The sequence below is a fragment of the Lissotriton helveticus genome, chromosome 9 (assembly GCF_964261635.1).
Source record: "Lissotriton helveticus chromosome 9, aLisHel1.1, whole genome shotgun sequence".
Lineage (NCBI taxonomy): Eukaryota > Metazoa > Chordata > Amphibia > Caudata > Salamandridae > Lissotriton > Lissotriton helveticus.
This window is the reverse complement of record NC_136070.1, coordinates 90,670,194-91,125,585: the sequence shown is the minus strand read 5'-3', so window position 1 is coordinate 91,125,585 and position 455,392 is coordinate 90,670,194. Positions and strand designations below refer to the sequence as shown.

General features: G+C 45.0%; 1 protein-coding gene across 1 annotated transcript; it reads right to left on the bottom strand.

The window, feature by feature from the left end:
- Positions 1-2,197: 2,197 nt before the first annotated feature.
- PALS1 (protein associated with LIN7 1, MAGUK p55 family member) lies at positions 2,198-425,216 on the bottom strand. Its single transcript, XM_078659539.1, has 14 exons — positions 425,048-425,216; positions 324,091-324,595; positions 271,018-271,226; positions 203,615-203,692; positions 180,899-181,045; positions 139,778-139,939; positions 114,958-115,035; positions 89,644-89,827; positions 88,204-88,275; positions 85,220-85,291; positions 80,121-80,288; positions 78,090-78,292; positions 66,228-66,338; positions 2,198-5,481 (listed from the first exon to the last, which is right to left on the bottom strand). The coding sequence occupies exons 2-14, from the start codon at positions 324,455-324,457 to the stop codon at positions 5,305-5,307; spliced, it is 2,028 nt and encodes a 675-aa protein (XP_078515665.1). The 5' UTR covers positions 324,458-324,595; positions 425,048-425,216; the 3' UTR covers positions 2,198-5,304.
- Between the last annotated feature and the right edge of the window lie 30,176 nt (positions 425,217-455,392).

The window sequence follows — 455,392 nt, the reverse complement described above, 5'->3', positions numbered from 1 at the left end:
ATTTATCTGTATTATCAACTATTGCAGTGGGTCTTGCTCTATTTAACAAAGTAATGTGCTGCACTGCGTAAGTTTATACAACCCTTTTCTTTGGGTTACAACAAAGACAGTTCTAACCTGTCTCAGCAAGTCAAGAGTAGGGTTGAGAAAATGAAAAAAAAATCCTTTGTCAAAATCCGTGAATGCAATTGGAATCTTTAAACAACACATATCTAAAAATAACATTCAAAACCTTAACTTTTCCATCAAGATCAAATACCCTCTCTAACAGGTACGCCAGAGTTCATTTTCAATGTTGAGTGGGCATCAGCACTCAACAAGTTGCTTGTTTTCCTGAGAAAGAAGATTAACTCATTCACTACCACTTAATCAAATTATAAAATATATTTATTTCCCGAGGAGCTTAAAATGGCACCCATTTAGAAAACTTGTCCTCCTACTTATATAGCAGTTATAATGCCAAGGGTATCCACTCAACGATCCCCAGTGTGACTATTTAGAGCCAAAGAAATGTATTAAATGGAAGGCAAAATGGTATAATAAATTCAACTGCTCTTACCTTTTAGTCTGGAAACGTTATTGCTAAGAAACAGGCAAATAAAAAGACTTCTGAAAATAGAGGGTGAAAGTGGACAGCGGAAAGTGCTTTATGGGGTAGTGTTAGCAAAGATTAATGTCGAAATCAAGTTTTCCATGCCAATTTTTACGTGAAACAATCATTACAGAAGAAAGGATATACAAAACACAGAATGGGTGTGTCAGGAATCAAAATATATAACCAAAACAATGTAGAGAAATAAGCCTGGAAATGCACCTAAATATAAGTGAATAGAACGTCCTCCCATTCAACGGTCATCCTGTGCAACAATGAGGACTAAGATAAAACACAGTTGGAGAAAACTGCCCAACACTCCTTAACCTCAATTCCACAAGTCTAAGGGACACTAGGTTAAAGTGTACAATAGTAAAGCACGTTTTTCTATTGCCATTCACAATGCCCCCAATGAAAATATCTTTAAATGCCTAACATCAACATGTTCAAAAATATTTTTGAGGTAAACAGTGGCAGCAACGCAATATTAAATAACCAATACCTTTATTGCTCTGGTTATAAGTGAAGAAAAGTTTGTAGTGTTCAAAGTGTAATCTCGAAAAAGTAACCAGGACTAAAAAAAGGGATGTTTAAAATTAATTTCTCATTAGAACACAGTTTAATGAATTCAACAAACATAATGGAATCATCCTATATTAAGCTGCTGAGGACATTTTGTAAATCGTATTTGCACCAAATAACCAATTACCATTTCAACCGTGCACCACACTATTATGTGACATAATGGGACAATGATTTTACTGGACTTAGGAGACTTTAAAGATCTACATTCAGTTACATCTTTATGAACAGAGGCCAAGATGAGGTTCCAAAACATACAAGCTCTAGAACCGAAAATAAGATAATAGAAGGAGTTGCAGCAAGTATGGAAAAAGCACACATACCATCTGACTTTCAGATGCCATATTTTTTGGTCTTAAAAAATCCTTGTCCAAAACGAAAAGCAGTCATGTTCTTAACTGTATAATCTGGAAACTATTAAACACACTGAATTGTTTTAAATCAAGGCCACACAAATAGAATGTATTGTGCCAGAATGTCTTTTTTTTAAATATGGAAAGTATTTTAAAGCATATAGTGAAATTACACCAACAAAAAGTCTGTAGAAAGAGGGCCCTTGAATAAATGCTCTGGGTTGAGCACCTAGTACTTTAGATGTGCATAATAGGTTTGGTACTTAAGACACTTAGAGCTCTTTTAAGAACACGTCAACACTATCAATATACAGGGCATGTTGAGCATGTTGTGAGAATGTGCATTTCAATTTGAGTTTTGCTTGTCATTTACAAAGACCACTGTCAGAGATAAAAGTAAATTTAGTTTCAGAATGTGCTTTAGACATTGCAGTTCTATCACTTACTTATATAGCATTCCAAGAACACTTTCACTGAACCATTAGACATCCCTCAGCTACTACTGTCATCTACTTTCTTGTTCAGTTTGCATTAGTGTTGAGATCAGTAAACCATTTTACTCCCTTGTAACCCATTACAAAAAATGTAATCATCCTCTTGTCGCTCTTTTCAATTAACATGCTCATCTTTTTAGAAACCTTTAACAGGGACAGATAGCAAAGACCTATTATTCTTCAAACCAGGAATGTTAAGTACTTTAATTTAAAAAAAAAAAATCTTGATTGCAAGGCACACCTTACAAGCCCTTCATTCATTTAAAGAAAATACATAATTGCCAACTAAATTTGCCCTAGTATAATTTTTATGTAATACTGGAAATATATACAGAAACACACAAACGCAGACAAAAAAGTCAATTAAATTAAATTACAAGACAACAGAGTATCCAGTGTTTAGCTTCTGAATATGACACCATGCTTTGACTAAAAGGATGGATGAATCGAATACAGATAATCATTCACATTCATGTACGCCCTCTACAATCACTCAACTTACAGTTTTGATTAAAATGACGAAGGAAGACTGTATTCAGGCTGAAAACTAAACCTGCGTTCAGTTGCTACATCCCATTACTCTTCGTTTTAGTGCGAATAGAGAAAAGATGAAACCTTAATCCTACATAAAGGTATATTAGATTTTGTTTGTCGAGATTAGAAACATAGGTTTTTAATTAGAGTTGCGAGGTAAATTTTGCCTTTGATTGCAAATCTACTACTTTTTCATGCAGACTTTGAGGATCCTACACATGCCTGGCCCTGATGCTATCAAACACATGTGCCATTTGAAAGATTATGTGGGTAGAGTCTTGACTACAGCACAGTTTCATTATACATGCTTATTTCAAGTATGCAGTGCTGTTTTCGGCCAAGTACAGCTAAAGCTAACCTCAGCAATATGCCAGTGCATGCCCATCTTCTGAACATGTATATACACTGGGATAATATAACAAGAGACTAAAGTATAACTTAAGAGTGAGAATCTGCAATCAAGGATATTAGCATGTAATGTGGAAAAATAAATCAGGTTTAAGTGTTGCATTCAGGTCAAGGTGTAAAGCAGGACCCCCATCTAAGGGCAAGACTTACTCTTCTCATATGATACAGATAGGAAATGATATTGGCATGAAGCAAATGGAGACTATTTGTTTTTGTCAGCAAGAGTGAGATCAATTGTTTGTCATGCTTTCTAAATCGTAAGATAGGGTCTCTCAAATGATATGAGACTCTCAAGGGTGGGATGATTTTCAGGATAACTTGTGCCATTTACATAACACTTTGTAAGTAAGGTGAGCATTCAGACCTGTCTGCAATCCTACAGTCATTTGTTGTATTGTTTCAAGGCTTGAGTGAGATACTGAGAATGCACTAAACAATCAATGTCTGGTTAACAAAAACATCTGTTTACAGCAGTTATAACAATGGCATTTAATTGCTTTTGTTCCAGTTTATTATATATAGAAGGTAGTACCCAGAAACATCAAAGGGCGTTAGAATGTTGCTGTGGCCCTACAGTTAGTATTTATAAGAACTCATACACCATTTTGGGTAAGTTGAGAGAGATGGTTAGAGGCTTGGTTAAGTTAGAGAACTGTATAGTAAAAGCAATTCATTCTGGCATGCTAGGCTCAGAGCAGCCCTTCTCGCTCAACTACTGAGATAATTTGTCTATATTTTCAAGTTTCAAACATAAGTAGTCTTTGCATGATCTTTTCTAACACAAACATACACGCTCAAACGTATAAAAAAGATTAAAACTCCTCATTGGCTGACTAACAGGAACGCCGGGAAGAAGAAATTGAGCATTTCATTAATTCTAGTCCAATTTGACAGTTTACACTTAATTTTGATCACCCGGAGTTCAAAGATGCTGAATACATATAGATAATCATGCAACCTAAGAATGTAAGGCTTAGCAGACCTTATGGTTTAAGAATGACGGAAGACGTCTCCCTAGCTCATAAACAGTGCAACTCTTAGCATCTACATTCACCACTGCAAACATCGACTAAACATCTTCTGCCCAGATTATCAGTACAGTCGACTGGCATTCGGCATAAATGATAACAAGAAAAATATGGTTACGTTAGAAGGGAAAACAAATAATGATACAGAAAAAAAATAACTCGGCTACACAAAAATCAAATGTGTTTGTCCTTAGTCTCTTAAATAAATCAGAAGATTGGTAAAGAAAGGTGGTTCAACCATCACAGGACACTTTATCAGATCAGGATACATAAGAACCACATTCAAAGTATTAGATCTACACATGCATTGATCATCAGTTGAACTCAGGGCATGAAGTAATGTGTGCAAACAAGGAGGGATGGGATGTAGAAAGTGGCAACTGCCTGAAATATTTACATTATAAACAATTTTTGGATTCAGGGTTTATTGCTAAAATCAAGTGCTATAATAAAATGAACTGAATAAAATGGAAATACTATAAAATGGAATGTTTAGAAGCAAGGCTTCTTCTCCCCTCGTTGAACCAAAACACAACATTAAAAAAACAAGCGCACTCTAGAATAAAGTGGCTTCCTTTCAGCGCTTGGGAAAGAACTGACTAAAAGGCTTTGGAAGCAAAGGCTTACAATCTAGTGTTTGCATGTTCAGAAGTTAGTCATTATTTAAATTCTACAGTGTATAAAAAGACATCTATCTCTGTCCATAAGAATGTTCGGCATGTGTACATAACCTTTGCTTTTGAGATCAGGAAATTGGGTATTGGTTATAACTGCTTAGTCAGAAAAATGGAGCCTTTATGGTAGTTTGTTTTGGCTGCGATGAGAGCTTCAATACAAAGAGACAGTCCCTGTCCCCTCCCCTCCTTTCGCTCACACTATATTTTACGACATTTTGGATGCCGGCCACCATGTCGAGGTTGCAACGGAGCACATTCATGTATCTGCAGGTGGGTCGGAGACTAACAAATGAGAAACCATGGCCATTAAAGGATTACAGCTCCCAGTGAGAATCTTCGCTTCCTTAAAAACACTTGGAAAAGTTTCTCACAATTTAGACTGTATGCTTAAGAGCTGTACACCACAGTCAATGTGTAGTGTGATGCAAGCAAACAATCACCGTGATCAAGAAGAGGGATGCATTCTTGAACTCTGACGGTTTTGTCTCTTCAACCACTGAAAGCCACAAGTTGTAAACTCGGGTTCGTGCTGCCGAGTACTTAGGTGTTCAAGTTTACAACTGCGTTCTCCTTTCGACAAATTGCCAACAAAAGCCCACTTGGTGTCTATCAGTTTTCTGCTCTACTGCTTCCTCTTCACCGTAACCAGCTGGAAGGCACCCACTGTGGCTCCGTGTCCAGTTTGTTAATTAAACGGAGAAGCTCTTGATAAGCTTTCTCTAGGTCTGTGTTCACGATTGCTGTATCAAAGAAGTGGCCGTTGTTCTGCTCCATCTCCCGGGCCTTCTCAATGATTTCTCTCAGTTCTTCTGGCTGCAGCAGGATGGGGAAAAACACAAATGTCAATTTTGAAATTAACAAACAGCTAAGAATGAAACTTTATCTTCGCATTAAAGATAACTATTTCACAATACCAAAGTTTGTTTACAGACAATCGTATTAAACTTCTTGATGAAGGATTTACTCATCACCAACTTGCATTGGACGTAATTGGTGTCTCTTACCGGAAAACAGGAGGAATGTTTTCTAAACATTCACTTTTAGCCTGCTGGATAGAGCAGAATTTTCTGAACTGTTGCAATTGCAGCTCTAGACTTAGTTTTCAAAAATCGAATATTTAAGTGAATGGCAAAAGAAAAACTTGGCACTCCTAAAGTTTCACGTAAACTCAAATATGGTACATTGTTTTACACCACCAAACACTAGGATAATGAGAGATTCTGCCTAATTCTGGAAACCATGGAAGTTATTTCATAAGTCACTCATGTATAAATTTATTTGTGATAACATAGAAGCAAAAAACAAACAGCAAACAAGAAACTGGCGTATGTATATTGCACAATACATTCATACAACAAATGTTTGCGTGAAATGCATAATAGTCCAGTCCTAGTCGTGAAGAAAACCGATCACAGCCAACGTGCGTTTAGTCACCACCGTGACTTTCTCAAGGCTTCTTGGTTAGTCAGAGAGATGCTGGAAAAGTCAGCAGCTCGGTAGTCACAAAGACTAATCTTCTTGGAGAGGCATTCAATATTACCCTCTGGCGGCAGTTATGACCGGAGGAGCAGGTTACAGAGCATATACAAGACACTTTGAGGGTCTTATCACAGCGCCCTCGTCATCTGGACATTGTCTGACCACGTCACAAGGAATCAGTGAGGTTACTAACTCGTCCAGCGACAACATTTCTCATCTTTGGACTGAATAGGAAGGAAGACATGGAACTTCATCTTTTAAATATTGAATGCCTCTCCAAGAAAGAGAATATATTTTGCTGGATTGTAGCAATTCCTAAAAAACAAAAGATAAGCGTTGGCATAGCCAAGAGGTCTCCCGTTTGGGACCTTATAAGTGTTTATCCAGAGCTATTGGCTTTGCCAATGTTTTTAAGATTTGTTGTAGAGCAGCGTGGCTGCTATGAAGTATGTTGAAAAGTTATAATAAAAAAGTGTTATAAGTATTTTTGTTACTGTATATGTAACACAGAAGACATGAAGTACAACTAAATGATTCTATTAAAAAATAGAATGAACATAAAAAATGTCATCTAGCCGCCCCCCCCCCCCCCACCACCCCCCCCCCCCCCAATGCTGGCAACTTCTTTCTGTCTGTTCTAATGCTGGTTATAACTTATTTTTGTTATGTGGGTGGGGAATATAAAAAATGGGAGGGTGGAGGTATGGAAATAGTACCTGAATTAAAGCGCAGCGGCTGGACACTAGGGAGAATCACCAGATGCCAGATTCCGATGGCCGGCTGAGGTGGTGCCGAGTGATGCTGAAGTAGTGGTGTGCCGGTGAGGAGGTGCTGCTGAATGATACTGAGGTGGTGCTGAGTGGTGCTGTGCTGGTGCGGAGGTGATGCCGAGTGATACTGTGGTGGTGCTCAGGTGGTGCTGTGGTAGTGTTGAGTGGTGCCGAGTTGGTGCTGCGCTGGTGCAAATCGGATGCGCTGGTGCAGAGGTGATGCTGCAAACATGGCATTGCGCGGATGCTGTGGTGGGGCTGCGCTAGTGCTAATTTGGTGCTCCACTGGTGGTGGTGCAGTGATGAGGAGGTGGTGCTATGCTGATATTGGGAGTTACTGGGCCAGCACAGACCATGATAGAGGTAGGATAGCATCGTAGGATGAATACATTACTAAACCTGTAGCCATGGGAAATCAGTTTTAGATTATATGCACTTTACATTAGAAATATATTAAATTCCACAATCTAAAATAAAAGATGACCAACTCCCACACTTTGATTTTCAATGCACTTTTAACCCAGCTATTCAGATGCTTGTTACTTTCACTTGGTTGTAATAATTAGATGTGAGACCTCTTAAGATTCTTTACAAAAAGAATCCTTCCTCAACTCGCTCGCACCCCCCCAGTGCCCTTTCTTGTGTCTTAAAATTAGAGATGGAAAACAAAATGGTTATTTACCAGTACGAATAGTTTTGCAGCTTGAAGACTTTTCTGGATTCACATGCTGTGCATCTATCACATGCTGTGTATTATTCCGCCATCTAGTGGTTGGGTCTGGAATAGTCTTTTTTTTGTTTTTGTTTTGGGGGTTGTCGACCACCATTTGGTGCCAGGTATGTCGCCTGTGTGATGTCATGCATGGCAGCCATCTTCTGGTTCTTTTTTTTCTCTGTGTTTTAGTCTAGTCCTTTAGATGGTCCTTTAGATTATGATATCTTGCTTCCCCACCTGTTTGTATTCCTTGTAGGGGAGGCCGGCTGGGTCGCATGTGAATCCAGAAAATTCTTCGAGCTGCACAACTACTCCTACTGGTAAGAACCATTTTGTTTTGCAGCGTGAGTCCTTTTCTGATTCACATGCTGTGCATCCGATTACGTAGCGGTTTCTCCCATCTTGGGGAGGCTGTGTTAAGAGGAAGACCTGGTGAACAGGTGTTGAACTACTCTGTCCTATTTGTACTTCCTTATTCATTTGTATTTCCTCACAGTAATGTTTGGGCAAGGTGTGTGATGATGTCCATGTAGCTGCTGCACATATAGTGTATATGGGCACATTGGCTATAAATGCCAGAGTCGCTCCCTTTTTCCTAGTAGAGCGAGCAGTTGGTTGTACCGTTAATTCCCTGTTAGCGGTGGTATAGCATAGTTGGATGGTTTGAGCTATTCATCGTGAGATTGCTGCCTTTGTGACAGGAGTCCTTGTGTTAGTATGAGCATAGGCAATAAACAACTGTTTGGTTTTGCAAGTTTGTTCTGTTTTCTGTAGGTAATACAGTAGTGCTCTACTTACATCCAGGGTTGGAGGCTTTTTCCCCTTTAGTCTTTGGGTTTTTTAGGAAAACCGGAAGGAGAATAATTTGCTTTAAGTGATATTTAGACACCTTTTTTGGTAGGTATTGTGGATTTCTTTTTAAAATAACCTTGTCTTTGTGGATTTGAATGTATGGTTCTCCTATGCTTAACACTTGTATCTCTGTAGGGATGTAATGGCAATGAGAAACGCTGTTTTTAAAGTGATGTGCTTGAGTTCTGTCTTATACATGGGCTCAAATTGTTTTGCCATAAGTTGTGTAAGCACTGTCTTTAGACTCCACATGGGGACTGGAGCTGCTGTAGGGGGAGCAATTCTTTTAGATCCCTCTAGGAATCATTTTATGACAGGTCTTGTGAAGAAGCTCTTGCATTATTTTCGCCTGGTGTAAGCTACGACGGCAGAAGCTTGGGTAGTTGATGGGAATGTCTAGGAGATGAGTTAGATATATGTTAACTATTTCCAGTGTCTTGATTAAGTTCATTTGATTGTTAGCTGTGCACCAAGCTGTGTATCGTTTCCATTTTGCGGCATAGCATTTTCTTGTAGTTTGTTTTCTGGCTTCCTTTAGAATTTCCATTGTTTATTGAGGCAGGTTCAAGTGACCAAAGCGTTGTTTGTTCAGGATGAAAAGATTTGGCCCTGTTGCATTGTCCGTTCTAGCAGACTTGAATAACATGTCTGTCTGGGCCATTGTGGGGTAATTAGGTTTGTCACTGGTTGCTTGCTTTTTCCAGTACTCTTTGGATTAGAGGTATTGGTGGAAAAGCATATGAAAATGTCAATGACCAAATTAGTGATGGAGCATTCCCTTTTGACAGGTGGTGAGGAAAGCTTGAGGCAAACAATTGGCATTTCTTGTTCTGTATTGTCTCAAACAGGTCTATCACTGGTGTTACCCAGAGTTTGAAAATGTATTGTACTGTATTGTGCTTCAACTTCCACACGTGGGAGCAGTTGTGTTGCCTGCTCAGAAGATCTGCTGTTGTGTTGTATACTCCCGGTATATGAATTGTTTTCAGATTGATTCTTTGAGAGACTGCCCATTTCCAGATCTGCTGCGCTAGCTTGCTTAGCGGAAATGATTTCGTACCTCCTTGTTTGTCGAGGTAGAACATAGAGGTGGTGTTGTCTGTTTGAAACAAGACAGTACTTTTTTAATGTGTTTCTGAAATGCCTTCAATGTTAGGAATACTTTTTTCATTTCCAAGTAGTTGATGTGTTTTATGGAATCTTGGTCGTTCCATTGCCTTTGTACTTTCAGTTGTTTGAAGTGCGCTCCCCTTCCATCACAGGAGTTGGATTCTTGAAAGGTCTGCCCTGTGTTATGTTGTTGCATGCCCACCATTGTATCTCTGCTTGCAGCCTGTGCGTAACAACCACAAGATCCTCCCAACTCCCTGTGGCTTGTGACCAGTTGTTGGTAAGCCATTCCTAGAAGGGGCATATACGAGGGATGAGTGGGATGCATGCCGCCATCATGCCCATAAGTTTCATGACTCTCCTCACTGTCAGAGATTACCCATTCAGGTAGAGGGAGGCTTCTTGTTTGTATCCTTTTTTGCATAGGGTAAGCCAGTGCAAGCTTAGAGTCTATTCTTGCACCCAGGAACATGTTTTCTCTTTCTGGCTTTGTAGAGGATTTCTTGTGATTTATTGAGAAGCCTAGTCTTTGTAGCGTGTGGATTGCTGTTTGAATGTGTCTGCGACAGTTTTCTTTTGTGTTTGCCTTTATAAGTCAGTTGTCCAGGTAGGGGTAGATGTGCATTCCATCTTTTCACAGGTGTGCAGCGAATGCGGCTAGGCACTTGGCAAAGACACGTGGTGCTGATTTTATTCCGAAAGGGAGTACCTTGAATGATGGTGTGTTCCTTTATGTAGGAACCAGAGATATTTTTGGTGGTTTTCGTTCATGGGGAAGTGTAAATAAGTGTCCTTGAGGTCTATTGCTTTTACGATCTTTTTAACTGTGTGTAAAAACGTAATTTTATTTGCGCCGCTTTTTCTTACAAGTAGCTTACTTACTTGTGGGAATACAAAGGACAGTTTGTCGAGCTTGCTAAAAACCTCCATCACCGATTCCCGCGCAGCCGAGTAGGGGCTTGCGCTGAGGGACAGAGACAGGGGCTTACAGCCAGTCATAGCCGCCATCTTGAGAGGGCTAAGGGGTTTGCAGTCTAGCTGCAGGACGCCTCCCACCCTCCTTAGCACCATATAAATTCCGCATGTCTCTACGTCCGCGCAGCGGGCGGGCGCGCCAGCGGCACGCCAAAGGCAAGCCCGTCTGCGCCCTTCCGCGCCCGACCGGGACCAGGGGCCACCCCCCGTTTGTTTTCAGCAACAGAGGTTAGTATATAATAAGGATTCCCTGCTCCATTTATGTCCCTTCACTCTAACATGCTGCTATCACCACCTACACCCTTTGGAGATTCCTCATTCTTGTCCCCACTGTAAGTCTGAGCTAACTAACCCATCAACCCATCGGGGTTCTAAGGACTATCACATGCTTCTCCTCAACTGCAGATCTCTCCCGAAACATAGCTTAGAGATATCCTTGTTGTTGGAGGAACATACTCCGGATGTAGTTTTTTTAACTGAGACTTGGCTCACTCAAGACTCCCAGTTTGACGTAGTACAAGCCCTTAGTCCTGGCTATCAGATAGCCCGATTAGACCGTCCGCAGGGCAAAGGCGGAGGGCTGGCGATCATTTATAAAGACACCTATGTATGTCGCTGCCTGACGGGAGTCTATTGCAGACTGTGAAAGTCTCCCCTTTGTTATTGAATTTTCACCCAACAATAGTTTTTCTGGTATTCTCATCTACCGTCCCCCTGGCCCCATAAAAAATTTTCAAACGGATCTTCCATCTGTTGTGGCAGAATTGGTTACGTCTCCCTCAAACTTTACGCTACTCGGAGATTTTAACATTCATTTCGATAATATGCTAGACACCACTGCCACAGGAATGACAGCCAGCTTAGCCGCCATTCAATTAGAGCAACTGGTCCTGGGTTCAACACATATCAAGGGTCATCTCTTGGATCCAGTATTTAGTAATAGCAAAAATCTAAAGGTGGGTAGTATCAGCCATCTTCCTTGGACCGATCATTTTCTGATCCCTTTAATTTGGACCACTCCTAAACCCTTATCTTCTATACCCCTCCCACGTACAATTCGAAATTGGTCCAAGCTCAACATAGATAAATGGACCAGCAGTCTTACTGCCACTAATCCATTATTTTCCCGTGACCCTTGTGCCAATAACAGGCTATTCAACAACTGGATAACGAGCTCCTTGGACTCCGTACTTCCCTTCCGAGCCTCTGGTACAAAAAGGAAACAAAAACAGCACCCTGGTATTCAGAAGAGCTCAGGGAAAAAAAACGTCTTTGCAAAAGACTAGAAAGGAAGTGGCGCTTGTTCTACGACTCTACGGACAAAGCGACCTACAGGGAAGCCATTAGGAACTATAAACATGAAATCAGAATTAGACAGTCTACACACTATTCGGAAAAAATTTAATTGGCCAAGTCTAAGCCTAAAGAGATTTACCAGATTGTGAAAACACTGACCAGGCTGCCATCTCCGTCGACAGGTACTGATAATTCATCCTCTCGATGCGATGAACTGGCTAATGCTTTCTTTTTGAAAGTAAATACAATTTATCTTTCCTTCTCTGATCCGGAAGCAGAATTGCCTACTCAAAAACTAGATTCACCTACCGAGCCAGAGACTTCCTCCCAAAACAATTATCTGGACCATTTTCCAATGCTACATCTCGACACCCTAGAGTCTTTAATCGACCAAATTAAATCAGGATCACCTTGTGACCCTGCTCCCCCTGATCCTAGCCAATAAAGTCATCCTTGCCACTCTTATGGAGCTGTTGAACTCGTCCATAATAAGTGGGATAGTGCCACAGGCCTGGAAACATGCCATGGTCCGAGCATTGTTGAAAAACCCACTCTTGATCCGACGAATTTTAATAACTATCGTCCGATATCACTTCTTCCCTGGGCAACAAAGATCTTAGAGAAACATATCAACATCATTGTAACTCAGTTCTTCGAGCACAACCACTTGCTCGATACTTCCCAGACAGGCTTCCGCCCAAAACACGGCACGGAGACTGCCTTGTTGGCTGTGACAGAAGAGACAAGGCGGATACTCGATCAGGGAGGGTCAGTGGCAGTGATCCTCCTTGATCTGAGTGCCGACTTTGATACGGTTAATCATAAAATACTCTTAAACCGTCTCCTCGATATGGGAATATCGGGAGAAGCCCTGGTTTGGTTCAAGTCCTTTTTGAGTGATCGAACCATCCAGGTCTTTGAAGATACATTGGCCTCTTCTAGCAAGCCACTGGGATGTGGGGTGCCGCAGGGCTCTTCACTAAGTCCTACGCTCTTCAATGCCTATATGAGACCACTGGCTGGGATTGTGCGTCCGCATGGTATTAACATCATTACCTATGCGGACGACACCCAGCTAGTGGTCTCTCTTGTGCAGAAGAGCAACCCCCTACCGCAGCCCAATTTAACAACATGCCTGGAACAGGTCAAGAGTTGGATGACAAAGTCATGTCTGAAGCTCAATGATGATAAAACGGAGCTTATGCTCCTAGGCCCTCCAACTCCTTCCACCTTGGAGTTGTCATGGCCTCTGAGCATGGGCACAGCCCCCACCCCTAGAGACAACATCAAAAGCCTTGGGGTGTGGATGGACAAATCATTGACCTTCAACACGCAGGCAACCAAAGTTGCTGCGAACTGTTTTGGCCTCTTGAGGATGGTTAAAAAAATCCTTCCACTTCTCCCCTTTGAGGCCAGACAGATAGTCATACAAGGCTTAATTCAATCTCGCCTTGATTTTAACAATGCTCTGTACCTGGGGGCGCCGGAGTACACGCTACAAAAATTGCAGCGCATTCAAAACTGTGCAGCTCGCACATTGCTTGGCACCCCTCGTAGAACCTCAATAAAATCTGGCTTAAGAGCATTACACTGGCTCCCCATTAAAGAGAGAGTCAAATTTAAAGCTATGTGCATTGCACATCAGACCTATTGGAAATCAGGCCCAGAGATCAGCCACCCTTTGGTATCGCCATATCAACCCACCAAAGCCCTCCGCTCTTCACATGCCTTGCTAGCTCAAGTCCCGAGGATTCATAGAGCGAGGGCTGGAGGCCGATCCTTTGCTTATAAAGCTCCGAAATTCTGGAACACCCTACCGCTCCATCTTAGAGCGGATTCCAACTTGTTGAGTTTTCGCAAGCAGCTCAAAACCTTTCTTTTCAATCAATAGGGTCCCCTTGCTCTTTTTTTTCCTCTGAAAGCATTGATGGTAGTTTTTAGCGCCTGGACGCCTCAGAGCAGCTGTTAGCGCTTAATAAAAATGGTTTTCATTTCATTCATTTCATTTTCATATTGTTGCTATGTAATCTCCTTTTTGAATTGGTGGGATTATCTCTTGGAGAGTAGTCAGTTTGAAATGTTGAGTTAAAATTAACTTTTTTATGAACCATAGGTCCAGGATTGGTCTTAGTGATAAGCCCTGACTGGGACTAGAAAATACAGGGAGTAGTTTCCTTTGAAAAGGTCTTGTCTTGGTACCAATTCTATTGCATATTTTTGAAGAAGTTCCTTGATTTCTGAATTTAACTGGATGAGTTCTGATTTGAGGGACCTCCTTATTTTTGGTGGGTTTGCAGGTGGTGTTTTTGTTAGTTTCATGCAATACCCGTATTTTACCAAATTTAACATCCAATTGTCTGTGGTGATTTTTTGTCACTGTTGCAGGTATTGTGATATTCTGCCCCCTGCTGGTATTGTTTGTGGGTCTTTCTCTGTGTAGGAGTCAATTAGAGCCAGTTCATCTTCCTTTAGAGGGCTAGCCTCTGCCTCTGTCTCTTCCTCGAAAGGACTGCTCTGGCTGTTGCTGCCAACACTGGTATCCTGTTTGTTGGCTTGCTAGTTGGCCATTCCCTTGGCCTTGTTGTTGGTGTGACACTTGCTGTCCTTGAACAAATCTTTCTCTTCCTGTGGGGTTTCTGCTGTTAAAACCACCTCTTTTGAATGTACCTCTTTGCTGCAGGTCTCCCATCGCTCTTGCAGTTTTGTTATCTTTTTTGATCTGTTGGAGAGATTCATCCACCTCCTTTTCAAATAGTGCAGCCCCTGTAAAAGGCCTGTTAATGATTGAGGTTTGAACCTCCTGCTTAAACCCTGAAATCCTAAGCCAGGCATGCCTTCTTATGATGGTGCCTGTGCACATTTGTCTGCTGGCAGTGTCTGCTGCATCTAGTGCTGATTTAAGGCATGTGTATGTGATGTTTTTGCGATGTTTTTGCCTTCATAGAAAATAGATTTAGCTCTTTTCTTGTCCTCCTGGGGGAGCTTGTTGATGAGCTCCTCGATGTCATCCCATGGCTGGTGTCCGCACCGGTTCAGCAAACATTAGAATTTGCGAAGCCCCACTGTGTTGCTGCCTCTTTTTCAATCTTCCTGCTCACCATATCCATCCGGTTGCTTTCTTTCTCTGGGGTTGGTCCACTGTTAGAGAGGGCATTGCTCTCTTCCTGGCCATGGTGACGATGAGGGAGTCAGGCTCTGTGTTCACCATAAAATACATTGGGTCCTTGGAAGAGGGTTTGTACTACTTCTCGACCCTTGGTGTTACCCATTTGCTTGAGGCTGGTTCCTTAAAGGCTTCTTTGGCTTAGTCTAGGATACTTAGTAGCATTAGCAGGTATTGTGTCCCCTTGTTGGCTGGGGCTAGTGTTTCAAAAAGAAAAATTGTGTCTCTCTTTTCCTCTTCGAAGGGTACTCCGAAAGTGTCTTCCGCCCTTTTAACTGGGCCGTTGTAGAAGGCTATATCATCTGGTGGGGATGCCTTTGATGGATAGCAGCATATTTCCTCCTCTGCGCTTTCGGTGTCGAGGTCATTCCATGTGTCCTCTAAATTTTCTGAGGCTTTCTCCTCTTCTGGAGCGTCTATGTAGTCCTCTAGATCTTCATCGAGAGGTTTGGGGTTTGAGGTGACTCAAGAATCTCTTCTTCTTCCCCGTTGGCGTCCTCAGGCCCTTCTGCGTCGACGTTGTCCGCTTCGGCGACTAGGGATCTTTGGAATGCGTAAGTATTTTAGTGAAGCGTCAAACTCCTTCTGGAGGAGTGGCGCCATTTCGGCATCGAGCAGATTCCTCTTTTTTCTCGACTTCGAGGGCTCTCTCGGCATCGAAAGGAGATTTTCACTTTTTTTCACGTTTTCCTCTGGTTTGACGGCGTCATGGTTTCCTTTTGAGGTTCATGTTCGACCCTCATCTTTAGCGCCTTGTGCAATTTTCCCTCGTGGGTGTCCCTAGGTAAGGTTCCGGGGGGTATTTTGGATCGTGGCTGGCTTTCGATCACCATTTTCTTCGGCGTCGCGGCTGCTTTAGGCTGCACCTTGTTATTGTGGCCCTTCGGTTCCGACGTATGTATATGGTGTCTTACCTTATCAGTCTTCTCTGTATCCCTCGCCTTCTTGTGGGCGTGTGTTTTTTCAGAGTCTCCTTCCAGAATTTCGACGTCCGATCCTTCGTGCGTCGATTCAGCTGGAACTCCCTGGTCGTCTTCATCACGGGAAAGGCTTAGGTCCTTCATGGAAGTTTTCTTCAAAGCCTGGGACATAGTTGAGTTGTAGGCCTCTGTTTGCTTTCAGCGTGTCCTGAGGGTTTTCGGTTGGAACACCCGCAGGCCCCACAGTCCTTGTCCTTATGGTCTTTGGGCAGGCAGAGGTTGCACACGTCGGGTGGGTACGGTGTGGTGGCACTCTGGTCAGAATTTGAAGGGGGTATTTTCCATGGCCCCTACCTTGCCATTTGTTGACCCTTGATGTCTGTCGTTCTCGGAATTCCAATTTTCTCTCCGGTTGCGATGTCAATGGTCGGTGGTGTCCACTCGAAATTTAGACTTTTTCTCTTCTTTTCAGGGTTTTTCCTGAAAACATTTCAGAGCGTCCCGTCTTGCTTCCAGACCCAATGGCGGAAAAAAGAATCTAAAGATGGCTACCAATCACAACGACATCCAGGGCACCATCTGACGTCACACAGGGGACCTACCTGGCACCAAATGGTGGTCGACAATGCCCAAAAATGAAGAAAAAAACTACCATTCCGGACCCGACCACTAGATGGCTGAATAATGCACAGCATGTGAATCCAGAAAAGGATTCACGCTGCAAAACAAATTTTACTCAGCCTTCGAAGTTACTACACATGAACTTTGATGTATAGCACTAGTACAAAGTTAACACAGAGTATTTTATTACATCCAAAGTAATGTGTACAAAAGACAAACTATTCATGGGGACATTCAGAGCCTATATAAATATCCCTGCTCTAAAACCATGAGAAGAAAGCATTCTTGTTAAAAAAATGCAACAGTTTATCAAGACAAAAAAAAGAAAGAAAGGTACAGAAATAGCTTTTCCTGTAACCGTTTTCAAGTAACAGCGAAAACCATCGTAGAGGAGAAATAATCCGCAAACCACAGCAAGTAAAGCTGTGAGATACACTGATTGCAGATGCAGGTGTGACTCAGTGGAGGAGCATTTTCACCTACACTAATATACATGTATGCAGTCGATGACACACCGAGCGTTATGATGCTGCCTGCTCACACCTTATGCAGTCTGGGGGCTGCAGCTCTTAGAGACCCATTTACGCTATGGCTGGGGCTTTATGCGAGTGGCAGAGTACCTGGAGCCTCTGTACTGTCCTACGGTGGAAGTCACAGCCAAGAAGGCGAGTCAACACTGCGTGAATGCTCAACCCCTAAGCGCATGTTATCTAATGATGGAATGACGTCAGAGCAGAGAGGAGTAGTGGGAGCAATGGAAACAAGCGCTGTACCAGACTGTCTATCTAGAACTGGAAAAGCAAACTCCAGGGAAGATGGTTAACACACATGCTAACTGAGCTTTTGTGTAAATTCGAATTTGGCTGCAATTTAATTAAAATGATTCTCCGATTGGCTTGAAACTAAAAGTTAACATGGGACTGGTATTTCCTTTTGTTAATGAGAACATTGCCGACGAGAACGTAGTTATTGGTTCCAGAAACATTTGTATACCATTTAAACAGAAATATTTGTATACTATTTAAGCATAATGACACTAAAAATTGGTCCACACCGCCCATTTACAGGGACGTTTTTAATAGGCAGATCATATAACCTTTGTGCGCTAGCGTCTGGGACAGCCTTCTTGAGAAGAGGGTGGGGGCTGTATAGTGACATGTGTTAATGGACACCACAAGCAAAAACCCTGAAAGGAACACACTATTTAAACATAAATATTTGTACACTATTTAAGCAACCCAACACTAATACTTAGCCCACACCGCCCATTTATAAAGCCGTATTTAATAGACTGATCACATAACGTGTACGAGCAAGCTTCGGGAAAAGCCATTTTGGAGAGGGTGCGGGTGCTGTTCAGTGACGTGTGTTCATGGACACCACAAGGAACAACCCCGAAAGGAACACATATAATTTTGATTGCCTCGGTCGCCCCCTCTCCAAAAACAAACAAGACTATCGCTACCGCAGTAAAAGTGGAACAGGACACTAAAACTACAGTAATAAAAAACGGGATGGGAGCACCAGGGTGAGTAGGAGGGGCATGAGCGATACTTGAGGGGATGGGAGGGACAACTGCAGCCAAATAACACGAAAGCAAAGGCAAAATAATTAATTAGTCTGCCAAAACAACATAAAAGGCCAGCGGTGAAAGCCTACAAGTAATCGGGCGAGTAGCCATGGGTGTTAACAACACACCAAGAGGTGGGACATTTGCACCACACAAAAAGAAGGATTTCCAAACGGCACATAAAAGAACCAATGAAAACTGTTCGGTCTGGCCAAAAGACAGAGAGAGAATACTGCATGCCTCGCAGAGCAGCGCATGAGCGCTGACTCTAGGCTCGACCTAAAAAAACACAAAGGCCCAATAGGCAGACACCTTGGGGATGAATGTGACTCTAAAATTAAGAATTCAGTCTCACCACTATTCAATTTTAATTTATTACAACACATCCAATTGTCTTAAGCTGTTTTGCAGTTAAGAGCTTTTTCAGCACGTTTCCACTTCCTTTACTTCCTCTTCATTATCATCTGAACACATAGAAAACACAAAGCCATAACTTTGAATTCGACATTACAATGAGACAACCTACAAATTAAATAGGAGGACAAGACTGAGCCCTATAAAAGTCCATCTTGTACAGGCATAAGCGAGGAGGAAAAATAGGATTTGATGAAACCAAGAGTGAAAGAAATCCTTGGGCCAGGCTAACGCTGTGCTCCTGACAGCAAGATCACCATGTCTATGGATAAGATCTTGGTGATCAATTGTATCAAAGTCCACCGAAAGATTCAGCAGTATTAGTGCCATCAAAGTTCCCTCATCCGAATGTTGTCAAAATGTATCTTGTGCTGTGATGACAACCAGTTTAGTTCTGGTGCTAGGGGGGAACATACCTAGGTAAGCTGGAATATTTTACTGGCCTCTACATAAGCAGATTTCTGCTCATATCCTGTGGCCCCCTTCACGTTCCAAAAATTGAGAATTTAGAGAATGTTCTTCACTAAGAAGGAGGATCCTGAAGACGGTGCACAAGAAAGAAAAATAAAGGATGGGGTTTACACGTGCACGTATGGAACTGGCTGCGGTCATGTTTACTGCACTCATATGCCGGCTTTACAAGCCCTTAAATCAGTTCTTGTTAACAGCTATGCTCAGGTTGTGCATAAAGGTAGAGTGGATATGATGGGTGACTCTTGCAGAGAAGGGTGAAGTTGCAAGAAATAAGAAAACAAAAACAACCACAGACAGTACTAGTACGGTAATATGAAGTATTTCTATCAAATAAACAGTTATCCAGCGCTGCCATGTTTTGGAGAATGACATGATTGTTTGAATACTTCCCATCACCACACTGGAACTCCTCTGTGAAAAATATTTAATATGCACATATTCAATAAATACGTTTTCAAGCCCACACAAAGGAGCAATGATGAACTCAGTCAGGCTTATTTTTATCCCTCTATCTGAAACCTACTCAATTAGTAGCTCTGTACCTAACTTCGAACATATAACCACATTCAACTTTTGGGAGGTTGGGTGACTCGTATGTGAATATATTAGAAATACCTTTGTGAAAGAACTAGGCTTACAGACAAATAATGTTCACCTTCATCAAATCTCTGATACTAATGTTTTGTTTTTTAAGTGGAGTATCAACCTGACAGGTCGGCGGAGACGCTTCTTTCACATGAACAAGTTTCAGCACAGCCTATTTGTCTTCTACATCAGCTCTGGCTTAACTGTACAGACTGAAGTGGCAAGAGAAAACCTTCGAGATGCTGCTGTACATTTTTCAGACAATGGGGCGTTTACTAAAAAGGTTCTGTGGGGTGTTATTTTGTTAAGCATGCTGTAACTCTTCCTGATACAATCTACTGACTACTTTGCTACTACACTCCCTTTTTGGGTTTTGGACAAGCCATCAACAACAGTGCAGCTGCATAGACCTGTTTGACTTTTCAAAAGAGTAACTTGGGGGTTCTCTTGACATTGTGCGTACAGTGCACCCTTTTATATGAATTAGATATTTAAAGAAAACAGGCAATGACAGTTTTGTTTATACGAAATTTAGATAAGGATACATGGTGTAGTAATGCCCAAAGCAGATTTATTCTACATCAGCCAAGCAAAATCAAGAAAATGCATCAAGACATTAGACTCAGTAGCGTCTTGAACTTTATGAATGAAATTACGTCTATCACTTCTTAGGCCATGTTAATCAAAGTTATCATCCGACGTAACCTTGTTAGCATATTCCAAGAGTATTAAAGAACTTTAAGGCATACTGTTGGGACTACGTTTTGAAAAAAGCTTTGGGCAGTTATTTCTGCAAGAGGTTGAGGTGGGCTTGACCTACCATTGAAATGAATGCTGCGTACTCTTGGCTGAGTTTGCCCCAAAATCTGGTCAGTATGTGCAGAACATCTAAGAACTTCTGTTCAGTTAGAACACTGCGAGTTTACAACAGATAGCACTTCCCATTTCATAGATTTGTGTCACCGACTGTCTGCACTACATTTAAGGTACCATGAGGTACTCAAACACTTCATCCAAAAATGTGACTACTAGTCCTTAAAACTTTCTTTAAAAAACGCTGTTTTTATTCAAACTTTTCCAGTAATCTTCGTAGAATGCATCATTTATTGAAATCCATCCATTTGAAAGCCAGTATTGCTGATCTACTTTACTGTTATCCTCTATAACCAGTGCATTTTGGGTCTAGGTCGTTCTTCAAAGGAAAACTTTAAACCAACTCTTAAACAGGATAGAAAGCAGAATATATAATTGCTCCTGTTTCGCTTCCGACTCTAACCAGTTTCAATATCTGAATACCAGCTGCCAGTTTGACCACAACTAAAAACTGCAGAAGCTGAGACGATTCAAGTAAATGGGGACCATAAAATTGTAATGCAGACGATGGACTGCCTGAATCCTTCTGATTGAAGGTTTTAGATACTAGCAACCAATACCACTATGCAGAAAATGGTTTGTAAAATGATTTTTTGGGTGTTCCTGCAATAGTTTGGTCCCTTGCCCCAACAATCTATTCTGAATTTTAAAAAAAAGTTGTTTATGGCATCTTTCCCTGACAAATCATTCAGCGTCAGGTAGCATATGTGCGTTTTGCAGTTTTTTTGGGTTGTTTGGAAAACTCTGCCTGGATCTTGCATTTAAATTGCGATGTGTATTGACCCGTCTGCATAAGTTGCAAAAAGTCTGAGGCGTAATAGGCGGATGGCCACTCCTGCATGCCACTGAAAACAAGCTGATGGGGGAGATCCTATTTGTCAGGCACCCACATGATCGGGCTGAGGTGAGGATTGAAACATTGATGCACTCGACGTCTATTAAATTGTGGCTAAAATTAAGGTTGAGTTTTGTAATTCTGTCCCTCAATAAATCTTTTTATGTGGGTGTGCGTCATGACCGGTCTTCTCTCGAAGATCATGGCCATGTTTTTCAGGGTGTCTTTGGCAGTTTTTATTATCTGGAAGGCCTCATCGTCAAACCTTGAGAAGGTACGGCAACTACACATGCCTTAAAGCTAAACACTCCGGATATTTTTGCTCATTGCGCACTTCGCAGAAACTAGAATTCAGCATCTTAAATGATTTTCTTACTGCAAACTTAGATGGTAGCTTTTGTTCTTTCCTAACATCTTGCTGCTCATGCCAGACAGATTGTGAGGCATGTTGTTGAAGCCTCTTTTTTGCTCATAATGTCTTCTAAATCCTAGCACCGCACCTTTGACACCGGATTGATTGATGCACTGCTTCCACCACAGAATCTGGTTTGGGCATACAGTAGAGGCATAGCAGAGAATTCTGCATCTTATGCTATCCTTTGCCTAGAATTTATTTCAGAAAATAGGTACGTTGAAGATGAGGTCCAAGCATCTGTTCGAGTACAAATATATATGGAGCCACATGATCTTCATCCGAGGGTACTGCATCCTTGGTGATTCTATGCATCTGGCAGTAGTTAATGGACACCCCTTCAAAAAAGAGAAGAGGCGGCAGCGGGCAGATACTCGGACTGTGCACTTGGAGGTCAATGTAAACTCTGGAGCCGCATCTCAACGCCAAGGAGACCTCCCTGAATATTGCTTGGGGTTGGATCCTCTCATCACAGTGGTCACTACCAAGTGGGTGCAGAGTCGCCCTAGACCACAAGATACCTGAATCAGAGTAATTCTATAGGGTGTATTGTGTGTCTACTTCTCGAACCCCTGTTTCATTTTATTTTACTCACCATTTTGAACACCCACGGTCCTGACAAAACGCCACAGGATCCAATAGGGACCATTGAGGCATGAAACATGTCGACCTAAACCAGGCCCAAAAAAACCCACCACTCCCCATCATTTTTTCACTAAGAAACTTAGAAAGGCACACTCCATCTTCATTGTCAAAAGGAAGTAATGCTCTTTTTCACCTGTTTTTAACATCACCTTACGGACCCAATAATAAATACTTTGGAAGGTATCCACACACACACGCACCACTGCGGCGTTCTTCAAAAAATAACTCCGACAAAGAGCCCTCTCGTGGGGTCCATGGGGGACTGCGGCCCTACCCACACTAGGAGCAAAAACGCCCAACGATGAAGCATGACACCCATAAGAGTGTGTGAGAGCAACACTCCAATCAGGAGGATTTCCCATCTTGCATCCAACCTTCCACCCCTTGTGTAGTTAAGCAACGCTTTACCTATACCTTAAGCCGCCGATTAGGCTGGGCCTCTCGATTAGGAACAGTGACCCTCCAGTGATTTACTTGTGTTTTCCGTTGCCATGCATTTGTTACTACAGAGCAGCTACTTCTTACTTAGGATGCATCATACGCGTGGACGACCTTCCTCTCTGTACAGGTTAAAGTGACAGAGCTGCTGTTGCAAAAAAAAGGCTCCTCTTTTACCTTTTGTTTGATAAATGTTCCCCTTTTCCTTGCCGGTTTTCTTATCTTCATCCCTATTGGCATTTTTGGCAGACATTACTGGGTAATGGAGCCAGTTGTGCCTTACTCCTTATGTTCTATATCAGCAATGATGGCGCCCACTTGATAATTTATAGAGCCAACATTCTTCTCTTTTGGTTCCAACAGCTCAGAGACCCATACAATGGGCAGCGGCTGCATGGAATTGGCCTGAACTCTTTGGAGTAACTCCAAGACCAGCTTGAACAAGCTTGCTTTAACTAACTGGGTAGGGATCAAGATTAGGCTGCATAAGCGCGGTATGATTGTCTTGGGAACAAACACAGTGTTAGGCCTTTGGAGCACATTGGGAAGTGCCAACTATTGATAGCAATGCCGTAATGTGCTTCTGGTGCCTAGGGATAGTTCCTGTTCTGTTGTCAAAGTCACCCAGCCAGAATGGAATATCAGGGAAAAGCAAAAAACATGGACACGGGTCTAGGGAAATAGATACTTGCATTCTGAATCTTTCCTTACCAGACCACCTGTACCACCACCTCGAAAGGGAAATGTAAACTTTACTAGTCATGTTAAGGGAATATGAATAAATAAACACATTTGTTGAAGGTAATAATCTGAGGAAGGTAGTAAATTTGCTGATGAATCCGGGCTGGGGTTTTCTAAAAAGAAATGTGGAAGAAACTGGAAACAAAGCGTGCCTCGGTGCTATCAGAGTTCTTGTGGATAGACATATATTCTAACAGTGAAGGACTAGACATTGATGTTAGATAAACCCTACCAGACAGTCTATGCATGTGCATTGTTCTGTAAAATGCTCCAGACTCCTCGTGGTGCAGGTCCTACTTGAAAAAAAGATGGGCGGCTTGGAACAGAGCAGTGCGTCATCTAAGACTATTGATAAATGTGCTCCCAATCTTCGCATCAGTTAAGTACACATTTCTAACTCCTGTAGCACTGTCAGCTTCTTGGGCTTCAATCATTGTTGAGTTTCTTTTCATGCAATGTGAGAAGAATGAAGGTACACTCCTCTTGGATTCCATTTTATGCCAAGGTGCTCAACAATCCTTCTTCTACTATGTTATCCTCCTGTCAAGTTGGACCTCTAGGCTGGACTTCAGTCTCCAGTCACGTGAAACTTTTTAATATACAAGTCAGATATCAGACTTCTAATGACCGTAATCATCTAAGGAGACCGGCCAAGGCATGGTGCTCCACTGAATATTTGTGGGCAGCATGTATATCAGCAGATTGAATACATTTCAGGGCACGGTTGGCTGCCTACACGCCGTTGGTTGCAGCCCCAGGAACCAGAGAATGGCACACCACATTGAGTTCAGGGCTCAGCGCATTACCTATTAAACGAAGAGGAGATATTTTATCTGTCTCCTGCTGTATATGAACTCCTACACTAACGTAATCAGATGAAGTGGTGAAAAAGACAAAGGTAAAATGGGTGCAAAAATGGAGGAGTTGAAGAAAACGGAGCTCCCTGCCAGAAGTGATGCTTCTTCAAACTTCGCATTGCTTTTACACCTTAAGGCAGTAAAGAGTCACAACACAAAGCCCTGCTCAAAGAAACATATGGGAATAAAAATAAGCTTTCACTGACGATATACATTTAATTTTGGCAATGTAGCCTTAAAATTCCAAAGCAGATCAGTCATTATGCTGCACGGTTTGGTAAATGCAAATGCAGGTTTGTGCTACAAAGATTTCTTCTGCTAGATTCCTAATTTTCAGTCAGGAATTCACTGACGTCACTTAGCTGCTGTCCAGCAAACACAGACTGCTTTGTTTCACTGTAATGTGGGTCTGTTGTTGAATGTACATTGTTTGCCTTCACTGTAACAGTATGCATTCAGATTTCTGCACAGAGGCCCAAAATAGAATTGATGTTAAAACGTCTGAGACCTACATCCGTTTAGGTGGCAAGCAAAGGGGTCGAGGTATTCTTAGAGCCATCCTGCATCTTCGCAATAAACCAGGGAGACTGAAGTGAAGCTAAAGGGAGCGAAGATAGTTCATTTTTGTGACCCAAACACCCAACAGGAATGAAATCTTAACCGATCTGGAAGACGGTTAATGATCTGTGCGGGTATGATTCGTGCATTCAAATTAAGAAACATGGTATCTTTTTTCTCTTCTTTATATATTCGAAATTCCTTGGGGAACGCTATCTCCCTTTTTATACTGTGGACATTTATTTTTCTATTGCTTTCTGTTGGCAACTTAGTTTATTAATTCAGTTGATGTACTATGATTATTTTAGGATTTTTTCTGTGCTTATCATTTAAACAATGTCTCCAAGTGAAAAGGTAATCGATGTCTGTGTGTGGAGTCAGCTTTTTAAAAAAACACTGCATATTTACTAAGAGTAAAAAAAAAATTGTTTGAAAACACATTGTTGTTAAAGAGAAATTAGGAGCATCTTCCCCAGGTGGGGCTAGCACTGTAAACTTTAAAGACACAGTGCCAATGAAACACACAACAGAAATGCAGCTGGTGCATGTGCACCTCTATCTTCTTGATCAGACATCAGATCCAGGTTTTTTTACTGAACAGTTGCATTTCTGCCTAGCTTTTCTTCTATCCAGATGCACAATATTTTAGTCCCCTCTGAGGTAACCTATTGCTAAATTATTCACATAAATACACTTTCAGATTGATTTATTGGAGATAGCCTAGCTATGCATTACACAAACTCTGTGATAGTGGACAGATTACACTCACGAAATTTACAGTTATTAGGTTTTAATTATTTTGGTGGCGAGAGTTCACAACTCCATGCCAAACATTTCAAAAAAAGAAAGAAAAGAAATTGCCATTGAGTTGTTTAAGCATGTGTATTGTCGATCTTTTACACCGGTACAAACTGCTTTTTAGGTCGGGCCTGGGCAGCGCATGTGCTGCTCTGCGAGGCATGCTGTATTATTATTATTATTATTATTATTAAGGTTTTTGTAGAGCGCGCAGTAACCCTGGGGCATCCCGGCGCTAGAACCTGGTAGTCATGAGGGAGAGCGGCGGGAGGGACGGGGAGATCAGGGGAACAGATGGGTTTTCAGTGCTTTCCTAAATTGGAGGAGAATTGGTTCGGTTCTCAGTTTCCGGGGGAGACTGTTCCAGAGCTTTGCCGTGTTCACTGAGAAGCGGCGGCCCCCCGTACGGGCTCTTTTAACTTTATGGACCGTGATGAGATTCTCATGGTTTGACCGGAGTGATCTGGTGGCTTTATAGGGGATGATGCAGTCTTTGAGAATAGGTGGTCCTTTGTTGTGGAGAATTTTATGTGCCAGGCAGAGGGCCTTGAAGACTACCCTTTCTCTGACTGGTAGCCAGTGAAGCTGTTTCAGGGCTGGTTTGGCCGAAGATCTGGCCGGGGTGTTGGTCAGAAGTCGGGCGGCCACGTTCTGGATTCTCTGAAGGGTGTTGAATGTGGCTTCCGGTGCTCCCAGATAGATTACGTTGCTGTAGTCCAGCCGAGACAAAATGAGGCCCTGGATCAGCAGTTTTTGTGAAATGAAGGGGAGTAAGGGAAGCACCTTCCTGCATGCCCTGAGGAGTCCAAAGCATATTCCGGCCACTTTTTTTGCCTGGGATCTAAAGGTGAGATCTTTTTCCATCCAAACCCCCAAGCTTTTGATTTCACCCAAACAGGTAGGCCACAAGTTGGGCGGCAGGGAGGGCCCTTTTTGTCCGAGCAGCAGGATTTCGGTCTTAGACCCATTAAGTTTTAGTGCCGAGGAGTTCATCCAGTCGTGGATTTCCGTGAGACACCCGTGTAGATTGGAGGGTTCTTGGTGCGGGTGTGAGAGGGTCACCACCAACTGGGTGTCATCGGCATAGTTGATAATCGTCACGCCAAACGGAGTAACCACCTCCTCCAAAGGGGACATGTAAACGTTAAATAACGTTGGGCTCAGTGAAGAGCCCTGCGGTACTCCACAGCGGAGGGGAACCGCCGGGGAGCGACCGTCATTCTCCCAGACCTGGAAGGAGCGGTTGTTAAGAAATTACGTTAGCCATTTCAGCGCCATACCCTTCACTCCAGTGTCTCTCAGACGCTGGATCAGGACCTGGTGGTTGACAGTGTCAAAGGCCGCACTGAGGTCCAGGAGGATCACTGCCATTGATCCTCCTGTATCCAGAATGCTTCTGGCCTTCTCTACTGCCGCTAGGAGGGCGGTGTCGGTGCCCTGGCCAGGACGGAAACCTGTCTGTGAGTTTCTAAGCAGGTTGTTAGTTTCTAAGAAACGAGATAGCTCTTTATTAACAAGTTTTTCCGTGATTTTGCTATTAGCTGGGTAGAGGGAGATTGGCCTATAGTTGACTAAATCCTGCGGGTTTAGTGAGGGTTTTTTCAGGAGGCCCTTGACTACTGCTGCTTTCCAGCTGGGAGGGACTTGTCCCTGTGAGAGGGAAGCGTTAATGAGGGTAGTGAGCGGCGGGATCACCGTGGGGGCAACTTTTTTCAGGAAGCGCAGTGGAACCGGGTCGCTGGGGGAGCCACTTTTGATGGATGCAAACGTCACGGCTACCTCCTCCGTGGTTACAGGACCGAAGGTGTCGAGGGAGGGTGCCTGGGTGTTGAGTGGTGGGATGTGACAGGAGGGGGGGTTGGGACTATCCCCACCCATGCGACCGGTGTCGGGAGAGGGTAAGGAGGCGAGAATTGTTTGAATTTTCTTGTCGAAAAATGTTGCCAGCTTTATACATTTGTTTTCTGCAGCTATGGGGTCCAGTGGTTTCGTAGGGGGATCTGGGGGGTGAAGGAGTTCTTTTAGGATGATAAAAGTTTCCTGAGCGGAACAGGATGCTTTTTTAATTCTTTCCTCATAGAAAGACCTCTTAGTTTCCTGGAGCGTGAGCTTGTAGGTCTTTAAGGAAGAGCGAAATGTATCTTTTTTCTCTGTTGACTTGTCTTTCCTCCATGTGCGTTTGTTCCTTTTGCATTCCTTACGTAGAGTATTAAGTTCGGTGGTGTACCAGGGAGAGGGGTTAACTCTCTTGGTTTGTTTAAGGGTGCTGGATCGGGGAAGGAGGCAGTCTAGAGATTGGGTGAGCCACCCATTAAATTCTGAATCCGCAATTGTGGGGTCATGGTTAAGGGAAGGGGTGGATTCCCTGAGTTTGGCTGCCCATTCTTCAGGCATGAGTTTGTGCCAACGCCTGGTAAGGGTTCTGATTCTAGGCTGTTGGGGAGGACAGATGTCGAGATTCCATTCAAAGGGGATCAGGAAATGATCTGTCCAAGGGAGAGGGATGTGCGCACGCGTTTTAAGGTCGTAGATGTTCGTGAAGATCGGGTCCAGTAACTGGCCCTTATCGTGGGTTGGCTGTGGGTTCGTTAGGCAGAGGCCATTGGACGTGAGGTCAAGCCGCAGTTCCGCTGCGGGGGCGTCGGACGGATCCAGGAAATGGAGATTGAGATCTCCTAGTAGAAGGAAGTTGGAGGAAGTCGTGGCTTTGAGGGGGACATACTCCATGAGTCTGCTAGGGAACTCGGCAAGTGGGCCGGGGGGGCGGTATATTAGTAGGCCCGACATGGACGTTTCTGGTGAGATTTGTACGGTGAAGTGACAGCTTTCACAGTCTTTAATTTTTCCGTCAGTAGTTCTGCACGTGAGGGGATGTTTGTGTATTATAGCTAACCCACCTCCTCTGCCACTTAGTCTATTCAATGAGCAGATTTGGTAGCCGGGAGGTAGGGCATTCACAATATCCGGGCCGTTGTCAGGGGTAAGCCACGTTTCTGTAAGAAACAGAATGTCGAAGGCGTGTTCTTCAATAAGGAGTTTTAACTCGTGAGCATGTTTAACGAGCGACCTACAGTTCAGTAGGCCTAGCTGTAAGCCCCGACATTCTGATCTTGCACGAAGCGTGTTGCAGAGGTTGCAGGTGGTGAAAAGATTGTCTCCCGTATGGATGTAGTTGCAGGTGGGGTGTTTAGGTGGATTCAGGGCCAAGAGCCTATCTCGAGTATAAGAGAGGTCGTGCCCCGAAGAAATGGGCATAGTGACCGGGCCTAGGGCCGTCCTGGCCCAGACGGGCTTGCCTTAAGCGCGCCTTTGGCGCGCGAACGGCGCGCCCGCTGCGCCCGTCCGCTGCGCGTACGGTGTAAGCTGTATTCAGGTATGGATTTGAAGGTCCACCCATTTCCACCCATCTTTTCAATTGGCACCTGTTACTGTGCTTTCTAAATGGTTGCTTTTGATTCATGAATATGCTAAGCAGTCCCTTTTAGTACCGCCTTTTCTACATTTGTAACCTTCCATGAGGACTGACACGGTTACTTGTGTTGTTAATCGGTATGTATTATTTAGTCTGTGAGCACTATTTTCTTGAATGATTTCTCCTATTCCACCCAACAACATGCTTTCTTGCAACGCTGCATGGCACGCGTTTTTATGTTTTTTTAGTAATGGCAGCCATGTCATATTTATAAAACCAGCTTGTTTAGTAATGGCGGCTGCATCATATTTACAAAACCAGCTTGCAGCTTTTCATCAACATTTTATTTTTTTGGCAGTGTGGTCTGCTTTTATAGCGGCCACGCTACTTTCTTATTTACTTTGCCAATAAGGTCTGCTTTAACTACAGCGACCACGCTCCTTTTTGTATTCACTTTACCATGGCAGTCCGTTTTAACTATAGAGGGTGCCATCTTTTCTTTTTATCAGAGAACTACCCAATGCCGGCCGCACGCCTGGAGTGGGGAGGTGTGCATTTTACAAATAAAGTTGTGCAACCACTATTGGCTAGTACTCCGTACCATACAGGGAAGTCATTGAGCCCTTTCATCAACCAATTTACAGAAGCACCGGTTTCATTGCACACGGTAACATTATTTTTTTTGTCAGCCTACCTATAACTCATCTCCCTGATCTCCCGGCTCTCCTGTGCCGTGCTCAACACCATCTTACCACTCCCACTTGCCAGACCTCACCACCCCATAGAGGTCGAGACCTGGTTTCGCTGTATATTGATTTCCCACACATTTTCTTTTCCGGCTTTATACAAAGCATTCTCCACCTCTTTACATAAACAACAGTTTCATTACACACAGTACCATTCTTCTTTGGTCAGCTTGCCCATACAAATGGCAATAGTGCTTTGCAAATTTCATCACTCAACAGCATTATAAAAAAAACATTTACAATACAATAAGTCTCATATTTGCAAGAGTTTGAGCTATTGGCATTGTAAGTGACAATGCCGATAAATAAAATGCATTGTCATTTACAATGCCAGTCGCTTAAACTCTCGCAAATACGAGACCTATTGCATTGCAAATGCTTGCTTTCAGTACATTCAAAATTTTACTGCATTTCTTTCTCAAATAGACTAATACAAATCACGAAATGCTAATCAAGGAAATGTTGCCCTGAATTACTGGATTCAGACAATAACTAACAGGTGGGTTTTCCTAGGAACTATAGCCCGCACAATCAATTACGTAATAGTAATGCAGATCACCCAATTGTGGCAGAAGCACTGTTTACGGAGAACTGTTAATTTGATGATGTGTCAAACCTCCATTGTCTTGACTCGCTGGCCAGGACAACACACTGAACATGACACTTGTGAGAGTTGTAGCATTTATAACCTCAAAACATGGTTAATTCCATTTAGTCTTCCTCGTGCAGGAACATATCCCAGCCTAAGCTTGACCCCTTTCTGCAGGCCGCCCGCGCTGCTGGGATTACGTAACCGCTCGGAGCCCTTCAGCCGTGCTCTGTGCTGCGAGGAGGGCGCGCTCACGGGGAGAGGAAGCAGCATGCGTGCTTCACTGTTTATAAATAGCAGCCTAAAAGCAATTTAAGTGGATCGCGGCCAGAAGAAGTCAATGGACAGCCTTTTCCTTGCAGGAGCAAGCAGCAAGGCACGATAATTGCAAACAGATGGCGCCGCTGCTCGCTCCCGCAAGGTAAACGCCATACATGCACGAGGGCTCATTGTAAACACTGCAGAACATGCACGAGTTTCCAATAAAGCCGGAGTGATTCCAAGAGTTCACTCCAAAGCAGCGTTTGCGGGCTGCATAGGCAAGACCTAAACAGGGCCTAATGGTGTGTTTCAAAGCTCTAGCTCCTTATAAATATCCTTGACACATAGGTTCTGGAAGCCAGTGATTATATATAACCATGATTTCATGCTCGGACAACCAGGCGTCAGCCACGACCAGATTGTTCGCTGGCTCGCACTCCACAACACAATTTTGAAATAATTGTTTCAAAACACTGCATTTTTCAGCACTATTGCCCAGGAATGTTATATACTGCCTAAGGCAAATTGTGGCATAAAACCAGTACGAGTAATGCTTTGATTCCACTATACAGCACACCAAGGATTGAGGCTGCTACTTTTCTTCTACTCACTACAACCTTATTCTTGAACAGAAGTAGAGTAGTAAAGTTAAGTTTACTTCTGAATGACATTGTGAAAAGCTATTTTTACCAACAAACAAACAGGTAGAAATTATGAATGCATTGGTACTACTAATGATCCTACTCAAACAGAATAACAAATTCTGAATCCTCAAGACCTGGACATGAAGGTACCTAAAGATGATAGTGCTGCTAGCACAAACTAATGGAAGCACAGCATAATACACATCTCCTAACACAACATCATTGAGGATGTAAACAATTATGGAATCTAATGCAAATGTGGGGCATCACTAAATATTAAGCAATGAGGTATACAAATATCCAGAAAGTAGAGCAACATGGAAGCAGGCATAAAATATCTTACTTCATAAGTTTTACTGTTATTGTGAAAGTTTCAATTGAGTTATACCACAAAAGTCCATGACAGGGCATAAGTGAACTACATTTATTAACCCCTTCACTGCGGGGCTGTTTCCCCCCGCTGTGCAGGGGGGGGGGTGCGTACAGCGCCCCGGTGCTCATGACGAGGTCAGCTCGTAATGAGCCACGGCGCTCCGGTGCTCATGACGAGCTGAGCTCGGCATGACCACGCCCATTCCAATGGCACTCTCAGCACAGCAGGGGAATCAGCCCAGCATGCGAGCGTTCCATTTAACGGGCGCATCATGAGCACCGGAGCGCCGTGGCTCAGGACGAGGTGATCTCGTCATGAGCACAGGAGGGGTTAATAGTAAAAATACAAACCGAAATTTTTTTTTCGTTCGGTGGGGGGCTACGATATACTGACATTGGTCCAGGTGTACATCTGATGTAGATAAATTAATGTATAGAGGCTTTGTAAACAATAACTGTGCTTCATTCTTGCATAACCTGACTCAAGGGCGAGAATTCCAGTGACACGATAAACCACAAGAAATGTGCATAGAAACATTTCTTAAAAGGCATTTATCCCTTTAGAAATTGTAAAACTTCGAGTTGATTTAGAATATACGTGTCAAAATACACAAAGAATTTAAGAGCCAGGAATATTTTCAGTCCGACAAACAGAGATCAAGATGTGGCGTTTATTCACATTGACTTGAGGAAAACCTGACTAGGAACTGCGGTAAAGAACATTAAACTGAGTGAAAGTCACAACCTCCCTCCCCACAGTAAGTTATCAACTCCTAATAGAACAATGTATTTGGCATTTTCTACTCATTGCCCACTTAACTTTCTTTTAGGAGATTATTCTACTAAAGTGTGGAGTGGCCTTTCCATGACAGATGCAAACATATAACTCCAAATAAATGCATTACAGCAAGGCAGGTGCATGCTCATTTGTCTTTTCATTGAATAATATGCCTTTTTAGGGCGAGCCCTCGTGATGCACTGCGCAGCAGTGCTCGCACAGGCGAGCAGTTTTGTAGGGGTTTTCAAAATGGACCTGGAAATTCCACACACTTGTGCGTGTTTATTTCCTATGGTCCTATTTGATTGGGCTTTGCGTGCGGGCTGCTTTTTAACAGAACACGCAATAGGACATAGGCGGTCGCGTAGCTCCACCTATGGCTTATTGGTGTCTGTTACACGCACCAAAGCCCATATGTTTTCAATTATCACGCCCAGACACGGGCGTGATAATGGAAAACATATGCTTCGTAGTGGCGCGCTTGCGCGCACCACGCACGGGCGTTTTTTCCCACGCTGCTTAAACGTTGGCAAAGGCAGCTTGCTCTATCATCGTTCTTTCAGACCCTTTTCAGTCCGTCCTCGACTCCTATCCTCCACATTCCCTCTTCATTGTCCCTCCTCTGTTGATTCGCTTCCTCATTGCTCTCCCTGTCTTCCTCCAACTCGCTCTCCCTGCTTTGTCTTCCTTTCCCCATCTCTCTCACAATGGCGTGTATGCCAGAGGTGGGGCCCGCGCTCGGGTCTCGGCGTGTGTTCAGCATCCCGTGATTTTGGGCAAAACACTTAATTCCTTTTGCTTACCAGCTCTGACTCCCACCAACCCCTCGGCTCTCCCTGCTTTGTCTTCGTTTCCCCTCCTCCCGCCACACTTTGAAATCCCGGCCTCGAGGACTGCACTGCTCCAACTCCGAGATCATATTTGGGGTGATTTAAGGCCAGGGGTTGCAGAGCGTGCTTCAAGTATTTGCACACTGCTTTTCCGTGAGTGCGCCCCTCTTCGCGAGGCTGCACGGTGTCTCTTTGCAGCTTTCTCTGTGGCGGCGTTGTGGGATTCGCTCGCACTATGGCGGGCATGCCAGAGCTGGGGACCGCGCTCGGGTCTCAGCATGTGTTCACAATCCCGTGATTTTGGGCAAATCACTTAATTCCTTTTGCTTACCAGCTCTGACTCCCACCGACCCCTCGCATCACAGGGAGGGGTATCATGATGTCAGAAGTGGAGGAGGCATCACTACTTACTTCCCCGGGACTCTACAGGGCCTGTGCCTTTAATTTACTGTCCTTAATTTTAAGCCTCTGACAGGGCCAGATACCGTTACAAGCTAGACACTCGTCTCACTCTCACACTCTCTCACACTCTCTCTCTCTCACTCTTTTATTGCCTTGTGACATTAGGCATTGCCTTGTGACATTTGGCATTGCCATTTACAATGCCAATTGTTCAAACTTTAATAATGTGAGACATATTGCATTGTAAATGCTTGTTTTCTTTTAGGAGATTATTCTACGAAAGTGTGGAGTGGCCTTTCCATGTCGATTGCAAACATAGACCTCCAAATAAATGCATTACAGCAAAGCAGGGGCTTGATTGTTGTCTTTTCATTGCATAATACACCTTTTGACACTTGCTGCCTTTAAGAATAGAGCTGCTGCTTACAACTGGTAAATACCAACTGCTTTTCTTTTTTAGTGAGAGCCTCTTGCCTCAGACAGCAGGGGACAGTGCGGAAGGATTTCAAATTAGAATTGCTCACTCTCAAGATTTTATTGCCTTGTGACATTTTCTTTTTCTTTGAAAACGAGCATCTATGTAATAATCTAACTTTTCTGTTTGTGTGAAGCAGTACTCCGACATGCCCCCTGCCTCGTGTGGCTGACGTCCCCTGCCAAACCTTCTACATTGAGCACCAGGCCTCTATGTAGCTCCAAGTCAGACTGTGTATCCATAAACGGCACACAAGACACAATAACTCATCTCGCACACAGAGATTTACATTCTTGTTTCTGAATCCTAAAGGCCTCTGTACTTACCTTCGGAGTTGATCCATCCCAGATGACGGCTCAATGACAATTATACAGACTTGTGGCTTTGCAATCTTTCAGTCAGTCCCTGACTCAAGTGGACGGAAGGAAGGGGGGAAAGGTCTGCAGCATCCGAGTAACCATGTGGCGAATCCCTATCATTCCTAGGGCTGCCTGTAGAGTCACGATGGTCGTGGGGCAGAGCATGAACCTCAAAAGGGGGCTTTACACACATGTTAAGTTTAATTAAACAATGTGACCCAATCCACTAAACAAACGAGTGGGGCGCTACTGGCCTGTACCCGCGCCTCCTCCTAAAATGAGAATTATATCATTCCAGCTTGGCGTGCAAATGCAGTTATGCTGGTCACAGGTGGCTTACAGGTAATGCAGACTTGAATTTTCACCGTTCTGTGTCACATTGACCTGCAGGCTGCCTCGAATAGAGGAATGTTTTAGGGGGAATGTTGTAACCGTTTTGGATTTTAGCAGGTGTAGGGGCCTCTATAAATATCCCCACTCTCGTCTTGTCTCTGACTGTACCGTCTTGCTTCCTTGTGGTCATGTGCAACTGCTGCTGTGCTGTATAGCCTCCCTCACTAGTCTCCCCTCTCCAATGCCGTTACTGCTGGTGGAGGCAAAAGGCTTAAGCAAGGCAACAGCAGAAAGGGCCAATCATTGCATGGCTTCATACTAAAGCCATGCAATGATTGGTCCTGAGAGCCCCATCGACCTAAACTGATTGGAAGCTCCCACCCCGCGCTGAGCGAGGCAGCCTAACCGAGTCTCTGAGCATATCCTGACACTGCTCTTTGCTGTTAGATTACCAACACAGCATGAGAGCAGTGCCAGGATTGGCTTGAGCAGTCGAAGTAAGTACTCATGAGGAGACCAGCGGCTGGCTGCAGCCACAATTCTATGTCAGTCCACGGAGGCTCTGATTATGCTTCTCTTATCTTTACTGACAAAAACAGCAGCCAATAAAAACTTTAAACTGGCATGACCCCGGAAGGAAAACCCCCTCCATCAGTCTGCACCAATCACTGTCCAGTCCAATACATAACAGTCCATGCAAAACCGGAACCTTCCTCTTTCTTTGCTGCTGCAGCAGCGAGTTAAGTGCCTTTCCCTTATTTGCTTTGTGGATGGGGGTTTATGGTGTGTGATTTTATAACTGTGTTTGAGTGCGCGATTGCGCAGCTGGTTGTAACGCTATTGCGCTTTTGCGATTGTTTTCTGCGTCGGGTTTCGATTCCCGGTCCGCCGCCCTGCGGTGTGCGCTGTGCGTCTGTGCGCGTTAGGGGGGCGGTGGAGCAGGAGGAGGCAGACGCGGCTTGGACGCGCGCAGTGAGCAGTCGAGTGTGTGCCCCCAATGCAACGCGCATGCGCGAGGAGCCGAGTTCCGTTTTGACATTACCGGCTCCTCGCGATCTGCACGTTAGTGACTACATCAATCCTTGGCCTTATTCTAACGCTGACCGGAGCGTGTCCGGAGTAAGAGCTTTGCTCTAGGGGAGTTTTGGTTGTTCTAGGGGTCTCCTTCCACCGTGTAGTTACCTGCTTCTGTGGTGTGTTGGCAACTGGGGTTGCGGAGTGTGTGTAGAGGCACCCCTGGGTTGCTCCCCCCCTGTTAATCTCCTCCTCACCTCCTTTTCCCTTGGATATGGCGTATTACGCCGAGGAGGGCGACCAGTGGGTCGAATTCAATGAATATGAGCAGTATGAGCCTGAGGAAGAACAACTGGAGGAGAATTTAGGTGAAGCCCTGGCTACCCACGACCAGAGCTCTGTTAGTAAAGCCCTGATTAAGGCGTTAAAGCCTTTTACTAAGTCCCATCATCCATCGGGCAAGAGGAAGTTTAAATCCTCACGAAAGGGGGATACTTCAAATCAGTCCCAGGACAAGTTAGCGCAGATGGCCAAGTCAGTGATGAGGGACCATGGCTCTATGGCTAGTCAAACATCGGGGGATTCCTCCTCGACGCCACCTGGTACTTCAGACTCGGAGGTGGATTCGATAGCTTCTAGAAAGAAGGCTAAGAAAGCTTAGCACTCGGCATTCAAGGCAGATGATAGTCAGGTCCCTAGGAACCTTCTGTTTGATCCAAATAATATAGTTCACCCTAGGTCCACGGAATGGGTGCCCTGTGCCGAGGTTGCGCATTATGTCACCAATAACTTGCGTCAAGGCTTTGAGAGTGGGGTATGTGCCACGTTGAGATCGGAATGCCCCAGACCTTCAGTGACAGGGAAAGTGGCGGATACTCCGGACCTTGATCCTACCATGACAGCGTTCATGAGGAAGTTTGCTAAAGATCCCAAAAAAGGACTGGATAGGGCATGGCGGGGGTGCCCGGACAAATTACTGGACGTCTCTGGACCCCTTACTAAGATTCTGGAGGCCGCAGTCAAGGCCAAAAAACAGGACGTGCCTATGGACACGTCTGATATAATGGAATGGGCCCAACGCGCCATGTGCTTTTTGGGGAATGCGAATGTGGCGCTGTCTACAGAGCGGGGACGCTCTTTTCTGATGCGAATTGATTCCCAATTAGCAGAGATGGCCACCAACGAACTTGGTTCTATGGCTAACGGCATGCTCTTCGGAGACAAGTTCGTTAAGGAAATGGGCAAGTACGTCGCCACCTTTTCCGCGCTTGACAAGGCGCAGACCACGATCAAGAGGGTGCTTCACACCGGTGTTTTTGACAGGGCCGGACGCCAGCGAGGTCGAGGGTCCGGCCGAGGTTTTAATCAGACCTCACGTGGAGGTGAGCAGCGAGGCAGAGGTTACCAGCGCCCTAACTCCTACCCCTCCCGTAATCGAGGAGGACGTGGCAGAGGACAGAAGGGAAATTACAGAGGACAACAAAATAATTCAGGAGATAATTCCTATTCAGGTACGCATTCTTTGTGCAACAGAACACAAGGTGGGAGGCAGGTTGGCCTTATTTATTCACAAGTGGCGGGAGCCAACAACAGATCCCTGGGTGTTACAATCCGTCCAAGGGTACCACATAGAGTTTTATGCCTCCCCTGCGCAGCGTCAAGCGCCCGCGCCACTGCATTTTTCCCTACAAGAACAGAGTTTCATAGACGCAGAGGTACTGGCTTTGCTCAGAAAGGGAGCAATAGTGGAAACTTTGCCACACGTTCAAGGCTTTGCGAGCACCGTCTTCGTGGTTCCAAAGAAAGACCAGGGCTTTAGTTTTAAACCTCAGGGATTTCAACGCATGGGTGGTGTATCGACACTTCAAAATGGAAGGCATACACCTACTGCGCGACATTCTGTTAGAACAGGATTGGATGGTACGTCTGGACTTCAAGGACGCTTACCTGGCGGTGCCCATTTTTCCACCGCATCGACGGTTTCTTCAATTTCAGTGGCGCAACAAGTGGTTCGAGTTTGCCGCCATGCCCTTTGGCCTCTCGTCCGCTCCCTGGTGTTTCACCAAACTGATGAAACCAATAGTTTAGTGCTTAAGGGAGACGGGCGTAAGAATGATCATCTACCTAGACGACATCCTGATTTTGGGATGCTCTCCGGAGATCGTTTCGCTCCATTTATCATGGACGGTTCACCTCCTTCAAGAACTGGGCTTCCTTTTGAATTTGCAGAAGTCCATTCTGACACCTTCACAGGTTATGGAATTCCTGGGGTTCCAGGTCGACTCTGTGAAGGCTCAATTGCTCTTACCGCTCAAGAAGAGGGTGGCAATCAAGAAGGAGTTGAGGAAAGCGCTTGTCTCTCCGACAATTTCCTTGAGGACCTTAGCTCGCCTGGTGGGGCTGTTGGCCTCGTCCATCCAGGCGATCTTTCCGGGTCCCTTGCACTACAGAGCGATGCAACGATTGAAGGCTTTGCATCTTCGCAAGGGCGTGACTTACGCCCAACAGGTTTTACTGTCGACGGACGCTCGCACGGAGATGAACTGGTGGTTGGAGCACATGGAGGCCTGGAACGGCAGAGCCATCTTTGCTGTCACCCCAGAAGTTGTGATAGAGTCGGATGCGAGCCGGTGGGGCTGGGGAGCCCGTTGCGGCTCGGTGGAGACCGGGGGCCGTTGGTCCCGCGAAGAATTGAAGCTCCACATCAATTGTCTGGAACTCCTGGCGGGTTCATTTGCGGTGCGGACTCTATCCCCTCAAAAGATCTCTTGTTGCATTCTCCTACGCATGGACAATGTGTCCGCGGTACGGTACATAAATCGCCTCGGGGGCACCAGGTCTCGTCTCCTGGCGGAGATAGCCAAGGACTTTTGGCACTATTGCCTGGACCATCAAATATCGGTGAAGGCAGAGTACATTCCGGGATCTGTCAACGTGACAGCGGATTGGAACTCTCGGTATTTGAGGGATGCCAGCGATTGGAGGTTGCATCCCAAGATTTTCAGGGCTTTGGACCACTTATGGGGTCCGTGTGTGATAGATCTGTTTGCCTCACGACTCAACAGACAGTTGCCCCATTTTTTCAGTTGGCGCCCGGATCCGTTGGCGATCAGCTCGGACGCCTTTCTTCAGTCATGGACGATGGGCATTCTTTATGCCTTTCCCCCGTTCATCATGATCCCGAGGGTTCTAGCTCAGATTCGGAGGCAGAAGGCAGAGGTGATTTTGATCTCCCCATGTTGGAAAACCCAAGCGTGGTTTCCGGTTGCGATGAGTCTAGCCTGCGCTTCACCGGTGCAAATCTCATCGTTTCCAGACCTTCTGACGGACCCTGTGGGCCTTCAACATCCGCTGGTCCTTCTGGATCAGTTGCCTCTCAGAGTGGAGACTTTCAGGAGACGCTGGCAAATGCCGGGAGTTTCTCAGGACACTCTCTTTTTCTTGTCACAGGCATGGGCGCCATCCACTCACAAGCGTTATTAGTCAGCTTGGAGACGTTGGGTTGGTTGGTGTAACGAACGACAGGGAGATCCGGTGGGATCAGATATCTCTATGATTGCGAATTTCTTGGCAGATTTGGCTCAGTCAGGCTTGGCATACAGATCGGTGAATACTTTCCGATCAGCTATTTCGGCGGGACATCCGCACGTGGATGGTAAACCTGTCGGAGAACATCCACTGGTGTGTAAGGTTGTCAGGGGGATCCGGCTGGTGAACCCTCCTCAGCCTAAGTATACGGAACTTTGGGACGTTTCTGTTATCTTGCGTTTATCGGCTTGGCTGGCTAATGAGGGTCTGTCTAGGAAACAGCTCTCAGCGACACTTACGATTTTGCTATGCTTGATTTCCTGCAGAAGAGTATCGGACATTCGAGCTCTGGATTTGTCAGGTAGAGTATTTACTCCCACGGGAGTTTCCTTTACTATTTCAAAACGTACTAAAACACATTCAAAATGTATTTCCTATCCTGCTTTTCCTCACCACAGTAAATTGTGTGTAGTAAAGTGTTTGAAAGTATATGAGGATTGTACTAGAGAGTTTAGGAACGATTTTGGTCAATTATTGATTTCTCTACAGACCTTTCCGCCCAGTCGCCAATGCTACTCTGGCCAGGTGGGTTTCCTGGTTGTTGAGTCTGGCGGGTATTGATTCCTCCAAATTTGGAGCTCATTCTGTAAGAGGGGCTATGGCCTCAAAATCCTTTGGTGCCGGTTCTCGGCTTCAGGACATCATGACTGCGGCTGATTGGTCTTCTGAATCTACTTTTAAAACGTTTTATCATAAACCTATTGTGGATGTAGCCTCGGTGGTGGTGGAGAAACTTTAAACTAGCATAATCAGAGCCTCCGTGGACTGACATAGAATGAAAAATTGTCTAGCATTCGCGACAAAGAATTTTCAATTCTATTAAGGACACGGAGGCGAGGATTATCCCACCCGAGTTGACAGTGATGTACTTTGTATGTCGATTTGAAGATGTGATGTATTTTACCCACCCGAATGATGTTATGGCTTGTGGTATTCCTTGATGTTGGAATAGCCATTACGACATATCTTTTCGTTTCAGGTGATCAGCACAAGCAGACCTGAGAAAGATTCCTGCGGACTGAGCTGGGTCTCAGCTGAGGAGAAGTTTTCCCCTTCAGACAAGAGGATGCGATAGTTGCCACGTTGGGCTCCAGTCTTGGTTGGACTGCGGAGGACATCGCAAAGAAAGAGGAAGGTTCCGGTTTTGCATGGACTGTTATGTATTGGACTGGACAGTGATTGGTGCAGACTGATGGAGGGGGTTGTCCTTCCGGGGTCATGCCAGTTTAAAGTTTTTATTGGCTGCTGTTTTTGTCAGTAAAGATAAGAGAAGCATAATCCTCGCCTCCGTGTCCGTAATAGAATTGAAAATTCTTTGTCGCGAATGCTAGACAATTTTTCATTCCCTTGGGCTGAACCAGCTCACTAATTTAGCATGTCTGAGAGAGGCGTAGTGCTCATATCGGGCTGGCTGCAGTCCACCCGACATGTGCACTACCAGTTTAGTGAGTCTGCCTCACTCTTCCATCTACTGTCAATTTATTTTTAAGACCCTCCTACCTTCCTCAGGTCTAGGGTGAACAACCGTACGTAAATGTTACGGACCGTACGTCATTTTGGTGTCATGTCCATTGTCCATCATCATTCCTTTCACGGATGCCTTTTGTCCATAGTTCCGGGCATTTCAGTAAACTGTGTTGTTCCCCTGGAGAAGCCCCAGGAGTTCAAAAGTTATTGGGGCAAGCTCGCACCTCTTTGAACTTCGCAGGATGCAGTAACCTCGCACAGGCTGTCGACAGGCCCATTGTCATTCTGACTGTGGCCGATTATCACATTTAGAATGCCAATGGGCCGTCTGCCTTATAACATATGATGTGAAGGCAAGTGACTGTCTTGGAGGCGAGTGGCTCACTAGGAGCCACTAGATTGTAGCAGAGGAGCTTTCCCCAATCAGAGTACTGTGGGGAGCTTGCGGTCTTGTAAGATTTGCCAATATTGTTCACTGCCAGCCCGACATAAATCAAGTGCATTAATCCCCGGGAGTGTGGTACTTTACCTGTTGCCAGAGGCTTTTTTTCTAGCATGCAGCACTCCTTTGCCTTACTACTTTGGAGACACGGAAAGGCCTGTCTCCTGAAGAGATGGTTACAGTCCAGCAATTAAATATCTGTGGGGGTTCGACGTTGACAGCACATCCAGTTCAGGAGCTCTTTAGATTTTAGTACTTGCTCCGTGTGCTCTGGGCGGTTTGATTTTATTTTTAATCCAACAATGACAAGCAGTTTAAAAGAGAACAGGGGACCTGATTGAACTAGGGCTACCAAAGCACTGGTAAGGAAGCATTAAAAAAAATAATTACAATGAAAAATGCAGACGTTTCAGTGTGGGAATTGCAGATAACGTCTGTAGCATGGCACTCGAAAGTTGTATCAATTAACACTGAGATAGTAACAAATGCAATGCATTTCTTGTATATAATAGAAGTTGTGCAGCACCAAGTTAACTCAATGCCTTCAACTTCAAGTGCAGAAAGGCATTTCATTTTCGCTTATGTGCTCTGGAGAGACCAAGATGTCCCCTCGGTAGAGGTATGGTTTATTCTTTTATTGAAATTCAGATCTTTTTCAGACAAATGTCAGTGGGTTTTTTAAAGTGTTTTTTGTTTATTTTTACCTCTGGAGTTCGTTGCTGGGATGCATGAACCAACATATGTGCCCGCCACAGATTGTAGTGAGCAATGCCATCACTGCTGCAGAAGTTAACTAAAGGAGTGAGGAAGAAAAGATGTAGGAGGAATCAAGGAAGAAGGGAGTGAACAGAACTATAAAAGAAAGCATGAGCGAAAGAAAAGGAGCCTGAGAAAGGAGAGTTTAGGATGGAGGAGGAGAGAGAAAGTGTGGGACAAAAGTAAGACGTGAAAGTAAGAAGGTGAACTCATAATAAGAGGAAATGAAGGGAAAAAGGAGCTTATAGGAGAAAGAAACATAGTGGATGGAGGGGAGATAGATGAAAGGAGAATACAGGGGAGAGAATAAAAGTTAAGGAGGAAAGGCGGGCAGAGAGGACAGTGCGAGAAAGGAGAAGAATGAATGGAAGCTCAAGAAAGGAGAATGCAGGGGAGAAAAAAGGAAGAGAAGGACAAACAGACAGTGAGAGACGTTTGAGGAAGGAAGAGTGGACGAAAGAGTAAGGAAAGAGAGAGCAAGGAAGAAAATGGGATGAGGGAAATCAGACAGAAAGAGTGGGGAGAACTAGACCAGCTTCAGTGCACCCAGCTGGTTATGGTATGCAAGGGTGCCGATCTCATAGGGTGGCATTTATTTTAATTATATGAAGTTGCACTCTGTAAAGCACTGCTCCTTTACCCTGTACCTCGGTTTGAACCATCTCTGTAAAGCACTGCTCCTTTACCCTGTACCTCGGTTTGAACCATCTCTGTAAAGCACTGCTCCTTTACCCTGTACCTCGGTTTGAACCACCTCTGTAAAGCACTGCTCCTTTACCCTGTACCTCGGTTTGAACCATCTCTGTAAAGCACTGCTCCTTTACCCTGTACCTCGGTTTGAACCATCTCTGTAAAGCACTGCTCCTTTACCCTGTACCTCGGTTTGAACCAAAGCACTGCTCCTTTACCCTGTACCTCGATTTGAACCCTCACATTGCAATGCTAGGACAGAATTAATAGGCAAGAGTTGCAAATACTTCGTGATTGGGCTGGTCCGTAAGAGAACAGCACTGTTTTTCTCTCGCTTGCTGTACATTACACTCCTGTACTTATGTTGGTTATCTATTTTCTTACTCATATACTATTGCGTGACCTCCTCTGATGTGTCTGTAAAACATACCTTTTGTCTAGAACTTTTGTCCAGAATTTTGACCTGTCCTAAATTTGGACCCTTGGCCTACATTTTGACCCTTTGTCCTAAATTTTTACACTCACCATCCTGAATTCGCGCCTATACCAGTTGGTCACCCTACTCAGGTCAGAAACTTAAACAAACAACTGTCCCGAAGTGGCTGAAAAAAGCAGACCGTCAGCACAGGAGCCAGAAAAAAGTAATAATTTAACATATAACTTTACTACGAGGTATGGAGGGGCCACAAATAGGGAGGTACAGCCCCTGTATGGGATTTCATTGGGTTCAGGGTGTCCAAAGGCTCACTTTGGAGATCTGAAAGCAACTTAAAGTGATAAGTACAGACACGGTCGATTGGCTTTGCCAATGCTTATTTGACTGACGGTATCACAGCTGGACTGTAACCAGAACATATACTTTCAAAGTCTACGCAAACCAAAGTTTCTCTGGGTACCAGACCTCAGTAGCACTGATTGACCATCAGCAACCACACACTAAACATGTTAGATTTCCAGCTATTTTCCCTCCAAACCATTGTAATTTCCTTCAGTTTTATTCACACAGGGAGATGCGCCTGCCAAGGCTTGAGCCACATCTGTGTTTGTTCACCTGTGTCTCCTGAGTTTAAAAGTATTAGACATGCATGGATTTTCAATGGGTTTGTGCCGGCGTCCAAACACTAGACCAGGGAATGTTTTTGATGGGGAGTTTCCATAAGAGATGTCAGTAGTATTCAGGCCTGGATCGGTTGGCACCAGGGAAAGCTACAAATCACAAACACTTCTAAACAGCAGAAACCAGGGGAATCCAGCGTGATGTGGCTTTTATGAATCCAGGTTTATCTGATTATGCAGAATGCCCTCCAAATGTCAGGGTTTAGGTTAAAAATAATATAAAATATAACACAATTTCTTCACTTTCCAATAACCGAAAAGACCAGAACCTCTGGCAAATGGCAAACGTCACACCATCCAACCTTCCCACACTTAAGATAAAAATTGAACCCAACATGTGTGGTATGTGACTTATTGCACGTGATAGGAACATGCCAAATATTGGACCGTGTGGTGGCCGAATTCGAAGATTAACTGCAAACACCACCATCACCGTTGTGAACCAAGATCGATCGCAGGAGAGTAAACTGAAAGTGTTCCAACCCCACAACAACCCAAAGAAAGTATCTTTGGACTGCAGAAAGGGAATGTGAAAGTATCCATCTTGCAAGTCCAAATGACTCATGAACTTGCTCTGCTGAAATAAGCTGTTCCGAAATGTAAAGTGCAGTACTGACACGAGCCCTCAGTCTTTTTCGTCTTTAACGAGGAATAACACCCACTGAACTTCTCTACCTCTGGACTCTCTCTATGGCCCTTTGACCAGCAGCCACTCAACGTCCAGGGAAACAATGGAGGAATGATCTTCTGAAGTCTGAACAAAACCATGTGGACAGGAGGAGGTGTGGATGTAAAAGGGAGGGCAAAACCATGCTGAACAGTCTACAGTGCTTCACTGGTCTAAGGTAATTGCATGCCAGCCATGCAGTTAAACAACAAACCCTGCTTCCTACCAGCTGCATATATCCATGGGAGAACAAATCAGAGACTTTTTTTTTTAAAACTGTGTTTATTTGATTTTCAATTTTAACATAGGCACAATCTCACATAATGAAAAGACGGAAGTAGCATAATCGTCATGATAGTCAGGCTGTGGGGGTGGCAAATGTCAGATATTTTCAATACTTTTCGTATTACATTGCAGTACGGTACATCATTGGTCGAGTCCAAAAAACACATCGTTCACATTCCAGTATCCATTCCAAATTTGAACAGTATGCAGTAGTATCAATACTTCAGTAAGTAATCGCAGTGGATTATACTAGGCAGTAGGGACACCAATTCTTACGCACTAATTACATGGTATAGTATCAGCTCCAACATCATCATGCCCCATGTTTGTAAGTGAGTGTTGCAGGGTTTCTGTACTCACACAGAACTGTGCACAGAGGAGTGGAACCTCGGCAAATTAGGGTGTCCCAAAACTTACCTTAGCAACCAACTCACCCCTTACCGAGCTAGCTACAGTGTCTCATTGGACATATCAAACTCCCAATGTTTAGACAAACCAGAACATGAACTTACAGTACCTCAGGGTACGTGGAACACATGAACACTCTTTCGTTATATTATCATTACAAACCAGAACATGGAGTAAAGAAGACACATGTGCATTTGAAATGTTTATTTACTAATGCCGTCTTCTCAGGCGCAGTATCTTAGATAATACAAGTATACTTATTATCAGTATCAAAATTATCAGCATAGTTACTAAGACATAAAAAGCGAATGGTGACAGCATGTTAACATGCTGTAATGAATAAGAGTTAACAACACTTATATCTCACCCTCCCTAACACATATATTATATTATTAGCTAAGAAGGTCTCTTTGGGTTGTTTTAGGGCGGGCCCATACCTTAGTGTCCTAGCATGAAGGAATCACATCAGCATACACCAGCTCTCTCTGCATGTGCACCGCATCAAGTGTGTTAACTATTCTCCTGCAAAGCAATATCAATCACGCCTCAAGCCCAAGTTGGCAAAGGCTGCACTTGTGTTATGACTATGAAGGCGTGGAGATCAGACCTCATAACAATTCCATATCGTGTTGCTCCTGAAACTTCAGCACTCTCCGTGCAGACATGGTTTATTAAACAAAACTGATATCAGAGCAATAACATATTATTCTCACATACACCACGGCAAACCACTAGGTTGAAAGCTAAGTCAACAATTAAGGGTCGTGTGCAGAAGTTGCAAGAAAGGAAAAATGGCGTTTAAATCTGAAATGTACCTATGCTAACTTAACACGATATAAGGATATATAGGAGCTATACAACACCCCCCCATGATCCGAGAACGGACTAAATAAGATAACAGAAGTGCCATCACATGAGAGCAGAATCCAATTATAAACGAGCATGAATAAAAATTCAATTATAAAAACTAATGCTAAAAAATAGCCCACAAGTATAATGTGGCTCAAGCCAATAGGCAAGCAAAAATAAAATGTCTTGACCAAAAGTCAATAAAATCAAGGAAATGCTATCAATCAGCATGTCAATTCGAGGCAGTGTCTATGATAAGACTGTATATGAAAAGTAAGCTGCAACAGCCTCCAGGAGGAAGTCACTGTCCTCATCCGAAAACAGTTCAGCCATCCAATTTAAAAGATGAAAGGAACATACGTGATCTTTCAGCACCGGATCCTCTATAACCATCAGAGGACAGCTCGGTGGGTTTTCAAGAAAACTTCGTTCCAAGAAATTTTGCGCTGCCAACAACACATCCCAGGGACCCATTAGTCCATGTGCCACCGCCAAGGCCATAATCCTTTCGTCAGAACAAACCAACTCGTGAGCAATGATAGGACTCATCAGTTGATCAAAATCGACGTCAGAAGATATTGGTCCGCAGAGACACAAATCAATGGCCCAAAGGAAATCACAGGTCAGGCAGCGAAATACAGGCTGGACACAGGTGAAATAGGAGAACCGAAAAGATAATCCAAACGCCGTGCTTAGAGTCGCCAACGGCAGTGTGCCATAATAATCAAGCATGCGGTTGCGAAACCGCGTCAGTAGCAGCTGAGCGTGGTCTTGCACAGGAAGGGCATCCATATTTAAAAAGGCAGAAAACCACCAATGCGCCAGCCGCTAATGCAAGTAAAAACGGGAACCCTCCAAATAAGGATGAAAAAATAGAATGGAAGAAGGCAGGGATGACTCCAAAAATCTTCTCAAAGGAAGTCACGAGACCACCGCTAACAACTTTAAAAAAATGTGCTAGGCCCGTTGTGGAGGATGCGTTAAAGATAGAACGGACCATGGCTCCGAAATGCAAAGGCAAATCAGTATTTAAAAGAGCCTGAACCTCCGTACGGGTGTTAGCAATGTGAAGCACGAAAGTTTCACGGGCCGAGCTCAAGGCCACCTCTTTCTGGGACAATAGAGCTCTTATTCTAGCCATGCCGCTGAATTCTGCTCCCAAGGTCGGTATCTGTGGCCAAATGGAAGACTCCCTATGTTCACGCGTGGGAGGATAAAGAACATTTCTGCAGCAAATAACTCGCTCACTTACTGTTACTATGAAAGCTATACCTTTAATTAAACCACAACAGTTTTCATTATTGAGCATTAAATAACTACCATTCTCTAACAATTTAAACGTGGGGATGATAGCAGGAACTGGCGTGCCCTGTAAAACGCAAGCCATATTCGGTCGGTCCTTGTTACATGAACCGTGTAACTGTATGTGTCTGCACATTAAAGAATGATCTGGCGTCTCAGTACACTCATCCCCTGTTAGATAAACTTCTTGTTCATCCTTGAAACATCTGTATGTGTATGGGAGTGACCAGACTTCATGAAGAAAACCGCTACCTAAGGGTTCAAAACGACCTATTGGCACATATTTCATACAATTTGAAAACTTATATAAAGCAAAAGGCAGTGTTATTAAACCGTGGATAAGCCACGTAGCAGCAGTGGCTTCTGCCACAGAAAAAGGTAAAGATTCCAACCTTTCAATATGTAGCATAGAAAAGGAAGCATCACGCATTGAAAGCAAGCGTTGTTTGTCTGTCAAATTAAACGGTGCAAATAAAGAGGAAACGTTCATGTATCCCCAGGGAACTTTACCCATTTACAGAGTCTGAAGTGTCCATGCAAACTGCATGATTGACCGTAATTGATTTTGACCATGGTATAATACTGACACTTCATCATGCACAATATCTACAACAGACGACACAATATTATCTAATGTGTAAATTCTAGAGGAAAGCACATTAATGCTATTGTCAACCACTGCAAGCACTTTCTCAAGATTCGCCTGATCAATAGCCCTAAGGCGTGAAGCAGCCTCAATCTGTGAGAGTTTCCAAATTTCATTATAAACCCCATATAACCACCTTTTCGACCTGCCACTAGCTGGGCCTTTAATGAAATCATTCAAATCCACGTCTGCATTCAGTTTGGAAAGGTGATACTTAACCGCAGGTAAAGTTGAATGTTTCAGCCAAGCTTGACACAACTTGCCCACAGAGTAAGAGGTGACAGTATGACTCAAATCAAACCGGGGATCAGATCTAACAGTCTTAAAACCGTCAGTTATATTTAAAAATCTTTTTTGGCAAGAATTAGCACTACGGTGCCAAAGCAGCCAACCCTTGGGATTCATACTGGAAATGTTAAAGGAGGAATTAAGAAGCAGAGCCTGTATATCTTTAATGGACAATTGAGTAAAATTACTCCAATCCTCATATTCCTCCAACTCCGGGAAAGACGGTGTGTTTAACCTTTTAGATGTAGCCAATCCAAAGCATGTGGTCTGGGAAATGGTTTCATTTAAAAACAACATATGATTCGGGATGAGACATGCACGGTGCAAAGCCTCAGTGCCTCGTACCTGCCAGGCCCTTGTACCCCAAACCGATTTAAGGTCTATTGTTTCCTTCCATAACTCATAGCCCCCAGTAACTAATTGATCTAGGAAGGCCTTCGAATACAACAATTTTGTATCGGTAAGTCTAACCTTGGACAGTGGCTGTTTGTGAAATTTAAAATAAAAGGACTCGGGATTGGACTGGTTAAAGTCAGTGAAATAAGTATACTTTTTAAGAAACGTTTCCGAACTCCCTTGTGTAGGTGCCGGGCAATGTTCCCACTGTGTAAAATTAACAGCATCCCTACGGGAAGATGTCTTGTGTAAGAAGTGATTGCCATAATGTTGGTAACAGAACAATTCACCATAATTAGCAGATTCTAAATATAAATCCTCAGCATCAAAAGCAGCATAGTACTTCAAATCAGAAAACAAACTTTCCACAGCATTAACATCCCAATCATCAGAACGAATGTTTTGTTTCACCACATCCCCCATATTCACTCTAAGCACATTAGGAACATTAACGACTTCCGTTGGGCCATGAATCTGAAAACGAACTGCATCCCACGCGATTCCATCCAGAACAGGCCATGCTGTGATGTTAACCAAAGTCAAGTCTCTTTTTAATCTGTGTGTAGAATGTGAAGAGGAAAGTGGGGCCAAAGTTCCATTTAAATGAGTAATGCAAGTTCTCTCCTCGACATAGTGTCCATTCATAATCCGAAAAAAATAAAACACAAAACCAATTGACATAAAAAGGTAAACCGAAAAAAGGACCAGCCAAATGTATATCCAAGGAGGTATCAAAAAATGTTTTTTAAACAGGCTAGCATATACTGCAATTTGAGAGGGTTTTTTCGAGGCAAGGGAAGCAGAGTCAAATGAAAATCTGGATTCCGTGGCTAAACGAGCTTGCAGGTCAGGCATGGACAAATCAGTGGGGTAGGTATAGTCCAATTCATCAACGTTAGTTCCGGGTAAATTATTTAATAATGGACTGGAAACAGCAGGTAATTCGATGGCCACCTCAGGTTCAATATTAGAAGCAGTGGGCATAATTGAATTTCTCACAATGGAAGGACAGGAAACAGCTGGTGTCATGCTAAGAAGAATCGGCCACTCTGTGTATCTTGACATTGTCAATAGAAATAAACCTGTTTTCCTTACGACCAGGAAGTGGTGGTAAAATGACTGTTCTTGTGCCCTTCACTCCAAGCACTGGGACCGGAGCTCGATAGGAGGGACCAAACTCTTTCTTGTTGTCGATCTTCTCTCGAACCAGTTCTCCAACTTGGGGTAGCCAGCCAACTACCGGGATCTGCAACGCATCATCCGATGTGGAGGGCAAATGTTCCTTTGCAAGACTGTCTCTGGTCTTTTGTAGATTCTGTAAAACATTGCAATGTTCATCTGCGTCAAAGGAAGTGGCGCGAACCTCAGAGTCTAGACCGTCAAGGTCAGGGACGTACATCTTGATGCCAAAGAGCATTTCGTATGGGGTCCGCCCACCCAGAGACCTTCTAGGGAGATTATTAAGAGCACGCTGCACGCCATAGAGGTGAGCCAGCCAGTTTCTGCCAGTGCCTATAACTCGGGCTGTCAAAGATTGCTTTAAATCACGGTTCATTCGTTCAACTACACTATTACCCTCAGGTCTGTAGGGTGACGAAAACTTGACTTGGACCCCCATCGAAGTCATGGCATCCTTATACGCCTTAGAGGCGAAAGCCGGACCCTGATCCGAATGGAAGGTACCACAGGCAAAAATCCCTATAAAGATACGCAAATCTCTAATGACAGTCCGTGAATCAGCGCTGCGATGTGGCCATACCCACACAAAGCGTGTGCATGAGTCAACTGCTACTAAGATGTACTTATACGCAGTATCAGATGAAAAAGGACCGCAGTGATCTAAATAAACACAGCCTAGCGGTTTATTAGAAATGTACAACTGAGTCTGTGGCGGACGCGTAACAGTTGAAGGTTTAATCTGCTGGCATATGTCACAAAGAAGGACATAATCACGCGTCTGTTTGTACAGTCCCCGCCACCAGAAACGTAGTTGTAATTGAGTTACAGTGGCCGAGACGCCCACATGCGCAGACGCCACACCTTCATGAGCCGCTGAAATCAAGTCTGCTCTGCGATCCGAGTTGGGAATCAGCCGTTCCCCAACTTCAGGAATTGTCACAAAAGGAACCTTTTCGGGACTTAAGTGGTATTTATACTTCGAAGGGAATCCCGCAGGATGTTTACTTCCCTTCTCAGAGGCAGCAATCGCTGCCAAGATGTCGCTATCAATCTTGGTTTTAGACCTAGTAACCGCTGCAACTAAGTATGTAGATACTGCTGATTTCGCTGCTTCATCAGCAAGCGAGTTGCCAACAGCGTGAACTCCTACGCGCTGATGACCGAGAGTATGAATCACATAAACGAGTGGCAACATAGCCTTAAGCTCTGCCACTCGAACCCAGATCATTTTATGTTTTATTGTGCTACCCTTGGAATCATGAAAATCATTTTGAATCCAAAAGAACAAGTTTTCATTGTAAGACTGGACACAGTAGTAAGAATCACTTACAATTAGAGTAGTAACACTTGGATCTGCGTACTCCAAAGCTAGTAAGAGAGCACGAAGCTCCGCCAATTGTGCGGTGCAATCGCCCAGGGGCAACGTGTGCACTTCCCTGGAAACGAACTCATCATTCAACATAGCACCGACCACAATGGCGCATGCGGAAACGTAGGCATGTTTAGAGCCATGCGCAACCTGCGCCGACCCATCAGTGTAAATGATGCAATGGAAGTCCTCCAAAGGTCGCATAGCCAGAGGAGCAGGATGAACGAATTCATACTGCAAGTACTCTTGCGACCGTAAGGAGGCGTCAAAAATAAACATGACATCCGTGGATGACAATGACGCAGCCCACTGAATCCACCGAGGGTGCAAAGCTTTCGAATTCGGTACACTGGCTTTCGTGACTGCCTCCAAGTGAGGACAGGGTGTTACCACTAGCATGCGTTTCCCCTGAGACAGTGCTCGTTCCTTTAGAATAGCCATCTGTACAGCAGTTAAAACCTTTTCCACTGTGGGAAACCGCATCTCAGCCGAAGTGTACAAGTGTGACTTGTAAGCAATAGGTACTGTGTCACCTTCATTAAAAGTGAGGAATGTGAAACCCACCGTCCCAGGAATTATTCTTATAACCAGGTTGGTGTGGTTATCACGAGTCAGTAAATATTTAGAAGCGAGCAGATCAGCCTGCAAGGATTGCAAAATGGCTGAATGCTCAGGCAGCCAGCATGATTTTGAGAAAGTAGGTTGTATCAAAGCATACAAAGGCTTGATACGCTGGGCATATTCCGGAATGTAAGTCCTGCCGAAATTTAAAAAGCCCAGCAAAGACTGTAATTTTTTCAGTGTTGTAGGAGCGCGCAATTGTGCGCATTTCTCCAAGAAGTGAGGAGCCAAACCTCTACCTTCATTGTTCAGCTCATAGCCAAGGAACAACACCGTGTGTTCTGCAATGTGCGATTTTGCAAAATTAAATTTGTAACCCATGTCTGCAAAGGTACAAATTATGGAATTCACTCGACACAGATGCATCCAAATTTCGTCTGTGAGATAAATATCATCCACATAAGAACATGCATCCGGATCGATTCCCTCCAATAGTGTGACTATTCTGGAGGTGAAGACCCCTGGACTATTTTTGTAGCCCATTGGGAGTCGCCGGAAGCATTTTTGCACACCAGCGGACGTAAAACTTGTCCATTGGGAGCTAAAGCCATCCAGTCTGTGGGCATAAAAACCATTGGAAATGTCAAGCGTTGTCTTGAAACGCTTACGCACTAGACTATCCACTAGGGCAGAGCCGTGAGTATTCTGTACGGCACAGTTACGGCAATGCGAGTTCAAATGCCGGTAATCCAATACCAAACGATATGATCCGTCAGGTTTGGTCACAGTAAAAAGGGGATTATTCATTGGTGACACACACGTTTCAATAGCTCCCTGATATTCCAATTGTTCAAGGATTTCTGCGACGGCAGCTTTAGCTTCACGCCGTATGGGATATTGAGGCTGAGGCTGCGGCTCAGACCGCAAAGGAATTTCGTGGCATGGGGACAATTTGTCCCAACCACATTGGTTGCGGTAGAGAGCTGGTGCAAGAGCCCGAGCCCACTCTTCTGCAAAATGCTGCGCATGCTCAGTTGAGACAGTGTGCGCGAAACTGGGAAGGATTACCTCCTCCCCACGCGGCGCTGCGAGCACAAAAGGTGGGGGCCAGTCAGCCTCGGAAAGCAAAATGTCGTACGTAGACGAAAGGTTCTCCCAAAATACCCCTCTGACAGTACGCTGTATGTCACCTTCAATTAACAGGACAATTTCAAAAAGTCTTTCAGGGGGAGCTAATCTCGTATCGGCTGTTTCTATTACAACAAAAGCTTCAGTCGCTGTCACCCTCAGTAGTGGACGGAGCGCCTCTCTGACTATGGTAATCTCCGCCGCGCTGTCCAGCAAGGTCAGAGCCCACGTCAGATTCCGAAGCCGCGTTCTCACTATCTGTGGCATATCTATGCGCTGTTAAGGCCGCGACTTTCTTCTTCGCAAACTGCGGACGCTTAGGCGTAGAATCCTCCTGCTTCACTGCGCCGTCTGTCTGGCGGGACTGACCACGTCCTTGCTGGCCACCACGTCCACGTCCACCCCCTCCTCCTCCACCGGTCTTCGGGGCCGATGTTTCCTGAAAGGAACGAGGAGAGCGTTGATCAGAACCCTGAAATCGATCAGGTGATTTAATCATCGCGCGATCGCGCAAATCATAAACTTTTTCTGTCGGCGCAGGTGTTTGTACCGCAGGAACAGAATCCTGAGTTTGCCTAGTCTGCTTCCCCTGTGTCTGTTTATTAGGCCAATTCTGTTTTTTGAACTTGGGCTGGGCATCTGACACTGCAGATTGCCCCTGAGGTTGTTTTTTCTCCTTCACCGGAAAATATTTCAGACCTCTACTTGTGCGGCCAATTGTCTTATAAGCGGCCACCACAATCTTTGCTAACTGGCGGGGTTTGTCGGCATCGGGCAGAGCAGCCAAGGCATTCGACACCTGAAAGTTAACTGCATCTCCTTTAACATTGGAGAGAATGAGATCACTTACAATCTCAAAAGAACCACACAGGCGCATACCCAATTCAACCGCTGCCTCTGGACCGTGATCATTCTGAACACGTCTAATGATGTCAGGCAGGGCATTCATAGACGGGGTGCCGAAGCACCTCGTATAAACTGCCGCAAAAGTTTTTCCCCAGCTTTCACAGTCAGCAAGTTCAGGAGTAATATCCTTCGGTAGAGTAATCGTTAACATTCTATGTTTATCAGCAGGAGTAGAATTCGGAAAAACCGCCTCTAGTTGATCAAACTTCTCCGCTAGCCAGAATGGGAAGTCATCGTTGTCAACAGGACGTGCACCAAAAACCGAATTAACCATCACTGGATTGAGACGCATTCCGCCTCGTTCCATGGGAGCGGCCGCACCCCCCTGGGGACCACCAGGAAGATGTCGACCGATGTATTGCACTAAAGCACGAATCACGGAAATGGAAACAACATGTAGCCTGCGAATTTCTGCCAGGGTACAAGCCCCGTGATTCGGGTGCGGGGTAAAGCCACCCAACGCAGGCCAATTTGTACCTGGAATTGAGAGTGGACCTAACCTCGCAGCGGACAAAGAGTGGGGGAGGGCGCCATCAAACCAAACTCGATGCTGCCAATGATCAATAGGTATTTCCAATGCCCTGTACGGCGTATATTCAGCCGGGACATCCGAGGCAGTGTAGGAGTGGAACTAACCAGAATTAGCGTCCACAGCCGGAAACGTAACCCAAGAGTAAAACAACTCGTAAGGAAACGCCGGATCTGCACATACCACGAAAATCACAGCCATCCCATCTACTGGGACTTGGTACGTCTGAAGATGGTTGCGTACCGCTACGCGACTATGCTGCGCAATAGCCACCGCCGCCATGACAACACTGGAAACAAGAACACACAAAGAATACTTTGTAGCACAACTGGGTAGTAATTCAAAGAAACCGTTTGAGAAAGAATCAAGCTTGAATAAAGACCTATTTCAAAAAATAGGTAGGTTTCACCGACACCCCGTTTTCCGGAAACGGATGTGAAGGGGTTAAGGCATGAATGAAAAACTACTCGAGTGTCATGATATAAGACCACCGAAACCGTTGGGCGCCATGTTGCAGGGTTTCTGTACTCACACAGAACTGTGCACAGAGGAGTGGAACCTCGGCAAATTAGGGTGTCCCAAAACTTACCTTAGCAACCAACTCACCCCTTACCGAGCTAGCTACAGTGTCTCATTGGACATATCAAACTCCCAATGTTTAGACAAACCAGAACATGAACTTACAGTACCTCAGGGTACGTGGAACACATGAACACTCTTTCGTTATATTATCATTACAAACCAGAACATGGAGTAAAGAAGACACATGTGCATTTGAAATGTTTATTTACTAATGCCGTCTTCTCAGGCGCAGTATCTTAGATAATACAAGTATACTTATTATCAGTATCAAAATTATCAGCATAGTTACTAAGACATAAAAAGCGAATGGTGACAGCATGTTAACATGCTGTAATGAATAAGAGTTAACAACACTTATATCTCACCCTCCCTAACACATATATTATATTATTAGCTAAGAAGGTCTCTTTGGGTTGTTTTAGGGCGGGCCCATACCTTAGTGTCCTAGCATGAAGGAATCACATCAGCATACACCAGCTCTCTCTGCATGTGCACCGCATCAAGTGTGTTAACTATTCTCCTGCAAAGCAATATCAATCACGCCTCAAGCCCAAGTTGGCAAAGGCTGCACTTGTGTTATGACTATGAAGGCGTGGAGATCAGACCTCATAACAATTCCATATCGTGTTGCTCCTGAAACTTCAGCACTCTCCGTGCAGACATGGTTTATTAAACAAAACTGATATCAGAGCAATAACATATTATTCTCACATACACCACGGCAAACCACTAGGTTGAAAGCTAAGTCAACAATTAAGGGTCGTGTGCAGAAGTTGCAAGAAAGGAAAAATGGCGTTTAAATCTGAAATGTACCTATGCTAACTTAACACGATATAAGGATATATAGGAGCTATACAACATGAGTGTATATCTTTCTTAAACCTATGACCTCGTGGCGCCGTTATTGCCATCCGTTCTTTCATCATCTTGCTGGTCCGGGTTGGCTAATAGGTATACTTGCAATGAACCCCATATATCTCTGGGTCTACTCATTATGGGCTGTGTTTCCACATATACAGTGTTCTGTTCTTGGCAGTATATAACATCCTTTAACCATTCCTTAAATTTCGGTGCTCTACCTCTCCCCCAGCGACATGCAACTCTGCGTTTCGCAAGCAAATAAGGCAATATCAAGAAATTTCCTAGTGGACTTGGGCGTCTGAAATGTGTATCCGAGGAGCATAATGAGTGGGTCTTTAGTAATCATACCCTCCAACATGTTCTGCAAAGCAGCATGCACCTGGGTCCAGTATTCGTATATTATTGGGCATTCCCACGCCAAGTGCATGAACCCCGCTCCTTCTGCATTGCACCGTTCACATCCATCACTGTCTGCCAGTTTAAATCTCTTTTTCTTAACTGGTAGGTAATAGAGCCTCTGCAGGAATTTAAAATGAATAATCTTGAGTCTACAGCTAGCTGAAATATTGGCAGTGATACCACAACAGTAACTCCATTGCGTTTCAGTAATGTCATTGCCTATATCTGCACTCCAGTGTTTGCAAGCATTACTCTCAACGCCTTTGCGCATTACGGTACATGTTGGAGACCATATGTCGCCCATCTGTTGAAGTTAACATTATATGTAGCGACATCACCGTTTCCGGTTCTTCCGGAAATTGTGGTAGTACTTCTTTCAGTCCCTGTCGTAATCTAACGTAGTAGAAAATGTCTAACGGCGTGGGTTGTATCCCCTGAAACATCTGCTCCCAAGTTCTAAATTGGCCGTCTAGAAACAAATCCCCCCACTTGGCAATTTTAAGGCGCTTACACATTTTGTGAAAACCCGTTTCCTGCAGCAACTCCAATTGAGGATGGTATACAAGCGGCATGGCATGCCTGGTGCATATAGTAATGTAATGTGCAATATTTTCATTATTCTCTTCCAGGCATCTATCGTGCACGACACCGTAGTGAAAGGTGTCTCTAGTGCCTCAACAGAGCCATGAATAAGTCCATTTAGAGGAAGGGGTCGTGCAATCCAGTCCTTCGCCGCCAACTGCGGCATATATGGTGTTGTCACCATCCAGTGATAGGCGTATTGCGCCTGTGCACTCAGGTAATAGATTTCGAAATCAGGTACATCAAATCCACCGTTTGCATATGGCTGGGTGATGACGGACCATTTCAGCCGTGGTTGCTTGCCTCCCCAGAACAGTCTAATGAGTTCTGATCGCAATGTTTTAAAAAAATAAGCGCCTGGGTAATAAGGGATATTTTGGAAGAGGTACAAAAAACGAGGTAGTATCACCATTTTAATGAGCGACGCCCTGCCCGCCATTGACAGTGACAATGATATCCAGCGGGTGACGCTATCAGCCAATTTTGTGATTGCCGTACCATAATTCAATCTGATCGTGTCTTCCTTTTTCGTAGACACCTGTATTCCCAAATAGCGGAGGTATGAACTGCACAATTCCAGCGGGTAATCTAACTGGAACCGTGACACCGCAGGGGTTAGTGGGAAAAAAAGTGATATTTTGCAGTTTATTTGTATGCCCGATAGGCGTCCGAACACCAGAAATTCCCTCAACAAGGGATTGAGATTGGACTGGGGATCTGCGACATATAGTGTTAAATCATCGGCATATAATGACACCCCAATTTGTCGTTGAAAACACTTGAACGCGCTTGTCTTATGTAGTTGTCGGATTCGACATGCTAGTGGCTCAATCGCAATAGCGTAGAGCAATGGGGAAAGAGGGCACCCCTGTCTGGTGCCTCTGGTGATGCATATCTGAGTGGAAAACGCCATTAACAAGAACTCTGGCAGTGGGTTTGGTATAAAGCAACTCTATCCAAGCTATAAACAGTTTTGGGAACCCCATTCTGTGCAGGATAGTAAAGAGGTAATTCCATTCAACTGAATCAAATGCTTTCGTAGCATCCAGGAATATAGCGGCCACTGGAAACTCTGGGGCTATAGTTTGGATTAGGGAGAAGAGGGTGCGAAGGTTATGATTCGTGGACCTACCAGGGACAAACCCAGACTGATCAGGGAGCACTATCTTAGTCATTAGGAGGGACAGCCGGGTTGCCAACACTTTAGCTAAAAATTTTGCATCGCTATTAATGAGTGACAGTGGCCGGTAAGAATCGCACTCGGTGGGGTCTTTTCCAGGTTTTAAAAGGGAGGTAATGACTACCTCGCGCATCGAGCAAGGCAATATCCCTATCTCCAACGATGCCTCGAACACTTCTTTCAGCACTGGAGCCATTATATCTATATAACATTTGTAGAACTCGGAAGGCAGCCCATCCAGCCCAGTTGCCTTTCCATTTTTTAGTGACATGATTGCTTCCCTTATTTCATCCAGCTCCAATGGAGCACTAGGAAATGTTCTTTGCACGTCACTTAACCAACATAGTGCCACCTCATTTAAGAACTCTTCAAATCTCACCTCCCCCGCTTGTTTTGTAGTGTACAGTTTCCCATAATGCACCATAATCAGTTCTTGAATTCCAGCAATGTTCTGACATGTCCCACCATCTGTTTTTTTAATCTCCTGTGTACTGTATTGTGGATTTCGGGTGATTTCTGCCAATGCTCTACCCGGTCTCTCCCCCTCACAATATCGTCTTGCAATCCAGTGTTTTCCCCTGAATTTTGCCTCCCTAGCGGCCTCTTCCTCATATTGCCACAGCTTAGTCCTAAACTCTTTGTGCATGCTCCCCTCAGCTCCCCGTGCCATCTGTGCCTCTAATCCTTTCAGCTCTTGCTCTAACCGCCGTATGGTACCTTGAATATCTCTCAGAACCCCAAAGCTTTTTGAGATGCAATATCCCCTAATCGTCACATTAAACGCTTCCCAGATTGTTTCTGCACTGTCTACTGTCCCTTTGTTCCTAGGAAAAAATGCTACAATCTCTTCTCCTAGTTCCGTTTTAAAGACTTCGTCTGAGAGCACCGTGGGTTGAAGATGCCATGTGGGTCGTGGCCTACCGTAGCCCGGCATACATATTTGAACCAGAACTGGACAATGATCTGAATATGTTCTGGCCAAATGTGTAACTTTCCCCAGATCTGCATTCAGACCTCGAGATAATAAGCAGTAATCAAGGCAAGCCCATGTGTAGGAATATGTCGTGAAGTGTGTTCCTTCTCTAAGCGCAGGGTGAACAAACCGCCAGCTGAGACCACCCTCGTCCATAATTCCGTGCAACACTTCCCTGGATCGTCTGTTGTATTGTATGCATCCATCAGATCTATCCATTCCTGGCATCATCGCTACATTGAAATCCCCTCCCCATATAATGTGCATGGACCCTATGTTCACCACCTTTCCCCATAGTGTTGTAAAGAATTCGGGCGTGTCTATGTTTGGAGCATAACAATTCGCAATCGTAACTGTATCAGTGCCAAGTCTGCCCCATATTACCACGAATCTACCCTCCGAGTCCAGCAATTCTCTAAGTAACGTAAATTGCACTGACTTCTTAATTAGCACAGCTGTGCCTCTAGCACATGAGGAGTACGAAGAGAATTTCCTGATTGATGCCCATCTACTCGCGAATGTGTGACTGGAGCGTGGGTGTAGATGTGTTTCTTGCAATAACGCTATTTGCACTTGGTGCCGTTCTAGAAATGCTAATATGTTCCTGCCTTTCCTTGTATCATTCAGCCCTCGTATATTCCAAGATAATACGGATATCTTCGACGTCTCAGTATCATTCAGCATTGTTTTCTGACAATTTATAACATAACGGCAAATAGAAGCCAAACATTGCCCCATCTGTCATCACCTGTAACTGTCTAGAGATATGTATCCTTAAGTCATGAATCAAGTCAGGTAAGTAACAATAGCAACGATATCGTGCAGGAAATGTGCTGTCAACGTTTTCATTCAATCAATAATGCAATCCCCCATCTGGATCTCGTCTCCATCCACCCACCCCTGTAAAGGAAAAACATTCAACATGCCCGCTCCACCCCCCTCCCACTGTTGCATCCCAATCATGCCAGCAAAAAGGCCTCGCACCCGCTCCCTCCCCTCCCCAAAACAAAATAATACTCTGTAGGGGTATTCCCATTGGGGTAAACTACTAGATGGCCCACGATAACCCTGCTTTCAATGAGGACCTACTCAGGTCCCGATGTTACCCAGTAGCAGCAGGGGTGTCCGACATATCATAACGAGATTAACCGTAAACCCCATTTTCACCCATTCTTTAGTGTATAGGCCCGGTATCAGCCCAGCATGATATATCTGGTAATAGTATATGTATACATTACAGTCTGGGATTGTCAAGGAGAGTCTTCATCGTGTCAGCAGCATTTGTATCCCAGAAGCAGGAAGAACGAGGTGTGTCATGGCATCACTACGTCCCACTCTCATTCCACTCCAGACAATGTCTCCTCGGCCATCTCGTCCTCTTCATCCTGGGCATTATTCTGCTTCTTCAGAGATTTTAGGAACTTGTCAATTGACTGCGGCGTGGTATGGAATGATTGTTTCCCTTGATGTGTTATCCGCAACCTGGCCGGGTACAAGAGTGCGTAATCCACCTGTGCTGTACGTAGCTTCTGTTTTACATTAATACATTTGCAGCGTTCCTCCTGCACCCTGGCGGTGAAATCTGGGAAAATTGTGAAGGAAACTCCATCATAGTTGAGCTGTTTCTTCTCTCGCGCTACCCTGAGAACCACATCTCGGTCTCGATAGTTAAGCAGTCTTGCTATGAAGGGTCTCTGCGTCATCCTGGGCTTTGGTCTCGGGCCCAGTGTTTAGTGCGCTCTTTCAACTATAAATTGCGCTGAGAGGTCTCCCTCGACTGTGACCGCTGTCAGCAACTTTTCAACGTAGTGCTCTAGTCGCCCAGTGTTGATGCTCTCAGGAATGCCTAAAATTCGGATGTTATTTCTCTTGCTTCGCGCCTTTATGTCCTCATTCTTCCCATCAATTATGCGCATCAATTTGTCCATCTGGATGACTGCTTTTTTAAGCTGCTCAGTGACATCTTCGGTGTCAGAAATGCGTTGTTCCGCCTCCTTGAGCCTCCCCTCATGCCCATCTAGTTTGTGTGCTATATGATCCATGCGGGTCTGAAGTGTGTCTACTTTCTGCGCAATGGTCGCAAATCCCTGCCGCATCTCAGTAAGGATGGTGTGCAAGTCAGTGTCCGGGGGTGGAGGCGCTGTTCCTGCCATCTCCTCTGGCCTCTCCTCCCCAGCCTCAGGTGATTTCTTGGAAGTTCTTTTGTTGTCAAATGTAATGCGCGGCTGCCTGGGGTCTGGGTTTCCCATTTGTTCCTGTCCAAGTCCGTATAATGTTGCCCGCACGAAATAGCAGGTTTAATATGAAGAGCTGAGATGAGCCCCGTCGCTTACAAGCAGTGCAAAGTCGTACAATTGTTCCCCAGACGAGGATCCGGCGTGCATTAGGAGGAACGTAATGGAGACGTGAGGTGTACACCCAGGGATTCAGAGTCCCGCGTAAATAATGAAAGAAGAACGGCGATAGGCGCCGTGGTTCCACCTACAAGGCTTTTCAGGCATTAATCCTCACTACATAACCAACTCAAACCCCTTTAGTAGTGTCATCTGGTTCAGAATCGCAATCAACCCGCAAACAATCCTCAGTATTCAAATGTCAGGTCGACCCAAAGTGCCAAAGCAATAGCCTGTTCAGAGCAATCCGGCAGTTGCCGCCATTTCACAATGCCCGCGATGATAATGGGCATCGAAACAGTCGCGGCGTCAAGAAATCGTGTCCTCCGTGAATTTTATCGCCTTATATGCTCCGCCCGTGAGCGATATGCCCCAGTGAGATTAGTCACCCAGATAAGGCAAATGTAGCATGCAGCGATCATCAATGTGAATGTCTTCCCGACAGGTAGCGGAAAAGTGTTCATAGGCAAAGGATAGCAGCGAGTTTGTGCCTGTTCCAAGTGTGCTCCCCAACCTCAGCAATGCAGTAGCCTGCCGATACGTTAATGCTGCTTAGTGCCAGCGGTGAACGCCATTTTGTCGATGCAGCCCACCATCACGGTGAAGCAGAAGCACCTTACTTGTGGTCATATGCAGGCAAACAGTTCTTCAGTGCCTCCGATGAAGCTATCACGGCACCTCCGCTGTGTTATGCAGGCATCAATCACGCCTTTTCAGCCGTCCAGATCGGTGTTTGGGAGCACGGCCCCCACTCCACGTGGAATCCGCGCTGCTCGCGTTAGTTCCATAGCCGCCCTCAGGCTCCGTCACAGCAGTCTGCAGAGCCCGTGCTCCCCGTCAAGCGGGCAAAAATGGGTGTTCCTACTTCGCTCTCGCCCAGGTCGCAGTTCCGCGTCAGCTACCGGGCAACAGCGAGCACATTCACGACTTTTCAGGTGTCTACGGGATTATTTGGCAAAGGATAATTGAAGGATTAGCGGTCGGACGGCGGGAGCCTCGGCAAGCCGCGGCCATTCGGCTCGTGCGCCACCTAGCGCCCCCCAACAAATCAGAGACTTGACTGTAATTGCAACAGGCGAGTAGAAGGAGGAAGAGAATGACTGTTGATTTGCTGGTGATCACAGTGTCTGCCACCCCATCTTCTGAAGGCTGTTCTAAGGGGTCGCGAGGGCAGCCCCTGGCAATAGGCGAAAACCCCGAAAGTATCCTATGAACTTTTGATACTGCTGGTAGAATTGCTCTAATGCAGAGTCAGCTTTTTCTCCGAAGGTCTGGGGCTTTCAAATGGCATATACATAAGGGATGCTTGTACACACTGAGAAAAGCTTCTGGCATGGATCCAGACAACAGACCTAAGCAGCATATTAGTGCCCATGGTGCGACCTACACAGTCCGTTTTGTCCAGACCAGCTCTCAACACATAATTAGCAGTGTCCTGCCTTTTTTGAACTGGTTGAGCAAAAATATTCCTGAATTCGTCAGCAGCGGTCACGCAAGGTTTCACTGGTCATGTAATAATGGGCATGTATTTGGCATCCCAACAGGGAGACTGTGTTCAGAAACCACAAAGCCAAACTGGAAAAAAACACCCTTTTTTAAAATTTAAATTAATCAATGCGCTTTGAATCGTTATTTAGCAAAGCAGTAGCGAATGTGCTGAGATTATTTTTGATGGTGGAAGCCTGAACCTCCGAGCCATAAAAAGAAAAAAAAATATTCACCCAAATAGAAGGCACACACACAGAAATAGTGAAGGACTCACTGAATTTAAAAGCTGCACTATGAACAATGACAGTGGGCCCAAAACAAAGCCCAAGGCAACGGTGAGTCATTCTTACCTGTTCTTATCAGGTTTATACCGGAAGTGAGCTGAAAATCAGAGGACCAGGACGACTCCTTATTTCGTAGAAAGAGGGTAGTTTACAGTCATGTCTCATGACTCCCTTCGCCCTCCATAACTGTAATGCTAGTGCTTCCACCACAATCATCATTTCCTGGTACTAAAGACCTCTGCCTCCTGAAGCGCTGCCAATTGGCTCTTTATTGCCTGATATTCTAAATAACGTGGCTCCATATATGCATGCCACAGCTCCTTCTCAGCTCTTCCTGCTGTGTGGGTGGAGGCAAAGGATCCCTGATCAATGTTCCACCCGGAGGTTCTGCTTAAAGTTCAGCAGCAATGCCATGAATAGGAACTCTTGCAGTATCACTATGACCCTGCATGAGAACGTTCAGCCATCTTGAGCAGGGCTAGGTATTGAGGTCAATCCCATTTCAACACTCTGACTGAAATGACATCAGCTCTAGTCTTTCCTTTAACTCAAGCAGTTTCTACATTTGTCACCCAGCTGGTCACCACCAGAGTATCGGAAATATAACAACAACAAGAATACAAAAGAAAACAACCCCTGGTCAACTGGAAAGATTGCATTGTACCTATCAACAGGAAGTTGTAATGGTGCAGCTTTTTAGATGCAAGGCAGACAAGTGGGTGTACATAATATACAGATTTCTAGGAAGGTAAATCAAGACAAAATTTACCTTGCCAGAAATTTGAACCTCCATGAGCCACCTGATCAAGGCAGGAATTAATTGTAACAGTGAAAAGTAATAGAAAGTAACATATTTGATTACATCCCCATCTTCAGAGGATAACAGCAATACTTTCATAATTTGCATTGTAAGAGATTAGTTCACTTGTAACCAATATTCAGGAACTCATCCAAATCCCTTTAGCAGGTATAAGCTCCATTCGTGTTGGCTTGCATTGGTGCAGTCACACATTTGTGGTAACTTGTGTCATAATATTTCATGTAGTTTGGTCACTGCCCAGAATATGTGACAAGGCTCTGACTCTTGCATGCCCTCAACAAACAAAACAAATCATATGGTTTGGCCTTAAAAACAACGATATCAAGGATTGGGCTGGATGCAGTGGCACAAATAATTTCGGTACCTTTTTACAACTACTTGGGTTTTGACACCATATATTCATCAGTCGTGGGAAGGTGTAAAGGGACATGGCCGCACACTTGACATCAACTTAGCTCTGAAGTAATCCCCTTTCATCAGCAGGGTCTTAATTAGCTCCGAATTTAGAATATCATAACTGACGGTGACATGGCAGATGCATTTCGAGTTCGTATTGCTTCTGCAAATAACTTTAGTGGAAAAGGCACCATGATATTACCAGACTATCCAAAGTTTGCTCTGGTGGGGATAAGTGCCTGTTTTAAATGCTCTTCTTGCAGTGCATTCCCAAAGCTCATTGGCAACTAAAGGGCAGATCAAGGACTTGTTTGTCATTCACTAGTTTGTAAACAACCAGCCTCGAGATAAGAGGTAAAGGCAAACTGACACATAATGGGAGAAGCAGAAAGAGAAGAGCTCTGCAGTTGTAAAGCAAAATAAAATAAACACAAGCTCACTTAAGCCTTTATGGAAGGCCCACAATGAGTTATCCTACCTAACGTGCTCCCGGGGCCCCACATAGTCCTCACTCAACTCATTGCCCCTCCATTCCTGCCCCCTCCAGTTCATCTCATGGAAGGTTGCCTTCCTAGTTGCCTTTACAGGTGTGTCAGCAAGCTTCCAGCTCTTAGCTTAGAAGAACCTTTCTTCCAAGTACACAACAACAGAGTCGTCCTTAAGACTTACCCACATTTCCTGGCCAAGGTGGTACTGCCCCTCCACCTTATTTAGACCACTGCGCTTCGGGTGTTTTCCCACAGCCAGACTCGATGCAGAAAGGGCCCTACATAAACTAGATGTCAAGCATGCCCTTATTTATTACATTGACACAACAAAACCATTTTGCAAAACTCAACAACTCTTTGTTGCCTTCACTGAACCACAAAAAGGCTGTGCTCTCACTAAAGCGGGCATTACCAGATGACTTATCAAGTGCATTCAAACTTGCTACGCCAACGCCAAACAGCAATTATCCACATCAGCCAGGCTCCATTCTACTCGCAAAAAGGGAGCCTCTACGGCCCTCCTTCGCAACATCCCCGAGCTGATATATGTAAAGCAGCTGCTTGGTCCACTCCACACACATTTACCAGGCACTAGTGTGTGGATGCCTAAGCAAGCCAACAAGCTTAGATTGGCCAGGCTGACTTACAAAAATTTTTTCAGTATTCTGCAACATCTTCCAGCTAGCCACCGCTTAAGGAAGAAGTGCTTTACAGTCTATGCAGAACATGTGTATCTACTGCTACACATGACAGAAACCGAATATGCTCCTTACACTGTAAACATATGTTAGTGGCATGTAGTGTTGTAGATTAACATGCACACATGCTCCTCCCGGAAGCCTCTAGTTGTTGCAGAATTCTCTTTTCTCTTTCACATGGACATCTTCTTTTTTATGCTCCATCTTCATTTTCACCCGCCATGCGAAAACAACCTAACAATAGAGGCAATGCCCATGAGCATTACCAGTCATAGGAGGAATTACTATACCTCTTGATTCGAAAGACTTCTTCAAAGAAAAGCAAGTTACGCATGTCCAAGTCCAACATTAGATGGCAGGAGTATGCAGAGCATGTGTAGTCCCAGCTACACATGCCATGAACACTTTATTCCTGCAAATTCGCACACCTAGTCTACAGGATTCAATTCAATAGCAAAAAGTGACAATACTCATAAGAAACAAACTCTGCTGTCAGGCAGCACTAAAACAAATAAAATAACTCTTACCTTTGGGTTTTTTCCTTCTTTGGCCAACAATGCACGCAATCTCTCCTGAGATGGTGGAGCAATGAAGATGATATATGGTTTTAAGTCCGAATTGCGCAATGTCTTTAATGTCTGTTGGGAAAAGCAAGTTTCCAAAGTAAAAAAGTAGTCGGATCAGCAGAAAACAATTATGACATACGAATGTGGAGCATCTACTTGTTACAGTATGACAGAGTTCTGTTGAAGACGGCTTTATGAGTTTACAGTTCTTCCCTTCGGACTTCATGGAGCTCCTGCTACATTACAACGCCTTATGAATGAGATCTTGAGAGACCATCTGGCCTATAGTTCTGCATACCTGGACGACATCATTATATTCAGCTCGTCATGGGAGGAACACATTCAACACCTACAAATCATTTTAGCCGAACTACAAAAAGCGGGTTTACATGTAAATAAAAAAAAATCCCGGATGGGATTCCAAAAAGTAAAATATCTGGGCTATGTCCTCGGACATGGGATGATCGCACCCCAAATAGAAAAAGTGAGGGCAATCACAGACACCCCCTTCCCGACTAGCAAGAAAGAGATGACGGCTTTTCTTGGGCTGATAGGGTACTATCGACGATTTATACCAGCATTTTCCGAGATAGCAGCCCCTCTCACAGAAACAGATCATCAAACCCCTTACGTACAAAAGCCCCACCTTGGAGATGTGGAACGCTTTTAATTCCCTGAAAAGAGTCATCACCACCAGTCCCGTATTGTCCTCCACCGATTTCTCCAAACCTTTTGTCATCCACACAAATGCCTCCGACTATGGGGTGGGAGTGGTGTTGTCACAAAAGTCCATTGATGGTATAGAGCACCCCATCCTATATATCAGCAGGAAACTATTTCCCAGGGAAGTAAAGTATCCCACAATAGAAAAAGAGTGTCTCGCTATTAAGTGGGCTCTAGACAAACTTGGGTATTACCTCGAGGGTCACCCATTCACTCTCTACACGGACCATGCTCCCCTCCAGTGGATGAGCCGCAACGCTTCACAGAATCCTAGAGTAATGAGGTGGTTCTTATCCCTACAGCCATTCTCATTTACCGTATGTCATCGCAAAGGGACAGACAATGCTAGAGAAAACTGCCTTTCCCGTTTCCCTCTCCCCAATCGGGAGAATCCAGGGGGGCGGTGTGTGACGGGGTGAAGTGGTCAGACTCTGAGGAGAGCCTGAATACAAACTTCTCCTCTCTCTCTATGCAGCACGCCGGGCCATGGAATAACGAGAACTCGAAGGTGTTCGGTCCCACCAAGGAAAGGTGTGGGCCCGAACACTGTTTCTTTAACTGAGCTGACCTTGGACCAGTCTCCGCCCCCTATGATGACGTGAACCGCCAGGAGGACGGTAAAGAGGAAACCAACGAGGAACCGGTGTGTTCTTCACCTGGAGGCGACGGAGTATCGAGAGAGAAAGCGGTGGATGAAAAGGTTCGAGGAGGAAGCCGAGGAGAAGAGCAAGAGCGGAGTGCAGAGAGAGCTACAAAGCCAAGGGGCCAACGTCCAGGCGAATCCCCGAGCCACACTTCAAGGGAAGTGTGGCTTAGTCAGGTACGGGCTCGCGGCGTGGGCGGGAAGGAAGGGGCCAGATCCTCCGTAAATCACCCGTCTCTCGTTCCCAGCACTACCTCCCCTGAGCACTACCGACACGTGAGAGTCCTTTCAGTGAGCACCGTGTGTTCCCTCACACCCTTTCCCCTGCACTGTATATAGTAGAACACCTAACTGAAACAGGGTATCTCCATTTCTTTTCTGGGCATTCCGGAACTCGCCATACTGGAGTGGAGACGAAGAAGTCCCGACAGACGGAAACTGCGTAGCTCCCCGGAGAAGAAAGAGACTGAACTTGCCCTCCCTTATTATAGAAGCATCCTAAGAAAGAAACGGGTGTTGAAAGCAATAAAACCGAGTCTCGCACCTTTATCTGTTCCCGTGAATTTCTCTGAAAGGCCACAATAATAAATAATCCACTCTCCCATGTCTGATGTTTCTTATCTCTGCTTAATGCCTGAATTTCACAACATGCATAGCAAGCCTGATTATGTATATTTATCATATCCAACCTATTCTATCACTTTCGCTGCCTAATGATTGTTTGAAAGATTTCAATAGATTATTTCTTTAGCCTAATGCCTACCATAATGTAGGCACAAGTACTATTACCACTAAAATTCAATTGCTTTGTTTGAAGTGAGGCGTTGAGGTTTCTTTTGAGATTGCTTCTCCGGGAAGATTTAAAAACAAAGAAGTTGATTGAAGTTTTCAAGAGGGCCAAAAGCCCGAGTTTAATTTAATCTTTTATCTTAGAGCGATGTCTGTGGTTCTTTTTTCAAACAGAGTTGTACAAGAATAAAAGCTAGCTTCACAGAGCATTTTTCTGTATATTTTAACTAATTTAGGGGAGTCTTGGCAAGCTTGTCGTGCAGTCATATGTAATGGGAATAGTCGTTTTTAAAAGTAGCCAGGAATGTAATCACTTTAGTTTTTCTCAGACACCACTCACCAGGCACCTGCTCTGTTTCTCCCATGTTCCTCAAAAGGCATACCATTGTCTGGAGCGGACAAGTAACTGGGTAGGTACTGGGAGCTCTTGAATGTTCTATATTGCAACGTTCAATTTACTTCCCTATGGTATGCACACAAAATGATAGACTGACTAGGCAGTGTATTGTGATTTCCAATTTTTTCATAGGTAAAAATATATGAATTTTCACATAAAACATTGTCCAGAATGGTGATAGTATCATTGTCTGATTCCCATCTGTTTCACAGAGTTACAAAAGATTACTGATTAAAAATGTAGAATCTCTTCATTCCCCTCCGCTCAACCTTAAACTGTGCATGGCAGACACATAGCTGAGTTTCTGTGCGGCAGGCAGTGTTTTGCGCCATAAGTACACCGCAGTCTTCAGTTCTTGCGGGCATTCGCTCTTCAGTGCCCTCTTCTTAGTGGTCTGTGGAATTTGAAGTTCTGGATTCAGGGAAAACCCTAAACACTACAGTTAGGGGCATAAGGAGAGTGGAGAGTAGTTTCCAATGGGCAACCTGCCCTTGGGGTCACTAGGCTCCCTATATGACCACTTCCTGTTGGAAGTGAGCATAACCCTGTCTCAGTTTTCTACATTCTGCCATCACCAAGATGGCAGAATTTTCCTAAAGGGAGGAACATCAGTAGTCCGCTCACCTTCGGTGTGACTGGCCAGGTAGTGCACCACTCCTCCCTGCATATCTAATTTCCCACCTGTTCTGGTGCCAAATGGGCCTTGGGGGAGGGAGTGGCCTCTCCCATTTCTGGGGGATGCCGGGTTGTATATCAAAAGTAGCAAAGGCTTTGAAACCTCCAGCCTTGAAATACTGATTGCTAGCCATCCTGTTTGGAGGAGGTTTAAACACCTCCTGCCAGAGCAGGCATTGTTCCCGATCTCTGAGAGCAGAGATCTCACCTCCTAGGGGGGTCAGAAGCACGATTGTGGGGGCAGGCTGGACAGTACCAGTCAGCCAGGACACTAGTCAATCAATCAGGGTTTTATAAAACGCGCTACTCACCAGTGAGGGTCTCAAGGCACTGTAGGTTCAGGGGGTACCTCTACGGTACCCTCTGGGTGCAGGTATTAGTAAGCCATCACTTGATTCAGTGTGGGTCCATCAATAAGAGATGTTTGATAGGAATCCTCCTTGGTTTCAGTGAATCCATCATGTAGCTGTGGCAATCGTATTCCCCAATGTCCAGTACATATCCTTAAGAAGGCTTCCCTGTTAACTAGCAATGTCTATGGATCAACTTAGAAATCACAGGGGCATACAAGCATGTACTATAATGCACCCTGCCTTAGGGCTACAAGGCCTGCTGTAGGGGTGACTTACACATATTGCATGCAGTGTCTGCAGGTAGTGCACACGGGAGGTGTACCATGTTGTGTTTTCACTTTTGTCTGCACCATGTCATGCAGCCTGTAATGGAAGTTTACATGATGAGTGTGGTGAGGCAACCCTTAGGGAGGCACAATACATGCTGCTGCTATTAGGGACCCTTTTTAGTCCCCAAAGCCTTGGTACCAGTGGTGCCATCAACTAGGGACTTACAGGGGTGCTATAGGTATTACCAATTGGGAAACACTTATACAGTTTTAGGGAACAAGACCTGGCACTGGGGACCAATGGTAGCAGGAACCCAGTGCACTTCTGTCCAAATTGCATCAAATACCAGGCAAAAGTGGGGGTGACCATGTCGAAAGAGGCACATTCCAACAGTCTTCGACCAGTATTGAGTGTTATCAAATGCTACCCTATTTTAAACACTGAGTAATTTTAGAGAATATTGGATGTATTGAACTAGGTTTGAAAACAACTTAAAGAAAGGAAATGTTACTTGCACCTAAGTACATGCTATCCAGCCACTGGGTACAGAGACAAATACATTGCATCCACATTGCAACAGTTTACCTGGTGCTTTCTATTACTACAAGCAAGTCTCAGAGGAGAGAAGAGTTTCCAGATGCACCAAAAACAGACACCCACATGAGACTGAATTGAGGCCTGTCCCACTATCTGAGCATACTGGAGTCTGAGTAGAGCGTCACACCTAGGGTCTAGCAACATAATTCTAAATTACGTGGATATTTTAATATGCATCCTCCTGGTCCACATGACAAGCAATAACCTGGTCTGCAGGTCGATAGAAGGAATTAGGATACAGGAACCTTTTTGTTTCAAGACAGGTACAACCAATATGAGTGTCGGAGTTCAATATATACGCCCTTCACTTAAATCAATACACAACAAGAGAACAAGGTCACTGAAAACCACGCAGAGGACGTTTTGGTGCAAAGTTAACAGAGGATAAAAAAAATACATTGAGGCCATTAGGAGAAACAAACGCTGGTGAAACAAGTTCAAGTTCAGGAATTTGTATAGCGCACTACTCACCCATAGGGTCTCAAGGCGCTTGCGGGAGGGGGTGCATTATTTATCGAATAGCCAGGTTTTAAGTTCCTTTCTGAAGGAAATGTGGTTCTGTGTGAGGCGGAGGTGAGTGGGGAGAGAGTTCCAGGTCTTGGCCGCCAGGTAGGAGAAGGATCTTCCTCCCATGGTGGATCTGTGGATGCGCGGAACTGCGGCAAGCGCTCGGTTGGAGGATCTTAGTTGGCGGGTGGGTGTGTAGAAGGACAGTCGTGTGTTGAGGCATTCGGGTCCTAGTTTGTAGAGGGCCTTGTGAGCGTGGGTGAAGAGACGGAACGTTATTCTCTTGTTGACGGGAAGCCAGTGGAGGTCTTTCAGGGGGCCGGTAATGTGAGCTTTGCGAGGGATGTCCAATATGAGTCTGGCAGATGCATTTTGGATGCGTTGGGAGTTTTTTCTGTAGTTTTGCTGTGGTTCCAGCGTAGAGGGTGTTTCCATAGTCCAGTCGGCTAGTGACCAGTGCGTGGGTGACCGTCTTTCTTGTTTCGGTGGGGATCCAACGGAAGATTTTTTTGAGCATACGGAGTACGTTGAAGCAAGAGGATGAGACGGCGTTAACTTGTCTGGTCATCGAGAGGGAGGAGTCTAGGATGAAGCCCAGGTTGCGTGCGTGGTCTGTGGGTATGGGTGCTGTGCCCAGGGCCGATGGCCACCATGAGTCGTCCCAGGCAGAGGGGGAAGAACCCAGGATGAGAACTTCCGTTTTGTCTGAGTTAAGTTTTAGGCGGCTGTTTTTCATCCATTCGGCTACTTCTTTCATGCCTTCATGAAGATTGGTTTTGGCGGTGTTAGGGTCTTTGGTGAGGGAAAGGATCAGCTGGGTGTCGTCAGCGTAGGAGATGATGTTGAGGTTGTGTTGTCACGCGATGGATGCAAGGGTACTCATGTAAACGTTGAAGAGGGTGGGACTGAGTGATGATCCTTGTGGGACTCCGCAGATGACTTCGGTGGCCTCTGATTTGAATGGGGGGAGTCGGACTCTCTGGGTTCTTCCGGCGAGGAACGAGATGGTCCAGGGCTTTTCCTTGTATTCCGACGTTGCTGAGGCGTTGTATGAGGGTGCTATGACAGACTGTGTCGAAGGCGGCGGAGAGGTCGAGTAGGATGAGGGCAACTGTTTCTCCGTTGTCCAGTAGCGTTCGGATGTCATCTGTCGCTGCAATGAGGGCGGTTTCGGTGCTGTGTTTGGCTCGAAAGCCGGACTGTGAAGAGTCGAGGGAGCTGTTGGATTCAAGGAAGGCGGCGAGCTGGCTGTTGACGGCTTTCTCAATGACTTTGGCAGGGAATGGGAGGAGGGAAACGGGGCGGTAGTTCTTAAGTTCAGAGGGGTCAGGTGTGGGTTTCTTCAGGAGGGCACTGAGTTAGGCGTGTTTCCAGCTTTCTGGGAAGGTAGGGGAGTTGAAGGAGCAGTTGATGACATCACGGAGATGGGGTGCGATGATGGAGTCTGCTTTGTTGAAGATGTGGTGGGGACAGGGGTCGCTTGGCGAACCTGAATGGATGGAGTTCATTAGTCGGATGGTGTCTTCAGTGGTGATTGGGTTCCAGGTGCTAAGGTTGTTAAAGAGCGATTCGGGTTTGGAAGTGGGTGGAGTGGGCTGATCTTTCGAAATGTTCTTAAAGCTATTATGTATGTCGGAGATTTTGTTGTAGAAGAAAGAGGATAACGAGTCGCAGAGGTCTTGGGAGGGAGTAATGTCGTTTGAGGCTGCGGTGGGGTTGGTAAATTCTTTGACGATGTTGAATAGTTCCTTGCTGTTGTGGGCGTTGTTGTCGAGTCGATCCTTGAATGCTGATTTCTTGGTGGATCGGATCAATTGGTGGTGTTTGCGGGTGGCTGCCTTGAAGGTGGTCATGTTGTCAGCGGTTGGGTTTTTTCTCCATGTTTTTTCGAGAGTACGGCATAATTTCTTGGAATTCTTAAGGTCATCGTTGAACCAGGGGGCCTTTTTGCTACCTTGTTTGATCTGGCGGTTTTTTAGGGGTGCTAATTCGTCAACGCTGTGAGTGATCCATTGTTTGAGTTTGGTGGCAGCATCGTTTGGGTCCGATGACAGGGCTGGAGGGTATTGGTTGAGCGATGTGAGGAGTTGGTCGGTGGTGATTTTGTTCCAGTTTCTTCAAGGAATAGGTTGTGGGGGGTTGTGAGTCGTGGTAGTTTTGTAGCTGAAGTGGACACAGCTGTGGTCCGTCCAATGGAGAGCTGTGGTATGATTGAAGGAGATGAGTTTGCTGGAGGCGAAGATAGGGTCGAGCGTGTGTCCGGCTAAGTGGGTGGGGGTGTCAACAAGTGGTTGGAGTCCAAGATTGGCCAGGTTGTCCAGAAGTGTGGTGGTGTTGCAGTCGTTTTTCTTTTCTAGGTGGAAGTTGAAATCTCCCAGTAGAATGTAGTTCTCGGAGGGGAGGGCATGTGGGCTGATGAAGTCAGTCATGTCTTCGCTGAATTGTTTACGGGTTCCTGGTGGTCTGTAGATGAGGGTGCCTCTAAGTGTGGTCCTGGGGTCGGTGTGGATCTGGAAGTGGAGGTGTTCAGCGGTTGCAAGGTAATCGTCGAAGCTGGTCGTGATTCTGATGGTGTTCTTATGGACGATGGCGATGCTGCCTCCTGTTTGGTTGGTACGGTCTTTTCGGATGATCTTGTAAGCGTCCGGGATGGCTAAGGCGATGTCGGGTGCTGATGATGCGTTCATCCAGGTTTCTGTAAGGAAGGCGATGTCCGGTGACTCAGTGTCGAGTAGGTCCCAGAGTTCTGTTGCGTGTTTGTGGATCGAGCGGGTGTTTAGCAGGATGCATTTCAGGTGGTTAGAGTCGGAGCTGTGTTTGGAGGTCGTGGATTTGGTGTGGGTCTTGATGCAGGCGAACTTGCAGGAGTGGCAGGCGAAGGGACCGTGGGTATTTCCTGGGGCAGCCTCGTAGCATTGTGGAGTGCGTCCAGGGTTAATGGCTAAGAGGGTGGCGGCGTCATACGTTATGCGGGAGGAGTGAGGTTTGCGGGGGGTAAGCGGTCTGGCACTGGGCGCGGTCCAGGCGCGGACGGGCGTAGACGGGCTTACCTTTGGTGCGCCTTTGGTGTGCCTCAAGCACACAACTCACTGCTATACTTGATAATCTGCTGATGAGAAGTTTCCTTTTCACAGGGAACTCCAAAAAACTAGATGTGAAAGTTTGCTTGATAGGGACTTTCAGTTAAAAGGAGATAAGTGTCTATGGTGATGCCTTGTGCTATGATTTTATATGGGATGGTTATGTCACAGAAGTAGGAGACAGTACATTATAGATACTGGGGAGCACAGAGATAGAGAAGAAAACAGAAATTCGGTCTTGGTGGAGAGAGTTTATGCAGATCATTTTCATTCAGTTCTACATATTATCAAGGCTGCTGCTCAACGGTAAGACAATACCCACATCTGGCGCTCTATTACAGAGTATAGTGATTGCTCAAGTGATCAATAGATGGACATCTGCAGCTCTGCTACCGGACTTGAATAGAAACTAGTACATACCTATGGGGTGGACAAGGAGGAAAGTATTCAATGGACTACACTCAATAGAACCACAGATAATACATGTTTATGTGTCATTGCATCCACTAAAGAGTCACAAGATACCCATGAGATCCAGACTGCCAATGACACAGCATGGTCGCTAAAGGACCACCAAAACACTTATTTGCATAGGAGCTTTGTATCATGGATACACTATACAAAACTTAAACAGGTTACAAACCATCTAGCCATAACCAACAGCCGTTCCTGGCTGATCTGCAGTCACCTAAAGATTGAGTAGATATACTGAAGCAAAATGCCTCATGCATAATAAAGGGCATTCAACTACTTTCTACTACATTCATTGTCTTCTAAAAGAATATTTGAGGCAACACTGTCTAGGTTGATGAATGTCTTAGATCCACTTGAAATGAACTTTGTTTCCATATTCACTGCAATCATCTGCTCAAGTGAACTGCCTTGTGAACACTGCTTAGTGAGTATATAACCTAAACCTGAGTAATCTGTGGCACCCATTTTTAATAGGGATATGGAAGCATGTATCCTTAAAATATAGTGAACAATTTAGATCCCTTCCTGTAGAAAGGTACAACTGCTGCAAGGGAAACCACTAAAAGAGTGTTCAGGATTTAAATAAGGGTCTTATGTATGCCCTTAAACGTTTCTGAACCAGAATATACCATGAACAGTTCTGGCTTCTCTCCGATGCCGGAATGTAATCCAGTGTGGGATGTTTAGAAGCAGGCGTAAAGGTGACAATCCTATTCCAATGGTACTTACATCTTATAAGCATTTGGCAAGTCAAGGCCACCCCAAGGGGTCAACCCTGGAAGAGTGACAGGTGGTTATTATGGGAAGACGTGTTTGACTAGCTTCTTGGAGTTGTGTTTTGAAGGATTGCCAGAGTAGGATTCCTAAAGTAATACATCAGGTTTAGGAAGAAGATGTTAATTTCACCTCTATACAATAGCTGCCCTAAAAGTAAGAATGTTGAAATCAGCAATAGGGCCAAACTAGTGGAAAAAAACAAGAGTCACCCAAGAACCATGTCCACTTAGGAAATAGTGAAGCTGGAGACTTCGGTGAGAAATCATGACAACACTAATAATAGTTGATATGTTTAATGAAGTTATATTGCAAATAAAAATGCATTCAAAGGGAAAACGTTTTAAACAACAAATATTTTTTAGAATAAGGGGAATGTCAGTTGGGCAGAACCAACTACTCAACTACAATGCCCTAAAAAAACAGCAATTTGGCAATACAGCCTTAGGCAAGAGCGAGAGTTTATGAAGGGCTGCTTGCCAAAACATTACACGGTAGTTGTATTTTCTTTCTCTAGCTTTAGTTTACTGTGTCTGAGTAGTATTGAATAATAACTAAAGACAAAAGCTCTAACTGCAATAAAAGATTAAACCAGTCAGCAGATGGTAGGTAAAACACATGGACTGGAAAACATTAGCATGTGGCGTCTGCGAAGGTACTTACTTATTTCACTTGAACACTGCATATGTTTTCTAGATGGACACTACCTATATGCATACAGGTATTTAGTCAAAGGTTAATACTAGTAAATAATCAGAGGACATACCTCCCTTTGAAAATGCTCAAATGTGCCGATATATAGTGCAAACTTGGTTAGGGCAACAGTAGCCTTCACAGAACATAAATTAAGTGAGAAACAACACATAAAAGGCAAGATATAAACAAACTCCCCAAACAAAACTAATTACAGGCAAAGATTATTGTCCAGGCAGAAGGAACTCATTCATGAGTTGCTGTTCTTTTTTTTCTTTATAAATTTTGTTCTTTTAAAGGTATTGACCATGTTCATATACAATTACATATCTCATATACGACAGCTGATACAATGAACATTCCAATCGTAGCCTCAGCAATTTAGACATATATTCTCCTCCCAAAAACCTTTCTCAATCTGACAAAGTTTTTGTTTTGTGGGAACCAAACTGTAACTAAGCCAACGCCCTAACTCCCCCCCCCCCCACATGCCCCCAACCCCACCCACCTTTGCTCCCCCCACCCCGGACGGGTCCATGCAACTTGAGGTCCATTTATCTTAAAAACCGTCTTCAGTCTCCACATGTCTCCCCTCCTGACTGTGGGTCCCCTCCCTAGTGGAGTGTGTCTCATCTGGTGATACCTGTGTGGAATGTGGGGCCTGTGCCGCCATCTCCTGTACCATCACCCCCCACGCCAGTAGTACCTCTGGCAGTTTGTCATCTCTTCTAGTGCTGCGCATATGCCCCTCCTCATCCAGTGCCCACTCTCTCAGGTCTGTATGCCAAGTTGCCAACAGCGGCCCCTGCTGAGCCAGTCATTCATGAGTTAATTAAACCTCCCAAAAAACACACTGTATGAACTTTGATAAAATAAACGTCTATAGAGCCAAAAGCTAAATCCACACAACCGACTTTTGAATTAGGCATATGCAACCATATTCTTCCAGGGGTATGAGAGTATGATGCTCCATGAGGTTGCTGTATCAATAGTTTGGTTCTATTGGGCACAGAGAGTGCACAAGGAATGCGCTTCAACCTTGTGTCATGTCATGATAAGATTTAACATCCTATATTCTAGTGAGTAGATATGTAGCACCATATAAAACGCATGCCATTTGCAGGGCCAAGCCTGGTGGTGTGCACGGACATGGTGCAGCAGTGTCTCTGCATGGAGGAAAGGTGGGAAAGATGTTGTCCAACAAGCACCCTGCCAAGCTCAACTAACCCTTCACACCTGGGAGGGGAGAAGGTATTCACTTTTTCTGTTTGAAATAGTAACTTTCTTATTATATAGTGCTTTATACAACACCTGTGCCAATTCAAAGTACTTTAAGTAACAGACATTATTGTTACCAGACCTTCGGGAGGAGGGATAGCGGAGTCGTGCATGGCTGGATTCTAATTCATGACCTGTTAAGCACAACTTTGCTGCAACAGTGAACAACATTGACGAGATAAGCAGTTACCACCTAACACAGTTGTAAAAGGACACAACAGCGGTGCTTGCACCAATAACAGACTGCAAGAGCTTCAGAAGTCAATGCTACCACATCATAATATAGATGATAATCACAAACTGTTACTTTCAGAATCATAATTCAGTGTTACAAACAAGCTTCAGTATGTGTTTTTCTAGACTTACCTTTAACACAGGAAAACAGCCATCCACTAAAACACAATCACACCGGAGTCAGCTCACGGTTGGAGAGTTATATAGTGAGTTATGTAACAGACACTGTAACACGAGACTTTGCAAAGACCATTTTCTAGACAGTTGAAAGCATGACGCGGACTTAAATAATGCATTTGTAATACACTTTGCTGGTAAGGATTGCTGTTGCTTTACCTGTGTGTGAAGGTTTAAAATGCAAATCTTGCTGGAATTTATGATCTGCCGCACAGAATCGATGCTGGTTCCGTAGAGGTTCTTTTCGAACTCGCCATACTCGATAAACTTGCCTGCTGCTATGTCGGCCTCGAAAGTTTGCCGTGACAGAAAGTGATAATCTCTGCCAGCTACTTCATTGTCACGACGATTCCGAGATGTATCTAAAAAGATGGGATAAAAAGAAAAAAGTGTTGATCCTGGCAGTCTTTGCAGATATGTACCAAAGATGCAAGAGAAAAGGAAGAAAAGTGCTAAATGTGCTCTTATTCATGTTGCACCTTATTTACCTAAGCGCCAGCTTACAACAGCAAACAATTTGAAGATAAATAAATCAGTTTTGGTTAACACTCTTGACACCCCACCAGGAACTACTTATTCTGGAATGGACACACAGCCAACAAAAAAACAATCAACTGATTATCTGGTGCAATCTTTATGAGGGAAATCCATGTGATGTTCACCCATATTTCCATTCTTAGAAATGCAAAATTCTGCGACATGATACACTTTTTTATAATTCTTAGTTTCATGAAGTCCATGACAAAATGTATGTCCAATCTTTGTTTAGCGGACTGAAAAAAAAAAAAACTGTTCTAACTTCCCACTTTCAAACAAATCTTAGCAGCTCCCACTTGGAGTATGATTCACACAGTCAGTAATGTGCAATGAATCCGTGCAAAATAACTATTATAAGAAAAAACATTATTTATTTTAATTCCAAATGTTTAAAATCTTCTGAAGGGACTTCGAAAAGGATTAGCTAAGTAAGAAAAACAAGCAATTGATGTCCGATTCAATTATTTAGGATTTATTTTTTGGGGAAATTGGAGAGTCAAAGAAATCACTTCCACCTCCAGGTGCCTGACACCATATACGTTTACTTTTATGTATGTGGTAATATTTATGTAGCCTGAACCTAGTTGGTGAGCAATGGAACACTGAACACTTGTTGGGAGCCCCAAAGTAGGTTTTGAGATTGTTGATTATTCAATTACAGATTTTTATTGTGTAGGGGTAGTGGTATTATTGAATTGAATTTTCTCAGTTATGCACTAATTGCCAGATTGCCAGTACTTAGCAACGCACCTATACAATGAGCTAGCAGGCATGAATATATGTATTAACTATATTTTGTTTGCGAAAATATTGTACGTCCAACGTCGTAAGAGCTCTTTGATTCCAGAAAAAGTGGAACCTGATAATGATTCTCAGCAATTTTCAGCAAAAAGATGTTTGCCCCATCATGTCTTAAATGACTGATTGTTGTATCAAAAACAATTCAAATGCGAAAACATGCTTAGCTTTCTTTTATGACCCCATGAAATCAGAGTTGCTGCAATATGATGAACACAAACAATGCTTGCGAGGGTCAGGAAGTGAACATTTAAGTGTTCTTACCCATTGAAAGCAGACAGACATAGCACCTATGAGAACTTCTCTAAGGGGACATGAAGGCAGAATGTAACAAACTGAATATCTCTGCATCTTCCATGAATACATATGTACATCATACAAATGATCTTGTTGTACCATAGATAATACTGAATTTCCAAGTGTTGTTCTATGAAAATGTTCATGAAAATTTCCATGTCTAGAATGCCCGTTTCATGCCTGGGTCAATTATGCAGGCAGGATTTGTAGTACTGCGCGTAATCATAAAACATGTCCTGAAATGAAGTGAGAAAGGTCAATATCAAATGTATGTCTGCACACCAATGACATATGTATGGAATAAATGTTTTTCATCACATTTATGCCACGCATGTGACATAATCCCGGACACATAGTGCTCCTTTTTAGAGACCCTACTGGGTTGCAGTTCTTCACCTTTGTTTGGCACCTACTGACACAAATTGTTTATCTTAAATGTACATATTTTGCTCTTCATTTGAGAAGGCAGAGGTGTTCGCCAATGCACCCTCTGGTACACAACGGACCAATAAAGTGTGCAAGTGTAATCAGGTGATACATGAAAATGAAAGTACTTACGGGGAACTGCTTGTGCGAATCGATCAGCTTCATTGTTCATTAGTCTTTGTCGCAACTCACTCTGGCCGCAATTCTGTGGTCCAATCAAAATAATTGGCCTTTTCCGATTTGCTGGCTGATGGTAAAGTGACATTTCCTCATAGGTCAAAATTTCCTCATTGTCGTAATCTAAAGAAAAAAATCATAAACTATTTAAAACTGCATGTAAGAATGCATGTGGTATTCTATAGTACAAATCTAGCCAAAAGGCAAGGGAGCACTGTACAGAGTCTCAGAGATGGGTATAAATGCAACGAGTGAAGGTAAAGACAGCTGGTTTGTTGGCTGTTTATGATGTACTGTGATGTAATGTTCTTAAAAGAGGTATGTATTAAACTCTCTCCTAAACTATGGCAGCACTGGTATGGTTCTAATGCATTCAAGGTTATTGTTCTTGATCCTGGGTGCATGGATGGAAAAGCCCTGCGGCATTTTCTTTTTTTTCCTTTTTGACACTTCTTAGTCTGCGTCTGATACTGTTCTCCCTGTGACCCATCAGAGATGGCAAGCTTGCCAGCAAGACAAGCGGGTGCTGGTTGTGATGGCTTTGTTAATGATGCAGCTGGTTTTAAAGAGGGTTCGGGCCACCAAGAGGAGACAATAGACCTTCATCAGGATGGGGGTGATATAATCATATTTCTTAAGGCCCTACATGAGACATGCTGTGTGGTGAACGATGCCCTTAAAGGGTACTAGTGTGGAGTGTGGAAGGACATTCAGAAGGACGTTACCACCTTCCATATGTACGAGTATACAAGGCCTTGAACAGCAGTTCTAAAGTTTTTTTTCTGGAAGAAATGGTTGCACTTTCTTTAGAAGTGAGAGCTGATACCAGGCCGCCTTTAATTTAATTGTTTTAGCAGTGTTTTACTTCAGGGTGCCTGTGGTGTCTAAAGTGAATGCAAGAGACGGATGATGTTGGACAATAATCCTCCCTCATGGACACAAATTTCAAATACTACCATTTCGTACCTAGACAACACCGTAGTTAGCACAGCATGGCTGAAACATATACTACTTTATAAAATAGAATGTCGATCGGAGAGCGACCACCATCCACAGGTGATTAAATTGGAGACTATTGTGCCTTGCCATGAATCAGCCAACATCTTACAGGAGGGCCTGCTCATGGATAATGTGAAAAGACTAAAATGGGGTTACCCGTCCATAATACAAATGTCGAACCACAGCGTCTCTTTTTTAAACTCAAAAATGGGAAGTGAAGCTAGCAACATCAAGATGTGGGAAAACTTTGTAGCATATATTTAACAGCAAAATCCAAGCAAACCAGCCCACAAGACGTTTTCCTTTCAAAGGTCAAAACCTCAAACTGATCACAAAAGAAATAAAAATGCTAAGGAAGATACTAAACAAGGAGATTAGGACTCTGTGCAAACGACCAAAAGACAAAGAGGTCATAAGTAGGATTAAGTAGACTTGGAAGATACTCAGAAAGGAAATTGTTTGTCTGTCAATGTTAAATGACAAAAGAATGGTACCTTCTGTGCAATCCTTATACATAAGCTTAAAAACAAGTCCTTAATAGTGTACTAGAAAAATATTAAACCAGGTTGAAAATGTAAACAGAGAGGCCAACAACGCTAACATCTAGGAAAAAGTACAAACCCAATCTCTACAAGCTCACTTTGGGATAATTGAAGAACAAAATGGTGCTACTGAGCCAAACAACTCCAGACCAACAATACTCGGCAAGGTAAGAAAGGGAACAATGACCTCTATGCACAATGCTTGTGCTGATAATTCAGGTGAAACCTAACTAAGATACCCTAGGGAGCAGCAGGAAAAATTCATCAATAATTCACGTAGAAAATGCTCCCATAGCCCAAATGGGCTCTAACAGTCATTTTTTAATGCAAACACAGGGTCTTGGACTTAAACACTTCAATCATTGCTCCATCACATGTAGTACATCAAGACAATCCCGGAGTCCTGGTAGGGATCAATTATCAACCCTATATATAAATCACAGCGAGCAAATATCGCCTCATTGCTTAAATCAATGAGGCAAAATATTTTGCCAGCCTCTTATTAAATGATCTCAAAAACAAAAAAAAATGTTAAAAAAACAATTAATGGACAGAATGCAGAACAATGTCATAAATTCACTCCAGTACAGAGATCTGGGCCTAAATCCATCGTTTTTTTGCTCACCATGCCATTCCAGTTTGTACCCAGCCATAGGCAAATCAGTCTTGACCCTGCGCCCAATGGTACAGGCCAGCCCAAACGGCCAGGCCAGGTCCTCCCTGGTCTGGAAACAAGCATCCTAGGACCAGTTTCGGGGTTTAACCCCATGTCAGCCAGGATAGCTTGACTCCAGTGGCATGGCGAGCACGGGACCCACGTCTGGGCATACCCGTACCACTCGGGGTGACAAATGCATAAAAAGGCGTATGGAGGAGAGAAAATCCCCCGTAACCAATCAGGCTTCAAGCAAAAAACTGGAACCACACTAAACTTGACTGTAGTTACACTGGTAGTGGAAACGTCAATCTAACTTTGCTCCTTTTTACATAACTGCTTTGTTGATTTCAAGCTGCCTTTGATCGGATTCCCAGTGTCAAACTGTGGTCCAAGCTGCAAATCTGGGGCCTCCCCCTAACCCTCCTGCAAGCAATTTTATTATAGTACACAAACAACTGGGTAAAATCAAGTTGGGCAACGGGACGAAGCTCTGCAGTAAGATTTACACTGTCAATGTTCTGTAACAGGGTTGCATGCTAGCGCCCCCATCATTAAACCGGTTTATCACAAATTTGTTGGAAGAAGAACTAGATAATGTTCATGTCCACCCTCCTAAATAAGGCAGTAAACAAATAACAAACTTACTCTATGCTGATCCTTGTTATTTAACAAAACAAAAGTCGGGCTGCAAAGACTAATCAATAAACTACAGGAGTACACTGAACAAAACTATCCGGAGATCACTCTGATGAAGACAACAATAACTTTGGCAAAACAAACGAAATCTGGAACGTGGTGCATCAACAACATAATTTAAATGAAACAAGATTACAAATATTTAGGTGTACGCATAGATTCGAAAGGCACCTACCACCTTCAAAACGAGGAACAAAAGGTGAAAACTTTCACCCTTTTGTCAGTGTTTTTAAAGTCAAGAAAACAGCTATGGGGCCCAGCCTGAAACCGCTGCACAAAGTAGTGAAAGCAAAATTGATACGAACCATCGTATATGGAAGCAAAATACTATTTTGGATACCGACTCTGAATTGCCTGACAAGCACCACACAAAAATTTACAAAGCAGCATTCAGAATCCCAAGAACAGCCTCACCAGCACAGGTGCAGTTATAATTTGGTCTGGAGAAACAATCCCTAGTTAGGTGTGGGTCCTACCTCAAGCTATGCCATAAGCTGAGATCAAAGCGGAACTGCCAAGCCATGCCTTCCCTGGACCGGAAACAAGCTTCCTAAGAACGGTTTCTGGCATTTCAGCTGTCTTCAGCCAGGCTTGCTTGAATCCAGTGGCAAAGTGAGCAAGGGACTCACGTCTGAGCATACCCTGCCAACTTATGGCGATAAGCTGAGATCAGCCAGTCAAGATCGCTTAGACAAACTTGTGTGGAAAGAGATAACCAATGCAGGGAACTCATCCACAATGATTCCGTATTGATTGAGGTGGAATTAATAACGTAGGATCAAGCATATCTGCCTAAGACGCTCAAGCATCAGCTCATCAGTACAAGACACTTCAGGAAAATAATAGTAACAATAGATACCGAGCACATTAAAACAACTGTAATTTACTGCTTGAATTTAGTCAGCACTCCACTAACTTTACTGAATCCTTGATAGTGTCATATTATAAACCGCATACCCATTCTCTGCCTCCATTAACACAATATTGCACGTGAGAGGGTGGGTTAACTTTAACCCCTTTAGAGCTTGTAAATAAACCTCCCCAGTGCTGCGCTGTCCATTGGAACTAGTGCTGAATGGATGTCCAACGGTCGTGCGCAGCACTGGGGAGGTAGTGGCCGTGACGACCGTTGGCCGACGGCAGCAATTAAGGGGTTAACTCACTAACTTTGCTGCAGTCACTCCTGTTTTTTGAGGTTTTCAATGAGATATAGATTATTACTTATATGCTACACTATTCCCTTTTGCATATTTAACTGCTCCTTTATCGTCTACATTACCTTGCTTACCATTGTTGTTGTTGTTTTACCTGCAACTCTGTTTGTATCTCTGTACATATGTAGAGCGCTCTGATACCAGCTTGGGTTACGTTCGCGCTATATAAAACTTTATAAATAAATTACACGACAAAAATAAAATTCAAATGTTGCATTAAAATTGAAAGACTATTCATTTGTGAAAGGCTTTTCAAGGATCCTTCATACAGGAGGACAGATTCAGTGTTTCTGAATATTAACGAAGATTAAAAAAGAAAGTCTACGATGTGCACCAGAATCCTATGGGGACAGCAATGAGAGGAGGGGCATGGTTTGAAACTGGGCTAAAATGCATATAGATGTATGCACATGATCTGGAGGATGTGCTGGACACTTGAAACTACTGAGATACGTCACAACTCTAGCTTCATAAAAGGGACCATTGTGAACTTGTAGCCCAGAATGTATTTAATATTGTCAAACTAAGGGTATTGTATGCAAACAGGTTTGCCCTTTCACGCACTCCTTTTCAATCTGTAAATCCTCATAATCAAGAAGCGTAGGAAAAACTGCTTTATCTGCAACTATTTGTACATAGAAAATGACCACAAAATTACTTAAGCCCCACAATTCTAAGCGTAATCAATAATTCATAATAAGATCATTTGGAGATGCTTTTCCCTAAGAGTAAGTAAAGAATTCATGATCGATTGGTATTATTCTCACTCCATAGCTAGAATTAGTTTTGCATTCAATTTTAGTAGACCACCAATACTTCTATTGTATATTATAGTAAAAGGAACAGTCTAAAGGTAGCTCACAAATAATCCACTCTTAAAATAAATCCCTACATCATGAACTCAATAGTGCTTAATGTGCTGACTGGAAAATCTGTCTTACTTACCATCATTTTTGTTAGCATTATATAACACTTTTTTCCGTTTCTTTTTATTCTTCTTCGCACACCATAGCTTCCCTGAAAAGGGAAAGATAAATAGATTTAAAACATATGCTTGTGTACTATATTGCAGTCATATTCACTCAAATGACGAAAGACTAGTACATATTTACTAGTTATTTTCATTTGATCTACAAGACTTGGAAACAAATGAGTATCTAGTAGTAAGCTTGTGTTAGACCTGTCTGCCTTTGGGTAGTCCCTCCTATTAATTATTTATTTTGTCCCCTTTTTGCCCCTCATTCCCTTTCTATCTTTTTGTGTCCACTGGACTATTTTTATGGTGTTGGCCTGGGGGGATAGATGCTCTTTTGCCCTCATAGTTTTTCACCTCAGGCCTAGGTGCCTTTTCTGACAAGAATTCACCCAGTTATACAAAATGGTGGATATTAACTGCCACAACTGTCATCCCCTAGAAAGCCCCATAGGTTAACATAGAGCCTTTCCAGAACCTTCTGGACTTTGCTGGACCTTTAGAGGGAGACCTATATAAGGCAGGATGCAAGGGAGCCATTTTGTGATGACCATAGAACCTGAGGAGTGAGGCTGTGACCTGGGGAGGGTGGCGCACAAGTAGTAATTAGTTACCTTTAAGGCTGACACTTTCCACTTGAGGACGCTCCCCCCTGAGTCCCTTTGACTGAGCCCCGGTGTGGTTCATTACCCCTGAGGGAAGTGGCCCTTCAAGCTCCTGCTGGCCCCCTTCAGGTCATTTCTGAACATTCATCTAACCCCCTTGATAAGGCTCCAAAAGACTGACTTACCAGCCTTGTGAGTAGCGCAGCGGGAATCCACGAGGGGCCCTGAGGAGCTGTAGTCGAGGAGGAGGCCCTGGAACTCCGCGCGGGTCTGAAGAGGTACATCGCCCCTGGAGAAGTGTTGTGAATAGCGCCAGCTGAGGCGGAAGACACCGCTCCCTCGCGCATGTCCCGAGGCACGGAGATCGTGATTAGGCGGCGCTGGGCGGAGACACTGCTCCTTCGCGCCTGTTCTCTAGCGCGGCTGCCCAAGGAGTGAGGTGGGAAGCGCAGGAGAAAGCGTGTGCAGCGGCGCCCAGCGGAGACACTGCTCCGTGGCGCCTGTGTGGAGGCGCGGCTACCAAGAGGTGAGGTGGGCGGCGTAGGAGGCAGCGAGGGAGGCGGCGCCCGCGGGGACACCGCCCATCGCGTCTGAGAAGAAGCGCGACCACTCGTGTGGAGGGAGTGGACGCGAGTGGCAATTCCAGGCCACTGGTGCCTCGAGGAGGCCTTCCTTAGTTGTGGGGCTGCTGGGCATGTGGCCTGGCCTATGAAGGAGGCATCGACTTGAAGAGTGAAGCCCTGGCTGCTGTGGTTACCGCTTCTGGTCCCAAGTAAGGTGGAGAAGGGAGGGGCTGTTAATTCACTGGGCAACCTCCGTGTGTCACCAAGGAGGGGTGGTGCTCCATAGTCAGCCAGTATTTGGTTAACTGAGAAACTGAAGGAGAGGAGACCGAGACTAAGGTCTATTGACCCTGCAAAGTGAGGAGACAGTGTGAATAAAGATAGCAACTGCCCAGTGACGTTTACTTTAACCCCTGTGTGCCGCCAAGAGTGGGAATTATGCTAAAGATCTGTATTCTCTTTCAGAGGCGGGAGGGGGGAAAGAAGCTCTGGGCTTGCTTGACCAAAAGTATTTAGGCTGTACAAATAAGCTGTGTTGTGCACTGAACCTGTCCATTGGAACCCTAAAGTAGTCACCTGTTCTAAGGGAGGGAGTGTCACCCTTTGGGTGCCAAGGTGCCAATTTAAGTGAATAAGCCTGAAGGTTTTCAACTGAAGTGAATGTTTAATGTAACATCAAAAGTACAGTAATAAGCTAAGTAAGGAGGAGAGGAGGAGTTTACATGATGAAGAAATGTGACCCTTAATTTGCATTGTAAAAGTGATTTTTGAAACAACAAATGAACCTAAGAAAATAAGTAACTGACAACAAGAGAAAATATAAAGCTTTTTCTACTTTTATAAAAATTAAGGTGTAGTGTCATTTTTTGGGATGGATGTGCGCTGAGTTACTGCTGGGTGGTGAGCAACCTTTACACATGTGCCTCTAATAACTGATAGTCTTGCCCTAGGCCAGGCTACCCTATGTGACCTGACAAATCTAGGTCCAACAGCTTGTAAATATTTTTATTTCGGATTCATAACATAAAATCCATACACCAGCTGCATACACATATTTAATCAATCTAACACTTAAAGCAACCATTAAACGTTTCAATTAAAAACATTCTGACACAAACATGTTATAGTGCATCAGGTGTTGAAATTCAATATTTTGAATTAACAACCTCTTAAATATCCTATCTCATAAGGTGCACAGCAACAATTCAAACACGAACACATAAACAAACTGATACATGCAACCGCCTAAGACAATTTTTTTTCTTTCTTATAAATATATTAAGTGCAATATTTATAATACACTGGGATCTTTCTTAGCCTAAGGGCGAGTAAGTGACCCACAGTGTGGCATACACTGGGATCTGAGTAACAATATAGTTTTAAGCATTATTGGTCTACTCCTTTTCAAAGGCCTTAAAAATAGATTTGAGGTACATAAATTACAAGAGAAAAAAAGCCAATGCATATAGGTTTCAAGAACCAAATTATTAAAGGGAGACTGGGATTTCAACCCAAATTATTAAAGGGAGACTGGAATTTCAAGCCATCAAAATAAATAACCCTTAATACTGGTTGCCCCACAATTTGAGGTTGTATTGTGCATGGAAACCCTTTTATGAGCAACGTGAAGACAGACTGACCAGGTGTCAAGTGTTTTTTAATAGTGTAGTGGAGCATGAGACTAAAACATATTCAGATTTATGCAATTCTTATTTTAAATAAAGAAGTACTTTCACGAGTTAACATTTTGAAGTGGGAAGGTTTGCCTTTCAATTCTGATGTTCTTACCTGACTTCCCAGGTTCTTTATCCTCCTCGATGGTTTGCTTCATAGCTTCCCTTTGTTGTTGAAAGCTTTTTCCTTATTGGAGAAAGAACAGAAATAAAATGTCATGGACAAGAATGAAAATCTAGACAGAAAAACACTGAAGAGTGTAGGGAGTCACAATTATGAGATCACATTAATTGGCAAAAAAACAAGCATTGTGACTGGTGGAGGTTTTTTCTAACCGCAGTATGGAAAATAGGCATTCGATCCTTAGCATCTTCCTATAAAGAAATAGTCAAATTTTTGGTAGACCTTGACTTAATGGTTATGATCTGATTTATGCACAGGTATGAGATAGTACTCTTCAAGGACTAGTACACTTACCTGTTACAAAGTGAGGCAGCAATCTCGTGTCCCACAATGGTGCTTCATATGTTTTATTCTTTTAGCATTTCTGAAAACTGAATATGGATCAAACTAGGTCTACAGGTCATTTTAAACACCGTTTCCAGTCCTGGATCGGTGTGTGTATCCAAAACAAACTTGGTGGTGTTGTAATCATGTTTTACTTCCAATTCAACGAATTAGACTAACACAGCTGAAGTCAGTGATTTGCAGATGAACAACTTAGGATTCGAGACAGTGTTTGTAATGACTCGGAGAGAGGCGGCTATCCCAGATCGAACTGCATCAACATGGAGTCAACAATAAAGGCTTTGTTTAAGTAATGTGAGTGTGTGTTCTTCTTAGAAAATAGGTGGGTAGGAAAACATGGTTTTAATTTCCTTTTCAAAAGAGACAAGATTAGTCATTGTGTGCTACATAAATATCCTTAAAAACACTATCCCATACGAGCAATGCTCCCATCAGTTATGGTGGAGTTGAGTGCATAGTTAAGATTGTATTTACATAAAAAGGCTGGTGATATTAGCACACACATAAAATAAGCATGTAAGAATGATTAGCCATGCAAGGCTAACAGGCAAGTAATCATCTATCCTTTTCAATACTGGCAGGTGCTTGAAAAATGACTTCCCTTTCAACAAATGCTGCGCCTATAGAATATCAGTGCCCAGTTACTTCTTACTTAACACAATGGCTCAAGCAGTAACAGTCAATTGATTTTTGTGACAAAGACCCAAAGCTTTACTGCCGCGTCGTCTGAAAAGTCTGAGTTTGCAAAAACGAGTAAGCCCACGGAACGGGGTATATGTAGCTAAACAGGCTTACAGCTCCCTTTCTAATTTATTGTCAGTCAAGCTAACTATTGGCAATGCATCTCACAGGATTATACAATCTGACAATCGACGAGGATTAATGTTGCTTGACAGTGAAAGTAAAAAGGTATGCCAGCTGAAAGTGAATTAGTGGTTCACAGTAAAAATAAAAGTAGTTGTTAGAGTTCCTTCTATAGGGAAAACCAGAATTATGCTGTATACAAGTCAAATAACCTCAAATTACCTGGAACAAGTCCAGCTAAGGGCTGGTTGTCCTCATCGCCGTCTCTGTAGGCCTGCCACCAGTTTGGATCTTCTTGGCTAATTACATGCAGTATATCGCCTTTCTGAAACGATAAGCCCAGCTCTCTGCAGGGGACATACGGGTCATCAGATGGGTCATAATCAAAGTGGGCTTTCACATGTACCTAAAGGATTAGAAAATACAATTCAAACGGTGTACAGTCAAGGTAGACTTGCAAAGCGTGTAATTAAGTGGAGAAATACAAACTTGCAATTCGTAATATGATTCCTTATTCGGTTGCGTTTTACTCTCACACAATTTTTAGCCGCCTATCGCTGTAAATAAAGCACTGGATTTCAAATCAAGGGTGGTTTAATGAAGCAGTGAGTTTTACGAGTTAAGACATCCTATAATATCGCTTGACAACTTGAGCTCTTTTTAATACAGCCACACAATAAGAAATTAAATTGCAACTAACTGCTGCAGCCTTCTTTATGTTCATGGCTTACAAATGCTACTTAGCTGTGGACAGCTCTGCTGTGTAAGGCCTCACCTACATGTCCAACACTGTAGGTGTGATATTTTTAAGTATCTTGTCCAGCGCTGAAAGTTTACATTTCTCTATCAGTTTGAAGATGGTTTGTATTCTCTCCCATGACTTCAGATCCTTTACCATCACGTGATCTCCATGACAGCCCAATATATGAAGACAAATACATTTGTGCCTTGTTCTGCTTGGGTTTACTTTCATGCATAGGAGGTGCTTGCATGATCTTTTTCACCCTAGTCTGCGATTCAAATGTTGTTTTATTACTTTTGTTACAAAAACACTTGCAACCTTCGAATTTTTCTTTCACAATGGCACCAGTAACGGCAATAGTGTTCTTTAAAATTATCATGCAGAACATCATTCTACTCTAGTGGACAAGGAAGTGAGAGAATGAACATGCATTGGAACAAACAACTTTATTAGCTTATCCAAATGGGGGCGTGGCCGACAGCGGCAAGATGGCAGATACGAGCTAAAAGATGGGGCGTGGCCAACCATAGCAAGATGGCAGATGCGAGCTAAGAAGGCTCCGTGTCCTGACCCACGATCCGGAGCCAGCCATCCTGATGTTGCCGCACCATCACCTTTGCTGTGGGCTCCGAGTGAGGTGCCCACGGGAAACCGGGGGGCTTTCAAGCAGCTCTGAACACAGCTGTGGCTCCTTGGACGCTCCCTGGAGGAGGGGAGGTTTCGTGGTGGACTTGCTGGGCCTGGACTGCGAGTCCTGCGGGAGCCTGGCCAGACTGCTGTGGTGGTACGTGGATTTGGAGCCGATCCCCTCCCTGCCCGCTAATTGCCCCTACCCCATGAAGGTGTGGTGACTGGGTCTAAGGTTCGGCCTCACTGTACAGAGATGAGTGGCGACTTGAGCAGCCTGCTGCTACAAGAAGGACGGGAGCATACTCCTTTTGACTGCACCTGAATGAATAGGCTGGCAGAGGAGCTGCTGCGTGGCCCAGCGAGCAGCGGTGAGTGCGGCCGACTGAGGGCTTTTCCGCAGGGCATCGAGGGTGCTGGCAGGCCTGTGAACTGCCTGAAATGGCTGGGGCCTTCTACTAGTAAAGGTACAAGACAGGGTCTGAATGGACCTGTAGCGGGAGGCTAAGAGATGAGGAGCTGGGACCACTCAAAGACTTGGAATGTACAGGAAAACGGGACAGTGCGTAAGCAGATCTAATTCAGCAATAATTGAGCAGGCGCACGACCCACCTTGCATTTCTACAGGAGACTCATGTGGAGGGAGAGGAGGATGTACGGCTACCAAAGAAATGAGAGGGCAATGCTTTAGCCCCACATACTCGAGATTTACTTGTGGGTTGCTCAAATGGATAAGCTTAGTGGTCCCCTTCAAATCAATACCAGTGGAGACTGATCCCGAGGGGCGCTATGTATTTGTGGAGTGCAATTAGATGGACACCTGCTGACGATGGGTATTATGCGCCGAATGTAGAGCAACAGGCCTTCTAGCCCACCTTAAACGTACTCCTGGTGAAGTGGGAGCATAGTCCATGGCTTATCGAAGGAGATTTTAACAGTGCATTAGACCACAGCATGGATAGGTCCCACCACCCACAACCAAATGTCCCCTGTGGTGGTGTCTGCAACAGGACTAACAGTGGATGACACACTGGTCTCTCTTAGATTCCAGGCATACTTTATACCCAGCTGTGAGGGAGTACTCCCATTATTCCCCACCCCATGACTTACATGTCAGGCTGGACTAAATTATTTTTCATCCAACTATATATGCACAGGTTACGGCTGAAGAATGCTTAGGCTGGACTTTCTTCAATCACAATCCCCTATCATTGAATCCAGCTTGGGGATTATCCCTGTCATGTGTCACAAACTGGCTGGTACCACCAGCCACGTTGGAAGACAATGTATTTCGGGACAGGACATGGGAGATTGTAACTCATTACATTAAGGAGAATTGGGGCACAGAAGAGTCCAGATTAACAGAGTGGGAGACACAGAAAGTGGTCGTACAGGGGCAATGTATCAATACTGTGGCCGGTATACGGACAAACCAACACAGGGATTTAACTGACTTGGAGGCGTCCCTGGGTGGCCTAGAAGTGGAAGCTGGATACTAGGGAAAGACATGCCCAGTTGGTAGCTCAACTGCAACAATTGGATTTCAGGGCCTACCCGACCATGATGCATGTTGAGAGGGATAAGCCTGGCCGACTGTCGGGACTGTCAGTGTGTATTACTGCAATACGATGGTCCCCGACTATTAAAGTCACTAACCAGATGGACATACAAGATACATATACGTCATATTATAAAGCATTATACAAACCCCTCCCGGTTGCTATTGGACTGCACATACAAACCTTCTTTGCAGCTCTCGATCTTCACTCCATTGACCGGGCGGCTCAAGAGGACCTGCAGCAGCCATAACAGAACAGGACCTACGAGCGGCAGTAAGAGGGTTAGCCACCTGTAAAATCCCTGGCCTGGATGGTCTCCAGGCTGAGTTCTATAAGACATAGGAGGGCCTCCTGGTCCCTAAATTGTTAGAGATTTATCAGACAGCCACTTATAATATCACAATCGAAACTAGACATGGACCAGCTCAAAGTGTTGTTGCATGGCCCCTTGTCAGTGTTAGTCACAGACTATAAGATACTCAGCAAAGTCATAGCTGGCCGCCTAGTGGTATATATGACGCTAGGGTTGCTGGAAGGACCTCTTCTCATTATTGTGGCCTTAGTTAGAGCTTGTACTCCATTTCTCCTCGAGTCATGACTGGCTGGCAGCCGCTAGCACAGACAACAACATGCATTACACCTCTTGCTACAAAACCTCGATATAACTATTGCCTGAGGCAACAACTATAGATACATTTCTCGCTATGGTGGCTATTTAGAATGTTTTCACACTCACTAAATGCCACAAAGTCTATGGTGGGTGTTAAGACGTGTTTCTAAGAATGGAGTGAGCGGGAAATGTGCCTAGTGATTTTTATGCGCTCTTCCTTCAGAGCATTCATTGTGGAATGTGTAAATGAGTGTCTTTCTGTAGCCAGCTGTACGTTGCACTTGGGGACCTGAGAACATCCTCACTGGGCCGCTGTATTTCATTAATGATTTTGATTGCTGTCATTATGATGTTATTTTAACACAGAGATGATCACTACATTCTTACCCCAGAGGTACAGATAAAAAGGATGCGACATACATTACAATCCCAGTTGTCGCCAACAGTCAGGCTCCCATGGCCTATTGAGCGTGCAGCAGCCACTCTTAAGTTGGGTACACCCTCTGCACACCAGGGCAATCTAATGAGCTGGCCAAGCAACATAAAAAGTCATGGAACACCTCCAATGGTCTCACAGATATCATGACCACAGGAAAAATATAAAGGATCATTCAGTAAGTTAAATGCACTTGCAGAATGGGAAAGCTGGTACTCCATGAAGAGGACCTATGGCTCTACAGCCCACAGCTTTGTACTTCTACGATATGCACCAAAGTTCCCAAAATATTTGTTTGGCGAACTCTGGGTGTTTTTGCTATGTCTGCTAGCTTCTGATAAACCTGGCTGTTTGGCCTGGACTGTTTCTAGCAGAGCTGGGTAATTCGGATTTACATACTGTGGTGTCCAAAACAAACGCGCTGTAGTGTGCAAAATAACAGTGGAGTGGGATGCTCTACGAGTAAATTCCAGTGACGGAGACGTATTCAAGCATTTCATCCATCAATTTTTAGTATACTTCAGTGTGACACAGTAAGCCCGACAGGTATGCCCAGACGTGGGTCCTGTGCTCACCATCCAACTGGAACCAAGCTACACCACACTGTCGAGACCAATCAGGGCAAAACCGGTCCTGGGTGGCTTGTGTTCTGGTTCAGGGAGGACCTGGCCTGGCAGTTCGGGCTGGACTGTTCCAATTGGAGAAGGGTCAAGACTTATTTGCATATGGCTGGGTCCAAACTCAGGATACATGGTGTGATAACTGACTGGGATGCTGCCCGAGTAATTACCAAAAATTTCAACTATCACTTTTTTGTATATATTTACTTTTTGAGCACCATTTCTGCTGCAGGATTCTGTAATCTGGCCAGGAATGTCCCGTTTAAGAGAACTGCTAAGACCGAGACAGGATTGCCAAACAGTGTCAGGGCAAGAGCAAACAATCAAACCATTGAACATCACTGAATATGCCCAGCGACATTTAAATGGCGAAGCCTTAAAAAAAAATCATGAAATTTGCCAGTTAGAATATTGAAGCAACTTCAGCAATGACACTGATACTCTCCACACCTATATGTGTACATCACTTCCATTTACACACCTGTCGAATAAAGGAGTAACAGTACAATATGTAATTTCTACCTCAACCCTTGAATCTCAGACGCTTTTGCCACACCTTGGTGAAATCTCATCAGTGATTATAAGTAAATAGACTTCTACTTTATCACCTATGGCACAAATATATAACTTTGGTTATGATTGACATGATAGGAATACCATTAAATTAATAACATTCATGCTGCGCAACCCTCTTATCCAGGGCTTCAAGTGGGGGGGGGGGGCTAACCCCCCCCAGTTTTTTGGCGGGGGTCTCGAAAGGGGGCTCCAGGGGGCTCTATTTTCGGGCCTCAAAGGTCAAAGGTAGGGTAAGCAGATGTCTCGGTTTTTGTTTGGTGTTACTAGTGTGGGTAACATGGCTTGATAGTGAAATACTGCCAATTTCGTTTTTGACTATTGAAAGACTATCTTGCCCATAGAATAACACGTGGAATGCTGTGTGACATGTTTACCGGCAGATCTTACCATAATGGCAAGATAGACATATGGAATCTGGTATCCCTGAGCTCAGAATTTAATAACACATCCTTTAGTGAAGATGGTTTTTAAATTCTAAGTTTGGAAATAGCACTTTTAGAAAGTGGCTATTTTCCTGTTCAACCTTTCTGTGTGCCTCTGCCTGGTTGTGTATTGACTGTTTGGTTTGTGAGTGACAGGGGCTGGGGTCGGCTCCAGGTGGCCGGCTGAGTCAGCACAAGGCTGAATAGACCCATCTGCATGTAGAGTGGTGGAAGGAGTAGCACCTGGGTCTCAATAGGGCTGTGCCTGCCTGCCACGATGCTGGCTCCACCTCCTGCGGTGCGTCTGATGGCCCTGGCCCACACTCACAAAGGAAGAAGAGGTGCATTGAGAGAGTGCACCCAGAACTGGTTTAGATTGGGTCCAGGACCCCTCACACAAGAAGAACAAAGACTTTTGGGGTATAAAAGCAGGACTGGAGCCCCAGTAAAAATAGATTAGGAAACTTTGTGATCAAGAAGGAATCTGTGCTGAGTGTCTGGGAGATGACCTACAGTTGCTGTGATTGCTGAGGAAGGGACTGTCTGTTGTGTGCTGTGTCCCCCTAACTTGAAGAGGAGCTGTGCTGTGTGCTTTGCCCCTCTGAAGCCTGCCTGTCTCCAAGGGCCTAAGAAGAGCTGGGAACTCAGGGATACAAAAGTTATCCAGCACCCACCCCTCCAGCTGTTGTGTGGGTCTCTGAGCTGTGCCTTTGTGAAGGCACCCCCCTGTGAAATCTGTCTCGGTGTGCTCATCGGCACACAGCTGGGGCGTAAGGTCGTGAGGCCTGCTCTGCCTCAAACGTGATCTGCCCCAGGATCGAGTCCCTCGCGTTCTGTGAGTGCGGATTAACGCACCGCTGAGGAATTTTGGAGCGCTTGCTTTGCCCCCAAGCTCTGTGTGCGCATTGACTCCACCACCGCCCCTCGAGCTGTGTTGTGTGCCCAAGGCCGGGTTCGCTGCTCTGAGAAGGAGCCTTGACACCCTGCCAGTATTCACCACCACCGGCCCAGGATCGTCATTTCCGTCCGCGCTCGGATTGTTCACAGCAACGAGTATTTCCCCCAGCAACGCAGCGGTTCGTCAGGCGGAGCTACGTTGCGTCTGGAGAGGTCCTCCATTTGAAACATTTGACGCAAAGCTATATGTAAAGAGTTGGCTGGCAAAAGGTAGAAGGTCTGCTGAAGAAAATTGTTGTGAGAAACCCCAGCAAAATAGACACAGTGAATATCTTCAAGGGTTTCGGGAAATCCTGCAATAGATTTCTAAGTAATGTAAATAATTTTTACATGTTTTTTTTAAAGTGTTTGGTATTTTATGGCTTATACTTTATAAATATACTTTTTTGCCTATTTTATTATCCTTTGCTGGATGCGACTTCATGATTTTCTTAAGCACACAATGCTGGTTATCTTGATTTAGACCACGCCCCTACTCGGATAGGCCACACCCTTTTACGAAATTTGCCACGCCCCTTTTAGAGCACCCCAAGTTTTTTTCCCCCCACTTAAAGCCCTGCTCTTATCGAAAGTGATTAAGACAATTTGATTGTGCGGAATGAGCTATTTTGAACTCCGCACACTGATGAGCAGGACTCGGTGGCTAAGTTAGTCCCAAAATACAGCAGCACCGCCTGTGGAACCAATGTTCATGAAGTATCTGTGACAGTATTCAGCCAATCATACATTGAATTAATGTGTCGTCACAGTAAAATCCCATGATGATGTTTCTGTCCCCTGAAGCCCGGCATACCTTTCTCTAGAACACTGATCCTGCTGGGAGAAGAAGAATGTAACACTGTCAAATGGAACTGTGACATGGACAGGGTGTCCACTATATACAGAAGGATGGTGCAATTGGATACAGTTAAAACTTCAACTGCTCATTCACCTAGTTCTGAAACAAGCCTAATGGCTAAAAGAAATTATTGACCACTTCGCCAAATGTGATTTACAGCTTCATTGATGTTTCCTTTTCAGCCACTCAGCATGAGTTGCTACAGAAGGACACGCTGCCTACTGCCAGCATTGGTATTACACCCGTATGTGGTATCCCGCAGCAGGATCTAGCACAGCATAGACATGATGCAAAAAAGTAAGTCCTGACGTGCACTGAAGCTAAAAAATTGAAAAAAGATGTTGAAATACATCACTACTAGGACCTCCAATGTCATGGTCGCATTGGTTTTCTATGTGTATTTGTCTTATAAAATCCAGATAATATTTCAGAATTTCAGTTCCAGACCCAGTAAAATGTTAAGAATGTGCAAAGTTTACACCTTCAGTGATGAACTGGTAGTGATCATCTTGCAGATTAAAGTTTCACTAGACATCCTCATGAACGGCCCTCTCAACGTTGGGACCAGTCAGCGAACTCCGCACCACAAGAGACCCGTTGCGACTTTTTAGATCCAGTCTGGCACCAGGAGAGGTGGCGAACCTGCAGGTAGAATTGTCTGCCACAAGTAATGAACGTAATATTTGCATACCATTACAGGTCTGTTGGTATTTCAGGTTTCTGTAAATACTAAAAACAACTCGCAAAGTGCCTGTACTGCAAAGTGGTTTGTTTATCTACAAGAGCGAACTTCTGTATCAGCAGACACCTGCGTGGAAGCCATCGGAGTCTGTCAGCCAGAGACAAGTGCAAGAACCACCTGAACTAATCATTCAGACGGTGTTCTCAAAAAACAGATCAGTTTATTGAAGCTTGCTACCAGCCTCTGTCTCTGGCCCTGGCAGATTGGTGATGACTGGCACATGGGATCAGAGTACAAAGGGCTTTAAGCAAACAAACCCTTTCCAATTTATGGAACCTCTAAAGTTCCTTCCAGTCCTCCATTATGAAGCAGGTAAGTTACTATGCCAAATGTGACGGTGCAAATGGTTGAACCTTGGTGAATCTAAGTGCTAAACCAACTTAAAGAAAACATTCTGTTCACGAAACCATGGTGCTTTCCTGATTCCTTATTCAGAGGATTGGTCACAAAGAAATTTAGATTGACCTGAATTGTAGAAGCATGAACAAGAGGACTCTCCAGTAAAAGATGCTTGGTCACGAAGTCCCGCTCAATGGGTGTCGGTCTAGTCCATTTAACCACAGATTGAATAAATGGCAGGCATGAACATCGGTTTGATCATGTACGCAGAAGAACATCTGTAAGGGCTTTGTTAAATAATAATGGCTCTGACTAAGATGGCTCTAATTGACAAATTTCTGTAAACACATTTGTTTTGATCCCAATAGTGTGCAACTGCAATTCTAGCGTCTCAGCTGCCCTCTGAGCCACCACGGTACAAAAGGGGGTGATGATGGACGGAGCATTTGAACCAATCAAACACTCACACCCAGTCAAAAGATCTGGGTTTAATCCATCACCGTTCTTTAGCCCACTCTGCCACCCCAGTTCAGACATGGCTATATGCAAATCAGTCTGACCCTGTGCCTCATGGGAACACCAGCCCGAACTGCCAAGCCATGCCTTCCCTGGACCGGAAACAAGCTTCCGGGGACCGGTTTCTGGCATTACAGCCGTCTTCAGCCCGGCTTGCTTGAATCCAGTGGCAAAGTGAGCAAGGGACTCACGTCTGAGCATACCCTGCCACACTTATGGCGGCCAAAGCGGTACAAAAGGGCGTGGTGATGGACGGAGCATCTGAACCAATCAAACACTCACACCCAGTCAAAAGATCTGGGTTTGATCCATCACCGTTCTTTAGCCCACTCTGCCACCCCAGTTCAGACATGGCTATATGCAAATCAGTCTGACCCTGTGCCTCATGGGAACAGTCCAGCCCGAACTGCCAAGCCATGCCTTCCCTGGACCGGAAACAAGCTTCCGGGACCGGTTTCTGGCATTACAGCCGTCTTCAGCCCGGCTTGCTTGAATCCAGTGGCAAAGTGAGCATGGGACTCACGTCTGAGCATACCCTGCCACACTTATGGCGGCCAAAGCGGTACAAAAGTGGGTCGTGATGGTGATGGATCAAACCCAGATCTTTTGACTGGGTGTGAGTGTTTGATTAGTTCAGATGCTCCGTCCATCACCACCCCCTTTTGTACCCCTCTGAGCCACCACAGCACACAAATCACTTTCAAGTAGAGAGAGTCCATCTCTGTTTCAAGAGATATTCCTATCCCACTAGGATTGCCACATTATTACCATCAGTGTCCAAAGGACACAGAGATCCTGTATTGGGTACAAATCAGTGCCAACATGATTGTGAATTCTCTGCTGATATTGATGTATGTATAAGGCACAGGAGTAAGAACCCATCAACCACGTTGGGATTGGGGTAGATAATATAATATAAACATATTGTATCCCAACTGGTATTATTTTAAGACTGTTACAAAGGATATGTTATAAACATTATCAGGAAGGAATTAAGGAGACTCTTTTGTAGTTATAGATGTGCTCATGGCATCATATTTATCCAAAAACAAGAAATGGACAGGTTACAGTTATATCAGCACTGTAGTTAAAACAAATAATACAACCCTGATTGTACTTGGTGCTCAATTGGTGCAAGTGATATACACAGTGGCGACGCAAGTGACAATGTGATCAGCATAAACGGCACAAGGTGACTGGTGCATGAATATATACAGTGAGTCGAAGAAACAATGTGGTTCCAGCTGAATTTGAGGTGTTTGGTTCTGCTTTGGGTTGGCTGTAGTTTAGATGAACCACATTGTGCGTTGCACCTAGAATTGTTCGATCGACGGCGTTTCGATCCTCCTAAGTTGGGATCTTCATCAGGACTGGGTTGTCAACAGTGCTTGTAGAGACATCTGGTTGCTTTGGCTCAAGGAATCGATCCGTGTTCGTGCGAAGAAGTATGAAGGTCAGGTGAATCAGGGAAAGTTAAGGGTGTCCCGTCGTGTGGGGGTCCAGGCCCCGATCCATGTGTTGGTCGGGATAAGCAAGGGCAGTCCCGTCATGCGGGGTTAGGGCTCCGATCCACATGTTTTCGGTGGCTGGAGAATCAATCTCTTGTGGTGGAGCTGGCGTGTCTGTAACTGACTTAATCCAGGTTACCAAAAAGCCACCGATCACACGTGGATCGGAGCCCTAACCCCTGTACCCGCTTCAGAGTGATATGTACCACCAGGGAGTCGGGAGGGAATTGACCCCTAACGTAGATGGGATTTGAAGAGGAGGTTCTGCATTTATTATCAACCCGGGCGTGATAACCCAAGCCATAAAAGACTACTTGAAGATATCAGGAGCAAATCTGAGCATCCCTTTCAGTATGGGCAGGTACTGAATAGAACGATGGGTAAAGGAAAGATTTCAGAAGAGGAAATTGAGACCGCCCTGTAGTTTCTAGAAAACTGGTTTGAAAGCTGATCTTCTGGTCGGCCCAAATGTTTTGGAGCCAACTTGGGTTTTGACGCCAACAGCTTTGGATCCAATGGGTGGGAGCAGCACTTAGGCGGAAGCAGATGGCGCCGATGGAGTCGGTTTCAAGATTATTTTCGACACTGAGCTGGGCATACTGTCAGTGCAGACAAGGACCTGAAGGCAGTAGAGGCCCAGAAGCCTGTCTCTGTGGGTCCAGAACGACTGAACATCACTTGTGGGGTGGAAGCTCGGAGCAGTGTCAAAGAGGAAGGGGAGCAAGAGGTGTACTCACAACCTGTCATGCCGGCAGGAAGTTTTCGATCTCTAGGTGGGAGACAGAACTTTCTTCGGGCGAGAAAGCCTTCTCAAAGCGGCCGAAGGCTATGGATGATTTTCCCCTTGAGATCCTGGGTGCCGAAGAGGCCTGGGGTATCTTTGTTGCGCCTACGTGATATCCTTAGTCGACAGGCTCGGCTGTCTCAATAAGTCTTCTTTGACGGAAAGCATCTGCACTCATCGCAAGAGGCCTCGTTGTGCTCAGGATAGAAAAAAAATTAACAATGAAGTGGATGACCATGAGCATTGCAAACAAGAGGTGTAGTCACAGTACCTCGTGACTCGAAAATAATTTTTCATCGAAAAACAACTTGCACACATCTACAGCCACACATGCCTTGAACACCAAGTTTTGCGATTTTCACAAAAACAGAGAATATCCTCAACATTCCAGAGGGATGTCTGCGCAAGAGGGGACAACTATTCCAATGAAAATGTATCGCCACCAGTCTACAGGAGAGGCAGCAAGGTGTGGGGGAGTTGGAAGGTGAAAAAAGTCTAGCACTAGAAGATTGTACATTTCTGGATAAAAAATGGCTCATACAGAGCGCCTACATAAATACCAATCTTTTGTTGTGGAAGGAACAGTGGGTGATTGAAATGACCATGAACAAAATTGCATCTCAACAAGGAGCCAATGCAGGGCAGTAAGATGGGATAAAATAGAAGATCGTCTGCCCGGTCCCAGGATAAATCTAGCTGTTGAATCTTTGAGCCAGAAAAGGTTGATATGGTAGCAGAGTCTAGAAATAATGGTGGAATGGACTGCAGAGGGCAGAAGGGGTAGAATATTATGGAAAACCTTGAGCATACGAAAACAGGGCAAACTAAGTTTGTTCACATGGCCTTTGAAGCTAAACCATGTGGTGTAAAGCACCTCCAAATTGAGAGATTGGTGAATGGAATAGAAAGGGAAGCTAACTGGAAAGGCCAACTGGCATTCAATCAGGTGGAAGAATTGTTGCCAAAGAGAAAGATATCGATTTTGTTGTAGTAACACTGATTTGTGGCACAGTACAAATGAAACACAAAATATAAGCTATAAAAACATTCTTTAGAAAAGTGTTACATAAAAGTAAACAATATTTCCAATATACATTCTCAACAATACATTATTACCTAAATATAGTAACTAAAACACATTATATATTTCTGTGCAAAGGTTTAAAGTATACTTGCAAAAGACTAAAAATAAACACATGGCATAAACAGAACATAACATTATGTTCCACTGTGATTCTTCCTAAGTTCATACTTGAACCATCTACCAAAACTCTGGTTATGTCAAACTCGGCTCGACAAATGACATCTTATTTAGTGACTTAATGGAAAAAATTTCCACAGGAGTTTCCTACTCTAGCCCACAGTACTAACACGCTGCAACAGGTAGCTTCATCCTTGAATGTCGTATTCGGAGGACATCCCACAGAACACTGATGTAAGCTCCATATCCAAACCAAGGGAACATACGTACAGCAACGGTGCCTGCCACAAACTGGGGTTTAGGGCAGGCTCTGACAGAACTATATGGAGTGGCATTTAAGTAACATTTAGGACTCAAAAGTAACTTTGGTGGCTCATCGCTGATGTAATGACACATCAGTAATGTCATGTAAAGCCACCATTAATGTAAGCACGGTCATGTGTGAGATCATGAGCAGCTAAAATAATGGCACCGGACATGGCTTTGTGCTATGCCTTGTACCCAGTGCCTCTAGTCCGAGTCCCCTCCTCAAGTCATGTTTTATGGGAAATTGGTAACCCACTAAAAGGTCCCTTGCTATCAACACAGTGAACCCAGCATCATTGTCTACGGGGAGCCCATAAAACTTGGTGAAATGGCAGGTGCCACTCTACATAGACTGCAGAGAGACAGGAAATATATTTTGGGACTGGTGGACCCCCTGGTTTGCCGTGAAGCAAGAATTCCGTGTTGGGCTGCGTGAGCAGCAGTGTGGCTTGAGGTGAAGTCCTTGAGCTTGCGTTGAGCTGGAGCGCGCCCTGCACACTTAAGTGAGGGGCCTGACCTCCCACTCCTTCTCCAGGCCCCTGGTTGCTTTAATGATGGCTGGAAGAACATGGAGATTGGGGGCGGAAATTACATAGCGCTGCCCCGCTGAAGTACAAATCTCCAACGAGGTGAAAGTAAGTGGGCTACCCCGGAGTCACAACACGCAATTTAGTAGCCCAGCAGTCAAGTGCAGCAGACTTAAAACGTAGTGGCACACACTATTACCAGGCATCAGAATATCATTACGTATAATGCCAAGAAAACGTACGTGCTGCAGCCTTCTAACTCCTCCTTTACTTTAGGTGCTTACTTACTGAGCCCAGTCACTGCATTTGTCTTTGTTACCAGCACAGAGTACACTAAAAGGAGCCCACCTCAGCATAATTTTATAACAAGAGCTGAGTACTAGGCTTATATAGCGAGCACCAGACAGCTGCTCGTACCGGCCCTGGTAGAAGTCTGGAGGGGACCCCGCCCCATGGAGTTTGGTGGGCTTTCTATCTTGATCAGAGAATAAAGACAGTAGCATGCCACTGCCTCTATTAATGCTGGCTGGTCCACAGCATTACACGGTCTCACGATGGGCAGGGCCAAAGCCGGTACAGTGACGTCACAGGCAATGAAAGCGGTGGAGAAGTGGAGAAGTGTGGCTCACTGGTTAGAGGAGGCAGACCTGGAAGCAGAGGTCAGCCCGGGACCAGGGTTCAATTCCCGGCTCGGCGGGGTCTTGAGTCCTAAAATGTCCATGGACTCGACAATTCTCGCTCCGGTGCCTACTCGATTCACGGGTTCACACTCTGCGACTCTGGGCAATAGCTTGCTTAATCTCCACAACGGCCCCTCGCGGCGGGATGCCTAGCTTTCACCTTGCGGATACCCTGCCGGGGTTATCTCACAGGGGAATACCAGGACGGGTTCCCTAAGCAAGCGCTTAGAAACCGCTTGGTGATTTGCGCTATATAAATTCCTGTACATTTACATTTACAAGCAATGGAAGAGGTTGATCATTGATGAGCCGACTCACACTGCCCAGACCGCATACTCGAATCCGACTAAGCACGTAATAGTACCTGATAAATGGGACCAAATTGGGATTACAATATACTGGCCAGAACTGTTTCACTTCTGACCAGGAGCGGGGGGTAGATACCACACCCTGGAAAAAGCCCTACTGTAAATTAGGTCACTATTCAATCTGCTGCACAAAAATGACAAGCCCACACTACATACAGTGACATAATCACTCACTACACCTTCCCAACACATGGAGCCACATGGGATCGCAAGGTAGACTTATGTTCACAACATGGAATGTTAGGGGTTTAAACTCAGCTGGTAAGATACAAGGTACAAACTCAGTTAAAAAGACGAGGAGCTCAAATTGCGTTTGTTCTGGAAATGCACTTGATACGCCCAGATGCAAATGGGAAATGTGTCCTGATTAGAGGGTGGTTAGATAAGAGACCCATATCACTGGGTAGCATATATTGCACCCAATGCAGACAAATCCCGCTTTTTCGAGGACTTATTGGAAATTGGTAGGTTGGATTGACATTCTGTGTATGTTGTTTTTTTTTGCGCAGAGTTTTATATAGCGCGAACTAGACCCGAACCGAATCAGGTAACAGAGCGCTTTACATAGCAAAAGTTACGTTACATGAGGACACACTTTCATTTTAGGCACGGGGAGATTAAGTGATTTGCCCAGAATCACAGGAGGTTTTTTGGCGTTGTTACCGAGACTCGAACCCAGATCCCCAGGCCCGAGGTCGAGCGCCTTAGCCGTTAGGCCAACCCCTCTCCCCAAGAGCGGATTTTAATAGCTTACTTGATATAACACTTCAACGTTTCCACCTGGCTCCAAGGTACCACAGCAACCTGCAACATCAAAGTTCTGAAGTTGTGGTTGCGTGACTGGACGTTGTTGGACTCCTGCTGGCAGAGATATGAAGGGCTACAGGAATATTCCTATTATTCCACCCCATATGGGCTACACGTTAAGCAAGATCAATTGGCGTGCTCCGAGGCTTTACGGCTTGAAGTCTATCACACAGGCTACTCTGAAAAAACCTTATCCGATCATAACCCTTTAGAATTGGGTATCGGTTGGGCAGAGTTCCCACAACCATACCCTTCTGGAAATTACTACAGCTATGATTAGAGAGGGATTGGAAAAAAGTGACATATAACTACTTTGAAGAAAATTAAGGCACAGTGTCCTCCCTCAAGCTATAAAGGGACGCATTTAACATTGTAATGTAAGTCAATTGTATTCACAAAACGATAAGTGTCCGCAGGGTGATAGAATGTGACATTAAGATACGAGAAAACTCCCTTTGAGAACTAGAGAGGGTGGAAACTGTAGCCCCTGTGCGCTCAAATGGCTTAAACAGAAAAAAGGGTGAAGCAATCCAACTTAATAAAGAAACTGAGCTATATCGATCGGGTGAGGTATACAGAGAGGACACATTCAGAGGGGAACAGGCTGGCAGGCTACGTGCATAGCTTGTTAAGTTGCAACATCATTATATCTCGTAGTCTCCATAAGAGATCATCAAGGTAATCCAGTCCATATGCAAGAAGAAATTAATACATCATTTTAGGAATATTCTACAGAATTATATCCTGTAATGATTGACCCAAGTGACAAAGGTCTGATTACATCTTGAATTATATGGTGTTTCCACAAGTGCCCCGGGAGCAGGCTGAATTGCTAGTAGCGCCTATATATGAAAACTGAAAAAGGAAATATGTCATGTAATCCTTAGAAGTGAGAGGTAACACCGGGTTCGGATGACTTGCCCATTACATTCTATGCTACTTATAAAACTCAACTAGTGCCCAAGCTGCTCAAATTATACAAGATGCAAAGTTCCTGAGACACCACCCAGCCAGTAGTAAAGCAGTTGTCTCTTCGGTTCTAAAAAACAGACGAGGCCCATTTAAATTGTCCTTACATTGGCTGTTGTCAATTCGGAACACAGAATACTAGATTTTGAGTAAAATACTTGTTGATAGGTTCCGCCCTATTCTGTCCAGGTTAACTCATGAAGATCAAAATGGATATATACTGCGAAGGAACACTTCCCTGAATATTAGAAGATTCTACCATTTATTTGAAAAAGCTCCCTAAAAGTGGTCAAACTCTTATTTGGCGCTTGCTAGATCTTGACTGGACATCTATAGCAAGGGTACTAAGACACTTTGGGATTGTGCAGGACCTAATTGGCTGAACTGAGCTTCTCTATGCTGCAACAACAGCTAGTGTGAGAACAGGTTGCTATACATTCGAAGCCTACAAGATAGCCAAGCGAAAAAGGGAGGGGTGTCCATTCTCCTCTCCTTTTCCTTAGAGACCGTGGCTGTGAAAATTAGACTTCCGAGTGCATTCTAGGAAATCCTGATGAAGAAGAAAATCCATGCCATCTTCCCATATGCTGATGACGTGCTGTTTTACGTTTGGTATATTAACTGTAACCTGGCACCAACTGCGAATATCCTGAAGTATTTTCAAGGGGTATCAACTGTGATAAATCATGTCTTTCTTTTCTGAGTGACAGGTTACCATGGATTGGAAAGTATTGCAATGGGTGACCCATACCTTTCTCTACTTCCTTATAAACATGTACCATAAAGAAGCAGACCTATTTGAGAGTAGCTTGAATACAGCAATAGTCTCTTTGAGGTCAAAAGTTGTCTTTTGGACTACGTTGTCTATATCCTTAGCAGGACATAAAGCTATAGCCAGGATGGTGATGCTTCGCGGTCTCTTTTATTATTTTGCAAATTTACTGCTGGCGATCCAAAGACTCGGTTTTAAAGAACTGGAGTTCCCACTGGGAGACTTGACATGGAGGGTCTGGATGACGAAGGGTAATGGCAACGAAAATTATATTGCCCAATAGTAGGGATGGTATGGAAGCCCCAGATGTCGGAGGACATTACATAGCAGCTCAGCTCCAATGGATAGCATATTATTATGTGCAATTGTAAGACACAAATGTCACCCGATAGGGCATCCTAGTGCTATAAGTAGTGGGGGGGCGGAGTTGGGGGGGGGGGGGGAGCTGCCTTGACTGTCTACTACTGGAAGAGTCAGGTTTTCATGTACTTGAGAAATCCTAACATCGAGCTGGCAGCTCTGATATGCAGTGGGAGGTAGTACCTGGGTTTAGGAGCGAAATACAAAAACGTTAGGTCACCATTTCTGGCTCTACAAATGGCAGGGGCATGGGTTAGCATAAGGAGGGTTAAGCTGAGGTGCCTGGTGGGTGTGTGCAAGATGACGCGGTTGTTCCGTACTGGTTTTTGTACTGCTTTATAGGTGGGTGTGAGGAGTTTGAAGAGGGCATGTTTGTGTATGGGGAGTAAATGGAGGTCTTTCAGGAGTTTGGAGTGGGAGTTTGAGAGTGAGTCTGGCTGCTATGTTCAGAATGATCTTCAGTCTCTTGGTGAGTTATGAGGTGATGTTGATGTAGAGGGCATTTATGTAGTCCAGTTTGCTGGTGATCAAGGTTTGAGTGATCTTTCTTCAGGTGCTGCGCTGGAGCAGTCTTTCTATTTTTAAAGTTGTGGAAGCAGGAGTTAGTTGGACAAAAGAATTTGATTGTCGATCACAATTCCTAACTTTCTGGCTGAGGCTGATGGACTGCATGTCAATCCTAAGTCTGAGGGCCTCCAGGCTGAGGACCAGAGAGAGGACTCTTTTCCAAAGAGTGCCAGTTCTGTTTTTTCGGAGATTAACTTTAAGCAGCTTGTTCTGATACATTTTGCGACTTCGGACATGCAGGTGATAAAGTCTGTCTGGGTGTTGGAGGTGTTTTGGGAGCGGAGGAGCTGGGTTTAGTTTGTGTAATAGAGGATGCAGAGTCGGTGGGTTTGGACGATGTTGGCGTGCGTGGCCTTGTAGACAGTGAAGAGCTGTTTCTGGGCATCAGTTCCCAGAGAGACCTCTCTCGTGGTCCGAACTGCGCTGGTGTGCTTGAAACGATGTATTTGATACACATGCCCAGTGCAACCATACGCCCCAGAAAGCCAACTCCAGGGTCTTCCAACTGGCGTGGGAGCACTTACCACCAAGAAATGTATTCATTGGGAGGAGGGAGTTGCACTCAGTGGGAGACCTGTTTCCAGACGACTTGCTCAAGGGCTTTCAGACTTTGCTTGCCTAGTGTGATATGCAGAAGGGACCATTTTTATTGTACAGTAGAATCTTACATGCCATCTAAAAGCAATGAAACACTTATGCTGAACAAGGACGGAAGATGATTACATTGCTGTATAATTCCATGCAAGAATATATGGGTGTATCCTTACAGCCACTCAGAGACCAGCTGAAGGCTGCAACAGGCTACAACTATAACACTCTTTTATGTCAATTGCACTTAATTCATTATACACTTGTCTGAACAAGCCGGTTTTGAAATCAGTTTTAGATCTTAAGGATTGTGCTTCCTCTCGTAGGCGCTCGGGAATGGAGTTCCAATGAATAGGTACCAGTAGAACATGGCAGAAGGCCTTAGAATACCTTAGAAAGATCTCACCAAACACCTGTTTTAAATATATACTGTTCAAAAGGCTACACAGGTTATATCACACCATGCAAGCTCAGCCAGAATCAAATTGGATTGTTCCTGATGTCATGGTGCACTCACAGGCTTCCAACACAAGAGATGAGATTGCACATGGGCACCAGGAACCCAACCGTGCATGTGGGTGCAGCGACAAATATCCCTCCAAACCATCGTGCCCTGTAAGGTGCGCAGGCGCACCTTTATCACTCCGAATGCGCAGTGTCTTGTGGGAAGCGTGCACTCACACCTCATCCCACGAGAGACTCTTCGCGCCAACACTTCAAAATGCGAGCAGCCTGAACCCAAATTCAGCAACAAGTGGCTCCTGCACTTGCTGCATTACTTTTGTTAATAGAGCACTGCTGTGGGGCAGATTGTGTACCTTTTTGAAAGTATTCATGTTAATCACAGTGCCCGTTGTGTGATGCAATTAACATGAATACTTTCACAAAGGCACACAATCTGCCTCGCAGCTGTGCTCTATTAACAAAAGAAATGCAGCATGTCTAGAAGCATGATTTGCTTTCAGAGAAAAATAGGATGAGCAAAAGCGAACGGTGAGAAACTCCCACAAAGAGGGGTTGGAAGTGAGAGGGACGAAGAAGGCGAGAGACCCACAGAGAGGAACGTTGAGAGAGAGGGGGCTATACAGTGGGGTAGAAAGATAATGGATGTGACAGAGACCAAGAAAAAGAGAGCACAAGAGAGCACAAGAGGTGGAGGAAGAAAGAGATAAGGGGGGATAGAGACAGAGAGATGGCGTCACTGTGAGAGGTGACAGGCAAATTGAAAGAGACACATGATAAGAAGACGAGGTGAGAGGGACAGCAAGAGGCAGAGAGCAACGTGACAGGGGGAGGGTGTGATAAAGAGTGAATGTGGTGTAAGGGAATGTGGGCGAGACAGAGGGAGTGAGAGAGATAGACAACCACTGAGTGCTGTAGTGAGTGAAAAGATAGCTGGATAGAAGGAACGCTTCACTCTTGTGCACACGTCACCAAAGCCATACAGTTGTAACAGCAGGGCAAATGCAGCTGCACTCTACTCTCACCACATCGACATATATCTTAAAGCATTAAGATAAAGTTAAAGGTGACCTTAAGGACTCTACACATGGATGTGCACATCATTGCACTACAGCCATTTGCCCCAGTGATGCATCTGTATAGACCTGTCAATGGAGACCCTGCCACTCCACTGAATGGAAACTGGGAAACTTCTTCAGCACAGCCAGACATACACACAGCGCAGTACAAAGACTGAACAGTATTGGATGGATTTCACAATTCACATTGACCATTATGAACCACTAGAAAACTACGTATCCATACAATCACTATGACTCAAGCAACTTCAGCAGGGTAGCCACACCTTTGGCCGCCCTCGACAGTCCCTGCGTTAGCTGCCCCGCGACAGCTATAGGCAAAGGGGGGGAGGGGGGAATGTGGGAGGGTGAAGCCACTGCCCCCAAAACGCGTGCCACCATAACTAGAAGATGCTAAACAAATGCTGTCATCGTAACAGAACACAATATAGCAAACCATAACAGAGGTCACTGGCTACAGAAAGGAGAGATGGCTCACTGGAATCAAGGAAAGAGGGAGATAAACTTAAACATGAATGAGGGAGCGAGACAGACAGCTCACAAATAATGAAGAACACAGAAGGGAACTGGAGAATGTACACAGAAGGAAAGAGAGAGAATAAGAGAAAGATGAATAATGGAAGTGGAATTGAGAAAGGTCAAAGGAGAGGGGGAGGGTGGGAGGGATGAGAGACGAGAGAAAAAGTGAGAGTATGACATTGGGGTAAGAAAAGGCTGTATGAACAAGAAAGACAAAATAGGAGTGACGGCACACACATGACCAGGGTTAGGCAGAAAGCACAGTTTACCCTCCTCATGCTTCCAATGACCTTCACCAAGCAGTTATGTTGCAAAATGAATGAACCGAATCACCGAATAGCACCATCAAACAGCTGCATTAGGGCCAAGTTCCCTTTCCCTTGTCCTTGCCACCATCCACATTTCTTTTGTTACTAGAGTGCGGCTAGAGCAAATTGTGGGCCTTTGTGAAAGTATTCATGTTAATTGCAGCACATGACGGGCACTGCAATTAACATTAATACTTTCAAAAAGACAGACAATTTGCCCCAAAGCCGAGCTCTATTAACAATAGAAATGCAGCAAGTGCAGGAGTCACTTGCTGCTGAACTTGGGTTCAGGCTGCTGTGACACTTATCTGCTGCTTAAGTTCTCCTCCACTGTGGTTTCTTCCTCCGCCTCCCGCACAAGGAAATTACCATTCTTCATGCCGCTCATGTTTTTAAAGCAGCAGCGCGGACAGTCCCTCGCGGAATGTGCTGCACACGCTTCATACACAACACTGCAGGCTTGGGGTGATAAAGCTGGGCACGCACACCTTACAGGGAACAGTGGTTTGGAGTGATATTTGCACTGATATTTGTTGCAGCACCCACACGCGCAGATGGGTTTCTGGCGCAATAGCCTTGGCTGCAGCGCACAGAGACCTTACACTGCTGCACACAGAGGTAACAAATTAACGGGAACATAGACCATAACTAGGAGTTGTAATTCTGCTCACCCTCCCATCATATCTGCATAGAGCTGAAGCTGAGAGGTAGGCACTCTGCAGAGCGGAAAAAAGGAGTTTATGTAAAAGGCAATTGAGGGATTATGGGATGAGCTTGTGCAAGCTCATAAAGAGGCTACGCAGGACGACAAAAGCCCCCGTAAGGCTCATCGACCAGCTGGAAAAAAGCAGATTGATGAGGAAGAAACCAGAGAGCACGTATCAACATATATACTTTCCCTGAAATATTAGGTTACATTCACTATTATGTTACGTCCACACCGCAAGAGGCTGGAATGAGACAGTGTCTTATGCCTGGCCCCACTGTCCACCTCTAGGTCACTAGAAAGTGACCCCTAAAGCTAAGTTACTGTTAGGAGAGCAGACCATCTTACCAGTAGGCATACTGATTCACCATTCTCCTGTGAAGAGGGGAGCAAGAGGCAAAGTTTCTCCAAGGGAAATAGGGTTGAGGGTGATAAGGAGCTTACAAAATTAATTCACAATGGTTTTTTTGGGCACTTAATATCAGAGAAGGAAGCATGGATTTGAACATATTGTAAACGAATAAGCATATGCCCCCCTTAATTTTGGAAGATATTGCATACCTGCCTGTGATAAACTTGCAATGATTGAAATTATATACAACCGCATGAAATGGTGGCGCAACTCCCATGCTGCAATGAATACATTTGAAAATGTGACTAAAATGCTCTGGAAAAAATCCTGTCATATCCTGTGATAAGCTGCGCATAGGGGTGATATTGTTGTGCAGTTCACTATAACTGACAACATCCCTTTTATTTTATAACTTTATTAAATACAAATTAAACAATTTACAAATTAAGCATCTTTGGTCTCAAACATACCCAGCCCCGTATCAGTCACTTTATCTCATAAGCCATATATTCCATATGGTGGGCCGGTACATTTCAGCCTCGCGGCAGGAATGAAAAGGGCTTGTATTGTCGATCTCATAAGTGCTACGTGTCAAATTGCCAAAGGAAACCAAAACAAACAGTTGTTCTTCTTGCTTAATGTTACAATGTCTAATCTTTCCAGTGAAAAATATTCCAATCAATCGAGGTGCTGGAGGACACTCAAACTAATAACGAAGCATTAACTTACATAAACACAAAGTTAACAAACTCTTCCAAGGAGATCTGATGTTACAAGTCTTGAAACCGAATTCTCCTCCTGTGTGCTCTCCCCATCCTCAGCTGATCTCCTGTTCAAACTATTCAAATTCATTCCTTACTTTTTTACTTCCAAAATGCAGCAGCTTTTGGGATTTATCCCTGCATGATACCCCCGGTCAGCACATTTCTCCACTAGAAAGGTCAAGCCTGCCTTTGCTCTAAAGCAAATAATATGCTCTTTGTAGGGTCTGACTACCTGCATAGGGAGGGAGACTATCACATATTAATTTTCCATTCTTCTTCTATGCCACAAGGATCTTTAACCTCGCCTCGCCGCACAGAATGCCTCAACAGCATAGATCAAACTCTTCTATTTTCTGCCACTGTACGTTCTGCTCCCATTCGGTCTTAGTGGTTAGCAAAAAGTAATCTGAACTTTGAAGCTCCCCAAGTGTAAGTTTAGGGAGTCTAAAAACGATTTTTGCCTACACATGTTTGGATGAGAGTACCACTATTTTTCTTACAAAGCCTAATCTTTTAGAGTACCTCTTATTATGGTATGTATATAGTACACATCATTTTCAAGCTATTCTGCTTTTTGATGAGGACATCATCTGTCTCCCATTTGGTTGACATCCATTGCCAACTGTACTGCATTTATTATGTTAATTTTATTTTCCACTGCATCCATTCTGATCTCCAATTTATAGGTTGCATCACAAAATAAAAGGTGGGCCATAAAACCGCCCCTCACAATTTGAACCCACTATTTGCGACCTGCCTTTCCATACATCAGTCTCATTATGATATCTATATTATCTAGGCAATTTCTTACCATATGGGACAGCCTTACTAACCCACTAGGTGGTAGTAATGTCTGATCACAATATGGTAGAGCTCCCAGCATGCAAGCGTATGGATCAACACAGGCCTCAAAGAGCACCTTCGTGCCCACATTTCCTTCTGGCAGCCCTTAACCTAATTCTAATATCAGTTCCTGGAAACAGATGGGGGTGTGGGAAGACGGTATTACTGCCACGGGGTAAGAAGGACCTGGATAGTAAATCCTTCCAATCTTGTTCCTGCAGAAGACAAAACTCTCTGTGGCGTAGGACATGGGGGGACCAAGAGTTAGCCCAAATACAACAAAAATTACTCTGATGGCTAGAGAATCTTTACGCACCAGCACGGAGCAGTCTGAGACGCCCCAACGCAATTTATAAATAACTATGTTAAAAGAAAGCAACAGTAAATGACAGCACACATTCTCAGTCCTAGAAAACCTGTCCAAATTCACATTTGTCTACAAAAACATGTCATAGTCAACATTCGAGCAAATAATACCAGCATCAAAAAGCAAACAATGTATCCAAATTGGTAAAAAGAGCTGTTCTTCATTTTCTATCAGTACATCTTTTCATCAAAACAGCCATCCGTGGTTTGTCTGTTCTTGGGCCTTTTTCAAAGTGGTTTGGTTATGAGACTATATGAATTTTCCCAATACAAAGGCAGTGTATTTCTTGTAGTTAGATGGTCAAAGTAGCTGACCATACGTGAAGAGATCACGAGGTACGTAAATCAATGATGGTGAGTCATTGAAGAACTCCAATTCGTAGGGGGGAGTATCCACTTCCAGGTGTTCAGACAAAATTAAATATGCAGTATTGATGTGCCAGAAAAGGGACCATGGAAGTACTCAAAATGGAAGGCAGTAACTTAAGCAGCAAACATCCCACATCATATACCATTAACTGCGGCTATAAATATTGAATGTTCGGTTGTCAACCATTTCAGCTGACATCATTGGCAGCATTATCTCAAACTGTTAAATGGACGCTTTAAGGATTTTGTAAAAATAGGACAAATAACATTTAACTACAGTGCAGTATTTGTTGTGGATGTGAAACAACTGTCCACTGCTAACCTTGTAATAGGTTAGCAGTTATAAGGTGAGCTCTGTAAATTCTCAACATTACTTCTACTTATCAGCAAATCATGCTGGCGTCCATCAGAATTCTGTGTGCCTAAGTAGAAAGACTAAATGGACAGCAGATGCATATTTGGTCAATATTACTGAAGCATTGCCGGATATCTTGTATCACAAGTTTGGGTGGAAAAATGCCAACTCGAAATGATATGCCAGAATTTGCTGTGCCGGGAGATATGAGCATTATTGTGCCCAGCTGGCTTAAGACCAAACAACGTTTGTGTGTCACAAAATAAAATACCACTAGAACTGCTATAATATGCCAGGGGACTTCAAATATGGGTCTTAGGACTGCTGAATTATTCGAGGTTAAAGCCAATAATACCAGAGTTGCCCAATTTTCAAATGGTAAATGTGTCTGCCTGATGCGTGTCATCGTCAAATGCAGCTCAAATATGCCCAAGTTGTGGCCAATGTGCCAGCCTGTTTGTTTCAATTTCACTACATATGTTTCTATTTTCTCCAGTTAAGCACCTACTGCTATTCTAGTTTCCATAATGCCTACAGATAATAGGTATGCCAGTGTTCACACTTAAAGCTGCTATGTTAATTTACCTGCAGCCAAATCAGTTTCCACTCTGTCCCATTTAAACATTAATTGCAAAGCTAGCTCCTACATGGTCATGTAGTCCTTGAGGTGTTCAAAAGTTTAAACATCAATACTTTTTGATACATTCATTTTTTACACTTCGTAAATCAAATCTGGCAGGAACTTACTGGAAGGAACATTAACAGCATCGAGTTTAAAAATAAATTAATTATTAAGCGTGTGTCTGAGCAGTAAATACTGCAGAATAGACAGCACTTGTTCACTTGGGTGAGAGAATCAGCCGAGTACCGCTTCTTAAATTATAATCTAAAATGCAGGTATGTCATAATAAATGAGCTTGAACTGGTTTGTATGAATAAAAAACTTGCTCATAACTTTCACCAGGGTTAACACACCAAATGACAATGCTTACCACAGTCTCTTTGGATGGAGGGGGCTTAGTCTGTGGACAGGGGATCAGGACAAACGTCAGGGTACCATGCATTTCAGCCTGTGAAGGAAAGAAGATTATGGTCAGTGAACAGCTGTAGGTTTTGTGTGCAAGAGACCCATTAAAAAAATGACACAGCTACATAGCTCTTCTGTTGCCGCTTCGATGCCTTATGAGCCTCCACCCCTCTCTTACTCTGACACCCCAATTTTGTACCATCTGTCAAATAACTTTATGGATTTTAGTTCTGATCAAGACTCCATTATTACTGCTAACGACGATTCTGCACCACTACTTCCATTTCTATGCAGAAATCCACTGTTACTTCTCAACTTCCTTTAATTTCCATCACCACTTGCTCTGGAGCTACCCCTCTGAAATACTCTCATCTACATACCCAAGAAGATGTTCAAATATATCTTAATTATATGACAAACACAACCCTGTTCGCATATTAAGTCCTTTTCCCCCTGCTTCATAAAGTTTCTGATGAAGTCACTGGCCAGGAGTGGTTCTTACTTGATTTATTTATCCAAAGTCTCCTATATGCAATGAATCCCATTGTCCTGGGTAACAGCATTTACACATTAACAGTTTCTACTGAAAACTCAACATGTTATATTAAAAAAAACGATTGCATTCTTAAGTGACAACGAGGAGTCAGTCTGGTACTTAAAACCATCAGATACAGCATACGTCTAGTCCATGATTCAACATCAACATTAGATCCGTTAGAGGAATTCAATGAATGAAATGAAACACTGATATTATTGTGCCAGTATTCCTCATCAATAGCCCTCCATTTCTGTAAGCAGTTTCTCAGTTTAGCTGATCATTGGGAGATGAGTCAATTCGACAACAGCAGCCATCTTATTCTGAAATGTGCATGCGCGGAAGAGCAGCATTTTACCCACCAAGCGTGTTCAGAACTCTAGACCTGCTCCTCTTTCTGGAACACTATAAAAGTAGTTAACCCGTAGGAGACGCTTTGCAACTGTGTTCCTCAGAAGTGCCACTGGATCCCTTTGAAAATAGCTGCTCAGCGGTTTTACCCTTTTGCAAACACTACATCAATTACTTACCGACTGTATTTCCAAAGCTGCCTTCCTTCAGTTACCAGTTCAATTTCTATATTCTGAGCATTTTTAATCATGCAGCGATACGTCATATGGATAAAAACTACTGATTATTCTACTTTTCAAGTTATACAAGGCACCAACTCGATCCAACAGTCCAGTTTTAAATCAAGCTCTAAAGTTCTAACCTATCATTTCAAAGGTATTCTGCTGAAACACTCTTTACTGCCATTGATGCAATTTCCTGTAGGTAAACAGGGTCTCTCAATAGGCAGTCCTCAAGTAGCCGTTTCCCCTACAAGTACCACTTAGCTAGAAAAATGGTTTAGTGAGATAACTACTCAGGACTGACTACTGCTGATATCTGTAAGTGATATTTTAGCATCCCTGCCAAACAAATGGAACCTTCCAAGTTTGGTAAACTACCATTGAGGTGGGTAATAGCAACACATTATTTACAGCATGTAGGACTAGGAGAATGGCAGCTTTAAGCCTGCGCAGCTGCATCACACCCAAATTACACTGAATAGGCTTTCACAGAAGCACTCTAAGAGGTACTTGGGAGGTTTCATCTCAAATGGAATCATGCCCTTACATTTTGGAGGATGGTGGGTTCCTACATTGATGACATGCTAGGGTATTCAATTTTAGAATATTCTTTGTAGAAGTTATTTGGGGGGCTTGCTCTTATTGATTATCCGTTGAAGTTGAAGGGAGATGTTTTGAGCTGTGCCATTCAAACATCATGCAAATTAATTGTAACAACAAAAAGGTTATACATGAGGGTGATGCTATTTTGCAGGAATTTGCTAAATTCTATTATGAGGTATATAGGGCCAAAACAACTCCCAATAAGGCAAATCTTTATTCATTCCTTGACACAAATGAATTAGCCTGTCTCAATGATGCACATTGGCAGTATCTATATGAACCTTTCTCAAAAAATAAAATAATTCAGACGGGACTCTGGGGCCGATGGTCTGCATTCACAGTTTAACAAAGAACTCACCAAGCCCTGGCACCATAGAACATTTTATGTTCACTTGTCCTAACTATGTCTATATTAGAAACAAGCATTTGCAATGCAATAGGTCTCGCATTAGGTAAGTTTGAGCTTTTAGTATTGTAAATGGCAATGTCTTTTTATTTTTGCAGTAGTTAAGTTTTGTTTGCATAAAAAGGAACATATAAAATATGGCTTGTACAAAAGTATCAAATTTTAATGATAGATAGAAATAAATTTGATATGTACATGCGATTTCCAAACGAGGTAATTGGAAACATCACAAATATATTGTGCAAAAAAATATCTTAAAAAAACTAAAACACTATTGCAATAGTGTTTTAGTTTTTTTAAGATATTTTTTTGAGAACATGATAATTAATACTTAATTAAAAGTGTCAGGCTTGTACTCCTCCTGCGGCGTTGAGCTCAACAGCGCATACCTCGCCTGAGTTCACGCAGGATGGGGAACACACTGCTAAAAAGAAGTGTGTTGAAGTCAACCTGGAGTCGGGTGATTATCGGTTAGATCCCCCGGTGCAATTCAAACAATTGATTTCTCTAAGCGAGAGCAGTGTTGCCAGATTTTTAGACCCGGCTCAATTCTGACGGCCCGGCCGCAAGCCCCCTGCAGGACCATGTTACAACAACCCCGACCCACACGCATCTACGCCACCCCTCTCCTGTTCCACGGCTCCTACACCCTAAACCATCAACCTTTGTCTGCCATTTATTGCAGTATTATCTTTCTACCTGTATTTGGTACTCTTTTGTAATATGCACACGTCACTGCTTTCGATACTTGCACAAGTGCCACCATTGCCTATGTAACGTATGTACTTGTGTTTGAGTGTCTGCCATTTATTGCAGTATTATACCTCTACTTGTACTATGTACGCTCTTGTAACCTACACACGTCACTTTTTCCTCCTGTATTGCACCTTTTGCTACCTCGTGTATTTTTTATTTTTTTGCTCACAATTGTCACTTTGCAATGTTTCCCTTCTTTCACTCCACTTGTATCTATAACTCTAACCACTAGTACATGTAGTAGACCTTCGTACTTACTACCATTCCTATGTGATTTTATAGTTTTTCTGTTTGCATCTCTTCCTTGAGTGACTTTACAACTTGTACATTTGCAATTTTCCCTCCTTTCGCTCCACTTGTACATTTGCAATTATTTTCCTGTTTATATCTTTTATGTAACTCATGTAATCCAAAATCCTTATGTAACACAACTGGTTCTTATGTAAAGCGCTCTGACACCTTCGGGTAATGTTTGCGCTATATAAAGTCGCATTAAATAAATATATATATATACATGTACTCACCCACGAGGATAATACACTTGCCTGCAAATGCAAAATACCTATATTTTGGTTGTAAAGGCATGTGAAGTGGTAAAGGCATGCTCGTTGTAAAAAAAAAAAAAAAAAAAGGTGACATGCTGCGCTGCTGACTTGTTGATAAATATGCCCCATGCATTCATCTGTAACACAAACCGCACCTCCACGTTGGCCTGCGGGGGACTAAAGTATGGCCGTGATGCGAACGTGTTTAGTACCGCGCGCCCGGTGAGCATATGGGTAGGTTCTCTGGGCCGCAGCTGCACTCTCGAAGGAGGACAGGTGCAGCTCATATCGAATGATTCAAGAAAGGAACGGCGCCAGCAGCTCGAGTATGTGCCATGGGCCCAGCTGCTTCATTCCTGATTATCAGCGGCAACACCGACTCTACTCTCGTGATACCACGCCGACCTCAACCGAGTGACTTTCGGCCGGAAGTGGAACCCGTCAGTTTATCAGTCAAACAAAGGCAAGCCGTAAGTTATAACACCCTGACACCCGTTTAAACACCAGACTGGAACCACAGTCCCGAACTGCCATCAGACCAAGCACCCTAGTGTGCATAGCAGCAGCAGGCGGTCGGGAGCACAAGTCGCCGCCGCCAACTCTTGAGTGACATTCCCGTCATGCCACAGTCCAGCTCCTGTCGGCTCCTACTGGGCCCGCTCTCAGTGACCGATGAGAGTCCGAGTTTGACTGTGGCACAATATTTGTGAAAACTCCTCAATTGCAAAGAATAAAGTAGGTTTTACATGTACGTACACATTGCAACTCGAGCGAGCTTTCATGTCGGCAAAAGGCAGGGGTTGTGACCGGTGGTGGGAGGTCGGGAGTCTGTCTGTCTGCCCGTGTGGATTGCCGGTAGCCTGGTTGGCATCAGTGTCAACAGTAGCAGCGGGGGAGGCCTTCTTAGGAAAAAAAAAGCCACTCGCAGACCTGAAAACAATTAGCGCAATCTGACCGTGCTAGCATGGTTAGTCCGGCAGGGCGACGTGCACGAAACCGAAACCTTCCATGGGGCGGGACTTCCGTCTTCGGAAGCCCGCGCACGCGCCCACGGAGAGAAGCAGTGCTGGTGACGCGGGGCTCCCATGCCCGAGGGAGAGCCCCGCAGAGGCTGCAAGACTGACTTTAGAATGGCGGTAAGTGTGGCGCTGGGTGGCTTGGATGGTGGCGGTGGCGGCGGGGGCGCTTGTATGTAGGCGGCGGCGGCGGCTCTGTATGTGAGTGTGTGTAGGTGCGCTCCTGTGTGTGGGCGGGCGAGGGGGGCGGGGGTGCGCCGTAGGGGGGATGCGCGCGTGTGTGTGTGCGCCTTCCTGCCTGCGTGTGCATGTGTGTATGTGTGTGTTCAGGGAAGCTGTCGCAGGGGACGTGCACGGCGCCGGGCTGGGCTGGACTGGGTGTGCGCGTTCGCGCACCCAAATCCTGGAGAAAAGCTAGTAACACCCTCTTGTCCTTCCTTCCCCCGAGACAGGCAACATTAGGTCTCCAGCTGGACACCTGCATCCTTTGGATGCAGTTTACCAGCTCGACCTAAAAAGGTGGAACATCCCTGCTTGTCATTTGCTGTCATTTACGCGATCCATAGGTGCACTACGTGTTTAGATCGGACACAACTAGGTGCACAAGTTACTTACCTTCGGTAACGATATATCTGTAAGAAACAGTAGTTAGTTACCTTAGAATATCCCCAGGCGTCAGACTGGATCCGGAAAGTTTTGCGTAGCAGGACCCTTGCGCCTCGGTAGGCGTCGTCCGCGGCTCGGCGTCCGTCGGCGGCGGCGCCGTGATGACGTTGTCGTAGTACTTAGACGCCGCCCTCGCGCTGATGTCAGTTCTTATACATAGCTTTTCCGCGCCAGAAACGCAGAGCCATGATAATAACCGACACTGGTGCCATGAAACTAGGGCCCTCAAAGGAATGACCTTAACCCTAGATATCGGTTCACAGAACGGGGAGGATGGGTGGGGCGGTAAGGAATCTAACACTAACTACTGTTTCTTACAGATATATGGTTACAGAAGGTAAGTAACTTGTGCATCTGAAAGAAACAGGTTAGTGTTAGATTCCTTACCTTAGAATAGATACCCCAGCAATACCAACCTCCTGCCAGAGGTGATGGCAAGCAGGAATGCAGTCTTAAGAGTAAGAAGACAGAGAGGAGAATTGTGAAGTGGCTCAAAGGGAGCACACATCAAATAAGTTAGAACAAGGTTCAAGTCCCACTGAGGCATCACGAAAGGAACAGGAAGAAACATGTGAGTGATGCCCTTCGAAAATCTATTTACAACAGGGGACTTGAAAAGAGAAGGCTGATCAGGAAGCCTTAAGAAGGCTGAAATGGCATAGAGATAGCCTTTGATAGTGCCCAGAGCAGAGCCCTGCTGGGCAAGTGAAAGAAGAAAGAGGAGAACCTCTGAAAGCGGGGCAGAAAGGGGATCCAGCCTTTGCTGTGCACTATGCCACAAATCTGTTCCACCTGCAGGCGTATACCGTTTTTGTGGAGGGACACCTGGCTGCCAGAATGACATCACAGACTTCAGGAGGCAAGTCAAATGGCCTCAACTGCCGCCGCTCAATCTCCACGCATGGAGGTGGAGGCTGGACAGGTTCGGGTGGAGGACCGCCCCTGCTGCTGCGACAGAAGGTCCTCCTGAAGAGGCAGACGAATCGGGGGATCGAAATTCCAACGCGCAGAACTGATGACATTGCACGTTCTGTTCTGTGGCGAATAGATCTAACCAAGGCTCTCCCCACTGCCGAAAGAGACCTTGCGCCACGTCCGAGTTCAGACACCATTCGTGATCCATCATGCACTGACGGCTGAGTTCGTCCGCCCTGGCGTTCAGGGAACCTGCCAGGTGTTGAACCACCAGGGTGACGCCCTGATGTTCCAGCCACTGCCAGAGGCGCAGAGCCTCCTGGCATAGTGTCCACGACCCCACCCCGCCCTATTTGTTGCAGTACCACATGGCGGTGGTGTTGTCCGTGAACACCTGCACCACACTTCCCCGGACAGAGGGAAGGAATGCCTTCAGTGCAAGCCGGATCGCCCGCAGCTCCAAAAGATTGATGTGGAGCCGAGACTCCGCTGGAGACCAGAGGCCTCTGATCTCCGCCTCTCCCCTGTGGCCCCCCCCAGCCCAGGAGGGACGCATCCGTCACAACTACGTGCTGCGTTTGGGGTACGGAGAGGGATCTGCCGCTGACCCAATCGCGGTCCATGAGCCACCACTGCAACTGTCTCGCAGTGCCCTCCGAGATCAGGACATGGTCGAACAGGTTGCCCTGATGCTGGGCCCACTGAAACTTCAGGTCCCACTGCAGAGCCCACATCCGCCACCTGGCGTGATGCACCAGAAGGATGCAGGAGGCCATCAGCCCCAGAAGCCGCAGCGTCAAACTGACCGAGACCCAGGATAAAGGCTGAAAGATCAGAATCAGAGCCTGAATATCCCGAACCCGCTGTTCGGGAGGATAAACCCGAAACTGCGCCGAATCCAGAACCGCTCCGATAAAGAGGAGCTTTTGAGAGGGACACAGGTGTGACTTCGGCACACTGATGGAAAACCCTAACAAGTGCAGGAGGTCGGCCGTAGTCTGGAGGTGGCTGACGACTGTCTGGGGCGAGGCCGCCTTCAACAACCAGTCGTCGAGATAGGGGGAAGACTGACACCCCTAATCTGCGCACATGAGCTGCGACCACCACCATCACTTTCGTGAACACCCGTGGGGCGCTGGTAAGGCCAAAGGGGAGCACGGTGAACTGAAAGTGCTCGTGGCCTACCGTGAACCGCAGCTAACGCTGGTGGGCTGGCAGGACGGGGATGTGGAAATAAGCGTCCTGCAAGTCCAACTCTACCATCCAGTCTCCGGGGTCCAGCACAGCTAAGACCTGAGCCAAAGTCAGCATCTTGAACTTCTCCTTTCAGAGGAAGCAGTTGACGTTCCGCATGTCCAAGATACGGCGTAGGCCCCCTTTGCCCTTCTTAGGAACCAGAAAGTAATGGGAATAGCAACCACACTCTACTTCTGGCCCAGGAACGCGCTTGATGACCCCCTTGGCCAAGAGGGCCGATACTTCCTCTTGCAGAAGTTGCAAGTGATCCCCCGACATGCGGTGGTAGTGCGGTGGCATGGCTACAGGGGTCGCCTTGAAGGGGAGGGAGTAGCCCCTTCGGATGATTTGCAGCACCCACCTGTCCGAAGTGATGTTGCCCCAGTGGAGGAGGTGATGGCGGACCCTGCCCCCTACTGGCATCAAATGGGCCTGAAAGCTCGGACTAGGAGGGCTTTGAGGCAGATGCTGCGGGGTTGGATGTGGACTGGCCTCGCCGCTGTCCCCTGGCACCGCCACGGCGGTTACGTCCGCCACCGCGCTGGATGTTAGACTGCGGCCCGTGGCTGACAGGACGTGAAGGGGCGCTTCTTCCTTGGCCAAGAAAGGAGCGAAAGGCAGAAGATGGCTGACGCTGGCCCGACAGGCCCAAGGCCTTGGCCGTAGCCCTGGAGTCCTTGAAGCGTTCAAGCGCATGATCTGCATTGCCACCCAAGAGGTGGCTGCCATTGAACGGCATGTCCATGAGTGTGTTCTGGACATCAGCCGAGAAGTTGGCGGACCTCAGCCAGGCGTGGTAGCGAACCGCCACGGTCGTTGACATCTCCCTGCCCAGCGAGTCTGTGGTATCCAGCCCACATCGAATGGAATACCGCGCTGCGTCTCGTCCCTCCGCAAGGGCTTGAGCGAGCTTTGCCCGGGCACTCTGGCAGCACTGCCGCAACCGTATCCCACAGAGAGGGGGTGTAACGGCCCAAAAGGCAAGCGGTGTTGACTGACCACAACCCCAAACTGAGGAAGGAGAACAGTTTCTTGCCAAACTGTTCATACCTTTTGGATTCCCGATCTGGGGGTGCAGTCGGGAATGCGGACTGGGAAGTAGAGGCCTGGATAACCAGACTCTCGGGGTGGGGTGGGTGGACAGAAAACTAGTGTCGCCCGGAGCCGGGCGGTGGCATCTGGCGACGTTCCTATCTACAGGTGGAACTGTAGCGGGCCTGTACCAGGTGCCCAACAGGACGTCTGTGAGAGCCTCATTAAACGGCAGTAGAGGCTCCGGAGAGCCTGCCTGCGGTTTAAGGACCTCAGTGATGATGTTAGACCTCACAATCGCGACGAGGAGCTCAAGAGCCAAGGCCTTGGCCGCCCTTGTCAGCACCACACTATAAGCAGCCCCCTTCTCCGTAGCCACGGTAGGAGGGGAAACAAAAGCCAGTGTCAGGTTAAGTGTCGAGACCACTGGCTTCCCCTAGCTCGTCTGTCCAGTCCTGAAATGACTGACACGCCCGTGTCAGAGGGTCCTCAGACCCCTCCCAGTCACCCTCGCACTCCATCTCCTGAAAATCAGGTGCAAATGATGGAGCCGGATCATACAAGAATTCTCTTCTGCCGGCGCCGAATGCGGCGTCGAGCGACGCCAGATCCGGCCCGGGGGAAGAACCAGGGACGGCGCCGTCGCCGGGGGCAACACCCTAGGGGTCGACGCCGGTGGGGTCGTAAGGTCGACCAGCGGCGACCCGGATCCGGAACCGGATCCAGTGGGGCCCTACGACGCCGGGACCGAAGTCGACGCCGGGGCCGAAGCACCCGGCCGGGACCGTGGGGCCCGAAGGCGCCGCAGAACCCGACGGAGGAGAGAGCGACCTCATGGCCATGAGGAAGGCATCGATGTCCTCTGACGTCGCGTTTGGCCCAGGGACCAGCGTGTTTGGAGCAGGCCGCGGCGCATGCGGCTCCGGCGGAGCCGCGTGGGCGGTGTCGCCCAAACCCCCGCGCGAGCGTCGGGGGGAGTCTGAAGAGCGATGACGTCTCTTCAACTTCTTGTGCCTCTTACCTGAGGACTTGTTGCCCGACGAATGGTGTCGACTCGTCGAGCTGTGACGACTGTGGCCCCGCGGCCGGTCCCACGACACCCACCTGGACGGGACCGTGAGCAGCGCAGGGCCGATTGCCGGAGCTCGAGGCACTTACGGGACCGCTCCCGCCTAGCCTTCGACGTCAGAGCCTGGCAGTCGGGGCACGACTTGTCGTCGTGGTCGGCCCCAAGGCAAAAGAGGCACCGGCGGTGGGGATCGGTAACCGACATCAGTCGGTGGCAATCGGTACAGGGCTTGAACCCGGGCATCCCTACCTGCACCGAGAGTCTTAAGATTCGAAGAGAGATCAAAAAGGATCAAAAAGTTTAGTCAAAAAGTGACTAAAGTACTGCTTTTTCCGGATCTGCGCTTGCCGACGCGGAAAAAAGAAGAACTGACATCAGTGCGCGAGGGCGGCTTCTAAGTACTCCGACGACGTCATCACGGCGCCGATAACCGACGCGGAGCCGTGGATGACGCCTACCGACGCGCAGAGGAACTGCTACGCAAAACTTTCCGAATCCAGTCTGACACCTGGGGATATTCTAAGGTAAGGAATCGAACACTAACCTGATTCTTTCAGATAGCTTGTGTTTACATGATCTAGATACTTGCCGTTTGCTTGGTGGCCCAGGTCTAAGTCGTGAGTTATCTATTTGGTCATGTGTATGAATAAATCAGAGCGGAACAATCCAACGCATAAACCTGGGGAATATTGTAAATGAACTGACTTGTGCTCCTTTTGTAGGTCTCTAAAAGACCATTTTAAATAGTTGTATGTGGTTTCAATGAGTTTTAGCCAGATACACACTCTATATATTACTTTTTTTTATTTTGTATTATTTTTAATGGCATTTATAAAACAGTACGATACAGTGTCATGTAGAAACACAAAATAGTTTAGGCACAGTAGTTTGTCAACAGAAACCAGCAGAATTACAACATTAACACAGGAGCATCTCTGTCTATCAATCAGAACATGGGTTGTCAACAGGGATCGAGGTTTCAAAGCACTATTCCGAATCAGAGCTAGAGCTGTCAGTATCGGAAGGTGGGTCGCAAATGTCTCCCCTGTACTTATTCCACGCCCCCCAAATCTTATTCCATTTCTTGGGACAACCTCTATTTCGAAACACTGTCCATTCTGCAATCATCGCAGCGTCCATATCCTGCATCCAGGCCGATATTGTTGGCGACATCCCCCCACCCCAATTCTGCGCTATATTTCTTTTTGCTACCATCATACCTAGTGTCATCCAGCTCTGCCCATATCGTGTGAGGTCATTGGGTTCCCATATGTTTAAAAGGCAACGCTTGGGGTCAGGCAGTATGGAGAGTTCCTCTGATTGAGACATGGTGCGCATCACCTGAACCCAGTAATGAGCAATTCGGGGGCAATCCCATATCGTGTGGTAGAAGCTACCTATTTCCCCGCAAGCAGTATGGGTGTGAAATCCTTTTCATCTTATGTAGTGCGTCCCTAGTGTAGTATGATCTGTGTAGTATGCGTAGTTGCACCAGGCGGAGACGTGATGGGACGCCCACTTCTTTCGGAGACGCAGTCGCCTCCTGCCACTCTGAGTCATCAATGTCTCCAGTCGTGTGCCCACTTCCCCCGCAGGGCCTCCAGAGGGTCAGGTAAATTGTTTACGAGTTTCCGGTACGTCAGAGATGTCGCCTTTGAAGGCATAAAGTCAGTCAGTAGCCTGTCTTCAAGTGGGGACGCCTCCGGGATAGCTGTTAGGGACTTTAACGCTGTCGTCAATGCATGACGTACCTGCATGTATCTGAAACGTTCTGTCAGCGCCAGATCATATTGCTGTTGTAGCGTCTCAAAAGGTAGCATCTGCCCCTTTTGCCATAGATCGCCAATGGTCGAGATGCCGATAGCATCCCAGCGGTCGAAGCCTTTGGAGTGTCTCAGTTTTCCCAGCTGTTTTATGTCCCACAACGGGGTTAACGGTGTCAGCACTCCCTGCCATTTCAACCTGCACAGCGCCGCGTGCCACACGGTGAGCGTGTGATGCAGTGGGCCGAACTTTGTGGCGATTAATGATTTATCATACAGGGGGGCCAGCATTCCAGAGAATCCCAACTGTGCCCTGTCTGCCTTTAGAGCTGGTTCCGACTGGGGGAGATGAAGCCATTGGTTAACAATCTTCAACTGTGATGCCCAGTAGTAAAGGTTGACGTCGGGGAGCGCTATGCCTCCGTCGTACCAGCCGCGTGTGAGCTTGGCCTGCGCTATACGAGCAGGCTTAGTACCCCATAGCAGCACCGAGACTTGCGCTGGGATGGTTTTGAAGTACGCGGGAGGGACAGGGTAAGGCGTATTTTCTAAAACGTAGAGGAAGCGGGGTAGGGCCATCATTTTGAAAAGTGCCGCCTTCCCTAGCAGCGTCAGCGGTAGTGATTCCCAGTGTCGAATGTCACGTTTGAGTCGATCAAGAGGGGGCTGCAGGTTGTGTGTATGGAAAACGGCAGGGTCAGCTGTGATGTGTATCCCTAAGTATTTAAACCCGGTAGCAGAAGTCCGCAATGGGCAGGTGTCCGGCAAGCGCGGTGCGGGACCGCGCAGTATGTACATAGTAGACTTGGACCAGTTGATCGAGTAGCCGGAAGCTCGGCCGTATGTCGTGCAGACATTTAGAAGGGTGTTAACCGAGCGCTTGGGAGAGGTGAGGTACAACAGAACATCGTCAGCGTATAGGGATATTCTGTCTTCCCAATCGTCCGTCCAACGGATACCACTGATAGTGGGCTCCCATCTTATCCATTCGGCCAACGGTTCGAGAACCATGGCAAACAGTAATGGGGACAGTGGGCAACCCTGGCGCGTGCCTCTAGACAATGGAAAGTCCGCCGAGATGCGGCCATTGGCAGCAACAGGTGCCATAGGTCGTGCGTAGAGTAGACGGATCCAGGAGCAGAACTTCGGGACAAAACCAAAGTGGCGTAGTACTGCAAATAAGAAGGGCCAGTGGACCGTGTCAAACGCCATGTGGGCGTCGAGGGACAGTATCACCGCAGGTTCTAATAGATACGTCGCGCGCGCCAGTACACCATGTACTCTTCGCAAATTGAGTGCCGTGTTTCTGCCGGGCATAAAGCCGGACTGGTCTTTATGTATGAGTTTGGGCAATTGGGACGTGAGGCGTTGCGCCAACAGTTTCGCGAGTATTTTAGCCTCGGCGTTGATGAGGGAAATCGGGCGGTATGACGCACATTGGTCAGCCGGTTTCCCTGGTTTTAAGATAGCCACAATAGTGGCCGTACGTTGATCTAATGGAAGTTCCCCTGCCTCCAAGCTTTCCGTGAACATGCGCAGCAAATGCGGCGCAAGCGTGTCCGCTTGTTGCTTGTATAAGTCAACTGGTATACCATTCGGTCCCAGTGCCTTACCCGTCTGCAGGGCTTTGATCGCCAATTGTACCTCATCGGTCGTTAGGTCTGCGTCCAAGGCCTGTGCCTCCTCCTCCGTCAATGCGGGCATCTTGAGATCTTTAATGTAGGTGTACGCCTCATCCTCCGATATGGTGGACGCTGATGAGTACACCGTTTCATAGTGCCGGGCTAGCATGTGTACTATTGTGCTGGGATCTCTAATGGGGTCACCTCCCTCCAACGTCAGTTGTGCTATCCACCTGTCCCGTCTGTCACGTCTGTCCAGCCAAGCCAGTAATTTGCCCGCTTTGTCGCCCACCTCGTAAATTTTGTGTCGTGTGGCGGACAGTTGCAGCTTGACTTCCTCTGTCAGGTGCGTTCTATGACGATATTGTGCTACTTGTAAACTGTGCGCCGTAGCGGGGTTTGGGTCCGTCGCATGCCTCGTCTCTGCCTCAGCCACCACTGTTTCTAGAGCTAACAGTTCCGCTCTCCCCTCCCGCTTAAGCGTTGTAATGGAAACTATCGCACGTCCCCTAACCACTGTTTTGTAGGCCTCCCACAGAGTGACAGCGGAAGACACCGAGCCAGTGTTGTCCCGGAAATAGTGTTTGGTCCCCACCCGTAGCTCCCTCTTGATCCTAGAATTGTGGAGGTATGCAGCGTGGAGTGGATAGATCGGACGCCGTGTGGGCTGGTGGTGCGCATAGGTAATTAGCAATGGAGAGTGATCTGAGATGCCTCATGGTCGTATTTCTAACTTGAGCACAGTGCCAGGACCACCCGGTGAGCCAAGAAAATAGTCAAGTCTGGTGAGACTATTATGGACGCTTGAGTGGTAGGTGAACTGGCGGTCTTGGGGGTTGTATTTCCTCCAGAGGTCCTCCAATCCCATAGCAGTCAGGAAGCCCCCCAATCGTGTTGTACCAGCTGGAGCTAACTTCGGGGGGACCCTATCCATCAAGCTATCAGCCACTAAATTAAAATCCCCCCCCCCCCCGAGAAGCAAATCTCCTTCAGGGAGCCCCAGTAGGAAAGCGCTAAGGTCTGATAGGGCCGCCGCCTGTAAGGCAGGTGGAATGTAGACTGAGACAATATTAATGGGTTTTCCCTCCCACTGTGTATGTATTGCGGCAAACCTACCCACCGCGTCCGACCTAGCAGACTGTATGAGTAGGGGGAATTGTTTCTTTACCAGAACGCCGACTCCCCTGGACCCAGAGGTGAACTCGGAGTGGGCTACCATCTGAAAACCCCATCTGTCCATGGCTTTCGTGGCCGTGCCAGTGAGGTGCGTCTCCTGTAGAAGTATCACTGCCGCCCCCTCCCTCTTAATGCATTTCAGAACCAGACTGTCACGGGTCTGACTGTCAAGAGACCTCTGAATATAAAGACTGGTGGTGCGCCACCCACCTTTCACCTTGCGTCTTGTCTCAACAGCCGCAGACATCTACGTGGCGTGAGGAAGAAGGAGACCCCGACACGGAATGGCCATCAGGCGTGAATGTATACGGCTCCTTTAAGGCCGACGGCTGGGATTGTGGAGTCACGCCCCTAGTGACGACAAAAGCAGGAAGCACGGCATCGAGGACGAACGGCGTTTCCCCCGCGGAGGAGATCGAGGAGGAGAGCAGCGCGGAACCAAGTCCAGGAAGAGAAGCAGACGGAAACGACAAGCCAGGAGGCCAACGGTCGGACGAGTCGCCCTGCCACGCGCCCACGGGAGGAGCGTGGCTTAAAGAGGTACGGGGCCGGGTCGCGGGTTGGGTTGGGAGGCGGAGACAGCCCCCGGTGTAACACTTCCTGCAACCAAACCCTTCCCTGAGCACGAGCACCTTCCGTCACTCCCGTTGTTAACTGGAGCACTTCACGGGGTTTGCGTGTCCCTCACTCCCGGTCCTTGTGTGTGTCCAACCAGAGTGCAGGCAGTAATTCGCCTTCTCTTGATTTCCTTTGTCTTTCCGGTACCACGTGGAATCCTGTTGTTGAGACGTATCAAGATAAAGACTTCCACGACCAGAAGGCACCGCGGCATTCAGCGATACCCAGAGACTAAAGACTACTTACCTGTTCATGAAGAAAACGTATATAACAATAAAGCCCTCCTTAAAACCTTTAATCAAAGCCCCAGTGTTTCTCTTTGAGCCTGCCCCTCCCACTCCAGTGGTCGAACCTCCAATCCTTCCTGAGCCCCCGGGACAATTGGTGTCAGAAGTGGGATTTACTTCATCATCCATCAGTGAGATCAAGATGGAGACCCTGATAGACCACCTCATAAAGGGGCAGGAGAAGTTAGAATGGGCCGTGGAGAACCAGCTGTCCATTGCACAAGCGGACCGAGAACTTTTTACTAAAACAATGACCGCACACGTAGAGGGTCTTAAGTCCATACCCTCTGTCCAACAGGCAGCCACGGGCGAAGGACGTGTACACACGCCACATCCGTCAGGAATGGCCCTACAAAAATATGTACCCGGTGAGGATCCTGACGCCTTTTTGGTAAACTTTGAAAGGGCGGCTCGGGCTATGAGCTGGCCCGAAGAAAAATGGCCGTTCTTTCTCGCCCCTCTCCTGACTGCCGAAGCCCAATCTGCATATCAAGCGGCGAATCCCCTGGGGACCACCCCTTATGCGACTATTAAAATGGTCATATTGGACCATCTAGGTTTGGACCAGGAGGCCTATAGAGTCCGCTTCCGCAAAGAGAAAGGGGTTCCTGGGGAAAACCCAAAAACATTGTTCTTCAGGCTAAAAATGGCGGCGGACAAATGGCTTCGCCCTGATGTATGTACAAAGGAAGAAATACTGAATAAAGTCTATGTAGAGCAGTTTATGGAGGCGTTACCATATGCGACCCAGCGTTGGCTCAAACAGCATGTTGGCCTGACAGTAGAACAAGCCATAGAGATGGCATCCCAATATGCCAGGGCCCAACCCAAGTCTATACCGTGGGAACCAGAAAAAACCTCCAAAGGTACTCCTACCATCAAAACGGACAAAAGGCCAAAACCAGTACTCGAGGCTCCCCGACCCTACAGACCTCCCGGTATGATGGTTCCTCCAACAAAAGGACCACAGTGTTTCGAATGTGGCGAGTGGGGCCACATCGCCAGGATGTGTCCCAAAAGGAAGAGCCATGAGGAACCCATGGAGGTGGGGTATCTGCCCCGGACTGTGATGTATTCGGCCGAAATGGGCAGCACGTTTTACGTGAGTATAAAGATGAATGGGTTCCAATTGAAAGCATTGTTAGACTCAGGGTGCAGGCAATCTGTGGTACAGTCCAGGTTCGTAACCCCGGATCAGATGAATCATAAGACTCCCGTGTATATCAGGTGCGTCCATGGGGACGTGAAGCCTTACCCCGTGGCCTCCATCACTCTCACACCGCAGGATAGGGACCCCTGTACTGTTAGCGTAGGGGTAGTTGATTCCCTGCCTGAAGATATGATCCTGGGGACCGACAATCCAGAATTCCTGTCCCTATTTAAGGAACACCTGTCCACAACCAGGAGTGGGGTGCATATACCATCCTACCTATCCCCCGAACCCTGGGTTATTGATCGCAGTTTCAGATTTGCTCAGGCTGAAGACAAATCCCTTTTCAACGCCTGGGAAATCGCCCATAGCTCAGACAATCAGACCGCTCCAGTATTTCCCCGCTTTTTGATCAAAAACGATTTGTTATACAGACAAGCCAACCAAGAAGCAGAAATGCAGCTATTGGTTCCCCAGTCTTTTAGAGAACAAGTGCTATTCTTTGCACATGCCCACTTGATGGCAGGACATGCCGGCAAGGAAAAAACCACTGACTGTATCCTGCGCAACTTCTATTGGCCGGGTATTTACAAAGATGTTCAAGAATTCTGTGCCCGGTGCGAGGTCTGTCAACGTAGAAACACACAGCGCCCTCCGGCTGCCCCCCTACAAAGGATGCCCTTAATTGGTGTCCCCTTCGAGCGAGTGGGCATGGATCTGATAGGGCCCCTACCAAAGACGGGGAGAGGCTTTCTATATGCATTGGTAATCGTGGACTATGCCACTCGGTTTGTTGAGGCTTTCCCCTTAAAGAACACTACCACGGCGGCCATCGCTGAAAAATTCGTGGAACTTTTCAGCAGGGTTGGTTTTCCTAAAGAAGTGTTGACCGACCAGGGGACTCCCTTCACCTCAAAATTAATGAAGGAGGTGTGTGCCTCACTGGACATAAAACACTTGAAAACCTCAGTGTATCATCCCCAAACCGATGGTTTGGTGGAAAGATACAACCAGACTCTGAAACAAACACTAAAGAAAATGCTGACGGCGGAAGGGCCCGCCTGGGATCGGCTCCTACCTATCGCCCTTTATGTGATAAGAGCACAAAAGCAAAGTAGCCTAGGGTGCTCATCGTTTGAGTTACTGTATGGGAGGATGCCCCGGAGTCTCCTAGACATCACTAAAGAGATGTGGGAAAACGAAACGTCCCAGGAGCAAAAATCCATGTTGGAATATACCTCTCAGCTCCGAACTAGACTTGGTAAATTAAGAGAACTCGCCTATACCTCTATGGAGCATCAACATGAGAGATACAAGAAATCTTATGACAAAGGGAAAAGATTAAGATCCCTGGACGTAGGAAAATGGGCTCTAGTGCTACTGCCGTCCATCAGTACTAAGAATAAACATGAGTGGCAAGGCCCATATCAGATCACGGAAAAAATCGGAAACACTACGTATAGACTCCGGTTAACCCCTCACAAATCACAAATCTACCACATCAATCTCTTGAAAGAGTGGTTGGGACCCCTACCCCGGGTGGGACACTTCGTAGGGCAGATGGATGTCTCTACTCTAGAACAGTTGGTGGTGAACCCAGAGCTGACTCCCCAGGAAAAGCAGGAGTTAACAGAGTCTCTAACCCCGTATACAGCAGTGTTTTCCGACCTACCAGGAAGGACAGAGTTAGCAGAGCACTGCATCGAAACTCTTCCTGGCGAAGTGGTAAAACAAAGACCATATCGAATTCCCGCAGCAAGAAAAGAGATTGTACGGAAGGAAGTACAGGACATGCTCGACTTGGGCGTCATACGCCCTTCCCAGAGTCCTTGGTCATCCCCGATTGTTCTAATTCCTAAACCTGATGGCACTAAAAGGTTTTGTATGGACTTTCGGGCATTAAATGCTGTCTCGCATTTTGATACGTATCCGATTCCTCGAGTCGATGACTTGATTGAAAAAATCGGAGACGCCAAATTTATCACCACCATTGACCTCACGAAGGGGTATTGGCAGGTCCCCCTTTGGGAGGAAGATAGAAAAAAAACAGCGTTTGTAACGGATGAAGGTGCTTTTGAGTTCACCGTCCTGCCTTTCGGATTACACGGCGCCCCGGCAACATTTCAGCGCCTGATGAACAAAGTCTTACAACCCTATTCACACTTTAGTTCAGCTTACTTAGATGACATAGTCATTTACAGTCAGAACTGGAAGGAACATTTGAGACACTTACAAACCATTCTGGGAGCCCTACAAACAGCTGGACTACACATCAATGCAAGAAAATCGCGAGCAGCTTTTCAAAGTGTGAAATACCTGGGCTACGTGTTGGGTGAAGGTACCATCGCTCCCCAAAGCGAAAAAGTAAGAGCAATAGCAGCAGTCCCGTTCCCCAATAACAAAAGGGACCTTAGAGCCTTTCTTGGCCTGGTGGGTTATTACAGGCGCTTTATACCAGGCTTTGCAGAGTTGGCAGCCCCCTTAACCAATCTGCTCCGCAAAGACGTCAAGGCCAAGGAATTTAGTAACCCATCGAGAGAGGCCTCACAGGCTTTTCACCTTCTTAAGTCCACGATGACAACGGCTCCTGTTTTGATATCACCGGATCACAGCAAACCATTTGTGTTGTCCACGGACGCTTCTAATCAGGGGATAGGCGCGGTACTATCACAAGTCAAAGAAGGCGTTGAACATCCGATCCTATACGTCAGTAGGAAATTGTTCCCCAGGGAGTGCCGATACTCTACCATCGAAAAGGAGGCCTTGGCAATCAAATGGGCAATTGACAAATTAAAGTACTACCTGGAGGGCAAGCCCTTTGTTCTACATACAGACCACGCTCCCCTGAAGTGGATGCACCGAAATAGTAGCCACAACCCCCGGGTGTTACGATGGTTTCTGTCCTTACAACCCTATGCATTTACCGTGCAACATCGCAAAGGAAGAGACAATGCAAATGCAGACTTTTTATCCCGGGTGTTTCCTCTCCCCGATCGGGAGATGCCAGGGGGGGTGGTGTGTCACGGGTCTGACTGTCAAGAGACCTCTGAATATAAAGACTGGTGGTGCGCCACCCACCTTTCACCTTGCGTCTTGTCTCAACAGCCGCAGACATCTACGTGGCGTGAGGAAGAAGGAGACCCCGACACGGAATGGCCATCAGGCGTGAATGTATACGGCTCCTTTAAGGCCGACGGCTGGGATTGTGGAGTCACGCCCCTAGTGACGACAAAAGCAGGAAGCACGGCATCGAGGACGAACGGCGTTTCCCCCGCGGAGGAGATCGAGGAGGAGAGCAGCGCGGAACCAAGTCCAGGAAGAGAAGCAGACGGAAACGACAAGCCAGGAGGCCAACGGTCGGACGAGTCGCCCTGCCACGCGCCCACGGGAGGAGCGTGGCTTAAAGAGGTACGGGGCCGGGTCGCGGGTTGGGTTGGGAGGCGGAGACAGCCCCCGGTGTAACACTTCCTGCAACCAAACCCTTCCCTGAGCACGAGCACCTTCCGTCACTCCCGTTGTTAACTGGAGCACTTCACGGGGTTTGCGTGTCCCTCACTCCCGGTCCTTGTGTGTGTCCAACCAGAGTGCAGGCAGTAATTCGCCTTCTCTTGATTTCCTTTGTCTTTCCGGTACCACGTGGAATCCTGTTGTTGAGACGTATCAAGATAAAGACTTCCACGACCAGAAGGCACCGCGGCATTCAGCGATACCCAGAGACTAAAGACTACTTACCTGTTCATGAAGAAAACGTATATAACAATAAAGCCCTCCTTAAAACCTTTAATCAAAGCCCCAGTGTTTCTCTTTGAGCCTGCCCCTCCCACTCCAGTGGTCGAACCTCCAATCCTTCCTGAGCCCCCGGGACACAGACCCAGTTTAATTTTGTCACCAAGGCCTCGGACGTTCCAGGAGAGTACAGACAGGGAGGGCGTCACACTAGCCGCGCCGTCCTGTAGAACAGTGCGAGTGTCAATCCCCATCATCATGGATCAGTGTGCTAATTAGACAAACAGTTTCCGTGATTCCAAACACCATGCCGCTCAATGTAGATCGGTGTATCGCAAGAACATAAAACATAACGAACAACAAAAAACACCCCCCTCTTCCCTCCCCCCTCCCTGCCTCCCTGCTACGCGGACTCCAAACTGCCCGCCACCCCAACTCAGCAGAGTGCTTATGATCCCCGCCAAAAAACAACGTTGCTTACAAGAGCATAGGGGGGGTGAAAGTCCAAGGAGGACCAGATATACCCCAACAGTTCCAGAGTCCCAGCTCAATCGTAAAAGTCTCAGTAGCTTAGTAAGGGAGGTAAACCCCATTCGGAAAAAGTTCGGGTCACCGGCCATAGTTCACAGAGGAAAAAGAGAAGTACTTCCCTTGATGTAGCAGGAGTCATTCCCCAGAGTCTGCGGCCGGGTCGGGCTCGTTCTTCTCCTCTTGCCCGGTCATTTCAGGCTCGTCGGTTTGTCCTGGTCTCCTGCACCTACTGTTCTGTCTGCCAGAGCCTTCCGCCGGACGCCACCCCTCGAGCCAGTCGTGCGCCTCCTCCGGAGTATCAAAGAACCAGGTCTTTTTATCAGCCACCACCCTGAGGCGTGCCGGGAAGAGCATGGAATAGGGCAATTCGCGAGACCTCAATGTCTTTTTCACCTCAATGAAACTTCTCCGTCTCGCCGCCACCGCCGTCCTGTAGTCCGGGAAAATTGAAACTTCTGAATTTTGAATCCGTATGGGCGGCGCGACCCTCGCCGTTTGTAAGATGGCATCGCGATCTCTGAAATTGAATATGCGCGCTATAACAGATATATATATTACTTTTTAATGATGTTCAGAACCATGAAGCTTTTTATGACGGAAATATTCTTTTTTTATTCTAATGTCCTAATGTATGATGTGAGCTGTTTTTATATGTGAATGATGATAATTGATTGAATAAAATATCTAATCTACTAGCGCACTATCTGCTGGCCATGTAAGAACAGGCAAGGCAGATGGGCACACAGCCACCTTCTTTCCATTAAGTCCTGATCATCAAAATCCTAAAACCAGAGAAACCACCTGAGCGATATGACTTTTATGGCCAGCTATTGATAATTAACGTTGATAATTACATTATGGCTAAAAACTGCTTGCTAACACAATCCTTCCTTTACTTCCCAACTTGATCAGGCCTAAGTAGGGGTTTATATCCGGTTGCACTATGTTCCACAACTTCCACACTATTTCCACCCTGAACCACCAACTAGAGCCAAAGATAAATGCTGTGGATGCATTCCTAGATGCCACTAAGGCTTTTAATTCTTTGCAATGGTAATACCCGCACATAGTTTTCCTCTGTTCTGAGGGGGAAACTCCTGGCTGAAGCACCTCAGTCAAAACATTAGTTTTGACTGTCACCCAGGGCAGGTTATGGTTGAGGACCTCAACAGTCTTGCGCACCATCATAGCAAAAGGGCTCCCTCCTCCAAAGCCTCAATCGGAGGGAAAACTAGGTCAGTGTAAGGTGAGAGTTCTAACCCACTTGTCTCCCCAGTTCCTTATACCAATTGTCCTACTCAACTGGCTCTTTTCCGTAAGGGTCCAAATAACCCTCTCAAACATCACCCTCACCAGGCCTATCCATTAAATTAGGCAGTGGCTCTGCTCGCGGGGAGGGAATGTCCTCGGTCTATGCAGGGCGAGGAGTCGGACAATGTCTATCCGGCTCAGTGTTGGAGTCAGGTATGACGATTGGGATTGGGCCATGGATGTTGACACTGGAGCAGGTGCCAAGGAAGGTCTCAGTCTTGCCGGGGGCTTCACTCCAGATCCACTGAAGGATCCTTGGGGCCAGAAAGGCAATGAGGGCGAACCCGCCGCCATGGTCCTAAATGGGGCCCTTGCTGCACCTGTGGGGCCATAAGCCCCGTCAGAGGGTCGGGCTACCTAAGAATGAGGTTAATGGTCTTATAAAACTCCTTTAACTAGGTGTGGGGTGCTTCGAGAAAATCAGGGAAGCGTGGAGTGGACTCTGGTTCAGGCGCTGTCAACTCGCTGGCTTGGAGTGCTAACGCTCCCTCATCTCATCGGATTACTTCAACAGATGCAGGAAAGTCGAAGAGAGCCTGAATTTCTTCAACCTTTTATGGTTGTGGGACTTCCCCGAAGACTAATTGTGATGTCGAATGTCAAGATGGGCTCTGCTGACAGTCCTTCTCACGCAAATGGAACCAAGTGTCGTCAAGTCGACTGACTATGGGCTGAAATTAGCTTGAGGTTATGCTAACTAGGTGCCTTCTGGTGTATGGCGCGGCAGTTTTCACACGCCTCTGAGACGTGTCCTGGTTCAAGGCACCAACCACAAACACACCAGGTGGGAGTCTGTCATCGACATTAGAGGAAGACAGGCGCCACATAGTTTTTAACCAACAGGTTTCTTGGGTGACAACATCATGTCAGGAGATGAAATCTCAAAAAGGTCGACAAAAGATTGAAAAAATCCAGTCTAAAAGTGTCTGTTAGGTAGCTCAATCCAGATCAGCCGCATCTGGTGCAAAAAGGAAAGAACAGATGAGGTGGCACCTATATAGGTACCACGAACCTCACTTCCGTAGCGGACGAGGAAACAACTACCAGCGCTCAGGGGTACTGCTCGAAAACCTTCCGGATCCAGTCTGATGCTTGGAGATAGTCAAAGGTAAGGAATCTGCGGCTAGTAGTCTCTATCAGATTGCCCTCTTCTGGACCATCAGGGCTGGTCAAGGATATTCCACTATCGTCGGGAAATATACTATCTTACATTCCTGTTGGCAAATTAACGGGTTGCAATACACTGTGGAAATTGCCCTTCTCTTATATTTAAAGACTGGTTGAAAGACTTAACATACTGTAATGAGCAACTGGATGCCCACTGGGAACTGATGTAAGTCCAATCCAGACCCAAAGTGGATCAATAAAATCGCCTGGCCTGCTCAAAGCGGTCGTTCTACTGCAATGAACATAATGTATACGATCATTTGTATTCATGATATTGATTTTGAGGTGAATGTGCCGTACACGGGAAACTGTTGGCTGCATGTGGCTGTTAGGTTATGTATCTATTACATTTGCATCCTTCATTTTATTTCCTGTGACTCGCTATATGCGAATTGAGGGTGCAGGGTCTTCCTCAGTTAATCTTCAATTAAAAAAAAAATGCCGTGCCTGACTCCGTACCAGCTGAGTAACCACTCCCCTTACCCCAGCCAGTGATCAACTCATGCAGACTAAGTCTAAACATCCTACCCAATAATGTTATGTTAAAAGTTTTATAGAGCGCTCAAATCACCCTGGGGCATCACGGCGCTGCCTAGAAGTATATGATTCTGCGGGAGGAGCACAGGGGAAGAAGAGTGAGTTAAAACAAAAAGGCTTTCAATTGTTTTCTAAAAAGACCATAGCTAGGGATTTCTCGTAAAGTTTGGGGAAGCTGGTTCCAATATTTTGGAGCAAGGAATGAAAAAGCTCTTCCGCCAGTCTAAGTAAGGTGGATTCGGGGAACCTGAAGAAGACCCGCGAGCTAGATCTAACTCTCCTAGAGGGAAAATATTTCAAAAGTTTTCTTTGTAGGTATAGGGGGCCTCTGTTACTCAAAGCATTGAAAGTGAGGCAGCAAATTTTAAAAAACTATCTTTTTCCCACCGATAGCCAGTGCAATTCCCTGAGCAGCGGGATTGAGGGGGTGCCCGCAGGGCGGTTCAGAATCATTCTGGCTGCTGTATTTTGAACCACCTGCAGTTTGGCCAGGTGTGTTTGTCCTACTTCTGCCAGCAGAGCGTTACCACAATCCAGGCGACTGGTTACCATCGCCTGCACTAATGTCCTTCGATGCAGGGTAGGTATAAACGGAAGGATTTCCCATAAGAGTCGTATGCTATAATAGCATGCGCTGGTCGTGGCCGCAATTTGGTCCCTCAGGATAGTTGTCTGTCTATTTTTATACCCAAGGTTTTCACTGATAGCTTAGGGGTGGGAGCAGCACCAAGTTGGATGGGCCTTTTGCATCCAGGGCCATGTCCTCCCTGTCCAACCATGCTCACAATGCTCCTGACCATGCAATAACAATGAGAGCTAATCCTTAGGCAATAGGAGATTAAGGATACGATCCAGAATGAAAGACTTAACAGAAGTCTACCATTAACTTTGATTAACAGGGAGGTAGAATAAAATCTCTTACTAGATATTAAAATAAGAGTTGACACCACGGGGCTCAAACAAGCATTGGCAAAGACCAATAGGTCTGATTTTGGTTGCTAGCCTTTTGGTTTTGCCAATGTTTGCTTTGTCATGTCTTCTACAAAACGTTATTGTTTCGATCTGCTAGGTTCCTGTAAATAGTTCTAAAAAACACATGGACTTAACGCAAAAATATTTTATTGGTCTCAAAAACCACAGTCATAGTAGTTTGCAGCACTGAAGGGAAGTACTGTGTGCAGTTGTGCTCATGGAGAAAGAGCAGAATGCAGTCACTCTCAGGGAAGGTAGACAGTGGCTGTAATGAGCCGACCTCCTGTCACACAGCTGTGTACCATAGAGGCTGGATTAAGTATGTGGATGACAAAGACAAACCAATGGATGAAGCAGGCTGGCTAAAAGCCCCTATACGTAAATATATTTCATAAATAATGTCATAAAATCAAAAGGTCTTGGTTAACACTAGACCTAAACATGCAAAAGCAACATCTTGTCCCCATTAAGATCTATAACAGTCTCAATTTGGAAAATGTTCCCATTTATTTCTCTAAAAAACATGGCTTATTGTAAATCTCAGACTAAAACTGCACCAACTTAATTTGCTTACCAGTAAGTCGAAAACCTCATTCACATCCTTTCCTCGGATTTCAGTGCCATTAATCTCAAGAACTTCATCCCCTTCATGGAGTAATCCACTTTTCTCTGCTGCACCTCCTTTCACTATGCGACTGATAATCACAGAGTCCAGCTCATTTCGCACTGTGGCTCCCTAAGCAAATGCAATAAATCATAGGATTTAATTGTTGTAAATTACTAGGTTCACATATAAAACACTAATTAATACATACAATGAAATACATTTGATTTGCATCTTAACAGTGTGTACATAAACCAGCTTAAAAACATACCTGTTGTGTGGGATATAGTAAGCAGTTTCTCCATATGATCCTGAAATCAGCACACAGGAATTGAACCTAGTCTCTCAAGTGAGATCTTACGATGTAAAGAATTGCTATTTCACTAGTTCTGTTTCTATTTATGTTTTCTACGACTGTCTTTATACTTTAGAATGCACTTCCTTTAATTAGAACACTAGCACCAATCTAAAGAGCCAAATATGAAATAGGTATTTTTGGTCTTTTCTTTTATGGTTTTACTCCACTTTTGTTTTTTAATTATATCTGAACAATCGCTATTAAAAGTATACCTTGGTTGATGAAGGGGGAGAGCGCGAGAGAGAGAGAAATTCTAGGCAATCACCAAAGTAAAGGTCCTCAAGAGAATAAGGGCCATGTGATGCCTCTCGCTTAGTCTTCTGTTGTACATTGCATCATCTAGTACATAACTGGGTTAAAGAGCAACGCTCACTTCATAAATCCCTGTTTCACACTGGTCTTGATTTCGAAGCTATACTCACCATCTCCCACTCTGCAGTTACAATTATCATTGAAGCTCTTGATTAACAAAACTTTCAGTATGCCATACGATCTCAGCACAAGCCAGAGGCTGTCACCGAAAAAACTGTCAAAGGCTTTCTCAAAATCAATGAAGATGCTGTATAATGTGATTGGCCAATCTGTGCACTGCTCTATGATGCTGCGTAGAGTAAGGATCTGATCGCCACACCTTCTGTCTATGTGGAACCCAGGCTTTTCTTAACTGCTTGTCCATGGCATCAGATATGCGCCGAATAAAGATTTGACAGAATTTTACTCTTGATTGCCAAAAAGGTGATTCCACGCCAGTTTTTACAGTTGATTAATGCTCCCTTCTTTGGAATGTTGACTATGATGCATACATTCCAGCCATTTGGTACGCTCTTACCCTCACGTTTCTACATTCAAATTGTCTAGAGAACAGAAAACTCTTGGCCAAGAGGTCGGAAGGCAGGGACAATTTCTTCTTTCCGTGGTGGGGTGGTGTTCACATTCAAGTCTGTGTCTGCTTCTTGGATATTTGCTTTGCTTGTTGGCATTGGCCTGTCCAAGACTTATTTAAAGTGGTAAGCCCAGCGTGATGCCTGTTCTTTCTCTGTTGCAAGTATTCTGCTTTGCTTGTCCATGACAGCAGTGTTGTATGTAGCACAAGATTTAGCATAGACTATCTTTGTGATTTTGAAGACTGTCCCCTGTTTTTCTGTACTGGCTGCCTCCTCGGCTTGGCTGGCAAGGTTACCCATGTACAGCCGCTTGTCTGCTCTGGTAATTTTTTTTGGCTGCTTCGTTTACTCGTATGTACTATTGCTTGTACGTCTCCAGCAGCTTCTCAGTTTGGCCTCCCTGAGTTTCTTTTTTGCTGCCATCCTGTCTTCAATAGCTTGCCATGTGTCGTGTCTTATCCATTCTTTCCTCTTCATTGCCTTTGTCCCCAATCATGTTTTACTGCTCTTCACATATACTGAAGAGACCTGTTCTTGTGGACCACGTCTGCAGCTGGTTCACACTGATCTTTTGTGTGTGCCAGGAGTTGGAACCTGTTTTTGATTTTTAAAGACAAATGCTTTCTTGATATTAGAGTCCTGTAATTTTGCCACATTGAAGTACTGTCATCCTGATGTTTTGTGATCTATTTTTTCTAGATTCTTCACAAGATCACTCACTAGATGGTGATCACTGCTGGCGTCAGCTCCCCTCCTCACTCTGACATTTTGCAGTGAGTGTCTTCATGTCTCCATCAGGTGGTCAATCTGGTTCATGTCTCTGCCACTGAGGGAACATCAAGTTAGTTTGTAACTATCACGGTGGGGGAAGAGAGTCCCTCCTATGACCAGATAATTTATGGCACAACATTTCACGGGTCTCTCTCCACTGTTGCTCACTGTTCCACAACCTTCCTTTCCGATTGCTCTGTCATGGTTTGTGTTGACATTTCCCACTTTAGCATTCAAATCTCTCTTTGGGTTATGGTTCTGCACGACTTCAAGCTCAGCTTGCATCTGTTGGTAGAATAAGTCCTTGACTGTTTCTTCTTGTCATTTGTTGGAACATTGTGCTGGATAATGATGGGCTGACTGGCTTCCACTCAATCAGGTATTTCTCTGTCCCCTTGCTCAGGATGATGGTTACTCCTTTCTGTGGTGGTTTTAATTCTGCTATTATATACGGTCCACCTACTTTTTCTGACCCTTGGGATGTGTAGGTGGTAACACCTCATCTCTGATGTTATCATAGTCTGTATGATGCAGAATCTGATTCTAGTTTAGCACCTGGCACTCAGACCGTCTGTAACTCTGTCCGGTGTGCCCAGAAGATTTAGTGGTTCCTGCTGCTGTTTCAGTAATAAATGCTTTTAATGGGACAAGGTTGTTAGCCTTGGGCCGAGCCCCAAACCAGGAAGATTCATTGGTTGAGCTATATCAGGTCTCTACTTTGTGACCTGTCCGGCTTGGGTAACCCTGTTTAGAGACTAGGCACCTGACAGCATAAGTCTCCAGGTCACCGAGACAAGCTCCTTCACTGCTTCAAGGTGGCAATCCTCCTCTCTCGCAAAGTACCACCTCCAAATATACCATTGAATAAAGTGCCCCTCTCTACTCCGTGGAGAATTATAGCCCACACCAAATGCTTTCAAAAGGGGTGTGAATAGTGAGGAAAGACCCTATGATGAAGCTTGCCATCTCAGGGCAGGTGAAGGTTTCTGCCCTTTAAAACAGATGTATCCTCTTACCCTAGATCTCTGTGAGTTCTTACCTTTAGAATGAACCCCTGCTATTCTAAATCACAAGCATTTGGGTGTGTGGTGTTTTCTCCATGTTAGTCTGAATGCTCACATGCTGACATTTTCCATGCAGTCTATGTAGATTATGTTAGTGGTTCACAGCTGGTTGTGGGGCCCTCATCTATCCCTCAGACACTGATGATGATTGTAGCAGTAAAAGGAAAATAAGCCTTAACTCTAAAAAGACAAGAGCAATCTGTGCCGATGGCTTATCTCCAAAGGTCTTGGGCATCAAATAGACAGTGGGATCTCATAGCTTTCTTAGTTGTATCTAGAGTTTTAGTGAGCAGAAAAGTGCCTGTTAATACTGCTTTATTAAAACTATAATGTAACTTTCTCTGCTTAATATCATATTATGACTTGCACCTAAACGTTTCAGGAAACTTCTTGAGCCCATCTCTCTTGGAGTAGGTAGACCTTACTGTTATTACCCCTAGAGTCCAGATAGGATTCTGAGCAGGGATATTTATGATACACAATTAGTCTTGAAAGTAGGGCCTTCTTCATTTATGGGACCGATGGGCCACTGTATTGTCCTTTTGTTTTTCTCTCTGCTGACTTTAATACTGTGTTGTAAATGGATAGATCCTATGGATTAAAATGTTCCAATGAGGTGCAGCAAACTGACCCGTTTAGATCTTAAATTAACTATTTGGTGCGTATTGGGCCACACAGAAATTTGAAGGTGAGAATGGTCAACACTAGAAACATATTTGGCCATCCTGGAATAAGGCAGAGCTGCATGCTCACTTCTATCTCTTGAATACATACATACATAAATTTGACATTGGAGATAGCAAGTCTAAGATTTCCCTAGAGTATCAGGCCAAAAACATTACACACCTGCTTTAAAGTTAAGGTGTGTCACTTTTTGATAGGACTCAATAGGAACAAGCTTGAATTTTATCTGAAGACAAACTTGAACATAAATAACTTGTATTGTGCGACCTAGATCTGCAAAGTAAACTGGTCCATCGATTCTAATAAATTGGAGAATTTACCTTTCCACAAATATCTGGAGTTACAGCTCTAGCATAATCTGACTTGGGCCCTCTGTATGACTCCAAAAAACTTCAGTGAAATGTCAGAGGGTTTACGTATCTTCAATCGTAAATTTGGTGTGTACTCAATCTTAACCTCTAGGAAGGCTTATCTCGCCAAGCTAATGTTTACTCTTAATTACTGGGAAGAGATGTGGATCCCATCCTGCAGGTTCAATCCGGACTGACCTAAAAACCTGGACCAGCAGAAGACATTGGCCCTACGTAATTTTGTGGCCACTAGAGCAAATTGGTTGTAATTGTCGTCTAGATAGGCCACAAGTAGTGCTATATGTTGCCACCGTATTAGGCAATATTATCTTTTCTGGGCCAATCCTGGTACTTGGCTGTACCAAATCAGGTTGAAAACACTAGAAACTCCAGGAGGGAGTACTGGTGAATTTATGTACTATTTTCATGTTGAGGTTCTGAATTGTGTATTTAACGGGTTTGGCATTTTTACTGTTTTTATTGTGGCCAACCTACTAGCCTCAAAATTCTGGGTGACTATGGAAGGTTGTAGAAAAGGAAATATGGACGTATAATTCTCTTGACCTCAGCAAGCAGGCTAGTGAATTGCCAACGTAAGTAAACATTCACCAGGTCTTCATACAGCAAAAGTTCTTTGGGTGGCTGTTAAGTGTCCATTCTTGGGAGAGAAGACGGTATTGCTCCAGAATCATCAGTGGCTATCTGCAGCAGAGAATGACTGCACTATAAGTTTGTGCCTCTGATACAAACTTCACCTACAATAAAGTTAATTTTCTATTTACTGTCATGCAAATGATGGAGCAGACAGTTTTCCCCTCTGGCCACGTGGCGTAGAAGCACACAAAACATTCCACTATCAAAGAAAAACCTGGGAGCAATTTAATCTTACTTTCACATGAACATAGCATTTCTATTTTTCGAAAGAGGCTCACTAATATGTCAACTATGGATTCTAATACTTTGTAAACACTGGAAATAGAAAAGTGTAATCATTTCTGCAGACGGAAGACGAGATGGTTTTGTCTGAAGTCTCAATTTTTCTTGAAAATTGTCTTTTTTCATCATCTTCATAACCCATCAAATGATAGCCTTGAGGGGCTGAAAACCAAAAACATTAATTTTATGGTCGAGACTGTAAGACACTACAAAAAGGCCTTGGAGCCTGCCCATTGCTTAGCATTTGTTGTTAACAGCGTCTGTCTTCTTTGTAGCCTCGTTAATTGGCCAAAGATAGCCAACATCACTAGGGATCCTTTCAGTGGAGCAGTGACCAAGCACAGATTGATTCAACCTAAGCAGTGCCTGTATGCTGCCCCCGACACGACTGAGGTACTATTTAGAGGTACTATTTCTTCCCTATTGCCTTAGTCATTGGTTCCTCATCATCCTTGCTTGCTGAATGGGCCCCACTTAATTTTCGCATTCCATCTCAGGTTTTGCTGGTCTCATCACGCATGGAGTTTTTGTTATCTTCAGTCTTCAATTTGGTTTCATTAAAGGCATTTTTCTCAGTTCATCATTGGAATGCTTTGTGAGCAACAGTAACATTACAAAAGGTCACATTTATTTATTATGCACGGATGATATGATCACGATCAGAGCATGTTGAGCGGACACCGGGAAATGTCAGTTTTTCACCCCGTCTCCTCCCACTCCCAACCGCTCTCCATATTTCTTCTGTGTGCCTGCCTGTAAGTGATAGGAGAGAACTAAGCGATGGACCTTTTTTTATCACTCTTTTTTAGGTTTTCCTCTCTGATTTAGTTTTATTAAAGGCAACTTTAACAGGGACTTGCTTTGGCACCCTGACGATTCTGAGGAAGTTTCTTCCCCTCTTGCCAGGTGGTACCAAAGAGACGTTTGTCCGGGCTCTGATCCTCTCCCGCCTGGACTACGCTAATGCTCTCCTGGTGGGATGTCCGGATTATTTGACAAAGAAGCTGCAGGTAGTCCAGAATGCGGCAGCTAGGCTACTCCTAGGGCTTTCTCCAAGACAGAGTGTGCGGATCAATCTACGTCACCTGCACTGGCTCCCAGTTGAGTCCAGTCTCAAATTCAAAATGTTGTCCATCGTCCAACGGGCCCTGTATGGGTTGGGTCCGCTCTATCTCCAGAAGCGCTTTGTCTTTTACAAACCTTCAAGGCCATTGCAGAACAGTTCTTAATACAGTACCCTCGTTTCAATCGCCATAGGCTGGGCGGGTGTTCTTTCACCCGCAAAGCAGGCCTAGCTTGGAATAGGCTTCCGTTGGCCCTGAGGAGGGTGTCGGATCCGATAGTTTTTAAGAAGAAATTAAAGACTCTGCTTTTCTAAGGTTTCCCTTTTTTAGATAGGAGTGTGGTAGGCTTTTCAGGATTTAGCGCCGGGATACTCCGAGTAGCTGTACGCTCTACAAATCTAATATAACATAACATAACATAACTTTAAGTGTTCCGGGGAAACGCACCCGAAGGTCACAGATTCTCATGAGTAGGCTCCCACATCCAGTTACAACATACAGGCCAGTAAACAGGAGCAGGTTTCCCCACAAAAATACAATTTCTTTGCTTTTTGGGACTAAAAAAGATGAAATAGGTTTAGGACAGTTAATAGGAGGGGATCTCTAAAGGACGTACATTTGCGATACTAACCGTTTAATTTACAAAGTTTGGTTTCAAACTAGTGCCAGTATTGATGCTCGGTTGCAGGCTTTTCTTTGCCATTGGCCCGAGTGCCAAATTTTTAAAGCAAATTTGGTTTTTGTCTTTATTGCCTTTTTAAAAGCTTTGTTGTAATGAAAGTAAGGAAGGAATCATCTGTAATTGCTTCAGCCCTGTGCGCTTAGCGTTTTCATTTTAATGGAATTCAATTTTGCCATCTAAATAAGGTTGCACTGCTGTCAGGACCTGCATTATGAGTACATTGCCCCTTCATTAACAGAGTGCCAGTACTTTATAACGGCTTGCCCCAGCTGAGTTTGTACAACTGTAAAGTGCAGCCAATTTCTTATAATTGGTTTTATGGCAATTCCCTTAATGCTGACAACTTATACGCATTTGCTGAGTCTCACTGGGGGCCTCAATGTTAAGTTCTAAGATGCTTAGTCAGAAAGGAAAGGTTTGAGTCCTGCTGTCTTGTTTGTCAGGTGTGCTAGAGTCCAAAGAATGCTGTCAAGGTTCAAGCAAATAAGTAAAAGATAATTATTCATTTGTTCTCACCTTTTTCATTGTTATATTATTAATTCATGTTTTCTTTTGACACTTTCATTGCAAACACTAAACAAGTGTTCACTTGTAATGTAGTTATTAACTGTCTCCTTACTGTCACAAATTTGGACATGCTCCTTTACTGAATGTTGCCAATGTTGATGTTTTATTCTAAAGGGCATAAGCTATGATTCCTCAAGCTATCAGCTTCATTTGTCACAAGGGCAATGTTGCCCCTTAAAAGGCTGATGGTGTTTGGTTATTTTGATTGAAAAGGAGAACTAAACAAACAAAATGATTGAATGTTTGCAAGATTCCCAGTGAGTTAAACAGTAACTGCTATTATCTGGTGTGGCTCAACATAAATTTGTGGCAAGATCTGGTAAGACTTCCCCCCAATATTGCAGATTCAATTCCATTACATTTAATAGTAAGGCCACATTAGCAAACCCAATACGTCAGCACTCACCCCAATTAGCAAACCCAATACGTCAGCAATCACCTGCTCAAGACCTATTGGTTTTGCCAATGATTGCTTACAATTTGTACTACAATCTGCATTTATGCCGCTTTAAAGCAATGTGCATAACAGATGTTCTTATTAGCCAATACACGCTACTCAAGTACAACCTCAGAAGAAAGAATGAATAAATAAAGTTAGGTAACAATAAACATCTGCTATTCAGCGCCAAGATGCCCGCCCACGGGTGAACGTGCGCATTACAAATACACGGTATGTTATTCTAGGGAAGTTGGTACTGGTTAAGGTTTTAGCTAGTCAAACTGTTAACACATCCCAATTAATTGGGTTTTTATTTACTTATTTATGTCATTTGTAAAGCGCATGAATCACCCCGGTTGGGGTATCTCCGCGCTTAGGACGCATTTGAGATGGCAGGGTGGGTGGCTCAGAACAGTGAAGTTTTTAGTTTTTTTTCTGAAGGACAAGTAGTTAGTGCATTGACGAATGTCCAAAGGTAGTTGATTCCAGATTTGAGGGGCTAGATAGGAGAACGCTTTGCCTCTTAGTCTGGTTTGTTTTATTCGCGGGACGGACAGGAAAGCCTTGCCTCCAGAACGGAGAGTTCGCAAGGGAATATATCTGACCAGTTTGTCCACCAGATGTTTAGGTCCCATTTTGTTCAAGGCTTTAAACACCATACAGCTGATGTTGAATTTAATTCTTTTGCGAATGGGCAACCAGTGTAATTTGTGGAGTAGGAGGAGTGAGGGTGTTCTGGGGGGAGCACTTGTTACTAGGCGTGCAGCCGTATTCTGTACCACTTGAAGACTGCTTAGGCAGGATTCCTTTGGAGAGATCAGCAGGGCATTGCTGTACTCCAGGTGGCTTAGAACTAAAGCATGTACCAGGGTTTTACGTGTGGAGGAGAGGAGGAGATGGAAGACTCTACGAAGCAGGCTAAGTGCATGTTAGAAAGTTCGCGTAGTTACCGCAACATGCTCCAACAAGTTTAATTTGTTGTCTATTAGGACCCCGAGGTTCTTAACCACTGGTTTTGGGGATGACACTGATCCTAGTTCCTCGGGCCACCAATTGGGTGTCCAACTGGTTACAGCTTCCTTAAATAGCATTGCAAGATGTGCAAGGTATGCCCATCTGCAAGAGAGTCATTCCCTGTCGATGCCCACAGATCAAGCCATACATTCATATGGGGCTCCGCTCCAACAACAGGCACACATGCACGCTGTTTAGCCTGGGATTTTTACCTTTGGTGGAGATTATAGGGCCCTAGCCAGACAAGGCGGCTTCAGATCAGTTTCACCATATTTTTTCAGGATTCAGGTAAACACAAGGCCGCTCATATTAAATGCCCTATTATCCGCATCCACAGCCTTGCAGTAATCTACAAGGTGCTGCCCAAAGAAGGTACATTTTTTTATTGAAATTATGGAATAAAACAGGTGAACATCAAAAGTGTAATGATATGAACATTAGATCATACAGGATTGGACAGGTATGAATGAATATGCTACTTACCAGTATGCATCTGTTCTTGGCATGTAGGGCTGCTGACATTCATATCTATAGCATAGATCGCCGCCTAGTGTTGGGTCCGGATGATTGCACATTGTTGTCCTGGAAGAGTCTTCGAAATATCACGAGATAGGTGGCTCCTCCCCTGGACTACAGTGCGCATGGGCATCGACTCCATCCCCAGATTGTTTTTAGCCATTGTGGTAAAGATGGAGTGTAATAGTGTAAGCGATGGCCATGCTAAGAGTAAGTGTTAAAAAGTCTGCAGCCGCTACAGGCGCCGGGGAGGAGGGCGGGCGATATGAATGTCAGCAGCCCTACATGCCAAGAACAGATGCATACTGGTAAGTAGCATATTCAGTTCGAGGCATGTGGGCTGCTGAATTCATATCTATAGCATAGAATAAATAGCAGTCCCTCCATTAACGGCGGCCGCCTGTGCCAGCTGCAGAAATCTGAAAAAGCGTTTTAAGAACAGCCTGCCCTACAGCTGCCTGCTGCTTGGAGTGCACGTCTACACAGTAATGTTTAGTAAATGTGTGTGGTGTAGACCATGTGGCTGCTCTACAAATATCTTCCAAAGGGATATTACCAAGGAAAGCCATAGAGGCCCCCAACTTTCGGGTGGAGTGGGCTCTTGGAGGGACCGTTAAAGTGCGCTTAGCCTTGTGATAGCAAATCTGAATGCACTTAACGATCCACCTGGCTATACCTGCTTTGGAAATGGGGTTGCCTTTGTGCTGGGCTGAGAAGGCAACAAAGAGTTGTTGTGTTTTCCTAAAGTCTTTGGTCGTATCGATGTAGTACATCAAGGCTCGTTTGACATCAAGAGTGTGGAGCATTCTTTCGGCAACAGTTTCTGGGTTTTGAAAGAATGCGGGCAGTTCAATGGTCTGATTAACATGGAACTGCGAAACCACTTTAGGAAGAAATTTAGGGTTAGTGCGCAGCACCACCCTGTTGGAGTGAATTTGAATGAATGGCTCTTGTACAGTGAGCGCCTGTAGCTCACTAACACGTCGTAGAGACGTAATGGCAATGAGAAAAGCCACTTTCCATGTCAAGAACTGAATCTCACATGAATGTAGAGGCTCAAAAGGTGGGCCCATCAACCTGGTGAGGACCACATTGAGGTTCCATACAGGAGCCGGCGGGGTCCTGGGAGGGATGACCCGCTTTAGGCCTTCTAGGAAGGCTTTAATGGCAGGCACTCTGAAGACGGTGAGATGCTGCCTGTTCTGGAGATAAGCCGCTATGGCGGATAAGTGTATCCTGATGGAAGCGTATGCTAGATTGCATTTGTAAAGATGTAACAAATAGCAGATGATGTTGGGAGTGGATGCATCTAGCGGGTTGATGTTGTGTGTTGCACAGTAAATGACAAACCGCTTCCATTTTGCTGCATAGCAGGCTCTGGTGGTGGGCTTTCTTGCCTCCCGTATGATATCCATGCATTCAGGGGGCAAGTCAAGGTAGCCAAACTCTAAGAGCTCAGGAGCTAGATCGCCAGGTTGAGCTGTTGCGGATCTGGGTGCTGAATGTCGCCATGGCTCTGCGTCAAAAGCTTGGGCGTGAGGTGTAGCCTTTGATGCGGTACCACGGAGAGTTCCAGAAACGTGGTGTACCATGGCTGGCGTGCCCACGTTGGAGCAACCAGGATGAGAGTCATCGAGTGTTGCTTTAGCTTTCTTGCCACCAGCGGTATGAGAGGTGCTGGGGGAAAAGCGTACGCAAATCTACCTGACCAGTTCATCCATATCGCATTGCATTGCGACTGTGGGTGAGGGAACCTGGCGGCAAAGCTTTGACATTCTGCGTTTTCCCTTGTGGCGAACAGGTCTATCTGTGGATGACCCCGCTTCTGGAAGTACGGGCGGAGTACTGATGGATGTATCTCCCACTCGTGCATCTGGTGGCTGTACCTGTTGAGCAGGTCCGCCATCTGATTGTCCGTGCCTGGGAGGTGTTCCGCCATGAGGAAGATGTTCCTTTGAATGGCCCACTTCCACATGCCCTGAGCCAGATGAGATAACTGTGGAGAGTGTGTACCTCCCTGCTTCTGGATGTAGTACATGGCTGTCATGTTGTCCGTCCGGATCAACACGACCTTGTTGCACAGATGTACTTTGAATGCCTTCAATGCCATGAAGATTGCCATCAGTTCTAGGTAGTTGATGTGCATCTTCTTTTGCTGTATTGTCCATAGTCCCTGCACTGTGTAGTGGAGTACATGAGCTCCCCATCCCTGGAGAGACGCGTCCGCTGTTAGGATGATTTGTGGGACAGGCTCTTGGAACGGTCAGCCCTTGCAAAGGTTGTGTGGATTCCACCAATGCAGAGAGGTGTATGCCCGACCGGTGACCAACACTAGGTCTTTCAACTGTCCCTGAGCCTGATTCCACTGATGTGCTAAGTATTCCTGGAGCGGACGCATATGTAACCTCGCGTGCGGGACTATGAAAATGCAGGAGGCCATCATGCCTATCAACTGCATGAACACTCTCGCTGGAAGCGAGTGTTGCGGTTGGAACTGTTGGATTAGCGACTGGATGTTGGTGATCCGCGCTGAAGTTGGCTGAGCCGTGGCTGCCAGAGTATTGATTGTCGCACCTAGATATTGCCGCACATGGGCTGGCTGAAGGTGCGACTTTGGATAGTTCAGGGAGAACCCCAGACTGTGAAGAAGGTGAATGGTGTGGGACATGTCGGCGGCGCACTGCTGGTCCGACTTCGCCTGAACCAGCCAGTCGTCCAGATAAGGGTAGACATGGATGTGTTGTCTCCTGAGGTGCGCCGCCACTGTCGCCAGACATTTGGTGAACACCCTGGGGGCCGTGGTCACTCCGAAAGGGAGGACCTTGAATTGATAATGCCGATTTTGAATGGTGAATCTGAGGTAGTTTTTGTGTGATGGATGGAGTGGAATGTGGAAGTAAGCATCCTTGAGGTCCAAGGTTGCGAGGAAGTCTCCCTGATTGAGGAGCGGAAGAACCTGCTGCAGCGTTAGCATGTGGAAGTGTTCTGAGAGAATGTACTGGTTTAGGGGCCTGAGGTCTAGAATAGGTCTGAGGGACCCGTCTTTCTTTGGGATTAAGAAGTACAGGGAGTATACCCCTGTGCCTTCCTCCTCCACTGGCACATGCTCTATAGCGCCCTTTTGCAGCATGACGAGAACCTCCTGCTGCAATAAGTGCAAATGCTCTGTGGACATAGGACGGTGTTTTGGTGGTATGTTGGTTGGAGTGGATGTGAGCTCCAAACAATAACCGTACTGGATAAGTTTCCTGACCCACCTGTCTGTGGTGATGGTTTTCCAGACTGGCAGGAACTGCTGGAGTCTCCCCCCGACAGGTGTGGAATGGTCGGGGGGCAGTGACAGGACGTCACTGTTTGTTGGAGGCGGAGGAACGGGAGTTGTTGATGCCCTTGTCTCTGCCCTTGGCATTGTTACCCCGATAACCTCCTCTATTTTGTTTGGTGTATGTGGATTGCGCACCACCTTTATTGAACTGTGCTTGCTGGGACATTTGGCCTCTGGAAACACCCCTATTGCCGGAGCGACGAAAAGTGCTCCCCCGAAACTGTTGGGATTGGAGAGCGCCCATGGACTTGGCAGTCTCAGTATCCTTTTTTATTTTTTCCAAGGTGGTATCCACCTCAGGACCAAATAATCTGTCAGGGTTAACTGGCTGGTTGAGGATGGTAGTTTGGATCTCAGGCTTAAATCCAGAGATTCTGAGCCACGCCTGTCGCCTTAACATCACACTGGTGTTAATCGCCCTGGCTGCAGTATCGGCAACGTCCAGTGCACACTTTATAGAAGCGTTGGAGATGAGCGTCCCTTCTTGGATAAGCATCTCCGCAGCCTCCTTATATTGGTCTGGGAGATGTTGCAACAGGGTCTCTAGTGTGTCGTAGTGTGCCCTGTCGTAGCGTGCCAAGAGTGCCTGCGTGTTAGAGATATGCCATATATTGGCCGCCTGAGCTGCTACTCTCTTTCCCGATGCCTCTAGCACTTTTGACTCTTTGTCCGGGGGAGGAGCTTCACCCGTGGTCTGCGAATTCGCCCTCTTGCGGGCATTAGAAACGACCAGAGAGTCCAATGGCAAGTGGCCCTTGATGTAAGTGGGATCGCCAGGTGCTGGTCGGTATTTCTTTTCAATTCTAGGGTTGACCACCCTTGCCCGAGTGGGCTCCTTGAAAATGTCCGCAGAATGTTTGAGGACCCCTTTGAGCATTGGGAGAGTTTTCAGTCTTTTCAGCTGCTGAAAAAGTGTCAAAGAGGAAGTCCACCTCCACAGGGTCAGCATGGAGTTCAACGTCGTGGTTCTTAGCCGCCCTTTCAATCAAGGCATTGAATGCCGCAGAATTTTCAGTGGGAGACGTTCTGATATTGTATATCTGAGGGTCGAGAGTGGGTTGCTGATCCCCCTGGTCACCCTGGTCACCTGTGTCTACCCATGCGTCCTGTTGTGCATCAGGATCAGCGTGGGTCGGGAAGCTGTATTCGTCATCTTGATCCCCAGCATCCTCGGCATCGGAATAAGTTGGCGAGGGCGTGGCAACTCTTTGAGTCCGAGGAGTCAATGGTTCGACCAAGACTGGTGCATCAGAAGCAGGCTTTTTGCGCTTTAAAGGAATGGTATACGACTTCCAAAGGCGTCGTCGCCGTGATTTTCCGCTTGTAAAGCGTAAGCTTCCCAGTGTCGGCATCGATGAAGCGTTCCGACCGTTCCTCCAGTAATGGTGGCCGATGCGTTGAGCCCCCAGCTGGGATATTAGGCGTCGACCCCACAGCACTGTGCGTTTTGGCTTCGGGCGCCGCCCGTGGTGCGAATGCCTTCGGTGCCACCTTCGGCGGTAACGTGAAGAGGAGTGGCGTCGATTACTTGGAGGTGGGGACCGACTGTTTCGGCGCAGAAGGCGTTTTGGGGTTTTCTGCCGAGGCCTTGTCCCTGATACGCTTGAGTGAGTCCGAGACCTGCTTCGTGAATGAAGCGGACGGTTTCGCCGATACGACAGACGACCTCGGTCCAGCAACGTGGGAAGACTCGATCGTCGACGACTGTGGCTGGTCGGTCCGAGGCGTACCTGTGGCGGTGCCCTGGGCAACCTTTGGCTCGATGCCCTTGCCGGTCTTCGGCTCGACGCCCTTTGCGGCCTTCGGTGCCGCGGCCCTGCTCGGCTTTGGCTCGATACTGGGTCTGGACTTCGGCTCCACGCCCTTGCTGGACGGAGTCTGGACAACCTTTTTGGGCTGCACCTCGACGCCAGTAGGCTGCTTCGGCTGGACGGATTGTAGTGTAGTTCCTATTATCCCAATAGGCTCTGCGCATTGGAATAATATCTTCAATAGTATAGACCTAGGGCAGAGGTTAACTAGGTCTTCTACTGACGATATTAGACTTAAAGTTTTTGGTTTTGCCAGCTAGCTCAGAGTTCACTAGAAACTTTCTCGAATAGGCAAGGAGGAGTTTAACTTCCCTGGATAGACAAGAAGGGATTTAGTTTCTGACAACCATAGAACATGACAACTTTGCTCTCCCCTAATCAAGAGTGTATCTCTAGAGTCGTGTGAAAACAAAAGACAACTTATTTTACTCAGTCAGTACGTGCATTCTTAGTTTCACCAGATTGTAGAAAAAAAGAAAGAGACGGGCGTGTTCAATAAAAGATGGTATTTATTGATCAGTCTCTTTTCTCGTACAAGAGAAATGAATCGATATTATTGCGATACTTATGGTTAAGTAAAGTGCATACAATAAAAGCAGAAGTATAAAATAATACTGCAGAAGCATTGATATGGTTTCTAAGCCATATGATATTTAAAATCGATAAAATAGATATATACATATATACATTGACTAATCGTACTCAACTGGTGCTTCTAACCACGCCTACCCCAGTGTACCTGACCTAAGCTTAATACGTGGGCGGGAGTAGATAAGTAGCAGTTTAAGTTAAGTTTGTTTTGCCAAGTGACTGACTCAAGAATTCTCTGTAAGGGGTTGTTCAGTTCTGTACCTGAGATCTAGAATGGTTGAGGGCTGGTATCTCTCGTCTCTGGTCTTGATATTCCAGCTGCCTGCGAGGGCTGCTTGGAAGCGCCGGAGCTGGATTTCTCGGCAGGAGAAAAGCAGCGTCTCGTTCTCAGCGCGTCAGGAAGGCGGGGCAGCGCGTGTGGGCTTCGCTCTCTGCTGGGCTCCTCAGCGCGTCTCGCTGCTCCGATCTCGTCACCACCGCGTGTGTTTGCTTAAGGCAATGTCGGTAATATTTATACCTGTAAGGTGTCGAGATTGACGTAAGGATGGACATAGATACGTCAATAAGGATGTCATACGAACGGGCTTGTTCGCACATTCTTTTGCTGAAGTTCTCGGTGAAATCAAAACAATGGCCGCAGGGATTTTCCCAGGTTGTCATAGGTTTGATTTGTTTTGAGAACTCCGTATGCCTTATCAGGGGCTGGAGGAATAGTGCTTGTCTAATTAGATGGCATGCGTTATTACCTAATCAGATAACACGTTTCTGTGCCGTGGTGTGGCTTAATCAGATAACGTTTTTTTGCACCGTGGGTTGGCTGCTAGTTAATTATTAACCAGAACAGGGTCAGGAATAGGGGGATCGATACAGAACCTATAGGAATACATCACACCCACTCCACGCAGACTATGTCCATATTTACAAGATCTAGGCATAGTAAATATACTAGTAGAGCATGTGTATACCGTACCACCCCAAAATACATCCATATGCATTTTGAATTATGTAATATACGAGAAAAAAATAATCATAAGCATTATATGCACTCAAGCAGTAGAAAAATGCTAAACTAATCACGCATATTCATACATCATCATTAATAAAATATTGAAAATAACACATGAAACGGCTCTTAATACAGAAGAAAAAGTGCGAGACCATTTCATCACAAAATAAAATATTTATGAACAGGCCAGAGGGCAGCTAATGACTCTAAAGATCCTAAAATAGAAATATAGTTCTCTAAGAATAGTTTCTACTTTAAGCAGAAGATAAGTGTCCCGAAAAATTGCTAAATATTTTTGGGGCCGCTGAAAAATTATGTTCCGCTGTCCGTAAACTGGAGAAAATTGTTCATGATACTTTATTATCAAAGTTGAAGGCCAAATTCAGGGTGTTGGGAACGCCTTGTGCTAGCTTGCTCAAAAGTCATTATTTCTGCTCTGGTGAGAACATCATATCATTTAGACTCTCGAAAAAGCTGTCAACAGCTTCCTGTGAAAGTTCCATTAACTCGGAAAAAGATGTTACCATGCATTCATGAGCATGATTGCCTTCATTGATGTTTTGATCAGCATAGCTGACAGAAGGTCGTACCTGATCGATGCTGCTTTCATCTTGAACCTCACTACCCCTCAATCGTAGTGGTGAAGTCTCCACGAATGCCGTCATCAGGATTGGTAGCCGCTGGGGACAGCACAATGCATGAGCCGTGACCGGACCCAACAAAGTTTCTGCATCCATTGGCGCATCCGATTGTAGCGTCAGACAGGTGTCCAACACGCATTCTTCTCCGCATAGCAAGCACCTTAATACAGGTAAAACACAGCTTTGCCACATTGGTCTAAATGAAAGAAACCAAGTCATGTTCAGGTCTCTAAGTCGGGACAGTCCAAGGACTTTAGATATCCGGTCCCGGTATCCAATGGCTAGGATTGTTTCTTCCCTTGTCGCAGGTGTTTTGTCTGTGACATGGTTTGCCATAGCGAAATAACAGGATCAAAAATAGGATTCCTGGTACTAGTCCCAAAAGGAGAGGAAGTCCACCAAAGATGGAATGGACAAAGTCTGGAAAAATACCTAGAATGGCTTTAAATGGTGTTAGAGCCCCCGAAAACACTGTCTTAAATACATTTGAGACTCCACTGGTATCAGAAATATTTAAGATTTCGTTCATGATTTCTGCGAAATGTATGGGGGAATTAGTTGATAACAATGAATGAATCTCTGCCGTTGTCCTTGCAACTTGGAGATCATACGTTTCTTTTGATGACGTGAGCCTGGTCGGCCGTCTGAAGGAGCACAGTTTTCATTCTGCTTAAAGTATCAACTCTAATGGAAGAAATTTTCAAATTCGGCCATAACCTTGCCTCCCTGTCTGGCATTGCGCTGGGGAACAATACTTGTTCACAGCACATGACCTTCGCAGTCGTAGTTATGAGATAAGCTATTCCGGGCACCAAGCTACAACATCTGCGGTCTACAATTATAATGTAACTCCCGTTCGATAGTCTCCTAAAGAATGGTTCTATTTGTGTCGCAGGTGTGCCTAGCTGGTGACATGAAAGGTTATTTGAGGACCCTTCACAGGCTCCGTGTAAACTAATACAATTACACAGAAGTGTACCGCTTAGTGACATGGCACAATTATCGCCACTAAGAAACACTTTCCGGCCTTTATTACTGACACAAGCATGTGAATAGGGCAAGTTCCATGTTGACTTAATGTACCCTTTACCCAATTTTTCGTACATGCCAGCCTGTATATATTTTTGGCAGTATTGAAACCTGAAAGTAGATATTGGAATATTAATTATTCCATGTATTATCCACTCACTGACAGGTCGCTCTGACATTGTCAATGGTAATCTCTCGAGTTTCTCAATGCTCAGGATTGTATAATCAGCACCCTTCTGTGCCATACTGATTTATCAGTAAGGTTAAAGATATTGAACAGTGACGTTGTGTTGATTAAACGCCAAGGCACATAGCCTGAACGCAGATTTTGTAACGTCCAGCCAAGTTGTACAATAGAACGCAATTGGGACTGACCGTGTTGTAGTAACAGTAAGTCTTGCGATATTATGTCGATTGCTGAAGACACAATGCTGTCCAAAGAGTATATTCTGGAGGACAGAGTCATTAACCCATTGTCCACTACAAAAAGTGATTTTTCCAAATTAATACGGTCAATTTCCCGTATTTTCTCTGATGTTTCAATTTGAGTTATTTTCCAGGCTTCGTTATAAGCTGCATATACAGAGGCTGCTATGAAGCGTTTTTGACGCTGTTTGCGCGGTCCCATAATGAAATCACGCAAGTCAGCACCATCAGTAAGTAAAGTTAGGTGTTGCTTAATTTCTGACAGTGTGGATGTTTGTAGCCATTGAAGGCAGAGTTTGCCCACACTGTACGTGGTAATTATCCCTGGGTGTTGTCTTTGGGAATATCTAGGGTCTGGCCTGGTCAATTTGAACCCCTGGATTTTGTTCAGGAATCTGTCTTGACAGTTATTAGTATCTGTGGGCCAGATCAACCACTTTTTCCAATCTGGATGTGTTCTGTTTTGACTTAATACATGGTTTACGTCTATCTCCTCATCTGTAGAGCTATTACTGTTCATTGTTGGCTTTGGAATAGACGGTTTGTTTAACTCTTTGATTTTGGCTAGGCCAAGACAGGTAGTCTGTTGAATAGTGTCATTCAAAAATATAATTTGTTCTGGGATCATGCAGGCTCTAAACAATGATTCTATACCTTGTACTTGCCATTCCTTTGTACCCCAAACACTTTTTACTTCAACATTTTTGTCCCAGTAATCAAAACCAATTGTACTCATTTGTTCAAAAAACGAGTCTGAATATATCAATTTAGTGTTTGTAAGCATGGTCTTTGTACCTGTCTTATTTGATCATTTGAAATAAAATGTTTCTTCATTACTTGTGTTGAACCCTGAAAAATATGAATATTTGTCATAAAAAGTTCTTGAGCTACCTTTTGGAGGGGTTGCACAGTGTTCCCATTGATTATAATTCAAAACATTTCTAGGTTGTGCAGATTTATGCAGATAATGATTACTATAGTGATTATAGCAGAACATTTTATCATAATTAGATGAACCCTGCAAATAATCATGTTTTGTAAATTTAGCAGACATCACTAGGTCAGACATCATATTATCAATGCTTTCAACGTCCCAATCATCAGCAACTGAGCTTGGTTTTACAAAGTCACTCAATGAGATCTTGATTTGATGTGGATATTTCAGGATTTCAACCGGACCATAGATTTCATAATCAGTATTGTCCCATGCTACACCGCCTGGTATAGGATTGGCTGTGAAGTTTACTGAAGAGAGTTCTCTTTTCTCGACGTGCGAGGACGTGTGTGGTTTGAGGATCAAGTTGATTTTCTGGCTTGCTGTGTCCATTTTAGCATATTTTCCCTCAATGAAGTGTCCCAAACATAGTACCATGATGAGCCAAAATATGAGGATAAGTGCACCTAAGGCCACCCAGAATTCAATCCATGGAGAAATCAGATAGGTTTCTTTCAGATGTTGAAAAAGTTCCTTAGCTTTATTTTTAAAGGTTTTTGTTGATGTTTGTTCCTTTGATTCACTCAGGTTTTCAGATGAATCGCTGAAGTTGATGAAGTAACCGGATGCCGTTCTGTCTATTGTTCCAATTGCTTCAGGATTGATATTTGCTTTATCAGTTTTTTTTGTTGCAGCAGAATAGTCATTTGTTACTTCATTGTAGATTGGTGTGTCTCTGCTAAATGTTTTTATTTGGGTTTTTAGAGGTTTAAGTTCCATAGCATTGTTGCATAGTCCTTGTTGTTGTTCTTTTGGCATTTCAAATGTGAGTAGCCTCTTAGATTGAACCTCTGTGTTTGTAGCAAACCTTGGGGTTCTACTACTCATCGGGAGTCCACTTGGCCTACTGTTTGTTATCGGCCACATGATTGTGGTTTTATCAGGTCGATTGATACAACCCTGTTCTCCTTTTTACCAGCAAGGGGCGGTAGTACTATTGATCTTGTCCCGTTGATAGACAAGACAGGAACTGCTTTTCTGTAAGAAGGCCCAAATTCCTTCTTTACCGCGATCTTTTCTCTGACTAGATCCCCGACTTTTGGAATCCAGACAGGTCTTGCTGGGACAGGTGGTTTTTCTTCAGTGGTCGTTGGCTGTTGTTTCAACTTTATGTTGCTCAGGTCTTTCCTTGTTTCGTTTAAGTCCTGTAAAATAGCCAAACGATCTTTGATATCAAAGTTTTTTTCTTTAACCACTGAAGTCTGACTGTCAAGATCTAAGACCATCATTCTAGTTCCAAACAATAATTCGTACGGACTGAATCCCCTCAGAGAATTTCTTGGCAGGTTATTTAGACTACGTTGGACACTTATTAGATGTTTGACCCACCCAGCTCCCGAACCTAATACCTTCGCTGTTATAGATTGCTTTATGTCACGGTTTTTTCTTTCTACGATTCCGTTTCCCTCGGGATGAAATGGACAAGAATACCGCAATGCAATGCCCATGCTGGTCATGGCCTCCTTATAAGCTCGAGAGCTAAAGGCAGGACCCTGGTCAGAATGCAGCATGCCAATTGCGTATGTGCCGATAAAGACTCGCAAATCTTTTATAACAGTTCTGGCGTCAGCCGATCGCTGGGGCCAAATCCAATTGAATCTCGTGCATGAATCCACTGCAACCAAGATATATTTATAGTTACCATCCCTTTGTAAGGGACCACAGTGGTCCAGGTAAACACAAGCTAATGGTTTATCCGAGATTAGAAGGGGCGTCTGAGCTGGTCGTCTCACTGTTGATACTTTCATTTTTTGACATATTTCACATTCTAGAACATAGTTCCGTGTTTGTCTTCTCATTTGTGGCCACCAGTATCTCTGTTTTAATAACGATACTGTGGCTGAGACGCCAGCATGTACAGAAGCAAGTCCTTCGTGTGCCGCTATGATAAGTCCTAACCTATGTTCCATGTTTGGAATTGCCCTATCCCCCACTCCATGGATTCGAGCAAACGGAACATTGTTTGTATCAGTCATATATGAGTATTTCACTGGAAAGCCTTTCGGGAGTGTTTTTATCGAATCTTTTCCTGTAGCGCTGACAGCTTGTAATATATCGCTGTCTATTTTTGTTTTTGACCGTGTGATGGCGGCTACAGAAGCCGTTTGCACCGCTGCCTCATCAGCCAATGAATTCCCTGCAATGTGAACGCCATCACGTTGATGACTCAGTGTATGTATCACGTGAGTCTTTGGTAGTTCTTTTTGCAAATGAACTACTTGTTCCCAAAGCATTTTATGCTTGATTGTGCCTCCTTTTGCATCCTTAAAACCATTCTGAAGCCAGATCTGCAAGTATTCATTGTAAGACTGAACGCAATAATACGAATCGCACACTATGAGTGTGGGGAATTCTCGATCGGTATTTTCAAGCGCCATCTTGAATGCTAGTAGTTCAGCTCGCTGGGCTGTACAATCTCCTAGAGATTGTGTTTTAGTGACCGCTGGTTTAAATTTCCCTTCGTGCCAGCGACCTTTAACAATCGCGCACGCAGCACTGTAAGCTTGTTTACCCCCTACTGCGGGTTGTGCTGACCCGTCTGTATATATTATACAGCCGTAGTGTTCTAGAGGCAGAATTTCGATTGGCGGAGGACATTCAAATTCGTATTGGAGAAATTCTTGTGTTTTTAAGTTGGGATCAAATTCGTATACCACGTCTGTTGCAGCAAGAGAATTAGCCCACTGTATCCACCTTGGATGGAGTGCTTTAGCATTCGAAATGCTTGCCTTTGTTACCACCTCCAGGGCTGGTATCGGTGTCACGATGATTATTCGTTTACCTTGTGCTAGGGCCCGCTCCTTTGCTACAGCAGTCTGTACCGCGGTCAGAATTTTTTCAGTTGGACTAAATTTCATTTCAGCCTTTGTGTACAAGTGTGATTTGTATGCAATTGGTACCTTTTCTCCCTCATTAGAGGTCAGGTATGTGAATCCGCATCTTCCTGGGATGACTCGAATCACAAGATTACGTGTGTTATCACGTGTTTCTAATTTTGTTTTAATTAGCATGTCTGTTTGTAAAGATCTCAAAATTTCTGTGTGTTTTTGAGTCCAATTGATTCTTTTAAAATCTGGTTTTATTAGATCATAAAGGGGTTTGACCCTTTCTGCGTAATTTGCAATGTATGTTCTTTCGAAATTTAGGAAGCCTAGAATTGATTGTAAGTTTTTTAGTGTTCTAGGAGCTTGGAGTACAGCACATTTCTCTACGAAATTGTCAGCCAGGCTTTTGCCTTCACTTGATAATTCATATCCTAAAAACAGGACTGTTAGATGGGCAATTCTTGATTTTTTAAAGTTGAATTTGTAACCCTCTGCTGCGAACCCAAGTATTATGGTGTTCACTCTCTTCAAGTGAGTATCCAAGTCATCATCTGTTAGGTAAATGTCGTCGACATATGATAATGCCTCGTCATCGTATGTCTGTAGTAATTCTGTTACTCTCTTTGAGAATAATCCTGGGCTGTTCTTGTGCCCTTGGGGTAAACGGCAGAAACTTTTTTGCGAGCCATTTACCGAGAATGCAGTCAAATATCTGCTCTATGGTGCTATATTTTGACAAAAAAATCCATTAGAGATGTCTAATTTTGTTTTGTATTTTTTGCGCACTATGTTATTCATTAGTGCAGCACTATGTGAGTTTTGTACTGCAAAGGTTTTGCAACATGAGTTAAGGTGTCTGTAGTCCAAAACTAGACGATATGAGTTGTCTGGTTTGGAGACAGGAAATAAAGGATTGTTCATTTGTGAGGTGCAAGTTTCAATCACCCCCTGGTATTCAAGTTGATCTAGGATCTCTTTTACCTGTTTTTTAGCTTCTTGCTTAATTGGGTACTGCCTCTGTGCAGTAGGTTGTGATTTTAACTGGATTTTGTGAGGAGGAGAGTCCTCATCCCATCCCACATGATTTTTATATAAGGCAGGGGCTTGAGCTACTGCCCACTTTCTAGCAAGTGTATATTTTTTATGAATTGGAATATGATTTGAGAAGGCAGGCATAATTATTTCTTCGCCATGAGGGCACGCCCTGACAAACTCGGGTGGCCAGTCTTTCTCAGCTAGAAGGATGTCATAGCCCTGGGAGAGATTATCCCAAAATAGTCCCCTTATTTTTCTAGTCTTATCCCCTTCTATACGTAATGTTATTTCATATATTTTATGAGGTTTGCTAACTCTGGTATCTGCAGTTTCCACCTGAATGTATTCATTCGTGTCCACTGTCTCCAGATGATTCATAAGGACTTTGCGAGCTATGCTCACTTCTGCTGCGCTGTCTAGCATTGTCTGAGCCCATTCTCCGTTTTTCAGCTGTGTCCTCAGTATTCTCTGCATCTTTGACTACTTTAATACTGGCTACCTTCTTTTTTGGAAATTGTAACTTTTTATTTGGATGAGCAGGTTCCTTGTCTTTGGACTTGACGTGCTCTTCCCTGTGTTCTGATCGTCCTCTTCTTTCCGATTTCTGCGAGGAAGTCTGAAAAGATTGGGAGGGACGTGTATCATTATCTTGATATCTATCAGGTTTCTTTATATTATCCCTATTTCTAAGGTTGTATTTTTTCCCAGAGGGCTCACTTTGGGGAGACCTGCGTCCTTGGTTCGGAGATCTTTCTCTCCGCCGAGGAGACCTTCCTCTGGACTGGAATCTTTTTTCTTTAGGATTGGATTGTTTGTTTCCATCCCAGCTCTTTTTTTGAGTGTTTAAATTATTTTTAATACCTTTTCAGGACTTTCAATCAGTTGAGGTTTTACCGGTATTCCACCCAGACTATCCCTTCCTAGTTCTTCATAGGATTTCTCTATGATTCTGGCAATTTCAGTTGGTTGGTCTGCTATGTCTGTCTCTTTTAACCTTTGGCGGATCGCCACGTTTGCTGCTTCTCCCTTTATGTTGGCTAATAATATAGCCGAGACCTGCTTGAAGTCTTTCAGTAATTTCATACCAAGAGTTAAAGCGGGTTCTGGACCACATTCATCTTGAATTTGTTTTAGCACATCTGGTATTACTGACATGGATGGTACACCATGTGTTTTCGTGTATATGGAAGCAAAGACTGTACCCCAAGTGTCACAGTCCTCCATGTGTGGTGCGATTCCCATTGGAAGACAGATAGTCAGAATCCTGTGTTTTTCTACCGGGGTGGTGTCTGGAAACACCGCCTCTATTTGAGTGATTTTTTGTGCTAGCCAGAAAGGTATTTGTTCCCGTTTTGCGGGTACTTTACCTAGACAGGACTGTATGTTCTGTGGTGTAATTTTATTTGTGTTACCCTGATGAGGGGTCAGCTGTGGAATTTTACTTGCTGGTTGGATTGTTGAAGTCCGCATTACATATTGGACTAATTGTCTATGTATTTTGATTAGTTGTTTTAGCTGTATTAGAAGCTCTGCTGCAGACATTTCTTCAATGTCTGGATGTGGTGTATATCCGGCTAGGACCGGCCACGTTGCTCCTGGTCTACCTAGTGGACCGAGCCTGGTGATGTGATTATTATGTTTTAGGGCGCCATCAAACAAGAGCAGGTGCTCTTGGAATTTCAGTGGTACTTCCACCTCCTCGAAAGGAGTGTAGGTATCCGGTGGTTCCTCTATTTTATAATAGTGGAACTCTTTTGTTGCAGCGTTTGCTGCTGGGAAGTTCATCCATGAATAGAATACCTCTGTCTGCCGATATTCGTGTGCCTCAATTACGAATATGACTGTACCACCTCTCGATGTCAGTCCATTTTCTATACGTTTTGAAGTTATAGATTTTCTTATGTTGACCGGGATGAGTTTTATATCCGGGTCATTTTGTAGCAGAGTATTATCAGCTGCTAGGAGTTCAGCTGCTAGTCTAGCTGTCTCCCTTTCATCATCACTGTCTACCATTTTACCGACAGGAAGGTTATTCTGTTTGTTTGCAGATCAGGTTTCTATGGAAACAAAGATTAGATGCACAATATTTTGGAACAGTGTATCCTTCAACGTTGACTAAACCAAGAACCATACATAGGAGTCTCCTCCTGCGAGGTTTGGCGGATATGACCTTTCACCCACTCCAGACGTCTTTGGAGTATTATGGGAAAAAAAGGGGTTCTGTGTGAAAAAGCACGACTGAGTTACTCTAATGTCTTGCGTTAGTTTTATCGCCTATCCAAACGTTTGGGCGCCATGTAGTGTAGTTCCTATTATCCCAATAGGCTCTGCGCATTGGAATAATATCTTCAATAGTATAGACCTAGGGCAGAGGTTAACTAGGTCTTCTACTGACGATATTAGACTTAAAGTTTTTGGTTTTGCCAGCTAGCTCAGAGTTCACTAGAAACTTTCTCGAATAGGCAAGGAGGAGTTTAACTTCCCTGGATAGACAAGAAGGGATTTAGTTTCTGACAACCATAGAACATGACAACTTTGCTCTCCCCTAATCAAGAGTATATCTCTAGAGTCGTGTGAAAACAAAAGACAACTTATTTTACTCAGTCAGTACGTGCATTCTTAGTTTCACCAGATTGTAGAGAAAAGGAAGAGACGGGCGTGTTCAATAAAAGATGGTATTTATTGATCAGTCTCTTTTCTCGTACAAGAGAAATGAATCGATATTATTGCGATACTTATGGTTAAGTAAAGTGCATACAATAAAAGCAGAAGTATAAAATAATACTGCAGAAGCATTGATATGGTTTCTAAGCCATATGATATTTAAAATCGATAAAATAGATATATACATATATACATTGACTAATCGTACTCAACTGGTGCTTCTAACCACGCCTACCCCAGTGTACCTGACCTAAGCTTAATACGTGGGCGGGAGTAGATAAGTAGCAGTTTAAGTTAAGTTTGTTTTGCCAAGTGACTGACTCAAGAATTCTCTGTAAGGGGTTGTTCAGTTCTGTACCTGAGATCTAGAATGGTTGAGGGCTGGTATCTCTCGTCTCTGGTCTTGATATTCCAGCTGCCTGCGAGGGCTGCTTGGAAGCGCCGGAGCTGGATTTCTCGGCAGGAGAAAAGCAGCGTCTCGTTCTCAGCGCGTCAGGAAGGCGGGGCAGCGCGTGTGGGCTTCGCTCTCTGCTGGGCTCCTCAGCGCGTCTCGCTGCTCCGATCTCGTCACCACCGCGTGTGTTTGCTTAAGGCAATGTCGGTAATATTTATACCTGTAAGGTGTCGAGATTGACGCAAGGATGGACATAGATACGTCAATAAGGATGTCATACGAACGGGCTTGTTCGCACATTCTTTTGCTGAAGTTCTCGGTGAAATCAAAACAATGGCCGCAGGGATTTTCCCAGGTTGTCATAGGTTTGATTTGTTTTGAGAACTCCGTATGCCTTATCAGGGGCTGGAGGAATAGTGCTTGTCTAATTAGATGGCATGCGTTATTACCTAATCAGATAACACGTTTCTGTGCCGTGGTGTGGCTTAATCAGATAACGTTTTTTTGCACCGTGGGTTGGCTGCTAGTTAATTATTAACCAGAACAGGGTCAGGAATAGGGGGATCGATACAGAACCTATAGGAATACATCACAGGATTTCACCGACTTGGCCGGGTCGACGTGCTTCTTCGGCTTGGGCTGTCCCGACACCCCGGAGGACGAGGGTGTCGATGGTGGATCAGAAGGTTTCGGTTTCGATTGCGACTGAACCACTTTAGGGTGTTCAGAGACCGAAGGTTTCACTTTCGGTTTCGATTTCTTCAATGGCGGCTCCGCCGAAGCGTCCGTAGCCGGGCCTGGAGGCGGGGCTGTGGATTTTGGGAGAAGGTCTTGGGTAAGGCCGATAGGCGATCCCTCGACCTGAGCCTTAGTAAGAGTTCGAACGGGGCATAGCTCGTCCTCTGAGCTATCTTTCATGGCCCCATAGGCCTCATCGTCGTCTCCTACCTCGTCGACGACGTCTGCTATGGGTAGGTCTTCGACATCCACTTGAGGGTCGTCTGCGACGTCTTCCGCTGGAGACGAAATCTGCAGGTGAACGTCGTGTTCGTCTGCTTCATCGCTGTCGAAGATGTCCACTGGTGCCGGGGCCGACTGCCGGGCCTCCATGCGCGCCATGCGCCGAAGCCGAATCGTTTTCTTCGAACGAAACCTGGAACAAGCCATACAGTTGGCTTCATCGTGGTCCGGCGACAGGCACTTGTTGCACACTGGGTGGACGTCGATGTGCGGGTACTTCGATCCGCACACGGGACACTTCTTGAACGGGCTCCGTTCCATGTCGCTTCGTCGAGGGTCTTGCTGCGTCGACTGGGCCTTGAGCTCCAAGAGTCACGCGACTCCGTGAATGTCGAACTCGGAAGGCGAGTCCGAACAGAACCGGGCACCGAACGCAAACAATACCGACGACAAGATAGAAAGAAAGGCCTTTTGGCCTCGAGAAATATGTCGATTCCGAACTGAGAGAACGAAAGTACATCCGAACTCAATGGCGGAAAAAAACAATCTGGGGATGGAGTCGATGCCCATGCGCACTGTAGTCCAGGGGAGGAGCCACCTATCTCGTGATACTTCGAAGACTCTTCCAGGACAACAATGTGCAATCATCCGGACCCAACACTAGGCGGCGATCTATGCTATAGATATGAATTCAGAAAAATGGGGATTTTACCTATGCCTCTGTTATAAATGAACCAATGAATGCTGAATTGGGTAAACCAAAATTTATTAGTTTATCCAGACTTTCAAGTCTTTTGAATTCATTCGCTTTTGAATTATTCAGTTATTTTAGTCTAGGCAAAACAAAGAACATCATCAACTTCACGAATTGCCATATACTCTACAATACAAAATTATTCCACAAAAAACAAAAAACTGTTACAATACTAGAAACATTACTACACAAATGATAATTACATATATATACAATTGCAATACCAAAGTGCTCTTAATCACAGTGAAACATGGAGCTGTTACTCAATAATGCAGTCTCGATCCTGATTATTCACCAAACTTTTAAACAAAAAGATGTACCGAGTGTCTCAACCCAATACAATATACATCTGCTTCTGTGCAAATTTAGAATTGTTCTGCAATAATCACAATCAAATGAATGTAAAAAAAGTGAACAATGCCGACGCGTTTCGAGTCCCTTGGATGAATCAAAAGACTCATCAGGGCTGTCAAAGTCTGGTCCATGGGAACTATTTATAAAACACAAAAACAAGAAAAACTTTATCTATCTCGTCCTCCATCCATTAATTATTTACAAAAGAATTTCTCCCAAAGGGGGCGTGCAGCATACCTGCTGAGTTCGAGTTCCAGGGCTGCACTTATCATACACTGTGGTCTATGCCGTGGGTACTCACTGCAACAAAGTGAGATTGTTTTAGCAAAAATCTATGTTGCTATGAAACCATAATAATGAGGCCAGCACAAGGGCAGTGTTTTACCTTTCGCGTTTTGGTGCCGCCGTCACGTTTATGTCACAGCCACCGGTGGAAAAATGATCCTCACGCGGATCACATATTCTAAAATAATGTGAATGACAATTAGCAGGCTCACACTCATTGTGTTTGCATTAGTTCATTGTTAGAAAATGCACAACTGACTTACTTTGAGTCCGCCCTGAAGCGGTTCACCCCCGCTATGGATTGACGAATGTACTTGATTTCTGTGGAAATACAAGTAATGCGAGCAGGTGTTAGCCATGACTGCGTTGTGGCGCCGAACGCACCAGCTGTCTAATTCTTTGCGCCTTACAGAGAAGCCTACCTTATCCTGTCTTTCACGGGGCTTCTCTATGCCGCTCCCGATGTTCCAATTAATTCGAATTCTGAAAGGACAAACAAGCGGTGCATGCGTGTGTTAAACTAACCGCATTGTCCTACATGGCAAGCCGATTCTCATATACATTTCTGCACTGCACAGAGGCTTACCTTATTCCTCGTTTCGTATAAACGTCTTCCCCACAACAAACAGTGATGGCTCAAATGCCTTGCAGGTCGCGCGTTTGTTTCTCCAGCATAGAGAACAAAGTCATGTGATCGTCATGTGACTTGTGGGGGTGTGTGGGCCAGGGAGGTGGCTTCTGGGAACGGTAGTCCTTCGTGGATGAGGGTTGCTGCCTATTGTTTACATTCTGTTGATTTCACTCAGGCAATTAAGCCCATTATTCACACTATCGAACTTCATTATTAGGTAGGCTTCCTTTTGAAGTAAGGCCATTTCTACATTTGGATGATACTTAGGATCAATCCAAAACAAAATCCTCCACCTGAAATCATTTTCGCTGTGGTTACAGCTCACAAAATGTTCCACCATGGGCGCAGTCAGCACTTTTTTCTTTATCCGTGAGCGGTGCTGTGTAATTCTGACATTGGCCGCCTGAGTCGTTTTTCCTATGTACACCTTGTTGCAGATGCACACCACAGCATAGACCACATTTTTAGTTCTGCAATTCGTAAATACATCATGTCTCCATGTCACATCATTATTGGAGAAAACATTTCCTTCAAGTGTTGCCGCACAGGACACGCAATTGCCACATTTGCGATGCCCGCAGATGGGTTTTAAATTCCATTGGGAAATAAGGTCACTTTTTGGCTTCGGGATAAAACTATCTGCTTTAACCAAATGTTGCCCTAGGCTTTTGTTTTTGCACATGGCGAAGATTGGTTTTTGAAGGGGAGGGTCCAGCGTTTCAAGTAAATGCCAGTTATTTAAAATAATACGCTGGAATTGGTTTGTGTGCTGGCCGTAGGTCGACACACAGACCAATCGTTCAAGCTCCTCCTTCTTCTTCACTTTGAGCAAAGAGTCCCTCGGGATGAACCTTACTCGTTTCTTCGTGTGCGAGAGCAGCTTTTTTGGATACCCCCTATTTGCCATTTCTCTACAAAATAGGGAGGCATGTGTCTCAAAATCAGATAAATTCGTACAATTACGTCTTATCCTTAGCATTTGCCCGTAGGGCAGATTTTCTCTTAAACATTGTGGATGTGAGCTTTTGAAATGCAAGATTGTATTTCTATCTGTTGCTTTTTTGTGGATTGTTGTGAATAGCATTCCCTCGCTACTGCCTACTGTGACATCCAGAAAAGTCATTTTATGTTGACTAGAGTTCAGTGTGAATTTAATATCACTATGTCGAGAGTTAAGCCAATCATGGAATTGATCTAACTGGGTCTGGCTCCCCTGCCACAGGAGCCAGACATCATCAATATATCGTAACCATTAGTGTATATTGTCTCTGAATGGATTGTTGTTATATATGAAACGGTGTTCATATTGGTCCATATAAAGTACCGCCAGCTCCGGCGCATAGGGACAACCCATGGCTGTCCCCTTGATCTGAATGTAGAACTCATTCTCGAATTTGAAATAGTTGCTCCGTAGCGTGATTTCTGCTAGTGACACAATAAATGACGTGGGTACCCTGTGTGGTCTCTCACGCTGGTCCAAATAAATTTCAATCACTTCCAAAGCCTCATCTTGAGGAATTTGGGTGTATAGAGAGGCCACGTCTAGTGTTACCATCAGTTGTGTGTCTACATCAAATGGGTTCACTTCAATTTTAGTGATAAAATCCGTAGTGTCACGAAGATGTGACTTGACCTGCACTATGCACGGTTTTAAGAAAAAATCGATATACTTCGATACTGGCTCAAGTGCAGAGTCACAGCCCGAAACAATCGGGCGGCCCGGGGGTACCTGGGCGTTTTTGTGTATTTTGGGCAAAAAATACAACACCGGTGTTCTGGGTAATTTCTTATTCAGGTATTCGTACTCTCTAGGTCCCAGAAAGCCCTCATCCAGCCCAGCTCTTGATAATCTCTGGATTTTATCTTGAATCGCGTGTAAAGGGTCTTCCATGGATGGCCTATACCAATCGCGATTATTCACATGTGCCTGACCTTCTGTAAGGTACATGGAGCGTGGCCACAGCACAACCGCCCCACCCTTATCAGCCTGCTTTATTATGATCGATGTATCTGATTTCAAATCACTGATAGCTGTGGTCATTCCTTTACTGATGTTATTTTTCAAAAATCTTTTCGTTTTTTCGAATTTAGTGAGCGATGATAAGACCGTTTGTTCGAAAGCAACTATTTGTTTAGGAATGTTTTGGGTCGGTGTAAACCTTGACCTAACTCTCAAACCTGTGGTTTCACTGCTGGATGTCATTTCGGCAGAAGCAAAGAAGGCCTTTAATCGTATCTTCCGACAAAAGTTCAATGCTTCCAATTTAAGTTTTGTAAAATCCGTTTTTTTGTTAGGGACGAACTTGAGGCTATGAATTCAGCAGCCCACATGCCTCGAACAGACCAGCACAGTATATAAGTCATTACAGTCAGACGAAAACAATAGAATAAGAGAAATCGTTGTGACGATCTAGCAAAGAGCTAGGGAAACAAAACAGAAAGTGGCAAAATAGGTGGAGGGAAACTGGGTGGGCAGGGTAGGGGAAACTGGCAAACCTAAGAAGTACCTACATTAGTGTGGAAGTTCCCAGGAGGCTGAAAGTGTGGACCTTGACATGTGTATGGTACATTTTGTACTTTTCGTTTTTCTTTCTATGCAAGATTTCATGCTGCATGGTCTATAAAAGACGGTAAGGTTTTTTAAATGTATGGGACATTTTGAACATTTCGGGTTTTTTTTCTATACAAATGTCATGCTGCATTGTCTACAAAAGACTACGTTTTTTTTTTGTTTTAAATAAGAGGCCAAACGAACTGTTTACCATCTGATTCTAACAATAGATATACATGTTAATATGGCAGCCAGAAATAACAGCATTTGCACCAATAACTTTGGCAGTCCTTTGTTTCTGGCCATTTCAAACGTCCCTCCAATGAACTCACTCTTGAAGGAATTTGAACATGCGCTGCTTTTTGATGAAGGTTTCACGAGCACTGAAGAAGGCAGTGTGCCGAAATGCATTTGCTCATAATAAATCATCAATGTCCCTGGAGTGCTGCGTGCCTGCTTTGAGGCTGGAGATCTACCACTAGCTCACAAGCTACTCGCTGGAGAAGTCTGTTCTAAAGCCTGACACTACTGTTCAGACAGAAAGGACATTAGAGCAACCAAAGGCTATTGGAAGCAAGCTTGGTAACACACTAGGGGAATGCATTTTATGACATCACCTGCTTGAGATTTTGGGCTGGATGCATATGAGAACAAAAAAAACTATAATGAGCAGGGTTCTAAAAGCATTTCTAGATCCTTAACGCAATTTTTAATCATGAACATGCATTTCAGTTAATTAATCACTCCTGTTATCTTAAAGAGGTTAGGGCAAAAGCCTCTACTTTACAATGATAGGGAAGGAGGGGAAAGGGGTGAATGGTACCAAAAGGAGGATAACACCACAACTGAGACTTGGTAATATTAGATATTGTAAGGACCCAATAGGAAAAGATAAGGGGGACCCTATAACAAAGAGAAGGGAAGCAAGATCAAAGGGGGATGCCCACAGTGTAAGGCAAGAATGTACACCCGACCTATGTTTTTTTTAAGAACAGTACGGCCATGGCAGAGGTGGGAAAAAAGTCAGGAAATTAATCCCATTAAATCGATCGCAACTTTTATTTTCTCTGGCAAAATGTACAAGCCTTGGTAGTATTGGCACAGAGGACCTTAGAGAAGTAGGGTTTGTTACAAGCAGTACAGGGGGTGAGGTGACTACGGTTCTTATTTATTCTGACTTGGTGAAAGATGCGGTGGAAAATGCCAAAAATGAGCTGCAAAAGGAGGGGATTAGATTGGTCAGAAAGGAGGAAATACAGGGACAGTATTTCCTTACGGGTTACGGCAGATAAGGTTAATCAACTCGAATTTGAATAAGAAGGAGGATCTTGCAATAACCATAATTGATAACGAATCTGCAAGATACGAAAAAGATATATTTGCTGGAAATAGGTTTAATGTCCTAGCATCCCCAGAATTTAGGGAATACGAAGAGGAGGGTTTTCTGAGTGGAATCGACTAGGAGTATGGGCCGTCACACAGCCTATCAGTCATATCATGGAATATAAATGGCTATAAGAAAATATCAAATCAGATTAATCTCGATAATTTCATTAAGAGAAACGATATTGTGTGCCTACAGGAGACTTGTGTGTGTGACGATACCCTTGAAACCTTAGATATTGAAGGTTTTGCCCAATACTCTAAAGCAGCAAAGAAAAATAGTATGGGGCGGCCATCGGGGGGGGGGGGGCAACTAACCCTGATTTCCATACAGTTAGTTAGGAAGGTTGAAAAGATAGAACTACTCTGTGATTGGGGATTAGGCTGTAGGGCCCTATTGCAGAAGCTGGAATCCCGCTATGAGGGAATATGTTTTATAAACATATATATTCCGAAGGGAAAGGACCATGAATATAAGATGAACCTGGGAAAATTGAAAGAAGATATAGTGTCTGTTAGTGTAAAGTATCAGAAGGATATAGTATTGGTGGTAGGTGATTTTAACCATAGATTAGACCTTCGAAGGGTGGATGGTTGGCACAAAGAACTCCTAGAATCTTATAATATTGAAGTGGCCATCTTCTCAAGAGGAGAGATCTCGCCACAGGACGGGCCTTTTACCCATGTGATGGGCTCACTGGGCATGGTATGTGCAAACGGGAGATCGAAGTCAGACCATCCAGCGGGTCGTACTTTCTTGAGGGGTCAGCAACTTTGCCCAATAGATTATGTATTCGGCCTGGTACTTTGGGTTTATAAAAAATGTTGAGGTGGTGAAAATGACAGGTAGTGATCATTATCCACTGAGAGCAGAACTACATTATTTAAGAAGTAAAAATAGAAAAGGGTTCTGGAGGTACATGTGGATTATCCAAAACGGTTGACAACTAGTATAGCAGTGGAATACATTAAAAAGTTAAAGCAAACCCAGCAGACAATCCCTGTTGAGGAAATTCAACTCAGTAATGGAATTGTCTGGTTTGAATCCACTATAGGTAAGCTGGTGGCTCATCTTAAAGAAAAAATGTAAGTAAAAAATAGGCAGGGCTTGAGAGCCATAATGCTAATAAAAATAGGAAGACCTGGTTCGACGAGGAATGCCGGATAGATAAGGCACAGATTAGACAAAAGGAGAGAATACTACGGGTTAGGTTTAAAATGGATCTATATCAGTCACTCCAGTCATTAAGGCTAAAATATAAATCACTAATTCGGAACAAAAAAAGAACATAGAAAGATAAGTGCTGGTCAAATATCCTGGAGGTAATTGAAACTAGAAACGTTAAAGGATTTGGGAAATTAGTACAAGAAGGTACGGGTAAGAAAGTAGGCTCCCTAGACTGTATGGTCCCTGAAGATGACTGGGCGGGCTATCTGTGAGTAATCTATGGGAAATGGCCAATAGTAAAAGAGCCAAGGATCCCAGCCTGGCCACATGTGAGGGATGACATATAAGAATATTTTACCTCAAGATATATAAAGGAAATCATAGTAAGCTTGAATCCTACACGAGCTGCAGGCCCAGATAATCTTCCGGCAGTGATAATAAAAACTAGACCAGAATGGTGGGCTGAGTTTTTTGCAAAGATGTTCCAAGTGATCTTGGAAACAGGAATTATACCAGAAAGTTGGAAGGGTGCAATTATAAAACCTATACATAAAAAGGGTGACCACAAAATACAGAAGAACTATAGGTTAATAAACCTCCTAGATATAGGGGAAAAGGTATTCTCAAAAGCCATACTGGGTTTACTAAAAAACTGGGCGGAGGAAAATCAGATTCTCCATACTAAGAACTGGGCTCAGATAATCTTAGATATAGACGGGAGTTTATCTGGGAGAATTGAGATTGGAAATGGGCAGCGGCAGGGATGTGTATTGGCCCCTCTGCTGTTTTCTATGTTTTTAGCAGATCTGCCGTCGACCCTGGGGAATGTTAATGGGGCAAGCCCGAAACTAGATGGTAAGCATATTGCATGTTTGCTATATGCTGATGATCTGGTGATTATGGATCGGACTGAAGTTGGCCTGCAAAGGAAATTGAAAAGATTTAAAGATTGTTGTTCCAAGAAAAAACTTGTGATAAATATGGATAAGACCAAAACCTTGAGCTTTGGCCAAAGGAAAGCCGGGTTCACATGGTGGTTTGGGACAGAGAAAGTGGAATCGGTGACCGAATATAGAATGAATTTGAATTTAAAATACTTATAAAGCGCAGCGTTCACCTAGACGGTTTCTTGGCGCTGTGGAAGCAAAGTTAACAGAAGGGGAACAGAGGATATATTACTGCGGAAATGCCTGATTGAACAAGAAGGTTTTTAGGCCTTTGCGGAAAAGCGAGTAGTGTTTGGCCGACCGCAGGTGGGCGGGAAGGGCGTTCCAAAAGGTGGGTGCCAAGAAAGAAAAATTGGCCCCTCCCCATTTTTTCTGCTTGTAACGGGGAACCTGCAGTAGGGATTGAGAGGAAGACCGGAGCTCTCTGGCAGGGGCGTATTCCTTTATCAGGGAGACAATAAAAGCCGGAGCTGAGCCCTGACGGGCCTGGAAAACCATGCATCCGGTTTTAAAGAGGGAACGCTCCCCGACAGGCAGCCAGTGGAGCGCCTTCAATAACGGGGTGGAGTGATGGGATCGGGACAGGCCGTACACAAGCCGGGCCGCCTGATTTTGCACCAGTTGGAGCTTTCTTAAACTGTAGGCTGGGGTGCCGTTATACAGGGCATTGGCATAGTCCAGCCGGGAGATCACTAGAGCAGACATAATCAGTTTGAGTGCAAGGGGGGAGAAAAATCGGGAGACAGTGCGAATAGTACGAAGAGTGAGAAAACAAGAAGAGACGACATAACTAATTTGTGAGTGAAGGGTAAGGTGATTATTCATTTTAATGCCTAAAGTCTTAACTATAGGAGAGGGGGTGGGAGGGAGACCTAAAGACAAGGGCCAGAATAAAGAATTCCAGGGACTGGAAGAGCCACCGGTGAGAACCAACTCGGTTTTATCGGGGTTCAGTTTCAAATGGTTGTGGCTCATCCAGTCCCGGATAAAAATCATAATAGACTGAAAATTAGAGAGAGAATGGGACGAAGGAGAAAGGTCAAAGATGAGCTGGAGGTCATTCGCATAATTATATACGGTGACCTCCATCTGCTGAAGAGCAAAAATTAAAGGATAGATGTAGAGATTAAACAAAAGGGGGGAAAGGGAAGAGCCTTGAGGGACACCACAAGTGATGTTGAGTGGACTTGTCGTGAAATCCCCCAGCCGGACAGCCTGGGTGTGGTCCCTCAGGAAGGACGACAGCCAGACCAAGGCTGAGCCCCCGATTCCCGCCGCTCTGATACGTGAAAGCAAGATGGAATGGTCCACCGTATCAAAAGCGGCGGATAGACCGAGAAGCACCAGGGCCTGATGTTTGTTTTGGTCCATGCCCTCCCTGAGGTTATCCAGGACCGACACCACGACAGGACAGACTCAGTAGAGTGCCTGGGTCGAAAACCCGCCTGACGAGACGCCAGGCCTCCAGTTGCTTCTACGTGGGCACTGAGTGCCGATGTAACATGGCGCTCAAGCACCTTGGCCAAAAAGGGCAGCAGGGAGATGGGGCGATAATTGACTGGGGCGGAAGGATCTGCTCCAGGTTTCTTTAGGATAGGCACTATTGTAGCAGTTTTGAAAGCTGAGATCACACCCCCCCTGCGCAAGGGAACTATTGAGAAGAGTGATCGGGGGCTGGGTGCAAACAGAATAAATCTGTTGAAGAATGCGGGCCGGGCAAATGTCTGCCGGAGAACCTGACTTTACTTTAGGAAGTGTTTCCAAAAATACTTCTTCAGTGAGAGGGGGGATTGAAAAAAGACAGCACTGAACCGTGGGGGGGAGAGGGGCAACATAAGTAGGAGGGGGGAGTGGGATATTGGTCTTGATTTTAATAATTTTGTCCAGAAAATAATAATTCAACGAATCACATAAAGACTGGGTGGGGAGGGGTTTAGGTATAGCCCGCTCAGAAAAAGCTAAATCATGAACAATTGTGAAAATCTCCCTTGCTTTGTTCTCTGCCACCAGAATTTTAGCTGAAAAGTAGGCGGTTTTGGCTTCAATAATAGCTTTTTTGTAGTCACTTAATAGTGTAAGATAATGGGTTTTCAATAAGGGGCAGTAGTCCCTTCTCCATTGCCTCTCAGCTCGCCGGAGGGTCAACTTTTTCTCCTTCAGGTCATCACTGAACCACCGGTTTGACTCCTTAGGTCTTCTAGTAGAAATCCTGCGTAGGGGGGCTACATGGTCGCAGCCTCCGGCAAGCCAGGTGTCAATGGCAGTGGCTTGCAGTGAAGAGGATAGACCCACCAGGTTGGGTGAGGAGTCAAGGCGAGAAGAGGATAACGAAGGGAGATCAACACGGTTCCAGTTCCGCGCCCAGGTGTTTTTTGCAAGCGGGGCCTTAATTACAGGGTTGAGGTGGAGGGAAAAAGAAATAAGGGCATGGTCAGACCATGGGCATGGGGACACAGACATGGACGAGACAGCGCTGTTAAGGGACCAAACTTGGTCTAGCATGTGTCCATGTGTATGTGTCGGAACTTGAATGTGGGGAGCGAAATTCAGAGATTGGAGTGACTCTGTAAATTGTTTAGAGGAGGTGCATTCAAGGGGGTCCATGGGCCAATAATTAAAATCGCCTAGCACTAGGACTGAGGCGTAGTTGACCGCCAATGTAGCCAAAAGATTCTGAAATGCTTGTATAAACAGGGGGGAAGGCTGAGGCGGGCGGTACATTAGCATGCAGTTGAGCGGAGGTGAAAAAATAGATGAACGAACCACCAGATACTCGGTGGGGGCAATGGGAGGGGAAGGGAGAAGTTGAAAGTTAAAATCAGAACGGGCAATAAGCGCCACGCCACCCCCTGTCTTACTCGCTGGGCGGTCAGCCCGAAGGGCAACATAAGAAGGGGGAAGAACAGCCAAAAGGGAAGGTAAGGAAGACTCACAAAACCAGGTTTCGGTTAGGAACAGTATGTCAGGCCTGTGGGAATCGAGTAGGACAAACAGTTCCTGATGGTGTTTGACCGCTGACCTGGTGTTGAGCAGAATAATAGATAAAGGAGGATGGGGAGAGAAGGGACCGGTGCGCGAAGAAGGTTGCTCCAAGGGTGTCGGCAATGAGGGAGAAGACTGAGGAACTGAAGGAGCAAGTCCAAGCAAGGAGATACGACGAATAGTGGAGGCGGGCAGGGGCCAGTTGCCTTGCATTGTTTTTAAAGCCTCAAAGGAATAAGGGATGGAAAGGGCATGGGGCCGAGCCCGTAGCCCCGTCCAGCCGCGGACGGGTGCAGACGGGCTGGACTTAGGCGCGACTTCGGCGCGCCCGCTGCGCTCGTCCACTGCGCGCACGAGGACACATCGCGTTATATAGCGTGCACCCCCGAGCAGCTGGACCGCTAACTGTGGTCTAAGCAGCCTTCAGGCTACACCCAAAATGGCGCCCGCCCTCCACACAATCGGCACGAGCAGCCGTGATGGACCGGGGCTGGGGAGGCCACCCGAGAGGTGAGAAATGCACAATATATGTTTTTAAAAACACAGCTTTAAATGAGCCCAATTACAATGATTTAAAATAAAATATCGGCGCCTGCATCTAAATCATGCAGGGACACCGCTTGTTATCCAGTTAAAAGTACAGTTATAATCACTGCAGCCTCTCGCTGTTACAATGCCCCCAGTGAGGAACAGGAGCTGCCACCACCTGCTTGACCCACAGCGAGCCCTGAGAGACCTGCCGCTATATAGCGTGCACCCCCGAGCAGCTGGACCGCTAACTGTGGTCTAAGCAGCCTTCAGGCTACACCCAAAATGGCGCCCGCCCTCCACACAATCGGCACGAGCAGCCGTGATGGACTGGGGCTGGGGAGGCCACCCGAGAGGTGAGAAATGCACAATATATGTTTTTAAAAACACAGCTTTAAATGAGCCCAATTGCAATGATTTAAAATAAAATATCGGCGCCTGCATCTAAATCATGCAGGGACACCGCTTGTTATCCAGTTAAAAGTACAGTTATAATCACTGCAGCCTCTCGCTGTTACAATGCCCCCAGTGAGGAACAGGAGCTGCCACCACCTGCTTGACCCACAGCGAGCCCTGAGAGACCTGCCGCTATATAGCGTGCACCCCCGAGCAGCTGGACCGCTAACTGTGGTCTAAGCAGCCTTCAGGCTACACCCAAAATGGCGCCCGCCCTCCACACAATCGGCACGAGCAGCCGTGATGGACCGGGGCTGGGGAGGCCACCCGAGAGGTGAGAAATGCACAATATATGTTTTTAAAAACACAGCTTTAAATGAGCCCAATTACAATGATTTAAAATAAAAGATACCTGGAGTTATGGTTCGAAATGGAACACCCACCTAGAGGGGTCAAAATTAAGAACCTCCACATCGATTAGCGGCTTGAAACTATTTAACAAAGCCTATGACGCTATGTCAGATGGACCACTGCTAAAAACGTATTCAGCTATGGTACCCCCGCAATTTCTGTATGGTGCAGAACTGTTGTACTTGACCGGTAAATAGAGCTGGGATGTCGAGGAAGGCAAAAACCTAAAAAATCTGTTCACACTCCCTATGTCAGCATGGTCCAGGATGTAAGACTGGAACTAGGATTGACCTCAGGGCATTCTAGCCGGTATGGCCTTACTTCCCTTTTGGCAACGCATAGGAGTGGGCAAAAACACCAAAATATCACAATGGTGTAAAAATGAAATACAGAATAGCGAGTTAAAATGGGCAAGTGAGACCAGAGATATGATGAAGCTATGTCGCTTGATGGAGGTTAATTTGTACCCCATGACCTTTATGATTAGTTTTGATGAGAAGGTACTTAAGATGTTGGGGAAGGAATGAGCTCATACACGGTACCAAAACTATCTTGCAAGAAATCCTCAGTGCTCTTTATGACTGATGCATGGAAGAATGAACAATGCTTTCCCTACATTGATAGGCTACCGGATTGCCGTTTATGAAGTGAAGTATTTAGGGTAAGAATTGGGGTGAACCCGTGTTATATAAATAACATGGTAAAATGTAAAATGATTGACAAGACGGGAAGATGCACTTGTACTTTGGGCACCTCATGTGACTTGCTACATATTCTAATAGATTGTCAGAAGTTTCTTGAGTTACGAATTATGTTTCTAAAACCGATATTAAAGAAATATGAGATTAGAACTAGGGCCCAGGCTGTAACTGATGACTGAAATGATCCATTTAGACATTGCCGTTGCTATTGGGAAATTCATGCAAAGCGTGAAGGCACTACTTTTTTTAATGAGTTTTAGCTAACTATCTAATTTTAAATTGGGTATGGAGGGTTTTATAACGATGTGTTTTAAGATGTGTTTTAACATGGTTCATGAAGTGTATTTTTAGATGTGTTTTTAACCATATATGTACTGTTTGTGGACCGATGGTCTAAATAAACGTGAATTGAATTGAAAAGCCTCTACTTTATAAACTTAAATAAATACATATGATACAATAGGGGATAAATGACTCAATGGCCATGAACAGCTCAATATATCTCCCCTAACAAGAAGACTATAATTTACTCCAAGCTAGGGAGCCAGTCGAGGCCTGCTACTATGCAGAGGTCCAGGCTGCAGTGTCCTGCTTTCTTTGGGAAATTGACGGGTGCTGCTTTGCTAGGCATCCCACACTTTGAGAAAGTGAGCAAAATAAATACTTAAAAACGAAATAACCAAATTAAATATCACGCTGCTTATACAGCACATTGGTTAGGAACGTGTTGGCATGAAAAAGCAAACATTTTGTAAATGTAAATGTGTGTTGACATAAATAAAGCTACATCTCCAGCAGTAAGTTACTGCATTCACTTTTGCCTACTAGCTCAAGAACGAAAACTGCAATTTTGTTCTGAGTGTTCAAAGCAGAGCCGTTCATCTCACTTTAGAAGGCTTACCTGAAAATCAGTAAATTGGCTACAAGTCTTCGTTGCCGATACAAGAAGCCCTCCTCATGTTCCACTTACCAAGGGAATGTCGCGAGCCTTCTCGATGCGCACGATTTTCACAGTCTCTCCGCCATACTGGCTGACGCTTTCGTAGAAGCGGTCCTCGGTCACCGGCTCCGGCTGCATCTCCTGCTCCGCCACTTTGTCATGAGCCATCAAAAGCGCCTGGAGAAGAAAAGACAAATATGGAGTTCAGCGACTGACCGCGCTCGCCATTCACATACATGAAAGCCACATGTACCATTCACAAACACGACAGCCACACGAGGACAGTTCATGTCAAGGCGTACACGTACAATAGTTCAACAGCAAATTCAATGGCAGAGGAGGGATGGATTTTTAGATTCTTCACCGCATGTGGATGCCGGATGTTGTTGGATCCCTCCTGACTCCAAGCCCCAAGCTGGCAAGCCCCCGTTTCTACACAATAATGTATTGATACTCACTTGATAACATAATGCTGCACTCTTCTCTTTGTATTGTATGGAAAATGAATAAAAAGATTTAAAAAAAATATGTAAACCCCCTCCCCCCCCCGTCCAAAAAAAGAGGCTTCACTTCTGCTGTTCACGATTACTGCTGATGCCTTTCCATTTATCAAAACAAGCACTGGCAAAGCCAGCAGGTCTACCCTATGTGAGATCTATTGGCATTGTTAGAGTGAGGTGGAGTTGGAGTGTCACTGAGGGGAATGTATTGAGAGGAGTGCAGTGGCACTGAGTGGAGTGCAGTGGTGTAGTGGTGGCGTGGATAAGAGTGCAGTGGCGTGGAGAAGAGTGCAGTGGCGTGGAGAAGAGTGCAGTGGCGTGGAGAAGAGTGCAGTGGCGTGGAGAAGAGTGCAGTGGCGTGGAGAAGAATGGAGTGGTAGAGTAGAGTGGTAGGGAGAAGAGTGGAGTGGTAGGGAGAAGAGTGGAGTGGTAGGGAGAAGAGTGGAGTGGCAGGGAGAAGAGTGGAGTTGTGGGGAAAGAGTGGGGTGGCACAGAGGAGAGTAAAGTGCCATTTATTGTTATTGTTATTGTTATTATGGGTTTATATAGCGCCGGGTCACCTACAGGTCTCAGGGCGCTTTGACCACAGAACATAACAACCGAGAAAGAGAAGGGGTGGGGTGCCTAAGCTGGACTAAGTGCTGTTCGGAACAAGCTGGTCTTCAAGGCTTTCCTGAAGCGGAGTAGATTCTCCTCCTTTCGGAGTGTTTCAGGCAGGGCATTCCAAAGCTTCGGTAATACAACCGAAAAAGATCTCCCACCCATTGTTGCCAGCTTAAAACGAGGACATACAAGGAGTTTGGCATCAGAGGACCTGAGATTTCTTTCCGGTCTGTATATCTCGATCCGTTCCTTGATGTAGGTCGGGGCCTTCCCGTAGATGGCTTTGTGGGCTATGCAGAGGCCTTTGAAAACAGACCTCTGTCCAGTTGGTAGCCAATGTAGATCTTTTAATAGTGGAGAGGCATGCGTTCTCCGCGGGAGATTGAAGATAAGTCTTGCGGCGTCATTTAAGACTACCTGAAGTCTGTTTGTTAGTATTTTTGGCAGGCCTAGGTAGAGCGCATTGCCGTAATCTAATCTTGACACTATAGTGGCCGAGACCACTGTGCGTAGCATCGACTGGGAGAGAAGAGGGACCAGTTTACGCAGCTGTCTTAGAAGACCTGTACAAGTGCCAACCACGGTGGAAACCTGGTTGGTCATTGAGAGGCCACTGTCCAGTTTAATGCCCAGACTTTTAACCGTGGCTGCCGGCTGTGGGGTTGGGCCCAGCTCCTGGGGCCAGTACAAATCGCTCCAGGAGGTGCATTTAGATGGTATTATCAGCACCTCTGTCTTTTCCGGGTTGATTTTGAGCTGGTTGATGGACATCCAGTGGGCCGTGTATCGGAGTATATCTTGCGCGTGCAACTGGGCATGTGTTGTATCATCTATGCCCAGCAGCAGCTGTGTGTCATCAGCATAGTTGAATACTCGACAGCCCATTCCCGCTAGTGTGTTAATCAGGGGCTGCAGATAAATGTTAAACAGGAGTGGGGAAAGTGCTGAGCCCTGGGGGACGCCACAAGTCAGACTTCCCACTCCTGATACACTATCTCCCATCTGGATTCTCTGCGTTCTCCCAGATAGAAATGATTCCAGCCACTGAAGGGCTAGACCCTGGATCCCAAACCCAGCCAGCCTGTTCAGCAGGATGGGGTGGCTGACAGTATCGAACGCCGCCGATAGGTCTAACAAAATCAGGGCGCTCGGTCTTTTACTGTCAGCCATCCTTCTGAGCTCATCCAGCACCGAGAGCATGACCAACTCGGTGCTGTGGTGTGCACGAAAGCCTGCCTGCCTCTCATGGAGTAGATGGTTAGACTCCAGATAGCTTGACAGAGATTTAAGTACATGCTGTTCGAGTACTTTAGACAAGAAGGGCAGCTGGGATATGGGTCGATAGTTTTTTAAAGCATTAGGATCTCCCCCCACTTTTTTTAACAGTGGTCTTACACGAGCTTCCTTGAAGCCAGTTGGGAGCCTGCCAGTGCTCAGGGATTTATTAAGTGTGGCTAAGATATGGTTCTCTAGGATTGGGCCTGCCAAGCAAAAAATGCTTGGGGGGCATGGATCTGCAGGGGAGCCGGACTTCGTCTTTCTCATCAGTGACTCAAGGGTTAGTGGATCCATGGGGGGAAATGATAATAAGCAGCTAACCGTTGGCTCTAAATCGATGTGCTGCTCAATTAAACTGCACCCCGTGCTTTTTATTTCACGCCTAATAATGTCAACTTTATCCAGAAAATGTTTCTGGAAGGTGTCACAGTCTATGCTGCTTTCTGCATCTTGGGCTCTTTTTGTAAGTTCTTTCAGAATTTTGAATGTTTCCTTTTGAACATTATTCGCCTTATTTATACGGACCTCGTAAAAAGCAGCTTTAGTTGTCTGGATAGATTTTTTATAGCTACGGAACGCCGTTTTGTATTGTTCGCAAGTGGCTATATCCTTATTCCTTCTCCAGTTTCTCTCTGTGTTACGCAGGGCCTTCCTTTGGTCCCTCAAAGCAGATGTAAACCAAGGGGCTCCCTTTTTCCCACTATTTTTTGTCTGGGGTTTCTCAGGGGCTATCTGGTCAATGGCCTTTACCAGATAGTCCATCATGTTTTTACAATCCTGATCTACATCTTGGTTAAGCATTATTGGCTGGACAATTCCTCTAAGTGATGTAGTCAGCGTATCTTGGTCTACGTTTTTCCACTGACGAGTCAGTCTAGTTTTAGGTACTGGACGTGAGGATATGGTGTCCAAAGGGATATCACAGTAGATCAGATGGTGGTCTGACCACATACAGGGAAGGATTCCAACTAGTGCCACCCTGGGATATGTGGTCCATATCAAGTCCAGGGTGTGGCCTTTAACATGGGTAGGGGCATTCACAAGCTGGCTGAATCCTAGAGAAGACATGGTTGTCTCTAGGGTGTTGGCTGCAGGCTGTTTCCTATCTTTGTCCCAATGAAAATTGAAGTCTCCTGTGACTATGACATTTCTATATCTAGAGCGCATGTCAGATGTGTAGGTCATAAAGGAGTCGTTAAAGCCTGGGGTTGCGTTGGGGGGGCGATAAACTGTGAGAACTATAACACACATGTTATCGAACATAATTTTTATCGCCAGCAGGTCGGCTAAATCCGCTGACTCCGCCAGTATTTTAGTCACTGCTAGATGTTTTTTAAAAATTATTGCCACCCCTCCCCCTCGGGTGTTCCCTGTACGATTCTGCCAGTGAATGTCATAGTTTTCAGGGACAGCGGCTATAATGTCCGGTAGGGAGTTATCCCCCAGCCAGGTCTCAGATAAGGTCAGGATGTCAATGTTTTCGCCCTGTAATAGAGTGCAAATCTCAAGGCTATGACAGCATAGCGACCTAGTATTAAGGCTGACAAGCTTTAAAATATGCGGGGGGGCTCGGGACATATCTACCAGCGGTGCCTGGATAGATAGTTCCTTAATGCGAGTGAGTGTAGGCAGGTCTAAAGATGTCATGGCCCCGTTTAGATGGCGGATTTCCTCACGAGAGTATGTAAGCCGTTTGGTGGGGGGCCCTGCCCCTGTGCCCTTCCGTGCGCGGACGGGCGCAGACGGGCAGGACTCTGGCACGACTCCGGCACAGGTCCGGCGCGTCCGCTGACCGCGTCCGCTGCGCGGAGACATAGCCGACCGTTTTTATACTGGCAACTACAGCCCAACCAAAGATGGCCGCCACGTGATCCGGGACCCGGGGCTTCACCAGCCCTGCCGAGCACCTTGGGATTGTGGAAAGAGGAAAATACAGTCCTCAGGCTATGGTGCCAATTCCCCAGGTAATTTACTGTCTTTCACGAAATTCGATCTTTCTGTGAAGCGCGTGGTCAAAAAAGTGCAATAGTGCAAGCAGCGAGGGGGGGATTTTAAAAAGGGTCGGACACAAGGGAAATACAATTTTTAAAATGCACAGATAAAATAAACGTCCCGCCCGACTCAATCTCGGGGGTGTAATGCAATGCTGATCTCTCGAGTTATGGCTCCCGCGCCATAACTCGAGTGGAGTGGATTAGCATTGAGTGTACTACAGTGTATTGAGTGGAGTGGAATTGAATGGCATTGAGTGGAGTGGAATTGAATGGCACTGAGTGGAGTGGAATGGCACTGAGTGGAGTGAAATGGCACTGGGTGGGGTGGTATGGTACTGAGGGGAGTGGAATGGCACTGGGCCGAGGGTATTGAATTGAGTGGCACTGAGTGGTGTGGAGTGGCACTGAGGGCCATGGCATTGAAAGATGCCCGAGTTGCCCGAGATTTGCCCCAATACTTCAAAGTCTTGTGCTATATAAATGCAATTATAATACAATATGTTCCAATTATCTCAACCTACATAAACATCTGATGTCTTTGATCTGAGTTTGTTAGTATGAACAATGCTTCTGTGAGAACTGGCTTCTTTAAAAATTAATGAGTTTTAATCTGGGAGGGGCTAATGAGCAAGGAAGCTACATATATCGTACTGGTGTGGATAAAGGATATAAAACCAGGTGGCAACAATGTTGTGGAGCTAGACATTGGGGCGGGAGGGTTGTAAGGAAAGAAGCAACATAATGAGCAAGGGAGCTACATATATCGTACTGGTCGTGGATAAAGGATATAAAACCAGGTGGCAACAGTGTTGTGAAGCTAGACATTGGGGCGGGAGGGTTGTAAGGAAAGAAGCAACATGGAAAAGCGGTGGGCGTGGAAGAAGAAATAGTACCTGCACGAGCAGCGGACAGACACTAATTAAGGCGAATCAATCTGTGCTTGATACATAAAGCACCGAAAGAATAGGAAGCAACGCCTGGTAAACGCTGGCAAATTACGAGACAGCAAACAATAGCAACAATGATGCCAACAAACAGTGAGCAATGGACGGACTCCAAGCCCTCAATAGTCAACAAAACCCCTTGCAGCAGACAGCTCATCTGTTATCAGCAGGTAAAACCTAAACCAATGATGCATACTGGCTCATATAATCCTGTAGCAAAGTAGCAGCAGAGCTCTACACGTATGTTACAATTAAGAACAAAATCCCACTAGAGGATTTGCAGTTCCATGAAACATGCAAGTCTGATTCAATTAACTTCGGCCAAACTAAGAAGAAATTAGATGGGTCATGTTTTACAATCTGCCCACTTCAAATTATTTTCCTTCCTTAGTTTGTCATAGTGCACTGTGTAGAACTGCAAGAAGAACTGGGCATAATGCAGTGTTTTTATGTTACTGTTAGGGTAAACATGATGACTTATGTGAGGAATAAAACAGTTAAGAAATTAACCATAAAAAAAATATTTAAAACAATCCAGTGAACCAAAGATACTTTCTCAAGATCTAACCGCAGCCATTTAGACCCTTCCTGCTCACCAAAAAGCTCACTCCCCTTTGATATTGAACTCAAAAATAGGGCCCTTCAGGAAAGCATTCAACCACAAACTAAATGCCAACACCAGCATGTGCGCATGGTGCAAGTCATCCTGATTCTTGAAGCTTCTAACATGACAGACCATAGTAATTAGTTGTCTACTATGTCCTAAACCCCCCTTTCAATAAGAAGTAGGTTTAGTGTATAAACTAAATTCTATCAGAAACCACTATAAAACTACAAACACAATGCCCAAAGACTGCCAATCAGGTGTGGAACCGATGCAGTTTGGAAATGGATCATTTCCCAAATGTGCTTAATTGGAGGATTCAAAACCTATTTTATGTCAGCAGCAGACTACTCGGCCGTCCAAACTATTCTTATTCAGAGGCTTGGTACACATAAAAGCATCAACGTAAATACTGTCTAACCCAAGCAAAGCGATATGCATTCCCACAACCACTAAGCAAGGGCTGACAGCACTCACTACATAAAGCCACCTGTGCCCTCCAATGTCACTATCCCTTGCAATAGCAACAGGGTAGACTACTGGCACAAACTGGCCATCAACCTACCTTTGAGTCACAAGGAGCAGAGCGAAGCAGAGTTTCTGTGACATTATCAGTGAACTGGGCAACTGGGCTATTTTCCTTATTTGAAGGGATTTGTGGAGCGCAGTTACCAAATAAATGCAGTGCTACAGCAGTTAGAGTACAGGGTTATAGTCAATATTTAGTTTTGAAGGTTTGTTCTGCGGCCCCTTTTGTACCTTAAGTTCAGTTTGCTCCTTCCTTTCAGAAAAAAATGAGCAAATATCGTTTGATGGCTATGAAGCTCACATGTGCCTACAGAAAAACACAATTAATTGGTAAAACCCAAAATGACAACCTGACAAAAGTTGATGGCACAAACTGAGACAGCACTATTGTAGTGAAAATGTGGATCCCTTTGGTGCAGGGAGCTTCCCGCACACTTGTTATACTCACGTAAAACTCTCAAAATGGGGAAAAGATTCTTGTGTGCAAAACTCTGCTCGGCAAGTGCACTGCCTCATATTGGTCTTTGAAGATGCATGAGTTAATGTAATTGCTGGTTAATCATAGCAAAGCTCAGTTTCTTTGAACATCTTTTAGAAGAGGTTAATACTGAAAATAATGAGCTGGCAACACTAATTTCTAGAAGTGCACACAGCTGAGAGACGGACTCATTGATCGGCTCTTGAATCTAGTAAATTGAAGGGTATTAAATCTATTTAGCAGCCAACCCTTTCTTATCTTATCTTAGGGGATACTTATATAGCGCACTGACACCGAGAGGTTTCCTGGCGCTGGCTGAGTGCCAGTGAGATGGAGAGACGAGGGTCTAGCCAGTCTGTGTGAAGAGGTGAGTTTTCAGAAGTTTTCTGAAAGCCAAAAGGGAATTGGCAGATTTAAGAGGGAGAGATAACTGGTTCCAGAGGGCGGGGGCTAGGTAGGCAAATCTACGACCGCCGTTTTTTTAAAATTTGGTGGCAGGGACAGCTAACAGAAGGCGATGGGAGGAACGAAGATTACGTGCCGGGCGGTAAGGGATGACCAGTGATTTGAGAAAGGCTGGGGAGATCCCGAACACAGCTTTAAAGGTCAAGCAGCCGATCTTCAATGCAGTCCTCTGCTCCACCGGCAACCAGTGGAGTCTGTGAAGCAGTGGTCTCGCGGATTGCCACTTCGGGGTTTTATAGGCCAGCCTTTCCGCTTGGTTTAGTACAATCTGGAGCCTATGAAGGAGGAATTTGGGTAGGCCGTAGTACAGGGAGTTTGAAAAATCCAGGCGGGAGAGCACCAGGGCAATCAGGACTTGTATCAGGGCCTCTGGTGTCAGGAGATGGGAAACTTTCCTGATCTTTCTGAGCTGGAACATACATGAGGACACAACCGCACCAATCTGAGGCTTAAGAGAAAGCTCCGAGTCAATTATGACCCCGAGGCTCTTTGCTGACTTAGCCGGGGCGGGCGGGGAGCCAAGCTCAGTTGGCCAGAACTGTGGGCCCCAGTGAGTAAGATTGTTTCCTGGAAGGATTAACTCGGTCTTCCCCGGGTTCAATTTAAGCTGGTGGGAGTTCATCCAATGTTGGATGTGTAGCATCACTGCTTGACAATCGAGGGCTGCATTGGGAGTGTTAAGCGGAAAAATGATTTGCAGATCGTCTGCATAGTTGAATACGGTGATATTCCACCTCTTCAGGGAAAAAATAAGTGGCTGAAGATAAAGATTAAAAAGCAGAGGGGACAGGGAAGATCCCTGAGGCACTCCGCAGATAGATGGGACCTGTACGGCTGTGAAGGGACCAAGCCGGACCGCCTGCATTCTGCCCGACAAAAAGGATTTGAGTCAGGCAGAGGCCAGGCCTCGGATGCCGGCTTGCTCGGCACGGTGGATAAGGATGTTATGGTCCACCGTGTCGAACGCAGCCGACAGATCCAATAAGACAAGCGCCTGTGATGTCCCTTTATCGGCATTAGCCCTAAGCGTATCCATAACTGCCAGGATCACAGCCTCGGTGGAGTGGGCTGGTCTGAACCCAGCCTGGTTAGGTTCCAGAAAGTTGGAACGCTCGATGAATTCAGATACGCAGCTAGTAACATGTGCCTCCAGGAGTTTGGATAGGTAGGGCAAGAGAGAAATAGGCCGATAGTTGGCGAGGTCGTCCGGATCAGCTCCAGGCTTCTTCAGTAGGGGCACAAGGACAGCTCCTTGAAGGAATTAGGTACTGCTCCTGCCTCCAATGAAGCATTTAATAAAGGCAAGATGCAGTCCGGTAGGGACAGGCAGATGTCGCGGAAGACAGAGGGAGGACAGCAATCATTAGGTGAGCCAGATCTGACTCGGGCAGCAAGTTTAGCCAGAGTGCTTGGGTCAAGGGCAGGGAAGGAAAGCAAGGAGAGCGGGTTTTCAGGGGGGGATGCTGGCATATCATCAGGGAGGACTGAAGGAATCGTATTCTTGATCTTGGCAATTTTTTCAATAAAGAAATTATTTAGTGCATTACAAGATTCCTGCGTCGGGGTCTGAGAAGGGAGAGTCCTTGCATCAGACGTAAGCTCTCTCATGATTGAAAAGAGAAGCGTGGCTCAGTGGTTAGAGGCGGCAGACCCGGAAGCTGAGATCAGCCGTGGACCAGGGTTCGATTCCCCGCCTCGGTGGGTCTCGGGCTCAAAAATTCCACGGACTAGACAATTCTCGCTCCGGTGCCTACTCGACTCACGGAGTCACACTCTGCGACTCTGGGCAATAGCTTGCTTAATCTCCACTACGGCCCCTCGCAGCGGGATGCCTGGCTTTCACCTTGTGAATACCCTGCTGGGGTATCTCACAGGGGAATACCAGGACGGGTTCCCTAAGCAAGCGCCTTGAGACCCCTGGGTGATTTGTGCGCTATATAAATCGAAATCGAAATACATTTACATTTACATTTACATTTACATTTACATTTACATCTCCTGAGATTTGTTACGAGCAGTGAGGATCCTTTCCGAGATGTGGAGAGCTTTTGCTGCAATAATAGCATCTTTATATTTTTTCTCGCGGCGATATATAGCTCTCTGTCGATGGGCATATAATTGCGTCTCCACCTAGGCTCCGTTTGGCGCAGTTCGAGTTGCTGAGCTTTCAGGGTGGAGTTGAACCATTTGTGGGACTTACTGTGCCGAGAACGGGGAAAACTGGAGGGAGGGGCAAAGCGATCACTGGCTTTGATGATCCAGCCAGTGAGATCTTCCTCCAGAGTATGGACAGTCGCAGTTTTTGTTAGCGAAGGACGAGTCTCAGCCAAGAGTGAAAGGAATGCCTGAGAGTCAAGAGTACTCCATTTTCGGGCAGTCCCGCCGGCCATGGAAGGGACCTTGATACAACCTCTGACTGTGATTGCTGTATCGATCAAGTAATGGTCGGACCAGATACAAGGGGTAATCACAGGATAGGAGAGAATGAGGTTATGAGTCCAGATGTGATCTAAAATATGACCCCCAGTGTGAGTGGGGGAAGTAACGTGTTGGTTCATGTTGAAGCTGTGAGGACTTCAAATAGCTCAGCCGCATGAGGGCCAGCTTCCTTGTCATTATACCAATAGTTAAAGTCGCCGAAGATGGCGACTCGAGCAGATGAAATAAGTAGATTGGCTAGCTGTTCACTGAGGGCAGCAGGGAACAAAGGCATAGGGTAGGGAGGACGATAAAGGATGATAATGGTAAGAGCACCCTCTCCGGTCTCTAGCTTGATGATGAGATTGTCCACGTCAGTGAGAGTGAAAGAGGACGTGGAGGTAAATTTAAGCTCCTTGCGGATGACAGCTGCCACCCCGCCTCCGGCACGGCCAGAAGGTCGGTTCGTATTGAGCAAGTAGTAATCGGTGGGAAGAGCAGCTAAGATGTCGGGGAGAGAATCATCATTCAGCCAGGTCTCGGTAAGTAAGAGAATATCAGGTCTTTCGTCGGTGAGGAGGAAGAAGAGATCAATCTGGTGCTTGACCAGTGAGCGTGTATTTAAGTATAGAACCCGTATACATGTTTCGATCACACTGCGATCGGATAGCTGTTTGGTGTAAGGGGGGGGAGGGAGGTACGTACCGTGCGATACCAAGGGCCGAGATAGTATCTAATGTCCGTGAGGGTAGTGCGACAGATACACACTCCAGGTCCCTGAGTACACGAGAAGAATAAACACAGGGGGAAGTGGCACGACTCCGGCACAGGTCCAAAATGATTCAAAAAGGGGGTGGTGATGGACAAAGTGTCTGAATTAAGCAGAACACTCCTACCCAGTCAAAAGATCAGGGCTTGATCCATCACCGTTTTTTAGCTCACTGCACCATCCCAGTTCAGAACCTGGCTACATGCAAATTAGTCTGTCCCTGGCCCAGTGCATCATGGGAACAGGGCAGACCAAACTACCAAGCCAATTCTTTACTGGATAGGAAACAAGCTTCCGGGGACCGGTTTCTGGCATTACAGCCGTCTTCGGCCCGGCTTGCTTGAATCCTGGTGATGGATCAAGCCCTGATCTGTTGACTGGGCAGGAGTGTTCTGATTAACTCAGATACTCTGTCCATCACCACCCCCCTTTTGAAATTATTCCGGCACAGGTCCGGCGCGTCCGCTGCCCGCATGCGCGGATGCATGACCGTCCCCTTTTATGCGCGACTAGAGCGCGGGGGATTGGACACACACCCAATATGGCCGCCGCTTGTCTGAACCTGGGACCAACTCGGCTGGGAGTGGCCCAGGGAAATAAGGAAGAGGAGGAATGGGGTCAGCAGATAGAGCTTAGTAATTCAAGCTGATGGGGGAGTTGTAGCAGCGAAATTAAAAAAACGCAGATTTTACAGTTTTTAAAAGTTCCTAATAAAGTTAAAACAACACAGCAGCACAACCTCCCGGCTTCCGCCTCAGGAGGGACACAAATAGCACTCAATCAAACAGGCAGCAGGCTCGGGGAACCCCTTTTATGCGCGACTAGAGCGCGGGGGATTGGACACACCCAATATGGCCGCCGCTTGTCTGAACCTGGGACCAACTCCACCGCGTCGATACTCGGCTGGGAGTGGCCCAGGGAAATAAGGAAGAGGGGGAATGGGGTCAGCAGAGAGAGCTTAGTAATTCAAGCTGATGGGGAGTTGTAGCAGCTAAATTAAAAAAACGCCGATTTTACAGTTTTTAAAAGTTCCTAATAAAGTTAAAATAACACAGCAGCACAACCTCCCGGCTTCCGCCTCAGGAGGGACACAAATAGCACTCAATCAAAAAAAAAAAAAAAACCTTTGTAAACGTTAAAGAGGTCTAGTCTGTTCCCTGGCACCAAGGGAAGATTCTATTTTACTTTATTCTGTACAGGTTTGATGGAGCACCTTAAAGGCAGTGCATACAGAAAACTGACATATTAGTGTACGACTGTTCCATGAAGTGCAATAGGAGGGTGGTTTGGACCATTCAATCGTTTGGCTGGGCTACAATGCCCTTCTTGTGAAGCACAATAAGAAGGTCTTCTAGAGACTGCTGAAGAACGCCCTGCAGCCGGATAAGTCATAAAAAATTGGGTCATGACAATCTGAACAAGCTCAGAGTGGGAGAACTTCTTCCCACTGGGAGCATGACAAGCGATGGAAGGTATTGAGCATATGCCCACTCACACAAACAGAAACTTGGGAACTCCGAATCTGTTCTAAAAAGCACACATCTGCAGTGAGGTTTAAGACCCAAATATTAGAGGTCTGAAAACTTCTCTCCACAACCTGATCCATTAGTTTAGGGATTGCGACCGTTTACAGACAAACCAGTCTAATTTGTCACTCTTCAACTGACAAACACACCATGACCTAGGCCATGTCCCGCAGGTCCAAGGCAAAGAGACACTGAATGCCTCCACCCACTCCACCTCAACACAGCCTTTGCTGCTTCATGTAAAAACATAAAAAACAAAAGGCAAAAAGGGAGGGGAGAAATGTTTATCTGGGTCAAAATATTGTCCAACCCTAACAAAGCGCTATATGTTTTTGTCACTCCAAGCACAGTACATAAATCAACCAAAGTATTCTTATTCAGAGGCTCAAAGTTGTGGCTGAAGATCAAGCAGTCAATGTTTCTAATAGAGCTTCATTGGCTCCCTACTGATTTGAGGACCCGAGGAAGTTCATTGGCTGGTTGTGGTTTGTCAAGTTTACCGCAGATTGTTCATTCGTTGATGGCCAAGGCTGCTCCCCATTTACATTTGAGATCCTCCTTCTGCATTTTTGTGCTGAGCCTCGGCTTCAGGAGGTAAGGAGATTGATACTTACCCGTACAACCTTTTGTAAATGCTTAAAGACTTAATCCTTTGTATTTTGAATTCAGCTGGGTGGTGATTACTAATACGCTTTTATTCAGGAAAGGTGTTTACTTTATATTCATCAAGTCACGGACTCCAATCGTGATATATGCAAACTAAAAATATGTCTTACTTTAAAAACCAGCCAGATACAAATACATAATGAATATTCAAAGCTTATACAAAGCCTATAGAAAGCCTATCGCAAGTCTTTAGAAAGTACAGACCCCCTGATCGTGCTTTAAACAAAGGTAAAATATCTTTATTGTGAAGAAAATTATATACTAAAAATATGAAACTGAAATATCCAACCTGAACACGTCTCTATTCGCTCAGCTAATTCTTGGCGAAAGCACATGTGACAGCATGTGCAACTGTGAATATGTTGAAATAGATCTCCGTAAAATTGGGGAACCTATGCTTGCCAATGTTTGACCATTCTTGCTGAAAATGGTTCTGTAAAGTTCATTGGGGAATGTTGACGGACAGCACATTTTTCATGCCACAAGCATATTTATCTTTCAGTGCCTTTGCCACGTAACTACCTATGAGGTTCATGTTAATGTTGTAATGAAAGATTAACTCCTGTCCTAAATACAGCTTTCTTGATGAGGAGAGCGACCTTTCTACAAAATACTAGTCTGTTCTTTGCAGTCCATTCATATCTCCTTATAAGCATCTCATTCTCTTCCATTAAGAAACATACCAACAACATGTTGCCGCCACCACTGAGTGATGTTTTCTGGTGGGTTTGTGAAAAACGCAGGGCCTTACAATTAAGGCAAATGTTCAATTTTAGTCTTGAAAGATCACAAAGCATTGTGATACATGAGAACAGAACAGGCAGTGGATGGAGACATTTGTCATGTGCACAATTCGACCAGTCTTTGCCATGACTACAGCTCCTTCAAAGCTGCCACTAGCCTAAAGTTCCTATCACTCTCAGTCTTGTAAACTCTTTCTGTTTGGAGGAAATAAACGATCTATGCATTGCCGTGGTGCTACCATATTCTTTTCACTTCGTTATAATTGTCTTGACTAGCTCTAAGGGATATTCAATATTTCTAAGGGATGTTGTACCAGTCTTCTGATCTGTGCTTTTCCATAACTTTGACCAGGGATTTGCTTGAAGGTTCCTTGGCTCATGGCAGAGCATTTGTTTTGAAACAACCTCACCAGATGAGGAGACCTGCAAGGCTCTGTTTCCTGCAAGCTGTAGGATATCTAGTGGAAGAGAAAGCATCTACACTGTCCATTAAGCGGAATAATATGGGCTCACCATACTGAGGAGGTCGCCACCTGCAGAAATGAAGCTGGACATGCCGTGGACCAGTGCCGATGGCAGCCTTCAATGGATAAGTATGTGCAACTTGGCGCTGTGTTTTGGGTGCTGTGCCAGCTGGGCCATGGCCAACTGAGGACAAAGGCTGCTGGTGTGATCCTGCGGGGCCTGGGAAAGCCTCGAGAGTACAATAGCAGGATGCCTGGGGTACGGCCGGGGGAGCCAGATGGGTGCAGGCGTTGCACCCCCATATTGGATAAGGAAATAGCGACTGTAACTGGAGCTGCAGCCCGCATAGGCGCTAATGCTGGAAGGATATCTGGCAATAAAACAGAGGGCCTAAATAGTCATACTACCCCCAGAATGCACCAGAGTGTGGGTAAGGTGTGCTTATGTATTGTGCAGTTAACACCTGCACAGGTAAGCCAATTTGTGGTCATTCCTTTCTCCCGGCTATAAGCTGACATGGGACCATTGGTAGCTAAATATGCTCTTTTCCATGGTCATTCATTGCCATATTCCTGAACTTTGAATATAGAGACCAAATCCTGAAAATGGCCAGAGAGGTTCCCCCTGAATATTAAGGTCCCATGATATTCTTCTTTCCAGATTGCACATGGGCAGCTCAGGAAGTGACAAAGGCAGTTGCCAAGACTACGATGGACATAAATGAGGCTGGGATAGAATAGGCCATTTTGTACACTGCCACACTTAAAGTTAACTTCGAAGGTCATGCGCACACCTTACAAAAAAAGACAACACTCTCAAATTCTGCAAAGAAAATGTGTAAAAGGCAACACCATTCCACAGTCTTAAACTTTCACCGGGGCTCTCAATCAAACACTAGTGATGCAGGAAGATGTATATGCTGCCTAATTCATATATAGGCCCTTTCATGTTAGCTATTGAATACAAAACTCGGGTTTAAATGGTTAGAATACTGGATTCCACCATTTGCATTCAACACAGAGATTGCACAGCCAAGTAATTTAATGGAATAAGTGGTGGGAGGCGTTCTTTGAAGGTTTACTGCTGTTGCTTTGTTTCACTTAGTGCAATCACCTTTCATCTGAATCTCTGCGCAGACACAAATAGTTGAAAGCCTTTGCATTATACGCCCTTGCAGAATAAGGGCTAAATTAGGACCCAGCCTCAAACCTTCACATCTGTGAGCTGGAACGTTTGTGGGCAGAATAACTGGAAAAGATTGATGTTAGCGTATTTGGATAGAATCCATGCAGATGGGAGTTGTATTGCAAGAGATGCACCTGGACCCTAAGCGATTCATTGCTTCCTTCAGTTCATTTGCCAGGAAGGTAGCAATTTTAATAAGAACATGTGATGACTTTCATTCACCTGTGCCCTGAGCACAAACACCAATAAGGTCCAGCAAGAAGTAAAGAAATAGCCGTCTGATCGTTGTCCTCTTTTCATCAAGTCTTCACTATATTCTGGTAATATAAGGCAGTCTCATGCCAGCCGAAGTTGGCTTACGAAAAAGTTTACTGTGTAATACATTGTTGTTGACAGATTTCAAGATCCAAAAATTCAATAAGTTCTTGGCTCCATGTACTGGTAAATTTTATGTTGGCATTACTAGAATCAAGATAAGAAACTAATTCACTAAGTTGTGTCTCGTTGCCTGCCCAAATTAGCAGGCAATCATCGATGTACTGTCCCCTGTACAGGATATGATCAATTAATTTCGAACCCCCGGGGCCCCAGATATGTCCCTCCTCGAAAACCCCCATAAAGAGGCTTGCGTAGGAGGGAGCAAACCTGGAACCCATGGCGGTCCCTTGCAACTATCTATACCATGTGTAGTCAAACAGAAAGACATTATTTTCCAAAATCATTTTAGTCATGGTTAGTAACATCTGGGTGTGTTCATAATAAATCGCTGGTCTAGTATTAACCCCTTCGACGCTCATGACGAGCCCAGCTCGTCATGGAGTTTCCATTGATTTCAATGGAAATTACATGGAAGCAGCGCAAGTAGCTTAGCATCCAAGTGGTTAAGAAAACGTGTAAGGGCTGAATACCATGCTCATAAGAAATAGACTTGTAACATCATGTGTAATCAACCACAGTCGTGTCTCCTATTGTAAATCCTGTGAAACATTTAAAACATCTTTAGTATCCCTTATGTATGAGGGCAGTTTCTCTACATATATTTGCAAGAACAGATCAACATGCCCTGAGTTCCTCTCTGTGGGTCCCCCAATCCCCGATACAATAGGTCTTCCTGGCGGGCACGGTGCCGTTTTATGAACCATAGGCAGTGTATAGACACCGGTATCTTGAACTATCTATATGTAAGTAATGAAATTCATCAATAGACAATAGGCCACCATCATACCACTTTTTCACTTGTGTTTGTTGATGTGTCTGCTCAGATCAAATAGAGGGTTATTTTGAAGCCTTACATAACACTTAATATTATCCAATTGGGACAGGATTTCATTATTGTAAACAGAACAATTCATGACAACAATATTGCCCCCTTTGTCTGCTTCTCTTATAATAATATTAGTGTTGTGTTGCAGCATTCTGAGAGCTTCTCTTTATCCTCTAGTTAGGTTGTCTGCTCTCATCATCTCTTGCCACCAGTTCACATCATTGTATCCACATCCCTACTCACTAAGGTATAAAATGTTTGATCGTATTACCACTCAGTAGTTGTGGTGTCCATTGGGATTTATTTCTCAGCCCACTTTCAACACTCGTGTCAGTCGGTACATTCAAGGATTATAATACACTCGCTGCAGTCGTTATATCACCCTCCATGTCTGTGATTGATAATAGCATTACTGTATCATGCAAATCCTGTATGGATAAGTCATCACACAATAAATCAGGTTTAAGTGTTTGATCTATTTTATTGCCAGCAGGGTTCATGGCAAAAAACATTCTCGATCTCAGTTGTCAGACAAATTGTTGCATAGGTTTCCTTGTAGCTTTAGGACAAAAACCTAAGCCTCGTTTCAATAGGAAAACCATATCTACACTAAGAGAGGTGTCTGATAAGTTGATAATGGAGACCCCTGAAGTATTCGAGTTTATTTTTACTAGCCCCAGGACCTGGTGTGCATGCCCTTCAGATCTTCTCTTTGCTCTACCTCTCCTCCTGCCCTTTCTTGTTTTCTTTGTTTGGCCTCAAATTCTGCTCTCTTTTGCCTCTCCTGGTTCTCTGGACTACCTGTAAAAAAGTGGTATTCCCAGATATTTGTGGCGAGATTCCAATTCCCTGTTTCGAATCCCCCTCACTGCTCATGTTGGTACTCAGTGAAGTAAAAGAGTTACTGGAGGTGGCTGTCATTCTACCTCCGTTCCCTTCAGTATTCTTCATTAAGTGGTCATATCGTCTGGCGAATGTAAATACCCTACCGGTTTGGTAGTCCATCTTGTCTCTTTTTAATCTTCTAGCTTTTCGCTGTTTCACCTCATTTTGATGTCTGTCCAAAACAGTATTCAGGATCTCATAGTTTTTGTTGGTTGCCTCTGTTAAACTCAAACTCTTTATTTCATCTTTATGGATCTCTGAGCAATTTGGCTACTTTTTTTTCACTATTCTCAATTAATATTTCCATAATTCTAATGGAGCTAGATGTTAATTCCTTTTCCCACACCAGTAAGAGGTCATACTCCAAGTCGTAGTATGTCGGTATCACCTGAGATCTTAGACCCCTTGTGATGACTTTCATATGAAAAGTAAGCATTTGGATCCTAACCTTTACAAGATCTGTTGGCTTTGTCAGGTTTTTTTTTTGTTATTTGGTATGATATGGCCTGTCATTGTATAGTATGGTACTGTATTGTCTGTCATTCATTGTGTGCAATGGTGTGATAAGGTATGGTATAGCTTGTCATTGTATGGAATGGTATGGACTGTCATTGTATAGTATGTTCCGATATTGTATGGCATGGTTTGTCATTATATGGAATGGTATGCTCTGTCATCGAATAGTATGGTATGGCCTGTCATTGTATGGTATAGCATGATATGGTATGGCCAGTCATTGTATAGTATGATATAGTATGACCTGTCATTCTATAGTAAGGTATTGTTGGTCATGGCCTGTCATTGTATGGAATGATATCAAGGTATGGTATTGTATAGTATGGTATGGCCAGTCATTGTATACTATGTTATGGTAAGGCCTGTCATAATAGGATATGGAAAGGCTTGTGTTTGTAGGTATGGCCAGTCACGGCATAGTATTGTATGTCATTGTATAATTTGGTACGGCCTGTCAATCTATAGTATAGTATTATATGATATGGCCAGTCATTGTATGGCGTGGTCTGTCTTTGTATAGAATGGTATGCTATGGAATATTATGGCCTGTCACTGCAGGGTATGGTATGGTATTTCCTATCATGATATGGTATGACCTCCCATTGTATAGTACAGCATAATCCAATGTCCTCTCTGCACCTTATACTGTGGGGGATGCTAAAGAGGGGGGTTTAGGGTAAGACTTGTAGGCTCCCGAGCTATGCAAGGAAAATCCTTTCTCTGCACAAACAAGCGTTTCCCTCTGCAAATCATACTGCGGAAGGTGCGAACCAGGAGTGTGGGGGCTTCTAGGCATCCTGGCTGTGCTCAGAAACACATTGCTTTGCACCTGCTATTGCGGGAGATGCTAAGGAGGATTGTGGAGGCTTCTAGGAGTAAGGGCTGTGCTCGTAAACCCCTCACTCTGCCATCAACAGTAAGCTGGCTCTTATGTAGCTTATCTGGTGGGATATGCTAAAAAGAGGAGTGCATGTTTGGGAGGGTTTTTAGATCCACTGGCTGTGCAATAAACAGCAATCTGTTCCTCTGCGCCCTACACAGTCATTAAAAGGATCAGTTCTTAACAGAAATAGAATTACGTTGGCAAAGTTTTTTGTTTAAAATATTTCACGCCTTCTCATCCCTAGGCCAGACCCCTACGAATGGGACACAATCACCCAGATCCCAAAAGACAATACATCAGAACAGGCTGGGTGATGTCAGTATACGTAGATCGGGCCGAAAGATAAACAAATTCTTTGTGGGTGAGGTCAAGAACCCCAAGATTATTAATCAGCCAACCCCTATTTCACGCCATCAAGAAATGCAATAAGGCGGAAGCGCTGGGGAAAGCTTTGCTCTACTAAATTAAAACGTGTAAATGAGGAGCAGCTGGCAGCCGTCGCCCTGGTACTTTTTAATTCCGCGCACAAATGAGAAATAGTGGCGTGGTCACAGAGCGAGATTGTAACTTCGGATCGTGGGGATGACAGGGGTGTGATAGAAGGAGAATACATGGGAGACGGTGGAATAAAATATGCACTCTCATGGAGTGGTTCAGGAAAAAGAATGAACAAGCATTTGCAATGCAATAGGTCTCGCATTAGTTAAATTTAGAGCTATTGGCGATGCAAAGGAAAATGTTTGATGGAATTTTTTTTCCCAAAAAATATCCTAGCAGTAGCATAACTAATAAAAGAAAATGCACGCAGCAAGGAAAGGGTGCACTATGTTTGCTTGTTACTAGGTGCCCCTGTGGACACTGATTAGCCATATACAGTACTACACCCTGCAATAATGAAAAATACTGTTCCCCAAAACTAGGTTCAGGCCCGCCTTATTTATTCCCAAGCAACAGGGCTTGCTGATGCACACAGGAAGCACAGTAGAGCTTATTCTGCTGCTGATATCTTGCTCAAACTCGCTGACATCCATGATGCACACACTGAAATTCTGGAGTGCAGGACGGACAGAGATTTAACACTGCACAGGACCAAGAAAAGACTCCAGAAAGCCATTCGCCTAACGCTGCGCTTTGGCTTCAGATATTTAAAGCTAAAGCTTGGTGCCCCCGATTGGTACAAAAACAAGTAAAGAGAAAAAAAGTGGTGGCAGTCTACGCTTTTGCTTCAGATGTTTAAAGCTGAAGTGCGACGTGCTGCGATCGCTATATAATTAAATAAATACAAAAAATGTTGTGTCGCCACCGTATTATTTTTTTATTTATTTACATTTGTAGCAATTAGGGCACGCCGCGCTTGAGCTTAAGATGTTTAAAGCGAAGCATGCAAAGATTGGTACAAAAGAAAATAAATGGAAAAGAAATGAGGTGGCCGCCTGTGCAGCATGTTGTACCTGCTCCAGCAAGACAAACGAAATAGTGCTCACTTACAGTTAATGAAACCTAGAGAGTAAGGACACATGTGAGAGGGGCTGTCCTCATGGGAGGTAACAGATGAGAGTGAGGTACCATGGAGGGACTGCTTAGCCTATTCACAAATCAAAAGCCATCGTTTACAAAGGACAGTAAGATTAGCCAATTTAAAAGATGGGCAGAAAATTGGTGGAGCCTAAAGTCCAATCCTGACTACAGCATGTCTCGAAGAACCAGCGCAAGCGCTGCCTAGGACACTAGGTACTACTTCTATTTTTCTTCTTCGCTGGTGTCATTGTTGAACCTCTTGCCATTTGTAGCTATGTTTAACAATGCCACACACACTTCAAAGAAGCCCTTTCCTCCTTTGAAATGGGTGTCTATAGTGACAACAGATGTTATCTGCTTTTATTGTGACAATGGTTATTTTTTGCTTCCAAATGTATTTTCCCTAAGAGATGGAAATGGGCGCAATTGCTTTCTATATATATATGCTGCAGTATTTTGCCAAATGTTGTTACTTTTGTCCATTTGCACTCAGGGGGGATTAACTGATTTACTCAGAACCACAGGGTTACTGTGCTGAAATCTAAAAAGCATTGGCAAAGCAAACTGGTTGCGCCTTTGAGACTATTGACTCTGCCATTCCCCTTTGTTCATGCTCATAAGCAGAGGTATTCAAACTGGGAGCGGTTGCCACTATGGGGGGGGGGGCTTAAGTGAACTAAGGGGGGAGCGCCAGTCTCTGGCCAAGAGTAGCATCATGCTTTCTTTTAAGTGTTACAAACATGAGCAGCAGTAAGCCACCTTGTAATGGGCCATAACTAACAACTTTCGTCATTTATATCCTGACTAGGAGTGTGTCAAAAGGGGTAACAGAGCTTAACTGCAATGTTTAAATATGTTTAGACATATTTAAACATTTGCAATTTAGCAGAATAATTGTGAAAAAATTGAGGGGGGCCAGAGGATTAAAAACATCTTTTACAAGGGGGCCCAGCATTAAGAAGTTTGAAGACCACTGCTCTACAATATGGGCATTGCTGACTTTGGCAATTAGTTGTTGCCATGTTGTATAGCAGGGTGGCAGTGCAGCATGGCAAAAAAAAAAAATGAAACCGGAATATGCTGCATCCAGGGCTAATGCACTTTATGCCCTCTTTTAAAATTGTTTTTTAAAAAAGCACATCAGTTCTGGTTGCGGCACACAGCTGGTTAAAATTAGTTTTAGCCACAAACCAAGGCATCCGTGCTGCTGTACAGCATGGCTACAAACCTTTGCCAAAGCCAATAGTTCTCACAGGGGAGGCCTATTAGCTTTGCCAATGCTCGTTACACTTCTGATTAAGGAATATCCCAGCAAGGTTCTATGTAAATCACAGTCTCAAGAACATATAAATCTCCTGCCATCTTTACCTGTACGTCTGGGTGCTTATTAAAGAATAATAAAACATGCTCGTATTAGTAGGACTCACAAAACCTCTATGCCAACTGTGCTTTTCTCACCTGAGACTTTTACTGGATTTTTGGCACTTCAAATCGGGACTTGTATAGCTAGAAGGTATTAATACTTCATCATCACTTTCCATTTTTGTTTTCAGTACATGGTCCTTCTTCCAAGGAAGCAAATGCGTTCATAACCATTATTAAGAAAGCAGAATATTAATGGCATAGAGCCCCTGATGTTCCAGAAGCTACTACAAACTCCATCTGTCTCTGGGTATTCCACCAGAACACCATCCTTAGAATCTCATCCTACTCACATATTGCGACCAAAACATCATTTACAAAAATACTGCCCCCTTTGGGATAACAGACAATCAAAACACAGTAGGCGATAGTATTGCCTATCACCCCACTAGATACTATTTATAAAAGAAACTCAAAGGGCAATATTTTTGTGACACACTATTCATGTCAAGCGATATTTCGGACAAGAATATTCTGACATCCAAGTTTCTGTACCAAAGCAATGAAGGAGGTACTGAAACAGACCCATGCAGTAGACCTCTATGGGTCATGCTGCTTATTTGGGATGTAATAAATCCCATTCTAAATCCCATAATTAGCTGCAGTGTGACCGGCGCGATGTGTGCATCAACTACTCAAGTACAGAAAAATAGGGTGAAAAAGAAATCTGAGCATGCAAGAGGACCACTTACACAGACATAATGTTATAAACAAACATCAAAGGCGTTTCAGAAAAGCAGTATATCCTCACAAAAATTCACTCATCAAATGGCATCAAAGCTGTGCGTCAAATAAGTGCAAGAGGTAGATGTAAATCAGAACCGCGTGGGAGATTCATAAACCCCTTTACAAAAGGCACTTGCATTTGTGAAAAGAAAAACCTTATAACATTGCTTCAGGACGTGATTATGGCATTGCAGAAATACAATTAGACAGTAATGGGATACCAAAGGCAAGACCCCAAGGTATGGTTTAGGAATTCTTTAATAAATTCATATGTAGGGACTTAAGAGGATATTAGAAGAACGGACAATAGAAGGCACGAAGAACAAACAGAAGCATTACTGAAACAGCACTACATACAAACATTACCTGAACATGGGGGGCATTTAACAAAGCATTGAGCTCCTGTCCATCCTTCCGGTGGCTTGATTTCAAAACATTCTGCACCTGAAAAGGATCAACAGGCAACATTTATAAGTACTTTTTCAACCCAACACTTGTATTAACATGCAATAAAACCGTGTTGTGCCGTATGAGGTGGGTGCAATATGCTGGTTTGGAACTATCGTATTTCATCATCTGCTCTCCAAATGCCTTGGACATGATACTCATTGAGTTACACGTGTACTCTAACAACCCAGAGAAACAACTATGCTTCCCTACATGTGACGAGACAGCAGTTTGTCCAGTTCCTTTATCTATTCAAGAAGCCAATAATCCTCCATATTCCAGTATTGTCACCACCCGTTTCTTACCATTCTTATTTAAATGTAATTTCCTTGCTGCACTACTCACTTTCAGGTCTGGCTGGCCAGCACAGCTGTCTCATTGACCTATGGTTATAATTTCTTTATAATATACATAGAGTGGGCATTGACTTCCCTTCAGAGGAGCAGTACTCTCTTTCTGCTTGCTACTGTCCACGTTCCATCATGGAGTGCTAACATAGCAATTCACGAGGGAATGTTTAAATCTGAAAAATACACTAAATCTTCACATATTGAATTCTTATACCATGCAGTCATTGTATACAAGACGCAATTCATTCATGTATCGTTTTTATCTTTTTTTTTTTACTGCAGTGGGCTTTTATTATTGGTTTTGTCAGGGTTTTCTTGTAAGCCATGAATATCATCGCATTTACTACCACCATTACCATCAACACCAAACCCAAAACCAACACCACCATTAACACCACAAAAGCATTTCTGCATGCATTTCCATTTAAAAGACAATCCTATTGGCTTTGCCAATATTTGTTATTAATATATTTATTTGTAACATGTACTAAAGTGACTAAACGTACCACAGCACAGAAGTGAAAGCAGAGGTGCAGAACATATGTGGCCAGCTAACTTAACAGCTGACTGAAGTTGACATCATGGAAAGCTATTGGGGGGAGAGTGCTAGCGTTTCCTCAAGGAGAAAATCCACAAATGTACCTGCGTGTTTCTCTGTGATCCACTGAGACTGCTGAACTACCAAATGATTTTAAAGAGGCATGATTTTGTTCCTTTAGGTCCTCCAGAGAGGTTGCTTACCAAAAAACAGTAAGGATTATGGGGTGCCCCTGGATTCCACTATTGAAGAAGAGGGTTTTTAGATGGCAGTGCTGAAAGATTTGAGATTCAGGAGGGCAGTTGTATCCTGGTTTTCTCATACATTTGAAGAGAAGCCAAAAGGAATGGCATCTTAGAAATTCTTAAGGAAGAACTGCAATTTGGGGATTCTATGGTCAGGAAAGAACCTAAAGAAGGGATGCGAATGAAAATAAAGCAGTTTTTACCTCCAAGGAACAACCAAAATATTGCTGGATAAAACATAACAAAAAAGAGATTGGTTCTCCAATTATTGGGATTAAATGGAATGTAAGCAGTTTAGGAATCTCCGGAAAGGTCTATGTGTAGCTAGATTAGCCTTCCTACTGCCTCCCCAGTCCACTTCCACAATTAACGAAGATTTTTATAAGGCAGATGAGCGCTAAGGGGAGTTTGTAATGGAAATACATCACAGCTCTGAATAAAGAGGCTGTCTCGGAGGCACAAATGCTGTTTGAACCGATCCATTTGGATATGGATTAACAATATTATGATCCGTAATTAGTGTTGATATCAAGACTATTGCTACCTAGATTTATAACCAGTGATGACCACACTTAACAAAAATGCGAAACATTAAGGGGTCCATTAGGATGACATTCATTCTAGCGGGGATTGGGACCGCCCGCCATAAGGGCAGGGGTCCCGTGGGGGGCATTAGGATGTGCCCGCCACAGTGGCGGGCACATCCTGCATTTGTAGCATTGTGGCGGGCGGTGCTCTCAGCACCGCCCGCCACAATGCTACAAATGCATTTCAGCATTTGCATATACAAATCGGAAGGCACCGCGCGGTGCCTGCTGCTTTGTTTATGCAAATGTGGGGGGTACCACAGGTACCCCCTGTGTGCAGCCTCCACCCCTCCTTCACTCTGGGGGCCCGCAGGGGGCCCCCAGAGTGAAGCCACGGAAAGGCATTGTAAAATGCCCATGCTGATATGGCTGGCGGTGTCTATTAGACGACCCGGGTGGAAAAGCGGCGGATGGAAAGACCGTCCGCCGCTTTTCCGCCCCGGTCCCGCCGAGGTCCCCCCCGCCATACCAATACTAGTGAGGATGTCGGGCGGATTGCCCCCGCAAGGCTGGCGGTGGCTACTGCCAGCCTGGCGGGGGCAATCCGCCCGACATCCTAATGGGCCCCTAAGTGTTACATCCAGATATCCTCAGTGTGGTCTGTAAAACGGCAGCATTTACAAATGCGTCCTTCTCCTGTCTTTTCAGTTTCAATGGGAAGAAAACGACATTTTAGTAAAGGAGAATCGACTATGTTGTTGTTCGCAGAGGCAATAACACAGTCCCTGCTTCTGTCACCAATATGTGTACATCTTAAACACACAGAGGAAAGCAGGCATGGTGGAACGCTGGCTGTCTGAATTTCCCCAGTCCAGCTCATTTTACAGCAGTGTTAACCACTGACTTTTATATACTATTAGTCACAATTAGCCTTTCTTCATTGCCTAATTCCGAGACCTTGGTCAGCAAATCATTGTGCCATGTCATATATGCATTTAAGTAGCATTAAAATCCTTTTTAATAAGCGGCAGGATGTAGAAAAAAAATGTGTGATCACGGTTTGCATCCCATTAAATGGTCCTGCAGCATCTTTCAGTGTACCAATTTCAATTGGAAAATAACTGTTTATACAAATGTTCTATCTAACACAATCCGGACCTTAGCTGCTGGTTGAGACACAAATCATCATCATACCAGGGCACTGCGGTTTCCATCCTACAAGGACAAGGGCATTCCAGACGTTCTGCTGTTGTGGAAAGTCCCAAGCAACTGAAAGCGCATTCCCTGAACACAAAGGTCTCCGAGTTCTTGGCCGCAATGAGACTGAAGTGTTACGTAGGTGTGATATGCACTCAAAGGTTGGCACTTTGTTCTGAGTAGATGGAGTGACCAAAGCAACGACACAGAAGCATGAAAAGTCAAATTATTATTGAAGGACTCAGAGGAGGTCGGGACCAGCTTGCCAAATCAATTAAAAGTATTTCACATTGGACACTAACCTGCTTCCCCTGTATGAGAAACTACAAAAGGTCTGTTGGGCTCCTGCCAGAAAGTTAAAGGCAACTACTCGGGAAGATGTTTATTTCTTACAAAAGCAGTAGATGTAAGCAATATGGACCTGAAACACGAGCTCTGGGACAGCAACATGCTTCCTTATTATCGGCCAGTCATCTTCAACAGGACAGGACAGGGATGATTTTACAGAAAGCCATGCCAACATTACACACTAAATTTGAAGCACATGTAGTAGTGGAAGATTGAAAATGTGAAAATCACATCTAAGTTTATTACACACATACTGTCGGAAGATAGGAGTAAATAAGCAGCAATGGGGGGTCCTGAATTCTATGTATTAGTTTTAAGGTCATTGTTAGAATGTTACTGATAAATATAGAAGGTAACTCGTTTCTGCAGCAGGTTATTCCTCCAACTGAATTGCATGCCACAGGTGGGAGGAAACTACTTAATGTAAATAAACAAGGCATTTCTAGTCAAGATCCTGGTATCATATGGACTGCTTCGCATATAGCTTATTATATGGCATTTGTTTTCTATGCCCTGTAAAGAAAAAATGGGTAGAACAGTTTCCTGCAATAAAATAAACACAGACTGGTAATGATGTAAAGAAACACATCTTCGTTTGCGGTCTGTCATTAATGTTAAATGGCCTTCAATACTGAATATGCATTTGATCATTCTCCTTATAGGTCACTCCCTTCAGCGGTGATTCTATTTCACTGCCATCCCCGTCTGGACCAAGACAAGCTGCATCAACAGTGCAGAGCATGGATAAGGCGCATAAATAGTTTGGGAATATCAATGCATTTAGGCAACAAGCCTCCGATATACCCTTTACCTGAGGAGGTTTCTTAGGAGCAGAAGACCCAACATCACCATCTAGCACATGAGTGAACCGAAACTCAACACTTCTATTAAGGAAAGGACAATTAAATATGTAAACACAGTCTCTATCTCATTTCGGAGATGAACGAAAAAAGGATAACACTGGCCGGATGAACACAGACAAGCAAAACTCCACTTTGACCAAAATGAGGAAAGCCCACAGTCTCAGAAACATTGGGGGAATTCAACGAACACCAGATTTTTGAAAAATGGCCAATAGTACTGTAAGAGTTCCCCACACTGTAAATAATTCCTACATTAAAGAAAACACTTGGGTAGCTTACTTTTGATCCAACCTCAGCCTCACTCCTAGTGATCCAAAAATCAGCTTTTAGTACAAAGAATAATAAGCCAGAAAATAATGCCAGGAAAAAAAATCAAGATTTAAACATCTCGACTGTCTCAGCAAGTGTCCAAAGCACTATGGAGGTATTCAATAGAGAAGCAACCATATTGTTCTCACAGACTCAAATTACCAAGTAAATTGTGAAAGGTCATCGTGAGAGAGCATCTGGGCCCAAGGGCATTCCCACAGGACAGTTAAAAGCTCAACCAATCATAGTGGGCCACCAAAATGTCCCCAGAATTTAACCATGCACTGCAGATCGAGGCTGTACGTGACTCTTAGAGAGGCTCCAATATTAATCTGATTCATAAAGAGGGCAACAGATCACTGGAGAATTTCAGATTGATAGCGATACTCAACAAAGACAAATACTTTGCCTCCCTGCTTCTTCAAGACTTAACAACTTGGCAGGGGAGAATAACATAATAACAAAAAACAGAAACTGGTTTCAGCTTAGGAACAGGCACCACAACTAACATCCTAGCACTTTCACTCATCATTGTTCAAATACTGATGGGGCGACCATCACTACATCTATGCTTTGTAGACTTCCATTCTGCATTTGATGGAGTCCAGAGTTATAAATTGTGGGAGAAATGTGTAAAATTGGAAATTCCAAGCTCCCTTTTCAGGGCCATTCAGTTGTTAAACGTTAACACATGGGTCGAAATAATAATAGGCAATGGCCCCAGTCTATATTGGAAAGCTGGAACCCACTCAGGGTTGAAACAGGGGTGTCATTTAGCTCCTCAACTATTTAATCTATTTATGACAGACCTGACTGATCTGGATGCTGTAAACTCTTATCCCCCAAACTAGGGTAAAAGCAACTAGACAGTAGGCTGGGTTAGACAAAGATCTGGGTTTAGGGAAAGACAGCAGTACTAGACTAAACACAGGGAACAAGAACAGGGGTAGGGTGCTAGAACCAACTGTTGTGTGGCGTTTTAGGCTTCGATTGAATTTTCCCGATTCATGCCCTTATATAGGTACAATTCACGTTGCCCTTATATAGGCATAGAAATCAAGCCCTTATTTAGGCATAGCCCATGCTACCCAAATACAGGCATGGCTACTTCCAACCGTTCATCAAACGTCACAACGATTTCTTGGAAAACCAGCTTAAGCAGTTAGGGACTTCCCCTTGCTTGAATATTGATTTCTCCAAGAACTCAGTTAGTTTTACAATGAACAACTATCCCCCAGGGGTTCATTCATGAAGGTTATATGCCCGACTGTACGTCAACTATGTCGTTCATAAACACCTTTTAAGGTATAAATATACCTTCACTTGCTATAGCAAGATACGGTGGTTCGGAGCAGTTCAAAGACCTACTTGCCCAACGCAGCTCGCTACAGCAATTGCCGAAGGAAGCCGACTCTCCAGCTGACGTACTGATCAGGAAGCTGCCCTTCTCTGTTGAGAATCCAGCTCTAGTGTTTCCGGCTCCCCTTGCGAAGTGTTGGGAAATTTAGTCCCGAGACAGAGATACCAGACCTCCTTCATTCCAAGGTATGAAGCAGATTAGAACCTAGAAAAACCTTTGGTAGATTCTTGGCTAAACAAAACTTACTTCTTCCCTCGTACTAGACTTAGGTTTGGTACATTGGGGTAGGCGTATTTTAGAAAGAAGCACCAGTTGAGTATTTTAGTCTGTTATTTATGTATGTATTTTTATATGGCTTAGAAACCATACGATGCTCTTACAGTATTATTTCATATTACTGTTTACGCTGTACGCATTATACTTTGCATTCTGTCTAACGATTGTGGCAGTTCACCTCTCTTGCATGAGAAAGAAGACTGTTCAATAAACCTTTTATTGAAAACGCCCGTCTCACTATTTCTCTGCAACTCTGTAGAAATGAAGCATACACGATTGACTGAGTAAAATAGTTATCTATTGTTTCCACGACAGAGATATATTCTTATTCTTGGGAAACAAAGTTGTCATGTTTGTGCGGTTATAAGAAACAAATCCATTCTTGTTTATTTGAGAAAGTTTCTAGTGACCTCTGAGCTAGCTGGCACTCACTATTAAGTTTAGTATATTCGATAGAGAACTATTGACTTAAGTCCTACGTCAAATCTATAGAGTATATTATTCCAATGCGCAGAGCCTATTGGGAATATAGGAACTACACTACATGGCGCCCAACGTTTGGTAAGGCATTAATTTAACGATAGATACTGAATTAACTCAGTCGTGCTTTTCTCAGAGACCCCTTTTTCCGTAATACTCCAATAGTCGTCTGGAGTGGGTAAAAGGATAAAATCCGCCATAGTGGAGTAGGACGAAAAATCCCATGTATTAGTTTTGGTTTATTCAACGTTGAAGGATACAGTGTTCCAAAATATTGTGCCCCTTATCTTTGTTTCCTTGAAACTTGCTTTGCAAACTTTCAGTCAACAAAATGTCCCTAAACGGGGATAACAATCCCGGGACAAACGGAGCTACAGGCAACAACACCGTACAAGCTTTTAACATAACAGGTTTACAAGAAACCGACGACGATGCTATAATCATTCCTCCAAATTTAAGGAAAGTCATCACTATAAAACTTATAAGGAAAGTCATCACTATAAAACTTATAAAAATGGCCTACCAGCAAGAGGTGGTAAGGCAGTTTTTATGATAGAGGCACATGAATATCACCAGAGGTATTCCATTCGTGGATAGTCTTCCCTGAAGCAGATCCAAGAACACATGTGTGTCACTTCTACAAAGAAAATGAACCACCAGAGGAATACATTCCTTTCGAGGATATTGAAATTCCACTAACTTACCAAGAGCATGCGCTCTGGTTTAAAGGCGCCCCAAAACATACAAATCACATTACCAGGCTCAGTCCACTAGGTAGACCAGGAGCAACATGGCCGGTATTAGCCAGCTATACTCCACATCCTGACATTAATGTAATGACGGATGCGGAACTACGAGCTCAACTAAAAGAGCTCATTAAAATCTATAGACAATTGGTTCAATATGTCATGCGAACTTTCACAGTCCAACCTGCAATAATGATTCCACAGCAAGCAACACCCCCCTCCCTCCCCACCAGGGGAACACAAATAAAATTACACCACAGACTGACTTTACACTCAGTCGTTGGTAAATTACCCACAAAACGGGAACAAATTCCATTCTGGATAGCTCAAAAAATTACTCAAATCGAGGCAGTATTTCCTAATACTTCCCCTCATGAGAAACACAGAATTTTAACAAACTGTTTACCAATGGGGATCACACCACACCTGGAGGACTGCGACAATAGGGGTACAGTCTTTGCTGCAATTTACACTAAAACACATGGTGTTCAGTCTATGGCAGTAATACCAGACGTCCTGAAACAGATTTAAAATGAATACGGGACAGAGCCTGCTTCAAATCTAGGTATGAAATTACTGAAAGATTTCAAACAAGTCTCAAAAATAATATTAGCTAATATTAAAGGGGAAGCAGCATCCGTGGCGATCTGCCAAAATGAAATGGAATTTGATGTAACTGAGCAGCCACAAGAACTGGCCAAAATAATTGAAAAATCCTATGGAGACTTAGGCAGAGACAGCTTGGGTGGGAAACCAGTTAAACCCCAACTGCCAGAAAGACCTGAAAAGGTCTTTACTAAAAACACTCCTACTCCTATTAAAAAGAAGTGGGAGAACACTAAACAAACTTCTAAAGAGAAGCGTTCTCAATCCCGAGGTAGGTCTCCTCAAAAGGAGCCTTCTGAAAGGAGGTACAACCTCAGGAATAGGGATAATTTTAGAAAACCTGATAGATATCAAGATACTGATAAACGTTCCTCTCGTACCTTTCAGACTTCGTCACAGAAATCCGGAAGAAGAGGACGGTCAGAACACAAGGAAGAACGCGTGAAGTCCAAAGACGATCAACACGTTCAGAAAAACAAGAAACCCCAATTTACCAAAAAGAAGGTAGCAGGTCAAAAATCAGACATGCCGAGGATCTTGAGGACACAACTCAAGAACGGGGAAACGACTCAAATGATGTTGGACAGCGCAGCAGAAATCACCATAGCACGCAAGAACTTGAAGGATAATCTGGAGACAGGGGACTTGAATTAATTCATTCAAGTTGAAACTGCAGATAAAAGGGTTAGTTGTCCACATAAGTTATATGAAATAACACTCCGGATGGAGGGGGACATACCAAGAAAAGTGAGAGCACTCTTTTGGGAGCGACTTTCTAAGGGTTATGACATTCTTCTAGCTGAACACCACAATTTGTCAGGGAGTGCCCACATGGCGAAGACATCATTATGCCAGCCTTCTCCAAACACATTCCAATTGATTTGAAATATACTTATGCCAGGAAATGGGCAGTAGCCCAGGCTCCTGCATTATACAAAAATCATGTAGGATGGGATAAGGATTCTCCTCCTCATACAATCCAGTTAAAAAATCAACCAACTGCACAAAGGCAGTACCCAGTGAAGCAAGAAGCTAAAATACAGGTCAGGGAGGCATTAGATCAACTTGGGTACCAAGGGGTGATTGAAACATGCACCTTATCAATGAACAATCCTTTGTTTCCTATCTCCAAACCAGACAATACATATTGTCTAGTATTGGATTACAGACATCTAAACTCTTGTTGCAAACTTTTGCAGTACTGTTAGACGGGGACCCTGAGGGTCGGCCGGATGCTGAGAGAGAGATCCCCGAGGGGGACCGTCTCCGGCGATCGTACAGACAAGTTACCTCCCTCCCCACAAACAGGCACCACACCAAGTCGAGTTCAATGCTTTATATAAGGTTCGTAAGGCAAGGATATCAGCGATACAGGATATCTCGGACCCGGGGGTCCTCTCACTTCTAGTCTCTGTAGGGAAAGGGGGTAGCGGGACAGTCTTGGTACCGGGTCGGTACAGGTAGTAGTAAGAGGCGAGCTCACAATCCTCGAGCTGGAGGGTCGGTGGATCGGGCCGCGGCAGCGCCAGCAGGCCAAGATGGTAGTCTCACAGGGCAGAAGGCCGCGGCAGCGCCAGCAGGCCAAGACGATGGTTACACGAGGCAGAGGGCCGCGGCAGCGCCAGCAGGCCAAGACGATGGTTTCACGAGGCAGAGGGCCGCGGCAGCGCCAGCAGGCCAAGATGATGGTTTCACGAGGCAGAGGGCCGCGGCAGCGCCAGCAGGCCAAGACGATGGTTCACGAGGCAGAGGGCCGCGGCAGCGCCAGCAGGCCAAGACGATGGTTTCACGAGGCAGAGGGCCGCGGCAGCGCCAGCAGGCCAAGATGATGGTTTCACGAGGCAGAGGGCCGCGGCAGCGCCAGCAGGCCAAGACGATGGTTCACGAGGCAGAGGGCCGCGGCAGCGCCAGCAGGCCAAGACGATGGTTTCACGGGGCAGAGGGCCGCGGCAGCGCCAGCAGGCCAGTCACGGATGAGTTCTTCTCGGGTCTCTCGACTCCAGGATACAACTGGCTTCCTGGTCTGGTCCTGCCCCAGTTATAGGTCTGGTCCCCTTTGATGTCCGGACCCTCGCGCCTGGGGGGCCGGGAGGTTCGGGATGAGGGAGCCCAGACACCCAGCAGGGGGGTGGAGCCAGCGCCCAGGCGGCCGGGGGTGATCGACACCTGGCGGAGGAGAGCCGTTGACGATTCCTTTCTCCCATTGACTCGCCAAGTGGTCACTCTGCCTCCCGGGGGGAGGTTGGTGCCTCGATGTCGGGCCCGGCCGGGCCCGGGGTGAGGGTCGAGTTGAGGCCACGCGGCCTCGTGCTGTAGTGGCCCAAGATGGCGGCTGGGCCGAGGCCGGGGTGTGGATGGTGACCCGGGCCAGCGGGGTCCGGAGTTGGTGCCTTGTGGGTGAGGAATTGCAGTGTACTTCGGGTGGTCGTCGGGGACTCTGGCTGGGGATGCAGGAGGAGCCAGGGTCCCGGTCCCATTGTGGGGAGGGGGCAGCCCGACCATGCGGCCTGTCCAACATGCGTCCCCCCCAGCTGAAGGCGGGGAGAGTCAGCCATCTTCCTGGGGACTCTCCTCGCTGAGGCGGAAAAAGCGGGACAGGCCGTCGGCGTTGGCGTGGTCCTGGCCTGGACGATGTTCCACCGTGAAGTCCATCCCTTGTAGGGAGATGGACCAGCGCAACAGCTTTGGGTTCTCCCCCCGCATCTGCATCAGCCATTGCAGGGGTCGGTGGTCTGTTTGCACCCGGAAGTGGGTGCCGAAGAGGTATGGCCGGAGCTTCTTGAGGGCCCAGACTACGGCGAAGGCCTCTCTCTCAATGGTGCTCCAGCGCTGTTCTCGGGGCAAGAGGCGTCTGCTGATGAAGACCACCGGATGGTCGACCCCTTCGGCGTTGAGTTGGGAGAGGACGGCCCCCACACCATGATCGGAGGCGTCCGTCTGCACAATGAATTCCCGGCTGTAGTCGGGAGCCTGGAGCACGGGGGCCGTGCACATGGCGGTCTTTAGTTTTTCGAAGGCTGATTGGCAGTCCGGGGTCCAGTTGACGGTTTTGGGGCTCTTTTTGGAGGTGAGCTCTGTGAGGGGCCCCACGATGCTGCCATAGTCCTTCACGAACCGCCGGTAGTATCCGGTGAGCCCCAGGAAGGCCCGGACCTCCGTTTGGCTCGTAGGGGGTTGCCAGGCCTGGATGGCAGCAATCTTGAGTTGGAGGGGGGCCACCAGCCCGCTTCCCACTTGGTGTCCCAGGTAGGTTACGGACCCTTGGCCAACCTGGCACTTGCTGGCTTTGATGGTGAGCCCGGCTTGCTGGAGGGCGTGTAGAACCTTCCGCAGGTGGCGGAGGTGGTCAGTCCACTGGTGGCTGTACACAGCAATGTCGTCCAGGTAGGCGGCGCTGAAGTCTTCCAGGCCCGCCAGTACCTGGTTTACCAGCCGTTGGAACGTTGCCGGGGCGTTTTTCATGCCGAAGGGCATGACTTTGAAGTGGTAGTGCCCGTCTGGGGTAGAGAAGGCGTATCGTTCTTGGGCCCTAGGGGTGAGGCCGATCTGCCAGTAGCCCGCTGTTAGGTCGAAGATGCTCAGGTAGCGGGCGGCCCCCATCCGGTCAATTAGCTCGTCTGCCCGGGGGATGGGATGAGCGTCGGTCCGGGTAACTGCATTCAGCCCTCGATAGTCCACGCAGAACCGGAGCTCAGGGACCACGCCCGGGGCAGCTGCCTTGGGGACCAGGACGACTGGGCTCGCCCAGGGACTGTCTGAGAGTTCGATCACTCCTAGGGTCAGCATCTTGGACACCTCGGTCTGGATGCAGGTTCGTACCCGGTCTGGTACGCGGTATGCTCGGTGTCGAATAGGAGGGCTGTCCCCGGTGTCCACATCGTGGAGGCACCAGGGGGTGACTCCGGGGGTGAGGGAGAACAGGGAGGCGAACTGCCTCAGGAGCGTTTGGCAGTCTTGGCGTTGCTCCGGGGACAGGGCCTCGGAGAGCTGGACCCCTTCCACTGAGCCATCCTGCTCGAGGGCCCTCAGTAAGTCCGGAAGGGGTTCGGAGTCTTCTTCGGTCCCAGTATCGGTAGCCATCAGGAGGCTGAGTTCGGATCGCACAAAATGGGGTTTGAGCCTGTTGGCATGGAGGACCCGTAGGGGGTTCCGGGCAGTCTCCATGTCGATTAAATAGGTGACGGGCCCCTTGCGTTCGATTACCTTGAAGGGCCCGGACCATCTGTCTTGGAGGGCACAGGGCTCAACCGGGGACATCACCCAGACCTGTTGTCCAGGTTCGAACTCAATGGAGGACGTGTGCTGATCGTACCACCTCTTCATGTCCTCCTGACTGGCCTCGAGGTTGGCTTTGGCGGTGTCTCGGAACCGCCGGGTCTGGTTGCGGAGAGCCAGGAGATACCGGTAGATGTCCGGGGGAGTTTTCTGGGGAGGCTGCTCCCAACCTTCCTTGACTAGGCTGAGGGGGCCCCGGACGGGGTGCCCGTACAGGAGTTCAAAGGGGCTGAAGCCGAGGGACTTCTGCGGGACCTCCCGATAGGCAAACAGGAGGCATGGGAGTAGCACGTCCCACTGGCGTCGAAGGGGTTCTTCTAGACCCATAATCATCCCCTTGAGGGTGCGGTTGAATCTCTCGACCAGTCCGTTTCCTTGCGGGTGATAGGGGGTCGTGAATTTGTAGGTGACCCCGCATTGCGGCCAGAGGGACTTCATATATCTGGAGATAAAGTTCGTGCCCCTGTCACTGACGACCTCCCGGGGGAACCCCACCCGGGAGAAGATCCCCATCAGGGCCCGGCCCACCACGGGGGCCGTCACAGTCCGAAGAGGGATGGCCTCGGGATAGCGGGTGGCGTGGTCTACAAGGACCAGGATGAACCGGTGTCCTTGGGCTGTTCGAGGGTCGAGGGGCCCCACAATGTCTATCCCCACTCGTTCAAATGGGGTGGTGACGACAGGAAAGGGTTGTAACGGTGCTTTGATTTTTCGGCCACTTTTTCCGCTGGCCTGGCAGGTGGGGCAGGCCTTGCAGTGGTTGGTGACATCCTTCCGCATGTGGGGCCAGAAAAAATGGGTCACCAGGCGGTCGTAGGTTTTATCCTGCCCCAGGTGTCCGGCAAGGGGGACATCGTGGGCTAAGTTCAGGAGGAAGTCTCGGAAGCGAAGGGGCACCACCAGCACCCGGCTGGCCCCTAGTTCTGCAATTTTCTGCTCGCTGTAGAGCAGGTCTTGGTCCCAGTAGATCCAGTGGGCCCCCGAGGTATCCCCGGTGCTCTGGGCCAGGGCTTGCTGCCGGAGTCCTTCGAGAGAAGGACAGGTTTTTTGTTCGGCCCGGAATTGTTCCTGCGTGGGGCCTCCCTCCTGCCGCCATTGTGCCAGGTCAGGGACGTCCCGAAGCTGGTCGGGTCCTTCTTCGGATTGGGTCAATGGTATGGCTTCTGGGGCGGCCTCCTCGGGGATGAGCGCGGGAGGAGGTTCTGGCCACTCGGGCTCTTCTGGGCTGGGGACCGCGCGGGCGGTCATGGACCGGGTCGTGACGCAGACCCATTCGGGGAGGCCAAGCATCCCCAGGTGCTCCCTCCGTTCGACAGCTGCCCAGGGAGAGCTTTCAAGGTCGTTTCCTAGGAGGCAGTCCACGGGGGCATCATCGCGGACAGTTACTTTTAACATCCCTGTTACTCCTCCCCACTCGAAGGGGACGCAGGCCATGTGGCATAGGCTTTCGGAGTTGTCGGCTGATCGGACAGGGCAAAGAATGTTCGGCAAGATTTGGTCTGGAGTGACGAGGTGGCGTCGGACCGCCGTTACACTGGCCCCGGTGTCGCGGAGGGCTTCCGCCCGGCGGCCATTAATGTTGACCCATTGACCGTACTTCTGTGTGTTGGCGGGAAGGGGGGCCCGCGGAATCATGTCTCTCTCCCCTAAGCAGACCAGGGCCATGGCGGCGGGTGCCCATTCAGAGGGATCGGTCTCGTACTCTTCTTGATCTTCTGGGATTATTTCTTCCCCTAGGGCCGCCGCTGCAACTTGGCGGGGAGTAGTGTTCGGATTCTTTGGGCAGTTGGGATCACTGGCGTAGTGGCCGGGTCGCTGGCACCTGTGGCACGTAATGTTGGCCCGGAAACCGGCCCGGACGGCAGGGCTTCCTCGGCCAACCGGGGTCGAGGGGTTTCTGGGGGGTGACGAGGGGCCGGGGTCTCTCCCCCGACCCTGACTTCCTCCTCCCCCTCGGGGGCGATATGATCTGGATGCTTCGCTGGGTGCGCTCCGGCCAACTCGGGTGCTTTCCCACCGGTCGGCTTCGGCGGCGAGTTGTCGAGGGTCGGTTAGCTTACTGTCTAGGAGGTGTTGCCGGAGCTCCACGAAGCAGTTGTTCGACAGGTGTTCCCATACGATAAGGTCAAAGAGTTGTTCGTAGGTGGTTACTTTGTTGCCCTTGATCCACCCCTCGAAGGCTCGGCTAAAAAAGTTCACGTACTCCACCCAAGTTGTACCCGGAATCCGTTTGCAGTCGCGGAACCGTTGGCGGTACATCTCCGGTGTGAGCCCGTATCGAGTGAGGAGGGCGGCCTTCATGTGGTCGTAGGAGGTCATCAGCTGGTCCGGGAGTTGCAGCAGGGCGTCCCGCCCTTCGTTGACAAACCTCCCCCATAATCCGGCTCCCCAATCGCTTCGGGGAATCCGGTGGGAGGTCATTGCCACCTCATAGGCTTTAAACCACTGCTGGATATCATCGTTCTTGTGGTATTCCCGGATGACATCTTTGGGGATGTGAACCTTGGGTTCGGTCGAGGCAGACGGGGTCGGTCGTTCGGGGAGCCCGAGGTCTTTATTCTGTTTCTGGATCTCCAGTGCTTTGAGATTGCGCTCATGTTCGTACTCTAGTCTCTTTTCCTCTAGCTCCCTCTGTCTTTGCTTGTCTTCCCGCTCTTCCCTGAGCCGTAAGTGTTCCAGGGTTATTTTTTGTTCTGCCAGCTTGAGTTCCCCATCCAAGCGAAGTCGGGCTAGTTCTAATTCGTGGAGTCTGGTTTTTTCTCTTTCTCGGATCTCTTCCAGGGAGAGATCCGCTCTTTCTTTAGTTGGCGCGGGGCTCGTTTCGGTTGTTTGTGTTCGGGGTACGGCCGTACCCGTTTCCGCCCAGGCTTCTAGGGCTCGTTTGAAGTCTTCCTTCGTACTCAGACCCGTGGTTGGGAGACCAAGTTCCATGCAATATTGCTTCAGTTCTCGGTGGTTGTAGTCTTCCAATTTTTCCATCTGGAATTTCTCCGTTGTTCCGCTCTCTGTTGTCATGGTGGTCGTGTGTCGTGGGTCGGGTGACTTTCTGTACGATTATGCGTAGGTTCGGATCCCGTCGCTGGCCACCAATGTTAGACGGGGACCCTGAGGGTCGGCCGGATGCTGAGAGAGAGATCCCCGAGGGGGACCGTCTCCGGCGATCGTACAGACAAGTTACCTCCCTACCCACAAACACGCACCACACCAAGTCGAGTTCAATGCTTTATATAAGGTTCGTAAGGCAAGGATATCAGCGATACAGGATATCTCGGACCCGGGGGTCCTCTCACTTCTAGTCTCTGTAGGGAAAGGGGGTAGCGGGACAGTCTTGGTACCGGGTCGGTACAGGTAGTAGTAAGAGGCGAGCTCACAATCCTCGAGCTGGAGGGTCGGTGGATCGGGCCGCGGCAGCGCCAGCAGGCCAAGATGGTAGTCTCACAGGGCAGAAGGCCGCGGCAGCGCCAGCAGGCCAAGACGATGGTTACACGAGGCAGAGGGCCGCGGCAGCGCCAGCAGGCCAAGACGATGGTTTCACGAGGCAGAGGGCCGCGGCAGCGCCAGCAGGCCAAGATGATGGTTTCACGAGGCAGAGGGCCGCGGCAGCGCCAGCAGGCCAAGACGATGGTTCACGAGGCAGAGGGCCGCGGCAGCGCCAGCAGGCCAAGACGATGGTTTCACGAGGCAGAGGGCCGCGGCAGCGCCAGCAGGCCAAGATGATGGTTTCACGAGGCAGAGGGCCGCGGCAGCGCCAGCAGGCCAAGACGATGGTTCACGAGGCAGAGGGCCGCGGCAGCGCCAGCAGGCCAAGACGATGGTTTCACGGGGCAGAGGGCCGCGGCAGCGCCAGCAGGCCAGTCACGGATGAGTTCTTCTCGGGTCTCTCGACTCCAGGATACAACTGGCTTCCTGGTCTGGTCCTGCCCCAGTTATAGGTCTGGTCCCCTTTGATGTCCGGACCCTCGCGCCTGGGGGGCCGGGAGGTTCGGGATGAGGGAGCCCAGACACCCAGCAGGGGGGTGGAGCCAGCGCCCAGGCGGCCGGGGGTGATCGACACCTGGCGGAGGAGAGCCGTTGACGATTCCTTTCTCCCATTGACTCGCCAAGTGGTCACTCTGCCTCCCGGGGGGAGGTTGGTGCCTCGATGTCGGGCCCGGCCGGGCCCGGGGTGAGGGTCGAGTTGAGGCCACGCGGCCTCGTGCTGTAGTGGCCCAAGATGGCGGCTGGGCCGAGGCCGGGGTGTGGATGGTGACCCGGGCCAGCGGGGTCCGGAGTTGGTGCCTTGTGGGTGAGGAATTGCAGTGTACTTCGGGTGGTCGTCGGGGACTCTGGCTGGGGATGCAGGAGGAGCCAGGGTCCCGGTCCCATTGTGGGGAGGGGGCAGCCCGAGGGGACTTGAATTAATTCATTCAAGTTGAAACTGCAGATAAAAGGGTTAGTTGTCCACATAAGTTATATGAAATAACACTCCGGATGGAGGGGGACATACCAAGAAAAGTGAGAGCACTCTTTTGGGAGCGACTTTCTAAGGGTTATGACATTCTTCTAGCTGAACACCACAATTTGTCAGGGAGTGCCCACATGGCGAAGACATCATTATGCCAGCCTTCTCCAACCACATTCCAATTGATTTGAAATATACTTATGCCAGGAAATGGGCAGTAGCCCAGGCTCCTGCATTATACAAAAATCATGTAGGATGGGATAAGGATTCTCCTCCTCATACAATCCAGTTAAAAAATCAACCAACTGCACAAAGGCAGTACCCAGTGAAGCAAGAAGCTAAAATACAGGTCAGGGAGACATTAGATCAACTTGGGTACCAAGGGGTGATTGAAACATGCACCTTATCAATGAACAATCCTTTGTTTCCTATCTCCAAACCAGACAATACATATTGTCTAGTATTGGATTACAGACATCTAAACTCTTGTTGCAAACTTTTGCAGTACAAAATGCACACAGTGCAGCATTAATGAATAACATTGTGCGTAAAAAAAATAAAACCACATTAGGTTTCTTCTGTCAAAACATTGCACCAGAAAGTAGGTATTTGACCGCTTTCTCAATTATGGGGACACATCATCAATTCTGTTGTCTCCCACAGGGATTCAAGAATAGTCCTGGGTTGTTCTCAGCAAGAGTAACGGAGTTACTACAAACCTATGATGATGAGGCACTATCATATGTCGATGACAGCTATCTGACAGACGATGACTTGGGTAGGCACTTGAACAGGGTGAACACCATTATATTGGGATTCGGCTCAGAAGGGTATAAATTCAATTTTAAGAAATCAAGAATTGCCCACCTCAACGTCCTTTTTCTAGGATATGAACTTTCAATTGAAGGCAAAAGCCTGGCAGCAAACTTTCTAGAGAAATGTGAGCTGCTCCAACCTCCAAAAACGCTGAAAAACTTAGTCAATTCTAGGTTTCCTGAAATTCGGAAGAACATACATTCTAAATTATGGGTTAAGGGTTAAACCTCTCTACGAACTAATCAAACCTGATTACAAAACAGTTAATTGGACACAAAAAAACACAGAAATTTCGCGTTCATTGCAAACAGACATGTTAGCAACAAAACATTAGCAAACACGCGTAAACGTACGCAACTTAGTGATCCGAATCATTGCAGGACAATACGGATTCACGTACTTAACTTTTAACGAAGGTGAAAAAGTAACAATAGCTTACAAATCACACTTGTACACACAAGCAGAAATGAAATTTACTTCAACAGAAACAATTCTGACAGAGGTTCAAACTGCAGTAGCAAAAGAAAGAGCCCTGGCACAGGGAAAACGAATTATGGTCGTTACATCTGTACCTTCCTTAGAGGCAGTAACAAAAGCGAGCATTCCAAATGCTAAAGCTTTACACCCGAGATGGATTCAATGGGTTAATTCTCTTGCTGCGACAGACGTTGAATACGTTTTTGATCCATATTTGAAAACACAAGCAGTTTTACAATACGAACAAGAATGTCCTCTTCCTACTAAAATTCTGCCTCTAGAGCAGTATGAATGTATAATTTATACTGACGGATCAGCTCAACCCACTACGGGGTGGGGGGGGTAAACAAGCCTACAGGGCTGCATGTGCAATCGTTAAAGGTCGTTGGCGCGATGGCGAATTCCGGCCAATGGTCACTATAACTCAATCTTTAGGTGATTGTACTGCTCAGCAAGCTGAACTGCAAGCATTCAAGGTGGCCCTTAAAAATACAGATCGCAAATTCCTCACACTCATAGGGCCTCATTATGATTGCGGATAATCCGCATACTCCGGGCCGGCGGAAGCCACCGCCGGCCCGGAGTATGCGGATTATCCGCCGCAGTGCAATAGAAGACGCACCGCCAGATCAGGATGGCGGTGGGAGTGCGGTTGGACCAGCGGCGGACGGCAGGTCCGTCCGCCGCTGATCCGCGGTGTGAGGAGGGCAATTTGGTGACGGTGTCTGCAAGACACAGTCAGCCAAATTAGGATTTGCACGAACACATGCTTTTCCGCGGCGGCTTTTCCGCCGTGGAAAAGCATGTGGACTTTGGCTTTTGGGGGCCCGTTGCGGGCCCCCAGGGTGTCGGGGGGTGCACATGGGGGGTACCTATGGTACCCCCCAACATTTACATGCACAAAGCGGCAGGCACCGCGCGGTGCCTGCCGCTTTGTGCATGTAAATGTAACACATGCAGTTTTAACATTGCGGCGGGTGCTGCTTCAAGCAGCACCCGCCGCAATGTTAAAACATACAGGATGTGACCGCCAGGGTGGCGGTCACATCCTAATTAGCACAGAGGGACCGCCGCTGCCCCTGCGGACGGTCCCTCCACCTCTGGGGTGGCGGACGGACGCAAGTCCGTCCGCCATCCTAATCGGCCCCATAGTGTGCGATTCGTATTATTATGTCCAATCTTACAATGAATAGCGAGCTGAACTACAAGCATTCAAGATGGCCCTTGAAAATACAGATCGCAAATTCCCCACACTGATAGTGTGCGATTCGTATTATTATGTCCAATCTTACAATGAATACTGGCAGAACTGGGTTCAAAACGGTTACAAAGATGCAAAAGGTGGCACAATCAAGCATAAGTTGCTTTGAGAACAAGTATTCAGTTACGACAAGGACTACAAAACACTCATGTGATACATACGCCGAGTCATCAACGTGATGGCGTTCACGTTGCAGGGAATTCTTTGGCTGATGAAGCTGCAAAGGCAGCTGTGCAAACGGCTTCTGTAGCTGCAATCACTCGTTCAAAAACGAAAATAGACGGCAAAATAATGCTAGCCGTCAATGTTTCAAGCAAAGGCAGCGTTGCAGCGTTACCTCATAAGTTTCCACTCAAATACTCATATATATAATTGATGCAAACTCCGTGGAGTGGGGGATATAGTAATTTCAAACAGGAAACGTAGGATAGCTTTGATACACGAAGCACATTTGGGAGAGGGTCTGATACATCAGGGAATCTCTAAGACTATACTAGAATTAAAAGAGATGTACTGGTGGCCAGGAATGAATGCACACATTCACACATTTGTAATTAGTTGCAATGACTGATCTAGAGATCGCAGCACAGAACGCCGCCGGAAACCTGACTACAGCGTAGCCAGCCCAGTACAAACACCATTGTTAGACAGCATTAGACTATCTACACACAGAAGTCCCTATGGCCAAATGCAATCCCACAAATATTAAGACAAGGTTCATTTGGCTGTGGCCTCAGCGCTCGGCTGACGCTCGAACTGTTATAAAAGATTTGCGATTCTTTATAGGCACATACGCAGTCGGCACGCTACATTCTGACCAGGGTCCTGCGTTTAGCTCTCGAGCTTACAAGGAGGCCATGGCCAAATTGGGCGTTGTATTGCGGTACACTCTAGTCCATTTCATCCTGAGGGAAATTCGGTAGCGGAGAGAAAAAAACGGGACATAAAGCAATCTATAACAGCTAGGGTTTTAAGCTTGGAATAAGTGTTCAACGTAGTCTTAACAATCTGCCAAGAAGTTCTCTAAGGAGTTATCACTCCATATGAAGTACTTTTTTGGGACCAGAATGTTAATTTTGCATTTCGATTGTCAGACTTCAGTGGTAGACCAAAAACCCTTTGATATCAAAGACCGTTCTGCTGTTTTACAGGACTTAAATGCAATAAGAATGAAACAAAGTAACGTGTTCCTGAAGCCAACCACCACTGAAGAGAAACCGACCGTCCCAGCAAGGCCTGTTTGGATTCCTAAGCTTGGCGATCTAGTCAGAGAGAAGATCGCAGACAAGAAGTAATTTGGGCCTTCTTACAGACAACCAGTAGCTGTCCTAGCAATCCACGGATCAAGAACAGTATTACTGCCACCCCTTGCTGGTAAAAAGGGGAACAGGTTTGAGTCCATCGACCTGGTTAAACCATATCATGTGGCCGATCATAAGCAGTAGGCCAAGTGGACTCCACCAATGTAGCAGACGCCTTAATCTGGCTACTATTCAAGAGGTTCAAACTGAGAGACTCATCACCTTTGAAGAATCTGCAGTGCGAGACTATGCAACAAAGCTATGGAACTTCTACCTCTTGAACCCCAAATAACAGTTCGCCAAGAAACACCTGTCTACAATGACATCTGACTATACAAATGTAACAAGTGATCAAGTGGTTCCACGATTTCATTAAATCCTGAGGCAATCCCAACAATTGACAGAACTGCCTCTGGCTATTTCATTAACTTTGATACGTTTTCAGAGGATCCCTGCGAACCTGAAACAACGCCAGCAAAAATAACTTTCAAAGAACAAGCAAATGACTTTTTTCATCACCTGGTTTCACTATGGATTGAACTTTGGGTTGTGTTGGGTGTGCTTTTTCTTCTACTCTGGTAATAACTTTGGGAATGTTGATAAATGGAAGATATGGTAAAAAGGACACAGCAAGTAAGAACATCAACTTACTACTCAAGCCACACAAATCCTCTCATTGTGAACAAAGAGACTTGTCATCAGTGAACATTACAGCCATTCCTATACCTGGTGGTATAGGTTGGGACAGAACTGATTATGACATTTTTGGCCCGTCTGAGCTGTTGAAGATTTCACACCAGTTCAAGATTTCCTTGAATGACTGTTTCATCTAGTACCTTTTCTGATGATTGGGACTTCGAGACTGTTAATAATATGGTGTCAGACTTAGAAATGTCTGCTGTATTTACAAATCATGAATACTTAGAAGGTTCATCAGATTATGAACAAATGTATTGTTATAATCACTATGGTCATCATTTCTTGCACAAAATTTGCAAATCCTAGAAATGTACTGATGTATAACCAATGGGAACATTGTCCTACGCCACCAAAGGGTAGCTCAAAAACATTTTTGGGGAGAATTTCCATACTTTTCAATGTTCAATGTATCCAATGCTGAATCATTTTACTTTAAAAATGTTAATAAGACAGGAATGAAAAGTATGTTGACAAATACCAAGCAAATTTATTCTGCAGCCTTTTATGCTCAGCTGTCAACACTAGGTTTCGACTTTTGGAAAGACAACATTAAGACAAACACTGTCTGGGGCATAAAAGACTGGCAAGTGCAGGGATTAGAAGCTTTATTTAGAGCCTGCATTATCCCATTGCAAATTATATTTTTGAATGACACTGTCCAAGACATCTTGTCTTGGGATAGCCAAGATCAAACACCTAAACAATCCGTCCATACCTACACCTACACCTGATAGCAGTAACACTTCAGAGGGGGAGGTCGATGTACATACTATTTTGCATCACAACAGAACAGACCCAGATTAGAAAAAAAATTTAATCTGGCCCACAAACACCTGTCAAGATAGATTCCTGAATAAAACACAGGGGTTCACATTCACTAGGCCAGATCCAAGGTATGTTCAGAGACAGCATCCAGGAATAGTAACAACATACAGTGTAGGGAAACTGTGCCTTGAATGGTTACATAGATCCACACTCAAGGATGTAAAGCAACACTTATCTTTACTTAAAGATGGCGCTGATCTTAGGGAATTCTTGCTAGGACCAAGAGCAAAGCGTCATAAACGTTTTATATATGCCGGTATCTATTCAGCTTATAATGAAGCATGGAAGATTACGCAAGCAGAGACTGCAGAACGTATACGAGAAATTGATCGTATTAATTTAGAGAAAACTCTCTTTGCGGTTGACAATGGGTTAACGACGGTCGTCCAGGATATATTCTTTGGACAGCATAGTGTCTTCTACGATAGACATCATGGAACAGGACTTGGTCATGCTGCAACATGGTCAGTCACAATTACGTTCTATCATGCTATTAGGCTGGACTTACAAAACCTTCGTTCAGGCTATGTGCCTTGGCGTTTAATCAATACTACGTCACAGTTTTCAGAATTCAATCTCACTGATAAACAGATCAAACTGGCACAGAGGGGAGCAGACTATACGGTGCTGAGTATTGAAAAACTGGAAAGCTTGCCATTTACAGTTGCTGAAAAACCAGCCATTGAATGGATTATACACGGAACAATCACTCTGCATGTTACAATTTTCCATTTTCAACATTGCCTAAAATATATACCAGCAGGCACATATGAAAGGTTGGGTAAAGAATACATCAAGACATCCTGGGAATTACCATACACACACAGATGTTGTAGAGGGGGAAAAGAAGTGTTTCTTAGTGGTAAAAATTGTGAAAACGCACTAAGCGGTTCTCTCCTTTGTCAGGGTATTAATTTACACGGGGCCTACGATGGTTCCTCTAACAAATTATCCGGCCGCCTGCAAGGTTCACCAGCTTCAGTGATTGATCCAATTTTTGGACAGCTTACTAATGGGAGTTACCTCATGTTGAACGATCACAGCTGCTGTGGCATGTTGCCAGGTTTACCCTATCTCGTAACTGTGTCAGCCAGGTTCACTTGCTGTATGCAAGTATTGTTTCCAAAAACCAAGACAGACCGGGAGTCACCGTTATGGCCTTCACTGAACATCTTATATACAAATTGATATTTTAAGCAGAATGAAAGCCATTCTTTTACAGAAAACTGTGCCACTGACCTCGGCCAAAGAGACCTATGATCTGCAAGTCGCAAGGACTTATGCAGAGATACATGCCCTCTTAACTACAAACTGCCCTATACATTTCTCAGAAATGTTAAGTCGTATCTTAAACATGTCTGATACGAGTGGTATTGTACATGTATTTAAGACAGTTTTTTCGAGACTGTTCGCACCCTTTGAAGCAGTCCTAGGAATATTTCCAAACTTCATGCACTCTGTGTTTGGCAGATTGCCTTTCATTTTGGGACTCGCTGCAGGGATACTATTTTTGCTAGTACTGCTTCGATATGGCAAGCCAATCCACGAGTGACAACCAGATCACCATGGAGACAACTCTACTGGCGATGAAGTGTCGTGAGCGCATCGTCCAAATTTTGGAATGAACTTGTTTAAGAGAATTAAATACCACATGGTTTCCGTGATTCAGACCAATTTGGCAAGATTGAATCTTACCTGTTCTACGCTGCCGGCTATGCAGAGAAAAATGCATGCTCGACATCTGTCTCACACCTCCATCAGTCATGCCAACGGATGTCGATACTTTGCTTGAACCAGTAACGGCCCATGCACTGTGTTGTCCCCAGCGGCTACCAATTCTGATGACGGCATTCAATGAGATCTCACAGACGCAAAATGCTGACGGTGAGGTACGAGAGGAAACAGACACACAGGTATCATCCACTACGAACACTGCTAATGCGACCAATGCTGACGGCGATGCTTCACATCTATGTGCGGTTGATCTTCTTAACGAGGTAATCCAACTCTCACCTACAATAATAGATGACTTTTTTACAAACTTAGAAGATTTGATGTTTTCGCCAAACAATAACACTGACTTTTGATTTGGCACACAGTGTTATGAGAGACTCTGAATTCGACCTTCATTTTTTCAAAACAAAGTTCTAACTTTGGGACTCCTTTTTTTTCTATGATTAACTTTTTCTTTTTCCAAATTTGTATTTTTAATTTTTTGGGCACAAAGTAATCTGTTTGAAGTAGAACTATTCATAGAGAACTAGAATACTGTAAAAAACCTCCAGAGACAATATTTGACCTTGTCCTCATGCCAACAGTTATATGTAATATGACATGAAATGGTTTCGGCTTTTCTTTCCTGTATTTACGAGCCATTTCATAAATGTATTTTCAGGATTCATTCAGATAGCATTTTTTGAAAATGTCACCTATATGCTTGTAATGAAACATTGCTTTAAATGCGTACAGCACCAATGCGCTTTTCGTGCACAACCAGTACCAATGCATTTTATGTGTTTTAGGTGGGTTTTAACACATCATGTTTAGATATGTTTAACATGTTTAGAACTTAGTAATGCCGTACATAACAAAGTGGAGTGGGTGTGGTGTGGGGTTTTAGGTTCCGATTGAATTTTCCTGATTCATGCCCTTATATAGGTACAATTCATGTTGCCCTTATATAGGCATAGAAATCAAGCCCTTATTTAGGCATAGCCCATGCTACCCAAATACAGGTATGGCTACTTCCATCCTTTCACCAAATGTCACAACGATTTCTTGGAAAACCAGCTTAAGCCATTAGGGACTTTCCCTTGCTTGAATATTGATTTCTCCAAGAACTCAGTTAGTTTTACAATGAACAACTATCCCGCAGGGGTTCGTTCAACTATGGCATTCCTAAATACCTTTAAGGTATAAATATACTTTCACTTGCTCTAGCAAGATACGGTGGTTCGGAGCAGTTCAAAGACCTACTTGCCCGACGCAGCTCGCTACAGCAAGTGCTGAAGGAAGCCGACTCTCCAGCTGACGCACTGATCAAGAAGTTGCCCTTCTCTGCCGAGAATCCTGCTCCAGTGTTTCCGGCTCCCCTTGTGGGCTGTTGGGAACTAGAGTCCCGAGACAGAGATACCAGACCTCCTTCATTCCAAGGTATGGAGCCGATTAGAACCTAGAGAAACCTTTGGTAGATTCTTTGCAAAAACAAAACCTATGCTAAACTAAACTTACTTCTTCCCTCGTACTAGACTTAGGTTAGGTACATTGGGGTAGGCGTATTTTAGAAGCACCAGTTGAGTATTTTAGTCTATGTTATTTATGTATGTATTTTTATATGGCTTAGAAACCATACAATGCTCTTACAGTATTATTTCATATTACTGTTTACGCTGTACGCATTAAACTTTGCATTCTGTCTAATGATTGTAGCAGTTCACCACTCTTGCAAGAGAAAGAAGACTGTTCAATAAACCTTTTATTGAAAACGCCAGTCTCACTATTTCTCTGCAACTCTGTAGAAACGAAGCATGCACGACTGACTGAGTTAAATAGTTATCTATTGTTTCCACGACTCGAAGATATATTCTTATTCTTGGGAAACAAAGTTGTCATGTCTATGCGGTTGTAAGAAACTAATCCCTTCTTGTTTATTCGAGAAAGTTTCTAGTGACCTCTGAGCTAGCTGGCACTCAAAAAGTTTAGTATATTCGATAGAGGCCTATTGACTTAAGTCCTACGTCAAATCTATAGGATATATTATTCCAATGCGCAGAGCCTATAGGGAATATAGGAACTACACTACACAACTTATGTATAGAAAGAGGGATGAAGAGAGGGGAGACACAAGAGGAAAGGTAAACAGAAAATTAAAGGATAGAGAATGGATAAGAGAAAAAGAAAACCGGGGACAGGAGAGGTGTTCCCTGTCCCAAAATAACAAAGTATCTATGTGTTTCCATAAACAAAGGATTGTTTTTTTCTCCCAAAGTACAGGACTTACTACTGGATGGATATGACAGAGAAAATGGGTTCAGAGAAAACGTTTCTACAGAACATAGTACCTTAAGGAGATTTTAACCCATTGTCAAATATTGTGATCCAGAACACTATGAAAAGTACAAGTAAATTCACAACTGCAAATTGTAGTTGAAGTGTCAAGCAGCAATCAAATGGGGATTACTGTGGGCAGTGGCAGCTGGTGTGCTTATGTTGAATGACTAAGATTCATCTGAGGGATGAGACATGAGATCCTAGAAGGAAAGAGGATATAGGCGATACGCCACTGAGTGGACAGTATATAGAAGCCATATCACTGCACTTACAAGAGACTGACTGCATTTATCACCCAGCATGTCTCATGCAGTTTACTGTTCAACACTCTTTGTTGTATGTATGAAATCAAGGACCTGCTGAAGTGACACTTACTGGACATCAACAACAGACCCTGATGGAAAAGTGTTATTGTCATGGAAAACATCACATTTTCTTGCCTTATCAAAAGTAAGCATCTCTCATGCTCAGCAAAATACTATTCTGGAAAATGCAGCTCAAACAATATTTGATCTCTTCTCGTCTAAGAATGTGACAACATGCATTTCACAATTTAGAGAGTAGGGGTGGAACAAGCTACTGCGGAAAGCCATACTTTATTGTTGTCAGTGTGATGACGTGTGCAGGGGCTGCAGTAATCCCTTCATCACATTTTAGAATTGCAAGTTAAGACTCACCCAGGGGCGGAAGAAGATGGGTTTAATTTATCAATGTTTTTAAACGAGTGGTGTAGTGTCTTAAGTAGCATAAGGACCTGTTTAAAGCACCTTCTGGTTCTATTGATGAAGCTGGCATACACAGGAACGGGCATGACGTATGCAGCATAGAACAGTCTCTAGTCTAGATGGACACCCACAAAGCCTTGTGTCCACTGCCTAATAATGAATTAGCCCTATAGCTGGATCTGGATGAAAACCTAGGAGTATTGTTAGTAAGAAAGGGTGCTGGACTGGATCATTTGGAGAAAATGGCAAGAAAGTCCATGTATGTTGTGCAAACCTCCAAAAGAGTGCAATACATTTTAGTAAGAAAGAAAGGATTTCCACAGTTCAATTAAATACATGGCTGGGGGTCCCTTTTAGTTTACACCCATATGGATATGCAACAAAAAAACAAGAAAAAAACAATAAACATGCATTACAAGTATATTACTTCTCTCCCAGCCATTGCAAACAGAAAAATATACAATGCTAATATTGAAACGCATATAGTCTACAAGTGATTAGCAAAATTGGACCAAGACATTTACCTTCACTGTCCATAAAACAATACGGCCAAGAATAAAAACGTTTTTTTGGATTCCCTCACTAAAGCTGATACGTTCAAGATCACTTTGAAATAGTCCACGACACAAATGTACCCTGCAAGGCCATGTTGTCAACGTCAACATGGCGCGTGATGCCATGGCCAGTTCTGGTGGGTCAGTGGACTAAAGCAGCCACTGCAGGGGCTCATGGTCACAGGTTCAAATCCCAGCGGGTCCACTCAGCCTTTCATCCATCTGAGGTCGATAAAATGAGTACCATTGAGTTGGGTAACAATAAACATCTGTTATTCAGCGCCAGGACACCTACGGGTAATCGTGCGCTTTACAAATACACCTGTTATGTTATTAGTATTGCTTTTCAGATCGTAGTCAAATGGTTAAACCTGGAGTCTTGAACCTTTTTTGGTGCATTTATCTTTATTGATAAGTTTCTCCAGTTTGACGAAACCAAGCTGGAGAAAATAATTTTTAAAGAAATATTTACACTTTTTTTTTTTGTTTAAAGGGAATTTCACTCCTCTTTATCCACCAAACCCCCTTTTAGGGGGGGTACACACTTATTCTCTCTGGCCTTCCCTTCCCTTTAATACTCTTACGACTTGAACCCTCCCATTTCACTCCTTCTTTAATTTTACTTTTATTACTTCCACCTACCCCTTTCTAAGTTTTGTAACATCCCATGAGGACTGGCCCTTTTACTTCGGTTGTTACATGGTACGTCTTATTTAGACTGTAAGTACCATTTTCTTCAATGAGTTTCTCCTACTGCAGGCACGACATGCTTTCCTGCAACATTCAGAGCGCCATGCGTTCTTTCATTTACCAGGCAGCCGGGGACAATGGCGGCCGCTTCACTGAAATGAAACAGGTCTCGTATTTACAAGAGTTTGAGCTATTGGCATTGTAAATAATAATGACTTTTATTTAGGTGTTAATTATCAAAAACAAATAAAAGGCTTTGTCATTTACAATGCCAATAGCTTAAACTCTCGCAAATGCGAGACCTATTGTATTGCAGATGCTTGTTTTTAATACCCACGTCTTATACATTTCAGTTTTACGTTTTATTACTTTCACAACTTCTTCTATCCCATTTATGTTTTCCCCTATCCTATACACTTTCCCCTTTTACTCCCGTCCATTCGTTCACCTGCTCTTATTTAATGCCCAAAGTTACAAACTGGGGGGACAGGCCCTGTGGACCGGAACCAAGTAGGGCCCTTGTATATAATGTAAACAATGAAGAACTTGGTACCCTTGTCACTCGTAGTAATTACTCATACAGAGACCACACTATATTCCTTTAGTGGTCCGGTTATTAATAACCTTTTTATTTACTACTCTTCAGGGCTTGCGCTTTCTGTTTGTTTTTAGAGTAGAACGGTACATTAGTGAATATTTTCTGACCTGCCCCAAAAAAAAGTATTCAGGTACATTCACGGTCTGGTATAAGAAGGATTAAGTGTAGGGTTTGCGAGGTCCCTGTCCCTAAAACGAACTTTACTGTTTTCAGATAGCGGAACAGGATCGAGTGTGTATGCTTTTCGCCCATTTTTCAGAAAGAGAGAAGGCTTCTACAGTTTTTTTGCCACATTGGCAGGTATGTACAAAGAAGTGCCATAAGAAAGAATGGGTTGTACTCAAGGGGACAGCACTCATGAGTGACAGGAGTCTTAATTTTTGTTCATAGACAAAAGCCAATGTGGGAGATTCAGATGCCCTGATGAGAGTCCCTAAATACGTCAGAGAGGCTCGAAACGCGTCGGCTAGTAGCTATTGATCTAGCTGGATGAAATAAAGCATCGAATTTTATTTAACTTGATGAACTTGAATTCTGAGGTTTAAAAACAGAACAATTTCTTTCTTTATTAAAGAAACAGTTGCAGTAATTTCTCTTGCATGAAAAGAGTGGAATAAATTGTTCTACATTGGTTTATATGTAATTAAGCACTATAACTGTCTGATGAATTGATGTAATATTTTTGTTCATGGTTTGTTTGTATTAGGTATGTGATAATTGTATATTTGTATATTGTATATTTGGTATTTGTGATATTTGTGTTGAAAACCTTTTGTGTTCCACTGTGAAGGCCAAAGTCCTTCATTTTCAAAAAAAAGAGTAGTAAATAAAAAGGTTATTAATAACCGGACCACTAAAGGAATATAGTGTGGTCTCTGTATGAGTAATTACTACGAGTGACAAGGGTACCAAGTTCTTCATTGTTTACCTTATTTAATGCCCAAGCATATGCTACCACACTGATTTTTAAAATGTTACTTTTATTACTTACCCAACCCTTCTACGTCGGCCCATCCTATACCCTATCTGCCTACTATCTTCCCCCTTTTCTTACCCTCCCTTGTATTTACTGCCCATAAGTCTAGTACCTGCATGCTTTACTTTTTTATTGTTTTAAGATTTTACTAATTTCCCTACCTCTATCAAGTCTTCCCCCATCTTACACACACCCTCATTAACTTACCCATGTTATTCCCTGTTATTCTTAAGCCTTCCCTTTAAAAACCGATGTATTTTCTACACTCCCGCTTTACTCCTTTTTTTACACTTTCTTTTTACTACTTTCCCCACCTCTTCTACTGTGACCCACCCTATACCCTCTCTCAGTGCTACTTCCCCTCTTTTACTTACCCTTCCATATCTTTAATACCCACACATCTTGTAGACTCCAACTTTTCTCTTTATTTTTACTACTTCCCTCTACCACAGCTACGTTTCCCCCATCCTACTCACCCTCCCATACCTCTCTTTTGATAGACTTTTTGTGAGAAAATGTGTTAGTTTGGCATTTCTATAACATGCAGTTTAATCAGCCAGATATTGTCAGGCTGACTTTCCTCATGTTGGAAAATCATCAGAATGATGGTATATCAGTCAAATAATCTTGAAGGCGGTGGTGGTGGATGGTGGACTCATAACCCTTAAAATGGATGGTGGACTCATAACCCATAAAATGGATGGTGGACTCATAACCCATAAAAAGTATGTGTAAACCCCGTACAAAAAAGTAACTAACTAGTTTGCGTACCATGTAGCACGATCATGAATTGCAATTTTCTAAGTAAGTAGCGAAGTTACACCGTTGGAGGATGTAGGAATTATGACTTCTACAAGAGGACAAAGAGGGTATTAATGCGGAAATCCAAGGGGGTTTCAGGCTTCATAATGCAAAAGAGATCTCGATTTTATTAATGTTTTTGCTATCAGGAAGGAAACAGTCACAGATGCTTTGCAGATTTTGAAGTAAGACATGTGTTTAAAGATTACATACATTTAGGTTGTTTCTCATTGTACTCATTGTTAGTCTCACCATAGTAATTCTGTATCATTTGTGTATGTACCAATGAAGTAGAGTATGTGTCCATGGTGGTTGTTTCTGGTTTCATTACGAACCTGTATTGTTTTGTGTATTTCGTTATTACTCCCACCCCACTTCCTATTAACCATCCTATGAGGTTTAATTTGTCCATTTAAAGGGGAGAGATGTGTCATAATATGGTTAGGCAGTCTCAGCTGGCTCGCAGATAACAGTGTTCTTATGACGGGGCAATGATTCAATTGTGGCGGCTGGGAACGGGGATCACACCTGACTGACACTCAGGGAGGTGGCTCCCGTCTCTTGGAAATAAACTACATTAAAGGAAGAAGATCGGTATGATGGCTTTTATTTATTACACTTAACATGGATAGGCTACTTAGCTCCCCACACAGTGGTAGCTATATATCCTGGCCTGCTTTCAAATCTTTTGTTTTGGATTGGTTTTGTGTCTGGTGCGCTCTACGCGTACCTGCAGTTTTCCTTTTGGTTACAATTTAGGTATTAACCCGTGATAATGAACACTGTGCTGGGGTGGCTTCAATATTAGCTTGCCTGAGCACTCAGTTTGACTCAGATGCCAGTGGAGATACAACCGAGGGGGATGATGCCTGTTGAGGCTTTGACATTCTTAACCTAATGGTAATGCGGTCTAATGTCTGTCTAAGCTGATAATGTATCATGTGCTGATTTGTGATGTTGCGCAATGAAGAAGGTCCGCCCCAGCTGTGCTCCCCCCACTGTTATTTCTACCTTTGTTGTTGGTGGTGCTATTGATAGAAAACTAAAATAAAGGTTATAAAAAATATATATTAGCTTGCCTCTTACCTAAGCATACAAAGGTAAATCCACCTTTCACCTGAGAATGTAACTTCCTTAATTATACATTATGCTAGTATCAGGCATTCTCTTACCAAGACTATGACCAGCTGTTGCCAGCGGAGATCCAATTAATGCTATTTGATCTAACCTATAAGCCCAAGATTAAATTCAATGTTATGGGCCTCGCAAAGTATATCTGCTCATGCCTAGATTACATATAGTATCAATATAGATTACCTGTCGGTCAGCAAGACATGTCGACCCTCCTGCATACTATCTAGCATCCTTCTTTTCTTCCTTGGTGTTCTGCTGCAACATTTATGCATTATCTAGCACTTTACAATGCCTACAACTAACTTAAAGTGAAACTTGGCAACAGGGCAGAAGCATTGAGGGGAGGAGTAAACAGTTGTGTTCTCTTATGTCCTAGTCACATTTCTGTGGGTAGGCTACTGCTGGAATAATTCAACATTATTTGAGAGTGGTCAAGAAGGGAATCACACAATGGATAAAAGTAAGACTGAACAAAGACATCTCATGTGGGACGATTTCAGTAAGTTTGAGATTCATGGCACACTGAATCCCAATAATAATACCTAGAATGTGGGCCATTAACAGAAGTATAGAATTGAAAGGTTTCCATTATAAAGAATGTGTAAAATTGCATTAATGTGACTTGATTTACCACCTTTTCTTGCTTATGATACCACTACTCAATGAAAATGATCATCGCTAATGTTGAGCTGTTCCCATCTTTGGCTACCAATGTGAGAAAATAGAGGCTACATTCTTCAAACAAAATGTTTGCCCATTATTGTTACAGTTTGAATGCTGCTTTACTAGTTCTCATCAGCTCAGACTAGACACTTGGTTGTGATTTTTTTTGTTGAATTTATCATATGATTGTTTTTGAAATTTACGAGCATTTGTGTACTAAGTTGCACTTTGCCATCACTCAAGGAGCTTGTTCCATTTACAAAAGTGGGGGAAACTCTGACCGGTTGAATTAGTGAATCAGACCTGTTCTTCATCAACCTAGTGTTTAGCATCAGCCTGGTACAGTTTTAACTTAGAATGTATTAGAAGAAAACACAAACTATTATATTATTATTATATTATTATATTATATCTATACATCATATCTGGCAAACCCCAGACATCATTACAGCAAGGTCATTTTACATACAAACTCCAATCATAACATTCCTGGCATTGGAATTAGATTAGGCACTCACATAAGGAACAACCTAATTAACAGCACAAAAAGCTCTATGCAATTGCATGTTCAGCAAAAACCTGCGGGGAGAGGTGCATTAGCCCTGGGCAGTGAATTTTAGAGGACAGGATTTAAAAACGAAGCGTCTACCTCCATAACCAGCAAGGCTTTCATCAATAAATGATATTGCTCTCTACTTCATAGGTTCTGAAAAGGGGGGGCCCTCGGCCCCCCCGCACGCATGGCGGCGCGGCGACCGCCTCACCCCCTCTCCCCTCGGGTCCTTCGACGGTGGGGGCGTGCCCTGGGGGCGCGGCCCACCGCCGATTGACCGGCGCCCCTCCTGACCCGGAATCAATGGACTGGTTCCGGGTCGGGGGGGGCGGGCGTTAGGAGGGGCCACCCGGCCCCTCGGGAATAAGAGGTAGGGAGCGCCCAGGAGACCCCCTTGTCCCTGGACGCTCCCTCGCTGAACGTTGTGCCCCGCGTTCGGGGCTTCTTTGTTTTGATAATCTTTTTCCTTTTTTGTTTCAGGAGGTGGTTCGAGCTGCGCGGGAAAGGCAGCGGCGGCGGTAGCGGAGGCGACGGTGTTCAACTTCGTACTCCCTTGGCGAGACTAGGAACACGTTCAACCGCGCCCCGTGAACTTCAACGGTGAGGAGAGCAGCGCGTGAGGGAGGAGAGGCGGCGGTAGCCGCTCCTGGAGGCCGGTCCGTAAACGTGAGGCGGAACTCATTTGTAAGCGGAGCGCTCGGTGCCCGCGTAAGGTATTGTGGCGCGGAGACCGGGGATAGGCAGCGGGCTGGCGGCAAGACGCCGAGGGAGCCCCCCGTAGCGCGAAAAAGAGCGCGAAAACGTCTTTTGTGCTTGGGCCATACAAGGGGTATGACTAAACGCTCTTTAGGCGCCCTGATCAATTAAGGGGGCGCAAAATTGAGAAAAGGTATATTCACGTGTGGGGGGAGCCTAGCGAGAGCGGCCAGTGGTTTTTTACTCGCATAAGGCCACAGGGCTCGTTAACGGTGAAAGGAGTTATACACAGCATGGTAATAAGTCAGGGGTGAATTTTACGTCGTTTGCAGATTGTGTGGAGGAAACCTGTGATTGTTGTTGGCAATTTTCTGGAAAACAGTATTACTATGGTATAGGTTTTACAAGAATGTTGTGAAAGAAAGGGTGAAGTAACAACCAGTAACTGTGTTATAGGTGCATGGCATTGCCTAATATAAACGTGTAATTGCCTAAAATTTGATAATTGCCTTATATATGCTGCTTGGTCTGCAATAATTACACGGCTTTTTTAATTGCAAGCCACCATTGTTTTGAAAAACGAGGTTTCTGTTTTCCCTACAATCAACCCACCTCTTTATTACATGCTGATGATACGTAGCTATATTACAGACATTTAACGACATTGATGGTGCAACAGGTCTTTTTTAGGAGGGATATTGTGGTGATTTGGGCTGATTGTGCTGATATTATTCAAAGGAGTGTTATTTTCAATATTGCATGTACACGGTGATAACATACTTTTTTGATTCCAGGCAATTTTGGGCCACTCACTAGCGGACAGGACGTAAGAGCATCCAAAAAAGCACGCAAAGGGGGTGTGGACCAGAGCCGTGGACTGCTATCGCAGGCGAGGACAAGGGACTGGTCGGTAAGAGGGGTACGGGGGGCTAGCACTCATCGCTCCTGGTGGCCGCCGGGTGGGTCTACATTAGGTTTACTCACCCCTTACATAAGCGGACAAGCCGCTAGTGTTGCGGTCGCCGTTGCATGGTGCTGAAAGCCCCCTGGTGACCCTCCATCTGAAAGGTACACACGGTTGACCTGTTGGGAACTAAGTAGGCAGCGGGTGTTTTTTGGGGTAAGCGTCATGCCAGGTCCAAGGGGTGGAAAAAGGGGGTCCAACATGGAGGCTATGATGCGGGCTATGATGCGTGAGATGAGCGACATTAAGCAACAGCTAGGACAAATTAAGGAGCGGGAAGCTCGGTTGGAGGATAGAGAGGGCGAGACACCGGGCCCGTCCGGGAGACCGATCCGCAAGAGGGTGGCACCAGTGCCAAGAGGGGAATTTGTCACCCCGCAAGGGAAACCTAGGTCCAAACGGCCCAAGGAGGCGGTCCCCACCCCAGGCCCAGTGGATCCGTTACCCGCCGCACCGCCAGCGGTGGTCCCACCCCCGCAGGTGCCTACACCCATTGCCCCTGTGGTGCCGGTGCCGGCAGGTCAACCAGTAGACGCTGGGTCTGCTCCCGCACCGGTGCCCACAATCCCGGGTACAGGCGGGCCACACCCGGCGCCCGCCCTGCCAGCTGTGCCAGGACCACTGGGCATAACCCCAGTGGTACCTGTAGTCCCGGGGGGTAATGTAGATTCAATGCCACCCGAATTGTTGTCTCAGTTAACGGCCATGATGCCATGGCTTCAAAAAGGGGGAGCCTTCCCGAATTCTGCAGACCATGCGGCAGAGGCGGCAAGGTTTGTAGAAAAAATCAGATCGGCACCGGGCGCCGACAGTGTTGCATTGCCAATTTCTTCTCCCCTTGCAGGTCCAAGTGTTCCCCAGCTGGACGGAGTAAAAGGGCAGCCGCCCCTGGTGCCCGCACTTGGTAAGGAAGTGGCATTGCCGCTCTTGGGGGACGGTGTGATACCTTCCAGGAGCGAAAATCTTGCTCAGCATGTGTCTTTAGCGGTGAAAGAAATGATTTGGGCTGATAAATACGTGTACATTTATTCGTTATTGTTGGATAATAGGGAAATGGAGCAGGCAAAAGCACTGAAAGAGTGGATGCTCCCAAGTGAATGGAGGGCGCAGTGTACTAGATTCAGGGTTGAGGAAAATCTCAATAATTGGATGCAAGCATGGGCCGTTTTCACTGCAGTTAAGGCTGAGCGTCCTCCAGATCTGCAGGCTGCATTGGCTTGCTACTCGAGCAGGATTGTGGGGTGGAGTCAACAGTATTCTGGGGAAGCATGGAAGGGTTATGATGTCAATTTTAGGAAGGCATTGGAATTCAATAGATCATTACCATGGGACTCGGTAGATTCCATGGCCTGGCACAAACAGTTCTCTGACACTGCACCTCCCCCTCAGTTCGGTGCGGGCAAGGTGTTCACTAGACCGCAGCAGCCCTTTCGGCCCCCCCAAACGAGTGAAATACCTGGGAAATTTAGGACAGGTGGGCCAGAGAAGAAAGGGGTGTGCTGGGACTTTAATAGGCGCACCTGCACAAGGGCCGCGTGTAAGTTTAGGCATGCATGTTCCTCCTGTGGGCACCCCTCTCATCCAGAAACTACCTGTAGGTCCAAGCAAGGTAACACAGGACAGAGGGGTAGGGGAAAGCCACTATAAGTCAGACAGGTTACGCCCCCCCACTCCAGTGGATGTGGTGGCAATGATTCCATTGTTGAACAGATACCCTGACCACAAAGCGGCCACCCTACTCCAGGAAGGTTTCTCTAAAGGTTTTAGGATCCCGGCCGGGGGATACACAGGTAGTGCGCACTGTAGAAATCAATTGTCAGTCACACACAATCCGGCTGTTGTGGCCGCCAAAATTGACAAGGAGCTTTCCTTGGGCAGGATATCTGGCCCTTTTCCTGCAGTGCCAGTACCCAATTTTGTGTGTTCCCCACTGGGAGTTGTCCCCAAGAAAGAGAAGGGGCAATTCAGATTGATTCATAACCTATCAGCGCCAAAGGGGGCGTCACTGAATGATGCCATTGACGAAGGTATCTGTAGTGTTAAGTACGCCTCGTTTGATCAGGCTGTTACCTTATTGCAGGCCACTGGACCCGGGGCGCTGATGGCGAAATCAGACATAGAATCCGCCTTCCGCCTCCTCCCAGTCCACCCGGCGGACCAGCATCTTTTAGGATTCACCTTTAGGGATAGGTTCTACATGGACAAATGCATGCCTATGGGTTGTTCTATTTCTTGCGCCTACTTTGAGATGTTTAGTTCATTTCTTGAATGGGCCATGAGACAAGTGACGGGCCATCAAAGGGTCATGCATTACTTAGATGATTTCCTCTTCCTCGGTACAGCGGGTTCTCAGGAGTGCGCACTGGCATTGCAGGAATTTTGCGTGCTTATGCGGGCTTTTGGGGTCCCGCTCGCGCCTGGGAAGACGGTGGGCCCGACCACCTGCTTGGAATTTCTGGGCATCGAGATTGACTCAATGGAGAGATGTTGTAGACTACCTATGGACAAGGTGTGCAAATTCAAGACATCGCTACAGTTATGCCTCCGGAAGGAGAAGGTCACTTTGCAGCAATTACAGGAGGTAGTAGGGCAACTGAATTTCGCACTAAGAATCATCCCAATGGCTCGCCCCTTCTCTCGCTCCATCGCGCACGCGATGAAGGGGCTGAGGGAAAAGCACCACCGCACGCGCCTATCGTCTGAAATTCGCCAGGATATGCTTATTTGGATGGCATTCCTGGAGGATTTTAACGGTAGGGTGGTCTGGCCCGACCCGCTCAAAACATCAGCGGAGTTGGGACTATGGACTGATGCGGCCGGTAGTGTGGGCTTTGGTGCCATCCTAGGGAATAGGTGGGTCGCTCAACAATGGCCAGAAGAATGGAACACATGGGGTTTGCTCAGCAACATCGGCTTCCTGGAACTTTTTCCAATATGGGTGGCACTGATGGTTTGGCCCGAACACCTATGTAACCAATCAGTGGTGTTTTGGTCAGATAACATGACAGTTGTGGAATGTATCAATCAGCAGGGGGCGCGGTGTCCTTTCATACTTCGTCTGATCAAAGAAATTGTTCTGCGGTGCCTTAAACTGAATGTTAATTTTAGAGCCAAACATGTCCCTGGTGTTTTAAACAATGCTGCTGACTCCCTTTCTCGCTTCAAAATGCAGGTTTTCAGGGAACATCTCCCCACGGCAGACCCCTCGCCAGCACACTTCCCAGCAGTACTTTGGCAGATTGGTGCCCCAGATTACAAGACCTCGTGGTCGCTAGCCTAGCCCCCAGGACCAGGACGGCTTACGAAGGGGCGTTTCTGTCTTATTGTTCTTTCTTGGGGCCACAGTGGGAAGTGCTTTGGGCGAAGGAGGATGGGTTTGCGGCCTATTTAGAATGGATGCACAAAGAGGGGCGCTCAGTGGCAGCGGCAACCAGACATAGGGCCGCAGTGTCATTCTTCGCTCAAGCTAGGGGCTTCCGGGATCCCACTAATACCTTTATGATACGCAAGGCTTTAAGGGGATGGCGCCGTATTCAGGGACACCAGAAGGATAAGAGGAAGCCCATGGGGTTGGCCCGGCTAACAGCCTTACTGGGCATGCTGGAGATTGTTTGTAACTCGGAGTGGGAAGTGCTTCTTTTCAGGGCGGCATTCTCCCTGGCATTTTATGGGGCACTGAGAATTAGTGAACTTGTGGCAGGATCTAAGTCTGACATACTAGGTGGCTTGCAGAAGGCTGGGGTGACGATAAGGGGTGACACCATGTGGGTGATTATCCAGAAATCAAAGACCGATCAAGAAGCTAGGGGTCACACCATAGTTCTGCAACGGGCCCCCGCCAACCCGTGCTGCCCGGTGAGGCACGTAGAATCACTCATGGGATTATTGGTCGGTTCAGCAGGCAGGGCGTTGCTTTGTCACGCCGACGGGAGCCCCTTGACCAGGTATCAATTCAGGAGAGTGTTCGAAATAGGGGTTACAAAAGCGGGTCTTGATCCTAGAGATTTTGGATCTCATTCCTTCAGGATTGGGGCAGCAACTGAGGCGGTGGCGGGGGGCCTCCCAGTGGAAAGAGTGAAGACAATTGGGAGGTGGTCGTCAGACTGCTATAAACGTTATGTTCGGATTGACATGCTATGATTACCTGTCACTCACGCTTGGTCTCTTTTCCGCTCTCTTACAGTTTCTCAGACCTGTTACGCAGGGGAGGAATCTGTCGTCGGGCACCGCCAATATTCATCGGCACGGAGCAACGAACAGGAAACAACAAAGAACAATGTCTGGATTGTCGGTCATTCATATGTGAAGCGAGCGGAATGTGTCTTCCTGTCAGGTGACAAGAAGGAAAGGGCGGCACAACTAGGGTTGAATATCACGTTCTTTGGCAGAGGAGGGTTGAGTCTTCACGAGTTTAGGGGATTCTTCCAAGGGCTGTTAGCACGCCAGCGGGCTCCACCATCAGTGGTGATACTTCACCTTGGGGAGAACGATTTGGCAACACTGGGCAGGCGCATCTTGATTGAGGAGATTATCTCAACAGCGGGTTGGATAGCTAGGACCTGCCCCGGGTGCACACTAGTATGGTCACAACTAATACCTCGACTTCAGTGGCGGGGGGGTCATTCGGTCAGGGCGTTGAATCACTCGGTAAAGAGGATCAACACACGGTTGGATAGGTTGTTTCGAACCCCCGTGTTACAGTCAATACCTCATGGGTGCATCTGGGGTCAAAAGTATTACTTGAAGGACGGGGTTCATCTGACAGAAGAAGGTAATGTCCTATGGGCTGACAATATCTGGGCTTGGCTAGAGGGCTGGGGTAGGAGGAATGTGTCCTTAGGCAGGGGCTAGAGGGGGAGGCCAGATCGTCGGTTAACAATACTGGCCTGTGGCGGTAAGGTCATTATCGGTGAGCACATATTTGAGGTCTGAGGGGGCGGGCATCATCCTATGGAGGTTCCCGCCCGGGGGGAGGGGCCTGCGGGCCACTCCCAGTACTCCAGGGGCAAGGTAATATGCAAAGGAGCGCGGGTAGGAGTAGTTCACGCTTTCCTTAGGCTGGTAGCCACCCCGCGCGCGTGGACTCATGACGCCACCGGCGCAGAGTAAGGGCCCTCCTTTAGTGGGTAAATGGAGTTTGGGGCGTAGACCGGGCAATTCCCGGGGTAACACTGCGCATGCGCACTTCTAGGGGGAAGGCGCAGCTTGTAGGACCTGACACCGGTAGTGACCCTGCCATATGGCCAGAAATGTACAAAAATCAAGGTAGGATGTTTAGTTTAAGCTAGGAACAACTTGTATTAGAGTTTTGTTAAGGTCAGGCTCTCAAACTTGTTGATAACGATTGTATAACTGAATGTCCTGCTGATTTTTGTATTCATTGTTGATTATGCAATTAAAACCCTTTTTAATTTCATACTTTAATAAATACGGCCGGGCGACTAGCGCCCGCCTTCCAAAAAGTAAAACACGTCTCGTGTCCACGTTCCTTGGTGTTGGGTGCCGGATTGGGGGGGAGGCGGCAGCTAGTCGCTGACCATGTGGATTAAGGACATGCAACGTTAGGTCTGCCCCTCACACCTGCACTTCTTGCAGAGTGATGAAGGGCTGCAGAATCATCCTGTCGGCTGCATCTTTTACTAAAACCAACACAAACCCAGTGCCTTCTGGGCGTCTTCAAGACACACTAGAGACACTTGCTGTGCTCCCCAAGATCCTAGCGGTCCTCTGTTGTATTATGCCCACTTCTTTTACTTGGTTAGCATTTAAAGTCAAAAGATTTCCTACATAGCATTTCTCCTCAGTCCCCTGGGTCTCAACTAGCATTTCCGGTGTTTATGGTTTGACATTGAATAATTAGCAGACGTGTATGTACAGAACACACTCAAACTACTAGTATTTTCTTTAGGTGGGTACAAAGTTGTTAGGTAGGTGAGAGGGTGCCCCGGAGCTGTTATGCGAGTATAGACATCAGCAGAGGCAGATGAAAGACACGTGTTGTGCCATGTTGGATAGCAGTTGCGGCGTTAGCATGGTAGAGGCTTATATGCTGCGAAAGCAACAACAAGGAGAGGGAAAGCAAGAACACAGAGAGGGACGGGATGGGGTAAGCAACAACAAGGAGAATGAAAGCAACAACATGTAGCGGGACAGTAGGGTGCCAGCAAAAAGACATAGGAGGGTGGAAGGGGTAAAGAAATAACACAAAGAAGTACAGGAGCGTGGGAGCAGGCAAGCTGCAACACGCCTGCGAACACATGCACTCATATGGAATGCTTGAACTAAATTAAAACAAGCATTGGCATAGTCAATAGGTCTGGCCTTTGGAACCTTGTAAGTATTTGGCCATGCAGCACATCGATAGCACAATAACAAGTAAAGGAGCTCTTAAAGTGAAAGCGGCAGTGATCAGAAAGTGAAAGCAGCCCCGTTCGCAAACAATTCAGGCACACTTAAATGCACAAGCAGCGCCCTTCACAAACAAGGTGAAAGCGGCGCCATCACAAATAAAAGGAGTGGGGCCATGCTGTATGGTAAAGCGCGGTGCTCCCCTCTGCCACTTCTCACATTTCGATTGACGTTTGCCTGAATGCTTGGCGGAAGAGTGGCGTCTTCCGTGTTCTGCCAGATTTCCAGGAGATTGCCTCATATTGATGATGCAAAAGCAGTGAGTGTCCAAGGGTAGAGCTTTCAGGGTGTAGTGATTTTACAAAGCTTGTGTGTCTTCAGGGCTATGACTCCGGGCGGTGCATGTGTCCCTTGGCTGTAGGAGAGTTTGGAGAAGTGCCCAGCGGTGGGTGGCGTTTCAAAGTAGGAGTACGGCAAAAGGCAGCATTATCCCCTACATAAACCAACCTGGCATCAGACGAAGAGCACCTTACAGGGCTGAGGTTTGCACTTTTCATTGTTTTGTTGTTTTAACAATACATAATTCAAATATTTTGTGGTATCATTAATCTGCTCCTCTTAAAGATCATTCTGGCTGGACATTCTTCATAGCAACTCATATAAATGTGTTTACCGTATCTCTGCACAACCTTCATATCACCTACTTTGAGGAAGACCTTGAATGTTTAGCTTCGTGCACAAGGCCTTAGAAGTAAGCTATTCATCACAGAGTACCCAGTTGTCCTCTTTAAAGAGAGCGAACACCTAAAAAGGCATGTTTGATATTCTTCATTCTGTCTAACTGCAAGGACAATTCGAAACCACGGACACCCACCACCCCCTATGTGCAGCATTGCAGTGCAATACAAATGGAATGCTGGCTGCAAAGTGATGACTGAAACGAAATATAGCAAATCCATTAAATATAAAAAATATTTATTTTCACAAACTAACATTTTGAAAAATCAACTGAAGATGAAGAAGAATACTTAAAAAATAAAAATAAACAAGAGACCTGGTTCAGACCAAAGTCCACGATTGACTCTGCCAGTAGCTCCCCTCCTGCCATTTTCAACTGTCCCCGAATTTCTCCAGATGTTTTAACTTTATGGCTACATGTCAAGGGCCCTAATCCATAAGAAACACCCCGACTGCCAATATAGAGCTTGCCAATTCACATCCTTAATCTGGATGTACCACACAGCAGGTGAGACCCTAAACTGGTCTCCCCATCTATCAGGGGGCCCAGGTAAATGCAGTGTTTGCATAGTTTTGTGGTGCAGCAGCTGCTCCCAGAGACGAGCTCCCAGTGTAAGTTAAACATAGGAAACGCTAGTAAATTTGGGACCGTTCATATTTATTTTTAAATGCAAACATTATGGCAAGTGTTTTATAATAATGATCGTAGACATCAGAATGAGGGTGAACTGAGGAATGACTGCAATCACCTAAAGTGCACCCGTCATTAGGGTTACCTGTAGATGATCTCAAAGATCTGTTAGCAGGAAGGATTGAGAAGGGCAGCTGCCCATATTGCAGTGACAGGGACAGTCCATCTCTACCACTTGTTAATTAATCCATTTTCCGCCTTTGTCCTTAGGATCTATTTGGAGGGACTGTAAATGTTTTCTGCCAAAGCTGAACCCAGAAGACCGCACTTTATTGGTGTCATCTGGGCACCAGATCTCACTAGGCATGTTGGATAACAAGGCAAATTTGCTCCATCCACCATCTTCTCTCAGTCGGGAAACTCTGCTAAGACCTAACTAGCTGGATTTTTCAACGTTTCAACTGCACGTGACCTGCCTGGCAGTGGTCTGCTACCACTCTGCTGAGGGCTGAGTATATAAGCTGGCATTCCTTCCACCCACAGGAAGATCTTCATTGGTTCACATTTATCTGGGCTCTGCTGCAGTGCCTTAAAAAAAGTAGGTGCTTACTAACTGCTTCATCAGGTTTTGGCTAAGCCCAATGCCCTGGTGAAGCACTGTTATTCTTGTCAGGCTACGTGAAAGCCACCAGAAAGCCCATAGAGTCTTAAGTGGCAGATGTAGCATACCGAGGAGCCTTCTATAGCCAGGACCACAGACCAGTGAAGGGTTGTCCAACAAACATCTACAAGAGAAGGCAACCAGAGTTGTGACTCTGCTAGACAAACACAAACTGCTGGTTTGTGGGCAACCCTCTCCCTTGCCTTGTACCCATTAGCTGCTATCTAGCGTGGTGTTGAGCACTGGCTCCAACGTAGATGAACACTGGCACCTCTCCGGAGACATGGTGGTCTTGGGAATTAATGACAATTTTCTAGAGACTGAAGGTTGGTTGCACTCTATTTAGGATGGAGGTCACTTATTTTGTTTATCAGAAGGCTGTAAGGCACTGAAAAGTAGAATGAAGATTAAACATTGTAGTACTAATTTTTCCCACTTCTAAAGAAGTTCCTTACAGGTCATGGAAAAGGCCATACAGCAACCTACTGTGACACACCATATATTAGAGTAACACATTTCAGAAACCTTGGTGGTTGGTCCCTGAAAGTGGCGTTATATACCGACGACTTATTGATTTGTACGAGTAACCTGAACAAATCTGTTGTTAGTATAAATTGCTTATTATCAGATTTTGGGAGGTTATCCGGTTACCAAATTAACCACCAAAAACCGGAAATTATGCATTGGAACATAACGCTACCCCTGATTGAGTCCAAAAATAAAATCAAATATTTGGGGATTGAAGTCCCAAGAAGCATTGAAGATGCGGCTCAAGTCAATCTTGATCTTAAAACCAAAGAAATGAGGAAACTGTTAAAATCATGGAGTTGTCTACATCTCACTTTCGTTGCCAAAATGGCCATTCTACCAAAGTTCACATTCATATTTAAAGCAATCCCTTTGGAGTTTAATTCTGTGAGTATAAGAAAGATACAGAGTGAAATCAACTCCTTTATCTGGGCATCTAAAGGGGTAAGAATAGCCTGGAGAAAGCTTTGCCAAAAGAAAAGGGGATCGCCAGCCCAGATTTAGCCACGTATTATTATAAAGCTTTTCATTTTAAAAACATTAGGATTTTATTTCTTGCCCGTGAGTCCTATCCCTCCTACTGGAAAGCTGTAACCGTGATCAATGTCTTTATAAGTTAGGCCACCCCAAATACTTCAAAAAGATCAGACCGAAGGTATCAAGATCAGCATATAAAACTTGGTACGAGATAAGGAAAATATGAAAGTTCTCGTATTATAGTCCTCTAGCTCCAATATGGAACTCGCCGGGCACTCCAGAATGTTTGAAAAATGCCCTAGCAAGTCCTCCAAAAAAAGCAGGAATAGAGAAGTGGGGGGACCTTCTCGAAAATGGGAATCTTAAACACTGGAATGTCTTAGTGGAAAGAACTAATAACAAACTATCAAGATTCAAATACTACCAGATGACCAGCCGGGCCAGAGGACAAGTGATAGTACCGGACCCTAGCAGGACGCTAGAGGAGTTACAAAAAAATCCTACTCAAAAGGAAGTTTCAATGTGGTACTGGCACCTGATCGAGGGAAATGAGGCCGACTTTGACACACCTGAAGACGTTTGGAAGAAAATCTTTCCGGCTCAAGACATGCAACATCCTTGGCAAGTATCTTTCACTTTTTTATGGCACATTATTTTTTTTGCACCTCTTAGGAGGAACTATCTTTTTACTTTGCACAGGTCGTATTGGACACCCGAAAAAATGTCCTACATGCGGAGAGATGAAGGCTAACGACATACACACGTTTTTTACATGCACTCACCTTGACGTTTACTGGCACGCAGTTGGTAAGATTGTTGATAAAGTTCTAGATTTCAACGTCAAGGTAAGCTCCTTCATCATCATATTTGGCATTTTAGACACTGCTGATTCTAGCATTAATTTAAGTAAAAAGCAGAACCACTTTTTATTTATGTCCATGTTATTAGCTAGACGTGAGGTGTGTAAAAAGTGGATTCTTCCATCACCTCCTGAAGTATACGACTGGGTTAGGGCAATGAACAAATTTAGAAAGTTGGATGAACTGAGAGGTAACAGTAAACGCACAAAATATTGGGAACTTTGGGACAGGGCTAGGTGGTAGGACAGGGAGGGAAGTCCAATGATTTAAACAACACGATCTAGCAAGTTCTTGAGTTTTACTATGGTGGTACACTGCTCGCCCAAACTTACTGGAATTTGCTGGTTCTTATGACATGGCTAACCTTGCCTCTTTGCGCGTTCCTCCGTGCACGATCAAGAGGTGACCCTGTTGCCATTATCATAAAGATCGTATAAATGAGGACTAAAAGAAGGAAAAAAAATAAAACATTTCAGAAACCTCACTAAGGAATGCTTTATGTCAGGATAGGACGGAGCACAAATTGGCCACTTCAGCAAAGATTCAGCCTGGTGTGTCCCATACATGCTGGTGCACAGTACTAAAATTCACATTGGTAGGTATGATTGAGCAATCCTGCACTAAACGTTCCTCACTATACCTTAGTTTACTCCAGGGTGCTATAGGCCAACAACTTGGACCAACAGTCCTGACTGAAACATACGCCATTTTACCAGCTTCTAAAAGAAGATTAATCTCGTTAACAGCAATACCTGTTTTAACCTATTTTAACAGGGTTTAAAAATTTCAAGAACTGCGTTATGAAGCTCGCTACAAAAATTAATCATTAGCAAAGCCAATAGGTTTGACGTCTGACTGAGTGTTGTAAGCTTTGCAAATGCCTATTTAGGCACCAGGTAGCAAGCGCAAATAAAAGCACATGAAAAATGGAAGCTACAGGAAAAAAAGTTGCTTTCTGTTTTGCATGGTCCCCTTTTCAGATGCTTTAAGCCAATGCTTACTCCCCAGTGTTACAGGGATGACAATAGTACATTATGCATTGTAATGGATGCACAACGGCACACCTAAAAAGGTCAGCTGAAGGGTATACAGCAGAAGAGGACAACGGCTGACTCAATGCCCCGCGGAGTACAGAGCATATGTTCCTCATGAATAACGCAAGCACCATGGACGTCAAACCTTAGAAGCATTTTTAATTGGGAACTAGACCAATAAAATAGACACGTAAATAAAACAGCATTTTCGAGGTAGTAGATTAAATGACTGAAGCTAGGAAGTTGGTGCGGAGTTGTTACTTTTGCAGAACCGCATTTTTAATCAGTACGTTGATTCTGGGCATAAAGGTCCTCGATAAAGAAAAGGAAGGGTCCTGTACTTTTTCTGCTTCACAATGCTAGGTGGGTATTGCCACCACTTTCCAATACATTTGCAGATAATTTAAGAAGCGTGAACCTGAACTTAAAATGTAACTGCTGTATCGTCTATTGGGTAAACGCATAGTACAAACAAATTATTTATCCTCTGTGCCTCTGCTTGCTTCATACGGGATTATTTTTGAATATTTATGCAGTACTATGTAATGTTAACAGACATTTGCAAAGCACTGTACTATCATTAGTATGTGTCGGAATTCAAGCATCTTCAAAATCTGTTCTCTAGGATTCTATTACAATTCAGTTTAGTACGACTTAATATAAGTGACGAAAGATTACACCAGAAATCATACTAATTTACCTGTAAAAAGTGACAGTGTACAGTGACAAATGTGGACTTGTGTCTTTAGTTTGTTTGGCCAATCCAGATCACCGGTGGGTACTTTAGAGTTTTGCTCCTACATGCAGAAATCGAACCAACCTACCCTAATGCAACACGAGAAAAATTAACTTAAGATTGTGGTTTAGTGGCAAACAATGGAAAGTCTTGAATGAACTGCAAGCATCCCTCTCGGATAAAAGGCAGGTCGGAGATGCAGTCCATTAGTTCAGATGCTAACCCCGGGACGAGAAGTCTATGTTCTTGTTCGAGTTACCAACCTGTGTGGCCATGAGAAAGTCACTTCAACCTTACTGTACCTCAATTTCTGTCACTGACAAAAAGCTGGAGCACCTGGAAATGATCATGCAGTCATTCTTAAGACTGCGAACACTAAATCACTTGGTTGTAGGTGTGACCTCTGCACCAAACTGGAGTTCGAAAGCATAATACCCATCCGAGACAAATCACGGAGAACGAAAGGTAAATGAACATTCATAAATCGTTTACTCGCACGTAGTATGGCAAGAGCACATTTGAAAGGATTCAATACATTCTTAATTACGGTGGGCGAGACTTTAAGCTTCAAAAAGGCTAAAAAAATACTGCACAGAGACCAGTCGACAAAAACACGGGCTACGTCGTTTTTATTAACCAAGCACGCAAGTGGTGCACGCACGCCACAGCTAGACATCTGTTTTGCATTATTGCGCATGCATCTGTGCACGAGAATTCAAAACAAATGTGACCCGTGCGGGTAACCGCAAGCAATAGGCCGTGGGCGGAGCAAAGGCGGGACATGCACCCGCCTTTGCCCAATTGCGTGCTGTCTTTCTCAGACAGACACACGCAAAGGCGAATAGCCTCTGAACGAAAACAAATCACACGCACGAGCGTGTGGTGAGCTTTCCAAAGCCCTTTTACGGTTTACATAAAGTCTCGCCAGAGCAGCGCATGCACGCTGCTACAGGCTCGACCTAAAAAGTAGCTCTGCAAGGCAAACATTGGAAGGATATGAAGTACCTGGGCCATGCTCCCGAGGAGGAACAAGAACACGATTGGCCCGAGTTAACCAAATAGAAGCAAGGAAATGAGTGTTGGTGATGCCAACCAATCTTAAGAAATGGGAAGGCTCTAAGTCCACTGCAAGCCAACAAAGTGTTTCGCAAGTGACAGCACGTGCTCTCTTAGGCGAGAACTAAAAAGGAACTCATTCCCGCTTTTGAAAGGAGATTTCTCTGGAGAGCGGAATCTCTAAATGAAATCCCTCTGCTGTTTGCTTCTCCTATCCAGCCTGCCTTTTCCCTCTATAGCACCCCATTGCTACATCTCCTATTTCAAAGTGTTTTGACGTGGATAAACACGTAGATATTTCCATTACAGCATCAAAGAGGAGGGGTTAAGCTCTATCTTAAGTGCCCTGGTCTTTTCTCTCCCTGGAGGGGAGGAGTTTTGATAGAGAGAATGCATATGTGCAGAGTGTAACATGCTTAGTATACCTGATTAAGTGCTACTCCTAACCTATTAAGAAAGTGAAAAATAATTGGTCTGATTGCATTACTCACAGGGATGTCCAACCCACGAGACTAAACTTCACTGAATGAAGGAACAAGCAGAACACTCAACCAGGCGCTAAAATGAGTACCTAGGATGTCAGGATGAGGAGAATAAGCCCATACCCAGTGGTAACCCTGCATACCAGGGGCAACCATGGAACAAACACTGACAAAGCCAGCAGGTCTGGCCTAATCTGCCAGCCTTTGGGCTTCATTGATGCTTGTTTTATTTTGCCATAGATTTTGCAAAACTTTGTTGGAGAACCTGCCAAACCAACATCAATCTACAAAAAAATCAAAAAACCTTGGCTAAAAGCAAAACTATCTTTTGGTCTCAAAAAGCAAACATTGCCATAGTAGTCTCTGGCAATGAATGGGACTATTTTGTGTGAGAGGTGCCCCTTCTGAAAAGGCAGGAAACTGTCACATTGAAGTTAGCCAATGGCTAAAGTGGGCTGACCCTTTGCTCCATGCTGAATGCTGTAGAAGGCGAAAAAAACGTGAATGACACATTAACTGAGGGATTTTCCCTGGTCCTCCATGTTATACAATTCACAATATGCCAGGTCTAGGATGGGTTATTATGCCCGGTTTCCTCCCTCAACAAAGACTATAAACAGCGTGTCAACTCGGCAGATCTGCATGTGAGGCCTATGCCAAGTCTGTTTTGCATGTACTGGTGTTATAAACAAAGATTCAGGACGAGTTCTTTTTATGAAGTGAAATAAAATTCCCATAAAATAAGAAATGAGCTCAACCCCAGTTAAATAACCTAAGCTTTATATATTTTTTTTAAACTGTCACTGCGAAAACTGCAGTTTACAGATAGGAAGCTTTAACAGCCCTATTATTAGGGAACAGGGTGTGTAAAGTGAAACTGGCGAAAAGGATGACGGGACAAGATACAGAGAAATGTAAGAGATTGCCAGCCTTCCCTTACAGTTTTAACAGGTATTAAGGTCTGTGAGGTGTAGGCTTCTGAGCAGCCAAGACACTGATCTCTGCTCTCCAACCTTGTGACCTGCACCATTCTTGCTTCAGCTTGCTCTCGACTGAGGGATCCTTGTCCTAACAGGTGTGGGAGAATCAGGGAAGTATGCAGTCAGAGATGGCTGAGACCACATCAGGAGTGCAAGTGGGGGGCTAGGTGAGTTTTGCAGAGGTTTAGGGGTACAGCAACACTCCAAGGAAAGATGTGTTTTGTGCAGTCAGGACAGATAAGATGATGCTCAGGGGACAGATGTAGGAAATGGACATGGCGCCCTTGGTGCAAGGAACATGGATTACAGAGACCAGTTAACGGGTCTCTGTATTTGGGGGGAGTTACCCGAGGAGCAGGGTTGTGAAGAAAGGCAGAAGGATCCACTCTGCTCTCACTGGCAGTGGTAAGAGAAGCAGTACAGCTATGCAGCCACGATTTCTAGAAGCATACTACAAGCAAAAAACTAGCAAACCATGTGTGGTGTTATGGCACATGTCCACTGATCATGGGAAATGACTCTACGGCACACTACAGTCATTTCACCCGCTACAGTACATCCCGCTTGTTGCTTGCACGAAACATTCTAAGTGAATGGAGTCTGGGGTGGACCCAGGTTAGCAGTACACTGAAAGGTCATAGCGCCTGCAAGCGTTTCACATCTCTCAGGCGCCAGGCACACCCCAGCTCCACGTGAGACATGTGGTTCTCCAATGCAGTCATTAACTGGTACGCAGCGCCTGCCCTCCATTTCAGGAACAACCTCAAGACCCTGGTATTCGGGCAAGTTCTGGTCAGATTGTAACCTCCTGGTCACCGGACACACAAGCATTGGTCAATCCCTCACTGCTAACCTCCCCACCCTGTGCAATGTCCTCCCTGGTCAGCAATGTCAATGAAAGGACACCTCCTAGGCTCCAGGCCATACCCCCTCCACAATCCCTTCTCCCTTTCTGTTCTCCCTCCTTACGCCCAACTGCTCCATGTATCCCACCTCCACGGCACACAGCATTGTAGCTCACACATACACATGGATGAGCAACAAACTCAACAAGAAAGCCTCGCAAGGGGTTCAGAACGCACAACATAAGCCATATAGCACTATATATATAGGGACCCCTTTCTCTGGCTGACGAAGCAGAACATAATGCTTTATACTTCTGTTTGTAACTAGTGAATTCCAGACTTTGCAATTCTACACTCTAGAACCTAAGCAGTGGGTGAACCCTCCTTGCCGAGAGTCGCACAAAGTATCACGGAGAGTATTTGGGGTTTTCCTCACACAGAACTGGGGGCCGATTTTCACTACTAACTAATAACCAACAGCATCATTTGTGAATAAGAAATAATATCAAACCACAAAAACATCTAGAAGTCTCCGATGAACCCCGTCTGCCTGCCTTACTGGCACGATGCAAAGGGAGCACGTGGATGCAGTTTAAGCCAACTAAAAGCCAATGGACTCATGGAAATCAGGCCGCTTGTGTTCTCAGTAAGGTGAGACGAAAACAAGCTGGTAGGTTTGGGAAAAATCGCTGAAACTGCTTCTTGTGCAGAATGCCAACAGCAAAGTGTTTACGTGAGGGGTTTTCTGATGCACGCCTTCCTCCTTCGCTTATCTAAATACCACTTCAGCATTCTTCGGTCGCTGCTTGTGGGAAAGGGAAGGCGTGGAAGGGCTTTTATCAAACATGTGAGGCTTAGTGGCTCTGCTGTCAGAAAGATTAGGAAACGTGAGCAGCAGTGGCCTCTCCAGTCATGGGGAGGAAGGCAGCAGAAGTCAGCCTCCCAAACAAAATAGAGAGCCACAGAAGACAGTTTCACAAGAACACTTTCCACAACAAGTACTCTCTTTGCAAGGCCGCAGTTCATGAACTAAGAGGGGCGCCTCCCCACAGGTTGATTCATTTGCTTTGGAACTTCACAGCCAAGAGCCCGTGTCCTATTCTTCGGAGGAGTCAAGCGAAGGAATGCGAGGGCAGATCCACTGAGTGCCAGGATCACATGCTGCAATGTGCCCACCCCCTGGTCTAACCTTGACACACACCATATGGGGCTTCCAGTCATCCGCTTCCCAGTGCACCTCCTCTCTGTGAATTCTTTAAGTGCTTTGTCTGCAAATCCAGCACTTATTTTGGGCCCTTTGTACATTCATCTGATGCACTGGGTGGAAACAGTGCTTAATTTGAAAAAACAAAACCATTTATGCCAGGGCCCTAGACAGGAGGCCACACCACTTGCATCGCCCACTGCTGCTATCAGCGCTGTCAATGTTACAGTACCAACACACTACCAACATTACCAGCACAACTAACCATCACACTCCTACAAGAGTGACAATCCAGACCATTCCAGGCCACCAGAGCTATGAGAATGATGTGGATGGCAGATGTTAGTAATTTTTTTATGTATATCGATTAATAAACAAGTGTTGTTGTGCTTGTCTCTAAATTAGACAAACAGCGCCAGCGTGAGGCAGACTATCATAAATGCAAGGGTTAACAATTAAGTGCCGGTTCCAAGTGCCGAAACCACTGGCTTAAATTAAGCACTGACATTTCCTAATGGCGCGTCCATCACCAGTCAAACTTTAAATATGCTTTCCAAACCCTCAATTGCGAATGCCTCAATAAATTCTGAATCCTGGCCAAACACCTGTTTGTGCAGGGGTTGGGAATTGTGTGGATTGTACTGCGCCCGGATATTGCCAGGTGCGATAAAATCTGCATCTTCCCGATAAAGATCGGCAAACCCAGTGATATTCATTATTCACTGAGAGGAAAAATGGCAGGTAAACAGCATAACATGCTGATTTTGGTGCAGACGCCATCGAAATCCAGCCATTATGCCCAACTCTTGAGGGAACAACTTTGAATAGGTGATAATTATCGTATCCAATACCAGAACACCCACAACTAAGACCTACGTCTTAAGGTGCTTCAGCCCCAAACCTCCCATTGGAACCTAGCTTTTTTGGCTACCTGACCAGAAGCCAATCACAGTGACATCAGTACAATGACGTACCTCACCTTATAGATGGTTTCAAATGATGCCTTTGAAAGTTTTGATCAGTCTCTTCCAACCAACGATCTAGATGGCTCCACCAATGATAACATTCTTTTTCTCAAAATGGAGGTCAACCTCTGCACTCTCTATCACTCACCTAGTATCGAAAACAGTTTGCCATAATGCCTCCCAAACCAAATCTATCCACCCAGCTCACAAGTCTACTGCCTGTAGTGTTATTGATGTTTCTCAGCACAAAAAGGAAAGCTTGACAGACAGTTTTTATAAATCGGTTTTCTACCACATCTTGTCCAAATAAAAGTACTTGTTTTGCATAACGTTCTATTGGTTAACTAAAGCTGAATTCTGTAAACTGGTTTCCGCTAGTCTTCTGCATAAATCATATTAGTAATCAATGTATTTTTCACAATAGGATAATGTTCGTCAGTGGTGGTTAGCGAAAGAGAATTTTTGGAGCCATGTTTTAAGGATGGTATTACATACTCAAGCTGTAACTTGCGAAATGCATGATCCACAAAGGATCTCTTAAATGCTCAACTGTCCTCACTTTCAACAAACCTGATTGGCAGAACAGTCATGCTAATGACTACTGTAGGAAAGTAGGATCTGCTTCTATGGTTACCACCACTTTTTGCTTGATGCTAGGCTGTTTTGACTAGTCTGACTGGGATCCTGGTAATCAGGACCCCAGTCTATCTGCTTTCTCCCTAAACTGTTGTGTTGAGTACTTAGGTACATTCCAGATTGGATACTGGGGTGCCCTTATAAGTCCCTATATATGGCACTAAGGTACCCACGGCATAGGTACCCCAGAGGTCTCCATGGGCTGAAACATGTAGTATGCCACCCATGAGAGACCATTCAAAATGGAGCTACATGCCTGCCATTGCAGCCTGTGTAAGCTGGTGCTAGCACCACTTACTAAATATATAGGTTTCCTATAGCTAGGGTCACTGCACTTAAAACCTATAAGTCACCCTAATATACCGGGTCTTTGCAATCCTGAAGGCATGGTGCTTGGTTCTAAGTGAGAGGGTGCCCCTGCATGAGCAGGACAACCCTGCAGCCTACAGAGTCCATTATCCTGGGTTGTCAGTGAAGCAGCCATTTACTATATAGAGGGGCACAGCGTAATTAGGAGATGACCATCTCGAAAACTGCTGCCATGTATCCTAGCAAGTTTGGTATCAAACATGTTGGAAGCATACCCCCACACTGTAAACAGTGTGGGAGGTATAATTCCAAGCACTGGAAGAGCCCTCCGTTAGGCTCTCAGTGTTCCCGGTACTAGCCTTCTTGACCGGGACAGCACAAAATGGTTGCTACCGCCCAGAGATACGATTCTGCCCTCCTGCTGCTGAGCCAAGCTCGAGCATGGGAAGACACAACAATAGGCATCCTGTCACAGGGAGGTGTGATCACCTCCCAGACAGAATTTAGTGTATTGGGATGGGGTGGGTGTGCTTGCCAGCGCCACACAGTCTGCATGAAGGGCACATTTGGTGTCCCTGTTCATAATCCAGTTCAAACCAGTCCTGGGTGCCGTTACTCCCACTCTGGTGTGAAACTGGACAAAGGACATGGGAGTAACCTCCCTCCTGTCCAGACCCTCCCATGGGAAGGTCCCTTGAATCTCCCCAACCCTTTCCCTAGGGTACTTAAGGGCTTACCTGGGTGTAGGTCCCTAGATTTGTCGTGGGATAAGATTCAGATCAGACACCACTGCACTTCTACCATCTGGGCACTCTGGACTTCGCTGGACTTCATTTGGGCCCGACTTAGTCTTCCTTCCAGTCTCCTGCATCATCTGTGCCTTTAAATCATACAGGAACCTGCCAAGGCTTGTAAAGCATCAAATACACTTGTCTGCAGATGCTGAGCTCCCCCTGACTCCGTGGGCTCTGCAACAAAGGTGGTGATTTTCCACAGCTCTTGAGGCCTGCCCTGCCCTCTCACCAAGGTTGAGGCTAGTATCCCTTGTGGGGGTTGTAATAACCAATCTCATGTGCACTGCATCTAACTTGCAGTTGCAAAGGCTTTTTGGCTTCTTTCAAAGAAGATCTTCATGCTCCAAGTAGTCTCCACCTCGAGCACCTCCAGTGACCAGAATCTTCAGCCACATCGTGTGCATCATGTGCTTCGCGGCTTGCATCTATTGGTGAGCTGCTTGAGGTCCGCTTGCCATTCCAGTACCTCTGGGTCCACTTGAGGTTCACATTCGTTTCTTTTGGGTTCCCCTGATTGCTTGTGGCCTGCCCTGACTCCCCTGCCTTTGGCAAGTCCCCTGGACCTTGCTGGTCCAGACATTGCTCCTTCTTTGATTCCTGTGGTGCTTGCCTTTGCCAAGGCTTGTTGGTGCCCCCACTGGACACCGACCCCTCAGCACTCGCCATCCATCGTGGGACAGCTCTTGCACAGCTCCTAGTCTTCCTCAGCGTCGCCTGGTCCTCACAGCTGGAAAGTCAAGGTCATCGTCAGCCATCCTGCATCACCCGACATCAGAGGGCATTCGTCTTCCAAGTCTCCTGGTCACTTCTAAGTGACAGACTCTGTCCACTCTGCTTGCAGGGACCTCTCATCTAGAATCTAGCTTCGGATTCCACCAGACACTTACTCCTCTTCCAGAAGGGGTACTTTCCTGAAATCTACCACTGGGTTCGTATTTTCACACTGCACACGCTCACCGTGGGGTCCCCATCTATTCACCTTGGATGGTTCCTTGGGTCCCCATCACTTTTAAGTCCTCTCGACATTATTTCGACCCGAGTCATGCTTGTTTACCACTTTCTTAGCATATGGTTTGGTCCCGCCCTGGGGCCACTGTGTATTTTGTGCTATTTACTGTGTTTCTTTGCTGAAGTATTGTATTCATTGTGCATCTCTCTGGGTAGGAGATATTTATGTGTTTTAGAGAGTATTATATAACAAATACATATTTTTTTAATACTTTGTGTGCTTCTTTTTCACTTAATATATACTATGAGATTGCATTCTGGTAAAACAAACTGCTTTACACTCCTCCAAGACTAAGCCTGAAGGCTGCTCTCCACAGTTGCCACTTGTAAAGCTTTCTAAGGTTGTCAGAGACCTCTTAAATCGCCATAATGGTTGTCTGGACTGGTGCAAGGTGCCCACTTACATTAGTGGACATCATATATCAGACCAGCTTCTCACAACTACAAATCAGATTTTTGTGCAAAAAAACATTTTTACTTTTCCCTATACTTTACTGTGTTTTCCCACCCCTACTGCGGAGTCTACCTATAGAAAAAAATTGTGAAAAGTTTTTTAAAGTATTTAACTTGAAATGAATAGTAACTGATTTTTATATTAATGCAAGTTGGTTCCATGTATTGTGTAGTAAATACTCTGGAGTCAGTCTTGGAGGCAAGTTGCATTTAATGCACAGGAAACAGAATAAGCATCTTCATCAAGGAGCTGGTCAGGTGCAACTGACTCAACTAAGAATCTCTAGAGAAGACTAGAACAGTAAACATTCTGGAATACAATGAGGTAAGGAAATACAGGAAATAAAGGTAGGATTGGTGTGTAGGGAAATACCAGAAACAAAGGTAGGAATAATGTATAACACATCTCCTCTCGCTGAATTCAAAAACACTAGAAAGTTAAAGTGAGAAAATACCTATTAGTAACAAGAAATATTCTATTTGTAGTATAAGATAATTAACATACATTCTTCATTTGGTTGTTAGAAATACATATGGATTCATTCAGTTCATTGATCAATCACAACAGTAATCGTTAAGATATAAGGGAGGTCTGCGATCTCGCAGACACCTTGAGGGTGGCTGGATTCTATCTGAAGTCTCTTCATTAGACTGAGCTACAGTAGCATCACCTTGAGGGTGGCTGGATTCTATCTGAAGTCTCTTCATTAGACTGAGCTACAGTAGCATCACCACCACCACCCCTCCTACAGTGAGAAATATCACCAACTGAAGAAGGAGTGCGTGAATCACCTCCACCTACAGCACTTAACCCTCCCACAGAGTTGGAAGAAACATGGGGAGGAATGAACATATAGCCGGATGAACTATCATCAGCGGCATGTTGAGTCTGAGAAAATTCAGTTCTTGAACTATGAGAATTGATGGAACCAGCTTTCTGATATAACGCCACTCTCCTCAAGTTCCATTTTTCTCCATTGGAAAGTACTACATAGTGTGGGTAAACCATTTTCACCAGAAAAGGGCCTCTAAATTTGGACAATCCACCAGACACCCTCCCAGACTTCACTTTGACCAGATCACCTTTATTGATTCTGTTTGAAACAGACTTTGTTAACTTCCTAGTAGGAGTTACCTGTGAAGTAGACTGAATTGACCTACCCGTAGGAGTTGCATGTGACAGTGAGGGAGAAGACCCCGACATAGGATTAACCTTGTCCAAACTGGATTGAGAAACTAAATCTTTGAGCCAAGAAGGGGTCAATTTCGTGTTAGCAACTCTGCCTCTCATAATCTCAAAAGGAGACTTGTTCTGAGACCCATGAAGTGTAGTGCAATAAGCATAGACCATCTCACTAACCAAAACAGAGACTGATGAACTCTTAGATAAGGCCATCTGAATAGTTCCTTTAACTAATCTATTCAGGCGCTCACAGAGTCCATTCCCTTGTGGGTTGTAAAGAGACGTTCTGTGATGGGAAATACCAGAAGCGGCAAGAAAAGAACGCATCTCGTGAGAGACTAACTGCGTACCATTATCAGTGATAATGACATTAGGGAAACTCTCCACAAAAAATAAAGATCTCAAGTATTTTATAGTCGTTTCAGTGGTAATGTCCTTCAAGAATTCAACAGATAACCACTTTGAAAAACAGTCCACTACGACAATAGCAAACCTCTGAGAAATTGGTAATTCGTTCATGGGGCCTATAAAATCCAGGCATATTGTATGCCATGGGACTTCAGGAAACACTAATTTTCCAACTTGAGACCCTGCTGAGACTTTCAACCGCTTTTCACCAACTTTGCAAGAAGGACAATCCTCAACCCAGGAAGTAACAGAGGAGTCTATACCTGGCCACCAAAAGTTCAATTTAAGCCTTTGTTGTGTCAATGTTTGCCCCAAATGCCCTTCATGTGCTATGGCAATAAGTTTGGTCCTTAAGTCAGCAGGGGGAACAAATTTGTCTCCACGCATTACGACATTCTCCCCACACACGGACAATTCGTCAATAATTTTTAAGAAAGGACGAACTGAAACATGCACACAACTTTCTCTTCGTGCACCTAGCTTAATTAATTGAATGACTTCTTGTAATACACAATCACCAGACATAGCCTCTACCCAATCCTTATGTGTGAAAGAACTAGCGCCAAGAGACACAACATCATTAATCCAAGCGATGCTTTCGTCTACACTCTCAAGTTGAAATTCATCACCAGACAGATGTCCACTCGGGACAGCCAATCTAGACAGGCAATCAGCCTGAAAATTCTTCCAGCCCTGTATGTGAAAGATATCAAAATGGTACTCCTGCAATTTGGAGGCTAATCTTGCTAACCTCGGGGAACTACAGGCTGCACCTCCAGGAGAAAGTATTCTTATAAGTGGTTTGTGATCGGTCTTTAGGTTAAAGTGTGTACCCCACAAATAAGTACGGAAATGATGCGCTCCCCAGGCAGCAGCCAAGGCCTCTTTCTCAATAACGGAATAATTCCGTTCACTTTGAGAAAGAGTACGGGAAGCAAACGCAATTGGTCGCTCACCATCCTTATGTGTTTGTACTAGGACAGCGCCAAGACCACATGCGCTCGCATCAACCATCAATGTAGAGACTTTCTTGGTGTCAAACGGTGCTAATACCTTTGCGCAACAAATGGCATCTTTGATGTTGTTAAAACATGTGTCTAACTCTTGCCCCCAAATAAATTTGCAACCTTTTTTTAGCAACGCTCTCAAAGGTATAGTCTTTTCGGAAAATTTGTCTACAAATTTAGAATAATATTCAATTAGCCCCATGAAGGACCTCAATTGATCCTTGTCAACTGGGCAAGGGGCAGAGCGTATAGCTTCTAGGAGGTCTTTTTTAGGTTTTACTCCTCTGGCAGATATTTCATGGCCTAGGTATTCGATGTCCTGAACAAGAAAGGAACATTTATCTTTCTTTAATGTAAGGCCTGTATCCCAAATTCTGTGCAGTACATTCTTCAAAACCAGGTTGTGTTCTGCAATCGATTCCCCAAATACCAAGATGTCATCCTGGAAAAACACTACATTACTCAACCCCTTAAATATTTCTGTGACTAATCTCTGGAACACGCTCGCCGCAGATATCAAACCAAAAGGGAGGCGAGTAAATTGGAAAATGCCTTCCGGGGTGATAAATGCGGTGAGGTGTTTCGAAGATTCGTGAAGCTTGACCTGATGATAGGCACTCCTCAGGTCCAACTTTGAGAAATATTTAGCTCCCTGAAGGGTAGATACCATCTCAGAGATATTTGGTAGGGGAAAAGTGTCGGCAACAACACACTTGTTTAAGGCCCTGAGGTCTACACAGAACCTGAGCTTACCATCAGCCTTCTTAGAAATAACTACAGGAGAAACCCAGGCTGATGCTTCTGTAGGTTCTATAACTCCTGACTGAAGCATTTCTTCAATCAATGACTTTACATCTTCACGAATAGAGATGGGAATCCTCTTGACACGGTGCTGTATGGGTAGACTATTCTTCTTGAGTTTGATCAAATGAGAGTAACCTCTCAACTCACCAAGCTCGGGTCTGAATACTGAATCAAATTCGCTGAGAATGGACTCGATAGAGTCATCATTAACTACCATAATCTGGTTCTTGGCTCTAGGGTTGATAACTATATACAGATCATATTGGTGGATCCAACCAAGAATGGGTGGACCATCAACTGAGACATACACTTTCCCTTGGGTGGACCTTTTCTCAAAGCAAATATCAGATTCGAAGAACCCAAGAATATCGATCTTCTTGCCATTAAAACCTTTAGCTGAAATGTCACTCTCATATAAGTCCATTCCCTGCCAGAAAGTGTCAAAAGTAGCTTTAGGAATAATGGTATGACGTGATCCGGTGTCTACCATTAATGATACTTCATGGGAGTCGATTGTGAAAACGGCTTTTGGTCTATTTTGCCTGGGATCATCTTCAATCACATCCACATCATCCACTACTAAGAATCTCTCCTCTCCATCTTCATGAAGATAATCTTCAACTACAGCAACTCGCTGCTTGGATTTAGTTTTGCACATTTTTGAGAAATGTCCCATTTTGCCACATTTGAGACATTCTTTATTTGTTGCAAAACAGAATTTTGCCTCCGAAGAGTGGGTGTTGCTCCCACACCTGCTGCATAGTTTGCTTGTAACAAAATTCTTCTTCTGTGGAAATCTGGGTTTGTTTCTTACTACTGCAATATTGTCACTCCCGCAATGTTCACATTCACTAGAATTATTTTTATCAGACACTACCGAAACTTTTTGTTGCGGACTCGCTTTGTGGGAGTCTAGTGTCTTCATGCACTTGCTTGATTCCTCTATGACTTTAGCCAAGTCTATGGCATCTTTGAGGGAGGGGTTCTTTGCTGCCCACAATCTCTCTTGGATTTTCTTACTTGAGCATTGTACTATGAGTTGATCTCTTATAAGTTCCTCATTCATGGTACCAAATTTACACTTAATAGACAGTTCTCTGAGTCTGGCCACAAAGTCATCTATGGACTCAGAATCTTTTTGTCTTTGAGTGTAGAACTTATATCGGTTCATGACTAGATTCTCCTCCTTGGAGAATCTTACCTCCAACCTCGCTACAGCTTCCTTGAATTCGTCATCCATGTCTTGGCCATTAGCTCTTAAAGCTATGGGTAGAAATCGGAAAACCCTCTGTCCTTCTTTTCCTAACGTGCTCAGTAGGATGGCTTTTTTTCTTTTGGCCGAAAATTCTTGGCCATCCAGTGCTTCGAGGTAATTGTCAAACATAATATACCAGTCCTCCCATGGTATTTGGGGTGTACCAGGTTCAGGTAGGAATTGAGGAGGTAGTGTGACTAATATTTGTTGTGCCATATTAATCAGACTGGTTATCAATTTTGTATGAAACTGAAGAAAGAAAAAATGTAATTGTAATTTTTTTTTTTTAGTAAGATAATGTACCTCTGTATAGTTAGTGCATTAGAAATGGTTTGTTTTGTTAATCCGCAATGCACCGTTGATTTGAGCACTTTTCAAAGTAGTCGATCGTGAGGAAATGCGCTTTGAGCCGACAAGTACCATAAAATGGCCGCCAGACGAATACGAGGCTTGAATTGCATGAAAAAGAGTCTTGAAGCGCAAGGACGTCACAGCGCTCTCTCAGCTGCAGTGGCAGTGCCTAGCAACACATCCTGCGTCAGGTTGGCTGCGCACGCGCATAGGATTCTTTGTTGACGCTCGCGAGGGGAGAGCGAGGGCAGGTTGCCTAGCGACGCTATCGGTTGAAGAGCGCTCGCGCTGCGGGAAGTTTTCTACTCACAGTTTTGCTGAAATTGACATAATTCATCAAGCGCTGGCAGGGCAGAGGGGCTGCACACGTAGGGTTCGTTTCTTTTACCCTTGATGAAGTCTTCTGTTGACAGTTGTGACAGTGCTTCTCTAAAGACGACCGTGATCCACAGAATGCGCTGGGGTTAACCAGAATGTCTCTGACCAGCTGCAAATCGTCGCCACAAATTGTAGTAAATACTCTGGAGTCAGTCTTGGAGGCAAGTTGCATTTAATGCACAGGAAACAGAATAAGCATCTTCATCAAGGAGCTGGTCAGGTGCAACTGACTCAACTAAGAATCTCTAGAGAAGACTAGAACAGTAAACATTCTGGAATACAATGAGGTAAGGAAATACAGGAAATAAAGGTAGGATTGGTGTGTAGGGAAATACCAGAAACAAAGGTAGGAATAATGTATAACATATTGCTTTTAAATGTAAAGACAAAACGCTACAGCACTATTCATTTAATTTCTAATTAAATCTTTACTTTAAATATATTAAACTAATTTTTTTTAAAAATCAAGTTTAAATTAAAAAAATAAATTCCTACCGAAAGTAAACAATTGTTGTTTTTATTAACAATTAAAAGTGATGCATTCAACCAAATTAGTCATTTAATTATATTTTCATGCCAAATTAATGTTTAAATTAAAAAAATATATATTTTAGAATTAAATATTTCAAGTTTTATTTTTCGATTTTTGTAAACTTAAAATAGATTTACTTAGACTATTTTATATAATTTAATATGACTTAAAATGGAACTTCCTATGGAGTTCCATTTTAAGTCCTGGCCTTCATTAATTTCTATGGGAGTTGCCATGTGTGGTTCTGGATTAAATGAGTGCTGCTTTCAAGTCCTTTTTTGGCTGCAGTAACTTTACAAGTGGAGTTTGTAAATTCCAATAGGCTTACTCGTTTGTGGGGCTTAGCATGTCCGTTCCAAAACCCCTCCATGGCCCACTCCCATTTAGTAATAAGTATGTCCCTTTTTTTCCAGCCACTCCCCCGGTTCCTCCCACATTTACTACTGTATCATCTTACATGTGTGAGGATCTCCCTGCAGAAAAGATAGGAAAGGTGGAGAATTACATTCTTAGGCTTGTGAACAGCATTCTGTAGTTCTTTAGTAGTACTACTAACAGTACTACCAAACGCAATTTGTGAGTAGACCCCATGGTGGGCCCCGCAATGGGGAGAGCCTCCGTTTGTGTCCTTACCCTCCAGTTTTGAGGGGGCAGCTATTTTTTTTTTGTTTTTTAGTTTTATATAGCGCGAACTAGATCCGAGACATCGGGTATCAGAGCGCTTTACATGAGCATCAGTTTAGTTACAGGAGGACACATTAATTTTTGTTAAGCTATGCACGGCCTAACTCTCAACAGGCCCTGGCAATATTTATTAGGATGAACCATATCGTCAACATCTGCAGGTGAAAAAGAATGAATGCTGTCTATTAGACTGCCAGAAGCATCTTTGACAATTAATGGTAAGTGTGTGGAATTACTGAGGAACCTACCAATATCACCTCTACAGTCTTCATTTACCTGCAGTTAACTTCAGCCTTCAATTAACAGAAACCAGAATGACCAAAAATGTGTGCAATGATTTGGAGTGAACTTGAAGTGATCAAAAAGTTTTAGAAAAAATAAGCAGGGTGTTTGGCCCGGCCAACACTGGTCTCATCATAGCTCTTTTTTTTAAAAAAATACTGCAGGGTGGGCAACAACACGGGGGGGACAAGGGAGGGTGTGGGGAAAAAATGATAAGACGCTGCCAACGCTTACAGCATCATAGCGCTTTTTAGGTCGAGACTATAGCAGCAGCGCGCATGCGCTGCTCGCTCTGCGAGGCATGCAGTAATGGAGTATGGAGTGGAAGCTCCATGGAAATTCAAATCAATCTCCGCCCATGTTTTTAATTGTCTTGTGTCATTGTCTTTCGTAAATACTGCCGTCTGATTGATTATGAGGCTTGTTAGTCCCTCCTTATTTTGGCCATGCCGTCATTTGTACCCGCCCATGGCTACTGGCCGCTTTACTTCCAGTGTTACACGGTACAGTACAAGTTGTTTAGACTGTGAGCACTACTTTGTCTGTGCCTTCTTGCCCCCTTCTTACCCCTCCCCCGTTGTCTGTGATGCAATGCAATAGGTCTCATGTAAATGAGAGTCCTATTGCATTGCAAACGCTTGTATTGTTTATTGTGGGCTGGGAGGCAACATGAAGGGTGGAGGATGCGCAGGAGGCAACATGGAGGCAGGAAGAGCTACATGGACAGAGATGGGTGGGAGGCAGTAAGGGGCTACAGACAGCGGAGAGTGGAGGGCAGGGAGGGGCTACACAGAAATCGGGTGGTGGGATGCAGGGAGGGGCTACACAGTGGGAGGGGATACACAGACAGCGGAGGGTTGGAGGCAGGGAGGGGCTACACCGACAGCAGAGAGCAGGAGGGAGGGAATGTACAGACAACGGAGAGCGGGCTGTACCGACAGCAGAGGGTGGGAGGGAGGTGCTGTACTGACAGCGGAGGGTGGGAATGTACCGACAGCGGAGGGTGGGAGGGAGGGAGGGGATGTACCGACAGCGGAGGGTGGGAGGGGATGTACCGACAGCGGAGGGTGGGAGGGAGGGGATGTACCGACAGCGGAGGGTGGGAGGGAGGGGATGTACCGACAGCGGAGGGTGGGAGGGAGGGGATGTACCGACAGCGGAGGGTGGGAGGGAGGGGATGTACCGACAGCGGAGGGTGGGAGGGAGGGGATGTACCGACAGCGGAGGGTGGGAGGGAGGGGATGTACAGACAGCGGAGGGTGGGAGGGAGGGGATGTACAGACAGCGGAGGGTGGGAGGGAGGGGATGTACAGACAGCGGAGGGTGGGAGGGAGGGGATGTACAGACAGCGGAGGGTGGGAGTGCTGGGATGTACAGACAGCGGAGGGTGGGAGGGCGGGGCTGTACAGACAGCCGAGGGTGGGAGGGCGGGCTGTACCGACAGCAGAGGGTGGGATGGCGGGGCTGTACCGACAGCGGAGGGTGGGAGGGCGGGGCTGTACCGACAGCGGAGGGTGGGAGGGCGGGGCTGTACCGACAGCAGAGGGTGGGAGGGCGGGGCTGTACCGACAGCAGAGGGTGGGAGGGCGGGGCTGTACCGACAGCGGAGGGTGGGAGGGCGGGGCTGTACCGACAGCGGAGGGTGGGAGGGCGGGGCTGTACCGACAGCGGAGGGTGGGAGGGCGGGGCTGTACCGACAGCGGAGGGTGGGAGGGCGGGGCTGTACCGACAGCGGAGGGTGGGAGGGCGGGGCTGTACCGACAGCGGAGGGTGGGAGGGCGGGGCTGTACCGACAGCGGAGGGTGGGAGGGCGGGGCTGTACCGACAGCGGAGGGTGGGAGGGCGGGGCTGTACCGACAGCGGAGGGTGGGAGGGCGGGGCTGTACCGACAGCGGAGGGTGGGAGGGCAGGGCTGTACCGACAGCGGAGGGTGGGAGGGCGGGGCTGTACCGACAGCGGAGGGTGGGAGGGCGGGGCTGTACCGACAGCGGAGGGTGGGAGGGCGGGGCTGTACCGACAGCGGAGGGTGGGAGGGCGGGGCTGTACCGACAGCGGAGGGTGGGAGGGCGGGGCTGTACCGACAGCGGAGGGTGGGAGGGCGGGGCTGTACCGACAGCAGAGGGTGGGAGGGTGGGAGGGCGGGGCTGTACCGACAGCGGAGGGTGGGAGGGAGGGGCTGTACCAGTCAGCTGAAGGTGGGATGGAGGGGCTGTACTGACAACGTAGGGTGGGAGGGAGGGGCTGTACCGTCAGCGGAGGGTGGGAGGGAGGGGCTGTACCGTCAGCGGAGGGTGGGAGGGAGGGGCTGTACCGTCAGCGGAGGGTGGGAGGGAGGGGCTGTACCGTCAGCGGAGGGTGGGAGGGAGGGGCGGCACCGACAGTGTCGGGTGGGAATGTACCAACAGTGGAGGGTGGGAGGGAGGGGCTGTACCCACAGCAGAGGGTGGGAGGGAGGGGCTGTACCGACAGCGGAGGGTGGGAGGGAGGGGCTGTACCCACAGCGGAGGGTGGGAGGGAGGGGCTGTACCCACAGCGGAGGGTGGGAGGGAGGGGCTGTACCGACAGCGGAGGGTGGGAGGGAGGGGCTGTACCGACAGCGGAGGGTGGGAGGGAGGGGCTGTACCGACAGCGGAGGGTGGGAGGGAGGGGCTGTACCGACAGCGGAGGGTGGGAGGGAGGGGCTGTACCGACAGCGGAGGGTGGGAGGGAGGGGCTGTACCGACAGCGGAGGGAGGGAGGGGCTGTACCGACAGCGGAGGGAGGGAGGGAGGGAGGGGCTGTACCGACAGCTGAGGGAGGGAGGGGCTGTACCGACAGCTGAGGGAGGGAGGGAGGGGCTGTACCGACAGCTGAGGGAGGGAGGGAGGGGCTGTACCGACAGCTGAGGGAGGGAGGGAAGGGCTGTACCGACAGCTGAGGGAGGGAGGGAGGGGCTGTACCGACAGCTGAGGGAGGGAGGGAGGGGCTGTACCGACAGCTGAGGGAGGGAGGGAGGGGCTGTCGACAGCGGAGGGTGGGAGGGAGGGGCTGTACCGACAGCGGAGGGTGGGAGGGAGGGTCTGGGGCTGCACAGATAGCAGAGGATGGGAGGGAGGAGCTGCACCGGCGGCAGAGGGTGGGAGGAACTAGGATCATGCACACACTTCCTTCAGAGAGGGGCTGGGGCAAGCTGATGTCAACAGAGAGCAGGGAAAGTTGATGAAAATAGAGGGCGGGAGGGAGGGGATGGGGCACGGGGAGGACCACAGAGGGTGGAAGGGAGGGAGGGGATAGGGCAATCAGAAGACTGAGGGAAGGAGGGAAAGGGGCAAGCAGAAGACTGAGGGCTGGATGGAGGGGATGGGGCAAGCAGATGACTAAGTGTGGGAGGGAGGTGATGGGCCAAGCAGATGACGACTGAGGGCAGCGAGGGAGGGGAGGGGATAGGGCAAGCAGATAACAACTGAGGGCGGGTTCAAGGGGATGGGACAAGCAGATGATGACTGAGTGCAGGAGCGAGGGTATGGGGCAAGCAGATGATTGAAGGCGGGAGTGAGGGGGTGGGGCAAACAGATGACTGAGGGTGGAAGGGAGGGGATGGGTCAAACAGATGACGACTGAGGGCAGGAGGGAGGGCAAAGAGCAAGCAGTCAGACAAAGGAGGGACAGCAGAGGATGGAATACAAAGTGTTTAAGTAAGTAAAGGAGACATCACAAAAAGATGCACTTTGGTAGGCTGCTTAAACGCCAAGAAAACGTAGCTCTTGAAGAAAAAAAAATAGCAGTGGAAGGACAGGAGTAAAACGGTCATGCTCCTGGAAGGGACAAACACAAAGTGAAAGGAAGCCTACAGCAGCTGACCACTAAGCAGCAAGGAAATGAAAGTGACGAAAAGCCAACCAATCGTAAACAATGGCGGCCTCTAAACCCACTGTTAAAAAACCAAAAGGTCTCAAAGAAGATGAGGCTTAAAAGCAATGTTTGTAACCAGCTATTCCACAAAATCACCATGACTTGTTACAAATATGGCAGAAATGGTTACAGTCATGTTAAAACCGGCCAAGCCTTATCCATGTTATTTGACAGATATTTTCAATATTGGGGCCTTAAACTTTTCTGCTAAGCCCACAAAGCACTTAGAGTTTCAGTCGGCACCTAAAAGAGCATGCACTACCCGATGTACTGCAAATGGATACCTAAATGGTAAACTTGCTCGGGCACTTTCATTTGGAACGCAAACCTGGAAGTCAAGAGGTTCCTCAATTGAAAATTGATATCACAAAACGCTGTACAGAACTCCCAACATCTAGTCTCACTGAATGTTTGATGTATCCTTGCTTCCATGATAAGACTTTTGGCCTGCCGGTAACGATGGCCAAAATCTTTCTGCAGGTGCTGTAAGTAGTGAATTTGTAAGTGCCTGCAACGTTCTTTAAACACCTCTGCATCAACCCCAGCTTGTTTTTGTCATTTACTATTTACCAAGGTAGTAGTCAGAAAATTAAAATACCACCACTTTGATGGCATCAAGTGAGCGAAACAAGTGAGCCCGACTCTCCCTAGAAGGCCGCCCTTGTCTTTCACCAAGCATCTATCCATTCTTCCTTTCACCCTTCCATTTGCTGGCTGATATCCACCATTTCTACTTAACATTCTGTCATCCATTCATTCATTCTTTCAATCATTCCATCTTTCACCATTCCATCTTTCACCATCCCATCCATCATCTATGCATTCATCCAAAGACACATACAAACAATACTGCCGTCCTTTAACTCACTCATCCATCAGTAAAGCCATCCATATATCCACATTTCCCTTTACTCTGCCATCCTTCAACCCATCCATCCGCCTACCCATTCACTCATCCATTCATCATATAGCCCTTTCTACCTTTCACCGCTCCTTCCTTTTTACTTTCCATCCTTCTCTCATTTTTCCATCAACCCACTGTTTTTATACCTTTAATTATGAACGTTTTTTCTGGCCAGTTGCAAACAGAAGCGGCCCATAAAGGAGCCACCTCCTCCCGCTGTAATTGCTAAAGGGGAGGAGTTCATCGCGCTCCTGCTGTGAACACATGTATATATCAAATGTGTTTCAGTGTACGAATCTATCCATAAATGATATAAGCACATAGAGCAGCATGAGGCACAATACAAATCACTTAAAATAAATGACACTTCATGAAAGAAATATAAATATAAAAAATATATACATAATATATATATATATGTATATATACACACACACACACATTTTTTTACAGCCTTCAAGCAATGCACCACTCACAAACTGTGGTCACGCGCGGCCAATAGCAGTGGCGAGCGTCACGCCTCACGCGGTACTCTCACGCGCACTGAGACCCACCTCCAGCGTCAGCTCCTGGGCGTTGGCCAGCAGCGGGTACGGGGGGCTGGTCCTGTTCATGTGCACGGCCACCGCATTGTGGATCTTGAAGGCGTTCTGGAAGTCGGCGTTGTGGGCCAGCTGCAGCAGCAGGGCGACGTCCTCCTGGCTCTGGGGGTCCAGCAGCGTGTGCTGGACGTGCTTCAGGGAGGACAGCAGCTCTTCCACCTCTGGAAGGAGGAGACACAAGAGGGAGAGACACTCAGCCGGGATCATACAAGACATTCATACTTTCTGGAGCGCTTCCAGCAAGTTCATCCCCGCAGATAGCGTGACGGCACACATTATAACACCGACTGCGGTCAGCCTGACCAAACATCCCACAGCACAGCACCCTTCAGGGAGAAGGACGAAAAGTTTAGCACCTTTTCAAACAAGTTCACAACCACAGCAGACGCGCATTCCTCACATTCCGTCGCTCTATGGAAAAAAAAACAAAAAACGCTCTGCTCTGGAAAATAATAATCGCCACCCGTGACTAACTCACTTAAATTAATTGCGAAGCAAGCGTCGTTAGTTTTACTGAACGGAAATGAAGAGAGATTGACGGCGTGCTTTAATGGGCCATTTACACAAAAAAGTACAGCGACGATACAATAAGAAGTCCAGGCTTTTAAGGGCTCGGTGTGAGCTGGAGGCGAATGGAGGGAGCCAAGGATGGAAAGGGGGGGGGGGGTATAATGTGGGGGGGGTAGAATGAGAGGGGGGGGGCGGAAGCTGCAGGTCACTGGTTTAAAGCCCAGAATGATCTATAGGCTCATTCTTAAAAAAAGAAAACGATAAACAGTGTAGCAACCTGTTCTCCAACAAACATCCACAATTTAGAGGGCTGAAACCCTAGTCAGCTGCTAACCTTTATTTTATCACACTGATGCACTTGCACCGTTGTACATGCAAATGTCATGCCATATACACCAATCAAAGGAAGAGCAGAGGCATTTAAAGCAGTACATTGCTCACTTGTGCAAAGGGAAAAAATATAAGACCGTATGTACACAGTTGAATGGTCTACATGGGTCATAAGCGCAAGCAATTTATTTAACGCAATAGTGCAGAGCAGACAGTTTATAAAGCATCTCCTTTGGGGCCTTCTACCTCCTGATGGAGGGAAAACCTCCTTTCACATTGACAGGCCCTAAGAAATCCATCTGCGAGTGGTGGGTGGGCTTCTCTCCTCCCTCCTGAGGAGTCGGAAAGGGTAGGGGTGGGAGAAGCCCATCCTACCACCTCCATGCCTGATACTCCGCATTGGTTCTGGGAGGTAACGGGGGAAGAAGGCTATATGGAAGGTGGTACATACACTGCATCTTTTTCCTTTACACCCTTAGCTCTCTCAAACAACAAAGCTGATGCTGAGAAGGATGGGTTGTGAGGGAAAGCGATGGCGGGCGAGGGGACTCCCATCACACACCTTTCTAAGCCCGCCACGCACTTACACATTTTTATTTTGTGGGAGGTACATCCTATGTCCTCCTAGCTTAGCCTAAAACAGCAGATGTGCGCATGTCAATTGTGACTGCGGTACACTAGATCACTTCGGTCAGGACGCGGTAACAAAATGCTGAGAATAAGCAATCTTAGGCTGAAAAATCAACAGAACACACTCCTACGACTTGTTTGAACAACTCCATATTAACCCACCACACAAATGGGCAAATTAGTACCGCTGCTGTAGGGCAATTTTGATTATTACAAAAATTAGCCACCAGCTACAAAACAAGTGCCAGACTCCCTGGTGTATATTTAGACATGCCTAACTCCCCAAGAGGATCACAAAAAGCACACATGCATACATGATGTAACCAAATTCCCTCACATTGATCAACCAATGACTACTAATGTGACTTTCATCCCAAAGCATTTTACAACCTGTAAATTAATCTGTGCTGTAAGGCATTATAGGATCTTAGTAGGTGACACCCAAAGTACTCCCTTAGGTTCACCCGGCACCACCAGCTTAATCTATGCACCATTTTTACAACATGGAAATTCTTTCAAGTCATCCACTGTCATGCCAGTTCTTTAGGGCCTGACCGACTATTGGGTAGTTAAGTAATCTTTGTATTTAGATGTGTGTGTAGTCTGTGTGAGTATTTTTAAAATTTTTGTCTTTTTTTTTTCAAGTGCACCTCTGCCTGACTCCCACTAAACCTTTCTGACTGCAATAGACTCCCCAGCATCCTTTCAAACATCTTCTCTATTTCATCCAATTAACACACGTACATGTCTACCACTCCCAATACCATCTCACATTCCCCCTTATACTAATACACTTCCATTAACCTATCCCAATTAAAAATTCTAGAATAAAGGCATGAGATGTCAAGAGCACAAACTTAACTAACTTAACACAACTAATCCTACAAGGAAAAGGAGACGTCTATTACTAATGTACTACCTATTTCCCTCTAACCCTGGGTTGAGGAGTAGCATGGCACTCATGCAAGCAATTCAACACCTCGTCATGGGCAGTAAATAAAATGTATAATTGCTGATACGTAATATTCATACATATTCAATTCTATGCAGGTCTAAATCATGCTTCAATGATGTTACCAACCAATTGGCGCTGATATTTTCCATTATCGTTTGGATGTTGTTCACAATTTTAAGCACCATAGAAATGTTGCTCATTGGTCATTAAAGATTGAAGAGCCTTGTTGCCAGAGAAGTCAAAAGTTTAAGAGACACTGTAGATGGTAGCAGTGGTAGATTGCTTCGCTGGTTGTGATCCTTATCTTAGATTGTTAACTGACGTCATTCTGAGAATAAGAATTATTTTCCAGGTGTGCACCAATGCACTTGGGCGCAGAGTGATTGTGAACACCTCATACAAGTTACTCTCATATCTTGTTTAGACCATTGATTTTACCTTTCAAATCCTTTACTTGCAACAGGGATTAGTGAAGTACTCCACTGTTCACCATATGCCTCCCTTAGTCTACAGCCAAAGTAGGGCAGTTTAAAAATAATGCATTTGTCACATTTTTGGTGAACTGGCTTATTACGTGTTGTAATGAGCACGTGTAGGGATGCCCAGACATGGCGGGTTTGCGCAACTGAAGGAAGAGTAAGACAATCCTTTAGAAGAACTGAAGAAAGCCTAACAGTTGAACCAGTACCTATTTTTAGTATTTCCGAACAAAGGTACCAGGGTTAAAATTAGCAGCATAAGAAAGAGGATCTCGAGTTGTTTACAAAGAGCGTCAAGTTACAGCCTTAGGATTTCTACCAGGAGGATGAGGGAGTGGGAGCAACTGGAATAGACACTGGACTATTCAAGAAGTTCACAGAAGCCATCTTCATTTGATTAGGTATTTTTAAATTTCAAGAAGTATTGCAATCGCCTCCTTGTACAAAGCAAAAGGAATACTGACACTGAGAAAGCCCCTGTAAACCTGGCGGTTATGTCGAGTTCATGTCCTCGCATTTCACTTTGTGGCAGGGTTGGGGTAGTCTGGGTAAGGGGCGGGATTGAAAGTAACGCAGCTAGAGAGGAGGGCGGCTCAGGGACGAAAGCGATATAGCCATGCAGGACACCCATACAAGTAAGGGATAGTACAGACAGCCAGAGCGATGAGATAGTCAAAAGGAGGAGGAGCTGACGGAGTAGGAGAAGATATTTTGATTGAGGTTGCTTGCCGCACGTTTAACTATTTGTCTGCATCCCCCAAAAAATAAACCTGACCGCTAACTGAATTTCTAACAGATATACGGTCCAGAAAACTGTGGACTGTAGTTCTGCAGATGTTTATTTTAATCAGTGCAAGCAACAATGGCCACCTTTAGATGAACTAAAGTAGATACTGATACTAAAGTTATCCCCTGACAGCATGGAGCAAGGTACGTTGAACACTGTTCTCTACTATAAACCTTGCCAACTCCTGTGACCGATTTTAATTCCATTCACTTTTTGTATGCACGGTGGACAGCATTGCGTGCTTAGCTCATTACAAAATGTGCTCTCTATCTCCCTCGCCTCAGTCGGAATGAAGGTACCTCTCCTCTCGATTTTATGAAGATGTACCCAACTATTTCTGTGTTACCTTTGCTGTCTCTCTGTTCCTATCGGACTGACTCTCGATGTTTCTCTTTCTCTTCTTCGCATCCAGTGGGTGTCCGAAACTTGGGTTCCAGGCAGTGCCACTGTGCAATAGTGGCCCGGTAGGTTACGAGGATGGCAGTGTTGTGATCCAAGCCTCTCAAATAGGCAGTTTACAGTCCATCCACAGAGTGCTCTTGCAGCGTCTCCTCGTTAGTTGTGGTGTCAGTGTAACTGGATAAAGCTCCAGGGAGGCAAGAGAGCTTGCAATGGAAGAATGGTTCAAGAGACTTGTTTCTAAGGAGAACTTGTTCAGGAAGCCTCCATATGCAAAGCACAGTATCCTGCGCTTACCACTTACAGGGTCTTGGGACACCGTATTTGGAATGCAGTGAGGCTTAAATGGGCCTAAGAGCAATTGAGTCATGCGGTCAGACTCTTGTCGGTGAGTGTAGAGCCGCAAGTCCCTTAATGTGTGACAACCTTATCATTTTGCAGTTTTAGCAGACCCACATTGTTGCCAGTGCAGGAGACCAGAGTCACAAATTCCCTGACCAGTACTATATGTGATAGGTGTTACTAAACAATAATGTACTAGACCAGGGTTCTCCAAAGTCGGTCCTGGAGTGGTCGATCCATGACAGATGTTAAGATAACTACATTTATCTAAATAGGAGTATGCTACAAATCTGGCATGGATCCAGCCCTCCAGGACTGACTTTGGAGAACCCTGTACTAGACTGTTAGGGGTCCTCTCAAAGCGGTAACTTCTTTCAGCATGGATGACTACCAACCTCATGACTACCAATCACATGCATACTACGAACGGTTGGTGAGAGCGGATCCTAGCAGTGGGCTCCAACCCTTTCTAACCTGACTCCACTGGGTAAACTCCTTGGCACGTCTGTGTAGCGTGTCATGACTGTGCCCTCTCATTCCCACTTGTTGTACGTTGATTGCGCTTACATGTGCTTGGATAATGTGAATTGTGAAACCCACATTGGGAGTACCTCTTGTATACATACATGCAGTGCCTTAAGTTTTAGGCTTCTCCATCGGGTTAGAGGTAGCCTTAGTTAGCTGTCTCCAGCCTTAGGTTTTCCTATCCTGTTGCAATTTACGTAGGAACCAAGTAATGTCTCCAGCTGTGACACTTTGGGACTAAAACGTAACCAATTCTAGTCGGCCAAGGTGTGACCTGGCCAGAAAGCACCAGTTGGACAAAAACTGTGGCCTAGAAGCATGACCTAGGAAAATCCCTTTTGAAGGATTTTGGGTCTTCTGCTCACCCCTCATCTTTAGCTTTGCGATTAACAGACCATTTTACCCTACACCATTCTTTTAGAATAAGTCTTGATTTTTCGACTCAATTGCCTCCTGAAAGTCAAAGTCGAAAAAGGATGCTCTTGGCATTTTTGTGATCTTACGTAGTATCTATTTCCTGCATTTTTGAGATATGGAGGAAATGTTTGATATGTATTCACAAATACATATTGTACATAGTTCTAACTTTATACAAGGTACAGAGTGAGTGAGTGTGTGAGTGTGTTTTCGTAATACCCTTTCAGGCTTAGAGTGGCAAATAAATCATGCAAAATAGGAAGCAAAGATCTCGGAGTAGTTCACAAGTTTAGGTGGAGAGCTGCTCCTTCTTATGGGGCACCCTACAACACTAGTGACATACTGAATGTGCTCACCTCAAATATCTGGTTTTCTAGCACAGTTTAAAGCATGGGATCAGCAGAGTGCCATCCATGCAGAGCTGAAAAATGACAAAAAACGTTGCTGTAAAAACTGCAAACCGCTTTCACCTTTTCCAGCTGCAGGCAATATGTAATGGGTATTCGTCAGTTTAATTTTTACTATTTTATTTTCTGTTGATTACTTTTGTGGGTCTTGGACTTGTTCCTTCATGTGTGTCTGTATGGCTCATCGTTACTGGGTCCCTGTCATCTGTTGGTCCTTTGTTACATTCGGTTCTGTCCCCGTATTCATCCATGTGTGCTTGTATGAGAGGACAGTAGCTAGGCAGGTGTTCCATATGATTCAACTTTGTTTTGTTATCCTACCAATATCTTCTTTGGTTAATACCTTACTGGTTTCATTTTTATATTTGTATCGATTTCCACGTACACTTGTTAAAATATTTGTAGATGTATTCGTTGGTGTATCTCAGTGGTATCACTGTAAAAGGCAACAAAGGTTCTCACAGGCTTCTGTACCTTTGTCGCATTTGTTTCCTCAATCCCTATATTTTCCTTCAACTTAGTTTATATTGTACACTTGCTTTCCAGTTTTCTTGTTCGTTTATACGAGAGGGTTCTGTAGGAGCCGGTGTTCTCCGGACCCTACAGAACCCTCTCTGTACTATACAGGATCAAAAGACAACTATAAAGTCAGAATTAGCGGTTTTGTGGATTGTTAATTTATTGTGATGTAGTGTTCTTAAAATAAGTGCATCTTCAACTCTTTCCTAAGTCTGAGCAGCATTGGTGTGGGCCCGATGCATATGGGGACATTGTCCTTTATATTTGGTGCATAGATGGAAAACACCTGGAGCCTTGCTTTTTTATTTTTACACTTCTTAGTCTGCAGTCTGACGGTGCTCTGGCTGCAGACATAGCAAGAACCACCAGATGATGAGCGTGTCTTTAACATAAGCAGGGGTGCTGGTTAAGATGCCTGTGTAAATGACGTCCTGGTTTTGAAGATGATGCGGGCCAACAAAGGCAGCCAACGGAGGTCCATCAGGAGATGTGATAATATTTCTTCATGTTCTGTAAGAGATGTGCCACAGGAGTAGGATGCCCTTAAGGGATGTTAGAATGGAGTCTGGGAGGCCATTACCACCATCCAGATGTGACTGTACGAGGACTTCAACAGCGGTTCTGAAGTTGCTTTCTGGAAGAGACAATTTTAAAGAGCTGCTACCAGGCTCTTTGTTTTTTTTCAATATGTTGGTTGAGGGTGAGCTTGGGGTCTAGCGAGAGGTTATTGTCCAGGATGAATCCAACCTAATGCCTTTATCAAGGATTTCTGTAGACTGCCAAGAACTGAGGCGATGATCACTTAAGGCTGGCTTTAAAGGATGGCCCAACACACAACTTCTCAACTTGGCTTGTCACATTTGTCCCATCCCAGTATGATATGTGATGCCAGAGGTGACTGAAGGAGACGGGGAAAAATAATGAGTGACAGAGTCCCAAATTAAAGGAAGATTTCATAGTGAGCAGGCACAGAAATAGAGGAACAGGGAACGGAGCGAAGGAAGCAAGACGCACTGGCCGCTACACTGGCATACATAATAAAATCTCCCCCTTCTGTAAGTTAGTAAGAATAAAACAACCGCTTCTCAATGGCACACAGCACTTCTCCATTGGGAAAAAGCGGTGAGCACCCCTCTGTATCGGGAGAAAGCCAGGCACCCCCTGTACAGCAACCTGGGATACCATGCTAACCCAACTTAAGGAGCTGGTTAGAGATGACCCTCCCCTTCCCTGTAACCCCCAGAGATACGGTTATGTCAATGGCGTCACTGTCCCCCACCACCATCAGCTTCACAAACCCCTCCATACTGGGTTAGTGCCATTCCTCGTCTCCCATAATGCCGGGGTGGTGGTGACCGGGCTACCTATACAGCCACCACCTTATTCACCCAGTCTCCTTTAACTCCCAGCCCATGCCTACCTCCTCTCCCCAGGATACCCCCTTGACAATCTAGCCCATGCTGATCCCTTCTCGTTGCTTCTTTTTCCTCACACTTTTCCCAAGTTTCGGTGACACCCTTGTTGCTGACAGAGGTTTTTGTCTTCCTCTCCCACCACATCCGTCCCAATAGGGCACCTGGGAAGCCTAAGCTTAGGCCTTCAATTGATAAATTCCACACGGGTGTTCATCCTGAGGCCATTACTCAAACTATGGTATTGTATAACCTTCAGAATATGTCTTTCTGACAGTGTATATCGTTACCTGAACCGCTTGTCATGCATATGCATTCACTTTCTTTCTTTCAATGCTGTAGCATGACTCTTATTTTGACACTTGGCATGATTCAACCAAAAAAGCCTCATTAAAAATTATTTTTAAAAAAGGAACATAACCTCAGCATACAAAATGAACAGTGTAGATAATCCTAAGAGGTGCCTTGGAAATGGAGGAGTACATGCAGAAATCCTGATCCACCTCACCTTAATCACTCAATGTGCCCTAGGTTTCTCCCTCCCAAATTTAAAGACAAATTACAATTAAGGCATGTTGGAGCACTTAGCAAAAGTACCCTGTGCCAGCGACCCGTCCTGCCAATTGGGCAATATGTGTTGGTTCTATGAGCTTTTGTTTATTGCCAATATTGCCTCAATGCAGAACCCTTCCCACAGAGATGGGAGATCAATGCACAGGCTAAAGCCTTGTTAGCACCTCGACCCACTGGTAATGGTTTAGGAGCAGTAGGATGTTGGTACCCTACATTCTAGGCCCCTTCTTTAATTTCTAGCTCCCAAAAAATGTGTTAAGGAAACCAATATGAAGGGAATTACAGAAATACATCCCCCTTCGAATAATTGAAATGCACATAACATATGGATCAAACAGCAGAATATGGACGGTAATTGCAAAGAGGCAGAATTAGAGGCCTAAGCCTCATTTCTGTCCCCCCATCTTATTCTTCATGCCTGCTCTTCTTACTTTTCCAAATTCTCTCAAACCTTTCTACTTCTTGCCAGACTATCCTCAGCTCCATCCCAATGCAGTGCTACTATCACACCAACCCTTCCCATTCGTTTCTTTTCTTCTCTGCGGCTGTTACCTCTTTCCTATAGAAGAGTAGTGCAAAGCAATAAGAGTGTGGAACACAGTGGGTAGCTTTCTCTACAATACTTCCAGCCTCAGACTTTCCCGCCTTCTTGTTCTTTTCATATAAAGAAGGCGAGTGCTTAACTTCTGAAGTACCGAAGGGCGGCAATGGAAAGAGGAATCTACAGAGCGGATGGGTCTAGCATCCTTACCAATCATCAAAATATATATCTTTATATATTTGGCCAGCACTCTTTGTACTCATTCGTAATATGCAACTTCTGGAGCTCCTCATTCATGAAAACGAATGCCAATTTGTTTTTATTAATTACTTTTAATTCATGGTAGTCAATTTTGAGGATTTTGTCGTCTTGTATATTAATCTGAGCCCTTGAAACCCATGAAGATTTTGGTAACATAAGTGATGTTCCAAATAAACATACAAAACCATATCGAAGGTCATTTCCAGTACTTCAGAACTGTATTTGCCTTTCGCACACGTGTCATAGTAAAGGAATGCCATTTGCATATCAGTCTGACGTGTCCCGAAAGGGAGCGGCAAATGATATGCAGCAAATATTCTACAACGTGGATCCATGCAGACTCCAGCAGCAGTTAGGATGAGATGTACAAGCTTGATCATTCATACACGATCTTATCACCACTGGCTGCCATGACTGAACCTTGCAAAACAGGGTAGAGTTTACATATGAACCCTTCATATATGTTCCCACACAAACGTAGAACCACTGTACTCTATGTCACCCCTAACCCTGCATCAAAGACTGTCTTCTTGCTTACACAGAAAGCCCGTCTTCTCAGTCTTGCAAGGAGGCACCTAAGGTCCCTTTGATCATAATGGTGCTTTGAATGGTCTATTTAAAACAAAAATCATAAAAAAAGTCTCCTGTTATTACAACTGCTAAATACCAGTCAAATCTTTCCTAACTCACATTCTAAACTAAAACAGGCCATCACATCCAATTTCATTCATCCATTCTGTGTCATTTAGCAGAGCACCCATCCCTCAGCATGGTTCATTCTTTAGACAAAGAGAGACTCTTGAGCAGAGCTAGTGTAGACAGAGACAGTGCTCAATAACGAGTCTACCAACTTGAACATCAATGTCAGCAAGAAAGTATCAGGGTTACCATACCAATTTTTTTTTTTTTAAACAAATTTTATTAAATTTCCTTCAGTCATCTTACAGTCGTACAATTCAATCAGGGCCATCGCTTCGATTGGCCTATCCTCAGAATGCAAATCAGCAGTACTCAATATCCAGTATCTCTCGCTTAACTCCCCCTCCCACCTCCCCTCTACCCCACCCCCCCTGTCAGTGTGCCCTCTTCTAACCCCCCCAGTGAAATGGCATAAACCCCTTGTGCTCAGGTACCTAACTCCCTTCTGAGGTTATGTGCAACTACGTCCAATTCGGGACTCCAGCGGTTACTAGCTAAATGTTCAGTTGTGTTTCGTGCCCCTGCGCCAGGTCCGCATCTCACCTCAACTTAATGTGCAGCAACCGTCGCGTGCTTGTGTGGTTCTAGTTGGTCCCGTCCCCAGTGTGCTACCCAGCGTTCCCCGTCCCAGTCGCTGGTCCCTGACTCACTGGCGCTTCCTCCCCATCCTCTTCATCTGCCTCTGCTGTAGTCTGAAGTTCTACTACCAGCGCGCCCCACGCCCTTGGCGTTTCTAGCGCCTTGTCATTAGAGGTGCGTCTGGCTAATTGTAGTCTAAGCGTCCCTTCACTGCTCGCCCATTGCTGGAAACTCCCTCGCCATCTCCGAAAGCTGGGTCCCACTCTCGACTTCCAATGCATAGTGAGCTCCCTCTTTGCCATAATCAACCCCAGATCGAAGAATTTGCTAGTAATTTTCGTGGCGGGTGTGTGTGGGAACCAAAGCAGAAGGCAAGCCCCCATTCCCACTTCAATCTGACGCCCTGTTACCCGGTTCAGACATGCCACGACGTCCGTCCAATACGAGACAAAAACATATGACCAAAATCAGCACCCTCCGTAGTACATTGGTGACACATCGAATGAGTCCCCCCAAAAACTTGTTGAATTTTAACCGGCGTCAGGTATGCTCTGTGTAGCGTGAAATATTGAACTAATTGAAACCGGGCATTGCGCGTGCCTTTCCAGGCCCTCCGCACTAGCTGTGGCCAGGCCGTTTCAGGTATCGACTGGCCGAGGTCCTCCTCCCAGTTACCCTTTAACCTATCCAGGGGCGGTAGTCCCTCCAGCGCCAGTCTCCTGTATAAACAGGCGATAGTCTTGAAGGTGCCAGCGGCCATCGTGACATATTGACAGCCCAACAACGTGGGGAGCTTCATCAGGCCCATCTTCCACTGTTTCTGGATTCCCGACACTAGGGCGGCATGTAGCAAAAAGTCTCCCCTTGGCAGATCAAAGGCACTCTGCAGCTCTCGGAATGGCAACAAGGCGCCGTCCCTATACAAGTCCCCTATCATGTGGACTCCACACTCCTCCCAGTCCGCCAGTGCCAACCAATCCCCGCCATGCGGAATGGCGGTGCACATGCCCAGAGGAATCTCCGGCGCGTACGGAACGGGGATTCCCGCTCGTTTCTGGCTGCGCAGCCAACATTGTCGGATAGTGCGCTCTTCGAGTGTGAGTTGATCCAGCCTAAGTTTTTGCTGGAGCACTATAAAGGACAGTACGTGGCGGGGAATAACTCTGCCTGTGGTCCGTCTGGGCCTCTAAACTCGCACGCCACCGCCTGTGTAAGCCACTGCAACTGCGCTGCCAGGTAGTACCACTCGAAATCTGGGACTGCCAGCCCCCCATCTCCCGTGACCGTAGCAGGGTGGTCAACGCTACTCGCCGTCTACCAGAGCCCCAAATAAACCCTATTACCATTGATCGTTGCGTCTTAAAAAAGGAAACCGGGATCCACACCGGCAAAGTGCCGAAGAAGTATAACAACCGCGGGAGGACCACCATCTTTAGTAACGCTATTCGTCCAGCCACCGACAGCGGGAGGGTGCGCCAAAACCCCATGCTACCTTTAATTCCCCTCAACGCACCGCCCACGTTTCCCTCGAAAAGGTCAGAGTGGGTATGATAAATGTGGACGCCCAGATATGGCAGGCACTCAGTTTCCCAGCGTAGGCCCTCCAACGTCGAGGGGTGGGGGCAGTCCGGAGCCAATGGGAATAGACAGGTCTTAGTCCAGTTGACCCTCAGCCCCGATAGCCGGCCAAACTACCGGAGAAGGGTTCGGGCCCCCCGCAAGGAGTCCTCCGCATCGGCCAAGTATAGTAAGAGATCATCTGCATATAAGGAGATATAATGAATTTTACCACGTAGCAGCACCCCCTCAGTTTCGTCCTTGCCGGGCATGTGCCGCCAATGGTTCGATCGCCAGTGCAAATAAGAGAGGAGATAAAGAACAGCCCTGCTGAGTACCTCTCTCCAACAGGTACGCCGCCGATATAGAGCGGCCCGTACGAACCCTAGCCGTAGCGGAGCTGTACAACAGTTGCGTTCAGTGGATGAAATTATCCCCCAATCCGAAGCTTCGAAGCACCTGGAACAGGTACGACCACTCCACACTATCGAACGCCTTTGATATCTACCGATAGCACCGCCGCTCCCGGTATGCACGTCGCAGTATTCCGCGCGGGAATAAAGCCCAACTGATCCGGGTGCACTAGTGTACTCATATGATCCGAGAGCCGCGTGGCCAAGATTCTACTCAGCACCTTATAATCCACCGTGAGCATGGTGAGTGGGCGATATGCCGTCCTTGCAGTGGGCGACCCGCCCTTCTTCAGTAGCGGCACTATAATCGCCTCTCTAGCTGATGGCGGCAGCTTGCCCAGTTCCCAAGCCTCTCCATACACCAGGTGTAACTGTGGCGCGAGGAGATCAATATATGAGGCGTAAAATTCCACCGGTAAGCCGTCCGCCCCCGGTGTCTTTTTCCTGGCCATGTGCTTAATCACCGCTCTAATCTCTCCTAGGGAAATAACAGCACCCAGCACGTCACCCTGTTCCGGGTCTAATCGCGGCAACTGTGCCTCCTCCAGGAAAGTGTCTAGACCATCAGGCGGCACCTTCAGCCTACTCGGATAGAGTGATGTATAATAATCCAGAAATTGGTCATTGACCTCTCTCTGTAGACCAGATCCCCAGTGGGCGTAGTCAGCGATACTATTGGATTGCCCCCGACAGCTGGGTTGGCCAGCCAGGCCAGCAGCGTCCCCACTCTGTCCCTCTCCGCATGTGCCCGAACCATGTATTCTCTGTAATCAAAGCAGCGAAGCCTCTCGACCTGAGTGGCCACCTGTTCCCGCGCCGCCAGCACTTCCCCCTGACCACCCATGGACGCATGACTATCTTTCTCCGCATGGCGCAGGCAGGCCTCCTCCCGTTCTTTGTCGCGTAATAAGGTCCGACGTGCCCCCGTTGTGGACGAGATACACACACCCCTTATCACAACCGTGAAGGCATCCCATTCATGCGCTCTAGATGTCGCCATCCCCGAGTTCTCCTTAAAATAATGTTCGATGCCCTCCCTGACTGCCGCACAAAACACCGGGTCTTCCAGCGCCATCGTATTCAGTCGCCATGTGGGGGCCGCCTGACACTGTCGTGACCAGAGGACCGTGATCAAACAGAGGTTATGATCCAAGATGGTTCTCGCCAGATATTCACTGTGATGTGTGAGTTCCTGGGCTCCTGACGTGCAGAGAATACTACGTGGAGGTCATGAGGAGCGGAATAGAACGAATAATCACTATCTGCGGGGTGGTGCGTCCGCCAGGCATCTGTGAGGCCCCACTCCTCCTGCCAATCCCGCCGCGCCTTAGCCACTCTGCGCACCACTGACTGAGCCAGCGGAGGATGGGAACGATCTAACTCCACATCCACAACAGAATTGAAATCCCCCCCATAAACACTGTGCCTAAAAAAAGGACGCCAACCTCCCAGAAAGCCTCGAAAATAAAGAGACTTGGTCGGAATTTGGAGCATAAACACTGCAAAGCGTAATATCTCGGCCGTCCAGACGGCCCAACACCGCCACAAACCTTCCTTCCGAGTCTACCATCGTGGTCATGGGCTGAAAGGGGACACCTGCGCGCACCCAAATCAAGGTTCCCCTAGCGTAAGCAGAAAAAGAGCTGCCCCCTCCATCTCCGCTGCAGCGCCTGCCCTTCAGCCTTATTAATGTGCGTTTCCTGTAAAAAGGCCACCTGGACCCCCCTACGGATTAAATATGCATGCACTTTATATCGCTTACTCATAGAGTTCAGTCCTTGCACATTCCAAGTAGTACATTTTAAGTCAAGTCTGGTCGCCATAAGTAAGCATACGGCTGAACCCAACCCCGCACAACCTAACGGGCACACTGACAACCCCCCACAACTTGAAACAACCCCAACAAGCCCTCAACCCACCCTCCCCCAGAACAGGCGCCAAACCGATGTTACCCATCCAAACCCAAACCCCGCTAACGGGGACACTCTGGTAACAACCAGAGACTCACAAGTTATGTGAGGTAGAGGGGGTGGCCCTACACCAGCCGAGCCGGACAGCAATCAGCCCGCTTCAGTGCGTCAGTCCGATCTCGTACATGGTAACCTCCTCACCCCGGCAGTGTCCCGCCCCACGCGAGCCCCCCCTCCTTTAGAGTCCCTCCCCCCCCCCGTCTCAGGAGAAAAGCACTCCCCCCACCTGTTCCAGCAAATGTTCCCCCAGCAGCTCCAGGCGTCTCATTGTCACAGCACAAGCATGGCCCCTTACTGTACATCAGGCGACATCTAAGAGGATCACTCGTCCATCTGGCCATCAGCTGTTTGTGGAGTAACCGGAGGCAAATCTCCGGGGTCCCCTTCAGAACCCCCAGACCCCTCCTCATCTGATCCCGGTCGAGAACCTGGGTCCGCCAGTGAGGCCTCAGTCGCCGCTCCAGAGATAACAGACACCGCTTTCAGGGCAGCTAGTCTCTCCATCTCGGTCTGCGATGCAGATGGGGATTGTTTGTTCAACGTACGTTTCCGGTTGCGCCGACTCCTGCGGGGTTTTGGTCGAGCCTCAGCTGTCTTGTCCCAGTTGCCAGCGCCGTCCGTGCCCGCACGATATCGTTCTAGCCACTGCCAGGCGTCTTCCGGTGTGTCACAAAAGGTCGCCGTCCCGTCCACCATCACCTTCAAACGTGCCGGAACAGCAGAGAGTACTGCACACCCTCATCGCGGAGGGCCCTCTTGACCGCTAGGAAGGAAAAGCGGTTCCGCTGAACCTCCTGGGAGTAGTCAGGGAAAAGAGAGACGGAGGCATTGTCCACCTTGTACGGGCCAGACGCCCGGGCCTGCCGCAGAATGATATCCCGGTCTCTGAAATGCAGCAGGCGCGCGACCACAGGACGAGGGGGGCGGCCCGGCGCCGGTGGTCAGGCCGGCACCTGGTGAGCCCTTTCCAGTGTGTAAAAGTGCGTCAGGCCCTCAGGGGCGACCACATCCCGCAGCCACGCTTCCAGATAGGAGACCATATCACTCCCCTCGACTTTTTCAGGCAATCCTACCACCCGAATGTTATTGCGCCGGTTGCGCCCTTCCGCATCCTCAGCCCTCTTCTCCAGTTGTTGTACTCTACGCAGAAGGTCATCCAACGTAGCATCCGTCGCCTTTTGGGTCGGCTCCAGCTTTTCCAGCACCGTGTTCTTGACATGATCAGCAAGCTTGTCGTGGTCCGCCCTCAATAATCCCAGGCTTGTCGACACCTGCGCGATATCTTGACGCAGCGCGTCCCTCGTGTCCGTTATGGCCTTGAGGATCTGGTCCATCTGCTGCTGTTGTAGCCCTGCGCTCGGGTTTCCCGTCAATTCCTGTTCCTGGGTCTCCGGCGATTCCTCGACCTGGTCGGCCGGCGCCGTCCCCGGCACCCTGCGTGGTTTCCCCATTTCTCAGCCCCAGATCCGGCCGCCTGTACTGATAGCAAAGGCCCAGCGCTTCTAGGCGCCCTCCACAGTACTAGGAGCTGCACACCTGTTACCCCCGCTGTGTCCGTGGGGGCAGACGGTCGGAAAGGCGACTTCGTCAGCCTCCTGCTCAGGATGTCCCGGGAGCCAGCAACCCCCCTCTGCGGCTGTACCCCAGACTCCGCAGCTGACCGCCGTTCAATAAGGGAGCACCTCCTGTAAGCTTCACCGTCTCTTAGGCAGGCTTACATCAGGCATGCGGAGGCCACGGTTCCTCCGCGTTGGTAGGTCGGGCTAGTATTCTACCCAGCGTCGCCGCAGTTCGTGTGGGCCGATCCTGACCCCCAAGGCCTTTCTCACCTCCGCAATATGGCCGGGCACCGAAACCCCACCACCAGTCCACAGCGGGAGGTAGCAGTCTCAGCCCCCTCTTCTTGCTGGTTGACACAAGCTAGGGTGAGAAAAACACAGCGTCCAGGTCCGTGCCCTTGAAATGTGCACCCCGGCCAGGTTCCTTTACAGCCGTTCCGCCATGCCCCTCCGAGCCACAGTCAATCGCCACCGCTAGTCCGGGTCCGGCCACCCGCAGTGCCCTGTCCTCCCCCGCAACCAAGGGGATCAGCTCCAAAGCTCCGCTCGCTATGTGGTGGCGTCAGCTCCCAACCACCGGGCCGGTCACCCCCTGGTATCGCGCCTCCTGATGCGTGCCGTGCTCCCTATCGTCCCGTGGTTTCTCTGGTAATCCGCCTCAAGAGGGCCGCCGGCTGCATCGCTTTGTTTGCCCCCACCAACTCGTCCGCTCAGTGCGTGGACAGCGCCCTCACTCCAAATCGGCGTCGTTCCAGGCCGCTACCAAGACGCTCCCCTCCCCCGGGGGCCGCGCCGCCACTCCAAGCCCGGAGGCCGAAGTCCGCCGCAAGTCGAGGCGAGAATGGCCAGGCCCTCCGTTGGGAGCCCCACCAGTTGTCCATTCTGCTTCGGCTGTGAAATCACCTGGGTCGCTCCTGCCGGTAAGCCACTCAGAACGCGGGTAGCTTCTGCCTCCTATCCCAAGCACAGAGTCTCTCCGTCTCCCGGATGCTCTCCCGCCTCGCCGGCCTTAGTGTCACTTGAGGCCGGGGACGAGAGGCCCACCGTAAGCCGCAAGCAAGATGGCCGGGTCCTCTAGGCAGAGCTTCGCCTTCCGACCCTCTAGCCGCCACCGGGACCGTCCGCTCGACCCAGAAAGTTGCTGGGGCACTTCGCAGCTCAGGGGTGCCCACACAGGACCGCAAACACCGCCCGGGGAGTCCCGCTGCCAGGATAAGTATCGAGATCGGGCCGGAGTTCACAGCTTAGGCGTCCATACTCGACGGCGTTCAAGCCACGCCCCCAGGGTTACCATACCAATAGCGTACTATTACTTCACTAGTGTCCACAGACCCGGTCCAGGCAGCCTGCAGATACTAGGATCTGGTGTTGAGCTTCAAGGACCTCAACCCTTTGCATGTGCGGTGCGCTTCGAAGTGGATTCAAAGAAACAAGAGCTGAATGCTCACTAGCTGAGGGGGTGTACACCATTCCCTCTTGATATGCTAGAGGGTCTGCGTCTCAAGATGAGCGGAGTCCACTGTTCGTGGCCAAGGAATCAGAGGAATACACCAATATCCCGACTTGTGGATTTTCTGGCATCAACAACTTCATCGTGCCAGGTCAGCATAGAGTGACTGGTACAGTTTGGTGGGGGTCATATAAGACTCATTACCCCTTGGAATTATGTGGTGCTGCAATGCATTGCATTTGGAAGATACAACCCTGGTGGATTACCTAGAGATGGAGACAAAGGAATATTTCCAAACAAATAGGAGCTTCTCATTCTGTCGAAAATATTCCTGGGTGGGGAGGGGTATAAATCACCAAGGACAGGCACAGCAACAGACTACATGAGCGGAAAGACAATGAAAATGAATGACAAACTAGTCCATCACTCGGTTTTTGGAACTGGCAAAATACATGAGGGCGTTGGTAAAGCCAATAGGTCTCGCTTATACGAGATATATTAGCTTTTTCAATGTATTTTTCAGTTTTGTTGCATAGTATGGTATGGTATGGCAAATCAGTGTATGAGTGTATGGTATGGTAAGGCCTGTCATTGTAAAGTATGGTATAGAATGGTATGGTATGGTATGGTATGGCCAATTATTGTATTGTATGGCTTATCATTGTCTAGTATGGTATGGTTTGTCATTGTATAATATGGCATTTATTGCATAACTATGGATTTGCTGCATTTGCAGCATAATTCCTCTGCTGCATAAATAGCAGATTTTAACAAAAACACTTTTTAACACTTACTAAAAATGTTTCAACACGTGTGACTGCGCAGCGTAAGGCGCTGTTCACCTTTCAGGTGCATATTGAGGAATTTTGGTGTTACGCTAGTAATAATGAGGTGAAATCTTTGTCCAGGTTGTGTTAAAATGTGTAAAAATGAAAAAAAGAATGAACTGAAACTATCACAAAATGTGCCGACATATTCTGCATAAATTGCATTTCTTGCTGCATAATTTAGTAAGCCAAGTCACATAATATGGTTCCCTTGCAGCATAATTCCAATAGCCATAGGGATTTTACGGCCTGTGAGTGTATAGTATGGTATGCTATGTACAATCATAGTATAGTATGGTATGGACACTCTTTGTATAGTATGGCATGGTATTGAATTGTATGGCCGGCCACTGTATACTATAACCTATGAGTGTATCGTATAGTACATGTCATGACCTGTCATCGTATAGTATATGGCATGATATGTTATCATACAGTATAGTTCGGGCTGTCATTTTATAGTACATGGTACGGTTTGATATGGTAAGGTCTGTCATTGTCTAGTATGCTATGGCCTGTCTTGAACAGCTTTCCTTGGCTACAGTGTTAGTGCAGAGGAGAAGCACAACAGAGAAAAACGTGCAGTTGCAAAAAAAGATTGAATAAAAAAGTAAAATTACACATTGGAAAGAAAGAATATGCTTCTAAATATTAAATAAGTCTGGGGCTACTGTGTCGCCTTGGAGGATATAAATGCAACGCTGTATTGAAGATTGCATTTAGTAAATGAACAACATGCTTTTAACCCCTTGGACACAGGTTTATTTTCCGCACGTTGTGGGAGAAATAAACGGTGGGCTAGATTCGGACTGCTCCCGGCCGTCGTGCACACACGACCACTGTGACGCATGACGGCCGGGAGCCGTCATGAGCATACCTGGGGTTAAACCATAAATAAGTTAGTGCAGTATTGCCCAAGAGCTTTTAAACATTGAACAAGTTTGTGGCAATAGTATCAAAGTGCCTCATTCTGAGCATGAGCAGCAGGAGGACACCTGCTGCTCATGCTCAGACCTAAAGAAAGTACAGGAAACATGATTTATAATGGAACATAGTTGTCAATTTCTCAGTTTGTTGATTTGACATTTCCCTGTTTACAGGACTTTGAGTGGGATGAAAATAATGGGTGGGGGTCTCTCAAAGGGGCGTGGTCGATATAATTAAGGGCATGGCTTAAAAACACCTACGCTACAAATCTGTGCTTAGCATAATGTGTGGGTGGCTCTGTGTGTGTGTGTGTGTGTGTGTGTGTGTGTAGGTGGCTATGTGAATGACTGTGTGGGTGGCTCTGTGTGGGTGGCTCTGTATGTGTGTGTGGGTGGGTGGGTGGCTTTGTGTGTGTGGCTCTGTGTGTGGGTGCAAATGCAATAGGTCTTGCATTTGCGAGAGATTAAGCTATTGGCAGTGTAAATGACAATGCCCTTTATTTATATGTTTTAAAAACAAAAACATGAATTAAAATAATGTCATGAGCAATGCCAATAGCTCTAACTTTAACAATGCTGAAACCAGATTCCAGGCCTACCGGGTCAAGTTACTCTGCTGGCCAGCAGTAGGTAAAACAGCCTCCCTCCCCACACAAAATAACTATTTGACAGTGCTTGGCCCAGTTACTGGGTAAGGAAGAGGTGCAGGGGGGAGGGAATCTGCACGTGATAACTAACCACACACTGCAAGGCCAAGCCCATAGAAACAAAAGAAAGCCAGACCTCTGGAGCTAAAGATAGGAGGAGGTTTCCCTTTGAAGTTTTAGTGTGAAGGGACCAGACAGTTGTGTTAGTTGGGGACAGGGATGAAATTCCTAGTGAAAAAATCTGTTCATAGACCTCCTCAAGTCCTCATTCTTAACTATCCCAGTATGCTGTGTACTAAGGTTGGGCCAGGATGGAGTGATGTGGCACCCTAGGATTGGGCAGAGGTGCCTATCTTCCAGAATGTACTATCCCATTTAACCCCTTGCATGCTGATGACGGCCCCCAGCCGTCATGCACTACAGTGCTCGTGTGCTGATGACGGCTGGGGGCCCTCATGACTGCACCCGCGCTGAAATCTGCAGCACAGGAGCAGAATCGGCCCAGCATGGAAGGGGTTAAACACCCCTGCACATGGGAGAGACACTTAAGAAGATTCTGGACCTGTGGCTTCAACGCCAGAACAACACCCAGCTGGAAGGTACCAAATATGAGGTGCATGTCCCCATAAAACGCACTGAGTTGGGCGGGTGTCACTACGGCACCAGGAAACGCGGGGAGGCGAGGAGATGGCCCTGGCACAGGCTCAACAGTCAAGCACAGCATAGAATGCGAACGAGGTTTCGTCTGAAGGCTTGGACAGCCGGGACAAAGTCAAAGACCTCTTCGACTTCTTGTTTTTCGTGTGTTTGCAGGGCTTTCCTGAACGCCCAGGCAATTTCGGTTGCAACGACAAGCGTTTCGAGTGGCTCCATGGCCAATCCCAGGACATTCCTTTTGACTAGGATGGAGACCATTGTGGCGCCACACGTTGAGCAGCAAGGAACTTGAGGGACTGATCCCTCAAGACCTTGGGGTGGATGGTGGGACATTCGACGCATGTCTCTGTGTCGTGGTCGCGCTCGACACCAAAGGCAGATGAGGTGTGGATCAGTCACCAACATTTGTCAATGACAGGCATTACAGGGCTTAAAACCAGCCTTCCTAGTGGACATCCCTGCCCCACCAGGAGACAATGCCTCAAAAAATCTTGGACAAAAGCTGAAAATAGCGTCAGTCAAAAAAGTGACTGGGTGTAGCCATTCTCCAGATCTGTGCTGACTGGCGCGGAAAGAAAATAACCGACGTCAGCATGCTGGGGTGATGCCTATATAGGCACCGCGCAAGGCACTTCTGGCGCAGATGACATCAGGCGGAGCTGAATGTCACCACCTACCGGCTGAATTGAACTGCCAATGATGATGTACCCTACCATCACTTCATCATCTGGAACCAGCCCACCCTTCCACGCATCTATGACCCCCAATTGGGATGCTTGACCATCTCACTTAATCTCCACTCTTGAGAATTACATAGAGTTAACCACCCCCTATGTGCATACCTGCCACTAAGTGTTAGGGCAACCACCAAATACGCCATACCAACAGAGCCCTATCCCGAGGCCCATGGCCCACATCAATGTTGTTCAACCATCAATCATGGATAAACAAACCGCCCCTTTTATGAAAAAATGAGCTCAATCTATTCATTTTAACATTAACGTTGTACTCACATTGTGCTCAGGAATTCATATGCGTACTGACACTGCGTATAAATATAGGTTTTACCCTCCATCACTCTATGTCTCTCGTCCATTAGACCAGTTTACCCGTTTGCCAAACATCTGAACCACCGTATTCATAGAATACTTGACAGGCGCTTTATCCATAATGAAACGTGCACAATATTAACTCAAAGTTTTTCACACACATACTCTCCCAAGATGGCCGCAGGGTCACCATTCGAGCCTCCTGACGCCTCTGACGTCAGACACGGAAGTACCCAGTATGGGGCCCGGAGCAAGGGTAGGACAGACACGTGTCGGTTTGCCACCCATCGTGAGTATAAGCATTGCTTGACCGGTAACATCTTTCCGCCCGATATCGGTAAGTCACAACAAACCTCACGCTGCGTGAACTATTTACCTCTTTTGAGGCCTCAGAGCAACGACGTGCTCTGCCTCCCCCATCAGCCAGAGACTCTATACAAGGGGTGAGTCCTTAATTTTAAGCAACACTTATTTCTTTGCCTACACTTTTGCCTCCACCTCAGGCCATTTATAATTTGAGCATGGGTAATCCCCGATAAGTATACAACCTTTCACGCTTAATTTAAAACTATGCTGCTCTCCTTGCCAACACTTTTTCATCTACCTCAGGCAATTGATAATTTGAGCACTGGTAAACTCCAATAAGTATACAACCTTCTACGTGTGCTGCAGTAACTGTGTTTTTTGTTTCGTGTTGTTGTGTTCTAATCACTTGCACCAGTAAATCATTGGTCACTGTTCATTTAGGGAGACCACTGGCTGTATGATCGTCTGGCTAGAAACGGCAGCATCCGGTACCTTCCCTACCGCCATCACGGCACGTACAAACAATATGGGCACTCGCCGCGGCCTACACTGGCAGAGTGTGGGTCCTGGCATTTTATCGCGACCTTGCATGACTACAGCCATAGTACCAGAGTCCAGTGTGGGTACGCATATTTTTGGTCACTAGCGTGAGCATGCTGCCCCATTGTGGTCATACGGACAAGCTTTGTCTTGCTCAGCCACATAGACGGATATGTGCTATTATAGCGGTTGGCGCTTTAACCTAGCAAGTTAAGAAGGAACGTCCCTGCGCCATCACTATAGCACCTGTTGGCTGTTGAAGACCACTTATTGACTGTAAACTTACCTATATGAGCACCAATCTATAGGTGTTTTTTCGTTTTTCTCGCTTGTTTTTAACCCACAGCTTGTTTAACCCTCCTAGGTTGTTTTTCCGCTGGGAGGCCTTATGGTAGCCATGCGCTTTATAAATGCCATTTTCATTTCATTTCCCCTCCCCCTTGTTGTTTTTCATTTTCGCTACGTCTCTTACCCCTGGTATAGGTCTACTAGGGTACATCCTACTGCAGCCTGGTCACCAGATACAATTTCGAGAACCAGACTAGCGGTATTGCACCACTCACTGTTTTATTTTGACTTGGTCCTGAAGAAGTGCCACCAGACCCGTTAGGGGCTAATAGGGCATGAAACATGTCGACCCACTACACCACCTCCCTATAGGAACATTATATCCGTGTAGGGCTCTCTAATTTTTAATTAAAGCCTGAGCTACTGCAGGAATAAAATATTTGAGAGTAGGACAGCTCTAGACTTATTTTAACTCACAACCCTATGCACTACCCATCCCTCACACCCGCACACACCCTACGGCTTCTTCAAAAGATTTCCGCCAAAGAGCCCCGTTTACGGGAGCCCGTCGGGCATTGCAGTGCCGGCCTGACGAGGAGCTTGGCCCAATGATGAAGCATGACATCCCTCGGGGTGTGTGAAGGCATCACGAAGAAAGACCTTCCTTTCCCATCCCCTCCCACTAGGAATTGCACACCCCGGTGATCTACCACCTACCGGGGAGCAGGAGTACTGCTCATGGAAAAAATTCCAGATCCAGTCTGATTCCTGGGAGTAATTCTATAGTAAGGAATCTGCAGCTAAAAGTGTCTATCAGACCTTTGCTTTTACTAATGTGGTGACATCCTGACAAAGCAAGTAGGCATGCCATTTTATAACTTCATCCTATGATATTGTGTCTAGGCATTTGTTTAGGACTGTTTTGTGCAGGGTCGGCCCCTAACAAAATGGAGGATATGGCAGAGGAGGCAGAAGTTAAAGAAGTGTCAATGGACGCGATTCCTTCGAGGAGTTGGTGCCAAAGAGCATTTTGTTTTTACGCAATGCTAAAGCAGCCTTAATTGCGGAAAGATATGATGTGGCATAAGGTTACAGATATTTGATAAACTTAGTCAATTGCAAATGATCCATGCATGCTGGAAACTGTATTTTGTTACAAAGGAAGTTTAAAGAGAAACCAATTCAGGAAGAAGAAACACAGAAGTTTGTATTTAAAGAGGGAGCAAAGAAATTGGTGGAACGAGAAGTGGGACAAATGATAGAGAAGGGAGCCAATGCAAGAGTGAAGAGAAAAAAACAATGTATAAGCAAAAACCATTTCAGACATTTCAAGATAAAGGGGGATCCATCTATTGAGAGATATTTTGCAAGAAGGCGATTGTTTGATCAAAATGGAATTGAAAGGTGTATATCGTAATGTTCCAATAGCAGATGAAAGTCAGGCTTACCTACAGTTTAGATGCAAAGTCCAGCTTCATAAATGTACGAGCATGACGTCACACCTGCCATCAGAACCATAGTGTTTTACAAAGATTCGGTAGCCAGTGATGGCATATTTAAGGAAAAGAAGAGTAAAGCTGAGAATATAATCAGACAACATTCTATTACTTTCCCAAAGTATGGCAGAGTTGAACGAGCATCTTTGAATTGAGTGGGTTGTGAATGCAAAGTTGAGTGTTGATTGAAAAAAGGATTATGGGATTTTTAGGTTTTGACACCACATACACAGGTAAAGCAATTCTGAAATTACTAAGAAAGAAGTTGAAATTAACACAGGAGAACTACCTCAGTTTATTAGGAGAGATGTGAACACTGGGAAGGGACACAATCGATGAAGTAAGTCTTTCTGGGGCAATGAAGTACTGGGCACATCAGCAGAACAAAGAAAAAGGTTTACAAGTGGGGATCTGGTACAAAGAAGGCATTGACAGAAGACGCAAGGGAAGAGTTTACCAGGTGGCTGAAAACTCAAAAGCATGAAATGGGCATGCTGTTTTTTTTAACAAATCTAGATTTTGTATTCGAGACGGATGTCAGCTGCCCTAGTTAGAATGTTTTTTTTAGTTTTATATATTGCAAACCGAACCCAAAAGTATCCGAGCGCTTTACATGAGTACCAGTTGCATTACTGACCGGCACATTCATTTTTGTTAGGCACAGGGAGATTAAGTGATTTGCCCAGAATCACAGGATGTTGAGCGTTCCTGCCGAGACTCGAACCCGGTTCTCCAGCTTTGAGGTAGACGAATCTAGCCGTTAAGCCACATCCTTTGCCCTTGTTTGACTAGCCAAGCAGGAAACAGGTGGAAAATGAAGAGTAGAAGCCTCTGCACATACACGGTTTGGAAATAAATGCTTTTGGAGAATGCTCCAACAATGTGCTATATGAGCAGTCTAGTGGGCATCAAGCCGAAGCATTTGACCAAATAAGAAAAAGAGATTTGGCATTACTATCTGGAGCAAAAGATTTCCATCAGGGCAGAGTATCTTCCAGGTCAGAAGTATGTGGTAGCAGGTTAGAATTCAAGACAGCTGAAAGATTACTGCTTTTAGATGCTGAAACCAAACGTTTCAACAAGATCCAAGCCACCCCAGGTTCTTTGGGGAGGGATCTTTTTGTGCCCACATTGACAACACAGTTGAAGTAATATTTCGGTTGGGGCCACCGCCATGCATGATTTTCAGCAGGAGTGGAGAGGATAGATAAGTTATGTTTTTCTCTATTCCTGAATGTTCAAAGAGATTTGAAGGTGGGTCGCAGACAGGGTTGTCAACTGGTATTACTGACACCGTTCAGGGTATCACAACCATGGAATCAAGGACTGGTTGAATCAGCAGTGCAAGATCCCTTTTTAAACCGTGGAAACATAGGGCTTCTGATCCAGAAATAACTTCTTGGGAAACAAAATTCAGTTGTTTGCACCAGGAAAGATAAAAATATATAAATGAGCATGATATGTCTGGGTACCCAGGTGAATGGAAAGATGAGTGGATCCCTGGAGTTCAGTTGAGCTATAGTACTGTGAAACGTTACATGTCAATGGTAGCAGTAGGTCATTCACTGATAAATGTCAGGTCTATATGGAAGGGTGCTTTGTTGTGTAGAGTTATGAAAGGGGTTACATTTATGACTCCAACTGGGACACAGTACAGCTCTATGTGGCATATTGCAAACATGTCTTTGTTGTATGGGCACTGCAGTTGCTTGGTTTCTGAGTTTAAAGCAATTAAGTTGGCAGCTTTGTTTAATAGGCTTCAGAATTGTTTCCGATGCACGGAAGAGTGGTAGGTAATATAATCCAGATTCAATATTATTCCAGGTAGTGCAAAGGACAATTATAATGAGGGAGTTAATTTTTAACTCAAGATCTGATGAAAATATAAAGTTGTGTGCTGTGAAATGTAGGAAAGAATATGAAAAGAGTTTGAAGGAGTTTAAACCAAATGGTGAAGTGCAGTTGGTAATTTTCTGTATTTTCAGTTGCAACGATTTCAAGCTGGGTAAGAGCAGTGATGTAGGAGACTTGTGTGGATGTATCAAGATTCAGGCGCCATTCAATTCAAGGGGTCATGAAAAGTAAAGCGTTTGCAAAAGGAGGAACGTTTTGAGACATTTTGGAAGTAAGGACTGGGAGTATAGATGAGTGTATTTAGGTTACATTTGAAACTGGTGGAGGAATGTTGTAAATGAGGTTTCAAGTGACTCCGAATATTCATAATGGCAATCAAAAGATAACAAAGGGCCAGATGAGATTTTAATACCTGCAGGAGTTGACTCACCTCACAAGACTATATTAACCACAGCAAGAAACGCCTGGATCTTACCAACAAACAGAACAGAAGAATCCTAGTGATGGTGGAGTGTCCATTTCAAAGGTGATTTCCCTCATCCGCCAAAGGTGACGTGCTTCACCATAGGGTGAACACTGCGCACCATGAAGCCTAGTCACAATGCGGGCTACAAACCCCTCCCTTAAAGGAAGAAGCTCAGGGATTTTTTAGGATGAGGTAGAATAAATACATTAGATGAGTTAGGTGTGATGAGGGCAGCAGAGCAAATTATAAAGAAACTGATAGCTAAAACTAGCACTAAGGTATGCAAATATCTTTATTGGTGCATCCCTGGGTCAGGATTAAAAACCAAAACACAGCAGGAGGGGATTCAACCTGCTTCTGGGTCAGGAGATAGTAGGTTGGTGGTACATCAACATGTTTCAGCCCTTTACCTATAACAAAGGGGTGGTGGCGTTCTTCAGGACCTATTATTGAAGCTTCTGCTTGATAATGTGCTCGTACAGAAAAAATGAAATAGGTAAGGTTTATACAAAACCAGTGGTCTTTGTGGCGTTACACGTAATGAGGGATCCACTTGTGGTTTACCTGACAAAGAGTATGTGTAATTTCTTCATTATCTCCACCAATTCAGTGAACAAAACTATACATCAGACAGACATGTGTGTGCACATGCCAAATCATACCGTTGGAATTAGAAATCTAACGAGGCCTTACACCACTAGTGGTGTCCCCTATGTACACATGCCAAGTAAGGCATCGTCATAAACATATTAATAGCCATCAAAAACAACACTTTTCTTGGAGAAGAAAAAAAAAAAAGAGTTGAGCTTACCCGCTAACGTCGAACATCATGCCTCTACTCTGGCATGCTGCTCAAGGAACTCTCTGTCCTGTGCAGTAGTGAGAGTACAGAGATAAAATAAAAGAGAAAAAATCGGCACAAGAACCAAAAAAAAGAAACCCATAGTATTTCACAAGAAATATAGGCCGTAACTTTCAGCAAAAGATTCAACTGTTGTACAAGGATCTATCTCATCCTCACCCCTTTTACCACTGCCCAAAATTAGCTCTGTACACTCACCAACATTTGACTCTTGACAATTTGCAACCAAGAACTGCTCCATTAGTGCCCATAGCAAGGATATTTCCTTGTCGCCCACTTCCACGGACCAGCTGCCCCAGAAGCTCCAGTTCCAGTCTCCCCTGGCTCAGTCACACAAGCGCCCGTTTCTTCTCTCCACCTCAAACAGGGAGATGAGAGCTCAACTGGCTTCAGTCTACTAGAGGACCTCCGAAACACTAAGAAGAGAAGGAAGCGGTCTGTGCATCACCGTCAGGGCACCTTAAAGTTCTTCTTCCCACCTTAATCGAACATCTGGGCTACTCACTGTTGTTTTCCTGCCTGAGACTGTGGCAGCTATTCTCTCCCTCATGAACAAGCAGTAGACCACAAATGTTGAGTATTGTAAGTTTAACACAGATACCATTGTATATCATGCACTAGCTGAAATCTATCCACTGCTTTTGCCATGTTTTCCATCTCACAGTGTTAGTTGATTAATGCTCACATTTTAAGTAAAAGTAAAATGCATCTAGGTAACAACAAGCATAGACACTCCTTCCAGCAAGTATATTTCAAGAAATTAGAACGGATAAGGACACCTTGAGCGAGAGATGGGATTATTGCCATTACTCAATATTTTAAATTAGATGATCAAATGAGTTTTCTGAAGATGAAAGTGTCCACTTGATATTATTTTTTTTAAATCATAAAAAGGAGGCACCATCTGTGATCAGAGTTGGAAATGGTGTCTAAGAAGGTCATCCACTTACAACAAATGTCAAAATAGAGACAAAGCACTTAAGTGATAACTTAATAGCATCACAGTTCTCATCTTTGGCTTTATTTCCTCACCACGTGAAAGGTTTGTAAAGCTATACACATAATAAAAATGGTGATCTTCAGAGACTGAAATTTTTAAACTAGTATAGGTCATTGGAAGCATCGAGGTTGAAGCTTTTTAACATGAGCAAATAGCCAATAAGTTGTTTTTGTGACATTTCAAGCACTACAAACATACAATACGGTAGCACATCGTGCATCCCAGGGTGTGGCCTGTAAATGTCAAAACCAATAGAAATTATCAGTACATAATTATTGTAACGTATCCTTACATAGTTAATGGCCTAGGAGGCCATCTCTACGTCAATACATTTTGAGAACTTGTCTGATAGATATTCAATCCGTTTGCAAATTTCCTTATAACAAGGGTCTTTGAATAAATATTTTGAAATATTGCAATGGTTAAGAAACTGATTTGAAGTAAATCGTTTAATTTTACCCCTTTACTCCGGTGTTATTATGGACACACAACATCTCGGATCAATAATTAAAGGCTTTCAACACGTATCTCTACAGTCACAAAGTATCTTAATTCCTAATGTGGGCCTAAGTCAGAATCGTCTTAAATAACAATTATAATGAAACCATGATTTTCTGCAGTTTTCCAGTCCAGTTTCTTTCCCTACTAACAAGATCTGATGTTTATTTTACTTAAGAATAGTTTACCAACAAACTACCCTCCTGCTGCAAACTGTGAGCCATACATAAGGTCTACTCGCAAAGAGGCTACATTGCTCACCAGCTTTTTGTACCACTGTCTTTGCGGCCTGCAAAGCAAATAATTATGCTTGAGATGCTGTGCCCTGTACATCACAATTTGTGCAAGTTGTGGTGCCCTGCTCCTCTTTCTAGTCTGACCACTATTATAAGGTGGTGCTTCGGATCGGAGAGACTCTGTGAGCCATTAGGTAAACCAAAGTAGTTTGGCAGCCAGGGAAGCTCAGTCCTTCGTACAACCTGGTAAGCTGTAGCATAGGTAATGCCTCTCTATGCTTATCGCTACCCAAAATCAAGGCCAACAGTAAAGGAATCCAATTCACAGTCTTTGCCAGTACTATAAATGATAGGTTTGCAAAGTGACACCACAGTCATGGCAGGATAACTGCTTTGACAGCACTATTCTGCTCATAATTGTGACAGGAAGAATGTTCCAAAAAGTAACGCTGCCTCTTCTAGATATAAGCGTACTTTCTAGACTGCCCTCAATAATGTCAGGAGCCGTGTGGTAAATTTGACCCTTAAAGTCTTGGAATGTTCATGTCTTCCAGTTGACTGTGTGTGGTATCCACCCCACCCAGCACCAGCCAACCTGATCCTGAACATGCATGTCGTTTACTTCCAGCCCAATTACTCATCCAAATTCTTACAGGACCTTCATCACTGGATTCAGGGTATAATTTAGGTCGGTGTTTAAAATAGTAGGATAGGGATATGTGATGAGGTATGGTTGGGACTTATCTAACTTTTGCCCCAGTTTGTCGAGTAACTGCTGAGTTGTTTGTAATCTTTACAATCATTATAATGCACATGATTTGCAGACGACTAGTGTATAAAAAAAACAGTGTAAAGAGCCAACACACCGTTGTGCACACCGCTCTTGTTGAACAGAGCAGGGCTCCATATATACCACCTGGAGATCAGATGATTCTCAGACCGGGTTGCCTGACCTCCACTACTCTCACCTATCTGAGTGTTAAACAATAGGAAAGAAGTGAGAAACACCGGCCTGTACTCTTTCTCTCAGGAAAGGTTCCAGTTTAATTGTGGGCCATAGAACGATTACCGGGTATGACCCCAATATTTTGAAAGTAACATGAAAATAGATGTCAGCTTCACACAACGGCACCAGCAGAATTTGGACCAAGGAAAAAGCTGCCAGTTACACAGTCATAAATGTCAAACAGCCCAAATGTAAACTATTTATCCAAAGGAGACTTTTGTGAATTATGTATAAAATAAGCAATTGCAGCCAGAATCTGGGTATTACAGGCTTCATTTTGCAGTGACTTGTAGTATTGGCAAACATGAAAATCATTTCCAAATTCAAAGGGATTTGTTGCAGACAGCAGCAGAAAAGATCATGTTAGGATGGGTAAAAAATGTAATGTAATGGACCCCATAGCCATTTTCCTGAAGAGCTGGGTTCACAGCAGGAGTAGGGAGTGGAGAGGTGGGAAAGGCTGAGGTTATAGAAAGTGGGGAGATCATGCAAGTCATGGAGGAAGATCGGGGGGTTTTCTCTGGCCTGCACTTTCAATATCTGCTTGACTAAGATTTAAGCCACAAGTCTCTCTACATGATGATAATCTCCATCAACAATAACTGCTCATCTTTCACTTTTTGCTACTCCCAGATTTATTTCCTATTCCCTTAAGAAACTTCAGGATCGTACCCTGAATCGATGAATGTCTTATTTGCAACAACAACAACACCTTATGTGAACACACATGGAGATAATTTGAGACCAAAAGGAACAACAGAAAGCTGATACTGGGTAGAACCCACCACAAAGAAAACACAAGCTACTATGGGACTGCTCAAATGGGATGTTGAAATATGCCTCCTGTAAATCCAACAATGCCATCCAATCTTGGAAGTCCGAGGAGCAATACCTTCAGCCGGAGACAGCATCTTTAACTTTTCTTCACGGAGAAGTTGGGGACATGTAGATCCATAATAGTGTGGCTGGCCGGGTCGTTCTTGGGTACCAAAAATACCCTGAGCCCTATCTTTGCTTCAGGCAGCAACTCAGTGGTTCTCTTGCTCATGGCAACAAACACTTATCTGAACAGAATTTGGTTAATCAAAACTGCTGAAAAGACTGAAGGCAACACAGAGAATCTTCTTGTAAAGGGAGGGCGTACTAATCCGGTGATCTGCAGGGATCAATGGTCCAAAGTAAAAGCTGACCAACTGTCTGCAACACCAGACTCCTACTGCCATCCCCCCATGGATCACTCGTGCATGCACTTGGGAAAATCAAAGTGTTTGTAAGTGGCTGAAATAGGAAAGGAGGAGGATCCTGAGATTGCTGCAAATTTTAAAATGAGAAAATTGATGTTTGTCTCCGCGACTAGAAGAGGACATTCGAGGATCTTTGCATCATCACGTATCACTGCAGTCCTCAGCACTCACACAGACATAGCACTGAGATCGATCAGACGGGAGAGGTGGACCCACCTGGCTGCCAGGTGTGTATCACACCACGTATTATAGGGCGGATTGGCCCATACTGTTTGATTTATACAGGTCACACACTGGACACTTGCTATCCTTGGAAACATAATTGTTTTTTTCGCACCGTGGGATGGTTGTTGAAGGCTACAAGCCATGGATACTTGTCCAGTATATGGACGAAACGAGTTGGCTGTTTTTGTGGTGTTATCATTGGATGCTTTTTTCAAGTAAAATAAATAACACGCATTTGCAATGCAATAGGTCTCGCATTTACAAGAGTTTAGTAAATGCAAGTTTTGTAAATGCGACACCTATTGATTACAAATGCTAGCTTGTAAAAATGCCCATGCAGGGCTTTAACTTTAATATCGGCCTCACCCCTTTCTTTTGAGGAGCCATTTCTAAAGAAAGGGGTTTGGTAGCCATTAACATGAAAGCGCCCCATACCGCGCTTTTACAAAACAAAAGCATTTGTTTCTTAAGTTGACAAACAAATGCTTTTATTTTTTGTAATAGCGCCCATGCCGCACTTTCTCTTTAATGGCAGCCACGCCCCTTTCCTTAGACTCAGCTCATTTAAGGAAAGGGCCACGGCCAACATTAAACTGTAAGTGCAGGATGGGGCAATTTAAAAAAGAATTAAATAAATGTTTTTTAAAATAAAAACATGCAGCCGCGTTTGGCATAACAAGTAAAACAAAGGCATTGGCGCCGCTATCAGTGGAGTCACGTGCTATGTAAAAAAAAATACGCTGCTGCGAGAGAGCGTCTCCTGCCTGCAACAGTAGGCATGCGAAAACGAAATAGTGCTTGCAGGCTGTAATTAAAGCCTACCAAGCAACAACACATGTAAAAGGGGATGTCCTCATGGGAGGTTACAAATGAAGACAAGGGGGTACGAAGGATGGACTAACAAGTTTATTTACGAATCAGAAGCCAGCATTTATGAAGGAGAATGACAAGTCAATGACAAATACAGGCGGAGAGTGGGAGGGCTTCAAGTGCACACTCCAATACAGCATGCCTCCCAGAGCAGCTCATGTGCTGCCCAAGCTCGACCTAATAAAAAAGAAGAACTGAAAAAGTTGCCTACTGGAATGTGATTGGTAATTATATATTGTGTGGTGCATAACTAGCTGTGTTTTGACTACTGAGAATGTGACCTCACCTTCCTAAGAGGTTGATCTCGGAAGACTGCTTTTCTAAAACTCTTTTCTTTCATTCCACGAGGACTTCATATGTGTTACAGCTATAACACTACCTTTTCTCCATTTACAAACATTAAAACAAGACTGCTGGGGGGAATTCATGCAGCCGTTGGTAATCTACCTACTGACTGATACTATATAAGGCTGCAAAGACATTTCAAAGCGTGCGCTGAATGCTTTACTAGCCTCATCATTGCATAGCAGAATAAAATGAAGCACTGGAAATCTCTTTTCAATTAAGCACACATTAGAAGTGCGGGGATAAAGTGAAGCATATCATTAAATGTTTCTAAAATCAAACAGCATGTCACTGTCACTATGTTGTACTGGCTAATTTCATATCCTTAGCTTGCCAGCACATTTCCATCTCAACAAAAATTTAGTTCAACACGTCTAGACCATTTCCTACTCCGAATATATCTGAAGCAGGTTACTCAATACACTTACGTACAACAAATATGACCCAGAGGGATGAAAGGCAATTTATTTTGAACAAGTGGTATGCAAAGATACCCCCTATATCTGTTATGTCTACCATTAAAAATAAACTTTCATATTCTCACTGGTCTCATCCGCAAACCCTTCATGTTACAAACCCCTACAGACCCTCCTCCTCTTCTTGTGTGGGTTTATTTGCTTTAATTGCTCCAGAATGTGCTGACTGGTGGGTCTAGCAGCAGCACTGCCCTTGTAGTTCAAAGATGACCACATAATCAGCATTTTAATCCTTCCATCTCCTCTTAGCAGCTCTAACTTGCAGGTGTGGCATTGTATTATGCATCAAAGTAATAAGAAACCTCTCTGGTCTCCAACAACTGAATGCCATATGAGAGGAGGCATGCCAGCACTGATCTTCGGTACACCCACATTGCATTACTAAATAGGTGGTGCAGTGAAGAACTCTGGAACCATAATTGTTATGGTTTTACATTAAGCCCTTGTTCTCAATCATTCATTGTGGCGCTTGCAGGCAGAAAGAGAAAGCCTTTAAAATAAAAAGCTGTGACATTACACTTCTGTATGCATCTCTTACAGTGCAAAAGCAACCATCTGCATGAGCCCTACCTTAAACCACTTTTCACTCAGTTTGGCTTTTCGGCTATACACCAGAGCATGGTCTTGTAGTGCAACTTTTATATAGCGCGTATTACCCCTAAATGTGGGGGGCGTTGAAGCGCCTGCATACATGGCTAGCATGCTACACGGTATAGGGTGCGTGGTTGGAAGTGTGTTGCCTTTGTTCGGATCCTCTGTGGGAAGTGCTTCCAGGTCAAGCATGATGGCCATAGAGGTGCAGTTATCGTGTCATGGGATGCAGCGCTTAGCAGTGCTATGAACGAAGAAGTGTGGGAGACAGGTGCACAGTTTATGATTTTCCGTAAGCTGCCAGCTTGGAACAGACCTGCAGGTTCCTTGATGGTTTTCTTATGCTCATAATCAAATTAGCTGCTTACTGCAGTGAGTTGTCCATTCGGAGATATTTTGTACAAGGTTTAAGGGAGAAATGGTGGAAAGATCTGCTAGGATTGACTTTGTTAATTATATCCCTTTGTTATTGTAAGATATCAAAAAAATGTGAAGTTTGTAACTAGTTGGGAATGCAGTAGTAGACAAAATTAAAGTCCTCCGTTGGCCAACATCTCTTCAGTTATTTCACACTTCTTAAGCTGTTAGTGGGGGTATACAACCTTTACAACGCAACTTTTACAACGACCTACCATTACCACGCAACTTTTACAACGCAGGATCCATTACAACGCATACCATTACAACGCATGTATTTACAACGCAGGTACCTTTACAACGCATACCATTACAACGTAAGTATTGGTAAGTATATCATTTTATTAAAAATATTATAAGTTTGGGTTTTTGGGTAAAGGGGTATTTTTAGGGTTCAGGGTCAGTTTTCAGTTTTTGGGTAAAGGGGTATTTTTAGGGTTTAGGGTCAGTTTTCAGTTTTTGGGTAAAGGGGTATTTTTAGGGTTCAGGGTCAGTTTTCAGTTTTTGGGTAAAGGGGTATTTTTAGGGTTCAGGGTCAGTTTTCAGTTTTTGGGTAAAGGGGTATTTTTAGGGTTCAGGGTCAGTTTTCAGTTTTTGGGTAAAGGGGTATTTTTAGGGTTCAGGGTCTGTTTTCAGTTTTTGGGTAAAGGGGCATTTTTAGGGTTCAGGGTCAGTTTTCAGTTTTTGGGTAAAGGGGTATTTTTAGGGTTCAGGGTCAGTTTTCAGTTTTTGGGTAAAGGGGAATTTTTAGGATTCAGGGTCAGTTTTCAGTTTTTGGGTAAAGGGGTATTTTTAGGGTTCAGGGTCAGTTTTCAGTTTTTGGGTAAAGGGGTATTTTTAGGGTTCAGGGTCAGTTTTGGGTTTTTGGGGTACAGAGATATTTTTAGGGTTCAGGGTCAGTTTTGGGTTTTTGGGTAAAGGGGTATTTTTAGGGTTTAGGGTCAGTTTTGGGTTTTTGGGTAAAGGGGTATTTTTAGGGTTTAGGGTCAGTTTGGGGTTTTTGGGTAAAGGGGTATAGGGTAAAAATTAAATATAATTAAATTTAAATTACATTAAATTAAATTTATTAAATTAAATTACATTAATTAAATTAAATTACATTAAATTAATTTTAATTAAATTACATTAAAAAAAATATTATATACTTACCAATACTTACGTTGTAATGGTATGCGTTGTAAAGGTACCTGCGTTGTAAATACATGCGTTGTAATGGTATGCGTTGTAATGGATCATGCGTTGTAAAAAAATGCGTGGTAATGGTAGGCGTGGTAAAAGTATGCGTTGTAACGTCATATATCCGTTAGTGGGTGTTTAACTGCTGTGGACTGCTACAGTACGGAGTTATGGACATGACCCTTAGCAGTTCCATCTTATGTGAGTGCAGGAGTGTCGAGCAGCAACAGGGCATTATTATGGTGCCGTTTATAGTTCATATTCATGTTATTTCACCATCTTGCTAGACACTGCAAAATCTAGTGACAATACTTTGATTTCCTTTTATAGTCTCACTGACAGGTTATCCCTAACATGCAGAAAGCAATCAGAGCCATGCAATTTCAAGATTAATTTCACAACAACCATCTCTATGGATAAGTGTAAAAAGAACAACTGACGGACAGAATGCTGAACAATGTCAAACATTCACCCCAGTACAGAGATCTGGGCTTAACTCCATCGTTTTTGCTCCCCATGCCATTCAAGTTTAAACCCAGCCAGATCAGTCTTGACCCTGCTCCCCTTGGGAATAATCCAGCATGAACGGCCAGGCCGGTCCCACAATTCTGGTTTCCGGTCCAGGGAGGACCTGGCTTGGTAGTTCGGGCTGGACTGTTCCCATAGGGCACAGGGTCAAGACTGATTTGCAAATGGCTGGGTCCAAACTGGGGTGGCGTTGGGAGCAAAAGAACGATGGATTTAACCCAGATCTCTTGACTCGGGGTGAATGTTTGATTCATTCAGCATTCCGTCCATCATTTGTTGCTGTAGCACAATGGATGAGTGCAAGCACACATGTGAGTGAAAAAGTAAAGAACTAAAGATATTTTTAGTGCAAGACTTTGAAAACTCTAAAAAGAACGTCATTGGGCTCATTCCCTGATACAATGGTGGAAAACAGAAGATTGGCAAAGCGGTCAGAAAAAGATCAAAGTGTAGAGTTCCAAGACCCCAAATTGTCAATCCAAGTGAGAATCTTTTAAATATCTTACATCAGAGACTAACAAGAGAGATAAAGAGTCCATAGCTTTCAGGCAAACACCAAACTCAGGCATTCCAGATTTCCAATAGAAACTCAGCGTAAATGGCAAGGAAAAAAAATACTCAACAAACGCACTATTGCCATAACTTGCTCGTCCTCTGCAATAAGGCAACAGTGCAAGTGGGAGCAGTGGCTCCTCCTGTACAACAGGGAGAAACTCGTTATCCATGAGGTCTGAAGGAATCGTGGAGGAAAGCAGCCAATTATTTGCTGCAGTTGAGCCGCCTGGCATTTTCCCCTCTGCCTTTCCCCCTCCCTTTCGAATTTTGTTATGAAGGAAACTGTTGCCATCATCCTGACTGATAGAAAGAGGTACTTTGATGATGTTGAAAATGAGACCGAAATTATTGTCTTCCTTCACCTCTTCAGAGGAAAACCCTTTTAAAGTTCCTGTAAATTATAAGAAACCCTTTGTCTTGCTAGTGCCATTGGCCTTTTCATATGTTCTAGGGATCCATCAACCAGAGCCTCAAACTATTTGTCATTGGAAACGGCAGGTGAATAATATTTGTCAGCAGCCACGAATACCTATGAAGAACAGCTCTGACTGTAGACAGAAGTTCTAATTCGCTTCCTTTACTCCACAATAGTGTTGCCCCATTTTTGGAATTCTCCAGGAAGAGATGTTGTTAATTCTTCCACCTCATGCCTTTGTTAATATGTGTACATGTCTAATGCTGGCAATGCACCAAGTTGCAGCTGATGTTTGCCTTTTTCTCCCTACTATCTCAAGTCTTTTAATGTCCCTTTTAGGTGGAGGACCAGGGTTGGCTGTTGATAAAGCCATTTTCCTAGCTGTTGCTGTTATTAGGGAGGCTGCCACTGCATGATATGTAATATATTAAAGCTCGTGTGGATGTTTTTGTACTTTTTCGTTCTTGGGGTTATTGCTTTTGAAGTGGCTGGCTTTAGAAACACTTTAGGAGCTGGTCAATTTTGGGTAACCCAGGAAGGTAATGATGCTTATAAGCCAAGGGTTTAGTTCTAATAGTAAAGTAGCAACTTCCTGCTTTGTATGTATTCACACACCAACTGAGTGAGGAGCTCAGTCAATGACAGTGCTATACAAATACATATTGCATGGAGAAGGCAGCGACCCAGGAACAAATTCCAATGTCCTTCCTGTCTTTCCACACAGGAAACTTTTAAAAAAAAGTTTTTAAAAATACACCGTTTTTAATAAGGACATCCCTGCATTTACACCTAATCAAAGGAGATCCCAAAATTGCCTTAAGGTGCAGCATAGTGCTTACTACTGTGGCCACAGAAAGTGCTGTAGCTCTGTACCCACCTGCGAGGTCCCAATCTTCATGGCAGGGTGTGCAGTTAAATCATTAGACAAGGGGCAGTCTGCGGCAGCCCAAGGTTGGGAGCAACTGACTGGAAAGTTTGAAATAACAAGCCGGTGCTATGGATAAGGATCGAGCAGCCCAAGAGGTCTTCTCACTATCCCTCGAATCAAACAAACTAGATTGGGAGGCAAATCATTCTCCCATCTAGCGCCCCAATACTGGATTCAGCTCCCACTGGACATTCGCCTCTGCACCAACTATCTTAGCTTCTGAAAAAAACTGAAGACCTCACTCTTTTGTTAAAATCCCCAGTTGCCACACCTACTGCGTCTATAGCGCGGAGATACCCCATGTGGGGTGATTCATGCGCTCTACAAATGACAAAAATAAAATAAAATAAAATAAAGAGAGCGAGCAAACCATTGCTGCTGACGTGACCGGTTGTCTCTGCCCTTCCCAGTGTGTAGCCAATGATGGACGAGGAGAAAAGCAAGAGGAACAGAAGAGGAGGAAGCAGTAATTGGATGTGGTCAAATGGCCAGAGGGGTGGACCTTGAAGCAGGGGAAACAGGTCTGAGTCGCTGCATCTGCCCTGGCTGTAAACTGAATGGGTCTGTCTGTAATGCAACTGGTGTTCATGTAAAGAGCTCCGATACCTTCAAGTCCAGTTTGTATAGGCATCTGGCCATTAAATGAATGCAAGATCGATCTTGCCCTAGGCCCTTAAGAGTCGACTAGCCCTTTGGGAATGTGGTATGAAGAACGGAGATCTCGTTCCGAGATCACAGCATTAGAAAGTATAGGTCACTATCACCAAGAGAATAGGAAATACATTTGTCAATCTCAACTTGGGATCCATGCAAATGGATCCATTTTTCTGAAGGTCCTATTTCTATTTCTATTTATAATGTTTGTAAAGCGCTCGATTGCCGATTGCCGTGGCATCTTGGCGCTAATGTGTGTGAATCCAAATCCTGAAAGCTGCAACCTGTGCCAGCCTAAGTTACAAAAAGCAGCGTCTTCAGACTCTTCCTAAACAGCCTTGTGTTTGGTTGAAATCTCATGTCCAGAGGTAGTCTGTTCCACAGATGTGCTGCTCTGTTGGATAGTGTCCTACCTCCCCATCTGGCTCGTTTGACTCTGAAGGTTTTAAGAAGTCCTAAATTGGTGGATCTCAAAAGGCGAGGGAGGAGCATAAGGCGTGAATAGCTTGGAAACTTCATGGGCACCCCCTCCATAAAGTGCCTTATGAACCAAGCACAAGGCCTTGAAGTCAATCAGCTGCTGTACTGGTAGCCAGTGCAATGATTTAATACCTGATGAGGTGGGGCAGCCCCTCGGTATTTTCAGAAGCAACCTGGCTGCCGCATTCTGAAGGGACTGAAGCTTTCCCATCTGCATTCTGTCTATGCCCATGAACAAGGCGTTACAGTAGTCTAATTTGGAGAGAAAAAGGCTCACCATCACCGTTTTCTGTAGATTCTGCGAGATGAATGGGAAAATCTTAAAGTTTTTAGGAGAAAGAAACAGGACGATGTCAGGCTATTAACTTGAGCTGAGAAGTTTAGCTTATCATCAAAAATGACCCCCAAGTTCCTAACCTTAGAGACCGGGACCGGGCATTTCCCAGCCTCGACTGGCCACCATGGTCCTAGCAAAGGAAGTGTGCAAGCAGCTGAGGCAAAGAGGTTAAGGGAGAGATCCGAGAGTATTTGCTTTTGGGCCCTCAGTCTTGTTCACATTCTAGGGTTTAGGAATGGTACAAAAGCCTTTTCACTTGGTTGTAGTCAAAAGCAGGATACATTGATACAGGGTGGCGGGGTTGGATTCGAAAAGATCCTTAATTGTTCAAAAACTGGAATACATGGGACCAGTATTGTGTCTATTTCATGGCCAAAAACTCAATAAAACAAAGGTAAACAAAAAAAGCAGGATACATAGCTGCTTAGCGAAGGTATAGATGCGGGTCGAGAAACCTAAGCGGGCAAGCAAGCCAAGCTGCAGCTGTAACCTGTTGTCTCCGCCTATCCAAGTGTGTAGCCAATGATGGACTGTGCCATGTGAAGAGGAAATTGGGCACACCAGGAGAGGAGGGAGCAGAGATCGGATGTAGTTTAATGGGCTCTCACCCCACCCTTTCCTTCCACCCCCTGCTCTGATGCCCTGCCCTCGGGAGGGGGTATATTTGGTGTCACGCCGCCCTGCACAGGAAGAAACAAACCCTGTGCCTGGAATCAGGGGGTGGTAAGGAATAGGGGAAGGCGGTAAGGGGGAGGGTTGGGGGTTAACGACAAAGGCGGGGGTGGATGGTGCCCCTCCTGGAGGCAGGGGCAGATACATTGATAGGCCTGGTGCGATCCCCACATGTACCCCGAGCAGTGCCTTTGATGTTGGTGATGTTGAGTGTGGACTGTCACGGCCGATTGACTCCGCGTTCTGTGCAGTGGGGCCGGAGGAGGGAGCACCGTCTGCTTGATGCTTGGTGTCCTTTGTCGGAGAATAAATTGCTATTTCCGTTGCTTGTACACCTGTGTTTCGAGCCTACATTGATCCGGCTACGGTTTGAATTATAAAAGGCAGCAATCATCTGGATTCAGTGCCCCCTCAGGCCTCAGGGCCCCGGTGCCGCTGCACCTGCTGCACCAATGGAAGCCAGGCTTCTGTACCTTGGGTCCTGCCAGTGTGAAGTGCATGTGTTCACATGTAATCAGGTCTATGTGCACATGAGAAGCAGGCCGTGGATGGCAGGGACCTCACGCCTGCTGAGGGCACCACTCTGCCAGTTCCGGGGGGCGGGGTTGGGGGGCAATTTCACTTGATTCATTTGTTTAAACCCTTCCCCGCTCATGACGAGCTCAGCTCGTTATGAGTTGTGCCGTTCGCACACTCATGACGAGCTGAGCTCGTCATGTAACGCGGCTTTTTTTTAAAAGCCGCGCAGTTGAAAAAAGCCGCCGCACGCATGCGGTTAATGAGTTTTGCTTATTTTTAGACAGCGAGTTGTGGACATATATCTTTTCTTCTCAGACACCCCCTTCTTCCAGACACCCTATTCGCTTTGCAGACACCCCATGATTTTCGCAGACACCTTCCACCTCCCTCCAGACACCTCCCTTCTCCTCACAGACACCCCCCTTCGCCTTGTTTTCACATACCGGGACAAGGAGCAGAGACCGCGTTGGCTCCTTCAATGGCAGGAGGTAAGCGGTGCGTAATGCTGCTCTTTTCACTCCAACACTGCTCTAAAAAATGTCAGAACTTTATACATTTATAAATTCCGCAGAAATTAGCTTGTAAATCGTTCTTTTTTTATTTTCCAATAACACGCCATGCCTCGCATTAGTAAATCTAACATAAATTAACTATAAAACTTTTTTTTTTCATTCAACAGCGCGACATGCCACTCATCAAGAACTATACAAACATTTAAAAGTGTAACAAATAAAAGTACTGCAAGCGGGAAAAAAAACATTACAAGGAAAGGCATGGGGCAGAAACTTTTTTTTTTTTTAAGTGGGGGGACGAGCAGGCACACTTGTACAAGAATTTGCAATGCAATACGTCTCTGATTTGCGAGAGTTTGAGCTATTGTCATAGTAAATGATAATGCTTTTTATTTGTGCATTTACTAAACCTGCAAGGGGCGTTCACGGAGCGCTTGCAGGTTTTTTAAACACATAAATAAAATGAATTATCATTTACAATGCCAATAGCACAAACTCCTGCAAATGCAAGACCTATTGCATTGCAAATGCTTGTTTTGAGGGAGCTGCTGATCCGGTCATTTTACCTGAAAACTTAACATTACCTCACACTTATCAGGATTTTTTTTACAGTTTTTAACTTTTATTTAGTAGGAACTTGACCCAAAGGAGGTTTATCGCCCTTTACATGAGCACCAGTTATGTTACACAAGCACATTTGTATTCGTTTTTTTGGGCAGGGTTGAATAAGTGATTAGCCCAAAATCACAGAATGTTAATTAGGCTGACCCAAAGACCATAACTAGGCTCCCCAGTTCCACAGTCTTTACACTACACCTTTATTAATATTTCCACAATTTACAGCTTTTTGTGTGGCACAGTATAAAGATGAAAACCTTGTTTCAAGTCGGATTAACTTCACTCAACCAAAATGTCCAGAATGCTGAGGGCGTGGCCTGACGCCTGATACGAATGGCAGTGTTCCGTTGAGCTCCGCGAAACAGGCCGGGACTTCCAGCTCTTGCAGCCCAATATCCGATGCTGGAGCGAGAATTTTGACGTCGGAAGACATGCGGAACTGAACTGTCTGTTTTCCGCGAATCCCTGAGGATCAATTAGGGAGAATTAGCGCGTTGCACTCGGCGCTTCAGGAATGCTGAGCACGACCGCCATTTTGGTTCCTTCGGTTCACCTTTGAGGTAACGCTTCAGAGAGAATTTTATGATTTCTGCTTCTGGTATTTCCTTCGTTTTTGACATTTGAAAGACCCTTTATTTGGAGGACTTAACACTTGAAGCAACTACAGGTGACCAGTATGTACCTTTGACTATTTTTAAAATGCTGCTTTTACTTATATATCATCCTTTCTTCAGTCAGAAGTTGTTTTAATTGGCAGCCTACATTATACATCGGAGTATCTAAAATCTCTACACTTGGAAACAATGCTTTTTGTGGCACATTTTGATTTAACAATGTTTTTCTTTCCTTGCTTCATACTTTTGCTGTTGTACCAGAGAGTATTAACAGCTTTTGTTGATAGCCTGAGGTGCAGTATGCACATCTGCTGGGTTTTCAAGTCCCTTACAGGCTCACTACACTAAACGATAAATAAACTAGAACTTCCTCCTGTATTATGCGTACTATCAATGCGAGGTCCTTTCCTATCAGCAGATATATATTAAATACTGACGATCATCAATAGAGCAGTTTCAACTTCAGTTATCTGCATGCTGGAAGCTATTGGGACAGTCTCTCTAGAGTCACCTCCTCAATTCCTTTCATTCTTCCATTGCTTACGCAGCTGGAGCGGAATACTAATAGTATTCGCTCAAAGACCTCATTACAATGTGGGACTCTGGTTTCGCTGATATATTGTTTTATTGAGCCTCAACATCTCACCTCTGCATCTCTCTTATGGGAAGATTGAAAAGCGTGGTTCCTCTGCGCCACATATCAAGCATACATTTATTAAGAACTCTAGAATATTCTCTGAATTCTCCAAGATGGAAGACTCGTTGGTAGCTGCTCCAAAAACCCCATCTTCTTTTAATGCAAGTACTTCTACAAATGACAAGGTCACTACTAAAAGGCTGAAAAAAGACCCTCCTTCTTGAAAGGCTTCCTCACCTGCATCTTTGGATGTACTACTGGAAGAGATAAGGGCTCTTCGCCCCTTTATGGAAGACACTTCTAATAAGTTGCAATTCTTAAAAGATAACTGGTCTCAGATGAACGAGCAACTTATCGCAGTGGAACAGAGTGTCTCTTCCTTTACTAACACACAGGAGAAGATCAATATTCTGCAATCTCAAGTTACATCGCTGCAGCGGCAAGTCGAAGATTTGGAAAATAGGAATAGAAGAAATAATCTTCGTATTTATGGTCTACCGGAAGGGTCGGACTCCTTAGTGTTCTTCAAATCCTTTCTTCCTAAGTTGCTACACTTACCAGAAGGCACTTCACTCAATATCCAACTTGCTCATAGACTTGGCCATCAACGTACAGATACCTCCTTTTCTCGGAGACCAAGGGGGGGGGTCATCATGTACTTTCTTGAATACACAGACCTCCTCAGGGTATTGTCAGCAGCTAAATCCATCCAACATATTTCTTGGTCTGGTTCTACACTATTCTTCGCTAAAGATTACGCTAAGTCCACTACAGATATGCGTAAAGAATACTTGAACATTAGACCTGCTCTACGCTACATGGATGCTAGATATGGGCTTTTTCATCCCTGCCTTTTCAAGGTTACCTACAACAACAAAACAACGACCTTTGAAGATCCTGTCAAATTGCAAAGTATCATAAATTTTAGTAAAACTGACTATATGGACATGTTTGGAGCCTCTTCCTCTCACATAGCTTAAATTGGTTCTTTCTTCTAGTGCGATGGTTTTTCTTTCCGGTTTTATTGTTCCTAGACTTTAATGTCTAATATTTTAATTTATATTCTTTTTATTTTGGTGTTTCTGACATTATATTTTGCACGTTCTGCTTTTTTGTTATGATAAATGTTTGTCTTTTTTCTCTTCTCCCCCCTTCTTTACAGGTCCCTAGAAATTCGAATTTACTCTGTTCCCTCGCTTTATATGAATTCCTCTGGTTTGTCCTCGCTCCCCGTTTCGTTGGGTCTGGATGCGCCATTAGTCTTCGTGGCTTCACCTCCCCCACATCTTTGTGATGTTTTTTGAATTAGATGCGCTTTGTTTTTGCTGTCATTCTTTTTTTCCCCTCCCCTTTCTTTCCTCCAAGTTTCCTATTTTTGTATTCTCATTTTTCCGTTTCTATCTGCAGATATTTTCTTCGTCTTCTTTTTGTTTCTCTTCTCTTTCTCCTTTGTTCTTCTCGTTACATATTTGTCCCTTATTTCAGCCTTTCACTTCTTATTTTTTTGAGCTTTCTTCTGTTCACTTACCTCCACATCCACTGTTCTTAATGTTTCTCTGTTATTGCATTACATGTTCATATAGTTGGAATATTATTAACCTGACCTGTTGTTCTTTGACGGTCTTTATTGACCTCCTATTTTTGGTAATTTTATTGCTAATTTTATGTCCCTGAGAATTGTTTCTTGGAATGTTACAGGTCTGAATTCTCCCATCAAGCGACAATGAGTTTTAACACATCTATCCAAGTTAGGAGCCGATATTGTTTGCTTGCAAGAAACTCATTTGAATGCTACTGAATCTTTGAAATTGAAAAGAAATTTGGTTGGTGATGTTTTTGTTTCTCTGGGTGATGGTAAACGTAATGGCGTTATTACTCTTTGCCATAAATCGTTAAAGATGAATTCGCTTTCTCAAGAATCTGATGACTAAGGTAGATGACTATTTACTAAATTACAAGTGAGAGGCGTACTGTTATCTCTGTTTAATGTTTATACACCCACTAATGGAGATCCTTTGTTTTGGTCTTTTTTATCTCAGCAAATTTCCTCCTGTATTGATGATAATTTTATCCTCGCCGGGATTGTAACCAGGTGTTGGACATCTTCATTGACCGTAATTATCTTGTTTCCTTTAAACCCCATAAAGCCCATAACATTTTTGTTCAAACTAGCCAACAATATAAACTTATTGATGCCTGGAGAATTTGCAATCCCAACACTAGGGAATTCACGTTTTTTTCCTCTGTTCACCAAACTCAATCCAGATTTGATCATTTTTATGTCTCACAAGATATTTCCCAATCTTTAAGAAGTGCTGACATTGGCTCTATTTTAATCTCAGATCATGCTCCCATCTCCATTCAATTAGATACAATTTCTTAATTCAGCTTACCTAGAAGATGGAGATGTAATAACTCACTTCTTCTGGATAAGAATTTTCATCCCTCTTTTTTCTCCTTTTTTAATGAGTATTTTACACTTTAGCAGGCTGGTAATCTTCCCTTTTCTGTTGTATGGGATGCATTTAAAGCTGCTGCCAGAGATTTCATCATTGGCTACATCTCCAGAAAGCGTACAAATGCCTGCCAGCTTACCAGTGCTATTTTGACTGAGATTAAGAAGCTAGAACAATCTTACTATACTCCTAACTCCAAAAATTGTCTCTCACAACTTATTGAGAAAAAACGTCAATTTAACTAAGAATCTACAGAGTATGCCTCGCCAATTCTGTTGAAATACAGCGCAACGTATTATGGGGGTCAAAACAAGGCAGGCAAGCTATTGGCCAATTATTTAAAAATTAAACACAACAAGTTTGATATTGAAGCTATCTTTAATGAGCATAATTTACTACAAACCAAGGATTCAGATATATTAAATGAATTCCTCCTTTTTTATAAGTCATTATACTCTCCTGAGACCACACCCTCAGAACTTCACATTACACATTTTCTTTCAGATATACACAAATCTTTTAATACTCAAATTGATTTTTCCCCACTAGAAGCTGACTTATCACAAGAAGAACTTCTTAGTGCTCTACACTCACTTAAGAAAGACAAAGCCCCAGGTCCTGATGGATTTACAGTAGACTTTTATACTCACTTCGATCCTATCCTTCTTCCTAAATTACTTAGTCTTTTAATCTCTTTACACAATATGGCAAATATTCTGGATCCTTCTTAGAAGCCCTTATTTGTCTAATACCTAAAGATGGAAAGGACTTAAAACATTGCAAAAACTATAGACCCATTTCTCTTGTAAATATGGACTATAAAATCTTTTCCAAAACTTTGGCTATTCTGCCTCAATTGCTGGATGCAGAACAGTCAGGTTTTGTTAAAGGAAGACGCCTTTCCGACAATACTCACGTATTCTTCGATATTTTATCAAAAGACCCACACGTACCTCACTCCTTAGCTGCAATAGCCTTAGATGCAGAAAAGGTGTTTGATCGAGTGAACTGGTCATACCTCTTTCATACACTGAGATGGTTTGGTTTTGGCCCCATAATTATTTCTTTCATTTCGATCCTTCATTCGGACCCACGAGCAGCTGTCTTAGTGAATGGTATTTCATCTTCCTATTTTGACTTAAAAAGAGGAGTTTGTCTAGGCTGTCCATGATCTCCTTTTCTTTTTAATTTGGCCTTAGAACCCTTCTTGTCCAGGCTTCGTCAAAATGTTGACATAAAAAGATTTGAAACTAATGATACTCAAATTAAATTAGCAGCTTATGCTGACAAGATCTTATTATTTCTCCCTGAATCTCAATCCTCTGTCCCTGCTTTTTTTTAAAAGAAGTAGACCTTTTTTCTACAGTCTCTGGCTATACGTTCAACCGAGATAAGTGTGAAATATTGCCACTAACCAAATATACATTCAAAGATGACTTTAGTTCCTCTAATTTTGCTTGGAACACACAACACATTAAATATTTGGGTCTATACTTTACCCCTTTAATTTCGTCAAAGGTGTCTATTTGCTTGGAAAATTGCATACAAAAAATCTCTTCTCTGGCCACTAGCCGAGGAGACTAACTTCCCAGGCTGAACAACACAGATTAAGGAAAGAACTAACTGCTTGGGCTTCAAAGAAAAACTTAATCCCCATTAACCAGACCGGCTTCCAAAAAAATACAGGGACAACAACAAATATTTTGGCCCTCTCCCTGCTAATAGATTCTACAATTCAAAACAAAAAACAGTTATACGTCTGCTTCATCGACTACTCAGCCGCATTTGACAACATTGACAGAAGAAAACTTTGGGCTAAGCTCTTAAGCTGGGACCCCGACCCCAAACTGTTGAACCTTTTGATCTTATTGCATTCAGAAACCTGGATCCAAATAAAACTGGGGGCAGGTAATTGTCTATCAAGAAAAATAACTACCATAAAAGGTTTGAAACAGGGGTTCGTTCTCGCACCGACCCTGTTCAACCTTTTTATATCCGATCTTTCCAACGACCTTGATAAATGCAATCATCACTCCCCAAAGATAGGGGGCCTCACTTTGTCGAACCTGTTGTACGCGAACGATTTAATTCTAATAAGCCAAACCCCCGTTGGCCTTCAAGATCTCATTAACACAACGAGCGATTTCTCCGAAAAGAACGGATTAAGCATAAACTTGGGAAAATCAAAGGCGATGATATTAAATCAAAAATCTAAAAAGCAGCCCTCACAATGGTTCCTGCGAGATCAGAAGATTGAAACAGTCAAAGAATATAAATATTTGGGTATAATATTCGACTCAAAAGGCTCGTTCAAACAACTAAAAATGGCAATTAAGACCAGAGGGATATCCCTGCCAATTGCTCTAAAGGGCATTAAGAACAAAATAGCAGGACCAAACCTAATCCCTCTGCTAAACATTCTACAAGCAAGACTACTGCCATCGATATCCTATGGTAGCAAATGTATGAGAGGGAGAGATGAGTCCACACTAGACAAAGTAGTAGCGAAATCAACGCGAATACTCTTCAGTCTCCCTCCGTACACCTCGCCAGCTCAACTAAGGCTTGAGTTTGGCCTACAGAAACAACAAATAGCACGCAAGGGTGCTCACGCAAAATGCTGGCACAAGGTAAAGAGCTCTGAGACGGGCACCCTGAACACTTACCTATGGAGGGAGCTGGAAAGAAACATGAACAGCCCTGCAATGGTCTATCTTCAAGCAGCAATAAGCACCCTTGCGCTAAAAGATCTTTGGGACACAAGCTGCACACACAAATGCTTCAAACGGCTTGTTAACAAAACTGTGAAGTATCAATCCCTGGAAGAAGATAAAGCAGCACTAACTAGTAGGACTCACGGGTGGTTTGTGATTCAGAGCTACACCAGGCCCCAACCACAGGCCTATCTAGGCACTGGTTTTTCAAGGGCAGTGAAGGAATCCTTCTTGCGGTTGAGAATGGGGGTAATACCATCAAAAGAACATCTTCCCCCATGGAAACGCTTAGAATCCAATACAAAGTGCAGACTCTGCGAAGATCCAAAAGAGGACGTTTTGCACTTGTTATGCAGCTGCAAAGCCCTAGACAGTGTACGAAGGAGACAACTAACACAGCTGTGGAAGCAAAGACGTTTGCGAACCCGTCGACAGGCATTGTTGGCATGCTTTAACGGGGAGGACATTCAATTAGCCTGCAGACTTGTCCGCTTCATGAAATCAGCAAATACCGCACTAAATCCAGCCGTTACTCCATGATCTGGAACAACTATGACCTGCGAAAAACCTTTACATGAAAAGAACTTTCACTGTGAATGTTTGACAGTGTCCTTTTCCATCTGCTATAGTAAGCAAAGAAATCACACACTGATAGTACCTCACAGGAATCTTGGGTTTTTAATTCCTCTTCATTTAAAGACAGCACAAGATTCTTTTTGCACATATTTATTTACAAATTTATTAACATTGCCAAATCTTGAAATGTTTTTACACGAATGTGATTGTAATGAAATGTATTCCTTTTATCCTTTCCTATTTTACGTATCTTGCAAAAGTGCTCAAGACAAGCACCTTTTATACCAATTGCAAAGATTTTTATTAATCATGCAATAAAGAATTACTTACTTCTTCTCTGACTACTAGATGGCATCTGCTATACCTCTCTTGGTGGGGTTGTTTACATACTATTAAGATGATGCTGGCACCTTTGGTTTTATTCACTATTTCTAATATCCATGAAATATTCCGTTACAATTTTTTTTAAAGAATCACTTTGATATTACCATCTTTTCTGTGGAATAAAAAAACCTCCTCGCATATCTTTGTTCCGTCTAATAAAACCCAAAGGAGAAAGAGGGGTTAATTGTCCCGATTTTCCAACCTACCACAGATCTTTCCTTCTTCGCCAAGCTTTGAGATGGTTTTCTGACTCTTCAATCGATTGTCGTATGTGGGCTATGCTTGAACGCTCTTTTCTCTCCCCTTTTTCTTTTAAGAAATTCCTTTTTTTTGCTCCTATACCTCCTTCTTTATTTACTCCCATTTCAAATGTACCTGTAAACTCCTGGGTATTTCTTCACCTCCTACTGATCTAGATTCCTTTCTTAAATCTACTTTATGGCATAATACATCTATTTTAATTGATGGGAAACCTTTTTATTGGAATTCCTGGTGAAATAAGGGCCTCGTTTGGACATCAACTATTTTCTCAAAATAGGATATTGTCTTTCACCGAGGCCAGTCAACAATTTCACTTACCTCCTTCTTTCCACCCCAATATAATTTACTCTCACAAGCACTTGTAACGGCTTACACTCGAATTCAAACACACCCAACATCGCCCCCGGTTCTACTCTCATCCCCTAAAGCTTCCAATATTTATATTTATTTACGATCCTCGCAATCCATTAGACCAAAGACCAAAGTGGAATTATCTTGGGAAGAGGATCTTGAGATTGACTGGTTCTCTACCTCATGGAATAAGATATGGTCTAAAATTAGGAAAACCTCCAGACCAGCCAATGTTACGCAAACATTATTCTTTATTTATAACAGGTTTTTGCTACACCCAGCTGTATTACATAACAGACATGCCACATTTCCTGACATCTGTTGGTCATGCTCCTCTCCACTTGCTAATTTAAAAAACATGCTTTTCACTTGCCCTCACCTAAACAATTTTTGGACATCTGTTTGGAATCAAATCAATTCTATTCTCAATTCTAATGTTTCTTTCTCTATCACATATCTTCCTGGGAAGCCTATCTCCTATATGGGAGGACCATGCTTCTAACACTAAGATCGTGGACTTACTATTGGCAATTACTTTTCAACAAATTACAAAAAATTGGAAGGACTTTACAAACTTATCGATCCAAGCTTGGTGGTATGCAGTTTGTTATAATCACAGATTAGACACAGCATGTGTTCATCCCATCCATTTAGCCATGAAGAGACCCATTATCTGGTCATCGGTAACACTGTTTTTTGATCTAGTGCTAAACGCTCCTTCTCATGGTCTCCTTTCTGATCAACAAATAGTTGCTCGACCTCCATGATATTCCATATTTTAGACATTCTTATTTTATACTATGCTATTATACAACAGTTTAAGCATATTGCTACATGATTCTTATATGCGACTTAATGTTACTTATATTTATATGGATATTTAATGCCTTCTCATTCCAAACTGGATAAGTTCATATGATACAATTAAATGTTATGTTTCCCTATTTCTGTCCCCCTACCCACCATGTATGGCATTGTACTGCATCACTTGTTTTCTTCATAAACTTACTTTCTAAACAAACAAAAAAAGTGCAGTTTGGACATTTCTCACCACAGACAAACCTGTTCTACTCAGTGAGTCGCATTCCTACCTGTATGATAATGTTTCCAGGGCCTTTCCTGCTTCACAAGTGAAACTCTCCTCAACGTGCTATGATTCTTGCACCGTTTGTCTGGCTGTACGTTCCGTTCCTTATGTGATGCAGCTACCGCCTTAATAGAATTGAAAATTCTTGGCGCGAATGCTAGCTAATTTTTGATTCACAAATATGCAGCGCTAAGTATGAAAGGGCACGTCCCGGGCTGACTGTAAACACAATAACTCAAGCCTAACTTGACGCCGCAGACTGACGAAATAGCTTTGTCGGTGGCGCCTTTCGCATGCTTCCTAAATCCACCCTTTCGCATCTCGTCACGAGGAGAGGTGTGGTCTATGAACCTTGCTGGCTCCACCTCTCCCAGTGGTGAGATACTGAAGGGTGGGGTGGCTGGTATTGAGTGGCATTTAAACTCGTACAGCCCGGGCTTGAAAGCTAAACACCCCAGGCTGTTTGAAACGGACACTCTAGAAGAAGGTGGAGAAACTAAGGTGACGTCACGGTGCTTTGAGGAAATACCCGGGCTGTGCGTGGGTAAGCCCTCCTAGTGCTGAATCGTGCACATTTTCACAGAGGGGCATCCAGGCATGCCTCGCAATTTCGCAAACCTACCTATTAATATAACATTCGCTACTTTTAATTGTATTTATTTACTTAACCTTGGTTACAAGGAGCTATGAAAGGAAAGGGGGCGCAGCCCCTACGCCCTTACACAGGAGCCGCTGCTGCAAATGTAGTTCATCTTTACCATCATCCTTGAGTACATACTGTTGCAGTTCATTCTCTCCTGATAACTGTGCTGCAAAATTAAAGCAACAACTAGTGCATGTATCTATATATACAACAATGTTCGAATATTTCATTTACTCTTCAGGAACTGCTAATTTACCCAAGTGAACAAAAGACTGAAAATATCCACTCTGATTACAGCGTTACACAACTACATACTTGCACTAGTAAGTGTTTGCTCTTAGAGGCTCCCAATAATTCCCAACACCTCGCCAGTCATTTTTTTCTTCCAAGCTTTAACACTCTATACTATCAAAAAGACAGAGGCCCATCACCATGTCTATCTCATCACGTATTAGAAAGATATCTTGAAAAACTTTCAGACTTGTGTCAAAAGGAGAGTACTCAGAGACTTTAGACAACTAAGGACAACCCCAACAATAGAAATCCAGTGAACTATAATCTGCCCTTTCTTCTTGTGAAAGGCTGGCCAAACTATTATTCTATATTAATGTTTTGATCCCAACTGCAGAATTGCTGTTGGATCTATTTATTTATAATCTTAAGGCATGACTTTTTTTTTATTTTCTACACTCAAATATTAATAGTTGGCTAACCATAATCCAATCAAATAGTATGCCCACTTCAAATGAGATCTATATATCACCCTACTCCTAATTGTAAATATTAGATAACCCCCGAACTGTCCCATGAACAATATGGATCCAAACTTGTAATTAGCTAAGTGTTTAACAACTGAACAACATATTCATATCCAGATCAATTCATGCCCTTCTCTGCATTTAGAATGCACTTACGGCGCAAACCTTTGAGCTAATAGACACACAGCATATAGTAGCCAAGCATAGCACTGAACAGTACATCCACATCCTCTTGGAAGCCTTCATGTCAACCACTCAGCAGTATCTTAATTATACCACACCCACTTGACATAACATGGCATCTGAGCCACATAATCAGCAAAGGAGCCTTCAAACTTAACAGACATCCTTTACTAAACAATGGACAACCATGCACCCCGGAAGAACAAAACACAGTCCTTCAGGACACACATATGCACATACATAATGCACCACTCTGATTCAGAACAGGCTCTAGCCAACTACTATACAATTTAGCAGAAATATTACATTAGTCTACTCCAGCAATACGGTCACTTGCCAATGAGACACCAGTAAACAAAACAAACATAGCAAATACAACACACCCTTTTAGTCTAGTCAACAAGAATCATAGAACCCGTCCATGTTCTCAAAGTGCTACTGGACAAAAACATGCTACAAGTGTTATATGCAAATGCACCGAATATAGAATTACTAAGTTATTATTATTATAAAAGAGCTGCATTCATATCTTACTTCTGACACTATTGAGTGCATAAAATGATCATACATCCTGTACCGATCCCAAGCTGCAATAAGATTTCACATAGAAATCATGGAATACTTTCTTAGGGACCGATTCACAAACCATTTTTCCATTTTTGTGTCTTAAATTTGTAGATTCAGAATTCACGCCTAATCACAAAAAAAGACTTCGTGAGTTAGGACAGTAAAAGTAAATATCGGTCCTAAACATAACATCACTGTCCCTTATACATTTTCAAACAAACTTTAAAATGTCAATCTTTGAATACCATTATTTCACTTACCTAGTACTTTCACAGCACGGTTAGGGCTCTCCAAAACAACAGTTTCATCCGTGTCAAATATAGGATTATCTATTCCAGTTTTTGGAGTAATTTGTGCCAACTTCTTGAGCCTCAAGGAAGCGTTCACATCCAATTCCTGCTTCTTCCCTTCTTCCTCCCTCCTCCGACGCATGTCCTCTTGTTGTTGACGAATTCGTTCAAGTTGAGCACTCTGCCTGAGCGGCATAGTCCTAGAGCCCAAATCCCCAGGACAATCCACAGCCATTTCTCTATGCTTCTGGGGTTCCTCTGGAGACATAAGATCAAGATGTCTGAGCTCGCTGTCCAAGTCTTCGGTTACATGCCCATTCATATAAGAAGTGCTCATGGCTCTCTCCAATGGCCTCTACCAGGTACAGCAGACATTCAAATACCGGTACAACTCCAAATGTCCAATTTTCCTCTTTTACAACCCATTGTAAACGACTAGCAGCAGCACGAACTTTCATAAAGTAGTCAAGAAAATCTGCAAAAAAGGCACACCGGTTATGGTACATTTTGGCATAATGAAACCTATACGACAGTTGAGGAACACGTATACAAATGCCATGCCACCTTAGAATAAAATAATAGTTTTTTTTTTTTTTTAATGTTTTTAAAAAATACAGGTGAGCAAACATTTTCATTTATAGTATTTCATTGCTACTGTGGTCACGCATTTGAAAAAGAAGGAAAACTAAAAATACTATTTAGCATAAAGAAGATAATTATGAACAAACAGAAATCCTACGTTCTTTTCTACAGAGCGTAAGCCCAATGGCCTTAGATTAGTAAAGAAGTGTACTGATGTTAATTCGTTTAAAGGATAATAATACGTTTGTTGTCACACTGTTACGCCTCCATTTACCGGTGTCATTACCAGGTTAATTCCAGGACTACCACAAGGATTTTCTGACCTCATCCAAGGTTTCTGCTTGAATTTTTTTTAGTACAGTGCTGCTTTTTTTCTAATAGGGTGCGGTGCATGTTTGAAAATTATTCTCTTTTGACAGTGTGTAGCAAGCCGTAGGTCTGTGCAGTTAGCTTTAGTAACACTAAATACTGCTATTATGTTTATTCATTTTTATTTTTACAATTTATTAAGTGAAATACTCACACAGGTGGATAGTGGTGCACTATGTATTAATGTCAAAATAAATAACGTCTGTGTAACATGCAAATATAAAAAAAAAAGACTAATGTACTCTACAAAGATTAAGAAAATAAACCAAGACAGATTAAGAACAATGAAATGAGAGCAAACAATCACTATAGCAAAAGCCTCAAATTCATTAAGAAACCAGCACTAACAAAGCCAATAGGTCTCGCCTCTGTGACCCATTTGCTTTCCCACAGGTTTTTAGCCACACTGCACAGTAATCCCGGATGTGCGGTGTGGCTAAAATTAAAATAAAAAAGCCTCCGATACGGTCGCCCACATATTCTGTAGGCTTGGCACACCATGCACAAAAGTGTTTTCTTTTTTTTGTGTTGGGGGGTGGTGTGGAGCCAAGGTGGACAGAAGCAACAGGGGAAAATTGAAGTAATATGGAGGGCAGGGGGTGCCAAAGCAACACGAAGGTAGCGCAACACAGGGGAGGGTGGAAGGGCTGCAAACGCAACAGAGGGGTGGGAAGGATAGGGAAGCACCACAGGGTGGGGGTGGGGGAGCCAAAACGGGTTGCAGGAAGCAACACGGAGGGATCTGGTGTCTTTGCTTGTTTGTTTGTAGATTTATGTGGCGCTGCTCATCACCGTTGAGGGTATCCAGGTGATGTTCATGGGTACAGGGAGATTAAGCGATTTGCCGAGAATCACAGGATATTACGCCGATGCCAAGACTCAGACCAATATCTCCAACTCTCGAGTCTGCAGCTATGGCTGCTCCGTCACACCCTACCCCTGGAAGGGAAAGGAAAAACAGGGAGAGAGGAGGATGGCGTTGGTGGTGAGAGGTAAGGATGAGACGTAGCACACGACTGAACATGGAGAGGACATGGCTGCCACGTTTTCAGTATGGGTCTATGTGACATTTCTAGGTTTGCAGTGCTGATGTGACGTTTGCATGCCTCAAGTGTAACTTATATAAACGCAACTTAAAATCTTCAGTGACTTTTGGCTTCGAATTTTAGTACTTGCGGTTGTTTCTTTTTTATAAAATTGCAAAACTCCAAGTACCAAAATACAACAGAAACATGGTTACTGGATGGTAAGTTGCCGTTAGAGTTTAGGCTGCAGATTAGTATCTGTTCAGGCGTAACCCTATATACACGAGATGGCGGAATCTACTACTGGCTGATGAGTGTAACAAGAACCTCTGCTGCCTTATCAGTATGGAGCACTCATTTACCCTTGATTACTGGGTACCACAGTACGTGCACACAGACTGCCAACAGCCTTGAGGAGAGAGTGGTCTAACAGCAAAATATGGCGGAGGCCCTCTCTCCGTTCCATGGGCTCTCGCGGTCAGCCTTGAGAAGTCCAGCCAACAGGTCGCCACAGCCATCGCAGGAGGGAGAGGTGGACCGCCGCTCCCCCATGGGTAGTCGTACAAACGGTCAGCTCTGCTGTATATTAACAATACAGGCATTTGGGCCATCCTCAAAGAGGGTGGGGATGAGGCCTGTATCCCCAGTGCAAGGCTTCTCCTGCATCACTGGCACTTCCCAAACCTTGAGCATGGCACTAGTACCAGAACCTGAATCAAACTGAGGACTGGTGGGTAAGAGATTGCAAAGAGAAAGATGAAAACAAAAAGGGAGAGAAAATTACGAAGGGGAGCGCAAGGGGCATGGGGAGACAATAGAGAGAAGGCAGGAAGAAAAGTAAAGAAAGTAGGTCAGGGAGAGGGCAGACAGCGAAACACAGTGTAGGTGATAAAGCGAGAGTGAGTCTGCAGTGGTGTAGAAAGGGCCCTAATGCAAGATAGGAGAAAGCACTTCTCCTTGTCTGTTGGAAAGTAAAGGACAGTCAAAACAGCAGTGCCGAGGGCCCCTCACACCCCTGGGATCTAGGGGCAGTGTGCCTGCTGCACTAATAACATCTTTGCTCCTTTAAAGAAGGAGATGTTCAGAGGACTGGTTAAAAAGAGCAGTGCCATTTTCAGGATTTGGGCGGCATCAGACAACACATATTTTGGTAGGCCAAGTACAGAACAAATTTGAATTTTAAAACCCATTTTATGACAATATGGCGCTATACAAAATGTTAGATTTGCACAAAGCCATGCAAAACATTTAAAATGTATTGCCCAGGACCGACAAATGCTTAAGATGACACTGGTTGTAAGAGACCGAGTTAGAGGTAACAGTAGTTGGGGAGGGATTGGGAGGGGGGGCGATTGTCACAGAGTAGTAGAAAACTAAGAGCAGGGGTTAAACAGACAGAAAGTTCAGATTCCCCGGAGGGGGACGCCCTTTGAAGGTGAGGACCCCGGGAAATTGACCACTTTGCCCATCCTTTAAAACGTCTCTAAGAAATTGAGAAAGATGAAGGGAGACACTGGGATCAAAAATACTGAAAACCAAGGGTGGTACAAAAGGGGGTGGTGATGGACGGAGCATCTGCACTAATCAAACACTCACACCCAGACAACAGATCTGGGTTGAATCCATCACCGTTCCTTAGCCCACTCTGCCACCCCAGTTCAGACATGGCCATTTGCAAATCAGTCTGACCCTGTGCCTCATGGGAACAGACCAGCCCGAACTGCCAAGCCATGCCTTCTCTGGACCGGAATCAAGCTTCCTAGGACCAGTTTCTGGCATTCCAGCCGTCTTCAGCCAGGCTTGCTTGAATCCAGTGGCAAAGTGAGCAAGGGCCTCAACATCTGAGCATACCCTGCCAACTTATGGCGACAAAGCAGTACAAAGTACCTTATCAGCCTTCTTTTTAAGTTCGAAGGTATTAAAATCTTCTATGGTCTTATTTAGTTTATCCAATAAAGTTTTTGCTTCTGTTACTCCGTCTCCTCCCAGAAGTTCTTTCTCCAATTCCTCTATTTCAAGAAGTTCTGCCTTTGAATGTTCGATGGCCGTCTCTACACCTAAGACCATCCAATGTTTTGAACACGTCACTGAAATGTTACAAAAGCTCAGTGACAGGATTAAGACCCCCTTCCACATTCTATCCCAACAACAGTATGATGCCTTCGGAACTCATTACTTTTGAGAAGATAATTTTGAAAAATGTAGATACTTTGCGAACCATCAAACAATTTATTCCTTATAACATCTCACTCCTTGAGCGTGAAGCATTAAATGGTTTAAAACAAGATTCGTCCATAATACTGAAACCTGCGGATAAAGGTGGGGGAATTGTTGTACAAAATCGGGTTGATTATGAAGCAGTCATAAATCAGCAGATCTCTGAACCTAAACACTACAAAAAACTGACACATAACCCCCTAAATGACATACGAGATGAAATACTCAACATTAGTACACAAGGTCTTGACTTGGGCTTTCTGAGCAAACATGAATTCTCCTTCCTAAACTCTCCAAACCCTAGGACACCGGTTTTGTACATGTTGCCTAAAATCCACAAAAACATCACAGATCCTCCTGGCAGACCAATTCTGTCTGGATGTGGCTCAATTTTGGAGCCCATAGGCAAATATGTAGATTTTTTCATTCGAGACTATGTCCCTGATTTACCAAGCTACGTGCGAGACACCATGCACATGATTAATTTAGTTGATACCATCTCCTTTGATGAGAACACAGACTGGTTAGTGACTTTAGATATCTCGTCACTATATACGAATATCCCTCAAGAGGAAAGCATCAATATTATTGCCAATCTCCTTGACACCAGAGCAAGGCCTGTGAATGTGCCCACCTCATTCATAATTTCGTTACTACGCATTGCCCTCCAGAAGAACTACTTTGTACACAAGGGGGTATATTATCAACAATGTGGTGGGACCAGTATGGGAGCAATTTTTGCTCCCAACCTGGCAAATATCTACATGGATCAGGTAGAAAGATCGTTTGCCATCAATGATCAAAATCCTTACCGTACCAACATTAAATGTTGGTATCGGTATATTGAAGATATTTTCCTGGTGTGGAATGGAACCAATGAAGACTTTGATGCCTTTTTGACTTATTTGAACACTATACAACACCATCTTAACCCCTTCCACGCTCATGACGAGCTGGGCTCGTCATGAGGTAGCCTCCTCGCACGCTCATGACGAGCCCAGCTCGTCATGAATAAAGGGAATATACAATTCTCAGCACAGGAGGGGAATATGCTGAGCAGCGATCTGGTTAAGTTCACATCCACAATTTGTAAAGACACTATTGCTTTCCTTGACCTTAACATCAAGAGTGACGGAGATAAACTGATTACATCACTACATAGGAAAGAGACAGAAAGGAACACTTTGCTTTCTTATCAGAGCCATCATCCGAGGGCTCTAAGAGATGGCCTTCCCTTCGGCCAATTTTTGCGCATTCGTCTCAATTGTGCCCGGAGGGAAGACTATATGAAAGAAGCAAATGCCCTGAAAGTGAAATTACTAAATAGAGGATATCCCAACAAATTGATAAAAAGATCACTAAAACGTGCGTGGTACTGTCCACGAGAGGAGCTTTTGATAACACGCCCCAGAAAAAACATACAGAAGATCGTTTGTGTGACTACTTTTGGGACTCACACAAAAAAGATACGTAGCTTGATAATAAAACACTGGCATATTATACAAAATATTGATCCCTCTATCGAAGTGCCACTTTTTGCATTCAAGAGAGCTAAAAATTTGAAAGATCACCTGGTACACTCCTCAAATGAAAATACCAGAGATACAAGCAGGACACTGGAGTCTGCTTGGGGTTTACCACGGGTGGTGGGTCACCATCCATGTGGTAACTGCGTAGCCTGCCCCTTCACTTTCAAGACAACTCTGTTCCAACATGGCAATGTTACACATACATTACAGACATTTTCAAATTGTAACACTCGCAGTGTTGTGTATTGCATTTGGTGCCCTTGTGGTCTACCCTACATTGGGCAGACACAACAACCTATAAAGGCCAGAATAGGCCAACATCGGAGTCGGATTAGAAAACTCATCCTGACTGCACCCCTTGTAACACATTACAAAGAATTCAATCACAATGCCGACCAAATCAGATGGCAAGTTATAGACAATATATCGGTACCTGAAAGAGGGGGTGATATTTCACAGATCCTACAACGTAGAGAATGTCATTGGATAGATAGAATTGACTCTATCAACCATGGCTTGAACTCCGCAGATGAATGGAGAGGGTATGTGTCAAATATCATAAACTAGGCTGGTTTACACTGATATGTTGCCTGTCAAGAATGATGATGATCTGTTTGAATAATACCCAATTTAATGTATGTGTATCACAGAGAAGGTATGTGTCTTCTATGTTGTCTGAATATTCAATCTAATGTATATGTATATAGGTATTATTTTTCAAAACATCATATGGTGGATATACTTTATTGTACATACTATAATGTAATAATTATAGGCCCTTATTAATTATCATCTATACCTATGCCATCTGCTATAAGTATTGACGCGTAGTAATGTGCCACCCTCCGCAGGTTGATTACTTTGAAGTCCCTCATAACCGGGCCACGGCAATATATAATTCTGACATATCATATTAGATAAATGACACACCCACCGTCTTAGCCCTCTGTAGTTACCATTTCCATTTACTTACAATTAAGAAATGTTGATTGTCATGCCTTGTACAAACATGCCCATGCACTAGTTTAAATTGGGTTCGCCCTAACAAATACGACCGTAATATAGGTCCCAACAAGTAAAATAAACTACATCAGACACTATTGTGGTTTATAGTTGCTTTTATTAACAGGATCGAGCAACAGACTCAGTTTTCCTGTAGTTTGTTTCTTAAGCAATTCACCCCAGGAATCATGGGTTCGGCCATCTTCTCATTGTCCTGACCGCGCTCGAGTTTTTCCTAACTCGCGAGGTCAGGTCTTACATGAACTAGTAGAGAGGGAACAGGAGGAGCGAGAATACACGGAAGCGGGAAGCTGTGAGACGCGACCGGGCTCTACAGCATTGAGGTACGTCGCATTACACTGCGAACAAATCTCTTTCTATTGCGATATGTGGAAAGAATGCTTCCCATAGTATATGTAACAAGTCCCCCCTCTTTTTATTGAAACAGGTATTATCCTCTCTCGATCTAAATATTGACACAGACATTACCCTCGTCTGATGTAAACATTGTTACAAAGAATCGGATACCATTGAGATATCCTAATCTATGACAACACCCATTGCAGGTAAATATTTACAATTGTTATGCTTAAGGGTCATAAGTATGGCGAATTTTAAACGCAATGTAACTAGGGTGTCCATTACTCCATTAGGTGTAACCGACATTACCACAAGATTCTAATACAATTGCCTTGCGCTACATATTGCGTATTTCCCGACCACTACAAGTGGTAAGTACCATATCTAGATACGGTGCTGTTTCTCTTGAATTATTTGGATGATAATTCTTTCGTGTTTTCTTACCAATTGCTCTTTTGTTCCCCCCTTTGTTTTTGACAAATTCATCAGTGCCCGGCTGGGTCACTTGTAAGTGTGTGAATCCTTTTCTTCTTTCTACCACGCATGGGTGATCATATGAACGGAAACCAGGTATTCAGGTCCCTATTTTCCAAATAATCATTAAAATGATATACAACTGTCATACAGTTTACTTACAGCCCCTTCGTACTTTTAAATTTTAGATGTCCTTCATTTTCCTGTCCTGACGAGACCCCCACCCCAAAGGGTCGAAACGCCGTCGACGCTACGTGGAATAGAACCCCTAAACAGAGTGCCTACGATTGTGTAGATTCACTCATAATAATTATAGTATCTTTTCTGGGTCTTTTTCCTGTATATGTATTCATCTAGAAACCACTGTGCCTTTAGAGTATTTATGTTTTGTGTATTGTTAGTTTGGTTGTTTTGATACACTTGGGACACACCGCACCTTTATATACGGTTTATGTTTTTTTGTATGAATTATTCTGTATGACATATTTCAATATGATATTTACACTATAAAGTAAAAACGTGAGAAGAATATATATAATTGTGAGTGTACTTCTTTCTGCCATCCTCAATCCTCAGTAGTAATATTTATCGCCATTGAGCAATACAATTAATTTTTATTATTTTTGATTATACCACTGGAACCATTGTTCTTGATATAAACATATGTACACTCAACATATCTACACTAAATTCCAAAACAAAAATGCACTCCACAAAATAAATTCAGCTTCACAATGTACCACATAATTCCACACCTTATAATACAACTCTACACCATGCCAATTAAAACCATGCTAAACAATTCCACATAATTCAACGCCACGAAATTCTGCACCACACAACATAAACTCCACATAATGCCACTCAGTGCCACATAATTACACTCCCATATTTACATTCTACTCAATACAATGTAAAAACATCCCACATAAATGCACTCTATACCACACACCAGCAAACCATATAAATAAATTCACTAAACACCATGACAATTCCAATAAGCATAATTTCACATAGTGTCACAGTTCAACGCCACTCAATACAACTACACACATTTCCAATACACACCACATAATTTCACAGCAAACTACATATTTCAACTACACAACACCACAACACACCATATACCTCCAATACACACCACAGATGTCATCATGCCACAAAACTTAACAGCACACCACATAATTCAATTCCAAAAACATGCCTATCCACAACACACAATACCATTCTACATAATTAACTCCATAACACACACTCACTCTACATAATTCCACTACATGTACCATTTAATTACTACCCACATAACTCCACAGCACACCATGCCCGTATCTCCACTACACAACTCCACACCACACAATTCCACAACAATTTCAATACATCCCATCTCTACATCGCACTTCCACCAACTCTGTCATCTCTCACTCACACACCCACTGTCCCTCTCATCTCTCCCTCACACTACCCCCTCGCCTCAGATTTCCACAGCTCCCTCTCATCCCTTCCACATTCCTGGTCTCCTCCCTATACAGCCTGCTCACACACGCTACCTTCCCATACCTCCTCTTCCCATACCACCTTGTGCTGTGCACTTGTCCAACTCTCACCTCCTCGTGCGCCTCTTTCACATACTCTTTCTGGCTTTCTCATATTGGTTCACTTCAGGTCTTCGAGCATAATTTCTTTCCGTGCCTTTTCAAGATTTACGTCCTTCAAACCCATGCTCTCCTACTCGTCTTCAGGTATCTTCTGAGTACACAGGCGCACCTCTTTATGCTTCTGTCGACTACTCGCCCCTTCTTTCTCACTTTCTCACACACTCTTTCTGCTCCTATGTCTGGAGTTCATTCACCATTTCGTGCACAAACTACCTATCCCTCTCTATCTTCCTTTCAATCTATTCTATGCAGCTGTCACCACTGTCTATTGGCCATATCACATAATTCTACTACACAAATACACTACACGCCACACAATTCCACAACTAACAATTCCAATTCAACCCACATAATTCCACTCGAAACCAAAACACATGGGTAAAAGACATGGTAATTTACAACGCCAATATCTCTACCTCTCGAAAATGCGAGACCGATTGCATTGCAAATGCTGGTTTTCCATACCCATTCTTTCCTGCACTGAAAGCACTCCAAAGAAATCTCCAGGAAAGAGATGTGAATGAAAGCAGTTCGCATCTCGGTCGGGGGTATGAAGAGCAGTGTAAATTCTACAATAGACTATCCATGTTCTGGGTGTTTTTTTAAGTGTTCTGTGCCCCTGGACATTACTGGAGTCCACCTCTATGACCCCAGTGATCCCGGAACCAATTAACCTGATTGGAAGAAGAGACGTTGTTCGTACTTCATCTTCATTTCGGCAAGAACACAGAGGTGCGATAAATCCTGCGCGCTCTCTGCATCCCTCCAGAATAATATAGATGCACCGTGAATGCATACAGCTCTGAATGAACAAGAAGCTGGGAAGCATATAACGCTATCCGAGGCCGCCAGGGAGGAAACTCCAGCAAGAAGCCCAGGTACGCACTTCCGGTGACTGCTCCTCCGTGGAATGTGGACCAGGGCGTCTGTCAGGTCAGACAGCATACATACACCCAGGCCGCCTCCCCCACACTAGGTTACACTGGAGCGAGTTACCGGTTTCAATCTCTTTCGTGTTACCGATGTGTCAGTTATACGCGGCCTGAGACCGGTTTACGGCCATTTCCTCGGTTTTAACGATCAGAAATAGTAATATAATTATTTCCCGCTTGTACCCTCAGATATACCCCAAATTTCAAACGTTATCAGAATGTTCAATGTTGCATTTGTCATACTGCATTTTTATTTTTTATTTCCAACATTCAGGATATGGGGTTTCTTTATATACGAACGAACGAACGGTGGACGACTGCCCCGATTGGACGGCGCCTGACATCAAACACAGGTACCCACAGGAGCGTGCCCAGAGCTGTACCATTGCAAGTGTGCCGACCCGACTCCGTCTTAAAGGGGGGCTCAAAGTTCACCTGATCCACGTGCTTGCTTTGCCTCCTCTGTCCACCAGCTACGGGTCGGCAGCAAGCAGAAGAACCAAAATCACCACATACATTCATTATATACTTTAACTACACAAGTCCAAATTATTAATCAGCCGCAGCTGAATGTGCAACTAAATTCCTTTGCCAAGGGAGATAAAATATGCGTCGGGGCGTGTGAGGTCAGAAGAACACCGCGGGAGCACAACTCCCAGCGCCACCTCACACACACAGTGCCACCGAGCGCCCACACAGACACCCAGAATGGAACTCTGTACACAGGAACAGCATTTCACGGGAAGTTCATCGCCTGTTACTAGAACCCTGTGCAGACCGATATAAATAAATCAATCAAAAAAAGAGCATTCTAACGAAAACAGGATCTAAAGAAAACACAGGCACGTGTCACACCTATGTCTAGACGGGACATCAGCAAGACTTTAGGAGCAAAGTTAAATAAGAGGACATACGGAAATGGATAGCTGTTATCACAGCTAGTGTTACTGATAACGGATTCATTACGTTTTCTTGATCCAGAGAATTTCCAACAAAAAAGTTGCAATTATAAAAGACTGAATTTCAGCAAGCCTCCTAAGCATTCCAAGACAGACAATAACCTCTTGGTTAATCCATGCACTGAACCAGAAAACTCATCCATGTTGACATACAAAAACTTATTAAAGAGCCCATATGGACAAATAATATAAAAATATGTATATGCAAGGACATGAGCCGCGATCAAACAGGCGGTAGAGCCTGAGAACAACACCTTAAAACAAGCTACCTGGACTGTCCAACAACGGCCATGTTCCTAGCCAAACTCTACAAATCCATTTGGGGTCAGTCTTCATTTCACTCCCACTCTCCTTTTACTTTGATAACCCCTTAACCCATCGTCCAGTAACACCATCTCTTGAACTGCTCGAGGAAGCAGTTAAAACATATGCCTAATCCTCCGGACTTTTTAGATAGAGGAATGGTCCAGACTGAGGGAAGGTGAACAAGAGATGTAAATATCTCAATTGAGGACTCCAGGTATGTCATTCTGCCGCATATACAGGCATGTGAATGCACACAAGGATCCTACTCAATACACAACCACCTGCCATGCCCCATCAACTAACTAATCCGTTGAGAAAATATGGCAGCTGACTCATTCATTATGTGTAACCTCCTGCTATGCCCGACCATCCCAGCCAACAAATTAAACCTTTGCAAAAATATGTCACCTTAATTGTATTCAATATGCACCCTCCCACCACACCTCACCACGCAACTAAACCTTTGAGAAAATACAGAAGCGGACTCATAATTAATATGTAACCTCCTGCCATATGCCCACACCCACCGAACTAAAACCTTTGAGAAAATATGGCCGCTAAGACGTATTCAATACACAACTTCCCGCTCATGCCCGAACATCCCACCCACCAAACTAAATCTTTGAGGTAATATGGCAGCCGGCTAGTATTCAATAAGCAACCTCCCGCTACGCTTGAACGCCGCATCCAACAAACTAACCTTTCAGAAAACATGGCAGCTGCCAGGTATGCAATATGCAACCTTTCCCATGCCCGACTACCCCACCACTTACCAAACTAACTGTTGAAAAAATATGGCAGCCGGCTTGTGTTCAACATGCAGCCTCCCACTATTCACGACCACTGCATCTACCAAACCAAAAGTTTGAGAAAATGTAACAGCCGCTGGATTATGCAATTATGAAAAGAAATTAAAAAAAAGAACAGAAAAGGAAAGGGGGCTAGAGAAGCGTGTCGGAAGGCCACAATATGACTCTTTCAAGGAGGGTGTGCTCTTGACATTCTAGAATTACATCAACAAGTGGAATTCTTTTCTTTAAGCATGCCTATTGACTTGCTATTCAAAGACCTACAATATGGATGGTGCATTCTGAATTTTAATAAAATGGTATTATTCATCTCAATTGGTATGTGGCCTAATTAGCTACAAGATCCATGGAAGCAAACCAGCTGTGTTCGAAAGGCAGAAATGTGCATAATGTGCTCTCTAGGCTACCCACAGAGGAATACAGGAATGTGGTTGTAAATTAATAATTTACCCACACTGGGAACAATAGGGAAAACAGTTGCATAAGACAAAACTAGTGAGTTTATGATTTTTTGCTGCCTTATTATCCTATTTTTAGGTTCAAGAATATAGAACAGTCATAAGTGGGAGGGAGGGTGGAGGAGAGGCCTGTGCTGTGAATAATATTATTCCACCTACTTTGGTTGATTTCTCCTGCACAATAAACTTGTGCAGTCAGCTGTTGGAAAGTAAAGGCAGGGCCTTAGAAGATGAAACAAATGCTTTCAATAGCAACCTACAAACAAATACATCAGCCAGAAAAGAAGTGCCTTTCCCGTCATTTAGAAAAGGGCCTGAAAGTGCACACAAAATCACTCAAGGTTAGTTAAGATTCAGGGCCCCTTAGGCTACAAACACAAGTGGTGTCACCAGGTCACTGTTTAATTGAATTTCAGGTACTTAAAAAGGATTGATCTTTTCTAAATGACCAACTCTGTATTTATGGGGCTTATTAACATAAATTAGTTACATTAGTGCAGCATCTACCTGCAGCAGGAGAGTGTTCAAACTAAAGGACAAATGTCCTGGAAGGAACCAGAGCTCACACTTCACAAGAAAGACTTGAACCAAGTATACTCTGTCTACTCTCCTTTAAGGAGTCCTACTTAGAAACATAACTTGACATTTAGGACCTTAACTAACCAGGCATGCTCTCCCCTCCAGCCTCCCAGATGCTGGCTCAAGGGCAACCCCCTTAAATCCGGCTCACAGGGACAAACGAGGCTATGCAGACTCTTAGCTTCATCATAGGGGTCAAGATATCGACAACCCTCACCATCTCCAGCGCTAGCACAGGTCACAAACGATTGTGGACATTGAAGACAAGCAACATTTGCTTGACGATTGAAAGAAAATCCTAGAAAAGACCTATGGCTGCTTCATTTGTCACGACAGAAACCTTCAACTTACATCAAAAGGTATTAAAGGTACATAAGGTACGGTGGTGGACAGTGGCTGGCCCATTCGCTTTCTTGAACCACCATCTCAGCCCCCACTTCGTCACCGTTTCAGTCACTGCAGCATTGCATACTTCTGACTTATGCACAGAAGCATTTCACAAAGTAGTTGACCATCTTGGAGGGAACGTGTTCATCCTAAATATTTTTACACCTCATGCTGAAGTACAAACTCTACTAATCGAGAGACTTCCCCGAAAGGCAGCTATTCCAGGTCAGACAAGGAACACCCAGACAATTTCTGAACTGAGGAGGAACATGTCAATCTAAGGGTTATCGGATGTTAGGTGATGTCAGCTGATACTGGGGAAGGCAGGAGCAAGACCGTGTTCCTTTCCCCTCAATCACATCTATCAGTTAAGAGTGGACTAAACGTCCACCATTATGGGCTGCCACTATCGATGAGCTCACAAGAGTGTGGACACCGCCTCTACTTCGATGCAATGGAAGGTACCAACATTTGAAATGCCGAACAACCTCAGGAATGGGCTTAAATGATTTATCTTCGTGGAAAAGCTGTAACAGAGCTATGAGGCAGGAAGTATTAGCAAAAGAGACGCCTTCATAGCCTGGACCGCTAACAATGCTGTATGGTGCGCACTGTAGTAGGAAAGCTTTAGAATGATAGGAACATCTATGGAAATTGGGAACAGGTGAGCCAAATTAGGAGTCTGAAAATTCAAGTGGTACAAACAGGGTGCTCATGTTGTAGTTTCATCCTGTTTTAGTCACTTCAGAACAGCAGATTCATGCCCTAATCTGTATATGTTATGAGGCAGAAAAGTTTCAGTGTAATCAGTTAGATTTGCACCAAATATTCTTTGTTCGTACCCCCTTCCTCACATGGACTTCAGTTTGAATTTCAGGCTCTTCCTTGAAACTGACAGTAGATTGGCCTGCCTTCAGGTTTGAGTCTTCTGTACTCCACAGCCTGTCTGCCCTGGATTCTCAGGTATTGCCTCATGTGCCCATATGTTGGGTCAGAGCCTGCCATCACCTAATCCCCAGAAAGAAGTATTCTCAAATTCAGAGGTAAATTGTACAGCTATAGCATGCTCCTCCAAAGCTTGAAATCCAGGCAAGTATCACCCTACGGGGAGGATTAGCCTGCAGAAGGCAATCTCCCCTCCATCTCCGTTCTCTCTGTATAGAGAGCACAAGCAGAAGGTGGAACTGATTTATTGAACTATACTTTAAACCATGAGAGTTTGAACGTATAGTCAATTGATGTAGATATATAAACTGTATCTACCTCAATTATAGTCTATCTATACTACTGGTCACCATAAATCTTTCTTCGTATTGCAATGTGCTATTTAACTGTGCTAACTCTGTAAAGCGATATATGTGTCTTGTACTGCATCTATTCCAAATGTCGCTATATTGTATATATATATATATATATATATATATATATATATATATATATATATATATATATTCACGCTCACTCTCCGTAGTTTGTAAGGAGGGACTCGTTTCTCATCCGTTTTTATTTTGTCCAGCAAAACAGTACGCGTTTTGGCTAACGTCTTTATCAAATGGTAAAACATTTGACAAAGGCGTTATCCGAAACGCATAATAGATAGATAGATAGATAGATATATAGTGTGTATGTATGTATGTATATATATATATATATATATATATAAATACAAGGTCTAATGAGCACAGCATGAACACTACATGCCCCACAAAACAGTGCAAGATATTGACGAATCAGAAGTCGGCAGTAGTGATTTTAATGTCTGCGCAAGCCGCTGGAGAACTGAAGGAATCGACCTTTGAGGCCGCATCACAAGAGCTGCTCAGTTGCTGCTATATGAATTACAGCCAAACGTATTTTCAAATGTTTGATTTTACTGTCACAGAATACCACCACTACCTTATCCTCACCTTTATCACTTCCTTCCTCCCTTCCTGGGGCACTGTATAACCTTGAATACAGTTGATTTTTTGCTATGTGTATTCATTACATTTGATCCCTCAGTGAATAAAACTCTGTGGATCTAACGGTTGTTTTTTGATTAATTCATTGAATTGTGTAAATTGTTCTTTGTTCACACTGGGACTCCCTCCTCCTTGTAACTATTCAACCCAGGTCCCAGTGACTATGTTTGGGTAACCCACTTATATATAAGCTCAGTCCAAGAGGCATTGCTGGTCCTAAAGTGCTTCCCAACCTGGTGGGCAACTTTGAGCATTCATTTACACGCGGCAGCCCTGCCGCGGGGGAGCACTACCGCATTAACGTCTGCGGGCCGCCGAGTCGGGAATCTGCCTGGTTCATTGCGGAAGGACAGGCACCCGAAATGAAGACTTTCCAGCACCTGTGGCCCATACAGGGCATGCATCAGAGAACTGAAGTCTCCTGGCACCTATACAAGGTCTAATGAGCACAGCATGAACACTACATGCCCCACAAAACAGTGCGAGATATTGACGAATCAGAAGTTGGCAGTAGTTATTTTAATGTCTGCACAAGCCGCTGGAGAACTGAAGGTATCGGCCTTTGAGGCCGCATCACAAGAGCTGCTCAGTCCAAGAGGCATTGCTGGTCCTAAAGTGCTTCCCAACCTGGTGGGCAACCTTTGAGCATTCATTTACACGCGACAGCCCTGCCGCGGGGGAGCACTACCGCATTAACGTCTGCGGGCCGCCGAGTCGGGAATCTGCCCGGTTCATTGCGGAAGGACAGGCACCCGAAATGAAGACTTTCCAGCATCTGTGGCCCATACAGGGCATGCATCAGAGATCTGAAGTCTCCAGGCACCTATACAAGGTCTAATGAGCACAGCATGAACACTACATGCCCCACAAAACAGTGCGAGATATTGATGAATCAGAAGTCGGCAGTAGTGATTTTAATGTCTGCGAAAGCCGCTGGAGAACTGAAGGAATCGGCCTTTGAGGCCGCATCACAAGAGCTGCTCAGTCCAAGAGGCATTGCTGGTCCTAAAGTGCTTCCCAACCTGGTGGGCAACCTTTGAGCAGCTCTTGTGATGCGGCCTCAAAGGCCGATTCCTTCAGTTCTCCAGCAGCTTGCGCAGACATTAAAATCACTACTGCCGACTTCTGATTCGTCAATATCTCGCACTGTTTTGTGGGGCATGTAGTGTTCATGCTGTGCTCATTAGACCTTGTATAGGTGCCTGGAGACTTCAGATCTCTGATGCATGCCCTGTATGGGCCACAGGTGCTGGAAAGTCTTCATTTCGGGTGCCTGTCCTTCTGCAATGAACCGGGCAGATTCCCGACTCGGCGGCCCGCAGACGTTAATGCGGTAGTGCTCCCCCGCGGCAGGGCTGCCGCGTGTAAATGAATGCTCAAAGGTTGCCCACCAGGTTGGGAAGCACTTTAGGACCAGCAATGCCTCTTGGACTGAGCAGCTCTTGTGATGCGGCCTCAAAGGCAGATTCCTTCAGTTCTTCAGCGGCTTGTGCAGACATTAAAATCACTACTGCCGACTTCTGATTCGTCAATATCTCGCACTGTTTTGTGGGGCATGTAGTGTTCATGCTGTGCTCATTAGACCTTGTATTTATATATATACATACATACATATATACACACACACACACACACACACACACACACACACACACACATATATATATATTTTTTTTTTTGTATGCAAAAATGAAGAGCCGCACTGAGGAATCATTGATAACTTGTTTATTCAGCAAACTCCCACAATCAGTCTGTCACACCGACGCGTTTCGGGCACACGCCCTTTCTCACGGTGGGTGGCACTACTTTTGCCTCTGTTTTTAAAGGACTATGCAATTCAAAAACTGTCCCATGGAATTGGTACTTTAGGATAATCCTTTTTAAGATAACAAAATTCGTGCCAGGACAAAGTGAAACACCTAATACTATACAATTGACTGTGGGGGATAACTAAATGCTAGAGACCGTATATGAATTAGGAAAAATGTCGGGAGGTGGTTCAAATGGCTTAGTAACACAGCACCCCGAGGGTATTTCTACCGATAGGGCAGCCTGTACTGGTTTTAGACCCAAATCAGTTTTTTGCCCGATTCTGCCCCACGACAATATAGACACATTTCATGAGGTGGTTAATAAAGAACTGGCAAACCACAAACATAAGGTAGCGAACAAGACCAAACATGACTTTAATCTAACAAAAACTCAACGAGACTTTATTTTATCTCTGGCTGAGGATGAATCTGTTATCATCAGACCCTCAGACAAGGGAGGGAATATTGTTTTGTGGGGGAGAGACATGTACACCACGGAAGCCTACAAACAACTTCAGGATGTGAAGTATTATTGCAAGTGCAATACGACTGAGCACAATCAGAGCATAACCAGTACGTGGGATAATCTGGAAAGGTGGCAAAGTGAAGGGTTGTTATCCTGGCACGAATTTTGTTATCTTAAAAAGGATTATCCTAAAGTACCAATCCTTTACCTCTTACCAAAGGTACACAAAGAACACAGGAAACCACCAGGGAGACCTTTCGTGTCCTCTATAGGCAGCGTAAATGAGAATATTTCCCACTATATTGACCATTTCCTTAGGGACTATGTCACTACACTTCCCTCACACATTGAGGATACTAAAGATTTCCTCAACAAAATTTCCAACTTAGCATGGGAAGAGGGGCTCACACTCATGACTATGGATGTGAGTTCCCTCTATACCATAATAGATCATGAGTTGGGGATAGCGGCGTGTCTACATTTTTTACAAACTAGAGACATAGCCTATTATCATCATACAAAAATGTTGATTGAGATGATGATATGTTTGAAAAATAATATCTTCATGTTCAATGGTGACCTGTACAGGCAAGTGTGTGGCACTGCCATGGGTTCTAGCTTTGCCCCAAGTCTGGCGAATTTGTTCCTCTGAGTATGGGAGGAGGAAATTCGCATGGACGTACAATTTAGAACAGAATTGGGCAAAGTTAGAACGTGGATCCGCTACATTGACGACCTATTCCTAGTCTGGAGTGGGTCGACATTGGAAGCCCAGGATTTTGTGAAAAAACTCAATGTGAACAGATACAACATAACACTCACCTTGAACACCAGTACAGAGTGCATAGATTTCCTAGACACCACGGTCATGGTCCAAGAGGGTCACCTAGTGACCAAATTGCACAGGAAGGAAACAGAAGGTAATAGTCCGTAACATGCCAATAGTGCTCATCCGCATTGCCTTAAGTGGAGTATACCCTATGGGGAGCTGCTAAGGGCTAAGCGGAACTGTAGTGAGGAGAGGCTATATGAGGAAGAAAAGAACAACATGCTCACTAGGTTCCGGGAGAGAGGGTATCCGGAATGGGTCCTGAACAAGGCTGTTAACAAAATGTCCTCAAAATCTAGGGACAGTACCCTTGAACCTAAAACTCAGGATTCTGAATCATCTACAACTACTCGGTTGATCACGACTTATAATGAAGACTCTAGGAAAGTTAGTAAAGTTCTAGCCAAGAATTGGAACCTCCTTAAAATGGATAACATCATAGGTTCCACTATGAGTGATCGACCGTCTATCACTTACAGAAAGGGTAAGAGTCTGAGAGACATTTTGGTAAAAGGAGACATCAGTCCCAGAGGCAGCGCGAGTAGTCACAATTTAAAAGGTTTCTACCCATGTGGACACTGTTGTGCCTGTAAATACAGCGTAATGGTTAAAGAGGTACCAATACCTGGCACGAATAGAAAACATACTATCAAACAATTTCTAACATGCAGCAGCACATATGTAGTATACGTTGTTGAGTGTCCGTGCAAATTGAAATATGTGGGCAGTACCGTATGTATGGCAAAAAAGCGGATACAGGAACATCTCCGGGCCATTAATAACAACGATGTGTCTTACCCCATAGCACGACATTTTCACACACACCATCAGTCTAATAATGCCCTGCTTAGATACTTTGCACTTGAACAAGTGAACATAAGCAAACGAGGAGGGAATAGACTTATAGCTCTTCGGAAACGTGAATCAAAATGGATCATGGAGCTAGAAACCAGAGCTCCGTGAGGGCATAATTTGGACGAAGAACTAGCTGTTCACCTCCATGAGATCTAATAAGTAGGGCAAGAACGATACAATGAGCTGCAAATCCGATTACTGTTTCCAAATAATATGTTGTGAGTTTTTCTATGATTCAATTGATGCAATGCTTTTAAATTTCCTAACTCTTACATTCTGAATCGATGTTTTTCTGTTTATGTTTGACAGGAAGAACAACAAAAAAAAGGAATTCTTTCTGAAACTTCACTGATTGGGATGTAAATTTTAATCTAATTGTTTCCTTCTCGTTTTCTCTTTTTCTCATTTACATGTAATCCTGATTTTCATTTAATGTAATGAATTAAGGTTAACTACATGATGAGAATGGACCTGTGAACAGAGCTAACTATAATACGAGAATAAGTTTAGACTGTTCTGATTGTAATTCTCAGGTATCTGATTCTTCACTTTTGGTTATTATTTTCTTGGAATATTGGGTCTTGTCACGTTAGAATTGTTTCTGTTGACTTTAGCCATCGCATAGGAAGTACTTCAATGTAGTTTTGGTAATATGGGCACTAGTCCGAGAGCATAACAATTTCTCAACAAACAAAGTTTACATAAGGGCATGTAAAGCAAACTGATGCTAGAAAAGTATTCAGTTTTGTCCAATCATGAACAAAGCTAGATCAGCAACATCTAGGGTACCCCCAGTTTATACTTGCCACACAGCTAAATTAGCGCACAAACAGTTGGGGTTGCAAATGAAGTATTAAACTTGCAATGATGACCTGCAATTTAGTAATGGAGTGGGAGATCCTTCTGACTCTGCTCCACATGATATATATCAGGCACCGCAGTAAGGTGACGACGAACTTCAATTATACCCATCATCTTAGATCATACATAATCATATAAAACTAATGACTGTATGGCTTGCCTGGCTAGAAATAAATAGAGGCTCAAGCTTTTCATATTTATGAAAAGTGTATTCAGCACGCTTTTCAGCAGCTATTTCCCTTTTATGTTTACCCTTCCAAGATGGCGGTTTCATTAACAGATACATTGTAACGATATTACTTACCTTGTTTATGTTAACACTGTGTATGTTGAAACTTTATTTATGCACGTTTGTTCTTCACGAAAAGTATCGTGTGACCAAGACACCGCCGGGTGTCGAAACGCGTAGCGATAAGTTTGGAATAAACTGGTGAAATCCTCTTCATCTCTGAGTGCGCATTGTAATTTTTCTTTGTTCTTTGGATATATATATATATATATATATATATATATATATATATATATATATATATATATATATATATTCCAACAAAATGCCACAGAAGCTTCGGGGGTGCACACAAAAACCACTGACACCATCCGGTTTGTTTATCAGGTAACTTGCTGCTTTCTTCAGGATTCCATTTCTGACCGGACGCGTTTCGAGAAAACTCTTTTTCAAAGGTCATATCCCCCTCATGGGCGGCTCCGTACATGCATGCTTGTAAATTACCCCACGTGGGCTGTGCTAAGTGCACCTTCCCTCCGTTGCATTCTGGATCCAGTAGCCCCACACGGAGCCCATAATTATCCTTAAGTAGGTCCATGAGAAACGATATTTTTAAAAGGCATTGTGTGTGTGTGTGTATATATATATATATATATATATATATATATATATATATATATATATATATATATATATATATATATATATATCTCCAAAGAGCTATCAATGATAGCATAAGTCAGCACTCAAACAAAGGATATATTTCCCAAATTTTCCTTTTATTGTTCAAAAAGGCAGCATTCCTCGCATAGTACCAACGCGTTTCGCAACGTACTGTTGCTTGATCACGGTAAGGATACAATGTTGCTGTTCTTTCTTATATTTTTCAAAAAAAACGGCCTGAGACCCATCAGTATGATCTCACTTCCTGTCCAACAACAGGAAGTAGCTTGGGAGTTGTAGTTTTTACATTAAAAAAACGAGTGTTTGTAGTTCTGACATTGGGGTCAATACAGTCTCTTATCTCTCTATGGATGTGTCAACATAATCAATCAAGTAATACATTTCTGTACATTTCATAGAACCTTTCAGGGATGACGCTTATTGTATCATAACATTTATAAAAAAAAAAATTTTCCCCATTAAGGTGGGTGTCGGGTGTTCGCCCTCTGGTGGGCACAATTATTTTACCATCTATTCTCCATTCAAAACTCTCTAGTGAGTATCTCTGTCATACTTATACATCTATTGAGGCCCTCTAGTGGGCTGATGGTCCTCACCTTAACACCCCCTCAAATCTGCGTTTTAGTTATTTAATTCCCGTTAAGGTTGTTTAAGCACCCCAACATACATCCATCTACATTCCTGTAAAGTAACCCTTCTCATATCATTATTATTCCATACTGTTCATAGGGTACTGCGTTATCCCCCAATGTTTCTCATTATTCCCACTCCTTTATATACAGTTTCTCAACACCTCTATTGCATTCTGTCTCTCCTTCCAAAGAAAGACATATATAGAACATATAAAGAAATTCAGCTGTTAGTCCACATATCTCAGAACAGTAGTAAGTCCAATTGATTATAAATGTACGTAAAGTTCCTCACTCAAATTTAAACCCCAAGGGCTCATCGTTCGGAAGTTTAGAATTTGTCTTGATTCCCTGCATCGTAATTGTTTTTCTTGGTCTCCGCCCCTTTCGTGTGGCAATACACATTCCAGTGCATACGTTTTTAGGAGTTTCCAGTCGCTGTTGTGCATCAGTTCCATATGTTTTGCAACAGCATTGTTTTTGTCTTTGTTTGCTGTCGCTCTGATGTGCTCAAGGATTCGTAGTTTGAATTGTTTCTTCGTGCTTCCAATATATTTTAGTGCACACGGGCATTCGATTACATATACCACGTGTGTGGTTGTACAGTCTATCAATTGGTTGATCTTCCACAATTTTTTATTTGTTAACATTACTTCTTTTTTGTTAGTAGCAATTTGACAGACCTTACATCGTTGGCATTTGATGAATCCTTTCGTATTCATCCATTGGATTCCCTTCTTCTTTTTTGTTCTGTCCTGGAAATGACTTTGTATCAATTTGTCTCTCAGGTTTTTTGCTCGACGAAATGTAACCAAAGGGTGATTGCCCATTATTTTTCCCATTGTTGGATCTAATTGCAAAAGTTTCCAATTTTTTCTGAGGGAGTTCACAATTTGTTTTGATTCTCTTGTGTAGTCCAATATTAGTCTCACTTTTCTTTCACTTGGTGGGTTATCGGTTGCATTTGTTGTTGATTTTTTTGTTCTCAGAGCATCTTTTCTTTCTTTCTGATTTGCTCTTTGCCATCCCTTGTTGATAATAGCCATGTGGTATCCTCTGGTTTTGAATCTTTGAGCCATGTTTTTACTTTTTGATTCCCATTCATTCTTTTCTGAGCATATCCTTCTTGCTCTCAAAAATTCACCATACGGTATATTTTCTTTGACCGAAGATTTATGAAAGCTGTCAAAATGTAAGATCGAATTGGTTGCCGTATCTTTTCTGTGGAGTGTCGTTTCCACTCTATTGTCTTTGATGTAAATTTCTGTGTCAAGGAAAATTGCTCTATCCTTGCTTATATGGTATGTAAAATGAATGTTGGAAGTTGACGAATTTAGGATCCGAAAGTAGTTCTCAAATTCCACGGCTGTTCCTTCCCAAATTATTAGGAGGTCATCTATAAATCTGACCCATTTGGCTATTTTCTCCACGTGGATGTCATTGTCAGTGTGCCAGGCAATCTGTTGTTCCCACCACCCCATTGTGAGGCATGCGTACGCTGGGCTGAATGAAAAACCCATAGCGCAGCCATGGACTTGTTGGTAGATTTCCTCTCCGAATAGGAACACATTTTGGGTTAGGCACATTTCCACCATGTCGATTAGCATTTGGTTATGTTGTTGAAAATGAATGTTTCGTTCTTTCAAGAAGAAGGCACAGGCCTTTAGTCCCATGTCGTTATCAATATTAGTGTACAGCGACACTACGTCCATTGTTACCAATAGATAGTTGGATTGCCACGGTAAGTCCTCTAAATGCTGTAAGAGATCTGTGGTGTCACGTAGATACGTGGAATTTGAGAACTACTTTCGGATCCTAAATTCGTCAACTTCCAACATTCATTTTACATACCATATAAGCAAGGATAGAGCAATTTTCCTTGACACAGAAATTTACATCAAAGACAATAGAGTGGAAACGACACTCCACAGAAAAGATACGGCAACCAATTCGATCTTACATTTTGACAGCTTTCATAAATCTTCGGTCAAAGAAAATATACCGTATGGTGAATTTTTGAGAGCAAGAAGGATATGCTCAGAAAAGAATGAATGGGAATCAAAAAGTAAAAACATGGCTCAAAGATTCAAAACCAGAGGATACCACATGGCTATTATCAACAAGGGATGGCAAAGAGCAAATCAGAAAGAAAGAAAAGATGCTCTGAGAACAAAAAAATCAACAACAAATGCAACCGATAACCCACCAAGTGAAAGAAAAGTGAGACTAATATTGGACTACACAAGAGAATCAAAACAAATTGTGAACTCCCTCAGAAAAAATTGGAAACTTTTGCAATTAGATCCAACAATGGGAAAAATAATGGGCAATTACCCTTTGGTTACATTTCGTCGAGCAAAAAACCTGAGAGACAAATTGATACAAAGTCATTTCCAGGACAGAACAAAAAAGAAGAAGGGAATCCAATGGATGAATACGAAAGGATTCATCAAATGCCAACGATGTAAGGTCTGTCAAATTGCTACTAACAAAAAAGAAGTAATGTTACCAAATAAAAAATTGTGGAAGATCAACCAATTGATAGACTGTACAACCACACACGTGGTATATGTAATCGAATGCCCGTGTGCACTAAAATATATTGGAAGCACGAAGAAACAATTCAAACTACGAATCCTTGAGCACATCAGAGCGACAGCAAACAAAGACAAAAACAATGCTGTTGCAAAACATATGGAACTGATGCACAACAGCGACTGGAAACTCCTAAAAACGTATGCACTGGAATGTGTATTGCCACACGAAAGGGGCGGAGACCAAGAAAAACAATTACGATGCAGGGAATCAAGACAAATTCTAAACTTCCGAACGATGAGCCCTTGGGGTTTAAATTTGAGTGAGGAACTTTATGTACATTTATAATCAATTGGACTTACTACTGTTCTGAGATATGTGGACTAACAGCTGAATTTCTTTATATGTTCTATATATGTCTTTCTTTGGAAGGAGAGACAGAATGCAATAGAGGTGTTGAGAAACTGTATATAAAGGAGTGGGAATAATGAGAAACATTGGGGGATAACACAGTACCCTATGAACAGTATGGAATAATAATGATATGAGAAGGGTTACTTTACAGGAATGTAGATGGATGTATGTTGGGGTGCTTAAACAACCTTAACGGGAATTAAATAACTAAAACGCAGATTTGAGGGGGTGTTAAGGTGAGGACCATCAGCCCACTAGAGGGCCTCAATAGATGTATAAGTATGACAGAGATACTCACTAGAGAGTTTTGAATGGAGAATAGATGGTAAAATAATTGTGCCCACCAGAGGGCGAACACCCGACACCCACCTTAATGGGGAAAAAAATTTTTTTGATAAATGTTATGATACAATAAGCGTCATCCCTGAAAGGTTCTATGAAATGTACAGAAATGTATTACTTGATTGATTATGTTGACACATCCATAGAGAGATAAGAGACTGTATTGACCCCAATGTCAGAACTACAAACACTCGTTTTTTTAATGTAAAAACTACAACTCCCAAGCTACTTCCTGTTCTTGGACAGGAAGTGAGATCATACTGATGGGTCTCAGGCCGTTTTTTTTGAAAAATATAAGAAAGAACAGCAACATTGTATCCTTACCGTGATCAAGCAACAGTACGTTGCGAAACGCGTTGGTACTATGCGAGGAATGCTGCCTTTTTGAACAATAAAAGGAAAATTTGGGAAATATATCCTTTGTTTGAGTGCTGACTTATGCTATCATTGATAGCTCTTTGGAGAATAGACGAAAGCGGGGCTCTGCTTTGAAGTCAGCACCGGTGACAAGAGCGCCATTGGACTACGAGTTTGGAGCCTAATCTGTGGAGATATATATATATATATATATATATATATATATATATATATATATATATTAGACACACCTCATACCGGTTTCGTCAACAGTGACTGATGTCTTCCATATATTTCGTTTTACGTATTGTCACTGTGTATTTATATGTACTACAACCATAACCCATGTAATTGCTGCTGTGCCACTCTGTAAAGCACTCTGATACCCTAGGTCAAGTTCCTGATCCGGCAAGGAAGCATGATTGGGTACGGCAGAATACAACACATTGCACATTACATGGTTTCACTGTTATACTTCTGAAAAAAAAATTCCCGGAGTGCCACAACAGTGCACCCACTCCCATCGTGTTCTCTTTAACCTTACTTGGATGGAATAGTGCACCACTAGTTATACAGCTGAAAAGTGTACTCGTATGCTACGTTCATCCTAGTATATTTTCGTATCATTCCATTAAAAAGGCGGGTCATTCCATTAAAAAGGGAGGAGGAGGAATAGGTGTGGCAGCTTTGGTACATTCTTGTGAGCTTTCTAGAGTGGTGACCTGCATGGTATCAGCAATTAGTACATCCAGCAGGTGGGGTCTCAGACTGAAAAAACATTGTTGGTCATTGCATTTTGTATTCCATCCAGTTATACTTGCTGTATCCTACATTTCACGTATCATCAAGAAAGCCCTGATTATGTGGCACACAGCCACTGCAAAGTTCAAATTCCTGAATGTGCAGAACAGGCTCTACTCTCATTTGTACTCTCTTTTTATATATGTTTAATGGAGTCACACACATTGCAGCAGCATAATTTAGGCTCCACCCTTAATACGTAACAAATATACATTTATATTATAAACATCAATATTTAACTTGTGACTTAACTTCATTAACGTTTGTGATGTATCTAGACCAATTAATAAAATGTAATCATTGCAGTCATTAAGAATTCACACAAGTGTATTAGGTAGATTAATTCTTCAATGTAAACATGTTATTTGCATATTCACATCTAGCATTTATTCCTATTATATATGTATATATAATCATGTAAATAAAGTTCATTTTGATTCTTGAGTTAACTTAGCCTGACTGTAGGCACTAACAGAAACGTGTTTTAACCTTGCTAGTAGGCTGTTTTCTTACTTTGGCAGGTGCATTATCATGTTCTCATTAGCTAGCAAAAACATATTGTTTGTATTAGATGACTGATAGTGAGGCCTGCGGGAAGAAGCTGGCAGCAAACTTGGAGAAATAATGGGCAAATGAGGCCTTCTGTTTATCACATACCTTGATGGTGGGGAGCTCAAGGTTGACCGCTGCTCTCTCCATATTGCTACCCCCACCTGCACTTCAATAAATGCTATTGTGCTATTTTTTTTTTAATGATTTAACTCTGTAAATAAAAAAAAATGTCCTTGCGTGATTTTGTAGATACACGCATGTAGTCTGAGCAGGCCTACAAACGAATGCGGCCAGTGTGCCATAGCACTTTTTTTTGGGTGGGGGATGCTGTACACCATGGTTTAAAACCATTTGTAAAGCCAATGGGTTCCAAATGTGAGACCTACTGGCTTTGCCAATGCTTACCTATTGAGCCAGCCTCCATGAAGATCCTCCTCGAGTGGGTCTTTTATCGTGAGATCCGACGGTAGTGGTCGGTAATGCTCTGTGTTGGAAAGCAGACAATTTCTTTCAGTTTTATAATCACACCTTTGCACTCTTTTAGGTATCGATTTGCCTTAAACTGTTCCCTTGTTCAATTAGGTCAGACGTATCTTCTTTTCCAATCCAATTCTTTTTTGTGTAGATTGTGTAGGGGGGGCAAAAATGAGACATGTTATGGAATGGTTTGTTACTCTCCACACCTTCAAAATAGATCTTCAATCTGATAGTTTGTAAAAAATGTACTGAGTTCTGTTTCACTTGCAAGCAATCAGTGGATCTTGTGGGTGCAAAATATAGCCCTTTCAAAAGTTTAATTTACCTAATAGTTTGTTCCAATGCACTACCTTATGGATCAGGATTTTGGTGCGTTTTTCTACTTGTAGGTCTGGCGTAATGTGTTGATTTCTCCCTAAACTTGGCTCCTTTTCTGTCTCCCTCTACCTCTTATGGTGCCATTAACATTTTTTTTAAGTACCTCCTATAGAAAAAAACAAACGATATTGAGCTATGGTTAAGCAAGAGACACTTGCTTGTTATATATCCCTAGAAGACGTACACAAAAATGTTGAAGGGACCTGTCAAAGATGGGACATGTACATTAGAGCAGCCTAAATCACACAAGCTAGATTATCCAATAGAAATTTAAGAGCACAAAAGGAATTTAATGAGCCCAAAGATTATCACATGAATATCGAGGGGTAAATGGAATCCCCCTGCTGACACCTGAACTATGTTGTGAGTCTCAATGCTTTGCAGATGAGTACATCTAACCATTTGATATAAGGTGAATGCACAGAGAAAGCAGTGAAAGAAGTGGGCATTGAAGTTCTAGGTGTGATACTGAATGTGAAAGAGGGCCTAAAATTTGGAAACGCGAACTAAACACATGAAGGAGGTAGTCAAAATGACTTAAATGATTCCAGCAAGTGTGAACAGGATTCAGACATAGGTCAGGGAATGAATGCTTTTCATCCGGAAAAAGGACATAGGACAAACTAGCTCAAACAAGCTTTGAAGCAGCTAGTCAGCTGCTTCGAAGCTGCCAGGGCTGCTTCCTTGCTGAATTAGGGCTGCCCCACTACACATCACCACCACCATCACATCTGGCTCACGAATCCAGGGGCTACTTTAGTAGAAGCAATACCAGATAAGGATGTTTTATGAGCATGATTAGTGACTAAACTATTGTCAAACATGAGGTGTGCCCCGCAGTTACCATGCTGCAACAAACCTGTCCCTCAATCACCAACCACGAAGGGAGTAAATAACGTATTTTTCTGTATCAGACAGTCTGGGCGCAGTGGTGCTTGTAGAGATGGGCAGCGTACGAGTCTGGAGGCCGAGCTGCAGTTCTAAAATGGCATCATAGCCTACCTGTAAAGGCAAATATGCCGGACAAGATCCTTAAGGCCCTGAGACTTAAAAGAAGTTCTTCAACAGAGATCCCATAGAATCCGCTCTTGCCAGACCCCAGCGAAGGAACAAGATCTGACCAGATGATCAGGAAATCCACAGCAGGACTGATGATCCAGCCAGAGTAAGGAGACTGCCAAATTATGAGTGCAAGATGATAAGAACTTTCAAGTTTTCACAAGCATGAATGTGGCCTGCGTCTTCCTAAAGAAAGTGTGCAAGACGGGTAACTGGACAGCTTAACTTCTCAAGGAGCGTTATACCTTTTCTCACGTTGACTACCTTAAGAAAACAGCCTGGAGAACTTTTTCTGGTCTTCAAATTATTTTCGCTTTGATCTTTCCAAGTTCCATGGCAAACAGTGTGAATGACACTGGTGCGTCTAGACAAGCAATGTGATACATTTTGTTAAGACAAATAACTGCGTATAGGCCTTGTTTTTTTAAAATAACATGTGCTGCTTTTAAAAACGTAAGCTGTCCAGCAGCGTCCATTTTGACACAATAGACATGACAAACAACAGATTATCGATCCAGCTCCCACCCAGCCGGCAGCAAGCGCACCCATAGAGTTTATGATGCAAGTACACTATCACTCATTGGCAGACGTTGAGTAAGTAAGCCAATCTCCCCGGACTTGACCATGCTTCTCTGGACAGCCCCTCGATTTGTACCCAAATTGCTCTGCCTTGGCACAACAGTCCGTTCCGTGAGTCCACTCAATCAATGGGGGGCTCATGCGGATCTCCAATGGGTATAGACCTTGTTGCCGCTCTTCAAATGAGTGAGAATCTTTAGATCTTACTAAACCAAAAAGATTAATAAAGGATGTATAATTCTGGAAGCTTTGCATGGATTAGTATGCCCTTGCTTGGTATAATGTGCGAATGGCACATGGAAGACTTTTAACAATTTTAATAACAAAATTGTACATATTGTATCCTGGAGTAATTAATACATTCGCATTTCACTGCGCCGAAAGGCAGATTCTGTTGCGAACATTACTTCTGAGAGCAGCTGAAATCAAAGTATGTCCGAGCAGACTTCTGTACTCTCTACTCCATGCACAGAAGCCAGGTGGCAAATGAACTGAAGAACGATGATGGATTCCACCCAGATCTGTGACTAGGGGTGATGTTATGAAAAGTTTTCGCGCTTCGTCCATCATCTCCTTGTGTTTGCTCAGGTGTCATCACCTGCCGATGCTCGTGCCCTTCTAGTATTTTCCAAATACCGAGTCCTCCAGGCAAACCGCTGCCAGCACCATCTTCAACAGTTTCCAGGACACGGACTGCTAATTTTCATATACGTGACACTGTCAAGAGGATGGCAGGAGCAGAGGACTGGTAACCATGGCGACATCTGACAACTAACACACAGGCTCAGGGAAAGCTCAGACAAATCAGCATATTTCAGATGCCCCCCGTTGCCCCCGATCCTCTCTCTGTCACGGGTCCTCCTCTTCTAAGCGCACCGTCTCTGCACGTTTAATACATACACATACAAGTGCTTCTTTGCAAGGGGAAGACGACTTTTCTTCTTTTAAGCAGGCAGGTAAACCTTGCGCCAGATGGCTGGGGCGTCCTTGTCGTCAAAGGCTGCAGCGAGTTGAAACAAGCTCCGAGGCGCGGCTCTTAACTATCTGTTCTATTTATGTCAATCATGTAATAGCGCTTAGCGAGCGAAGGACTCGGGTGGCCAAAGCTGTTTAACAGGAGGCCCAACAATAGCAGATTACTCCACGGACTTCGGCCGTCTCATTCATGTCCGACCTAAAGCTACTTACGAGCCTTCGGCGTCACGCTCAGGGTCCTCAAACGACGACAGGCACTCTGAAATTGTATCTGTTCAAGATCATCTTTCACGCGCCATTAATAAGATGAGAAATGTGAACTTCGACCCCAAAGCAACAGAGTCTAATGAAAGAAGAACCTCTGTATCTAAACATAGACATAAGTGGACAGCATTAGTTAAGGGTCGAAAGTTCACAAATCACTGTGCATCTATACCACCATTTTCTTTTGTCAGGCACCTATGCATGTTTACTATCTTGGCTGACTGTCTGAGAGACCTCGACCCCCAGGGACTTCTCCAGCAAGCAGCAAACCTAATGGGCCCTGGTACAGAGGGAGGTCCTAAACTGGCATAACCCCCTATAGACTAAAGGGGGTGCCCTGCCAGACGCCTGTACCGAGCTCTGGTGGCAGGTTGCATGAAGCCGTGGAGTGCAAAAGCTGCACCCAAAGGAAATGCCCATAAGCTTCATCACGTAAATTAAGTCCAGCGGTCCCTAGCAAAAGGGTGTCTTTGTGTTTGCTTTATGCAATGAATGCATATGCTCACAAACGTTACCTACAATGCGTTTCCAGAAACAACTGCGAAGATAGCAACACGCGCCAAAAGAAGACTGGCGGCAAACACAGACTGTGAACCCATCATTATGGTTAGCCGTTGAGAATTGTGAAAGTCTTTTGGTATGAATGGTGAATGTAAGATGAAGAATGACTGTTTGCCACAGAGAAACAGAGGACATCTTGTTCCTTAAATATATTTTCTTTTGTAGCACTCTCTCAAAAAGCAATAGAAATAAAAGATACTGCCATTATCCAAGTTAATTGTATTCTTTTCTTCAGGATGTGACTGCAGCGATTACAAGATTTAAGGCCAAAGAGACCAGTAAGAATGGACCTGCCACATAGGCATCCGTCGCCTGACTGCATTGTGGAAGCAACATACGGCCTGCTCTGCCCAGCATCCCCTAGGAGGAAGACACTTCGACTTTAATTAGGGTTCGTTTTTAGTTCCCGTGAAAGAACAAGAAGGTATGACTCATTCTCAACATCCACAGCTTTACATCGTGCCAACTCACAATATATTGCCAATTTAGCTACTGGAGTCATTAGAACAGAAAGAATGACAAACATATAAAGACCCTATTACATGTGATCAGGATAGAACAATATTGTCATTTATCACACATTCTTGAGTAGGCGAATATTATAACTGATGAGAGGGGAAGGTTAAAGGAGGCTGTGATAATCTTCATGTCCTGGAATATCCATAGATAATCCTGACTGGATTAATTATATACAACAAAACAACTTTATCTGTCTACAAGAAACTTAGGTGCTCGACACTGACCTTGACTGTTACGTTCCCTATAGCAACTAGGTCCAGATCAGGAGGTGCTAAGGGTGGGTTGTTGATTTTGATTTCTGTGTTATTGCCTTATAAGGTAGTGCAGACTTATTTGGATTCATCTAATTTTCAGTAGTTAAGTTTACAAAAAGGAGGGTACCACAAGATTTTAGTGGCTATTTTTTTCTAACTGCATTTAGTAATCAAAATTTGGTACCCAAACATAGTGCTAGAAAATTATGTGAGGTCTGGTACGAGACAGAGAAGGTTAATACATCAATGCTATAGGCAGGAGATTTTAAAGTCCATCTTTGTCAGGCACCTGTGAGCCCTGGCTGTGGGATACAGGCCCAAATTGTGATGAAACAACGTATTCCACACATGATCCACAAGGCGATGCATTAAATGTCATTCCAATGAAAAAGAACATGTCCCGTTTGCATATGTGTTGAAGTTCTTCCATTATAACACCTACTTATGCTGGTATAGTCTTAGAAATATAAAATCACTAGTACCACCTATCTAGCGATATCGGACATCTGGTTATCTGTTTATGGCAGTCGAAAATAGTTTCAGTTAACACAATCAACTGAACCTGCTATTCAAAAAGGGAAAATCTCTTGCTGCCACCAATTAAAACATGATTCATGAAAGCAAATAAGAAGAAAGGTGCGTTACTTAAGCGGGTTCATCCCAGTCTTCTGCTAGCATATGTATCAAGTATGAGAATGGATGCCCTTTTATGCTGTCTGGACAACTCTTCATCTTTTATAGCAATGACATCTTTCAATATGCTTGGTGACTATAAATCAGTTTTTGACAGTCCAAGTAAAATACTAAGAAGTAAAACTGAAAGGATGGTATGACAGCTCCTGTTTTTACGCAAATAAAAAGTTCATGGTCACCCTAAAAAGCAACCCTTGTAATATTGAAGTTGTAAGATCTTGTAGACTGGATTATAAAACAACTATCAGAGATAGGGAAGCCAACATTAGAGAACCAGTGTAGGATAATTTGCAGGTAGCAAGTGCAAACCTAGATAACTGTGCACTCTAGAAGATCATTAATTTAGGTTTCTTGAAAGACACAGGTGCCTATACCCTGTCCACAACTATTCCGGCAGATAGATGGATGGCTTATTTTGAGGACAAGTACTCATATTTTAATAAGGAGCTGGGAATAAATTCTTCTTCCTAGCTGAATTTGGGGATTGGTAGCCTTGTGATCACCTTTCATCCCAATCGTTACTGTAATTTAAATTATTTTAAAAAATGTATAGTCTTCAGGGCCGGACTGGGAACCAAAACCGGCCCTGGCAAAGTGCTCGGCCGCCTCCCCCTGCCCCCACGGGGGGTTGGGGGTACTGCCGAGCTCTTTGCCAGGGCTGGTTTTCGGCCGATTTTGGTACAGGCCCGATTTTGTAGCTATGCTGCAAAAACAGCCCTGTAACAAAAGAGGCCCCCAGCGGCCCCGAACCGGCCCCCCACCCGTGCGGCACACCGGGGGATTGCCCAGTGCCCGCTACGGCCAGTCCGGCACTGATAGGCTTAAAGAAATGTAATTTGGTACCCTTACTGAAAATAGGAATTTGAGGCAATGTAAGGCAGCTCTTTTATACCTTCAGTGGTTACCCTGTACCGTAGTTTTCTGCAAAGTGTCATCTGTATTCGGAAAATAATAAAACATTGCAAATTATCACACATAAAAGATTAGTGACTAATTACATTGTATATACATGAATTCACTTAAGATGCGTGGAGAGCTAATGATAAAAAAAAAAAATATATTTCATGAATTTGATGTAATTTGTATGGAATGTTATGCTTTGTTTGACTAATTAGTGATTTTATGGCTATATCATGATTGACATTTTAACCGAATAAAGATTTATTTGATTGATTCTGCTCCATTCCGATTGGGATTTTCAACTTTGACAATGCACTAGGACAGCTGATGCTGCTCGCCAACTTTCAAGACCGAGCACATAAGCTGCTGTGCCCCCCCCCCTAAAGGAAAGATATGCACTGACACAGATATGAATGGACCCTGCTACAAGGCTTCCTAAACCTACAGCTGTGTGCTCCACTTTTACTGAAGAAAAGGACTACGCTTCATGCCCTACTCACTTGCTAGTATCCGGCCCTGTTGCTGAGGATCTTGCATGAGTGACAATGCCTAGCAAGCACAAGGAGATCAGAGATGCTGAAACAGAGCACCAAGACCCTCTTCTTTATCCCTCACCAAAGACAAGCAGAGAGCAGATTCACCTGGTGAGCACACTCCCTCCTACGCTTGCTAACTACCACAGAAAGGAAAGCAGGTTTGGGAGTCTAAACTTTACACTTAAGTTATAGTACTCAGTCCTGGATGCAGGTAACACATGCTATTTCATCCTTAACATTGCTAGAGTGTCACTTCCACTTCAAGCATCATGGAAAATTCAAAACATTAAGAAATGGGTGGGAGAAGTTCACAATCTACTTTTTAATATTTTATTTAAGGATTTATTGAATTTGAGTAACAAATTAACAGCATACTAATATAAATAAATAAATAAATATAGACAGAGGAATATAGCGTAATTACACTCTTCAACCCTGAGATAACTAAGTTTTGATATTTCTTCTAATCTATTTTCAGGTTCTTCTCCCTAATGATGACCTTCAATGGTATTCGATTACGGAAAAAATAAAACATTTCCCCGAACACTATACTAACAAGCATTTAAAATGCAATAGGTCTTGCAATTGCGAGTTTTTGAGCTATTGGCATTGTAAATGGCAATGCCTTTTATAACATTAAAAGGCATTGTCATTTACAATACCAATAGTTCAAAGTTTTGCAAAAGCAATACTTATTGTATTGCAGAGCGCGATGTCCGTTATGCAGCCGCCGCGCTCATTATTTATTTTTTATTTTTTGAAAACCTTTATTGCACAGTTTCAGCAAAACAAATACGGGCCCACAACCGTCCGGCCGGCCACGACAACATTTAAGCAACGTAGCAAGCTAAACTGCTACTCGGTAGCACCTCAATACAAAATAGCAATCAGCCTGGGTTACACTGAATATCTGCGCACTACCGAGATACAGGAGAAGTTAAGGTTAGTTTTAAAAGTTTTTAAAAGATACGGTTCAAAAGACAAGAACTAAGAAGGATCAGAGGCCAACCAGCCCACCGAAGGCATGTGAGGGCAATGTCTATCAGAAGAGATCAAACAAGCAAAAAACATAATCTGAGTAGCGGCATAGGGATGATACAACAGGATAAACAATAACACAGTATATTGCATGCCAGTCGCCGCCCCCCTCCCACAGAACCACCCTACTGACCCAAGGCAGAAACAGAAAAAGGAAGGGTATAAGAATAAAGAGAAAAATAGGCCCATAGAAACTGAAACGAACAAAAGATGTCTCCCCCTCCAACCCCCCACCCTACACGCATGCAGAGGCTACGGCCTACCCCCCCCCCTAGCAGTGTGCCTGTCGCCCAAAAAAGAGTACCCGAAATACAGATGCAGAAAGAAAGGAAGAAAGAAAGGAATCATATAATGCTATAATAAAAAAGAGAAACGGAGGAGGAGCCCACCATCAGCCCCCCGGCATCTATTTTCCCATAGTTCAATATTAACTCAGGATGCACAGTCCGGTGAATAGCAGCATTACTAGCATACAATATAAAAGACACAGAGTCGGCCCATTGCGGTATCCAAGAAATCAACACGCCCCACACCCATTCCGGTCTGCAACAAGGAGAACCATAAGACAGCAACAAGAAGCGTTCACCCCTGTCCCATCTTCACTCTCCCCCCCCCCACTAACAGAAAGAACCCAAAAGGGCGCGAACTGTAATCCAAAAGGGGCCCTTTGCTCCAAACACACAGGCAAGTCAAGAACACTGGAGTACAACGTTCCCTTGGTGAGCCAGAAATACACAACCCTCGAAGCACCAAACGAATCCGAACCAAAGGAAAAAGTCTCGATGTCCAGCCCCTTCTGGAGCGAACCCCGGATATCAGGGGGGAAGACGTGGGGAAAAGATTCCCGTCGTGATCGCAATCCGTGGGTCGTACCTCGGTCAAGGCAGACATCGTCCGTTGCAAGGACAGTCTCGGATCCCGGAGTCTCACAGCCACCACCAGTGCACAAGGCCGCCATCTTGCATGAGACAGGCGCGGGGCGAGAAATATCACAGTGGTCCGGCAGGTCCGCCATTTTAGAGCACCCCTGCGCAAACAATAGTTCGTCAACCTTAATGATCAGGGTTTGCGCAGAGTAAACCAGTTCGTGGTGAAGGGAGACGATAGCCGCCAATAAATCGCCGTAGCCCTGAACACATCCACGCTCCCCGCCACTCGTGTCCCACTGCGCCACACATCCGCGACCACACCATGGCTCCAGCTCCCCAAGGCCATGCGCCATTATGTATTACGCGGTTTCAAATGGACGCCCCCCCGGTCGGGGCAGGCGATAGAAGGCCCCGGAGCGGCCGCAGGCAGTGTCTCAAAACCAGCCGTCCCGTTTGAAATCAGCAGGGCGGATAGGTCGGGAACCTCCCGCTGGCAGCGGGCCAGCACACAGGCAGTCACTCGGCAATCCACAGGAAGGGTTCCCGCAGCCGCAGAAGAACTCCAAATACACGCACCCGGCACAATCAGCTCGGTACCTGTAGTCAAATGAAGCGGGCGGGTCAAATTCGGCCGCACCCTCCATAGAGGGTCCGACTGGTGCAGGACAGCTGCTGACGCCCGATGTTGTTCGCTCCGCGGCCGGCTCCGGTGTCCACTCGAGGCCCCGGTCCGCAGACTGCAGCCGAACATTTCTCCAGGTTGCAAGGAGGTCCGAGCTTCAGGATTTCCCCACGGGCCGTCGGAGCATAACAGCAACCGCAATGTGCCCTCTGAACGCAGGATCACCGGCAGGATAGTCGCGAAGAAGGAGATGGTCCTCGGAGCCGAGGGACTACACGTCCGACCTGGTCGCCATCTTGACTCCTCCCCCCGCCGCGCTCATTATTAAAGTTTTTAAAAAATGAAACCGAGCCTGTTGTGCCTGAAGCGGGCGCTGCGCTAAACATTAAAGTAAAAATTTTTGGGGGGAACAGAGTAAAGTGTCCCTTAAGTGGTCGCCGACCATAGCATGCAAGTTAGAGCGGCATAGCACTCCATAAGACAAGCATTGGCATAGCCAATAGGTCTCGCCTTTGGGACCTTATAAGGACAGAATGTTAACAAACCTAGTTTCAAACTTCATTTTCTTTTTAACCTTTTTTCAAACCTCATTTCTTTTTAGAGCCATCAGTGAAAAGTTATAGTTTAAATTATTGAAAGGCTTTTCTCCATCAATAGGTATTACCACGGTTTCATCATCTTCTTGCTCATGTTTCACAACAATTCCAGAAATTAATCATTTGTTATTTTGGCCATAACATTTTTTAAGAAGTCATACTTAATCCTTATGCATTAAGGGTTAATCATTTCTTCTAGTCTGGTTGTCCAACGTTTTTTAGGGACTTCTCATGTACCTTCAGCAATTATATTGGTTTAGAGTAATCAAACAATAAAATGTCTCTCCCTTCATTATTTATATATGAATGATATCAGAGCATGTCATTTTCGATAGGAAATTTAAGAATTTTCAATACTAAACATATACAGTTTCATTAATATAGGAGTCAACTCTTTTCTGAAACTTTTTTTCGAAAGGCGCTGGGAAACCAGTCAAGTCAAGACCCTGATTTTAGTGGACCGTTTGACTTCCATTTAATTTGTCTAAGCTACCTCTTTATTTAAAGAGGAGGGATGGCTAATAAAATGAAAAAATAAAATCACTTTTTGTAAAGTACGCCGTCTTGTTTTCCAACCTTCAAAACGCTGCCAGGAAGAAAATTATTGAAAAACACAATAGCCAGGCTCAAATGATGGAGTACATTCATGTAAATTGAGGAAACATGAAAAAAATAGGAGGTTGAATACTTGCAGTCATCAAATTGATCATAATACCGAGTGGAACAGGTGTTTACACTTTCTCTCAGATAACGGATGACAAAAGAGTTAACAATTGCACAAAGCTTGACAAGCTATACTTCTAATACAAAAGCCTTTACGTTGCTGCCATTCTTCCGATACCATTTTTTTCAATTTCTTATTTTACCCCAATATCCAAATCGGCTGCACCTCAACATCGGTGTGTGTCCAGCAAAATAAGTGTCTAGAACATATGCCTTCTGCGGAGACCAAGCTGCAAATAAGACTTAGCAGTGGGTTTAAAACATTACCAACTCCATTTAATCAAATAGCTTCAGTAACAACACAAAAACATCAGGCTGGCTTTCATGCTATCAATAGGAGATAAAAGAGATGCGTGGACTTGATAACCCAACACCTGTTTCCATGTTGAAGTACCAGAAAGAATCACAATCAATTAAAGTCAAACACTGGCAGAACAAGAAGATAGCTAATTCAACAAAACTGAACTTCGATATGGGCTCAGACAGCTCTCGGCCCCACCAAGAATACCACACTCTCCATGAAGTTACGGTCTTAACAATGGAGTATCAGTTATAGCATGAGTAAATGCATTGTTCGGAGCCTGGGAACCAGGAATCTTGCTAAACTTCACCATGGTCACCAGATGTCACTACTCCAGCGCTGTCCTGTTTTTTCACCGCCACCTTCAGCTGCCGGAGCCTGCAGACACAGAGCAATCCAGGAATTTACGAATATTACTTGAATGTGGGACATCAAAGGTAGGGTTTACAGTGGAGAGGGGAAACATGCAGGGCTGAGGCTTATACAGCAGGTCAGGACGGCTGGTGGGAGCAGCAAAGCTGCAGGTGAAGTGGAGACTATTCCAACAGTGATGAAGCATCCAGGTGGTATGGGTGATGTGGAACGTCTTGAACAGAAGGGTTTCCAGCTATCATTACAAGTGGAGAAGTGACCTGCATTAGGGCATGGCTCAAGATCCCTGGGAGGAGAACTTGCCAGTGGCAGAAAAGAAAGGCCAGGGTATAGCAGATATAGGTTAAAAAATGTCTCCCTTCAGTTGGCATCTGGTCTAAGCTGCAAACTGAGGCACAGCAGGATATGCAGTATCGCTTACGCCATCATAAAAAGGATGCATCTGTCCACCAGGCGTATGGTGAAGATTTAAAGGATTCAAACAGGTGCCCCAGAAGCAGAGATTATTGATCGTCCAGAGGTCTCCCACCTGGAGGCTACTACTGCATGCAGGTCCATATCTAGGTAATCTGGCAACTGCTCATTAAGGCTTACAATCGATCTGGGTCTGCTAGACTGCAATGGTTGTCCATGGGCCTTGCAAGAGAGTCTGGTAAAGACAACAAAATGTGCAGACAAAGGTCAATACCAAGTGAACCCGCAACCTTTAAAAAGGCTGCCAAATCACTACAGGAAAAAGCACACTGGATACATTTAACCCTTCTAATCTAAATACTGCGAAACTGCTTTTCTATACAATTTTGAGATTCAGATCATATGGTGGACTAGCATGACCAACAGTTATAAAAAACTACCCATAGTGGGACAACACAGCACATTACCACCTCTCAGGAGGAACGACAAAAAACAGAGCATGCACTAGCCAGACAAAGCCTTACAAACAGGGATGAAGAGCCAGAAATCAATGGCAAACGGGACTGTAATAGATTCATTTGATTCTTCAGCCCAAGGTTACTCATACCTTTCTTTTCTAAAACTACTAAAGTGCTTTCTCTCAACTATTCATGCACTCCTAATTGTTTCATTTCTCTGTACTTTCTGTTTTTTAGCCCATCAAAAGAACCAACAATTGTATTGGCCTCAGACTATGACAACTCCGTGTCTTCTAAAAAAATACATCCTCCACTCTTCTCAGGGCCCATCTTTCTCCCTCAAACAACCATGTAATCACAATTGTGTCTGGTATTTATTCTCCCCTAAAGTATCAGGCAGTAGGGGCAGATTGACAGCTCTATGCATGTGAAGTAAGTAATGACCTGGTGTATGTGTGGAGTCAGACAGATTACTTCTTATTAAAGGTGGCAGGTGATTTACATCATAAAATTATGAATAAAAGGACAATCATCAAAGGAAATTATTGATCAACCGTCCATAGCTGGGTGCTAAATACAGACGTGCACAGCTGATCCGTCTGCAAAAGTAAACTGCTGAATGATTCCGTTGGGCGAATCATACTTCGGGCTCAAGCAAAATCCATATCAAATGGAATAGCTGATGGTCCTGGCGACATTTAAAACACTATGTGGGGCGTGCCAAGATGGCAACCATGTAGGATGCACAATCCGGCTCCTGCACCCACCCACTGCATGAAGAGCAGCTGACAAGTTCCAAGACCCAGTGTAGCCGCCCAGAACAACGGGACCTCCCTAAACTGCGCATACGCTTAGTGGTGGATGATTGAGTGTCCCCCCTGCCTGCAGGTTTGCCACCGGCCACATTGGAGGGAATGGGGGGACAAGGAGGCTCCATTGAGCAGGACATTTATGGAGGGATTATCTGCTTTCCTGCGAGAGGACATCCACTCATGAGAGCAGCTCTAACAGGACCTCTGGGAGGTCTGGCATGCTCTGGCAGACATGGGCACAAGTGTTTCTACCCTTGAGGATAATAAAACAGTGATGGGCAAGGAGCTTGAACATCTACACCAGGAAGTCCCCTGTTTTCAACAATAAGCCTTCCTGCAAAACCAAGGGAAGGACCTAGAGAATCGCTCATGTATAAACAACATCTGCGTATTGGCGGTATCAACTGGAGCGGAAGGCTTTAATATCTCAGGCTACGTACGGACCCTGTTCAAGCAGATCCCTGGGCCAACTAGGGATGCTAACTTACAACTGGATAGAGTCCACATAGAGGGCAGTGCTGGTTCCAGGGGTGTCTGCCTCCCGGAGACACTGGCCTGTGTCCATGACTTCCAGCTAAAAGAAACTCTTCTCTGCCGGGACAGGGTCAGGAACCCGGTACAGTTCCGAGGTCATCAGCTAGTCTGCCTTGTTTTCAGATGGGAGGACTTGCTACATCAGATGAGGACAGTGGCCGAGGCCTGTCGCCTTCATCTCCCGGATGACACGGGTCAGCGCTCCCTACATGGCTCAGCCACTCAGGGTGGCGGGCGACACCCACTGTGGTAAAAGGTGAGGCACTTACCCCAGGGATTTTGCCCAGACCCTGCAGCAATGGCATGTAGTCACTAACAAGCTGGCATGGGATCCAGAGAAATGGGACGCTACCCGGCATTGATTGTGGGTCACGACTGTTTATGTGGTGGTGGTGGGGGGCACACACCTTGGAGCATGTTACCAATGCAGAGTGTCTATCCCGACCCTGCAGCTAACCAGGGTGACATTGTGGCAACTGACAAGTTCTGTTGGACTATTCATCTGTTTGCTTGTTTACGTTTTATTGTTTATTTAGGGTTTTAGTGTTATTGGTACTCACCCTCTAGAAGACTACTTTACCCGGGTTGGGGTCACTTTGTGCTTTGTTGCCCCGATACCCTGCCCTTCACCGGTTTGGTATCGACACCTGCACACCATATCTAACAGGCTGTAACATGAGCACTGACACTCACCCCTGCCATCATTGAGTTGAAGGTCATCAGCCTCAATATCCGAGGCTTAAATAATCCAACTAAGCAGTCCTGTCCTTCCTGGAACACAACCAGGAAGGTATCTGCCTGCTCCAAGAGACTCCCCTCCTGTCCTGTGACAGGCATCGATTGAGGTCTCATGCCCACCCCCACCAATACTTCTCCTCTAACGCTACCAACACAGGCTTGGTGGCGGTTCTGGTCGTCCGCTCCTTCAGGGTACTTTCAGGGACAAAACAGCTGAGTAAGAGGCATATTGTTTCAGGCAGGGGCTTTCACTGAGGGGAGAGTGGAGTGGCTGGAGGCAGTGGGGCTCACAGACTTGTGGAGGGTCATTTATAAGCACACCAGGGATTATACCTACTACTCTTCTGTTCATAAAACATACGCACGGACAGATTACTTTTAGGTACCCCTGCATATTAAAGTTAAAACTATGGACATTGAGCCCACAGCCCTATCGGACCATGGCCCCATGACCCTTAGTTGATGATCAGACATGTTTGCCTCCGGGATGTAGAGGCTTCGTGACTATTGCATCACCTAAACCTAGTTGACAAGGTGCGGCACACTATTATAGAATTTTTGAGGATCAACGACACAAGCGAGACTACTGTGTCTATTCACTGTGAGAAGCTGAAAGTGGTAGTGTGGGGAGAGTTTATCTCCATCTCTGCTGCTGAAAATAAGTTGCGTAGGTACAGGAGGGGGGACATTGGAGAAACGAGTGACTGATTTAGAGAACATTTATAACAACCGGTGCGCCGAGAGTTTGGCAGCAGCTTGAGAGTGTCCGAGCTCAACTGTGCGGATTATATATGGATAGGGTAGAATATGCCCTTCTCCAGCTGCAACACACGTTCTAAGTCGGAGGCGACCAAAGCGGCAAGCTCCTGGCTCATCAGTTCCAAGCAACAGGCTGAAGAGGTTAGCGAACTCTTGAACACAGCTAGAGAGACAGTTACGGGAGACATACCCATTGCGAATGCCTTTCGGGACTTCTATAATGTTCTGTACGAGACTCACGACTTACGCACCGTTGACAAGCTGGCATAGCTTCAGGAGGCCAACACACCACAGTTCACCCCACAACAGGCGAATTCTCTTGACAAACCTATAAGCATTGAAAAAGTCGTGTCTGCAATAGCGCATGTGAAGTTGCTAAAACCCCCAGGCCCCAAAGGCTTCGCTGCCCTTTTTTACAAGACTTTTTTGCCAAGATCTTGCTTCACTACTCACTAGGCTCTTTAACTCATTCACTGACTCAAGCACATTACCAACTTCCCTGCTGGAGGCCTCAATATTGGTGATCACCAAGACTTGAAAGTGGCAGGTAACTGCTTTGCCATCATTAAAGGACTCAGGAAGTTTTTCGACCTTCTTCCACTAGAGGCTAGGAAGACGGTAACAGTCGCTTTGGTGACGTCGAGGATAGACTACTGTAATAGTCTATATCAGGTACTACGAAAACCACCACACATAAACTTCAAATGGTACAGAATGCCGCAGCTAGGTTAGTCCTTAAATGGCCGAAGAAATCCTCCGCATCTTCTGCACTAAATACTCTACATTGGCTCCCAATAAATAAGAGAGTCCTTTTTAAAATATTGATTATTACCTTTAGAGCCACCCATGCTCTGGGACCAAAATACCTACAGCAGAGATTTGCCAGATACCATCCTTCTCGCAATCTCCGATCATCTAGCTCTAATTTCCTGTTAGTACCTAGGTTCAGGCTCAGCACGAGAGGTGGCAAATCCCTACCAGTACTCGGAGCAAAAGCGTGGAACACTCTTCCCCCCTCCCTTCGTGCCCTAGACAAGGAAAAAGACTTCAAAAAGGGACTGAAAACCTGGATTTTCAAGCTACAGGACACCTATGTTAGAGCACTAGTGTAACAGTTGGGTGAGCTGCCATCCACGCCCTACCTGTTTCTTTCATCTCTGAATCAGTATTCTGGCGCCTTGATGCTCCTTGGAGTGACTGCTGCGCGGTACAAATGCCATTTTACATTACATTACATTACATTACTCGTATGGACTTGAGTTAATGTGGCTCCTACTGCCCTATTTCAAAGTGGATGCTAAACTATATACAGGGATTCAGCCCGCGCAACTTACCCCCTCATGCCAGGGCTGACAGACCCTGACCAGCCGGGCATTATCCTTCACATAATATGGGATAATACTAAACGGATCCTACACCTCAATGACCAAGACAAACGGTCACGTCGGGAGAGCATACTCATGGCTATCGACACTGAGAATACATTCTTTAGAGTGCACAGGCCATACCAAGACGTAACCATGAACCACCTTGGCTTCAGGAATATATTCTACTGTTGGGTCTTAAGCAGTAATAGCAACCCGAAAGCTGCGGTACGAGTCAATGGAACATTCTCGTCCACCTTTCTGATTTGCAGAGGCGCAAGGCTGGGGTGTAGACAGTCTCCCGACGGTCTCCCAACAACACAGACTAAAGCAGGCATTTTTGTCTCAGGCATAATTGCTTATGTCCTGATGATGATCCCTAGATCCTCCTAGGGGATCTAGGGATCTACAATTCTTAGTATATAATTGTTCATGAAAATAAAGGTACTTAAAAATATTTGACATGGCCGTTATTTTTCCATTGCAGTCACATGGAGGAATGTCCGAGCCTAGAAGTGTTTTAACTTCTCGTGTTTGTTCACCCACTCTATTGATGTGGTATTTTTAACTAAATAAATGTATTGATTTTCCATTTGGACACCTACCATAGACCTCATTGTACCTCTATATATCAATCTTTGTGTTATTGTGCAAGCAAGGGAACAATGTTCGTTTTATGTTGGGAGTACTTGCTCGATACAAGGGAGAAAAACAGCCAAAAACTCTGCTGATGTGCTGGGCTATTCAAGGTTACAGTACTTTTAACTTGGTCCACGGACACAGATTTTTTAAGGTTAACTATGGTGAATGCTTTGGTTTGTCATCACAAGGACCACAATACATTACTGCAAACGTGTGCTTGCGGGCATTCTGTCATGGCACCCAGTGAACACCGGCTGTACTTGGATTTTCTGCTTCAAACAGTTGGCTTGTGTGAAAAGAACAATTTATCAGGTGGGAGGAGACCGGAGAATGGGCGAAGGGTAGAAACAGAAAATGTATTCAAGAGCATTGTAACAGAGGAGCTCTGAGCAGCAAAAGAGAGAAAAGTCAAAAGGTAAAGTATGAAAGAACAGTATAGGTAAATCACTGCCATTTCAATAGAAACATCTTTAAAGAGAAATCTGCTGGGGCCAAAGAATGCTTGAAAATTGACCTTGGAACATACGACGTCTCAAGTGTGCCTTCTACAACAAAGACATTAGGCGTGGATTGTCTAGACTTTATTGTAGCACTCAGGGGTCGGTTTATTTTTAAATCGGAGAGCTGCAAATCCCTCCTATAAGCTAATTGTACTAACAAGCCCCCGTCAGTTTTCTCTGTCCCTGTAAAACGCATGAATCGCACGGACATTCACTGCATCCCTTTGACTCCTGTTCTTGGCAGGACAATGTGCGACTGGATTTTTACATTCGTCAGAAGCAGTCTTCTGAGCTGGGTCTGGGCTTCTCATCGGTCTCTTTTGAGCCACAAACAGAGCGGGTGTTACTTTGGCCGTCGGCCATGGACACTTAGCAGGTGAAGAACCAATTACCCAATCAGGCAGGATGAGAGCTTCTTGAGCCAATAATGAAGCGCATCAGGTCTGACCTGCAGCTCCTCGCCCTGGGCGGGGTCTGGTCCTTCAGCAACAGAGCACCTGCAGAGCCTGGGCAGGGATGCTCCAGGAAGCACTTGACCAGGAAACTGTAACACTCATCTGTCTGTCCGTGCTGCTCGATGCAGGCGCTGTACTCTGGCTTTACACTCGCATGTTGCTACAAATCATTGAAGAAATTACTAAAGGATAACAAGCAAACAAACACACAAGGCAGGAGGCAAATCTGCCCGATTCCAGCCAGATGCTACAACTTGCAACATGCTTTGTTAGTGCCACATGCTGGATGTTCTAGTTAGGTACAAAAGTTACACGCACAAAACCATAGAAATTCTGAAGTAATAGTTCGAGTTATCTCAAGTAACTATAACTCATGCCCTAAGGCAACTAACGCTAACTCGCGCTCCCGCCAGGCACAGTATTTTAATCAATAATTTTACAGAAAATGTTGCACTGATATTATCAATGATGTCATACAAGGAGTCATGAGTGATGTAATATGTTGGTTAATTAGCAGTGCATGGGGAGGATGCGAGTTATAGATACTACCTAAGGGCACAAGTTTTTTGTAGAAAAAGCACATATTTAAAAAAATTAAAAAGGGACCATGGGGGCAGGTGGGATAACAGGGAGCAAGTGGTGGGCGGGGGTGGGAAAAGCATAACACAAAGGAACAAGCAATACAGGGTGCATGGTGAGAATCACACATTGAGAGAAGAACAGAGCATGTGGACCCGGGGATAGAAGTACATGGAGTGCGGGGCAGGGTGCAGAGAAGCACATGAGAGAGTGAGAAGCACACGAGTGACAGCAGAGGGAGAGAGGGAGAGAGGGAGAGAGGGAGATGCACGGGGGAGAGAACAACACTTAGCATGAGGGAACTGGAGGAGAAGTATACAAGGGAGAAACAGAGCAGGTGGGAATTTGGGGAGGGAGTGAAGGAGAGAGCAGGAAAACATATGGGTACTCATGGAATGCTTAATAAAAATGAAACAAGCATTGGCAAAGCCAATAGGTCTCGCCTATGCACGAGCTACTGGCTTTGCCAATGTGTTTTAGCCATGTTGTACACCAGCGTGGCTGCTGTACAGCATGGCTAAAGGTTATTGGCTTAGGGGAGAGTGGGGTGGATTGTTGCAGAGTGGAATGGCAAGGAGTTGAGTCATATGGCGTGGCACAGTCGAGTAGAGTGGACTGGTGTAGACTGCATTGGCGTAGAGTCTTGCAGAGTAAAGTGGCGTAGAGTGCAGCACCATATAATTCAGCAGTGTACAATGCAGTGGCGTAGATTAGAGTATTCCATAGTAGAGTGCAGTGGCGTAGAGTGCAGTGGTGCAGAGTAGTGGTAATGACAGAGTGCAGCAGCGTAGAGTGGTGCAGAGTAGAGTGATGCAGAATAGAGTATAGTGCTATAGAGTGCATTGGCGTAGAGTTGAATGCTTTAGATCACAGTGGCATAGAGTGGAGTGATGAAGAGTAGAATGGCATAAAGTGCATTGTCAGAGTGCATTAGCAGAGTGGATTGGCATAGAGTGCATTAGCAGAGAATGCAGAAGTGGAGATTACAGAGGCACACAGTGCATTGGCGCGGCATAAAGTGGTGTGGTGCAGTGTAGAGTGGAGTGGAGTAAAGTGGAATGGTGTAGAGAGGAGTGGACTGGTGTAGACTGTTGTAGAGTATTTCGATGTAGAGTGCAGCAGAATAGAATTCAGCAGCATACAATTCAGTGTGTAGAATGTAGTGGCATAGGTTAGAGCGGTGCAGAGCAGAGTCAAATTGAATGCGGTGGCGTAGAGTGGGATGATACAGCGTGCAGTGGTGTAGGGTGCAGTAGTACAGAGTAGAGTGGCGAAGAGTGCAGTGTTCTAGAGTAGAGTGCCATAGAGTGACACAGAGAGGAGTAGCATACAGTGGAGTGGCTCAAAATGGAGTAGACTGGGATAGAGTAGATTGTTTCAGATAGAGTGAAGCAACGTAGAGCGGAGTGGTGAAGGGTAGAGTGCAGTGGTGTAGAGTAATTGCATAAAGTGGTATAGAGTGCAGTGGCTCAGAGTGGCCTAATTTAGAGTGGTGTAGAATGCAGAGGTGAAAGTTATGCGGTGTAGAGTAGAGTGGCATAGAGTGCATTGGCATAGAGTAAAGTGGTAGAGAGGCGAGGTGTAAAGTGGAGCGGTGCAGAGTAGAGTGCAGATTAGAGTAGAGTGGGGTATGCATAGTGTAGTAGCACACTGACATTGCAGACAACATATTTTCAATTTAAACGGACATTACATTTGTACAGACATACAGTTTAACCAATAAAACTATATAGTGCACAAACAATTTGTGGAAATGGCATGACCTAGTGTATTGATTTGTTTTGATCATATTAAAGTATTTGTTTCCAAAACACTAGAGAATTAACAAAAAATGTGCTTCATTTCTGATTTGCTCATTCAGATAAATTGTCAAATACTTGCACAGTTCAATTAAATGCTGTTGTGTGCTAGAAAAAAGCCTTTCTTCTACCCCTAGTATCCAGCAAGATTGTCACATACATCATCTCGCTCTGAAGTCAGAGAAAGAAAAGTAAACACCAAGTTCCCTTGGAAGACAGCCGAAAATTTGACCTCTGTCTTTGAAAGCCTAGCAAATATGACAAGATAAGGACAAAATGTACAGCCTGTTTATAGAAGTCAGCACTGGTGAAAGAATACAAGGAGAGGTAGTGTAAAAAGGCTTCGCTCTTTGGGAGGGAATACTGATCCCAGACACCCTAAAACAAATGTAGCCAGCAAATAGAAAGCCAGAAAACGTGAGCTACAAACCACAATGTCAATGGTAAGCAACGGGCGTAATGCATTCCCAGGGAAGCTTTCTGAATGCCCCTAAAAAGTCTTTAGCAATCCAGGCAGCTGTGCTGTCTGGTAGACTTCAACCTAAAACCTGAGCATTGAAAGGACAGAAGCAAATCAATCAGGGAGATAGTAAAGAAGCTACTCTCCAGGGGAGAGACAAACAATGAATGGACCAGAAAAGCCATCGAATAAAAATCAAGCAAATGTGGGGCAATAAAGCCAACCAATGGTAAGCAATTGGCAGTACGTATGCCCTTTTAGGTTCTTGAATAAGCCTACAATAGGCCTTTTGCAATCTGATAGTTTATGCTGTCCGGTAGGCTCGACCCAAAAAATGCTAGTTTACATTTTTCTACTTCTTTGGCTGATTGGTCTTTCCTACACCAAGAGCAAGGGAGAGACAGCCATCTGTGCACAGCAACTCGATTAGAAGAGGCAGAGGGGGCAGCATGGGAGGAAGGAGCAGTTATTAACCACCCAAGCATTCAGGTGAGAGGCTTCTCATACTCTCACAGTGCTCCCTATTTGTCCCATGTCGGATGCTGGGAGCAGTTCCAACACAGAATGCTTCATTTGTGGGCCTGTACTGTTAACTATAGCCAGCAAAGGAAGGATGCCGATTAGCTGGCCAGCCCCTAATGGCCTACTCCAAGTTCTAATGAGCCATATTTTAGAAGAACTCTTCCAGAAGAGCTTGTACATTCTGACCCATGTATATTAATTCTACTAACAGTGAAATAGTTACCAGAAACCTCAAAAGCTTTCATTGATCTGCATATACAAGTCGCCTTCAAGATAGTGTGCATGCCACCGAGGACTGCTGAAAAGGCCATTTGAACAACGCACCAGTCATTCACAGGGTAAAAGCTATGATTGCGATACTGCATATTTAGCCACAAAATAAAATCCACTCAACCCTAACTCCTTAATTATATTCTGCGTAATATGCAAGGCAGTGCTGAAGCACAGGTCTGAGTGGGTTTGATCATCAATACGGATAAGAGAAAAGAGGAGTTTGTTACTGTTAGCAAAAATTAAAACTGATAAGCCTAGTTAGTGGCAGATTCCACAAACATTCATGCATCTATATATTCTTACCACAATCTAAAAGGGAGGAGGAAGCACAAAACATGTATTTTTTTGTTTTTTTCAAAGTCGTTTTTTTCTTTATATACAACACCAACCACAAAGAGTTGGGCTACAGACACCAAAGACAAAATAGTTGTGCATGGGTGTAACCAGGCCAGAGAAAACAAATCTGCACCTGGCAAAGGATGTGGGGTCAAACCTCTCAGTGTAAAAGTGAGATTATTGCATATGAGATCTCAAATACTAAGGACTTTCATAAATGCTTTCTGCAGCAGATCTGGACTGGCTCCAAGTCCACCAAAAAAACATAATGATAAAATCAATGCTGCAAGCGCAATCTCAGTGCATAAACCACAGCGCTGCTATCCCAGATTGCACAGGAAACTAAAATATGCTTAATATCGCAGCAGCCCATACACAAAAGAAACATCAGATCCAATAATCTATACTGCAACCAACACTACTTCCAACAACTCAAGCAAACAAGCCAGGGCATCCAATAATCTATGTACAGAAATCATACTTTCAGAAACCTTTGCAAAGAAATAACCACTTTCAGTATTCTAGGGAAATAATAACTAGCACCATTTTGATCAGTAACAGTGCTTCAACTTTGACATTATGAACAAGAATTAGACGGGTCATCCCAGCTCGGACCTCTTGCTCAGGAAAAAGAAGTATACAATATTTAGTATACGGGAAAGCCCTGCAATTGAATTTTGTCAGGAACGGAATTTCATCTTTGAACTAAAACCAGGGGTGTGGAATTTAATAAAATATCTACTTGTCCATTGGGCAGGTTGTTTCATAAATCTACTTGTCCTGTAACAAAATCCACTTGCCCCTTTGTTGCCATGTAGTGCAGCGACAAAGGATGGCAGCAATATCATTACATAGGAGCTCTGATATAGCCCCTCTGATTATGCCAGGGCTCATACCATAGTTGTGTTTGAATACTTGCAATCCCCTTATGTTGCCACGTTTCCGCAGATCTACATACTGGAGCTGAAGGTAAGCAATAGTTCCAGGGTTAGAATGCCCTTTTGAGTCTGTGCAAACCTACTAACTTGCATGTTTTAAGGGTTTTCAACAGCTCTTCATAATTTTTTCCAATACAGAGAAATGTTGGGACTTTACTCCCGACAATGACAGATGTAAACCTTCTTCCAGAGTTGGAAGAAACGTGGTTGGAGGGAAAGTGAACTTGCAAACACTCAGATTTTTGCATGAACACATTTACACATGCATATTTGCTTGTGCCAAAATGCATTTCACAAATATTTTCAAGGAGTACTATTTCTTGGGAATTCACTAAACCCATATAGCTACACTTAATGCAAGGACATATACCATGGGTGCACTTTTGAGACTTTCTTTAATAACTGGGGCCCTAATTTGGAACATATCGTCACACAAAGTAGTTCTGTTCAGTGCCAGTAATGACTGTAGCAGTGTGTGCTCTTTGAGACCAAAACACTATTTTTGCTTTTGTCAATGTTTGTTATACTGGTGAGGGCCTGGCAGCTCCCACATCAATAAGGTTTTACAAACACCATGCCCAAACAAGTCACATATTGACAAAACTAAAAAGCTGACCACCAATTTCAAACCTACTGGCTTTGCCAACGCTTGTTTATTTTTGTTTCCCATAATCTGATTGAAATTGGTTACACTGATTTTCCATTATGAATATTTTTGGGAAATACTAGCATGCATCATCAACACATGTTATAAATGCATGTAATGATGTAGACAGTGATGGAAGGTGAGGAGGTTTGGAAGTTTAATGTGATAATAGTTCGAACATGAATATGAGCTTGACTGCGGAAAGTCACTACTCATGCAATGTACCAAGTATGGGGCCCCTTATATGTGGGGGTTTTGTGTGTGTTGAAAATCAATAAAATACTTTTTTTTTTTTAAATCATCAACACGTTACCAAATGATGCTGCAAAGAAATGGTACCTGAAATTTTACAGTAGTTTAGTAAAAAAAAAGTTTCCTACTTTCATTTTTTATGAACATTTTATTTTGAAAGCAGAGAATCAATCTTGCTTTCAAGCTTCTGCAATATTTGCATCAAATCAGAGAGCATTCTGGGAGCATTATACATAGCCTCATATTGCTAAACTTTGAAAACGTGTGTATAACGTTTTTATACTGGAACCACTGTCAGTAGTGCAGTCAGAGCTTACAACATTTACTTCAAGCGCTCACCCTAATAATATAGGCTTTCAATTAATGAACCATAGATTCAAGTTTGAACAGCATTAACATATGGGCAAAAATATATATTTGGCTGCAGACCGTGCCCTTCCCTGATCCATTATGTGGTACTGCAAACTGGCACATAAAAGGTTTGTGCTGCAGGGGGTTGGGTCTACTTGTCCCAAGGAAAAAATACACATGAAAACGTATTGCCTTTGACCCCAAACATTAGGTCTTGGGCGTTGTTACACTGAAAGTTGTGTGCCCGAATAGAACACGCTATGGTCACATGACATGTGTCCAGCAAATCCACAAAGTACGCCCCATAAATGACTGATCTAAAGATATACCACTCGTTCACTACTGACCAATAACAAGGACCAACACCAGACAGAGAGCAGTACCTCAACATTCCATTTACGCTTCCCCGAGCAGTCATATCTCACCTCAAAGGAAACATATAATTTTTTTAATGCTTCAATAGCAGCCCTGTCCACTCAAATCACACTGTACACAGTGGAGTGGTGTGGCTCACTGGTTAGAGGCGGCGGGACCAGGGTTCGATTCCTGACGCGGCAGGGTCGTGGACCAGGGTCAGCGGACTCGATAATTCTCGCCTCGGTGCCCACTCTAACCAGGGGTCCCACTCGGCAACTCTGAGCATTAGCTTGCCTAATCTCCACAACGGCCCCCTCAACACCGGGGATGCCTGGCTCCACCTTGGGGATTCCCAGCAGGGACCATCCCACAGGGAAAGCCAGGACGGGTTCCCCAGCGGTATACAGCGCCAGGACGCCGGCTGGCAACAGTGCGCTTTACAAGTATACACATTACATTACATTACATTACACAATCTGCCATTAGTATGGCACTGCAGCACCTCTTTGGTAGTCCGGGATATTACTTTCCAAATGTTTCCATTGCAGACCGGATTAGTAAATTGAATAGTAGGTCCTGCCTCTAATTGGAGATGACAGACTTCAGGGGTGAGACCTGCATACACTGATCTCATTCCTCACCCTCGTGATGCCCAGTTATTTGGCAGGAGCTTAGTGAGTGGAGGTGAGGCCTGCATCATTAGATCTTGGGTGCAGATGATAGAGCACAACTTAAAAGAGTATCAATAGCTTAAAACCTACTGGTAGCCCATGCTCCACAGGAAATCGTGATAAACAGGTGATAGGAGCTGGTGGTCAAAGTAAGAATCTACTGTCCTCTCATGTTACCCTGTGCTAGTATAATGCGGCAGGGCTGCACAGTTTCAACACCAAATTGTTAGGATCCATAGCAGTGTCAATCTCATGTGCAGAACTACTCATAGTCGAGGCCTGAACAGGTCTGTTGCTGCAATGGATGCCCAGGACTGGCAGCACCTTTTGGTTGTGAACTTTGAGGTATTATATAATACTGGTGCCGGCTGTGAAGTATGCACATAATGACGTCTTGTAGACCACATATGAAGCAGGCTACGAGGGACCCACTCTTAGGGCCTAAAGGCAAGAGACGAGAGACAGAATAAGGAGGACTGCCTAGATCCACTTCGCTTTCCCAGAGTCTAAATGAGCGTCGTCAATGCCAACAGGTCTAGGTTATGAATGCACTGTCCAGACAGACATAAGAATCCATGTAGGTTAATGACGGCCCCCTTCCCATCTGTGCTGCTGCCAGGGAAAACCACCACAGTTATCTAAGACACTTGAATAGGATTCGTGTCATGTGTGTGCCCTTAAAAGTTCAAGCTCAAGCAGCTGGATAAACAAAATGATCATAGCTGTGCAGGGCAAGCACTTTTGTGGAAGCACACAACTTCTACCCAATTAAAACCTGTATGCCTGGATCCCAACATGTGGGCGGAGCCAAAGCTCCTCTCTAGTGATGCTCACATAATTGTCTGGCAACAGCTGCGCTGCGGTTTTGTGGATTTTTAGAGCACGCTCATCCCTTGACGGGTATCCAGGTGCTGGGTAGGCGAGCAGGCCGATCGGGCTTCTAGTTAAATAGGCTGGTCTTCAGTTTGATGCGTAAATTTAGAAGCAATAGGGAGGTCCTGATGGGGCATGGAAGGGCATCCCAGGCTTTGGCTGTGATATAGGAGAAAAAGCATCCTCCAGACTTGCTGGGCTGATGAAAGTTGAGGAGTGGGTTGACGTAGACAGGGCCGACGCTGTGGAGGGCTTTGTATTCAAGGGTGAGCAGTTTGAATTGGCATCGCTTCTGGACTGGTAACCAGTGTAGCTCTCTGAGGTGGGGAGTGATGTGTGCGGTGAATTTCGAGGAGGAGTCTGGCGGCCATGTTCTGGATGGCCTGGAGACTTTGCACAAGTTGATTCGTGATGCTAGCTCAGGGTTTGTTGCAGTAATCAAGTTTGCTGGTTACAAGGACAGTGTGACATTTGGTCTCGTGTTGGTGGGGTCAAGCCAGACCATGCAAAGCATCAAACGCAGCATCAAAAGTGCCTGCTGGGTCACTGAGTCCGAGAGTCAATAGCAGAAACAATGTTTACAATCGTTAATAAGGGGAAAGGTATGTGATATACAGTGGGATGAGGAAAAATGGGCTGCTCCAGCTGTCGATCAGAAGTAAAATAATCAATATTATAAGAATTATTGAATCCATCTTTCAGAGGCTTACGGATATTGGAGCTGCGGTCCCCCAATGCTTCTTTCTATAAGTCGCAAAGAGACATTGTTTCCAATCCAGGATTTCATTTGACAACCTAATGAGGTCTGTGAGAAGAAGCTTCGGCTTTCATTGTCATACCTATGAGTTGTACTTATGCGGCTAGTTCTGTAACCTGTTGTCTTATGCAAAGTGCTCCACTACCCATGTAATGAGATACCTGCTACAAAAATACCACAATAAATATAAAAAATACAAATTGAAATAATTGTACTAACTTCCTAGATAATGATTTATATGAAGACAAAGAGACCAGGAAGGAAACAGAATGTCCTGTAACATGGAGCAAGGTGTAAACACAAGCACAGATTAGCAATAATGTTCTCATACTAGTTACCTACCTAATGTTTGCAACCAGGGCAAAAACGTGGTAAGATTGTTTGCCGGTAAGAACTATTAATCGCCACAACAACAAAGCATTCATTTACAAACGTGTGCATTGATCCTTCAGACTAAGAAAGATGTTCTTCAAGGGGGACCAGCATGGACTGTTTACCAACTGTATACAAAGAGTGGCTCCCTAGCTCTAAGCACATTTTGTCATCATTACAAAAACGTTCCTGGCGAACAACATCCAGCCCTCTTGTAAAATGGTCGTAATATATATGTACTTATCTGTTGTGCATTAATGCACCACTTGTCCTACTCTTGGAGGATAACTATCCATGTCCACTCAACATTAGAGGTAATTCCCATCATATTTTGACAAATTGTACTGGCTCCAATATGGATAAAAACTACTTGTTCATCTGCAAATGCCCGCAAATTACTGGGAAACTTCTCTCAATGTAGGCCAATGAGCTTTAGAATGCACCATTCAGGGGGATCGTTGTTATCCTGGCTTCAGGGTGGCTGCTTTCTTGCAGACCTCTGGTGAGGTTCCCTTGTAGGGGGGGAGTTGACTGGGGAGTTAGAACTAAAAGGTTTTGAAATGTTTTTCTTTTCTTGTACAACCACTATATAGATATATCAGATCTAACTTGGAAGCAACAGAGCATAAACAGGTATTCAGTTTTTCTTGAGCTGCAACAGGGTAGGGGCAGTTCTTAAGTCAATGGATGTATTCTTCCAGATCTTGGGCGTGTAGGTGGAGAAAGCCCATTGTGTAATTTTGTTTACGTTTTACACTTTTTTCCTTTTCAGACTAGTACAACCTTGGCTACTGGTGTGGGAATTGATGCTGGAGGTAAGTAGTTTCTTTGCCAAGCACTGTCTTGTATATCCTCAGAGGTAATGCAGCTGGAGAGGATTCGAACCTGGAGGTGGAACCATTCTAGTGTAGCCAGTGCAGTAGACTACCTTCTCGAGGTGAGAAAGGACCAGGGCTTGCACTGTTGTTCTAAAGTCAGATTTTGGATAAAAGGCTTTCACTTTCTTTTGGAAATAAAGCTGGTACAGTCTTGTGTTCTTTGGCAATGTGTCATCTGAACGTGAGGCTTTATTTGGCTAGGGTTGCAAATAGCCTTGCAACATTGATACAGGTATGCTCCAGTGAAGAACAGAGATGCTTGGCACTCTTCTTGGCAGTTGTCTGGAACGGGTTCTAGACATTCTTTTTATGTGAACCGAAACAGCATTGCATTTCTTCCATGGGACTGTGCATATAAGAACCTTCCAGGCGCAACACAAGTCAGCCTTATATCAATTTTATTAGAAATTACATTGGTTATCATTTATTACTTTTTTCATTACAGTGATTTCCTTTTTCAGCTCAAGTATTTTTCTCTTCCCAGTCAGTGTTCATGCATTTCTTTTTTTGCCACTTATTTGCAACCCCGGTCCTATTTTTCCCTTTTTTTCAATTCCTCTTTTCTTTTGTCAGCATTGTATTTTTTTGCTTATGTACTACAGTGCTGGCTGTCCTCGTTTATCTTTTATGTTTTCCATATTGTTTGGTACCTCCTCTTTTTCTCTTCCAGGTTGAGAGGGATATTACACCACTAATTCTGTTGTCTCACTTACTCAGTTTCTTGATTGAGCCCCCCTCTGTGCAGTCTGCCAAGAGTCAAAGATAGTGGTTGTTTACGTATAAATTCCATGTGTTTATGGGGCATTTTCCATATCTTATTTGTACACAGTAATAAGCGCTACGTTCAAAGTGTTACATTTCCAAGTGATAAAGTTGTAGTATTGACGTGATACTCACACACCATCTCTTTTAGGACTTTTCAATACTGTATGATCATGTAGATCCCCTGGTTGTAGAGCTTGCTCACTTTTATGATTGTGTGCCAAACCTATTTTGTCAAAAAGGTAAGCTGGCATGGTGGAGGAGCCTTCTTACCCTTCAAGTGACCAATGGACATCCACATGTGAGCAGCATTTTTACGTTCATCTGGACCAGGCAGGGTTCAAAATAGAGAATGGCTGTTGCTGTTAGCCGGAGGACTATTGCTGGTTTTCATTAGAATATCAAATGAAGACATGTGGAAAAGAATGTGCAAATGCAATTCTCTTCTCCCTGATAAACGGCAAGACCAAAAGTAGTAACCTGGCACTAACCTCCTAAGGAAGCTACCTCTTATTTACTTTTAATATTATAGGCATATGTTTTTCCATAGATTTGTGGCTCCACGAGGTGAGATGATGTGAACAGGTCACTAAAAGCGTTTGGCTACACAACCTAGGGAGACACCGAGTGGTCTAGCGTGTTTTGTGGAACATGGCTTTCAGACCCCGAGATACAAAACGTTATACCTTTATGCCATGTACTCGCAGGATCTAGCAGTCGTTTCTACCCAATCAAGTGACAGAAGAGGGTATGTGAGCACCCTTGCCACATGGCACTAGTTGGCTTGCAATCATCTTTTCCCTTTAACTTTATCACGTGGCGCGATACGTTCTGACACGTATTTAACGCGCAGAGCGGGCAGAGAGATTGCTTTCATGGCGGCTAATTGACAAACCGCTACTCCGAACCCGTTAGATATGGGTGCAAACAAGGAGCAATACAGTCCTTTTTAAATGATCGAAATCAGGCACACCTAGCCCATATGTTTTTGCCGTTTGCAACAGTGAAAGGATCTTTGGAATATAATCTATTGCAGAGTGGAACATCAATTTGCAAGGTGTCCTGCCAATCCTTTTTAACCCTATAGAGTCGGAACGCTGAGAGGCTAACTCTGTCTGCAGTAATACTACCCTGCATGAGCTTAATATTCTACAAGGTTTTGAGCCACTAGGACAGATACTCAATTCTTTCGTATAAGAAGTTTTGAAGAGGTCGAAATACACAAGTACTTTTAAGATAATTTGAGTTGAAACAAAGGTGGAAGGAATTTTCTATGTTTGTCCTGAAGAAGGTGGACGCATCCGTATAGTTCCACCGTAACGCGTCGACGCAATGAATGTTGTTAAATCTGAAACAGGACTAGAAGCATAGAGGCCAAATATTACTGTCCCTTGCCCTGTCTTTAGTTATTCTCAGATTAACCACGCAAAGGCGGACTGGTGTTGCCTTTCTTTTTGTTCCTTCCGTGTGTCAGTTTGCTGCTAAAATTGTATATTAATATAATGTTCCTTAGTAACTATGGATTTTAATTGTAATTTTTATTGTGGGAATTCTAGTACCCATTTTTAACACTGAAATGTATTGATCTGTTATTGTGCACTTTTTAATATTTTCTGTTTTTGTAATAAAGGAAAAATTTGCAATATCATTGACTGTCCCCCCTTTGGAGTTGTTCCAAGTGTACGAGTGTGATATATGTATATTTGAGATATAAGTTAGATTTCAAGCCCATGGGGTAAATTATTTTTAACTACATTGCAATCATCCAAGCCCTAACATAAGGCAGGCATGTGAGTATGTGAGACATTATCAGACCGGGAGGTTCTTATTTTTAATACAGCTTTTTATGCACCCTCTGTGAGGCATTGGCAATGTCAGTCAAGACCAGTCAGGGTCGCAGTGGCTTCCAGGGTGTGAGAGAGTTGAAGAGGTGGGCAGTGCTTTGTGACGAAGAGCGAATGGATGAATACCCATGAGTCATACAGTCCTATAAATCAAACAGGATTTATAAAGCTCTGCTATTCACCCGCGAGGGTATCCAGGCACCGTACTGCCCTGTGATGCATTGGCTGACAACACAGTTGAACGCTTTGAAGTTAAAACTTGCAATCACTGGTCACAACTGAAAATAACACATTTCTTGCAAACGTTTAATAACACAAGATCATTTTGTGGGAAATGTGTGTATGAGCATATCATGAAACACCTCGAGAGGCTAGCCTGCACATGCTTTACATACACAGTGAGAAAGACCCTATGCGGACAGTCATGGAAAACAGTACACTATGCCCGTTAGCTTAAAGCCACAATCATTAAAAGAGAAAATGTATGAAAAGATTCCTGATAAATAATGAAAGAACGGACAAAAGTAAATAGGAGAAGGAAAGTGTCTTGCGAGAGGACTCCGGCCGAGCCCTTCAAAGCTGGCATCAGAGTGAGCTCCGGATTTCATCAAGCTCTGTTGACAGACATGGCAGTCTAGCAGCAGCACACCCACTGCTTTATTCAACAGGGTGTGACTGCCTATTAACCACTCGTGTGCCCGCACAGTGCCTCCGGCCGGAATAAACCTTGGGCAAAGAAGAAAAAACACTGCTCTTCAGCAGAGGCTGCTAGATTGTAGCTGTGAATTCCGTCATTCCCAAATATCTCAGTAAAATATTACAATAACCACAACGCAGTTTGAGTAGTGTTGTCGCCAAGGCCATTTACATCAAACATTTATTTACAGGGAGCATTGCCCAAACGAAACTGCTCAGAAAAAGAATATATTTTTATTTTATACACGCTTCAAACAAACTGCTGCGTCTAAGCACTGTATTCAGCAAAGGTTTCTATCACCAAATGTAAGGGTTCTAATTTTACGCACCTCAGATGGATTAAAAGCAGATTCTGCCTTGCTGGGATTGGAACTCATGGCCTCCAGATCACTGTATGTTTCAGCAACGCGCATATTACTGAATGAGCTCTCCTTCTAGACTGCAATGGATGTCTGGGCCAGACTTGCTGGATTAGAACCTGCGACCTGACCTATATCACTGGCAGAATGGGCTTCATCATCCATATTAGAAGTTAACCCCAGTGCTTCTGTAATGTGAGAGGGCGGCCTGATATTCACAAGAGGATTGTGCAAAACGTGTCTGCACCCCCCCCCCCCCGAGAATAGCAGTTTTAAATTTTTTAGGAAAGTAACAATTTCCATGTGGAAATACCGAGGGCCTGCTCGGAGGAGCTGGTTAGGGATCGTTTTTGTACAACCTCACTGTTTAGGTCGAGCCTCCGGCATTGCTTTAGCAATGCTTGTTTGGCGAGATTATATTAAGGCTTTCAAAAGTGTACCCAAACTGCGGATTAGGTACAGTTCAAGTGAGCCAGGCGCATGCACATCGCCAGCCACATCGCACACCATTTGTCTGAGCCTCGACATCAGACTTCAAAGGAATCCGCTCCCCCCCCCCATCAGACTTCAAAGGAAGCCGCTCCCCCCCCGCCACGCAATGCCGAGACTTTGTTTTTAATCTCACTTAAAAGCCCTGCGGCTAGATCAAACTGCCACCAAGTTTCTTCTCAGTCCTCTATATGCCTCCACCCTAGTTGCTAATCCATGCAGCTGTGCCCTGATGTCGAGCCGCCACAAAAAGGCTGTACGTTTTCGCTCTCCCCATCTATGTGAAACTTTCCAGTTATACTCTGTGTGTGGCACCACCCCTCTTCTTCCCATCCCCTCATATGCCATCTGCCCCTCCATTCAACTCCCGAGCCAGAATGAATGTCCAGTTATCAAAATTACGACTTCTCGTTTGATTTGCAGCAAAGAGAATGGGTTGAAATTCTTTTAGTTATTTTTGTGTTTTATTCCTCGTGTCCGTTGTTTTGATGATGCTGTTTTTGAGCCTGAAATGTTATGCAAAATCCTTTTGCAACATGAACCTGCTGTTGATTGATTTGCTTAGCACACGACTGCCATCTAGTGGGTTCATCCAATTTAGTTTTATATATTTTTTTGTTTTTGTTTTACGCACCACACCCTCTGTAAATTGACGGAGGAATTGTTTACAACCAGACTTGGCAGGAACTTCATCATTGGCTCTGGGTAAACACATTTTCAGAGAGTCCCCCAACACTATTGGTGTATATCTAGGCTGCCTGCCTCTACCCATCCTTCTCTATGTATTGAAACAAACACTACTTGTACAGTGATCAACTTTTGTCCCGGGAAGTAGTTTCTCCAACGCCTATCATGGCCAATCTCGAGTTCGTCTAGATAAACCTACAACTGACCCTACTAGAACAAATCCAAGCGATCTACACTGTCGCAATTCAGAGCTGATGCTAGCATGTGGTCAGAAAGTTAGTTCGAACTGTCGCATGGGGAGAGGCACAGGCTCTACAACTTCTGCTTTGCTATGCCCCGGGCCATCGTTGGAATTAATAAATGCCTTACACTCTCGGGTCCGAACGAACAAGAGCAAAGTATGTCCTCAAATTTGGGCTGGTCCTCGACTCTCCCCCATACCTATCATTCAACAGAATGTGTGTCTGCCACCTCCATTTTTTACCTCAGATGCACCTAGACACCTCTTCGATGATAATCCTTTTATTAAAAGAGCAAAAAATATCAGATCGCCAACAGGACTGTGTTCACCCACACTTTATCACATTTTACAATCAACATAAAAGTAATTCACAAACTCACTTACCTATGGACTTGCCATTCAAGCAATGCCTAGAAATATCAAACTATAACCAAACAGAATTGTCGCTAGCTGTCAAATAATGGTTTACACTCCCTACTACACTATGTCAGAATTTGTTATGGGCAGTGCACAAATGTGTAATGATCGTTTTGTAAGCTTTCAACTCATTTGTGTAGAGATTTCCTGGCATTTAGGAAGGGAGAACACCTTCACATGTGAATTTGTGGCACAATAGCACAACTATCAAACAAGGAATGGTTGTATTGTTCAATAAAGGGTATGGTGCACGTTTCCTTGTTTACAGTTAGCTAACGGGGGGGATTTAGTATCTAAAAAAACATGTCCAATAAATATGAAAACTGTAGCGAGCAGGAAGGGTTATATATTGAACTTTTAAATTGCAGTACTGGTTTTTAAACCTGCACTTTTGTCAAAAAAAGACTTCCAAATAGCTTACAGACTTGTCTGAGATCACGCCTGCAAGTTCATTGAGGATGAAATGTTGGAATTGAAAGAATAAATTGTGATGTTTTTTCATGGGCGTGGTGAATTTCATACTACTTTGTGATGTTCAAATAAAGGAAAACCTGAAATCTTGATGACCTATTCTGTGCCACTTCTGCATCCAATTGCCTTGGACTCAGAACTGTTCCTTCTGTTAAGGATGATGCTCTGTGTGTATTTAGGTGTCTGCACAGTAAGAACATAGCCGAAGGTAGTGGCGCAATGTACCTCGCCGGTGTCCTAGATTAGTCATAGATCGTTTGCCGCAAAGAAGGGGAGTCGTTGGATGAGTCGAGAGGAAAGGTGCTTTTAACGTATTGAGTTTATTCTTGGATTTTGTCTCTTGTCTGGCAATGTCCTGGTTGCGAGTTGAGACCTGCTAGAAATGGTTACATTTGTCAGCCAAATAGACATGAGTACAGTACATGATGGTCTTGCGGATGATGTGGTATCACCCTCTAACTATCTATCTGCCCATCGCCCTCTATCCCTCTGTCCATCGCCCGCCCTCTATCCCTCTGTCCATCTCCATCGCCCGCCCTCTATCCCTCTGTCCATCTCCATCGCCCGCCCTCTATCCCTCTGTCCATCTCCATCGCCCGCCCTCTATCCCTCTGTCCATCTCCATCGCCCGCCCTCTATCCCTCTGTCCATCTCCATCGCCCACCCTCTATCCCTCTGTCCATCTCCATCGCCCTCACTCTATCCCTCGCCCGCACTCTATCCCTCTGTCCATCGCCTGCCCTCTATCCCTCTGTCCATCGCCCGCCCTCTATCCCTCTGTCCATCGCCCGCCCTCTATCCCTCTGTCCATCGCCCGCTATCCCTCTGTCCATCTCCAGCCCTCTATCCCTCTGTCCATCTCCATCGCCCGCCCTCTATCCCTCTGTCCATCTCCATCGCCCGCCCTCTATCCCTCTGTCCATCTCCATCGCCCGCCCTCTATCCCTCTGTCCATCTCCATCGCCCGCCCTCTATCCCTCTGTCCATCTCCATCGCCCGCCCTCTATCCCTCTGTCCATCTCCATCGCCCGCCCTCTATCCCTCTGTCCATCTCCATCGCCCGCCCTCTATCCCTCTGTCCATCTCCATCGCCCGCCCTCTATCCCTCTGTCCATCTCCATCGCCCGCCCTCTATCCCTCTGTCCATCTCCATCGCCCGCCCTCTATCCCTCTGTCCATCTCCATCGCCCGCCCTCTATCCCTCTGTCCATCTCCATCGCCCGCCCTCTATCCCTCTGTCCATCTCCATCGCCCGCCCTCTATCCCTCTGTCCATCTCCCGCCCTCTATCCCTCTGTCCATCTCCATCGCCCGCCCTCTATCCCTCTGTCCATCTCCATCGCCCGCCCTCTATCCCTCTGTCCATCTCCATCGCCCGCCCTCTATCCCTCTGTCCATCTCCATCGCCCGCCCTCTATCCCTCTGTCCATCTCCATCGCACGCCCTCTATCCCTCTGTCCATCTCCATCGCACGCCCTCTATCACTCTATCCATCGCACGCACTCTATCCATCGCACGCACTCTATCCATCGCACGCACTCTATCCATCGCACGCACTCTATCCATCGCACGCACTCTATCCATCGCACGCACTCTATCCATCGCACGCACTCTATCCATCGCACGCACTCTATCCCTCTGTCCATCTCCATCGCCCGCCCTCTATCCCTCTGTCCATCTCCATCGCCCGCCCTCTATCCCTCTGTCCATCTCCATCGCCCGCCCTCTATCCCTCTGTCCATCTCCATCGCCCGCCCTCTATCCCTCTGTCCATCTCCATCGCCCGCCCTCTATCCCTCTGTCCATCTCCATCGCCCGCCCTCTATCCCTCTGTCCATCTCCATCGCCCGCCCTCTATCCCTCTGTCCATCTCCATCGCCCGCCCTCTATCCCTCTGTCCATCTCCCGCCCTCTATCCCTCTGTCCATCTCCATCGCCCGCCCTCTATCCCTCTGTCCATCTCCATCGCCCGCCCTCTATCCCTCTGTCCATCTCCATCGCCCGCCCTCTATCCCTCTGTCCATCTCCATCGCCCGCCCTCTATCCCTCTGTCCATCTCCATCGCACGCCCTCTATCCCTCTGTCCATCTCCATCGCACGCCCTCTATCACTCTATCCATCGCACGCACTCTATCCATCGCACGCACTCTATCCATCGCACGCACTCTATCCATCGCACGCACTCTATCCATCGCACGCACTCTATCCATCGCACGCACTCTATCCATCGCACGCACTCTATCCATCGCACGCACTCTATCCATCGCACGCACTCTATCCATCGCATCACCACAGCATCACTCCGCACCACCACAGCATCACTCAGGGGCACCACAGCATCACTATGCGCTACCACAGCATCAATGAACGCCACAACATCAATGAACGCCACAGCATCACTTGTCGCCACCACAACATCAATCTGTGCAACCATTCAACAACAACTGGTTCAAATATGTTCTCTCAATGTTTCAAGCTTTATTACAAACTAGCAGCCCGTCCCGACGTTGTCCGGGTATGAAATAGAATGTGTGTAATGTGTGTATTTGGCAAGGGCAATTTATTTTAAAATCTCGTGGTAGACATTTTTTGTTTCATTAGAATAGGGACGGAGAAGGCCCAGCTGCAGCCCTGGTTGATGTTAGCAGGCGCGTGTAATTGGTGTAGTTTTCCGCCGCCTGAGCCCGGCTACAGCCCTGGTTGATGTTAGCAGGCGAGTGTAATGTAGTTGAATGAGAGAGTTATCAGCCGCAGGTAAATCCGTTTAATGAGAGAGTTGAGGGACAGCGAGTAGGAGAGGCTGCAGTAATTGTCCCCGCAGACCCGCTCATTTGCGTGTTCCCCCGCTTGAGGCCCAGCTGCAGCCCTGGTTGATGTTATCAGGCGCGTGTAATTAGTGTACTGATCCGCCGCCTGAGCCCGGCTAGAGCCCTGGTTGATGGTAGGAGGCGCGTGTAATTTCGTTGAATGAGAGAGTTTAGTAACAGCGCGCAGGAGAGGCTGCAGTAATGTTACTTACCAGGCCTCCAGGTGAACGCGTTTGTCACGCCCCCAGCACACGGCCACAGCAGACGATCTTCTGATTAATGTACGACCCACATGGCATGAAGGGCGGAACGTAGCACACGCCGCCAGCGTTTCTCACGCCCCCAGCGTGCCCCTTGATGCGGCGCAATTGCGTTCACATGGCATGAAGGCCGGACACACGCCCCCAGCGTTTATCACACCCCCAGCGTGTCACGCCCCCAGCGTGCCCCTAGATGCTGCCCAGCAACGTAATTGGCGCTTATATGTACGACTCACATGGCATGAAGGGTGGACACACGCCCCCAACGTTTGTACGACTCACATGGCATGAAGGGCGGACACAGGCCCCCAGCGTTTGTCACGCCCCCAGCACACGCCCACAGCCCGCGATGTGATGGACGTACCACACGCCCCCAGCGTTAGTCACGCCCCCAGCCCACGCCCACAGCACAACGCAGACATGCCCACAAGGGACTACTTTGCTGGCACAGTTCTTCTACCTTTTAAATGTATAGCGGAGTTGGCCTAACGGCTAAGGCGCTCAACCTCGGACCTGGGGATCTGGGTTCGAGTCTTGGTAACGACGCCAAACATCCTGTGATTCTGGGCAAATCACTTAATCTCCCCGTGCCAAACAAAAATGAATGTGTGTCCTCATGTAACATAACTGGTGCTATGTAAAACGCTCTGATACCTGATTCAGTTCGGGTCAAGTTCGCGCTATATAAAACTCTGCAAAAAAAATTAAAAATATGGTGGCCGTCTGCATAGCCTATGTCCTTCTGCTGCAACTGCCCTTTCCAACGCTGTATTGGGTGTTGTGATTGGTGCTGTGGTTACTGAGATTACCCGCCTCAAAGGTTTGGGCTCTCTCTTTATAATATTAGTATGGATATGGATATGGATGTCACAAAAAGATGTTAATATTTCACTTCTGTTCTTGGATTTTCGCCACAATAAAATACACTGAACATAATTTTCACAAAAGTTATTTCCCATTATAAATTACAATAATTTTTATTTAAGTATTAATTATTTAAAAAAATTAAAAGTATTGTCATTTGTAATAGCAATACATCTAAGTCACGTAAATACAACACATATTGCATTACAAATGCTATAGGTGTCACATTTGCGAAAGTTATAACTATTGGCATTGTAAATGACAAAGCTATTAATTTTGCTATTTTCAAAACCAACACATAAATAAAAATGTTGTCATTTACAATACCAATAGCTCAAACTTTCCTAATGCGAGGCCTATTGCATTGCAAATGCTTGTTTCAGATACCCATTACTAAGAAAACGCTGTGCAAGAGCTGCAAGAAAGGCAAAGTCTGCATAAAAAAAAATAAAAAATAAACACACACTTGCACACCAAGGATACAAGGTATATTTAGACCCATATTATATGGGACCACATACAGGTTTGACCTGGGGTGTGGTGAATCGGTTCTCAGAAATTACGTATGCCCTGAGGAAGTCGTTGGGCGATTTACCCAAGACATAACAAGTGTTGGCTACAGGCTACATCTTGGTTATACCATCTACATATGTTATCATGAACCAATGCGCGATACATCCACGGTTATGAACAGGATGAGAAAAATTGAGAAATGAGAAAATAAAGAAGAATATTATCCGATAATACTTTGGATTGACATCTTATTGGACTGATGCTCTAATGATATAATTGTGATTGCTTATTTGTCTCTTGCTCAGGAACGATACTCTGCTTTTGTGTTTATCTTCTGTGTTCCTCTAGTAACAGAGGATTGTTGGGACTTAGGTGGACGTTTCCTTTCTGTTCCCTGGAGCACCTTTTAAGATACTCTTTGACACCCCAACTAAAATATTGGTTTTGCGCAAGGTTTAACCAAGCCACGTTTCAAAGTCACAAAGTACTGTTGCCAGACAGATTATACGGGATGAGGTAAGACACAGAATGATTTGCCCAAGTAGATAGTGCTGGAACAAGCAAGTTGATGTCACTGCAATGATCTGCGTGTTCCATGGCTAAATCAGTTTGTATCTTCGAATAACCTTTTTTATATTCGTTTCATGTTATGTTCGACTTTTGTTGATCCATGTGAGTTGGTGTACATTTCTGTATATAGTTGTATTGTCTGTACCAAATGGATAAGATCATAAAAATGGAAATCACTATTAAAAATAACACTCTTGAAATGCGAAATGAGATAAATACTCGAGTACACTAGATTGACGTGTATGCCGTGTTTCTTTAATTAATGTCTATTATCGGCCTTGTGTGGTACTCAATAGTTTTTGTATTTTGACACTGATCCCTCCCCATGCATTAGGCCTTCTTGGACCAGACCTCTTTGTGTTTATATATAGATCATAGTCTAGCCTGAGCCTCAGGTTTTCCAACACTTCCCCCACGGGGGGCTTTCTCCCAACTCAGTAGATGAGAAAGAGGGCACAGAGATCGCTGCTCCAACTCCCCTCCCCAATCACATCTCATTTTTGTTAGTTTTCAGTTTCAGCTGGGTGCCATCCATCCAACTTCAACATCTGCTATACAAAGTTACATGCTGCGGCACACCAGTCGCTATCCATGCAGAGGAGAATCTGGGTGCCAAAGGCGTACATTTACAAATGGAAGCTAAAGCCAAAGAAGGAAGGAAAGTGGGTCAACATTAAAGCTGAAGAAGCTAGAAGAGCGTGCTGATAGATCCCAGATAGTACTCTCCTAAAAGTGACTGCAAAGCGTGCAAGATACAACCTGTAAGAGATGCCAGAGAACTAATCCAAACTATTAACATTTTTGGCTCCTGGTGTACCTGGCTGAAAAATGTTTGTTCAGTATGGTGTGGAAAGGGGTGCGGCACCATAAAGGGGAAGCGTTTGGCAGCCAGGGGTGCGGTGCAAGCATCTAATTTCAGCTTTGGGTGTAATGGAAAAATAAAGCGCAAATTGGGGCCTCCTTTGGTCAAAACTCCATTTGGAAAGAATTTAGAAGGAGACAAACTCCAAGTTGTCTCTTAATGGGGTGGAAATACAAACTTCAAAGTTTCTGCTATGATTACAAAAAGAGCAGTAGCAGTAAGAGGTGATCTAAAGTTATTTAAGCCCCACGGTCATGCAGCACACTATTAATTGAAGTGCTGGATCTAGGTTCAAGAAGTACGCTAACTATCCAGTGGAGGTCAGAGTAAAACCAAGCTCCCAACCAAAAGGGGAGGAAACCACTGAGAGGGTCAATCACCTGCATTAACACAGCACACCCTGTTGGGCCACCCTGGCATACACGTGTGATGGGTATGGTGTTCCTATTGGGGGCTTGATCCTGATATTCCTCTACCACCCAGACAATGCACTCCAGCTGTAAAGTAAAAAATAAGATTCAATTCAAAGTCACTGACACCAGCCTGTCTTACGTTCAACTAACTGGGAACTGACCAGAGGATAATTGAGAGGATCTCTCAAATAGCACCGGGTCCCGGAGCTTCTCCTGATGTCTCTTTCCTTTTTAAAACAAGCATTTACAATGCATTAGGTCTCGCATTATTAAAGTTTGAGCTATTGGTGTTGCATTCTTTAGCAATGCCAATAGCTCAAACTTTAATAATGCGAAACCTATTGCATTGTAAATGCTTGTTTTGTTATTGGGAGGGGACATAAACAGTGCTGGTAGTGAGGTGGTGCTGCACTGATGCGGAGGTGGTGCTGAGCTGGTGCTCAGATGGTGCAGTACTGGTGCTGAGCTGGAGCTGAGATGGTGCTCAGGTGCTGCTGAGTGATACTTAGGTTGTGCTGCAGTGGTGTTGCTGAGTGATGTCTTCGAGTGGACAACTACTGAGGAAATCCGGATGAAACATTGCAAAGATGAAACACTGGAAGATGATTTAAGGTTGTGGGTGGCCATGTTGTCTGACCTGAAAGATGTGTCCCCTGGGGACCCGTCTGTGTGATGGTTGGGATGGGTACTGGGTCCCCTATGGAAATGTACTTTGATGTCAATGACTGATTTACCCTTATGCAGCTATGATTCTCTAAATTGTCTATGAAGCTATGTACCAGAGCAGGGGGTGGAGGGTAGTTGGGGACTGTTTATGTAATCTTATTGCAGTTTATTGACTAAAGTTGCAAAGTAACTGATGATTATTACCATTGTAAATTGTTTTCAGTGAAACTTGAATAAAGATCATTATTTGCGAACTAGGGAAAGAAGACCGCTGATACAGAGGTGTTCACTTTGACCCAAAAGGCACAAGGCACCACGATATATTTTCACAGTAGAGGGCCCCATACCTGGAGAGAAGCAGTTTGTGTACTGTATTTTGGCCACCAGAGCTCAAGTGATTTTCTCTTGTGAGCAGTTCATCAACTGATTCACATATAGTTAAAGCAATCATCGTAAAGATTTCCACCAAACCATGAAAGGATTGCAAGTTGTCCCAAACCTAACCCGTGCAAGATTGTTTTAAATCCTTTCAACAGTTTTTGCCGTCCACTTGGGAAATGTCTTTAGGGACTATGAATGGGAAATACATAATTAGGGACATCGCTATAAATAATCGCTCCACCCATGCCCGGATTAAAGTTCATAAAATGTGCCAAAAACAATCTTAATTATGTGCATCCTTTTGAGAAATGTCATGAAGATTTATCCAACGGGGCAAAACTGAAGAGTGATTTAAACAAGAACTTGTGCCTTCTTGCACAACATGAGATATGCAGCCCTCAGTTTCGCGAGGAAAAGAAACAGCTTTTGTTGCTTCCGTGTGAAATGGATCCAAAAATAAAGAAGAAGCGCGAGACACTGCGAGCCATGTGTTTCAATTATCGCGCCCGTGTGTGGGCACAATAATTGAAACCAAGTGACGGCCTATTGGTGTCTATTACGCGCACCAAGCGCGTAATAGACACCAATAGGCCGTGGGCGGAGAAATGCACCCGCCTTTGGCCAATAGCATGCAGTCTTTCATCAAAAGACGCACGCTAAGGCCAATGGGGTAGCTGAAAAGGAAACGCACACGCACAGGCGTGTGCGATTTTAGGTCAGCTTGATTTCCCCGTTTTTCACCGACTAGAGGTCTCGCGGCCTGCGCGTGCACTGCTGTGCAGTGCAACGCAGGTCGCGAGACCTAAAAATGCCTTATTGTACCAATTTGAGATCTTAAAAGAGCGTCCTTACTAATACATTATTTGTATGTGCACAGCAGTGAATAGGACACACTTCCATTGCTTGTGCTCCCATCACCAAGGTCCAATGACTGTGGCACAGACACTATTAACTGCTCTGTTGGACATGGCCCTCCAAGCAGGGTCACCCCCATACATTTTGCCTTCACTCCTCCTGTTTTACTGAATTTGTTTTTGTTGTATTTAGGACTCTGTGCACTTTACATTGTTAACCTTAAACATGGTAAAACTGGCTTGCACCCGATTGGCACATTTTACTTGTGAGTCCCCAGTAAAGGAGGTACATCTGCCCAGGGCTGGTAAATTAAATGCTGCGAGTGGACCTGTAGCACTTGTTGTACCTTTTAAACATCTCAGAGCTATCATTGCAGCCAGTTTTAAACTGCCACTTCCACTTGGCAAAATAAACCTCTTGCAAGGAACAAAACTCTTTTTAATACGTATAAATCACCCCCAATGTAGGTACGTTACAGCCCATGAGGTAGGATTCACTATACTAAAAAGTTAGACATGTACTTTTAAGTTTTACCTGTCCTGGTAGTGAAAAACTCACAAATGTGTTTTTCACTACCTTGAAGCCTACCTCTCCCATAGGGGAACATTGGGTTACTTTCTTACATGTAATAAGTGATAACTTTTGTTCGGGAACAGGTAGAAACATCATGTTTGGTGTCTAAAGAAAATTGTAATTTAATTGGTAAATTTAAATCACAGTTCTGAAAAGGCCACTTTTAGATAGTTGGCATTTTCTTGTTCAAACCATTTGGCAACTGTAGCCTGTTTCCCATGTCACATGACTGGATTTAGTTGGCATTTGTGTATTCCTCCCAGACAGCCACACAATAGTGGCCTGGGTGTTGGCAGGATGGGCCAGCCCGACTTGATGGAAGGGGTAAAGCGGTCACAGGTCAGTATTGCACATCAAAAACACTGCCTCAGCACACACAAAGAACTGCACCCTAACCTAATGTTCCCCCAGAAAACCTGGAAGAAGGACAGGTATTCATAAAATTCCAGGCACTTCTGGGGGGGGGATCTCCAGAAGCTTCTTCCACATCAAAGCTGCACCAGGTAAAAAACTAGGACCCTCAGACTCACTCTTACTCTTCCGTACACTACTGGACCTATGAATAGTACAGAATAAGGACTGCACAGCTGACCTGCTGCACTTGACCTGCTGAAGACAAGCCCTGCTATCTAAGAAGGAAGACTGGACCTGCTCCCTTCATCCTAGGCTGAAGGGACTCCAAGGGTCAACTGACTGCCTTCCTGTTCCTGCAACTGGACCTACCTGAACTTTGCTGGCCTGTGCTAGAGTGAATTCCTGATCCCTAAGAGGTGCCTCCCAAGTACCGGACCCTTGGGGTGGCATCAGTTAAGCTCCACCTGGACGAAAAAAAGAAAACTTGAAGTTTTGGGCACTTCCTGAACAGACCCGCTCGCGTCAAGATCTGGCCACCCACGTGGACCACCAACATGGAGCTCCAGTGAACCAGACTCTTCGTGCTACAGTGGTCGCCAGTGACAAATAGCAACACAAGAGCTTCAAATCCAGGCCTTGAGAAATCTCCACTCCCATTCACTATGGCAAGATTTTATCAGGGAGAGCTATTTTAGGAACTAATTACCCGTTCTGGTGAGCTGATAAATAACAGGTGTCCTGCTCACTTAGAAAGTGAATTGACCCATAAAGATGCCTTTAAATGTTGCTTTTACCTTCTCACATTTGCTCTGTGTTCACAGACAGAGGTCAAATGGCAGCTTATGTCTTTTAACAAATTTCTGCTCATGTTATTTGGGAGATTGGCGTTTACTTTCTTTCTCTAACTGCAAAGTCAGTGAATTTTGTAAACGTGAACTATGCTGTACAACCAATGTAAAATGGAAGGCTGTAGGATGTCAGGGTTTTTTCTAAACATTTAAACAGCTTGTAAATTAATTGTACAAATATTTCACAATATACTTCAGTAGTTAGGAAAGTAGTATTTTCTAATTGTGTGTGATGGAAATACAGATTTTAACTGAACTCTTCGAGCCAGACTTTGAGAAGGTACATTTTTCTGCAGTACTAGCCCGGTCTTTGTATCCGGCCCACATGCCAACGCTGTCAGTATGAACATGTGACTTTCACCTGGTCTCACACGACCAGATTAGCATGAGTGGCACTTTCTGCTTTTAGACGTTATATGTACCATCAATGTTCTAAACTGAATATCTCCAATTGGATTTTTGTCCTTTTGGTGTTAACCGCATCGATGCGGCGGCTTTTCCCGCTGTACGCGTCAATTTTAAAATGACCGCGTTACATGACGAGCTCATCTCGTCATGAGCGCACGGCAGGTTACGCTCATGACGAGCTGAGCTCGTCATCAGCCTGGAAGGGGTTAAATAATTAAAATGTACGGTATTCTTCTAAATTGGCGTGGGATTGTTCTTCTGTGGTGTTTACTCTTTATTACTGTTTGAGGGCTGAGCAAATACTTTATATACTGCTTCTCGGTTAAGCTGAACTGAATGAATGAATAAATGTATTTGCATAAGTTAATTAAAACCATTGTATTACAGTAAAACATTAAAAAAAACATTAAAAGAAAAAAAAGCATTTACAATGCAATAGGTTCAGGTTAATTAAGTTTGAGCTATTGGCATTGCTAAATATTGCAACACCAACTGCAACAAAAGTCTATAAATTGTAGGCCCAAAAAAATGTGTATTTATTTTTGTAGCAATGGTGGCATGCTGCGCTTTACATGAATATGTTTAAAAGTAAAGTGCGCCATACTGCAATTGCTACAATAGTTATTTGTGGATGCGTTAACAATTGATGTGTGCACTGATGGCTGGTGGTGCGTGTGTCTGTAGAAATTGTGCACTGATGGCTGGTGGTGTGTGTGCCTGTAGAAATTGTGCACTGATGGCTGGTGGTTTGTGTGCCTGGTGAAAGCATGCACAGACGTCTGGTGGTGTGCCTGGTGGAAGCGTGCAATGACGGCTGGTGGTGTTTGGGCCCGGTAAAAGCGTGCACCGACGGCTGGTGGTGTTTGTGCCCAGTGAAAGCATGCACGGACGGCTGGTGGTGTCTGTGCCTGGTGAAAGTGTGCACTGACTGTGTGGTTGTGTGTGTGGTTGTGTGTATGGTTGTGTGTGTGGTTGTGTGTGTGGTTGTATGTGTGGTTGTGTGTGGTTGTGTGTGGTTGTGTGTGGTTGCCTCTGTGTGTGTGTGTGTGTGTGTGTGTGTGTGTGTGCCTGCGTGTGTGTGTGTGTGTGTGCCTGTGTGCCTGTGTGCCTGTGTGTGTGTGTGTGTGTATGTATGTGTGTGTATGTCTGTGTGTGTGTGTGTGTGTGTGTGTGTGTGTGTTTGTGTGGTGTTGTGTGTCTGGATGTGTGCGTGTCTGGATGTGTGCGTGTCTGGATGTGTGCGTGTCTGGATGTGTGCGTGTCTGGATGTGTGCGTGTCTGGATGTGTGCGTGTCTGGATGTGTGCGTGTCTGGATGTGTGCGTGTCTGGATGTGTGCGTGTCTGGATGTGTGCGTGTCTGGATGTGTGCGTGTCTGGGTGTGTGTGTGTCTGGGTGTGTGTGTGTGTGTGTGTGTGTGTGTCTGGTTATGTGTGTGTCTGGTTATGTGTGTGTCTGGTTATGTGTGTGTCTGGTTGTGTGTGTGTCTGGTTGTGTGTGTGTCAGGTTGTGTGTGTGTCAGGTTGTGTGTGTGTCAGGTTGTGTGTGTGTCAGGTTGTGTGTGTGTCAGGTTGTGTGTGTGTCAGGTTGTGTGTGTGTCAGGTTGTGTGTGTGTCAGGTTGTGTGTGTGTCAGGTTGTGTGTGTGTCAGGTTGTGTGTGTGTCAGGTTGTGTGTGTGTCAGGTTGTGTGTGTGTCAGGTTGTGTGTGTGTCAGGTTGTGTGTGTCAGGTTGTGTGTGTCAGGTTGTGTGTGTGTGTGTGTCAGGTTGTGTGTGTGTCAGGTTGTGTGTGTGTCAGGTTGTGTGTGTCAGGTTGTGTGTGTCAGGTTGTGTGTGTGTGTCAGGTTGTGTGTGTGTCAGGTTGTGTGTGTGTGGTTGTGTGTGTGTGGTTGTGTGTGTGTGTATGGTTGTGCGCCTCGAGCTGGGAATCCTTTTAAATAAAAGGAGATGCGCGCGCACTGGTGCAGTGTGCGCCTCTGAGTATGCACACAGGCATACTCTCGCGCTCTCTCACACACCCATACACACTCACTCTCACATCACATACACACAAACACACACACAGACTGTGCTGGTGCAGGGCACAGGACATGGCGCTCTCGCCTTGGGACTCCATACTGTTAGAGCGCATGCACCCCGGGAGGCACTCACAACACAGGTGTACATGTGCGCCTCGAGCTGGGAACGCTTTTAAATAAAAGGAGAGGCGCGTGCACTGGTGTAGTGTGCGCCTCTGGGTATGCACACAGACACATACTCTCTCGCGGGTGGTAAAACGTACGCTTGCGCAGTGCTGTCAGCCTGCTCGTGCTGAAAGCTTCCCTGCTTAATTTGTGTCGGAGCTCAAGCATGGATTATTCAGGTTTCATCGGCTGCGGTTGGCAGCAGCACAGAAATGACGCCTGTCCTCTCTGGGCACTAAAGATCGTGCAGGTCACGCAGAGCCTGGCATGAAAGGCACCGTGCTACCCCGCCCTGAATCCAGAAGTAGTGTCAGCCTGTGTGTAAACGCGGATGCCGGGCCTTGGCTCCCACGTGAGCACAGGTGGCGCACTGAGTACCGGACAGCCGATGCCCATTTATAGCAATGATTGGGGGGGTGGTAAAACGTGCGTTTGCGCAGTGCTGTCATCTTGCTCGTGCTGGAAGCTTCCCTGCTTAATTTGTGGCGGAGCTCAAGTATGGATTATTCAGGTTTCATCGGCTGCGGTTGGCAGCAGCGCAGAAAGGACGCCTGCCCTCTCTGGGCACTAAAGATCGTGCAGGTCGGGGCAGGTGCACGTTTCTCCACTTTTCACCTGTGAAAGGAAGGTTTAAAAGCCTGCAGCAGCCCATTCACACGCACAGCAACTAAAAGTACGAAAGCAGTTTGCTCCATTTTTTCGCTAACAAAGGTGATCTGTGGATCAGCAATTTTTTTGAAAGAAAATATTGTAAATATAAAGCGATTTATTTATAAGTGATAACTGTGATGCCGAATATTTCCAATGGTTGACTATCTATTTCTTTCACTTTTGCCCACATGCAAGCACTTTTATAGAGAAAACCTGCTGTGCTTCATTTCCTATAATCTAAACAAGCACAAATGGAGCAAAACGTGTCCATTTTGCACAGTAAAAAATGTATGTAATGTGCCCTGGCTCAGGAGTCCCTTCGTTGGCACGGAACAAAATGCAAACTCTGTGCAACATGCACATGCACAAAACATTATGAGTAACAGGGGCGGGGCATCTAGGCAGGCTGGCACCACACACACACACCTTTATCAGTAACGGGGGCGGGCCATCTAGGCAGGCTGGACACCCCACTCCAGACACCCCCGACATCTACGAGGGTTTCAAGGCACCTGGACTAAATACAGCTAAAAAAATATGCCTTGCTCAAGCTGGGGTTCGCCCTGTAGCATGTCTTAGTGGGGAACCGGTTCGTATTAGCAAACTGAAGGTACCTTCTTGCACTCACTGCTCCCCATAGAACTTGGCTTGGACGCCCCTCCCTCCTCCCCCACCCTTATTAGCACACATACGCACACCCTGTCCCCAGAGGCAACCATGTCTGTCGGGTCCGCGGAGTGGCGAGATGCCAACACTGGCGCCAATTACTGACCACCACGTGCGCCCTCGGCCACACGTGCCCTGGGGGGTAACAGGCTAAGGGCCACCGAAAAACACTGAATAAATATTAACGTGGGGCAGTGACACCAGAGTACTAACTGCCAGTGAGTGCACTTAAGAGTGATAGCACGGAATTGATGCAATGAGTAATTCTGAGTGCCAGGGAGACTGCTGACAGCAAAGACAGGCTTGCTGAAATGAATGCATCTCACTGACAGAGACAGACTCGTTCAGGTGAACGACAGTAAAGTGTGATGGTTCGCCGCAGTGAGTGCACACCTGTGACAGGGATAGAAGAGACAGGTTCACAGCTGCCGCTGTGAAAGCGTCTGACAAACGGACAACAGACAGGCTCACTGTGATGAATGCACTTAGAACAGTGACATAAGAGCCAGGTAAATTGTAGTGAGTTCGCCTCATAAACTGAGTGCAGAGACAGGTTGACTGTAGTGCGTGCACCTGGCAGAGTTGTAAGAGACACGCCTACTGTGGGAACTACAACTGAGCGTGGCCGTAGACACACACCCACTGAGGCGAATGAAACTTAGCAGCGCAGAGAACCGCTATATTTAGCTACGCCTGAATGTGACAGCTAACACTTGTAGATAGAGGCTTGCTCTAGTGACTGCACATTATAGAGCGACAACACATGCCCAGGATATAAACATCGCTTGCGGAGGCCAAGTAAGACCTCTAAAGTGGTATGAGAGTCCAAAATCCATTTTTTAACGAGGTATCAAACTATAAAACCAGCCTGGACCCAGATAGTTTGTCTCACATAAAACAAAATAAAAAGAACATCGACTGCCTGCCGGAAGCCGTTATCCACACAAGATGCCATTGGAAAGCCTTGGTGATCCGCTGTCGACGACAGAGGGCGACTGTTGTCCAGCTCTCCTGAAGGGCCCAACGCCCTTGGGCCCTGGACCTGTACTTGGCTGCAGGGTCCACTCACACTATCCAGTCCAATGAGGTGAAGACTCGGCGCTTCTGTAGGCAGGTGTCCCCCGAAGGGGCCCACTCCGGTACTGCCCCTTGTATCAGGCTCACTGCAGAGCTCCCGTCTGGCAAAACACACTCCTTCGAGGCCGTGAACTGCAGTCTTCTCCCGTCCCAAATTCAGCTGCACTGCAAATGGATGACGTTCCAGAAACTTAAAACAAAAAAAATGTATTTCAAGGCCGGGGAATCGGATTCTAGAATATCCTTTTCAGGGAGAATGTGTAAAAATGGAGAACGGGATGGGTCACCACAGCTAGCTAACGGCACTAAAGTGGCACTGCCATTTCCCGCTTCTTTAAAACTTTGGATGACCTCAGAAGCCCTGTAAACAAATTTCCCGAAGGCAGGCACTGAAAGCTATCGCTTTCGCGATCGCTATTGTAAACAAGCATCACCCGAAGGCCGGCACTGAAAGCCGCACGTGGTGCGCGCGCCACTGCGAAGCACATGTCTTCAATTATCGCGCCCGAGTCTGGGCACCATAATTGAAGACATATGGCCTTTGGTGTGCGTAACAGGGACCAATAGGCCATGGGCGGAGCTACGTGACCTCCCATGGCCTATTGCGTGTTCTATTAAAAAAACTACACGCACGCAAAGCCCAACCAAAATGGACCATAGAAAATGAACACGCACGAGCACTGTCATTTTCTAGGTCCATTTTCAAAACCCCGAGAAAAGGCTACGCAGTGTACGCTAGGCCGAGACATCAAAAGGAAGAAAAAGAAAAAAAAACAATTCCTAGAAGTTAAAAACTCTGATAAGGTGCAATAGTGGAGTCCTAACGTTTGACTCTGTGCTTCTTCACTTGTTAGCTGTTGGCCGTTGTTCCTTGTCTGGTCCCTGTGAAAGTATCAGCCGTCTGGCTCCTCAAGTCTGCTGGACTTACTTTGTTACCATTCCGCACGCTGATACTCTTCCTCTTATGGAGTGGTTGTGCTTATCGACATAGTTGAGAAGTGTTCATTCACGGTCCTGTGGTTTTTTAAATAGTCCAGAATTAGTGTTTGGACCTTACGACGGCTGCGGTGGGGGGGCAGTTCCAGGGTATATAGCACCTATAATTGTACAAATCTTCCACAGCGGGCCAGGATGTGAGGTTCTTTTTGTGCGAAACATACTGCAGAGGCCTCATGGCAGGTAGTTACTTTTTCTCTCAGTCAGAGTTCTCTCAAAAGAATCCTCCTTTCTGTGGCTAAGGTAGGGCAACAGCACAGGAGGTGTAGCCCTGGTTCACATGTGTAGTCACACAGTTGGCATGCTCCTTCAGTGTTTTCATTTGCCCAGGCCCTGCCGAAATCCGTAATTGGAAGTGCCAGCAATCACATGCACATAATCTCTCTCCTGGTTTTAGGGTTGAGGGGAACGGTAAGGCAGGGCAGAGGTTTGTTTACTAAGTATGAGTCGTTCAGCGGGGGTCAGGAAAGATAAGATTTTTTATGTGGCCTGGTCTTGCTGGAACGAGACTAGTTGGACTTGTTTATTGATTCGCGATTTCCGGGTGGCGTATGAGATGCGGGGAAGAGCAAATGCTGGTTTGTTTATTTCAATGGAGGCCATGGCTCTCGTAAACTGTTTATTCCACGGCAAGCCAGTTTTTTCAAATATGTCTCTGAGGCAGCTCTTTAAGGACTTCCTCAGAGATTTTAGAATTCGGATGTAATATTTTACAAAGTCGGCCCCATGATTGTTTGACCAGCCTGAGCTTTTCTGCCAAGCTAACAGAGGGTTAAAGCACAGGTTCATTTAGTGACTTTTGTGGTTCACCCTGGAAAGGATTGTGGCTGCTACTTGAGATGGGCGGACACCTCCCTCAACCAGCAAACCAATTTCTCACATGTCCCATCATTTCCGAGTATGGGATCTGAGAGTATAAAAAATGTGCACATAAAATACTGCATGCATAAGCAAGAAGTGGTTTATACTTTGACTAGCTTGATACTTGTTCGGACAATTTGTAGTATAAACAACTTGTGTGTGAATCCCCTCCTTAGATCTATGGTTTCCTTCAAGCTTCAAACCATGTCACAAGAAATCTCTGAAAGGACAAGACTGTAAGTCTCAGCTAGAACATACTAAGTAAGCCTCCATTCATCACATCACATCTGCAAATCAAACTTTCAATTTAGCAACCTATCAAAGCATAAAGAAGCAACAACAATAAAACTTATGGTGCACTAAAGCAGAGCATATCATCACTTGTCACACAAGATAAATGTTCTACAATGAGCATGGAGGTAATCATGACTAAACTGTGATCAGCACACAAGTTTATTCAATGAACCAAAACAAACACTTATGTTATGCCTAACCAAATCACAGCTACAACAAATTGCCTCAGAGAGTAAAAACGAGAAAAACAACAGCTAGGAATTTGGACAATAGGAATAGGCATGAAATAGAAATGAAAATTAACTCACAACACGCCCAGGTTTAGGACAGTACCTTACCACATGGTTTTAAATGTAATGATAACTGTGCAAGAACGATAGAGTTTACCTCTTTGCTAGGCATTATAGAAAACAAAGAGCTAGAGTTAGGCAATGAAGCAGAACATAAATTGAGCACCATCTGTGGAGAACTAAATGTCAAAATGGGTAAATGAGGTGAAACACAGCAACCGTTAAAAATACTGAAAGACAAAATTTGGAATATCCGGTTGTAAGGTTTTGCTGCTATAGTGCAGACAGGACATCTGCTGGTACAATTTTCTGCAAATGTAGATTTAATTTAATCACACGATACTCACTGAATCAAGACATACCAACACATATAGATAGAGGCACATTTAAGGCAAAAACGAGTTGATTAAAACAGATGCCAAACAATTATGAGAAAAACATTTCAATTAAGAGACGGATAGTTTTCTTTTCTGAACATTACTGGGGAATTTAGATGTATTCCATCGTGAATGTAATTTAATGACTCTAGAGAAATACCCTGCTCATTTAAGGTGAACTAGAAAGCGCGGTTGCAAAAGAACACTGGAGTTGCACGACAATTAACATTTTCTGGCACCTTGCCCTACTTTTATCAAAGAAAAGTACGAACAAGGTTAAATTTCAACCCTATGTAAAGGATGTTGCTCATTGGTTTGATAAAAAAAAACTGTGCAGAAAGGAATGATCCAAGACGCTGGAATCTATGGCACTCGACCATCAGTTCGGAAGAAACTAAGGAAGTCTTACACGTATACAATAATCCAAAGAAGATACATTCTAGAGAGGTGTTTCACAGAACATTAATTTATAAATGGGAAAAACGTCTAGAACCAGCTTGGGAAGATCATTTCTCTAGCCTACATAATGGCAACTCCCTTACCTAGGAAGAGGCATTGAGCAACTAAGAAAGTTACATGGGAAAAAGAGAAAAGGAGAAAAAAAATATGAAAAGAAAGAGTTGATTATAAAGACTTGGTAGAGTGGGTAATCAACATGTTTGAAGAAGATACCATCAAGTGTGCTGTTGATCAAGCGACTAAAAGAACCCAATACCCTCCGAGTATATGGTGGGTCCATATATTCAAAGAGTTTCAACAGCTATCATGACCTTGGCCGAAAAGCATGATCATCCATTCATATAAAATAGGACACACAACTGAGGTACAATCATAAAGGATGTCAGTTCAAGATACATCACAGTAAAGCTCTACGACATTACATTTGTGAACCAGGTGACAGGAGCCATAGAAATGTTGTTCTCCATTCTATGGAAGTTTCACAAGGGCATTCCCACAATTTAATTTCATCTTTATATATTGTATATCCTCCACGTACATGTAACCAGGAAGAAATAACTTAGTGTCCTATCTAGGTATTTACCTTTGACTATGTGAGAGAGGCAAACTATGGTCAAATTAGAAGATTTTCATATGGATCCAAATGATGATAGACAACTGAAGGACTCCATTTCTCGTGTATGACAAAGAGAGAGATAGGGAGAGTATTTAGACACTCTTGTTCCCCGGTCAATATTCAATAAACAAAAGAAGAGTGTCCATGGAGATAGGACTATGCCAATCACGGGAGCACCAGAACAACCACACTGGGATGTTAAGGAAGGCGCTCACTCACCACCTAGTGATGACATGCTTCATCATCGGGCCCCACCAAAGAGACAGAGTGTCTCTTTGGTGTGCTGCAACGCCAGAATTACTGCGGAGCGGGATGGTGAGTAGAGGCCGTGTTGCGTGCAAATGGAAACTAGTGAGTGATGGAGGTTAAAAAAGTCAGTAGTGTATCAAAGAAGAACTTTATTAAATGATCACTAAAGACAATAGAATTAAAAAATGTGTGAGGGACCAGTCCACTTTAATTGAGTGGTGGGTTCCTACAGAGTTGTCGACATGTTTCTTGCCATTGAAACGGTGTTAATTTACCCGGCAATTCATCAGGACTGGGTGTGCAAAAAACCCCGGCGGTATGGGCACGCTAAGGCCCACCCTAACCTAGGGACGTGAATGTGAAAAAATCAAAAGGTGTCAAAAAGTGCAAAAAAATTAGGAATAGAAACTTATTCCTAATTACTCCTGGTTTAGGAGGCTTCTACTGATCGTTTCTGCACCTAGAAGGAAGAGGACAGAGACATACAAGTAGAACAAGACAGACATTTAGAATAGTTTCTGATTGTCATAGGTTCTTTAGTAAATAACGTGCTCCAAAAGTGACGGCATTCTAGCTGTAGTCGAATAGCGCTATGGTTAACACCACCTGATAGCCCCGGGTTCATAAGAGCTGGGAGATGTGCGGTGTACTATTCGTGGTACAAACTAGAAGTGACTAAGGGTTAAAATAAGTGAAAATCTTCATAGAAGATCGTCAACATTGCGATCAATATAGAAATATGTAGGGATCGCCATCAGTTAAAAATTGTCTCACTTTAAGGGTGTTATGAATAAACACCATGGGTCTCAGGAGGGGGGTGGAAGCGTATTCGGCACACCCTATAACATGGCAAAACAAAAGGAAAACAAAAACGGTATTAATGTACTGCCCCTTGGAAAACGGAGCGCGATCTGTACTTAGCTCTATTTTCAGCAGAGGGCTTCCACTTACGCCCTCGACGCTCGGCACCCGTGGTCCACCTACGTCGCCCTCAGACTGGACCCCGACGATGATAGCGCGGGCTCAGTTCTGTGCTTAAAAGCAAAATGGCAAAGTGGCGATTATTTCCGGGTGGGCGTGGCCAAATGACGTGTTGTTAAACGGAGTACTCGATTGGTTCAGACACGTGGTCACGAGTGCGCCGTTACTAGGCGCCCCGTGTAAACACGGAAGCGATTCTACGGGGAGCGTCATAGGTCACATGGTTACGCGTTGCCTGGTAACCCAGTTCTCTAGGGGGGTGTGTTTGAATCGGACTAGCGCATGCACGTTGTGCTGGCTCTGACATCCCAGTAATGATTTAAGGAACCGGCGCATGACAGAGCCCTCATTCTTAGAGTTACAATGAAAGAGTTGGGTATGTACAATGTTCCAAAAAACAATTGGATACACTTGTAAACTTCGTATGAAGGTCGTCATTTGTGCAGCTAGCTCCCGCCAGATCCAATAGTCCAGGGGTTGAGGTTGTACATTAAAGAGCCCGTTTACTAGTACTGTGTTGTGTTATATCCACTGACTATAAATCAGTTCACTTCATTACAGTATTCCACGGAATATCATCATTAAGTCCTACGAGGTGGGTACCCAATCTGTACACCCACCTTTGTTCCTTTTGAAAAAGGAGATTAGGAAGGTTTTGGGTGCCAGTCACATGCTCGATGACAGTCCAACGCAGGTCGTTGGGAGTATGGTTGTGCTCCAAAAAATGGCGACTCATTTTGGTAGTCAGTTTTTTGCATCTGATATTGGAACGGTGTTCCCCTATCCTCTGTTTAACTTTGCGGGTCGTCATACCTACGTAACGTAGGTCGCAGGAACAAGTGATCAGGTAGACAACATTTTGCGTGTTGCAGTTTGTATGGCATTTCTGTGTCCATACCTTCCCTGGTTCCAGCTCAAGGGTTTTTGTGTGTGTCGTCAGATGACAAACACTACAGTTCGCACAAGGGAAGTGTCCAGTGATTTGCGGCAGACCCCACATTTCCGTGATTGATCTTCCTGTGGTTGATGCTTCAGTTCTGGGTCGAGTATGAACAAGGGAATCTTTAAGGCTACGCCCTTTCGTGAACGAGAACAGAGGTTTTTCCCAGTCTGTTTTGATACTTGACACAATGCGCCAGTTTTTGTTAACAGATTTTTTTAAGAAGTTGGACATTGTATTATATGTGGTCACACAGGTCAGTGGTATGGTTTGATTGTTGGTCAGCCTGTCCTCAAGGAGAGACTCACGTGGTTGGTTGCGAGCCCTCTTATAGCCCTTGTTCAGTATCTGGCTTGGGTAGCCTCTGGACTCCAATTTTTCTGTTAAATCAGCAGCTTGGACCTTGAAATCTTGGAGCTCAGAGCAGTTGCGTCTGATTCTCAGGTACTGCCCATAAGGAAGGTTTTCTCTTAATGGTCTTGGGTGAAAACTTGTGAATTGTAGTAAATTATTGCGAGCTGATGGTTTTTGGTAAGTTTTGGTCGTAAGCTTGGTGCCACAGACCTGGATCCTTACATCCAGAAATGTAACTTCTGTCTTGCTCATTTCAGAAGTAAACTTCAGATTTACGTTTAGTGTGTTAATCCAAAGTAAAAAAGCCTGTAGTTGCTCGTCATCGCCTGTCCAGTTAATCAGGACATCGTCGATGTAACGTCTCCATATCTTTATGGATGACGTGTAGGGGCTATTGGGTTGCATGATATGTTTTGCTTCAAAATCAGCGACGTACAACCCCGCCACGCTGGGAGCAAAGGTACTGCCCATCGAGGTCCCAGTAGTTTGTAGATAGAGGTTGTCCTTGTATGCGAAGAAGTTCTCCTTAAGAGCTATGGTGGCGCAGTCTAGGATGAAGGTTTTTGAGGCCTGATAATCCCAGTTGATGGAGTCTAAAGCTGTCCCCAGGACCCTGATAGTGTCATCCTGGGGAATGCTGGTGTATAGGCTCTCAATGTCTAACGTCACCAGGGTGACTGTATTCTGTGGGAGATCAATATTCTGAAGTAATTGAAGTAGACTCTTGGTATCCTTCAAGTAGGATGGTGTGTTTTGTACTAAGGGTTTCAGATAGTAGTCACAAAACCGCGAGAGTGGTTCTAATAGAGAACCGATACCTGAGACGATAGGTCTTCCCGGTGGTGGTGACCGGTTCTTGTGTGTCTTCGGAAGAGTATAAAAGTAAGGTGTCCTGCCCTCACTTGTGCTCAGGAAACCCGCCTCATTCTTGGAAATCTCACCATTCTCTTCAGCTCTATTGACCAGGTTGGTGATACGAGCACTCAGCTCGTGTGTTGGGTCTTGTAATAAGGGGGTGTAGTTCCTCCTGTCTGCTAGAAGGACTTCACACGCCTTCTCATAATCAGTGGTGTTTTGAATTACCAATCCACCTCCCTTGTCTGCTGGCTTTATAGTGATCTTGGGGTCATTTTGTAGAGATCTCAGTGCCTGGTATTCCTCCGTGCTGAAGTTGCAGTAGGTAGGACTAGCTTGGTACGTCTCGAGGTCCAAAAATACAGCTTGCTCAAAAGCCGTGATAGCTGCAGGCACTGTCTGGATCGGTGGGTTGAAAGTAGAGTTTAATCTAAGACCGGTGTCACCTTTACGTTGTGCTTCGTTTGGATCTTCTTTTCCTTCAAAAAACGCTTTGAGTTTTAACTTCCTGAAAAACGCTGCTAGCTCACAGTGAAGTTTGAATTTGTCTGGGCGGGCGGTTGGAACAAAGCCCAGACCTCTCTCTAGAACTGAGGTTTCAGTTCTAGAGAGAGGTTCAGTTCTTCAGTTCGTCATTTGGCCACGCCCACCCGGAAATAATCGCCACTTTGCCATTTTGCTTTTAAGCACAGAACTGAGCCCGCGCTATCATCGTCGGGGTCCAGTCTGAGGGCGACGTAGGTGGACCACGGGTGCCGAGCGTCGAGGGCGTAAGTGGAAGCCCTCTGCTGAAAATAGAGTTAAGTACAGATCGCGCTCCGTTTTCCAAGGGGCAGTACATTAATACCGTTTTTGTTTTCCTTTTGTTTTGCCATGTTATAGGGTGTGCCGAATACGCTTCCACCCCCCTCCTGAGACCCATGGTGTTTATTCATAACACCCTTAAAGTGAGACAATTTTTAACTGATGGCGATCCCTACATATTTCTATATTGATCGCAATGTTGACGATCTTCTATGAAGATTTTCACTTATTTTAACCCTTAGTCACTTCTAGTTTGTACCACGAATAGTACACCGCACATCTCCCAGCTCTTATGAACCCGGGGCTATCAGGTGGTGTTAACCATAGCGCTATTCGACCACAGCTAGAATGCCGTCACTTTTGGAGCACGTTATTTACTAAAGAACCTATGACAATCAGAAACTATTCTAAATGTCTGTCTTGTTCTACTTGTATGTCTCTGTCCTCTTCCTTCTAGGTGCAGAAACTATCAGTAGAAGCCTCCTAAACCAGGAGTAATTAGGAATACGTTTCTATTCCTAATTTTTTGGCACTTTTTGACACCTTTTGATTTTTTCACATTCACGTCCCTAGGTTAGGGTGGGCCTTAGCGTGCCCATACCGCCGGGGTTTTTTGCACACCCAGTCCTGATGAATTGCCGGGTAAATTAACACCGTTTCAATGGCAAGAAACATGTCGACAACTCTGTAGGAACCCACCACTCGATTAAAGTGGACTGGTCCCTCACACATTTTTTAATTCTATTGTCTTTAGTGATCATTTAATAAAGTTCTTCTTTGATACACTACTGACTTTTTTAACCTCCATCACTCACTAGTTTCCATTTGCACGCAACACGGCCTCTACTCACCATCCCGCTCCGCAGTAATTCTGGCGTTGCAGCACACCAAAGAGACACTCTGTCTCTTTGGTGGGGCCCGATGATGAAGCATGTCATCACTAGGTGGTGAGTGAGGGCCTTCCTTAACATCCCAGTGTGGTTGTTCTGGTGCTCCCGTGATTGGCATAGTCCTATCTCCATGGACACTCTTCTTTTGTTTATTGGACTCCATTTCTCCACAACTTCAAGTTTGGGCCCGGATGGCAAGTGAAAATGAAATTTGAAACAACACAACAAGGAGAGGAACAGTGTTGAATGTGGCCCTGCTTTGCTCTGCCTAATGTCTGTAGAATGAAGCTTAATATCAAGTGATAGTGACTACAGTAGGGTGTATTCCATATATTAAAGGCTTCCTACATTGCAGGGCATAGCCACTACAAGAACATCAACTGGCTTTAGAGACTCACTGTAAAAAAAAATAACTATCTTCTAATATATGTGTGTGTAACAAATTATATTTCATAAACAACCTGAGCACAAAGTACTTGGGAACTGCATGATAGGGAATGAGTCATTAGAAAATTGAAAGGTCTTTATTTTACATAAGAGTTACAGCCAACACAGAAGCTGCAAATTATATGCAAAACTTCAATTTCCAAGGCCCATGACTTATTGGTCAGAAGAACAAGTAGGCCCTGGAAGTGGGCAAAGTGCTATTGGACAAACACAAATGTATTAAGTCACCTGCTGCTGAAATGCCGAGGCACATTTCCAATGCCTCTATCAGAGGAGTAATGAACAACAATTATGGAAAAAGGCTTGTGCTGCTCTACCAACAGCACAGAATCCTGCAGGAGTTTCTTATGCAATCAAATGCCACTCATCTGGGGTACATCTTCAACTGCAGAGAGAGTGAGGGGGCTGGATAGCCCTGAGACAGAAGCAATGTGTCAAACCTTTAGTGGAAATCGGCCATGTTCAGAGTGTTGAAGATGAGGAAGCAAAGTTGCTAAGAGCAGAGGGCAGTGTCTAACATGCACCAACTTACATACCTTTCTTGGGAAGATATTTATTTTCCCACAAGAGTCAACACTCATACTAACAAGACTTGGCCAAACCACTGGAATAAAGACCTGAGTATGTAATATACGGTCACTATCTGACCTGTTTTAAGTATCAACCACTTGCGCCATACGCTCTGTCCAACTTCTTATCTCATGTGCATTTGCTCAACATATCCTTATTTGTATTATTTATACAGACTTTCACTGGTCTTGGCCATCAATTTCCTAGCACTTCTAATGGCTCCTGTGCTCCATGTGGACCGCCATGGCCCAACGCCCCCCAACAGCAATATGCTGGCTCTACTGTGGTAACTGAACAATAACAAATGGTCACCCGTACAAAAGATCACTTTGAACCAGGGGAAAAAGGAACAGGGGCTCCATGGAGAAAATTGCATTGAAGCTTCAATGAATAAATATATAGACGTAACATTAATGGGAGAAAACAAAGATAAAAAGCTTGTACAAAGTATTTACTGCACCTTCAAGTGCTCAAGTGATCACACAGCCAAAAGATGAGCATGTATGTTAAACAAAAGGATCATTGGAGCAATAGTAGTTCGTATGTTATCTACATGAATGAAAGGACAGTGGGCAGAATTATCGCAAAGTGTGCCAACTGCCGGTCTGTTGACGACTTTTCAGGACTTTCGCAGTGGCACTTTTCCTTCATGCACCACCGCCATGATCTTGTTGCATTGCAGGGGTGACGCACTACTGTGACTATGTGCATCCCTTGAATTTTTCCCTGACCCATCCATGTTGTAGGCAAGCACAGTCCTGAACTATGTTGCAGTTGCCAGCTCTACTGTCCATAAGGAAACATTATAGTACAACCCCATCTCCAAGATGGCTATCCACACACATCCCCACATTTGTCCTTCACATGTATGACCAGTAAGATGACCCTGCAGGTAAAGAGAAGTTTTAGGCACATGCCCTCAGTTCAGTTCTACTCAAAATGGTATCAGTCATCCTTTCTACAGTGTAACACACAACATTTCACTGGCCATCTTAGCTTCGGTGTTGCCTATTTAACCTATCGCGCTTTAGCCAGTTTTCGATTCGAGTTATTAAATTATATTTCCCCTTTATTCAGAGTTGCTATCGGGTTGGTAGAACAGACGTGCCTCACTTGGCAAAAGAGACAAAGTTGCTATTCTTTAATCTTTCCAACCTGCCTTTTTATGGCTCACGCGCTGCATTGCACTGCGCAGCAGTGCTCGTGCAGTGAGAGTCCTTTTGTACGGGGTTCAGAAATGGACCCTGGAATTGTACACGCTTGTGCGTGTGTTTTTTGTGTTGCGTTCTGTAATTGGGCTTTGAGTGCATGTTTTGTTTCAACAGAGCACGCAATAGGCCAAAGGCGGGTTCATTGCTCCGCCCTTAGCCTAACGGTGTCTGTTACGCGCACCAATGCTCATGTGGTTTCAATTATCGTGCCCAGACACAGGCGTGATAATTGAAAGCACATGGGCGCGCGCACCACTCGAAGGCCTGTTTTTTTGTTTTTTTTTACTGCAGCAATCACTTTTACAATCGCTTTTACAATCGCTTTCAGTGCCCCTTTTTTTTCTCCAGTGAGCAGCTGTGTTAGTTTATCATAGCTTTCCGAATGCCTGGGCTACTCAATAACATTACGGGAGAACATTTCTTCCCAGCTGCCACAAAGTGCACGCCTGCCCATCACCCCTTACTGAAGTCCCACCTCTCGCTTGTTTACTTTTTTGTGAGGCCACAGCAGCTGCTTGTTATCAATTCTTTCCGCGCCTCGCTGTAAATTACAAGCCAGACAAAAATAAAAGGTTGCGAAGCCCACAAAGTGAGACTGACGTTTGTCTCAACCGCTCCGAGCATGAACACGCGGCGCACAGACTGCAGGCTCGGGTTCAGTCAGTCGTCGAGGAAGGCTTCCTTGAGATTTCTGAGTAACTGAAGATTCAACGTCAAGTTAAACCCCTGTGAAGAGAACAGCAAAGGGGCGCAGGGAGGCGTCTGGATATCAAAACCAGCTATACACGGGAGACAGACGGCTTTCCTAGAAACCGCCGCTGCGAGGAGGGACGCGTTATCACGGAGCGCAATCGGATCATACCAGGGACACCACGTTATAGCGAGAAGTTATGCAATAGATGTTGCTAAGTTAGAACTAATCTTTCAAATGAGTGCTTGCAGTTATGCGCAGTGTGTCCTTTAACCAGAACAAGCAATGCATAGGGTGTTGCTTTAATTCTGTCAGCTCTGCGCGGGGTGCTACCTTATCCGAACCGGCTTTATGTGGCGCGCCGCTTCCCCGGAAGCCGTTTATATGGAGTACTGCTTTATCAGAAGACACCCTATGCAAGAGGCCGCAGCCAGTCAGCAGACTGGCCTGTCAGTTCGAGTTGGAGATTTCCTCACGGAGCAGTACTAAAACAGATTAGCATATGGCCGGTGGCTATGGGGGCAAAAACAGATGCACAGGAATTTGGCCTAGAGTAATTCCCGGTGTCTGACATTAATGTAAGCATTCCACCCATTTCTCTTACCTTCCTAAGCTTTTCAGAACCTCAATGCCCGGGGAGCTGATTTAACAGTACTATGCACAGAAAACTGAAGACACAATGCAAGGGATGTTGCTTTATTAACAAGCATTTGCAATGCAGTAGGTTTCGCATAACAATGTTTGAACTATTGGTGTTGCATTCTTTTTATTAGCAATGCCAATAGCTCAAACTTTAATAATGCGAGACCTATTGCATTGCAAATGCTGGTTATACGTGCTGCAGGGACCCCTCTTTACTGAAGCATCTATCTACTTTTAGTGGGTGTGTTCCTCACACCAGCTTTGCGGTCATTTCAAATAAACAAGGTATAGATTATGCAACTGCACGAGTTATAATTGCTTGATCACACTCTGGTACCAATGAGACCCTAAACCTACATTACTGAGGTGGGACAAAAGACATTGAAATTGTTCGTTTAGGGAAAATCTCTAAAATGTTTCTTTGTAAAACAGCCCCATGAATACAAGCCTGATAAACTAACATAACTTCTGATAATTAAGACGAAGAAGTGCAACAGCATCTGATCGCTTTTGAGTTTTTAAGTACCATGGCCATTAATGAATCTAATGACAGAAAAACGTAAAACGGGCAATTACGCTGTTGGTCCTTCCTGAAAGTAAACGCTTTAGGGTGGTAATCATGCAAACGGCCAAAAGTCAATGAAAAATGTACTTGTTACTCTAAAATGCTTAAGCTGATAAATAATAGCTTATATAGGATAAAACTGCCGAGTATCAATTGTTTACAAGCATATAGGGTGGGAAAGAGGAAGGAAGTGGAGGGAGATGATGCACAGTTGGTAGGTCTACATATCCCTATTCAGCCCGTAAACACACTGTCCCACCAGCACACAGTTATGCATACCTCTCAGCCCATTGTAGCAGTTTGGCGGGTTAGGCTCTCAATTTCAGCGGGAGTCTCACTTCAATTTTTTTTAACAAAGTATGATATTTACTTCCTGTTACTGTACATACCCGAAATCTCAGTGTGTCACGGTCCCCCACTAATACAAGCAGATTTAGGCTAAAATGTCAGCAAGTGAATGAAGGGTGGTGGAGATGTGACCTGTTGGAATGAGTAGCTGTCATGAACTGTACTGCCCAGGGTTTGAAGCACAGCTTCAAGCACATTCTGTGATTCAGGATGAATTACTTAGCTGGCTGTATGCCTAAATATAAATAGTAAATATTTAATCCCTCTGTAAGGTTCAGGCTTAAGTGCAATCCTACACTCTCTCTAGAGTTAAGGCACACCTCGGTGGAGATTCGGCCTAATGTAGGAGATGCCTACTTTGAAACATACTTACTATCGCAATATCTGAAATGCTCCAGCAACATTTCTCGTGCTTTGGGAGTGGATCCTGTTCACAGCCTGCTCTGTGGTCTCTGCTACTTTGTGGGTTGTCTGAGGTGTGCAGCGGGAAAGCAGTTAAAGTAAGGCTTTAGCAAGTCAATCCACCAGTCCGCCTCTATATGCTAATCCTGCTGGCCCATTGTGGTGCATGAAAGTGGAAAAGCTTCTGAATGAAGGAGGGGAAAAACGTGTATACCAAAGGCGTGTGAGTTTAGGAGGTATAAGTTATGCGAACCTGGGCTGAGATGTTCACCTGATGCACATAAACTAAACACACACAAAAAACGTGGGTGATTTGTGTCTGGGCCAAACAGATTTGCCGCATCTATTTGCTAGACTTAATGTCAAGTTAAAGTTGAGTAAAAGCCATTCAGAATGCTATTTAAAAACATTCTCATAAATGTCTTTACGGTGAATAGACTGGACGATCCATGGACTACTTACACATAGAGATGTGGCAGTAGTAAGTTTGCATCTGCATGGCTTCCAAGAACCGCCCTCCCATCCCCACTAACATTACAGAAGACTTCATCTCCCTGACGCAAAGCTCCAATCGTGGGTTTTTCAACAAATCATTGTTTCCAGGTGAGAGAATTCAGTAAACCAACTAAAATCAAATAGAATCACAAGTCCCACAACATACAGGGTAGTTAAAACGAAAAAAGTAGGAATAAAGCCTTGCATAACTGAATCATCTGTTAACCTTAAAGAGCTTTTACACAAATATTATCAAAAGACTATACAAAAATCAGAATAAATACCAACATAAATTAGCACAGCCGCTTTTCTCTGGAGAAAGGTGGTTTTTACAGCATGATGACTGGATTTGTTTTAAAGGCATCTGTTGTAACCAATCATCTTAGAAAAGCATTAGATAATGCACAAATTCTTAAGAGAACATGTAGAATTAAAGCAAACATAAACCATGCAAATAATGCGAAAAATTGACCGTTGTGTATTAAACCACTACCTACATGACAAAAAGAACAGCTGGCTTGTTCAAAGCCAGCACTGAGAGACCTTACATTTTAAACAAAAAAATTAATAAAAATTAAAAACATTCTCCAATATCAGGAGTTGGCATACAGCTAGATTTTAGGTGATGCAACGTAATAAACACTTCCCGTTCGACGTTAATTACATGAATTACGGTACAAAAAAATGTGTAATTCAAAAGGCAGGTTGTGGCTGCTCCCTCTTGCACCGCGACTTACAAAGACACACAGGAACCTAGGTTTGTCTGTGAGGCGCCGAGACCCTATTGAGGTACACTAAAACACAAATAATGCCTCATATGACAGGATTTCAACTGATAGCAGGCGTGATGGAGACGAAGCTAGTAAACTACGGATTGATGGCTAACAGCCATTCTGCATACTGTTAGCATTATCTCTAATTTGCTTGACAACTGAAAAAAGGCACATCGTAAAGCCATTGTGACTAAAAAATAATGAAAATGGGGATAAAACTAATTGATATACCAAACATTAAAGTCATCAAAAGTACAAAAATTGATTGAAATATCTTTTGCACTCAAGGCTGCTCTCCGAGTCAGCCATCTTACAAGCAGATTACAGTAAAGGATCTAGGTGGGTCCAGGACAAGATGGGATCTGATCTTGCCCCCCTACACCTCCTGTCACTGGAAGCCCTGTGCAGAACATGCTCCTACTATAAGGTACCGGTGACAGCTGGAGGGTGGTGTTTGTTCCAGGTTGTGTCCCTCAAGTGAAATGGACACAAATTGTGAGGTTAATTGTAGCTGTGGCAAGAAGTGAATGAAGCACAGTTTACCAGTGCAAGCACAACAGGAGTCTGAGACTTACTAACCAATACAGCCCAAAGTAATCAATTACTGGATACTGTCCAAAGTAATACAATGCTTCAAACTGAGGCCACGCAAGTCAAAACTTAGGATCATAATCAACGCACTGACAGGCATGAAAGAAACGAGGACATCAGGGTATCTGCAATAACTCTTTTATTAATCAAGCTTGTTTAACTAGATGGGCTATTGACCAAAACATAAGTGCATGACTGTCCAATGTTAACTTTGGAAGAAAAAGAAATACTCTGTTTAAGAATTAGTGGCTCGGGAAAGTGTGAACATGGTTTTATATAAATGCCAATGTAAAGAATACAGCAACAAATTACAGGAGGTGGCCATAATGGAAGCCACACCACAGTGGCGGTTAGAGCTAAAAGAATCACAAGAAAACAATTAAAGACAGCCCTAAGTCAGTACTGGTCACGGTATAACACCCCTTAATAAACCAGAGGAGAGCCCCTCATCTTTCCTCACCTATGTGATCGCTCACATGGTCACAGCAACACATGCCCGGAATGGGGAACGTGTGATCACATTCTATTACTATGTAGATGACACACAAAACCTCCTTAAACTGGAAAACCCCACAGACATTGGAAAATCACACATTTTTAATTTCCTCAGATCCGTTGATCAGTAGATGACATGGAACCTTCTCAAATCGAAAGTTTCCAAAACGGAAATACTCACATGTGGCGATTGAAAAATTATAACCAATTCGCCACCTGGCCTGACAATCTGGGAACACCGCCTAAAGTATCTAAGGAAGTGAGAAATCTCAGAATTACCACTGACTCCAAGCTATCAATAAATGCCCAAGTGAAACCAGCATTGTCATAGCTAATAGGTCTCGCCTTTGGGACCTTATAAGTGTTTAGTTATCCAGCACAATATCCTTGGTGCAACAACATCAAGTGTCGTATGGCTAAACACTTATAAGGTCCCAAAGGCGAGACCTATTGGCTATGCCACAGAGAGTGAGGCAGAACCACGCGAGGGTGAGAACACTGTGTGTGAGAGGGCAGGTACACAAGAAACATGGGGGTGGGCATTTGAGAGGTAGGGCAAGGGGTCAAGGAAACAGAAAACACATGCACTCTAATTTACTCTCATGGAGTGCTTAACCAAAAAATAATTTTATGAATGAGAACAAACTATGGGAGGCAGGCCAGGTGGAAATACGCCCACAGCCAACGAGAGATATATCTGACAAAAACTTATTGCATCAGTAAAAGACAACTTTTAGAAATAGCCATTTACTTGCGACAGCAACAAGGTGTAAAATAAACCCGGGACCATGACCTTTCTATGGGTAGCAACAAAGGACAACCTATATATCATGGTTTTATTCCACAAAGCAGATTCCAATCACTGCATTGAGGCCATAAGTCGTGACTGGAAACACAAATGTGTACCAATAGTCCCTTCTTCCCTTTACAGCCATTCCTTCAGTCAAAGAAAAAAAAAGCAAAGTCACTATAAAGAGCAAAACAGGTATAGAATGCTACTAACTGTTAAACCTTTGTCAGAAGAACAAAGAATTACTACTTACCAAACATTGGAATTCTGGAAACCGCATGAAAATAATTTTATCAAGGGAAAAAAAGCCAGTGTCATAATTCATGGAAGGTTCTGTGAAGAATGAGCAGGACCACTGACAGCTAGGTATACAGGCAACAAAGTACTAGAATGCCAAAATGTGTAGCATGCTAAGAGGTGAAAATGGGTGTAAAGTCAGAACACATCGGTGGAGATTTACAGGGGCTCTATTTAAGGGTTGCAGAACAATGCACTGTGCAAATCGTTCAGTGTAAAAACAAGAGAACGAAGAGTGACCACATACAGCTCACCTTTGCAGTGCAATCGCTAATATGATGTAGTAGTGGTGGTGCACTATTAGTGTGGCAAAGCACCAAAAACAATAGAATTGCACCCTTACCATCGGCTGGTAACTGAAAATTACCAAACTTACGGTATAAAGTGGCAGCTAACAGTAATTTGTTATTTTTTCCAAGGAAACACCAAATCAAGAGCCAACATCCAGTAGAATCAAATCCCTCACACAGTGTATTGCATCCTGGAAGTCGGACAGAGCACCAGGCACCACTGTCCAGTTTTAAAGTATGAGTGCAATACCCATTAGAGACCCAAAAAAAGGTTAAGTCTTTTAGTAGATTCACCATGTTGCATTCTGTGATCGAAAAATCTGCCAGAACCATCATAGACAAAGTCACAGGATTCCGAGATAGACAAAACTAAGATGAGCTCATCTGCTTCACCACGTGAGACAACATGCAGTTATCTCCCATGAGAAAACACAACATGCAGCCATCTCCCATGAGAAAACACAACATGCTGTGAAATCCCATGAGAAAACACAACAAGCTGCTATCACCCATGAGAAAAAAACAACATGCTGTGAAATCCCATAAGAAAACACAACATGCAGCTATCTCCATGAGAACACTCAACATGCAGCCATCTCCCATGAAAAAACACAATATGCTGTGAAACCCCATGAGAAAACACAACAAGCTGCTATGACCCATGAGAAAACCCAACTGTGAAACGGCGACACGGACCCCCCTACACAGAGAACGCCCTCACTCACCTGTATCACCTTCCTTTCCGCCGGGACTGTATCCCCGCGAACGCTTCCCCCGGTCAGTAACAGGAGTAGGCACTACAACCGTGACCAACGGAACCCCGCCCTCCTCTCTCTTGCAGGAGCCAACCAGTGACCTGCAATCGGAGGAAGCACAACCCTCTAACCCCGGACGTCCCGCCCCCGTGGCAGCATCGGAACAGGGAAAAGCCGAGACCAGGAACAAGACCGCCGTTGGAGTATCGTGGCAGGACACTCTAACTGGAGCCGTGGAGGGAGAAGAGGCGACCGAAGAAGACGTGTGGACGGAAGACTGGTGGAGACCCGAGGAGGTGGCTGAAGAGCGGCCGTGACTCACCGGAGGGTCACGGCGGACCGTGTGAGTACCCGTAATCCCCCTCAGAGCTTGCTAGGTGCTCATTGTAGACCCCATGTAAATATCTCCCTCTTAGGCACGAACTTAGACATAATTGCACTGTATAAGAACTGTAAAGCACCCTCACTGTGTATATATATATATCCTCCCCCTCACGCCCGTACCTGACACACTCTCGTTCCCTGCCTCCCTGCTCGAACCTCCCTTCCTCACGTTCATTCCTTTCTCTCCCTCACGACCCGGGTGACGGTGGTGGTATTTGCTCGGGAATCCCCGGCAGGACTAACAGGTCTCCTGTATCTCTTATTTGCCCTCCGAGGTTCCTCCCCGAAGTCGAACCCGCCAGAAGACCCTGTAGAAAGGAACTGGACCCAAGCCCGACGCAGAACTCGGACCCTCTTGTACAGACTTTGTTCTCCCGACCACCCCCCCGTTTTGCTTTCTGCCTTGTATTTGAATAAACACCGGCATAGCCTGCTATATCCGGCCTCCTTGCCTGCTTTTCCAGCCTGCGGTACGCCCACCATCACACCAACATTCTGTGAAATCCCATGAGAAAACACAACATGCAGCTATCTCCATGAGAACACTCAACATGCAGCTATTTCCATGAGAACACTCAACATGCAGCCATCTCCCATGAAAAAACACAATATGCTGTGAAACCCCATGAGAAAACACAACAAGCTGCTATCACCCATGAGAAAACCCAACATGTTGCGAAATCCCATGAGAAAACACAACATGCGACTATCTCCCATGAGAAAACTGTGCAAGTAAATCAGACAGGTGTTCCACCACGAAAATCTAAGTTTTTCTTTCTGAAACCGAAACCAACGTCTTACCCCTTGCCTATATATACACTTCCTCAACCAAAAACAAACCAATAACCTTGGCCCTACCAACTGCTGTTACCAACAAGCTACACTGATTAATGTGAATTAACTGTAAAACAAATTGATAGTTATAATGTGCATCTCACTGAGTTCATTTATTTTCTTAAGATTTCACATTTCTTTCACACATATTCACAGGTATTCGGTATAAGTCACAAGAAGGAAGGAGTGCGAACCAAAAGAGGTTTTGAAAATGTGATCGGTTTACAATGCTCCCTCACTCTGCCCACTAAGATGGGCGGATGACAAACGAATGCACGCTTGAGAGAGGAAAGTGGCAAGATGGTGAGAAAAGCACAGGGCTGAATGACTGCGGGGAAGCGTGCACTCTCATGGAGCACTTCACAAAAAGAAACAAATATTTCCCGAAAAGCCGACACAGGTGGAAGCACAGAAGCAGCCACTCAGAGAGGGGGTAAACAAACAGGTTATGGACGGGTTAACAAATAAAAACAATGGAAAAAACCAAGAAAATATAAGTAACAACAAATAAGCAGGGGCAGCGTACATGGAGGGGCTGAAGGAAGGTGTGCGCGAGGTGGTGCGTGCACGCTTGCTTTTCAAGCACTGCACTCGTGCTTGTGGCACGCCGCTGCTCGCTCCCGCAAGGTGGATGCTGCCACAAGCACGAGTGCAGTGCTTGAAAAGTGAAGACTGGTGGCTAAAGACCCTCCTAGACCAGCGCATGCGTGCTGCCTAGGCAAGACCTAAAAACTATCAAGATCCAGCTTCATTACTATAATACCTCTGCAACGCATCTTTCCCCACAAGGTCCAGACTGCCATCTCTCTTGTTCTGTCTAAACTCGATTACGCCAAAAGCCTCTACCATAGATCATTTGCAACAACTAAACTAAACATGGCCGCTCACCACCTCCCTTTGCTTGTGAGCATCTCTGTAAGGGTGCCTCACCTTGAGAAACACTGATTTAGAGCCTATTAGTAGGAACTCTGTCTTTGAGACCTAAAGTTATGCATCACCTAGTGAACTTTCACATTTAGGTAGTTACCCTGTCTGCTGCCGTATAGGGGTGTCTTTGAATATGGGTGACATACTTTATTAATTTAATATACATATTCTAAACTAGAATATTGTGACGCATGCTAAAAAAAAAAAAGATTTTCCTTGTGCTTTTAACAAATCGCTCTAAATTAACAAAATGTATAAAACAGGAGTACATTTCTTATTTTTAAAAAAGTATTATCCCCACTGCACGCGTGTGGTGCTCTCTCCTCTCCATTAGAAGGATGTGTGTTATGGGGTAGACAGTTATTATTTTATAAGCATTGTATCATTCATCAGAGGCCATTATGAGGATGTCCATACAAGGTCTTAAAGCATTTGCCTAGTTAATCAGAAAAGCAAAAATAAAAACATTTAACATTTCAAGAGCACGGGAATCAACAAAGTGAGATCTGGTCAGTAGGTCACTTGGGGCTGGCAGGGTTTAGTGCAGCAAGCCTTCTCGTTTGTCTCAAGCAATTACAAGCTTCTTTATTGGGAATACTCTACCCCTAGACACCCACCTCAAAGACATCTATCAGCCCAACAACGTACACAAAAGAACGGCGGATTTTCGTGACACTGAAGCCAAAACTAAATTGGTGAAACACCACCAGTGCAGTGCATTCCATATGGACTTTACTAAATAATGTAATACCAGCATGCAGCAATGGACACAAAACAATAATTCTTGTTACCATACGTTCACAAAGTTTGTAAGCACTAGTAAGATAGCAGTGCAAGTAAGGGTGGAGAAAGTAAAATCAAAAGAAGACCTATCTGACTAGAAATACTAAATGCATGTAAATACAATGTGTCTCAAATGTCTATGTTTGGAATTCCCACCCTCCACAAGCAGACTCTCGCTTTATTTCATCTGCCCAGCGCGGTCTATATTTTGAAGTTGCCCTTCACTCCCTGGTGTTTTAACTGTGATGTCAGTGTGCATGTACATACACTATAAATTACGTCTACACCTGTTTGACCACTTCCTAACTCGTTTCCGATTGATGTATTCTTGCTTCAGCGTGTCAATAACAAAACAATTAATATCAATGGGGTATCCCGGTAACATGTAGAACCTGGGGAATTCTAACAGTATATAGACAGGGGTTTTGCCATTAAATGTACCATTGTTTTCATACTTTTCTTCGTAAGTGCACCGTTACTTAGGGACTAGCAGTCAATGTTGCACCGAAATACACTGAAACAAAATGACAACGACACTAAGGACTGTAAAAGTGTGTGCGATATATTAGAAAATCGTATATGATAACTTACAAGTCAAAATTCTTAAGACAGGACTGATGCATGAATAATAAAAGTTACAAACAAATGTGCCTGATAAATTACACAAATAGAAACACCATGAAACATGTAGACATTTAACAAGAACAACATAAAAACACGAGTAGTATAAACATGCAAAAAAAGCAATGTTGCTCCCTAGACAGACATGTTTTGCATTCTGACACAGATAGGTCTACTTGGGCATGGAACACTTGTTCAGATTACGTCGACGTTTCGACCCCCAAAGAAATTAGTGTGGTTGAGTAACTTCACCACAGGGTCTTCTTCAGGACTATGTACTCGATAATAAACAGCCTGTGATAGGTAGTTTTCTCTGTCTGAATTAGAGTAGCAAATTGCATAACATAACATTTTGTTTCAATGTATTTCGATGTAACATTTACTGCTAGTCCTAAGTAACGGTGGACTTACCAAGAAAAGTGTAAAAACAATTGCACATTTCATGGCAGAACCCTTGTCAATATCAAGACAAGGTGCTATAAGTACATGAAGAAAAACCTGTAGGCACTAATGCTTTCTTAACCATACAAATTTCACTAAAAGGCCACACTTAGCTGGCAACGTGGTTCGGTAAATCAAACGCTCACTACTGACAACTACAAGTCACAAGTTTGAATCCCAGCAAGGTCAATGCAACCTTCCATACTACCAAGTTTTGTAATCTATCATCGATTTTGGTAATAGCAACACGTTACTAACAGCAGGAAGGAATGAGAGAATTGCAGTTTTATGCAATACATATGAAAAGTTATGCTCAGTATATAGATAGTTTACTCATGAACTTACATTACGCACATGTATGCCTAACACTGGTGCACAGGCTTATGCTTTTGTGAATCATGCTTAAAGTATGACTTTCTCAACAGAAATATGAAAAATCGTGCGGTACCTACTTGAACACCTTTATAAATCCCACACTGTCTACATTCCGTGGCTTTGACTCATTTGTTAATGCTTATCAAACTCTCAGAGCATATATCTATGCATAGGCATTAACCTCCTCCACATACCTATGCTTCTGTTGCATCATTCCCACAACTACCATATGCCATGATGTCCTACCACCGTGAAGAGGTTTACACTACGCCCTTTCCCACAGCTGTACGCCAACATGTCCTACCTATGTTTGCAAAGCTTTATTGTTCATCTCTCAGCAATATTTCATTGCAATAGATTTATCTACTGTCTTATCCGGAGCCCTCTTTCAAAGTGCCTTTTACCTAAACTTATTTTTAACACTATCTCTACGACTGTTTCATGCCAACTCATCGTACAAGACTAGTGAGAAGAAGCCGGGTACATATTTAAAACTGTATGTGTATGTATACTTTGCTTTGTCAAACACCATCCTGTAAAACGCCCTGGAGTCAAGACTACAAAACATAAAAAAGTAGTATATCGACAAACCATTGTGACCACCTTTAAAGTAATTATTTAAGGCATCACGGGGTTCCCTGCAATGAGTTCTTGGTATTATTATCTTTAAAATCATGGTTGAGTGCGCATGCAACAGCATGGTAAACAATTCTGTGCGATAAGAGCTGCAATCCTACTGTAGCGTCCGTTTTACAGAAAGTACCACCTGATTCAAACAACAAAACCATTACATAATACCGTCAGTCGGAGCAATACTGGGTTCTTAAAAGCTGTCCATCAACACCGCTGCATTCCACGTGAAAGAAACGTTGCTTTAGAGACATCACTTCCAGGTACCAGAATGTCAGCGAGAGAGAGAGAGAGCCAGTCAGAGATGATAAAAGCCTGCCTTCCCTGGAAACATAGCAGGCGTGCTTCAGAAAAGCACACTCTGGGGTTTTACAGTTCAGTGGGACTCCCTTGACAGAAAACAGGGCTCCGTGGTATGTTTATATACTGCAACACGTTGAAGAAAAGTCAACATAACAATCCGCGCGCACACACACACACACACCCACAAGTGGTTCTGCGCGTAGGCAAACAGATAAACAGATGTAATGAGACGTATAAACTATACCAAGTGAGCTAAATAGATGGAGCTATTGTTCATGTGCAACCCATCATCAGGACACGGAACTGAAAAGACCTGCACAGTTTATGCAATCAAGAGGATTTAAAAGGTATGGCAGGCTGATAAGACTTCTCGTTGACTAGCACGATTCGTTCAGGATTACAAACATTTGTTTAGTAAAGCGGGTTATGTGGCTCTAAACCACTGAATGTTTATGTAACTAACAGTATACGTTTATTATAAGAAAGGTCTAAAACGCCACCAGGTAAAGTACAAGAAAGCTATGGGAAGAACGCCCGAACGACTCTCAGCTGCTGATTACTGGGCCGCATTCCAGTACGTCGTTTTTCAACTCGTCTGTGCCAATGCAGACAAGGAACCAAGTGAACATCTTAATAATATTTTTTTTCCAGAATTATAACACCAATGGGTCGCGTGAGAAGGCGGATATTGATGTGAGTTTTATTAGAGTTTTATGTACTTTTTGAGAGCTGGATCATAAAGTCTGCAAGGTGTGGAGGTCGCCCCTGCATCAATAATGCACTTGTGAAGACTGCAGAGCCTGTCTGTGCGCTGCACTGCTCCAACCTTGCTCGGGGGTCCTTTACTTTTTGACCTGCTCCCTGCCTTTACTTACATAGCGCCTAGAGACACCAGGCGTTTGAGGGTTCGTTCTCCAAAACAGGACGATCGCGCCACATAAGCAGCTGAGAGAGTCTACTCACCGGTGTGTCGTGGGGCAGGCCTCTGGCCTGGGCGTTCGGGCGGACAGACTCGCTGGGCCACGGGCCGCTGGTTCCTCCCAGACAACCCGTCCGTCACTCAGACTCAGTTCAGAGTCGGTATCTCTGCACTCTGGAGCAGGAGGCCGCCCACCCTGGGGAGGCGGGGCGTGCAGCAGCTAAACGCTAGGCATAAAGCCTGTCTAGCCACATAACGCCACAGCCAATGAAAACTGATTAGAAGAGGCTTACCCATTCCAGAACCACGACGCAGTTTCCAGCGGCCCACAACCTGTAAACAAAGGAAAATCTGATACCTAGCCAATCCGAGGCCACAGCGCACTCTCGGGAACTTCCACGACCAATAGATAACTGGTAAGAGACCTTGTAGCAAATCACAGGTCGCGATACAAACTCCGTCGCCCTCCAGGAAATTAACCAATCGCGTATAATCGTACAAGCCTGGCCCAATCACTACGCTTTTACTCACCATAAATAGATCATATGTTCGTTCACCTCATTGGCTGTAAGAGCCGGTAACTTAGACATAACATGTTGTAATTCTGGTAACTAAGGGACGAGTACGTTGTTGTGTCCGAGACCGTTGCAATCTGAGATCCTAGAATGCGATGACCAGGGATTGCAATGTGGCTTTGGAGAGGGATTACTGGCGTTATTCGAGACTTGACTACATTCGTCTGTTAACAGCGACTGTTTGACAACGGCATCCTAGGGTTCAGTATCAAGTAATGGACTGTATAAGGAAACACGGACAGTCGATTAAACTAAGCTGAATATGGACGATTCCATGTTTATAGTCCGTTGAATTAAGCACTGGTAAAACTGATACATTTTTATCAGGGTCGGCCTGGCCTATGTGGCAATCAGGCAATGCCTGAGTGGCTGGTCTGAAATGTTAATATGTGGGTCGGTTGTTAGGAGATCCGTAAGCCGTTTTTTGTGATTAGGTGGGCCGATTTTTACTGTTGCTTTTTCTGATATTTTACCACAACATTGCCAACAGGAAGCACAAATATTTTGATCTTTGGCATTCTCTAATTTGCAACTGCTAGCCACATACTGATCAACACTTTCACCAGTCATTTGCTTCTGTGAGTAAACATTATATCTCTATAATACAATGCTATGTTCTTTTGAAAAATTTAAGGCCAATTTTTTTTTGCTTCCACAAACACATTCCATCCTCAGCATATCCTGAATCTTCTTCTGGGGATTGAATTTCAGGCAAATTATCAAATATTTGCTGCCCCTCAGTTCCAAAACGGTTGTCTTCCTGGCTACGTTGTAATTATTCCCATCAATAGCAACCAAATAGTTTCAGAAAACATGCGCCCAATGTTTCCACTCCATTTTAGGCTTCCCTGGCTAAACCAAACAAGCATTTGCAATGCAATATGTCTCGCATTTACCTGAGTTTGAGCTATTGACATTGCAAATAACAATGCCTTTTATATTTGTCTTCGTTTTAAAAACATAAATAAAAGGCATTATCATTTACAATGCCAATAGCTTTAACTTGTGTAACTGCGAGACCTATTGCATTGCAAATGCTTGGTATCTCTCGTTCTAATTTCCCTAACTAAAGTTCCACAAAATATTTGTGGTTTGTTGTTCTGCCTACAGATGTTGTCCTTATTTACTATATTATTTGAAAGTTCGTGTCTGCGCTTTACAAGAACTGCTACAATACATATAAATAACACTGTAGCTTGTTATTGTTACATTGCAGGCTGCTTGGAACAGGGGACAACAACAATGTGTCAGAATTCACATCTCCTTGTGTTCCAGCTTGTGTTCTGTGACCCAGGGCTGGGTCAGAGGGGGGCCTTGTGCAGCCCCCACCCCTCCTCACTGTTCCTGTGAGGTGCCAAGAAGGGCCTTTTAAAAGATTGGCAGGAAGTATTGACTAATTGATCGCTCTCAGTGCCGATAAATGGGTGTGAAAATACACGGGGATTGCATGAACTACCACTGTGTGCGTCATTATTTATAGTGGGAGGGCACCAGAAGGTACGTGATTAACAGACAGCCAAGAAGAGTCAAGCAAGCCGGTGATTGGTGGTAGGCGACAGGAAGTAACAGAGGGAACTACGTTAGCTGTAGGGGGTGAGTAGGCGTCAGTACTTTACTTTCTTTACGCTTTTACTCACAAGCAGTTACAAAGAGAAATTCAGAAGGAAACAATCTAAAAGTCAATGTGTGTGTATCAAGTTAGCTCCAAAGCACAGATTACTGAACTAACTTTGTAAAAGGAATGGCGAGTATAGTAGTTGTTCTGCCCTGCCACGTTTCCCAGGTCCACGCGTTACCAGCTACTCCAGTCCAGGTTTTTTCTCTAAAATCTGGGACTTGAAGTCTTGCTTGTTTTATAAAAACAGGAATATAAATTGGGGAGCTATATGAGTAAAGCTGAGTAGGCATAACCTGAAAACTTGGGGTGCTTCTATCCGGATCAGAAATGGTGGGGTTCTCAGGCGACCGCAGAGTGTGGCCGGCTGCTGGGGGTCTTTTGACTCCGCCAATGCTTGCCTCGTCGGGCTTGTCCTGGGAACTGCCCCATTCGTGATGTAGTCGATTCCTTTTCTTCTCCAGTAGTCAAAGTTAACAGTAACTTTTAAGCAGCTGAGGAAGGTGTGTGCAGCCACAGTGCTGAGATGCAGACAGTTCAACTGTAAAATGGAAGCGCCTAGAAGCTGACATCTCACAGCTTAGATGAAGAGAGAGGCAAATACTGCACGCTGTTACCAAGCTGTGCATTCCGTACGTCGAAAACACAAAGACAGAAAACGTCTGCTTTAAACGGGGCACTTAGACACTGCAAACGCAAAATAAAATGAGGCGCTATGCTCTGAGCCAGCAGAGGTGTTGGTGATACAATCCGAGGTATTTCTCTTGCGGAGATAAAAAAAATATATGACATGAATTAAAGCACCTTACCGCCAGGTTTCATCTAGTGAATTGTCTGAAGTATTGACAATTGTCAGGAAATTGCATGGAGGGATAGGCGTAGATATGAAAATCTGTGACGTAGGTAGATTTCCATACCATGCTGACGGGAATTTTTTTGCATCCCTGAAAAGCCAAACATCTATCCACGGGTTTCTTTGTGGTTTTATTTTATGTTTTTTTCTATATAAAGGCTAATGCAACTTGTTCATGCCGGCCGTAGCTAAAGTTAACGAGCCGGCAACAAAAGTGAAAGCAACCGCGAGCGGCCAAGACACAAATCATCCGCGCGGTGGGAGACGCCATGCGCATGCACATCACCTGTCTGCGCGTGCCACCTCCTGTCTCCCTTCAAGAAGGAAAGCAACGACAATAGAGGCTCGCTAGCGAAGCAGCGCATGCGCTGCGTTCGCTAGCGAGAACTAAAAATGAGGAGGTTTTTGCACATTTCCACTACCAGACATAGCGCAACTAACAAGAAAAAAATCTGTAAAGAAAAGAACGAGAACGGAAAAGAAGAAAAGAAAAATGCTACCACTGAGTAATGCCAGATGATTTGAAACAAAGTGCAGCTTCAGCTTCTTCAGGTGCGACCACCACTTCGAGAGGTAAGTTGGGATCTTGGAGAAGAGGTAGGTACCCCAAAGAAAGGCACAGGGGGCCGCAGGGCGCGATGGCAGGGGTGTCTTTTGGTGTCGGGAAATCTTACCCTCAGCTGGTCGCGGTTGGAGGGGTCCTTGGTTCTGAGGCTGCAGGCATCGTCTGGTTCGTCGAGGAGGGTCTTTGGGCACTGGATTCCGGGTCACAGTCGCCGGGGGGACTTCCTCGTGGTCTTGGATCACTCGGGCACAGGCCGGGCTCGGCGGGTGCAGAGTAGGCTGGATTCCCGGTTCCTGGCTGGCACCAAAGGTGGTGTTGTTTGAGCAGAACCACTGCTCGTGGGAGTCCCAGTCTTTTGGAAGGTTCAAGGCAGGCAGGTCCTCAGGGGGTTTTCGGGGTTGCTGTCCACAGGAGATGCCGGAGTTTCGCAGGAGCAGGTTCAAGGATCAACAGAACTGTAGGGTTCTGGCGCCAAGTCAGTTGGTGTCGTCCTCTTGTTAGCAGCTGCACGGCAGGTCTTCGTGTTTCTTGTTCTTCTTCTTGTTGCAAATGGGATCTGCAGAAGGAAGGTTCAGGGTGCCCCATAATACTGAATTTAGGGGCGTTACAGGTAGGGCAAGGGCAGGGACCAATGGGTCCCTGTCCTGGGGTGAATACACCCCCTAACCTGCTCCTCTCCTGTGGGAGGGGGACAGGAGCCTATCTCTGATTGGGCAGGGCTCCCCATCCTCAAGATGGCCGGGACCCGGAGTTGTGCTTCACCTCGCCTCTCCCACCTGAGGGGTGGAGTTGGCACAGGCTGGCACACCCCCTTTCCTGACATAGGGTTTCCCGCCAGTCTTCCCGCGAGAGTGGGGGTCAGAACTGGTGGGGGCCACTTGCTGAGTACAGCAAGTGGTCTGGAGAAGCTCACAAAGGCGGAATGCCTTTGAAGCTTCCCCTGCCCATCCTGGGGGAGGAGTCTTGGCACCTTGTCCCAGGATGTGCATTGTTGCAGGCCCAGGAGAGCGGGGGCTCTCCACCCAAGGGTCCAGCAACATGTCTGCTGTGTGGCGGCCTAGGCAGCCTCTCAGACAAGACGTGGATTGTGGGTTAGGTTTCAGAGGAATTTCTAATATGCCCTCTTTAGTGCATTTTACATTAAATCCCACACTGGCATCAGTGTGGGTTTAATGTGCTGAGAAGTTTGATACCAAACTTCTCAGTCTTCAGGGAGGCCATCATGGTGCTGTGGAGTTCGTAATGACAACCTCCCAGCACCATATACTCTTAATGGCAGCACTACACTTACAGTGCCCAGGAATGGCCCTGGGTGCTGTAGGGGCACAGGGCTCATGCACCTGTGCCCACACCACGGGCATAGGGCACCCAGCTAGAGGGGTGACTCATGGATGCCAGGGCAGTGAGCTTCTGGGCATGGCACACAGGGATGCGTACCATGCCCACTCTTTGTTTAGCTCTGTACCTAGTCACTCAGCCTGCAAAGGCAGTGTGGGTGTGTCAGGGTACAGGCCCCCTTAGGGTGGCACAATGAGTGCTGCAGCCCTTAGGGGTCTTCTCTGGTCACAATACCCTGGGTACCTAGGGTACCATTTACCAGGGGCTGACATGTGGCCAGAGATGCCAATTTGGTTTAGGCTTTAGTACAGTTTTTAGGGAAGGAACACAGGCCCTGGGTACCTGATTGGCAGGGACCCAGGGCACACCAAGGAAAAGTGCATCAGGTATCAGGCAAAAAGTGGGGGGGTTACTGCAACAGAAACCCACTTCCTTACAGCCCCCTTCTATAATACCGATAGCATAGGCACACTTAATGTGCCAGTGCTACCTTCAGAGGGTGTTCCCACATTTGCATAGGGGCGTGCCCTATGCAAATCCGGGAATTCCTTTGACTCTGCGTCAGCCCCGTATTACAGGCAGGAGCGCAGAGTCAAAGAAGCTCGCAGGAGGCGCACTGACACTGCGCCATTTAGAAGGTGGCGCACTGTCCATACGCCCATTAAGAGCAGTCCTCTGAAGGGCGTAAAAGGGGCCCCATGGATCCCCCAGACACCAATCAATCAATCAACAACATTTGTAGAGCGCACTACATACCTGTGAGGGTCTCAAGGCACGGGGGGGGCGCTACTGATCAAACAGCCAGGTCTTGAGTAGCCTCCTGTAGTTCAGCAGGTCTTGGGTCTGTCATAGGTTCAGTGGGAGGGTGTTCCAGGTCTTGGCAACGAGTTGGGAGAAGGACCTCCCGCCGGTGGTTTTTCTTCGGAAGCGCGGGACGGTGGCGAGTGCGAGGTCAGCGGAGCGGAACTGGCGGTTGGGGGTGTAGAAGTAAAGTCGTTTGTTGAGGTAGGCTGGGCCGGTCTTGTGGAGTGCCTTGTGTGCCTGGATGAGGAGCTTAAAGATATCCTCTTGTGGACAGGTAGCCAGTGCAGGTTTCTCAGGTGGGTGGTGATGTGGCCGGGGCGTGGTACGTCGAGGATCAGTCGTGCCGAGGCGTTTTGGATGCGTTGCAGTCGTTTGATGAGCTTGGTCGGGGCTCCCGTGTAGAGGGCGTTTCCGTAGTCAAGTCTGCTACTGACAAGGGTCTGGGTGACTGTCCTTCTTGTATCTGTCAGGATCCACCTGCAGATTTTGCAGGGCATGCGGAGGGTGTTGAATCAGGAGAAGGAGATGGCGTTGACTTGCTTGGTCATGGAGAGCGTTGAGTCGAGGATGATTCCCAGGTTGTGTGCGTGGTCGGTGGGTGTCGGGTTTGCCCCCAGTGCCGTCGGCCACCAGGAGTCGTCCCAGGCTGAGGGGCTGGAGCCGAGGATGAGGACTTCCGTTTTGTCACTGACTGCACCCGCGTGCAAGGGGATTTCTAATCCACTTTGAAAGTGCACGCTGGTGCCGTCTGCAAAGTGAAAATACGGAGCAGCTGCTCTGTGTTTTCACATGAATGTGCTGGCCCCAGGGCCCTGTCGGCAGCGCAGTCACCATAATAGGGCGCAAACAATGATAATGTGTAATGCCGCCCCAGGTAGATAAACCCAATACTTATTTATTTAAGTATTCAAGATCCAAAGTGAAGAGCCCATCCACAGTTCTTCTGTTCCAAGGTAAACTGCCTAATGGAAACAGTCCTCCAAGGCTGGAACACAGAACATGGGAGCCCACTTGGAAGATGCACTTACAGGTTACATGACACAAAGAATACAGATCGAAAAATGCAGAATAAAGAATGACCTCATGGTGAGGATATCACAGCAGGCAGTCTCCCATTTTTGGCAAAACATGTATACAACATGTTTTTACGCGTTCAAAACTGGCCTATTCCCACACTTCTGTTATGACAGCAGGTGTCATTCCACTTGCTCAGGGGGTCATACCAAGGAAGAAAAAACAAACCTATTGTGTCAGTGGAGGGAATTACAACAAACGTGCAAGCCTATGTTCGGGCTTGCCCCATGTGTGCATGACAAAACTCTTCACAATGTGCCAGTGCTGGTTTGTTGCAGGCTATGTCCCTCCCCTTCTCACTGGCATTTCATAACTATGGATTTAATTACCGATTTACCTCTAGTTCAGAGATACACAGCTATTCTTGTAGTCTTGGATCTCCTTACCAAGATGGGCCATTTTCTGCCCCTTAAGAAAATACCTGCAGCTAAAGAGTTAGCAGAAGAGTTCATTGGGTGGGCAGATGGTCCATTTACATGGAATACCCGGTGTTATTAATTTTCGGACCATGGAGCACAGTTTTTTTCTGGGTTCTGGAAGAGAGTCTGTACTGCCCTTCGAATTGACCACCATTTGTCTTCTGCTTACCATCCTCAAACAGATGGATAGATGGAAAGAACCAAGTAGACAGTGCTTAGTGAGTACTCGTTCCAGCTCTTAGGTTCAAGCACTTCCACCTGCAGAGTTGCCTATAACAATAACACCCACTCAGCAACTAAGGGCCCACTTTTATTTTTACTTGCTAGGGTATCACCCTAAAGCTGTACCCTGTCAGGAACCCGGCTTCGTGGGCCGCCGTCCGCACAAAGCGCGAGAAACGGCAACCAAAACGCAGTCGAACCACAATCCCCAGAAGGCTATGGGGCACTTAGCGCGTGGCGTCAAACACGCAGATCAAGAGACATAAACCCGGAACCCGGCAGGAACAGTGCCGATAATTTTGCCGAGAGAGAGTATAGTCGAGGAGCGGCTTGGTTTGGAAACCAAAGCTACCGTGAGTAGTCTGGTGTGTGTGTGGTCGCCGGCTGGTGACACACAGACCCGCGCCCTGCGGGACTACGGGTGAGCCTGTTTTGGATGCATACACGGCTGTGTGTGTGAATCGAGTGACTGCTGAAAACCTGTGGTTGTTTTCCCCGTTTCACGAAGAGAAAAGCGGCTGCTTTCTCATGCGGGGAAAACTGTGATTTAAACAGATCTTTTGAGACTTTATGCTTGACATTTAATCCAATGGTGCGAATTGGATGTGTTGCCTAGGTGTTTTTGTGGTGGCATAAACACCCCTGTTTCTACCAAGAGAAGTATTTCAGTTATCTGGATAGTGCAGTGCATATGCACTACTAAGTCATATTGTACATAGTTCAACTGTGAATGCTGAGTTACACCTGGACTTGAAGGTGACTGGAACCTTTAACTCATTACAAGTTCGTTGTGTTGAAGACAACCTGTTTTTGCTTTATATTACAATACAGGAGAGAACAAAGGGGGATACCTGAGTATTATGGAAGAAGTGGCTTACAGCAGAGCGTTCACACTAAGTGGTAGGTGTGGTGTAGGATTAGCTTAAGCTCTACAGCCGAATGTTATAAAGTCTTATGTTTCTTCTTTTGTTCCTTAGAACCAAATCCCCGCCACTGATAGGACCTCACCTCCCTCTCCTGTATATCAAGCCTGTGTATTTTTCTTTACAGGTATGCTATTGAGTCGTTATAAAGAACTATGTGATCCGTGTTAGTTGTGCTAAGGGCTAGTTAAGATAGGGAGGGGTGTGATTCTAAACCTCTTGTTCTTATCGTTACAGATCTCCCTCCCCGCTGTTCCCTTCCTTCCCCGCGCTCACGGGATCATCCTGGTGGTCTGTGATATTTATTATCGGGCCGCGGGGTGGTCGTGTGGGGGTGGAGTAAGGACGTTCAACGCAGCCCCAAGGAGTAACGTGTGGAACCTGACAGAATTATCGGCCCACGGTTACTGTCCTCCTCTTGGCTGCGTTGCTCGATAATGGCTTCACTTGACGATGTTCTGGCCGCCTTGGCTCTGGTACAAACAGAACTGGCTGCCTCCAATAGAGAGGTCGCTGCTTCTAGAACCGAAAACGCTCAACTTAGAGCTCGCAAGCACCACCGCACCATCCTCCCTGGTAGTAGAAATGCCCACACAAATCCCGCTGGCACCACCGGAAAGGTTTTATGGGGATAACAAGAAGGTGCAGGTGTTTATGACGCAAATACTTCTGCACTTCATGTGTAAGCCTAAAATGTTTGCTACAAATCAGGCCCGAGTGGCCTTCTTGATTTCTTATCTGGGTGGGGAGGCAGCTCAATGGGCAGTTCCTGTGGTCAGGAGAGACGACCCTTTATTATACGACTGGGACGAGTTCAGGGTGGAATTCGAGAAAACCTTTGATCGTAGAGCCGAAACCTTCTCAGCAGACCGTGAGTTGTTGGTACTCAAACAAGGCACTAATGACTTGGTTTCTTACCTAAACAACTTTCGTCGTCTTGTAGCAGAGTGGGATTGGCCGGAGGTCAAGCAATCGGCGTTGTTCTACCAAGGACTAAATGATGAGATGAAAGATGTGCTGGCGCACATAGACCCTCTGCCACGTACATGTTCGGCGCTTATTGAACTCGCTCTCCGGCTTGATCACAGAATCAGGGAACGCAAAGGAGAATTACGAAAGAAAGAGCCGATCATCGTGGGTCATGAACGAAGCGGAGGGGGTAACGAGAAGCCTACTACATCACAAGACGCCATGGAAATTGGGGCAGTCCGAGCCTCGTTGACATTTAGTGAAAAAGAGCATCGTAGGAAGAACGGGCTATGTTTGTACTGCGGAAAGAAGGGACACTACCTACGGGAGTGTCCGGTGAAGCCAAAAACAGGAAGATTCAGGGCTGGGCAAACAGCAGCTGGAACTGTTGAGAAGAAGTCGGAAAACTACAATGCTTGAGAGTAGAAGAAGGGGAACCCTCAAGCTCTATTGTTATCCCTTCAGTCACAGCCTGTTGCGAGCAAGAAAAGAACCATGTGTTCCTTTCCTTGGTGATGTTGTTGGATGCAGGAGAGCAAGATGTAAAGGCAATGGTGGATTCAGGGGCTACGGGGTGTTTTATGGACTATCTTGAAGCAGAGAGGCTGGGTATCCAACTCATAGCTAAAAAACAGCCTGAACCAGTGTATGCGGTCGACGGTAGTGAATTGATAGCCGGACCCATAAAATACCACACCACAGAAATCAGGTGTGTCTGTAAGGGTGTGCATCAGGAAACCATTTTATTTAACATTATCCAAGCACCACAATACGGCATCATCTTGGGGCTTCCCTGGCTACAAAAACACGAACCCCAAGTCCATTGGACTTCGAAAACAATCCTTTTCAATTCAGAGTATTGCAAAGAACACTGCTTGGTATCCACTGTGAGTCCGTCTCAGGCCTTGGCCAGGGTGTTTAACATAGCCACAGCCGCAGAGAAAGATGTTGTACTCCCGTCATGTTATGCCGCTTACGCCAAGGTGTTCAGCGAGGAACAAGCAGAGGCTCTCCCGCCTCACAGAGATTTCGATTGTCGTATAGATCTGGTTCCCGACGCGGTAATACCTAATGGCAGGTTATACGCCCTTACGGTACCCGAGAATGAATACCTGAGAGCTTATCTGGATAAATATCTGGCTCTGGGATACATTCGTCCTTCGAGGTCACCCGCATCGTCCCCGTTGTTTTTTATTCCGAAGGCGAACGGTGACAAGAGGTGTTGCATCGACTACCGTGCGCTCAACACCGTCACGGTGAAGAACCAATACCCATTACCCCTGATTCCTGTTCTACTGGAGCAAGTTAGAGCAGCCACCATCTACACCAAGTTGGATTTGAGAGGGGCGTACCACCTGGTTCGCATTAAACGGGGTGACGAGTGGAAGACGGCCTTCAAAACGCGGTATGGGCTCTTTGAGTATCTCGTAATGCCCTTTGGGCTGTGTAACGCACCAGCCGCGTTTCAGTATTTCCTGAACGAGGTGTTGCAAGAGTACTTGGACCTCTTTGTAGTCGTCTACATAGACGACATTTTGGTCTACTCCAACACCACGAGAGAACATCAACACCATGTGAGCCTGGTGCTTGAAGCTCTGATGAAACATCATCTCTACTGTAAGATCACGAAATGTGAATTCCACGTGAACACCGTTGAGTTTTTGGGAGTGATGCTTACGCCTTCTGGCCAGATCATGGCCGAGAGAAAAGTACAAGCCATAAAGAACTGGCCTCGTCCGTGCACGGTCAAGGATATCCAATGCCTGCTGGGATTCGCGAACTTTTATAGAAGGTTCATTGGGGGGTTTTCGGCCCTGGTTGCCCCCTTGACACGTCTAACACGAAAGAACGTTCCGTTTGTTTGGAGTGAAGAAGCACAGCAAGCGTTGGATAGGTTGAAAGAAGCCTTTATTGGTGCTCCAATTCTCAAACATGCAAACCCCAACTTGCCGTTCATTGTAGAAGCTAATGCCTCTGAAGTGGCCTTGGGAGCGGTTCTTTCACAAAGACAGGAACATACAGGCGTTCTACATCCTATCGCTTTTATGTCCCGGAAACTCAGTCCGGCGGAAATCAATTACACTATCGCCGAAAAGGAGCTTCTGGCTATCCGAGATGCCTTTGTGGAGTGGAGGCATTGGCTCTTGGGAGCGGTGCATCAGGTAACGGTCTATACGGATCACCGTAATCTACAGTTCATAAGAGCCGCCCGTCATCTCACGCCCAGACAACTACGCTGGATGCTCTTCTTCGAGGAATATCGCTTCGTTGTGACCTACCGCCCCGGAGTGCACAACAAGAAAGCAGATGCACTAACCCGACAAGAACATCCGGTGTTGCATACCCTGACTCCGACCAGATCCATAATCGACCCAGCAAAAGTCGTGTGTGTCACACAAACCTGTGATTTTCTACAATCCTTGCGCTCTGGGATCCAGTCATGCGTCTGGAGAACTTGGCTACGGCATCATCCTGAATGGAAGATGAGACAAGGAATCGCCATGAAAGGGAAACAAGCGCTTGTGCCTATCAAGGCATTACAACGTAAGGTATTCCAATGGTGCCACGAAATGCCAAGTGCAGGACACATGGGATATGTGAAAACCTTGGAAAAAGCACTGAGACAATTTTGGTGGCCCTCCATCCGCATGGATTTGGAGCGTGGGGAACACAGTGTGGGCAATGCGCAAGAATGAAATCGAATCGCCAACAAACCCAGGGGCTTCTACATCCTTTACCCACTCCGGAAATGCCTTGGGAGAGTGTGTCAATAGACTTCATTGTCGGGTAGCCAAAAGACCAAGGGAAGACCGCCATCTTAGTGGTGGTGAATTACCTCACAAAAATGGGCCATTTTATCGCTTGTAAGAAGGTACCTACAGCGGGTCAGTTGGCACATTTAATGCTAACACACATAGTGAGGTTACACGGTCTCCCGAAAGTGATAGTGTCGGACAGGGGGGCTCAATTCACTGCAGGCTTTTGGAAGGTTTGGTGTGCTGAGTTACATATATCTTCGTCCCTATCCACCAGTTACCATCCTCAGTCGGATGGTCAAACAGAGAGACTTAATCAGTCACTAAAACAGTATCTCCGCTGCTATGTTCAGGCTGACTCTGATTCCTGGGTGGATTGGTTGTGGGTGGCGGAGCTGGCTTACAACAGCACACAGCATTCATCAACAGGTCATGCCCCGTTTTTCAGCACTTACGGACATCATCCTAGAGTAACTCCATTGATCCTTCCAAGAGAAAAGGCCAGGCTGCCAGATGTCAAGGCAAGATTGTTGCGCATTCGTAAGATACTTCTGGCGACGCGCAGGAATCTTGTTCAAGCCAAGGGGAGATATAAAACTCAGGCTGATAAACATCGTAGACCCTGTCCGGTGTACAAGAAAGGGGACCTGGTGTGGTTGTCCACCAAACATATTGCATTCAAGAGGTATAGTGTGTTCAACCCCAAGTACATAGGTCCTTACCGTGTGGTAAAACTCATCAACCCTGTGGCTGTGAAGTTGAGGTTACCTAGCCATTTCAAGATTCACCCGGTGTTTCATGTGTCCCTATTGAAACCCTGAAAGGCCCCTCTTCATCGCCCCCCGGTGCCTGTGTGGGTTCAGCAGGATAGGGAATACGAGGTGTTGAGGGTGTTGGATTCTAGACGGGTGCGGGGGCGATTACAATATCTGCTTTCTTGGAAGGGCTACGGACCGGAAGAAAACTCCTGGGAGCCTGCGGGGTCTGTACATGCGCCCCGTCTTGTGTCCTGTTTCCATCGCCGTCATCCGGAGCGACCGGCCCCGGAACGGCGTCCCTTGTGAGGGGGGATGTACTGTCAGGAACCCGGCTTCGTGGGCCGCCGTCCGCACAAAGCGTGAGAAACGGCAACCAAAACGCAGTCGAACCACAATCCCCAGAAGGCTATGGGGCACTTAGCGCGTGACGTCAGACGCGCAGATCAAGAGACATAAACCCGGAACCCGGCAGGAACAGTGCCGATAATTTTGCCGAGAGAGAGTATAGTCGAGGAGCGGCTTGGTTTGGAAACCGAAGCTACCGTGAGTAGTCTGGTGTGTGTGTGGTCGCCGGCTGGTGACACACAGACCCGCGCCCTGCGGGACTACGGGTGAGCCTGTTTTGGATGCATACACGGCTGTGTGTGTGAATCGAGTGACTGCTGAAAACCTGTGGTTGTTTTCCCCGTTTCACGAAGAGAAAAGCGGCTGCTTTCTCGTACGGGGAAAACGGTGATTTAAACAGATCTTTTGAGACTTTATGCTTGACATTTAATCCAATGGTGCGAATTGGATGTGTTGCCTAGGTGTTTTTGTGGTGGCATAAACACCCCTGTTTCTACCAAGAGAAGTATTTCAGTTATCTGGATAGTGCAGTGCATATGCACTACTAAGTCATATTGTACATAGTTCAACTGTGAATGCTGAGTTACACCTGGACTTGAAGGTGACTGGAACCTTTAACTCATTACAAGTTCGTTGTGTTGAAGACAACCTGTTTTTGCTTTATATTACAATACAGGAGAGAACAAAGGGGGGGTACCTGAGTATTATGGAAGAAGTGGCTTACAGCAGAGCGTTCACACTAAGTGGTAGGTGTGGTGTAGGATTAGCTTAAGCTCTACAGCCGAATGTTATAAAGTCTTATGTTTCTTCTTTTGTTCCTTAGAACCAAATCCCCGCCACTGATAGGACCTCACCTCCCTCTCCTGTATATCAAGCCTGTGTATTTTTCTTTACAGGTATGCTATTGAGTCGTTATAAAGAACTATGTGATCCGTGTTAGTTGTGCTAAGGGCTAGTTAAGATAGGGAGGGGTGTGATTCTAAACCTCTTGTTCTTATCGTTACAGATCTCCCTCCCCGCTGTTCCCTTCCTTCCCCGCGCTCACGGGATCATCCTGGTGGTCTGTGATATTTATTATCGGGCCGCGGGGTGGTCGTGTGGGGGTGGAGTAAGGACGTTCAACGCAGCCCCGAGGAGTAACGTGTGGAACCTGACATACCCTTACAAATACCACAGGCACTGACTGCGATACCGATAGTCAAAGCACATCATGATAACCTTGTGAAAATTTGGCCCAATGACAATACAAACATACAATAAAAGTCCAACCTGACTGACACTGCCATCAAGCCCCCCTTTATTTAGTGGGACAGGTTTAGCTCGCAACAAAAAATCTACGATTAGGAGGACCCTGTAAACTACATGCACAATATATAGGACCTTATAGGATTTCCAAAGTAATCAACCCTGCTGCAATGAAACTAGAACTGCCTAAGGCACTTCAGATACATTCAGTGTGGTATACTTCTCTCCTTAAACCTTAGGATACCATGTGACAAACAGAGCTACCTCCTCCACCCATAGAAGTAGGGGGAGAGGTTGAATATGAAGTGAGAAGCACCCCAGAAGACATAAAGGCAGATTACAATACTTTGTTGATTGGGTTGGGTATTCACCTGAGTACAGGTCCCGGGAACCAGAAGATCAGGTACATGCCCCTTCCCTTATATGTAAATTTCAGGCCCTTCTTCCTGCTAAGCCCTGCCCGGTAGGTCAGCGTTGGGTGGAGAACTGTTACGCCTTGTGGTTCATGCACAGTTAGCCTCCTGTCTGGTAATGGCGGCCAGAGGTATTAGTTCAGGTTTTGTTGGGGGTTCCTTAGCTTGAGCCCTCCCCATTCTGTACTCCTGTAGTGGAAGAAGGTATGTGCTCAGGTGTTTTTTACCCCCATTTTCTCCCTACCTGTGTGTCTCTGTGTTGGGTCCCTCTTACAGTGCTGACCTCTCGCTAGGCTTGAGGGAGTACGGAGAATGCTGAGGTGGGCTTGCTGTAGCGAGTGGCAGTGATTCTATACTTAAACCACAGCCAGTCTCATCGCATTGCTTGGAGCTTTTGGTCTCCTTTGTCCATGCCCCCTTGCTGAATGCGGCATTTCAGTCATAGAGCTGTGGTCTAGCTGTTTTTGGCTCTGTTTCCCCGAATATCCTCTGATTCCTGCTGCGATGTACAAAGCAGCCCAGCATCGAAACCCTTCATGGCTGTGGTCCTTGAAATATGGTGCTGTGCTGCCTTTCGCTTAAGCACAACCTTTTTTACTTTTCCCCGTCAATTCAAAGGCAGCTTTTCGCGGTTGCTGTTTTTCTTCATTGAGTTGCGGTGTCCGGATTGGGGAAGACGTGTACTGGCGTTTTCTTGTCTCCTGCGGCGTGCTGTATGTCTGCCTTAATTTGATCCCTGGATTATGTCAAAACAAAAGGTCCGTGTACTGATAAAAAAGTTTACGGACCTTTTGAGCAGCAATGTGACTTTGTTATTTCCGTTTCTCCCATGGTGTTATAATTTTTTTCATGTTGCCACATTATAGTTTTGGAGGTGTCACAGTTACTGATTCCTTTTCTACCTTTACTGGAAATCCTTTCCTGATGAGGTGAGTGGGGTTAACTTGTGTCCCTATGATAACTGCATGAGAATTCATTTGATGAGTTTATTGAGAGGGATCTGACACAGAGAAATTGTTGGTGTGGATTATTTTTTGTAAGGTATTCTTTGAAGTACTAATAGGTGTTTTCCTGTTTTAGTAGACTGTACCTACATTATACAGAAGAGGATTCCTTGAGCAAAGCATGTGCTTTCTGGTTATGGCAATATCCATCCAGTGTGGTCATCCTGTCTTACCTCCCTTCTCCCTGGGAATGGTTACCAAACACTTGTGGTATTTCTTTAGTAATGTGTTGCAGCCGGTTCTGGGGGAGATTGGTTGGGCCATCTACGCTCCTGCATATTGGGATCCTCAGGTAATGCTTTAAGTAGTATCAGTCATCGATCACCACCAGTCCCTGATAGATACAGGATACCAGCCTTCACCCCTGTCCTCCCTCCAATAATACCTCCAGCGTTTTTGATACTGGCGATGCAGCTGGGAAACCGATCCAAATCTCCCTCACCGTACTTGTTATTTTAGCAATCTGAAGGAACTGCCCAGTGGTGACCCCCAAAATTCTCTCTAGCCTCCTCAAATGTCAGGAACATCTCTGTGGGCTAAAGGTCTCCCTCCCTCTATGCGCCTAGTGTCATTAACCTTTTGTATTTGGTGAAACAGCTGGAACCAGTACAAAGGTAGGGACCTTCTTAAAGGCTGGCGATTCAACACTGGCCGTACCACTCTTTCCAAGACCATCAAAACCTGCTCAACCCCTCTGGGACATTGTCAGACTGTCTCCGACCCTGTAGCAGGCAAAATAGTAGCATACCCTTCTCTACAGTACCCCTCAGGAGGTGGGTTTCCCATTGTGGCACCACTTTGTGACATGCTGAAGCTGCAATGTCATATAATAACATTCTAGGCCAGGTAAGCGGAGTCCACCCTTTTCTCTGCTAATTTTCAATACCTTCAGCTGGACTGTGTTCCTTTCTCCAGCCAAAACTAGGGAGACCAAGAGCCTGTCAAGTTCATGGATGGCTGCTCCCAGAATTTGGTACAGTGTGATTTTGTAGAGCATAATGGCATCTGGGTAACACAATTTTTTCAGCTGCCACCTTTCCCATTATCGAGAGGGGAGTGCTTTCCAAAAGGCAAAGGAGGTCCATAGGTTCCCCTTGACCCTTCCTATATTTAGCTGATAGAATTGGATTACTGAGTCGGTCACCCAAATGCCTAGATACCAGCATACTTGTCGCTCCCAAGGGACCCCAACATCTGGTAAGACAGCGTTTGGGTTGCCCCTCAGGTACACATTGGGTAGAGCACAGTTTTGGTTTATTAATTCTCAGTCCAGACACCTCCACAAATAATTCTAGCTCCAGGAAAAAGACTGGGACCAGCTCCTCAGGACGGGCAAGATAAACCAGGGTGCTGTCAGCGTACATAGAGACAACATGGGTTGTGTCCTCCCACCTACATGCCCTAGGGTCACATTGTCAGACGTAGTTATATGGCCAGAGACTCCATTGCCAGGGCAAAAAGCAATGGTGGCAGGAGGCTTCTTTGTCTTGTGCCCTGTTCTATGGTCCACGGTAGGGAATGTCGGCCACCCTAGAGGACCCTTACCATCAGGTCTGGGTACAGGAGTCATATCCATTTAAATTTTTTAAGGCCAAGTCCAGTTGCAACCAAGACTTCAAACATGTATTCCCAGCTGAGGGAATTAAATGCTTTCTCAATATCGAGAGCCACAAGGGCTACCCCCAGCTGTGCGTCTCTCGTGCATCCCAGGAGATGGCGTTGGCACCATAGCTTCATCATTATGTTACAGCCAGAAAAAAAAACACATTGGCCCTCGGGTACTACCGTCCCCATTTTAGGCAAGAGTCTGGTGGCTATAAATAAATCAATCAATCAATCAAGCCATTTATACAGCGCACAGCTACTCTGCCAGGAGATTCCTGGCGCTAGCAGACAGAAGCCACCCCACTTCAACCACTGTTACTATCTGTGCTAGAAGGCATCTCAGACAGCCATGTTTTGTGGGACTTTCTGAGTAGACTTTCTGTTCTGATTTTATGTTAATGTGGCAGGAGGCGATTCCAAACCTAGGGTGCAGGTTCGGAGAAGAAAGAGCCTGCCCACTTCTTGCATTTGAATCTCAAGACGCAAAGCAGACCTGTCTCAAAGGTGCACAGGGGTCTGAAATGGTTTATAATTAATAAGCTGGTTTGAAAGATAATGGCGTCCCATGTGATAAAAAGCTCTATGGGCCAGGACTACATTTAAAAAAAGAATTCTCTACTGGATCGGTAGCCAATGAAGCTCCTTCAGGTAGGGAGAGATCGATGCCGGCCTAGTGAACTTTAATAGAAGCCTCGCTGCAGCATTCTGTACAACCTGTAACCTTTTTAGCCCATAAGCAGGCACACGCAGATATAAGGCATTGGCATAGCTGAGGTATGAGGTAATAAGAGTATGAATCAATGTTTTCTGTGCCTGTATAGTGAACAGAGGTAGACACTTCTACAAATAGGGCAAAACAGGAATCAACAATCACCTGAAAGAGCACCTTTGTGTTCACATACAGCGTCAAATGAAGCTGATAAGAGGCCATCTCATCGGGTCTTTGTCCAGCTTTGGGACTATAATGATTATAGCTACTCTCATGGTGGCATTGGCAGGTAGAAGACCTGCTTGAAAAGCCTTAAGATATGTCTCCAATAGCCTATCTGTGATTGTCTCAGCATAAGTTTGGTAAAACTCAGATGGATAGCTATCTCCTCCTCATGTCTTCCCCGTGGGCAGACCACTTTTGGGGCTAGCACTTCCTCTTGTTTGTATTACGTCTGTAGTGCTGCACTGACTTCTCCTTAGAGTCTAGGGGGCAGATTTATGATGCCCTTGCGCCTCCTTGCGCCGCAATTGCGTCACGTAATGTGACGCAACGGCGGCGAAAACAATGCGCCCTATTTACAACGTGACGCATCTAGGAGATGCGTCACGTTGGAAACCCCTGCGCCATAAGGAGGCGTTCCTGCGCAGGGGGGGGGCGTTCCTGCGCAGGAACGCCTCCTAAAAGTGGCTGAGTGAAATCTATGAGATTTCACTCAGCCACTTTCTACGTCAATTCCTTACGCCTGCTTGAAGCAGGCGTAAGGGTGACGCACAATGCATTGAATAGGTGGCTCCTGTGCATTGCAGGAGTCATGTCTGCAATGCGCCGCCCGTACGCCGAGAGATGCGTCACGCATCCTCACTGCCTTGCACCATGGTGCGCCGCATCATAAATGCGGCGCACCATGGGTGGCGGAGCAGTGGCGCACTGTGGCGCATGTTAACTGGCGCATCCCTGGGGATGCGCCAGTTAACATAAATCTGCCCCTAGGTATGGTAAGACTGGTCAGAAAGTCCCCCGTTCTGGTCTGGTCAATGTTGGCCGACCTTGTATAAACCGGAGCTAGGTAATCCACTAGGGCCACATTTATGCTACTCTGTGTCATAGCTCTCATCCCATCCAGTCTAATGAGATGTAAAATTAAAGGAGAGGGAGCCTGTCGTTTTAGAAGTCAGGCTAGCAGGCCCTTAGCATGAAGCTTCTGCCGATATTCTCGGAGGTTATAGTTATTGAGTGTATCCCAGAGGGTCACTATTTCATGGTCCAGTGTCAAGAGGAAAATTATATGTGGTCCGCACACACAATTAATGACAGTCCGTTCATTCAATGATGACTCACACTGATGTGTACTCCTTCAACCTCTATTTTCTTATTACCCTTCGCAGTAGCCAACGCATTTCGTCCTTTTGAAGGACTTCTTTAGGGCTCCTCACTCCAAGTATCAGATCCACTTAATCTCCCTTCCTCTTACAACACAGGGAAATCAAACCCCTCTGTAATGTTATGTATGTGGATCTGTTTCTATATTCTATGAGCGGAGTTCTCTTAGATTTGTTGTTAGGATCTCACCCCTGATCGATATCTCACGGTCCTCTGGGTACAGGGCAGGACCTTTGTTTCATCAGTCTTGCGTCGTCCTCAGCTTGAAAGGTTTCAAATTAGACGTATACTAAGCCAACAGCAGTGTGTGGTCAGTGTAGATGCATTCCTTCTGCACCAATATCAAAGTGCGCATACGTAATCTCCTCGGGGTGTTGTGTCAAAGTGTCAAGAGGGGCTGCGAGGGAGGTCAGCCTGCCCCCTCCAGTCCGGGCTCTCCGCTCCCCTCTCATAACTGGCTTCAAGGCCTCCCACTCAGTCGTGCGTGCACCTGTGGGCCTACAGTTGTGCTCCAGGTAGTTCTCCAGGGTTGTTTTAATATCAGAGTGAAAGACCATATCCTTCAAGGCCTCTGGGCACAGCTTTCACGAGGAAGATCAATCCCCAGTGCCACTGCCTGTGTATGTCACAAATAGTGGTGCATGTTCCAAAAGGAATCTATTTAGGTATTTGGCACTTTGTGTCCTGCTGCCAAGTTCCCTAGTCACCAATATGTGGTCCAATCTTCTGCGGGTGTTGTGCGTCCCTGAGTAACATGAATAGTGTGTATGCATAGGGTATAGAGCACACCATATATCAATGCACTGTAACCTAGTGCAGCTGTCATCCCCAGTTTTGTATGCCATTTAGGTGTGCATCTGTCCATATCCCCATCCAATATGCAGTTGAAGTCACTGCTTCAAATACGTGGGAGATCTATATAAGAGAGCAATACTGTGGTAAGGTCCAATAAAATGTTTTGTCATCCCTGTTGTGTGCATACGAGTTCAACAGGCATACCTACCTGCCATCTAATAGCCCACAAAGGAACATAAAGTGTCCCTCCAGATCTGGGTGCGTATGGCGATGTTGAAAAGGTACACCCGGAGCCAGCCATATGGTAACCTCTCTTGCCTAGAGGAGTACGTTGAGGAAAACATCTGTCCCCTTCATTTCTTTTTCTGTGCTTCCTATTCGGTCAGATGTGTCTCCTGTAGCATGGCAACTCAGAGGCCATGCCTTCATAGGTATGTATGCACCCTATATCATTTGATATAGATGTTAAGACCTCTAATGTTCCAGGTAGCTATGTGTAACACATCCGTGTTTACACTACCCTTGTTCCTGGTATGTCACGTCATCCACCCAATCCCTGCAATTGTTGTGATAACAGGCCAGGGGGTCTTAACCATCCTGGCTGTGGTATTGGCACACTGTATTAGAACACGGAGTATGATACTCCCCAAATGTGCATTATCCTCCCACCTGGTAAATAGCTTCAAAACTCAAAAAACTGTGCTTTCCCATATTGCACCTAAACCATGGGGTATTATAACAACTAAATGCTTCCTATAAGTGCAGTCCAACAGAGGCTATAGTCCCATTTGACAATTCCCTCGAGCAGGAGGTGTTCTTGTGGCCTCCACATCCAGGCAGCAAGAGCACTAACCAGCCGCAGATGACAGGCCACTCTGGTTCCTTTAAGCTAAATCCAGGCTTTATGGACTCTCCAGTGTCACCGGTACTTAGGTGCTCCTCAATGTGTGGCATCCGCAGGCAACCCTTCTTGTCTGTATCTTAAATGTTGTGCTCTCCCCCAGATTCAGTTCATTATAGCTGAGGCCATTTGTCTGTCCCACATTGTAAGTGGTGGCGATCAGGACTCAACCAGTCTTGCTATTGTTGAAGAGAGCATTCTCCTCACAAGCATAAAGTACCAGTGGTCCATATGCAGGCCTCTGAGTTCACAAAAGGGTTGGTATATCTGTGTCACCTACATCTACTCTGGTCTGTTCATCAGGTGCCCCGAAACCGGTTCCAGGATGCTTGTTTCCGGTCCAGGGAGAACCTGGCTTGGCAGTTCGGGCTTGACTGTTCCCATAAGGAGCAGGGTCAAGACTGATTTGCGTATGGCTGGGTCCAAACTGGGTGGTGTGGTGAGCAAAAGAATGATGGATTAAACCCAGATCCTTGTGACTGGGGGTGAATGTTTGCATTGTCCAGCATTCCGTCCATCAATTGTTTCTTTTGCATTTGTTACACTATGTGGGAAGGATATGCCCAGATGGGGGTCCCGTGCTCACTGCATCACTGGATTCAAGCTAACTTGGCTGATGAGGGTTGATGCCCCAAAACCGGTCCCAGGATGCTTGTTCCTGGTCCAGGGAGGACCTGGCTTGTCAGTTCGGGCTTGACTGTTCCCATAAGGAACAGGGTCAAGACTGATTTGCATATGGGCTAGGACTGTGGGTGAATGTTTGCATTGTCCAGCATTCCGTGCAGCAATTGTTTCTTTTGCAATTGTCACCCTATGTGGGAACGGTATGCCCAGACATTGTCTATTTCTGGCCACCAAAAGTACCCTGCCTTGACCTTTTCATAGCACTATTACAGCTGTGACATACACAGGCCAAACTCAAAGCCTTACTTCTCCATTCCAGAGGCAGCACTACCTTACACACACAACAACTTCTTCCATCAACAAAATAGCTTGGCAATCATGCTCAGAAAATGAAAAGTGCCCACCTGCACTTTGATCATGCGCCATGATCATGTACAACAGTGTGCCATGTTGTTGTGGTGTATCCATTCTTTTTTTTTTACAGAGTTTTATATAGCGCGAACTAGACCCGAATTGAATCGGGTATCAGACCGCTTTACATAGCACCAGTTACGTTACATGAGGACACGCATTCATTTTAGGCATTTTAAGTATCCATTCTGCTGCTCAACCTCCTGAACTTGGGCCATCACTCCAGCAATTCAGGAAGGACCTCAAGACATGGATGTTTAACCAATAGGAGAACAGGCAGCACTATCCCTTAGCGCCTCCCGACCCTCACGGGTGAAGCACCCGCGCTCTACCTCTTCATGTACACGTTCCTCACTGACCTCCAAAGGTACAGCATACTAAACATATTCTAATTAATAAACCCACCAGGCTATCCAGGTGGTGGCCTTGGCTGCCTCTTTGGTGAAAACAAAAATCAAATAAGAACTTGAACCATGAGCCTCAAACACTCTTTTACAATCATCAACAGCACACCGAAACACAAAGCCTACATTTGTGTTCCTAGGTATCTGTATTTATTTTTCATGGTGCATGTGACAAAGGTAAGCTTGCATCCATCATTCCCTGTGGACTGCAGGGCCACCGCGCCTCTGGAATCCACATCATTCACTGTTTACACCAGGAGTATCGCCTCTGCAGCCAAGTACCTCAAAAGAATTTTGGTATTTCTTGAATCACATATGCTCTTCCCATTTCTAGCACAGTGGTATCATTTAATCAACTGTTACGGGTGCGGGAGGAATAGGCAACACGTTGATCTTAGTTTTTGTGGGTTTTATTTTAGTATACAACAAGTCTGAACTTTTCTTCTTGGTTGTTATCTTTGCCCTCGGAGAACGGCTTCTTGCGGTCTTCCTGATCCGAGCTTCCGCCGCCGCTGCTCTCTGCTCCCTGTCGGGTCTTCTCCGCGGACTAGGCTCTTCGGTTTCCGTCTTGCCGCTCGTTGGAAAGACAGGGGAAAAGATAATGTGTATCAGTGGTCTGTTCGCTATGTCAATTACGTGAAAGGGTAAGGGAGTGAGGACCAAACTATCGGTGACACACACGTAAACTATTGCCGGCGTGAGGGATTTTTAGTGCTCAGGGAAGGGTGCACCAGGACGGGGTATGGACAACCCAGGTTTAATTGGTACCAACTGCTTTACGTTTGACCCAGCCCCTGAGTTTGTCTCGTACCTGGCTGAGCCATACACCTCCCGTGGGTGTATGGCGGGGCGACTCGTGATGTCGGTGGCCTCCTGGCTTCTCGTCCTCCGCCTCCTCTTCAACGACTCCCGGTCTTCCCTCGTTACTCGCTTTCCAACTCCGTTCTGCTCCGTCTCTCGCTCTGTCTCCGCTCCGCTCTTCAGTCTCCTCCCTCCGGGTGAATAAACACACTCCTGATTCGTTCTCCCTGGAATAAGACGTCTCCGTGTCCTGTCTTGACTCCTCCCACTGGTATTCCCAGTCAGCATTAAAGGGCCAGTGTTCCGATTGATTGTCCACGTCCGTGTCGATGTTCTGTAGAGGGTACAATGAGTTAGAGGTAGTGGTGGCCAGTTGTCCATTTGAATATTGACTACTTTCCTGTGTGTGTGACGACCCCAGGTTGTTACATCAACCCTGGCCTTCTCTACTTAAATAGAACACTTAGAAAACCTTGAAACTTCATGGTATACTTAAATCATACCTTTCTTTAACATCTATTGGACTTGGAGCTACCTGACTGGTGTGTTCCTTTGTGGAACACATCAGAATCAGCCCTCTGCCCTATAAAGTGTAATCTACAAACACTAGAATGTCTCTTTAATTCCGTGTTCACTTAACTCCTGAGTCTCAAATAGTTTTTGCCAACTTCCTTCCAACTTTAATGGAAAACATAACAAATGGGATCCCATGCGTGTGAGCACTCATGAAAGGCACATGCACGCGCCCTCTGCTTGATCACCGCCTCGCTGATGTTCTCCACATTTTGAGTCAAACACAACTTAACCATTAATAGGTGGAACACAACTTAGCCGTTAATAGGTGGAACACAACTTAACCATTAATAGGTGTTCTTTGACAATCTGTCCTTGTGGCATTCCTTCCGTCCATATCCAGGGCTCGCCCCATCCATTCTTTAATGAATCACCTTTCAAGGTGCAAGGGCCAAAGTGGAATGTGTTTACTAAATTAAATAATTTCTCTGAGGATCCCTTAACACACATTTATCAGAATACTGGAAACAGAAGAGTTGAATGCTGTCTTTTCTTCTATGCATGAAAATACGGCTGTCTTTTGATCTATGCATGAAAATATGAATAAACACCTGGGGCCATATTATCAAGAACGGCGATAACATTATCGCCGCTTTAGAGGCAAGAAACTGCAGCTAAAGCAGCGATAAGGATCTTGATAATATGCCCTTGTGAATTCCCATAGAAGCCCAGGTTCTGGTGTGAACCTGGGCTTCTATGGGAATTCACAAATGCATATTATCAAGCCCCTTATCACTGCTTTAGCGGCTGTTTCCTGTCGCTAAAGCGGCGTTAATGTTATCGCCGTTCTTGATAATATGGCCCATCGTGTTTGAAACCTACCAATGAACTTTTGAAATTATTCCTCCAACTAAACAGCAACCAAGAAGGCATAGCCCTCCGCCCACTACCTAAACTTGTACCCTACAATGGCTCTTGGGTGTAGCCATTTCTGAGGCACGTGCCAGCGCTAAGATTGGGCCCTGACAACTGTAGCATTAAAGCCCAGCTTTCACCACCCATCCCACTAACCCACCAAAATCTTAGATTGATACTTTTCACCACAGAGATCCTCATTTTTGGCACCATGGGGTAGACGCATTATATAATTCAAAATACCAGGACCATTCTGAAACACCATTAGTCAATGATTCTGTTTGTTCACCACCGAAGTGGATACCCTTTTCTTCTGTACTTCAGTTAATGCTTCATTTTTAACTTTCTCAGCCTCTCTTAAATGTTTAACCTGTGAAAGGCTTTCAAACTAATGGGTCCAAAATGCTTCATCTGAATTCTCTTCACAATGTTTCTTCTGCTTTCTTCTTTCATGCAGGGGTGAACCTCTCTCTGTAAAATCTCCTTCTTAAACCCTAACCAGCTACAGAGTGTCATCGACAGCCTTAAAGTCTCTCTTTTCAGAGCTACCCTTGACCCTAGTTGCCAATGAGCTGTAGTCCAAATCTGCGGATTTATATTTCGAAATATGTGATTTTTCTCATATTTCTGCAGGAAAAAGAGGTTAAAAATCAGTGAAACTGAAAGACAAAAATCATATTAATATTTCTTAGAATATTCCCGGAAATAATTGCAAAAGTAGATCAAACTGCTCTCACTGTATGCAGTTTTGACATTCCCAATTATTTAGAGAACAAGCTAATTTAGGTCTATATGGTTTCTGTCCCTCATCTCTCTTCATCGATAGTTAGTGAGTCCTGATGCGCTTACACAGGGTTTAAAGGCTGGATCAAAGGGTGCAACGTAAATAGTGCGCGGAAAGTCATATTGGTCCAAACTGAAGTTTAAAACAAGCTAAAAAGAATGAATAAATTTGAAATACTGCGCAAGCTCTCGGGGTGGTTCATTACTGGGACAGCAGCGGGTGGTGCAGGTTCAGGTTGAATGGCATTGTGGGAGCCCTGAAAGGAGAGAGATTAAAATAATATTGCATTATATAAATGATCCTAAGAACATTGAACACTTGATATTTTCAACATACACAGCCTATGTGGGCCAACTATGATAAGAGGTTACTGGCTCTGTAACATTACGTTGGCGTAGTGTTGTAAAGAACCTCAGAAGAATTAGTCCTAGTGGGACATGAACCAGTGGCTGTCGTATGACAGATGTCGGTGGCGAGCAGTATCTCAGTAAGCCAGCTTGCTGACATCTTGGCCCAATGTAAGTCTCTCCCAACAGTTCGCTCATGGTCATTCCTTTGCTCTCCCATCACTTAACAGCTTCTGGATATATTGCGTGGAGTGGTAGAGTCCACAAAATCTCATTGTATGGTTCTGAGCAGGTATATCAATGGTATCTGCATAGTCCATTAGCTGCAGACAGAGGGTTTTGTCTGGGCTCAGGTAAACCATGCGCTTCTGTGTGGTGTGCACTGTTGGTGTTGCATGTGTGCAGGTATGTCAATAGTAGTTATGTAACCCTGTAGCCCCATACGTAGAGTCTGGCCTGGACTCAGGTAAACCATGCGCTTCTGTGTGGAGTGCGCGGTTAGTGTTGCATGTGTGCAGGTATCTCAATAGTTGCCATGTAGCTCCATACGAAGGGTTAGGCCTGGGCTCAGGCAGAGCCATGCACTTCGGCTTGGAGTGCACTGTTAGCGTTGATTTCTGCCTATTCCCTGCTGGTGCTCCAGGGCCTAGTCTAACGTAGTCTATGCCTCTGCTATGTGTCCATGGAATGCATGGTTGCCACCCCCCTTCAGATGCTGGGTTTTGTTAAGGTGGCACTATTAAGAAGTAGCTGAAGTCAGATTTGTAGAAAGGCAGTAGGTTTATTTCTTCACGGCAAAAAGGCATCCGCCTAGGTCGGTGTCCAGATGCAACTGGCATAACCTGGTGGAACTATTTATTACAAGTATTCCAGAAGAATGTGGAAACCTCGTAGAATGAAAACAAGTTGCATGCCATTAAAGAAACACAACATTAATGAACACAGTGAATGCACCATAAAATATTTCATAGCGAAATGCAACACAACCCCCTCATAAGGAAATGAAAAGGAAAATAGCAACAGGAAATTAAATAAAATGATTATACAATTTAGGAACACTTCTAATATGTGTATTGGTTTTAACTCTTGAAGCTACAGATTCAAAACAATGTCTATTACTCTGGTTACAATTTTGGTATTCAACATTTTTTTAATCAGAATTACGTGGGATAAATTGAACAGGACATTTAGCAACCTTTCTGGTGTTCCATACTTGGCCATCCTGGGTGACTAAAGTGTTTCTAAAAACTTTCTTGACCTGCATGGCTTTTCCATATTTATTAGAACCTTTATTCAGAAAGCCAGATTTTAAAATGATTACCCAATCACCAACACAGATATTATGTTCCTTCGTTCTCCACTTGTTATTGAACCATAATTTGGTTTTGTTCTGCTTATCTTCTACCCTTTTTACAGTATCATGTACACATTCTCTTTCTTGTAGAAAATTCTTGTACTTTTATCTGAACCACCATGGACATTCACTGGAAGCCAGATTTCAACCTTTGAGTAATTTAAATGGACTAACTTCAGTGGTAGAGTGTGGGGTAATGCGATACACCCACAAATGTTCTCTAAGTGCACTTAACCAATTTCACCCTTGTTTGAGAGAATCAGTGGCAAAACCCTTAGGAACACGGTTAAAACGTTCCACTTGACCGTTCTCGTGTGGTTCATAGAGTGAGGTAAGTGTGTGACTAATGTCACAGTCTTTGAGAAAATTTCCCATTTCAAATGATGTGAGTTGCACCCCATTGTCAGAAACAAGGGTAGAAGGAAATCCTTCTCGTGCAAATACTTCTTTAAAGAAGTTTATAACAGCACTAGTGGTGGCTATTGGAACAAACTTAACCTCGGGCCATTTAGAATGGTAATCAATCATGACCAAGGCAAATCGTGAACTCTCAGGTAACATGCTGAACGGGCCTGAAATGTTAAACACAACTTTTTGCTATTGCTCTTCAGGCCATTTAACTGTCTTAAGGGGAGGAATGTGTACTTTTAACATTTTTTCACTGGAAACGCATTCATGACACTCCCTGGCCATTCAATCAATAAAACCTGTCCAGACCAGGCCACCGGAAATATGTTCTAATTAACCGTTTCATAGCTGATATACCTGGATGAGTTTTGTGTGCTAACTTTAGAATGACGTCCTGAATACCTTTTGGGGGAATACACTTCCCTGCCATAAAAATTAATTCACCTTTCATATTTAGTTCATCTGAAACATTATAAAAAGGCAATAATTCTGACCTCATATCATTTTTATTAGGCCAACCTACCATCACAAACTTCTCAAGATCACACCACCTGTCATCTCTTTGTTGACATTCTCTCCAGCGTTGCTCTGTGATTTCCTGGTACTGTAAAGGAATAACATCAGAGATAGCTAAAACAAAATCACATTCTTTAACCACATTTATATTTGCAACATTGTCACTGCATGGTAGGCGTGATAAAAAGTCAGCAGTTACATTCTTCTTGCATATTCAACTATAAAATTATACTCCTGAAGTCTTGAGGAGAAGCGTGCAATTCTAGCAGTGGAGTTCCATTCTCCTCCTGTAGAAAGAATATGCACTAGCGGTTTGTGATCCGTCCTGAGAATAAACTTGCTACCCCACACATAAATTATGTAATACTCCACTGCCCATACACATGCCAGTAACTCTCTCTCACTTACTGCATACTTATGCTCAGTTTCATTGAGGGTTCTTGAAGCAAAAGCAACTTTCCATTAATTTCCACCATCACTTTGGGATAAAACACTTCCAAGCCCATATAAACTGGCATCAACAGATATTATGCATTATTTTCTCATGCGAAACGGTTTCAGCGTGGGAGCATTAATAATGTCTCATTCTATAGCTTCAAAAGCTTCCTGTTGTTCATCATTCCATTCATACGTAATATTTTGCATTAATAATTTCCTCAATGGTTCCATCTTGGTGGCAAAAGTTTCAACAAATTTGTTTTAGTAGTCACACATTCCAGGGCATAATAGTAATTGCTCTTTGTTAATGGGAGATGGAGCATTTTGGATGACTTCTACATTAGATTTTTGGGGAATAAGCTCCACCAGATAAGGTATGCCCAAATATTAAACAGAATGTTTAAACAACTTGCATTTGTGGGCCTTAAGGGTAAGACCACACTTTTCAAGTCTCTTACACACTTCATTTCAATGGGCTTCATGTTCCACTTCATTTCTTGAAAATATTAAAATTTCATCCTGGAAACATTTAACATATGCACATCTCCCCTTGAAATATAATGGTAATCTTGAATATCACTATAGTTGCAATTATGTTGTAACTTCTCTTTAAAATATTGTGTGGTGATAATTGTCCATGGTGATCCAGAATCCACCATGAGTTCTAGAGCAATACCTAAAACTTGAAACATACATTTTGGAGATTTCTTGCAGCTTTCCTTCTCTGATCGATTTTGTACAATAGAAACAACAAACTCTTTATTATGATCAGGCATTTCTCTGACACTGATGACTTTTTTAGTTTCATACATACTGGAAGAAGTGTTTCGTGTTTGGTTACTGAAGCGTTTGTCTCTGCAAACATTACAGAAATAATCTATTCTGCCACAAACCCTGCATTCTCTGTTGATTGCGGGACATCCTTGGAAGGATGCCACATGAGCTCTACTTTCACACCTGTAGCATGTGTTATAATTAGATGAATACTCTTGTTTTTTCCCCCAGAAAAACCATTGTTGTTGTATGTATGCGAAAATCTTCCTAGAGGAGTATCATTTTTCAAATCACTTTTTGTTTTAACAGCACAAATCTCTTCTTCAGTAGTAGATGTGTTAGAATTTTGTTTAACAACATCCATCCATTTTTCTGAAAGTTCTGTAGATTTTGCTGTGGCAATTGCATCTTCTAACTTGGGGTCACCCATGACCCACAATTTTTCTTGAACCTTTTTATTTTTAACATGTACAATTATTTGATCACGTATCATTTTATCTGTTATATTTCCAAAATTACAATGTAGACGTAATGATCCCAAAGCCGTTAGGAAATCATCAAATGACTCATCATCTTTTTGCGCTCTGGTGTAAAAATTAAATCTATCTAAAGCGATGTTAGATGTGGGTTTGAACCTTTTTTCCATTCTGGTAAGTGCTTCCACATGAACATTCATGTTATCACCTTCTCCATTTTGTGGCATAATATGAGGTAATGCTCTGAAGACTACTTGTCCCTCATAACCAAGACAATGAAGAAAAATACTTTTTTTCTTTCTGCACCCATGTGCTCACATCTATGGCTTTCATTAAGTTAATAAACTCTTATT

Excerpts from the sequence above, each read along its gene's own strand:
- PALS1 (XM_078659539.1), bottom strand. The coding sequence starts at position 324,457 with ATGAGCACTTCTTATATGAATGGGCATGTAACCGAAGACTTGGACAGC. Across the intron at positions 139,940-180,898 it reads AGGCTCGCGACATTCCCTTG|GGAGCCACAGTGCGAAATGA; the intron begins GTAAGTGGAACA and ends GCATTTGCTTAG. Across the intron at positions 78,293-80,120 it reads ATTCGCACAAGCAGTTCCCC|ATACATCTCGGAATCGTCGT; the intron begins GTAAGTACTTTC and ends CCATCTTTTTAG.